The sequence below is a fragment of the Myodes glareolus genome, chromosome 27, assembly GCF_982192425.1.
Source record: "Myodes glareolus chromosome 27, mMyoGla1.1, whole genome shotgun sequence".
Lineage (NCBI taxonomy): Eukaryota > Metazoa > Chordata > Mammalia > Rodentia > Cricetidae > Myodes > Myodes glareolus.
In genome coordinates this window covers 38,943,735-39,408,880 of record NC_142052.1, presented here as the reverse complement: position 1 = coordinate 39,408,880, position 465,146 = coordinate 38,943,735, and the positions used below count along the sequence as shown (strand labels likewise).

Below are 465,146 nucleotides of genomic sequence, written 5' to 3'. Positions count from 1 at the left end.
CAGTTACCCTCCTGCTAGTGAAGCTGTGTGTCCCGTTGGATCCTCAGGAGGAATGATGCTCACGTTGTGTTACTGTGTTAAAGATAAGCACAGGATGTGGGGAAACATTCCAGGAGCAAACCTTATAGGAAAGAGATGAAGACTATTTGTATACCACAATTGGGCCAGAAAAAAAAAAAAAAGAAAAGAAAAAAAACTGAACCTTTTTTGACTGGAATTATTAGTTTGTACTTATTTGCCATGAACACAAAGTACATATTTAATTTTTGCAAACCTCTTTTATTTGTTTGTGTGTTTTCATCATAAGGAAAGCAGAGCGCATTAGCATGCTCTGAGAACCACACTTGGATGCGTCAGAGCATCCCTGACAGCTGTCACAGGGGCTCATCAAGGGGAAGCTGCCTTTCCTTCCGAAGTTCATTTCTAGGCCGCGTTAGTGTTCGTTTGGTTTGAGGCGGTTTGCCACCCACCGTGTGCCCTGTCGCTAGCGGAAGATATTTGAAATAATAAAATGTACCCCTTTACTTCTAATCGAAGCTATCTTGCTGATGATAAGGCTTCTCAACCTTTTTAGATGTGCTCAGACGGTCTTAAAGAAGTCCAGTTGGCCCTGTTCTGAGAGTTGGAAAATTATCAGAATTGAAGCTAGCATATCAGAAAACCAGGATAACTTGTCTGCTGCTCTTCATGGGTAAAACAAAACGCACACAATAACAGCTTTAAAAAAAAAGTTAAACAACATCCACATAATAAATTAGATGTTATTGTACTCCACAATTAGAAATATCCATAAATGTGTTCTTCTGGAATGTGGACCCCAGTAACTTGGATCTTTGGTTTGGTTTGGAGAGATTTCTAAATGAGGCTGCTAACAACATAAAAGACAATTTTGGTACCCCATCATCATTCAAAGCACGGGCACATCGTTGGCGTTCCCTTCGTGCCAGACACTCATTTGGTGATGGAGCCCCAAGATTCTGAATCTGGCCTTCAGAAAAATGCTCATAGTCTACTAGAGAGGGCATCGAGTTTCCAAGACCATTTTAAATAAAAGACAAAGTTCTACAATTCATGAATGAAGAGAGAATAAACTATCCACCCCCAGAGTCTTGGTTATAGCTTCCTGTATGTGAAAGGGTGTAGCTAAAAGTCATTATCATGTATGTGCTGCTTCTCTTGGTAACTACAAGGGTGTCATAGAATATCAGTGCTGGTAAATCTTGAGACCCAAAATGCATTCATGTGAGGAGGGTTTCAAGTCTGTAGATGGGGCCTGAGTTGTGAAGGGGCAAGTCAAGCGTCTTTAAATTATCAAAGAAATATCATCCTAGATAGAAAAGAATAGAAAAAAAAAAAGAAATACCAAAATGAAGTCTGGATATTTCCTCCCGTCCCTGCGCTACACACACGTTCCATTTTCGGTGTAAAATATCTCAATTCCTGAGCCAAAACCACACCTGGGATCAGAGCATCTCTCTGGCGCACAACATGAATGGAAGTCAGTTTTCTAGTACATGCTGTATTAATACTTCAATGGTCACTCTGTAATAAATAAATATAAAAGATGCAATTGAACTAGAGCGGGAATACATTTTTGCAAAACCAGAGTGCAGCTCCTCCAGACATTCTCAGTACTTTAAACTCTAGTTATAAGGACTGAGGTCTGTTCACAGCCGCCCTGATGGAACCGCCCCGAAGGCGCTGGAGGGTAGGCTGCCCAGAGCTGAAGCGCTTCCCAGTGCTTGCCAGCGCATCCTCCTTGCATCCTCGCACCCTTGCATCCTCGTTTGGTCCTCAGTGCTTGCTTAGGGAGAAGGATCAAGCTCCCGCTGGGATCCCGCTCTTCCAACTTTGTGGCCGCGATCCTGTTTCATCTCGGGAAATACGAAGGCTAATGTTTGTACTGATCTTCTCGATTTTCAGATGCTTTGCTTTCCCGAATTCTCACTTTCTCAAATGCGCTTCACTTGTGGTGCTCCTGCGGAGGCCACGAAGAAAGTATATCGGTGAAGAAGGCTCTTCACAAACGCAGTGTTTACATCTCCTGCCTGTGGGAGCAACTGAAGACCAATCTGATTGTCTTTGGTGGGCTTCCTTGGGGATTATGTAGAGGCAAGAATATGGAAAAGGCACCAACCAGAGACCTGGCTTCCATTATTAATTTTTGATAAACCTGAGTCTTCAGAGGCCTGGCAGCTGGCTCCCAGGAACATGGAGGAAGGGACCACCCGCAGCTTCCGTTTTTCTTCCTGTCTTCCTGATATTTATTCAAATGACTTTTTTTTTTCTACTTTTTGCACTACTTCTCACAAGGAACATAATTTATAAAGAAGTGTCTAGAGTTTTATTCAACTTAACTTCATTCAGGAAATTCCAGGGGCAGGAAATGAGGCCGTTTTGTCATTACAAGGCATCACTAACCCCACATAAGAAGCAACATGCAGTTGAAAAATTACAGCCTGCCCCCCTCCCATGCCCCCAGTTACACTTGAGATTTGGGTCAGCTGTTGCTGAGTGGCGTCCTCAACTGGCCACCCTACGTCCATGTGACTTGACTTTAAATTAATGGGAATGGACCCCTGGCAGCAGATTCTGATCAGAAGAATCTATTTGCTTCGCAGTTAGTTTTGTTTGTAGATAATTTGCCTAGCACAGAAGCAAAGGAACCCCAGAGACTTAGAAGTTTCTGGGCTGTAACTCAAGGTCCAACCACTACCCTTCAAGGGGTGCTGTCGAGATTCAAGAGTAACGGCTGCATTTCCAGGAACTGACGTTGTGGATGTAAGGAATGTGTTTGACTCCGTGAGAGCTATCAGGGTTAGGAGTGAAGGTGCATTTAAGATGGCAGGAGAGCCAAGGGGACAGGGGGACATTGCTGCAAACATCATCAGAGCATGCTAACGGGGGTCAGGATGTGTGCCATTTCTGAGTTGAAAACAATGCCTTAGTTTAGTGAAGACACTGATGGGCCATCTACCTGGTGGGAGATACCCATATTGTGTGATTTCAGGAGGCTCGTATTTCCTGTACTGCAAAATGTCATTCAGTCCCAAAGTTTTAAGGCTAACCGTAGCTTGATCAGGAAGCTCAACAATTTGAATTCATTTTTTTTAACTTGAAAATTATTGTTACTACTATCGAACACTATTTTTGAAACAAAAGTGCTTTTTATTTCATTATGGTTCATTTGTTTTTACAGCTGACATTAACATAACTTTTGGGACATTCTCATTCTCCAATCAGCTCTCTAATGTTGATTTAAACGTTCCTATTAGTGTGGAAAGCAAGCTCCTAAGTGAGAGGTTACTGAATTACAAAAGGAGACCTAATGATGGCTTCCTACCAAAGAAGTTAAGACAGCGAATACGTTTGCTTCAGTTTTGGTGGTCAAGGTACTTTTTTCTGATTTCGTGGTCAAATAGCTCAACAGAACAGATGTCTCTAGCTGTATATGATTTTTATGTCTGGAGGCCTTGGGCAAGTGATATCTTCAAATCCAGTTTCATTTTAAGATATTACAAACCTGAGGAATATTGATAGGACTGTTTATGATTCAAAGTGAATCAGCTATTACTGGTGTAGGTGAGAAATCATCAGTAAATTCTGGTAATTATCACCTTCTGGTAAAAGGGATGGGTAATGTTTAAGAAACACCTTGGAAGGGTGAACCAGGAAACACAGAACAGAATGTTTTGTTGGGACACCAATGCCCTAAGTGATATAATTACAGCTTATTTTTCTTTATGTAATATCATAAGTAAAATATTGGGGCTGTTAGCACACTGGAAAGTGCGTAAGATTACATGTTTTTATAATAGGGGTGCAGGCATTCCAAAATAAACGAATAAAAAAAAATACATGCATCTCTCTTGCCTCTTACTGAAAGTATTAATCTAATTTTATAACAATGCTTACTTTTTAATATCAAGGCTCTGTAAAGACATTTTATTTCTAAGATTTCAGTAGAGCACAGGCGGTGTATTTTTTAAGCCTCTCTGTCTCTTCACCAGCCTCGCCCTTCCTGTCCACTGTACCATAGATCACGGTTAATCGTCACACTTCTGGGTCTGTTGATTTGATTTAAGCTTTGTATTTCTTCAGTGTAACTTTTAATAGAGAATACTAATGGGAGGTGTTTGATATTAGAATAAGATTATACAGCCCTCATTTGACCTTACAGTTACATTTTTTTTTTTAAGGCACATACTATAGGGGGTTGGTGGCCATCCTAGAAATGCTTTGTGACCGGCATTACACAAAGCTTACAACTGAACCGTGGACCAGTTGTTCATCTTCTGGGACGTCTGTATTCTTCCCCTCACCTGAGCCCCTGACTCTTGTGTTGTATTTTTTATGATTATGAAATGCTTTGACGGAAAGATATTTTAATGTGTACAATTTGTTTTATTTTCATACTGATCTCTATTTTTGTTGAAAACCATGTTACATCACGGAATCACTTACTCAAGAATAAATCTTCTTTTAAAAAATGAGTTGTGTCTTTTCTGTCCTAGCTTGGGGGAAGAATAAACCCAGAAGGACAAAATGAACGATACAGCACTTGGGGTTAGCAGTCAGTTCTGCAGATGTGTTAATTTCTCCCTTCATTGGATTCATAATCAAGAATCTATTTTGTTTATCTTTACAAGAATATTTGCTCTCAGTGGTGCACCAATGAATGTTACAGGAATTAAAACAAATCATAGGGCTTTCACTCATGCATTGAGTCTATTTGTTAGGTCATGTTGCACCTTTAACTCATAATCATATGTACACCAGCTCCCCTACTATCACCCAGATCAACTTAATCTGAGGGTCATGTATTCATGCCTGGAAAAAACAGGTAGGAAAACTGGCTGAGCCTGAACAACAGACCAATGGAGCTTCCAAATATCTTGCTCCTGCCGATCCTAGCCGTGTGTAATTCTGGTCCAGCAATGAAAATTCATTGATTTATAAGGAGAAACGCAGCAATTCAAATGTTGGTATGATTGTTCCAAACTGCTTGATATATTAGATGGATCAAACCCGCCATGTCCACAGGTTGAATTTGACTTATATAGGTAGAGTCTGAAACCCTTGATTTAATAAATTAATCCTAGCTGGGTGGTGGTGGTGCACGCCTTTAATCCCAGCACTCAGGAGGCTGAGGCAGGTGGATCTCTGTGAGTTCGAGGCCAGCCTGGTCTACAAGAGCTAGTTCCAGGACAGGCTCCAAAACTACAGAGAAACCCTGAAGAGAGAGAGAGAAAGAGAGAGAGAGAGAGAGAGAGAGAGAGAGAATTAGTCCTTTATGCATGACTTAGTTAGTAGTTACCTAAATGAACTGTCCAAATAAAGAAAATGCTTCTAGGACATAGTAGTTAATAGGAGAGGAAGAGGAAAGAAAAAAACCGTGAATACGTGGTATGAAAGGTAACAATTTCCTGGCTAGGAAAGGGTAGCTCTATAGTACAAAGGCCAGCAGGCAGTCCTGGAGTTTGTATTTGAAAATGATGTATTATTGAAAAACCAGCTTGTGTTAGTTCATGTAAGAGAATCCCTGTCAAGATGGCATGAGTCTTGAGATATCATTAAACCCTTTCTTTGATAATCTAGATTGGGGAGTCTACTTTCTGTAGACATGAGAGGTTTAAACAGGATGGCATGATAAACTTACCTGCTCTTGCTTTGTTCTCTTAAAGTAAAGCCCAAACCCACTTCCCCGGTGACGACAGAACAGCCACTCTCTACCGCCCCCAGTACTTCACGCTGTTGTGGGGTCGTTTCTTTGGCTGGTTGGTTGGTTTTATTAGGTTTTTTATCTTTAAGCCAGAAAGCATTTCAACTCCTGGTGAAGGAATAAAGACTTTCTCCCTGTCCTTTCTTTTCCTAATCGACGAGTGGTTCCCTAATCGTGACTTTCCTTTTTCTGATAGCAGCTTCCCTACTGTTGTGTCTCCTAGTCAAAGAAAACCCTGGGATCACAAGAACAAACTGAACGGAGTGCTCCTGAGAAAGCTGTGCTTGCTGAGACGCATTCCGTTCACTTTGTTTGCTGGAGAACTTGTAAATCCTCACATAAAAAGATCTCCTCAAAGATGTTCAGACACTGGGTTTTCATTCGGGAAAAGCGAGTAGCGTTGCAGGGGCTCTTGGGAGCAGCATGCATTTCTCTCCCGATTTACCACAATGCCACAAAGTGCCACCTCATGACACGAAATGCTTAGATGGGGTGATAACTCATGCCTCATTGGTATTCAGTTGATGAGCTCACATTCTTGAGAGCAATCATGACGTAGTCAACCGTGGCCCCCCCCACCCCTACCCCCCGCTGCGTGCCCACTCAGAGTGAAATTCTAAGGTTGAGGCTGTAAAGACCTGCCTTTTCTAACTGACAGTTTTGTCCAAATTGTCAAGTCGGTTTTTCTAGAATTTGACTAACCCCAGTGGAGGACATCTTTTCACGGAAACAGAATGGAGTCTAAAGAAACCAACTGAAGTATGGTGTTGCCATCTAGTTCTGGTGAACAACGGGGGGCAATGGCAATAGCCTGTCTTGTTTGGGGAGCCTCTGGGACTTTCCTGGCCCACAGCTCATAGGGAGGTTACTTATACCCAAACTAGGACTTTCATTTAGCAACACCCACGGCTTCTCAGGGCAGCATTTCCCGTTCACGCAGGGTACCCCCATTCAAACTCTCCTTTTCAATGACAGACATTGACAAAGTCTTGGTTTCCAAATGTTTCTTCCTGTATCCTCGGTTTGGGTTTGTCAATTTTTTTTTCCTTGCTGCTACTGGAGTCGGAGGCTCAGAAATGTTCAGGACTTGGCCTCACAAGTAATCCACCTCCATAGCCAAGGAAGACATTGTTGGAGGTGTCATGGCATTAATACTGCTTTACAAGAGGTAATGAAGACCGCCTTCATCCACAATGGCCAAGCACATGGCATCTATGAGGCTGCTAAAGTCTTAGTTAACTGCCAAGCCCATCTTTTGTGCTTGCATCCAATTGTGATCAGCATATATAGCTATTATATATATATATATATGATATATATATATATATGATTGTGTTTGTATAATGGTTGAGGGCTAAGAAGCAAGAAATGAACATATAAAAAATGGCCTGTTATATATAATTATATATTATATTATAATGAAATATAATATATATAATATATATTAATTAGAGTTCCTAAGTAAGGCAGATGACAACAAGAAACGATGGGTAGGCCTCTGTAAAACTGATCAAGAGGGAAAACCACTGAACGTGGTTGGTTGTGCTTGTATAATGGTTGAGGGCTATGGCAAAGTGACAAAGAATCCCAAGCTAAGCCTATCCTCAAAGAATACTTTAGAAGCAAGAAATGAACATATATAAAAAAATGGCCCATTAAAGCAGAAAAGGAATCAGGTGCTTAATACTAAGTGTGTATCCCCAAATTTCATGCGTTGAAGCTTAATCACAAAGGCATTTAGAAGCAGGGCTTCTCAAACAGGCATGGTGGCACATACCTTTAACCCCAGTACTCAGGAGACAGAGACAAGCAGGGTTCCAAGTCAGCCTGGTCTACAGAAAAAGTTCCAGAACAGCCAGGTCTGTACGGAAAAAATCCCGTTTCAAACAAACAAAATAGAAATTATGCTTGTAAGAGTTGATGAAGCCAAGACAGTGAAATTCTCATGAATGGGCTCAGTGCCATTACAATCGGTATCCCAGAAGGCTCCTTGACTTCTGCAGTGGAAGGAAATAGCAAAAGGACACCCATGTGTGTCAAGAAGCTGGCTCTCACCACACAATGGATCTGGCTGAACGCTGATTTGGGCTTGCCAGTTTATAGGACTGTAAGACATCAAATTTCTTGTTTATGAGTACCGAGACTGTGCTGCCCTGCTATGGAAACCCAAATGGATCATGTTAACCAAAAGAGACCAACATGTTTCATATGTCTCTTTCTTCCTAAGAGCCCTCTTAGCTGCAGGATCAGGCAATTCCGGGAAGAAATGGCCAGACAATAAAAAACAAAATACTTAAAGCAAAGTAGATTTATATTGCCACTGCAGGCCTGAATAAAAACAACATAAGCCTTTTTTTTTAAATGTATCTGGGTGTTTTGCCTACATGTATCTCTATGTACCACAAGGCTGCAGTGCCTGCAGAGGCCACAAGAACACATTGGACCATCTAGAACTGGCGTTACAGATGGTTGTGGGCGCCATGTGGATGCCAGGAACCGAATGCTGGTCCTGGTCCTCTGCAAAGTCAATAAATGCTCTCAACCGCCGAGCCCTCTCTTCAGCCCCAAGTACAGGACTTTTTGATGGGTCTGGAGAATTGGGAGATGGTGATGTTTACCTAAGATGGGGCAGCTCTTGTTACTGTCCATCTTCATGGCGTGGGAACTGAAGAGAAACCCGGGAGGCGATAAAACATGAAGCAGGGGTCCAGAACCTGGCCGATCCAGAACAGCATTTCTTTGAGGAGACACGAAGGAGGATGGAGAGGAGCTATGAGTTACCATTTGGGGGCTGATTCATCCAGAATGACTGGCTTTCGGGAATAAAACTAAATGAGCCAATGAACCATCTCCTACGATGCTCCTAACTAAGCTAAGGGAGTAGTCACCAATTAGTGTTAATTTCCCATCACTTCAGCTTCAGGTGGGAAACCACGTCTCTTAGCCTTTGTGTCTTGTCACCCTTAATGCCAGAGGACCCTTCCAACAGGGAGGTGCAGCTGTGTGGCGCTATCCCTACCCCTCGCAATGACTTCTGTCTTATTTATTGTTCACTAAATTCTCCATATAACACCCCGAGTATTCGAGGCATATGTCAACCCAATAAGGTCCCATCTTTGATTTTTCTCCATTCTTTATCTGGTCCCTGTGTGCACACACTAACTTGAAGATACTGTCCGGAAAATGGTCCTTATACTATCACTGATCTTTTGGAGCCAAAATGCTTGGCTGGCTTTCGCTCACGTGTAACTAGCTCGTCTGTCACGTCACACAGATCAACGGATGTTTCGGGAGGCGTGAAGATAGCCGGCTGCCTGTGGCTCAGAGTTCCAGCAGGAGTGCCTACAGTGTGGTGGGGGGCAGAGGACACCCATGCTTTTCTAACCCGCTGTGCAGCTGAGCTGTGGCAGCGACTGTACAATTCGCTTGAGTAAATGTCTCCAGCTTGACTTCAGTACGCGCTTAGCTAAGGCCCTGATTAACACATAAAATCTTGGTGTTTCCTAGTGTCTTGAGCTGCAAAGTAAGGAATGAGAAAATTAGTAGACGATGGGGGTCTCCAAGAGGAGTCAAGGGCTCCAGAGGCCGGAGCTGGAACAATCTGAACAGCCCCTGTCCATTAACCAAGGGTTCCGCTTTTTTAATACCTTAAAAATTTATTTATACATATAAGCAAATAGACACACATATACCATTTTTCCCTACCATAGAGGTATCTGTACACGGTATCTATTGCCGCTGTTTTCACTACAGTAAAGAATTAAAATCAACCTCGCTGCTTAAAACTGTACCTGAATGGCTATGGCCCAATAGCTCACCTCCTGCATGAGGCAGCCACTGTCTTACCTGACCACTTCTGATGGCAAGGAAACCTCTTTCCTGGGGGTTTTGGTATCCCTACCAGAAGGACAGGTCCTTCCTCACCATTCTGGTCTGATACCTCTAAATGGATCCATATGCCTTGGTGTCACGACTGGAGCCTAGCATTAGCCCGTTCTATCCTTTGGGGGATGTTCTGATGCTTCAGCTTACAACACGGCCAGACATGAGAACCTCATTTTCTTCACCAAAAAACCAAGGAGTGGGATCGTGACAGCTTCATCCAAAAACCGGAAATGAACTCTTGCGTCTCCCTCTTCTGAGGACTCACCATAGCCGCTGAGACACCAAAGTGAAAGTCTCTAAAGCCAGGGCCTGCCTCCATCGGAGTGAGCAGAGGGAGGAGGAGAGGTGACGCCCACTGTGGGCAAGGATGTGGGACAGGAGCTCTGGACTGCTAAGCAGAGTGTAAGCTCACAGAGCCACTCTACAAAACTGGCGGTGTGGTCTAAACCAACACATGTAGAGATCTGACCAGCCGTCTCACTATATGCACAGAAATGAATGCTTTTACAGGCTGTCCCCAAATAAGCGCCGAAGAATGCCTGCCGCGCACCGCGCCCCCTATCTGCGCTCTATGCGCTAGAATCCAGTTCGCGAGCTTTGGGAAAGGGGCTGGAGGTTGAGGAAACACACAGAGAGACAGACAGACACACGGACCTCCAATCACTGGTACAAAGGCCCTTCTTTAGTAGCACCATGGAGGCTTAAATACCCAGCAGTCAATGGCCAACAGGTGAAAATCCCATCCTCTGATCCTCTAGGCAAGGCGCAACTTTTAGTAACTCCAATTAGAAGGCTCTAGCAGGGAAGAGCAGCTGAAGGCCAGGACTCCAATTGGTCCCAACAAATGCCTATAGCACTCGGTTAATAAAACAGGAAATAGCGAAGTGCCCATCCACAGCAGGATAAATGAAACGTGATTCGATGACGTCATCGCACTGTCCCATAGAGATGAAAACGAATCAATTAACCACGACAGCACGGGCGAATTTCACAAAGTTCAACATCAAAAGCAGAGGTTCCAGCCCAGTTCCATCGACGTCAAGTCTGAGCCAGGAGCCTGTGATGACTGAAGCCAATTAGTGGCTGCCTGGGGGGAATAGCGATTGCGGGAAGGACACCGGGGAAGCTTCACCAGTCGGAGGCTCAAAATGTCGTGTTTCTTAACCTGGGTGATGATTATGGGATATACACATCTTTAAATTTTATCAACCATATACTTAGAATATGAACACATTTTATGTTTAGTTAAAAAAGAATAATCTTCTAAAAGTAAAGAAGAAGAAGGAGGAGGAGGAGGGGAGGAAGAGGAGGAGGAGGAGGAGGAGGAGGAGAAGAAGAAGAAGAAGAAGAAGAAGAAGAAGAAGAAGAAGAAGAAGAAGAAGAAGAAGAAGAGGAAGAAGAAGAAGAAGAGGAAGAAGAAGGAAAAGAAAGAGGAGGAGGGGGGAAGGAGGAGAAGAAGAAGGAGGAGGAGGAGAAGGAGAAGAAGAAGAAGAAGAAGAAGAAGAAGAAGAAGAAGAAGAAGAAGAAGAAGAAGAAGAAGAAGAAGAAGAAAGAGGAGGAGGGGGGAAGGAGAAGAAGAAGAAGGAGGAGGAGAAGGAGAAGGAGGAGGAGGAGGAGGAGGAGGAGGAGGAGAAGAAGAAGGAGAAGAAGAAGAAGAAGAAGAAGAAGAAGAAGAAGAAGAAGAAGAAGAAGAAGAAGAAGACATGACCTTGAACACCTGACAAGTCTAATTCCACATCCTGGTGCTGTCACTTGTGTGTGCATGGGTGTGTGTTGTGTTCAGGTTCATGTGTGTGTTGGGGTGCCTGTGCACACACGTAGGTTTGCATGTGGAGGCCAGCAGGTAACAGTGAGTGGTGTTCCTCAGGTGCTGGCCACCTTTTTGGAGATAATGTCTTACACTAACCGAACACTTGCAAAGTAGACTCTGCTGGCCGGCCAGTGAGCCCCAGGGATCAGCTTGTCTCCCAAAGCACCGGGATTATTAGTGCCCACTGTTACACTGTGGCCTTTTTGTTTGGATTCTGGGGATCAAACTTGGGCCCTGGTTCTTAAACATATTAGCCAGGCTCAGTCATCTTTTGCCCAGTCCCTCTGTCATTTTTTATATGACCTCAGGCAACCTCTCGAACCCATGTCTTGGGTTTTAATTTGTAAATCGGGGCTAAGTCCTTTCTCCTTCCTGCTTTTTGTGTTGAGGCAGTGCGCATGCGTGGCGCTGTCTGGTGCTTGGGAACAACTTTGAGGATGCGACTTCCCATTTCTCTCAGTCCCAACAGGCCAGTCTCACAGTTCCTACATTTTGTCATTGGGAGCCTATCAGATGTCATCCCTGATTTTAGGGACGGGTGATTGACTTACTCTGACCTAAACTGTGATCCCTCCTGCCCTAGATTGGGTGGTGAAACCACCTACTTCCTCAGCTCCCTTCGGGAACTTCTAGAAGTGATCTGCCCATCCATCTGTCCATTCATCCACCCATCCACCCAGTGAACACATACTGAGCTGTTGTTTTCTTTCAGGTACCGTGGTGTGTGCTTGGGAAACTGCCGTGTAAAGTAGCCGTGTAAAGTGCTTATGTGGGACTCCCTTTGGGGAGTTTACAGTCTCCGAGGGAGGACAGACAATCTTGAGCTGCCCGTGTGATGACTAAGTGTGACTTTTAAAAGGTTCCATAAAGAAAAAGGAGCAGCACTGGACAGAAAAAAAAAAAAAAAAAAAAAAACCTCTCCGAGGATGCCACACCGAGGATGGGAAGGGGAGGGGGAAGATCAGAGGGAAAAGCTTCTACTGCATCCTATCATTGCCGTCCCATAAACATCCCAAATAATTACAGAGCACGCATGAAAGGCAGAGTCTCTTCCAGGGAGCATCTTCTCACGACGACGAGGGAGCGCTGGGACACCCATCCGGCTTCCCTGCCCTTTGACCCGACAGCCAGTTAAGTAGGTTCCCCTTGAGTGGTGTGAGTCTCTTGTGTAATGAGTTTGGAGTCAGGACACGGTGAGCAGGAAAACGTGAGAACACGTGACCTGCCTGTAGAGTGTACTACGCAGCGCTGAGGGTGTGAGATTGGGAGCCTGAACTGAAAAAAATCTGTGTCCATTGACTGGCTCCGTGATTCCAGACTGGTGAGTGAGCCTGAATTTCCCTAAATGAGACTACTTTAAATCTAAGCTTCAAGGACTAGTAAAATGGCACGCACGTTTCGTCTTGTGCGAGAAAGTATGGCCAACTTTTCTCACTTTGTTACTTAAGTATTATTCCTTTGTCGTTTTATTTGTCTCGTCTTAATTTGGAAATGCTGGTTCTAATGGACGAACAGACTCCATTGACTGCTGGCTCGCAATTCCGGTGTCTGCTCAATATGATTGGCTCAAAGGTAGATGGGCCCTGATCTACCGAATCCTCGCTCACTCACCACGCTCAGGTGGTCTAGGATGGGAGATGCGAGTGAGTCTGGCCTAGCCTGCAGAGACAATGTGCTCACTAAGGGACCAAGTCTTAGGACTTCCGGTTTTGCGCACAGCTGCGTGTGAGATAGCCACACGTTTCCCCCTTGCTTGCCATCTGCTGACAAATTATGCTTTCCTTCCCCCTCCCCCTGCCCGTGGATGCTGCATCATTGGACCCCCTGGTCTGATTCAGGAAAGGATGAGAGTCGGGGAAGGGAAGCGGCCCTGAAGTCTCCCCCTGGCTTACCCCTTCCTTGGGTGTAGCCCCACAGGGCATGCGCGATCATCAGCTCTAGCCCTCGCCTCGATGGGCATCTCATCTCCTCGTTCTTTTCTCGGCTGCGGGGTGGGATAATGTCAGCCTTGCTTGCGGTCATCCTAGAGTTACCAGGGCTCAGCTAAAACACTAGCCACGGAAGCTGTCCAGTAACTCTAAAGCGTGGCCATTAATCCTGATATACCCTGTGCCACATTCAGCCTGCATAGCTGGTCTAGAAGCTCTTATAGTCCCTCTGGGGCTCTGCTACTTAATGGAGATTTTTAATAGGTCAATAGGTAATGGGGAATGTTTCAAAAGAACTGTCTAATTTTGCTTGGCTAGAGCAGCCTTCTTAGAGGCTGGCTCATAGTGCTGAAATCTCGAGGTTTAGAAAAGTAAAATAATGAAGTCCTAAACAAAACAGGCCTATTCTGATCATTTCTATGGCTGAAAATATGTACGCGATTCTGCCTAGGTTAAACTGAGCAACGCTTACAGAAGTCATGGGAACAGATCAAAACCATCTTTGCCATTTCCTGTTCTTCGCAGGCAGAGAAGACAGACCCTGTGGGTGAGAGACAGGAAGAAGTAAAGGCACACGATCTTACGCCTGTGCAGCTTCAAGTACATCGAGATAAGAAGCCACACACTGCTCAGAGCGCTCGTGGTTAGTAAGATGCACCCATAATTTGAGTGTGCAAGAAGCAGGTTATCGTGGGTCATTAAAAAAAGCCTGTTCTTCAATATGTCAACCTGTTCTTGAGTTACGTTGTCTTCTATCTTTCTGTTGCGTTGGGTACTGTACCCACGCCTGTCTTGTGACGATACAGGGACATCTCCCAACCTCAGACTCAACAATCAAAGTACACAAAACGAGAAAGAAAAATCAATGTTTGCTTCCCTGGTTATGTTTTTTTTTTTTTCTGAATTATTTCAAGACTTCAGAGAATCTTTCCTCCTCCGTAGTGTTTCAGTTTCAAGCAGCGTTTCTACTTCCAAAAGAAGACGCTGTTCTCGGTCAAAATTGACTTAAACCCCTAACAATTTGAGTTAGAATGAGCTGGAAATATCTGTAGGACCTAATCAGCTGGCACACTCTTCATCCTTAATGTGTAGCAGGAAGGTAATTTGGATTTAAAAAAAAAACATTAAAATATACTTGCAAAATTACAGAAAGCAGAACCATTCCTGGCCCAAGCAGCTCAAACGAAGTGGTATTATACTATAGGCTTCACATTAAATAAATAAGAAGAAAGAAACCTAAGAGGAGCCAGGTCCTGGATCCTTTCGAGATACTTCGCTACCTTTGAACTCCAGTATGGTTCTCACGACACTCTTAAGCACTCTATAAAGTGAGATTCTCTCAGACATTTCTGTTTTGCTTGGCTCAGAAAGGCTGGAGGGACTTGAAGTGATTTCTAATGAACTAAGCATATGGCAAGGCGTCACCGGGTGCTTTCCTTAGAGCCTCCTGCTCCTTTATGGGAGCTGCGTAGCTGAGCAGTAACAGCGAAAATCTTACACTCTACTGGTTATGAGTTGGATCATGGTTCCAAAGTCTGGGTGAAAGTTCACTGCGGGAGTAGGACGCCAGCGTCTTTTTTTTTTTAACTCTGAAAATGTAAATGTTTTAATTTGCTTAAGCGGTTTTTTATTTTTGCTGGCAGATAAAGGGCTAAAGGTCAGGGTACGTTTATTTTGTTTTCTTTTTAAAAAAAATTAATGATTTCTTTATAGAATTTCAGGAAGGCCGATTGATATAAACAGGATCAAGATCTGTATACACAGTTGCCTGTAGGATCGGTCAGAGTTCTTGAGCATCTCTGATTCCGCCACTCCCAAACATGGGACTCCAAGCTGCAGTGTGTACCACGGATGCTTCTCAGAGCAAACACAGATGGGCCCTCCCGAGCCTTTGCTTCTGAGATCTGATATCTCTGCCACCCCTCCTGCCATCTCGGAGTCAGTCACAACTGATGTGGGATTCCCCTCTGTGTGCTGTAAATACGATTGGTTAATAAAGAAACTGTCTGGAGCCCCGTGATAGGGTAGAACGGAGCTCGGCGGGGAAGACCAAGCTGAATGCTGGGAGAAAGAAGGGCAGAGTTGAGGAGAAGCCATGGAGCCCCTGTGGAGCCAGATGGAACTTTAGCCCGTAAGCCACAGCCATGCAACAATACACAGATTAATAGAAATGGGTTAAATTAATGTGTAAGAGCTACCCAATAAGAAGCTAGAGCTAATGGGTCAAGCAGTGTTATTACGTCATCGCATTTCACTCAGGCGCTGGAAGCTCCCGCAGTATCCCGAGAGACAGAGAAGGAAGAGAGATCAACCCATTAGCGTCACTATGAAACCAGTTTTGACCCTGGTGTTTCTGAAAGGGTCTTGGCGTCTCTTCATAGTTCTAGAGCAGCGAGGTGGAAGATGCCCCTTGTGACAGGAGTCAGATGAGGTCTATCAAATCTGAGCACGTGGTGCGATGAAGATACCTTCATTCCTGTCGTGATTTTTCACAGAGGTGGGCAGGATTGGGTTTCCACCAAGTTACTAAAATGATCATGTTTTAAATAGGTAGCAAAACAAAGAGCTGGACGATTGGTCACTTTATTTGAGCTTTATTTCATTCTCTCCTTCAATTCAGAGATGGGTTATTCCCACCTTTAGTTTCTGATACTATAGTTTTCCTATGTGGATGCCTTAAGAAATGGTAGACAAGTTATTTTAAGCAAGCCAATAAAAAAGATATAGATTCCTAGAATTATTGCAAACGTAGGATAGAGGTCCTGCACGCTTGTGGCCAATTTCCCCCATGGCAGGGTGCACTTATCACATCTAGCGCATTAATACAAACTCGCGCTTATTAGCCACGGCACATTGCTTGTTCAGATTCACATTTTCCCACGTCAGGTTCCCACGCGGGATGTCACATTCAATTCAGTCCCCACGGCACCTCAGACTCTCCTTCCCTATGACTGAGTCTCAGACGTCCCTCAGGTTTGACGGCTTTAGCCATCACTCAGGTGTATTACAGAGTGCTCTCTGGTCAGGGCTACGGGTGTTAAGGGGGAAGCCTCGAGAGGCATGCCGTAGTCAGCAACCCAGACACGGACACAGGTTATCATCTCGACTACACAAGCGGTTCTGACTTTGAAACTTCCTGGGCTTGAACTGTTATCACTTCCCTCCACATGAATGCTGCATTGCTCTCTCTCTCTCTTCCACCGTGTCTGTCTGGAAGAAAGTCATGGACAGACAGGGACAGACTTAGCTAAGCAATGACAAGTTCTACCTTCTGCCTGGAAGATAGCGCTTCTCTATTCCTGTTTATTGATTTACTTACTCATTCGAGTTACTGTCAACCCAGGAATATGTATCTCTTACTCAGACTTGTTGCTCAAAGTCCCCAGCCTTGGTCACTCAGAGGCTCTCGCTTAGCCTGTGGACACACCCTTGAACACGCCCCACCTTGTGTGACGGCCCTTGTCTGTCTACACTTCTTTTCTAGACTCCATACTAGCTTAGGCCCATCTGTTCACCACTGTGCTCTATAGAACCAGCCACGCCCATAAGGAACTTTGGCTCTTTTGACTGAAGCATGTAAGACCTGAATACTTGTTGCTTCTTGGGCATATTATTTTTCGGCATTGCTGGCTGACGGTCCAAGGAGAGTCACGTACATTGTTGATGTGCGCATCAATGAACATTTAGAGAGGTAAGCATCTACCTACATGAAGATAACCACGAATTCACACGGATGTGTCAGATTCACTGCCACAGGGGATAGGCTAATCCCCATCTCTGTTACATTTTTATACTGTCACAATATTACTTTAGTAATGAAGCAACTTGAAAATGGTAGGTTTGAGAGAGAGCCAAAGCGTGAGGCGAGTGGGAATTCCAGGGATGCTTGTGAATTATTGGTTTGCGGTGGTGGGGACGGAACCCGGGGTCTTACACCCATTAGGCCAGCATTGCACACCAGCTCTGCTCACAGCACCAAGGAGATTAGGCACCCGAGAAGTTGTGCTTCTCTGTTAGTAGCTACAGTTAACAGAGATCTGTAACAGGAATGCCACTTGTTTGTCCCGGCTGCCCAGAACCGAAATAACCACACAGAAACTGTATTCATTAAAACACTGCTTGACCCATTAGCTCTAGCTTCTTATTGGCTAACTCATATATTAATTTAACCCATTTCTATTCATCTGTATATCGCCACGTGGTCATGGCTTACCGGCAAAGATTCAGCATGTCTGACTCTGGCGGATCCATGGTGTCCCACTTCGACTCTGCCTCCTTTCTCCTAGCAGGCCATTTAGTTTTCCCCGCCTAACTCTGTTCCCCTACAGCTCTGCTAGAGGCCCAGAGCCGTTCCTTTATTAACCAATGAAAGCAACACATAGACAGAAGGACCTCCTACCCCCGAGATCCACAGGTAAAGGCGGAGCGGCGGCAATGGGGTTGGATCCAGGATTCATGGGTAACTACTTCAGTTATGTGGGTAGAACGGACTTCTCCAGTTCATTATCTTCAAAGGAGGAAAGTGTAGCACTTTAATTCATGAGAATGTGTGAGTGGCTCGGGGAATTAACACAAGCTCCGCATTTAGAATCGCCGGGCTCATTATTTGTGAGTTGTTGTTATTTATACCGTGGGGCGAGTGTATTATTATCTCCATTTTACAGATGGAAATAGAGAGGCACAGAAATTTTCTGTCTTGCTCAAGGCCTCCCAGCTGGTAAATTAGAGAGCGGCTCTGCCATCAACTGTGACCTTTCAAGGGCTGCTGCCCAAGTCCGAGCTTGCTTCTCGTCCTACAAAAATCACGTTATGAATGGCTGCTCTCTGTGTCTCGGAGTAGACTCCACCACTGAAAAGATCTGGATAGTATTCATGTCAGTGATACCATGACCACGGTGCCGAGGGTCTCAGTGAGTAGAGGACCTTTCTCAATACTTGTGACATTGCCTTAAACCAGATGAGTCAGAGGTCCCTCCTAAAAAAAGGACTCTTAGGTGGCTCTTCCCCAGCTCTCCCCGTTGCTGCCTGTTGTATGAAAACGCAGTGAAGGAAGCTTAGGTATTCCTTTCCTGCTGAACACAACAACAATACATGCATTGGCAGAGGACGTCTCTTGGGAAAGTGAACAGATCTGCTAGGGAGGAGAGCTGGTAGGATAGTCCAGCTTCCCAAATCCAATTGATAACAATCCACTTCCCACGTTTCCTGCCTTGCTGCGCTCCTATCTGCTTGCCTAATTCCTTTATCTCACATTACCCCCTTCCCCCGAGGCTTCACCATTTATTGAGTCTAGAGATTCATTTTGAATGTGGTCCATCAACCAGGTAAATCCCGAAAGCGATCCTCCCCTCTGCCCTTTCCCTCCCCAGGGATTGACTTCACACTAGCGATCTCTCCAGGCTTTCGGATGTGTATTCGCCTTGCCCAGTCTGTCTCCGGCCTTTGACCGTCACAGGTGCCGTAAATGGACCAGACAACTAGGGTCCCTTCTCTGCAGGGAGCCTTTGGACCTTCGGAAACTCTCACCAGGTGATGGAAGCCCTGCTTGATCCGGCCAGGCATTGTCTGGCCGTCATAATCACACTGAGGTCTCACAGAGGCAGCTGCTCCTTTTATTTCCCTTTTAATAGCAAGAAAACCGAGGACTTTCCAAAGTCACAGAAGGAACCGGCAGATAACGCAGCCCGAATCGCGTCCTATAGACATCCTCATTCTTTCTCACCCTTCTTGCTGGGCCGGGGTGTTCGAGGATGGGCCGCTGGGCCGGCAGCTCCTTGCTCTGCTGCCGTTTGTCCTAAGTCTTTTGGTTTGCAAACAGAAGTCTCTGAAGCACAACCGTAAACAAAGTGTGGCCGACAGCTGGGGAATGACAGCTGCAGAGAGAGAGAGAGAGAGAGAGAGAGAGAGAGAGAGAGAGAAATGTGGCCGGATGCTCTGGGGGTGGGTGGGATGCACGCGTCGTCAAGGTGACTCCCTGAAGAGGAAACTGTGACTGACAGGCTGAGGTGAGGGGCGCTGTGAGGTTCAGTCGCCCAGCCCCCCGACCACAGTGTGAGCAGGTGCCAACGCATTTGCTTTCCTTTGCCCACGGCATTTGATCAATTGTCTAAACAAATCTGATTTCTTTGAATTTTTTTCCCCCTGAAGTGTATATCTGACATAAGAATAACAAAATATCTTAGGTTAAGAAGCAGGAGACACAGGGCCAGGCTATATGGTTTGATGAGACGGTGCTTGCACAAGGCCCCGAGTCAGAGCTTCAACACTGCAAACTACAACATAAATGAAAATAAACAAAATTACTACCTAAGCATCTGTTCAGGTGTGTGCTAACGATGAGGGTAGGCTTGCGAGCAAGCCTATAACTTCTCTTGTTCCATTTTTTTTTCTTTACTTTCTAAACCGAGGAAATTGGGCTATTAGTGATATTTGAAATTCCAAACTTTTCTGATACTATGACTTATTGAACGCTTGTAGTGTCTCTGGCACTGAATTAGGGCAATCTGAGATTTAGACCAATTAAAAGAGTACATTTCCAGATTCGTAGACCTGGGCGATAAAGTGGCCACCAGCATGCGTCAATGCAGCTCTCAAAATGTGGTGAGTGGGGCTGAACTTTCCTTTTAGTTCTCCCTACTTAAATTTAATTAAGAAATGTTTACTACGGTCATTTATTTTAAAAATTAATATATTCGAAATCACACATGTGGATCTGTTTTATCCTGTGGTAAATATTATGAGCTATAAACACATTTAGTGGTTGAACTGGAAAGGGCTATTGGATGTAAATGTAAAGACAATATAAAAAGGAAGCAAAACGTCCCAATAAAGCTGGGTGGTGGTGCTGCACGCCTTTAATCGCAGAACTCGGGAGGCAGAGACAGTTGAATGTAAGTTCGAGGTCTGCCTGGTCTACAGAGCGAGTTTCAGGACAGGCTCCAAATGCTACAGAGAAACCCTGTCTCAAAAAGCCAAAAAGAAAAAAGAATTCTAATAATTTGTTCCATGTTGAAATGCTAATACTTTAGTTATACTAAGTTAAAAAAATAGTATCAAAATTAACAGAATTTAATTTTTTTAATATGGCTATTATTAAAACCCTTAGAATTACTAATGTGTATGGTATTTCTTTCAGAAGGCCCTGCCGGTCCTCCCCTCTAAACTGTAGTGGGTGGCTGCATTGGCATAATGGCCCTAATCAGTCATGAATTGTGTCTCTCCGTTTGAGGAAGTCACCTGACTCATCCTGAGTCACCATTCTTCACCAGGAAGACTTGCCCCAATTCCTTTTGCTCACAGGGTCTAGGAGAGTCAGGAGGTTTGAATTGGTGTCTGCAGCATGAGGGGCCTTCACATTTGGGATGTGCAAAAGTGCCGTGGCTAAAAACCACTCTGATGTCTTCATCTGACACCGGAAAGTGGCATCCCTTGCCTTCAGAGAGTGAGTGTCTGGAGACCTGAGCTCCGTCCGGCGTGAGTTCCTCTGTTGGGTGGAAGTTTACGCCACACCTCTACAGAAGTGCTTGACTCCTCTTGTGTCTGGCTGCCTTCAGTCGGGCCACAAATGTCTGGACTATTGGGCTATGGATAGTTTTATGTCATCTTGATACAAGCTAGAGTCCTTCTGGGAGAGGGACACTCAATTGAGAAAATACTTACCCCAGATTGGTCTATGGTCCGTTTCCATGATGGATGATGGGTGTGAGAAGGGCCCAGATCGCCTTGGGTGGTATCACCCCTGGGCAGGTGGGCCTGGGTGCTATAACAGAGCAAGCCATGAGAGAGCAGGCTACTAAGAAGCATTCCTCAATGGCTTCTCCACCAGGTCCTGCTTCCAGGTTCCTGCCCTGACTTCTTACAGTGATGGACTATGATACGGAAGTCTAAGATGAAATAAACCCTCTCCTCCCCAGGCTGCTTCTGGTCATGGCGTTTGATCAGAGTAATAGAAAACCAATTAAGATAACAGTAAAGAGTGTTTTTGTTTTTGTTTTCCTCTTTTCACATAGATTGAACTCTAGGCCCTTAATATAGAAATACTGGTTAGGCGTTCTGGGTATCTTTTAAGGAGGACACGACAGGAATTGGAGTTTGAAGGCTTCTCTCTGCAGAACACTATCCTCCTCTCCCTCTGGAGGTATTGAACGGAGATCAGGGAGAATTCCTTTCTCTGGTCAATATGTAACGGTTGGCCTGTTTGGACCAGGGACGGTGCCTTTTCCTGGTATGGTGGACATAGTGGGCATGATCAGAGCAGGACAGTGACCATTTTGGACATGAGTACGGTTAACTAGCGTGGCCAGGAAAGACCACCTGCTCCTAGTCAGCATACGAGTTCTAAGCTGTGAGGACAACCGTGCTATTTTGCAAGGGCCTGCTCCGACAGATACCAGAGTGAGTAGCTTACCCAACAGAAACTGGCCCTTCCCAGAGTCTGGAGCGCTGGGTCAAGGTGTCAGACTGAGGGTCTTCTGAGGGGTCTCCCCTTGGCTCACGGATGGCCACCTTCTTATGGTATCTTTCCACGACTGTCCCTGGGTCTGCACTGTGAGCAAATCTCTTCTAATCGGGAGGCCAGCCATACTATATTAAGACCCTCTCACGTGACCTCATCTTACTTTGACTGCCCCTTTAAAGATAACATCTTCGAAATACAGCCCGATTTGGATGTTCATATAAGGTGCAAATGAATTGGGAGAATTCATCCAATCAGCCTATGACCACCACCACGCCTCCTGATGGTCAGTGGTGTTCAAGGGTATCAGGCCAATAAACAGGGCAGAGGCTCTGACAGCAGAATGGACCATCACACTACACGAGGATTTCCTCTTCGAATGAATAACAAGAAGAACATACATGGCTGTGAGGTCACTGTGAATTCCAGATTGTCTTCAGAGACCACAGGTGGTACGGGGCTCCCCTCAGAACAGGATATCCCTTGTTACTTGACTCACAGTACCAGAGACCAGGCAAATACAGTTGAACATAGCCGAGTGTCTTTGGAAGAGTCTGGCATCAGGGAATCAGGGACAGGGTTCTGGAACTGTAATAGGTTGGTTGGTTTGTTCTGATTTGACCTAGAATCCCCTAAGAAGTTAGTGGGAGATTGTCCACCCTGGACTGACCAGTGGAGACGCCTGTGGGGATTATCTCAATTAACTGGTGTGGGAAGACCAGGCCAGTGCGGGCAGCTCCATTCCCTAGGTAAGTAGGGAAACTGAGCTGAGCACAAGCAACCGGGGAAGTACGCATTCACATTCGTTTCTTTCTGCTCTTGATAGCAGATGCTATATAACTGGCTGTTTAAGGTTAAAAGTCCTGCCCTGACTTTTCCACAATGATGAACTGTGTCTGGATGATGAATGAAATAAACCGTATTCCTTAAGTCGCTTAGGACAGTTGTTGGGCTATTTTTGGCGCAACCGAAATGAACCTGGGAGAGCATAAAAGTAACACACAGGCCAAATCTATGCATGGTAACCATACTGGAAGCATAGAGCACAGTGCAACAAAGACTTCTGATTGCTGGAGAAGGCAGCCTGCTTACCGTTCAACATTAAACGGAATGGAAGAAGACGGCGAAGAAGCTGGTGGTGTGTGGATGGTGGCGGCAGAGAAATGCCTCCTTGGTTAAGAGCACCCATATGGTGATATCTAACTCCAGCTCCACCGGGGAGGAGGGTGCAGCACCTCCAGCCTCCCCTGACACCTGTACTCGTGTGTGCATACCCTTCACATACAAAGGATTAAAAGTAGAAGGTGTTTGTTGTTGTTATGTTGGGAATGGGCTAGGGAAATGTCTCAGTTGGTAGAAATGCTTGTCTTGCCACCACATTGCCCTCAGCGCAGATCCACATTAAAAAGCCGGACACAATGGCGCCTAAATGTGTCACCTGGAATCCCAGTGCTGGGAAAGTAGAGACAGGTGGATGGATCCCCAGAGCTCGCTGGCCTAGTCGAACTGACTGAGGGTGAGACTGTCTCGAAAGTAAGGTGGAGAGCTAGTAAGGAGGCCTCTGGCTTCTTCAGGCAGCCACACAGATGCACACAGCCCCACATAAGCACACCAAACACACACACAAACACACCCCTCCACACACTGACAAGCGTACAAGTTATACATGTGTATACACCAGAAACCACCACAAAGAACCCTCAGAGGGTACTGCCTCCCACTTTGATGCTGAGACTTTGGGAGGCAGCTGGTGGTTCCTGAAAGAAAACATAGGGACAGTTTCATTGGTTTGTGGACACCCGACAAGTCTATTTCAGTGTGTGACTTTGTTTCCATCCTAACATTAGGCTTTCCTGACCGAAAAATGCAATATTCTCAATTTGACAAAGCTTAGAGAATCAATACGCTATGCTGAGGCCCGTGTAAATAACAACAGACTTCATGAAATGGCCAGGATGCTTGAAATGTATGTGTCTTGGGATGTTTGGAAAAGCAACCGGAGGGTCTGGGGAAAGCTTGGTTAAATGTGACCGAGGAGAAGAGCTCCCCTTAAAAATGTTGCTAAGATCTTTAATAAGCAAGAGGATCTCACTTCCAGTATCTTTCCCCAATAGTTTTTCACATCTACTGAAAGAAAAAAAGATACTCTTCCACCAATTTTAGATTCTATGTGCATATACTACAAATAAGTAACCTAGGATCTTATACATATGTACACCTAATGTATCTAGCACAGAACTTTCAATTTTTTCAATGTCTTCAAAATCCTGGGGGCTGGGGCTGGAACTCAGTGATGGAGCCCTTGCTTAGCATGTGAAAGGCCCTGGTTTTTTTCTGGACTCTTAACACTGCTGAAAAAAAAAATTAAAAAATAAAAAAGTTAGCAATGCATGTTGAGCAGACAACAGGTTTTCATCCTTTCTCTTAGCTCAGTAAACTAGCAATTAGTTCGTCTTCGGCCTCTGCAACAGTGCCTAGAGCCAGTGTCTCAGGACACCCAGCTGTAGAGACCAGAATCGGGAAATCCCTGAATCGTGTTTATGGTTCCATGAACTTGTATCGAACCGGCAGCAAACAGAAATCTCTATTCGTAGGGAAGGTTCAGGCGTTAAGGAAGAGGGCGAGAAGGACTTAGAGAACAGGACTTTGGTTGTCACAGAGGCAGACAGGTCTTCGACTTCTGTCCTCTCTGGCGTCTCAGGACTCACACCTCCCGGGGCCACAATGAGGTGGAAAAGGTCTCGCCCGCCCCCGCCTACCCCCTCTGCAGTCCTAGACTGCCAGCAGCCAAGCCTGCAGGCGCCAGGCGCCCCGCCCAGGCCCCGCCCATTCCCCCGCTGCGGCCCCGCCCCTCAGCACGCGCGGCCGGCCGGCGCCCCGCCCCGCCCTCCCACGTGACGACCCCACCCTCCGCGCGCGCTCCGATTGGCTCTTGGGCGCGAGCGGGCGGAGTCTCCAGAAGTCCAGCGGGCCCCCCCAGACGCGGCTGCACTTTTCAAACCTCAACCGTGAGAAGCGCCGGTCGGCGTCCGTGCGTGCGGCGGACGTCGCCGGGAGTCGCCTCCCAGGGACCCGGCCGCCGGCGACCAGCCACTGTGAGCGGGGGAAAGAGCGCGAGGTGAGCCTAGGTAGCTGCCGCCCCGTCGGGGCGGGGGGGGGGGGCAGAGCCTGCGGCGGGCCGAGCCGTTCGTCCGAGCGCCGGCGTCGGGGGTGCGGGGCGCGGGGACATGGCGGGGAGCCTGAGGGCCGGGGCGGCCGTCCCGGAGCGTGGGCCTTGCCCGATCGCCTCCACCGCGTGTGTGTGGACGGTGGTGGTGCCTCCCCGGCTCGCGTGCTGCGGCCGCGGGACGCCTTCCCGTCGGAGCGGACGCGCTTGGCCCCGCAGCCCCGGAGGAACTCGGCGGCCATCGCGTGGGCCGCTGTCAGCCCCGGCGTGGGGGAGCCGCAGCTGTTTGCCCGGACGGTTCGGCTTTCCCGGAGGGCGGCGGGGAGAAGCCTCAGACTTCGGTCTGGACCCGTCTCCCGGCCCGGCCTTAACCGTGGGAAAAGGCGCTTCCGTCCGCTTCCCTCTTCGGGACGTGGAGGAGTGGAGACAAAGTGGCGAGGAACTCCCCGGCCGGCCGGAGGCCGGTCTCGGTGACTTGCAAGGGGGACTAGAGGCGCGCTGGCTTCAGCTCGCAAGTTGGGATGAAGGAATACTTCCGAAAGTTTAGTGATTTCGGTCACCCTCAAGCGTCAGGTCCGTGGATGACATTCACCGAGTGTTGGGCTGACGTCATGTTGACATCCGTGGCACCGATAACGCCGAGCCTCGCCGGCAGGTTTGATAGCGTGTGGACTTTTTAAAAAGTTTTTCAAGTCTAGCAGAGACCTGTGCCTTGGGCGGCAAGGTCTGCCGCGATACATAGGCGACTTGGAGGCGTGTGAAACGTGGGATTTTGAACTCCAGGAGCAGAGTTTTATGACAGAGAGATAATAAATTCACTTTCTCATCGGTACACCGTTGTAGCGTCTTTAGGGTGAGATCCCCAGAAATGGTTTTGCACAGTTTCGTAAAAATTGAATCACACTGCTTTAAAATCGTGTATATTTCAAAAAAACTGATGATCAAGTTTTAGACCCGTGTTCTTTCCCAACCCTTTTCTGATATTAATTGAATTTTCCGATTTTAATATTTAAAGTAGTGGGGTTTTTTTGAGATACACATACATTTTAGATAATTTTCTAAAATGAAGGTTTACTCTTAAAGCACATTTACCTTCATGATAGTATGTTTAATAGAGAAACAACATTTATGTAATCATTTGAAAGTCTTTTTTGTATGTGGACAGAATGGTGATGGTTTCTCTCAGATTAAGTAAAAAATTACAGTTCCAGGTCAGGGAGAAGGCTCTGCTGGAAAAGTGCTTGTCACCAAGCGAAATGTCCTGATCCCCTGGGACCTGCATGGTGGAAAGAGAGAATTTACTCTCACTGACCTCTCTACTTGCATGTAATAAAAAATCAAGAAAAAAAAGAAATTACAGTTTGGTTAAGGTAGAAGTGGTATTTTAGTAGAGACCTCATTAATCAATGTGAATAACATCTATAAAAAGTACAGACATTTAATAGCAGGCATTTTTTATTAATTTCATTTTTTAAGTTTGTACTGACAGCCAGGCAGTGGCGGTGCTCGCCTTTAATCTCAGCATTCGGAAGGCAGAGGCAGGTGGATTTCTGTGAGTTCAAGGCCAGCCTGGTCTACAGAGTGAGTTCCAGGACAACCAGGACTATTACACAGAGAAACCCTGTCTGGAAGGAAAAAAACAAAAAACAAAAACCAAACCCTATGCTAACAATGAGCAGTTTACTGGTACTTAGCAAACGTATACACTTGTTTCAACACTTTGTTCTGTAGCAATTTGTGAATTATGTAGCAGGATTTCTGTGTCAAAATCTCACAGTTTTAATTTTAGAGACTCAGTTTAAAACTCAAATCAAGGAAATCAATTACAAATGTATGCATTTTATCCTTAGATTTTCTTAAAATGTTATATATTATAATGCACTCTCCCGTTGTCTAAAATTCTTACTTCCTGCATCTTGGCATTCGCTTAGCTGTTGAGCCATATACCCGAAGTCTTGCCAGCCAGTTTGAAAGGAGTCTTGCTTTTTCAGACGGTCTCACAGTGTAGTCCAGGCTGGCTTTGACCTCAAGAGAGCCACCTGTCGTTGCCTTCCAAGTGCTGACAGTAAAGACATGCGCCACCATAGCTGCTCAGTTCTGATTGTCTGTTTATTTCTACGGGGTGTTGGGCATTGAATATGGCCTCATGGACTCCACCAACAGAGCTATGCATGCAACCATACATATCTTATATTTTCTATTCCCGACTACTAGAAAAATATAGTTTTTTTTTCTTTTGCTGGGTTCAAAGCAGAGAAATGTTCTTTTTAATCAAGTCACAAGTGTCTATTTTTATGATGTTGCTGTGATAAAAGTTGCATTTTTGAGAACATCCTTCATTAAATTACTTTCTTCTATTTATTCTTTACCTGACCATTTAATTCAGAGTTATTTTGTGCATGTAAATGAGTCCTCTTATAAATATTTATACACAATCAATGTATTTGATTGATCACCTTGCTCTTTCCAACTAGTCCAAAAGAGGACGTATTTAAGTACTCAGAAACTTGAATGGTGAAATGGCAGGTCTTTCTGATCCTTTAAGGGTTAGGTTCCATTTTACATTGTGATAGTCACTGAGCAAACAGTGCTTTGGCTGTGCTGCTAGCAAACGGTATGGTAATTTATTGTACAACAGAGACCCGCTTTTCTGCCTGATGAATGACAAGCTCCGTGTAATTGTCGGCCCACCATTATTTCCGGTTTTCAACATCTCCCATCCTACTTCACAATTATAGGATTTATTCTTCCGTGAAGGTGGGAAGAGGTGGCGGCAGGCCTTACTGTCTTGGCCAGGTGTCAGGCTGGGGTTCTTTGCCTGGACTGCAACCCTGGTGTAAACCATACCCCAGGGCTGGACTAGAGTCACTTGGCTTACTATTGTGATTTTCAGGGGATTAAATTATCGAATTATGCTTGCTGTTGAGTACTTAAAAACAAACACAACAGCACAGCGCTATCAGAATACACAGCACGTGGGAGCCATGGTCTGCCTGGGCCAGTACTGTGTTCCAGTCCCTGGCTGACTGAAGCAGATCCCTCCTCAACGTGGCAGGAAGTTGTGTTTTTATGAATGCTGGGTAAATACATCTTCAGTCTATCTTTTCCTAGACGCAGCTCAGCCTTGTTGGTGCGCATGGAGAAGAGAGGAGTTGCTCCCCTGCCATAGCCGTTCACACTTCCTTCATGCAGACCTAGATCTATCTGTCAGTCTTTGGGCAGGACAATGTGGGGCTCTCAGGGAGCGCTTAGCTAACACAGATATGGGCGTGCAAACAGGGGGTCACCTGGGCAAAAATAATTAGTAAGTACAGACTAAATGGCTTTCCAATCTTGCATTTTATCATAGGTGATAAAAATAATTGTCACATTTCTGGGTCTTGTGACGACCTCATTTTGAACTGACATTCTATAAGAGAAATCTTAATTATTTAGCCAACTGCTGAAATAATCAGAGACTGCTGAAAGCTTCAGGACTGCAATTTCAAGATCATCTCAGTTCAGCCAACCCCTTAGATGTACCTAAAAATACATTTTGCTGTGCCTTACCTATTGACTTTTAGTCAAACGTTTTTAATCCTAACTAGAGACGCCGTCTGAGTTGCATAAGCTCAAGGGAAAGGTTGCTGTCCTCAGACACGAAGTGTGCTTGCTCTCTAACGTTCAGTCTTCAAGTAGTGTGTGGAGAGGCCTCTTGCTTGAAGCATAAACAACAGGCATGGAAGTCAGCCTGTGGGTTTTAGGCAGAGCTTCCAGGGGCAGAGCATGCGTAAGAAGTAGCCATTTAAGGAAAGGTGGGGTGTATGTTTCCGGCAGAGAAGTAAAGCAGGGAAGTGGAGATCAACTAGGAAACTGAAGCATGGGAGGAAATGGAGCTAGGGTCTATTGAGCTTCTGGGGTCTTTGAGCATCACACCACGGAGGGTTTTGAGTTACAGTTCCTGGGGCTAATAAAGGATTGTATTCTGTAGTTTCTGCATTCACAGGCTCTTTTCATGTGATAACTTTGAAACGAGTATTGCAATGAATAAGTTTATCTGGAGCTGGTTAGAGGGTTCGAAGGTTGTTTATTCAATGCTCATCTTGCTGGCTTTCTCTGTCCAGCTCAGCCGAGGCACAGGCCAGACCGAACGTTTCCTTCTCTTCCTTCCTTCCTTCCTTAAGTCCCATCTGAATTCCTATTGTAATTACCGTAATGGGAGTTGGTGAAAACACTGGAAAGAGTGTGGACACCATGCATGTGCACCACACGAGTGCACGGCTGACATCTCACTGTGTCTCTGTTGTGCCTCCTGGCGCTGCGTCTGTGATTGCTTACAAACGTGAGTTCACCAAGTCCCCTATGTTTTTATTGGTATAGTCTGATAAAATAGTCAATGATTTCAAAGTGAGTAAAATAAATTGGTAATTTGAATTTAGAATGTTACATTCTTGTTTAGAATTGGTTATAAATCTATGAATTGTAGAAGAGAAGATCTCTGGATTGTTTATTAGAAATGAGAACTTGATAATTTAGGACAGACAAGGAGAGAGAGAACTGACGGGCAGCCCTCATGTGTGTTGTATGACAGGCAGCCCCCGTCTGTGAAGACTTTGTTGACCAGAGATGACTTGTGCTCCCTTATAGGCAACACCGGCTAGAGGAAAGACAGGAAAACACCTAGGCTGACGACAGCTCCTGAGGAGATTAGGAGGAGGCAAACAAGAAAGTTGTACAGATCCTTCAACAACTTCCGGTGCAGGTGGATCAGCAGTAGGTAGATGTGCCTATGGTGTGGTCTCTCGAAATGTCGTGTCCTGCGGCAGAGCTTGTATCCCAGGAGGTGGAGAGCTACGATGAAATGAGTCAGAGCAGCCAAACTCATTTGCGTATTTAAATGTATTTGGAAAACTGCCGTTGCCCAGCCCTGTTTTGGCTGCTGTTGTCACACAGGCACCTGTGCTGTACCCATCCTTTCTGGTGACCATCATGTGAGTGTTAAGGGATTTGTTAGGGTGTGCTAATACATGCCAAAGACCAGTTAGGAAAGTCCTTAAAGTGGACTGGTCAATAAGATCTGATTTAGACTACCATTGTGCATGTCACTTCCTTTTATTAAAAAAGAAACTACGTTCCCTACTTCCTCATATAACTAAACAACAGGCTTGGCCAAACTAAATTCTCACTTAGTATACTTGAATGTCACACTTGGGACTCTTGGTCTCAGTATTGGACTTTTCTCAATACCCACTCTGTCTGTAGAATTATTCTCTGAAAATTTCATACATGTATACAATGTATCTTAATCATGTCCATGCCCACCCCTCCCTCCATCTTCTCTTAGAACTGCATCACATCTTCCTCCTAACTTCGTGATCTTATTTATTTATTTATTTATTTAATCTCACTGAGGCCAGTATGTGCATGGTTGATAAATTATCAACTTGGGGAATGTTCAGTGACACACTCCTACAAGAACGGGGCTCCCCCTCTTCTAACAGGCCATCAACCCCTGATAGGGCCACAGCTAGAGGTGGGGCCATGGGGGCACCTCCCCATGCTAGAACTTTCCGGCGTGAACTTGTGCAGGTAAGCACAGCAGCCGTGAGCTGAAATGTGTAGGCCATGTCTCGCCCAAAGGAGCGCATTTCACAGCACTCGCCTGCCTCCCTGCCATGTTCCTGACTCATTGCATGTAGTGAGAGCTAGGTATATTCAAAAATGCTTAGTGTTTTTTCTACATAACGTTAAATAGCACACTGATTTTTGTTTAGATTATAGCCTGAAGTCATGCATGGTCTCTGTATGAGAACTGACCTCTGATTTGGATGATGACCACCATCAACTCTACGTAAAAGCAAAGGAAATGTTGAGAAACCTGGCCAATAATGGTTACTGAACTGATTTGTCATACGATTTGTAATCTTTTATGTCTTTCATTTCGTACTTAATGAGGTTAAAAAGTCATCTTTCAAAGTGCAACTTTGTTGAGTGTTAATATGTGGATTTTAGAGTTCCAGATTTTAGCAGTGTTTTTAAAGTTACAAATTATGCTTAATTGAACATAAATCTTTGATGCCATAAAAGGCTCGTATTACCTCTTGAAAACTGAGTGTAGAAAATGCTTATTCATAAAATGTTTATCGGTTTTAGTTTCTATGAGAGGCAAATATCCTAGAATCTAAAATTTATATAAAAAAAATAAAAACATATAAACTTGTCTCTCTGATTAATTGCCATGTTTTCTTGTTGATGAAAGGTGCTGGGAATAAAGCCCAGTCATGTCAGCGACTGAGCCCCGGCCCTTCTGTTTGTGGAAATGAGAATAAGGCCTTACCCTGACTAACTCCACGTAGAGGTTGATACTTGCGTGGATTTGTCAGAGATTAAAATGTGGCCCGTGCACTGAATGTCTGCAGCACTAGGAAAGTATGAAGAAGTTCACACCACTGTGTGTGTGTGTGTGTGTGTGTGTGTGTGAGAGAGAGAGAGAGAGAGAGAGAGAGAGAGAGAGAGAGAGGATAATAACCAGTTCAAGATCTGCCGCCTGGATTACACAGAGTTTTCTAGGCTAACCTGGACTGCATAGTGAGACCCTTCAAAACAAACAAACAAAACAACAACAAGAGAAAACCAAACCAGGCGACTTTTCCGCTGTGGCCATTTTCTGCCGGTGTTGTCGCCTGCCTTGCACGCATGTGTTTTCTTACAGGAGCACCAAAGTCTTAGTGCAGTAGTGCCCACCTTACTGGTCATTTGACCTTAGTCACAGCCTCAGACAACCTTATCTGAAAAGGCAGTTTGAGTGTGAGTTACTGGGGGTTAATATTTCACTAACAAATACAAGGAAGGTGTAGTTTGCCCTAGAATGGTAGCCGCTAGGATCCCAAACTCACTGAATCTCCATTGCGAGGCTCCTTTCCCTCCTAGAGGAGGTTTTGTTGTGTAGCCCGGCAGACCTCTTACTCCGTGTGGTCCAGGTTGGCCTCAGACTCCCAGCCCTCCTACCTGCCTTAAACCGTCAGCCTGTTTTAGCCTTCTGAGTGCAGGCCTCATAGGCGTGCGCACCACCACGCCCAACCATTGTGAGGTGTTCAGAGGGTGAGGACTTCAGGCTGTGGTTAGAGCCACTGGGAAGTGATTAGGGTTAGGTAAGGTCCTTAGGTTAGAACCCCATGGTGATGAAGCATTCTAGGGGCCTTATGAAAGGGGAGAAGAGACAGACATAGGCACACACTCCTTGTCTCTTGCCTTGTGATGCTTTGTGATGTCTCTGGATTCTCCAGCAAGAAGGCCACCATCATTTGAGGCTCCTTGGCCTTCTACTTCCAGAACTGTAAGCCAAGAATACGCACTCTTTCTATAGTACTAGCTCAGTTGTTGTATTGGCCTTCCAATGTAGCGACAAGAACTAGGCTGACACAGTCGGGAACTTAAAACTGCACGGCCTCCTAGCAGTAATGAAGATGGAATTCAGACCCGAGTGTTTGAGCTCTGGGTGTTTTCCAGTGTACAGTGTTGATGCTCTTAGACTCCCAGAGATGTTCCTCCAACTACCTAGAGGAGCTGTCCGCAGGACCGAAGGTTACAGAGAAACGGTTTGCAGATTTGAGAACTGAACGGGAAACTGTGCTCCAGCCACACTGCCTGTTTGCTGAAATACAGAAGAGAATAGTTTGCATTTGAATGAAACAAAATTAAAAAAAAAACAACCCAGTTCTGAAGCAGGAAGTGAGGCGGGGGATGTGGCGGTGGGAACGGTCTAGAGGGTTTTATAGAGAGTGCTAGCGGACTGATTCCTGGCCTTTCATTAGGCAGAGGTGACAGAGGCCACCATAATTACACAAGTCAGCTCATTTGAACCAGCAGTTCGGTAGTGAAGCTTCATAAAGCTTTAATATCAGTTAATATGGAACAGGAATTTCTCACTAGACCTGGCCACGTAAAGCACACGAAGCTGCAGACAGTCTGAGCTCAGATGTGGACTTGAACTCTGGGTTGGTGATTATCTCTGGTCAGTCCCTGGCCCAGCAAAATGACTGAGTTTTCCTGCACGGCCCACTCAGCGCTGGGCTCTGCCCAAGGAAGAACTCCTTGGGTCTAGGGGAGTTTCTCGATTTAGTTTTGAAAAGCAGCCAGTCCATGAACAAGTTCTGTTTCTGTGGTTCAGAGGGCTGTGATGTAATTCACACAATGTGAATTTGCCCCCAAGCTTGTTTGACCATATGAAGTTAACACACAGTCTTTACATTGCTGTGCGAAATTGCACAGGTGTGTGAAACCTGTCACTTAAAGAAGGGTCGTTCACAATCAAATAGTGATCACCTCGTTCCATTTTAATCATAATGATTTCTACTGTTTTCATAGCAATTTCGTTTAGAAGTGAAGTTGGTAGCTTTGTTTCTGTGCCATAGAGGAGGGGATACCAGTTTAAGCTTCTAGCATTTTCTCCGTGTGAACAGCATGGCTTCTGAAATCAGCCTGTCTGCACTGTGGTCGCGTCTTAATACTATATTTGGACTTGTGCGATGTAGTGCACATCCTGCCTGAGATAATGTCTCTCTTTCTTGGTTACATTTAAGTGACAGCCTCTCTTCCTGTCTCCCCTTCTAACAGGTAAAAGTGCGTGCCCAGAGAAGCAGAGCTGGCCGGCATCTACCATGTCTCGGAGAAGATTCGATTGCCGCAGCGTCTCCGGCCTGCTGACCACCACTCCTCAAACGCCATTGAAGACGGAAAATTTTAATAATTTCTATACACTTATGTCGAAAGAACTTGGGAGGTAAGGAGACTTTGATATGTATGCTGTCTAAATTCAAATGTTTTCTTGCTGCTATAAAGCTCACTTGGACCACTATCAGTAATTAGAAAGAAAAGCCGCCACCTCTGCTCTCTTGGGTCACAACTGTGGAGGAGCTCATATCAGCAGCCCGCCCAGCTTCAGAGCTCAGCTCTTCCTGTGTCTGTGAGTGGGAAGGGGCAGCTTAGGCTGCCAGGTCCCATCTGGGCTCTGCCATTGGGTGTCTGGGTGACTTCAGCTAAGTTAAACATATCTCTTAGTGCTGGTCTCCTCTTCCCAAGAAGAGATGCGGATCCTACGCCGATGCTCGCATTTAACTCATTTAGAATTTTCAGGGTTAAGTCACTTAATGTTTGTGAAGTACTTAATGTGGTGTTATATGCTGTGGTTTTAATACATTTGTTTCCATTTCTGGCTACTGTGTTTGTCTAAAAGAGAAATAGAGAGGTGCTTCTCCCTTATACACACACACACACACACACTTTCATAAATGAATATTTGACTCCTGTCTAATATCAATTTATATCACACAGAGCTGGTGTCCTATAAATAGAAGCTGTATGAATTCTGCCTTGGCCTAATCAGATACATCTTTCTGATGGATGGCCAAGGGTGCCCTTGACACTTAGTACTGCAGTAGTTTTGATATGCTTGAGAATTAGAAAAGCTATGCCCAGTTATTTATCTGTTGTATGTCTCCTTAGGTTTAAATTAAGCATGGCTGTGAAGGGTTAGTCATGTATATATATTCATGTTTTTTGTGTGTGGAGGTCAGTGTTTTGTTTTATGCTACAGCGATCTATAAAGTCCGTTTTTATTAATGGATAGACAATAAACTAATATGATTACTTTAGCCTGAAAATCTCCGTGTGGAACCTCAGACTTGCTGACTGTGAACTCTAATTCTTTGCTGGTATCTTTGATGTTTAGTAGAGGCTAGTAGAGGCTAGCAATGGCTTTCCACTTTTTCAGCTGTCTCACACAGCCCTGCTTTCATAACATAAAGATGACCCCCCCTTCATCACTATAGAATATTTTGCTTTCTTCTCTGCTAATCTCTACTTGACAGACACAGTTTTCTTTTTGTAGCTGCACACAGTATACATTGAGGTAGTCGTCTTTCAAATGTTTAAACAAAGCTGAGCATCGCTGTTCCCTTAAGTGCATATCGTGTGATCCAGTATCCAGATAGCCTTCCTTGGTGCGTTGCCCTCTTCTGGACCGCGTTCTGCTTCTGACTGTCTGTGGAAAAGAGAGGCCTGTGTTAGACATAGCATTGTTAATAGTGTCCTCTTTGGGTTGTAAGCAGGGTAGTGAAGGAACCCAGCATGCCGTGAGGTGCCTGTCTGCCTCCTGTACATGGTTCCTCTCTGTCCTCCCTCCCTTCCATCCCTTTGGTCCTGGCTGTGTCCCCTCTGTGACATACGACATCACGTTATTCCACCTGAGCTAGGAGCCACTCGAGCTGCCGTGGCTCCGGATCAGAATCTGTGTGATGGTCTTAGTTGTGTGCTCTTTTTTTCGTAGTTGAGAAGATAGACTGGATGTGTTCAAGTTGCCTTTTATTGCCAAACATCTGGAAATTGCTCTGAACAGATACTTAGACCATGACTCATTTAATCTGTACCGCGAGAAGCATTCTCACCTATTTTTCTAGGTTACTGTTGGGATGAGTAACTTTATTAGGTTAAAATAAAATAATATTTTATTTGAAATAAAATTTGAAAAATAATAGGTCGAGTAGCTAATGAGGGCTTCTCCCTTTAACTCTGTGGAGAACGTGAGTGGGCCCACTCTTAGCTTTAAATTGTCTTACAGAGGTGGTGTCATAAGGAGCCATCATGAGTTACAGTTAGTTTGCTTTTAAACATTTTAAAGCAAAAGCTCATGGTAGGATCTGATTAAAACCGAGTCACACTGCTAATATGCCGGCCTCAGATGTCATCATGGGAGAGACCTAAATTGCGTTTTTGAATTGCTTTGAGCCAGTGACTCACGTGGTAGGTACTGATGCGTTTAATTTTTAACCTTGGCAATTAAAAATCATATTATTTTTAAATTTTCTGTCCTTTACGATCCTTTCAAGCTCCCAACCAGCCTTAGTGTGCGAGCCTTGTGAAGTGAGTCTGAGGTTCTGAGCATGTTTCTCTGGGCGGCCTGCGCAGTCTGTAACATACAAATGTAGTTCTGGCATGTGGAAAGCTAGAGTTATCTTTCTGTGTCGGCTTGATTTAAAATTTAATTTTAAAATGTCAGTGTTTGAGAGTGTATTTCCCTTTAGCAATACAAAGGAAATTATATAAAGTAAGTCTAAGTTCATTTTTTGCTATTCTCAAAAAACTGCATTGTTCCTGTTTTTTAACATGTAGGATAAGTTTTTTCCACCCCTCCCCCAGCTGAGGCAAAGTTTCATGGGCCTTGTGGTTAGAAGGGTGAGGCAGATTCAGAAATAAACGTCAGCTTCCCCTGTGGCTTCCCCTCCCCCTCCCTTCATATTTTATTGTGTGTTGTAGATGCAGAGAGTACTGGGTAGACGTTTCTCTGCTGGGAAACTAGTCAGCTCTGCCCTCTGAAGGTGTCTGTGAACTAGTATTATTAAGGTTTTACGTTTTCTTGACTCTGCCTTAAATTTGGTACAGGAACATTATATATTGAAGATTATTTTTATACTTCTAAACTAAACTGCAACTAGCATCTTAAAATGTAAAATAGATACTTGATTGTTCCTCTTAAAGCCTCTAATATTTATGCTAAAATATTTCTTTTTTCACAGTATGTATGACTTTATGCATGTGTAATTATGTGTTAATATATGGATATAACTTTATCAAGAAATCAAATGTTTAATAAAAATGCAAATGTGGTAGTGCACACCTTTAATCCCAGCACTCCAGAGGTGGATACAGGCGGTGGATATAGGCTCTGAGTGTGGGCCGGCCTGGTCTACAGAGTGAGTTCCAGGACAGCCAGAGCTACCCAGAGAACCCTGTCTTAAAAAAAAAAATCCTATGTGAATTTAAAAACCTAGCATAGTGTATAGAATCATAGTAGATGCACAAACTCCAATGCTCATCAGATGCTCTTGTGTGTTAGTTTGCAGAATATAGACTTTTATAGACTTGATTAATGAGGTCAGAAATGTCTCCTTTGCTCGTAATACTTTTCCTTGGCAGTGAACATGTCAGGTGACCATTCATTGCCCATGACATTTGGTTAACTTTGTCCTGGCTCATGGGAGTAAGAGTAGGAAGTCTCAGGAAAGCCAGAAACAGTGAGGTAAAAGTAGGCGAAACTTGTTCATCTTGCTACTTGTTTTTGAAGTGATTCTAGTGCCTAGATACTGTCACGTGACTAGCATGTCGTGATGTCATCGTAACTCAAACTGTGTCTTTCAGATACATAGCTTTCTTGGCTTCCTAGTTTGTTTTTAAACTTTACAAGGCGAGGTTTTATCCTAAAACCCTGAGAAAAAGGGTTTGCAGTAGACTTCGACTTGAAAACCCTCCTTAAAGGAATGTAAACCTTCCTATTTGAGGGTATGTATGCATTTTTTGGAGTGTACAAATCAATAATTTTTATTAGTTCTTAAAATAATCCTAACTCAAAATAACTTTACATCTTTGTAAAACTAAATGCTGTGATACATGCGCGTACCAGGGGATGCTTTTGCATCCCGTAGTCTTTGTGCTTTTAACTTTGGGTGGGATGCTAAGTGTTTCTGTTAGAGAGATAAAAGCATTTGTACTTTCTTAGAAAGATTAGTGTGGCATTACTGGGTGTGCTTGTGCCAAACTGTTGATAACCCCGAATTTTCTCGGCCCATCAAAAAAATGCATTTGAGGGCTGGAGAGATGGCTCAGCGGTTAAGAGCACTGACTGCTCTTCCAGAGGACCCGGGTTCAATTCCCAGCACCCACATGGCAGCTCACAACTGTCTGAAAACCCAGTTCCGGGGGATCTGACACCTTCACACCAATGCACATAAAATAAAGCTAAATAAACCGTAAAAAATAAAAAAAAATGCATTTGAATAGACTCCATATCTCTTGGGTGTCTATTAGAAGCATGAAGTTGGTGGGCCAACAAAATTACAGGTCTGCTGAAACTGTGTCACACTGGTACTACCCTGCCGTGATCGTTTGTCGTCTACATTCTACGTGGTAGCGTTTAGACTTCATAAAGGAACATTCGGTATTTACTCAGCTTATAGGGGGAAATGGCACAGGTGTGACTGACCTCACTCTAACCTGAAGATGTGAAACCGCCCTTTCTTTCTCTCTAGAGGGAAGTTTGCTGTGGTTAGACAATGTATATCAAAATCTACGGGCCAAGAGTATGCTGCAAAATTTCTGAAAAAGAGGAGAAGAGGCCAGGATTGCCGGGCAGAGATTCTACATGAGATAGCCGTGCTGGAGCTGGCCAGGGCCTGTCCCCACGTGATCAACCTGCATGAGGTCTACGAGACGGCGACTGAAATCATTCTGGTCTTAGAATAGTAAGTGTGTGCGGTCTCGTGCCTTTAAGGTGTTTATTGTAATTGGTAGAATGTGGTATGAGATGTCAGATAATAATAATAACAGTCTAACAAAATTTATAGATGCTTGTTAAAAAATATTCATTTATGCTTGTACATTTTTGACAAGACTAAATGTTTAGCTTCATACTTACATACCAAAACTAATTAACAGCAGGTAATAAACAAAAGACAACATAATAATTTGGGAATATAGTTGCAAGAATTTGATTCCATATAAATAGTACATAAATTGAGATTTTCTTCTAGAAAATAATGGTAAATAAAATCGAAGCCATTTTTATGGCTAAAAACTAAAACCAAACCTGTTTTAATCAAACATGGCTAAGAAAATGATTCAAGAAGAATCATTTCTTCTTGAGGTGTGCCTCCAGTGTCACTAAAATATGTATAGTACATACGGTGTGACATGAATGTTCCTGACGGAACTGTGGCCAAAAGAGAGGGAAAAAATCTCTTGTTAGCAAAACATTGGGAACACCAAAATGCACAGTATTTGATGAGGTAGTGTGAATATTTGGCTCAGACTGCCATGGCCTGCTGACGCACAGATTAACGTCCAGTACAAACAATTAGAATTTTTTTGAAGATAAACAACACTGGAAAGAGATCAGGTAATTAATACTAAGTTTATCTCAGGTTTTAATAAAGTAATTATGTTTTAATTAAAGTAAATTTAATAAAGTAATTTATGGCAATTTAACACAAACTATTAAAGAAAAGTACTATTTTAGAGAAAATAAGGCTACAAACTACAGTGATTCTTTTTGCCTACCAATGTACATCATTGCTTGTTGAATTTATAAGTGTATTTGTCCTATTTGTGCAATTATGTGTCTATGGAGTGTGTGTGATATATGTGTTCACACATGGTGTGTGTGTGTGTGTGTGTGTGTGTGTGTGTGTGTAGCACACAAGCTTGTGGGGACCAGAGATAGAGTTTAGCTGTCCTCCTCAGTTGGTCTCTACCTTATGTGTCGAAGCCGACCTTTCACTGACCCGAGAGCTCAGGTTCTGCTGACCCGCCTTGCGTCAGCACTGTCGGTGGGCCACCACACCTGCCTGCTGGCCAGGACTCGGTCTCCATGCTTGTGTGGCAAGCCTGTCACCTGCTGAGTCACCTTCCCAGCCCAGGACTTTTATTTTAGTGTTTATATTGTAAGGAAGTAGAGATTTGTTTATATAGTTTTTGAAGCCAGTTGTTTTGTGCAAGGAAATAGATGTAACTAGAATTAATTTGTGAATGAAAGTGCTGCTTTTCTAAGGTTAAGCTGGCATGGGGTTTCCTGAGCAGCGAACAGTGTGTGCATCCGCAGAACCAGACCCCGCAGGAAAGTCTGTTCTAGAGCCGGCAGAGTACGGTAGAGGAACACGGAGGACTAGGGCACCAAGGCCATTTCAGTTTTCATGTAGTCCATGATGACTTCTGCCACAGATCCTCTAAGTAGAGCTGCCGCCCTGTAAGCTTGGGAACGGCAGCTAGCATAGCAACAGCAAAGAAAGCCAGAGGATGAGTGCGCACAGGACCCGGACTGTGTCTGTCAATCCTGTTGGAACTCAGGTGAAGCAGCAACAGAATCGCGCAGAAACACGATGCGTGTCATGCATAGCCTGCGCTTACAGTCAGAAACCTCTCCCAATGACTTAGTGAAACTGTTGTGACCTCACTGCCTGGCTGAAATATAACGAGCTCACTGAGTGTTTGAGTCGATTAGTACATTTAATCTCAAAGTGGCTACGACTAAAATTTATTGCTAGGATTGGGGCTTAGTTGTGTCCATCACTTTTGGGGTGGCAGCCACCCTGGGCATTTTCATTCCAACAGTTTGGCCAGATAGATTCGCTGTAACAAGGAAACATGTTTTTGTCTTATACAGTGAAAATGAAATGGTGGAGCCTTTTACTCTGGTAACTTACAGATTCAATTCCTACCGCGAGCCATCCCACGTACTCACGTTTATTTTATAGAATTCAAATCTCTGAAGACTCAGAAACATAATACAGTTGACATTCACGTATTCTTCACTCTGATTCATCAGTTGTTGACATGGTGCCGTCTTCACTGAACCACTGGAAGACTGCACGTCACTACAGGGTTTCTTCTGAGGAATACGGTGCTTTTCTGTGTGACCAGCATGAGCATCAGACATGAGAAAGTCAGAGGGCATTACGTAAAGTCATTCATAGTCCATATTTAAGTGTTTTTCACTGTCTCCAAAATGTTTTATAGGAACTGTTTATTTTTTTTCCCAGTTCAGGATCCAGTTAAGATGCTTGTAGTTATATTTACTTATAAAGTCTCTGTAATCATTCTGTTTTTATGCAGTGGGGTGGTATCTGGCAATTCAGAATAAACCTGCTAATACCACACCAAGTAGCAAGTTCCAAGATCCCCCCCCCCCCACACACACACACTTCTTTGGGCTGTTCTTTTAAACTGAAGTATTGCCCACTAGGGCATGTTTTCAGAGAGTCAGAGTTATAGGGTTAGGTTAGGTTCATTTGCTTCTGTTTATATTTAGTGTTGGGATTTCATTTAAGAAAAAAAACCTCTTTATTAAAAATCGTTTTAACTATAAAAAAAGTATGCACAATTTGAAACTCAGACATGTAAAAACGTTTGGCGATTGTGTGTACATTCTTGTGCGTGTGCTGATGGGTAGAGGTTGTAAGCACCTGCTGTATCGCTCTGCCATGTTCCCATCGATGGCTGATTTCCAAAGGACTCCATGTATGGCTTACCACTTTATTCAGCCTGTCTTATATAGATGGCTTTATTTGTGGAGGTGGAGCTTCAGGTAAATTCCTGGGAGTTGATTGCTGGCTCAAAGAATAAATGCATGTCTAAGTATATATACAATGTCTGATCCCCCATTATCATTTTAGAACGTACTTTCTTGAGTAACTGCATTTGCTAATTTTATAAATACACATAAAACTTCCTTTAGCAATTAATATAGCTAGGAGTTCTGAGAGTTCCAATGTGTTTTTGTATTTTGCTGTTTTGTTTCAATCCAAACCTTTTTTTTAAAACCAAATTGTTTACTTTTTAAAATCAAACTGGGGTTCTTCTAATTACCTTGCCACTTGTAAGTTTTAGATCTTATTTTTATCGAAACACATACCCCACATAAAAGTATTGCCTTCCAGTTAAATGTGTCAGTGACTGTCCAGTTCTCTTTGGCTGTTTGGATAAATCAATAAGGCTGCTTTGCTGCGGTGGTCTTGTTGCATCTCTTTATGAATTAGGGGTCTGAGAATAGACAAGTCACCACATCTCCACTCAGTGAAGACTTTGCCCACACTGAGTGCTTTAAAAGTGTGTGTGCAGGTAATGAGGAGAATACCTTCAAAAAGTAATAAGGGGAACACGTTTTCTAAACAGACACATGAAGTGTTTAATAGTGCTGAGTTTTGAGCAAACTAAAATTGATTATGGCATAAACTGATTAGTTTTTTTGAAGCCTATGAGACAAAAGCTGCCCTTGAAACAGAGCAGCCTGAAAGGGGAAGTTGCTGGTAATTAACAAACCAGTAACTGCAGTTATGCCGGACAGACGAGGCACGCTTTTTGTTAGGAAGTTACAAAGTTCTGTCCATTGAGTATGGCACTGTAAAAGGCCGTTGTGAATGTCCGCTGTGCTAGCTAATTTAGCAACAGCCAGAATATGCAGCCTTGACTTTTGTGGCATCCCCACGAGTACCCGCTGACCCGTGTCTTGCTTCCTATGGTTTTCACCGTTCGTGGTATATTCTGTACAGTGCCTAGCACACAAGTTCTGAGAATGCTGTGTGTCATCTCTCTATTCTCACCTTCTTAGAACTGCACTTGCAGTATTGTAATTGCTAATCTCATCTTGGTGCCTCTGCAGGAATGCAGTGAGGCCACTCTGTTTCTGAGTGGCATTTTTAGTTACAGTAAATAGTGTAGCTAGAAAGGGAGGAGTAAATAGATGTGTATTGCTGGCCTACACCATGGATTCCCACTTCTTCCTCCAGAGACCTCGGGGAAGTGAGTGGAAAGAAGTGGCTAGTATATTAGATATTTATGAGTATAAATGTATTTCTTTTTCCAGATCGCAGCTCTCCTGTATTGCCTTCCCATGACTGGTTTTGTAGTTTACGAATTGTGAAGTTTCTGTTACTTACATTGCCTTTATCGTGATACCTCAAGTCAGGCAATAAAGTTAGTTTTTGTGAATGTTCAGGTTTTGGTGAGTGGGGTAGGATGGAGTGGAGTCTGTGTCATTGGCACCTTCAGACATGTTTCTTACCAGCGGATATTTTTTCCTATGTTGTCGTAAACCAAGTGTCAGCAGCAAGTTCTCATGGTTTTCCTTGGCCTGCTGTGTGCAGATTAATCTGTGACAGCTTACAGCTGCAGTGTAAAGTGTTGGTGCTTGGAACTTAGGTTTGAGACCACCGTACCCTACATACAACATCTTTCTTAGTCTTGACAGTCACTGAGATGCTATCCAAACATGGACGTTTACACGAGCATTTGCTTAATGGGTTTACAATATTTAAGGTTATTTTAGATGAATGATGTTAATAGTTCTATTTGAATTTTCTTTCAGTGCTGCAGGTGGAGAAATTTTCAACCTGTGCTTACCTGAGGTGGCTGAAATGGTGTCTGAAAACGATGTTATCAGGCTCATTAAACAAATACTTGAAGGCGTGTATTATCTACATCAGAATAACATTGTTCACCTTGACTTAAAGGTACGGTAATGTGGTTTAAACTAACAGCACTGTTCCTTCTCCGTCCTTGGTAGTTCAGTGTCAGGCTGGCCTTGGCAGAAATAAGGCCTGTCGTGGTCCTCTAGACCCATGGGTGCCTGTGCCTGTGTCGGGCTGATTGGGCTTTGCTTTGTATGGAGTCAGGAGAAGGCTGTCTGTGCGCTAAGCTTGAATTAAATCACCTAAAACCCACCACCTTACCTGTGATCCATCCTGCTCCCTTTGTAGCAATTGGTCCTGATTCCTGCCTGACCCCTATTGTTCCTGTCCCTCTGCTTCCGCATCTCACTCCCCTTTCTCTGAGGTGTCACGTGGTCTGTAGTTAGAGTTCTCACCCACTCAGTCCCCAGAGTCTGTCTTTCCCGCACAGCCGCTCACAGGCCTTGTAGTCCGAAGTAACCTGTCTCACGTTTGTTACCCCGTGGATTCTCTCTGTCTGTGTAGTTGGCCTGCATGAGCCTTTGACTTCCTCTGCCACCTTCATAGTACAAGTCCAAAGTCGGTGCCTAGCATAACCCAGACCTGTCTCTAATTTCCAAGTCTTTTTCCACCTGTGGATTCCGTACCATTTGAAAGTTCTATAAATTTAAATGCACGTTGCCCAGCTCTTTATCCCATCCCCTTAAAAACAAAGCAAAACGAAGACAGAAACCACATCTGTATTTGTTTCCCTGTGTGTGTGGGGGGGAAACCCCCATCATCTCGCCTCCCTGCCCTTCCTCCTGTAGTCACATGGTTGGGGAAGGGCAGCATAGTAGTGCCCAGTGGTTACCTGTGAATCTGTTTGTCTTTGTCCTGGGAATGCAAACTGCCCCTCACCCCCTCCGAGCACTGGAGGTTGGGATGGCCTAGAAGCCTGGCTCTTCTCACCGCAACCATGAAGCCGACAGCAGAGTTTGCTTGTCTCCTGTAATCATCTCTTGTGGTTTAACGTGAAGCCTGCCATTGTCCCTAAGTTAGGAGACTGTTAGGATTTTTGCACAGATGTGAGCAGCACTTCTGCATTTATAATGGGATCTGATAGGGTGCTTTGTCATAGTCTCCACACCTACAGTAATAAAGTCAAGTCATGTGGCTCTGGAGACAGTGGAGGACACACACATACGGATACAGCTTATTGTCTGAGCCGTACATCTCGGGACAGTCAGGCCTGGCTCGTCTAGGATTGTCAACTGTATAGAACCACACGCTGCCCTGGACATGGATATGCATGTAACTCTTGCTTGCTTACCCTGCTGTCTCACACAGCACCTTTCTCATTGACAGACTCAGCCTGAGCATCGTCTCTACCGCAAAGACTTGATGTTTGTGTGTGTGTGTGTGTGTGTGTGTGTGTGTGTTCACCACTTGAACTTTCTGTGGGCAGAATTCAGTGCTCTTGTCTTTATAACTATATAGTCCATGTGTCATAATCAGCCCAACGTCTTGCAAACTGAAACTCCTTCTTGGCCGCCTTTTACTTTCTTCATCATTAAATGTGGGCTCCTCCTAACTGGCAGTATAAGGGGTGATGGCTGAAGTACTGTAAGGGATGTGTGGAGCTGAGCAGACGGTAGACTCACTCACCCTCCATCTAGGCCAAGCCCCCTTTCCTGTGCATTGCTGATCTCCTGTGTATGCTTTATTTAGCCGCAGAATATACTACTGAGCAGCATATACCCACTGGGAGACATAAAGATTGTAGATTTTGGAATGTCTCGAAAAATTGGGAATGCATGTGAACTTCGGGAAATCATGGGAACACCTGAATACTTAGGTAAGAAATGCATTTCTATTTTTTATATCATTTTGAAATGTATAATGATACCTATTTAAAGCTATATTTATGATGGAGATGTAGCTAACTCATATGGTAGAGTGGTTACTTAGCACCCAAAACAAACAGAAAAATCCTCACGTATTTTAGATTACACAGTACTAGGATTCCAAAAGTTTAATGCATTCGAGTTTGGTTATGACTCATTAAATGAGTGGCAGTGAATACAGGAATATGTTAAACGTTTGGAACAACTCAGTTCATTGGCTAAGTGCAGAAGCACAGTGCGTGTTTACACTGACTTTGTATGCGGGGAAAAGCATAAAAGGGAGATCAGTAGCAAACGGGCAGAGAGCAGAGGAGAGAAGCAGAAGCACTTCTGTCGTTTCCGCAATATCAGCTATGCATAATCTCAACTACATTCCTATTGGCTTCTCTTACTCTGCCTTCTATAGCCAAATCCAGTTGTAATTTAATGTAAGGTGATCATTTTGTTTTCAAGTTTGCCCGTGTTGAGTCTAAATTTAGTTTTCTCTTTCAGCTCCAGAAATCCTCAACTACGACCCCATCACCACCGCGACGGATATGTGGTGAGCGTCTATCGGTTATCTAGACACCGTCCTTCAGAACTGAGTAGTAGATATTTAGCCTTTTATAAAAGCAATTTTAATATTAAGAATAAGGCTTTCTGTCAAAGATTCTATTCCAAAGAGGGCATTGAAGACATTTTACCTGCCTGTCCTTTTCTGTGAGCTCTTGAGCCAGAGGTGCAGAGATAGAAACTCTCCTCTCCAGTCACCTCAGTTGATAAGAGCCTGGAAGCCTCAGTGACACACAGTCAGGGAGCTGGCTGGTGTGTCCGTCATAGCTGGGCATGATTCTCTGCCTAGCTGCGCGAGTCTAGAAGGGATTGCACGGTATTTGCTGAGCAGGAGGAGGTCAGGTGCATGTAGACGCTCAGTTTATGGTTCACCTGGTTCACTTCTAGGGAATTGTGGGGTTTGCAGCTATCTCAGAGAGACCTCTCAGGGCGCAGCACCAGGGTGGGCAATGGAACTTCTGTTGCCACAACAGACCGACTGACTTACCTTAGCCTTAGTCTTCTGAGTCTTTGAAACTAACAGGTTTGCAACCATACCAAGACCTGATTACTAATACATGTGTAAAGTCTGCTCTAGCTCCTGACCAGCCTTGTCCTTAACATATTTACAGAAATCTAAACAGATTGAAAGGTTTTGCCCTTCCAACCTTGTGCTTTGCCAAACTTGCAGACTGAGTTTGCACACAACCCTGGCCACACATTATTGTGTAACTGGACAGACTTTAAACTGCAGCTGCCCTATGTTCCCATCACACGTCTGTGCTGAAGGTTGTGTTTTCAATGGATTATGTTGATATTATATGTAACATATATGTGGACTCCATGTTTTCTATGTGAGGCAAATGGAAGTAATGTAACTATTTTAGGTTTTATAATACAGTAATCTCTAGGAGCAGTTTAAGTCTTTTTTTTTTTAACTGCCAGTTTTAAGGACAGGAACTTGTGTACTGTTAATTGTATTGTCTATAAATATTGTTAAATTAATGGACCTTTTAAGTTTTCTTCTCCATCATCTGTTTTTCAGGAATATTGGCGTAATAGCATATATGTTGTTAACTCATACATCGCCATTTGTAGGAGAAGATAATCAAGAAACATACCTGAATATTTCTCAAGTTAACGTAGATTATTCAGAAGAAACTTTCTCATCAGTTTCACAACTGGCCACAGACTTCATCCAGACCCTCCTAGTGAAGAATCCAGAGTAAGTAAAGCTGTCAGCTAAGTGTTGTTACAAAACAAACAACATGCCCCTGTTAAGAAAGACGCAGTCTACACAAAATGCAAGTAACATTTGTGTTACTTCATGTTTGGAGACCACAGTGGGTGCATGGAAGTTGGAAGGAACTGCCAGGAAAGCAGGCAGGGGTATGGGGAAGAGAGGGACGGGAATCTCAGTAATAAAAGCAATTTTGTGCATGTATGCAATTAGTATTGCGAACTTTTTGTAAAATTTGAAAAGCTAGGGAAGTAAAAACACACTAACGTCACAAGAAAGGTGATTCTAAAGTCACACAGAGTTATGACACGTCTGTCCAGATTTCTAGTAAAGTGTATCAATGCTAGGAAAGTAAAAACACACTAACGTCACAAGAAAGGTGATTCTAAAGTCACACAGTTATGACACGTCTGTCCAGATTTCTGGTAAGTGATAGAGTTGATATGAAAGACAAATAACTAATCTGCAACTCTAAGCAAGAAAGCACACACCAGGAAGATTAGAATGAAGGGAGACTTGACTGACTATTTGCTCAACCAGCTCCTAATCCTTGGCTCACTGTGATGGGCCCTGAATATTTGTAGTTAAGTAAGTCTGTGGCTTAACAGGCACAAGTTACCAATGCCAAATCTTAAAGGGTTAGCTGTCTGCTCTTTTATATAGAAGAATGTGTAAATTTTCATTGCTTAGAAGAAAAAAAAGCCCATAGCCGTGGAGTGTCTTTCACCCTAGCATACGCTGAAAATGCAATGCATCGTGGGATTTACTGGAGAAAGTACTTGATCATTGGCAGTTTGAAGGCAAGGAGAGGCCCCGCCCTTCTTCAAGAAGGCTGGCTTGTGTCCTGGGGTCAGTGGTCTGACTCTGCAGACTTCTGTTGTTGGCAGTTAGCCTCCTGGAGGACTCAGTTTATCTTTGAGAGGAGAAAACAAAACAACAGCAACAACAATAGCTTTCTGATGAATTTAAATCCAGACAACTCTTGCTTGGTAATTTTGGACATGAATGTTTATTTCATATAAAGAATTATATTGTGGTTTCTATTTATAAGCCATTTTTGTTTTTTTTTAAGTAGACTTTGCCTATAGTCTCTGTAATGAGCATATTACTAGTTTAATTATGAAAGACTATATATAAAAACAAAAGAGCAGAAATAGCTACCAAATGGTTCCTATTGAGCCTTTGGGTTCACAGGTGTTTCTCCGTCTTTTGAACAATAGAAAGCGATTTTCAGACCCAGAGTACTGTGTGAACATCACTGAAGACTGTCTTTTTAGGATTTAGCAGTTACTATTTGTTGTTGCTTGCTTTGTTTTTTTGTTTCTTCTGAGACAGGGTTTCTCTGTGTAGCTCTGGCTGTCCTGGAATTCGCTCTGTAGACCAGGCTGGCCTCGAACTCCCGAACGCTGGGATTACCCGGCGGCGGTTACTAATTTTAAGAGCATAAACTAAATGCAGAAAATAAACTCCTGATTTACAGTTCCTGCAGAGGCTTTCTAAATTGAAGGGCTTTAGTAATTTCACTAACGTGTTTGCTTGGCCGGCACGTGCTTCAAACTTCACTGGATTTCCATTTTTCTCTGACACGTTTACTGTTCAGCATAGATTGGGGTGAGGCGTCTGCACCCCAGTTTTTCTCTCAGCTGTCATGAAAAGGACATCTTCATGTGTAAAGGGACTCTCCCCATAAGTAGACGTTAGGCCTAGAGGTGAGGAGGAAATGCTCTGTCCAGTCCTCCCAATTCTGTGTTTTCGGGTAGCATTGAAACACACAGTATTTGAGCATTTTGCTTACTAGCTGCATCCACACATGTATTTCAGTTTAACTTCAGAAAAAAAGTGATTGTCTTAGTTAGGGTTCTAGTGCTGGGAAGAGACACCATGACCACGGCAGCTCCTATAAAGGAGACATTTAATTGAGGTGGCAGCTGACAATTTCAGAGGTTCAGTCCATCATCGTGGTGGGGAGTATGCAGCATGCAGGCTGATCTGGTGCTGGAGAAGTCTGCACCTTTGATCCACAGACAACAGGAAGTAAACTGGGACAGCAGGTGCCATCTTGAGCATTTATGAGACCTCACAGTCTGCCCCACATGACACACTTCCTCCAACAAGGCCACACCTCCTAATAGTCCAGTCCTTTGGGGGGCCATTTTCTTTCAAACCACCACAGTGATCCTTAGGAAATAAAGCAAAACTAAAGCATGCATTTATTCTGTAATAAAGGATATCTAAAAATTAAGTGCAACAATCAGTCATGATCATTGACTGTTTTCTCTGAGATTTATAGAAACAGATTTTCTTGTATTGCCTTACACAAATGTGAATTTATGGGCTGAGAGTGAAGCCAAATGGTAGGATTTCCTCATTTGTGTAAGGCCCTGGCATTCATTGGTCCCCACCACTGAAAACTAGTATGTAAACAAAGATTAAAGAAGAAAGGTCTAAGTTCAAAAAGTACATCCTGGATACTATAAATGCTTGTTTTCCATAATCTTCTAAAAGATACTGGTATTATTGCATATTAGACGTAATTGGGAGGACACATAAAACCATGTTTCAAAATATAAAACAGAAATTCCTGCTCTGGGGAGAATCAGCCTACTTTCTGGAAGGCATTCCTTTGGTGTTCCCCAGATTGCTGTTTATAACATCAGGGTCTGGTTAAACAGACTGTGGTGCACCCGGGTGGAAGAGTGACATATGAATAAATACCTTTAGCTCCGCAGTGACGTAGAGAGATACGTAAGTTGTATTATCTACTTTGAGTTACCACCTTGCTCAGAGTGGCTGTCATCAGAAAATCTGATAACTCTCATGCTGGAGAGTATGTGAGGGAAGAGGAATCCCAGTCACTGTTTGTGAGACTGCAAATCAGTAGTCACTATGCAGATTAACTTGTAGGTTCTCCAAAGTTCAAAAGGAATTATCATAAGACTCTGTCCTACCACAGAGATAGGTATACCCAGGATTACTGGTGCTTTATTTGTAGTAGCAAGGAAACAGAGCCAGTCAGTGGATGGCTAGATAGTGACAACGCACAAAATGAACAAAATGAAATATTATCCAGCTGGAAAGAAAAATCAGGAAATTTGTAGGAAAATGAGTTGGAAAAGTATAATATTAAGGAGGTGCCTAAAACTAGCAGAAGAAACCCCCGTGTTCTCCCTCATATAATATAGGCGTGTATAGATGTAAACAGCTCCAAGTGTAGGTATAGAAAGGAGACCAAGGCAGGGAGACATTACGTTATGAGGAAGGTCGGAATGCAGGCCGGAGGACACGCGAGCCACGGAAGAGCATAGGAAGCCAGTTTTCTAGGTGCAGCTCTGCCACGGGCGTCTCCGTCCCGCGTGTGTGGTGGGTAAGTGCATGCAGGTGGAACTGACAGAGAAAGTGTGAGCCAGTGCAGCCCATGGCTTCAGAATTCCATGCTAACTGTGGAGAAGGCCGCTGAGACGCACAGGCTGCAACTGGGCAAGTGTTTGAGTGGCTCTTAATCTGCTGTGAGCTCATTATAACAAAATGGTTTTGTTTACTAAGAGTAAAGTGATGTATTATCAGGTGGGCAGAGAAAGCAGTTGACAAAAATGATCATAGAGAAACTGCCTGGAGTTGACACAGAGAAAATAATTTTACTTCCTTAGAAAGAGACTTGAAAGTACACGCTGTAGCCACGCCTCCCCTTGCTGCCAGGCAGGCTTCCGTTGCATCACGGGTTAACACAGACCTTGCACTGCCAGGAAGAGATGGAGCGTGACGTGCCATGTGCCGTGTGAGGAAGACCCAGCCACGTTCTGTATCCTTCAGTGCTCTGTTAGATGACAATAATGGTACCTATTTCTTAGGTTCCCTGTGATTATTAAGTAATATATTGAAGCATGTAGAATAGCCCCTAGCATATGCGTAAGCAGTTTAGCTGTTTGCACTGTGCTGCTCGGCTCTCGGGCTCACCTTTCCCGCTGTGCTCTGCCGCAGGAAAAGACCCACAGCAGAATCCTGCCTGTCTCATTCGTGGCTGCAGCAGTGGGACTTTGGGAGCTTGTTTCACCCTGAGGAGACTTCAGGTTCCTCTCCAGTTCAGGATCACACCCTCAGGTCCTCTGAAGACAGGACCCCCAAATCCTCCTGTAACGGAAGCTGTGGAGACCGGGAGGACAAGGAGAACATCCCCGAGGACAGCAGCGTGATCTCTAAGCGATTCCGCTTTGATGACTCCTTGCCCAGCCCCCACGAGCTTGTTCCAGACTTGCTGTGCTAGCACTTCCCTCTGTGAGGCGTCGGGACTGACGTGGAGATTGAAAATCCTCTCTGTGTGAGATTGTCTTTTTAGCTTCATATATGATATGTTTATATTACAAATGCACTTTTGCTTAGGAGAACATAGGGAACAGTTCAAATGCTAGGTTTCTATTTGCTAGCGTAGCATTTCCTGTCCTGAAGTTGTTTTACAGAGAAAAATATTTAAGTATATGACAAAAATGTAAATTGTGCATGTGAGTTCACATGCAACTAAAAGAATTCAAGTTCAATTGAACTTATAAAATGTTTTACATATCAAGAAAAATGGGTTCTACTATGGTGAGTGAAGACTGAACAGAATGGAAACATTGGAGTGTAGTAGCTTCTCCAGTGCGAGCCCTGTGCCGTGACTGCTGACGGGATTGTCTGGGGAAGCAATGCCAAATGTAAACCACACTATGTACTGAGACGGTGTTTATTAGTAGTGCTCCAGAGATATTTACAATTGGAAGTGTTTCCCATTTACCAATAACTTGAAACTATGTAAGATTTCCTTTGTGTGCGGTATAGGAGAATTGGGAAAAACCAAATGTGTTCTCATTTCCGTCAGCTAGACATACTCATAAAGGGAACTGTTAAGTCCAGGCAGCTCACTTAGTGCTGGGCATCTCCTAAGTCTGAGAACAAGCCCGCTGTTGAGAGTCTTCCACAAAAGTACCAGAGTATTGGTGGAACTGTTGGCACCAGAGTCCTTGGTGGGCAATGTAAAACATGGCTTAGGCATTGCTGAAGTTCTTCAGTGAAATTCCTAGTGAGTGAGGAGGCTTGACACGCAGCTATCTCCAGGGTCTGTGTGTGTGTGTGGGGGGGGGGTTCTGCTGGAAACGACACACATGAACGTCTAGTGTTGAGTCCGTGGTCAGTAACTATGTTCAGTCCCGATGGGAAGGGGCTTGGGGAATGCTCTGGTTACTTCCCGTTTGTGCCTGTTAGAAGGTCTGTAATAATATGCTACTACAATAAACTCCATTGCCAAAAACTTAATAAAAAGCCCATGTATTTCCACATTGAAGTGGGTTTAGTCTAACAATCTGTAAATTCTTGAAATTGTTAATAAATTCTGAGTTCTTTAGATAACTTTAAACTATTTTAAATGAGCATCAGGTGTTTGACTAAACATTGAGTTCCTTTTATCTTTGTCATCTTTAAAGGAAAAGTTGTGCTTTGTATATGTGTGTGCATATGTGTATCTGTACAGTGTATGTATATATGTGTAGATAGAGAAAAGAGAGTCTTGGGGTTTTTTGTTTTGTTTTGTTTTGTTTTGTTTTGTTTTGTTTTGTTTTTTTGAGACAGGATTTCTCTGTAGCTTTGGAGCCTGTCCTGGAACTAGCTCTTGCAAATCAGGCTGGCCTCGAACTCACAAAGATCTGCCTGCCTCTGCCTCCCAAGTGCTGGAATTAAAGGCGTGCGCCACCACCGCCTGGCCAAATAGAGTCTTTAAACATTCTTACATTAGACATTCTTTGCTTGTGTATTGTGCTCAACTCAGGTGCCAAAGGAACCCTCTTGTATGACTCATAGATGCTTTCTGTAGGACATCATCTGTTGGCCCAGTGAGCTAAACTCTGAAGATGCTGCATTCAACTCATGTGTCTAAAACTGAGGAGTTGATAAACCACTGATTGCTTGTGTATTTTCCACCAGTATTAATTCAGGTGAAGTCGTTAGTCAAATCATAAGGAAGGATTGTGGTTACTTTCCCAACAGGTAACATATTATTGTAAAACTTTAAAAAGTATTATGCCAGACCACAAGAGTAAACATTTGAAGTTTTAATTTTAAGCCACTTGTTTAAAAATCTCTTTATTGTCTTTCTTTTTCTGGGGAATTCTGAGATGGTTTGCCTGTTCTCCTTAGTTAAGGGGCCACCAATCTGTAAACTCCTGCACCTTTTCTGGAGATGTTTAATGTAAAACAGTAGCTAGTGGTTATACACAGAATATACAAACGGTCTTTCCGTAAAGGTGAATTTAAGTATTTCCTGTGTTGAAATGTGGAAATAAATGTCTTTTGAGAGAATCTATCTGAAAATGCCTTAGTTCTTTCTCTTCTCCCTGCAAGACTGGAGAGCAAGTCTATGAAGAGCAGACGGTGTGATGATGTCTCTCTTGCTTGAGGAGAAATGGAGAGCCCCTCTGAGAATCAGCTCACACAGCTGAGCGGAGCTGCTGCCGTGTCATAGCTCATGAAGCTCACATTGCTGTTTCGGGTGGATCTGGGTGGCTGGGATGTTGGAACTGCTGGTGCATAAGAGGCATTTGAGGGGCCTTCATTTGTGACTGAGGTGGCGTTGATCCCATTATTCACGATGCTAACAGCCACAGCCCGTCTAAAGTTCCCACCCTTGCAGAGTTCTGAGGCTTTGCTCCCCAGGAAATGCAGCAGTGTGCTTCTGTAACCTCTGCTTGTAGCAGTCTTCTTTGGCAGCCAGGCTGCACACAGCCTCTCTCACCTGCTGAAAGACGCTATGTAACGTAATCTACATTGCTGGCTCATTAGCTTCGAACCGACTGGAAGTAGTGGTCTAGGCCTGCAATGCCAGCACTGGAGAGACAGAAGCAGGAGCGTCTTCAGCACATTCAAGACCAGCCTGGTCTGCACAGTGAGTCCCAGACTAGTGGGACAACATAGTGAGACCCTGCCTTATAAAAGCCAAAACAAACGAAAACCCGTGCGTAAGTTATGCTCCAAACTCAGTGGCTACAAGGATGAACTCCTGAGCCTTGCTTGTCTCACACTAATTCTCTCCACATCACGGTTCTCTGGGTGTAGCAACAGACTCACGTCACCGTCCCCTGGGTGTAGCGACAGACTCACAGCAAGGCACTTTGTCGTGTTTAACTGAAACCAGCAAAAGCGTCGGCTTTTCCAAGTTCTGTGACAGTCTGCCGCATTACAGTACGGAGTTACCCCAGCTGAGAACAAATCCTGTCAGGTGCCTTTTTCTTTTGAGAAACGGTCCAAACAAGATCGTGACAGAAGCCGCAAATTATGTTGCTGGCGATTTTAGACTCAGAGCCTTTTCTGTGAGACCAGCCCTTATGTGAACCCACGTGAGCAGCGGGTGACCGAGACTGTGGGCATAGGACGAAAAGGCTGATTTCTCGAGAAAAGCCATAAATGGTGCTGTCTGTCCCCAACATCCCCTGTGTGCCCTCTTTCCATCCTCTAACTATTGGAGGAGGGACTAAGGAATCTTTGAGGGGCTGGTCCCACATGCTTGGTCCGCTGAAGTCCCCGGAGTGACAGAAGCTGCCGTCTCCCTCTCTTCTCACTGTGTGAGAGGAATAAACAAAACCGTGTAAGTGAAGCTCAGCCACTTCCGCTGAGGCTTTCTGACATCCGCAGGTGAGAGAACTTGACAGTTCCCTTTCTTTCCCGAGCTCTTATTCCTCTTCGTCTGGCAGAAATGTGTTCTGCTCCCAAGGGCGTTTTGCAGGCACACATCCTCCTGGATTGCTGCTGCTGACTTTTCTCAGATAATGGCGAATCAATTCCACACCAGTTAGGTTTTAAAGGGGTATTTATTTTGGGGGGTAAAACTTACATACACACAAACCGTCAGGAAGGGAGCCTAGTCGCTGGAGCAGGAGCCGGAACCAAGAGAGCCGAGGCTTGCCGCTCTTTTTTAAAGAGAAATATACCACGCCCCAGTGGGCTGGTATTTCAGCGGCTATTGGCTGAAGGAGCAGGAGGTGCTTCCGCAGCACTCAGAGGCTTGTATTTGCCCTGGGAATCCCCAAGGGAGGTGTCCAATGCATACTGTGTTTCAATAACTACCGTGACAAAGGTAGAGTGTCTTTGGCTATTATCCATGGACACTTAAACTTGGAACATAGCACTAGATAGTAAAGCGATGGGATTCAGTGATATTCGAAATCTAGCTTATCCAAGGGGTTGGGATTCATATTGCCTTGTGAGGGCCAAATCATTTCCTTGTCTTCACCAGCTACTGTTGTTGCTGGTACAACATACCAGACAAGCAACGTAAGAGAGGAAGAGTCTGTTTGACTTTACAGGTAGTTAATCTAGGTGGGCGAGCTTGGCAACGGTATGAACCAGCAGGGTGTATTTCGGCCATAGCTGGAAGGCAGAGGTCGGACAGGAAATGCAGGCAGGCTGATAGCCCTCAAGACAACCCTCACTGCTTACCACAGCCTTCCAGAACTGCTTCTAGCTTGGGACCCGCGTGTGCACACCCGTGAGCCTACAGAGAGACACTGAAACCACGTTTTTTGAGAAGGGACTGTAACAGCTGGCCCCTGACCTGAGAAACGCTACTCTCGCCCTCTCCGGAGCTCTGTAAGCGCCACGTCACGCCGGGAACCAATAGCAGTTTCTGTTACAACGTCCACTGATTCTCCTGGTCCCTACATGTGCCAAAGATGCTTCTGAGATAGAAAGTCATTGCGGCAGAGTTTTGCTCAAGACTCCACTTGACCGTGCCTGGGCTTCCAGAACTTTCTTTACCACTAGACTTATCTCTTTGTGATATTTCCTATAACTCAACATGAAGGTCTTTTTTTTATATCTCCATGTTATTGGCCAAGTACAGTTGGTGAGATCAGAAAAACCTATATGATTTCCTTACGTAAGCGTACATAACTCCATCCATACTTTTCCATCTTAAACATTAATACAAAAGGTTTTCTTATCAGGAAATCTTATCAGTCGATCTTCCAACTTGACGAAGTATATGAATTCTTTCCCTTTAGGATGCATTACAAAAAAGAAAAAAGAAAAAAAAAAACCTTCAAAATCACCTCCACTGGAGACACCAAGCATCAACATGGCCAGAATCAGATGAATAAAACCCCGTGTGTACGTCTAAGCCAACCTATGTTGTAGTCCAGCCTTAGAATACGCGAAAAGAAAAGGATTATTTTATAATTAGTTCAGAGGATTCCGCCCTCCGCGGCTCACCACTGGAATTTAAATTTAGTAATTATAATACTCCTTTGAAAGACCAAAGGAAAGACATATGCTAATTATCCTGGTATTTCTAGCCAGATTGTAAAGTGAAACCGGGTCACTAATTACGCAGTTGCGAGTGTACAATCAGCTCAGCTGTGTGCAATGACAATCGAATGACTGCGAAATATTGGTGGAAATTAGAAGATGGATTTGCTGGACAAAGAAGAAAACAGATTCTATCGTGTAATGGATACTCCAGCCTTCACTCTGAACCAATAAATGTACGCAAGCCTAGTAGGCCTTTTGATTCTCTGTGGTTTCACCCTTGAAACCCAGCGTATTTTATACCTAGGTTTCATAATTTGTATCACCGAATTAACCGTTTAAATTGCCTTCCTCCAAGTCAGATTTTACGGATGAAATATTATAGCTGATGTCGTCCTTTGAAATCGGTTGTTAGCCCCCATTTAATTGGAACGTGATTGGGTTCTAAAGCGCGGGGCGCACAAAAAGGCCTCTGAAGTAAATGAATATTTAAGTAAGCACAGACTGAAGACCATTGAAAACAAGTTTAGAAGGGGAAAAAAGCGCCTGGTCATTTACGGAGAGGCCGCCTTGGCTGCTGGAACCCGCACGAACATCAGATCCTTTCTCTTAGAGAGCCCCCAACCATCAGTCGCTTGCTTCTTTGATTCGTTCTGGTCCTAATTCATTTAACACTAATGATTAAGCACAGGATGCTACAAATGAGCCTGTCTCCTTTCTTCCCAGAAGTTGAATGATTGCTGGCCGGTGGCTGGGACTTCTATATGACTACGTTTGTTAGGGATTTAATTACTTTGGCTTCGCTCCAGCAGTCCTGAGCAAACATGGCAAACCACCCCACAATATTGGATCTAAGTAGTCAGCCTCGTTTTGAACTCTCAGCGGAATGTGTCACTACTGAACGGGTGCTTGCCCGTTGCCCAACAAGTCCGGCCTGCGGATGCATCCGCGTTCGGAGACAGGCAGCCTAGAAGGCGAAAGAATGAAATGTGTTAAAGGACCTATCGTGAGTCAGGAAGGATATTTGGCTCTTTTCTTCATGCTGTTCCATGTACTTTGCATGATGAGCCAGCAAGTCTAACGCCACGCTTCTTGTGTGCAGGCGAGGAAGCAGGTCTCCTACAGTTAGGTGACCTTTCAAAGTTCTTGGATTACCGTGTGCTGCGATTTGTGCTCAGGTTAAGGCTGCAATCCTCCGCCTCCTAAGGCTGCCTTCCGCCCTCCCCCCCATGCTGCCTTCCTGCAGTCCTCCCCCCTCCTAAAATTGCCTTCTGTCCATCCCCCCTCCTAAGACTGCCTTCTGTCCATCCCTCCCCTCCTAAGGCTGCCTTCTGAACATCCTCCCCCCCTCCTAAGGCTGCCTTCCGCCCTCCCCCCCATGCTGCCTTCCTGCAGTCCTCCCCCCCTCCTAAAGCTGCCTCTGTCCATTCCCCCCTCCTAAGGCTGCCTTCCTGCAGTTCTCCCCCCACTCCTAAAGCTGCCTGTGTCCATCCCCCCCCTCCTAAGGCTGCCTTCTGTTCATCCCCCCCCTCCTAAGGCTGCCTTCCGCCCTCCCCCCCATGCTGCCTTCCTGCAGTCCTCCCACCCCTAAAGCTGCCTCTGTCCATTCCCCCCTCCTAAGGCTGCCTTCTGTCCATCCCTCCTCCTAAGGCTGCCTTCCTGCCATCCTCCCCCTCCCACCTGTATTCCTTCCTTCCTGACTGCCTTGTAGTACGCTAAAGAATGAGTCTTTCAAAGACGTCTTTTTCAGATCTTCTTTGCCCTGTCATACCAAAATGGAACTGAATTTTCCAGGGACAACTTAAAAACTTGAGGAAGTGACTGGAACCTGGTCATTCTTTGAAAATGAATGCAAACCTGAATTCTTGCGTGATCAACTGAAAATATATCACAATGCTAATGAAGTCTATACTACAACATTCTAAATGCCAGTGTCTGTTGCAGTACCCAATGTGCTAAACAGGGATGCGAACAATCCATTGTCCTATGCCATTTCTACTGCACACAAACGGCTATGGTGCTGAATTCCTAGATCCGTACACTGTTTGCTACTCTGGAGTCAGAAATAGGTCAATGTTGGTCCTTCCTTAAGCACCGTGTCTGAGAAACATCTAATAAGCGTAGTTCTCAATGAAGACCTCCTCCAGGAAGGACGATCACCATTTGCTCTGAGGCATGAAATGCCGGATTCATCCAAGGAACTGAGTTTCCAGAGAGGTGAGGGCAGGGGAGGGCGGGGTGGGCGGGGAGAGCGCGGGTGTGGGCGGGGGAGCGCGGTGTGGGCGGAGATCGGGTTAACAAGCTTAGCTTTGCCCTCAGGGTTAGGAGCTCCTCTTCAGAGCGTCTTAAGGTTGAGTTTGGCGTAATCTTATTTCCTGTTTCAAGGGATCTTCGTTTGGTTGTGGTGTGGAAGATGGGTTGACAAGGGTTAGATCTAAGAGATGCCATCTAGGAACATAGTTCCCTGTATCCCGGCGAGAGGACGGTGTGCGGGCCTGAGAGAAATGGAGGGATTCCAACAAAAACTGGGAGACAGAACTGACTGAGTCTCCTGGTTATTCGGGTGTGCCCAATGCGGGACGTCCCTATAGGGATCAAGGCCAGGGTTTCATTTGTAGTGAATTTGCGTGGTTGTCAATTTAGTAACACAGAGAATGTGGATGGAGGAGCTGGCCATGAACAAGACAGTTCAGTTTGCCTTTGCCTTGTTGGACCGCTGGCTTTTAAAAAGACGGTTTGGTGAGATACAGGTGTTGTCTGTCACGGCAAGAGAACAAGGTGATGAGCTCAGATTAAGGAAGAAGTAAGCCGGAGCGAAGCACAAAACATCTTCCACCATTCAGGCCTGCCCTTCAGTCCTAGGCCCTTCAGTCAGATCCCATGCAGGAGGAGAAAATGATAAAAGACGGAAGGAAGCAATTGGAGGAGCGCAGCAACATCTAAGTGCGTGGTTACATACTGCGTCTCCTCCACTATCCAAGCGGCCTCTATCCACGGAAGTCTTCGTATCCAGTTTCTTCTCTGTTGTGAAGATCCCTCGACAGACTGACTTGAGATCCATTCATATAAAACTGGAAACAGTTAACTGCAAACTGTCCCCAGAAACGGGTGGCCTTTCCCCAAAGTGGTCCCAGTGCCGTTGGTGATGCGCTTTCATGGACCCCTTCACTCTTTCCGTTACGTCACTGCACACGCAGGCAACCTGTGAGAGCTGCCAGAACAGATGGCCAAGGCTAAAGAAGTGCCAGCTACGTCAAACTGACCAGAAGAATTTTTTTTTCTCTCTCTCAGAAAGGCTAAAGATGGGAACCGCTTTGTACACCTGAGCGTTGTTGACCAGGGCTATCTTCTGAACCAAGCAACTACAATCTTAGAGAGTTCAGCTGTGCCCACTGGCCAACGATGATTCTAGCTTGTTGGCCATTTATATCCCCTCATAGAAGGGCAGTGAGGATCCCAATACCCTCTCTCTATCACCTGTTATATATATACTGCATGGTCTTAATTACAGGTGACCTTGGAGCGGCTAGTTGACAGAAGGCTAGGGGAGGGACCCTATGTAGGTGGCCATAGGAAGGCTGTCCTCTGAGCTGGCAGAAAACTTCCTACTGTGGCTGTGTCCGTGGGGAGCATCCACACCCAGTCACCTCTAAACCTATACTCTGTCAGGAACCCCCCAATAAACTCACTGGTTCCCTGGAGTGAACTTTGATAGAGATGTACCTCCATTTGTCTTTGGAATCATAGGAGGAGGGGTAGACGTCCTTAACATCTCTCCCTGGGAAAAATTTTGGCAGCAAAATTAGAATTATTATCCAATTTGTTATCATCGACGTAACTTTTGAATGTAGATAAACCTCATTCTATTCTCTACCGGGGGGGGGGGGGGTGCCCTGTATTATCTTTGAACTTGTAGTGAAAGCCAGTGAATTGATTTAAAATTTCTGACGATGGCTCTGGAGCTTGCTTCAGCGTAAACTGCCTTGCCCAAATGCTAGGCATTTATGAATGAGTACACAGCTTGAAACTCTACTCTCTATATATATACTCTCTCTATATATGCAGTATTAGTAATATTGCTAATTACTAGGCAGTACTAGTCATGTTGGAAGAATATGGTATCCCTGTTACTGTATAGAAAATGAACCATGCTATGTATAATGCACTTATGGATCTCTTACCTTGTGTTTGTTTGTGTATGTTGTATGCACATATTCCTGTGTGTGTACATGTAGGGAGGTGAACCTGCACATGCCTGAGACTGACATCAGGAGTGTCCTTAGGTCACTGTCAATCTCGGTCATGGAGGCGGAGTCCCCCACTGACTCCAGAGCTGGCCCACAGCAGCTAATCTGGCTGGCTGGCTGGCTTGCTCGGGGAATCCTGTGGCCACTTCCCTTGTAATGGAATTGCAGGCAGGCTGCCACACCCATGCAGCGCATTTGTGGGCTCCGGGGAATCCAGTCTGAGTGCTGTGCAAGGCATCTCCTAGCCCGCCACCTTATTTTACGAGATGAGGTCTCTCCCTGAGCTTGGCGTGGGAGATTTGCCTGGACTACCTGGCCAGTGAGGTCCCAGATCCGGCACAGAGTTAGGGTAACCGGCTGCCATACTAGAGCTGTATATGGTTGCTGGGAATCTAACTGGGGTCCTCATTCATGCCTTCTGAAGGCATGTCACCGTCTTCCCAGTCCAAGACGACAGGTTTATGGAGGTGTGATTCCCACATCATAAATTGACACACTTGAAGATTTTAAGCTTATGTCAATGTTTTTGTTTATTTACTGGCTTATGTAACCAACACCAGTAATTCCAGAACATTCCATCCTCCTCAGTGAGAAATCCAGCATCACTGTGGAGTAGCCCATTCTAGACATTTCATATTAATGGAATCCTAAAATGGGCATTTGTGACTGGCTTCTTACTCAGCATTCTGAAATTTATACATTTTGTAGCATAAATCAGTATTTGCTTTCCTTTTCTTGATAAATAATATCCACTGTATTTATAGACATGTCATTTTCTTTATCATTAGTTGTTAGATGTTTGACTCATTTCTACACTTTGGTTAAAAATAAATCCTGATACTGAGCAACATGTATGTAGAAATTTTTGTGGGAACTCATGATCTCATTTCATTTGGTCATATACATAGGAGAAGAAGGGTCAGGTATTAATGGTAACCAACTGACACATTGTTTTCTGGTTTGTGTCCACACAAGCAGTAAACCTAAAGATTTAACATTCTTCTCTGCTCTTGTGACTGTCTATGGTATGTATATGTGGTGTGTGTGTCCCCTCAATGTGAGGGGACAGTGGCATCTCTACGTAGCTTGGATATTTTTTTTTAATGATGAGTTATGGCCCTGAGGGTGTTTTCCAGGTGTTTATTAACATTTGCATATATTTGTCAGAGAAATGACTGCAGGTTTTCTGCAAAACTTAAAATGGAATGGTTTTCGTTTCTACATATAGGCAAGCCTCAATTTTTTGGAATCTTCATCAAGAAAAAAATATTAGATAAATAAAGATAATCTGATTTGGACGCAAAGAACAATGTATGTATATATAAACCTGAAGTGTTTGTCTAATTATTCTTTATTAATAAAAACTCAGGAGGCAGATGTTGGGATAAGAACCTGAATGGTCAGAGAAGTGGTGGAGAAGTGACCAGTGACTCCTCTCTCTCTCCTTCCTCAATCACAAAGGACCAGCAATCTTTCTAACCCTCTCCCTACAACTTCCTGTGTCTGCCCATATATCCCCAATCTTCCAAAACCTCTATGACAGATTTTGATCAGCTAATATCTAGCTCTGCCCTCTTATTCAAAGCAAACTTTACTGGCAGTCTCAGAAGTATCAGAATATGATCAAAATATCCCCTAACATTTCCCCCTTTTTGTCCAAATAAGAAGGGAAAGAAGGTTTCAGTTCTAACAGAGTAAAATTATTTTCAATAAGAACAATTATCGGAAAAGAAATTCACCAGTCAATTTGCATTTGCCAATTTCAGAGAAAATACTTCATTTTCCATCCTGTCTTGGTGAGCCCAAAGTTTTGTACCTAATTCACTTTCTATCCTAACTTATATTATGAACCCAAAACTATCTTTTAGACCTCAAAACATTTTCATAGATAAACAATTTAGGCTTTTTTGTATCTCAACCTTAAACACTTGATACCTTTTTTGTGAGTTTCTCTTCTGAATTTGGTAACAAGAAAAACTGTAGCTGCAACTGTCTCGTCTTCAACCCCATCAGAGACCCAAGAAAGATACTATTACCAAAGTAAACAGGAAGTACAGAGCAAACAACTTCCAAAACTATAGAAATGACAGAAACAGCTAACTGCCTTAACAGTCACCCAAAATTCCTCTGCAACATTGGGGCATCCACCTTCAGCCTACAGGCCCAGCATCTCTGACTGACAGACGTTTTTGTGAAGCAGGATATTCTGAAGGATTTTCCATCCTTGTCTTGACAATGCTTGGCAGTTGCTTTCTTCTGTGTCCTGCTTGTCCAGTTTGAACAGCATACTGCCATCAGTCAACGTAAGGGCAGTTCCTTGTTTACTAGCTAACTTTGACATAAAGAAAGCAACCTCCATATTGAGGTTCTTTGATGCCCCTCGCCGTCTCTGAAGTAGACTGATGCTGCCAAGAGTAGACATGTCTCACTTTCATAAAAGCCTTATGTTATTAAAACACCTTAAATGCCATATTCTGTAGATCCCTGAAGGGTTTAAAGACCACCTATCTATCCAAAATATATCTCTGTTTAACCTTGAAACATATCGAAATGGCCACAAATTTGACTATTAGATGACTGACTACTAACCTGTTTTTGTCAATTATCCAAATTGTTTGAAATAATGACTTTCAAGGACTAGAAATTTATATTACGTTGTTAAATGTGCTGCATAGGTACAATGCCTTAAACAAGAGTGGAAACATAACTGGGTGGTGGTAGCCTTTAATCCTTTAATCTGATGCAGAGGCAGGCAGATTTCTGTGAATTTAAGGCCAGCCTGGTCTACAGAGCAAGTTCCAGGACAGGTCCCATAACTACAGAGAAACTCTGTCTCGAAAAACAAACAAACAAACAAAAACAAAAAAAGAAAGAAAAGGGTAGAAACATATATACAGTATAACATAAATACCCTTAAATTTGTATCAACACAAAAATACATTAAACGAAAGTAGAACTATATATACCATAGAATAAAATAACTTTAAATTTGTATTGATGTACACACCAATGTAAAATTTTGAGATTAATAGTTGCTTTTAGGTTTAAAGTAGATTCAATAATCTACCCTGATGGCTCAGCGGTTAAGAGCACTGTCTGCTCTTCCAAAGGTCCTGAGTTCAATTCCCAGCAACCACATGGTGGCTCACAACCATCTGTCATGAGGTCTGGTGCCCTCTTCTGGCCTGCAGACATACACACAGACAGAATATTGTACACATAATAAATAAATAAATATTTAAAAAAAGAAGAGGTAGGGACTGATGACGTCAACTGCTCTTCCCTGCTAGAGATCTTTACTTTCCTTCTGATTTGAGTTACTAAAGGCTGTGTCAAAGTTGTTTACCAGCTCTGCTTCACAAACACACGAACACACGTTGCCTTGGCCTTGAGGATCAGAAGATAAGGTTTTCACCTGTTGACCTACCTGACTGTTGGGTGTATAAGCCTCCGTGGTGCAATTCAATAAAGGGCTTCTTACCAGTGACTAGAGGTCTCTGTCTCTGTGTGTGTTTGTGTGTTTCAACCTCCAGCCCCTTGCCCGAAGCTCAGGAACTGTATGGTAGCGCACAGAGCGCAGACAGGCGCTGTGCGCCGCACGGTAGCATAAAAAATTGTGAAATTAAGCTAATAGATTATCTTTGAAGATCTGAGAGGGTTTTGGAATTCTGAGTTGGTGTTTCATGACTCTGTATTATACTTTTTTTTTTTAAGCAAAGTCAGGAAATGAGAGTCATTTTCCCTGTAGTTGTCCATAGCTACTTATCTTAGACTGTACGTCTCCATTTAAGTTGCTTCTTGGAGGGTAGCTTGGGAAACCGAGAAACATTCCCTTGTTCAGAAACAATACTTGGTGGGGGTGTACACCCTTTATATTTTCCAAGATTTGGGGAATTCTGATCAGAGACCATTTTTGCTTTCTCACTGTTTATTTCCTTGCTTCGTGTACCTTTGAAAGAGAGGCCCATAAATCTCTGAAAACATTTGTGTGTGTGTGTGTGTGTGTGTGTGTGTGTGTGATAAAATTCCCTGCAGCCTGTTTTTCTGGGGCTGAGGCTATTCCCGCGAAGCAGGCGAAGCAGGCGAGCTAGGGATCTCTGGCCACAGTTCCTGCAACTGCTATCATTTCAAGGCAAACCACTAATTGCAGAGGAATTCACTCGGAGCTAAAAAAGATTTCTTTGCAGGAGACTCCTCAAGACTCCTCCCAGATCTCCCTTGCCCCAAACGCGAGTGCTCCTTAGACACGGCGGTCCTCCCCTGCTCTCCACGTGAATGGATTCCGAGACAGAGCTAACTTTTGAAAAACGGAATGTTCTGGTGGGTTTGGCTGCACAACACGACAGAGAAGCTGGCACGGGGCTGCGGACACGCGTCCAAAAGTGCTGTTTGCAATTGTGATAGCGATCTTCCTAAAAATAAGGACTCTCTTCGCAGTTCACAGAGGTGTGGGTAGGAGAGAGGCTACCGCCGTCCCCACGTCTCCCGAACCCCTTTCATTTCCTGTTGGATGTTGATGTTTCAAAGCCTTCACATGAATCATAATTTTTTTTTCACTTCAGTTTCCGTTCTCAGCGGAAAGCATTGTCTGTAGTTATCCTTTTCTAAATTATATCTTTTCAAAATCTGAAACATGAATTTCTACATTTTTTTTAAAGGAGGCAGACAAATCTTTTTTTTTTTCCTCCTTTGTTTAAGGCTAAGGAATTCTGTGGAAGGATCATGCAACTCCTTCTTAGTGACGGTCTCCACTCCAAAGCGACCTGGTTCCAATGTTTTACCTTTTAAGGAAATGTTCCTGCTTTATTTTTTTCCAATAGTGAAGACGAATGCTAAAAAGAAATCCCACACGAGCTCAAAATTGAATATAAGGGTTATTTATTTAGGGGTAGACTCACAGGTCACAGTCCTCTGCTAGAACGGGGAACAGGAACCGAATCCCGCAGCGGGAAGAGAGGGCGAATGTGCGCTTTACATATATAGTATAAGAGGCCACGCCCGAGTGATCGGGTAACTTAAAGGCTATTGGCTGAAGGAATTCCTATAGCCAGTAGTCATTGTTCTAGCCATGGATTATTAGTCACATGGAGGGGTAACTGTTCCTGTGCTCAGGCAAAGAGTATGTCCGGCTGTCCCTTTTGCTGAATAACTCATCTCCGGGCTTCAGCAATGTTTACAAATTTAGGCAGAGATTTTAATTCAGCCCTTTAAAAACTATGGCAACGTCTGCATAATTTCCAGGAGAAGGAGAGCATCATGCAGTTTGAAGTGGATCCCCCTGTTGCCCAACTCTTGCTGGACTCCGGCTAACAAAATGGTAAGTTTATTGCTCTCCAAGGCTTTGTGGTGTTCGCAGTTCTCCGAGTCAACTCTGACTGTTGTAACAAAATGCCACAAGCTGGGCGGCTTAAACACCCCAAACATCACTTTCCTCAGTTCTGGAGGCTGAAGGCCCAAGATCAAAGCCAACCCAGTTCCCCATTTTCAGAGAGAGGTCTTCATAGTGTGTCCTTACGTGATGAAGAGAGGCAGGTATCTTCCTCACCTTGTCTCATTTTCTAATGGTGCCAGTACCATCCGTGGGTGTTCCATCTTTATTACCTGCAAAGGCCTCAACTCCAAGAACTCCAAGTACCATCACTAGAGACTTCAACCCGTGGATTTTAGAGAGACAAAATATTCAGGTTTCAGTAATGGCCGATGTAGAGCAAAGAAAGGCTGTAACGAGAGCCGCCATGAATATCCCTGCCGTGTCCGCCACGTTGCTCTCGGTGACTCGCCCACCCACCAGTTCGCATCACTTCCACCTGCTCAATGCTCTACACGAACCATCTAAAGAGAAGCAGGGCGAGCCCGAGGGTTGGGTGATGCTTTGAGTGAATTCTGACAAAGACGCTCGCTTGCAGTCAGACGGCAGAGCTAGCCACTAGCTGACCATAGAGGTTTGGAGGACCAAGAAACAGGGGGTGCAAGGCGGGACTGAGCGGTGATCTCTGCTTCTTCCGGTGGGAGGAACCAGAGAGGAGGTAAGCTACCCTCTCGGCTCCCCTGCTTCTCTGATCTTTCAGGTTTTTACCCCAATATCGGACTCTTGATTTTCTATTGATAAAGATTAATTAGATTAACACTTCACGGGAACTTTAGCAGAGCCTTCAATAAACATTACATTTGCTGTTATAACTATATTGATTAAAAACTAATAGAAGATTGTATTTTTTTACAAAAATAGTCTATTAATAACAGGTTACAAGTTGAATTTTTCGTATCTGTTTCACAGCATCTAGGAGTTTGTATTTAAGAAACATAATGTTTTACAAATCTCTCCTTGAAAGCATTCTATTATGTTTTATTTTAAACAAAGCAGAGAATGCACTTCCCATAGAAAGGGCATAAAAAGAAAACTCAGTTTAAACCTTTATAAGTTAATACATCCCAAGGTGGGTCTTACCACAAAATGTACTAACAGCATTATTTTCGGTATTATCATTATCTGGCATTGTGTGGGTGGCTCACCTCTTATTTAACTAGTTCTCTCACTTCGGGACATTTCATTTTAAAAATAGTCTTCATGTGCTGGAGAGGTGGCTCAGTGGTTAAGAGCACTGCCTGCTCTTCCAAAGGTCCTGAGTTCAATTCCCGGCAACCACATGGTGGCTCACAACCATCTGTAATGAGGTCTGATGCCCTCTTCTGGCCTGCAGGCATACATGTAGGCAGAATATTGTATATATAATAAACAATTTTTTTAAAAAAATAGTCTTCATCAGAGACAAGGTAGCTATTATCCTTAATGTTGAATGTTATGACCTAGTCACAGTTATTTCCTTAAGATAACTTTTTCTTGAAAGTAGAACATCAAGGTTAAAGAATGTGCAAAATGTTTTTTTTCCTTTTAGAAAAAAATTATGATATTTTAAGGCCCATCAGCTGAGTTCCCGTTTTTATTTTAGGGTTTATACAAAAATAGTACTTTGTTTTTCTATTTACCTTTTGGTTCTTTGTGCTCCGTATGGCTTTCTCTTTGTATTTCAGACTGAGAAATAAGATTTTAAAATAGTTTTGGCTCAGTCTAAGCAATACTAAATCCCAATGACTGATTGAAAACCAGGTATTAGATTTTTTTTTTTAATAGACTGCTTGGTGCTTGATGTTACTGAAGTACAGCCTTTAACAGTGACAGGGCTCTGGGCAACCACACATGGTGGCCATTGGATGGGCATGTGAAGAACTGGGTAGCGGCTGGAGAATATGACCCACAGTAGGCCTTTTTCTTATTGGACTTCAAATCTTAGCACTTAGTAGTCACATTATCTGTGCCTACAAAGCTATTATTGGCAGATAGTTTTGAGCTCTCAAATTCAGCTCCATCTGTAATTGAATCAGAGACCCACATTCTGGTTCTCCAGGGAGACAGATGCCCGATCACTGTCTTTGACAGTGATCAAAGTTTCTATTTACGGAAAATGTCAGTGGTGAGAAGCATGAACGAACCTTAATATCTTTATTTTCAATCTAACTTAATAATCAAACATGAAAGTGAGAAGATTTCTGCCAAACACTGTTTAGGAGGACTATTCTGGGCTAAAAAGCTGGACTGAGGGCTGTGGAATTTTCAACGAGCCAAAATAAACACAAGTCAAACTTTCATGATGTAGACAAATGAACTTAGAAAAGCTAGTGGAAATATGCATAGGTTCCAGTCAAAAAAAGGGATCTGTTCCCAAATGGCTAAGATTAACTCTGGCTGTTTTCCACTTGAGGTTGGTGGGTTTTCAAAGTTTGGGAGTTGTCATTTACAGCTGAGATAGTCACTTCCTTGTCTTGTCTCTATCTCTGTATGTGTGTACATATTCCTGAGTGCGTGTGCATGCATGTGCACACCAGACACTGCTCCAGGTGCCCGCAGAAGGGACGCTAATTAACAGCCTCTCCATCATCCCAGGTTCACGGCCACGGGACTGGAAATCCAGGGATCTGGGTCACAAAGCTCAAAGGCTGGAAGACAGGATGGAAACCTAAGCAGCTCCAACCACTGGACTCTTCTCTGGACATCTGTGCATCTGTCTCCTGCCTGCTTCTGGTTGCCCCTTGGGAAACGGAGGCTAAACATCCTCACATGTGGTTCTAAGACCCAGGCTCCTCAATCCGCGCTACTCAATCCTTTACTGGGGAAAGTGACCTTAGGCAAGGGTACCACCCTTTGCGGCCCGATTTTCTCACCTGTCAGATTGTAATGACTTTAAAAAGTGCCATATGTTTAGTGTGGACATTAAATCTGGCCATGGATAGAAAATACTCAGTCTGAGACCTGATGTCATCCTATCTGCCTGCCGGGGAAGTAACGAAGTTGACAGAGTTGAGACTCAAGAGAGCACAGTTGGTAGTACAGTTATACAGATTGTCCAATGGGTGACAGCGTTGTAAAGTTATCTGTCTATTCATCCCCAGCGCACGCTGATGCCATGCCTCCTTGATGGAGGAGATCACCCCTCAAATTTTGTGTTTCTTGTCATTCTCCTTAGTTCCAACATCCACGCGCAAAAATACACAAAAATTGGTATGTATGAGTGTATGAGTGTCCGGCACATTATCAACGCCTGATATCTCAATTAGTATAAAGAGTAATATTAACATATGTTTATATGTGTTATTATATGTTATATAGCAAGCATACATATTATATATTATCATATATACAATAAATTGCATAGCAAAATTAGAATATATTATGATAATTACACCATTGGTTTGTTATTAATTAATAATATATTAATTGGACCTATTGCTAAGATACTAAGATCCTGTTGTCTTATGCAGCTGAAGGTCAATAGTTTAAGGTCTTGAGTAATAATTTATCACGTGGCTGCTGCACAGCTCATTCATTTCCCTTGTTAATGGGCATTGAAGCCGCAGCTCAGTCGGAAAGCTAGGAGGGATCTTTGAGAGAGAGCAGACACAGTCTTTGCTGCTACCACCACACATGGTCCTCTATCCATGGCCCTCTTTACAGAGACCAGTTAGGAAGCCACCACGCCCTTACGGGGGCCCAGGGGCCAAGCTTGATTCCGTCTTTCCCTCGCAACTGGCTTAGGGGTGGCCGCATGCTTCTGAGGAGATCTTCCCACCCACTGCTTGGAAAGGACCCATGATGCAGCTCTCTTTTCCACCTTTTGGGCATTACTGAGTAAGGACCATAAATGCTTGGAACTGAAGTAAACAAACTCGACCAGGAGCAGACCAGCGCAGCCGTTAGGCTGAGCCAGCCATGGGCTCTGGACCTCAGGGTACGTACGGTTAAGCTAACCTGGAACACATTGACTCCGGTGGACTCCCGGTTCACGTGTGAGACGGTAGATCCGATTTTCAGGTCGCGGCTTCCGTTCCTTGTAGCAGGAATATCCACGCTAGCATCCCAGCACACACACCTGGCTGTCTAGGTGTCAACGTTTTCCTCTGCTGGTTTGTAAAGGGCGGCTACAGATGCGGGGCTCACAATGCTACCCATTTTCTCTCGTACAGTTCCGGTGGTCAGAAACCTGAACTCAGATTACCAGCATGCCCGTGTTCTTTCTGGAGGCGCAGGGAAAAAAAAAATCTCACTTTTTTTCTTTCCTTGTCAGATTCTAGAAACTGCCTATACTCCCTGGCGCACGGCCTGTTTTACTCTATTTGAACTGCAATCCAGAAATACCTTACATTGAACAATTTATAAGCAGAAACTGCCTCCAGTACAGGAGGCTTGGACATTCAACAGTGAGATGCCAGCAGACTCCTTGCGGCTGAGGCTCCTTGTCATCCATCTTGCTGTGCCCTTACACGGCAGAAGAAGCAATCTATCGCGGGCCTAATCATTTACTCCAGAATGAGCAATCTTGTCGGCCGTCTCAATAACAACAACTGACAACCCAACCCAGTCTTTGCTATGTGCTATGTTAAGGGCTTTAACTGTGTATGACCAGTAATCAGTAATTAGGGCACTACTTTGAAAGTATTGCCACTGTTAGACTCCCATTTTGCAGAGGACTGTGAATGCTGATTTTTGTCTACTTTTAAATCAGTCGAAAGCCCATGGATTTTAGTTACTCTTTCAGAAAAAAAAAAAAGGGCAAGCTTCTCCAGCTGGGGGTGGCGAGGGTGCTCTTAACTGTGACTTTACTCTATCCAGGAGGGCTTGGACAGCAGAATTTATCACCTTTCCAAGCCGGAAGTCCAGAGAGAGAGCTGGGGGGACAAATTAATTAAGCAACTGGGTCAAGCGAAGGTTCCTTTTATTAGGGAAGAAAGGCTTCATTTGCAAAGCCCCTAAGCAGTGTCTTTATTGGCTTGATCCCTGCACCATTTCCTGGCAAGGGGGAAGGGCCCCGGCCTGACCCTGTGCCGTTACAGCCCTGACCAGAGCCAAGAGTCCCTTAGCCCAGAGCTTAGACAAGGAGCCTGGGGCCTTGGTCTCTCCAGGCCCTTGCGTGCCTACCTGCAGAATGCAGGGCGTGTAGCAGCAGGCTTATGCAGAAAGTCAGCTGTGTGCCTGGGCCAGGCGTCCCCAAGGCTCTGACCACTTCTTGACGTGACTCAGAACAACTTTCCGAGCTGCACCCTAGCTGGGGGCCGCTGAGGCAGCAAGCCGAGGCTCCGCTGAAAAAGCGGCACGGTAAATGGAATTCCACTTCTTATCTGCCAGCCTCAAAGGGTCTGGGGAGTAACAGTTCCAGATTACTTTGAAGAAAATCTTTTATCGTGAGGAAGGAAAGGTTCCCCCTGCGGACCCAATGTGTATCTTCTCGGAGGCCTTTCATGCTGGCTGGAATCGCAAAACAAGTTTCCTTCTACAACCCCCACCGCAAGTAACCTATTTCACTAAGAGTAAAGCATGAGACATTTATCTTCCCCAAGCGTGGCAGAACTGAGTCACCCACACAGGGACTCAGACTTTCCCTGCAAAGCAGGGCTGCAAAGCAACCTCCTGAGCCTCAGCCTCCTGCTTCCCCGTCCTAGAGGGAGGGTCCTACAACTCGGGATACTTAACGTGTATCTCAACGTTCTTGAACAGCCGGCTCCTGTATGCACGTCCTGCTGTAATTAGATCATTCCCGTGTTTCAGAAAAGTAGGCTTATTTAGCTTGGAGTTTTGATCGAATGGAAGGAAAACAAGCTTTCTGTCCTAAGTGCAGCTTCCTTACCCAGGAGTCAATAGCCAGCAGCAAGGCTGCCTGCGCAAGAGGACGCCCCTGCTACAGTGCCTGGTGGCGGTTGGGATATTCAGAGTAATAAGGGAACATCTCTTGTTCTGGCTTCTATTGCAACCTTGTGCCTCCCTCGTTGCCCTTCTGCTTCCCCATGTAGAGCAAAGTCTCTGCCGTCATTGCCCTCAGAAGGCGCCATGGTGCTTGTTAGGTGTTTCTTTAGACGAGCCTCTCTGCCGACGCAAATAATTCCAATCCAATCAAATTAAGCCACATTAAAAGATGCCCATGTTGAATGCAGTGCTCCCAGGTGACCCCGGAAAGCATGGACAAGTGGAAGAGAGGAAAGGGGAGACCACATGTTCATTCTCTGCGGGGGGGGGGCAGTTTAAATAGCCTGTGGGAGTAGTCCCGACCTTCCCTGGGGAGGGGTCTTATGCCAGGAGCTGGAGTGAAGCCCCCAGGCAAATAATCCAGACTTTTTGTATAAATAAAGGGGTGTTAGGGAGCTGGGGTGGGTGATGCTTCTGACCATACACTCCAGGCTTTTTGGATAAGGGGATGCTAGCGAGCTGAGGTGAAGCCCCTCAACCAAACATTTTAGACTCCTTGGATAAAGGGGTGCCAGCTCAAGTCTGGCTGCTTCCTGCGGGCATGGGGCGACGTGGGAGAGGGGAGAGCTGGGAGAAGCATGAGGCTAGACGTGGAAAGAGTCATTAACTACCAAAAAGAATGGGACAGAGAAGTGCCCGGGTTGTACAGGTGAGGCTCAGCTATATAACTGGAACACAATAGCAGATGCAATCAGATTTTAGTTGGTAAGTGGCCTTGATCCAGGAGCATTGGTACCAATGGTGAACTCCCAGGAGCTGGTGGAAGTGTTGGTGTTGTCTGGCGAGCGCTTTTTAAGTTGGTCTTGGCCCAGACAGCAGGAGTGACCTGTAAAATATGCTTGAAGATGGGGGGGGGGGGTTAAAATAGGCTCTGGAGACTGTTAGTTTTTATCAGACCAGATTTCTTGATACAGCAGCAAACTTTTCCCCTGGAACCTGTAGGTATCTGTAAGAGAACTGGAACAGATTTGTATCTTGGTGTCACAGCAAAAGGCTATTGCTTTAGGTTAAAGGGTATGAACGTTTTAGAAGACAATTAAAGGGATTTGGAAACTCTGAACCTCTGAAGATACACCTGAATCCTGTTAGTCCTGGACTATGAAGCCTGTTAAAGAGATACTGTTAAATACCTGTCTGTATTTTAGCAGGAAACTTAACAAATGAAGTCATGAACTACCAGTCCCTTTAGTCTTCAAATGCCATTAGACGGATCTAAGGGGGATAAATGAGCAGAAATGAGACAGCATTTTTAGCTACACAGGCAATCCCAAGTCTCTCCCTAGTCTTTGGAGAACACCAGCCTTAGAAACAGTGCTTGCCGTTAGCTGCTGAGTACAAGAGGCAGAAAGATTTTCCTGTGGGGGGAAGATTTAGTCTACCTGTCTTGGCAGGATGAGAAGATTGTGTGGCATCCATGAAGCTGAAGAGGTGGAAGGCTGCTTTTTGCTGTGTGCGTAGGTTTGCCAAACCCAAAAGCCAGCCTCAAGGCAGAAGGTCTTTTGTAACCATGTATCTTTTTGGAGATGCTGCCAGAGCTGGCGTGTCTCTGTGTTAGAAGCCCTTTTGTTAAATGCCATACTCTCAGATCTGTAAAGGCACTTGAGAATTGGGTATCAAACCTGTTATACCTAAACTAGACATATAAGCTAAATTTAGACATGTATTTTACCCATTTAGTTACAGCTTACCAATGCTAGTAAATGTAAGAAGATTATTTAATAAGTCAAAGAGTACTAGTGCACATGGGTACTCTTACCCAAGATGGCGGTGGGGTTGGCGGAGAGGCTCGTCTAAAGAAATACCTAACAGTGCCCTTTGAACGGAAGGAGTTAGCCTGATAGTTTGAACCTACTGATGTTGCATGTGTAAACAGAATATTGCATAAAGTCTAAGAGGATTTTACTCACTCCTAAAAGGTGCCCTTGGGGATTAGCAGAGCCAAGGAGCCAGCTCTACTTGCTTTTTGGGGAAATAAATAAGAGGGTTTTTTGGGGTCCATTTAGTACCAGTTGTTTGCCGTAGATGTAGAATAGTGACCCTGCTGTGTACTGTGTACCTCAGTGTTTTCACTGAGCTGTACAGAGCCTGAAGACCCCCTGATGCCATGCGGGCCCTCTATGTAGGTGTTCCAAGCAGTCCAGCTGTTATGTAAATCACACAATGCCCCACCCCCTGGAAGCGTAAGAGAATTTCTCTAGTTGAAAGCAAAATGCTCTCAGGTTCGCATTCTCTAGCACGAGTCCCTTGTGTGTCTGAGGAATGAGCTGGGATCCCCAGTTATTGATGCTGGACGCTGCACGAAAGGAATGAATCCCAGGAATTGATGGCTCCCATCATCATCACCCCAGTGCTGCCGCGGCTCCTGTGGAAGGTTATTGCGAAAGATCTCAGATTTTTGCAGGGAGGTGTTCTGAGTACGTAACATATTAAACTTTAATACCATGCCCTGGAAGGGAAAAGAATTCCTTCGTAGCAGCAGGTCCTGCTGTGTTTTAGAGGAATTTTTTCCAGTAAATCACCGTACAGGCCTTGAAATGCTGTCCTTTCTTGGGTCACACACACTTTGCTTTTGGAGACTTCACATGCTTTCCTTTACTACTAATATTTTACTCCCCCAAATATCAGCTGCTGGGAACGGTTTAATATAAGCTGGGCCAGCAAGCAACGCTTTTGTGTAGGGTTTTCTCGATGCCTTTGGCGAGGCCCCATGGCTTATGTAAGTACATTCTGGGTAGCGCTGTCACTGAAGACCCCCAAAGATAACCTCGGCTTCTCACGACAAAAATAAAATGTTGCTGTTGCTTCATATCAAGGCATTTTGTTGATGTGAATGAGGAAGTAGGAGCTACAGTGGTGCTAGTAGAGGAATTGTGTGTGTGTGTCTGTCTGTCTGTCTGTCTAGAGGGGGAGTGATAGAACAGACATTGATAGATATATGACCAGGAGAAATTCTCTCCTTTACTATGTAGCTGACCACTCTCTTCCGACAGGAGAAGGTGGTCAGTAAAGGTCTTGAGTCTCAAGTTCTTCCCTGTGAACGTTTACTAGAAGGAGATTGTGTTGGTTCGAATGAGAATGTCTCCCATAGGCCATAGAGTTGGAATCTTGGCTCCCAGCTGGTGGCAAGACTTCCAGAGATGTAGGAGGTGTGTCGCTGGAGGTGGGCTTTGACAGTTTAACCACTTGCCACACCCCTAGTGTGCTCCCTCTACTTGCTCCCTGTTGGTGGTTCAAAGCGTGAGCTCTCAGCTCGCTATACCAAACTGCCACATCTACCAGGTTTTCTAATGATGTTCAAACCTTTCACAAACTGCCCCTCCCCTTTTCCTGTCTGTGTAAGTTGTCACATTAATAACTCTGATCTTTGACCATACCCAGTCTGAGCCACCTAACCTGTACTCTGCACTACTGGTACCGAGCAGTGTCCAGCGAGCCCTAGAGCAGACAGTTCTGCTCCTTCCCCAGTTCGCTGTCCTCTTCTTTCTCACACTGGCCACGCAGCATCCTCATTTCTGATAGGACCTTCTTGGTAGCTCTGCCCCAGTGAGTTTCCGGTCGACCTGGTTGTCTGTTTTTCAATCCTGCTTAGCCAGGGGCACCTTCCAGAAAGCATCACATCATGAACTGTCCTGGAGTAGACAAAACTCCGTAACCAAGGCAACTTACAGGAGGAGGAGTTTATTTGGACCTACAGTTCCAAATGGATGAGAGTCCATCATGGTAGGTATTAAGGTTGAGCGTGTATTCCAGAAGCTCATTGGTTGGACACATAGCTCTAAAATTCACATATTGTTGGCATTTGGTGTAGAGCCTATGTTCATAGTTAGGACTAATGATGTGTTGAGGGCCCTCTGATGGCATCTGTGCTATCTAAGGAGAGGACAGAGGCTGGGCGGTGGTGGCGCACGCCTTTCATCCCAGCACTTGGGAGGCAGAGGCAGGTGGATCTCTGTGAGTTCATGGTTAGCCTGATCTACAAGAGCTAGTTCCAAGACAGCTAGGGCTGTTACACAGAGAAACCCTGTCTCAAAAAACCAAGCAAAAAAGGAAGGAAGGAAGGAAGGAAGGAAGGAAGGAAGGAAGGAAGGAAGGAAGAAAGGAAGGAAGGAAGGAAGGAAGCAAAAAGGACAGACCTGAGGTGAACATTTGCTGTCTCACCTTGTGAAGCTCTTTGTACAGTTGGATGCAACAGGAAGGTCTTCACCAGATCTCTTACATTCAGAAACAAATAAATTTTCTTTAGATATTACCCAGACATAAGCATTGCATTCGGTTCATAAAAAAATGACTAACAAACACATTTAAGTTCTAGTTGACTCATCTGCCAATTTTGAGTCACTTTGGAAATTTTATGCAGTGGCACATTGGGAGGCCAATAAATCCAATCGTTCTTCCCTGCTTGGATTCTGAATCTGTCGGTACACTGTAAATAGAAATACAGATCTGATTACTGATAAAAGTTATGTTTGAGGACAGATGATTTGACTGCGATTAATCCCACTTGAAGGAAATTTAGATACTTTGACCCAAGAGTTTTATATCATAGTAGTTCAATTAGTTCAGGGCGTAGAGGAAAGAGTAGACTACCAGCAGATATGGATGTATGCATTTTAAACATATTGACTCTCTTTTAAATGAAGACAGCATAGTTACATCTTTAAGTGAAGATTATCTCGATAAAGTCACCCCAGGATTTTAACTTTTCACATGACACAGCAGTAAGGAAATCGACCGAGTCTTCCTACAGTTAGAGAAGCAGCTGACCTGGGCATCTGGCCTTGCTCAGACCTATGGAGGTTTGGTTCACCTGTCACCCACTCTGTCACCCACTTGCAATCTACCATGTGAGTTTACACTGCATTTCTTCCCACAAATCCTGGCACTGACTACCTAGAGTGAGTATAGACTCTACAAACTGGTCAGCCTGGCAAAATCGCCCTCCCTTTAGACACCAATTACAAGACCTGAGAGTTGTGTGTGCCTCTGACTAACTGCCTGTAGATTTGGGGATTCCCGCGGTCTCCCTGCATGGGTAAAATAATAATTTGCGAGGCTGACTCATACCCTGGGAAAGCTGTAGAGTTATAATCACAGGTTTATTATAAAGAATGCGATGGAGGGGCAGCCAGCTGGAAGGCATGGATAAGGCAGGGGATGAAGGACCTTACCAGAGAAATGGACTACTTTGAGAAGAATGAAACAGAAATTCTATAACTGAAAAATATAACACAGAACACGAAACTATTACCAGGTAAGCTTAGCATTGCAGAGGAAGAATCCTAAAGATGGGTCCCAGAAACCACGAAAACAGAGGCACAAAATAAAGACAACAAAAATGAGAACGTAGAAAGTGCTTGTGTGTGCGTGTGCACACACATACACACACACACACATACACACAGAGCCAGGCGTGGTGCCGCACACTCTAAGTGCCAGTACAGAAGAGCTTGAGGGGGGAGGATTGCAGTTCTAAGCCAGTGAGACTATGACTCACGAGAGAGAAAAAAGCAAATAGAACCCTGGTGACCTGTGAAACATAAGTAGTCACACTACCTTAAGTAGTAGGAATACATTGAACAGATAAGGATTTAAGGAAATACCAGTCGAATGCTTTCAGAATCACATGACCTTCTCAATAGCTGAGAAAAGAAACCTTTGACAAATTCCAACATGCCTTCATGACAAAAGTCCTAGAGAATGTTGGGCTAGCGGGAACGTACTTCAACTTAATAAAAAGCTATATGTAAGAAACTCACAGCCGACAGCATCCTAAATGGAAAAAAACTTGAAGCCGCCCAACCAAAGTCAGGAATGAGTCAGGACCGTCTACTATCCTCACTCCTTTTCAGCGTTGCGCCGGAAGTGCTAGCTGGAGCAATAAGGCAAGAGAAGGAAATGAACAGAATGCAGAGAGGAAAGGAAGAAGTAAAACAAACAAAATCCAAAACCAGAACATGCCCTGTTTGCAGATGACATAATATTGTTTATTAAAGATCCCCAAAATTCCATCAGAATTCTAGAAACAATGAATAAAAACACGTCAACAACACGGTAGAATACAGAATCAACTTGCACAAATCAGGAGTTTTTCTGCACACCAGTGATTTTAGGTTCACCCAATCTCAGTAGTTTTCAAATTGGATGGCACATGTAACCCAAGGAAACCGACCAGTATAAAGCAAGATGATATACATGAACTCATATTAAACCCTCTCATTTCACATTGGTGAAAGATGTCGAGAAAGGATGCATGACTTCTCATGCAGACAGAATTGATGGAGGGTTTCATCCCTTGACCCAGTTCAATCTGTGTGTTCTAATTCAGAGGCTCTCTCTGTGCTACACAGACATTCTTTAAGGCTCCACTCTTTCCTCCTCCCCTTCCTTCTCCCCTTCACCTCCCTCATCCTTTTTCTTCTGGCAATAAGGATTGAATCCAGGGCTTCTTGTGTAAGTGAGTACTCTACCAGGGCTCTAATTTCCTAAACTAGTTTTTATGTTTTTAATTTGAGACAGGGTCTCACTAAGTTGCCCAGACTGGCTTTGAACTCATTCTGTAACCAAACAGGCCTTCAACTTGCAATCCTCCTACCTCAACCTTCTGAGTAGCTGGATCAAATTCCTGAGATACTAGGTCCTGCTTACATTCCTTCTAACCTGCCTCCATTATGTAGCATTTGGTATAAGTGAACATAAACAGTAAGCCAAGAAAACACTATATGATGTAGTACAAGAGCGGGGCCCCTTTGTTCCATCCCGCCTGGCTAGCTTAACCCCTGAAATAACCACACAGAAATTGTACTAATTAAATTACTGCCTGGCCCATTATATCTAGCCTCTTCTTGGCTAACTCTCACATCTTGATGAACCCATTTCTATTAAATCTGTGTATCACCACGTGATTGTGGCTTACTGGCATGAGCCTACCCAGTATCTGTCTAGAGCAGGAGAACCATGGCGTCTGCCACTCTGCCCTTCTTCCCAGCATCCAGTTCTGTCAACTCTGCCTATCTACTCAGCCTATCTAAGTTCTACCCTATCAGAAGACCAAGGCAGTTTCTTTATTCAACCAATGAAGGCCACACATAGACAGAAGAACCTCCTACACCAATATGGTATGGAAATGGTGTGTCAGATATAAAAATATTATATCTATCATGAATCTCTGCTTTATGTTTAAAACCACTCTTGGCTAATGATCTAAAAAGAAATGCTAGCACAATAAAACAAACAATCAGTCCAATGAAACTGCCACAGAAGAAGTCAGAAAGTATCCCATAGAACTCAGTCTAAACATTTTGAGAAAGGAAGATCAAGAACCTCAGTGTCTCTACATTACACATAAACAAGCCTCGTTTTGTCACTGGACACTAAGGTCGTTGATAGACAGGTGGACAGATGAGCAACAGGCTAGAAGGACGCCCAGAAATTTGGCAGTGACAACACAGTGGCCTACAGAATGGTTTTTTTCTTCCCTACACATGTGACGATATAAAGGTTCTTAAATGGCTTTGAGATCGTCATGATTTACTCTTTGAATCAGTTTTAAGCTCACAGAAGCACCGAACGGAAGATAGAGACTCGTCATGGGCGCCGTCCACCGCTTTGCTCACACATGCATGGCCTCCCGCGTGGCAGTCATGCCCCCATGGAGGGACGGATTTATGATAACCCATGAACATGCATGAGCACATCATCATCCAAAGTCCCCGAATGCTATTACTCCCAATTGAGATTTCTTAATAATTGTTTGTTTCTTCTAACTTTAGGTTTGTAGAACAATTACAAGGGCAAATGCAGAGTTCCCATAGACTGTTCTAATCTCTACTTCACTTTCTATTAATGATACCAGTATCAGTGTGGCCACGTTTATGACTATAATGAGCAAAAACACAGATTTGTGATAATTAGTTGAGGTTCTTAGTTGATATTAAAATTCACTCTTTGTAGTCTACAGTCTATAATTCTGAAAAATGTATGTTGACACTAACAATTACAGCAGAAAATGGGAAGTTATAAAATGAAGTTCACTCCATAAGGATAAGGTAATAAGTATTTCATAAACATAAGCTAGTTCTTAATTGTGCTGGAAACAGAATACCACTGAGAGTTCATTTTTATTTATTACTTACACTAATAACACTAACAACACCGATGACTCAATCCAGAAACAGACTGTCTTCTATTAATTTATGTGTATATCCTGTGGTCTGAGAAGGCAATTGATGTCATTATTCTTCAAAACATAGAACTGGGATATTTTATTCATTCAATTAGATGTGTAAAACCACATCCGGTAAAGGTGGCAGTGAGAAATGCCTAGAAGAGCCAGGAAAGACTTTATTGAAGACATAATCTTCCAACTGGGACATAAAGAGTAATTAAAAGTTGAAATTATAAATACACATATGTATATATTCAAATATAGTTGAAAAAGCAATTAGCATTCATGCAAGCGATAACAGAATGAGAAGATTCTTCTGTATGAATTCTTATTTTATAAAAACTAAAGCATTATGGGTGGCTGTTAAAGCAGAAAGCCCAATTGATGGAGCATCACTGATATGGGATGCTCTTCTACATGCTGTGAATATGTGTTGCTTTCATTGGTTGATGAATAAAGAAAGCTGCTTTGGCCTATGGCAGGGCAGAATATAGCTAGGTGGGAAATTCAAGCAGAGATACAGGAGAAGAAAGGCAGAGTTGAGAGAGATGCCAGTGGCCACCAGAGAAGCAAGATGTGAGTTAATAAGCTCCAAGCCTCATGGTAAAATATAAAGTAATAGAAAGGGGTTAATTTAAATGTAAGAGCTAGCCGATAATAAGCCTGAGCCATTGACCAAACAACTCTATTTAATATTAAGCCTCTCAGTGATTATTTTATAGACGACTGGGGGACTGGGTGGGATGTGGAAAAGCTTCCAGCTATACATCACTGAGGCAGGTGTAGTAGGCCTGTATGTAAAATAGCAAAGGAGAAAAGAAAAGAACCATTTTGACCTATAGTTTTGAAGAGTAAGGCAATGAGAGGGATCAGTCATGAAGGTGATTGGGTACTGGAGATTGGTGTTCAGTGCTGAGAGACTGCAGAATCTGGGGTCACAGTGTGAGGGTGGTAAATGGAGTTTCAAAGGTAGATGAGCCTTCTGTGTGACAACAGGGAGAGAGAGCCTGCCAGGAAGAACTTTGGGGTATCAGGGAATGTCCAGGGATGGAAGAAGTGGACACAAAAGGAAATGTCAGAGAGTTAAGGGACAAGGCAAAATAGTTCCTCAAAGCCGAGACAGCGTAAGTTTAAGGATCTGACAGCAGCAATGAATTCCGAAGAGTAATTAAGAGAAAGGTGGCTCCAGGTCATTAACAACACGAGGCTGTTTGTACAGACTGTGAGATGAAAATCAGATCATAGAGGGGTTTCAAATATAGCAGGCTAAGGAAGGGGGTGTTGGGTAAAGACCTGTAACATGTGGGCCGGCTTGTTGGGGTTTCTATCCCGCGCGGTACCCCACAACCGGCAACTCCCAAAGAAAATCACACACAGGACTCTATAAGATTATAAAGCTGATTGGCCCATTAGGTCAGGCTTCTTGTTAACTTTTATAACATATATTAACCCATTATTCTTATCTATGTTAGCCATATGGCTTGGTACCTTTTTTAGCTTTCAGCTTACATGTTGCCTCTTCGGTGGTCTGCACAGGAATGCCAGAGCGAGTTTCCTCCTTCCTAGCCTTATCCTATTCTCATTGCCCCGCCTCTACTTCCTGTCTGGTTGACCCGCCTATACTTCCTGCCTGGCCAATCAGTGTTTTCTTAAAATACATGATTGACAGAATACAGACAATTCTCCCACACCAAAGACCCACCATTTGGGGAATATGAATAGATTTAGAGGTTGCTATTTCCGCACGTATTTTGCAGCTAGGAAAGTCATTCCTCATCTTCATTAAAAGCAGACTAGAAGGAGTCTTTTCCGCATTTTTGGTGTGCCCTTTTCTGGCTCTTTTTCCATTCCTGGCAAGGGTGCCGGAGGAAACCAGCAAACAGAAGCCTGCCATTTTGTGCCTTTTGGGTTCTTTCTTAGGAATCTGTAATTTGAAGGAAAAGGGTAATTTTCAGATGCTACCAACAAAAACTATTCAAACTGTATCTGTAAACTCACCCCAACAAGCTTGATTGACAAACAGCACATAACAATGAAAACTGAAAGAAAACTGGTATGGAAAGTGTGTATTCAGTGCCGGCTTCATGTTGGGCAGAGTAAAATGTGGTAGGTGAAACCCTGCAAGACAGGACATGATTTCCTTTCTGGTGGGTAAAGCGTACAGATGAAGTGGCTGAGTAGGCATTTAAAGTATGCATTCCCAGACGACGGGCCTGGGAGACCGTATGAGTGTCAGAGAGGTGAATTCAGTCAGCCTAGGGGTGCAAAACAGGGTCTTTATAGAGCTGGGAAATAGAACTTAAATCCCTGCAAGTGAAGAAGCCGCGGTTCCTGCCCGAGACAGTTCATCTCTTCCTGGATTCCAATTGCCCCCCTCCCGGATCCCTCCTCCCCAGCCCACATTTAGGAGAGGCTGACTGTGTACCGTCTGGGGTCTTGGTGAGGCCCACCATCTGCGGAAATAGAGTGGAGTCCGGGCCAATACAATTCTGCCCATGTCTGTGGTCTTGCAAGAGATAACTTACAAATGTGACCTGGGTCACATTCTGTGTTTAAAACCAGCACTGGACATAACTTCGGAGCCCATAGCGTGCACAACCCATGCTTTATAGAGTCCTTTGGCGGAGTACTTCCTGTGGGAATTTACAAAGACACGGGAATTGGAATGCGTCCTGGCACTAGAAACCAAGCAGGGTGCGTTTTATATATTGTGTGATCCAATCCCCACAATTCTGAAGGGGTGCGATCCCACATCGGAGACACAAAAATAGTCCCAGCAAGATTCAAAGTCACTTGCCGACGTTCACCAATCAGTTTAGGCTAAGGTTTGATGACTGCCAGTTCTGATTCTCCTGCCTTGGGGACAGAAAGGATACCACCCCCTTTACTTACCAGAAACACCTCAACGTTGGGACTTATGCAATGGAGGATTTCTAGAATTAATTTATAAAATTACTTACAAGGTCAAACAAAGCACTTGGCAGACTGAGAACGGCTGGCTAGGATCACGCTCAACCTTTGATCAGGGGAAAAAAAAATAGACCGTCTGCAGAATGTTCTTTGGAAAAGATAACCAAAGCAAATAAAGAGAGAGTTCTTTAGTTGCCCCAAGCAATCACGAAAACACTACATATCTATGTGATTACCAGGCAAAGTTGAAAAGCATTTTATTGGGCAAATAAAAGCCCAGAGCGATCTCTGTGCCGATGACCTTTAAGCCACCCGACCGGCAAGGATGTGGCTAAGTACAGTGTGATTCAAGCATCCGCAGACACCAGACTTTGGAAGCCTTTGACCATTTAGCTTATAGTGGGCAAATCCCCTGAGATCCCGGGGAGGAAGAAGCGATGTGTATCCCAACAACAGCTGGCAGTTTGTGGACTTTATGCTTTGTATTGCTCAAGAGAAAAATGGCTTGCGGTATGGCCTGAGAATACAGCATATAAAATCACCCAAAACAAAGTAACCCGTTCATAGAAATCCTGGTCCAACAAAGAAATCCGTTTACTTTCTAAACGTGTGTCATTTGCTCTAGTCTTAATACATATCCGTGTTTCCTGGTGACTGCAAAATTACCAGAATTTTAAACAGTTCCTAGTGAAAGTTCCGAGTTGAAAGTGCTCTATCTAGATAGAACAAGTCTCTCTTCCCGATTTGCAAGTGAATATATCTCCCTCTAGCGTTCAAAGAAATTAATGCAGTTACTTGAGGTCGTCTGGTTGTGATTAGCTGCCGGGTAGGTCAAATGCGGTAAAAAAGCAACATCACTGTTTGTTTTCCTAGGAATTGGTCCACATATACTTCGGTGTTCTCCTGAACAAAGACCACATGCGCGAATTGCCAACCTCATTCTTTAGGGTTCTTTTTTTTTTAATCTAATCTCTCTGTTGTAACTTTAACTTTGTACTTGCATCCCTTGGTTAAAGCGTTGAAAAATGTGCGGTTTCTAAAGTTTCCTGAAAGAGAAAACAAGACTTCGGGGCTTGTCCTCAAACTGCCTTTGTCCTTCTTCCCCGCCACGATAAAAATCATCTCAGCAGCCATGAACCAGGAACAACTAAACAAACAGTGGGGGATTATAAATTCAATAGAATTTGATATTTAGGGAACGAAATATAAACACAATTTCTCTCTCTCCCTCCCTCTTCTTTCTCCCACCCCTCCCTATATCTCTCTCTCCCTCCCTCCCTCTTTCCTGATGGCATCACCCGTCTCCATAGCTTTAGTTAGCAAATCTGGATTAACTCTTCATTAACACCCTGGGTAGTAACACGCCCAGAGCTGCATGGCTTCTTCTCCTGCCCCAACATCGTTCTTGGTCATCTAAAAGAGCATCTTAAACTCCAACATACTTAACATCAGACTTTTCATGACTTTCATCGTCCGCGCCATGCCCTCTCCATCTACCAAATGGTTAGACCGAAACCACAAACAAACCATAACTGACGTTCGACCTCGCACCCAGTGCGAGCCAGTCCCATCCATCTTGCTTCCTCTGAGGCCGGATCACGACTACGGACTGTGCTTCCCTTTTTTCCAGAATTCTCGTTGCCCCGCCTCTCCTTCCTGCCTGGCTCTTGGCCAATCAACATTTATTTAAAATATAAGTGACAGGGTACAGACCATTGTCCCACAGCACCAAACAAAGCACTTTCAGCCACCATTCTGGTCACCATTGCTTCCTCCCTGACTTCTCCAGGTTTGGCCGTCCGGCCTCTGCACGGGCTGTGCCGCATTTCAGGGCGCGGTTCCCCCATGCCTCCGCAGGAGGATAAACAGCGCCCTCTCTATTCTCTCCCACGTAGCCACAGTTTCAAAAAGAAGAGGGACGAAAGAAAGAATAAAGAACCTCGCCAGATTCAGAACTCCGTGGCTTAAACTTAGACGATATGATTTGTTTTTATTTGCTTATGTTATCGAGTGGGTGCATGAGCCGCAGCCTGTGTGTGGCGTCAGAGGGCAACTTTGGGGAGTAGGTTCTCGCTTGCTACCATGTGGGACCCGGGGATCGAACTCAGGCCGTCAGGCTTGGTGGCAAGCTCCTCTACCCACTAGACCGTCTCACTACCCCTTATCTGCTTGTTTATTTGAGACACACTCTCCTGTGGCCCAAGCGCCCCACTGCAAATCTCCGCACAGCTAAGGCCGATTGAATCACTGATTCTCCAAGGTCTGCCTCCCAAATGTTAGGATGAGGCTTTTTTTTTTTTTTAAAAAAAAAGTCTTCTTATAAAGAAGATTCTAGAATCAGCACAAATTGTGGCATATGATCCTCAAGCACGCATTTGGTTCATGACCAATAAAAAAAAATCATCTTACCAACGAAGCAGACATAATAAAAACACACCAAACACACTAGGGGAAGTACAATACGAAGTCAATTTCTGTTCTCCATTATGGACTTTCACAGTTAGTTAGCCTGGAACCAGCTCAACTCTACCCAAATCGCACCTTCCACGTTTCCAGATCAGTAAATCAAAAGTCCACAGACAGCTCTACCCAAGGGAAGCTGGAGGTAGGTGATGGGGTCAATGCAGGAGACAGGCAACAGGAAGGAAATAATTACCTCCCCATCACCTGACCTATCCAGAAGGGCACCATCTCTGATCTACAATCCACGTTAGGAAACACATTGATGCCTGTCGGAATTTTGAGCTGGTCTTCGCCTAAAGGTGAGGAGGAGGGGTCGCTTTATTTCTTTAGTGCCAGGATCATCCCATTCAACTTCCCTTAGTTCTCCAAAGAGGCCTCAGAGCCTACATAATTTCCACCCCAACCCTCTACCATTAATAATCAGCCCCTAATTGATGTCCCTAATCCTGACAGACTTTGTTGGGAGAGGGGACGTCGTCTTCTGGAATTACTTCCAGATGTCATGGGGGTGATGCTCTTTCTATAGGATCCTGTAAAACTAAAAGGATGGCTAAGTTTCAAGATTACTGTCTGGTGTAATTGCAAATGGTCTAATAGTCAATAGGGCCACGCCCAACCTGGTTCAACTCTCAAAGACTGAAGGAGGTTCCCCCTCACTTCCTCTCCCCTTCTTCCTTCTTCTTTTCTTTTGTTCCCCTCTAGCTTTCCCTTTACTTTAATAGCAAATCTTTAAAGATCTATAGATATATCTTTAAATGTATATATAAATCTATATGTATATATATATAGTTTCTATGTTTTATACACTTATCCTTTAATCACATTTCAGCACATAGTTTGGTGGCGTTAAATGGCCGTATGTCCACCACCACCCATCTGCAAAGCCCTCTGTGTTTCATCGAGTAAGACTGCAGCTGTGTAACATTAAACAAGATCTCTCCATTCTCCATCACCGGCCCTCACCATCCTACTCTCTGTCTGTATACATTTGACTGCAGGCCATGTAGTTGGAATGACGCAATATTTGTCCCCGCGTGGGCCTAGTCTTGTTAGTAGTATATTGTCACGGTTCATCCATGTTGTAGCGTGTTTTGGAATAGACTAAATTTCATCCAATCTAGTCCTCCATTTATACACATGTGGGTTGCTTCCTCCTGCTATGTGTACACATAGGTGCTTGTTTCTTAGCTGCTAATTATTTTGGTGAATTTCTGCAGGAGTAGCATGTTTGTGTCGCACGGCAATGCTCCCTTTCTGAGTTTCCATCACGTTAGTTTCTCTTAGTAGCTATACCGGCTTACACTTCCTTGTAGTTTTCAGGATTCTGGGTTCTCTGTGTCCTTGCTAGCACTTGTTAGTATTCTGGGTATACATCTCTTACCAGTATAAAATTCGTGAAGAATTGTTCCTATTCCGCGTTAGGAATGAAATCGCGGTTTCCAGTTCATTGCCATTTGTGGTGTTCTTTGCTGCCCAAAGGACTTAAACTTGGGTGGAGTTGAGCTTGCTTGACTTCTCTTGTCGTTTTGGGTGCCCGCAAAATCCAAGGTCACTGTGTCAGTGAAATAGCTCAGCCGGTAAGGTAAGGGCTTTTGCTGTCAAGCCTGGCGACCTGAGTTCAATCCTTGGGGCATACACGGTAGAAGGACAGGACAATTCCTTGAAGTTGTCCTTTGACCTCCGCAGACTCTCCCCAATAAAGAAGCAGATAAAAACAAAAGAAAATCAAAAGCCACGGAGCCTTCCCTCCATTTTCCTTAAGGAGCGTTAAAGCTTTAACGCCACCTGAGGCCGTTTTTCTCTGTGACGTGAACTGTCCGCTTCATGTTTGGGTAAGCGGATATCTAGTTTTCTCACGTCGGTTGCTGAAAAGGTATTGTTTCCATCACTGCAGTGTTGTACTAAAATTTGAGGTCAGAAATATGAGACCTCCAAGTACGTCATTCTTGTTAGATATTGTTTTGGCCGTTTGAGATCCCATAAGCTGTCACATGCATTTTAGTTGAGGAATCTGCCGTTTCTCAACCGCAAACTTTCCATTCAGGTGTGTTGGCACAAGTCTGTAATTCTGGCGCTAGGGAGGCCGCCACAGAAAAACGTAGAGTTTGTGGCCGGCCTGGGCTATGCAGTGAGACCATCTCAAAACCAAACCAAAATAAATAAAACCAAGCTAAACAAAAACTTTTCAGTGGGAGGCCGTTTCCCTTAAAGTCTAAACTCCTTGCCATACTTTATCAGGTCTTTAAAATTGTTCCTCTGATAGCCATGCAATGCCTCAGGTTTTTGTGCGCGATCTTCTCTCTGCCTGGAGCGGTCTTTACACAGTCTTGTCTTCTCCTTCTTGAGACCACAGCGTTCACATCCCTGCCACATCTTCCAAGAGATGTGAGGAGAGCTGTGGCTCACGGCGCTGCCTCTGGGTTGGCTTGACGCTCTCCCAAGCCCCTGCGTGGGTATCGTCTTGACACAGAATCATTTATCTAGTCAGTCACGCGTGGATTTACTGAGTCTCCGAAGGCTCACTTTCTAGTGCGCGGGAGAAGCCAACAGGACTGAAAACTGATGCACCCAAGTAAAGGACACATTTCCTGCTCCAGTCTTGAGCGCTCCATTTGCCTACGTTAGCAATGAAATCTGCAGAAACAGCTAAATAAAGGCGGGAGGCAGAGGATCACGCCCACCCAGGTTGGTTGGAAGGTGTCCACCACCACCCTCGGGAGGCCCCAGAAAGCCATCCTTACTGGATCACCCAGAAAGTTCTGGACCTGATCACGCAGTTACAGATGACCGGAAGTGGAACCCGCCAGCTTGTTGCTTAGCAACACATGAGGCAGGGACGCTAGAGCTCCCAGCTCAGAGAGAGCCGAGACTGAGCGAGCTGTCCAGCGGCGGACACCTCTGTCCCCGCTTTCAGGGTCCCGCAGCAGCGATCCAGGCCTGCCGTGCGCGGCTCGCAAGTCCTCGCAGCCATGAGCAGCGAGCAGGTGAGAGCGGGGCCGCCAGGGTCGCGGGTCCCGGGGGACGGGGCACTCAGGAGTGCAGACTGCGGCTCCCGGGGACCCCTCGACCCCACCCCATGCCACCTCGGGTGTAGAGCGTTTCCCTCCGGTTCCCTTCCCAGTCGCTGGGTCTCGCTGTCACCGTAACTGCGGAGCACAGCTCTCTGGGACGCGCTAGCTGTAAACAGCTCGACAGCGACCCCTGCTGCTCTCCCGGAGTGTTTGTGGCCCGAGGCTGGACGGGCTGTCAACGTGGGCATGGGCTTCTTAAATATGTGACTTTCTGCAAACCACTTAGTCTTTTTCTTTCCAAGGAGAGAGAAACTCGCTTTTTTTTTTTTTTTACCACAGCCCTTCCCACCCCAAGCTGGCCTGGGGTTCGCTCTTCAGGCCAGGCTGGCCTTGAATTTGCAGCATTTCCTGGTTCCCAGTCTCTGCCAGCTGAGATCACAGGCCACCCAGGGCTCCCACTTAGTCTTGTGGGGTGTAATAAAAGATGTAGGCCACAACAGCTTGTAAAAACAAACAGTCGCAAAAGTAAAAATCTTCCTCTGTTGACCTTACGAGTCGCTGCAGTACAGAGCCACGGTCGTTGGTTTTGACGCCTGCACACCACAGCAAGGCTGTAGCGCTGACATTTTTCTGGGTAGCTAGAGAAAAATTGCAGCTCTTAACACTGTGACAAAGGAGAAAAGGACTCTTGTTAGGAACCCAGATGAGACGAAGCTGATTTTCCACCTGGGTTTTTTATTTTTTTATTTTTTTGTTACTTCATAGTGCGTTCTTTTGCGAGTCGAGTTTGGTGTCTTAAGGGTTGAGGTGGCTCAGCGCTTAAGAGCTTGATGCACAGGCCAGGAAAACATAAACCCGACTCCCCAGCACCCACTTGAAGGCCCAGAGTGACTGCACTTGCCTGTGACCCCAGCACTGTGAGGGACAGAGGCAGGAGGATTGCTGGGACTTCCCATTCATCAGCTTAGTTTCTGGCTCAGGAAGAGACCTGTCTCAAAGTAGTAAGTCAGCGAGCAATTGGTTGGTTTCTATGTGTAGGCATGGACCACCCCCATACATACATGAACATACCAAGCACACACATTCACACACACACATGGGTATGCCGCACACACTCACAATAGGCCAATACTCATATGCACACTCACACACTCACACACACACACACTCACAAGACATGCTCATATTCACAGACACGTATACACACACACACACTCACAAGACATGCTCATATTCACAGATATGGCCACACAGACATACACACACTCACTCACATACACCATCACACAACACATGCACTAACAAATATATACACACACACAGAGACACACACTCAAACGCATACACACACTCACAATACACATAGAGACACACACTCACGCACGTGCTCACGCACACTCATATACACCATCCCACAGACACCAACAAATACAGACACACACACACAGAAAGAGTTTTTTAAAGCCTTGTGCCAGTCAGGTTTTGTGTGTGTGTGTGTGTGTGTGTGTGTGTGAGAGAGAGAGATAAAACAGAGCAAGGCAACTCAAGGGAAGAGGATATTTACTGTGCCTCATGGTTTTAAAGGTCACCTGGCTCTGGGCATTTCTGAGCGCTATACCAAAGTACTACATCAAGTCAGGGAGGGCACGGGAGAATAAAGCTGCTCACCTCAGGGCAGCCAGAAGGCAGAGAGCATGGAGCAAGAGACGAGAGACACATCAGTGTGTCGTAGGCATACTCCAACAGCCCACGTCCTTCAACCCGGCCCTACCTCTCAACAGCCCGTTCTGCCAAAAGCTTACATTATTTTTTAGATAAAAATAGCATCCCCGTGGCGGCGTTACAGCTTCCCAAGAGCATCACAAACTGGTGCTGCCCCTCAACGCGGTGAGCCTGTTGGAAAGACATGTCGTATCTGTATTTAAACATCTAGAGCTCTAGGTTATATCGGTCATAGATTAATAGCGGACAATGTCAAGTCGCTAACTTATTCACCAAATAAATAATAGCTATCTAAATGCTCAAGAAAAATTATTCCAGGGCTGGAGACATGGCTCAGAGGTTAAGAGCATTGCCTGCTCTTCCAAAGGTCCTGAGTTCAATTCCCAGCAACCACATGGTGGCTCACAACCATCTGTAATGAGATCTGGCGCCCTCTTCTGGCCTGCAGGCAGACATGCAGACAGACTATTGTGTACATAATAAATAAATAAATATTTTTTAAAAATTTAAAAAAGAAAAATTATTCCAGTAGTTTTGAAATTCATATTATAAATTCATATTCATTAATAATAAATTTATTATTATAAATTAATGAAATTCATATTATCATAAACTGGTGTTATGATCCATATATCAAAGAATAATTAGCCATGAGTAGTACAATAACAAACAAGCAAAAATCCCCCCCCAAATTTCAGATACATGTAACAAAAAGGGACACACCACAACACCCGAGCAATCACCAGACCTCACAGTGTTTTGGCATTGTGCTCAGACTTCTTAACAACAACAACAACAACAAATCACGCATGATCACCATCGATAACTGAGTAGCTCGTTTGCTTGACGTCCAAGTAAGTCTTTGGCCCAATCGCGGAACCATGGTCTATACTGTCAAATCTAAAATACTTCTTTTTATTGAATATACAGTGCTTTTTTTTCTGGAGCGCTAGTTTCCATGATTCCTTCCACATGTTCAGCTGGAGCTAACCAGCAGCCAAGTGATCACTGGAAGTTGTGTGCTTCCTCTTCCTAAAAGTGACACTGGACCCCAACTCCCTTGTCTCCCCACAGCCTCCAGAAGAGCCACATTCCATTGAAGAAGCCTTGGAATCACCCAGAACTGCATTATTAACCCATCCAGGATTTTTGCCTCTGTCTCAATCAGCAGAGGGCTCTCTCCTACCGTTTTGGTTGACTTTGGAATTTTAAAAGTCATTTTGACGCTTCCCTCTGTCTTAGCTTAGAGTACAGTTTTCCTTTCGAAAAGATGAAAGTTTTATACCTTAATCTAAAACAAATAGAATGGATTAAATTTTTGGCAATTCCATTTGAACGTGACATTTACTTATGAATTCATCCCACTTGAAGATGTGAGCGGGAGGCCGGGACATATTTACTGGGGAGGTTTTTAACATATCAGTCTCATTAAGAGGAAGGCTGAGAGGGACCTGGCATTTTCTTGTCAGAGACAGTTGTCCTTTTCCTCTTACGTTAGGTACTTAGAGAAATAGAAGTCTTTTGCAGTTGCTCATTTCATTTTAAAATCTAGTTAAAAACAAACAAACAAACAAACAAACAAGCCCTCCAGCCCCTTAGAGATCCTGCTGTAGGCGTTTCCAGAGTCTGAAAGTGTCCATACTCAAAGGATGGTCCTCACAAACTGTTGCTTGTTGGGAGAGGAGAGGAACCCGCTGTGCGGCACCTTTTAAAGTCACAGAATCAAGTGGTTCTCCTTTGGCTGTCATGGTCGTCCTGTTCGCCACCTTCTTTTAAAGAACTATTCTTAATTTTTTGTGTGTGTGTGTGTGAGAGAGAGTTTTGCCTTTGTGCGCACTGTGTTGTTGTGCCCTCAGAGGCTAGTCTAGGGCATTAGAACCCCTGGAATTAGAATTATTGGCAGCTGTGCACTGCCATGTGGGCGCTGGGAACCGAGCCCAGACCCTCTGCCAAAACAACAAGCTCTCTTAACCTCAAAGCCGTCCCTCCAACCCCTCGTCGTATCATCTTAATGTCATTAAAAAGAAGCCGTGAGAAAGTTTGCGGCAATTCCAATAGCTCCAACACGTGACGCTCATTTTTGAACTAGCCTGTTAAATTTTGTTCTTGAAACAAAGCCTTACTATCTGATCGAGATTGACTTTGAACTCAGACAATTCTCCTGTCTCAGCTTCCCAAGTACTGGGATGTTGCGCCCACCTCGCCAGCAAGGAAGAACGCAACACCGGACTCTTCTTAACTGCTGTTTATTCAGGCCCTTAAAATAATCTTCTCACCCTTTCGCTACCTCTTGCAACCTCTCACCCCAGGGAAAAGCCAGTCTACAGCTTAAATAGCCCCTGGGTAGCCAACCCCAGCAAGCCACGTGGCAGACGCAGATAGGTCCAGAAATGCTGAAGCAAACCAGATCTTTAACGTCAGCCATATGTGGAGTTGTTCACACCTGAGAGCATTCACCGTTGGAAAGGTGGAAGGTGGGAATCAGCCCCACCTGTAAGGCATGGCATCACGCGGCTCTCTACACTGGGATACAAGAACATGACATCATGTCCAACAAACCTATCAGATTTTGAGAAGTTTTTATCAACTTAGCAAAAAATAAATATTGTCAATTTTCCAGAAACCTTTGATCGCCATGGCTAATGCCTGGGTTTCATGACAGGTAAGTTTTACAGTTCTCTTCTAAGCGATGGGTAGATGGAAACAGACAACAAAAAATCTGTGCACAAAGCGAGACTTGGCTGCTCTAGGAAGAGCTAGACTCTTCGCAGTTTCCCTGTTCCGACAGGAAACACGTGGAATATTTAGAGAGACCTTTTGCAGAGGCATGGGCGGGGTTCAGGGAGCGTTGTTTACTTCTAGTGTGTGTTTGTACGAACTCTGTAGCACGAGGGGCCTTGCTTCGTGCAGATAATTCTCCCGCACCAGAACTCTGTATCCTACAACCTTCTAAACGAACTAACTAGTTCTAATAGTTCCTTGGTGTGTTATAAGATTTCTATGTGTAAGATCAGAGTCAGTAAAATCGTATTTTAGGATATTTCGGATGGTATGTGCTTGACTTTATAGAAAATGTAAAACTTGGCTGAGTGAATTAAATTTGGCAATAATGAGTAAACAATCCCTCCCCGCCCCCATACAGGATAAACTACCCAGCAAGGAGAAGTCCAAGGCACCGGTGAGGTTCCTGCCACAGCTGTCTTCGGCAAGTTCTTAACGTACCTTGATGCTTTGCTCGGTTACGATAATCTTGCTTACTATTGTCTGGTTTCACATCCTGTGTCCAGTCTAATTCGATCCTGATGGGAAAGTGCTGTGTGGTACATTTCCTAGGATAACCAGTTTATTAGTACAGTCACCACGTTTGGGATCTCTAGCATGGATGGATTATTTCAGCAAGCTGAGCTAAGATTCCCAAATGACCTCAAGGGGAGCAGGTGTGTGTGTGTCAGGTCACAGCTTTGTGTCTGGCTCTGTGGTCTTTGGGGTGTCATTCACTTCTTTGAACCTCCTTTGAAAGCTTCAAACTGAGCCGGGCGGTGGTGGCGCCTGCCTTTAATCCCAGCACTTGGGAAGTAGAGGCAGGCGGATCTCTGTGAGTTCGAGGCCAACCTGGTCTTCTACAAGAGCAAGTTCCAGGGGCTAGAGAGATAGCTCAGCGGATAAGCGCACTGGCTGTTCTTCCAGACGACCCAAGTTCAATTCCCAGCACCCACATGGCAGCTCACAACTGTCTGTAACTTCAGTTCCAGGGGCTATGACACCATCTCACTGACATATGTGCAGGCAAAACACCAAAGCACATAAACATAAATATGTCTTAAAAAAAAATCTAGTTCCAGGGTAAACACCAAAGCCACATAGAGAAATCCTGTCTCAAAAAACCAAAACAAAAAAAGAAAGTTTAAAACTGAGAGAAGTTTCCATATAAATTATCACTGTCCACATGATGTGGGATTTCCCTCTTTATGCTATGATTACCATTAATGAATAAAGAAACTGCTTTGGACCTATAACAGGGCAGAACTTAGGTAGGCAGGGAAAAGCTAAGCTGTATGCTGGGAGAAAAGAAGACCAGAGTCAGAGAGAAGTCATGGAACCGCCGCTGGAGATAGATGTGCTGAAACTTTGCTGATAGGCCACGACCTCGTGGTGATGCACACATTAATGGAGATGGGTTAAATTAAGATGCAAGAGTTAGCCAATAAGAAGCTAGGGCTAATGGGCCAATCAGTCATTTAAAAATTACAGTTTCTGTGTGATTATTTCAGGTCTAAGCTAGCCGGGCAGCCAGGATGAACAAGCAGGCCCTCCTACAGTCTATGGAAAAGGCAGATAACAGGCATTGTTAGTTGGTAAAGCATTGGGCAAGTTAGATTCCACTGCAGTAAAACTTACCATGTGTTAATTACTTTGGACTTAAATGACATTGAGTAACATTCTTATGACTCCTAGGAGTTGGGTTTAAGTAGGATTTCTGAGCAGATATTGTTTTGAAACCCATTTTAAAGGCCTGGGATGAAACATACGAAGGGGTGCTTGCATTGCTTCATACAGGGAAGATTTCTAACACTTTGGAACAAAAGTTTCTTCAGTTAAAACAAGCAAAATTAAATGAAACAGAACAAAAATGAAACATTGAGGGAATGACCTCAAATATCTCAAAGCGCCCGTGTTTTAATCTTTGGTCTATTTGCATTGTTAACAGCTAGATTATCAGACGCTTTATTAGGTAAAATCATAGCTTTCTTACTCCTATGAATGCCTACTTTATGTTCCTCGTTCACAAATCAAAGAACTGAAGAGAAATCGACAGTTTCTCTTTACAGTTTAACAAACTAGAAAATCGAAAGTGTTGCTGTTGGGGTGCCTGAGTCTGTTAGACTCACGTTTACTGGCAGAACAAATATTTGGGGCTAAGATGATAATTCGTTTAAGTCAACAAACCATAGAGTTATTCCAAATGTTTTTTTTTTCCTGGCTGATTTAAAAGTTTCTGATGTGATCATAGTTGAGCCTACCCTAGAGTTTTTCTTTTGTATTCTCGAGGCATTTCTTCTTTATAGGAAACCATACTTTTGAGTATGAGATGTTTGAGATGCTGGAAACAATCCATCGCCTTGTCCCTACTTAAACATCAAGTTCATCCATGGGTGAAAGCGCTCCAGCAGCCTTAAGAGGAAGAGCGCTTCCCTTCACAGACGTTCAGGGCTTTAATCGCTGCAATTGAAATCAGGGTTGACCCAGTGTTGGTGGATCCAGCCTCTGAGCTGGTGACCTGTTTCTCACCTGAGAGTGGAGAACAGAAGGTCAGAGGAAGGGTAGGAGGGTACGTATTCTGTCAACTTGATGTCTCCTGAAAGGAGTATCCGACAGAAAGGACTTGTGTACAGCTCATTTATTTGGGGCATGATCCCAAGACTTGGCAAGAGAATGAAGCGACTCCAACTACAAAGAAGTTAGTGATTTGAGCCTCTAGTCTGTTGTACCAGTAGGAAGCTGAAGCAGTCTTGTCATGATCTGAGATGGCGGAGTATGTCCTGGAATTGTGCATCTTTAATCCCAGCACTCAGGAGGCAGAGGCCGGCAGATCTCTCTGAGTTCGAGACCAGCCTGGTCTACAGAACAAGTTCTGGGACAGCCAGGGCTACACAGAAAAACACAGAGATGGAGGGCAGGGATGGAGGAATAAAAGGGAGGAAGGAAGGAAAGAAGGAAGGAAGGAAGAAAGGAAGGAAGGAAAGAAGGAAGGAAGGAAGGAAAGAAAGAAGGAAGAAAGGGAAGAAGGAAGGAAGAAAGGGCATTTATCCAGTTCCCTTCATCTTGCATTAATATGCAATTGCTCCTGGGGATACCAGTTCTTACACTTTCGTGACTGCTTGTGTGTGGGGACAGAGTGGACTGTCCCTAGAGCCCCATGCTGTGGCTCTGGAATGGCACTGCCTTACCCTCTGCCTACAGAAAGACAAACATTTTCTTGGAAGAAACCAGTGCCATGAATCGAAAGCAGGACAGAACTGTTTACTACAGCCTTGCTCGTAGTCTCTGGTGAGACCATGAAGACAGAAAGGGCTCAAGGCACCAGAGCTACGTGATGCTCTGGCTTGGGTGTGGCTGCTCTTTTTGGTTAGCCAGAGAACCATTATGAATAAACATTCTACAAGAGACATATTCTACACTGAAGTTTAATAAAGAACTATTAAAGACCCGGCGAACTTTTTCCACCCAGAAGGTGATGAAATTGGGGAGAACAGCCTGGTGGTACACAGAGTTTAGAAGTCAGTCTGCGAGGACGTTTGTGCAGTAAACGGATCTTGGTAGGCATGTTCTGGATATTTGCAGTCAAGTTCAGACATTACAGTAGACTTCAATGACTTGCCTGTGCTCCCTGACATGAAAGTTCCAGAGCTGGTAAACCACGACATCTCATAGCTTTTTACTCGGTTTCCCCAAAGAGGAGCCTTCCTCTCTTAGATTATCTCTCATTTGGCATGGAAATATGCTCATTGTCCCTCTGAAACCATGTGGTCTGTGAGGAATTGTAGTAGCGGCATCCAGGATACGGCTCTGGGAACACAATCACTCGCTTGATCTGGTGTGGGCATCGTGTGGAGCTCATTACCATTTTTTAATCCTCTACACCCCGTTTCCTATGTTTAAAAATGGCTGGTTAACCACTTTTGTAATTTTCTAAAGCGAAGTTGACATGATGTGAACCACAGTTTCTCTAGTTAACCTAGGTAGATTGAGTGTATGAGCCAGCAGGACAAGGAAGGCACACACGCATGCTTCCGAAACACTTAAATAGTGAAGGATGGGGTGCACATTCAGAGGCCATCACCTGCAGTTGGAATTAAGAAGAAACATCAAACTTCTAAAATCCCCATCTTGAACTAAGATTCAGATTTTTAACGTGGTGATACAGTTAGGGGAATCAACGCCAGCTGATATAACACACTTTCAAAGCATGGAGGTTAGACTAAATACAATGATTCCTTGCCTTTAAGACAGTCATGAGGAAGTCCTCCTCCATCGTAGAGCTATGTTTCCGGGAGCACATGGACTTCGTGCTTGTGGGTGCAAAGGTGACTGATGGACACATTCCCAACTCTGCTATGTCTACGTAGTACAGGTCATATTGACCGTCTCTGTGTCTACGCAGTACAGGTCATATGGACCATCTCTCTCTGTGTCTATGCAGTACAGGTCACATGGACCATCTCTCTCTGTGTCTACGCAGCACAGGTCACATGGACCATCTCTGTGTCTACGCAGTACAGGTCACATGGACCATCTCTGTGTCTACGCAGTACAGGTCACATGGACCATCTCTCTCTGTGTCTACGCAGCACAGGTCACATGGACCATCTCTGTGTCTACGCAGTACAGGTCATATGGACCATCTCTCTCTGTGTCTACGCAGCACAGGTCACATGGACCATCTCTCTCTGTGTCTACGCAGTACAGGTCACATGGACCATCTCTGTGTCTACGCAGTACAGGTCACATGGACCATCTCTCTCTGTGTCTACGCAGCACAGGTCACATGGACCATCTCTGTGTCTACGCAGTACAGGTCATATGGACCATCTCTCTCTGTGTCTACGCAGCACAGGTCACATGGACCATCTCTCTCTGTGTCTACGCAGTACAGGTCACATGGACCATCTCTGTGTCTACACAGCACAGGTCACATGGACCGTCTCTGTGTCTACGCAGCACAGGTCACATGGACCGTCTCTGTGTCTATGCAGCAAGGGTCATATGGCAACGTAAAGGAAGCTCGGAAGTGAGGTAGTTTGGAGAATGCGGTGAGAACTTTGAAAAGCAAGCCGAAGTTTTGTTTCCGCTCCACTGAGCGTGCGTGTGTTGATGCTTGTGAACCGAGCAGTAGCGGGCTGTCAGGAAGGCCGGGGAGCTTCTGGTACAGCGCCGCCTGTCAATCAAGCCCCGGAATCTTCCGCTGCCCGCCTTATTCAAAAATGCTGTCATTGCTGCAGGACCTTCCTCCTAAGGAAATTGTGGAAAAGGAACAACCGTTATTCACGGCCATTGAACACATTAACCCAGACATGCCGTAGCTTCAGGAAGGGCTGATTCTGGTATACCGGCGAGGAAAAGTGGTATTTTAGCGATAGAGGAGAGAAGTAAGGCTAAGTAAGCGCCACCCTGAGGCTAAATTCTCAGAAGTTGTGGTGTAAGAAAGAGCTGACCCGAGTTTGAAGGCCTGATTAAGTCTTGCCGCTACAACATCATTTCTGTTTCTCTGCGCTACAGAAAACAGTGTTAAGACAAACAGGTTCTCCCTGTAGAGCAGTGGCTGGTCTGGTCTGAACTTGCGCAGGCCAGGCTGGCCTTGAATTCACAGAGGTCTGCCTGCCACACGCCTCCGGAGTGCTGAAATTGTAAGTACCGCCATGCCCGGCGCCGACAGTGAGGCTTCTGAGTTGACCTTTGAACATTTTGGCTAAAATGTACTTTGCTTTTTATTGGACAATATAAACTTTGTGTCAATGCTTTTTCTCTTTTCTCTCCTGTGTTTTCTGCAGGATAAACCACCCAGCAAAGAAAAGACCAAACTGCCAGCGAGAGTGCTACCCCAGTTAGCTCTGGTAATTGTATAATTTATCTAACTAATTTATCTGCATCAACAGCACTGCCGTTTTCAAAGGTTTATTAGGATCCACACTTAAAGTGAAATATCAAATTCCTGATTTTGTGCCCTGATTTGATTATTTTTTGATGGAGACATTCTCTCACTAATATCTATCTATCTATCTATCTATCTATCTATCTATCTATCTATCTATCTATCTATCTATGTACTATCTATCTATATACATATATGCATATAGATATAAATATATTAGTAAATAAAAATATCTAGTAATATCATTGTGCCCATAATTTCTTAGTTTGTATAGAATATTTAAGGTAAATAAAAGCAGTTCCAAGATGGATTAGCAGAGAAATGTCACTGTCAGAAAATAAGGGCTCAGAGTGAAACTCCGTGACTTCTGGGAGTCATTTTCTGGACTGAAATGGGAGGATTTGGTCAGTGGTAAAAGTCATTCTACCAATGACCCCATCGATCCTGGCTTCCTTTCTCATCGTTGCGATTGTGAGTGCTCATTTCAAACAGTGGGCATTTTAGTTAGCAAATCACCAAACTACTTAATGCGTATTCTCTTTCATAGTCAATGCCATTGAGTTACCCTCCTGTAGCTCCTGGGATCGAAATTTAGATAGTCTCAGGAAAAATCAGTTTTCTGTTCTAAACAAAATCATATGGCATATTTTCCAGCCATGGTGTAATAAAACTGAAAGAATCATAAGAAAATCTCAACAAATTATACAAATTACGAGAATTAAACAAACTGCTTTTGAGCAACAAATGAGTGAAGGGAAAAATCAAGACGGAAATTTAAAAATTAAATGAAATCGGGAAGATAATCTTCCAATAATGTGTGGAAGGCAGCACTAAGAAAGGTTACGCAGCAGCCAACGAGTGCACACTCGGCAGCTGTTAAGCACATCACTGTGTCTTCACAAGGACCCCGAGAACAAGCCGAACCCCAAGGAGGTTAAGAGAGAGCAGAGCACAGCTAAATGGGACGGATGCCGCAAAATCAACCCCCAGAGACCGGGGAAGTCAACATGTGGTCCTTTGAACAGATAATAAAAGTTTTAAAAAGTCTTAGCAAAGCTAGGAAAAGCAAAGACTCAACATGAAAAGGAGAGACCACAACTTAGCCTCACAGAAATGCGGAAGATGAAAATATCCATTCCACTAACAGGAGTCATTATGAATAACTGTGTGATGGGGGCTTGACAGCTTAGACGACATGAATTCCGCTGGGCAGTGGTGGCGCACGCCTTTAATCCCAGCACTCGGGAGGCAGAGGCAGGCAGATCTCTGTGAGTTCAAGGCCAGCCTGGTCTGCAAGAGCTATTCCAGGACAGGCTCCAAAGCTACAGAGAAAGCTACAGCTAGGCGGATTGAGGCAGCCAGGCCTGCTAGTGTACAGTAGGGCGACTGTAAATAACTAGAACACAGTGTGCCTTTCAGGAAGCTAACAGACAGAACGTGGAAATTTTCACGGTGATAATTGTTCACATCGCTTTGCTGACACTCGCTTAGATACGCCACGATGTATACGACACCAAACACTGCGTGGCGTTTTGATAGGAAGAATTTCATGCTGTTATTCAGCCAGAATTTCATGCTGTATTCAGCCAGAAACACGTTGAGAGGAATTTTATAGACAGTGGCCGGTATGGGCAACGAACAGGCTGTGTGGAGCAGGCACTCCAGGTTTGGGTAACGGGCGCTCATAACCACGAAGCAGCAGGGTTTTTCTTAAGGATTCCTGGTCACGCCCAGGCAAAGGAAGACCGGCTGCTGCTGGCTATGCCTCTCCCCAGCGGTCCTGATGCGCTCGGGACAGTGCTAGAGCAGCTCCCAGAAACACTCACGGGTTAAGTGAAGCAGCTTCCACATTACTTACTGATACTATTTAAATGCTCTATTGTAGACCGGAGTTAAACCCCAGTGGCAGCAGACTGCTCCGTCATTCCACTTAAATATCAAACAGGAAAACCAGTTTCCAGAACCCTATACTGTTAAAAATGAACAGTCCTACGGTAAGAACTTTAATCTTTGATTCAAAGTATGTATAGTTAACAAAGCCATAGAATTATAAAGTCTAAGGGGCACACGCCATATAGACAACTTCCTTCTAGACATTTTCCATCGGAAAACAATTGTTTCCAGCTTCTAGTTATTTAATGCCATTGTAAATGCTTTTTACAAAACATTTGTATTCATTGTAATTTATTCTCTCACCATTTCATTATAAATTTCATTACAATTTCATTATAAATATTATGTATATACATATATATGTGTGTATGTATACACACACACACACACACACACACACACACATATATATAAAATCTTACTTCCATCATGTTCTCTTCCGTTATCTTTTTGTATCTCCCCCTACAGGATCCGAGCCTCTTCCCCCCAGCAAGTCCCTCCCACATTCCTTTAGGATTGTCCGTACAAACATGGGAAAGCCCTGTAACTAGCACCAAGACACATGGCCCTTCCCCTGCCGGAGCATCCCTTGACCGCTGAAGGCTTCCCAGTGAGGCCTTGTGAGCCTTCCCTATTCCACAATATTGACAGGCCCTCAGCGTCAAAGGCTGAGAACTTTTTTCTAAGAACATCCTAAGTTGTAAATACCGTTTCCAAATTAGTCATTCAAAAGTAGCTCTAGGGTCTGAAGAGATAGCCCAGCCCGTTAAACACGAGGACCTGGGGGCCCCAGTTTACCCCCCAGATTCACATAGGAAGCCGCGGGGGGGGGGGTAGGTTTGCCCTTCTAATCCCAGGGTTGGGATGAGAAGGGAGGACCCCTGAGGTTGACTGGCTAGTCATCTGAGCCCAACCCATGCACTACAGGCCACAAAGATCCGGCCCTTGCACACACGTGCACACACGGCTGCACACACACATTGTTTTTCGCACTAGTGCATAGCACTATCGGACTGTTTACATTTTACATTGGGATATTTTTGAAGTTGCAGTTCTTTTAAACTTTTCTTGAACAGTGTGACTTCTTTTTTTAAATCATGGTTTAAATCTTTTTTTAAAAAAGACTTATTTATTAATTATGTATACAGGGTTCTTCCGGCATGTATGCCTTCAGGCCAAAAGAGGGCACCAGATCTCATTACTGATGGTTGTGAGCCATCATGTGGTTGCTGGGAATTGAACTCAGGACCTCTGGAAGAGCAGTCTGTGCTCTTAACCTCTGAGCCATCTCTCCAGTCCCATGGTTTAAATCTTAATCCTTTTAAGAGATGCCTACAAATGCAACTGAAAATATTTATCACATCAGTCAAAGCAGCACAGAAGTCAACAATATTCTTATGATAAAGAGAGCCTCCTGTTATGATGATTAAAGTTGGTTAGGGTTAGGAGGTGTCCGATAAACTTTTGATAGTAAGACAATATGCATTAGGATTCTTTGAGATGAGAACACAAGGAACGTAATATTTTTCTTGCTGCTGCTGCAGCGCCTCACTCTAAGGACTGACTGGCTTTGGCTAACCTTTCTCACGGGCAACTTGTTTTTTTTAAAATTTAAGCTGAATACATGGAGCGATACGGAAAAAAAGGCAAATTGCTGGACCAGGTTGATGACAGCCGACCTGGACCATCGACTTCCAGATCGAAGGCCAAATCTCCACACAAGGAGCGAGAGAACTTCAGAAGCACGCTCGTCAACGTCATTATGTGAGTTCCACGAGCCGGCCAGCATGCTACCCTAGCAAAGGCCTCGGAAAGAGGGGCACTCTGTGCTTCTCTAGTGAGTGTCCCAAAACCTTGTTATACAGTGAGGCTAGTGTAAAAGTAAAGGCCGGAAGAGTCAGAGGTCACCCTGTTCAGCACGCCCCACTTTTAAATGCCATCTCTTGTCAAGGGGCCCGTGCTAATATTCGATGCCAGCGGAGTGAGCAGAGACTCTGCCTGTCATCATGGTGGCCAGTAGAGGATGTGGATGTGGCTCCCCGTCCCCACCCCCACCCCATGTTGTCTGTTCAGGTGATATGCTGACTTCCGTGGCGTTGAGGGTCTCCTCGTGTGGGGCAGGAATTAGGGGAGCTTTCCGTGGAGAGTCGCGTTGGTTCAGGTGAGACTTTGCGGTTTTCACACACCTTGTGCAAGTTGTTTAGTGTGCTCTCTTGCTCCATCCCGACCCCCAGGGTGCAAATGACCCCTTGCCGTAAGCGACTCACCCATAGAAGGCTGCTCGCTGCCTCCACGGCCGCTTCACTACCTTCTGCAGGGCAACAATGGCCGCCGAGTGCTTCCTTCCACAGAGAAAGTGGGACGTGTATGTTCTCACGGGCGCTCTAAGAACGTGACTTCAACATACACGTGTATTTTTTCACATTCAGCCAGGATCTTACTTTATAGCCCAGGATGGAGACAAATTCACAATCCTTCCTCTGTCCGACAAGAGCTGGGGGAGACGCAGGCATTTGCCTTTGCATCCTGCTGCAGAGCGGCTTTGGGTTTGCTTTCGACAGACGCCAGGAGAATATTACCAGTTTCTCCCACGCAGGTTGCTTTTGTTTTCTTTGCACACGCACACCCAGACGAGCACACGGTGCAAGATCAGCACCAGATTGATGGGAGAGAGAGCCTGCACTTAGAAATTCTTGAAGGAGATGCCTCTCTCCTTCTACTTCTAGTATTGGGCTTGAACCCAAGCCGTCATGTTCGCTTAAACAAGTACTGAATTACTAAACTATAAACCCAGACCTCTTTACAATTTTATTTTGAAAGAGTGTCTCACATTATAGGCTGGAGCTTGGGATCAGTTTCTCCTCACCTCAGTAACAGCTGAGGCTGTGGCTCCGCGCCATCACACTCGGCAAGCAGTGTGTGCCATCTTGCGTTTCTGCTTCCCGTCCTTCATGCTTTTCTCCTTCCTTCCTCATTCTTCTCTTACCATCTAAGAGATGCGGATCCCATGTCAGTCACCAGGACCCACGTCAAACCCCACAGGTACCAGCGCACGGAACAGCGAAGATGAGCTTGCTTAATGGAGCTTCTTGGAGCTGCCCCATTTCATTGGAGGAAGAATGCCTGTTGGGTTTCCGTTTGGTGCAGGGTCTCAGGCTGAGTCTCCATTTCACTCAGCTTTATAGTATAGCTTGAGTGTGAAGATCCGAGACCCCAGACACACGGGCACAGCTACAAACAACCTTAGTGTTTTTGCTAGCTCTGCCTTGACATTTCCTTTTTTATTAAAAAAAAAACAACAACTACCCTTTGTATCCTTTTCCACTTCCCCTTTCCTCCCTCCACCCTCTCCCAAGTCAGTTCACTTTAACCCCTTTCCTGCTTCCCTGATTCCTTTCAAATTCATGGCCTTTTTTCTTGATTATTATTTTTTATGGTTTTATTTTTTTATTGATTTTTATTGAGCTCTACATTTTTCTCTGCTCCCCTCCCTACCTCTCCCCTCCCCTCTTCAATCCTCCCCCAAGGTCCCCATACTGCCAATTCACTCAGGAGATCTTGTCTTTTTCTACTTTCCATGTAGATTATATCTATGTAAGTCTCTCTTAGTGTCCGCATCGATGTCTAAGTTCTCTGGGATTGTGGTTTGTAGACTGGCTTTCTTTGCTTTATGTTTAAAAACCACCTATACGTGAGTACATGTGATAATTGTCTTTCTGTGTCTGGGTTACCTCACTCAAAATAATGTTTTCTAGCTCCATCCATTTTCCTGCAAAATTCAAGATATCGTTATTTTTTTCTGCTGTGTAGTACTCCATTGTTTAAATGTACACATTTTCCACACGCACGCATGCTCACACACACACACACGTGTGTGTGTGATCAGCACATAGATAGGTAAATACAATCTTTTGAGTCCATTTAGTGTTGCGCGTGTGTATGTAATTTCAGGGCTGACTCGCTGGTATCGGATGCCAACTCGGGGCTCAGCCATAGAAAAGGCGAATTCTCCCGTCTCAGCAGTTGTCGAATGCCTATATTTTTCTGGCTAAGGGTGGGGCCTGACGAGAGTTTCTGTTTCCATGTTAGCATATCTGCTGATGTTGTCACTGTTCAAGTCCAGTTTACGCAGCCATATTATTGAGCTATCATGGGTACAGCGTCCTGTCGTTTCTAGGAGACGCAATCTCATAGCGGACTTCCTGGTCCTTTTGGCTCTTAGAATCTTTCCGCTTTCATCTGAATGGTCCCTGAGTCCTGGGTGCAGGAGCTGTCTTACAGACATATTTATCAGGGCTGTGCACCCCATAATAAGCTGTTCTCTTCCTTTGGTCCAGCTGTGGTTTTCTCTGATGGTTTCTGTCTGCTGCCGAGAGAAGCTGTAGCAGACTTTCTTTTGGGCCACCAACCAGCTCCTAAATAAAGACATGGAAACTTACTATTAGTTATAAATGCTCAACCTTAACTTATGTTTGCCCCACTAACCCTTTTTTGGTTTGTTTGTTTGTTTGTTTGTTTGGTTGGTTGGTTTTTCGAGACAGGATTTCTCTGTAGCTTTGGAGCCTGTCCTGGAACTAGCTCTTGTAGACCAAGCTGTCCTCAAACTCACAGGGATCCGCCTGCCTCTGCCTCCCGAGTGCTGGGATTAAAGGCATGATCCACCACGGCTAAGTCAGCCCCACTAACTCTTATAACTTCATCTAACCTGTCTCTCTTCTTGTAAATTTTGCCTCGGTGCCTTTTGCTTTTCTTTCATTCTGTATGCCCTCTCTGTGTCTGTCTGTCTGGCCCTCGTTGTCCCCCTCTCTTTCTCCCTCATTCTCTCTCCTCTTGAGCCTGAATTCCTCCTCTGCTTATTCTCTCTGCCTGCGAGCCCCACCCATCCCTCTACTGCCTGGCTACGGACTATTCAGCTTTGTATTAGACCAATTTGCCTTAGGTCGGCAAAGCAACACATCGTTACATCATTAAACAAACGTAGCATAAACAAATGTAAGACACCTCTGAGTAGTTACAGTAATAACTCCACAAGCAGCTACTTTGATGGGGGGTGAGAACTACCCTTGCCAGTGGGCATAAGGCTGGGTATTTAGAATGTAGTTAGGAATTGTTCTGTTCTAGTATAGCGGAATAGCAGTATCGCCTCTGGGATCCCAGACCTCTCTAGCGCGGGGCAGCAGAATAGGTTTCCAGTGCCAGACACGGCGTCCCTATTGTTGAGACATCTTTGAGTCCGCTTGGCATCTCTTGGTTACCACCAACATGTGAGTGCCGCTCTGTCACCTTCAAGACCATGGTGACCAGTTGGTTATTGCTGTGGTTCACAGGCATCACAGGTAGGCGGGACCACAGGCTGCCTTCCTCCCTCGGCAGCTTCCGAGACTGTGGAAGCTGGTCCCCAGGGCGGAGGCTTTCAGGGCAGATCCAGCTTGAATCTTCGAGTCCCGGGTCTGAAGTATGTGAGGTATTAATCAACAGGGGCACAGGTTTGCTCTCTGCGAGGCATTTGAGGACTGCAGCAATAGTCTACATTGCTTGAGGAGCCAAGGGACTCCCAGGACCAACAGCTTAGAAGAAGGCTCCCCATGCCTGGTTTAGGGTTTTTGTTAGCTACTCTATGGCTCTTGAGAGGGGCATGCCAAAGTGGCATGACTTCATTTAAGACATATATGCAATTTTAGGTAAATAAAAAACAATATGACTCCTTAAGGCTTTTCCCAAATATCCTTACTGTTATTTGTCCTCTCCATGCCCCCCACCCCTGCTGTACTTTTGTATTGACCCCTTTTTTCTCCTTCCCAATCAGCGGCCCCTCCCCATTTCCCCATTTCCGGGTTTATGACCCTTGTCTTCTGCTGATGCCATCTAGGGCGGGCGCTCCCTCTTCCTGGGGTTCTCTTTTGCTTCCCTGGTTTCCACAGTTACTCCAGGTGACACTCTCGGAGCTGAAGACAAGAGAGGAAGGTGGCATCTGTCGTTCTGGGTCTGGGTTACCTCACTCAGTGTAGTGGAGGTTACGAGTTCAGGTTGGGGTGAGATCAGGAAGGCACAGTGCGCCAATCACACAGGAGAAACAGGAAAGGTTTTACTCAGAGAACAAGGGAATATAGGGCAAACAACAAACATATAGCTAAAGATTATATAAACATATAGCTACTGAGGCAAGTAGATTTTTAAAAGTTTTATTCTGAAAAAATAATGAGTATTTACTAGATTTAAATATACATTATGTTAATAAACCATAGTATCACCTTTTGATTAATAAATATAGCATTATAATTTTCCCGCTTACAATGGTAAAACTTATAGCTAAATTAAAAATGAAGACATAAGGTTGTAATTTCTGAACTGAATTGTAAATGAAAATGAAAGCTGACCTTTATGGCTTGAAGCAGTTTCCTTTCTTGCCTAGTCTGTGAGAGGCTTTATCATGAATACGTGTTACATTTTTGCTAAATGCTTTTTCTGGTCTGCCGAAATGACCTTGCAGCCTTCCTCCTTTGTTCTATCAATATATGATATATTTTGCTAAGGGATTTCCTAGACTCCACTCAGTAACTGAATACCATCTCTATAATATTACTGGCTTTTATTTGCTAAAACTTTTGAAGGACAATTTCAAGGCCATATTTATGTTTAGAAAACTCAGAAGCATGCCTCTGACCTAGTTTGGTGCTAAGCCCCTTGCTCTCTCCAGCTCGACGGCGAAGCCGCACATTTTGGTCCTTGCCGCCCACCATCTCCATTGTAATTGCTTCCGGTGGCTTCCAGAGTTCCTTCAGCTTCCCAGTTAACACGGAAGCGCCTCCGTGGTTCGTGTGCGCCCGTGCACCAGCCTGGCTCTCCCGTTGATGACGCAGTAGGTGCCCCCCCAGTTTGCAACATGGGACAGAAAGGAAGAACAACAGCCGGACAGGGCTCCATCGTGTGCAGCCAATACCTGCCGAGCCCTCTTGGCCTCTACCAAGGTCGTAGCGGTATTGACCCCGGCTTGAAGGACCGCTCTCTTCTTCAGGACAGCCTCAGTTGCTCTCGCTCTTCTATGGCGTAAGCAGCAGGAAGCTGTTTGGACGGTCCAAGGCCCAGGGAACTGGTTCATCACAGGGGAGACTTCTGCTGCAGCAGCCAGATGCATCTGGGACACTGGAAAAGCCCTGGGGACCGCGGGGACCTCTTTCCCAGGGTATCCTGGACCCCTGCTCGCACAGAGGACATACTACCCTTTGGGTGTCACAGGACCAGCTCGCGACCTCCCTCCCCTCCTTCCAGCATCTTCCTCGGCTGGAGGAGCAGGGCTCGCAATTTTGTGATGGCCTTTTAAACAAGGCGAACAGTTTGGGCCTACCATGTTCCGTCTCCCGCTCTGTCATGTCATCTCCGCTACCCTCCTAAAACGAGTGCTGACTGTGAGCTTCTTCCCAGCTCTGTTTTCTCCGAAGAAGTTTCTGGAGCTGGTTGGATTTCTTCCCGGCATCATCCATAAGTGAGGCCACCTGGACCTGAAATTCCTTGCTGGGAAATTATTAATTACTAATTCAATTAATTTGCTTGATATCGATCTAGTCATGTTTTCTATTCTGAGGCTGTATTTGGAACATTTTTGCCTTTGGGGTATGGGTCGTTCCCATTCAGCTGCCTAATTTTCTGTGTAATTAGCTAACAAGATCACCTCATTTTCCGCCGCCTCGGGTACCCGCAACTCCACAGTGAGGGCCTTTCTGGAGGCTCCAGGCCTATTGCTCGCTTCCTCCCGTGACAGAGACTACCTGTGCTGTCTGCCCTCTGTGGCCTGTCTCCGCAATGAAGAGTTTTCCTTCTTATCTCCTCACAACCATGGGTTAAAAGAATTCCACTTCTGTTTTCACACCTGAAGAAGGGATTGCCAGGCTGCTATTGTGAACCGAAAGCCTCTTAATTTTGTAAGCAGAAAATCATTAATGTAGTTATTTTTCACTTTTGAGAAATCAAGTATATCCTATATTTCTTTAACTAGGCAAAGCATTTCCTGTCCGGATATTTTTACTTCTGAATGGAATACCATTCTCCTGGAAAGGGCGCGGCTGCTCAGAGACATAGCGATCCCCTCTCTCTTCCCCATACATCATTAGCTATGTGACCAAAGGGGGCAGTTCTTCTCTCTGACATTTAGTTTCTTCATCTGTGAAGAGGAGCTAGTTATGACTTTCAGCAGCATGTGTGAGGCTTAGCAGTAACACTTACAAAGCTTTTGAGGGCTTGATTGGGGATAAATAGCTCCTGTAATCTCTGCCGAGCAGAGAAACTTTGCCTGTAGCCCTAGCACGGTAGAATCATGGGACGGCGGAGCCTCGAGGATGTCGGCACTCAATCACTGTCTGTCTATCGCGGTTTCTACAACCCCGGGATTCTTCCCCACCCCTGGCCTTCTGGATTGCATCCTTCCTTCCAGGCTTTATCCTCACAAAGGATGAACAGGCGATGCTGGGATGCAGGAAGGCTGAAGATGTGATGGATGATTTAAAGAGAAACACACACCACTTCCTGATGCCCTGCACCTTACGGCGGCAGAATATGAACCCAGCCTCGATGACCTGAAAACGCAGTATTTTTGCGGTAGTTCCTTCCTGGGCCAACAAGCCACAGCACCGTAGGTTCCATTGGCCGCTAGAGCAATCAATTCCCGCCTATTTTTGGCTCGGTAATACTTTGAGACGCTCCCACTGCTTCCACACTCACATTCTGTCATTTGTTAAACATTTATCGATCACCTATCATGTAGTTTTAAAGAAAATGTACTCTCACACATTTCAAAAACATAAGTAGGAAGTTCACAGAATATTGGATCCTTGGGATTAGAAAAGACACATTAAAAGATCTATCCCGGGCACCCACTTGGGTGTGGTTTCTGAGAAACATAGCCCATGCATTTTCTGCATCTGCTCTTCAGTCAGTGAGGGGACAGGTGTTCCTGACTCAGTACCACGGGACTCTGGAGCACAAGGCAGAAGCTGGAGCTCGCCCAGCACAGCCTGCTGTGTGCGCTGAAGCTGTAACTATGCCCGCTGTGCCGTGGAGCTTCGGAAAAAAGACAGCGTGGCTCATCTCTGGCACAGCATTTGAACTGAATTGTGATCTCCACAAAAGTTTAGTGGACACACTCAATAAATAAATAAATAAATACCCCCCCCCAAGTCTTGATGCCTCTTGGTGTCAAGGCACGTGCCCCTAGAGATGCAAGGAAGGGTCTTCCGGGAATATGTCCGTGTTCTCTGCGAAACAGCACTTGAACGTTCCGCCATCACTTCATTTCAAACCGATGAAAAAGCAGCTGTACATCTTTTAGAGATAATGCCTGACTATGCCTTGCAAGTTCAAAGAAGAGAGAACGCGATTGTGTAGTAGCGGATGCAAAAGTGCAGAGGCCACTTGTGAGGATGTTCCCCATGAAGGAGGTCCTGGAGAGCACTTCTAAGTGTCTCCCCATGCATAAAGAGAAAAGGGCATCCTAAGGGGAATGTGGTGCTGGCAAACATACTCAACCATTTATCTTTTGGGTGACTTAATAGAGAACAGTCCTGTGTTTTTGTATCTATGTTTTATGTTTGAATCACCTTTGTATGGTTTTGACTCTCCCGTGTTTATCACTGTCTTAGGCAACAGCAAGATGGTCGCTTAGACTCCATCATCCCTGAAGATGGCCTGATTTCAAAGTCGACCACTTCTGCAATAGAGAAAGACATCTTGGTAACGTCTTACTTCTTTTGTTAGTAGAACCACAAATAGAGGGAGGACCCAAAAAACGTTGTATATCCTTGAGATTATTCTGTCTTTTTTTTTTCTCTTGATTTTTCGAGACAGGGTTTCTCCGTGTGACCGCCCTGGAACTAGCTCTTGTAGACCAGGCTGGCCTCGAACTCACAAAGATCCACCTGTCTCTGCCTCCCGAGTGCTGGAACTGTTACGTGGTGAAACCCTGTCTCAAAAAAAAAAAAAAAAAAAAAAAGAGAGAGATCTCCAAAAATGCTTACATGAATTACACAAAGCACTTTATGATTTAAAAACTCCTTCTCTACAGACTTGCATTTCCCCTGTGGCTTTCTGTGTGGACAAACACGGCCCCTTATCACAGTACTAACTCCCCTGCCTCCCTCCTCACCCGTCCAGAGATATTACTACTACATTCATCACGGAATTGACACGGATCACGTGGCCCCGATGGAGGATTCCTGGCTGGAGCACGTGCTGAGCTTGGTCCCCCAGCACCTGAAAGTCCTCACCAATAGCATAACGGTCCTGTCGGACGAGATGAGAGAGGACTATCTCCTCAGCGTGAAGAAGTCCATAGGTGAGTCGCTGCAGCTCAGTCTCGGCGTCCTAATTTGAGTGTGCGTTGTTCCAGGTGAGTCTTGAGTTAAAAGCTACTGGCTGTATCTGACACTTGTCACTCTGTGCTTATGCACTTTCTTACCTCCTTGGTGGGTTCCTTAAGACCCCAGTCGGGGCTGGAGAGATGATTTCAGCAGTGAACAGCGCTGGCTGTTCTTCCAGAGACCTGGGTCCAGTTCTCAGCACCCACCGTCTGTAACACAACTGTCTGTAACTCCAGTCCCAGGGGTACGACACCCTCACACGTGCCGGCAAAACACCAATGCACGTCAAGTAAAAATAAATGATTAAAAAGGACTTCAGTGAGCTTTCACTGATTGGGCATAAATTATGTTTTAAACGGAATTTTCTACTTATATGGTCCCTCATTAAAGGGCAACACTGAAGAAAGTAATAGTAATTATTTCCAGCCTCTCCTAATATTTATTGTCTCAGTCAGTAGAAAGCATTAGACACTTGGGAAGCGGTCTTTCCCTTCAGGATGGTCCCTTGTTTAAAAGTTTCTTGGTATAGGTAGGAGAGACAAAGCGGGTACATGTGTGCGCGCATGCATGTGTGTAGGTGAGTAATTACCACAGATTTTTAATCATTACCAACTTACATTAATATTGCTGATGAGAAACGTGGATATGGTTGATTGCGTTTTTGCTCCAGACCAGAAGGTGGCCAGCTACAGCTCAGAAGTCCCACCTGACCACTGCCTATTTTGTAAATGAGGGTTCAGTAGTATCCGGCAGTTCTAAGATATTTTATTTATTTATTTATTTATTTATTTATTTATTTATTTATTATGTCTACAATATTCTGTCTGCGTCTATGCCTGCAGGCCAGAAGAGAGCACCAGACCTCATTACAGGTGGTTGTGAGCCACCATGTGGTTGCTGGGACTTGAACTCAGGACCTCTGGAAGAGCAGACCGTGCTCTTAACCGCTGAGCCCTCACGTTGTTTATGGGCTGCTTTTGAGTTCCAACCACAGAACTGAGCAGCTGAACAGAAGAAACCCTGCGACTCACAAAGTAGAAGGAGTTACCCTGCGACCTTTTGTGTAGGAAACGTGTTGAGCCCTGGTTTGGACTTAAAAAGTTTATTTCTCAGTATCAGTAGGTAATAAGAGTACTTTTTTAAAACAGCGGTTTCTGGCCCTGTCTAAACCAAAGTCCCTGAGGGCAGAACCTTGGGACAGGTCCTTTCACTACTGGTTCCTAATTGTTCGGGTTCGTAGAACTTGTGCAGTGAATGGTCCCCTAAAGGCTGGTGAACTCACAATGCAAGGAGCAATTTAACCCTTCAGAGAACAGACATTCCCTGCATTCCTGGTAATATAAGATCACAAGGAGAGAGACAGCTGAATCTCTAAACTATAAAGAAGCCTGTCTAGTTAAGTACACCAAAGCGGTGGTCAGCAAGGAAGAAGAGGCCAGCAGGCCACCATGACTTAGGAAGGACCCCATAGGCTTCTGAACCGAGTCTTTGTAGTGGTGGGATGGGAGAATGGAATGAGACAGGGTCTCCCTAAGTAACCAACGCTGGTCTGAATTCACCATCTAGCCTAGGGTGGTTCTGAACTTGTGATCCCCTGCCTCTGCCTGTCTAGTTCTTGGATCGCGAGAGTATAACAGCATCCCCACCTCCTTGAAGCATGTCTCTTAGGTGACACGCTTGGTTCAGGCAATGGCATGTGGCAACAGTAGACCTGTCTAGACCTGTGAACCACTGTGACCGGCAAAGCCTGAGGTGCATTTGGAGAAAGGGTCACTATTTGAGAGGAGCCCAAGTGCCTCTTTAAAGCATTTGAAGGTCTGAGAAACTTTAGGCAGAGGGTAGCAGTGTAATTTTGCATTGTAGAAAGTGAATCTTGAAAGACAGGCAGGAAAACGGAGCCAACTGCGGCTGAAGACCCAGAAGACAGGCGCAAAGGGAGCCTGCCTTACTGATTCTATGCAATTTCAAACGCAGCAAGGTAATGTGGGCTTCTCCCCAGTGAAGGAAATTCTCCTCTCTTCCTGACCCACAATTTAACGAGAGTGCTTCTGATGGAATAACTCTGAAGGAAAATGTAATATTAAAGTCAATTATCATTTTCCAATGCAACAATCGAAACACATTGTTAAGAAAGAGAACACAATTCTCCAAGACAGACTTGGTGGATCTTTCCCACAAGTGTTTCTTCCTAGGCACACACATTTTTCTTTCTTATGAAACTAACACATTTTAAGTGATTCATTTGAATAGAATTAGTTTTCTCAGAAATATGCTGTAATTAATGTAAGGTTGTTTATCTAAACTTTCCATTTTTTTCCTTAGTTGATTTTGTTCTAAAAGACCCCAGAGAAAAAGAGGACGATAGCAAACCAACGGAGCTCCCGCCGCACCGCGCCGAGTAAGTGAACGGGGCTCTCTACTGACGGTCATTCAGTATGCTCAACGATATGTAACTGTCGCCAATAACAGCGTTCCCATTCACGTTTGTGTTTTCTCACATACGTGCTTATCGTTTAGGTATTATACCTATGTACATAGTTTTCTCACAAGTGAGGTTGAAGGCAGTCGGAGGTACGGGAGCCCCCGTATCAAAAACCAAACCAAACCAACTAATTAACCAACCAACCCAGTTAAGAAACCTGCTGCGGACAGGATTTGGTGTGGCTCTTGTGCCTCCGTGACATGTAGATCAGGCTTCTGATATGGTAGAACCGTGGACATTTGGGACATTGAGAAAACCAAATATATCCGTAGAGTATTTCAATTTATTTGTGGATCAAAACATAGAATATATGGGGAAAACACCTGCTGTACATTGTCCTTAAAAGTAGCATGTAGGAGTACAGCTCTTAAATATTTGAAAAAAAATAAAGCACAGATCTTTAAAGATTATTAATGGCTTTCCAAGAACACAGCCTGGGGTACCTGTAGGGAGGAAGTGGAGAAGGGGCAGGAAGAAAGTCCGAGCCAGGCACGGTGGCGCACACCTTTAATCCCAGTATTTGGGAGGCAGAGGCAGGCGGATCTCTGTGAGTTCAAGGCCAGCCTGGTTTACAGAGTGAGTTCCGGGACAGCAAGGGCTACACAGGGTAAACCCTGTCTTGACGAAGCAAAGCAAAAGTAAATAAAGCCACAAAACTCAAAAATCCAACTATGGTAAATTAAGGAGCGTCTGTTTTCTGAACAGCAAAGCTGGGCTGTCTTCTGTGTTGAAAGGACGGTTTACCCAAGCCTTGAGAGTTACAAACTATGTTTTCAGATAAGAATGATAAAGAACATCTGATTTGTAAATGATCTTTACACATTAGGTGAAGAGATCAAGGGTGATTTCCATAGGCAAGCTGGACTATATTCTTACCATTTTTTAAAAATTTATATTTTACGACGGTGTTTCACTTTGTAGCTCTGTGCCGCACACCACATTCCCCGTCTGTGCTCTATGCGCTAGAATCCAGTTCTCCAGCTTCGGGCAAGGGGCTGGAGGTTGAGGAAACACACACAGAGACAGACAGACACACGGACCTCCAATCGCTGGTACAAAAGCCCCTTCTTTAATAGCACCATGGAGGCTTAAACACCCTGCAGTCAATGGCCAACAGGTGAAAATCCCATCCTCTGATCCTCTAGGCAAGACACAGCTTTTAGTAACTCCAATTAGAAGGTTCTAGCAGGGAAGAGCAGCTGAAGGCCAGGAACCCAATTGGTCCCAACAGCTCTGGCTGTCCCGGAACTCACTTTGTAGACCAGGCTGACCTCAAACTCAGAGATCTGCCTGCCTCTGTCTCTGGAGTGCTGTGATTAAAGGCGCGTGCCACCACTGTCCTGCTATCCTTACCATTTGGCAAACTAAGGCAAAGCTTTAAATGTTGTGTATCCTGCCATTAGGGGTCTTCATATACAAAGGCTACCTCGTCATTGTTCCATTTGATTATTTTCAGTTATATAAGGACTCATTGGGGTCAAACATCTAGAAGCAAGAATTATGTTAGAGGTTTAAATTATACATATATGTGTATATATATGTATATATAGTACCAGCTAGTTTAACTGTCAGTCTAGAATCACCCGGATGGACGTCCTGCCGAGGACGGTCAGTGTCACCATTCCTTGACTGGGCCTGAGCTGTTCACTCTGCTCTTGACTGGATGCGATGTGACAGCTGTGTCGCGTGGCTGCTGCCGTGGCTTTCCTTCTACCGTGGGCTGTACTTGGGAATTAACCCCTTTCTCCCTTAAGTGGCTTTTTATCTGAGCAGTTATCATAGACGCAGATGTGGAGCCGGGGTCTCCATATAGAAAGGCTAGCTCACTCTTGTTTCCATCCGATCACTGCAAGTCATTTGTAGACTCACTAGGGTCAAAGATTTAGACAACACTTTATGTTAAACATTTATAGCAAATTTCAGGATGATTGTAAAAATTAGGTTATGTTAACCACAGAGCATATGTTTTAGAATATAATTGAATGTTTTTTAATTTCTAAGAGATCATATTAAAACAAAATAATTGTTACTCAAAATATGTATTTACTGTAAAAAAGCAAAAACATAAAAAATGTTTTGTGATGCTCAGAATCAAACCCAGGACCTTATGTGTGCCAGGCAGGTGCTCTACCACTGAGCCAAATACCCAAGTCAGCACCCACTGGGATTTTTATAGAGGATAAACTCAGTTTTTCCTTTTTGTTTCCAGAATGGAAGTTTTGCCAAAGCCATGGAGGAGGTCTTTCCTGTCGGCTTGCAGCTACATCAGGGACCACTTGAATGCGATAAACCCTACGATGCTGGCCGTGCTCGACCTGTGGCACAGCACTTTTAAGTGGGTTCTTCCGCCTTTCCCGAGGCTGCATGTGTTCTAGGTTTATTTACATACTGTGTCTGAGTGTTCTGTCCACACGCATGTGCACTGTGTGTGTGCCTGGGGCCTGGGGCGGTCGGAGGAAGGCGATGAATTCCACCCCCTCCACTCCCCCCCACCCCCCACCCCCGGAGTCACGGCTGGCTGTATGTTGTTGCTAGGAGATGACCTGAGTCTTCAATGGTCGGTGCTCTGAACCACTGAGGCCTCATCTCCTGCCCTTACCCTAAAAATTTTAAAAAAGTTATGTTCAATCACATCTGAGCTATTTCTATTTTTACTATTTCAGCTGTTAATTAAAGTTAAATAGAAATATAATGTAAGTATTCAAGCATGGTGTCAGTGAGTGATACATGGTGAGTAGAGGATCAAGTGAGCATTGTCTCCCATCTAACCCACTCTACCGGTCTCCCCATCTAATCGCCATATACGCTTCACAGATCATCCTAGCAAGATTACTAAAAACTCAGAGACAGATATTGGGGTTCAACCTGAAGGTCAGAAAAGCAAAGCAGTCAGCCACTGGCTCTTATGTCGGCCTTAGTCCAAAGTGGCCATCCTGCCTCCAGGAATCTCAAAATGAGATTGACTGAGAGCTGTCTCCTCCTGTCTTATATTTATATTCCTCTCTAGTTCTGGGATTAAAAGCATGCCCTACTACTGCCCAGTTTCTATGGCAAACTAATATGGCTTCTGGGACTAAAGGTGTGTGTCACCACTGCCTGGTCTGTAAGGCCGACAAGGGTGGCTGTTTTACTCTCTGATCTTCAGGCGAGCTCTGTTTATTAAAATGCAAATGAAATGTCACTACAGATCATCTCAGCTAAGGGACTCAGTGTCTATACCTTCAGCGCTCTGGCGAGCTCAGAAACAAGTCAAGTGACCTGCCCTGAAGACCCCTGGCGGCCGATGGGGAGCATGGCCAGCCTCGCAGACCTTATACGGGCAAACAGTACAGCTGCAGTCAGGAAAGGCTTGCCAGAGCTGGAAATAAAGGAAACAAAAACCTCTGCCCTTGCAGGCTGAGGCGGACCACCATGCTGTCTGCGAACTCCAGCTTCGTGTGTCCTCTCTTGCAAGTCTCAGCGAAGCACCCTGCAGTACGCTCACAGGGACACAGGCTTCAAAATGTACCAAGACAGCCTCTCCTGTCTTCACTCCTCTCCTTGGCCTCCCAAAACCTGGGCCATCCCCGCATCTGTGGTCACCGGGATACTACGCTTTCCCTTCGCTCACCCTGGTCTTCTTCCTGCCAACCGAAGCAAGCCTCTCACGGTTGCAGCGGAGTGGACGTTTTCTATATTGTTCTGAACTCATTTAACCACATACATTTGAACGCCTCCATACATGCAGACATCCCACAGACATGCACAGTATTGGGGGATTTGTTACAACACTTAAAACCTAGGTCTTTAGCAAACATTTTTTATTTATAAATGAAGATACGTCCTATTTCCCCTGTAACTATTATACGAACATCCGTGTGACTGAACTGGACGTGGGCAAACCCTGTGTCTTTAGAAACCCATGCAGGTCCCAAGGATTTGGAGGTTCAAGGGATTCTACAACCTGGGCTCCCTGCTCCTCGGGGCTACCTTCCCTCTGGAGAAGGCTTATTTGTACTTGCTTTAGAAGCCAACGGTGCGCGCACCAAGCCTTTCCACCCTTTCTGTCTTCATTGTTCTGGCTTCAGTGAGAAGCCAGTCTAAATTCTCCACCGAATCCCAGTCACTATGTTTTTCCCCTTCACGGAACTGAATCTTTTGAAGCCAGGAGCCCGAATCCACCCTCCTGTCTTGGTTTTCTCTGGCATTTTGTCACTGCAGCAGAAAGCTGACCCACACAGAAACACCTCCTATTCTTGTCCATTTAGTTTTATAGAGTACAACTTTTGATGATAAATCTAGGAATATAGCATTTGATTTTGGAACAGGTAGATGAACAAAATCATTAGCTACCACAAAAATCTCGATTTAATTGCTGGTTTTTTTTTTTTTGGTATCTCTTGCAGGAAACTACGTTTAGTTGACATAGAAGAATTTCACAACCGCCAGGATGCCTTAGAACTGTCCGGCTTTCAGAACATCGTCATTAAACACATGGAATCTGCCAAGGAGACGTTGCTTAAAACGTAAAGATTTGAGCTCTCATATGGGAATGTTTACATTTAGAGGTGTGGTTGGTGACGTGTTTCATTTTAATGGCTTTTAGAAATCCGTTTCAACAAGTCTTTAACACAGTCAGTTCTAAGTTGCATTTGTCCTTAATTGCCCTGGTCTGTGACATGTCCGGATGCTGTAACAAGTGGAAAGAAGGTGGCGTGCCCGTCACTGGCGGTGGCCCTTCTGTAAACGTGTTGCTAATGCCTCTGCTCTGAGAACTAGGGACACCAGGCAGAAACGATCATGCCCTAGCCACCGCCAGATGTTTCGCCTGACTTCTGCACCAGGCACAGGCTGTGCACTCTGCTGTCTTGACTTTGGGTGAGGGACACAGAAACACTTCAAGGATGACCCAGAAAGGGAAGTATATGGTGTAAAGGAGTTTATAACCTCAGCAGTATTAGGGTTACCAAAGCGTAATTAATTAAACACCTGCTCGGATTGGCCCTTCAGAATGGAATAGACAGATATGATAATTAATTATGTAGGTGCCAGACAATGCACCCTGGAACCGCTTGGGATGATTGTCTCTAATGTGGTCATTAATTTATTAAAAATAGGACATTAAAATTAGGTCAAATTAAAACTAACAAAAGACCCAAAAGTCTGGTCACCCTCATGATTTCTAAAAGTTATCTTGAAATGTATGTTGATCTTTTAAGATTAAATATATTTTTCCTCCAGTAAGTTAAAATAATATTATTTTAAAAAAGTTTCCCCTTTCTTTCATATAATATATAGCTGACAGAAAAATAAAAGTAGAGAGGAGATAAAGAAGCTGTTTAGTTAAGTGCAGAGAAGACAGTGATCTCTTCAGGATGGGACACAGATGCACCCCCTCAACAGAGAACTCTGGGGACAAACCCCACTGCAGACTTCAGTGAGATAGGGCCGCAGTATAGAACAGAGCATCTGACAAAAACACCGATTGGTTAGTGGTGTCCCCTGGTGCGTTCACACGGGCTCTAAGCACTTTTTGGGGAGCCAGGATGCGTTCATCATTTCTAAAAGGCAGAAATGAGCTCACTACAGGCAAGTTAGCAAAGAAGCTAAAACAGCCCTCCTAAGCCCCAGGGTGGGGCGCTCTCTCTGTGTCCTGTTGGCCTCTGCCCTCAGCGCCGACGGTCTGTCCAGCTTCTCCATGCCTCTTGGAGCTTTTCTAATTCTTCACCCCCACCCCCACTTTGTTCCTGACTCTATTTCTCTCACTGTCCCCTAAAAGGGGTCCTCCCTGCTCCTCCTTGTTGTCTTCCATCTTGATATGCACACGCCAATCCCATTGTTTCGCCGGTCTTACCTGCTGCAAGCACACACCTGTCTCCTGAGCTCTGGGCCTTTACCCTTTGCCGAGGACATGCAGCTGAATGCCCCGCCTGCATTCGAATCGTGACGTAAGCCTTGCTCTCTCTTCCAAGCCTGCCGTTCTTGTCTTGGGCCATTCCCAGAGCACCTTAAAGTCTTATGGCTTTTAAAGATCCTTTTGTTCACCAATCTCTGTCCCCTCTGATCCTAGCAGGGTGTTGTGGTTTTGAGTTTTTTCTTTACTGACCCCAAAACTCAGCACTTTTCTGTCTACAGCTCTGTGTCTTCTATGCATTCATAAGGCTGTGCCGCCATCACCACTAATTCCGGGTTTCCTTTGGCCCCAAGGAAACTCATCCTCCCTGGCGGACACTCCACGACCTTCCCACAGGCTCTGCTAATCACTGCTCACATCTCTGTCCCTGGGGGACTCCCTGTTTGGAAAACTACAATTCAGCAGAAGGACCTAGTATGTGGTCGTTTCTTTCCAGTTTCTCAGAGGAAGTGTGTTTTCCAGGCTCACCCATGGTATAGCCTTGTGCTGCTTAACGGTTGTCAACTCGATGCAAACCAGAGACAGAAGACGGAGCCTCAAATGAGGGCTTGCTTCCATCATACTGGGCTGTGGGCATGTCTGCTTCATGTTTCCCAGTGGTGTTCTTTTTCCTTCCTTCCTTCCTTCCTTCCTTCCTCCTCCTCTTCCTCCTCCTCCTTCCTTCCTTCCTTCTTTCCTTCTTTCCTTCCTCCCTCCCTCCTTCCCTCCCTCTCTCTCTCTCTCTTTCTCTCTCTCTCTCTCTCTCTCTCTCTTGCTTTCTCTCTCTTTCTTTTTTTTCTGGTTTTCGAGACAGGGTTTCTCTGTAGCTTTGGAGCCTTTCCTGGAACTAGCTCTTGTAGACCAGGCTGGCCTTGAACTCAGAGCTCTGCCTGCTTCTGCCTCCCAAGTGCAGGGAATTAAAGGCACGTGCTGCCCCCACCCAGCGTGGTTTTTTGTTTGTTTGTTTGTTTTGTTTTTTTGTTTTGTTTTGTCAATCACTTTGAGATTTGCTGACTTTGTGTTCTCTGTTTTATTTGTATTGCTTCTTCCCTTCTTGTCTTTAGTTTAGTTTGCTCTTCTATTTTTAATGTCTGGTGGGATTGTCTTGCGTTGTAATGCGGTTGTTTGGAACTAAAAATCCCCTCTGTGGGTTGACTTCTGTTCTTCAGTTTGAGAGCGCGATAATTTCATGTTCACTCATCCTAAATATTTATATTCATATTATCTCCACATACCTGTGAATCTCCAAGTGTCGTGTCATTGATCTCTAATTTTGAAGTTCAATTCGTTTGTATTTATTGAGGCCTATTTTATGACTACCATCGATTTAGATGTCTTTTTTAGAAGCATCTTCTCTGTCCATTTAATGTGTATCCCTTTGTCTTGATTCTCATTGCTTCTACCATTGGCAGGCCCATATTTATTACATGTGCACGCACACATGTTCATATGTACATGCAGACAATCATGTGTATTGAGGTGCACACACACACACTCACATATACACTCGTGCATGTGAAAGCCAGAAGACAACCTCAGATGTTGTACGTAGGCATCTATACCTTGTTTTTTGAGATAGGCTTTCCCATTGGCTGAGGTTTGTGGGTTTGACTTCAGAAGGCTCTTCAGGATCCTCCAGCCTCTGCCTGTCCAACACTGGGGGCCTCATGCTTGCCAGCTGAGCGGTCTCCCTAGCTGACTGGGAGCTACCGCTTAGATGGACCATTGCAAACTCTCAATGGCATCTCTAATCCTTAGCTCTGTAAACGTCCCTCTTCAGACTCCCCTGTGAACCTTCTTTTTAGCATTTCCTATCCACTGACAAATAATAAATGCAAATTCTTAATCTGCTTTTGAAAACTTGCAATGTGACCCTTAACTCTCCGAGTCCTCCCTCTGAGCATTGGGCCTACAGAAACACGTGATGGATCGATTCTTTAAGTTCTTATCTCGTTCCTGCTTCAGATCTTCTGGTAGGACTCTGTAATTACTCTCTTTGCTATAAAACCTTTCTCCAAGACTGCAAGGTAAATGCCCGTCTGTCCTTTGACTTCCTCGCTCATTTTTCACGATGAGCTCACTACTTCCATCCTTATGAAAGAAAGGATGATGTAATTTAATTTTTTTATGCCTCCTCTAACACTATTCCTAGGACATAAGAGGACTCACGGTGCATATTGTTAAAAAGACAAAAATTTTATTTAAAACTTAGACTCCTTCTGTTCGAACACTCTGGTCATTCTTATCGACTACTGTTTAAGGTTTAATATCCCTCATGACAGACAGTAGAAGCATTTCTAGAAGTTGCTGTGTTGTCGGGGATTTCAGAAGCTGAAAATGTCAGTGGTTTTCAGTATGAGATACCTAGGCATGAAATCACACTATTATTCTTTTACCGCAAGGACACGTGCACCTTTGAAACTTCATTTTACGTCCGTCATTCTTTCCGTATCTCACATTAAGAGAAACTGGGAAAATAAGATCCTTGCTGTTTTTGATTTGTGCCTTGTTTTGCAGTTATTGGGAAGCGGTAGCTTGGCATGCCATGTGGGTTTAGCTTCTTCGATTACTGTCCCATAGCTTTAAAATAACAGTCCACGGAGATCACTTAAGAGTCTGAAAAGAAGTGTCCACTAAGGTTAGCTCTCATATTTCTTTAAAAGCTGCAGGAACCATAATTGCAGGGTTAGATTTATGTCTTACAGCACCATATCATTGAGTCATTTAATGATTTCACGTTTCTTTTCCTGGAAGTGAAGTACTCTGGCGCTTAGGTCTTAGGGTAATGACACTTAGCAATATGCCTCTTTCTGAAGACCTTTGAGTGTCTAGAACTTACTGTTAACCCTTAATGTGAATGGGGTAATTAACTGAGAGTGTCGACTTCTAAATGTCTTTTGTCCTTTCAAGGTGGTTTCCGGAAGTGCAGAATATCTATTACCAAGGCAATAAAAAAAAGCAATTGCCAACTGGTGACAGCAGCGCCAAGCTGGACTCCTTTTTTAACTGCGCCGCTACGCTGATGACCCTGCAGCTGCAGGACCTCACTCTCGTCTCCATGCAGGACTTTACGAACCTCATCGCCCAGCCCCAGGTAAGGACAGCTCAGCTAAGCAGCCGCGCCTTCCATAGTGGGTTTCCAATTCTTTCAGAGAGGAACCCGGCACAAGATAGCTGTTCCAACGAGACAGCAGCGAGTATATCCTCAGACCCGCTCCACTCGCGTGCTGAAAGGTTAGGTCAGCTTGCACAGTCTGGATAAGGTCATCGTCATAGGGCCGAGGGTTTGGGTAAATCCCCTGGGGAATATTGTGTCGTGAAGGCTTAGGTAGGGCTTGCATGAGGAGCCCCTTTCTCGTCTGGAAGGAGACTGTATCGTACAGTTTGAGCAAGGCCTTGGAAGCAGCAGGTTCTTCTCCTCTGGCTCCAACCAGACACTCAGTTCCAGCCAGTCAGGATGCTTGTCACTCTGGTGTCTTTCTAGTAGGATCTGTTCTGGTTTCAGTGTCTCAGTCACAAGAGGAAGTGTGTTCTGTGTGTTTAATCGGGGCTGGTATACCTTTTCATTCACAGCAATTGATCTCTATGTCCCCATGTATACCTATAGCCATTTGATTTATTTTTTTTACAGGAATCTGTTAGAGCTTTTGAACATCCAGGGTTCATCATGAGGCTGATTCTTGACAATGACACCATTAAGTTTGAACCTGAGTTCAATGACTACATAGATATCCTTGTAAATGTTTACGAAGTCATGATCAAGGCTGTCAGCTTTGTGCCAAGAGTGGAGACAAAATTGTATTCCAAGTGGGTGAGTAACAAGAGCATTCTGATAGCCTGAGTTTGCATGATACTGTTCACTGGAGGCCTACTCAGAGTTGACAGAACCCTCTGCTTCCCAGAACGGGAAAGCTAAGACCACCGGCTTACAATAAGGCTGGGGGCCGGGGGGACGGTCCAGCAGTTTGACCCCAGGTTTCCAGAGGACCAGTGTTAGATCCCCAGCACCTATATGGTTGCTTTCAACCATCTCTAACTCCAATTCCAGGGGAGCCCACACCCCCTTCTTTGTCCTCTGGCACTGCATGCACATGGGGCATAGGCATAATACAGGTAAAGCACTCACACATATAACATTAAAAATAAAACAACTGCTCAAAAATCATTTCCCACTAGCTTCTTTTTATGAAATATACACACTTTCCTAGCCCAATCCTCCACTGGCTATAGCATAAAACTTTCTGAGGGGCAGGAGGTCAAGCCATGATTTAAAGAGAAATTATGCATTGGGAGGACAATGCTCCCTTCATGGAGTGGAGTTCCTATTAATTATTTTATTTTCTTGGAGATTTATTAATTCTTTGTACAAGCAGATTTGGGCATTTTTATGGTCCTTTCTACTTATCCATTAAGATATTTTGTCTTTACACATACTAGTTCTTTTTCATCCTGAATTTAAGAATTTCACTGCCTGTGTTCTTGACCTCTGTGATTCTGTTGTTGCTGAAATTCCACCCGTGGGGGCTGATTTCCGTGGGGTCTTTCTCTTTGCTACCGTGCAATAGAGATAAGAACTTCACTTGTGAAGTTTTTGTGGCTGTTGTTTAAGCCGGCTTCTTGGGAATTCAGCAATTGTCTGAAAGCTCTGGAAGGCTCAGCTTTGACTGAATTATTTTGACTTAATGATATTTTGAACTCACCGGCTGTGCGCTTATCCAAGTCAGAGAGGAGAATTCTGGCCATGGACTGTTAAGACAGCTGTTCCCCTCTCAAGGGCAAAGGACCACGTTTTCCTCGCTCCTCCACCCCGGTCGAGGATTCGATCTCCTCTTGGTGTTGTTGTGGCCATTTGTTAACTGCATGTGCGGGTGTGGGTGACCGGGTCCCCCTTAGCTCCACCCAGAGACTTTGTCTTCTAGTGTCGGACCCCCACCCCGACTTGCCAGGGAGTCAGAACCTAGCTCAACCACAAAGATGGCTGAAGCCTGCAAGCAGCCGCGCACCTGTGTCTTTCTAAATCGAGTTTCTCCCGTCTTGGCCCCATAGACTCCCCCTTTATACTTTGATTCCTCAGCCATGCATTGGACGAGGTGGACTGGAGAATTATCCAGCATCCATGTGTGTTCTGAAAGAGCTGCTTTCTGCCTGGCGGCTCTTCATGCCGCCACGTTTGAAGTCTGGTAAAAGTCAGTGCTTGCTTTCTCTTTGCATAACCGCGACTCGCTTATCACGTTCATTTCCAATATTTACCTTTTTTTTTAAAAGAATGAAACATGTCAAAGTAGCTCATGAAACACATTGATAATAGCAAGTTAATAGGATAAGAAAGACCAAGCTACAAGTACTGATTATAATTACCCAAATGAATTCTGTTGCTATGACTTTACGATTGTAAAACATGACTCCTCCCTTCCTGGGGTCTCAGGTGACGAGGATACGTGGTGAGTTTAAATTAGAATGAAGATATATAAGTTAGACTTCTCAAGAAGAGAGTGACATTTGCTTTGACATCAGATTGTGAGGGATAAGACTTCCATGGGGGTATGGTATGTTGAGTAACGACTTTGTCAACCTTACTTGGTCACATTTTAAAGATAAAAAATTCTGAGGTTCATCATGATCCCTACCCTTAGATGTCTCTAGGTGATTTGGGGACCAGTCTGATTTGAAAATAAACTGTAAGAGTACTTGGAATAAAATAATTACAGAATCTCGATGACCCGTGGCAGTAAGTGCCGCAGCAGATTCATGTTGCTCTTCAGTATTATATTTGTTAGGAATGGAAAACAGATTAAGGCGCACTTTTCTATCCCAGGGAAGGGAAGGTGTGGGCTAACGCAGCACGGGTCCAAGCTCACAACTGTCTCGTGCTCTAATGTGATGTCTGTGAACACCCGAGGTATTATGCAGAATATCATTTTCCTTAACTCTCAACGGGTACTAATTAAATTTAATATTAGAGACTTTCTAAGGTGCTTCTCGAGTCTGAGAATCCAATTATGCCTAGAAAGATAGCTCCATTTTAGACACTAGAGAAGCTGCTCAGAGTGTGCGAGCCAGTCTACAGTGAGCAAAAGTGTGCGAGCCGTTCTCAATGAGTAGTAATGACCTTTACACAAGAAGCCATAAATCCACACTGCACACAGCTCGTCGTGTGGACATCAGGATCCTAAAAGCTATTCTGTAGAGGAGACAACACCAAGTGTCAGCTGAGTCCAGGAATGAGGGACCTTTAGAGGCAGTGGCGGTTGGCAGTGTGTCCCTGGGAGCCGTCTGGCTGAAGACAGAGGATCTCCTGTAGTGTCCACTAGGGGGCGTGGTAGGCAAATAGTCAGTGGATTTCTAAATCAGGGCCGACAATTTCAACATCATAGAACACCCACCACAGACTATGATTTCTGTTCATTACGAGTTTAAAATCCCTCCCTCCAGATATCAGAGCACAGATGTTTCCAAGAGTGACCATGCACATTAGAAACCACCTTAATGCTCGTATTTCATTTGCAAGGGGAAGGGGTCAAGCCGTTGAGATTTACATGCTCATTTCAAATTGTTGACTCGCACACCCTGGCTCAGTGTTACCCTAACTGTGGCAGCAGACTAGGAACTTGGTAACCAAAGATCAGCAGTAACGGTCACTAGCAAGTGGCCATCTTTCTCTCCGCCACGTGGGCAGGTTCTGCCGCTGTGGAGTGCGAAGATGGGACCCGGCCAGCATTTGACTTTTAAAAGTGCAGGCCAAGGCCAGCCTTAGAGAGTTAGCACAGCTACCTGTGGGCTTTGCTGTTCTGTGTCCTGGGTCTTATTTCACATGGCCGTCCTCTCAACCACGCTGAAAAGAAAACACAGACAGGTAGCCTTTCAGGAAAATGAAAAGTCCCCAGAATCTCCATTTTGCAGCGCTCTTCGGGTTAGACTGAATGCATTTCTGTAGACTAGAGACTAGTAAATCACAGATATTTACAAATAAAGAAAACATTATAATAAGACAGACACTTTCACAGAGACAACAGGGCTAGTTTAACTAAAGATACTTGAAGTGACATTGTCCTCCTCCTTTGGTTAGGAAAGCAAATCCAAGCCAACAACCCTGAAGCCCATAATTCTGAACGAGATTGTCGACGCCCACAAAGAGAAGATTAAGGAGGTGGTGCTGAGAGAGAGCGTGGCGCCCACCCAGCACCTCAAATTCTATGACAAGTACCAGTTCTTGGTCACCAAAAAAGCCGAGCGCGACGTGGACCAGTTCCTGTCCGAAAATCAGAGTTATGAGAGACTAATAGAGGAGATCCGCAAATACCAAAAGCTAATCGAAGAGATTCAGTACACGTCTCGAAAGGTAAATGACCCTTTCCTGGTCGACTCCCACCTGAATCGAACGGTCTCTGTTAATGTCTAACGTTAGAACCCACGGTGAAAACCGCAGAGCTGGCGACACACGTGGTGACAGTCTCGGTGTAGCCCGGCCAGGACACACAGTTCTTGTGCCCGAATGCCTGAGCCGCCAGCCCCACGCGCGGCGCTATGTCCTATGCCGCACCTCCTCCCATCTCCCAGAACCTGACTTTCAAGTTGCATGTTGACAAGTCATTTGGGAGCTACAGCATTGGTACCAAAGTGTGCTTGCTTCCATTACTAAGGATACTAGGAATCTAAGCATCCTCTCTTAGCCTTTTTTTAAAATCAAAAACATTTTTTTTTCAAATTCTCTACCATGCCCATGTCTTATTTTTCAAAACAGAACAAAGTATTTGAAACTCATCTTGGTGCTGAATGTGATGCTATCCACCTGTAACGCCAGCTCTCAGCAGGCCGGAGGGCCATAGTTCATGGTCAGATAGTCCGGACTGTAGTGCTAGACAGTGTCAAAAAACAGAAAACAAAACAAAATGAAAACGAATGAAGTCAATTTTTATCTGTTTAGCAATAGCCTAGTTTCTTAAGCTGTTAAAATCTATTCTTCTTCTTCTTCTGGGTTCTGAGATAACAAACTTCCAGCATATTTATTCCCTTACAAGTAGCTGTAAAATACAAAGAGCAGGGGATAGGTCCCAGAAACTCCCCCGTCCCCGCGTGTGACTTTGCCGATGTCTTCTGTTGTTTGTTTTTGAGACAAGGATCTTGCATTTAGCTTACGTTGGTCTGGAATTCACGATATAGTCCAGGCTGGCCTCAAAGTCACTCAGTGTCCTAATTTTGCCTCTCAAGTGCATGGGATCACAGACCTGAACCAGCATGCCTGGCTCAATGACTCAGAAACAAAACCCAAAACCCCCAAACTCAAAACCTAACCTCATTGCATTGCACACACAAATCCATATCCAGAGAATGGAAGACTTAAGAGGTTTTTTTCCTTGTTCCTATTTCTGCTGGTGTGCACTGTCTTTATCCCCTTGCAGGCAATTCGTTTGGGGATGTTTGAGATGCACTGTGAGGAGCTGATCAGAGCTCTGGTGAAGCGCGCGGACGTTATCTGTGGGAGACTGATAGCGAAGATGTTCCGGGACCACCAGGAGGTGAACACGAGGTACGGAGGACCACCGCTTACTTCAGGAGTGGTCCTCTGTCACCCAGACAACGCAGTGGACTGGAACCATGTCACAGTGATCCAAAAAGAGAGGATTATGCTAAACTTACTTCTACACAAAGTGACGTGTGCGATGCGATTGTCAGTATGGCTTCCTTCACAAATGCGCCTCGCAATTTGTCTATGAACTGTAGCCTTTCAAACATGCTTTCATTCTTTTGCAAAAGTCAGGAAGGCATTCACTTAAAATGTATGTGATCCATATATGAGTTAGTTTTCAAAGTAAATTTATTTCCAGTAGATATCAAGGCGTTGCCTAATTTGGAGCTTTGCCTAATTATCCTTACTCTTCAAGGCTTTGACAAGTTGTTGCCGTAACCAGAGAGTTACTTGTTGGCTAACCAGGGTTCGGGGCGTAGGAAAGCTGGCTGTTCTACACTCAGGGAGTACCAGTGAGCGGAAAACTGAAGGCCTGCTTTCTAAGTCAAGAAGCACAAGTTAGCGTGGCTGATCCTCAAGCAGAGAGCCTTGTTTCTCATGTGACAAGGTGGAAAACAGAAATAACGAGGACTTTCCCTGTGTGGCCTTGAAGGGCAGGATCTTACTAGGTCCCCCAATGACCTGCAGACCACGATACTCCCACACACTCACCTCTCAGTACCCTGGTAGGGTTGCAGATATGAGTCACCACACCTGCCTCAGAATGTTTCTCCCAACTCTGGTATCAGAGGAAGACAAGATCATTAGAAACTGGGTAGAAGCCTGAAGGCAGCTTCATTCCCCGAGCCTGTGTGTGCTACACATGGGCCGAGGCTTAAGTTATGAATGAAATATGCCGAGAAAAGTCATGGAGCAGACATGGAAACAGTCCAAACTAGCGCATTGCGGTAGAGCATAGTCAGAACGCCATTCTGCCTTGAGAGTGAAGGGGGCGGGGAACACAAAACGCCTTCTCGGGTGCTGGAGAAGAGGAGACAGCAAGGGAGGATACAAGGACAAGTGGGGTAGCGGTTTCCCTTTAAAGGTGCGTCTGCCAGGACAGCAGTGTGGGCAGAGCATCTCAGGTAGACAGGGAGTCTGTAAGGAACTGCAGGCAGGTAATGGGGAGGCAAGGGTAAGGCCGGGTGAGGGCTGGAGACGGAGGTGCCAGTGAAGAGGCTGGGATTTGTGGGGCCTCTCTGGCAAGCCCACTGTGTCTTCTGCGTGAGGCACAGGTCTCTCTAGAAGTACTGAAGGGCGGTGGGAATATTTCCCGTGGGTTTGGTACTGGGTGAAGCCTTTGCTTCCCTTTTATTGTTGCTCCGCCCCCTTCTTAGAGCCCCTCTGACCTCCTGGCCGCTCTCCTTTCCCCACCTTATTTTTAATTATGTCAGACTCATTGAGTATGCAGAAGGCACAACAGAGTGGGTGCAGGAGCCCTGGTTCCTCAGCCCCACCACAAAGGGTTCCTCAGCCTGGCTCCTCAGCCCCCACCACAGCATCTTCACATCTGTCTGCCTACCGGTTCCTCTCCATGGCCTCTTCTCTGCGTCCCTTCCAGCACACACCTGTGCTCCTCTGTTGATTCTGCTGCTGAGGGCTGCAAACGTTCAAAACGCTCACCCATTTTCCAGCCCACCTTCCGCTCAGCATGGTCCACGCTCTTCTTTCCTTCCCCAGCCTCTTTTTGTGAAGGTTTTTTTTTTCCTTGAGTCCCTTACCTCTGAAGCTTTTTCTTTCTTCCCAACTCCAAGTTTATCCAATATTTTTGTCGTCCACTGGGAAATACTGGTGTGTGCTGGGCTGGTTGTTTCTCGGCCACAGGCCTGGTTTTTGTTTGTTTGTTTTGTTTTTTTTTTGTGGTTTTAGCTATTCCCCGTAAGTAGAGCTACTTTTACCATCTCAGTGGGTTGAGCAGGGGAACAGCTCCTTGAAGGAACCGTCTCTGTCATCAGACTGTGAGCTGCGTGGGGGGCATTTTAAATCTCATCCGTTTTTACATCTCGGTCATTTACTACTGTAGTTTGGACTCTGACAAGTGATCGTCAAATTTCTATTGAGCAAATAAGCAATTGAGCACCAATTTGTATTAAGATGTCATATGGATAAATCACAATCTATGTTTCGTGCAGCGGAGCATTAAATGCTATGTGCCGAAGTGAAACTAACCCACACGTTTGTAAGGTGGACTTTGCCTGCTGTTTCAGATTGTGCGATGAGTTTGAGAAGATCGCCGAGAAAGCGTTGAGCACGCCTCCCAACACAGCAGAGCTGATGGAGATGAAGGTACCACTGCTGCGTCGGGGTCACGTCGGGGTCGCTGGCCGCATCAGAACCGGCACCAGGTCACCCCGAAGGTTAAGACAGAGGCTTCCAGCCATCAGGATGTGTTGAATGTCTCATCACAAGCCTGCAGTCTGGCCTCTCCGCACAGTTTGCTCAGCTGGCCCTCAGTCGAGCTGACGGTGTAAATATTCTTTGTCGATTGATTTCTCTCCATGGGTCTCAATCCAGCAGGTCCCCCTCCCACCCCCGCACACAGACACGCAAGCACACTTGCAGACGCGCTTTTCTGCCGCTGTCACGTTAGCTAACATCTCACTGACCAAAGCAGGTCGGAGTGAGGGGCCGCCAGGGGGCGTGGCTACCGAAATTCTCGGCTTAACCGTGCAGCCGCCTGCCAGGACGTTCTTGAAACCGATGTTTGTAATTAGCACCGTGCTGGCAGGCATTGCCCAGGACTGGTCAGGGTAACCTGAGATGCCCGTGTGCATGCACTCATTTTAATCAACGGTTATTCAATCCTACAGCAGCATTTCGTTCTGTTCGGAAAGGGCTGCGTTCTGCCGCGCACGGGCTGTGACCGTCGGCTGAAGTGTTTCCAGCGCCCGATGAGCTCCTCCCGTGTTCGCATCGCTTATTTTTCCAGCTGCTTCCGTTGTTTTAACGCTATCTCAAGTCATATAAAGCGACGAGTAGCAGATCCACTCCGTGCTCTTATTGTTCTTATAACATTTACCTTTTATGGGATTCTTTTTTTCCCTTCATTTTCTAGGATTCCCCAAATCCAAATTAGAACCCTTTTACATTTAATTTTAGATATTTAATTGAACCTGGGAACATGTGAAATCATTCAAAACTCTGTATAAACAGAAATTATAAAAAGAATTAAAGTGGTTACATACCCATGTTCTTCAAGTTATTGCTTAAACAAAATTTATTTAAATTATTGGAACTAAATTTTAGGTTTGCTTTTAGTTTGACTCAGAGACTTTTATTTCCTTTACGATGGTCTGTGTCTGGGCTGGCTGGCGTTTCGCCAGCTAACAGACTTCAAGGGGGCACTTCCGTGCTGTGCTCCCTGTCCTCAGTCCTCAAGTAATTCTTCGGTTGGCAATAGGTACAGACAGTCTCTGTGTCATGCCTTTCCAATCTTTAGCAAAATTAGCAAACAAGATTCACTGCTTTGTATTTAACTATTTCTGCCCTTTAAACGGTTTATTCCAATAAGAGCAAACCAGTTCGTAAACGTAGTCAACACAGAAGTTAATCATTTACTACAAATAAGGAGAAATATAAAACCAGCTATTGGGCTCTGCAGAACACAGATTGGCTAAATTTAAAAATGCACACTGTGACCAGACATTAATTACCTGTGAGAGCTGTAGTTTCTAAGTCAGTCTATTGTTTGCGTGTGGGGACGCTGCTGGTTGTGTGTCTTTATTTTATAGTCGTATGTTCTAGACTCATTCTGAGATTCCCTACTACTCAATCAGCTTTTTCTCCCAGGCAAGCAAGGTAGTTGTGTAGCAAGCCTCGGCTGTATGCAATCTTTTCTCCTTCGGCTGCTTTGGGCAGTTGGCTTGAGCCCGGACGGTCCCGTGGGATCTGACTTCAATTTAAAGCCGTTTTTCCTGGGACTGGGGAGATGGCTCAGCTGTTAAGAATGCAGAGGACCCGAGGTTTGCTAGCAGCAATCACTTTTTTGGGGGGAGAGGGGGGCTTGCAGTCATGGGTAACTCCAACTCCAAAGTATCAGAGGTTCTTTTCTGGCTTCTCTGGGCACCCATACTCTTGTGACTTTAACCTCCCCCCCACACCCATGCAGATACAGAATTAAAAATAAGGACACATCTTGAAAAGTAAGCCCTCTCGAGTGGTGCCCGCCCCGCCACAGCCTTGGTATCCACGCACACCCTCACACATGCTCCCTCTGCTTGCCCCTCCCCCTCTGCCACACCTCATGGCCTCTTCCACGTGTGTTTGTGGGGAGTCACTGTCCGCGTCTGGCTGCCTCCATGACATGTTGCCAGCAGCAGCGGGCCTCTCACTGGGGCACTGGCCACGCCGAGATTTGCCTCGTCCCTTGTTTGACTAACCGCCATCTCTCTCATCAGCTAGCGAACTCCACGAGGGGAAAAGCCGGGCTGACTGCATGGGCCCTCGGTGCCAGCACCTGGTCCCATGTGTTGGACATATTCCTGGTGCCCCAAAGCATGGCACTAAAAGAATAAATGAAATAACTCACCTGGTGCCCGCTTTATTTTCCAGGGATACCCGGCATCCTCCTGGGAAGGGATTGGGACGGTCGAGACGGAACCTGTGCTGAGGTCCCCAGTCGGGGGCCACGGTTCTGATGCGCCCGTGTGTCCTTCCGCGGAGCTCTCACGAGGCGGTCAGTAACCTGTGTGTTTTCCTGCAGGCTCACATTCAGAAGGTGGAGTCCACCGACATGGTGGAGCTGGCGCAGAGACTGGTGGATTCTAAGAACTGCCTGACCTTCCTCATTGAGTGCGTCAACTTCTCTCCTGCGGACATTCGGCTGAATAACAGCGTTTTCCAGTGGTACGCCAGGATGGGAGAGATTTTTGACGAGCACCGGAAGATCATCAAAGACAAGACGGAGCAGTACCAAGAAGGCCTTAAGGTTGGCGTCCCAGACTTCACAGCTTGCTCTCATGCTCTGGACAGGTTTGGATTTTCACTCTTGACACAGCGGTACAGGCGCCCTTGTCACTCAGGCGCACACTGTAGCTTTCCCCGTAGTCGCAGTAGAAGAGTATACACGTATCGGATCTTTTCTAATGAACGATTCAGGGGGTGATTCAACGGGGCACTGATTGATGTGGGATCAGTCCTTGATTTTTAGAGTCAGTATGGAGAAAATGTTCGGAAATGTTGCTCCCGAGTGACCATTAATAAAACAGTGTTTCTTTCAGGCGGCTTATGGTTCTAACTTCAGGGTTTTTCCCTTGCTTGGTTTTATGTATTACTTACTTTTGATTGCTTTCATGCACCGACATCAGGAATCCCCTTCTGACACACTTCTTTACATTTCTAGTCACTCTGGCTCTCCTAAACACAGTCCTGCCTGGGCATTTTTCCCAGCAGAAGGTTTGTGGTTTTCTCTACCTATTGTCTAGCCCCCTTTCTTGCCTTTTGGGACACTTCTGATTTTGTTAACTCCAAGAACCTTCTAGTTCTTGGCTCTGTGAGCCTCTCGTGTCCTGTGTTGTCTCTGCACTCTGTAGCACACGGCCCTGACCCACACCTGTCCCAGGTGATTTTCTGGGACACCTAGAATGCAGGCAGATTCTCCATTGCTCTTTAACCCCTGGCCACCAGGTTAGCGACGCCAGTCACTATTATTCCTTCCGGGGCTGTCAGCTCCAAATGAGAATTTCATTTTGATTTTTTGTCTGTCTATATCTCTCTGGCTAGCACAGTGTCTCAGCCCATGTCGTGTTTCTGAAAGAGAAGACTTGAGACGGGGTGATTTATAAAGCACAGTCGTTTACTGCTTACATTTCTGGTGACTGGCAAGCCCAAATTCAAGAGAGCAGCATCTACTGAAGGCCTCATTCTGTATCATCCCTTGGCTATAAGGAGAGGCAAGAGATTATGGGGCACATTTGTAAGGAAGAGAAAAATAAGAAAGAGAGGAAAGGAGAGAGGAAGTGGCCAGACCCACCCCTTTCTTAGGAGCCATTCTTGTCTGAACTCACGTCCATGACAGCAGAAAGTACTGCATTCATGAGCCAGCACCCTTCGGCCCTGCTCACTCTTAGGGCTCCATTTCTTGCCGTGTTTCTTTCCAATGCATGAGCATAGGACCCATTCAAACCACAGCTTTCAGAGGGCCGTGAGCATTCCGTAGATTTTTATGAATGAATTACCTAAAACTTTCAGTTTCGTTTTATGGAAGAAGCCAAAACTCTTCAGGTTGACCTAGGTCAGCCAGTTCAGCTGTTCTATCACAAGCTACCTGGTTTTCTGCCACACCGAAGAAGATTCAGTTCACAGATTACGTCACTTGGAGTCCCCTTCATAACCTCAAAATTGTGCATTGTTAAACTGTTGCTACTATTTCTCTCTTACGACGAGGCTGTTTCCAATATTATGAATGTAGAAAACATGAAAATGAATATTAGATACTTAAAAACTCTTAGAAAAGTACGAATTTTCTAAGAATTATCCATACTTAATTTTGAAGTGTCCTATTTCAAAACTCTACACATATTTGGGTGGAGAGATGGCTCAGTGGTTAAGAGCACTGGCTGCTCTTCCAGAGGACTTGGGTTCAATTCCCAGCAACCACATGGTGTCGCAAATCATCCATAGAGGGATCTGGTGCCCTCTTCTTCAGGCATAAAGTGATACATACAGATAGATCACCTATATACATAAAATAAATAAATAAATCTTTTTTAAAAAGAAGAATTAATAAAGAACCACCACTTAAGGGGAAATCCACACCTGTGATTATTGCACTCTTCTGATTTTCCTTAGCCCATTGAGTCAGAGCAAAGAATTTACTGGGAAGCAAGAGAAAAGAGGACAGAAACCAATCTAGGCTCTGTGAAAGTAAAAAAAGATCCTAGTTTTGAATAACCTAGATTTGACTTTTAGGTATTTCATTAATAGATATTTTTAGAATCATTTAATCTGGAATAGCTTGCCACTGACAGTTTTATATTAAGTGCCATTTGTGAGCCACACACAGCTGTTTATGTTAGGATATTAAAATATTAATATTTCGCACCTGGATTTATTAGCTTCACACATTTCTTGTCCTAGGTGCTCATGGGAAACAACAATAACCTTGGGATACCTGGGTTCAGTGTTGCTAACTGAAGGGCTGTCTTGGAAACAGCATAATTCAGGAAGTTCAGTTTTTCACTAATGCTATGAAAATGACGTAGCCGTTTGCAGAGCCCTTAAAGAGACGTCTGTCATCTGGTCCTATCCTGGTTCTTAGAAGTTTTTCAAATGCTCAGTCATTAGTTTGCACCATCTTTTCAGCATATTAAAAAATATACTTTTAACACATTTTTTAAAAAATGAACCAGACTTCCTTACATTGTTTCGGGCCAACTTATAAACTAGGGAACAAGAGGAATTTTTAGCGTGTTTTCTTTAAATTAATCCTTTTGTGTGTATTTTGGATTCCAGTTGTCTTGTAGTTTATCTTTCTTTGTATTTAGTCACGAGAAATGTAACCACAACAGTTTTTGATGAGCTTTTCAAATACTTAAAATTTCCCTTGACGCGCCGGGGTTTTTGTTTTTGGTAGAGTAATAACGCCCCTTGTCTTGATTAGCTGCGGTGTGAGCGGTTTGTGGAGGAGCTGGAGAGCTACGCTAAACAAGCCGAAGAATTCCATACATTCGGGGACCTGCAGGATGTGCAGCGGTACCTGAAAAAGGCTCAGGTGCTGAATGGGAAGCTGGATGCAGCAGCAGACAAGGTACAGTTAAGGTCTCCAGAGGATGGAACAGGCCAATGGGAGAGCAGTGAGTTTGTATTGAGTATTCTCTCTTAAGTAGATCCATCCAGGCATTGTGGCACATGCCTACTCTCAAGGACTTGAGAAGCTGAGGTAGCGGGATTGCAAGTCTGAAGCCAGCCTAGGTTACAAAGTGCGATACTCTTTAAAAAAAAAAAAAAAGATAAAACAGTTGAATTACAGGAAGCAAGAGAATAATAGAAGCAATCCAAATTTCCAGCCGCGCTTTGAGGAGACACAGCAGGGCGGTTCGCAATGTTTCTGTGGTCCTCAGCTTTATTTTAAAGATAGCGTTATCTCTGCCAGTTTGCCACACTTAGTCCCCCGCATCCCAGCTCCACCGTAATCGTTGAGAGAAGTGTGCGCATAATAGCGTTTGATTGCTGCTTAGCATTTTTGTGCTCAGAGGCCTGCTTACAGTGTGCAGATGTCGTGAGATCGGACCTGGTATTGTCTCTCGCTGAGCCGCTGCGTTCCCACGCCGCTGCGTCAGATCCAGCTTTCTTAGATTTATCCTTTGCCATGCATAGTACAACCTCCATTATGTTTTATGACGAAAACAAACTGCGCTTTTCTTACACGAAACGGCCTGAATGTCTGCTTAGGTAGTGGAGTAGTTTATAGTCATCTCATCGCAAAAAGGCAGAAATAAGCTTTTAAGTTGGTTTATAACTGGGGTCATGGGAATTTTAAGTCACCTGGTTAATGGATGCGTGCAACCGCCCCTCTCCAATTGTGTGGCTTGTGCAGCCCATGTCCCCGCTTAGTCCATGACTAGCTAAGAGAAAATGCTCCCTCCGCTTCTTGCTGTCCATCCCGCGCTGTGGTCTGCCTCCTCCTGCACACCTCTGGCGCACAGCACGCACATGTGCATGCAGAATGCTATATACGTGCTACCTGGCTATGGTTCTGCAATGGCCCTCCTCTTTACTTTAAGTTATTATCGAATGAGCGCTTTGTCCTGCCACCTACGTATGTCTTTCCTGAGCCGAATCAGGAACTCTGAGGAATCAGACCCTTGGTCTCTTTGCCACAGCATCTAACGCAGTGATGTTCTCATTCAAAGCACTGAAAGTCTTTCAGTGAATGATGCCCGATCCTCATTATGTCTTAGTGGGTGAAATTTCCTTCTATTTGTAAATTCACTTGGCTGTTAAGCTCATGTAATAAACCATTGCCCAAAAACATGATCACAAATAAATAAAGAAATGATACCCAGTCTTTACAAATGTAAATCATTTAATTTATCACTTAAGTTAATCCAGAGGGAATGTGTTAAGTGTGTAAACCAGATACAGAAAGATATATAGTGTGACAGAATTGAAAAAGAGTCGAGACTGTAGAAACCATGCATCAAATCATGGTTACCAGGGAGTCGGGGTGGGGAGATGTTGATTAAAGGAGACCAAACTTCAGTGGCATGGGAGAAATTTGTTGGATCGATTTACAACATAGTGTAGTAGTTATATTTAATAGCTATGTATTATGTATTTGAAAATTGCTGAGAGAGCTTTTCAGGGTGAGGTAATGCATACATGAGTTACTCATTTCAGAATACATGCATATGTACACCATAAGGATATACAGGCTCTTAATTTTAAAAGAAAATAAGCAAGAACTAGATTCATGCTCAGTCCTTTACACGCACCGAATTTATTGTTAGGGCACAGGGAGCACCGTTATTAACATTTTCAATACCACTGACTTTCAGAATCACTTACTCGACACCCCTCTTTTCAGATTGAACAGTTTAATGCCGAGGAGGAGGCGTTTGGCTGGATCCCATCCGTTTATCCTCAACGGAAGAAGATCCAAGACGGCCTGAACCCGTATCTCCGTCTCTACGAAACTGCCGTGGAGTTTAGTAACAAGCACAGAGGGTGGACCGAAGGACCTTATCACAAGGTGAACCCTGACCAAGTCGAAGCCGATGTTGGGAATTACTGGCGAGGACTCTACAAGCTGGAGAAAGCCTTCCACGATTCTCCAAATGCGCTGGCAATGACCAAAAAAGTAAGAGCAAGGGTGGAAGAGTTCAAACAGTACATTCCTCTCATCCAGGTGATCTGTAACCCTGGCCTGCGCCCCAGGCACTGGGAGGCCATGTCCGCCATTGTTGGCTACCCCCTGCAGCCAGCCGATGACTCCACCGTCTTCTCCTTCATAGACATGAATCTGGACCCATTTTTAGACAGGTTCGAAAGCATTAGCGAAGCAGCCAGCAAAGAATATTCTCTTGAAAAGGCCATGGATAAGATGATCACTGAATGGGACGCAATGGAATTTGTCATTCTTCCCTACAGAGAGAGTGGGACATTTATTTTGTCGTCGGTTGACGACATCCAGATGCTGCTGGATGATCACATTGTCAAAACACAGACTATGCGAGGATCGCCCTTCATCAAGCCTTATGAGAAGCAAATGAGGTAAAATAATATGGACCGATATACGACGTTATCTAAGACACGTGCGCTCAATCTAAAGTTCTTCTGGGGACTAATTGTGTGTGTGTGTGTGTGTGTGTGTGTGTGTGTGTGTGTGAGAGAGAGAGAGAGAGAGAGAGAGAGAGAGAGAGAGAGATGTCTAACTAGGTACCTGTGGAAGCCAGAAGAGGGTGTAGGTTCCTGTGGAGTTTATTGTAAGGGTTCCGTTCATAGTTTTTGAGAGAGGTTTTTAGATAACATTCAGATACTCATTTTTATTGTCAACACATTGATCTTCCTTTTTTTTTTTAACTCTAAGAAGTAATTTTGTGATCAAGCATAATTTAAAGAGAGCACAATGTAACACCAAAGACAATGCCATTTCCCAAACAGATCCCCAGAGACAGCCTATGGTAGTTTCAATCCCTATGCATGGCAGCCAAACCAGGAGGTCTTAAAAGAAGCTGACTGGACGATTTCTGCCTCTGGTCACACCTGAGAGATGGTCAGAGGCTCTGTGGTCGGCTCTTCTCCTTCCGGGTGGGAGAGCTAGATCCTTTGTGTAGGAACTGGGTGGAGTATCACCATCTAGTGGATATCTTTTCCTGCATCATGAAGGGATTAGAGAAAAGAAAATAATGCCAGAAGGAATCAGAGGCAGCCCTGTCTTCTTCTTAAGTAAAACAGCTGCCCAGTTCACAGACAAGTGCGGGGGGGGGGGGCATTTTGAAAAGACATTTGAAAGCACCTGGTAGCCAGGATAACTGTTTTCATGTCTTTGCTTTAATAACTGAAAATTGTGGATTTTCTCTGATAAGTGGGTAAGGCATTAATATACCAATGAAGCTATTTCCTTCCAAGTCTCTCACTGACTAGTAAGGTTTGCCTCCTTGTTTGGTTTCTCTGGCAGACATAGCATCTGTGGGCTCTGTCCTTTGTCCGCTGGGAGAACTGGCACCTGCCACCTAACCTCATCCCCCGCATTTGCTAAGGAAATGCTTTGCAAAGATGGATAAAGATGCAGAGAAATTTTAAAACTGCGGCTATAGGAGCGTTAATTTTGGAGTAATTGTGATATTTACACATAAAGAACTCCAGTCGTTAAGTTTTCGATATTTAGAGATGAGCTGAGAGCCCACTGTAATTAAATAGTGCCCCTTCCTCATGCGTGCCACCTTGTGTTTAGGGGAATGTGGATTCTTTGACCTCAAGTGCCTAACTGTTGATGTAATTATTCTGGAAACAGGCTTTATTTAAAAAAACATCCTGGCGATTTGCCTTCAAATGCAGCCAGAGAAGTAGAAATGAGAGCAACGACGTCCCGCGTGGGGGCAGCAGGCCAGCTCCGGGTTTGCAGTGCTGTCTGAGCCCGTGCCTGGCTGGCCGCCCTGAACGTCGCCATGTTTGTCCCCACTGTGCTTATCCTGCAGAGAGTGGGAGGGGAAACTCCTGCTGCTCCAGGAGATCCTGGACGAGTGGCTGAAGGTGCAGGCCACCTGGCTCTACCTGGAGCCCATCTTCAGCTCTCCCGACATCATGTCGCAGATGCCGGAGGAAGGCCGGCGCTTCACCGCCGTGGACAAGACCTGGAGAGACGTGATGAAGACCGTGGTGCAAGTAGGTCAGATTCTCTGAAGCGGGATGGTGGGATAGAAGCCGGACGAGGGCTGGAGGGCTGGCTCGGCGGTTAAGAGCACTGGCTATTCTTTCAGGGCACCCGGGTTCAATCCCAGCACCCACAGGGCAGCTCACAACTGTCTGTAACTACAGGTCCAAGGGACTCAACACCCTCACACAGAGATAAATGCAGGCACAACACCAAAGCACATGAAATAAAAATAAACTAAAAAATGGACATTTCTAATAAGCCATTACTTGCCCCAATACACATTCTCTTCGGCTATTATTTTACAATTTCCAGGAGAAGGAAACGTGAAAATCAAAAATGGATATTTTGTCCTGATTTATCTTGGAGGCCAACACTGAATGGAGTTTACTCATTGACCTTCGTTTGCTGGCATGGTTTTATACTGGGGCTCTGGTAGGAAGCCAGCACCCTCTCTGGATGCTCCGTCTGTTCTGACCCTGTCTCCATGCTCTGGCCTCTCAGGCACTGTGACAGGAAAAGACCTGCAAACGTGTCCGGTGCGCAGGCAGGAGCATCTCTCCTAGGGAGTTTAAAAAATAAAAAATGCAAGAAGTCCATCCAAAGAGTCTAATAAATGCAGACAAAATACAGGGAAGTCATAAAACACGCAGAGAGGCGAACCTGAGCCAAGCAGGGATTTAATACAGCACAGTCACACTGAAGAACATCGCGCGCAAGATGCACTTACAAGGCTGCTGGCGTTGTTATTGCAAGAACACAAGCTTCTCCATTGATATTTTAATCAAATGCCCTGTAAGGATTGCATCTAAAATGTCCTAACCTGAAATAATAATATGAGTGTATTTATTGTTTAAATCCAAAGTTACTGTTTTTTACAAAGTTATCCTGTAGTCCTAAATACTGACTATCATTTATCAACGGCAATTATATATTTGACAGGACACTATCAGAAAGATGGACATGGATTTGTTCTGTAGGCTTACTTCAATTTTGTAATAAATCAAATATGTACAAACCAAGCTGTAAAATTAATCACACTGTAATTAATTCCACACTTAACAGAGCTATTGGTGAGTTACTGTGTAGCACGGAGTCATTTCTAATGTAGTTCCAAAATATAATCTGTCACATAGTTTTCTTCCCACAATGCAAAGCACTTGTAATGTGTATTAATTTCGTTAAGAAATGGTTAATTAGAATTTTTATTGTTTCCCCAAATTTAAAGTAGATATTTCTTTTCATCTCGCTGGTATAATTTTAATATATATTTTGAAGCACAGTCTCACTTTGTAGCTTTGCTGACCTGGAACTTGCTGCCAAATTGACCTCAAACTCACAGAGATTCATTTGCTCCCGTCTCCCGAGTGCTAGGATTAAAGGCAGGCACCACCACTCCTGGAAAAAAAAAATTTTATATTTGGTGAAAATATCCTTTGAAATCCTGTAGTTTTAAGGAGTTTTATACATTGTTTGGTGTCTAGGAAGGGAGGTTATAACGGCATCAGTGAAGAAAGACGGGATTGTTACGGCCGTGTGGATCTGCGCAACTCGCGAACAGTGGGGTTCTGGGGTTGCTGCTGCTTGCTTTGGTGACACTAACATTTGCTGCATGATGTCGCTGTTTTCCCGAGCTGCTTTGTGCATTCCTATTCTTAGTGTTTGTGTTCAGAGAAAATCTTGTGCTCATTCTCCCCAAATTTTGAAGGTAAGCATGTGACCATGTGCTGTCCAGGAACCTTTTGGCATGGGGCGGGGAGGGGCGGCGATCTGTCTGTACCAGATAGATTTTTCTTCCCACACGCTGGGCTTCTTGGGGCTCTGTCATTCACTGACACACTGACTAACTTACCCCTCTCCGCTCCCTTCCACACAACATTGCTTCTCCTGGGAACTCCCATTACGGGGGAAATGAGGCAGCTGCCTGGCACTCGGGAGATTTATGGGTCCTACTATGAGCATTGACCTTATCCAAAGCAGATGGTCGCATACAAGTAGAGACACTCATTCATTTGCTGTGCCGAGGGAAGGTGACAGTGTGTGGGTACGGTTGCGTTCTAAGTGTGCGTTCCTTATTAGGTCCAAATATACGGTTTATGGCACAGTGTGAGCCAGGGAGTTGAGACATGAAAACAGGATTGCCCCCTTTACCAGCTCGTTCAATAAGAACAAATTTGCTTCTAAGCTTTTGTCCTTTGCTGTTGAAATCCAACGCTGTCTTACTGGATTGAGTACACGAGTGTCAGGGAGAGGCATCTGTGCAGGGCCACGTCAGCGGTCCACTCTCTGAGTGGGAAATCCGGACCGGCTGGGCCACACCTTTGCCATTCTGTAGACAGATAACTCCGACTCTATCCACTCTCTTCCTCCTCCCTCCCTCCCTCTCTCCCTCCCTTCCTCTTCCTCCTCCCCCTACTCCTCTCTCTATCAGGCATACTAATTCTTCCCTCGGGCTGTTTAATTGACAGACCCCTCTTCCTGGAATGTTCTGTCTAAACATCTCCAGAGCAAGACCTTTGTATCCTGGAGATGAGCTCCCATATCACCTATGTGATATTTTATTTTAAAATGAAATTGCCTGTTTGCTTTGATACCTCATGTCCCATCTCTTCCTGTCTTCTAACTTACTACAAGCATGCCTCAGAGACATCTCCGGCTCTGCTCCTGACCATTGCACAAAATATTGTAATAAATCAGGTCACGAGTACTATAAGTTTTTATTGCATATATCAATTAACCATACTAACGGGTTTCATTATGAGATCTTCACACACGTGTATAATGTGTTTTGGTCATAGCTCTCACCGTCCTCTCTCGTGCCCCTCCCATGTCTGTTGATTTCTTTCTTCTTCTCAGCGAGTCCCACTTACATCTCCATATGTGTTACTGAGGGGGATCATGGTGTTCCGATGGTTTTAGTTTCCTAATGCATATGAAAGTCATGCTTACCTCTGTAGCCTATACACAGTAGAATCTGACGCCACTGTAAAGAGAAGCTAAATCACGACATTTTCAGGGGGAAAAAAGAGAGGGCGGAACCTGGAGATCACTGTGTTAAGCAAAACAAGCTAGGTTCAGAAAGACAAATACATGACTTCTTCTGTCTGTGACATGTGTGTGTATGTGTGTGTGTGTGTGTGTGTGAGAGAGAGAGAGAGAGAGAGAGAGAGAGAGAGAGAGAGAGAGAGAGAGAGGGAGAGAGAGAGAGAGAGGAGATAAGAAGGGAAGATAAAATCCCTGTGGTCTGGCAGCAGCAGGGAGGATTATTTGAGGAAGAAAGGGACCAGCAGGAGATGGTAGGAGGCAAGGAAGAGGGGGAGGCATTAGACAACAAATAATGACTTACACGTGCAAAAATGCCACCATAAAACCTATCACTTTGTAGATTCACTTTTCAAAATTAATTTAAAGAGGAATAGGAGTTTAAAAAGAATGTGTTGCAGTTTGTGAAAAACAAGGAAATGAAAGGAAGGTATCTAGAGAGAAATGTATAAAGAAATCCTCGGCGGCCAAGCGATGCTGAAGAGCGTCTGGCCTGGCTGGTACCCTTTCTGCTGGTGGAGCCTCCCCATGTTGATGGGGGTGGTGGCTGCTGAAGGCCCTGCCGCCACTCCCTCGCTCCTCTCTAGCTCGCAGGGCCGCTTGCCTTGGCAGCGTGGCATTTTACTTTTTTGCCCACAGTATGGCTTTTAGAACTGGTGTCTGCCATCTCGAACCTGCGCCTACTTTTCCAGCTAACTTTACCCAACAGTGGAAGCCTTCTGTCTTCGATTAGGAGCTACAGCCCCTCCGGAAACCATGCTCTTTGCCCTTCTAATCTGTGTAAGGGTGGCGCTGTCATGAAAGTGTTGTGACCTGCCACCTCTTCGGAATCTAGATCTCTTGCTATCTCCACGTCTGATGCCTCCCTACTCAAGTTTGGAACCCAGTAAAGGTCACCTATCCAGGTTGGGGTATTTCTCCCAAGGACCGGCTAAGTCTCTTCTGTGAGGCGCCGATGTTTTTCTAACGACATTTAGAACAACGACTCCTTTCTAGGTTCCCGTTCTTCTTGGCCCTGGGTTATGAGTGGAATCGCCATTTCTGTAGCTCTGTGTGCATGTTTATTCTTTGCATTTGTGTGTGTGTTCTCACGAACATGAGTGTACACGTGCGCATGTGCGTGCGCATGCACACGTGCATGTGCGTGCGCATGCACACGTGCATATGAAAGCCCGAGGCCAGCTTCTCAGGTCATCCTTTAAAGACTGTAGCTTTTGAGACAGCATCTCCCACCGGCATGACCTAATACAATGGGTCTGAACCTGGTGCATGCAGAGCTAAAATAAACACAGCCAAGACATGGAAGATGAGAGAAAGGGGTTTTTTTTGTTGTTGTTGTTGTTTTGTTTTGTTTTTACCTGTAGCAGGCAAGGTGAGTGTGGGATTCACTTCCACTGTGGCTGTCTTCCCCAACAAAGCAATCGCGGGGGTTTTACTCAGGGCTCTACCCTTATTCATGGAGTCTTGGGCTAATTTCTTCCTAAGCATGCTCCTCTGAGGAATAGATTCCTGAGCCTGCTGGCCGCTTCGTGAAGTTACAGCTATAAACAATGGAAAGGAGGTTTCTGAAGGTAAATTAGAATAGGAGTCTGTCCCTGAAGGTCCCTGCTTTGCTTAGTCATAAACACCCTCTAGCCAGTGAGTCCCAGGGACCCTCCTCCTGCGTCTGCCTCCCCAGACTTGCAATCAAGGTGCTTGTCACTCATGACTGGCATGTTCATGTGGGTTCTGAGGGTTGAAGTCCATGCCTGCATGGTGCGTACTTTACTGAGGTCCCCGCGGCAGCTAGAACCTTTACAGACTGTCTTACAACAATGACCTGCCTGTCAAAACTGCCCCTCCATCCTTGGGTTGTGGGATGGGTGTTGGGGTAGCAGGCATGAACATATTAACTTTACTGTGCATCTCTAGGGTGAACAGATGTATCGTAAAGGAACATACCATTTTGAAAGGAATCTTTTTGCTTCTTAAAAGTGAGCTGAAATATTAAGCGATGCGTGCTGTAGAAGCACCGGCACTGGGGCTGTGTTACTCCATTTAGAGAGCACGGGCTGAGAAGATGTAGTACAATCCTCAAAGGTCCCAGGGTCTCTGGATGGTAAATAAGTACCCGTTTCAACTTAGAATTAGCTTCTCAGGAAGGAAGAGAGGCAGCCTGCTCTTTGCGGCTGAAATCTTGTCACTGGGTTTTTTTTCTGCATAGCTGTGGAGGTCTTCGACGACAAAAGACCATCTATACTGAAACAGCCGGTTGCGGTTGCGGTGGCCACCCTCATCCGGTCCCCTGCTATCGCTTCCGGGTAACAGCACAACTTCTGCAGGCCAGCGGCCATTCCACCTCGGACTCCCAGGTCCCGGGGGCTTTGCTCACACATCATTGGTCAAACTCTGCAGCCTTAATGTTTTCTCTGCAGCTTCCCCCACGGCTGTCCTTGTCTTAGGAGAAGGCTGTGACTGAGGATCCCTGCTTTCCAGACCCTGGGGACCTTCTCCATGTGAGCTATGAAGCTGTTTGTTTTCCTGCTCCTGTGTCCACTGTGGGGACATTTTTAATTTCCCTCTGGAACCTTGCCTTTGGAGTCACAGTCGTGCTAACTGTTTGCCACAGGACTCTTGGCTCTCAGCCTGTCCTGGCTGCCAGCGGGTCTTCGTTGCGTTCCCAGCTTTTGATTTAAAGTGGGAGACACTGACTTCATTTCCCCTTAAATGGTCAGGGACTATCAGAAGGTTATTAACTGGCCTAGTTTCAACATTGCTGTGTCTCGGGGAAGGGGAGCAGCCGGATCGATGAAGCTGCAGTTTGGTGTGTTCTGTTCTGAGCCACGCTGCTCAGCATGCCAGCACGGGAACAGCAGAGATGGGTGATCTCAGATCCCCACAGCAGAGGTGATAATAAAGGTGTGAAACACCATGAGAACAACCGGAATGTGACACAGGGACAATAAGGGACCGCGCAACTGGGTGCAGGGTCGCCACAAACCTCTCGTTTGCAGCGTCTTCCCAGCGTAGTGACGGCGCAAGAGAGCGCATATCAGTCTTTATCTTTGTTATTTATTGTGTTCGTCTTGCTGGCCACGGAGGCTCGGATCATTGTTTGGTACACTGTGGTCACTAAGCCCAGAGAACTGGCTCACCCAAGGCAGGGCCTTAGAGAGAGAGAGGCGGGAGAGAGAGAGAGAGAGAGCTCTGTTTAAAAAATCAGGACTGATCCTGGAATTATTGCTAGAATTCTGAGTTTATTGTGAATTAAACATCTGAAAATTCAATTTTAGGTAAGTGGTCCCTGGGATCGATATTAATCCCAGAAACGGTCCGGGTCTTAAAGATTACCCATTCCTGGCGGAATCAAGATCCTAGAGTCAGAAGAGTCTTACGGTTCTGTGCAGCCACCCGGCTAACTTCTCTGAGTGCCACAACTTTTAAGGGGTCTTTACTGTTGTCCCAGGGGTTTAAGCCGAGGAACGTAACCCTCCAGTTTACTGGAGGGTTGGAGTTTAACTCCACTAAGCATATACGTATTTTATTTCCTGTAAAGCTCCTGCTGACAGAGACGAGAAATCTTTCTCCATTTGCCAAAAACAACAGCTTCAGGCTCCGCATACCCTGGTCACTCGGCCTGGACCTGTCAATCAACTCACCAGTTCTCATTTGAACTACTCAGACTGGTGGTGCTTATGAAGAAACACACACACACGCACACACACACACACGGGGAGGGTGGGAGAGAGAGAGACGTGTTTCCTTAACCAATTATGAGAAACATAAAAGATCAAAGAAAATCATACCAAATTTTAAACTTCTCGTAGCACTTTTGTATTGTATTTAAACTTCTCCTAACACCTTGTCTTAGGTACCTATTGTATCTAAGTGCTCAGCTGAGACGCCCTCGACAGTCGGACACAGTGTGGAGGGCCCAGTGTTCTCTGAGTTCTCTACATCCTCAGGTCTAATGCAGCACACAAACAGTTAACAAATCATCCGGGAACGCCTGCTCTGTACGAGGGGTTCCCGATAACGGCTACAAGATTAAAGGTCTTTTCTCGTTTTATCCTAAGTATTTTCTCTGGCAAGCAAGATGGCTCAGTGGGCACAGGCACCTCCTTCAAAGCCTGCCGACCTGAGCTTGGTCCCTGGGATCCATATGGTGGAAGGAGAGAACCAGCTTCCATGGGTGTGCTCTGACCTCCAAGTGCACAATGTGCTGGCTTGTTTTATGTCAACATGGCACCAGCTAGACCCCTCAGAGGTCAGGGAACCTCCTGGAGAAAATGCCTCCAGGAGCTAGGGCTATCGGCACACCCGCAGGGCATTTTCTTAATTAGTGATTGCTGGGAGAGGGTCCAGCCCCTTGTGGGTGGTGCCATCTGTGGGCAGGGGATCCTGGATTGGGTAAGAAAGCAGGCCGAGCAAGCCATGGGGCCCAAGTCAGTAAACAGTGTGCCTCCGCGGCCTCTGCCTCAGTTCCTGCCTCCAGGTCCCTAGTCTGCTTGAGTTCCTGTCCTGACTGCTTCCAGTGACAACAGTGATGTAGAAGGATAAGCCAAGTAAACCCTTTCCTCCCCAATTTGCTTTTGGCCACGGGGTTTCAGCCTGGCAGTAACGATCTTAACTGAGACATGCATTGTGGCATATGTGTGCCCCCTCCCCACAATAAATAAAACGTAATAAAAATATATTTCTTGAAGAACGATGTTATACAATGTTAACTTTAGCATAATAAAATGGATAACATTGCTTTTTCTTCTCCTCCCCGGTCTCTCTCTCTCTCTCTCTCTCTCTCTCTCTCTCTCTCTCTCTCTCCTTCTTTCTCTGCCAGTTACATGTGGAAGAAGGAAGGAAGTGTGATTTTGTATGTCTGTGGGGGTGTAGGCATGTACTGACCTCTTAAGACATGTCATCTGACGTGGTTGCCACACCAAGGCTGAGAACGAGTTCCCCTCCTCATTTTAAAACTCAGAGATTAGACAAGTGATGTAGTCTAGTGCAGGTACACAGGAAAAGAGGGCAGGGTTGAAATCAGCATTTCTCTCTGGGGGCCTTGGCTTTCTCCAAGTCTGTCTTCACCGTGTCTGGCTCCTCAAGATGTGTCTGATGGCTCTCCTGCTGGTTTAGTCCCAACACAAGCAGACCATTTGGAAGTCTGTACCCGAATCAGAGCCGTTGGGCTAATATGGCTGAGTTGGGTAGACCTCAGGACTTTAGAATTGGTTCAGCATGTCCGTCTTGAAGCCTGAGTTGCCTCAAAACCTGAAGCCTTTGTTTTGGATTTTTGATTTTCAGCTCTAGGAATGTCAACCAGTAAGGTCTAAGCAAATACCATGCAACCCACAAAGCTTTGGCCGACGAGACATGTCTGTTCCGAAGCGTTCCAGATGGGAGCTGCTCGATCTATAACCCTACCTGAGTGCCCTTTACAGGCTCCTAGGCTTATTTGTTGCTGCCTTTCACTGATTTTAATATTCATCGAACAAAAATCGGTTATACTAAATGCTATGTTTATCTAAATTCTTGATATCTAAAATGCTTTCAAATATCAGACCTAAAACAATCAAGCTGTGATGAACTGCCTGAGTTTCCACCAAACGATTATTGTCAGTTTGTGCAAGAAATGGTTCACTTTTGTTAGCAGTATGTCCTTTTTGTTTTCAAGCAAAAGAAGCCCATTTTCTTCCAGCAGGTGGCGCTCTAAGAACACGATTTTGGATTTTAGAGTCAGCCTAAGAATGCTAGTCTGCCCTGTATGACTTGCACTTTTTAAAAATTGTGGTCTGAGTGTGTGTGTGTGTGTGTGTGTGTGTGTGTATGTGTGTGTGTGTGTATGTGTGTGTGTGCGTATGTGTGTGTATATGTGTGTGTGTATGTGTGTGTGTATGTGTGTGTTTATGTGTGTGTGTGTGTGTGTGTGTGTGAGAGAGAGAGAGAGAGAGAGAGAGAGAGAGAGAGATAAAGAGAACGAGAGGGAGGGAGAGCTAGCTTTTAATGTCTATTTGAAGCCTAAAAACTTCCGAGAATTATAATTAAATGCCTATGAAAATCAGAGCTTGCTTAATCTCTTGCTGAACATGTTCCATACTTTTGCTTTATTGATAACATGGCTATTGATGGTAGTTATTTATTTCTTTACCAAATTGTTATGTTTCTAAGTTACGTCATCCTAATTCAAAACGAAGCAAAACGCATTATCTTTTTAGCCCTGACCTAATTATTCACAAAACTCTTGGCATGTGGGAGGCAGAAGCGAGAGGCCCATGGGGGAATTCAAGGATGACTGCAGAGCAAGTTTGAGGTCAAAAACAAACAGAGAACAGGACAAACCGAAAGCACATTGAGAAAAGAACCGAGTTCTCTTTTTGCTGGTGCTGGGAATTGAGCCCAGGGCCCTGTGCATGCTAGATCAGTGGCTCAGCCCTGAACCCCACCTCCAGGCCTAGAAGAAAACTCATACATTAAACAGCTTGCACCTGATGTTTTTGGTTTGCCTTTCGGTCATGGCTGAGTACAGTTCAAAAAAATAAGCAGTTTGTTGATCTTAAAATTCAGTGTTTACGCTTAAAATCTCACCGGCTCATTTTAATGTCACGTGACCTTCCTGGACCGGCCTGTTCTATTAAAAGATGACTGCTGACTTGTCATTAGCTTCGTAGCTTAGTGTGATTGAGATTTCTATTAGGTTTTAGTGCCTCCACCCCTTAAAAGTTTTAAGTTTATCTTGGAGAGAACTGTACTTTTGCTACTGGTGAACACCAAGCTCAGAAGTGGAAGGCTGAGAACAGACTCAGATCATACATGAGTTACATGCTAGGAAAACAGAGAGGAAGCAGGGATGCACACAGCTCAGGCTAGAGTTTGCTTGTAGGGGCATAAAGAGCTGGCCCTTGTTGGCGCAAGAGCAGTTGGGTGTTGTGATGCACCCCGTAGATCCACTGCTGGGGAGGGAGGCGGAGACAGCTGGACACCCGGGGCTTGTGGGCAGCCTGGCCAAACTCAAAATCGAAAAGCTGCTTGTGGGCAGTTCCTAATGATGAAACCAGAAGTTGACTTCCGTGTTCCTCACACAGGCACACTTGTGTATAGATACACACACGCGCGCATGCGCGTGCACACACACACACACACACACACACACATAAGGAAAGAGAGGAAACGAGTTTTACTTAAAACTAAGATCATATTTTTGTATATGAGAATTTTATAAACCCAGTGGTTAGGGTGCAGCTCCTTTGAAAAGGCAGTAAACTTGTTTTTTTTAAGGCCTGAGTTCTTTAGATTAGCTTTTGGTTATAATTCTTGAGACCAGCGGCCAATCAGAGCAGCAGCTCTTTCAAAATGCTTAATTCATTTCAAGTCACTTTGAAGTAAACCACCTGCCGTGACGCTTGACTGCTCTCAGATCCCCAGTCTTGTCCCTAGGAAGGGACAACATAGAAGGACACAGGGTGGCTACTTCCATAATCTTTCCAGGGAACGTCCCCACACTCAAACGCTTACTTTTCTTATAAAAACCAGGGCTAGTGTTAGTCCCCTGTTGTAACAATATTCAAAATAATAATTATGCTGACTTGTACTTTGTAGTGTTTTCTTGCAAAAATAAAGGACAGAAGATGTGTCTGATGCTACGCCCTTCACAGCCACGCTTCCTGTGAGCTTCAGATAGCACAGTCTCTGTCTCCAAACTTCTTCCCATCCCTTCGCCCCCTCTTCCAATGTTTCTCCCTACAGTGAAAGTTGGGAACACCATGACTGGGGATAGAGTCAACAGGACCTTTACATGAAAGAACTTGTCAGGCATGCAATATTCAAGACTATTTTTTTAGACATAAATACCTTAAAAAGTTCCCATAATCTTCATCCTACTAAAAAAAAATCTGTTAAAATCTCATTAAAATCGTTAAAATCTATTACAATCTCAAGTATAATGCAAGTAGAAATCCAATTAATAACCGGTATTTTGCATTGCATGCTGCACAGGGTAGGTTGTTTGGTTTTTTCTTTTCTTTTTTTTTTTTTTTTCAACTTGACACAAACTAGATTCACCCAGACAATGGAGCCTTCTCTGAGGAACGGGCTCCCTCGACTGGCCTGTGGGGGTGATTGTGGGGTCTTTTCTTGAGTAATTATTGATGTGGGTGGGTCCAGCCCACTGTGGGCTATGCCACCCTTGCTCACGCTGGTCCTGAGTTGTATAAGAAAGCCCGCCGAGCAAGCCCTAGGAATAAGGCAGGAAGCAACGCCCTCTACGGTCTCAGCTTGAGTTCCTGCTTCCGGGTTTCATTTTGAGTTCCTCCCCTGGTTTCCCTCCACGGCAGACTGCAACCTGAAAGTATAAGATGAGCTGCATCCTTTCCCCGCACCCCCATACCCCCACCCCTTTGGTCACAGTGCCATTCAGAACAACAGAAACGAAACTGAGCGAAATGCTGTTTACCTTTTATTTTCAGAATAAACATGTCCTCACGGTTGTGACTATCGAGAGGATGCTGGAGAGGCTGAAAAAGTCCAATGAACTCTTGGAGCTCATTCTCAAAGGGCTGAATGAGTACTTGGAAAAGAAGCGCCTCTTCTTCCCCAGGTTCTTCTTCTTGTCCAATGATGAGCTCCTTGAGATACTGTCCGAGACTAAAGATCCTACCCGGTAAGTGCTGTCCGGGCCAGGATGCCCGGTGCATTCATCTGTCCAAATTTATTATTTTGGGGTAGGCTAGAACACAAACAGTTATGGACAACTATGTTTATATAAACGTTCTACAAGAATCTTCTAAACACTATTAGCAATTATAGTTAGTTATCAGTTATTGAAAATATGCCAGGCATTGGTGGCGCACGCCTTTAATCCCAGCACTCGGGAGGCAGAGGCAGGCGGATCTCTGTGAGTTTGAGGCCAGCCTGGTGTACAAGAGCTAGTTCCAGGACAGGCTCCAAAGCTACAGAGAAACCCTGTCTCAAAATCAGTCAGTCAATCAAACAAACAAACAAAAACCCCAAAACCAACAACAAACAAAAGCAAAAGAAAGAAAATATATAAAATGACTCTGAATATGTATGTATTCCTGAATGGGATGAACCTTGCAGTGAAATTCTTCTTAAGATTTTCAGGACACATCACACTGATCTTTTCATCTATATTCAAACTGTATCAATAAAAGCCAGCATCATGGTGCTTTATGGCTCGCCATGATCTCAGAGATGGGCCATTCTCAAATACAATATGAATAGGAATGACATTAATAACTAGCCTTTTAGGTGGGTGCTGTTTGTTTTTTGTTTTTATAGTAACCCCAGTCTAACTGTTGTCGCTATTGAGGGAATGCTGGAGAGGAGTGGATGTCGGCTGTAGGGTTCTTTCTTTCGTCTACTGGGTTCTGCCAGCTTCCTGGCAATTCTCCCTAAATGGGGCAGCCTCTTCCCTTATGCGTCATTCTCTCTGCTTAGAAAATTCCTTAAGTGTCCACACACCTTCTTTGTCTGTCTCCTGGAGACAGCAATGTTTACCACTGAGGGAGGCCTTTTAGACCCACTCAAAAATGGCAGACCTTAGTGCTTCTCCTCCTGTAGTGGGACACACACTCCATAGCGGCAAAGGGTTTTCACTGGGATTTTTATTTTCGTGTTTGTTTCTAATTCCTCATTCCCCCGTCCTTAGGAAAGAATCTGGTGTAAAGCAGGCAGTGAATAAATGTTCTTATCGAACAGTTTTTGTTTTTTATTGGATATCTTGTGCCTTGGCAGAAATGTCAGAGTCTAGATGACTAGGATCAAGGTAGGCTCGCACGTCCGTCTGAATTTTATTTACAGCTGCTTCGTGCCCATGTAAGGATGAAAATGTGCCGCCGGCCATTGTTAGACGGACTGCGTCACAGTGGCCAGAAAGACAGTGGGCAGGCGAGGCCCGCGAAACCACCAACCCACTCCAAGAGTGTCCAAACCATCAAAGATCGGAAGACCGGCTTCCTGTGCTTACAGGCCCATTAGAGCGCTGTAGCTAACGTCTTTCAACCCCCTCTATCGAAAGCACGCATATACGTATTACTTTGGACACCTTTTCAAACGTCAAGCGATTCGTGTAGAAAGAACCCCGACATGTTAGGAGCTGTATTTCTTTGATCAATTGTTGGATTTTTTTTTCTCCCCCCACAGAGTACAGCCTCACCTGAAGAAATGCTTTGAAGGCATTGCCAGGGTCGAGTTCACAGAGACCCTGGATATCACGCACATGAAGAGCAGCGAGGGGGAAGTCGTGGAGCTCGTGGACACCATCTCGACCGCCAAAGCCCGGGGCCAGGTGGAGAAGTGGTTGGTCGAGCTGGAGAGGGTTATGATTAAGTCCGTCCACAAGGTGAGCGGCTGTGTCTGCTACTTCTACAGTATGTCATTTGGTAGGAACCTGTTGATTATATTTATTTTATGTTTATTTTATCATCTAGAACAGTATTTTTTTTTTACAATAGGCACTGGATTTTTTAATTTTCCTAGTGAGACATGCCTTCCACAGTGACCAGGAATGACTGGATCACGTTTGACCTGGGGACCTACGAGAGCCACCCCCCCCCCCAAGGAGTTTTTCAATTGTAATGGGTTGTCTTGTGTGTCTCTTGTTGATCTACATTTATTGGTCCAATGTCAGCCTTCGCCACATCTTTTACATGATTTAGAAGATTGAGACCTTTTATTTTTGTCATTCCCAGAGGAGACATCATTTTTAGAAATGCTTTGTCTATGATACATTTTTAGATCTCCTATCCTATTACAATTAAAGCATTTGACATTTTGATATCTCTTTATACCTTTGGAAATTTTGTGGGTTTTTTGTTTTGTTTTGTTTTGTTTTGTTTTTTACCCAAGCCTCAGTGTTATAGTCAAAGGCCTTAGCGTTTACTGTATGCAGGATCCATTCATCCACTGGTGTTGATCTAACCTTTAAAGGCCCAAGTAATTTTTGCATTTTAAGTTGGAATTTTTAAAATCCAGAGATTTAATAAGTATTTGTCTAACTTTTAAATCTGTTACTTTTATTTGTATAGCTTTATTTAATCTTTGTAAAAAGTCATGAAAGGTTTTTTGGGGCCTTGTTTAACCTTAATATTTGATTTAACTCTTTTATGTTTTTTTTTCTGGTTTTTTAATTCTTTCACAAGCGTTTAAGGACAGTGTATGGCATAAGAACAAGATGTGTTCATTGTAAATAGCTTGACTCTGTGGATCAGCATGATAGCCCTCGCCAAGAATTTGATCTTGGGAAGCCTCAAATCCTTTGGGCCTTCCTTGTTGTTCTAAGACTTTAGCCTCTGTTGCCCATAACACTTTCACTGGAACTGTGGCCTGTCTTCAAGGACTACTGAGACTAATTGAAGCCAACATGTGGAGTAGCCTTATTGCTCGAAGCCTATGTCTTTACCAACTCCCTAACAAGTGGTGAATGCATGCCATAAGATACTACTGCTTGCCTAATTTTTTTAAGATTATTTTAAGCCTATAGATTTTTGTTTATATTTTTTGTATTCATTTGGGTATTGAGTACTTGCTGGCTTGTCAGAGGTGATAACAGGATAAGTAGCTAAAACTCTAGGTAAGTCATCTCTGACTCTGAGAGGTACTGGTGATGTGAAATCCTTTGCTTGCACCTCCTCTCCTTGTTTATCAGTTTTGATACTTTTTAAAATCAATTTAAGTTTTTACCACTGCCTTTAGTAAAGCCCGAATCCCTTGACCTGTGAATATTCTTGATGATTTTCTGGAGTCAAATAACTACTGACCCTCGCTTTGCACATGTGATTTTAAGGTATTCATTTTTTATTGATGATATCTTTTTATCCTTGGATATTATTTAGATGGCGTGCAGGTTGCCTTTCTGGAGAGATACTTTATCTGCTAACTTATTGTAAATTTTAACAGATTTTAATTGTCAATTTTAACAGTATGAATCCTTTTAGATAATCTCTCAGTACCCTTTTGTAAGGTTTCATAACCTTACATTGCATTTTGTCTGTCAAATTAATGTTACTCTTTTTAATGGTATTGTTTTTTTAGTTAACTTTTGATTTTTAGTGGTGTAAATTCTATCAGCTAGCTTTTTATTATTAGTCTGTAAAGACTGAATCATTTCTAAGTGTGCCTCATTCTTGACTCTGTTATCAAATCATTTCTTTAAGAATATAATATGAGAAACAAGGCTAAGTCCCATGATCACAAAAAATGAATGTACAAGAAATACCACATAATCCTTGTCGCTTTTACATCTGTGTATATAGTACACGTGACTATGCTCAAAGTGGGCCAATATCTTAAAGGCTGAATTCCGACAGTAGGAACTGAGGGTAAATTACTATTCAAAGTCTAATGGGCAATTTATCAGTTACTCGTTGCTATGACCAAATATTTGACAACAGCAAAAAGTTTAAAAAAAAAAGTTTAAAGAAGGAAGGGTGTTTTGTTTATTTTGCTTTTGTTTTGAGCTCACGGTTTTAAGGGGTACAGTCTGTGACACCACGGAAGAATGCTGGCACTCGGTTCACTTCCTTATTCCATTGCACCTATTGGAGAACTCAAATCAGGGTCTCTGCTGTCACTGTGTGTCATATGTTATAATCCTAAATAAATCTCTTTATTTAGGCAGATTCCATGATGTCATGTAGACCTAGACCCTTTTCCTTCATCCTTCTTCTGAGTTATAGTACGGTGACTGTCCCTTTGCACAGGGTTGGTCTCCTTGATTGCTTCATTCATTCTCTTGAGAGAACTAACATGTATGACCACCAGGCCAGAGAGGATAAGTTTTACTTGGTCAGTCTTGATAAAGACTGGCCAGTAGCACGATTGCTTGTACCACCGCTGTATGCACTGCAGACGGATTCCAGAGTGGCCGCTGATGGGCAGCATTAGGTTACAGGGCTTGTTAGGTGACATGACCTGCGGGGGCATCATTGCTATTCGGCTCTCCCTTTAGCTCCTGTCGGCAGAATGCATAGAGGAAAGAATGTGGTTGTCCCTTCAGCATCAGCATGTGGTAACAAGAAGGTGTGCAGGACACGGGCATCTTTCCAAACTGTTCGTGTGTAAATTCTTACTAGTAAAATATATAAGCAAATGAGATATAAGTACTGCAGTAGGAGGTGTGCATATCATGTGTATCTGCATGCTGGAGAGGGTGTTTTATATGTAATATATGTTATATGTATTATATATTTTATGTTTTATATATATGTTGTAGATGAGTGTAGTAGATGCTACCTTGAGTACTGTAGACGCTTCCCATAACTGTGTTTCTCCTCATCAAACTATGCAGAATCTGTTTGTCTGACAAATCTTAGTGCCTCTCTCTTGGTCCCCACAGTGTCCTTCCAGAACACAGTTACTTCATCTTAACCTTCTCTCCTGTGCTTTTCTACCCTTTGTTCCTTTTATTGCCTTGTTTTTAACAATGTGAAAAATTGAGGTTATAATATCATTTTCCTTGTTGGAAAAGGCTGCTTGTTTGTTCCTGGCTGCTTAGCCCTGAAATAACCACACAAAGTCTATGTTATTTAAAATACTGCTTGACCTATTTGCTATAACTTCTTATTGGCTAGCCCTTACATTTTAATTTAACCCATTTCCATTAATCTGTGTATTGCCATGTGGCAGTGGCTTACCGGCAACATTTCTGCATGTCTGACTCTGGCAGCAGCTCCATGGCATCTCTCTGACTCCGCCTTCCTCCTTCCATGCTATAGGCCCAGGTAGTTTCTTTATTCATTAACCAATAAAAGCAACACATAGACAGAAGAACCTACCACACCATTTCCTTTTTTCTTTTCTTCCTCCGAACTCTCCTATCCCCCACCATACCCACCTTGGGGTTCACAGTGTGAAACAAAATTCAACAAAATTCAATACCTTTTTCTTTAATTTTTTCTAATATTTACTTTTCTTCAATTGTTGTTGTTGTATGAGTGTGTACTTAAATATATAAATACAATCTGCTCAGAATGCATGACATTACTCATATGTATGATTTCCGGGCTGATCATTTGGCTTTGGATAATCAGTCAAGGTGTTCTTCTCTGGAGAAGACTATTTGTTCTGCTCACAGCCTTCCTTTGTTGCCCATAGCTCTTTGTGTAGGGCTGAGGCTCTGGGCTTTTCCTCCCTTCCATGTTAGTGTCTCTGTTGGTGTCGTTCTGTTCAGGTTATGTCTAGCAGCGGGCGGGTGAGTGAGACTTCATGTCTAGGAGATGTGATCTCACAGCAAACTTCCTGTTCTACTGGTTCTTACGTTTCTTCCGCCACCTCCTCTGCAATGATCTCCGAGCCTTAAGTGCAGAAGTTATATGGTGGATATATTAGCTGGGTCAGGGCTCCACCGCTCTGAATTTTGTTCATTTGTGGGTTTCTATCTCTGTTTGCTGACAAGAGAAGCTTTCTTGTTGAAGGGTGAGAATTACACTTGATACTTACGGTGAACATAAGGATCCATGTTTAGAGTGTAGGAAGAGATTATGCTGGTTTAGTAAAGTGGCAGTCGTAGATTCTCCTCTACGATGGTGGCTTCTCTAGCTCCAGGTAGCTGGCTAGGTTTTTACTACCAGGAATGATTTCTTTCATGTTGAGAGAGCCTTCAGTTAAACTAGAGAGCTGTTGGTTACTATCAATGTACACATGCCACTACTGCATGCACCCTGAGGGATATTTTGCCTTGCTGGTCATTGATGTGGGTAACAGGCCTCATAGCTGGGTGGGACTGTTGGTTGCTACCCTCCTTTGGAAGCTTGCATGGCAACATCTGGTACCATGAGGGCTAGTCCTTGGGGAGGAGACTTTCAGGTTAGCTTCAGCTTGGGTCCTCTGGGCCCTGTGTCTGAGGTGCCTGGTGTCTTCATTGTTACTTTCATTTGTTAGCTGTTTGCTTTCATCTGACCTGCCTGTAGTTTCGTTCAAGGCCAGCCTGGTCTCAGAGCAAGTTCTAGGACAGACAAGACTATACAAAGAAACACTGTCTAAAAAAAGAAGTGTTACTATTGGCAGTTACCTCTTGGCATTGTCTTTGTTCTATAAATATCCAGCTAAAACCCGAAGCCTAGAAAATTTTAAGTTGTTAGATATTTCTCTGGAAAATCTAATTTTGACAGACCCTTCTGAAATTTAAACACTGACGTCAATGTCACTTCCCAGAGGATGTTGCTACCTTTGGTGGATATGTATGACAGAGGAGAGCATTTCCTAATGATAACTTGTAGAAAGAGTAGATGTATCAGTCCACTGAAAATGTGTAACAAAGGACATAAGTTAGACCTTGCTGCTTTGTAGTCTTTGCCTGTCCATCTGTCCATCTGTCCCGTATACCCATCATCATTGTCGTGCATGTCAGATCTATGTCCAGAGGTGGGATTAGGATCTAGAATGCAGGCGGCAGTTAGAGGGGTGTGTGGCCTGCCTGTGTAGACACACATGAGGTTGCATGAAGGACTGGCTTATCTGAACAAAGATCACGAGCCACAACGTTGACAACTCTTATTTTGAAATTGCTGGAATTTATACTTTGTACCAAAATCATACAGATTTGTCCAGCCCAAATGTACCTAGGATATCTTTGACTAAAACTAGTCAAAAAATAATTTGAGAAATGTGGTTTATACAAATTGATAATGCTTGACAAAATAATATGTAACTTGCCGACCTGTATGCGAGTACGAATTAATTTACTCACAGGTTTTATATAAGTCCTTCAGCTGGATAAGGATGCTGTAGGAAGTGAAATGAGTCGACTTAGTTTAAGAGTTCAGCTCTTCAATGGGTAGCTTGTTCTTAGAATGTTCATTTTTACCTTTTTTTTTTTTTAAAAAAAATAGGTGATTGGAGATGCAATTGCTGCCTATACAAAAAATGAACGAATTAATTGGGTCAGAGACTGGCCTGGACAAACTGTTCTCTGCGTATCTCAAACCTTCTGGACGGTAGAAGTCCAAACTGCCATCCCGAAGGGGCAGCAGGTAAGCTCTTTATTACTTACGTTTTCTAGAATTTAGAAAACGGTTGTGATACCAAGAATATATTCATCTGAAAGTATATAATGAAGATAGTCTGCTCAAAAATACACATTTTTGCTGTAATACAAATTATAGGTTTTAAATATAAGATATATATATATATATAAAGATACGTTGTTATTCAAGATTTGTGTCTGAACCATTTGTTAATTTGCATCCTGTCAGAGTCAAGGGGGCTTGATCCCCCGTCTTGTTGTTTAAGCGTTTTTACGACTTTACAAGTAGATTGGTACCAGGGCCAAGGAAGCCCCACAACTCAGAAGTATCGGGAGGGTATAGAATAATAGACTCCTCTTTTGTGGCCCGAGTAAAGCTGCCCTGTATAGAAAAAAAACATCACTGCACTTACTTTGACCATTTTTATTTTTAATGCACTGGTTTTGAATATATGAATATTTTGAATTCTGCTTAATACCAAATAGTCAAGTATATTTGAGCATATGGGTTTAACATTATTTGGATGACTGCTATTAATTTAAAAGTCAAAATTATGTGTTGCACTCTGTGTAATGCTCTTTTTTCTTTTTTAATGAAAGAATGTTTAATATCTCTTCATTCATCACAGATACTGTGAATGTCCATGTCACCCCAGGCATTGTATTGGGAACGGACTCAGCTAAGGAAAACCTGGAGTGAACTTTCCTGTTTCCCTTGTAAATTTACTTTATTAGCCTTGGCTTGTCTTTGACCTTTGGGGACTGTCAGAGGAAGTTAAAGAAGGCCTCTTTGGTGTATTTTAGTCTGTGTCCTTGAAGATTTGAGACCTGCTCAAGTTAGAGACCACTTCCGGCATTCGAACCTTTCACGAACCATGTTCCATCCCGTATCCTGTAATAATGCCTGTATCAGGTCCTTCAGAGCTCTTTGTGCTTCCTGGAAGTTTAAATGGGCAGATTTTCTTTTTAACCCATCAAATCCAGTTTGTATTGCTTGACTACTTACTTCCGGTTGTGAGGCCTGCCCTGGAGTGTGAGCTGCACACCAGGCCTGACACCACTGCATAGAACTAGGAACTAGAACTGACTCCTCCTCTCCCAGCAAGCAAAGGCCCAGCTTCCCAGCTGGCAGAGCTGGCTTTGTGCTCTCCTCCCTTTACCCGTGGCTGGGATTTTGTCTGCCCCCCTTCCACATGGATCCCTAGCTCTGTGTGTGTGTGTGTGTGTGTGTGTGTGTGTGTGTGTGTGTGTGTGTGAGAGAGAGAGAGAGAGAGAGAGAGAGAGAGAGAGTGCTCCCATTTAGGACTGAACACTCTAGAGTCTAGAGTGTCTTATTCTCTGCATGCTGCCCAGTTGTGGTCTCTGGATTCATTGCCAGCTACCGCAAGAAGCTTCTGTGGCTGAGCTGTGCGCTGATCTCTGGGGACAGCAATAACTCATTAGGGATCATTTTATCGCTGTGCCCACTTAGCAGAATAGTAGTAATGGTTTTTCCCTGGGGCCATGACCTACCTAGCTACAGATTGTGGCCTCATTACCAGCGTGCAGTATGGGTTCCATCTCACGGGGAGGCTTTAATCGGTGAGACGCTCTTACTGTATTTGAAGTGAGAGTTCAGATGAGCCAATCTGTAACTGACCGATACGATCAGCCGAAACCTGGCAGTTACGGATCCTTGGTTTAAAGCAGCGAGATTTTTGCTTATTTTTGGTGAGGAATTTGATATGACTTTAGGGCACCATAGCAAACTAAGCAAGTTTGGCCTTAGAGAGCCCTGCTTGTCCTCATTAGGCGCGCGGATCCCAACGGGGGGGGGGGGGGGGGGGGGGGGGGTCGAAGGCGCGCATGCGTAAATCACTCCGCCTCACTCACCTGCTGCCCACTTTCCTGCAGGAAGGAGAAAGTGTGTGGAATCTGGTCAGGGGTTTTCAGATGCCAGAGTGCCAGGGAGGGCAGTGTCCGTGACAGCGGCAAGCATGTGGGGTCCCTTGGATGTCTCTGCCACGTGCATTTAATATTCTCTACGTTGACAATGGTCTCCTAATGAAGGAGTGGCCTGCATTTGAAACTGATGAGCTGGTTGCGTGGCGGAAGACGACGACGAACACCTAGAGTTCCCTGAAGCTTAAAAGCACCACAGTTTCCTCTAGTGCTGTGCCCAGACCTCACGCGCACCTCAGGGTCTGTGTCCCCTACTCAAGAAGCGCTGTCTGTGGAAGGAGCCATGGAGATATTAGAGGGCCTTTAAAATGGCCGAAGAGCGGCACTGTTACAGACTCAGGACACTGCAACCGTGAATGCGATTTTGAGTTAGTTTACTGGGGTGGAAAGACAGAAGGATCTCGGCCTGGCAAAAACAATTCCAGAGAACACAGTGGTCGTCGCCTTGGGCATCCCTATAAGATGCTGGCAAGGAATAAAATGTGTTGAAAACATTATCGTATCATTTTTCCAGTTTAGTTGATTAAGTTCTCAATAGTATGACATCGTTCCTAAAGAGTTTAGAGTTTAGCATTTTTTAATCCAAATTTGAATTCTAACATTATTGTTTTATTGCAATAAAATACATTATTCTAGTATGAAAAAATTTCTATGGGCATGTAGTTAGTATGTACACCCAATGTGTCCAACTCTTGAATTTTGACCTATGTTGTGGTGGAACATGAAGGCTGTAAGCAGGCTAAGAGATGCTGAGCTGTACTGATGAGAACAGACATGAGCCGTGTGTGACGGGGCTCAAAGCTGTCTTTACCCATTTAGCTCTTAAATATAGTGACGTTCACTAAGGGGATTCAAGAATTCAAACACTTACGTGGCTAAACATGGATGGAACAGAAGTTAATTTCTCATTACTTAAGAAACAAATTACTAGCAAATCATTCATGTAAATAATAGAAATGAAATGACGTTTGAGCCCCAAGATCTTGAGGAAAGAGCTTTTGCAAAAGTAATAATTAAAGTGATAAGGATCTTCAGGGAAGACGTGGCTTCTCCCCAGATCAGCTCTCTAAACTGTTCGTGTCCTCAGAAGCTGGCTTTTGGGTGTTATTGTTGCCTCTTAACAACAGACCTGAATTAAACTCCTCAGCATGCAAAATTTAGTAAAAAAAAAAATTATGAGAGTGAAGAAATTGGCCACCAGTCTGCTGGTGCATATTGATAATTCCCTCAAACACAGTGTTTTTCAATGATTTTAATTTATTTTCATCATAAATCCTCCTTTGGTTTTGAATTTTCTCATCTACTGGAAGAGAGACTCCAAAGTAAGCCTGTTCCTCAGACCTTCCCTTAGCCCAAAATAAACCAAATCACGTGGCATTATTTATTATCATTATTATTGTCGTTGTTATCATCATTATCATTTTTTGTTCCTTTTTGTTGTTATAAGAAAATACCAGAATGTAGATACTTCATACCGAAAAGAGATTTGGTTCTATTCCATCTGTAGACTGCAAGTTTAAAATTCAGGCAGCCCTGTCTGGTTTTGGTTCCTCTGGTTACAGCACAACATGGTGGCTGGCACCATGGCTAGAGAGTGAGCAAGAGAGGGAGCCATAGAATGAGAAAAATAGCAGGGGCTGGCAAGGGGCCAAGCTCCTCTTTAAGGAACAGTCTGCGTCAGCAGTCCACCCCTGTGACAAAATGCCTGAGATAATCAGTGTGGAGGAAGACAGATTTGATTTGGCTCAGGAAAAAGCAGAGAGGGAGAAGAGAGAGAGATAGAGAGAAAGAGAGAGAGAGAGAGAGAGAGAGAGAGAGAGAGAGAGAGGAGAAGAAGAAGAAGAAGAAGAAGAAGAAGAAGAAGAAAAAGAAGAAGAAGAAGAAGAAGAAGAAAAAGAAGAAGAAGAAATGAAGAAAGAAAGAAAGGAAAAAGGAAAGAAAGAAAAGAGCAGAGAGAGAGGAACAGAAGTGTGTACATTTTAAGGACACACCCCATCGATCTATTTCCTTCCAGTAAGTCCTCCTGAGGTTTCCACCGCCTCCTAGCTATGCTATCACTTACAAGTAAGGAGTGTTTCATAGCCAAAGCAGAACACACGCCTTTTTCATGGGACCGGCTCCAGTTCCACAGGACTTGCTCAGTCCCTTCGAGGGCGATGCTCACAACCTGGGCCCAGCCCACAAGGCTCTTTCCAGCTTCCACCAGCTCAGCTCTGCCACAGTAGAGATCAAGACTCCAGCACATGAACCGCCAAGGGACGCATGCAGATCCTATTCCAACCATCACGGTGCTGGTATTTCAGGCCTCATGTAGCAAGCTTATGGAAGAAGACTTGGAGAACTCAAGAGATCAAAGGCAGAAAGAGGTGGCCCGAGTTTCTCCTCCCTTCCTAGTGTCTCTCCCCTGGCTCTCTCCCCTCTCTACAAGTCTCTGTGAAGAGGAGACTGTTTTCAGGAGCTCAGAGTGACAGACTCACTGAGTTTATGGAAGAGCCATGGTTGGCTCGGATTCGGTCTCTCTTCCTCCTTCATGCCCTGTATAGCTGGGGCAATAAGACTGACAGTGCCAACATAACCAGGGAGAATAGAAGAGGGGTAGAGAAATAAGAGGCTGGCACAAGTCCCGTTTGCCCACTGGGTCTGCCAGAATGGGTTTGTTTCCTTAATTGCTTTCTAGTTGGGAAAATAGATTAATTTTAAATTACATGGAAATTACAATAAAAATATAGAGGTTATCTCACATATATGAGAATATATCTATATATGATAATGTCACATATGCATAAATCAAATACTCTGGCTCAAAATATTTTGTTCACGCTGATTCTGATCATATCGGGAAATAGTACCTTATTATTTTTTTTCAGGCCCTTGAAGACTACTTGGATAAATGTAATAATCAAATCGATGACATTGTCACGTTGGTCCGTGGCAAACTGTCCAAGCAGAACCGTGTTACTCTGGGAGCCCTTGTGGTATTGGACGTCCACGCTAGAGATGTCCTCGCAAGCCTCGTCCGAAAGAAGATCAGCGACGACAGTGACTTCGAATGGTTGAGTCAGCTTAGGTATTACTGGCAAGTAAGTGGTTTCGTACAGCAGTTTCAGCTCACGGCTGTTTAACTCGCGCTTGCTTGGTGGGAAGGGTAATCGCATCAGTAAGACGGGCCTTTTGCTAGTGACTTCCTACATATGTTTTTCCAGATTGGAATGTAAGGCAGCCAGTAACTACACCCGTTATCATCAACATCTGTATTTGTATACCTATATTTGCATTCAAATGTATTATTCTATATTAACACACATGTCCATGAGGAAGGGGTTTTTCAGGCTGCTTGATCAAGACTGGGAAGAAAGGAGGGGCAGTCCCGGTGGCCTGGTGGGTGTGGGAGAGATGAAGGCTCAGCAGTTCTCAGGGTTCCGTGTAAATCTTAGGAGGTATGGGCAGGAGCAGACAGTTAGGAACCAGCACCGTCTAAGCCATTTCAGGGCCCCAATATCTGTGGGGAGCTTGGGCGATGGAGTCTGTGTTTGAGAAGCCAGATACTCCCTTATCAGAGTGTAGATAGTGTACTTATACCTGTAGCATGTGGCTATAAAATTATGATAGTGGTCACACTCCACATTGAAGAATAAATAGTAAGTGATAATACAGGAGAGAAAGGGGTCATGCTTTAAAATATTCTGTGAAAACCATGGAATCCATTGACTTCTGTTAGCCATTCAGAAAACTAGCTGTTGGCTCCTTCTAGTGAGGGAACTGGTGCCTGAATGGTAGTTCTAAAAAAGCCTGCATTCTGGTTGTTCTTCTCGGAAGAGCTTGCGAATTCATGCTTTCTAACCAACTCCACTTGATCTGCTTGACCCCAGGAAAATCATTTAGAAACAAAGATGATCAACGCTGGTTTGCGATATGGCTATGAATACCTCGGCAACTCCCCTCGACTGGTCATAACCCCACTCACAGACCGCTGCTACAGGTAAGCCCCACCCTCCAGAGATGGATGGGAACTAATGTCCACACCCACCCCCTGGACCAATGACTGAGCCTTATAGTCTGTTTATTGACTGTGTTGTTTCACCCACCTCTTAAGCCTTCTCTCAATGCCATTCTCTCAACTCAGCAATGAAGGCGTAAGTCACAATCCCACACCAGTTTGGAATTATGATTAGTAGAATGGTTATTTATTTAAAGGGAAAAAACTTACAGATCACCGTCCCAGACAGCAGTCCTCTGCACGATCAGGAAAGGAGTCTGGTAGCCGGAAGCGGAGCCAGAAGCAAGAGAGTGAGCAGACGGCTACCGCTGCTTTTTAAAGCAAACGAGACCACGGCCAAGTGGGCTGGTATCTCAAAGTCTTTTGGCTGAAGGAGCGGGAGCAGCTCCCGCAGCACAGCCAGTTTCTCCTGTTCATTCCTGGGAACGGGATGTTCTTAGGCATGGCTGTGGTTAGCACTTTTTATTCCCTGTTTCCTCCTTTCTTCCTCAAACTCTGGCATCTTTTTGGATCACTTGAAGTTTCTAGAGTTCTGTCTCTATGTTCCACACTCTCCAGACTGTGCATTTCCAGACTCGAACCACCTATGTCCTAAAGCACCAGGACTGGACCTTTCCAGTGCTGCCCTTCACAGTGCACACATCCAATGTTAGGTTAACATTTACATCTCATCCCGGGTGTGGATTAACCATTGTATGTATTAAATTAGCTTAGACTAACAGACTGTCCATCTCAGAAGGTGCAGTAAACATACATTATGTTTATAGTCTCTTGGTCCTCTCCCTAGCCACACCCTCGCTCCATTTCATTCCTACCCAGCATTGTGGACTCTTAACTATTTTTTCAGTCTATGGAGCCCAGTTAGTGCTACCCCTATACTCTTGGGTATGTTGACTTCCCCTGGAGCATGTTTGACAGACCTCGTTCTCTGCCACTAGCAGTCACCAGGAGCTCCTGGCTACAAGGGGGACTTGATGTCACCACCTGTCTCCGCGCTGAGATCTTCTCTGGCTTGAGCTGACACAGCCCTGTGTGTGCCCTCACAATCGTTGTTAATTCGTCTGTGCAACTTCCCCGTTGCACCCCTGTCACACCCGGTTTCTTCCCATCTTTCTGCTCATCACAGCGGGCTGAGGCGGGCTTGCTACCTTTTATAGTCTTTATTTGCCCCTTGCACGGATAGAGGCTACATGCCATTTTTTCCCTCGCCTCCAATACCTCCATATCCCCTGGCTTAAAGGAGGCAGGACATAAAATATGCTGAACCGCAGTTTGGAAGTAGAATCTTAGCACTCAGAACCGTGAAGACTTTGGGGGGAACACTGTGATGTCTCGCATGTTTGATTATGAATTATAACGACTTTTGGGTAGAGGACAGTGCTAATATCTGGGTCTTCCTATAGGTCTTTGAGGAGTATAGTTTATGGGAACATGAAGTAGGGTGATTTGTTCCGGTTTAAAGTCAAGAAAACTGCAGAAATGCCGCCATTTGCTTTGTACTAGTGGCCTGGCGCGTGGGCAGGCGCAGTCACCAGAAGAAGCTGCGCAGCGGCCTGGCGGCTGTTGCTTAGGACGGAATGCCATATCCTACTGAAGCCTTATTGATGTTATAGTATAGGATTCTCCTTAGACTTGATGCATATCCATGCACCCACCATGCAACCATGAGGGAAATCCTAAGTTTCATCTACTCACTCAAGATACAAAGTTTATAAGCTGGTAGCACAGAGCAAAGATGGAGTATATATGCCTTTTCCTTTTTTTAATATCAAAATGAATGCAACACACCATTTCATTACCTGGTAATAATAACCTCGGAGGAACATAGGATAGAGAGAAACACATGGGTCGTGTCACGCAAATGTTTTACTGTCCGATGGGGAAGCTAGATTAGAACACAGTTGCAGTAGCGTGAGATGCTAGCGGGAAACCCCAGGTGCCACTGGCGCGTGTTACCCAGACGGGAGCAGAGTTGGCGGGAGAGCCCCTGGAGAAGCAGTGTGCTAAGGAGAGTCTGGATGGCTATCGTCTGTGGCAAGGAGAGTGGATTCAGTGGCCTGGAAAGGGAAAGGCTCGCTGCCTTGCTTCGGGCGAGTTTAATTCACTTCCCTTTAATACGATTAGCACATGGTTTGGACCCATTAAAATAATCGTACTTATGTTTTATGTCCCCGGAGCCTTCGTTTTGATTTTAATCCACTTACTCTAATAACATTCACAAAAATTAAGTATTATTTTAAGCATTCTCTTTATCTCTGTTAGGTCCTTTTAAGGGTTTTCTCTTCATTGTTGATGTAATGTCACTAGAAGTTATTTAATTTTTTATGGTTACCAGGGATTTCTTCTCTATTCATGTCTTTCTTCCGTTCTGGAACGCTCTTGGCCATTGCCATTTAAATTGGGCCTCTCCCCATTGTCTCCCTTCTTTATTCTGGGACCTTTACCTTTTCTTATATTAAATTGTATATTATATTTGATCTAACTCTTTGGATAATTCCCTTGTATTTACCTCCTAACACATAATTTTATTTCCTTATGTTTACTTTGATATTTAACCTATTACTAAGTTTTAAAAAGCTTATTGGGTATATTTTTGTTGTAGAATTTCAAGTTGTCTCTTTTAAATTGACCTCTTTGCCAGAGAGAGAGAGAGAGAGAGAGGGAGAGAGAGAGAGAGAGAGAAAGAGAGAGAGAGAGAGGGAGAGAGAGAGAGAGAGAGAGAAAGAGAGAGAGAGAGAACAGGACATTATGCCGTGTCTGTAATAACAATGCCACTCACAGATCCCTGGTCCTCTACTGCTGCCACTGTGTGTCTTACTCAGCAATGCCCACCCCTTCCGGTTTGCACTGCAAGCTCCCCCTTCATTTCCAAGAGAGAGAGAGAGAGAGAAAGAGAGAGAGAGAGAGGGAGAGAGAGAGAGAGAGAGAAAGAGAGAGAGAGAGAACAGGACATTATGCCGTGTCTGTAATGACAATGCCACTCACAGATCCCTGGTCCTCTACTGCTGCCACTGTGTGTCTTACTCAGCAATGCCCACCCCTTCCGGTTTGCACTGCAAGCTCCCCCTTCATTTCCAATCTGCACTGTGAGCATGGCTAGGTAAGGGTTGCTCCCCATGCTGCTTTGATGATGTTAGCTGTAGACATAGCCACAGTTTCAAAGTTACCTCGAAAGAGGCTTTTGGGTTCTCTCAGGCTCAGGAAAGAAATCATTTTTCTTAGTTTTGGCTCATGTGCAACAAGAAGTGGAAATTTGACGTACAGGCTCAGTACCCAGACCTCCAGGAAGCTTGTCAGCTTCCTTGTCCTGTCTCGGCTTGACCGTGTCTCCTCAGTGGGTGCTGGAGAGACTGTGGTCCTGTTAGAGAGAAGGCAGCACTTCAGGCTTCCATAGTTGGTACAAAGAGGTGGCTCCACCCCACTCCTGCTTCTTCCTCGGTTCTGACGACTTCACATCTGTGCTGTCAAAGTGCATGTTTGTGTTTATGCATCTGCACCCAAAGAATCCATACCTCTGCAGACTTGCACGGAGTCATGTCTCTGTCACTGAATTCCCTCACGGGTGACAGTGATGGCTGTGGATTTTAACACTGTTTTCTTCCATGTGATATTTTTTATAATTTTCTAATAAGATTGGGTGTTCATAGAGTCAGTTAGATTCTCTACATTGACCAGAAGTCAGGATTGAATTCCAGAAGTACATTTGTTCTGTTTGTCATGTATGGAAATATGTTTATGCACATTCATTCTATCTGCCTGCCTGCCCATCCATTTATCCATCACTCACCTACCCATCCATCCATCTGTCCACCTACCCATCTCTCTCTCTCTCTGCCTCTCTCTCTTTCTCTCTCTCTCTGTCTCTCTCTCTAATGTATCCATCCACCTCTATCTATCTATCTATCTATCTATCTATCTATCTATCTATCTATCTATCTATCTATTTAATATACATCCATCTCCATCACCTACCTATCCATTCATCGGTCCATCCGTCCGTCTATCATCTATCTTTCTGTCTGTCCATCTGTCTATCTGTCTGTCTGTCTGTCTAATCTATCCACCCATCTTTATCACCCACCTTCCCATCCATCCATCCATCCATCCGTCTGTCCTCTATCTACTTTTAGAAGTAAAAGTAATAACAATGTAATGTACTGTCCATTTCTCTGAGGCGAGCAGGAAGGAGGGAAGGAATTATTAAAGAGGAGGTGGAGCTAGGATTCCATTTAACCCTTTCTGTTTTCTATGTGTTTGTGAGTCTGTCCGTTTCTCTTACCCTAGGACTTTATTTGGAGCCCTTCACTTGCACCTTGGAGGAGCACCCGAAGGTCCAGCTGGCACCGGAAAGACAGAAACAACCAAGGATTTAGCAAAAGCTGTAGCCAAGCAATGCGTTGTTTTCAACTGCTCCGATGGGCTGGATTATTTGGCTTTAGGAAAGTTCTTTAAGGTTTGAGTCGGCCCCTCATTTCTTTACAGGAGGTAGCTGATCCGAGACGGAGAGGGGTTCTAAGGAGACACAGCTCTAGGCGCGCAGAAGCTTAACTGTGCCTTGTAAACAAAGAAGTTGTAGCCGTCCAAGCAAGTCCCAAGGGCATGAGCTTGGCCTCCCTCTGGTCCCTGCTGTGGTGGTCACCTCCTTACTGTTCCTCAGTGAGTCTTACATGGACAAATGCTCCTAGGCTCTTTGGGAACTCAGACTACAAAGTGGTCTTTCTGGCAACAGAAGTCGGGTCGCAGACAGGGCTGTTACAACTTCTTTTTCTTTAAAAAAAGCAAATCAAGTTTGCTTTAAGTGGGATCTTTGAGTATATTGGGCCAATACAAGTTTGAGAACCACTGACTGTAAAAGCTGTGGTGTGGAATTCCAAAGATTTCTTTAACCTCTGTGTTGTATTATCTCTAGTTTCAAGATTTACTAATTGACTATGACCCTATTTCTTGTGGTAACTAAAGTTTATACTGTATCATTACTTATTGGAGATCCAAGTAACGGGTAATTTCTTCTCTGAATAGTTACCATCTTTGATATGCATGGAATTTATGTTCCGTGCAAACCCAGGGTCAGTATTAGTGTCTCTATGATTCTATGCAAGCGACTTAGCATCACATGTAGAATAGCCTCTGTTTCCCTGCATCTAAAGCATCTTTAAAGTACCAAGGGTCACTCTTGGCACATACCAGATACATGAGATGCTCACACATCCATGCACACACGCAACATTTGTGCTCAGAAGATACTTAATTTTTATGTCTTAAATTTTACGTCTAAGTTTAAACATAATTACTCATTCTTATTTGAGCTTTGTTCTTGTGACTAGACAGCACGTAGTTGTGAGGCAATCCATTCTTAGAATTGGAAATTGGGCCTTGAATATTGGCTATTTGGGTATTCGGAGTACAAAGCAGTCTATCTGGCAACGGAAGTCATGTTGCATAGAGGGTTATTACAAATCATTCTTTATAAATAACAGATAAAGTCAACTTGTAAATAAGAAGCAAAGGCCTAGAAATTATAGGTGTACCTCTACACGCCTTCAGTTACACCCAGAGTAAAGGCAATAAATTGGAAAGTTTTCCAGTTGGTCAAATCCTTTATTCACCTAGAATAATGAATTAGTAATGAAAAATGAGCTGTCTTTAAAGATAAAGGTGAATAAGCAATTTCCTTGATGGGATATTAAGTCCCCGAGAAGATCAGGTGGGAACGCGTCATTTCGATGTGATGATGTTCAATCAGATAAAGTTGAAAATTTTATTCTCCTTTCCTCCCAGGGACTGTTATCGTGTGGAGCCTGGGCTTGCTTTGATGAGTTTAACAGAATTGATTTGGAAGTGCTTTCTGTGGTCGCTCAGCAAATCCTTACCATCCAAAGAGGTACTGAGTTAGGCTGCCTGGGCAGCATGCAAAGACAGACAAAAAGCGGGGAGCAGTGAGCACCCCAAGCTGTGTGCATCTGTGGCCCCGCTAAGCCGTTGACCTTATGATTGCCCACAGGTATTAATGCAGGCTCGGAACTGCTAGTGTTTGAAGGGACAGAACTGAAACTTGACCCCACGTGCGCTGTCTTTATAACAATGAACCCCGGCTACGCTGGGCGGTCAGAGCTGCCAGACAATCTGAAGGTAGGAAGGGTGTGACTATGGCATCTGTTTCTTTGTCACGATTTATGAACGCAAAGAAGAGAAGTGTGATTCTAGAATTGTCTTTTTTCTTAAAAAAAAATCTACTTTTAAGTCACATCAATTTGGGAAATTATTCTGGAAGATAATGTTTAAAGATATTTAAGTAGATATGGAGAACATGTGGAACACCAAATTTTTATAGTTTTAAAATAACATTGATTATAACAAATGAACAAAGAGAGAAAAATGCCAGTAACTCTTATTTTATTCCATCTTTCCAGTTTGATGTGCATTTTTAAAGTGTTTAAATCCAATGCTTATGTATAGGTGGTAGGCTTTTTTTTTTAAGTTAATTTAAATGCATGATGCACATGTCCCCAGATTCATAAACATGATTCAGACTGTAACAGTTTACTGAGGACCTTTAGGCGGCTTTCGGTTCTAGCGTTATAAACAGGATCCTGGCAGGCTGCTCTTGCTTAAGGCTTGTCTCTATTGAAAGACATCCTTGGCTGAGTCAGTCACCTTCAGCACAGCATGAAGCCGTGTGCCTCCTTTTCCACTCCCAGATTCTATTAATACACAGCCCTGGTTCTGCTTTGTTTGTTTGTTCATAAGGGGCAAAACGTTGTCCTCGTTGGACAGAACAAAGCTCCCTCCTTAAAAACGTAACTTTTCAATTATCACTAAATACCCTTTTTCCTCCTCGTGTTTGTTCTCCTTCTCATAGGCTCCCAGGTGAACTGCATGTTTATGGATCGTGCATAAAGAACGATGATTGTTGGAGAATAGTACATTAATACTTGCCGACCCCAAACCTGGTTTTCTGAGTAATTCCTGCATGCCTTCTGCTGGTCGCCTGTGTGCAGGAACAGCTCCCTTGATGATTCCAGTTGCCACCAAATATTTTTGCAATTCTATTTTATGCCCCCCTGTGAGCTAGATCAGACAATTTAACACTTTGCCTTAGTGAAGGAGGGAGTGATTTCGAAATGAGAATGGAGGGCTGGAAAGACTGTTCAGTGGGTAAAGATGCCTGTCCCAAGCCCAAGGACCCGAGACCAGGACCTGCGAGGAGAAGAGAGAGAGTGAACTGACTCCCCCAAGCTGAACTCTGACTTCCACATGCAGGTTATAACATGAGTACCTTCCCAATAAGTAAATATTGCCCATTTTAAAGGAGGGGAGTGGTGAGTCCTTTATCTGCACAGGGCTCTAGACTTCTCTTTGAACTTTTGTTCTCGAAAGCTCTCTCCCCAGTTCTGTTCCACAGCCACTGCGTTTTATTCAGTGGGACCAACCTGAATGCACAGATAGCCATAATAACAGCAAGGCAAAGTTCTGTGAGTAGCTGGTCATAAGAGGCGGACTTGGTTGGCTGTATGGCCCCATGCCTGGTGTAGGCTGCCCCGCGGCGTGTGCTGAAGTCATAGGCAGATACTTGCCCTGAGGTATGGGGGGGGTGTGTGTTTCACTGTCTTTCTGCAGGAAGCTAAGTCCCTGGCAGCTCCCTGACTTGGTGGCTGCTACTGTCCCTCCCTCTGTGCTGCGTTTGTGGCTGGCGTTGCTATAGAGACCTGTTTGCAAACACATAGGAAAATTCCTAGCTGGGTGTGGTGGCCCAAGCCTGTAATCCATCTTTTGGGAGGCCGAGGAAGGAGGATCAAGAATTCAAGGCCATCTTGGCTACTACCAGAGACCTTGTCTCTGAAGAAACAAAAGGAATTCCTAACAAGTCTGAAATGAGCTTTGAATTCCTTAAAAGGAAAGGGAAAAAGGGAGGGAGGGAAGGAGGCAAGGAGGGGAGGGAAGAGTGCTGGGTTCCAGAAAGCATCTTTGCCAGTCCTCACTACTGTCCTTGAGCCCTCTGCCTCTTCACCTAACCCTCTTCTTTGACTGATGTCGCGATTTCTGTGAACTTTGTGCTGTCCCGTTGGCACGTCCTCTTCCCAGCCTTTCTAGCGTTTTCTCTTTTGGGTGTGCCATTATGGCAGCCCCTTTGGCACCAGTGCCTTCTGACCCGGATACTACCAGTGCATTACTACCAACGTCTTCCATCAAGAGAAATCCAGTCATCTAATTCCAGATCAAAACGCTACTGGGGAGCTGGAGAGGTGACCCAGGAGTTAAGAGCACATCCCGTTCTTGCAGAGGATCAGAGTCTGTTTCCCAGGACTCTCGCTGAGTGGCTCGTAGGCAGTGTACTATAGTTCCAGGAGGCCCAGTGTTTTCTTCTGGACTCAGGAGGGACATGCACTTACTAATAGGTTTTCTGCCTCCTCCCCCATAATAAGTTTCTCCGAGGACACAGTAAGCCAGATCAAGTCAAACTGACAAAGTATAATAACAGGTATGTTGAGCAAAACAACTCCCAGACAGATTCACTGGTCTCAGAGAATTAGGCCAGAGAGGTCATGCACCCAAGCGAGGGCAGCAATGTTTTATAGATCGTAGGCTAGGGGTGATGACGTGTCCACCACAAGCTGGTTTTGTGCTCAAGTGTGGTCAAAAGCTGAATGCATAAGCAGGGACTTGGGCTGCTGGCAGCAACAGGAGAGGAAGTTTCAGTAATCACCAAGAACGTGGAACTTGTCTTGAGTGCTTGTGCTTTGTTCTCTGCGTGGGCAGGGTTTGCAGAGAGACAGAAATGGGGGGCAGAGTAGGGGCCAGCCAGAGGCTCCCTACAAACACATATGCACAGACTCAGACACAGGCACACACATCCATACATAAATCTTTAAGACTACTGAGCTCCTTTTTGTCTACAAAATAATGCAAATTTACTGCCATTTCCCTGTTTATCACAAGGATCTCATTAGCCTCCAAATGTTTCGTGTCTTTCTGCACACTGCTGGCTCTCTGGAGTGTTCTCCTTAGCTTAGTTCTCTGTGACACGTGAATTCAGGGTCTGAGCTAACAAGGGGCTGCTTATCATACACAGAGTTCAGAGATGATATGGGCTGCGTCCTGAACTGTAACATGAGGGGCCTGTTTGTTTGTTGGGGTTTTCCACAGCCCGCAAGCCCTGGAGAAAAATCAATCACACAGGTCTCTATAAGTTATAAAGCTGATTGGCCCATTAGGTCAGGCTTTTTATTGGCTAACTCTCACATCTTGATTAACCCATTTTTCTGATCTATTTTAGCCATGTGGCTCAGTACCTTTTTCAGTGGGGCAGCTCACATCCTGTGGCTTTGGTGATCTGGGCAGGAGTGGGAGCAATCAACTTTCTCCTTCCCAGAATTCTCCTGCTCTCCTTGTATCACTTCCACTTCCTGTCTGGTTTTCCCACCTACACCTCCTGTCTGGCCAATCAACGTTTATTTAAAACATGATTGACAGAATACAGACAATTTTCCCCGCACCACTGAACCCTCAGAAGCCCACCTCTGTTAATCCCTTGGAGATGCCTCTCCCGGGTCTCTCTTCCCTTCCTCCTGGGCTGCTGGTGGCCAGCCCCCACATAGACTTCACAGTTGATAGCTCTCTGTCTGCTGGGAGCAGAGGGGCTGTCGGCTTCTTTGTTTTACAGTGTGCGTTGTGTGCTCCTCTGTCTCAGGAAACTCTGGGCATCGAGCCTATGGCCACAGGCCACTTTTGTTCTCACAAACATGAGTCAGGCACCAGTTTGTATCCCTCCACATTCAGGAATGCCTCCCAAAGGTTCATTGTACTTGGGAATGATGTGGAGAGTTGCGGGTCTCAGCAACAGTGGCTCCCATCGAAGAGAATATTTTCACACATCCTCACTTCCTTACCCCCCAAACACTTTACGATCTACTAGAAATGAGAAGGCTCAATGTCTCTGGATGCCTCCTTTGTAAACTGGCATATACAACAGCTTACATATTTTGATAACTTGATAAGCATTATTTTGTGTGGAAAGAATCCCATCTTAGCTCTCTTGTTACGTCTGGGTAAACCTGTAATTTCTTGAACACTTCCCCACTTCAGGAGAGCCATATTTTAGGTTAGAAATACTTTAAAGAACCGTTTCTCAAGATCGCTTTAGAATAGTTTTTAAATGGGCATATTCCAGATCTGCTGGTGTGACAAAGCCAATAGCTTGGCACGTATGTCACACGTACACAGCTTTCCAGAGAGGGTATAGTATGAGCTTCCCTTGCAGCATCTGAGGAAAACATTTCACTACACTCAACCAACATCAAGCTCATTCAAGGACAGCATATAAATGTCTTTACAGGTTCTTAGAAATGGTAAAAAGCAAACAAACAAAACAACATATTGCGTGAGGGTAGGTTTGTTTTTATTTTTGTTGCGTTGATATGCAGGCACTTGGAGCATACTCAAGGCCTGTCGTTCCCCTTACAGCACCTTCTAGAAATGGAGCAGGCCTTGCAGGCCCTCACCTCCATCAAGTATTTCTGCTGAAATAAACACAGACGATCATACTCACATCGACGTCGACTGTGTGTTGTAGACATATTAGCCTTGGCATGTTACCAAGATCTTCGCCTCATCCCTGCCAGTTTCTGGGTTTGGTATTCAAGAAGACCCGCCATTGGTTAAGTTCAAATCCCATTTTACATTTGTTCAAAGCACTGGCTTTTCCTCAGATTGGCTGCAATGCTCAGAAATTTATTGACCCATCCATAATCAAACTTGCTCTCATGTGACACAATGTTTGAGTCTCACTTGCTTAGGCCCCCAAATATTTTTCAGTTTATGGTGTGTGTGTTTGTGTGTGTTTACATGTGCAAGTGTGTGTGTGTGTGCATGCACAAATATAGGTGCTGGAATACCACAGCACGTGTGTCGGGGTAAGACAACAACTTCCAGTAGTTAATTCTCTTCTTCTTTTGTGGGTTCTGGGGACCAAGCTCAGGTGTCAGGCTTACGCAGCATGAGTCTTTACCTACTGAGAAATCTCACCGACCCATCAAATATACTCTGTTGCGAATAATCTGGGTGCCAAGTGTTGTCTTTCTAACGACAGGAACAGCGTCGGGATGGTTTGAAAGCTCCTTCACTTGCTCTAACTGCTGTCTCTTCCGTACAAGAGTGTCTGTTCATAGCGTTCCACAGCCACACGGCTGCCGGTGTGAGAGATGGGGTGGGGATCCGGGAAGTATGTTGGCTGTTAAAGTACAACCTACCACACAAGGCGGTGGATGCGGATTCTTAGCAAGTTCTAATGTGTGCTTTTGTAAAGTCAGACTGCACAGCTCTTACCTAGACAGGCTCCTCCCCCCCTCTCGTTAATTTAAAAAAGTAATTGAGAGGCCACCACTTGGAAGGTTTGCCATAGGAATAACAAAGTTCTTTAGTAATTTGTTCTATTGGTAAATAGTGATCTAGAGTCAAAGTTACTTGCTCAGCTATAATTTTTTACACTGTATATGTTTGCAAAAAAGTAACGCTTTAATTAAAATTTATTAAAGTGAACCCTGATGGGCTAGTATTAGTGCACTGGTGTTCTAAACATAAATTCACATTTATCCCCTAAAATCTGTTTATTTTTTCTTACCATCACATGGCATTTAGTTGTTGAGTAGTATTTAAAATTGCGAGTATAAATGGCCTTTATAACTTGCAGAATTATTGATCTTTACCGGCCATTGCCCAGGACTTTGCGGTGTTCTTTGCGCTGTTTGTTCAGTGTTTGCAGAAGGACTGGTCAGGATTGCACAGGCTCAACACTCAGAGTCAGGGGCTCTGGCTGTCTCAGAACACCTCCTTTCCTTAACACAGTCTCGTTGCTGGGGCAGCTGAACACCTCTGGCTCGTGAGGTAGCTGGAGCCCTCGAGAGCCTGACGGGAACCCAGGTTCCAGTGGCAGAGCTCTGTCAGCCTGGGGGAGAGACCTGGTCTGCTCGCATCCTAGCCGGCCGATGTTCTCCTTCCCACAACATGTTGCTCTCCACAAAGAACACAGAAAAACTGATTTTGAACATTCAGGAAGTGCAGGTTATCCAAAGGTAGTGGCATGTGTATTACATACGTCTTAATGGGAAACCAGATTTAATTACTTCATCGATATGACCTGAATATGGTGGTTAATGTATTTTAAATAACGGACATTATTAACAAGTATGAAATTACTGTAGAAAAGCAATAAAAACTATAACACTTTATTAAACAAGAGCAGGATTGCCTTTTTACGCCCTTTGAAAAGCCTTTTTTTCTGTACCCTAGGCTCTGTTTCGGACAGTGGCCATGATGGTCCCTGACTATGCCATGATTGCTGAGATCGTCCTGTACTCCTGTGGCTTTGTCACCGCTCGGCCGCTGTCTATAAAAATCGTGGCCACGTACCGCTTGTGCTCAGAGCAGCTGTCCTCTCAGCATCACTACGACTACGGGATGCGAGCCGTGAAGTCCGTGCTCACCGCTGCTGGCAACCTGAAGGTAGAACCAAGAACCCTGACTCATTACATACCTAACCGTGAATTTTAGAACCGAACTTCCTCACAAGAGTTCTGGTGTCAGGTTGGATTCACAAGTAGCTGAAAAAAAAATTTAAGTAAATAACGTTGAAAATAAAATTTTATGATGTTTTAGGAAACCATACACAGGTAATTCTTAGTGTTTGGGTTTAAATATAATAGTAATAGCCAAAGAATACAGTCACTTGCTATCAAGAAATATTTGGAAGGTTTTCTATTTATGTAACATGTAGCACTCTGTAGGGAATAATGCATAAATTAATAACTATATGTAAAGCCCTAAACATTGTTTCTTATGTAATTGTGAATTGTGATAACTTGTGAATTATATATAATAGTTCTATATATATATCTATAATTATAATACATAATCTATAATATATAATTATAGATATATATAGAACTATATATAATAGTAATAGTGATAAAATGTTTGCATTTTAAAATTGTAAGTAAATACATGAAAACAGCAGACAATTCAGGACGTGGCTGACTTCTCTCTGGAAGTAGAACCATGAACTAGAGCTACATATTAGTTCTTTATGAAGCCAAGATAAGTTATTGCTCAAAGCAAATCCCAAAACTGTAACCTTGGAGTTTACAAAATGTTTATGTGCGCAATTTGTAGAAGATACAAATTTTAAAATACATCCCGCATGATTAGAAACAATGGCTTGCATTTTTATCCTCTCTCATAATGCTATCAAGACCTCTGATATATAGTGGCGATATAATATTTCATATTAGCCTACCATAACTTCAAGTTATTGTTTGTTGCAATAAACACAAGTGCCTGGAAGCAACAATTTGTACTGCCCTGGCTTGTCAGGATTACTTTGTAGCCAGATAATGGGAGAGATAATACATTGTCCTAGTGCAGGTCCACGCTGGAATCTTGACTGCAATTGAGCTATAAAAGTTGGGCTGCAAATGAATCCTGCAAATGAATCCTATCACTCTTTGTTACAAGCTCATTTAGGATTGCGGGGTGCTTTGGCTTGAATATTTTCAAGTTTCTTTCCGTTCTACCAAGAGACAATTTAAGCATTTGCTTCAAAACAATAGCCTCTCAAATAAATAAAAATGGATTCTGACACTTCAGAATCCCCTATCTGTTTCATTGCTCACAAACAATGTCCGGATGAGCAAGGCTAACTTTGACCTCTGGGAGTTCTGGAGGGCCAGAGGCTGATATGGCAGCCAGTCAGGCACTTAAGGTCACTCACTTGATAAAGTGATAAAGGCTTGTGATCTCCCCCCACCCATCTCTTTTTCTACCTCCTTTTTTGGTAGAAATTTTTGTGAAACACAAGAGACCATTCTAGGAAAAAAAAAAAAAAACCACAGGGGAACTTCTGAATTAGATGTTAAGTAATACTAAGTTTCAGAGAAATATTCTTAGGTTAGATTTGGGGGGCACTAATTATGTGAATCATAATATAGGCATAAGCAGCAAGTTTGGAGTTCCATCAGAGTTTCAGTCCATATGGGGTATGCAGCAGACATCTAGAGTTTACATTTTCTTATGGACTCTTTGGTTGGCAGGGTCGTACCCCCGCCACCTCCACTACGGAGCTTGATAACTCCATGGCGTGTGAACAGGCAGCAGGTAGGTAACCAGCAGGCCCCTGGACACTCAACTCATCCACGCCACTCATGACAATCCTCATTCTGACTTTCACAACACCAGCCCATTGGGGGTCTTGATCTAGGAAGTACCGATAAGGAGGCGGCGGCAGTTCTCCAGGTATTGAATTCATAGCCGTGGGAATGCAGTCAGTGCTGGCTACCTTCATGCGACAGGAGGGTCAATGAGTTTAAACAGCAGTTTCTGCAGTGAAAACACGATCAGGATTTTGTTCAGATCGTTCAGAGTCATGGTGCATTTGCGTACGGATCAACACGAAAAAGGTGTCCGTGACAGAAATCTTCATTCCTGTATTTCCTTTTAGCTGAAGTATCCGAATGAAAACGAAGAGATTTTGCTACTTAGATCTATTATTGATGTCAATCTGCCGAAGTTTTTATCCCACGACTTGCCGCTCTTTGAGGTGAGAGCCCTTCTTATTCCCGTGTGCTGGGATTCTCCCAGGGGTGCAGTCAGCACCCGCATCCGTGTCTGCAGAGCTCTCTACGGGAACATCAGTCACGGAAAGCAGGGGCGTGTTCAGAGGAATGTGGACCAGCCCTGCTGGTATTTGAAGTGTGTTTAGCTGGGGTGGTTGCTCCTGATACCTTTAGTGACTTAGTATTTTTATGTTCTTCTTTACTACACAAGAATGACGAACATACAAAAATTATGAAATATTTGCCATAAATTCCATGAGAATGTAGACTCTAGGTTGAAAAGTTCTTTGGCTAGCACATCACTGAATCCTTAGCACTTGGTAAAATAATAATTAAATTCCCTTAAAAGAATACAGTCACTTTTATGAAATTGTGCATTCAGGATGATTTTGCATAAACAACAAATTTGAAAATCTTGCTATATTTTAAGATTAGATAGTCAACTGCTGGGAGGGTTGCATGCCTTTAATCCCAGCACTCAGGATGCAGAGGCAGGTAGATTTCTGTGAGTTCGAGACCAGCCTGGTCTACAGAGCGAGTTCCAGGACAGGCTCCAAAGCTACAGAGAAAAACCTTGTCTCAAAATAGCAAAAACAAACAAACAAAAAAACCAAAAACAATTAGATTAAGAAAAATTAGAAAACAGTTAATTTCTATAATCAATCTTTATCATTTTCTTTGTCTACAACAAGAGTCCATAGGAACATTGGCTCCTTCCAAATGGTAGTTGTGTTTTGAACCACAGTTGCTAGTCCCCTGTGTGTAAAGATTGAAAGAACCATGACTGTCGTGAGAGGAAGATAGAAAAGCTTCCACGAGCTGCTCCCATAGCAACCACATTCCATCACTTTGAAGGGAACTCTCGTTAGTGTTTAGACCTGGCAGTGTACATACCTTAATGGAGCAAACCAACAGGGGAAGACTTCAAATGTCCCTCTAAAGTCCCCCCATCCCCTTGGTGCTGGAACACGGAACAGATTTTGCAGGAACAAAAGCTGCATTTTCTCCCAGAAGGTGGGAGTGTGTGTCATGGGATGTGTTCACATCTGGCAGTGTTTCTGTGGAACAAATGTTTAGACAGCACTCTCTCAAGTGGAAGATGCTTGACAGTTTCCTGCATCACACAGCCCCGTGTCCTATGGGACACATCTCACCTACACACACACCAGATGTCTCCAGAGCTCTCTCACAGACAAGCAGACTGCATCACACAGCCCCGTGTCCTGTGGGACACATCTCACCTACACACACACAGATGTCTCCAGAGCTCTCTCACAGAGACAAGCAGAAGGATGGGTATGTCTAGTCTTTACCCAACAGGAGAGTCTAGGCTATTTTTTGGTCTTGGTTGTAAAGCAGTAGATAACATAAGTTTCCGAGTTGTCTGCTTCTTTCAGGGATGTGCTCAAAGTACTTGACCACTGTCACGTGAACGGTAACATTATGTAGAGATCATTACATATAGACGGAGTTTCTGTCCCATTTGGTTCCATAGGCATTCATTCCCAAAGAAACATACAGATGCTTATATTATAAACTGTTTGGCCTATTAGTTCAGGCTTATTAGTAACTAACTCTTGCAACTTAAATTAACCCATAATTCTTGTCTATGTTTAGCCACGTGGCTTGGTACCTTTATCAGTGAAGCATTCTCATCTTGCTTCCTCTGCTTCTGGCTGGTGTCTGCAGACTAGGCCTTTCCTCTTCCCAGAATTCTCCTAGTTTTCTTGCCTACCCATACCTCCTGCCTAGCCACTGGCCAATTAGTGCTTTATTAAACCAGTACAAGGGACAAATCTTTACAGGGTACATAAGCATTATCCCACAACAATTGCATTTCACTATCATTCTTTATCATTTATGCCATTTACCATGACATACTGTGTGTGTGCGTGCGTGCGTACACACCAGGGATCAAATGATCAGATCAGATACGTATGCATTAAGCACGTATGTACACTGAAGTATGTCCCCAGCCTGGACCAAGCACTGCTGGCACAAGTATCATGTGATGCCAGCTTGGGTCACATAGCAAATTACAGGCCAGTCTGATACACAAGCAAAAGCCTTCCCACCTTTATTTCCTGTTCCAAATGGCAAATGGGAACAAGTGGTATCATCACCCCCATTTTATGATGAGGACAGGCAGCCTGTACGTGTGGCCTGTGCCCGAGGGCAGGGATTGTAGCCCGCCAGGCTGTGCCCGCAGTCAGTCTCTGCACAGCTGTCTCTGCTCCTTTGTCCCAAGGGGATTTACTGGATTAGATGAAGGAGTGACTAAATTGGCAGCTCAAATTTTAAAGTGTAGCTCAAGCATGTGTAAGTGCCTCTGGAATTTCACTTTCACGTCCAGATTTTTAAAAATAATCATTTCTCACATAAGTAGAGGAGTTTATAAAATAGGCTTGCAAGTTTATAAAGGTTGTTTCTTAGACCTTGTAATTAGCTTTTTGTATTCATAAGCACTACACAAGGAATGACAAATCTTGCCAAATGCACCTTATGTGACTGTGTTAGCTTCCTAAGGTGGCTACGGTGATGTCCTGCAAACTTGCAGCACAACGCACTCGCTTGCTTCCAGTTGTGAAGCAAGAAGTGTGAAAGGAGAGTGTAGAGACCAAAAGGCACTGTCTCAGTCCCTGTTGTATAGCTGTGAAGAGACACCATGACCACAACAAATCTCATAAAGAAAGCATTTAACTGAGGCTGACTTACAGTTCCGAGGCTTAGTCCATGATTGTCACGGCAGGAAACACGGCGATACACAAGCAGACATGGTGTTAGAGACATGGCTGAGAGTTCTACATCCTTATCTACACCCGGATCCTTAGGCAGCAGGAAGAGAGAGTGATGCTGGGCCTGGCTTGAGCGTTTGAAACCTCCAACCCCAGCACGAGTGACACACTTCCAGGAAGACCACACCTCCTAATAGCGCCCCTCCTTAGGAGCGTTGGGGCCCATTTTATTTCAGACCACCACAGACATTTTTAGGAATTCTTTCCAGTTGTTCCTAGCTCCTGGGAGCTCCCTGCAATCCTGGCTGTTCCCTGTCTGTGGCTGCTTTATGCTAATCTCATGAGAATCCAGTGCCTCATGGTCTTCTTCACTATGCCCAAGTATCTGTGCATCTGTCCTCTCTCTCTCTTAGACAGATAGCATCTTCCTTACCTAGTGTGATGTCTTAACATGTGGAAACCCAAGTTTTCATATAAGTCTTGTTCTGAGGTCCTGGGTGAAACCAAACTACAACCCATATAATACATGTATGTAATAAAATTATTTCTGAACTGGCTCTTTCTTGTATATGTAAGCAGCTTGGATCATAGCCAATTTCTCAAGATCCAGTTCTATATAAGACACTATCTTCATTGACTTGGCTTTGGTTTAGGTCCTTGGATACCTGGTGCTCATGTGTGAGTGGGTCAATTACAGGCTGCTGGTTCTGTCCTAGTGACATATTTGCTGCTTTTCACCAATACAGCAGTTCATAAGGTCAATAACCACATCATTTAAGACTTCCAATTTTTAAATTATTTTACAAAACTTCAGGATATAAATTTTCTACCAGAAGACAAACACTAGAACTGTTTCAGTAACCCCAGGCCCATCTATATTAAATGCAGATTCATAGTTGTCTAACATAAAAGCATCTGCCATGTCTTTGGACATAAATATATGCAATGTAAATCCCTACCCGTTATCAGGGGATCACTTCGGATTTGTTTCCTGGGGTGAAGTTACCCAAGCCAGACTACAACGACCTGCTGGCGGCCATCAAGGACAACTGCGTGGCCATGAATTTGCAAATGACCAAATTCTTCTCCGAGAAGATCCTCCAGATCTACGAGATGATGATCGTGCGCCATGGCTTCATGATTGTTGGAGAACCGTTCGGAGGGAAGACCAGCGCCTACCGTGTTCTAGCTGGAGCCTTAGGCGACATATGTGAGAAGGTACAGGCACTGCTAATGCGTTCACTGGCTGGCGATTAGCTTTGTGTTAGAGCAGATACGCGCTGTGAGAAGGTACAAATGCTGTTAATGCGTTCACTGGCCAGCGATTAACTTTGTGTTAGAGCAGATACGCGGCTACTTTGAAATTTACTTTCCATGGGGCAGTGTAAAAACCACTACAAAGAGGAAATGAATTACACATGATATAATGAGAAGGGAACAGCTGGAGAGATGGCTCAGAGGCTAAGAGCAGGGACTGCTCTTCCAGAGGTCCTGAGTTCAGGTCCCAACAACCACATGGTGGCTCACAACCCTCTGTGGTGAGATCTGGCGCCCTCTTCTGGCCTGCAAGGGAGATATATGGGAGAATTTGACGGGAGGAGATGGATGTGTATGTGATCATATTTCATCGCATAGGCGTGTAAAATTCTCAAGAATAAAAACTTTTTTAAAAATGAGAAGGGCAAAATAAAGCAAGCAGTGAGACCAACAGCACATGAAGAGTGTGCCACTAATCTGCCTTTCAGCCTTAATTTCCTTCTTTTTTTAGTTAAAGGCAGCTCATTTTTTGTTTAATTAGTTTTAAATTGTGTGTGCATAAGTTTGTGTATGGAGTATCCCTACACGCATGACTACTCACATCTTTTCAGGTTGTATTTTATTATTTACTTATGTGCATGTGTGTGTATGTGCTTATGTGCTTGGCACCCTTAAGGGTAAAAAAAGAGGGGGCAGCTGATTTCCTGAAGTTGGATTTGCTGGTGCTTGTGAGTCATTACACATGGGGACTGGGCACCAAACCCCAACCCTCTGCCAGAACAGCAGGTGTTCTTAACTGCTGAGAAGTCTGCAGTCGCCAGCCCCCAGTGTGTGTCGCTCTGTGACCTACTTTGAGATGCTAAACAAATGGGACTACGGAGCAGCTGCTGCTCCTTCCTCCATCCTCTTTAGCTCTGCAGAACTCTTACCTCGTACTTCAGTGTGCAGAGCCCCGTGACCATCACATCTTCACTGTGGAGTCTCTCTTCCAACGCCTGTGAAAATATTTACTTGCCTTGTCTACCTTAGATTCACTCTGTCTCGTTTTCTTAACATCGTCTCTGTGTCCTCCCCGTGTGTCTGTAGCTCCAACTGCATTCTTAGTGTCCTTGTGTCTTGTCTTTTTAAGATAAGAAACAAAAAAGTTTGACTTTTCATTTCTGCAAGTTGATGGCCTCGATAGTTAACTTTTTTGTTTACAATTTTTATACAATATACTTTGTTCATATTTTCTCTCCTCCAGCTCCTCCCAAATCTTCCTCATTTTCCTATGCACTCCATCATCATCCCCCCCCTCTCTCTAAAAAATCCCAACATGAAAATCAAAACAAGAAAAATGTAATACAAAAAAATGCCAAAGCAAAACAAAACAAACAAAAACCCCCACAGAACATAACAACAAAACCAAACCAAAACAAAAGAAAAGAAAACAACAACAACAATGTGGAGTTCATTTTGTGTTGGCCAGCTACTCCTGGGCAAGGAGCTAGTGTGAGGGTGTGGGTCACATACCCAGTGACAAGCATTGCTGGGCACTTACTTTCCCTTTGCCAGCAGATATCAACTCCAAAGAGCTTCTCAGTCAGGGGTGGGAGCCCAGGGCCACTTCTGTTTTATAGGGAAATCCAAGGAGATTCACATGTAGCATCATAAATTGACACTCTGCTTCTTTCTTCCGCCTCCGCTTCTGTTCTCACGGTTTCTCTCTTCTCTTTCCTTTCCTCTTGTTCTGCTCTCCCCACTGTGCCTTCTTCTCTTACCTTCCCTGCGCTTGACTTGCTTGTGTTTTGCCCGTGCTACTGTTTCATTGTTCTGCCATCTAGTTGGCTTTGCCACAGACAAAAAACCAAGTCTCTGACAGAACCAGGCACTGCTGAAGGGCTGAGGGCCGTGCAGGTATGAGCACGTCCTCTGGTCTCCTGTGAAGTCCGAATGGTTCTTCCATTCTCTGGAAACCGTAAGAGCGAGATGACTGCTTCTTTAGCTCCTACACTCGACCCACAGCTCCTCACTGGCCTGTGGGCTAGACTCTGTCTTCAGAGTACGGTTGCCCATACTTCTCCATTGAGGAAATTTCACCGCAAAGCTCTTCCTGGCACAAGGAGGAGAGCCAAGGCCGCGAGCTGAGCTTTGTCTTGTCGTTTAAGGTGCTGATTTAGACATCTGCTCTTGATGTACTAGTTTGTGTCTGTCCATAGCTCGGGCAGGACTGGAAAGAACTGGGCTGGCTGTGCTGTTGTGCGTACAATAAATGACTAAGTAGCTTCAGCACAGGGGGTGTTAAGGAAATGAAATTATTCTGTACGATGCTATAATGATGGGCACAAGGGTAAAACCCACAAAGTTAAACCCTAAGTCAACCTTCAGTTATGTACGTTTTATATATATATATATATATATATATATATATATATATACACTCATATATACACATGTAATTATATGTTCATAATAGCTCATGTCCATATAGTCATTAGCGTGTGATGATAATAATGTGGGGGGGGGCGGGTAGCATTGTCAGCGAGGCAGAGGAAAGATTTGGGAAGCCCTGCACTTTCTATTCAATTTCCTGTAAATTTGAGACTGCTCTAAAAATTAATTCCTGTAATTTAAAAACAAGGCTCATATGCCCCAAGGGTGCCAGCGTGTCTTATAATAATGCCATAGAGTCAGGGTTCCGGACAAAACAGGCAATTTGCTAATATTAAGGTTTTGGCTCGGTGGGAAGTCTCTATCATTCCATGTCTTTATTTTCTCCCAGAGAACATTCTGTAGCAAGGGTCAGCAGATTACAGCCCACAGGCCAGATACAGCTGAAGTCTATTCTTGGGATGCCAATGAATTCAGAACTCTGATAAGGGTTTTTGCAATTTTTTTAAAAAACTGAAAATAGAACAAGAACCCGGAAAGTCTACATTGTTTAGCTTGTAGGCCTTTACCAAAAACAGGTGTCGATTCTCTTCCTGTAACTTCTGGTTTATAAGAATGAACACCGTTTACTAACTTACCCCTATGAATTCTGTTATGTTAAAAACAATGTTACAGCAACCTTCAAGACTCGACTTTTCAGTTGTTCACTGGCATTACCGAGAAGAGAGTAACACTCTTTTTTCACACAGCAACCCCTGCTTTGGAGCCCTGTTAAGTCTACTCCTTACTTCTGGCAGCATCTCCTTAGGCTCCCTATGATGTTTTGACACACGCAATCACGTTTTCCATGAGGAGAGAACGTATCCCTCAGTGCAAATAATGTTGGTTCTTCTCTTTCCCTAAGGGACTTATGGAAGAGAACAAGGTCCAGATAACGGTCTTGAACCCTAAGTCTGTCACCATGGGCCAGCTGTACGGACAATTTGACTTGGTGTCCCACGAGTGGTCCGACGGGGTCCTGGCAGTCAGCTTCCGAGCCTTCGCGGCGTCCGCGGTAAGAGCCCGCCTTCTCCAGAGGCTGCGCTGTGTCTTGTGACCGCTGCCGGGTCTTTTTCCAAGTTATTTCCACCAAGACTTCTATTTTTACCTTAAGATGTTTATTGAAAGCGTATTACAGGATGCTTTGGTATTTCTGTGAGGAACCAAGATAGCACATGCAAGAACAACAGAGCCCACGTTCCGGGGTACCTCTGACCCGGAAGTGCCCGTCAGACCTTGTGGAAGACAGGAAGTAGACGGTCTGAGTGACGTGGCCCTCAGCCTCTTGGGTGACATCATTTCTTTCTGCACTCTGGGCTGCTGGCGGTGTGAAACTACCCTCAGTGCTTAGAGAGCAAACATGCACGCCTTGAAAAATGTCCAACGCCCCAGCTAGCACTTCCCGTGTCGTGCGCGTTTGGAAGCAAAGGGGCTGCCCTGTGGAAGCAGAAGGCGTGAGAGACAATGCAGGGCCGGCGTCCCTTGTCCCTTCCATAACCTGTTCTGTGGAGCCATTGTCTGTCACATTGAAAAGCAGAGTCGTAGACCAATAAGGGCTGGTCTGGCCACAGCAGGCTCTTGTAGATGGTGATTTAATGGGAGTCAGCCTACTTAAGCTGATACAAAAGAAGAGGCTTACACTAGGGACATCTAATCTTTTTAAAATCAGAGTTCCTATTTTATAAATGTCTTCCTTATCTTGGCTACCATATACCCTTCCACTCAGATTAGCTGAAGGTAGGAGAAGAAACATTTGTGTAGACAAGCAGATAGAATTATAAGAATCAGAAAGTTGGCTATTCTCTATGCCATGTGTATTTTCATATTTCTTAATGTTTGTCAGACTGTTTAGCTGATTTTATATTATATATACACAACACTAACGTTTATTATTACTGATGGTCTGAACGTTGTGTGGATGTCATACTGATTTTAATATCCTAGGCCCGTGGTTCTCAAGCTGGGGGTCACGACCCCTTTGGGGTGGTGCTGAGGACTTTCACAGGGCTCAGCGACGACTCCAGGAAAATGGGTGTTTACATTATGATTCATAACAGTAGGAAATTACGGTTCTGAAGTGGCAGTGGGAGTAACTTTATGGTTGGGGTCACCACAACATGAGGAAGGTTGAGAACCACTGCCCTGTATATAGCAATGTGAGACTATTCAGCCTAAGAGTGGGGTGTGTGTGTGTGTGTGTGTGTGTGTGTGTGTGTATTCTTTCCATAGAAGGAAGAAAAAATTTGAACGTGGCACACAGAAGTCATTAACAGTATGAAAAACTTTCAGTAAAATTCATAAGAACAATCTATAAAACACGAAGAACAGGCAAATTTGAATGAACTCTCTGTTTTCCCTGTCCGTAGTATTTTCTTTTCTAATATTTTGAAAGCATTTTACATATATGTAGCCTCGGAAATACTGAAAAGATTTAATCAAGGTAAGATGTTATCGTTTTTCTTGTCCACGACATCTATGCTTGTGTGTGCATGAGGTGAATATGTATGTGTGTATCTGTGTGTGCATATATGCACGCACACGTGTGTATATGCTTTACTTAAAGGGTACTTTTTATGTTTTTGTGGTAAATCGACTCTCTTTATTTTTTTAAATTTGGAGATAACATGATTGACCTGTGTGCTTCGTTCCATTTTGCCCTTCCTCCCTTCTGTGTATTTAGACTCCGGACAGGAAGTGGTTAATTTTTGACGGGCCGGTAGATGCGGTGTGGATCGAGAACATGAACACGGTGCTGGATGACAACAAGAAGCTCTGTCTGATGAGTGGGGAGATCATTCAGATGTCACCGCAAATGAATCTGATTTTCGAACCCATGGACCTGGAAGTTGCTTCTCCTGCCACCGTAAGTTCGCAACTTTGGCATCTGTCTGTGGATCACGCAATTTTCATAAATGTTTCTTTTCACTCAGCAGCTTTTCCTTTAAATTGGATGTCTTTGTACATTCCATCGTGGGCGCGATCTGTGATCCTGAGAGAACAGGCATATCAGCTCACGTACCTTGACAGATTTAGTAATTCAGCTAATTTTCTCTTTTATCTGGGATCTTTTTGCAAGATCATATGCAAAAACCGAGATCATAAAATTATATAAAATTAAGTCTTTGCTCCTATGAGGTTTGTTGAAGGGGCGCGGTGTGATTGGTAATTAATGATCCGCCAGACTAGCTTAATACAAAATATACAGCTTTAATAAACAGAAGGAAGACTTACACCAGAATCCCAACAATCCATCCGGACGCAGGAACCAGGCGAGAGAGGGGAAGCGCACCCACCAGGTTTATAGGTAAATTTTTGCCTTAGAGTAACACGCCCCATGGTCAGAATATGATTGGCTGAATTCCCCTATCAGGTAGGTGTCCTAAGTTATCTTAACGCCCAGTAAGAAGCCAGGTCTTGTGCGCCGGACTCCCTGCTCAACCTCACGGGATTCTGCTCCAGTGATAGCTACACTAGGTTTTCTACCATTCTGGGGAATCTGACGAATCAACAGTGCGGCTCACTGAAGTCAGTCCATATGCAGATGCTGCCTACGGCCAAAGGAAGTTAATGACAAGGCTAGCAAAGGAACTAGTGATCTTTGTAACGACAACAGCAACAAAAGAGAAATCCATGACTAGGTGCCTGCAATGCGGTGTATGTCATGTGACCCCCAGCTTCCAGCTTGCCAGTTTATGATCACCCATCTCCTTGAGAAAATGTCCCTAGATCGACCTCAAGTGGCGCCTGCCCCTTACCTGCCCTGTGAGCAGACTTTGATGCTCAGCGATGCGTGTCGTCCGTCGGAACTTCTTAGGCACACTCTGTTGCTAAGCGATGCGTGTCCTTCCAGGTTTCCCGATGTGGCATGATTTACATGGAACCCCACATGCTGGGCTGGAGGCCGCTGATGGTGTCTTGGATCAACACTTTGCCACACACAGTCAGCGTCATTCAGAGGGAGTTCATAGAAGGCTTGTTTGACAGAATGGTCCCTGTTTCTGTTGAATTCATTAGAAGGCATACGAAGGTAAGGGAAACGGAAGTTTTAAGATTTAAAAAAAAAAAAGAAAACCTGAATTAAATATATTAGTTTCAATGTGTTTTTTAAAGCTAATGTTTTTTAGCAGGTTTGACGGGGGCTTTTTTTTTCCATTTTGATCTTTTTTTTCCTTTTGTTTTCTTTGTTGCAAATCTTTTCTGTGTAACCCACATGGGCCTGGAGCCCAGGTTGGCCTGTAACATGCAGTCTGTCAGCCTTTGTCTCCCAAGTGCTATGATTACAGGCATATGCCAACATTCCTTGCTAAAACCTTAGCTCAGACTGAAATAAAAAGACGTGAATTCATACTGTTATTCTCGAAAAACATAGAAGTGTAACAGCTTAGAATTTGAGTCAGTGCTATTGGTGCAAACATTCTCTCTTAAAAACAAACAGATCTGAAAGGCTTACCTAACCCTGTGAACTAAAATATCCAACATGTTAACTCTTATTTCTGGCAAGCAGTTGTATGTTTTATTTTCATGTGCATGTGTGTGCTTGCACATGTGTGCATTTGTTTCCCAAAACAATCAAATCCTTGGTAGAAGGACAATAAAGGAAATAAAAACATCGTGGCAAGCACAGGCAAGGGAGAGCCCACAATATCCTGGGCAGTGGTTGAGGAATGGGAGATACTGGGTGTCCCCTGCGCTTTCAGAACCTTGACTGGTCCCTGTGTGTATGACAAACAGGAAGTGACCGTGCTCCAAACCGTCTAAACAAGCATGCTCTGCCAGTCAGAATACAGCAATTTGTGTTTGTGTACAGAATTTGTGTTTCTTTTTCCCTCAGATAATGTTAGTAAAGAAATGTACTTTCTGTGTTGCGGGCATGTACCTTGGCCATACAGCAAAACCAAACCTTCATGTGAACGTCCTGACAGCCTCCGATTTCTGTTCTTTCTATAGAAGTTATGAATGGCTATTGCGGTGAGAGGTGTCTGCCTAGGAGGGGCCCTTTGTGTCTGAGCCTCCTATCAGTTTCAACCCCATGTTAGCCAGTCCCGGTGCCTTCACGTTTTATGAGGCTGGGTGGCTCAGTAGGAAGCCTGCCACTTCTGGTCTTCAGAGATGACGTCACAGGGCGAACTTCCCCTTGGTAACCACCAAGGGGTGCGACTCTGAAGGCTGGACCAGAGCTGCGGGAAGGGAAGGTAGTGGGTGCTTACTGAGAATACTGTCCTAGGAGCTGTGTGTGTTTCCTGGATTAGTTTATAAATTGTAATACTGACATGCCCCAGATGTAAGGCGCACCAGACATTGTGTGGACTCAGACATCTATCAAGGAGTCGAGTTTACTATAAGCAGATCTTATTGTAAGATTGTAAGCAGATCTCTAATAATTAATGCTAATTTATTAAGCATTGCACATAAGTAAATTGAGTGTCATTTTTGATTTTTTCCATAGTTTGATTTATAAGATTAATAAAGGATAGAGAAACACATGCCAATAATTTTTTTTAACTTGAGAATTTTTTTTTTTTTTTTTTTTTTGCTTGTGAGCTTTTACAAAAGGCGCTGAGCACCGGCGGCTGAGAAGGCTCAGTGGTTAAAAGCACCTGCCCTGTTTACCTCACAACCTGAGCTCTGTTCCGGACTCACAAGAGTCAGATGTGACAGGTGCCACTGAAATATTAGCATCTGTATGGCAGGATGGGAAAGAGTAAGACAGTCCCCCAACAGCTCACAGGCAGCTAGTCTAGGCACAGAGAGGCCTCTAGAAGGTAGGAAAAGAAAGCCAACTCCTGGGGTACATGGGTACCCCAGTACCTGCACGTCACACGTCCACGTCATACTCCTAGCAGTAAAAGGGGTACGTGTTACTGAAGTGTGACAGTCGCCCCAGGCAAGGACTGAACATGGACCTCAGTTTCCCTTCATAAACGAGAATCACAAGAACCCCGTGTCTGTGCCTCATGGGCTTAATGAAGCTCTGTCAAGGGGAGCCGCTGGCGTGCTGGTCCTGGGCATCTTGGTTTACAGGCTCTTCCCTTCTGGTTCCTCAGGAGCTCTCTCCTACCTCGGACACAAACTTGGTCCGCTCCTTGATGAACCTCATAGACTGCTTCATGGATGACTTTGCTGATGAAACCAAACAAAGGGAAAGAAACGACAGGGAAACGTTCTCTCTGCTTGAGGTAAGACAGCTCTTTGTTCTCTGTGCCTTGCGGTAGAGAAACACATCTCTGGCTTTCGCCAAAGCCTCTTAATCGGTGCGACCGGCTTGCTCCTGAAGTTGGACTCAGGGAAGTTGTGCAAGCCTAGGAGGGAGGAAGAGGCCCAACCCCAGATGCGGAGCCCTGGGGTAGTGCTGGCGAACCGCACTGGTGGGATACGCTGTGCATTCAGGTTTCAGTGATGGTCTGCCTTTGAATCCACACGGCCTGGCAGCCGCAGCAGCTTCTCCGTCACTCACCGCCTTTCCCCCAAACTGTGACTTACTATTTTTCCACTTTGACTTTTGTCCTTCTTGTACAGGAACAAGTTTATATTTTGGGGGAGGTGGAATTTTTGTGTGACGGTATATAAATATATTTGAGGTTCTATACTCATTCGTTTATTTTTTAATATTGAAGACCGACTTCAAGGCCTCATGCATGCTAGGCCAGCGGTCTACCATTGAACGATATCTTAAGACTGAAAAGCAGACTTGAAAATAGTGATAGGGGCCGGAGAGATGGCGCAGCGGTTAAGAGCACTTGCTGCTCTCGCGTGAGGACCAGAGTTCGGTTCCCAGCACTCCTTTCAGGCAGCTGGGAAAAAGCTGTTTGCAGGGACCACTGTCAGCCTCTGTGTTCATGTCCCACACAGGCACACACGTCCATATAATTTAAAAATAATAGCCATAAAAAGTAATGATCTAGGTATCAATAGACCTTGGATAGTGTCAGATAAAATTCTAATATACTGCTAATGACTTCTAAGTTGGCCAGTCCGTAATTCTTACAACTCATATTCTATGAAAAACAAGTTGTTACCTTATAATTTCAGGGCAAGTATTTTCCGAAATAGTTTTTACACAAGCTGGATGTTATGTGGATGGGATTAAAGGCAGAACCTTTCTTAGCATGGTTGTGGTTGTTCGTTTTAGCATTTAGATGGAGACTTGGCTGTTCAAGCAGGCAGACTCTTACTGGATGCTTTAGGATAGCAAATCTAGCTCATACAGTTAAGGCTGAGCTAGTATTTCACACAAAACATTAGAAATCGGTTTTGTTTAAACTCAACACATCTGCATCAAAATTGAAAGGCAAGTATGTCAGGGCTTCCTGCCTTTCAAAGTTAACTCAATGCTCCTTGAAAGATCAGACTCCAGAATGAGTTTGAAACCTGCGATTTATAGAATCACCTTTGTGCCGGGAGTTGGTGGCATATGCCTTTAATCCCAGTACTCGGGAGGCAGAGGCAGGTGGATCTCTGTGGGTTCCAGGCCAGCCTGGTCTACAGGAACTAGTTCCAGGGCAGACTCCAAAGTTACAGAGAAACCCTGTCTCGAGAAAACAAAACAACAACAAAAATTTCCTCTGCAAGTTTTGCCTTGACTTGAATATATGTTCCATATGGCATTACTATTGTTCTTTAAAAATGTGATGATGTTGGGATGCCCCGGGCAGCCTGCGAACCAGGCAGAGGCTGCCGCCAGGGCAGTGCAGGGTCCCCGGGCGAGCGGCAGAGTAAATGGACATAAGGCTATACATAAAGCTAAACATTTATTATTTAGAGGAGAGGGAGATATTTATTACTTAAAAAGAGGAAATCAGAGAGACGTAAAGAGAAACATAGGGAGAGATAGAGACACGTATGTACACACCAAAAGACGGGACAGAGAGAAAGAGAGAGAGAGAGAGAGAGTGTTAAGATGGCGGCGAGGAGGTCAGAAGTCACTGGGGTAGGTGTGGTTAGTTCTTAAAGACACCGCAGCAAAAGAATAACAATTAAAGATTTTAAAGGACATAATGTGGGGGACATTAATTTTCGTAGAATCCTTAGATGACCTGCTATTCTTCCAGTAGCTCACATATTTCCTGCCAGAGGTGGCAAGCTGGCTGATCTGCTTTAAACCACACGGGTAGGCGGAAGCGTCTCTTTAATTGCCCTTTATCTTCTCATCTCTCCACTGCAGGGCATTTTTCTGTTTTCATTGATCTGGTCTGTCGGTGCTTCTTGTACAGATGACGACCGTTTGAAATTCAGTAAGATTCTCCGAGAGCTAATGGAAGGTCCCATTTCAGACCTAACGCGGAATAAGTTCAAATTACAGAGCGGTACTGAACAGACGTCCTCAAAGACATTAACAGTGCCGTTTCCTGAGAAGGGGACAATTTATGATTATCAGTTTGTCCCAGAGGTGAGTTCTGAGGCAGGACGCCTCAGTGCAGCCTGGCGGTTTCAGCTGAGACGTAGCCTGTAGTGGATCTGGACTATTTGTCCCTCGCTGCTCACCCCGAGTTTTAGTCCTAGGGAAATTACTTTCTTCCTCAACAGTCTTGGTTGGACAAGTTAATTTTTTTAAATTTAGTTTTCCTCAGTGATCAAACGTTCCGATACCCAATTGTCCAATTTTTGCCTATTAAGTATGATTACACATTAAGATGCCTAGCCCAGCACGATGAACATGCTACCCAAGGCCATCCCTTGGAGATCCGAGTGTGTGTGTGTGTGTGTGTGTGTGTGTGTGTGTGTGTATGTGTGTGTGTGTTAGCGCCCTGCCGGCCCAGAATCCTGGAGAAACGCGTGCTCCTAGGAACAGTCCCCAACGCACTGGCCTGGGAGGCGAGTTCTGATCGGTCTTGTAACTTCCACAAACATTGTGTGTCGAACAACTTTAGGAGTGACAGAAAATTTAAACACATAAAAACTCAGTAGAATAGGGATCGTGCTGGGTAATCACTGGGCGGTTTCTATCCTTTTTTTTTTCTATTTAATAGAGAGGAAACTTTCCACGTCACTGGTGTTTCCTCAGGAGAGTTATCTCCTAGACCTTCCCAAATCTAGCAGGATGCTTTTCAAACCTCAGTGTTTCACTTTTATAAATACCGCTTGGGTGAAACTTCTTAGACACAAGTTAAGGAAGGTCTTTACATCTGATTATTTCTTTGAGATACATTTTTATGAGTTTCTAATTTTTATAACCCTTGAACGACGTTAACCTCATTCTACGAGGAATTCTTCTCCTTCATCCCGCCCAGCACGTATTTGCTAATATCATTTTAAATTGTTCCTACCAGAGAGACACTTCCTATGGAGGGACCTGGGACTCAGAACTTGTGAGTGGTCCTCTATGATCATAGCCTCTAAATGATCGTCCACTTCCAGGTTGCAGATTCTTAATTCTTCCTTTCCCCGATGAGGTCAAAGATGTATGTTTGAGTAGATTATCAAGATCACGAAAAGGAACTCTTTTTCTCACCAGTTTACGGGATGCGAACTCGGTGCCCTCCACAGAGTCTTCAGTAAATGTGTAACTCATTACCAGAAGACGTAAAAATGAATGAGCTACAGGGCTCAGTGTGAACCCATATCCTCTTCAGAAGAGCGTCACTCTGTCATGTAGGCTCAGGGGGTGTGACGCCAAGGCCAAATGGATGAGACAGCTGTTGTGTGTAGCCACCCGTGAGGAGTTTCTGTGGGTGTTTGGCAGTGCCAGGGAAGGATGGGCCTGCATCTGATGCATTTTGAATTACCAGGAGTTTATTTATAATTCTGTGCTAAGGCTAGATAATGCAGTATTATTTTTCCAGAGAAAACGCAATTTTAAAGCTTTATGATAAGAACCAAGCTATATGATTCACAAACTCATTGGATGCAAGTAGGCAGCATAATATTAATTCACCATAACCACAAATTGGGAAATCTTAACTATACCACAATGCACTATGAATGTAGTTAATACTGCTTAGTTGTTCTATTAATTACTTAGAATTACATTTATAAATTTTCATAAAATAAACCTTGCCTGAACGAAGCATAAGCGTTAAGTGATATGCAGTTAACTTCTAGGGGAATTATAGCCTGTTTTTGTTACCATATTAAATAAAAATTCTTTACTCTTTGCCCGTTGATCCATCAGATTTTATCAGTGTGATGAGAGGCTCCCGTATTGACGACCGGGTTGTAGCTCTGGTCTCAGCACATTTGAAATGTCTGAACTTGGCCGTCTTGGTTCTATTTACACGAAAGCCCAGCTTCTCCTCAATTTTCCTATGAAATTTAACTTTCAGCCTGAGAGGACGATTGTTTGAAAGAATGAAATAAACGTGTAGCTATCAGAATTGAATTGGTCTTGACCTTCGCTACAGTGGCCCAGAAGTACAAAGCCTGTTTGCTAACTTTGACTGTTTGCTGTAAACAGGGCTTGGGACGATGGGATCAGTGGATAAAGAAATTAGGAGATGCTCCCCCGATTCCCAAAGATGTCCAGTTTAATGAGATCATTGTGCCGACTCTCGACACGATCCGCTACTCTGCACTAATGAGCTTGCTGACCACTCACCAGAAGCCTTCCATATTCGTCGGCCCGACGGGAACGGGAAAGAGTGTTTATATCATTGTGAGTATTGCCGAAATGTAAGCGGGTCTGCGCAAGCATGCGCGCTCTCCTGAGAGTTATAATTTTAAGGTTGGCTTCCTTTAAAAATACACTCAACTATTTTGTAGTTTAAATTGCAGGGAGTTTGGGAGTGATCGTCTTTCATTTTAGAAAATGTGTGTAAAAGGTGCTTTTAGGAAAAGGAAAATCCTAGCTGTCTTGTCTCTGGCGGGCTGCCTATGTTAGGTGATGATGTCGTTTTCTGTCCCTAAATCACTGTCCCATTCATTTTGATATTCTAATAAGAACTTACGTAGTATAGAATTAGGTCTCTTGGAAACTGTTTCAGCAATTAGACCTGACCAGGGTTGCTTTTCTGACTATCCTACATCTGATGGTGACGTTGTAGAGGTGGACTTGCCCGTGTGATTCTTGATGGAACCAGCTGCTAGTGATGGTCATGTTCGCTGCCACGGAGAGGTGCAGCCCGGATCCCAGCTGCCCTGGGCAGCGGGGGGAGGGGAGGAGAGGTGCCTTTGCCAGACGGTCTTCCGTCCCAGGTTCCCAGCCCTCCCACCCTCCTCCAGTATTCGACAGGATTTGTTTCTGGTTCTTCATTCATCTTAATTTCTGTCAAATCCTTTAATCATTCTGAAATGTATTTGGGTATATGCTGGCTGTCCTGTTTTTATTGAAGAAGTCTCTGAGAAAAACACAACTTTTTTCCATTTATGCCTCTGTCAGATTTAACCCAGGCAATGGATTTTACCGGTATTAAAAACACTACTTTTCATAAAATGGTATCTGCCTATCGTCTGTCCCTGTCACCCATATTGATGAAGGAACGCAGCACTAACCCTTGCCTTCCAGCAAATACTGCTTGAGCTACACTGAGGTCACTCAAGTCCAGCTTACAGGAAGGTAACAGGGCCTGAAAGAACAAGAGAACAGTTGATCGAGGCCTCGTCTACTCAGAGACAAACGCAGTCTGGATTCCTGTCCTTCGCTAGGGCTGGAGGCCGAACCTCTCAGTCCTCGCTGCTCCTGGTGAAGAAATGGTGCTATTAATGTGGTTGTGAAAATCAGAGAAAATCCATCCATGCATGGCAGCTGGGCAGGTAGCGGTGCCCTGTTGGCATGGCGACTTGTTCCCTAGTCCTTCCTTCCCTCGCATTGCTTTGACTCGTCGGGTTCAACTCAAGTTTGTCAGCAGTGGCGCTTAGGGTGTATTCTGAAATGCCGAAACAGGTCTCAGCCGTGGCTCACTCTGTTCTCTCCTGTCCTGTAGAATTTCCTTCTAAATCAACTCAGTAAGGACATTTACAAACCTCTGATAGTTAACTTCTCAGCTCAGACGACAGCGGCTCAGACGCAGAACATCATCATGTCGAAGCTGGACAAAAGGCGGAAAGGAGTCTTTGGGCCTCCTTTAGGCAAGAGGATGGTAATGGCTTTTCGTTCTCTCTTCCATGTTTGTTCTACCACTACTGTAATACTGGTGGTATCCATGGCCCCTGCTACAGTCCGAACAAGGAAAACTAATGTTCTAAAGAGTTGATGTGTTTGTTTTTAAAATGATTTATTAGTGTGTGTGTGTGCGCGCGCATGAGAGAGAGAGAGAGAGAGAGAGAGAGAGAGAGAGAGAGAGACATGGGGCGGGAGTGTCTGGGAACGGGAAGACAACAGTTCTCTCCTCTATGTATTCTGGAACCGAGCTCGGGACATTAGGCTTGACTGTGGGCACCCTGATCCTCTGAGGCACCTCTCCGTCTCCCTGGCTCTTTTCTTTTAAATGAATTTTTTGATTTAAGATTTTTCCCAGGCTGGGGCCGTGGCATAACTAGGAGAGTATTTAGCTAGCAGGCACAGAGCTCTGAACTTGTGGTGGCAAAAGCCTGTGCTCTCAGCCCTCAGAAGATGGAGGCAAGTATAAATGGAGACTGCACGTCCATTTCCCAGCCGCCCAGACCTGAGCAGTCACACAGAAATTATATTAATTACAACAGTGTTTGACCAATGGCTCAAGTGTATTTCTAGCTAGCTTTTACATCTTAAATGACCCCATTTCTATGTATCACCATGAGGTTGTGGCCTACCAGTAAAGTTCCCACGTCTTTCTCCTTTGGCACCTACATGGCATCTGCCTAACTCCGCCTTCTTTCTCCCTGCCTTCAGTTTAGTTTTCCTGCCTCACTATATTCTGCCCTGCCATAGGCCAAAACAGGTTCTTCATTAACCATTGGTCATAAGACATATCCACAGCATATAGGGGAGAATCCCACATCAGGTGAGGTTGTCGGAAATTCAAGGTCTTTCTTGGTTACAGAGAGTTCAAGGTCAGTTTCCTAAAACAGGTCCTGTTTGTGTTAGGAACTTCCTCTAACTGGTGGCATTTGTGTGACGCTGAACATTTTGGGATTGTTTGTAAGTGGTTGTCTTATGAGCTGAAAACAGAATATTGATATGGAGAATTGGATTGTAATTTCTGTACTGACATTCCTAGGCTATTTAATGCTTGCTTTTCTTTTAGAATACTCTCTACCAAAGGACTTATTTATGCTTCTTTGCATAGGACCCCCTTGTCAACTGAGCCTTCTGCACTTCAAGGCTGCGCTCACCTCCAGTCACACCTCTGTGCTATTTAACAAGTCAAAGTATTTCACAGGGAAAAGGATATCTTGAGAAGCAAATGGCATAAAATGGATTTATAAGCTTTGAACCACCAATGTATAAATATTAGTAATGAGAAGGTCTCCTTATTTCTATGGAAGTCTAAAGATAGTGTTCTTGTTTGAAAAAGAAACTACCACTTCTCAGATGTATACTTTATATCTGTTAGGAATACAGACTAATAATCTGCCCGGCATCATTTATATAATTGGGCTCTATGTCAAGTACTAGAACTTTCTAATAAAAACTAATAATAAATATTTATTTATTATTCTTTTGGAGACTATGTCTCACTATGTAGCCCTGGTTGGCCTAGAACTCACTATATAGACCAGACTGGCTTCAAACTCAGAGATCTCTTGCCTCTGCCTCCCAAGTACAAGAATTATAGGCGTGTGCTACCACAAGGGGTTCCAGTGCGCCTCTTCTCTAACGTTTCTCCTCTTTCCTCTCTTAGGTTGTCTTTGTCGACGATGTCAATATGCCTGCCCGGGAGGTCTACGGGGCTCAGCCGCCCATTGAGTTACTCAGACAGTGGCTGGACCACTGGAACTGGTACGACCTCAAGGACTGCTCGGTGATTAAGCTAGTGGACATCCAGATCATGTGCGCTATGGGCCCTCCAGGTATGCGTTCCGAGTCTGCGGCTGTTAGGAGAGAGGACCGCCCCAGCTGTATCTAAGGAGATGGCTGGAGAAAGAAGGAGAAACCCAATGGAACAATCCTGAGTTACAGTGCTTGGGGAACGCATTTTCAAACCTGTTTCCACTGAAAGCTAATGGAATGTTAATTTCATAAAATGGGTGGCCCTGGTTAGAACACTGGCCAACCAATTCTTCCAAACCTGTTAGTATTTTCTGGAAGTTGACTCCCCATGTCCTACCCCTACATAGTCCCCCAGGACCAGCTGGCATCCACCCCTGTGCCATTCTTGAAGCATCAGAGATAGTCATTCTTCTGCACCAATGCACACCCCTTCTCTGGATTTAAAGTTTGCTATGAAGAATTAAAATAGCGAGAACCCAGAGGAACGAGCTCTTTAGTTCCCTTTTCGTTTTCAAAGAGAAGTTCGCGAACCAGGCTAATCTTGATACGCCTACAGCGGCTTGATTCTGCTAGCTGGAGACCTTTCACTCCTTCCTTCTGCCTTCAATCTGGCACCCTACTGAAAAATTTCTCTGAATATACTGCTTCAGGGCATGTGCACAATATATGCTAAAACTATTATGTGCTTTTAAAAGCACTTCTCTACCGACGAGTATAAGAGAAAAATCACTTTGTCGAGTAACTGTTACTGTCTGCATTTTGTTTGTCGGCCTGAGGGCTGGACCCAGAGCCTAGGGAGTGCTAAGCCTGTGTGGTTCCCTAAGCTTTGACCCCAGCCCTATATACTTTAAATATGATACAGTTCTGAGAATAACTGTTAAAGGCTACATCCTTTATGGAAGTCTTGTGTTTGAAAATGTGATCACTATTTATGGAAGTAAGACATTCTCCAGACTCTTAAAATTGTAAGTAGCCAGCGAAGTGGCGGCATGCTCTCATAGATTGGTCTCACAGGAAGTCAATCAAGGTGTGGGGGAGGAATTAGGATAAAATAACCAAACTGAGTTCACTCAAGTCATGCAGTTAAAAAAAGTCACCTCAAGTTTGAGTGGAAATAGTTTTGATATTAGTGTCTCCCCAAACAGTTAATTACTTTTTAATTCTTTCTGTGTGACATCAGTTTATCACCTTCCAAGTTAAACTGCCAAGAAGTAAAGAAGATACTTTGGCATTATTCTAGCAATATTAAGAATTATTCTCTCCTGCTCTGGGTGGTGGTGACCCACGCCTTTAATCCCAGCACTCGGGAGGCAGAGGCAGGCGGATCTCTGTGAGTTCGAGGCCAGCCTGGTCTACAAAAAGAGTTCCAGGACAGCCAGGGCTATACAGAAGAACCCTGTCTCGACAAACAAATAACAAACAAGGAATTCTGCTTTCTAATCCTTAGGCGGTGGCCGCAATCCAATAACCCCTCGCTATGTGAGACATTTCAACATCGTCACCATCAATGAGTTTAGCGACAAGTCCATGTTCACCATCTTCTCCAGAATCCTGACCTGGCACCTGAGGACCTGGTAGGGAATTCAGGATTGCGCGGCTTCTTTTTAAAAAATATAAAATTCTTAGGAATGTATCCAACGAGTTGTATTTAGTACATACTCTAGTGAAAGCCTCCCCAGACAGAGAAGGGTAACAGGTGACGTCACTGTTCTCCATTCCTCTCCTGCCCTAGTGTGAGAACACAGCACAAGGCGGTCACTGAATTCTGCTCCCCGCTTCTCTTGAGTTTTCGTAACCGAGAATGATTAAGGTTGGAAGGAAGTGTCCAGCTTGCGCTGTAACTTCGATATCCTCTGGGGGAACCTTGTGTTCCACACGGGAGTTCCCGCCCCCACATTTCAGATAGAGACTGGGGAAATGGTTCCCAGCTGTAGGGATTCAGTTCTAACCCAGGAGATGAGTGGTCATCAGGGATCCGTTACCCGGCTCTCAACCATCCTGGCTCCCTGAAACCCATTCCTGGGAAATGGCTATTTCTTACCCGACCCAACGGTGATGGAACAGACACCCAGCTTCTTGCTGAGCCAGGAGTTGAATGCAGCCAATCTTTCCCAATGGACTTTATTCTACTTTACTCTATTTAATAATATATTTTACCTCTCTTATTTTTTTTGGTAATTTTTATTCTCTTTTTTTTCTGGAAGCACATATTTCTTTATGGATCCTATTTGTATAAAATTGAGAATTTCAAAAAGTGTACCAGCTAGGGAAGATTTGGCTTGGCGTGTGGTGGCATTTGCCTGGTTCTTACACTTTTGTGCACAGCTGAAATCCACAAAGTTAGCTGATCCTGCCAAATTCACAGGGTTCCTTTGGACATACCACAGAATACTAAGTGGAACGCTTCTTGAAAAGAAGTGAACTCCAGAATAGTTAGAAGCGGGAATTTTATAAGCCAAATTGCTTCGATCACAATTGAAAATGTTACACTAATCACCTGAGTGCTAATAGCCGGTTGTTGTGTTTGCTAACTTTTTTCTGGCAATTCTTTTTCCCCTAAGTTATAAGTTTCCAGATGATTTTCTGGACTTGACCACACAAATTGTGCACGGCACAATGGCCCTGTACAAGGACGCCATGAAGAATCTCTTGCCTACCCCGGCTAAGTCTCACTACCTGTTCAACCTTCGCGATTTCTCCCGCGTCATTCAAGGCGTTTGTCTGTCGAGACCAGAAACAGCAGAGAACAAAGAGGCCATTAAACGCCTGTGGGTCCACGAGGTAAGATTCCATCTCCGCCCAATGTGGTTACGAGAGAGCAAGAGCTCGGTGCCAGAGACTGAGTAGAGAGGAAAACTCAGTAGTGCATGTGGTCGAGGCTCACTTAGGTACTTGACATTGCGTAGGCCATGGCAGGTAAATTTTAGAGTATTTAATACCTGAAATTTTAGAGTATTTAATGTCTAATCTTGCATTTTGACTTAGGCTATCTCGAAGCAGGAGCTAATTTCAGCCTTTCAGCGTCTTAACCCTCCCCAGTTCTCCTTAGAGCGTCCTCTGCGACAGGACAACTCCAAGCAGGTGGTTCTAAAGCATCCATGTCCCAGAGAGAACAAAACTACTCTGCAAAACGTGTCGGGATTCCTAGTCTGAGCACACAGAAGCAATCTCTCCATTCTCTTGGGAATAAGGCGAGGATGTCCTCCTCCTTCTTTCTGTCCGTGTTCATTTTCTTCCAGAAACTTGGAAGGAGGAGGGAAGAGAGAAATCACCAAAGGTGACACATTGAAAATCATAGTTTGATATTTTAAATGGTCATCGAGGCTACAGAGAAGTGGAAAGAAAACACCGAGCCCCACCCTGTTTTCCACATATGAGTAATACAGTCATTTGAATCTTTAATAAAGATAGCAGTTGGGCTATGCTGCCAGACTAAATCTGCGCGGTACCGTCAGTACGATTTGAGAGATACAAACCAGTTTCCCGAGGCGCTCTAGATACAATGTTTGAGATCCTAAATCCTTGCAAATGCCAGTCTGAATCTGAGCGGCCCTCGCCTGCACTTGGAAGTTATGGCCGCAGCCAGGTTAAAGCTGTGCTTTGGAAAGTCTGACCTGGCAATCCCACCACCCTTGACTGTGGCTGGGTGTGTCTCACATCTGGGGATGGGGCCAGAGGCTCCAACTTTAGTGAGCCAATGAGCCACAGAATATTCTGGAAGTGAGAGAAAGTGCCAAGGGAGTAGCCTGGCGGTCATTGGAAGCTCGTGCCTTCTGTTAGAACATGGCCTGTCTCTCACAGATGGCGGCGGTCACTTGGAAAAGTCCAAGTCCCGATACCCTTAAGAGGTCAGGTCGTGCCTCCCTGCAGCTGTCCCAGGGACAGAGAGTTAAGAAGCAGTGTGTAGGGACTTGGAAGTTCTCCATGGACGGTTCCCGACTTTTCTCTGCTCTGTGTCACAGACTGTGGTGTGCAAGTCCCCTCCAGTCCCTGAAGCTGACAAACTTCTGACGTTCATCTCTTTCTGGGATCTGCTAGCGGGGATGTGCTCTGACAACCGCTCTCTGAGGAGGCTCCTCTCTGCTCCACCTCCCTCTCCAGCCTCCCCCTCTTTCTTTTATTCTCCTTTAAGAAGCTGCTCTCCAGGTTTTGAAGGGAAGGCCCTCCTTCCTTTGGAGACGTTGGTTTGTTTAGATTTCCATCTGTTGTTTTGCTTTTGTCTAAGCCTGTTTCTTCCACCTCGAGGCCCGAGCATGACTTTGCGTCCCTTCCCTTCCCTTCCCCTAATAAACCAGAGCTTCTAAAGTGAGTTCTGCACCAGCGTCCCCTCTCAATCTGATGCGGCAGCCTTCGTCGTTATCTCCTTATAGCTGTTCTGTTTAGTACCTTCTTTGAGGGGAGGAGGCACTTTACCCAAGAACCTTTAGACCGAGCAGCTTATCAGTGACAAGCGTTTCATTTCAAACAGTACCAAATCTGGGCAGTGGCGCATGTAGTGTCCATGGAGAGCCTGTTGCTTGTTTGCGGACAGGGCTTTCTCTCTGTGTTCACATGGCTGGAAGTGGTGGGGTGCTCCCCGGTTTCTGTGTATGACATTAATCTGCTTATGGGCACTCTGCCCCATGACCTAATTACAGAGCCCTGTCCACCAGTCCCACCAGCATCATCTGGGAGGGAGGATTTCAACACAGAAATTTTGCAATTAAGTAAAGATTTAGAACAAGACAGCATTTTATCACGAACCAGTCTTACTCTAGGAGGCATCTAGAATTTTCCATCTCAGGAGTTCTCCCCTTTATCATCCTTCTTTCTGCATTATTTTCTTCCCGCTATATAAAGGCTTATGGTCAAGACTTAGATACATTCTTATTACACAAGTCACCCAGCCCCATAGGTTTACTAATCATTACTTCGGTTTATTTATTCTTTTTTTTCATCGCACTTAGCATCACCTAGCACATTTAAATGTTTTGTTTGCTTGCTGTCTTTGTCATTGTATCAGCCTTTGCTTATCAGTCCCTTTCCCAGGAGCCCGGCCGGTAACAAGTGCTCAGTGACTGCCGGTGAATGAGGACTCAAAGGGGAGGCAGGCAGAAGGGATATGGCGTCATCGACCTTATCGTGTGGGACTGGACATGCCAGGGAGTAGGTTATAGATGCCGGTGTATGTGTGACTCAGCCAGCTTTTAGCCTTTTCCGGACTCCATCAGATTATTGGCTGTTAGCAATCACTAATAGTTCTTTGAACATTTACCAAGGCTCATAACAAAAAAAGAAACCCTTGTAATTTTAATGATTATTTTATATTCTCCCACATACACGCTTCTCTGTGGAAGTTCAGCATTTTAGTCCAGTGGGGTCCAGTGGTTTGGGTCCCTGTATCCCTTCCCCTCAGGGTGTTTGGCAGGCTTCCTCTCTGATGCGGGGCTACTGGACCTAGCCACCTCAGATCCTGCCTCCGTGATGTCCCCACTGACCATGCCGTTTAATGCCACCCCACCTCCACCCTAGCAGTTCAGACTTCCCTGTCCTATGTCCCGCCTGCCCCCCGCCCCCATTCAATAACACTTTCCAACTCCCAGCCTGTCAGGAAGCTTGTTTATTATGCTTCTTATTGTCCATCTCCCCCAGCACACCGACTCCACCGGGAAGATTTCCCTTTTCTCTTTGTTTATCTTCAGGTGCCGAGAACAATATTTGACACATTGTTCTCAGCATTTCAAAAACTGTGAAGTATTGAATTCAGGAGTCTAATTTGCGCTTTATTTCTGTTGACTGAAGACAGTTTCCTTCAGGGCTTAATATATGTCGAAGACTACGGTGGGTGCCCTTTTCCTTCCCAGGTACTGCTGGGAAGGACCTGATCTAATTTCATAACACGGTTTTGGAGGGAACTGGCTTCCTCCCATTCCCCTCGGTTTCTCTATGGTGTCCGAACTTTAGCGAGCATATTACCTAGTGACCCTGTTAAATATTGGTATTCTACAAAAACAAAGAAAAACAACACCCCCAGGAGAAAAAGAGATGGAGGAGTTGGAGTTTTTCCCAAAATTAAATTTCCTCACGCTGCGAAGGAGACTACCTAAAAAGTGAGAAGACAATACGGAAGACAGAGACAGTGCTTGTTAGCCTCGCTTTGATGGGTGTGAGGTGCCCACAGCACATCAGAAAGCATTGCAGCTGAGCTCAGCACACTGAAACCCAGCACTTGGGATGCTAACTTTCCAAAGAAGGCCCTCTGAGTGAGTTAGAGAGAGAAAGGGGCGGGGCAGGCACGCGAGAGAGCATGCTAGCAAAGCACCCCTTCCTGAAGAAAGATCTCCTGTCCTGTCCAATTAGGGCCCTTTTGATATCACCTAGCAATAATTGTCTCCTTCAAGACCCAGTCTCAAGCGTTGGGATGTGTGATTCGATCCAAAATGAACTCTGACTGCAGGACAGTAATATCGGCATGAAGGATTAATTGTCGAAGACAGAAAAGTTGCTTATTTATTGTGGCTCCAAATCACATGCATATAATCAGATTTATTCTAATAATTGCTTCTGGAATCGATTCCACCGGAGATGTTTGAGATGTCCACCACGTGTCTGAAACAACTGTCCCTGATCCAAGACAATTGTCTACAAAAAAAAAGAAATGTACTTAAAGACACAGCAAATAATTTGCTAATAACCCTTAAAAAGTTACCTATCTAGGAAAAAAGCAATGCGTTGGGAAGGGAGCTGACAAACCCTGGCTCCCAGTGATCATATCTGCGACCCGGACCTGAGCAGTCAGCCGAGGAACTCACTCACCTCAGGGCCTCAGTCCCTTTGCAGACACCCAGTCCATCAGCCTCTGCAAATTGCTTTCTAAAGTTTATTTGCGTATTAATTTTGAGATTATGATATAGTTACAACATTTCTCCTTTCCCTTTCTTCCCCTCAAACCCTCCCATACACCCCTTCTCGGGTCCTCTTCAAATTCATGGCCTATTTTTTCACTAATTATTACTGCATGCATATAGTTATCGCATACATATTATATATATATATATATAATACACACACACACATATTCCTAAACATAATGTTTATAATGTTACTTGTATGGATATTTTCCGGGATGACCATTTGGCCCTGAACCATTTGGTTTGTTCTTTCGTGCCCCAGCCATCTCTCACGCTTCCGTTTCTCCTCAGTTGCCTGTAGGTCTTTGTGCAGGGTTGCAGGCTAGTGGGCTGCTCCTTGTCCAGTTGGACGCCTCTGTTAGGAGCATCCTTGTGTAGCGCATGTTTGGCCAGCTGTGTTGGTGGGGCCTTGTGTACGTCACTTCTGATGTTACTAGCAAACACAGCCTTGCAGCAGACTCCCTGCTCCTCCGGTCCTCTGGTTCTTAGACCTCTCCCCCCTCTTCCACGATGTTCTCAGAGCCTCGGGTGTGGGGGTGTTTTGCAGGTGTATTCATTCGGACCGGGCTCCACTATTCGGCATTTTGATTGGTTGTGGTTTTCGGTAGTGGTTCACTCTGTCGCACAGACACGCCTCCTTGATGAGGCTGTGAAGACTATGTTACCTTGAGAACAAGAACACGTGTTTCTCGATTGCTGGTGGAGATGGTGCTGGTTCAGGAAATCAGTGGTGTCGATTCCCCTGCAGTAATCACGGCCTCCTCGCACTGGGGAGCTGGCTAGGTTTCCAATACCAGGCATGGTTTTCCTGCGGTTGACTAGGTCTCGACTGTAGCGAGGCGCTGTTATTGGTCATCACCAAGCTAAGCACGCCACGACCGCACCCTTAGGGCTGTCATGCCCTGCTGCTCACTGACGTGCTGCACAGACACCACGGCTGGGGACAAATTACTTTTCATTGGGCGTCGCTGAAGGCGACTGTTGTATCCAACAGACATAATTAAAATTAATATTTAAACTTTATTAGGACATAGTCTTTGCATATGCTTTGGATCAAGCTTGTGGCTATTTCAGGGCTGGCTTTCATACTATCTACTTGGTGTTTTATAATTGACACAGAATAAATAAGCAGACTTAAGAAAATATTATTCTTAAAGCCACTTTTAAAACTGTGCAGGTCCTCAGAGTATATTATGATCGCCTTCTGGATAACGCCGACAGAAGCTGGCTGATTAACTACATACAGGAAGTTCTAAGAAACTACATGCAGGAAGATTTTCATGAACTCTTCAGCAACTTGGATTTCGATTATGACGGCATTGTGGAAGAAGATGACTTACGAAGTTTAATGTTTTGTGATTTTCACGACCCGAAGAGGGAGGATACCTACTACAGGGAAATCGCAGACGTGGACTTACTTCGGATGATCGTGGAAAGCCACCTCGACGAATACAACAACATGAGCAAAAAGCCCATGAACCTGGTCTTGTTCCGGTTTGCCATCGAACACATCAGTCGGATCTCCCGGATCTTGAAGCAGCCGAGGAGCCACGCTCTCCTCGTGGGCGTTGGCGGGAGCGGAAGGCAGTCGGCCACGAGGCTGGCGGCCCACATGGCCGACTTTTCCGTCTTCCAGGTGGAGATCTCCAAGGGCTACGGGAGCAACGAGTGGCGCGAAGATTTAAAAGTGATCTTACGGAAGTGCGCGGAAGGCGACATGCAGGGGGTCTTCCTGTTCACGGACACGCAGATCAAAAGGGAGTCCTTCCTGGAAGACATCAACAACCTGCTGAACGCCGGGGAGGTTCCAAACCTCTTTGCTTTGGACGAGAAGCAAGAGATCTGCGAGAAGATGCGCCAGCTGGACCGCCAGCGGGATAAGACCAAGCAAACGGACGGGAGCCCCATTGCACTTTTCAACATGTTCATCGACCGCTGCCGCAGCCAACTGCATGTGGTCCTGGCCATGAGCCCCATCGGAGATGCCTTTCGGATCCGTCTGAGGAAATTCCCTGCCCTGGTTAACTGTTGCACCATCGACTGGTTCCAGGTACGTATGTCCCCGTGAAATTTGGATAGAAACCTAGAAAGGTTGAATCTCCATCATCGTGAAATATTTCTCGACTCCACCCCAAAGTATAGGTTTGTGAATCTTTCATTTTTATCATAATGTGTCGTATGCAGTTATAGCAACATTACAAGATTTCATTCATTAATCTAAATGCATTACAGAAAGTGTTAGGATTAACCTGTCCTTGTATCAGGGTCCCAATAGGAAACAACATAGCTGAAAAGAGATTGGGGAGGGACTGGCCATAGAAGCGTGGGTAGGGCTAAGGGAGCCAAGAGGGCATGCTGGGAAAAGACTTGTAGAGCTGAGCTACAGACCCACTTCTGGCTCACTCCACCCTCTGCGCTGTTTACAGAACCTGACAAAAATCAGAAGGGAAAACACCATGGGCATTTCTGTAGTAAAGTTCTGTCTCAGAAAGCAGGAAGCTGAAGACACAGGGACAGAAGCTCTGACAGGGCCGGAGAAAAAACAGCAGAGTATATGAAAACTCAGATCCTCCTGGTTTACATTTCAGTCACAGAGCGGACTCTGAGCACATGTGTGGCTGAGGTCCTGTATGTAGATCTAACCCAACCATTGTGATAATGGAAAGTTACACAGACCTTTACTGCCATGTCGTTCATTCCAGGCGAGTGTCCTTTGCTGGCTCCTTTCTTGCTTTTACCAGAACGCTGTAACAACTGTACATATAAGGAGCAAAGGCTTTCTATAGAAAACCTTTAAGAGAAAAGAAAAACTGACCCAAACCAAGACCCTGGCACAGATAAGAACTGTAAAATGGGGCTGGGGGAAGGGCAGAGAGGTTAGGGTGAAGGAGCCGAGGGATGTGGCCCAGTTGAGGTCACAAGGGTAGGCAGGGCTGGTTCAGACAAAGATCTGCAAGTTGGTTTGGATCTTACCACGTGTGCACTGGGCAGACTTCCGGGGTTGGGTCGGGAAGTGTGCCATGGCACCTTTGCATTTTGAAAAGTTATTTTTTTGTCTTTACCGGGAGTGAAGACAGGGATGGTCACGCTGGCTCACACCGGCTGATGATAGCAGAAACCTGAGTTCGGGCAGCAGTGGTGTGGGAAGAAGGAAAAGAGTTTAGAAGTTGTTTTAGGGGGTCGAGGAGGAGGAGCGGATGGAGGAAGTCCTGCGCCTTGACTCCGGCGTGTTGGTGACTGATGGTGATGTCTACCGAGTTGAGGAAGAATCCAGCTCGGCTGGGGAGGGAGGAACGGTGGCGGTGCAGGCTTGCTGACTTGGAACTGTCCTTGAGCTATCTGAGGGACATCATCGAGGTGGTCATTTGTGTGATTCCGTTGTTTAGGGGGAAAGTATAATAACCGTGGGGAGGATTAAATGAAATAATACATGTCATGCAGAGAGAAGTACACACTGAGTTCAGAGCCTCCTCTTTCTTTATCCCGTCGACACTCAATAACAATTTTTCTAATGCCAGAGCACACTGGACAGGGTCGCTACCTGCATTAGCTACCACCACCCTGCCTTAAGCAGGCAAGGGCAGGAAGAAAGCCCTCTATGGAGTCTTTCCCACTCCAAGCCTTAAACGAGTCCTCTTTGTCTCTAATTCACAACACACAAAGGGCTGCAGCCACGACAGGATAGTCCTAGCGACCTTGAGCAACTGCTGATAATATTCATTTTAAATTCAGTCGTGGCCGGAAGACGCGTTGGAAGCGGTGGCGTCACGGTTCCTGGAAGATATCGAAATGTCGGGGGAGATCCTAGAGGGCTGTATCGAGATGTGCAAGAACTTCCACACGTCCACCATCAACTTGTCGACGTCGTTCCATAATGAGCTGCAGAGATACAACTACGTGACTCCCACCTCCTATCTGGAACTTATCTCTACTTTCAAACTCTTGCTAGAAAAGAAAAGAAAGTAAGGACGAAAAAAATCTGGTCTTAAGTACGCTATGAGCGTTTAAACATGTTTGTGTGAAACCGACATAGCAATGATGGGATCACACACTTTTCCTATAAATTTACTGTTGTCGAAACTTTGAGGTTCAATCCTATGAGTCTGAGGGCAGGAAGCAGGTCTCGTTCTTAGGCTGAATTATGTTGCCTAGTACACCGTAAATCTATCATTTCGTTTCCCGCAGGAGTGAAGGCGGGACTAGGGAGGTAGCCGTATGAAGATCTGAATTTCAATCCCCAGAACCCAAGGGGGAGAAACAGAAACTGGGTGTACTGGCCCACGTTTACAAGGCTCAGTGCTGGAAGATGGAGACAGTCCAGTCTCCGAGGCCAGCTACCCAAGGTGCAAAACCGCGATGCACAGATGCACCCTCGAGGCCATACAGATGCCCCCCACATGGGGAAGAATGAAGGTGTGCCCTATAAGGCAGGGTAAATCCTGAGAATTCCTTGATGCTAATGTTGAGTAAGGACCATTAGTGAGTGATTTTTTTCCCCTTTTATTAGGGATAAGATGATTTATAAGTCTTCTTGTGGGGGTCTACACAGCCACGATTGCAGAGACAGACTTGATTTTCTCTCTACCAACCTTCTATTTGAAAATGTCAGTATGGTGTGTGCAAGAGGCATAGGCCACAGCCGGTCTCAACAGAAGTTTTCAGAGAAATTTGATCTCAAATTTCCTTTGGCCATAACAATACTTGAAGTGCACATTCTAAAATCTAAAACTTACTAACGTCAAGGTTGAAAGTTAAAAAAAGTTTCGAAAATTTTAGTGACTTATCCTCCCTACAGTGAGTGCCAACGTGAGTTCTCGGAAAAGTTGGTCCTAGGCTTTCTTTGCTTCTGCAAATGAGTACCGGACTTGCACATTCAAAAATGTAAAATTTATTAACATTCTCCTTGAAAGTTGGAAATTGAGAAAACTGTGGTGATATCCCTGAAGGAAGTCTTTAGTCTCAAATGCTCTCTAAAGTGAATTTTATGTAGTATTTATTATTTCTGTAGCAGAAACACAGCAAGACTTTATTGAGAGGCAGAGTAGCTTCCCCTGCAGTGGGGGTGGGGGTGGGGGTGGGGGGTCTGATAATGGCTGACTTTGCATTTTCACCCTTGATGTTTTTTTTATCCTGGATTTAGCAAATCACATTTAGTTACTTAAATGAGTCTGGCAAATCAAACTTATCCATATCATGAGTCATAAATTGTACATTATAAAATTCTGGAGATGTTTTAAACCTAGAACAGAGATCATATTCTACAGTTCAATTATATTATATTTACAGTACATTTCAGGGCTATTAACCGGATAGAGCAAATTCTTTTAAATATTAAAAAAAAATACTTAAAGCAGATTCCTTAACATGAAATATTAGTATGTGTTTCCATAATTAAACTCAAAATCTCTCAGAGGCTCATTCAAGAGCATAAGCATTTTGAAGTGCTGTTTTTCATATTGATGAAGATGGTACCCGGACACTCTAAGTGGGGGACATTCCTCATCCCCCACTCAGAGTGTCTATTGCTACATTATCCCAGATCGTCTGGGTTCCTGCGGTCCACACCCTACAGTCTCACTGTTAGTAATGTTTCCACCTGTCAGATGACATCTACGGTTCCCACCCAGAACTATGACATAACTTGACAGGACTTTATTTATTTGACTCTCAAAATTCTTTACCTAACAATGGGATCTTGCTTGTTCTTTTCCATTTACCTGTGCTGGAGGACCAGAAGTTCTCAGAGATTAAATTTGGGATATCACCCATAAACAAGGCTCTTATTTGTATATTCGCAGTGCTTAAGGTCAGCCTAACTGAAAACGAGGCTAAACCAGCAGTATATAAACTCACAGCAGGGTTAAAAAGCCATGGCGGAGGGCATTTCAGATAATCGCCTTGTTCTTTTACTCTTTTATCTTTTACATTTTCCCCTTCATAATTTGTTGCCAATTAATTAAAATATAACTGTATCATCTCTCCCTTCCCGTTCTTTCCTTCTTCTAACGCCTCCCATGTCCCCTCTTCTCAAGTTGATAGCCTTTTAAAATATTTTTACACACACACACATACACACCCACAATCAAATGTATCCGTACAACCCGATGAGTCCATTCTTGTTATTTGTGTGTGATTTCAGGTCTGACCACTTTGTGTTAAACAGCCAGTGAGGGAGCTCATATCTGGGAAGAGGCTGATTCTCCCTCTCTCAGTAGCCCCCAGTTGCCCGTACTTCTCCGTCTTGGGCGGGAGCCTGTGAGATTTTCCCTTTCCGTGTTAGCATGGGTATGGCTTCTGTTGTTGTTCAGGTCTTGGTTTATGTCGTCCTTTCTGAGAGAGGCAGGCACGCAGAAGGCTTGTGGGCATTCGGGCTCTCTGTGTCACCTTTTCTCCTACGTTCCCTGGGCCACAGCAGGAGCGGTGTCGCCGATGGATCTGGCCGGTGCAGTTAGGCTCCCTACCGTCCACTGATCTTTGTGTCCGGTCCAGCTGTGGTTTTCTGGAACTGTCTCCACGTGCTGTAGGAAGAAGGCTAACTTTGATGAGGGTGAGAGCTTCCCTGTCAGATGATCTTGCAAGTGAGAATTTGTACGTTCCCTGTTAACTTTTGCTAGAATTCTTACCTTGTGTTTGTGCGTCTTGAGCAGATTAAGCTCCAGGACTCTCGCTATCCAGTTAGAACCTAGAAACAAGACATCATGGCGCCTGCCAAAAAGTCGACACTTAAAGTTGGCAGAGTCTTCTGGGATGAGTTTTGTTACAAGCCCCGTCCTAGGGCTTGCTCCCAGGCGCTGGCGGAGGCTACTTCACACACAGCACAGGACCGTAGGGAAATCTGGCTTCTCTGCCCCACACTTTTGTCAACTGTTTTGCTTTCGCAGAAGGAATTCAACACATGATAAAAATGTGAATTTCTGAGTTTATCCTCCCTCTCTATGACAGCCTTTCCCATGGTTGTCTTTGTCTTTCCCTTTGGGTTACTTTATCTCTGTCAGACTGTCTTCCTACTCTAGCTATTTTCTTGAAAATTTTTGAAATATGTCATATTTTAAGATAAATTGTTGTAGCTAAGGAGATTTTTCTCAGTAGAGAACATATATGGACGTGGGTAAGTGTTTTAAAGAATATTAAAATAGTAAATTTTAAAGGACTTAAATTATTTATTATTCCTTTAAAAACCACTTTGCACAAAAGATGTTTAGTTTTAATATCAGCCTCAATTGTCCCTTTTGTCTTAATAAAAAATTACTATTTCAAGATGTGATACATTTTTAAATTCAAATACATTCTAAACACAGGTCTCGCTGTATACCCTAGGCTAATACAGCCCTGACTGGATAACTTCAACTTCCCAACTACTGGGAAGATATAATCTATTTTAAGTACCTTTTCATCTCGGGCAATATTCAAAATGACATATGTGGGGCATTTAAGTCTTTTTGAAGTAAATAATTATTTTTTTTTTTAAAAAAAAACAGCCTATAGAATTGTTGAAAGTAATTCGCCGAGGTGACAAGGGACTGGCCAAGGTTCCAGGTGTAGTGCCAGTTTGTCACAGGAGGCCCTTTGCCTTGTCACCAGTGTTCTTATGTATTCTCCGGAGCTTTTTTCATATTCCTGGAGGCACTGAAAACACAGGACTAAGATACATCAGTGTTTCATCGTAATTGTGCAGAATCCAGCATTGATGGGTTCATGCTTTTTTCACAATCAGCTAAGGCCTGTGAAAGACGTTTAGACCAAACTCAAGCTCACTCAAGGTGTCCCCTGATGTGGTAAGCAGGCCCCCGAGTCTCACCTCATCTCGCCTCTTTGCTTGCAGCGAGGTGATGAAAATGAAGAAGCGATACGAAGTGGGCTTGGACAAACTGGATTCAGCCGCGTCGCAGGTGGCCACCATGCAGAGCGAGCTGGAGGCCCTGCACCCTCAGCTGAAGGTCGCCAGCCGCGAGGTGGACGACATGATGGTCATCATCGAGAGGGAGTCTGTGGAGGTTGCCAAGACCGAGAAGATCGTGAAAGCCGACGAAACAGTCGCCAACGATCAAGCCATGGCCGCCAAAGCCATCAAGGATGAGTGTGACGCCGACCTGGCCGAGGCCCTCCCCATCCTGGAGTCGGCACTGGCCGCCCTCGACACCCTGACCGCGCAGGTGAGAGCCATGCGGATGGCGAGGATTTGCCACCGGGGACCACGGTTGAGTTCCCTCAAGTCGCCACCCAATTTCAGGAACCCTTTTAAATTGACAAGGGGATTTCCCGGTTCTCTGAAAACAGAGATGCACCCTCATGAAGAAGGCTCTTTTGAAAGGGAACAAAGCTGCCAGCGTCACCGCTACTTTGTTTTAGAAATTTATTCTTGCTGTTTTTAAAGATTTATTTATTTTTGTTAGTTCTTCAAGAATTCCATACACTGTATTTGATCATATCCACCCCTCTCTCAACCCTTCCCAGTCTCGTCCCCGATCCCCATCATGGCAGCTCTTTCCAGAGCTCTCTGCCTCTCTCCGCTATAATTCCTCCCAATGAACCTGTGTCCAAATCCTTGCCACGGTTCTCCCATTGTCGCCATTTCTACCCAACACCGAAAACAGGTTTCTGTGTACCTTAAGGCTTAGTTTGAAAGTATGAATTTGTGACTACAATGAACACACGAGCGGACATTTACTTCATGGATAATTGGAGCGTTGCTTTTCCAGGATATCACCGTGGTGAAGTCCATGAAGAGCCCCCCTGCTGGTGTCAAGCTTGTCATGGAGGCCATCTGCATATTGAAAGGCATCAAAGCCGATAAGATCCCCGACCCAACCGGCTCGGGGAAGAAAATTGAGGATTTCTGGGGCCCCGCCAAGAGACTTCTTGGTGACATAAGGTTCCTGCAGTCGCTGCATGAATACGACAAGGACAATATCCCTCCGGCGTATATGAATATCATAAGGAAAAGTTACATTCCCAACCCAGACTTTGTCCCGGAGAAGATTCGGAACGCTTCAACAGCTGCCGAGGGCCTGTGCAAGTGGGTCATAGCGATGGACTCGTACGACAAGTGAGTGCTGGACCAAGACCTCGCGGCTGTGTCGGGTTGGCCTGTCTGGTCACAGGGACAGTAGGAAATCAGACACCTGTGGGAAAGAAAAGGTTATCAAGACACATATGTCTGAGTCGCTCTTTTCATTCTTGCTAGAACCCAGATCACAGCGATTAGAAAGAATGTATAGTCTAATGATTTTTAAAGTTTTGAGACTTAAGGCTACTCTTGACTAAAAAATATCCCGAAAGTTTTCCCAAACTTCTGTTGACTTACCACGTTAGAAAATTTAATTGAAGAATTTATAAACATCTATTAATTCATTTAAAAATCGCAAAATTATGGCATGGTAACTAAAGCAAATTGTTTTATATCTTATACATGTAAGTTTTATTTAAAGCAAGGAAAAAGATGGGGTGGCTGAATGGGAGAGCACTTGCCTAGCTTGTCCAAGGGCACGGATCTAGTCCCAGCTTCAGGGGCACAGATAGTAGGGCTGGAGAGACCACTCAGCCTGTAGCATGCTTGTCTTACCCCTGGAAGAGAAACCAAGTGCGGTGGAACTTTCTTGGAGTCTCAGCACTGCGCAGGCAGTGGCAGGTGGATCTTTGACCTCTGGATCTTGCCGGCCAGCCATCTTAGCCTACTTTTCAAGTTCCTGGACAGCCCAAGAGACTGTTCCTGAGGAATGACACTAGAGGTTTTCCTCTGGTCTCCACATGCAAGTCCATACATGTGTGCCTGCACCCGCACACACATAAATGCCTGGGCACATACCTATGCACACATACTATATGTGCACATGTATGCACACATGCTATATGTATACACATGGAAGCGGGAATTAGGAAGTTTGTACATACCTTGAAGTCTTCTCAATGTGTGTTTTGTGTGTGTGTGTGTGTCTGGAACATATGTATGTGTTTGCATGGGTGTACATGTGTGTGCATGTGGAGGCCAGAGGTCATCTTCTGCTGCAGGCATTCTGTGAATGTAAATATATATATGTATGTATGTATCATATATATACACATATATGTATGTGTAAAACACACACACACATATATATATGTACAACATATGTCTCAGATCAACCACTGTCCTCTCAGCTTAAGCCCCCTGCTGCTGAAGCTTCCTGTAGATCTGTATCCAGCACAGTTCTCTGTGGCACCCGCTGTAGCAGGGTATTGCCAGGCTCTGTGGCTTGTGATTTCTTTTTCCTATTTCTTGTCTTTAATAAGCTGGAGTGACTCGGTCTCAAACCATAGGCGCCCTCTTGCAGGGTGATGTGTAGGTATTGCGCACCGAGACACGAAGAGCAATGTGTTGATTGCTTGCCCAGGGCTGGCCTGCCATGTGGAAGGAGTCCCTACCACCCCAACTCCCCACTCTGAACTTAAGCCCTGGGAAACTGTAGATCTGAGGTGGCCAGAAAGGCCAGTTTGTTGTGCTGAGCGCTGCCAGGCCCTCGTGGTTGGGGCTCCCTTTCTTTTCTCTGCATTATCTGCTTCTCCACGATTTGTAACTGCTCTGTTGGATTTTGGTACGTGTTTACTGTTTTTGTTTGTTTCAATTCAGGGCCCACTAAGAGCCCTTACTGGCCTCGAACTGCCTGTCAGCAGGCTGGCCTCCAATTTCTAGTAACCCTCCTGCCTTTGTCTCCCGTGTGGCACATACTGGACCAACTTCTTCCTATCTTCTCTTTCTGGATTCCCAGTGCTCTCTCCTCTCCTCTCCTCCCCTCCCCTCCCCTTCCCTCTTTGTTGCCTGGACCTTTCCCAGTCACGAGTCACTCAGAGGCAGCCCCTAATCTGCCTTCTTACACCTCAAGTCGTAATGATCATTTCTTACACTTTGTATCCGATTTGATTCCGAGAGAAAATCTGGAATGTAGAAATCGGTGTGCGTTCTGTGTAAAGAATGGTTCTGAGTCTTTGTAAAGAGCATTAGAAAGTTCCCTGTACTGTTCAGAGGAATCTAATTTCCCAACTTTATTGTTTCGTAGAGTGGCAAAAATTGTAGCTCCCAAAAAGATAAAACTGGCTGCGGCTGAAGGGAAGCTGAAAATCGCTATGGACGGTCTCAGGAAGAAGCAGGCCGCCCTGCGCGAGGTCCAGGACGAGCTGGCCAAGCTTCAGGACACGCTTGAGCTCAACAAGCAGAAGAAGGCTGACCTGGAAAACCAGGTGTGTGCTGGCCGTCATGTGGCGGCCCAGGACTCGCCAGTCCTGTGACCCGAAGCCGGATGTCTGGCTTGTCTGCATACTTTTCACAGTGACACACGGGGTTTCTCTGTGTAGCCCCGTCTGCCCTGGAACTCACTCTATAGACCAAGCTGGCCTTGAACTCAGAGATCTGCTTGCCTGTGCCTTGCGAGTGCTGGGATTATAGGCGTGGGCCCCTTCCTTCTTCTCTAAAATCTGCCCTGTAATCTGTATCTGAACACAGACAGGACGTGGTGTCGGTCTTTCAGACATAACCTGTTACTGGGCATGATTACATTTTCTTTAAGTAAGGTAATGTAAGGGAGAGTGTATAGCTGCTCACTGGAAACATTGTTCGGCTCGGCGGTGCCTTTGAGATTTTCAGGTTTGTATAATTTAAAAATGTTGGAAAGATTTAAAATGAACACATGCCTAAGTTTATAGTAAATGTCTGTTCGGGGAGGAAGAAGTCATGGGGAAAAGGAAGTCGCCGGAATGTTTTCTTTAGGGTTTTCTGATGGCAGCGTGGTTATATTCTGTGATCGGCTTCATTGGGAAACTGAGAGACTACAGGTTAAAGCAGGAAAGAGGAGTAAGAAAGGCTTAATTTGGGGAGCATCAAAATTATGCCCCATTACAAACCTTGGCTTTTTCATGTCTATCTGTAGGTGAACCGATATTTTGTATCTTTTGATTTTAAATAATGGTTATCAGTATCGGAAAATGCATAAGACAAGTTCTTACTCTGAAGTCACATAAATGTCTCTCTAACTGATCATCGAGTTCTCCATTATAAAATTTCACAGTCTGAATCCCAAAATCAACTTTACTTATCTTCTTTTATGAATAATGATATTTGCCTTTCTGGGTCTGGACTACTTCATTCAATGTAATCTTTTCTAGGTCCATCCATTTACCTGCAAATTTCATGATCTCATTTTTCTTTACATCCGAGTAGTCTCCGTTGTGTATATACACCACATTTTCATTATTAACTTTCCTGTTGAAGGACATTTAGATTGCTTCCATTCCCCGACTATTGTCAATAGGGCAGCAATGAACACGGCCCTGCACGTGGCCCTGAGAGACAAGTGCCCTGTGTTCCCTCATCTGTTTCCTAGCTCTGAGGCCTCCCGTGCAAGTGTCACTGCTCCCCTTATCAAGAAGCTCCTCTTTACAGCAGTGGAGACTCTCACAGAAACCGCGATTGGACGCAATGCAGAGAGAAACCAATGGGGGCCCAGCCACAGTGGCTACTTTACACTGTAACTCCTACATCAGTGGCTACTTCTACACTGTAACCCCTGAGTCAGTGTCTCCTAGGAACGGTTGCATAAACAAGGCTGGGCCAATGGCAAGACCAGTAGACATGCTAACGGGGGTGGGGGGGGGTTATGAGGCCCCTCTCCTAGACAGAGACCTGCAAGCAGAGAAGGGGAGAATTAGCCTCGCCCAGGGATGAGCCCCCTGATCGGTTGTCAAATTCAGAGGGATCAGCCTTGAAACCATGTACACACCAGTAAGAAAAAGTGGACTCATCAAGTTATGTGTACACACACACGCATGCGCACACACACACACACACACACACGTAATAATAATTAAGAAAAGGAGGCTATCGGTCTGAGAGGAGCTAGAGGGAAGTGATGCAATTCTACTCGAGACAGGGTTTCTCTGTAGCTTTGGCGCCTGTCCTAGAACAAGCTCTTGTAGATCAGGCTGGCCTCAAACTCACGGAGATCCGCCTGCCTCTGCCTTTCAAATGCTGGGATTAAAGGTGTGTGCCACCCCCACCCGGCTCTATTAAAATATCTTGAACAAGTAAAATAAATGTGTTGATTTCATTTGGAAAAGAAGAATGAAACTTGAAAATTAAACTGCAGTGATTCAGTCCGAGCGCCCTGTTGGAACGTTAATCAGATGCAGGATTGAGGGCTGCTCCCCAGATCCACCGCCTTGAGAAACACCTGCCGCTTCCCCTTTCTATTGCATTGTTTAATTGTGTAACATAAACTTGGGCTGATTGTTGTCTGGAGAGAGCAGGCGCTTAGCTATTGACTGGTGCTCCCTCCAAGGCTTAACTACCAGTGTCTGCGAGGACGGCGCCATTCGACACCTTGAACGATTGTGCTTTGTAAATAAGTATAAATTGCTAAAACTTTCAACCTCTCAAAGTGGCCTTAAACCAACTCTGTGAGCCGAGGAGAAACATTTATAAAATATTTAAAGCACAGTACTCATGCTGGACCCCTGGCCCTTGTGCACGCTGTACAAATGCTAGCCTGCTTCATTCTGAGGCCTCCCCCATTTTTGTTAGATCACTTTAAGGTATCTGTATTTGCAGGAGACTGCTCTCTATTAATCTCAGTCTCCCGTGTTGAAGTTCATTTCCTTAGAGTTAGCCTGTACTATTATATACTGAATACTCTGTAGGAATTCCCAGAACTTTGTTGAAGTTATTTCCTTGTCTTAAAACACGAGGCATCATGAACTTTCCGTATCGCAGCGAGATGCGTTACGCTTTTCTTTTTAAAAGTGCTTTTTTGGAACTTCGGGCTAGTCTGTAATTGGGAGAAACTATCTCCTGAGTTTGGAACGCTGCAGAATTTTCAGCTTGTTTTATTTGCCCGTGTTGATAAAAAGCTCCCCTTTGCTTTTTTGAGGTTGATCTGTGCAGCAAAAAGCTGGAGCGAGCCGAGCAGCTGATTGGAGGCCTGGGCGGCGAGAAAACTCGCTGGAGCAACTCGGCCCTGGAGCTCGGGCAGCTGTACATCAACCTGACAGGGGACATCCTCATCTCCTCGGGGGTTGTCGCCTACCTGGGGGCCTTTACGTCCAACTACAGACAGGTGAGGGGTGCCCTTGTGCCTCTCCCTCGCTCCCCGCCCCTCCACTACACCAGCTTCTGGTTGGTTTGCTTGTTATTGCTGTTGTGGGGTAGATGGGGGGGGTATTTTTTCAGTCTTTGTTTTACCTTAACTTTTGGTTAACGCAAAAAAAAAGCGAATTTAAATTATTTGTCATTACCTATTTTAGATACCATATAAATCGCTTCATAGCCAAAACATGCTATATGAAACATTGTTTTAAAACCTAAAGGTTCTAGTGATGGAATTTTTATTCCTAAGTGGATGTATGACTTGGATGTATGAGTGTGTGCCAGTGTGCACACCCCTTCGAGGGGATGCATGCGTGTCTCCCCACCTACTCTTCATGGGTCCTAATAAGTCATTCTAAAACCGTGTCAGAGATTGAAACATTATGGGGCAGAGACGAGACCACCTTCACCGAGGGCCTTATTGATTGTTTCCCTGGTGTGCTTGAGTATTGGGTCCACAGGGCTTCACTGAGGGCTTCCTCCTAAGCAGAACTGATCCTTCCTGCCTCTATTACCATTCCTTTGTTTATTGAATTTTCAGAACATGCTATTTTAAAATCCTCACATGGAGAATCTAGGAATAGCCTTTTCACTTCAGAGGCCTCTGTACTTCCTTTTTAAGGTCACAGAGGCACCGTGACCTTCAGCTCTCCAGCTTGGCCAGTCTGTCTGTGCCTTGTTTGGATGAGCTCCCAGGGTGCTGTGGCTGGCTTCTATGCAGCTCAGTTGGCTAATGTTTAACGTAACTCTCTGGATAGTGATGGATTAGTTTACTTGCCGGTTTTAGACGTGGAAGTTTATAAAGCTTGGGGCATTCCCCCAGAGCTATCAAGATACTCAGCAAGAGGCTGGGAAGAAGAACCGGGCCACTTGACTCTCCCCTCCCTCAGCTTGGGACAGTGGAAAGATTAGCAGGCACTCACACCCATCGCTGTCAGTTGAAAGCGTACTCCTGGAACCTGTCCTGGAGCCAATTCTTGTCTACTGGCTGGCCTCGACCTCACAGAGATCTGCCTGCCTCTGCCTCCCGAGGACTGGGATTAAAGGCGTGCGCCGCCACCACCCGACACTTGAGTACTTTCTTAATTATAATTTTGAGAAATGGTTGATACCTGTCTTAGTTAGGGTTTCTATTGCTGTGAAGAGACAGCATGATCATGGCAACTCTTGTCAAGGAAAACATTTAATTGGGGCTGGCTAACAGCTTCAGAGGTCTGGTCTATTATCGTCATGGTGGGAAGCATGGAGGCACACATGGTGCTGGAGAAGGAGCTGAGAGTCCTACATGTTGATCCACAGGCAGCAGGAAGTGAACTGTGTCCCACACTGGGTGTAATTTGAGCATATGAGACCTTAGAGCCCACCCCAACAGTGACACACTTCCTTCATCAATGGCAAACCTACTCCCAAAAAGGCCACACATCCCCATAGGCCAAGCATTCAAACACATGAGTCTCTGGGAGCCACACCTATTCAAATCATCACGGTACACAAATCATTTCTGTATATCACAAACAACGGCAGTTGGTTTTCTCAGTAAATAAAGAGCTATTGAGGAGTTCAGATATGATTCCTTTGGCAACTGTCCACCAACTCAAGTCTTATCTTTTTCTGTGAATACTTTAAAGAACCAAACCAAGGAGTGGTCGGAATCGTGTAAAGGAAGAAACATTCCCTGCTCAGACGACTACTCTCTCATGGGTACTCTTGGGGAAGCTGTGACAATTCGAGCTTGGAATATCGCTGGATTACCCTCTGACTCGTTTTCCATCGATAACGGGATCATTATAATGTAAGAAAAAAAATCTTTTCTCACAAACGATCTTTAATATCTAATTAGTAGATATATTTATTTGCAAGCCTTTTAGCAATTTTATCTAGTAAATGTCCACAGTATTGAAATGTTTGCTAAGTAACTGTATGAAATATGAACCATCTTTCTGTTAATATAATAAAAGGGCAGAGTTTTTATTCCCATAGAACACAAGTCCTCTTCTAAAAAGTTAATAGATACACAGTGGCGGGCATTTGATGCCAATCGGTCTCATTGTTCCAAAATCTGTCCCTGTCCCTGTTGTGGGGAAAGTCTGACTCATGGCTCATTCTGTGGGCTGAGCAGAGCTTTCAGATAGTAACCACCCTCCACAGAATCCTGGTGGTGACAAGACACAGAGATGGGGCCAGGGGACGCTAGGTGTCCAGGCGCACCCTCTTCTCCAGGTCACACGCGTCAACCTGCCCCAGTGTGAGAACAGATACCTGTTTTGTTTCCAGGTTGACAGCCTTGTCTTCTGACCTGGCCAAGTGTTTGGAGTGTAGGAGTGTGAGGAGCAGCTCCGGGGGTTCTTAGCATCAGGAGGAGGCGGCTGGGCTCTGCCATCAGTAGGAAGCGTTCAGCTCTGCGCTGCAGGACCCTTTGATTCGATTCCTTTGTTTACTGCAGAAACAGAAAAATAAACAGGAATGAGAGTAGAGTTCAAGTATAAATGGTGGGAGCCTTGCTATAAAATCTCGGAACGGAGATAACCGATAGGTGTGATGGACAGGTTTCCTCCACTTTCTGCTGTGTGGTACTTGTGAAAATGACCATCTGAAGTAAAGCTCTCATCCCCACTCACTGGGTTATCCCAACATGGATGCCTTGTGGCTATTGTTCCCGCTCAAAAAACACGCCTCTCTTCTGACATTGTTTCTAGCTGATTGCCTCCTGAAGAACCATACTTTTATTTCAATCATGCTTTTATTTATTTATAAAAGTCTTATTACTTTTAATTTTTAATCTATGGCCCTTTGTTCTTCCTACCAAAAGACGCCGAATCCCGTCTCGTTCCTAACCTGCCATCACACTTGGGTCTTGTCATATTTCAATTCATGTTTCATACTCAACTGTCGGTTAATATTTCTTACTTTTAAGATTTTCCAACTTCAACGGCCAGTTTTCTAGATAACACACACCTGTATAATCTCTCTCTCCCCACTCCTCACTAACGATGGCCAAACACACTGACAAAGGAATAGATAATGAGCAATACTGTCTTCTTCCCAGTGAAGGTATTGCCATAAAACACTTCGATTTATTATTCATTTATAGAAAAATCGAAGGGCCATCGTCCACTGAGAGCTTTCAGGACAGATGTTGAAGGCATCATTTTAAAGCATTGGACATACATCTTGTTTACTTGCACAATGCTGCCTTCTGTTTCCCAAAGATGCTTGCTAGGTGATGGTGATCCCTAATGCTGGGCACTTACTGATTACCTAATCCCATGTTGAGTGCTTAATACATATTACTTCAGCTGAGTACGACATTGATCCTTTAGGAAACCTCGAAGAATCTATAAAATCTGGACAAGTTAGAATATAATTAACTTTGGGGGCTATGAACACTTAAAAGTCCTTGACTTTCAAAAGTCAATGATGGGTGAGTGTAATTGGATTGTATCTGGACACTTCTTGAATAAAGGTGAGTATTATTTAACTGCTTGGTAAATATACCAAGCACATAGGTAACCTAATTGTTTTGAGAGGCAGACTTTGATTTTTCTGTAGGAGAGAGGCATATTTATTTCAGTAGCTATAATCACTGAGAATGCCCACTCTTTCTCGATCATATTTACGCGTTTGTGTGTGTTTGGAGATGAAAACAGCAGAACCCTCTGGAAGGTACCTCTCTTAGCTGACCTGGACCAGCAGGTCATTCTTCAGTGACAAGGTCCTAAAGGGGAAGGTGGCCAGGGGATGAGAAGGTGGAGTGGAGAGAGAAGTTTGGGATCAGGCGAGCTTGCACAAGCTGCTCATTCAAGCACCTTTGTTAGGAAACACAGCATCTTATTGGGGCGATGTCAGCAAAGGCATCATCCAGCGGTGTGAAGTCAGCTGCTAGCTGATGGAACAGGTTGCCCAAAGGCAGCACCAGTATCCAGTGCAGCACACAGACCTGGCACACAGTGACCCCTTGGGGTTGGGAAGAGCTGGGATTTTCCCCCAAGGTCCTTGCTCCAGGTCATTACTGGCCCTGCCAAGTTAAGTTCCTTTTAGACAAGGAACTAAGGAAGTTCCTACCTAAGACCTCAAGGAAGGCCCTAGACCAGCCTAGCCCTCAGCAGTTAAATATTCAAGTCCTGGTCCTTCTGGGCCTGCTGCTGTGGAGGTGAATTATCATGAAAAGAAATCTGCAGTTTTCAAAAACCCCTAAGAGCATTAAGGAAGAATTCTCTTTCCACAGCCACTAAAGAACAAACTGTCCACGTTGGAAGCAGGAACTGCTAGCAGATGCCGGTTCCATTCGCAAACAACTGATTTTAAACATTTATAAATTCAAAAATGTTTGAGGGCTGAATGGGATAGCTCAGCAGGTACTGGCTAGCTGTTGAGGTTGACAACCCAAGGACCTGCAAGGCTGAATGAGAAAACAGGTTGTTCTTTGACCTCCACCAACACAAACACAGTACAAATGAATAAATAAACATCTACTTATTCTTTTCCCCATCAATTTCGTCTCTGTATCTTTGTTGAAAATGTACTGTCCCTATACATGTGGGTCTGCTGCTGGATTCTCTAGGCCGGCCCTGATTCAGAACTGGATCATCTTGATTCTGGAAACTTTGGGTAGCCTTGAGTCAGGTGATGTCTTACATTTTTTTGTTCTTTTTTAAGGAATCATTTTGTCTAGTTGTAAACTCAATATAAATTCTAGAGTAAAATGTAAATATCTAAAAAAATATCCTCTTGAAATTTTATTGGCACTACATTGATATTCTTGTTAACACTGATAGGCTGACTAGTCTTCTAACTGATGAGTGTACTAATCTCTCCACCTTCAAGTATTTTGCTATTTTTTTAATGTATGCATAGTATTTAATTTTTGTTTGCTCTTCTAAATGGTATTGATATTTGTTTGGCTGTTAGCTGCTCATATTAGGAATTCCTGTACTCTAGAAAAGAATATTTGCATACTGACTTTGTATCCTGCAACTTTAAGAACGCATCTGGTCTCTCATGTTGGCTTTTTAGGGTTTTGTCTATAGGCAATCATGCTGTCTGCACATAGTGACACGTTCATTCCTTTCTAATCTGTGTACCCTTCGCCTTTTCTCCCTTGGCTTATTTGCACTGTCAATGGCTCCCACTGTGATGCTGCAAAGGGCTAATTAAATTGAACGCTGTTGGCCACGCGGGCTAAGGGGATGCAAGCACCTGAGCATCTCCAGGTCAATCCAGCTGCAGGCGGCTTTACTGCTGCTGTATTGATTTCACTGGATGAAAGGCAATCTCTGCTTGTCTGTGTGCTGTCTAGCTCTGTGTTGACTTGGCACAAGCCAGAGTCATCAGAGAGGAAGGAACCTCAGCTGGGAAGCGCCCTCCACGAGATCTAGTTGTAAGCATTTTCTCGATTAGTGCAGCCTGACCGCAGTTGGAGACACCGGTACCCGCGGGACGAGGTTCAAGAACAGCGGCAGACAGGGAGTCAAGCAAGCCGGAGCCTAGGAGACAACTATGTGGGCTGCATAGGGTGGAGGCTGTCCTCACTACTGTGTAGTGGGGCGCAGGGGCACAGCCAAGTCTTCGAGCCAGGACAGAACAAAAGAGAGAGGGGAAAGAAATCCCTCCATTTTGCTTCTTGGCTGCCTGAGCGGGAATAGCTCCTCTGGCCCGTAGTCCTCAGCTCGGCCTTTACCTTGCTCCTGGGGCCTTCAGACTCGCAGGGAGTTGTGTCCGCCCCGTTCTTGGTCCGCAGATCCTAACGGGCCAACTGCAGTATTCATGAGAGCCAGTTCCTTAGAGTAAATAAATGCGTAACTAAACCTGTCAGTCTGCTTTATCTAATGGGGCATCCGATGCACACACAAACCCCTCGCTGATGGTAATAACGCTTGTTTCAATATTTACACACAATTTCGGACACACTGGCACTTCATGATTGTCTCTTCATTTCCAAAATTCCGAGTTTTCCTCTATCACTTCCTGTCAAGGTAAAGTCCTTTAGCGTTTGCTGGTGAGGAGCAAACGTGAACTTCTGTATTTCACCTGTACTCCTCCAGGACGGCTTTGCCACATGGAGACTGCTGGGTTGGAAATCGTGTTCTGTTGGGTTGTTTGGTGTGGTGGCAAGGACAGAACCTGGGGCCTGGAATTCGCTAAGCGCCCCCGACTCAACTCCCGCCTCAGACCTTCTGTGGTTATTCCATCACTTTTACTTGGGGGGCAGGGTCTCCCTGAGTTATCCAGGCCCGATCTTACTCAGTGGTCCAGGTAGACCCTGACCTTGTCATCCTGACTTTGCCTCCTGAGTGGTTATGATTATGGGGCTGTGTCACCAGGTCTGGCCATTAAGTTCTTTCCTCTTGGCACTTTACAGGTAGCCCACTGTGTTGCAGTTTCTTAAACAACAACAGCAACAACAACAAAAACTTAGCCATCGTAATAATCGACATACATAATATCCTTCAAAATCGTGTCCTTATGTGTTTGGGTTCCAGCAGGGTAGTTAGGATGTGTCTGGAAAGGTTTTTGGTTTTTTTCCTCCTTTGGGTTTATGCCAGTTTGTGAGCTTTAGTGTTTCATGGCCTAGGGGAGGGTTCAGCTTTAGCGTTTTCAAATATGTTTTCTGCGCTGGTCGCTCCCTCTTGTCCACCAGGGACCCGGGGCTGTAGAACCGCTGAATCTTGCGGTGTTGTCTGACAAATGTCCCAGGCACTGTTTGTCCTGTCTGCTGTCCAGCTTCGCCCGTTTTGTGTTCAGCTTTGTCCTGTCTGGAGATGCACGGAGAGGTCCCCCCCCCTTTAACTATTGAACCCACAGTAGAATTTTTATTTCAGACATCGCTTTTCAATTCGAAAATTTCTCTTTCATTTGTTTTTATCTTTTATACCTCAATGATGAAATGTCTTTTCTCTATTTGCTATATTATACTCACCTGCCTCCCTAAGGATAATTTATTACCTGCTCTGAAGTTGGTTTTATTTCCTCTTGTTTCAGGGTCTTTCGTTTCCTTGAGAAGCAAGCACATTCTGGTTCCTTGCATAATTAGTAACTTTTTCTAGAACTTTTGAATGTGAGCTCCTGTGTCCCGGTGAAATCCTCTGGGCAAGACTGAGTTTGGTTTTGATAACCGGACGAGTCAGTTAATAACTGTCTTCTAGTTTTGATACTTTTCCACGTCGGTCCAGACAGGAAAGGCTGTGACATGCTATGTGGGGCTTCCTCGGGTCACACTATCCAGAGACTGGTCTGGGGCTTAGATTTATGTCCTAGTTCTAAGTTTTTGTTCGAACAAGTAAGCAGCAAACAGAACGCAGCATCAGCACCTGCCACTGCCCAGCACCCCCCCCCCCCGCCGGCCCCTTCCCTCCACCCCACTCCTCCCCACCTTGCTTGCCCCACCCGCTTCACACACACCCCTGCCCCATCCCCTTCTCTACGTTGAGGATACACGGTACCGTGGGCTGATCTTGTTCAGTATCAGAAGTCCTTTCCTCTGATTTTGAAATGCCGTTCACTGAACCAGTGTTTTCTATAGAGATAACCATGTAGAAAATTTAAATTTTTGAATGATTTAATTTCTATATTATTTGCCAGATACCATTGCTATTTTAAATTATTGTTATTAAATATAATTCTATTAAAATACATGAAATAAAAAAATAGGAATCGGCATGTACCCTTCCCTCAGAGGACTACATAATCTATTCGGGTGATGTGGTTGAGAAACTATAGAACTGCCGTTTCACTGTAGCATATTTTGCAAGGGCAGCAAATACTTTGATTTTAATTTATTTGAGTTATGAATCATAAGCATATGATTTCAGATTTAGAGGCTGTAGTATCTCCAAAGGAGTGAAAGGATTTGTGTTAACTTTGTGAAACGGCCTCTGTAGTTTTTCTGGCAGGGCGCCTGCTTCAAGGAAAGAAAGGAAGATATTACTAACGAAGGATAAACTTGCGGTCCTGTGGAACCCGCTGTGCAGAAACTTGTTAAGGCCTGAACCCGATTCTCTCTCTCCGCCCCTCCAGGAACGCGAGGAGGTGGCCCCTGATGATAGACCCTCAAGGCCAGGCCAATAAGTGGATCAAGAACATGGAGAAAACCAACAGCCTCCAGCTCATTAAGCTCAGCGACCCTGACTACGTCAGGACGCTGGAGAACTGCATCCAGTTCGGCACGCCTGGTACGTACGTACGTCGCTGAATCGCAAGCGCATGCGTGGAGATGCCTGGACCGGGCACGGTCTGCGCACAAACATTTGTCAGGCTTGCTATATTAAATGATGACTTTGCTGGCCTCATTATTTACTGATAATCAAATGAGAATGTGAGGACCACCCCCCAGACAATTAACCCCTGGAAGGCAAGGAGGTTTCCTTTGTTACGGAGTACATTTGTGACGCCGCCTCTAATTTAGATGTTTCAATTGTTGTCTGCCATTTGCTTATCTTCAGTTTTCATTGTTAATCTTTGGCAGCTAAAAAGCCCGTTTAATATTAATAATTCCAGTCCTATTTTAATGCAACAGTAGCTCCCCTTTCTGTTCCTTCTTGAATTATGATGGGGAAAGCGAGCGGGTTTTGCACACCTCACTAGTATCTGACATTCACGATGGGGAGATTAGAGAGATGATGGGATTGCTTTTAATCAAGGTCTTACGCAGCGTCATACTTAGCAACACGAAGCCCAGCATGCTTGTGATCTGAGCTAGCTGGGGTCCTGCTTCAAATCGGGGTAACTTATCAAATTTAGCCAAATAAGGACAAGTACTTCTGAAGCTATAGCACATACAACTCGAGGAGAAGTTGGTTCATCAGGTCCCTCTTGCTGTGAGAGCTGTATAGCCCTAAGAGTCATAATAGGCATGCTAACCACCCGATAACGTCCATGTTTCCATGTTAATAATCTGCTTGCTTTCAAACTTTAATTATACTTTTTGGATTTTCGTATAAGCATGAAAGAAAAAGAATCTAAATCTATTTATAAGGCCTTGTATCTATGGAATGGAGCACAGACATGCTCACCCACATGGTCTTTCATTCAGTTGCTATCCTTGCATTTTAAAATATTTTAAATTGACAAATAAAATTGTACACATTTATAATGTACCGTGTAATGTTTATATACACACATTCTGTCAAATCATGGAAAACATACTTATATCCTCAAACATTTATCATTTCCATATGGGAAAAAATTCAAATTCCTTTCTCATTTTTTAGAAAAGTGTACAATACTTTATCTATAGTTACCCTGCTGTGAAATAGAGTAACTTGTATCTATGGTATTGTATGTGACGTAGGAGCTACACAAAAAGAGGCCAGAATCTCTGCTCTCACATAAATTGCTTGTGTGATGTCAGAACCATTCATGCATTACTGTAATAAAAACAAAAGGCAAGCATCTCTCATGTAAGGACCAGTGACCACGGTGGGTAGGCTTTTTGGTTCTGCCTCTGCTATTACCTTGGTTTCTCCACCTGCACGTCAGCTCTGTAGCGTGAGGGAGACATCACTGACTTACTGTTTATCGTAGAGTTAGTCTCTGGTGATGGCGGCCACTCGGTCCCTAGGCTTTCGTTGGCGGTGTAGCTCATGTCGGTGTGCTGAGCATCACACCTGGGGCTTTGAAAGGCTCAGGCCGTGCTGTGCTGTGCTGGCTTTGAGCATGTGATCAGTGGCTTATTTGTAACGTCTTGAAAGGTAATAAGAAAGCCACAGGTGACGCCTCTGTGAATTCAGGAAGATCAGGGAGGATTTCTAGAAGGGATCATCACCTTAAATTCTTTAAGCAGTGAAAATGACTTAATGTGAATGTTGAAATGTGTGGTATGATAAAAGGCAAAGTGATGGGGTTTCTACCATCTGTTTGGCATTCTAGACAGTTCTCTGATCTCAGCCATCTATTTTGATGTTTAATTCCGTTAATTATAGAGCAGAACAGGTAACAGAGGTGAACTCTCCTAATTTAAAATTCTGCATCCTAATCATGGGAGAGAAAGCTACTTTGGGTGTCTTGAGCAACGCTACATCCATGAGCTGCAATAGGAGAGAACAGAGACCCTAAGGTCGCGGTGCGTGGGGGCGGGAGGTGGGCAGATTGCACAAATGCTTAGAGATGTTTCTTGTATACAGGGCACTGGGATTTAGATGTGTTTGTTACTCCTAGTTTCAGCCACAAACCCCATCTCAGTTTCTTAAGAAGTCAGATAAGCGTTAGAGAAAGCTCAGTGGTTTAGCCAGAAGTACATGCCCACGAAGAACTTTTCTGCCTCTGGCTAACTTTTTTTAAACACACCTTCTAATATTAAACATCAGAAAGAAGTGAAAAGTTTCAGTTCTCCTAGAAAGGTGGTAAGCTCTGTCTATTTATACTTAACTGTCAAGTCAAAAAGTTTGAAAACCTAAGTGGTTGAAGCTCTTTCCATTGGAGCAGTTATCTATAGAAACTGGCCTGCTCGGGGTCCCTTGTTCTTCACAGGCAGCCTGGGTGGCGAGGAAAAGGGCTTTGCCAACTTTACCCACCAACCTCCACGTCAACGAGAGCCACGTACCTCTCTTCTTCTTCTTCTTTTTATAACTGAGGTTTTTTTTTTTTAATCTTCTTTGGAGAAAAATAAAAAAGATTCTGCTATTTAAAAAGTTTTACAGCCAGTGCTCTTGAAAGTCAAGGTACACCAGCGCCTGTATTTACTGTCTCAACCAATAAACTATATATAGTGTGTTAACCATGTAAACATTGCTAATAGAGTATATATAGTATGTTAACCGTTGCCGAGAAAGAACTCCATCGACATAGACAGTCTGTTGAAACTGCATCCTCTCTGGGCCTCCCTGATTTTCCTATCTCGAGTGCCAGCATTTCCTTGCCATTCCTCTTTGGGTCAAGGTTTCCAAATGACTGTGTAGTTTTTTGCTTATTTATTCATCCCACTGATAGACATTTATTTGGTCATAGCCATGGACGAAGCATTGCGGGGGGTGGGGGTGGGGGGGGCACTGTAAATCGGGATGAATGAGACAGACCGGGTCTCTGCTTGCATGCAGAGGCAGACAGAGGTGCTGGTGGAGAGAAGTGGAAGGAGGAGCACACGGGACCGGAAGCCCTTCAGATAATGTGGCACCATTTTCCTGTCTCCTGACTCCTCTTCTCTCTGTCTTTCAAACTCTATCTTTTCAGGTGCAATGTAAATACATTGCCGGCCGGGAAGTCCTCCCTGAGGCATCTGTGTGAAAAGCTTGGCCCCCCGGGCTGTGGCGCTGTCGAGAACATAACTCACCAATGATTAATTAATCCATGGGAGAGTTTATCGCTTAATGAGCTACTCAGAGAAGGGGGCTAGCAGTGGGAAGTAGGTGGCGTGTCTTTGAAGAGTGCATTTTTTTGTTTTGTTTTGTTTTGTTTTGACCCCTTCCTGACCCTCCCTCTCTACTGTCTGGTTGCCACGAGGCACGCAGCTTTCCAGTGCCAAATGCTCCTGCCATGGACTCATAGGAAAATGTGGACTTGGCAATGGTCATCCTCAAGGGATGCCCTTAAATGATGCCCCTTTCTTTCTGATGGCTCGAATATGGATAGGTATTGAAATACACTGGCCAGGGATATCGAAGCTGCAGGTGGGGAAAAGAAAACTGCCAGAGTCTAAAGAGAACGAGGATTCCTCATGACTCAGAGATGCTGTCCCTCCATCTGTCTAGGGACTGTTTGAGTTTCCCTTGACATGAGCAAGGGTCCCCTGTTGTTGACATTGTTATTATAAGGGCTTCTGGCCAGGCCAAACCTAATTGTAAATAACACTTGTTATTTACAGTCAACGAAGCTGCTGAAATACCTGCCCTGAGTGTCAAGTGTAATTGGACTTTGTACCTATCAGTAAAAACAGCTGCGGTGCCAAGGATGGGCGGAACTGGCTTTTCTCAGCTGCCTCTCCTTGTTTACATCGCTAAGTTGTGATGCTGACAGCCCCTGCTTCTTAAGTTGTGGGGAACTACAATGACAGCAGCTGCCCAGCCCCTGTTCCTACTGTAACACTGTGTACCCAGGTCTGTCAGCCACCCAGAAAGGGCCCCTTGCAGCCCTGACATCTCTAGAAAAGTAGCTTGCAATGTGACTTAAAGTGTCCCCAAAAAGTCAGCTGTGAATTGGGCTTCTAGAACTAGCATGATCAGAATCAGGAACAGGCTTTTAGTGAAAACAGCATTCACTGTGGGAAGGTCTAACCTAGACCATGGAAAATTAGCACAGTCATTCATCATGATATATTCATTTTATTTAACAATGAAAATAAATAATCTTTGCTGGCCAAGATCCAAGAGTGGAGGGGACTGGTGGGGAGGTAATTGTAGAAATTCCTCCAGCCAGGCCCGACCAGGAAGGAAGGATATGCCTGCAAGTTCAGTGCAAGTGTCTGTCAGTCTGTCCGTCCTGAGGCTTCTCTTTCCAGCCCGGATTACCCTCGTCCCTTCAAGGGACACTGACAAGGCTCCTGGATTAGAGACAGACTGTACCAGCAGCTGAAGCAGCATCATATAAGCCTTTAACTTAGCTAAAGCATCTAACACTGTCAGGGACCTTTTGTCTCTGGATCCTTTCTAGAACGGCATCAGAAGACAATATTCTGAAATGCTTCATTTTACTTACGGTGCGCCTTATATCTTAGAATAGAAAAGTATTCAAATAGAACATCAAAAGCAGCAGTGAAAGAATGGTAATAGGTTTGCTGGTTTTAATAGGACAGAATTAAATCATGCAAAATAATTAGGACAGAAATTGGTATTTGTTTCATCTCAAGTATGTGCAGAAAAATTGATAGAAAAATATTTTTCAGCTAATTATGTCATATGAAGTTTTGCATCAATATGTCAACCTAAGCTATTTAATGGAGGAGAGAAAGATAAAGAAAATCAGATCAGAATTTGTTGCCCGATTTCTTTATAATGTCCTGTATTTTCCACATGTTCTATAATATAGATGAGCTATTTTATAATAAAAGGCCAGTAGACACTGAAATAGCTACAGAAATGCCTTTTCCCTGTCACCGTGCCTAGTGAGTCCCAGGCCGGGTGGAGCCCATCAGCCAGGCGTGTAGGAGGGCGGAGGTGGGCGGTCATGGGGACCCTCTCGCTGGTCCTTCCCACTGGCAGGCAGTGTTTTTATGACATCATTTCTCTGTACTCTTAGAAGATCCGAGAGTAACTTTTTAGGCAGCTAGGAACAGGGCCGTCTGGAGAGCTGAAGCGAATCGAGCATTGAACGTTCACAGTCAGTATTTTAAGAATGACGGACTGTTTTTCCGCCTCCAGTGTTGCTGGAAAATGTGGGCGAAGAACTGGACCCGATTCTGGAGCCGCTCCTGCTGAAGCAGACCTTCAAGCAGGGCGGGAGCACGTGCATCCGGCTTGGCGACACCACGATTGAGTACGCTCCCGACTTCCGCTTCTACATCACCACCAAGCTGAGAAACCCGCATTACCTCCCTGAGACGTCGGTGAAGGCCAGTACCCTAAATTAGCGTTTCCACGCCCCGTGTCTCCCGATCCCCGACCATCCTTTCCTCCCCAGCCATAAGAGGACGTTTGGAATTTGCCCTTCTGTCCGCTTCCGAAATTACGAGAGTAATCTCCAGATGTTGCTTTGTGGGTGCCTGAGAGTACCAAAGCATGGAGTCTTCTGCGTACTGCGATGGGACCATCGGAATCCAATTTGCCCAATCATCGGCAGAGTTTCACTGCCAAAAGCAGGTGTCCTTCTTTGTGCTAATTGTTGGCGCTGAGGATTAGAAGCAGGACTCTATCCTTTGTTCAGGCTGAGGATGCTGCTGCTATCTGATTTTACAGAATTATTGAGAGGAATTATTTTTGACGAGTGTTCTTTTAAAATCCTGACAGTTCTTGTAAAGGGTGAAATTGAAGTGTTATTCAAGGACCACAATGACCGCAATATTGCTCTGAGACCGGGCTCCTGGGGCTTAGGGTCTTCACCCAGCTCAGCTTTTCTCTCCCTTATTCTCATTTCTGGTGGCACAGTCATTCTCCAGGGGTTCATGCTCTGCTCCCAGCACTGTGTACAGAATGAGTGTAACACATGGGTCAGAAGTGGTGGTGATGGCATAGCGCCTCCTAGAGGCCCAAAGTACGCACGTAGACCGCGCGTTCTGGAGCCAAGAGGCCTAGAGGAGATGGATGTCTCTCTCTCTCTCTCTCTCTCTCTCTCTCTCTCTCTCTCTCTCTCTCTCTCTCTGTGTGTGTGTGTGTGAGAGAGAGAGAGAGAGAGAGAGAGAGAACTCAGCTTGACTTTGCAAACGTAATGAACATACTGTGGCTACTGTTTTTAATCAACTAAACACACTGTTCTCGGAGCAGTTAAAATCCCTAGGATCCCCTTACATGTTAGGAAAGAGACTAGCACCGTAGGAGTGTGGATTTGAACTGCTGCTCTATGACAGGCTTGGACAGCTTGTTTAATGTCCCCATGCATCAGTCCCATTTGTAAATGATCACAATAAAAGTTGCTATGTCACCGAGCGACCTGAAAACTAAATCAGTTAGCCCCATAAACGCTCACAATGAGGCCTAGCGGACAGAGTTTATGTGCGCGCAAAACGTTAGCGTGACTATTTAACTTTTCAATATAAGGAGAAAAGAATAAAACACGAGGAAATAAAATCCCAAGGCTGTGTTAAGAAAAAAATGAATGAACACTACGAACAAAACCCTTTTTATTTCCCAGTAAGGCAGCCGGCAGTCTCACGTCCAGCGTGAACTGCTCTGGGTTGGATAATAACCGGTTACAACGAAGTGGAGCGGAGCTGCGGGGGGGGGGGGGGGGGACACACGGACACAATGATATGCGCGTAATTCAGTGTTGAAATCCCTACGATCCTCAGTGGGCTTTATTGCTCTATTATTTTAATTGCTGGGATTGATTAAGTGGGGATTAGGAAGCTTGGTGAGGCTGTGACTTGCTTTCATTCGCAAATCCCTCCCACGGTTTAGGCCTCCCAGGTACCTTTTGCTTTCCAAAGCGCCCAGGGGAGGGTGCCACGCCGCTATCATCCTTTTGAGTTGCAATGAAAATGAAATCACGATGCTGTGCTTGTAGGATTTTAAATGCTCTGTGAGCGTGTGGCTACATTTGCAAAATCTTGGGCTTAAAGATCTGACATTAATAGGCTAGAAATGAACAGGCGTGTGTCTGCGTGCAGCGAGAGAAAAGTTACAGCCGTGTGTGTTCCTAACACCGCTTCTGCGTGGAGAGGAGTACAGCCCACGTAGTTGGCCTCTCAAGCAGGATTAATCTGTTAATAGGATTAATTATGGTTTTTTCATGATAATTATCTCATCTAAACCTAAGATGGCATCCTTCTAACCTGAGCCTAGTGGTGTTGGAGGTTGAGCACTGAGAAAATGAGGGGCAGGAGCAAGTGCGGGTGTCTGGCTTTAGGTTGAGAAGTGAGTCACCTCTAGGGGCACCAGAGGACGCTCCTTTGCACCTGTGCCCTGGGGAGCAAATTTCGAGACAAAATCAAAATGCCGCATCCCTGCAGAGGGCCCCTGTACCATAGCCAGATGTCAGGACACTGTCCTGAACCGACAAAGACGAAACCGGAGCCATGGCATCTGGGACCACACTGCATGCCTGTGCGTGGGGGAGGGGAGACCTGTGAGTGTGGGCCGGGCGCCACTTTACAAGTCAGGCAGAGCCACCAAATCTTCCCTACAACCCAGAGGTTTGAGAACTGAATGCTACTAACCCTCACCGGAAGAGTAGCGGGCGGTGCCCTGGCGCCGCAGTCTGTACCCAGCTTAAATCCTGGGTTGAAGAGGGCTAACCGTCTGTTTCTGTGCCGGGACTCGGTGCAGCGGAGCCGAGTCTGCAAGCAGAAAGCAGCCGCCGCTCCTCTCCCCATTTCTTACCTACTACCTCTCCTCCACTTTCCTTCCTCCCCCTTTCTTCCTCCTCCTCTTCCTCCTCCTTATCTTTCTTCCTTTCCTTTTCCCCTTTATTCTTTACGGTTGAAAAAAAAATTCCATTATGCATATACGTCACCTTTTCCTGATGGACACCCCTGTTGCTGGACACCTAGGTTGGTTCCGTAATTTAGCTGTGTGCACGGGTCTGTGGGATAAGTTGATCAGGAGGCTTTTGGGTAAATACCCAGGGCTGCTATAGCCTGATCATGTGGAAGCTCTTTCTCTTGAGAAACCTCCATAACTGATTTTCACAGAGTCTGGATTTCATAATCCCCACCATTATCAGGGTTCCTTCCCCTGAGTCCTTATCCACATGGATTGTTTGTTTTTTCAATGGCTGTCATTGGACTCGAGTGGTAGGGCCTCTCAATATAGTTTTGATTTTGGTTTTCCTCTTACGGCTTAGGGAACGTAAACAACTTTTCATATGTTTGTTGGCCGTTTGTATTTCACTTTTTGGAATTGCCCGTTCAATTCATTAGGCCCATTTAATTGGTTGTGTGTTTTGTTTACTTGTTCCGTTTTGGGGGAGTAGAGGTTTTTATAAAGTCTAGCGATGAATCCTCTATCAGATGTATAATTGGCAATGATTTTTCTCCTATTCTACGGGTTACCTCTTCGCTCAGTCGACTGTTTCCTTTGACGTAGAGAATGTTTTGGATTTCATGAAGTCACGTGCATCAATTTTTGGTCTTATTTCCTGGCTTCTTATTGAGAAAGTCCTTGCCTCTGCCTGTAACTCGAAGCCTTTACCCTTCTTGTCCCCTGATGATGTCAGAGTTTTGGCTGTGACAGTAAAGTCTTGTGTTTGCACAGACTGGAAGGTAAGATCTAGTTAGGGCTTGCAGGTGGGCCCGGTTCTCTCAGCACCGCTTGTAATGGATGCTGTGTGTATTTGTGGGGTGTCTTTTGTGGTTGAAAATTCAGTATGGCTGCCTGGATCTCAATTCTATTCCGTTGACCTGCATGCCGGCTTTTATAATGTGCTTTTTTTCTAGTCCATGTAAGAGGCCTCTTGGAGTGTTAGAGCCTGGGTGTCTTAAAACCAAAATAATGCCACCTTACTATGCAAATTATCTCTCCAATAAGCTGAGTGTGTGCTTGACTGTGACACATTACACATTTGCTCACTGGGTTTCTCTTTCCTGCTAATTCTCTAGTACTAAAAAATCCTCATATTAAGACATGACAAAATAGCAATTTTTGCTGCAATGATCTAGGTAAGTTGCGATATGAAATATATTTCAATCTTTTGGGCAAAATGGTCAACACATAGCTGTGATATATTGCGTTGTGTTGTGTGTTGTCACCTGAGGTTAGATGGGTGGTTCCTAGTGAGAAATGGCTGCTGGCAGTTCCTGAAATCTTACAGCATTTTCAAGGCTAGAGAAATAATTTGTGACATTGTAAACAATAAGGAAAATGCTGGTTCTTGGCTCTGCATGATAGAAACTACTTCCCTTCTTTTGTTCTTTTTAAAAAGAATATGTTTTGATGGCCCAGGTGGCCTGCAAACCAGGCAGAAGCTGCCGCCGGAGCAGTACAGGGTCCCTGGGCGAGCGGCAGAGTCAGGCGGCTGGATACGGTGAACGGCAGAGTACATGGACATAAGGCTATACATAAAGCTAGACATTTATTACTTAAAAAGGGAGATATAGACAAACATAAAACAAAGACACACACACACACATACACACACACGCACACGCGCACGCACCCACCCACACACACACACACACACACACACACGCGCCGAGAGAGAGAGAGAGAGAGAGAGAGAGAGAGAGAGAGAGAGAGAGAGAGAGAGAGGGCGGCGGGGTGGGGGGGGGGTTCAAAGTGGCTAGGGTGGGCGTGGTTAGTTCTTAAAGTGATAGCAAAGAATAACACCTTCATTTATCGGTGGCCTGGAAATGGGCTCTAACCACATGCTCTCCACATTGGAACGAGGGAATTCCTGCTCTCAGCTCGCTCATGTGCCCGCCTTTCCCACTGCCTTCCTGTGCTGTTTCCTCTGCCTAGAGTCTTCCTCGGCCCTGGCTGTACATTCATATCATCTACCAAAGGCATGGGTCCACCTCAGACCAAGTCAGAAAGGCTCTGGAGATGGAAATTCAGACACTCCTCCTGGCTTCCCAATTCTGCAAGACGGCGGCAGCCAGCAGTGCTGACACTGCCCGGCCTATTCCATTGTCTGTTTGTCCCTAAGCTCTCTGCTCGCCGTTTCTGGAGTCATAGGTCAGCCTCCCTTTGTCACTGCAGCTTGGATTAGACACCTTTCCTTTATACCCTGAATATTTACCGCTTTTAGTTCCTTGTCCACCGGACGTCATTTGTGCTCTGCGTAGTCAGCTCTTAGGAAGAGTTTCTTGTGGTTCTGCTTCTTCCTCGGGATAGTTGTCACACTGGGCCGTGAGGGTGGGGAGAGCAGAAGTGGGGGACGGGGTTCGGAGAGCTGTGAGTACGACAGAGAAGGTCCCAAGAGATGTCTTCAGTGAACCAGCTCAGCTTTATTCCAGAGTCTAGGAAATACAGAGGATCAGGGAGCCTGGGGACAAACCCTAATTTGTGCTGAGTGGCACCTTCCTATCATAAGGCTTCGCCTGTGGCAGCAGTGCCCTACAGCAAAACTCATAGTCTAAGTCTGGGTTACCATGTGTGCAGCATGGGGAAGACATCTAGCAGGAAGAGTCACCCGAGAGATAAATCAGATGTCCAGGCTTAGAGGCAGCTTTCAGATACAGTCATTCCTGTAGGTTCGGGGGAATTCTCCAGGTAAGGGCAGGTAGAGAGCAGGAAGTCCTGCTGGGGAGTAGGGGGGCTCCCCATCTCGATAAACTTTGGAAGAAGCTGCCAAGCCATGGTAGACTGTGACCTCTGACCAGCAAGCCCTTATTGCCGTGAAGAGACACCGTGACAATAACAACTCTTATTATTATTAAAAGGACAACATTTAATTGGGGCTGGTTTATAGTTCAGAGGTTTGGTCCATTGCTGTCATGGCTAGCAGCATGGCGGCATGCAGGCAGACACGGTGCTGGAGAAGAAGCTGAGAGTTCTCCATCTTAATCTGGAGGGAACAGGAAGTGAACTGTGTCTCACACTGGGCGTAGTATGAGCATACATGAGACCTCAAAGTCTGCCTCCACAGTGACACACTTCCACGATCAAGGCCACATCTACTCCAACAACCACCACGAATAGTGCCACTCCCTATAGGCCAAGCATTCAAACACGTGAGTCTATGGGGGTGGAGGGGCACGCCCATTCAAACCACCTCCCCAAGTGAACAAAAAGACTATTGGTGCAAGGAGTAGCAAGTCGCTTGCTCGTCCCAGCCTCCCAGAACCAAAATAATCACACAGAAACTGTGTTCATTAAATACTGCTTGGTCAATTATCTCTAGCTTCTCATTGGTTAACTCTTACATCTTAATTTAACCCATTTCTATTAATCTGTGTATCACCACGAGGTCGTGTCCTACCAGCAAAGTTCCAGCACGACTGACTCTGGCGGCTCCATAGCGTCTCTGACTCCGCCCTTCTTTCTCCCAGCATTCAGTTCCTCCTCCCCCCCACCTAAGTTCTGCCCTATCAACAGGCCAAGGCAGTTTCTTTATTCATTAACCAAGAAAAGCAACACACAGACAGAAGGACCTCCCACACCAGACTGTCTGCTTTTTCTTCCTCCTAGCATACAGCCTGATTCATTGTATTCTAGGAAGTTTCTTTGGAAATAATCATGAACTGGTTAAAATTTTAGGAGCTAGAAATAACAGGAAACAACTCCACAGCCAGCTAGCTAGCATTGGCCCCTCTTACAAAGTCAAGTAACAGACAATCCCTAGGCTAGAGCTGCCTTCACTCAAGCCGCGGTGACTGCGCCTAGTCACGTGTGTGCCCTGAGAAGTTAGGAGCCAATTAAGAAGCACAGGGAGCTGTGGGGGGAGGGGTGGAATGTGCTGGAATGTGTCCAGGAGGAGGTGGGTCAGCACCTGGCACCCCTGTGTTACCAGAGTCAGGGTGTTCAATGGCACCTGTGCTGAAGTGCAGGGAGGCATTTAACAGCCCTTCCTTATGGATTCCACCATCAGCTCGCCTGTAGACAAGTAAAAGGCGTGAAAGGAAGCCGTGGAGGCTGAAGATGAGGTTGCAGATGCTAAGGCGTGCAGGCAGCACACTGGCAAATATACAAAAAAAAAAAAATAATAATAATAATAATCACGCGAGACTTTCAAAGGAAGCCAAGCTCAAGGAGGTGTCCGTTGGCTTCTGGATTCTCGGTGGCCAGAACTAGACAGCTGCTGTCCCGTTGCTGCGCTGCTGTCCCGTTGCTGCGCTGCTGTTGCGTTGCTGCACGCATTGGTCGCTACAGAGGGCTGGGAAGGGAGCAGGTTACAGAGGGCTGGGCTGGGATGTGAAACCCAGAGAGGAGCATAGAAATGTTAGTGCATTTTCAGGGAGTGGAAGTGTGAAGCATGGAGATCATTCCAGAGCTGGCAGGGACCGTCAATAGTTTTTTATATAGACTGTTAACATATCTGTCAGGAAGCACCAGGAAAGGGAGGATTGTAAGTACGGGTGTACAACCACACCCCCACTCCAGCTAATTAGGTACCTGGATGGAGTGGACCTCTGCAGACAGCCCTTGATGGGCACTATTAAAATGTAAATTTCCCAGTGTTTCTTTCTGCAGGATCGTGGCTCCGTAACATAAAAGACTCATTAGCATAAAAATAGTTCTCTCAAGATTGTTTGCTATACACCTCTAGGAGCCTTAAAAAGAGAATCAGTCCAGCCTGTATTAAGACGCTTTCCAACCTCATTCTCATTGATTGCTGTTTAAAATCGACAGAAATTGGAGCAGTTTGAACTGGGAATAAACGAACTGTTCTAAGTGTTCGATTTCTGACCGTCACAAACTTTTGTGGGTTTTTTAAAGCAACAGTCGAGCTTGCCCATACCTTTGGCTCTGCTCTCTATGAATTCTGTTTTCATACAATATGTGTTTTACGGACGAAACCCTGAGTCACACACACAGAAGCTTTCTTACTGGGGGAAAAAAAAACAAAACACAATGAATGTTCAAAATAATTTCTTTGACTTGTAGGTCACATTGTTGAACTTCATGATAACTCCAGAGGGAATGCAGGATCAGCTTTTGGGAATCGTGGTGGCCCGGGAAAGACCAGACCTTGAAGAAGAAAAGCAAGCCCTGATACTGCAGGGAGCTGAGAACAAAAGGTTCGAAACCATGAAATGCAGAATTAGTATTTATTTTGTGATTATAATAAACTCAATTCCATTTAAGCATCTATTTAGTTTGAACAGGTGTCCCAAATCAGAATTTGCTTTAAAGGTGTATTTTTTAATAATTATTTATATAAGTGTCTGTGTGCCACGTAGGTGGTTGCATTTGGAGGCCAGGAAAGGGTGGAAAGGCATAGGAACCCTTGGAAGTGGAGTCACAGGCAGTTGTGAGTGACCTGGTGTGGGTACTGGGAACTGAACTTGGGTCCTCCAGAAGAGCAAAGCACTCTTAACTGCTGAGCCTTCTCTCCAGCTCCTCTCCGCCAATGGAAAATTTTGTAATGCAGCGGCTATAGAGCCTCTGTATTAATCTGGAGAGCTACATTCCTGAATCCTTTTCTCAGACACCAGGAAAGCTAGGAGACTTGCCACAGACTCGGACGTGGGTTTCAGTCCCTCAGCATAGGCACTGCCTGGAAGTTTCTGTTCACTGTGTAGCCGAGGTGACCCGTGTTCTTTGGAGCAGGGTGTGATGGAAGCACAAACTCAGTTTCCCACTTTCTGCTGATAGCGTCTCTATCACAGCGAAGCTCTCGGCAGTGGAGTGAATGTAGCTGAGGTCCAGGGTGGCAGAGGACCCTGACTGGCCACATTTCTCTCAAGGCGGCACATGAACCAACATTAGCAAGGGAGCTGGAGCAGGGAAGCGGTGTCTTCGTGACCTTTTACAAGACACGAAATTAATTTCGAAGCATCCCTTTCCAGATATTTTTCATGACGTGGTGCATTTCTTTAGGTTACTTTGTCTCTGTTTCTGAGAAAAGACCGCCTATTTGAAATGACTTCGAGGCCGTTTCTCTTTGTCCTGAGAAGGCTGTGCTTCATTCCAGGCAGCTAAAGGAAATCGAAGACAAGATTTTAGAAGTCCTTTCGTCGTCAGAAGGCAATATACTAGAAGATGAGACGGCGATTAAGATATTGTCTTCCTCCAAGGCCTTGGCTAACGAGATTTCTCAAAAGCAGGAAGTAGCCGAGGAGACGGAGAAAAAGATCGACAACACCCGCATGGGCTACCGCCCCATCGCCGTCCACTCGTCCATCCTCTTCTTCTCCATTGCCGACTTGGCCAACATTGAGCCCATGTACCAGTACTCCCTGACCTGGTTCATTAACCTTTTCATCCTGTCCATCGAGAACTCGGAGAAATCAGAAATCCTGCCGAAAAGGTACATCAGGGAAGTGCTGGTTGATACTAAGTTAGAGGGAAGGATGGCTTGGGTTATTGATCCAGGACGGCATGAGCCTCACAGTCCTGAGCCTAAAGGGAGCTCGGTGCATCTTGGAGCCGGAAACAGAGCAGATGCCTGTAACTCCAGTCTGGGAAACGCCTCTTGGCATAGCTATAGGGCTGCCATACCATCTTAGAAAAAGGAGGCGGTTAGCGCTCGTTCCCATCTGCGGGACACCTGTTGACCGCAGGAATGGAGGGAGGAGCTGTATCCTCCCGCGACAAGTGGACTCTGAGCCACCTCCCAAACTGAAGGTTCGCATTTGGGTGTCCAGCTGGGGAACTCTGCCAGGTACCAGGGCTAACGCAAATATCTGCTGTTGACTATGGTAACCACACAGCTTTTCACACAGTGATTACCCATAGAGAGGGTCTTATTTACCGTTTACCAGGGTATAAAAACATCCAAGTATCAAGATCTTGTTTAACCTTAAGTCGACATAAGGATAACATTGATTGGACTTGTCAGCGAGAGGCATGTTTTAGTTTGATGTTTATTTGGGGTGTTTGTTTTCTGTTCTGGAAGTTTTCAAGTTCGTGAGGATTACTGAAGGAAAACAAAATTGTAGGTGATCTTTTCAAAGTTTCCCTATGTTTCTAGTAGTTAGATAGACACATCTGTTTTCTACGCTGGATTTTAGGTCCTGAGACAGGATCTTAGTTTCCTCGGGGTGTGTGTGTGTGTGTGTGTGTGTGTGTGTGTGTGTGAGTGAGTGAGTGAGAGAGCGAGAGAGAGAGAGAGCTGGTATGTTTGTATGTGTGTGTGTTGGCGTGTGTGTGTGTGTGTATGTGTGTGTGTGTGTGTGTGAGAGAGAGAGAGAGAGAGAGCACTGGTATGTTTGTATGTGTGTGTGTTGGCGTGTGTGTGTGTGTGAGAGAGAGAGCGAGAAAGAGAGAGCTGGTATGTGTGTGTGTGTGTGAGAGAGAGAGAGGGCTAGTATGTTTGTATGTGTGTGTGTTGGCGTGTGTGTGTGTGTGTGTGTGTGTGTGTGTGAGAGAGAGAGAGAGAGAGGAAGAAAGAGATGCTTGTGCGGGCAGGAAGCTGTCATAGCACATGTGTGGGGATTAGAGGACAAGTGTGTTCACCTGGAGTCGTCTCCTTTTCTCTGCAGCCCCTAATCTCAGTCTTGTTTAGCACACTGGCCATCAGATGTTGTCGTCTGTGTAGTTTAAAGTCTAGGTGTTTGCTGGAATCTAGGTGGAGAAAATTCTCTGACTGCCCCGAAATGAACTTCTTTTTTTTTTTTTTTTTTGGCATAAGATTGAAAAGCTGTAATGATTCCATGCTTTGAGCTTTTTTTATACTTCATTTTTCTTGTTATACCAGATTAGAACTTGTCCAAGGTGCTTGTTTCTTCACACTAGAAGTAAAGCCCTTGAAATTCAAAGAAATCAAATCCCTTTCTCCTTAATATGAGTTTTGGAAAACAATGTAGAAAGCAAACACAGCTTTTTACTTGTAGTTAAAATGTTTTTATCTGTGAGCAAGGAAAACTGTATGTGCGGCTACTGTAAATGAGAAGTATAGGAAGACTAATAGAGAAGATGCATTAAAATTGTTCCTGAGGGAGCTTTCATCAGGGAGCATCCTTGTGCCCCGCCCCCCAACAAGACAGAGAGCATCCTCAGCATCCCGGAAGCCACCTCTCATCCCTTTCCCTCCCCCAAGACAGCTGCTGTCCAGCTTGCAGCACTGCAGATCAGTTCCCCTGTTTTAGAAGCTCGTCTAAATAGAATCACTATATGTGTTTTCCTGGGCTGGCGTTCTGCACCCAACCCCTTACCGATGGAACCTAAGCCGATCATTTCGTATAGCGCAGCGGGTTTTTTTTTGTTTTGTTTAGTTTTGTTTTTGCTTTCCTCTTTAAATAGTTCTCCGTTGCGCGTCTACTGTTAGGGAAGGATAATTAAAATCTAAATCTTCTCCTAACCCTGGCACCCTCTCCAGAAAGGCATTAGAGACAGAAAGTCATTGAAAAACTGAATCAGCATTAAACCAGAGTGTGCTACACATCTCAGGCAATCTGCAGAGAGATCGTAAAAACAGAAAGGCATCTCGCCCCTTTTAGTAACCGAGCAGAAAGCCACACTTAGTTCATCCTCACTCTGCTAACTGAGGGACCATCTGTGTTAGAAATTAACTTTATCGGGAGAAAGAACAAACTCTTCACACTCACGTAAGAGGAGACCACTTTGCATCTTAAAGCAAGGGGCCTGCTGAAGCTAGGCCCCTGGTCTTCCGCAGGCATTGGGTTTGTTTCAATGCAGTGACCTCCTGGGCCTTGGCAGACATTTGAGACCTGGGTCTTAAAGCAAGTCCTGCCAAGCAGTGGTGGGCACACATCTTTAATTCCAACTTTTGAGTAGTCAGAGGCAGGCAGATCTCTGTGAGTTCAAAGTCAGCCTCGTCTATGGAGCCAGTTGCAGGACAGCCCAGGCTACACAAAGAAACCTAATCTTGAAAAACCATAAATAATAACAACACCAACAGCCACAGAAGCAGCAGCAGTAGCAACAACAACAACAACAATAATAAAGTAAGTTCCAACTAGGTTTCGGAGTGATTTTTAAATTAATTAATTTATTTTACATCCCGACCACAGTTTCCCCTCCCTTCTCTCCTCCCATCCCTCCCTCCTTCCCTTCTTCCCCACCCATCCACTCCTCCTCTGTTTCTGTTCAGAGAGGTACCAGCCTCCCATGGGTATCAACAAAGCATGGTATATCAAGTTACTGGAAGACTAAGTACCTCTCCTTGTGACAAGGCTGGGCAAGGCGACCCAGTATGAGGAATAGGGTCCCAAAGTCAACCAAAGCGTTAGGGACAGGCCCTGCTTCCATTGTGAGGAGTCTCACTAGTAAACCATGCTACACTAGTGTCACATATATGTAGAGGGCCTAGGTCGGTCCCATGCAGGCTCCCTGATTGTTGGTTCAGTCTCTGCGAGTGCCTGTGAGCCTAGGTTAGCTGATTCTGTGGATTTTCTTGTGATGCTCTTGTACAATCCTTTCTCCCTGTCTTTAGCAGGATTCCCTGGGCTTGGGCTAATGTTTGTCTGTGCATCAGATACCAGGTGAAGGCTCTTTCATGACAATTGGGGTAGTCACCAATCTATGAGTAGAGCAGAATATTATTAGGCTTTGTTACATTGGCATTCTTTTCCCTCCAATCATGTTTGGTTCCATCCTAGGTCTCTGGGCCATCCAGTCTCTGGGTCCTGGCCCTCCAAACAGTATCAGGGTGGGCTTGCTCTCTTAACATGGGTTTCCAACTGGACCAGTCATTGGTTGGCCACTCCCACAATCTCTGCACCAACCTTACTCCAGCACATCCCATAGGCAGGGCAGATTGGAGGCGAAAGGTTGAGTGGCTAGGTTTGATTTCTCAGTCCCTCCACTGGGAGTCTTGCCTTGTCACAGGAGATGGCCAGTTCAGGCTACATATCCTCTATTACTGGGAGTCTTAGCTGGGGTCATCCCTGTAGGTTCCTGGGTTTCCTTTGTGCCAGGCTTCTACCTGACTCCAAAATGCCCCCCTTTCCAGTCATCTCTTTCAGTATTCTCCCTCCTCTACCCACCCCAACCAAACCCCTCATGTTCTCATCCTCCTACCCCCAGTCCGTCCGTAAGATCTCTCCTGCTTAGCTCCCTGTGTTCTCCCATTGGGCCCTCCTGGTTACTTAGGCTCTCTGGGTCTGTGAATTGTAGTATGATTATCTATCCATCTAATATCCACTTATAAGTAAGTGTATGCCATATTTTTTCTTTCTGGGTCTGGATTACCTCACTCAGGATGATTTTTCTTCTAGTTCCATCCATTTGCCTGAAAATTTCAAGATGTCATTGTTTTTAACAGCTGAGCAACACTCCATTGTGTAAATGTACCACATTTTCTTTAACCGTTCTTCAGTTGAGGGGCATCTAGGTTGGTTCCAGATTCTGGCTATTACGAATAATGCTGCTGTTAACATAGTTGAGCAAGTGTCCTTGTGATATGTTAGGAAATCCTTTGGGTATATATACCCAAGAGTGATATAGCTGGGTCTCTAGGTAGATCGATATTCAATTTCCTGAGAAATCGCCATACTGATTTCCAAAGTGGCTGTACAAGTTTGCACTCCTACCAGCAATGGAGGAGTGTTCCCTTTACCCCACTTCCTCTTCAGCATAAGCTGTCATCAGTGTTTTTGATCTTAGCCATTCTGACAGGTGTATGATGGTATGGTATCTCAGTTGTTTTGATTTTCATTTCCCTGATGGCTAAAGGATATTGAACATTTCTTTAAGTGTTTTTCAACCATTTGAGATCCTTATGTTTAGATATGTACCCCATTTTAAATTGGATTATTTGTTTTTTGATGTCTAATTTCTTGAGTTTTTTTATATATTATGAAAATCAGTCCTCTCTCAGATGTGGGTTTGGTGAAGATCTTTTCCCATTCTGTAGGCTGCCGTTTTGTCCAATTGATGTTGTCCTTTGCCTTACAGAAGGTTTTCAGTTTCATGGGGTCCCATTTATTAATTATCCATCTTGGTGCCCATGCTATTGGTGTTCTGTTCAGGGAGTGGTCTCCTGTGCCAATGCATTCAAGGCTAGTCCCCACTTTCTCTTCTATCAGGTTCAGTGTAACTGGATTTCTGTTGAGGTCTTTGATCCACTTGGACTTGAGTTTTATGCAGGGTGATAGATAGGGATCTATTTGCATTCTTCTACATGTTGATACTCAGTTATGCCAGCACCAGTTGTTGAAGATGTTTTCTTTTTTCCATGTGTAATTTTGACTTCTCTGTTGAAAATCAGGAGCTCATAGGTGGTAGATTTACAGGTCTGGGTCTTCGATTTGATTCCAATAATTCATCTGTTTTTATGCAAATTTCAGGCTGTGTTCATTACTATAGCTCTGTAGTAGAGCTTGAAATCACTGATGGTGATACCTCTGGAATTTCTTTTATTGTACAGAATTGTTTTAGCGATCCTGGGTTTTGTTTTGTTTTGTTTTGTTTTTCTATATGAAATTGAATACTGTTCTTTCAAGATCTGTAAGAATAGTGTTGGAATTTTGACGGGGATTGCGTTGAATCTGTAGATCACTTTTGGGAAGATGTCCGTGTTTACTGGGCTAATCCCCCTGCTCCGTGAGCATGGGAGAGCTTTGCGTCTTCGGACATCTTCTCCAGTGTCTTTCTTCAAAGACTGGGAGTTCTTGTCATACAAGTCTTTCACTTGCTTGGTTCGAGTTACCCCAAGGTATTTTATATTATTTGTGGCTATTGTGAAGGATGTTGTTCACCTGATCTCTTTCTCAGCCCATTTATCATTCGTATATACGAGGGCCACTGATGACTTTGAGTTACTCTTGTAGCCCGCTGGCACTGCTGACGCAGCCGCTCTTTAGGAAGAACCCCCTGCTTTGCAAGCCTGACCTGAGCTCCATCACAAAACCCATGGTGGCAGGAGAGAGCAGGTTCCCGAAAGTTGTCCTCTGAGCTCCACAGGCAGTCTGTGGCCCATGTACACCAACACTTACCTCTCTCACACACAGACAGCAAGGAATAGCATCCCAAAGCGTAAAAGTGTCAGAGAGCAGAAAATACTTGACAGTTTTGGATTCTGTCATGTGAGGCTCTAAGAAAAAAGAGGGAGAGGGAGGTTGTCTCTTTGCCTTCAGCAGGAGAAAGAAGCCCGCCCCCTTTAATGTTTAAATATTTCCTTGTCCTGACACTTTGCCGGAAAGTATTGACGTAAATACTTTATTCTGCTCTTGAGAATCTTGGCTTCCAGTCTAGGGTCACAGTGAGTGTTTGCCGCCCTGAGCATCCCTGTGGATTGTCTTTGGTACAGATTCATGTACATCTGTGGTGGGAGGAGCCTCGGGAATGGAAGTGACAGGGGGCAGACATTCGTAGGCACTGTCTTGATAGCCCAGACGCCTTCTAGCTTGTCCTTCTCATCGTTTGTCCCCAGCAGAAGTTGTCAATCTCAAGAGTTTTCAATCCAAAAGCTAACTGTTCATCAAAGATGAAAGAGAATGATCGCAAACAAACGAATAGAGAGAAAGATCTAAGTAGGGTATTGTTTATTAAAGGGGCCAAATGACAGCTTTATTTACATATGTATGTATGTGCAGGTACATATATGTGCACATATGTGTGCTCATGCATGTACATGGAGTGTTTTATTTCCCTTTCTTCTATCAATGTTCCTCTGTAACACAATTTGTAGTTGGTGTACAATAGACTATGTTGTATATGTAATTTGATAAGACGAATCAGTCTTATAAATATTGTTATAATGACAAATATCCACACTGTTAACTATTTTCCTCACTTAATTTCCTTTCCTATAGGTTTATTCAAATATATAGCTCCATTAGAGAATCCTCAATTGTCTCCTATTATCACTCAGTAACACTGAATAATGATTTTTAATCTTTTAGCCCCACTGGAATAGATCATTTGAACTTAGTACTTTAATCTATACTTTATCACTAGTGAGGCTGAATTTGAACTTCTAATGCTTTTAGAGGAAGGATGAGGCAAGGGCAAGGTGAGAGGAAAACGAAGCCATCCCCAGCAGCAGGGCGACAAGTCCAGCACCGCTAACGGCTGCGTAAGGTCTTTCTCCCTTCCCAGCTAGAAGCAGCAGTTTTCTAGAAGTTATGCTGGAAGCCCCGTTTATAGAGACACCTGGGCAATACCAGGGACTCCAGATTGTCCCATTCAAGGCACCTGTGGAGCCACCTCCCTATCAATCATAGTACGAGAGAAACACACACACACACACACACCACCACCACCACCACCAACAACAACAACCCTTTTGGGACCCCTTTGAGATACAGTCTGAGAACCACGAAAATGGTTATGGCCAATGCTGAGAAACCTGTCTGTGCCTAGGCCTGTCTGTCCCACTCTGCCTCTCTCCTCTGGGAAGCTCCAGGGGGTGTCTCCCAATCTTCATGCTAAGCCCGTATTAAAATATCTTTAATAAAGTCACCAGCTCTGCTTCATAGACTAGCCAGTCCCGAAATTTGATTTAGTATTGAGGCCAGGAATTTGGGTTTGGCCTGAGCTGAGGTTCCTAACAGTACAAGGGGTCGCTAGAGGCTGCTGGCAGTGTGGGCTGTCTGCTCCCTCCCCTTTAGCATTTTGATCGTCAGGATGATTTCCCCTTGCTCTTCTTATCTACAAGAGGAAACTTGTCTCCGAGTATACACTTTTTAACTCTGTTCTAGGAAGACCAATTCTGAATCACCTTCTATTATGCTACTACAGGACAGACAGATTTCACGTGTGAAAGGACCCACTGACATGACAGTGGAAGCAGGAATAGAGCGTTTATTTTAAAGGTGAAACTCAGTCGCATTTCAAGGACTTCTGTCTCGTGACGCTGGTTTCAGATTCTCAGCTGGAGAGAAGATGCACCTATGTGTTGACATTCTCGTGATGGCAGTGCTGGCGTGGGATCAAATAGTTAAGGAAGTGAGCCAAGGGAGACGTGAAAGAGAAAACACCAATTGAGTCAAAACCAAGGACAATGGTCCAGAAATAGCTACGACCTTGTCACAGACTGGGAGCGGGGGCGGGGGATGCGCTTTCCTTAATCCACTGAGAAATGCCAGTATAATTTTGATCATTCATAATCTCTGTTGTCTTTTCCCTCAGGTAACTGATCTGCTTAGAAGGTTTGAACCATTAGTCCACGGAGTCATTAGCTCTCTACAAAGGCTTCTGTCAGCAGGAGTTAAAATGATAGTTTTTATGTCTGCACAATGAATGTATCTTACAATTTTTATTCCAGTGGTTATTTCATGTAACGGTTATGTTCAAATGGATGAAGCATTGTATCGACATTGGGAATTATTACGGCTGTGGCTCACACACATTCCACAGATTGTTCATAGGTCCATGTTTTCTCTGTGTGGCAAAGAGAAATGCAGTTTAATCAAATAGACTGGTTTGTCTACCTTTGATAGATCCACGTGCATTGTAGCACAGCATTGGGCTTTGCCATTAGTTTCATGCAAGTTATTAATTTTATTCATTTCATATAAGATATATATATATATATATATATATATATATATATATATATATATATATATATATATAGTCCTCACTTTGTAAAGAGGCCAGATCTTACCCCCTAATACAGTTCTTTGTAGTTGTAGTTAAAAATCTGTAAAGGTTTAATGGATTAAGATGCCGAGCACTTTTTTCTAGCTGAAAGATTAAGTTAAAGAACAGTCAAGAGGGGGGCTGGAGAGATGGCTCAGAGGATAAGGATGCTGACTGTTCTTCCAGAGGTCCTGAGTTCAATTCCCAGCAACCACATGGTGGCACACAACCATCTACAATGAGATCTGGTGCCCTCTTCTGGCCTGGCATGCAGTCATACATGGAGGCAGCATACTGTACTGTATACATAAAGAACAGTCAAGAGTAAAATACAATTCAATTCAAATGCTAATGTGTCCAGTTCTCAAACAGGCGGACCCAAGGAGTGAAGGTCTTTGACTGTTTGGATGAGAACAGACATCTAACAGTCCGTACTGCGCAGTCTCAGATCTGTACTGCGCGGTCTCAGCATTTTCCTCATGGTGACCACGTTTCTGCTTCCTCCCCCACCTTTGTGTTTTTCCTCAGGCTTCAGATCCTGAGGGATCACTTCACGTACTCGCTCTACGTCAACATCTGCCGCTCGCTCTTTGAGAAGGACAAGATGCTGTTCTCCTTCTGCCTCACCGTGAACCTGCTGATACACGACAATGCGGTTAGTGGGGGTCCCGTCTGTAGGACACAGATGCTCGTGGTACAGGAAGACGGCCTTAGGGACATACCCTGACGTGATGGCAGTGTCTGAGCGTCCCTGTGTCTCGATAATACAACTAAAGAATTCACGCAGAGGGATCGCAACTCTAGGCCCAAGTGTATTAACTATTAAAGGAGGAGATAATAGTACATAATGCTCTAATCTTTGGGGCCGGTTAGACGATCATGACTGTATCCCTGGTCAGAGGTAGAAATTGAATTCTTATCATCAGGTGGCATAGCCTTCCCAGAATAAGCCTCAGCAAAGCTCAGGAATCTCCACACTTTCATGTGGTAACATTGAAGGTGGGCTCTAGAGTTTACCATGAGCAAGGAGCCCGTCTTCAGGGTCCTCCAAACCTGATGAACGTTGCTTGTCTGGCTATGCAACACTATCGTGAGATCATTGATTTATTTTTACTTTGCTAATCTGCATGGGTACAGATTCATATATATGTATATATGCATAGGATGAAGACTGGAAACAAAGCAAGACATGGCAAGGCTGATTCTCACAGTAGTAAAGTAGGAGTATGTTACTGTCATGCAAACTTTTACGTGTTTCAGTTTAAGAATCTGGTGGAGTACACAACTGTAATCCCCACACTTGGGCAGCTACGGCAGGGGGATTGCAAGTCTGAGTGCAGTCTAGGCTGTACAGCGAATCTGAGGACAGCTTGAGCTACGTAGCAGTATCCTGTGTTAAAAAAAAACCAAAAAAAAGTGTTTCTATTGGATTCTCATGTGACCATGCATTTAACATTTAATGTTGCTAAATAATTTATTCTCATTTTCAAGAAAATTACCCAAATCTAACCATTTTACTTTAATGATTGCGTGCAAATGTGACCTAATTTTAAATTCTCTTTATCTAAAAGATAGGAAGTACTTTATTTATTTATTTATTTATGAAGGAAACATCATAGTCTTTTCATGTATTTGTTTTAAGATTGATAAAGTTTCATATGGTCATATCTTGATGGAATTGGGAAAAATGTTTATTATTTTTCGTTATATTTCTTGTACATGCTTCATAGTAACTCCCTATATTTTATAGAGAATAAATGGAAATATGGTGGATTTTCGTTACCCTACCTTTCTATGAATTTTCAGAGCCAATATTTGGGACTGTAAGCAACCGTTTTTGAGGAACATCTATTATTCAAGTAGAATCTATTCAGGCCTTCATTTTTAAGCTATTAATTCTAGAGAAAATGACTGAAAAGTAGCTATTTAGATGGAGCTATGTTTTTACTGCTCCTATTCGGTACTCGGAGTTTTCGTGACTCCATAGACCTCCATGGCAGCCGTGGGATTTCACGAGACTCTGAAAGGACCCCACTGCTCTGCCGTGACGTAAACTAACCAGGAAGAGTTTCTGTGACTCTGCGGTGTTTCTGTTCTGCAGATCAACAAGGCCGAGTGGAGGTTTCTGCTCACGGGTGGCATTGGGCTGGACAATCCTTATACCAACCCTTGCCCGTGGCTTCCTCAGAAGTCCTGGGACGAGATCTGCCGCCTAGACGACTTACCCGCCTTCAAGACCATTCGCAGGGAGTTTGTGCGCCTGAAGGATGGATGGAAGAAAGTGTACGACAGCTTGGTACGTGGTCACCTTTTTGCTATTCCAACGCTTTTAAATGAAGAAGCCAATAATGTCACAAAGCACATCCTTACCTTGTACACAGGCAAGATTTCATAGCTTTCTGCAACCGGTCAGTGGTTAAAACACAGTTTGGTTCCTTTTATCCTTCACTGTCTAAGACAATGGCCCTGTTTCTAATTCTACCCAAACTCCAAAGATATGAAGATTTGAGCCACATGGCCTTTAGAAATGTTTTGCTGAATTTCCTCAGCAAGCGTTTCCTTCCATTTCCACCTAAATTGGAGCAATCATTACAGGAGATGAACTAACATTTTACCAAACAACCGCTTAGATTTTCTGAATGTGGAGTATGAGCTCGCGAATACTTTTATAATTGGAAGAACGGGGAAAGCTGGCATTTCAAAACAGTTTTTATGAAGCTCCGACTTTCTAATTAGATCCTGGAAGTTAACACATGCCATAAAACAGTTTGTTTCCCTTTTTAAGAGAAGTAGCATTTCTTACATTTTCCGGCTTTACTTTGGCATAAATGTTAGTATTTTTCCAGTTCCCAGTTACTGTTTTCTACGCCTTTGTTTCTGCTCTTGCCAGCTTTACTATTCTTGAGTAGGTAGCTGCTCTCCATAGAGACAGTGGTAGGGTGAGGGAAGTGGCTGCACTGGGGCAGGGGAGGGGCTGGCAGCAGGGCTAACCAGCAGTGCTCTTGGCTGCCTGTCCTGTGACTGTGAGACCGACATTCCTTTGGGCTGGGTCTGCTTTGGATCCGCCCTTGCTACTGATGAAAATAATTCCTAGAAGTATCTTTTAGTGAGTATTCCTTTTCAGTTTAAAAGGACAATTGCATTCATTGTGTTGAGCCATGGAGAGAAACCACATAGCTTGTTCTGAAATTTCAAAGGTATACACATTGACATTAATTTTCCCACATCTTAAATAATATTTGCACAAGTGTTCTGATCTCGAAAATCATGTCTTCCCCACGAATATGATTATTTGTAAACTATTGGTGCTTTTAGAGATGATCTCTAGCACTGACTTACTATAATTTTAGGACCCACACCATGAGGTGTTCCCGGAAGAATGGGAGAATAAAGCCAATGACTTTCAAAGGATGCTTGTCATTCGTTGTTTGAGGCCAGACAAGGTAAGGTGGACTTGGAGAGCAGCTCTCATCCTGCCCCCTCTGTGCACAGCCCAGTCAAACATTTCTTCATAAACCCCGGGGGTGGGGGGGGTGGAGGAACTGCAGCAATAATCTGACTTCCTTCTAATGGATTTCCCAAAATGTATCTATATTTATTTAAACCATCCGGATTAATAGCTAATAGAATGCATTTTTGTGTTACGGTTTTTATAATTATTCTGTGTGATGGTTCCTCTGCCTCACAAACTTCTCCCTTTTCTTGCTGTAGCCTCATTTTTATTTTATTTTATTTTATTTTATTTTATTACATTGGTGAGACTAGTCAATGACATTAACTTCAAGTTTATATTTCAGAGAATCTACAATGTTTTCTCTAAGTGTAAGTCTATATTTATATACATACACAACACACACACACACCATATACGGGCTTGTTAAGATTTCAGTCATTGTTGACACCAAGGGCAACACCAGTACTGTTATTTTAGCCCCTGTTAATACAAATATTCAGCCAGCAAAGCAGCAAAGTCGCCATTTCAGCATATTTTAATATTTATTAATGTTGGCCCTACAGTCTGTAGAAAATGAATTTGCCTAGATTTGTTGATGCATATCCTTAGAGATGTCAGTATAGTGTGAGCAGTAAGCTGTTAGGTAAGCTAAGGAGCTACCATAACTGCCCCTTGTTAAAAACAAATTAATTCCTTCAAAACTCACGGTGTCCACAATTTGGATTTTTTTTCAAAGAAAATGCCTGTATTCCAACTCTTCCCCCAGGTAAAAGCAGAATTTAAATGGTGAAAGTAATATATACAAGTATTTTCTATACGTGTGTCTGGGATAGGGATATGCCTTGCAGGGCTCAGACAGGGCCCAGATGTCTTCGGCACAGAGATCTGCCCACATGTTTTAGTGTTTTAGTCGGAATACAGTCCGGCTTGTATTAGATTTATCTTTATATAAAACAATTGTAGAATATATTTTAACATGTTTTAATAAAGGAAGTAGCCTACTACATAAAAGGTCTATGGCTTATTAAAGTCACAATTCCGCCCTGTTCTCTGGGCAGTAAAACGACCCTTGTTTGATGTTGGTGAACCTAATTGAATACCCCCTTTGATGACGTTTCAAAGAACTTTTCAGGGAAACTTTAGTGGGAAGCTTCAGGATTCTGCTTCCCACTTGAAGAAGGAGAAAACAGAATGCTTGTGATGCTTCCCTCAGGACCCTGCTCCTGTCACTAAGGTGACTCATGAGCTTTCCCAGCTGTGACCGCGTCAGCTGCCATTTTCCTCGGCAAACCATAGATCAAGTATTGTTCCTGTGTTCTCTTTCTTTCTGAAGGTGGGAGTTACATAGGCTGAGGTGTTTTTGTGAAGGGGTATTTTTTTCCTTTGGCTGATAGATTATTCTGTTTGTTTTCCAATCACAGTAGACTTCCATATCACGTTGCTCAGCCCATACCTTAGCCTTCTGGCTTCCCAGTTTTTCATGTCTATTCACACTTTTCCTCCAGAATTTTTCATTTCCTTGGATAGTGAGACAAGTTAAAAAAACGATACTTACCAATATCTCAGTTCCTTTCTCCTTCAATGTGCATTTAAAGTGGAGATAGCGGGCGCAGACCTGACTGGGCTGGTTGAATGTATTTGTTGATCTGCCACTAGGAGGTTGTCCAAGACCCTTCGCGCCATCAAAACCATAGACTCCTGTGCTGAGGTTTAAGGCCCTCAGGCTTGGTTGCTGCTCACACCTGGAGTTGTCAGGATCACCGATAACCCTGCAGAGTCAATAAATCAGCTGCTATGTGTTGAGCCCCTGCAGTTTGGAAATCATTCACACCTGCGGCTAGTTTCCATTTAAGTGATGCAATTAAATTGGTCACTACACAACCACACCCATGTCTTTAATGTAAAAGAATAATTATTAAAATGCTGCTGTTTTATCCAGAAGCTTCATGCTCTTAACACTTAGTATTTCCAGGATCTCAAAGCTTTAGTGGTGAACTGATGATTTTGAAAACTATATACTGTAGGATGTTTTTTTTTTCCCTGTTGGCCACCAGCTCACAAATAACAACAGAGACTTCTTATTAATTATAAAAAGTTAGACCGTTAACTCAGGCTGGTCCCATTAGCTGTCATAACTTAAGTTAACCTGCTTCTGTTAATCTATAGTCTACCATGTCTTCTTCCCTGTCAGTTCCTCTCTTTCCCCAGAAGTTCCGTCTATTCTCTCCTGCCTAGCTATTGGCCACTATGCTCTTTTTAAAACCTGACCAGAAGGCTTCTTTGGCAGAGGCTCTTCTTTGTAGTATAAATATTCTGCAATATTTCCCCTTTTGTCTAACTAAAAAGGAAAGGTTTTAGCTCTAGCATAGTAAAACCATATACAGGAAGAACAATTATCAAGTAAGAATTGTATTCACAATGTCCAGTCCATTTGTATTTGGCAAATTTGGAGAAGACAATCTATTATCTATCCTATCTTGGTGAGTCTAAAGTTTTATACCTGAACCAATTTTTAACATAACTTGTATTACTAGCCTAAAAATATCCTTTTAGACTTTAAAACAACTTAAGCTTTTGTGTTTCTCAACCTTATAAACTTTACATTTCTTATGTAAGTTTTTTTTTTTAATTTGGTAACAAAGAAAACGGTATAGCTATCAGTCTTTAACCTCATCAGAGACCCAGGAAGGGTGAAATAGTACCTGAGAAGACAGGAAGTGCAGAGTAAAGAACTTCCAAAACTATAGAAACAACAAGGACAGCTGGCTGACTGGGCAGTCTCCCAAGGTTCCTCTACAATGTTGGGGCATCCATTTTCTGCCTACAAGTCTGGAATATCAGACAGATTTCTGTAAAGCAGAAATTTTGAAGGACTGTCCTAACCTGCCTTGGCAAAGTTAGGCAGTCACCTTCTTTTGTGTCCTGCTTGTCCAGTTTGGACAGCATACTGTCAGCAGTCAAGGCAAGGGCAGTTTCTTGCCCAATGGCTAACCTTGCCACAAATGAAAACAAACTCTATATGGTCGTTCTTCAATGTCCATCATTCTGTTTTTGAAGTAAATTGGGGCTGCCAGGAGCAAATGTGTCCCACTGTCATAAAAAGCCTATGCCAATAAGACATTTTAAATGGTACATTCTGTAGGTCTCTAAAGTGTTTGATGACCATCTGTCTACTTAAAATATATCTCTATTTGACCTTGAAAACATGACTATAAGTTTGATTGTTATAGATGACTAACTACTATTCTGTTTTTCTTTATTATCCTAAATTGCTTTCAAGGACTAAAGCTTTATATTACTTTTTAAAATGATCTGCAATAGGCACAATACCTTAAAACAAGAATAGAAACATATATTCAATATTGCAAAAATAACCTTACATTTATATCAATATACAAAAATCTATACCAATGTAAAATATTTGAGACTAGTAGTTGCTTTTTTAGTTTGAAAGTAGGTTCAATAATCTCCCATTTTAGCCTATTATTTCTTTATCTGCTGTGGGAGCTCCTTCAGCCAATAGCCGTTGAGATACCTGCCCACTGGGGTGTGGTCTCTTTCTCTTTAAAAAGCAGTGGCAGCCCTCCACTCCCTCTCTTGCTCCAGCTACTAGACTCCTTTCCTGGCTGTCGTGTAGGACGGCATTCTGTAAATTTTTTCCCCTCAAATAAATAACCCTTTGAATCCAAACTGATGTGGGATTGTTTCGCACTTTATCTGGCGCCCAATGTTTGGTATACTAAATAAATAATTTAAAAAAAGGAAAATTGGATGATGGGATAATAGATTGGTATTTGTGAATTATTGTTTATAGATAATTACATTGGCATAAATTCTTGTATATGGATACATTTATCTCCCCCCTTTGTTTTCGGAATGAGATCTTTGAATCTAATCTCCTTTGTTTAGTTTTCTCCTTGACCATGGCCAATAATGATTATAACCAACCCCTCTAAATAATAACAAACATCCACCAAATGTGGGAGAGAGACAAATCTTAAATTGCTAGGCTACTCCCATGGAGTGGCACTGGCAGCTGGCTCCACCACTTTGGTTCCATGAGAGCCTAGCCTCATGCCAACGGGTACGTGCCCAGAGCAACACTTACCTGCCCCAGTTCTAGGGATTTGTTGTGTTCGCCTGCAGGAGGAGTTTGTACCCAGCGCCTGCTGCCCAAGTGTTCAGCTGTACCGCAGGGCTGCTTTCAAACACTCCTTAGGCAGAGACAACATCCTTACAATGGAAACGAATATTCTGCAACAATCTATTATGTGGTGATATTTGGCTAGCCTGCCTCTAAAAGGGCGGCTTCCTGGGGAAGAATGGCATTAGCCTGGGAGGAGAGGAATAGTGCCATAGGGGAGTATTATCGAGTAATGTATGCATGCCATTTCTTCACTATCTCTAGTTAAAAGTTTTATATACATACATACATATACATACATACACATACATACATACATATACATACACATACATACACATACACACATACATACACATACATACATATACATACACACACACATACATACATACACATACATACACATATATACATACATACTAGGAAAATTAACCAAATTGTTATGGGGGAGTTGTGGGCAATGGATCCCTTCCCATTTTGTTCTCTTGAAATCCTGCCTTCACACGGACTGCTCGGAAGCTGTAGGTGCCAGGCTTCCTAATGCTGTAGTTTGGAGAAATTGGAAAGATTCTTGCTAAGTCACCAGTAGGAAAATGAGATGGGCCCATAGTTTCCCTTCAAATTGAAAAGTTCTAGTATCTCACCGGCAGAAGAGAGACAGCAAGTGAAAATGTACTGGGGTGTGCAGTGTTTGGAGTCCATTTAGATTTATAAACTGAAGAGCTTTCAGCCACAGTTCCGTCATTCCAAACTGTAAACGAAAAGCAAATTCATCAGCTTCCAATAAGAAACTTGTCAGGTGTGAGTTCATAAACGTCCCTTACCTCAAATAAATCCTGGAGGAATTTGCACTGAGTGGAAAGGCGTGCATAGAAAAACCGCAGGCTTCTCCCTGGCCTTCGAGAAGGTGACTGCCTAAATGAGGCTGGAGTGTTTGCTGCTGACAGAGTTCATTTGACGCTGGGATGATCAGATTGCAGATGCAGCCATCAGCCTGCAAGTCTGATGGAGTTCTAGCCTCGTCTTGCTGGGAAGTGAGCAAGTTCCGTGGGTTGCAACAAGGAAAGTCCAACTGTGGGATTTATCTCCTCTCGCCCTGGGGCCACGGGGCCCTGGGGGCGATACTCGCATCCATGATAAAGGAGTGGCCCTACGGACAGCAGTGTCTCCCTGTGAAGGTAAACCAGTGCGGCCTCTCACAAACGGCTCTTAGGAAACAGCAAGCTCTCTGTGCTTGTTTTATTCGGGAAACGATAATTTTGGGGAGAGGTTAAAACTGACTTTGGGAGAGAGATTCTGTTGAAGAAGTGTGATGTTTTGTGGTTGTTTTAATCTGATGAGAAAAAGAAATCCCTTTGTGAAAACAATGGTAGAGAAAAGGACGAAAGAAAGACCCAGGATGGGAAATGAAGATATTTATAATATTTCAGCAGTGAATTTGACATTTGTGATAGTTCAAATTAGCTGAAACATGATTCAATTATCTAGAAATAAACGTGTGTGTGTGTGTGTGTGTGTGTGTGTGTGTGTGTGTGAATTCTTTGATTTTGTTGTTATTCAGAATCTCTGGAATTAGCATCTTAATCTAAGAAGCTTAGTCTTGTATTGAATCTGAATGAACAGTATCACCACCTTGATGGGTAGGTCCTGGTTACGCGGATGATTTTTGCTTACAAATCTTGTTCAGACAGATGCTGCCAAGAGCACCCAACTGGTGTTTGGAGGGACTGTGACTGTTCCCAGAGGTAGCGCCTTTCTTAGACATTGGGCATTGGCAAATTGCTCCCATGGTTTGCACCAGGTTGAGGGGTGTTCCAGGCCCGTGGAATTGCTCCCCTAGGCTGGGGTGCTGTGCACGTGTGTGTAGTCCCATCGGCAACCATTCTGCTGGGCTGTAGGGCCCTCACAGACACTTTGCATTGCTCCTTTGAAGTAGCCTGTGCTCCATTCTGTAAGTGGTGTGTTTGCCTTGCCACCAACCTGCTGGGATAACTAAGCTCTCCCAGAGGCACTCACAGCACTCTGTGTGACGGGCCCGATGAGTCTCTGAGAGGAAGATGAAGAAGAAACAGAGCAAGTGTTTGTGACTTCAAAATTTGAGCAGACATCTGTATTTCAGAGCAGGGTTAAAAGTGCATTCAGTAGCTACTGCTTGAGACATAAACTGAAGTTAGATAATGAAGTAAGTTATTGGTGTGATGTTAGCTGTATGAACATCTGTCGCTGTAAATTTCTATCAAAGGGAACGTGCATTTCAAAATCTACAAGTGTATGTGAAATAAAAGCATGTTTCTCTAAAGAAGCTATGTCAAAGGTGGCTCTGAAGGAGTAGATTGGCACCTCGGTACTGCAACATGTTCTCAATTCTGCTTCCTGTATTCAAAGGAGAAAGCTAAATACTTAGCAGAGCAAGGAAGGCAAAGATAAATTAAACACAGCCCTCAGTGGAGTTGGTGTTGTGTTAGCCAGAGATGGGCACTTCTCTAGTTCTGTTTCAAGTGGACACCTGCAGCTCTTAGCAAGGCAGGGAGAAGATGTTGTCCTTTGACCCACAGCATGGCTTCGAGCAAGAGACTCGACTCCTTTATTGCTGTGTCATAAGTCTGAAGACTGTTGTCGTTAATTTAAGTCAACATAAAACTCGACTTAGCTAGAGAAAGGTTGGCTAGCTTTGTTCTCGCCTATTAAAAAAGGTTTCAAATGAGCATCACAAATGAATCGGAACAAAGGCAGAGGCAAGACTGTCGAGAAAATCAGCACACTCGTATCTGCTGAATGTTTCTTCTCCAAATCTGTGCCGCTTCAGCTGTCAGACTTTGCTTTTCCAAAGTTTTATTGAGCTCCGAGGGAACCATCAAAATTAACAAAGAGCACGTAAGAACAGAAAATGAGTGTTTCTATTTTCGGAGGGCGCACGCCACAGTTTGAGATCAGAGCAAGAATGGTGTTCTGTGGCCTGTTTACGTCACGCCTGGGTCACAGCTAGCTAGTGTTACAACCCAGAGATGCCTGGTGAAGATCCACACTGGGAAATAAGAAATGGCACAGATGAAGGTATCCTAACTATTAGCACACATCCACTCCTGCAGAGACCCCAACCCTTAGAGTTCTACCCGGGAAAGTTCCGTCTATTCAGAAAAATCTGCCAACCCAGCAGGACTTGCTTCTTGAGTGATTGCGTGTGTCTTTTTACAGAGCTTAGCTTCCTCCGAACCTGGACTATTTCGATCCATTTGGAAAGCTGTGGGAGGGAGGTGTGTGGTGTGTATGATAATTGCTGCTTGGGAGCTGTGGGGACATAGTCAGTGTTTTCCAACCCCAAGGCCTTGGCCAACCAAGAACGACGAAGCTCTGAGAGTGGGAGAAATGGTCTCCCCCAAGGACGAGCGTGTCAACTGAGTATCCAGTGCTAAATGGTCAGTCCGGGAAATACGCACACACAACACCGTACAGACTGAGCATCTCTCTATATATATTGTATATGTATGTAATATATATATTATTTATACACATATGTACTCATGAATATATGTACAACAATGAATGAAAAAAGATGACATGAATTTGAAAGAGCAGGGAGGACTGTACGGGAGGGCTTGAAGGGCGAAAAGGGAAGGAAGAAATGATGTAATTATGATATAATCTCGAAACAATTTTACAAAGTTTCTTTTCTTCTCCATGTCTTGGATACTTATTTTTTTTTTTAAAAAAAAATGAAAGTGTCTTTAGATTTGGCGGATCATATTGATCATTAGTGATTATTTAAATCATCTGTAATCATTTTTCTGAAAGGAATTTATGTCCCAGTAATGCCTTGGTTTCCCCCTCCTTTTCAAACCTCATCTTTATATCCTGAGTCTGGTTTGTTTGGTTTTGAGACAGGCTCTCGGATGTAGCCCGGCCTGGCTTTGAACTTGTAAACTTGCTTCCTCGGGCTTGCCCAGTGCTGAGGTCACAGGCAGGTGCCTCTCAACCCAGCCACTGTTTCGTTTGTAACCCGGAGGATCTGGGCGATTCTTTCTGATGCGCTCTTGTCGCTTTTAGGTCATCCCCATGTTGCAGGAATTCATAATCAAGAAGCTGGGGCGCCCTTTCATCGAGCCGCCCCCCTTTGACTTGTCCAAGGCGTTTGGGGACAGTAACTGCTGCTCTCCACTGATCTTCGTCCTCTCTCCTGGAGCCGATCCCATGGCGGCTCTGCTGAAATTCGCGGATGACCAGGTAGGCAGCTCAGACTCAGGTCTTGGAGGATGAGAGAAAGCTTAAGGTTGTCTCTCCGCTGTAGGAAGGGCTTGGGGTTCTGAAACTTGGGTCCCTGGGAAAATGACATTTGACGGCAGCGCTTACGTTAAAAGTAGCTCCTTAGACAACTTGTGTTTCCGGTTGTGGTGGCGCACACCGTAGGATTTACTGGAGGAGATGGAGGCAGGAGGGGCATGAGTTCAAGACCACCCTGGACTTTTTTTTTCCTCCACAGCCTTTATGCTAGTACATGAGCTTGGTTGGTTTCATGTCTTCCTCCGCTCCGGCCACTGCTGGAGGCCTCTTCCTGGAAGCCTAGTGACAACTGCCCTCAACATGAGGAGATCAGGAAGCCACGAATGAGCTGGGGAGAGATTCTCAGAATTTCCTAAGGAAGCTGTTGACTGGGAGTCAGTGGTTAATGCTTTTGTTCTCCTAATTTTATCAGACTCCAAAGTGACTGGCGCATTGACTCAAGGTGGCAGGACAAGTTAATTGGCCCATTCATATTTCATTTTGACACTCAATTCATAGAAAATTTATGCCATGTGTTTTAAAGGTTGCTAGGTGACAGCTATGCCCTTTAGTATACTCCTGTATTAAAAATCTTTTTAATGCTTTTATTTTCTATATCTTACATCAACAGTCCAAAAACTTACAGAATTTTTCTCTTATTAGCGTGATCATCCCTACACTATACCATCTAAGTGTTGGTCAGTATGTTCAGGTCACATCTGTTTGAACCAATGTATGACACTAAGTGACATTGTTTTTCTTGCACGCAGGGCTATGGGGGCTCAAAACTGAGCTCTCTCTCCCTTGGCCAAGGCCAAGGGCCCATTGCTATGAAGATGTTAGAAAAAGCTGTCAAGGATGGAACATGGGTGGTTCTCCAGAACTGTCATCTTGCCACCTCTTGGATGCCAACGCTTGAGAAAGTGTGTGAGGTAAAGATGCAGATTTATGTTTACTAGAGTGCACCTCCTGTCTGTCGATGGACATCTCACTCATTGGTTCACCCCTCATCTATTGGTACACACCCCACCCACGAGTGTACCCCCCCATCTAACTGTGGGTACCCATCCCACCCGTGAGTGCTCCTCCCCGTCTAACTGTGGATACCCATCCTACCCACAAGGGCTCCTCCCCGTCTAACTGTGGATACCCATCCCCACCCAAGGGCCTCGTTTCTGTTCTCTCATTGGACAGGCTGCAGGTTAACATTGCAGCTTCACCATAGGAAGGATGGGTTCATGCTGAGAACCCCACACACAGCCAGACACCTTTAGAGAGCAGAGGGCCCCTTCAGTGTGTCAGAATGTCCTCGGTCTGGAGGGACAGGCCCAAAGATAGGAGTGAACCCTACATTTTACAGCAATGACCGGGCCCACAGTAGTTAGGTCTGCTACTAACTAGACAGAAGATCCTAGGTCTTCGCATCGCACTGCTAATGGAAGGTTCTGTGACCCCTCCAGCCTCAGACCTAATGCAACTAAGAGAGGTAGATATGGTCCCTTCAGGATATACCTTGACTTAGTATTGATCTGTCTGACTGCATTGCTTACTCCCAAATCTGGCTGCAGCAGGAGGAGAGGGTTAGTTTTAATCTAGCCCTGAGCAAAGAATTATTTTTGTAAATATTTCGGAAATGTCAATGCAGACATCAACATTTTAAGACGGCTTTAATCTTTGGGCCAACTCTGAACTACGTAGCACCTCTGTAATCGGTATAGTCATGTGAATTAATTTTGTCAGGAGATGACTGTGCTCTGGGCCTTCTCAGTGAAGTGTGGTGATTCTGAGTTCTTGCTTAAACCGCAACAATCCCATCTCTGTTCTGTGGCTGTTTCTCTTTCCAGACTGTCCCTCAGGTGCACTGAGATGAGCCCTCAGGACTCACTCACACTTCTCCTTCTGCTTTATTTTCTCGCAGGAGTTAAGCCCAGAGACCACGCACCCGGATTTCCGAATCTGGCTGACGAGTTACCCATCTCCGAATTTCCCCGTGTCGGTCCTGCAGAACGGAGTGAAAATGACCAACGAAGCCCCGAAAGGATTACGGGCTAATATCATCCGATCGTACCTCATGGACCCGATCTCCGACCCTGAATTCTTTGGCAGCTGCAAGAAGCCTGTTAGTGATGGCTAAGTCCCGCCCCCTGTGCCCTGTAAAGCGGTTCAAGTGGCCCCCGGTGGTCGGGGATGTGTGCACAGAGTGAGGCTACAAATTAAGCAGGCCTCCCACTCCGCAGCACAGTTGGTTTTCATCGCTGATTATCGACTGTGCTGAAGTCAATTTTATTAATATTTCATTTTAATTTTACCACCGGCTCCGTGTCTGCTCAGCTGAGATATTATGGGGTGCCATCAATAATGTAGGCTTCTGTTGGGAAAGTCAGCTGTAAGCCATTCCCAGCGCAGATCTGCAAGGCTCGAGAACTTGTTCCAGGATATGAACCAAGCCCTTTCCTATCTGGAACCATCTCTCCAAATTAAAACATAAAACACATTTCCTCCATATAACCATAATGAGAGCCGAAATGATTTTCCCCCTCGATTGACGAGGCTCATAAGGGTCTTTTCCGGAGCCACCAGGCAGGCAGGGAAAACACCCACTGTGTTCATGATTAGAATTCTGCCTGAATGGCTGTGACCTAAAATTGTTTCATGGTGTTTTGCTGTAATTAAAAGTGGAAGGGCTCTTTTATATGAGCCACGATGAACCTTGATAAGTTTCAGCACTCAAAAGCTTACTGTCTTGATGTGTGAACATTACTTACGTGCACATCAAGAGAGACCACTGAAGCTGCTCTCACTAAGCAAAAGTTTGAGCACATATAAAAGAAAGAAAGGAAGAGAGAGAGGGAGGGAGGGAGGGAGTGAGGGAGGAAGAAATTCACATACATTTAGAAGTGAGTCGCCCTTGTCCTGATCCCCCAAGACTTGTGTCTTGCTGGCTTTTGCACTGATGAGGTGTGGTGAGAGCTGGGGACTCCCACGCAGGCAGTAAGGGCATCTGTCCACGTGACAGGCGGCACAGAGCCCCATTTGAAAGCGCACCCTTCCCTTTCTTCTGGTGCTCACTTTCTAGAGGTAGAGGCAGTAGGAAGCATGGCTCCAACTCAACAGAAAAATCTCATCGAATCCCATAACGGTACTTTACAGCTTTGCATTATTTGGAAATTATTTATTTGGAAATGGCTTTATATTTATAGAAAAACTGAAATTTTAAAAGAGTAAAAGGAACAACCTATGTCCTTCTCCATATTTGCCTACCATCAATTTTTTGCACCATTTAATCTGTTATTTTGTGTTTCCCCTCCAAATACATTACTATCTATGCATATATACATACATACATATATAAATATATATGTCTCTTTGTGTGTCTTGTCTGTGTCTTTCTTTCTCTGTCTCTCTCTTTGTGTGTTGTGTGTGTGTTGTGTATGTGTGTGTGTGTGTTTGTGTACTAAGTCATCCCTCGACATCCATGGAGGATCGTTTATAGTTTAGAATGTCCCTCAGAACTCAAGCGCATAGATGCTCAAGCTTCATATACAGTGGTATGGCCTTGGCCTATAACTTACATACATCTTTCGGTATGCTAGCTTAACTAATTTCCAGATTTCTAGCTGACCAGAAACATATAATAGAAGGTGAATGCTACATAAATGTTTGTCAGTTTTCTTGTTCAAGGTGTAAGGTAACTGTACATATTCGGTACCAGCACAATTAAAAAATATTTCAATTTGAGGTTGATTAAATTCATACATGCAGAACAGGCAGAAGATAGAAGGCTGATTACATGTATATGCGTATATACATCTGTACACACACACACACACACACACACACACACACCAGTTGTAAGTATGCTAGATATAGCATGGTCCCTCATCCTTAAATACTTTCAAGAATGTCCAACCTCTTGATATTCCTTTTGTCATTAAGACACAATGTTGTCGTGTACAAAGTTCATACCTGCAAACTAGTAGTCAAATTACCCTCAGAAAATTTTCAGTTTTGTGTTGGGTCATGTTCGCAGCTATCCTGGATCTTGAGTTGGCCATATTTATATATGTTTTAGGAATGGGGACATTAACTTACCACGGTATCATGGTTAGCATTTGTAAATGTAACTATCATGTCGATCTCTAGTGTTTTTCAATGTTGTCAGTTAATGGCGCCGTTTCCTTGTCTGTGAGAGCATCATCTAAGGTGCAGCATCACGTCCTCTCCTTATGCTGTTTCCACTTTGTCCGGGGTGCTGGGGAATCACACCCGCGTCTGCGTGTGTATAGCTGGCAAGTACTGCACTTCTGAACTCACCCTCAGGACTCTGCCTCCTTAACCCGAGGCTCCCTTAGCCCTTCTTGCCTTATGACAGCGGTTTTTCCGAAGACTGTCCTTCCTGATATTGTTTTCATGTGGCATGTCCCCCATTCAGAATCTGGGTGACATTCTCTAATGATTACATTCAGCCTTTTTTATTATCTGTCAAATTTTTAAGTAGGTGACATTGTGTCCTCAGTGGATGAAACTAATTTTGATTGTCCAAAAAGGCATTGATTAATTTTTCCACGGTCTAATGATTGCTTGTCTTTCCTCTGTCATGTATTCAGAGGGTATTCAATGCAACATCAATATTTAGTATGCAGTTCACCTTCTTACCTCACTGAGTTGCTCCTAAGGAGCTAATCCCCAGTTGCAACGCTCAGAACTTTTGATGCTTGGCACTTACTCCTCATAAGAAGTGGCTCCTCTCCGTGTGTTTATATGATGTTGGCATGGACCAAGAAGTTCCTGATTTGACCCCGATGATTTCCAATTCACTAATCAATAATTTTATACTCAAATTGTTTCAAATTTTGTCAATGGGATTTGCATTAAACTGGTTTCTGTACATATTTCAGTCCCCAGCTTTAGGAATTCTGGGTTAGCAACTCGCTTTCTGGTTTAGGGCATTTCAGACTCAACATGTACCTGGCCAGTCATTTTTCTGAAGAGTCCTGCTCCTTCCGAGTGGAGAATGGTATTGGAGACCACAATGACCTTGGTACTTGAAAATATTGACACAAAGCTGGGTGTGGTGGTGCATGCCTATAATCCCAGCATTGTGGAGGCAGAGGCAGGCAGATCTCTGTGAATTTGAGGCCAGCCTGACCTACAGAGTGAATTCATTTCAGGATAGCCAAGGCTATATGCAGAGACACTACCTAGAGACATACAAATACATATGTATCTCATACACACGCTCTAGAAGTAAAGAATACGTACCGGACGTACCGGTACTCCTGGCTTCACCGCATCTGCCACGGTCTTCCTTGTCTCTCTTCAGTCATTTGTTTGTCTTTTGTTTTACATCGAGATATCTGGCTTCCCACAATTACCTGTTAACTTGATTGACAATTCAATACATATATGAAATAATTGAGTTATACTAACATGTTTAACAGGTTTATTCGGTTTCTTTAGTTAAATTTAGGCTACCTCATTTTGTCAAATATCTTCCTTTTGTTCTCTCTCTTTCTCCTTTGTTTAATTTTGCATTTTTCTCCTTGTTTCCCCTTCTCTCTTTTAAGTTTATTCTATGAAGGAAACTTATTGTGCTGTGGGATAAAATTTAGGCCTCCCTGTGATTTCTTTTTATGGGTTTTGTTAAATAATGAAATAGCCTATAGTTATTTATGTTCCGTTGCGAGGAGAGCCAGATTCAGAAATTGGGAGGTGCAATACAATATGTTAATTACAGCTTCGTTATTATTAAAACTGTGGGCTTTGGATTCTCCAAGCTCTAACCCGGTGTCCCTGGTTGACAGGTTCCACAGTCTAGGGAAAGTGGATGGAGCTGGCATCCCGAGACACAGCTGGCAGCCGTTGGTACCGTCCACTTCAGAGTGGGCTTTGAGACAGGAAGGGGCAGACGTTCCTGATCTCAGCTGGGAACTTTTTGGTCTCGGCATGAGTTAAAGGCAACAGACTCCCTCTTTCCCTGCTTGCCCCCATCTGGCCTCTTCTGTTTCTGGCTCTCCAGCATGCCCTTCAGACAGGCTCTCCTGTGAGGTCCCTTCACCACACAGGTTGCCTTCCCCAGAATCCCTTGCTCCCCGTGATTCCCACCAGCCTGACACTGCTGGCTGCGAGCCTGGCATTTCCCTCTGCATCTTCTACCCTGTGGCAGTGAACTGCTCTTTTTCGGGTCTGAGTTTAGCATCTTCCCACAATCCCCCCCGGTGTTGTGTCGACCCTGCTGGCCCATTCTTTCCTGGCTAGTGAGGATGGCTGCCTCCCCGTGCCCTTCACCAGGGAGGAAGGTTACAAGCAGACAGCCAGCAGGGAGCTGCTTGTTCTGAGAAACCCTGCGGTTCTGCCTCAAGCTCCGTTGCTGACTCTCAGTGTTCTTGAAGGTTCTAGAACTGCCCGCTTCCCACAGTTATCTACTTGGAAATTCCTCCACCATGGTCCGGGGCCATACATAGAATCCATAATTCTCAGGTTGTGTTGCTTCGACTGGAAACAACCCCTCCTCCCAAAAAATTCTATAAAATTCAAATTAGATGAACTTGCTCTGTCTCCTAGAACCCTAGTGTAGGTAGCTGTGTGTGCCCATTGGACTTGAGTATCAGTGGGCAGAGTTTGGCTTGAAGTACCTGTAGAAAAACACTTGTGTTTTTGTTACTTGGGGGCTGAAATAGCCTCGTATTATTTATAGGCCAAGGAATTTGGTTCTATGGTTTTAGAAATATAGCAAGTCTCATGCAACGTTCACAGAAAAAAAAATGTCATTGAACAATTTCTTCTCATTACAGAATGAATTCAAGAAGCTGCTTTATGGTCTCTGTTTCTTTCACGCTTTGGTACAAGAGAGACGAAAATTCGGACCCCTGGGGTGGAATATTCCTTACGAATTCAATGAGACCGATCTAAGGATCAGTGTGCAGCAGCTCCACATGTTCCTGAACCAGTATGAGGTACCGTAAACATCTCAGCAAGGACATCACCTTTTCACGCTTTCGCCTGCTGTAACTGTTGGCGCGGCGAGCAGGGACTTCTGATTAATTCTGCTCTGGTAGAACAAACTGCAGGGCGAGGTCCCCAACAGCCTGTTTAATAGTACTTTATTATAACAGGAAATTATAACTGCTTTGGGGTGGTTAGATGCCCGTTCGACTCCAGAGAACCCGGATGTTATCATTTATTTAGACACATAGCCACCTGTGGAGATTTGAAAAGCAAGGGGGTTATATTTATTATGAAGAAACTGTAAATCAAGTCAGGCGTAGAAATGGGGTAGAGCAAGAGGGTGGCCAGGTTCCTCCTTTTCTGGAGCACGAATTCGGTTTTTGTGAGAGGAGATTTTTACTTTTGAGTCGAGACTGCCTGTCTAGGAATAAACTACTTAAAACCATTTAAAGAGAGGAGTAGATTCCCGGAGGAGCCCGAGAGCCCGACCTCACACCAGGTTCACGTCACCCTTCATATTCTCATTCTCTGTGGGGTTTTGTTGTTTCCATTTTGAGACAGAGTCTCAATATGTGGCCCTGACTGGCCTGGAACTCACAGCAATTCTCCTGCCTCAGCCTACCAGGAACTGGGATTGAGGGCGTCCATCACCTCACCAGTGGCTTCTCTTCTCTTCCTTTCTCTCCTCCATGAGGCACCATTTGATCTCCTTTCCTAAACTTGCTCTGTACTTGAGATGTCCAACCTCTGGAGTGGTCTCTGGAGTACTCATCCCCCCCTCTCCTGCTTCCTGCCTCTCCTCCTCCCCTTTTTCCTCCCTCCCCTGCCTTTCTCTTCCCTTCCATTCCTCTCTCAGCCCCCTCACTTGCCCTTTCTCCCCCTCTCCAGAACATCCAACACTGGGCATGGAGGGATGTTCTCTATACCGTTGTCAACTGGATGTAAACACGTTTGAGACTTTGAAGACCAATTACTACACGTGCCTGTAAGAATAGGGAGCTTTTCCCAGCTAAAGCAAGTTGTCTGAATTTTGGCAGAATCTTGTTCAAATTTAGTTGGCTATCTTTGGTTAAATCTATCATCAATAGAATACAACCCCCGTAAACTTTCAGACTTCTAATTTCGGCTTGTAAATGGAGAGGGTTAAATTCTATTTCCAAAAAGGAAATAAGAAGCTAAGTAAATAACGCTGGTGGACTCAAGTGGGAGAAACATTCAAAGGAATCATAACCTTGATAAATTGTCTTCTTATTGTAACACCTACAAGAAGCATGGAGCTAATAGAGAGATAAAAAATACAGTGCCGGAGGAGAAAGTATCTGAACTAAAATAATTACACACAACCAGCAAGGAGCATTCATAGATAGCAATGTGACTATCTGGATAATATAGTCTACCTTAAAATACAGTCTACAGTGAGGAGTTAATTAAAATATATAAGCAGGCGAATTTGCTTTAGCACCTAAAAAATCAAATCCACTACATCACCACGCTAAAGAGAATTTAAGACACATGATCCTATCAGTAGATATAGAAGACAGCATTTGACAAAATCCCACATTCGTTAGTGATACAAATACTCTCAATAAAGTAGGTACAGAGAGGAATGTGGTCAACATGAGAGGAAAATTGTCTTAGTCACTGTTCTTGGCCGTAAAGAGAGAGAGACACCGTGACCATGGCAACTCTTATATATGGCAGCATCAATTAAGGGTTGTGCAGTTTCAGATGCTGGAATCAGAGTCCTCTGTAAAAGCACCCAGTTCTCTAATTGCTGAGCCATCTAGCTAGCCCATCTTTTTTGTTTGTTTCTTTGTTTTAGTTTTTTAAGTCAGGGTTTTTCTGTAGCTTTTTTTTTTCTGTAGCTTTGTGAAGCAGGACGCATAATGAAGTTAGGCTGTCACAAGGCAAGAAACGTGTGGAGTTACCAAAAGCCAGAGAGCCTGGAGTGTCAGACAAGCAAACATGCTCCCCCATTGCCTTGATGCTGAGCTTTCAACCCTTTGATTTTTAGCCACCAAATGGGAGCCACAGAAAGCTGGGAGACCAGGCAGGCGATGCAAAGACTTGAGCTACGATAGGGAACATGGCAGACCTAGGTACCCACGGAAGAGAAAGGATTGCCATGGTTTAGATATCAAGCGATGTGGAGAGGAGGAGAAAGTGTATTAGAGCAAGTGTTAATAAGTATATGCAACAATTAAGACCCTCGGTAGTATTTTAAAATTAGTATCCATTCAAATTATGTTTTTGAATAATAAGTAAGTCACAACAGATTCCAGGAGTTTTAGTCTCAGCCCCAGCTGAACGCACTAAACCAGGAAGAGCAAGATCCTGGGGGCAACAGCAGTAACTAGCTCGAAAGTGTAGAGAAGGAGGTCATGTCACTGCGAACCTGTAGGAAGGTCTTCAGCACAGCCCCCGTCCCGCGCCGTCCGGCCGGTGACCACTCTCTCCACCTCAGGAGCTGCCGTACGACGCCCTGCGGTACATGACCGGGGAATGCAACTACGGGGGCCGCGTGACTGACGACTGGGACCGGCGCACGCTGCGCAGCATTCTGAACAAATTCTTCTGCACAGAGTTGGTTGAAAATGCAAACTACAAGTTTGACTCGAGTGGCATCTATTACGTCCCTCCTCCTGGTGACGTAAGTACGCCCCCTCTAAGAGGACTGGAGACGGGAACGTGAAACTCTTGGGGACTGACACTCGGTTTCCCTGCTGAGTTCCCACCAGCCTTTCTAATCTTGTTGTCCAGCCTCCTCTTGTTTTTCTAAATTATGTAGGAATAGCACACACACACAGTGTGCAAAGAGAGTTAGGAGTTCCCTGTTCACTATGATGTGGGATCGTTTGTTAATGACCTGAAATTCTGTCATCATGAACTCGGTGTTTGGATAAAAAAGACTTTGTTCCAATTAAAATGAATGTATACATGATGGGGGTCATAAAATATTAGCAGTAATAATTAACATTTATATCGGGTACTTTTAGTTAGTGCTACGTTATCTCACTGCAGCACCCGATAACACTGATCATTCCTTTATCCCTTCCCAATCGAGGAAGCAGATTTATTAAGTCTGATTGAGCCATCAAAGACCACCAGAGCAGAAGGCCGAGAACCATGGTGGCGCACGGCCGCTGCTCGCTTCCGCTCTTCCATCCAGCCCCGTGCACCTTTGGAATAGTAACACAACACAGTTTCTTCCAAAGGCTTTCCAGCGTAGTTCAGTCCATTCTCATTTGATCCCTGAGGACGTCCAGAGGTACACAGAGAATACACAGAGAAGCCCTGTCTCAAACAAACAAACAGAAAGCAAAGAATTCAAGGTCAGAATGCATAGTGAGGCCCAGTCCCTATACACAGAACAAAAAAGTCACCAAAAAAAAGGTAATAGAAAATTTGTCTAGAGATCCAGAAATATTGGGGTGTCTTGGACAGCTTCCTCAGCTGTCAGGGGTCTTCTTCAGCTCTTAGTGAGCATGTCTTAGGGAGCCAGGGACCTGGAAAACTGATAGCCACCAAAACTACTCTGAGCCAGTGACTTTCAGGGTCTTGTCTTTCAAATTTGGAGAATGAAATTCATGGACTACAGAGGGTGAGTTTTAGGGGTTTTTTTGTTTGTTTGTTTTTTGTGATTTTTTTAAAATTATCATTATTACACCTCTTCTGCAGTTTCCCCTCCCTCCTCCAAGTCCCTGCCTGCAACTTCCCCTCTGCCTGCATCCACTCCTCCTCTGTGTCAGTTCAGGAAAGGGCAGACCTTCCATGGGTATTGTCAGAACATGGCATACCACGTGGTAGGAAGACTAGGCGGTAGCCTCGTATATTAAGGCTGGGCCAGGGAACCCAGTATGAGGAGTAGGGTCCCAAAAGTCAGTAAAAGAGTCAGAGACAGCGCCTGCACCCACTGTTGGGAATCCCACAAGAGGACCACACTACACGACTGTAACATAGAAGTGGAGTTCCCAGAGCCCTACTAGAACAGAGGACCTGGGAATGCATTATGATGAACTCTTCCTGGGAGTTCTTTAGAGCGCTCCTGGAGCCACAGAGATGAGGGATGGGGAAGGAATTAAGCTGCGGAGTTCAGTTGTCCAAACCCAAGGAGTCCAGGGGCCTCCTCTGAGTTCCCAACAGTCCTCACAGAGCCTCTGGGCAGAAGTGCTCAGTTGTAAGCAACGGCAAGGAAATGGATCCAGGACTCTCTTCTGGAGTCCCGGCCTCCCGCAAAGGCAGCCTCAGAATTGATGCTCCATCCTTGCCCAAGTTTCTATCTCCCGTTGCCATTGCTAGGACAAGTTTTTAAATTTGATTGCCATAAATTTCTTTCAATAACAATAATAAGCATTTTGTTGAATGGTGCAGTACCTTCTTCTCTCAGAATTTGCCCATACTGTTGTGAGCCCTTGGCCTGGGCTGAAAAGGAGGAAAAGCATTCAGCATGCCGTCCCACGAGCTTGTCCTCTCCGTGGCTCAAGGACTGAAAAACGTTGACTCTGAGCCAAGTCCTCCCTCGTAACTGACATCTAACCTCCGGGCTTTTCGCCATTCCGTCTCCGCAGCACAAAAGCTACATCGAGTACACGAAGACCCTGCCGCTGATCCCGTCGCCGGAAATCTTTGGGATGAATGCCAACGCCGACATCACGAAAGATCAATCGGAGACACAGCTGCTGTTTGATAATATACTCCTTACCCAGGTGTGTTGTGAGGCACCCTAGGCCGGAGCCAGCAGGGATCTGTCCTCCCTCTACCCCCGACATACACACACACACACACACACACACACACACACACGTCCTCCTCCCCCATCCAGCCAAGGCTCCTGACCAAACTCTACCAAAGTGAAGGAGCCCTCAAAGGAAAGCGGGGGGGGGGGAACCCACATAATCCCTTGATTATGGACTTCAGCACAGGGAATGTGGGCATCAGGCATTTTCTTTCTATCGCTCTTGTTTGAGAGTCTGAGTCTCTTGCTTCTAGGAATTCCAGTTTGTTGTGCTTTTGTGCCTAAGCCTCGCCGCAAATACAGCGTATGTTAAATCCCTTTCATTTCTCTTAGGTGGGAGCCATCATTTTAAAGATACCTGCGTAGCCGTTTGGGAGCGGGGTCTGTGAACTGTTTTGCCCGCTTCCTTTCTAGTCTCCTAATTTAACGGCTGTTGCTTGTTTTATGAACCCTCTTTATTTAATATCCCAGGCCATCTCACCTAGTTTACGTAAAAGATTCCTTTCCCACTATTTTATTGGGTAACATAATGCTTAAGTATATGGTAGCAATATTATAAAATGAATTTAAGGAAGTAGTTGGTCGGTGGAAGGCACTCAGCCCTGCTGGTGGGAAAATGTGCCCAGGGTGGGTAGAGGTGGAAAATCTAAAGTGTGGGCCGCAGTCTGCATTAAGCAGTTGCTAATCCTGAGCCCAGTGAGATGCGTTCGTTCTCTCTCTCTCTCTCTTTCAAGACAGGGTTTCTCTGTAGTTTGGAACCTGTCCTGGAACTAGCTTTTATAGACCAGGCTGGTCTCGAACTCGCAGAGATCTGCCTGCCTCTGCCTCCCAAGTGCTTTGCCATCTTTGTAAACAAATTAATCTGGATGCCAAGAGTTCTCGTGGAGATTCAGGAAACTTTCCAGGGCTGCACACTGGTTCACTTGGGCCGATTTTCCCAGACTGAATTCGGCTGTTTTGATGTCCTCTCAGAGTGGAACGGGATGGTCCGTGTTCCTGAGGGCTGGCCCTTACTGGCACTGCTTTGATAGCTTTGCATATAACATTGTAGTACACGGGGCAACCCAAGGAGTGAGGGGCCACTGCTGTTCCTGTTCCATAGAAAGGAACTGAGGCACAAGAGGATTGAGTAGTTTGACCAGAGTTGGGTAGTCCAGTTTCAAGGCCGGACTCAAAGTCAAGCAGTCAGGCCCGCCCTGGCTCCAGAGCCTGTTCTAAGCTCCTGCCTCGTATTCTTCTGTGATTCTGTGACTGGGTCAGATCCGAGACGCTGAGAAGGCCAGGCCTGGAGAAGACATGGTGAGTTGTCATGAATGGGCTTTCACGAAGTCTGTGCTTCTAGTTTCTGCTAGTATGCCATTTTCTAGGACATGCAAACATGACAGAGAGTGTTTTTAATGCCCATTTCATACATAGATGGCATGAAAGCCTGTGCTTGCCAGAACACACACAGAAGTACGTGAGCCAGCGTGAGTCAGTCAGAGTCAGTCCTGAGGAGGATGGCAGGATCACTGCCGTGTCTTTGGCTTTATTTAAACTTGCTGGTGCGTGTCACATTGCAGAACCCATAGAGCAGGGTGCTCATTCCAATGGACAATAACTCAAACCAAACAAATACGTTGGAATACACCAGGGCATCGCCTCAGTGTGGGGTTAAACAACCTATTTCAACGCCCCTAGCCTCAGCCTGATGAGGCTCTCGTGAGGGGCAGACAACGGGCCTTGAGTGAGCAGTCAGGCGGAGACCCGAGCGGCAGGACCCTGTGGGCTATTTCATCATAACAGGCCTTCTGCCCCGATGGCCTCAGCTAAAACGTCTCAGAGAAAACTGGAAGAGGCAGGTGCCAGGGTCAAGGTGTAATTTTTGCGGAGATCTTTTGTTTATGCTTGACGGTCGCACTATTTCAAGAAGGAAACTTATAAAACCGACACGCTGTGGGCTCTCTGCAAAGGCTAAGTTCTTCAAGGTCTCTTTAGAAATAGGTCACACCCATCTTTACTCAATCAAAGGAAGACAACCCAACCAGGTGAGGGGATTCACACCTGTAGTGCTGGCATTTGGGTGGGGGCCAAAGCAGGAGGATCTCAAGCTCAAGGCCTGCTTGGGAAGCCAGTGAGCCGTGCACCCTGTCTCCTGAATATGTGTTTCTGGCGTGTGTCTGCACTTGCGTGTATGGTACCTGCAGCGGTCACAGGATGGAGTTGGATGACCAGTTGGAATTACAGGCTGGGAACTGAACTTGAGTCCTCTGCAAGAGCAGCAAACTCTCTGAACCGCCAAACCATTTCTCCAGCTTCTTCAGAACAGAGAGCCGAAAAGGGAGGGAGGGTGGGGGCCGAGGCGTGGCTTAGTGGCGCAGTGTGTGTCTTGCACTTGTAAGGCCTCCGCTTCAGTGGCCAACATGGCGGAGGGGAGGAAGGAGGATGAGCCTTGGGAAGCTGTGGCTGATGCTTATGGAAGCGCTAGAGAAGGGAGCGGGAATGACCAGCCCAGCTAAACAGTCACGGACGAGCAGCATGCTGTAGCTCTTGATGCTTCCCGTGAGCTGCACATGACTGTCTAAAGCTCCCAGACGCCAGCCGTGTGCCCTGGGTGTTGGTAAGGAGGACGGCTGAGTTGCTGGGATATTTTCCTGACCTTTTGGGTTGGGTCCAGGCCTGGGCTTTTGCGTCATTTTTGTAGGGCTTGTGTTTCATGTGTTACAGCTCTTGCTAGAAAATAGAATGATTTTTTAATCCATTTATACTACTTTATATGTCGGTAAAAATACAAAAAGCAACTTATCCCACAGATGGAGTGAAAAGGAAGAGATTATTTCACTACTCTGGGCCCAGCATTCAAGATCTTTTTTCTTCTACTGTTTTTTTTTTTTATTATGTATACAATATTCTGTCTGTGTGTATGGCTGCAGGCCAGAAGAGGGCACCAGACCCCATTACAGATGGTTGTGAGCCACCATGTGGTTGCTGGGAATTGAACTCAGGACCTTTGGAAGAGCAGGCAATGCTCTTAACCTCTGAGTCATCTCTCCAGCCCTTCTTCTACTGTTTTAAATATCAGTTGTAAACTAAATACTTTAGGACTGTAAAAATTAATTATTTTATGGGCATAGTTCTTAATTTTATTTTTCTAGCAGGCAATTAAAACTTGCCAACACTTAATTGTTTCATTGTCTTATTTTGTAAGCTCTTCTAATGGTGTGTGACAGGTAGGTATAAATCTAAGAAAACACGATAGTGTTCACGGACTGGAATGTTTAATAATAATCATAAAGAAACCAGGAAATGTAAGCTAGGAAGGGAGACTTAACTCAGTTTTCCTGAACTGGGAAAATGTGAGCTGGCCAACTATATTCCAGTAGTGACCCCTGGGAGGATATTTGTTCTCAGAATTTCTTTAAAGGATTTTCCAGAAAATATAGATTCATTTACAAGATGGCACTAGAAACACCCGGAGCACAAATTACATCGGATGCTCCTTCCGGGCTCCCAACGGCCATCACTAATGCCTGTCCTTTCTCCATAACTCTGAGCCTCCTTGAGGAAGTGAACTTATTTTCTTTGCCCTACAGGCTCAAGGAGAAAGCTGTGTCTCTGTTTCTGGCAACCGGTGTGCATCAGATATTGGCAAATAGACTTTGTGGCCCGCTCTCGCAAGATAGTCACATTCCTTCCTTGTGGGTGTTGAGATTCGTCATTGCCCGGCTGCTCGGTCGAGCCTCAGTGGGCACCAGGCGGGGGATGTACAAACGTTCCCTTGAGGTTCTGTTTCCCCTTTGAATATATCACAGGCTCCTTCCTCCTCCTGCGTCACAATCATCTTCTCTCAGAGTGTCATCCCCTGGGGCGCTTACATTTCAATAAACCTTGTGCAGAGAAGAATCCTCCAGAGATTAGATCATTCCTTGTAAGATTTACCCAGTGGTTTTCCCTTCATGGCTATTCTTGGACCTTTACGAGGATGTCGTTAACAGTTTGGATTCTTCAGTCTCGTTCCTCAGGTTCTGGAGCAAAGTCATCAGATGAAGTCGTCAACGAGGTTGCTGGGGACATCCTGGGCAAACTTCCAAACAACTTCGACATTGAGTCCGCAATGAGGAGATACCCCACCACCTACACCCAGAGCATGAACACTGTCCTGGTCCAAGAGATGGGGCGGTTCAATAAGTTGCTGATAACCATACGAGAATCATGCATTAATATCCAAAAGGCAATCAGGGTAAGGGGAACTGAGCAAAAGAATCACCAACTATCACACCTTCCTCAGCTCAGCAAATGGTTATTAGTTGCAAGTGCTGACCAGGGCAGTTTTTGACCCTAAGTGTAGAGAATGTGTCCCTGCTCTTGGTTAGCCTATAGAGTTCTGGGAATAGCAGTTCATAACAGCTAATAGACACATAAGTACAGATGTGATGGACAACACGTGTACTGGGAAGGGTCCTGCTGAGGGGACGCCGTGCTGAGCCATAAGGAGAACAAGTTTGCAGGTTAGCGATGGAGGCACATAAAACATTAAAGGAATACATACTGAATTTTTAAAGATTTATTTTACTTGCATTTGTGTGTGTGTGTTCATGTGTGCTCACATTTGCGTGCACATGTGTGTATTCATGTGTGCTCAGACATGTGTGCATGCATGCATGTGTGTGTGTGTGTGTGTGTGTGTATACACACGTGCAGGTGCCCACAAAGGCTGAAAGTGGATGTAAGATCCCTTGAAGCTGGAGTTACAGATGTCTGTGAGCCGCCCTGTGTGGGTCCCAGCTCCTGTCCTTGGCTCCAGCAGTAAGCGCCCTTCACCTCAGAGCCATCTCTCTAGGTCCCCCCATATAGAAATGTTAAGTGATAAATCCTTTAGACAAATAAAACAGGGTACCTCAGCAGAGTTGTCGGAGACAGGCTGGGGCAGGCCCTTCTGAGGACAGAGGCCTAAATGACATTAAAGAGGAACGGAGGGACTATTAAGGGAAGAACATTTAGGCAGACGTTTTTCGCGACAGTCAAAACCAAGAGCAGTACCAGTATGGCATGGACAAGAAGCGTCAGGAGAAGGTGACGGGACAGGAATGAGAGGAGCCCGGATGTGTGTGGAGGGAGGGGCCACGACCAGGGGCATGATGGCCTTGCCTGCCGTGGCTAGGATCTTGAATTTTATTTTGAAATACAGAGGCATTAGGCATTTTCAGGCCATAGTGATATTTCATTTCTTTTGAAGATTCCTCCAAAAGATTTTAGGGAAACAGCGCTAGAGAACGCGGGTGGGGCATCCCTGCCAAGCCTGGCTAGAGCACCAAGGTGAAGAGAAATGGCTATGTATCATTAGGATACCTGAAAGTCTTTGTAGGGATGAGCAAAGAGGCTCCAGAGACAACTCCCAAATGTGCGGCCCAAGCAAGGATGAGGTCTGAGGGAGAAAGTCAGGAACTGTGAGGAGGGTCTTTCTGAAGTGCTTACCCGAGTCGGTGACGAGATCACGGTTGAGTGCATGCATGGGGGGTCCATGAGGGAGGCCAGGGTGGGTGTAGCTTCCAGGCTATCATAATATGTCGAGTGCAGCCAGGAATAGGATTGTAAATTGCCACGGACGTTTTGGAAGCGCTGGTGAGTGTAGGCTGTGTGTTGTAGAGTCCTATCCTCCTGCCCGCTGCCCCTCCAGGAGCTGAAAACGTGTCGCTGTCACCTCCGGCTCTGCTCCACAAATTTCCTGAATGTGACAAGATAACCCGACTTATTAAATCATCAAATGTGATCAATTAAAAAATAAGTTAATTATTCCAGCCAATGATGGTGCATACCTTTAATTCCAGCATTCGGGAGGCACAGGCAGGTGGATCTCTGTGAGTTCAAGGCCAGCCTGGTCTACAGAGCTAGGTCCAGGACAGCCAGGGCTACACAGAGAAACCCTTTATTGAAAAACCATTAAAATAAAAGAGTAAATTATTTCTCTTAAGAAGCAAAGAAAAGGATGTCATATAAGTTCAATACCAGGAAAAAGAAATGTAAAACCTAAATCTGAGGATGAGGAGGAGAGGGAGAAGGGAGGGGGAGAGTGGGAGATGGAAATGTTGAACTACCCATCTATAAAGTAGCATGATGGGGGCTGAACACCGAGCCTAATAATAATACAACAAATTGTCCAAATTCATGTGGCATACCTGGAAACTTTTACCATGTGAAAATACATAGCTCAGTCCAATAAAAGAAATGGATATCATCAGAGCATATTCTCTGATTATAGTATAATTAAGTTAGAAATGAATTAGCAAAAAGCTAGCATGCAGTTTCCATATATTTATAAATTCACTATAACACTTGGCAATGCATTCCCTAGAGGAAGAAAATAATGGAAAAATTAAAAATGAAGAACACATCAATTTGGTTATCCAATACCAAATTGTCAGCCCTGAAAACATGCATAGAAATAAGATTATACCGACTGAGCAGGTTGTATTTAGGATCAAAACTTGCTTCCAGAACTGGGGGGCACTATAAGAGAAAAGAGGCCTAGAGGTCTCAGCTTCCAAAGTGCATCCACTTAACTTTTGGTTCCAGTGCGATAACTGACCTCAGCTATCCATGCCATCCCCATTTCAGGTGTGTGGCAGCTTTTTATTCCATATTTGCTGACATTTCCATGTTATATTCAAGGATTATTGTTGTAAGGAAGCCACGAGGCTGTGGATTACTGGGTAAAGTTCTGGCATCTGTCTCCTGCGGGGGCTACATGGCTTCTCCTTGACTCTGCCCTTCTTTCTCCCAGCATTCAGTTTAGTTTTCCCTGTCTAGTTCTGTTACATCAATCAACAGCCCAAGGCAGTTACTTTATTAACCAATGGTATTCACAGCATACAGAGGGGAATCCCACATCAGATGATGAAGCTTTGGGGAAGAGACCTAAGAATTCGTTCTGTAAACTAGGTTTCAAATTCCTTTTCTATTGTCATTTTGAGACAGGGTTTCTCTGTGTAGCCCTGGCTGTTCTAGAACTAACTCTGTAAACCAGGCTGGCCTCGAACTCAGAGATCCGCTTGCCTCTACCTCCCGAGGGCTGGGATTAAAGGCGTGCGCCACCACCACCCAGCTCAAACTCCTTTTTTTTTTTTTTAGCACATTCATCCTGCCTGACATCTAGAATCTTCTTGAGTGGCTGGGAACATACACAGGGGTACAGCACTTTCTCAGTTCATGTGAAACTTTAGGCTTGAGTCAAAGTCCTGTGAAAGACTGAATGCTATGCCAGCTACTAGCTTTTGCTTTTTACACTCCAGAACTGGGTTGTCATGGCTCCTTTTTCCCTTCCGTTTTGCCTTCATGGGCTTATGCCTTTAAACAATAGAACCTTTCGCTGCTGTTTCAGTGGAGTTTCAAAGGGCAAGTGAAACAATGTATGTTAAATCCAGCAAATTTTCTCCCACATCTTCAGATCAGTTCAGTATTTTGGCTTTTGATGCAAAAGAAAAGCAGAAATGACAATCACATCTGGCTCAAGTACAAGATCAAATAAGCAATAAATAAATAAAGTTTATTGGTAACCGTAACAACAAGGACTAATTCTTCCAAGTTGATGCTTGTCAGATTCTCTGAGGAAGGAATTGTGAAGAGCCTTGGAGCTCCAGCATGTGCACGTGGGGTGTTCCAAACAGAACCAGTGCAACTAGACTCACAGTTGGATTGCAGACTGTTTTGACTTTGATATAAGCTTCCTAGTTCTATATCCATGACTGTGACTTTAAGAAGGTAGCCTAGAGTCGGGTGGTGGTGGTGCACGCCTTTAATCTCAGCACTCGGGAGGCAGAGGCAGGCCGAGCTCTGTGAGTTTGAGGCCAGCCTAGTCTACAAGAGCTAGTTCCAGGACAGCCAGGGCTGTTACACAGAGAAACCCTGTTTCTAAAAACAAAGAACAAGCAAACAGACAAACAACAAACAGGTAGGCTAGGAGGTCTTTAACCACAACAACAAACAGGTAGGCGAGGAAGACTTTAACCAGCAGGTAAATTAAATGAAGAGTGAGTAATAGTGATTCAGTAGCTACCAAATAGCCATGTATGAGTTAAGATTTTCAACTAAAATGTGCCTAGAGAAACCATTACTCCTTTTCTAAGGAAGGTCCAAAAAGCTCTAAGCCTTCTTCACAAATCCAAAGAAACCTTACTTTCATTAACAAAGAGCGTGAATGAAGTAGCCTTTCAGAGAGACTATGGAGGCCTGCTGGCCAGTGCTGATCCCGCCGCGGTCCGCTGTGTTTCAGGGGCTTGTGGTAATGTCCACAGAGCTGGAAGAGGTGGTCAGCAGCATTCTGAACGTCAAAATTCCAGGAATGTGGATGGGCAAATCCTACCCCAGTCTCAAGCCGCTCGGCAGCTACGTGAACGACTTCCTCGCAAGACTGAAGTTCTTACAGGTGAGTTCGTCCATATGCACACAGCTAGCCGATCTCTCTTCTGGCTTCATTTTCTTCATCAGAATGCTGAGGGAGTGGAGAAAGCCTCTCTACAGTCCTGCATATTCCAGGGACAAGTGACATCGACTCGGTCATGTGTGCGTGTGCTTGCGTGTGTTGTGCATCTTAAGTAGGAGGCTTTGTGATGTCTGACATTCCAGTACATGACAGACTTTGGAGAGAGAAACATCTGACATGTTGACTCTCTGTGACAAAGCCCTCTAACAAAGCATCTTAGGAAGGCACCAAGCTTGTAAAGAGGGGGACTGGTTCTTCACTGCCCAGCAACCTTCCAGCTCTGCCATCCAGTCCACGACAGCAGTGACCTCAATGGTTACTTTTCCTGAGTGTGTTGAGTGGGTAGACCTCTGACTCCTAATTACCTGAGGATGATGCTTCACTATACATCAGAATAAGCCATTAAAAAGAAAAAGCACAGATACTGTGTATATGACTTGGAACTATGGGGAAGTTGCGCATTATGACTCACACATTCAATCCCAGCACTTGCGTGCCTGAGGCAGGAGAGTCACCAAGTTCAAGGTCAGCCTATGCCACTATCTCAGCTACATATTGAATTCCAGGCAAGATACAGTCTCTGAACAAAACACAGACACTGAGGAAGTTTCTGCAGGGATCAAATGAGCAACTCCACTTTCATAGTACGATCTGTCTGAGGTGCCAGAGTCAGACATTCAAGGACCAAGATGGCCCCGGGAGCGAAGGTTGAATTGTAGGCTTCTTCTCGAGTAGAGGGGTGAATTCATTTCTTCAGAGATGCTTCTGTAGTTTGTTATTCAGCCCTTGTTATTCAACAGCTCATCACCAACAGCTATGACACTAATACAGAATTAAGGTGCCATTGTACTTCCAAAGACCATACGCATTCACCGCCCCACTTGTCCATGTTCCTTTGCGGTTCTGTGTCTCAGTACGTTAGATTTCTTGGTAAGTCAAGTAGGAAGGAAGATTTCCAAAAGAATATCCTGTCACCTAGTAATAACCAATTAATTAGAAAAAATAAAAATATTACCATTTGACCAGACTTCACGGAAATCTGTTCATCTGCGTAACATGATAACACTTTGTAACAATGAGTTTGAGTTCGCAGTGGTGAGCAGGACTTTGGCTGAAACCACTGGAGAGTAGGAAACAGACATCTACATCTGCATTCATCCTTTGCAAATCCCAAGCTAGTGTGAGGGAGATGATGTCGAGTCAGGTTTTGAGATCTCAGGAGTGTGCCTGGATACTCATTGAGTCCCGTTTGCTCGTTTGCTTGGAGATGCATTGCATCTGTAGTGTGCTGGAAATCCGTTTGACTCTCTTGCTGAATCACTGTCGTCTGGATCTACCCTAGCAATGGTACGAAGTCGGCCCTCCGCCCGTCTTCTGGCTTTCTGGCTTCTTCTTCACACAAGCCTTCCTAACGGGTGCACAGCAGAACTACGCCAGAAAATTCACCATTCCAATTGATCTTCTGGGGTTCGACTACGAAGTGATGGACGACAAAGAATATAAAAATCCTCCCGAGGACGGTAAGTGCGGTGACGGAAGGGACCGGCTCATTGTCCGTGCAATGGACAAAGGCATAGTAGCTCTTGTCTCCCCAACTGTCGAGAAGCAGCCATGGACAAAAGACTTTGAAACAAAGCATAAAGCAAATAGGGAAGACAATGAATTGAGTAGATGAATCTGGATAAAAGGTACACTCCCCCACCTCCTGTACTATGCGTTCTTCTCAAACTTAGAAAATTAGAAACCATGTGTAGTTAAAGGAATAATCAAATTAGCAGTACACAAAGCATCCCTAACTTTGTGTTGGCCTTGAACAAATCAGGAGGACTCTCTTGAAGATCACACCCATTTGAAAAATCCCATATATATGTATATATATATGGATATATATATATAGCCACTACTGTTTATATATTATTCTGATACAGCTAACAATAACATTGTGTGCATGTGTGCATTTGTATGTGTGTGTTAGAGAGAAAGAGAGACAGACAGACAGCCAGTGAGTGAGGGGAGGGTATTGTGAGTGAGGTCTAAGCACACACTTGTGTGGAAATGCTTCTGGAGACCAGAGGATGATGGACGTTCTGTTCCTCGTTCTTCGCCTGTTCTTCTGAGGCAGGCTCTCTCACTGACCGGGTGCTGGGGTGACCTCCAGGAAGCCCCAGGGATCTTGTCTCCACCCCCAGAGCGCTGGGATTATTAGGCGCACACATAAGCCACACCTGGCTCTTGGCGTGGATGCTGGGTTCTGATCACAGTTCTCAGACTTGAGCCGCAGTCTCTTACCTGGAGACGTTTGAAGGTGGGAGGGTGGTTACGAAGAGACACTGTGTTTCCCGAGTGCTGTCTTTTAAATGCATTATGATGCTGTGATGTTTTATTGTAAATTTAGAGGTGGCCAGCAAGACGGTTCCGTGAGAAAGGATACCTTTTGCCATGCTTGACAACCTGAGCTCAGTCCTCGTTATCCACATGATGGAAAGAACTGAATCCCACAAGCTCTCTTCCAACTTCCATGTGTGCCTTGGCATGCAAAATAAATAAAAGGTGACAAGCATATGTAAACACAAAATAAACAAAATGGGAATTCGGTGGATGAGGCCACCACTCCAAATAAATGTTCCTTTTGAAAAGCAAAAGAAGTCAAAAAGGACAAAATTGTCCCCAAATGGCACTGACTGAATGAATGGTATCAGTCTTTCAGTGACTCTAAATATACCGTGTTTCAACCAAGGTGTCAGAGGCCGCTCTGCTTCCCCAGTCATCACTGGTCCACACTGGCAGGCACTGACCAACTAGACCAGTAGGCTTTTGTTGCCGTGTCTGGTCACGTGTGAGACAGTGACAGGTAGACGCGGTCCCAGCCGTGCCTGATAATCGCCTCACCTTACTGTGCCAAGTGCTTTCACGTCCGGCCAGACATCCCGCCGCTCAAGGTTTTGGTGACGTGATGCTGTCCTTCTGATGCGCCCTGGGAAACTTGCCTTCTCGCTCCCAAAAAACGACTGCGTGCGCTCTCGCCGCACAATCTGTCCTCTCTTGCCGCATCCTTGCAAACGCTAGGAGACTAAGAAACAGCTGTTAGCACCACCAAATTTGCGAACCTGTGCACATCTGTACCTCCTGGGAATCTAGGCCTCCTTTCCTTCCTCCTGCAGAGCCTTGCTCCTTTAACAGCGTCCTCCTCTTTCCAGAATCAACAGTCCCAGAGATGGGGAGTTCCGTAACCGCACATATGCTCTGACATTTCTAGTCTTAGAAGCAATCGATGAACTTTTTCGTTGTCTGGATACCCACTGTGGTCCTGCCCTGATCCTGTCCTTTCTAACAGCAAAACATCTCAGAAGCCTGGCCTCGCGTGAGATCCGAGTTCTCGGCTATGCATCTTCTGCCTCTCATCCTCTGCTCTCCAAAGAAGCTCACTCTCCTCGGAGTTACTGACGGTGTCCGTGTTGACAGATCCAACTGAATCCCCCTTTGTCTTCCTATCAACTTCTTAGCAATTTCTTTTGCCATGATTATCTTCCCAGACACACTTTCCTCCTCTTGTTTTTAGGACGTGGCCCACTGGTTTTCTTTTCCTTGTTGTCTGGATTTATGACTCACGCTGGCTTATACTCCTTCGGCTGTAGGAGTCTCCAAGGACAAAGTCCTTGAACAATTTCTGTTTATGAAGCCATCCTCTCCCCAGGTGACCTAATCCATTTTTATGCCTTTGAACAGCCCCTTGCAAGATGCTTCCTCTGTGGTCCAGAAGGCTGTCCCCATAATTACCAACATGCCACCTCTACTTCTGTGTCCCTTAGATGCACAGAGCATATAATTAATTTCAGTAAATAATGCCAGCATGCAGCCCAGACCCAGTGACTCTCCCCGCTCCTTCCTCACACACAATCCACGCCATCTCCCTGCGCTTGCCACCGCTCCCCTTTGCCTGCCCTCCACGCCAATTTGTCGTCTTGTCTTCCTTCTCTTGCTCACTCTTCTTAGGCAACACCGGCCCGTTCCACCGCGACTCATGGGTTTCCTTTTGTTGTCTTTCCCATGATGACACCAACAGAGAGTGTCACCCTGTCTGGCTTCACCCTTCCTTCTCAGTCTCTGGCAGCACCGGACCCTCAAAGGCTGCTGTGGAAGTCCCAAAAACCACATGGAGCTGAAGCTCACCGCAAGTTCTGGAAGCTAGCCCAAGATTGGACACCACCTCTTATTCCGATATTTAACTGCAGGAATGTCTTTAGGGACACTGAACACACAGGGAAGCAGACCAGTGACACACAAGCTGGGTTATAACTGTTCCTATATCCCCCAGGAGCAGGTGCCTACACACGTCGTGACTCTAACCAATGTTTGGAGCCCCCTTGTTAGTAATGCGTTTGGAATTAGTAGTTTGTTACTACTGTGCTCGTTGCTGAAGCTCAGAAGTTCAGCAGCTCCTTGGTGTGTTGTTTCGTTTATCACTCCCTTACTATGTAAGCTTATGAAACAATCCCTTCACACAGGTTACTACGGGAAAAAAAAAATCGTAATCTGAGCCCCTGTTCTCGTAAAATTCGGTTCATCTAGACAGGTTGAGGAACATGCCAGGAAGGAGAGATATCTGTTCTAAAGAAAATACAGAGGAGAGGAGCCTAAGAGCTCAGAGGAAAAGGAAGTCAAAGAAAAAGCCTCACCCCCCCACCCTCCTTACCCCCCCCAACCCCCGCGAGGTGTTGCTCCGCTCCACGTCCGCACCACAGAAGCTGCCCAGCCTTTATCCTTACTCTTTGCAATAGCCCTGCAGGAAGACACTGGGCTGCCTTTGTGAAGTCCAGGCGGGACCTTGGGCTCAGGGAGGCTGGAATACTTCCCCAAGGACTCAAAAGTAACATTGGTCCGAGTTAAGATTTAAATGCAGGCCATCTGGCTGCAAGCTCAATTGCTTTCTTCTGGGCCTGCTGTCCTGAGCGTGTCAGGAAGAAGCTTAAAACCAGCGCTTGTCTCCCGGAAAGTTTGATGAGATTGTCTTTAATTCTTCCTTCGGGAGCCCAGAATCTTTCCTCCTGACCTTTCTCAATGTCATTCTCATGCCAGATGGAAAGGGCCATCTCAGTCAATGTCTGAGCGGAGCTGGTGTCTCTCTGTAGTTTTGGAGCCAGCTAAAAGATTTAAGTTATGAAAGTACTGTGTGGAGTGTTTGAACTAGCTAAATTTCACACTCACACCATGGAACTGGATACACTGAGCGCCGAGCTTCTACAGAGACCTTTTCTGTGCCTGGTCAGCCATCCACCTGTTACTAAGTGAGCTCTGGGGGGAATCGAGATTACCAGGCACTAAAGATTCAGAGTTACCTACTGGGGGAGTAGCCCGTGAAACACAGTTTACGTAATAATCAGTGCGGAAATTGCTCTGTAAAGCGAGGCTATCAGCTCAGCAAATCCGTACTATCCACGTGGCCACCCCAGCATAACGATGAGGACAGATATTTGTTAAGTTATGAAATTTATTTTGTGCGCACATAAACATCCTTACACATTTTGAACACAAAAATGCGCTTCTATACATGCTGGATCTTTGCCCATGCCAGTTTATTTCATCCCACTTCACAAACTACAGGCGCAAAAGTGTGACTCCACAGGATGGCCTGGGAGGGTGGAATTCTCCCTTTCTCATAGGACCCCAGGAGGAGGGTCACCACACTATCTGAGTGTAGCTGAGGCTGGATCTGAATTCCCTCCTAACTTCTGCCCCGCTTCAGCCTTTCTCCTTTTATACCTGTAAGATGTGTCTACTTCTCGCTTTCTGGCTTTCCAAGCCGGGGTTTCCGGGTGTGCCTCAGAGTAAGACAGAGCCAAGGTGTTCAGTGTGTTGACACACCTGTAACGCTAGCACTTGGGAAGCTGAGGCAGAAACATTGAGAGTTTATGGCCAGTTTGGCTACCCTGAGACCTTGTCTCCAAAGGTAAATAACTCAGTAATCAATAACTAGACATCACACTGAATGCAGGAAGCCACTGTGAGTTCATTGAGTGTTTCGTGTCGGGAATTCCAGGCCTACTGCCTACGGTTCCTATTACCTGAATTGCTAGTCACATCTAGGTGACTCCGTCGTCATTACTGGAAAGTACTGACTAATGGAAACGGAGGTAGCGAGGAGGGAACCAGAGAATCTATGCCTGCCACTATGCGCTGGTCTGGTTCCCCCGAAAAGCAATTTCAGATTCAGAACTCAGTCCGCGCGCATCTTTGAGCATTAACACTGAAAATTTCTTTGTTACTTAGGTGTCTACATCCACGGATTGTTCCTAGATGGAGCTTCCTGGAACAGGAAGATCAAGAAACTTGCAGAATCGCATCCTAAAGTCCTCTATGACACAGTTCCCGTGGTTAGTATTTGCTAATTGCCTATACATGTGCCTATGGATATATGCGCATACAGTCTGTTCTTGTTCGGTAAAGCTGCTCCCAATGCTGAATTATTGAGTGTATTTGCTCTAAGTGGGATTCTGGATTGAGGTTCTGCAGTTTCAGAAATTTTGCTGGTTAACTGATGCATATTAGTGTACTGTCTCTGTTTAAAGGAAACACATTTGCTATATACATTGTTGTCTCATAACCTGACTCATGGTCAGCAGCACTGTGGGATTCTCCCTGGATGCTCATCCCTCAGCCTTGCACGCAGGAACCTTGGGCTGTCCTGCAGCCTCTTGCCAGTGAGTTATTTTCAAGAATGGAACGCCAACACACCAACACAAGAACGTTACTGACGGGGCACTAAGTAGACCGTGAAGAACAAAGTTCTTTACAGTTACAGTTAGGAGAGCTGAAGTAAGCGAGCAGGACTTCCCGGGTTCAGCCATAGCCACGATGAAGTACGGGATAGAGACAAACAACTCAAAGCCCACATCAGCTGACGACCGCAAAAGCGCTGCCAGGGATGCTTCTAGGATGGGAAATGAATTTCGGTGTCCCGTGAAACTTACGAATAACTCCTAAGTGGTGAGGACCACCGGCGTGCGATGGCTCCTTTGTGTAACCTCTTCGTGACAAAATAGATTTTTTTTTTTTTTTATGCAATTGGAAGAGCACATCCAGGATGCTGTGATAAACGTAGGCTATCAGAGTCGCGTGAATTGTAGGATTCTTCTGGAAGCTGCTTAGACACAGGTAAGAGGTCACCAGAGCAGCTGTGAAGGCTGGGGCTGCTCCAAATCCAAGAGGTCCATCCAGATCCGCCTCTGTGTGTTAGCAACATACGCTGGGCAGAGAAGGTTTAGGACCAGAGGCTCCAATTGGGGTTGCAATTCTTTTCTTTTACGAGGACATCCGTAATTAGCTCGCAGGAAGTGGAAGGAGTGTATCTACAAATGGATAACTATTCTTCTAGACAAAGAAGTCAATGCGAACTAAAAATTCTCATTAGGAAAAAAAAAACATTCTCTGCTTAAAATGAAGTACATCCAAGTTGAAAGTGTTTTGAGAGCTGTGTTATAGCGAAGCCGCATAAACAGCTTACCCCCTCCATACTACAGATTCCACGGTGATTTGAGAGGGGTGGGCACCCCTGGGTCTTAGTCACTGGCTTCTTCGTGTGATCGTGTTTTGACCTAAGGACCCTAATGGAGGGTTCTGAACAGGGGGAGGTCAAGTCATTCACCTCAAGGGCTACTCATTACTAGGAGATAAATTAATTTGGTCAGATTCTAAAAGATGCTTATGGTTATAGTTTGTTCTTTGCCCTGATAAGTCAAAGGTCGGCTGGCCTTGTTCTGCAGGCTGGCGGTGTTCTACAATAAATTGCATGTTCATATTCTAGAAACTTGCCTAATGTCTGAAAAGAACGTGGGTGAATTGTAGCTCATAGAGGAACGGAACGATGCTCTGTTTGTATTCAAGTGAGAAAATCGTGTTTTGCACAACTGCTTTGATAACTGGGGAAGACTATAATTGTTAACACCTTGTATACAGACATTGGGATTCTCTGTGGTGTTTCCGTCCATCCGTATATTACATCCATATATTACATCCGTATATTACGTCCGTATACTACGTCCGTATACTACATCTGTATACTACATCCGTATATTGTACCTTGGCACGTCCATCTGCTTTCCTTCTACTCTTGTCCCCTCTCTCAGTGACACCGTCTCTGATCCTTAGTCACCTGTGTTCTGTTTATATCCAATGTCCGTGTTGCTTCTCCTATTTCTGCCTGTAATAGAGAATGTACCAGTGATTCTCTCCACAGCTGCCTGATCTCACTTAACCTGGTATTCTCTGGTTCCAATGCACACTTTGTTGTGAATGGTTTCATTATTATTTATGGCATCTATCTTTCATCTTATCTATCTATCATCTATCTGTCTATCTATCTATCTATATCTAGCCATCTATCTGTCTATCTATCCATCTATCTATCTATCTATCTGTCTATCATCTATCTATCTGTCTGTCTGTCTATCTATCTATTTATCTATCATCTTCATCTATCTATTGCATATATATATATACACACATGCACATAACATATACATATGTGTGGAGAGAGAGAATGCATTATATATACATATATACACACATATGTATCTATGTCATATTTCCTCCAAGCCTTATTCCCTATTCTAGCTATATTGTATAGTGTTGCAACAAAGTTGAGCATCCAATCATTTCTTTATGTTGACTTCCTTACTTTGGCTATATCATACCCAAGCGTGGTCTAGCTGGATCATATAGTAGTCCTATTTTACTTTTTTAAAAAGAACTTCCATATGATTTTACAGAGCAGTAACTTCCACTAAGAAAATGGGCTTTCTAATCGGGTGGTGGTGGCATGCTCCTTTAATCCCAGGACTCAGGAGGCAGAGGCAAGCAGTTCTCTATGAGTTCAAGACCGGTCTGGTCTACAGAGCAAGTTCTAGGATAGCTAAGGCTACACAGAGAAACCCTGTCTTTAAAAACAAAACAAACAGAAAACTGTCTTCTAAAGAAATGGTCTTAGACGTACATTTTGGCACTTTCGTCCAGGTCAGGTGGCTGCCGATGCGTGGGGACTCTGGGTTTTCCATTCTGCTTCCCTGCTCTGTACCAGCCGTGTGAACGCCACACTGCGGTCCTTAATCTGCTTCTGTAGCGTGCATGCCTCTGAAGCAGCGGGCGTGAGGCCTCAGCTTTGCTGCTCTTGCTTCGGGTTCTGCTGCTTTTTCCGGGCCACCTGGGCTCTCAAGGGAACTTTCGGTGTTTTCTAGTTCTGCGAGGAACTGCCACTAATTTATCAGGGAGCTCTGTGTTTGACTGACAGACCCCATCTCATAAATAAACTGAAATAGTAATTGAGATTTTAGCTATCAGCCTCAGGCATGGACACACATGCAGACATGGGTACAGCTGCACATACATGTGTGCTTGTACACATGTGAACAATATTACACGCATAAATAACACATATGGGAAGAAGAGGGACGAAGGCTCTCCTTAACAACATACAGAATCAAGGGAGAAACTGAGCCAGAATTCCTGATCACTCAGGCTCAGGTACTCTAGACAACAATAGAGATGGCTGAGGGTGAGTCCTTTCCTTCAGTGGTCTAGATAGCCACTGATGAGCTGCCCGTGATCCATGCAGGCAACCAGAGACTCGGTGGGTTGAATAATAAGAACACCATGGTTGAAGGCCTTGCTGGGAAGAATGGTTTCACCAGGGCTCAGTGTGGAGGGATGAGAATGGGCAGTGGAGGGGGGAATGGAGGGCCACAAAGAAAGAACAGTAGATAGTGTATTAGATCACCAGGTACTTTAGAAGTAGAAAAGAAACAAACCTTAGAAAAGGAAAGAAAGAAGACCCAGGTGTAATTAAAGGCAGGGGATGGGGGGGATGGGAAGGCCAGGGGACGGGGCGGGGGGTGGGGGCGGGGATGGGAAGGCCAGGGGACCAGGGGGAGGATGGGAAGGCCAGGGGATGGGGTGGGGGGGTAGGAAGGTTAGGGAACGGGGCGGGGGTGGGGGGGAGGGTGGGAAGGCCAGGGGACCAGGGGGAGGATGGGAAGGCCAGGGGACGGGGTCGGGGGTGGGGGGAGGGGGAGGATGGGAAGGCCAGGGGACCAGGGGGAGGATGGGAAGCAACTGACTGCTGCATACTAAGGAGCGAAAGGCGGTGCCGCAACCCTGTACAGATGCGCTGCACGGTCGTGGACACGCTAAAAGCGCTCTGAGTGCTGTTGGAGAGTGTGTGCATCCTAGAGCTTCAGGGTGGAATGTTCAGGAAGTGCAGAATTCATTTCCTGCTGTGTACGTTAACCCTGATTTTTCCGTGTAGATACTTCATCTGGATGACTGTCCACTAGCGAGCACGGGGTGCTGACATCCCCTGCTGTTGCTGTACTGGAGCCCGTGCTCCCTTTTTGCCTAGTAGTGATGAGTGATAAAACTGGGTACGACATAAAATAAAATCTGCTGGAGGCACATAAAATTGGGCACTGTTATTATGTATATTTATGAATAATGCATCTTCTTGATGAATTGATTCCTTGACTGTTGCGCAGTGCCCTTTATCTCTTTGTCTTCTTAGTCTTGTAACTACGCATCCTGTTTGGGATCCGGTTTGCTGAGGATATCATTTTCCACCCTTTCATTTAAGTCTGTGTATCTTTTCGGTTGAGGCACGTTTCTTGTGGTCAGCATGTTTTGGGGCTGGCTTTTAATTCATCCAACAATCTGTATCATTTAAGTAGAGAATCAAGGCCACGTTCATTCAACGTTCTGAAAGGTACGTTATGCCTGTCATGGCCTCTGCTTCCTTCTGTTTAGGGTATTGTTGGACTCTTCCGGTCTTCTCTGTGGTCATCTCTGTGGCTTGATGATTTCTTGTATTGATACCTTGATGCTTTGGATTTCTCACTAGCGTACCTACTCTTCCAATGGAGTTTATACTTCATGTGCTCACGATGACTGGATTTTTCTTTTAGTGTAGGGTTCTTTTGCAGTCATCTTTAGTAGTATGTGTCTTGTGATCGTAAATTGCCTTGAATTTTATTTATCCTGGAAAGTCTTTTAGTTTCTTCATTCTTGTTTACTGCTCCAGAGGCAGTGGGACCCGAGAGAACAGAACTGATGAACGAGGCAGACTAAAGTCTCATGCAACAACCCACTTTATTCTGAGCCTCGGACAACTTAGACTCTGAGGACAAGGGCAAGCCGCACATGGCAAACGCATGCTTATCCACAGAGGCATAAAATGAACAACAGTCGCCAGCTATAATGAGTTCTCTGAAGTAAACTCACTTCTGTCTGCTACATCTGGAAGGAGTACGAAAGCCTAATCCAAGAACAATCCCATGTTTTGAAGAAATTGAGGTCATAAGTCTTGTTTTTTGGGGGGTTTTCTCATAAGCACCTGGGATTCTCCTCACAGGATTCTGATAACTCTAAAGGACAGCCTCCTAGATATAAGACTTGAGAAGTAATCATTTTCTCTCAAGACTCAAATGTGTGATCTCACGTCCCTTGGACTGTTAGGCTTCTGCTGAGAATTCTAGGGCTTCTAGGGCTTCCCTTCAGTGCGAGCTGGTGCTCTCCTCTTGTAGTTTGTAAAACTACCGCTGGGTGTGATGCGATGGTTTCATGGGTCAGAGTACTCGCTGTATTGAAAAGCAAGAAGACCTGAGTTCAAAATCGTAGCACCGAGGTAAAACCCCAGGTATGGCCCACCCCTGCAGCCATGTTGGGGGATGGAGATAGACAGACCCAGGAGCTTGCTAGCCAGCCTGCAGTGAGCTTCAAGACCAAACGACAGCTCGTCCTTCAAAAGCCAAATTGGAGCACAATAGAAGGAGATGTCTAATGCCCTTTGGGCCCCTGTAGGCATGCACAGCTGCACAGCTGGGCACATCACACACACACACACATACACACACACACACACCCCTCCTTTGGCATTTCATCTATGTGTTACGAGGATCTTTTCTGGCCATGACTTTTGGGGATCCAAGACTTCCTGTCTATGAATACACGTGTTTTTCAGACTAGGGAAGCTTCTGGCTCTCATTTTATTGAATAGGCTTTCTGTACCCTCAGTCTTTATTTTTTTCTCCTTCAAGTATGTCAGTTATGCAGGCATTTGACCTTTTAGTGGCGTTTCCAAGATCCTGCCGTCTTCTCATCCTGTCTCGTTCTCTTTCATTATCTCTTATGAATATGATACTGTGGAAGGCCACTATTTTTGGTATATCGGCTTAAGCAAGTCTGATTTGGAGACGTGTGGCTGCATTTCCTTTGACTCTTAAGAGATGATCGCACCCTGCAGTCCAGGGTGGCCTTGAACTCACAACCCTCCTGTCCTTGTTCCATGAGTTCCTTGTTCATATCTGCATCATCTTCTTAATTTGTTTTCTTTATGTGCATCTTCCTGGATCTCATTTGTCATTGAGGGTTTTTTTTCCCTTCTTTGGATACAGGGTCTCACACAACTCAAGGTGGCTTTGAACTTTACTCTGAGGGTGACCTTGAATTCCTGAGACAGCGTGGTGCTGATCCAACCACACCCCAGCCCTCCCACTAAGCTTTTTAACCACCATTCCTTTGAATCTATCAGGCACCTTATCATCATCAGCAGCAGCAGCAGTATCTTTGGAATCTGTTACCAGGGAGTTATTTTTTGGAAGTATTATTTTAAAAGAGTTACACCACTTCTTGTTTTTCTATGTTGAAACCTGCGCGGCTATTGAAATGGGGATCTCTACCCCTTACACGGGCTAGCCTTCCGAGAATATGGCGTTCTTACAGCTGTGCCTTAGCGCAGCCGTCCGTTCTGCTCTGCTGAGTTCACTTCCAGCTGGTACTGCGGCACAGTCTCCATGCAGTTTCTCTGTGGCTAAGTTTGGGCAGAGCACATACTTGAGAGTCAGACAGCGTCTACGGAGTCCCCACGGGCGGGGCACTAACCGGTTAAGCAGGTGGGAAGTAGGCAGAAGGGAGCGCACCCTAGGTGGCTCCTCCTAGAGTAGGCGTGATGGTCCAGCGGCTGATGCTGCCTCTGCTATCTCAATGGACTCTAGTCTTGGCTACTCCAACAATGGTGAAGGGTCTGAGCGTGATCTTCGATTAGACCCTGGACGGGTCCAGTGGCTTCACAGGGAGTGACAGAGCATTGCCCCCACCCTCTGCGGTCAGTGGGATGTGCCTACCCCGCAGTTAAACATCAGGGCGCCCCCTATCCTCCCGCGAGTCCCCAGAGAAGTGTTTTCGTGGCTTTAGGAGCCTTTCTCCCAGAGTGCTTCAGCAGCGGCGCCCACCAGTGACATCAGTCAGTGGACTGTGGCCGAGGCGAATCACAATCCCTCTCCCAGGGCTCTCCCAGGAGGGAGAGCAGGAGTGTATGTTGGGCAGTTTTAGCTATATCTTTGGTCATGTATCCTGGGGTATAATTGTAGGAACTTTATTCTCCCCGTTTCTTTAACTTGAATTCCTATAGTAAGACTGTTTCGTTTTTTGAGACTTGCTTGGGCTGTGCCTCTAGGGCAGGGCTACGGCTGGGGCTGGTTTGGCTGAAACAAGGCAGGCAGGGAGGCGGTAGAATCTTTTCCACCCTTCCTAGAGCATCCTGCCATAGCACAACCCTGGTCCTTGTGGGGGGACTGGGCCCTTGGCTCCCTCCCTCCTCATCACCTGTTCATCACTGTGTAGTAAGCTCAGTTTGCCTGGGGAGCTGTTCTCCAATGTGGAGGAGAATGGTTGTGGGGTACCAGAGATGGGAGTACCTGAAGGCTTTTGACCCTTAGAGTAATCCAGTCAGTCAGGTTCCCTCTTAGACTGGCTGTTGGCTATAACGCCCTGGGGGTCTCCAGGAGGGAGAAGCATCTCAGGGCTCTCATCTCTCGTGGGGACTCCAGTGCCTGTCCGGGCATTTGCTGGGGATGAGCCCCTCCTACAGCGGTGGAGCGGGGCTGGTCTCTCTTGCCCGGCCGCCCCTGGATTCTACAGGACTTTGTCCTCGGATCCCGAATCCCAGTCTTTAGTTCTTGTGGAGAAGCAGCTGAGTCACCAGGTGCTTCCACTGCGCCATCTCACACACAGTATGCCGGTTTCCATAATATGTATGGTGATTTCGTTGGATACTGTGGTCCACCCTCCCTCAAAAAAACAAACAAACAAAACTCTTCAGAATTTCTGTTACTAGTTTTAAATTAAAAAAAGTCACGCGGTTCTGAGTATAAACAGTGGCCTATCTCTTTGAAAACATAACCAGTCTCCCCCCCCAGGAAAACGAGTTGGTGGGGAACAGTAACGTGTTTTTAAGGATTAGTGCCTTTATTATGGCGCAGTGCAAATTTTATGCATCAACTCTGTTTACCGTATATACAGACTGCAGGAAAACCACGACACACGCAGCTCCAATATAAATATGGGGCATAGTTTAAAGTTCACGAAGAATATTTTCTCTCTAGAAAAAGCGTAAAAAGGAGAACATTTCCCAGGCTAGCCCAATAAACTCACTTAAGCCAAACAGAAGCTAAAATAAACATGTGCGGGCAGTGTGTTTCTAAGAGAGGGGACTTTTCCTTTTCCTTTTGTAGTCTTTATATCTGAGCAGAATGGGGCACAGGTCTTCAGGTGGAACCTTACTCTGGGACTATCAGGGTAGCTGAGATAACAGCTCTGACTTAGCGGTGTCCTCTCTTCCAGATGTGGCTAAAACCCTGTAAGAGGTCGGACATACCGGAGCGGCCGAGCTACGTGGCTCCCCTGTATAAGACGAGCGAGAGGAGGGGTACGCTGTCCACCACGGGCCACTCCACCAACTTCGTGATCGCTATGATCCTCCCCTCCGACCAGCCCAAGGAGCACTGGATCGGGCGTGGCGTGGCCCTGCTGTGCCAGCTCAACTCCTAGTTGGCAGGCGTCATCACCGCCTCCTCCTTCCTGTTAGACTGAGTAGATCACGTGGTACTGTTTAGACTTTGTTTGGCTTCAATAAACGGAACTAGCACTCTTAAGTGGTGACTGTATTCGGGCCTCTGTGAAGTCTTGCGAGAACGCACACTGAATGTTCAGAGACAAACTGAGAAACACACTGGTGCGCTTTGCTTCTCTTTTTGAAGAACTTTATTCTGGGAGAGTTCCGTAAGCATTAGGGACATATATAAAATGACACACCACTGTTGACAATGAAAAAAAAAACCAGCATTTGATCACTTCCAGCTTTAAAAATTTAAAAAAAAAAATGATTCAGTTACAACAACAACAAAAATGTTTAGATATTTTAGCAAGTATCACCTTGCGGGACCATAATCACATTTGAGCCACCGACTCCCTGTTAATGGCACGGTTCACACTGCATCGGGTTACTGTAGCATTTCTAAGCATAATCACAGCTGATTGGATGCAATGTGACAGAACACCAGAACCCGTAAGGGTGTCACACGGTGACAGCACTGGACAGGTAACATTGGTGACCTCCAACAAGCGTACGTTAGAACCAGACTGCTCAAACCAAGTGGAATGTTGGAGCCAAACAGAAATGTAGTGGAATCAGGATTGTCTAGTGAGACCTGAAACTGTACATTAGGAGGATGCAAAAGCTAAACACTGGTGGAACCCTATCAACATCCTAGCAGCATCTGTTAGAGCTCTCCTGATTGGTTAAGAAGCTCTAGCAGAGAAAAACAAACGTTCTATACTGTAAGCCTAACTGATCGGCTTAAATTGGGCATTTCAGAATGGACTATTCCAGCTGTTGTCTTAAATGAAGCGGATTGACTGCTGGAATGCACAATCCTCCTGGGGTGTAAAACGCAAAAATGGAGTACAAACGTATCTTGGTTTTGGAAGCAAACTATCCAAGCCACCTGAAGTTGGCAGCTCTCAGGAGGCCAGCACCTTTCCGCAGGCTGCTCCAACGGCCAAGCAATGAGGTGAGAGCACTGTCCTGGCTAGGCCCAGGGCTGAAAACGTGGACCGACCACTACTTCAAGGGAGTGGGGGCTCAGGAAAGGACAACTGTTCTAATTCAAGCATAAATCACAGGAGAAATAACACCGAGGAAGCCTCGCTTAGAGCGTAATGAAATACTGACGAGTGTCCGCCAACACCTGGATGCCTGCGCCGCTCTCAGGCTCTTGTTTTTGTCTTTAATTCACAGGGTAAGCAGGAAAGACCTGGGGGAAGGACTGAATGGAAATGTTTAAAATGGAATGGACGGGGTTTGGCTCTTACGGTTGGTTGTTTGCTTTCCCCCGGGGCTCTCCTGACCGCCACGCAGGTAAAGTATAAAGCTAGCTGCACACGGTTCACACACAGGTTCCTTGCAGAAGTGAGGAGCGAGCGGCACGAGGTATGAACAGAGACCTCTGCACACGGCTAGTCTACGAGTCACGGAGTCAACAGTCAGGCTAAACACGGCACACACTGAGACATCGCCTGTCCAGCGGTGTGAGAGCAGGCACCAAACACAGACCGTTCTGTCTCAGGCACCAACAGTGGATCTTGGCACAAAATGATAAAGTGATTTTGGCTTAATCACAGACTTGGAACCACGGCGGTCGTGGCACCGGTGCGGTAACTGTTTAGCTGACGTTATGTACAGACTATAAGCGTGGCAAACGGATTTTACTGCCAGACACAGCATGTGCTCTGAGTTCCAATGCAAAACTGGTAAAGTAATGTCAACACTCAGAACTTCAATTTTCCAATGGTTGGTACGAGGGAGATGGAATGCCACACCTTTGATATTTTCTAGAATGGGCATTTTAAGAAAAACATATCTTAGTACATGCTCTGACTCATCCCCACAAATCAAAACAAAGTTAAAAAAGAAAGTAACCCCAACACCAAGTATATAATGCAAAGAACCATTAAGAATCTTTCATTAAACTGAAGTTCACACAAACATACAATCACAAATTTCAGTAGTTTCGGCTGCAAGTTTGAACACTATGCAAATATATACAAAAATAGTAACTCTAGATTCAAGAATACGGGCTTTTCCCAATGCTAAATCCATACTCTAGCGCAGCCTGGCCTTCCCTCTAGCTCCTAAAGTCGACTTTAGAGAGTTCTGAAGTTGTGTTGAGTTGATCCCTATTAATCCCATATGTATATATGGGGCTGAAGTAAAGGACACTAAAATTCATTCTTAGCATACACACAAAAATGTCTGCTCCAAGTCCATTTAAAATATTTTTAAAGTTTAAATGATTTTTTTTGGTTTAATTTCTATTTCTGCATAGCCACAGAAGTTTCTACTAATAAAAAGACTAGTGTTTTATATGATTCTCTCTTTTTTAAAGTCTTATATGTCTATCAACATTGGTTCATGGAGTCCCATTTTCTCCTGTCTTTATCACAAACTTTGTTTTTAAAAGACCCATTCATGCAGAGAAAACAGCACTGAGCACCAGCCTTTTGGGGTTAGGCTCGACCCTACGGAACCTGTGAGTAGTGCAGGCCACTGAACTCCCTGAGCAGTGTGCGTAGGACAAGGAACAGAGGCTGCACGGACATTCTCGCAGTCAGCCCGGGAATGGTCAGAACTGGATGTCAAACACAATCTTGTCTTCATAGAGGGCGATCACCAGCATGATGGCAAACCCAAACAGCAGTCCTAAATTCTGAAGGATGAACTGCCCAACGGGACAAAAGCCATGCTCCTCGTTGTCGCCGTCACCGTGCAGCATTTCTGGGAGCTGAAAGGAGAGACTGAAGTTAGCGAGGCATTCGGAAAGCACACTGGGATTGCCCATGTCTCGTTCTAGTACGACTGCTCTTACTGCATGGTTTCTCTTCCTTCCCGAAGCTTCTCCTTCAACCTTCCCCTAACACAGAACGGTTCCCAGCCACGCACTCTGGGCTCCACTATGTGGGACTAGAATAATGCTGGGCCTCAGGCACTCAGACTTCACCCTGAAGGCTAACACGACTGCCGTGAACACAGTAGAGAGCTGACCAGCGTCGACTGGGACACAGCACTTAGGTCTACTCACCAAGGTGGGGCTGGAGGTGGGGCTCCGGGTACAGCCTGCCTGGCACTCCTAAGGACCCTAGTTAGGGTGACCACCACTAACACACACACACTAAAATATTAGATATATATGTATATATATATATATATATTTATGTATATATAATAACATAAATGTATTTAGTCATAGTAGTCAGTAAATAGCACTGCCCAAAGTTCCCTAAGCAGGCATTTCCACGGAGGCTCCCTTAGGAACCTCAAGCGGAACCACACACCCCGAGTTCTCAGGGCGGGCCGAGAGCACTGCTCACTGCAGGGTTGCCCTCTGACCTCACACCCCGAGTTCTTGGGGCAGAGAGCTTCTGCTTATTGTCAATACCTGCTGCACTGGCTTCAGATAAGTAATCTTCCCGACATTCATGGCAAACCGCCTGCCCTGAAAACTCGGGGTGTTCCTGAGAGTTCCAGTCCCAGGCCTGGTGGCAAGAGCCTTTATCTGAGAAGTTCACACAAGCCATGGATATTATTTTTAAGTAACTTTTCCTGCTAATTAGAAAAAGGGTCATTTTTGTGTTAATAATGTGCTAGAAAATATACTCAGGGAGCTGCTTCTTCTGGGTCAGCGTCGGTGTCTGACCCATCGGCATCCTCGCAGAGAACAGGCCTGTCCCTTTGCCTGCTCACTCTATAGATGGCCGTCACCTCCCGTTACTCCCCAGGAGAACTAACGGTCAAAGACGTCTGCTGTCACTGGACTGAGGGCCTCATACACCTGCTCCTCTTGCTGCCAACCAACTCTTCCATATCCTTTTTTTTAAAAAAATTTATTTATTTATTATGTATACAGTATTCTACCTGCATGTATGTCTGCATGCCAGGAGAGGGCACCAGATCTCATTACAGATGGCTGTGAGCCACCATATGGTTGCTGGGAATTGAACTCAGGACCTCTGGAAGAGCAGTCAGTGCTCCTAACCTCTGAGCCATCTCTCCAGCCCTCTTCCATATCCTTTAAACTAGGCCCAGATTTCCTAGCACTGAAAACAAAACAAAATGACTTCTGGTTCTCTTTTCAGGCAGCTTCTCTGCAGTTCCAAACTGCAGAGTTCAGTGCACAACTGACCCAAGCTGGGAAGGAGCGGCGAGGAGCTGGCGAGAGGCTCAAAATATATTGTATAAAATTATCAAGGAAAAAACAAAACTGTTTTGGAAAAACGCACAAATTCTTACTCTAGAATGTTTCTTCTGATTTCTAGCTTCCTAGTACAAGGGTCAGGCCATCTTCGTCCACAGTGGCTGCATCTCCAGCGGCAGATGACAGCTAACACGATGGCAGTAGCGCCTGTCCCCAGACCTGTCTGTCTCCTTATGTGTGAGACGGTAACTTAAAAAATAAAGTCAAGGGGGCTGGAGAGACGGCTCAGAGGTTAGGAGCACTGCCTGCTCTTCCAGAGGTCCTGAGTTCAATTCCCAGCAGCCACATGGTGGCTCACAACCATCTGTAATGAGATCTGGTGCCCTCTTTGGTCTGGTGACATACATGCAGACACTGTATACACAATAAATAATAAAATTTAAAAAAATAAAATAAAAAAATAAAACCTTTAAAAAAAAAAGAAACAAAGTCAAATGCTCAGTGTGCTAGCTCTAGATAAAGACACAAGCCCAGCAAGGACTCAGTGGGCTGTGCACCCGAGGGCAGACTCCAGTGCACAGCTGCTGCGTGAGAGGTGAGAAGCGGGCATAAGAGAGCTGCGAGGAGTCGCTCTGAGGCACAGAACGGAAATGAGGCAGGGTTAGGAGAGCTAAGGAAGAAAGCGGGCGCAGATACTGAAGGATGGTGAAAAGCTGGCAGGTCCGTGTAATAACTTAGGGATCCGATTCTTAGATGGGACTGAAAGTGTTGAGTGTGTGATAGTGTCCAGTTAGATGGTAAACATGAGACCTACGGAAACTGACCCCACAGAAAAGCTGTGTCTGACGTATTTGGACATTGGAGTAAAATGAAAACATTTGATGAACTTTGAAGTCAGACATAAAGACTGGTGTGCGCATAGGAATCCTTCCCTCGTCTTGGCCATCAAGAACCTCCAAAGATTGACTAACAACAACAAGATGTCCACCCCGACATCGCAAGGTCTCCTGAGAAGTACCATTTTTCTGTAATCACATCTCTAAATACTGCTATTACTTGAGTTTGCATTAGTTGGTTAGAAATTTTCAGCATCTCCAAGAAATCGTTGTAAGGTAAATGCCTTTCTCTAATTATTATTGAAGTTGTCATGGTCTTTAATTGGCCATAGTCCTTTAAAAAACAAGTTTCCAGCCACTTCCAAAGATGTCTCCCATTTCTGGAAGCTGCGCTCTACTTCCAAGGTTAGTATTACAGAGAAAGATAGCCAAAGCATCTTACCATATCCACCAAGGCCACGTAGAGGAACATGCCTGCCGTGACGGCGAAGATCCAGAGGGTGATGTTGTTGGCGTACTGGCCGACCGCGGTGCCGATGAGCATCCCGATGTAAGCCATCATGGCGGACAGCAGGTTATACACAATCGCCTGCTTCACAGTCATGCCTGCTTTCAGGAGAACCGCAAAATCCCCTGCAATTCAGACAGCATGGGAGAGCTTAAAACCACGGGACGTGAAAGCACACCTTCTGAGTGGAAAAAACTATTAATAAAAAAAAAACAAAAACCAAGAATGCATTATAAAGATACACACTGGCAACACAACAGCATGAAAGCTGTAAGGGTGAGAGCATCGCTCTACAGTTCCGTGTGTGGCGCAGTTCCATACGGCTACGTTGCCTGTGAAGAGCCCAGCAACCTCATCTACAAAGCCACTGCCCTAAGGGACGAAGAGGGAGGAGGAGAGGGAGTGGGGGGAGTGGGAGGGTCTTGGGAAGAGGGGCGGAAATGGAAACTTTTATAATTTAATAAAATTACTTTCAAAAAAAAAAAAAAAAAAAAAAAAGAAGCCAGCTGTGGTGGCACACAACTGTAATCTCAGCACTCAGGAGGCAGAGACAGGTGGAGCTCCCAGTGAGAGAACAGCCAGGAACTGACATTTCACATTTATCTACTGTCTTCTACCTTCTTCAGTAAATATCTGTTCAAATCTTTTGTCTGTTTTTTTTGGGGGGGGAGGGTACGGAAGGGGTTCCTCTCACTAAATAGAGAAATCTTCAGTATTTGTGTTCCTAAAGACCTTATATAAATACATGTCTTCCAAATTGTCGGTCTGTGGCTTCTTTCTCTAAACAGCGTCTGCTACATTTTAAGCTTGCATGTAGTCGTGTTTTATTTTCTCAATGGGTTGTGTATTTAGTACTGTGCCTACGAAGAGTTCTCTAACCCAGACACAGAGACACGGTGTGGATTTGCAGCTTCTTTTGAGTTAACTTTTGTTCATGGTGTCAGGTGTGAATCCCAGGCTTCTATTTGTGGCAGGTAAACATCCCATATTGAAGCATCATCTACTGAACCCTATCTGTCTGGAACTTCCTTTGTACCTCTGCTGAAAATAAACTTCTATTTATGGCAACACTAAGGCACATTTCAGTGGTTTACATGTCTGTTCTTTTCTCAAAACCACTGTTTTGGGTATGTGAATAAATCAAGTTTCAAATCAATTTGTTGTCATTTTTCAAAATTTTCTAGATGTCAAATTGTTTCCTTTTCACATAAAAATTTTTAAGCAGCTCATTAATCTCTGTCAGTGAACCTGCTGTTCTGATTGCTGGGAATCAAGGAAAAAGAGAAAAAGAAGCACACTTAATATTGAAGAACAGTGAATCTTCTGGTCCGTAAGTCAACTTTGGTTTCTGTTGGTAATGGGTAGTTTTCAACACAGACTTAAGCTCAAACTTCATGTTTTTGGTGCAAGTGGGACCATCTTATAAACTCTGTATAAAATGAAACATCTCACATAAAACTCTGTTCTTAATGGGTGGTAATGGCGCATGCCTTAAATCCAAGCACCCGGGAGGCAGAAGCAGGCAAATCTCTGTGAGTTTGAGGCCAGCCTGGTCTACAGAGCGAGTTGCAGGACAGCCAGGGATACAATGAAACCCTGTCTTGAAAAACCTGAAAATCTCCCGTGTTCTAATCTTCTTTCAATTAAATGTGTTGCATTTAACTATGTAAATATGTGTTGTCTGTTTTACCTTGCCTGCCTAAGGTACCTAATTGGTCTAATGAAAAGCTGAACAGCCAATAGTGAGGGAGAAGGTACAGGCAAGACTTCCAGGCAGGGAGAGTAAGTAGGAGGAACAATTTAGGCTTAGGGGAAAACAGTGAGACACCAGGGAGCAGCCAGCCAAACACAGAGGAAACAGGAAAGCAAGAAATACAGAATCAAAGAAAGGTAAAAAGTTCTGAGGCAAAACGTAGATGAATATCAACAGGTTACATTAAGTTAAAAGAGCTAGTGGAACAAGTCTAAGCTAAGGCCAATAATTCATAATAATAAGTCTCCATGTCTTTACTTGGGAACTGATTGCTAGCCCAAAAAAAATTCAACTACATCAAAATGTGATTTTCTTGATGCCAAAACACACTGCTCACAATCAGTAAGGGAGTTTGGGCTCGGCATAGCGGTACGTGCCTCCAGTACCAACACTTGGGAGGTGAAGCAGGACGGACATAAGTTCGAAACTAGCCTTGTCTACAGAGCAGGTTCCAGGCCTGTCAGGGCTAGGTGGTGAGACCCTGCCCGAACAAAAACAAACAAACAAAACCCCCCGAAAAAAACACAAGAGAGAGAAACTGAAGTGAATAGAAAAGTAAGAACCTGCACGGAACAGTTTGGATACTGGTATTATAGTACACACCGTGAGTAAAAAAACATTAAAAAATGGGGAAAAAAGTCCTTAAAAGTATTTTGAGAGCTCTACTTTATTAAAATCATTCAAGAATAACAACACAGGCAGACAGACAGACACACACACGAAATTGCTCAAGCATCTAATTTATAGCTGATAAAAGGAATGACTAGAAGCTAATAGTTACTCCAGTGCTCCTAAGTGGCAGTGAGGGCCGCTTTCCAGTTTCTCTAACAATCGTCCATGCACCCAAATCTCCTTAATAATGTCTAGTTTATACTGTTTGGACAACAATGTGACCTCTCCATCATCTGTGAAGTAATCACTGTCTTAGGTTCCTGCAGTTCAATTTTCATTTATGTAGTAGCAAACTTCACCTTCCTTCTTCAAGAAAATATAATGTGCCGGGTGGCGGTGACGCACGCCTTTAATCCCAGCACTCAGAAGGCAGAAGCAGGCGGATCTCTGTGAGCTGCTAGTTCTAGGACAGGCTGCACAGAGAAACCCTGTCTTGAAAAACCAAAACCAAACAAAAGAAAATATAATGTATATGATAAGTGAAATAAAAGGGTGTTAACAGCATAATCAGGCATTGGAGAAACGACATTCTAATTTATGATCACCAGCCTTCCCCAGTGACACCTGTGACGGAGGCAGGGCATACAGACACTGACGTTTCTTTGACGAAGCAGTTGCTTTCAGTCTTACACTGGGACGTGCCTGGCCATCAATGGCAGGCTACGCTTGCCAGTGGATCTTCTGTCTTAACCTATCTACAGTTCAGTGCGCTTTACAACTGAGACGGCCTAGATTTGATGAAAGCCGGGAAGAATCTTGAGGCTCATACCTAATTCATGTGGCAGCTCATGACAGAAGACGGCTATCGAAGTACTGATTCCTCCGGTCAGTCCCGCACTAAACGCTGCCCCTGGAGAGGATTATGAGCACAGTGGACAGTGAGCGAGGTTCAGGGCTCCCGGTTCTCCCATTCTTTAGTTACTCGCCATCTTACCCATCATGGCTTTTGAACATACACTGGTACGTAAGGTCTCATCCCACCCGCAGGGTCTATGTTCTTCAGTGTCAGCAGCCACTACGGCTGTGAAAAGCATAGTGTCTGCTTTCTCAAACAAACCAAAGCCTACTTCTGATTAACACAATCTAAATCCCAGAGAGAACTATGTCCTGGTCACAGTTAGTGTCTAATATGAAACTCTCCTTCGCTCCCCCAAAGCCGTGACAACTTTATTAAATCCCAGACCGGGACTCCACCAGTCTCTGGCAGGTGTGTCTAAGGGCATGAAGCACTGTGCTACAGAGGCAGCGAGGCAATGCACTTCCATGAGAAAGCAAGTTCGTTAGGAAATACACTGCAGACACCGGTTTAGCATCAGAAAAACAAAAACTACCAAAATTCATCTTTCACTTCCGAATAAGAAAAACAAATTGCAGTCATGCATGGCTAGACATTTTAAACTTCCAGGTAGAGCTAACCTTACGGTGCATTGCAGGCACCACCCCCCTTACCGATGGCGAGCCCGTCGCTGAAGTTGTGGATGCCGTCCCCCATGATCACCATCCAGGCTATGTTGGCTATGCCCGTCTCTTTCAGATCCGAGCCGGAGTGGCAGGGGCCGTGCGAGTGGTGGGAGTGCTTGTGGTGCCACGGGTGGCTGTGCTTCCTCAGCACGGCCTTGTCCTCGTCGTGGTGGTTCCGTGAGGCCGCGTGGACCTCGTGCTCGTGGATGGTGTGCAGCCCATCACTGTGAGAATGGGCCATGATCTTCTCCTCCTCGGCACTCAGGTAGGTTTTCGGCGGCGACTCCTGCTGGCCCTCGATATCCGTCAGTTCCGTCTCATTGAGTCGATCTTCGGAGACAACGGAGTCGTCGGTCCCTGCGTTGGAAGAAAGGGCACACTCATCAAGCAGATGCATTCACACGTGCTAATCTAACCTGGGCAGGGCAGCGGCTCAAAGAATGTCACTTAAGTGAATACATTTCAAAGTCTTCAGTGACTGTATTTCCCTAAAATACTTTAGAAGTCATTTCATTAGAATAATTTTTCTAATTATCAGCTAAGATTTAAGTAACTTGCCCAAGGCAGTTGGCTGGAGGCCAAGCTCGCCCGCTACACTCGTGCCGCAGTGATAACGCTACCCACAGATCTTTGTTGGAATGTGCTGATGACATCTGATAAGTTATTTTAAAAAACTATTTTCCAGCATTATTATTATTTTTTTTTTAATGACAAAGATGTGAATAACAGTCTTTCAGGAGAGTCCCACAGCTCGGGGAGGCTGCCACCTATGCTAACTGACACACTGGGAGGAAAGAGAAATTCAAATGTAAACTGAAAAACTAGGTTAGGAAAATCTTTACTTTTCTCTTCAAACTGTCTGAGCTGCGTTGTTCTATCAGATAATAGGACTTGCAGATTTTAAGTACAGAGGGAAGCCATTATCCCGTAACTATCGAGGCAACTTTTCATTTTTCTTCTATAACCAATCACATATAAAGAAAACTGAATACTGTCAAGAAATAGTACCCCTCGAGGATGGTAATCCACACCTGCAGATCCAACACTGGGAAGGCTGAGGCAGGGGGATGGCACTATCTACCTAACACTATCATAGAAGACTGTCTCATTTGGGGAGTTGTTCTGGCTGTGACAAAGAGTGGCTTAGTGCTTTGTTTCTTATTTTGAGACGTTGAAACAAAGTAGCCTTGCTGAAGCTCTTCCTGGCCCAGACCCCTGATGCTGAGATTATAGGTGAGCGCCACTGTGCCTGACCCGTCCTTTGTTTCACTCATGAACTTTTAAAGTAGAAAGTTCTTAAAGTAGCAAATTTTCCTTGTTCCGAATAAATCTGGTCCACAGCATGAACAGCACTGGATTAACTACGGTGAACAGATGAATAAAATTACAAGCTACACTCATGTAAGGAAGAACACGAGGAGAACAACAGAGAAAAGAAATGTCAAACACGCTGTACAGACACAACTGTCTAAGCTTTCTAGTTTTAGTTTCTCATTGGAATGGTTGGCTACCAGCAAGCGGCTTGAGTTGGAGCCAGTCAGCATCTGGTGTGTTGTTTATCTTATGATCTGAAAGTTTTCTTCCAATAGTGGATTCTTCTGTGTTCTGCTTCATAAACCATTTCTGTTTTCCCTGTGGGGAGGGAAAAAAAAAAAACTGGTATTAGTATAGAATCTACAGCAATAATTGGCAACAATATACCCTTATTAACACCCATTTGGGGGCAATTATGTTAACATTACACCACATAGTTATTTTTTAATTGATCACTCCATTTTTATTTCATGTACAGTCGGTGTGTTTACATGTGTGCCGTAGTATGTGAGAGGAGGTCAGAGGATAAAGTGGGGGATTTGTCCTTCACCATGAGTCTTGGGTATGGGACTTGGGTCACCAGGCTCAGTCGCAAGCTCCTTCACCCATTGACCCATCTCATTGGCTCAGTTCATCTGCTTTGAGAACAGAATGCAGGGCATTAAACTTTATACAACCCAAATACTGTGTGCAGTGGTACCACTGTGGTACTGTAGAGTAGCAGGAAGCTCCTGGTTTTCATGCGTATTTTCTCACTACAGTGGAATCCCCCACTTCCCTGGTGTGGCTGGATGGAAAGAGTCAAACCTGAGATGTGCTAGGGTACGTTTATTAACATGGAACATACAATAGCTGACCTGAGAAACAGACGCAATCTTGGGAGGATTTAGTAAGGTGGCATATGACAATCACTGGTTCCTAACATCTTGGAAATAAAAACAGGCAGTTTTTTTCTTGTGCCTTTCTAAGCGGACACTTCTTGGCTACTGCGCTACACCAACACGGGCCTGCAGATGCTTCCTCGACATTCTGACTTCACCTCCTTTGGATGTGTATCTAGCCATAGGCTTGTGGGTCATACGGTGGGCTTACTTTTAATTCCCCGAGGAGCCTTCGGACAGTTTTCACAATGACAACAGTGTTTTCCCATCTTCCTAAGGTCGGCAGACTTCCCCTTTCTCCACATCCTCTTCAGCTCTTGTTATCTTTAAGTCCCTCCCTCTCTCCCTCCCTTCCTCTCTTTTTATTTTATTTATAGTTTTGGTACTTAGTTACTACTGGAGAGATTTCCTACTGTGGGTTGTATGTTTTTACACTGTTCGGAAGGGACCTCAGAAGCCAGCCAGGTGTGCTCCTCTAAGCGACGCTTCTGACTTTCCCTGCAGTTCTGAGTTCTTTCTGTTCGGTAGTAATGTTGGCCGGGTCTAAACCACATGCCTAGCAGGCTGTTCTTCAACTGGATCATTGGTGAAAGAGTCTCTAAGTGCTTCTGAGTTCCTTGTTAAGGACATAATCCAGTAGACGATCATTTGCAATGTTTTCTCCCGTTTGCAGGTGTGCTGTCCAGGAGGCTTTTGCATTGACTGCGACACCACTGATCAATTTTCATCTTCGTTTCTTGTACTTTTGAGTAGTATACTTAGACAAACTCAGTTTAGACCAATAGCTGGAAAGGCTCCCCGTGTTTTCTCCCAGCAGTTCTATGTTCTCAGGCCTCTTGTTTCCCTAAGAGGCGTGAGATGAGTGTCTAGTTTCAACCTTTGCTTACTGCAGGGCCTGGCCATGTGGCTCTGCGGCCTGTTCCTGTTCGGAAGTCCTAACTGGAGCCCTCTGCCTCTGGCTTTGCTCTGCTGTTTCAGACTGCTTTGGCTTTGGGGTCTTTGCTCTCATATGAATTTTACAAGTTTTCTCTAGTCCTATGAAGACTGCCACTAATCACCTTGCACCGACCCTGCAGCTTTGGCCAGGTTCTAAGAACATTTCAACAACATTAATTCTAAACGGAAGTCTTCCCTATTGCCCCCCTTCAACCTGCAGCTACTGGAACAGAATTTCTGGCATAGTTCCTTTCTCAGGAGGCTCATCTTGTGTGTGTGTGGTTTTTTTTTTGTCAGCTGAAGCCTGAGATTTTCTGGAATGCAGCATTTACCAGTTCTGCTGTCTTTTGGTAGACTTTTTAGGTTTTCCTGTTAACAGAATCATGTCTTCTGCAAAAAGGAATAGTGTGACTTCCCCCACCCTTCCTGTGTGCCTTCTCTGCCACCATACCAAGATTTCTAGCCACACTGCAAGTCTTAAACCAGAAAGGAATCACATTCGCAGCTCCCAACTCAACGCCACGGCGGCGGGGGTTATCACAAACACTTGCCAGAATTCCGAGGTTGCCCCTTCTCTACTCAGACTGTTATTTAGTTTTGTTTATGTCATGAAATATTGATTTTCACCAAATTCCTTTCCTGCATCTACTGAGATGATCATATGCTTCTTACGTGAAAGAGTATTAAACACCTGTAACTACTATCTAACCACTAACCTAGTCTTCCTGACTCTTATCTAATGTCATCAAATAATTCTTCTCATCACCTCCTCCGTGCCACCTCCGTGCCGCGGCCCTGACCCAGCCCCAGCCCCGTCACTGTTCTGTAAATGACTCTCCTTCTCCAGCCCTGCGGGCGGTCTCTTCATCTCACTGCCCGCCCATCTGCCCGAAGCAGTGTGTTTCTCACATAAGCTTCAAGCATAAAATATAACTAGATTCATTCCATTCATATGTCTTGGCTCCGTTTCATTTCTCTAAGTCTACCCTCTCTAGCTTCCTTTACCGGAACACGATCACAGTCCACAGAAAACAGTTTTCTGGGCTCTCATCTTAGCCAGTCCTCCGCTGAAGACACGCAGTAAGAACTGAAGTCCGTGGCCTGAAATGAAACGTTCCTCTTGCTTAGATGGCAGCTAGGGACCATGACATCAAAGACTGCCACACAGCTCATGCTGGAGAGTTAGAGTCACTCCCGATGGCGGCTCGGAGAGCTGATCCAAGTTTACTTTGTGCAAAGGAATACATACAAAAATGTATGTGTGCATGTACACATGCAAACAAAACTATGACTAGTCATGCACATACACAACCAAAGTTACAAATACCCAGAGTACTGGGGAAAAAATTACATTTGGAATTAACATGATGGAATAAATTTGTAACTCTTGTCCATCTGTAGAAACTTTTACTTACATATATTGAGGCTACCTAGTGTCACTACCTCAAACATACCCCTGGCGTGTATTGTGACATTCTGTTCAGGCTAACGAGAACCAGTGTGAACAGGCTTTAACCACAGCGGACGGGAGCAGCTCTAAGCCAGCTTTCTGACAGACACTTTCCTATGTACGACACCAGGCACAGGCAGCTGCGGGCAATCAGGGTGGTGGAGCTACCTTCTCCTAAGCGGTGTATCCGTAGTAAAAAGAATTACTAGTTCCAGAGTTTCCCTTGCTGACTTGCAAGCGAGTCCTAGTATCCTGACCCCTTCTGCCTGCAGCTATTTCTATTACTGGCCAAGGTTTTCTGATAAGGAAGGTGGTGTACAAAAAAGCTTCACCGTAAGACAATACAGCGAAAGTCACTTAAAACCGAAAGAGAAGACTCATGAGACCTGTGTCCGTACACATTCTTAGTAACACTGGTCAGCAGCTTTCCCGCTCTACTTCAGTCGTAGGTGTGATGAAACGGCGCCGTCTCAGACACTGCTAGACCTCGACTTAAATGCCTGAGTACACGTAATGACGAAGCGACGCAGGTCAGAGGCAGGGAAAGGGTAGAGAGGAAATACACGTAACACCATGCCAAGGAAAAGCGCGTGTTCCGAAAGAGAAGCTGGTCATTGGAACTGTACCTAATCACAGGCGTGGAGGCACTTACCCTTTGCTGCTTGTAGTGCTTGAACATTCGAATGCAGTGCTCGATGATGAAGAGTAGGTAAATGCCCCCCAGAGCGACCAGCCCCTTCAACACGGCATCATACTCCTCCAGGAACTTCTTGGATTCGTGCCCGTGGGAATGGCCGTGCCCGTGCGCATGCTGATGGCTGTGGTCATGCCCTCCCTGAGACTGTTAGACAGGGAGGGAAACAACGGACATGACTCCAGACTTTGACCAGACCATGACATCTACAGACACAGAAAGACTATCTTGTAACTTTTTAATTTTTAAACTTTCTACTGGTACATAAAAACTATACAAATCTATTGGGTTCCTTGAATATTTTGATACATGCGTGTATTATACAATGTTCAAGTCACAGTAAACTTCCTCAAACATTTATCCTTTCTCTATGGTGAAACACCAACTGGAGCCCTTCACACATGTAAGCTCCACACCTGCAGTCCACCTACCCTCCCTCCTCCTCATCTCCAGCCCCCTCTACTGCGCCAAAGGACGGCAGAGCTGGCACCTCCCACTAACCCTCATTACACCTCCCACTAGCCCTCACTGAGCCACCGACAGGTCAAGCTCTCCCATCCCTCCTGCCATTCAGCCTCCTCTACTCTCAACTTTCGTGAGATCAAAGCAGGAGCTGGAGAGATGGCTCGGTGGTTAAGAGATCAAAGTGTCGGAGCCCACATGTGACTTATGGATAGCTTTTAAATCTCAGAGCGTTCACTGATCTTATAGCACATAAAGTTGTCTTCCAGTTCATTTCCTTGGCTTAGCACCTGGAAGTTACTGTATTTCATGGTAAAATAAATGATAGAAAAATGAATGAATGAGTGAAGCCGGAAGAAATAACAAAAAGTAGTTTGTTATTTGTAAACAGAAATTAATGTCCCCACTTCAACCACAAATACATAGCAGAAGTAAAAATGAATCAGTCACTGACTCAAACGCTCACTACTGCACCCTCCCGGCTAGATGCGTGATCAATACAATGTGCCACATGCATTTCTTCTAAAGGTTTTCTTAACATACTACAAAGATCAATAATCTAACACTCCTAGTACCATTGAAAACCTAATGGTTCAATTTATTTAAAAATACTGCAGTTGAAATTGTGACAATGGGAAAAAACAAGCTTCACCTGTGAGAACACACACCAAACAAGAACTGCTGCGGAGTGCTACTCACCAACACTCTCAACGCTAGCACCTTTATGTGTGAATTTTAGCAGATCAGAAAGATTTCTTACATGGGGCAGCAGATGAAGAAGGGCATCTCCACTCATTGTCCCTACAGCTAGCGCGACGAGGAAGGTGAGAAGGAATTTGAAGCATCCCTGGTTGATGATGGGAACCAGAATGACGCCCAGCAAGGAGAGCAGGCTGATGACGGTGATGGAGATGATGCCGCAGATCCAGGCTGCAGGGAGACAGTCGCATTAGTCCACGAGCCTGGCCGCTCTAAACAGGTGAGCGAGCCAAGGAGACGCCACGGATAAGACACTTGGCATCACTGGGCTTCAAAGCAAAACAAAAACATGGTGGACAGCCAACATCAACACTTCCAGAAACTCCAACAGTCACACATAGTGCCCATGCTCGCCTGCGATAATAAAGTCATTTAACCGAATTATATAACTTTACTGTATCAGGTGATCTACCTACTATAACTTAAAGTTCTTCTAGCAATATATTTAATAACCAATATATCAGCTTCAAATGAAGTATATCCATATGCTTAACAACACAGTATCATAAACTGTAGCTTTATTGTTATAAGCAATGACTATCAGCTGAGTGTGGTGGTTCTCGTAATCTTAGCTACTCCAAGAGGATGAGGTAGAGGACTGCCAAGTTCAAGTTTAGACTTGGAAATTTAGCAAGACCCTGCAACAGTAAACTAGGAAAGGGCCCGACCACGTGGTAGTGGCAGCGCTGGCATGCACGAGGCCCTGGACTGCAAGGGCATGCAGAAGACCAGGCAGATGATGCCAAGATGTGCAGCGAAATACCACCAGCTTCACCAGAATAACTGTTCTGTATTCATCTGCAGAACATGGGAGTCAGCATGCCACGGCGTGCGTCAGCTGGCAGTCAAAAGGACAGTAAATCCTCACTAGATAACTTAGCTCCCAGAACTAATACAGCGGGTCACCCACTAATGGGAAGCTTTGTGGCTTACTCTCCTAACAGACAACCACTACAGATATGAATGGGAAACTAAGAAGACCCAAGGCCCAAACATATAATTAACACCACAGGGATGAGGCCATGACACTAGACTCGGGCTCAAATTTCCAGTCCTTACGAACATTTTGAGACAACGAAAGAACAGAAATTCCGTTGCTTTCCAAAAATCTTAGGTCAGGGAAACATTGCAGAAGCAACACGGTCGCTGAAAGCTAAGGGTTAAAAGGAGACTCTTCCACCTGATGTTGTGACAAGACATTCTAATTAAAATCCCTACTTCAGGAAGAAAAACCCAAGGTCAAAGCTCATTTAATAACGATAACACAGCACCGTACTCTGTCCACTGCGATAACAGGAAACCTATGAGACAGCCTGGCAGTGTCAATGGGCCAAAGAAAGGGCCGCAATATTTATTTTGATTTTGTGTATGAGTGTTTTCTCTCCACGTGTTGTGTAGGGCTGGAGGAGGCCAAAGAGGGCGTCACAGCCCCAGAACTGTTGGTGGCAGGAATTGAGCCTGGGGAACAGTGTGTGCTCTTAACCACCGAGCCATCTCTCCAGCCTCAAGGGGCCTCAGTAAATTTTAGGCCTAAGGTTTTGAAGTCAGTAACCTAAAAAAGAAGCTAAGGTTTGTTAAAACCACCCACGCTCTTTCTAGCTTTAGTCATATTCACGGGATAAGGAAAAGATTAAAGAGAAACTGCGCTTTTGCCTAAATGGGACAAAGCAACGTTGGTAACAAAAACATAGCGGCAACGTGTCTTCTGCAGTCGTGTCTGACTCCTTGCCAAAGAGATATTATCCGTTGCTGGCAATGCTCCAGTCTGGAACCAGCTTATCTCAAAACGGTGACTGGAAAGCCGCTTCAATAAAGAATTAAAGGAAGAAGCAGTAACTAACTGGGAAAACCAGTACTCTACTGGTGTGTGTGTGTGTAATTAACATACACATTAATTAGCATATAGTAAGCATGTGCTCACAGAGCTGGGGTCAAGTGTGATGGTGGACTACTAAGCATTCACAAGGCCTGAGTTTAAACCTCATAAACTAGTATGAGGGGGAAAATACTGCTTGTTCAGGAGTTGAGAGAAAACCTACTACTTAAACACTGACTCAAGGAAACGCTTCTACTGCGCCCATGCTAACTTCTGGCTAGGAGTAAGTCTAGGAAACATTCTATGAATTCACACAAACTGTAATCTGCTACGGCAATTTCAAATGGCTGTTGGTCAGCTATCCGAGAGTCAACTATTCCACAACTGTTTCACTAGCAGAACCAGTGCGACCCCTCCTGTATGTGTGCGTTACTATAAACTTTGAATTTCTCAAAAAAAAACTCTCAGTTCTCTACTCTATAAATTTATGCATCCATTTTCCTACCAAGTTACTAATCTTTTTCATGGAAAATAACAATTCTTCTGACCCAGAAGTGTGAAGCTGTTTTGAATATTCTGTATTTAGAAGTATCTTTCCAGGTTGTTCACTGATTTTTACCTTACATAAGCTCCTAATTTCTAAATACACTAGGGGGAAAAGCATTGCAATTTTTTTCAATTTCGAACCAAATAATTGTGTTTTTCTAATCACAATGTATGCAGTGTGAAACATAGCTGCAAAGGTGTCTTTTAGAAAACTGATACCTAGCAAGCAATAAACAAACTATTAAATACAACTAGCTAATGCTTTCTTTATTTGTACCCAAGATACCATATGCAATAAAAAGAGCGAAGTGTCTGAAGCAAGCCTCACTTACTCCACAAATTAGATTGCTGGAAACGTTAAAGGTCTTCAAGCTTGGTTCTTCACCAGCTCCTCTTCTCGTTACCAGGAGAGAAAATGCATTCTTTTACAAAGACGCGCTCATCTGTGGAAACTTTCTAATTAACTTGGTGCAAAGCATGTGCAAGATAGCAGTTTTCCGCACTGTTTCAGCATTTTAATTGGCAGAAACTGCTTAGCAGCCTCTTTACAACCCCCTGGTAATTAAGCGAGGGTCAACCCTATGACTAAATGAGCCAATCCTGGGACAAGAACGGTTTCCACCGCGCACACTACTCAGGGTAGCTGGTTTACCGCAATCTTTGAACAAAGTTAATGAGGTAGTAGCGAGTCACTATGGGAGATTTATAGAAAACAAGTTAACCTTCCTTAATGGTGCAGTAGTTGTTAAAAATAATTACTTGCAGGGCATTTTCCCTAACAATTATTAACATCTATCAGGACATAATTAATTCAAGCTGCATTTCTGACAATGCTACAAACCACCTGCAAACAACTAATCAATATTCACTATTTGTAGCATACTTGATTTCAAAACAAGCAAATTTCCTCTAAGGCTTTCGGATTGAGAAAGCTGTAACTTCCAGTACGACTAGCTGCATGCCTGTCAACAGCTTTATTTCAGTGCAGATTATAGCACTCTTACAACACAGACAACACTAATTAAAAGCCCAATTCACGACTGGCATGGAAACAAAAACCTGGAATTTTTTTTTTAGAATCCTTCAAAATAAAAACACTACTAGTTTTAACTAGAAATGAAACAATCTTGCTAGTTTCCATTTTTTCCCTATAAGAAAAAGCACATTTTATTTCCAATTAAACTTAATCTCTAACTCCCTTTTTGTGGCAGTAAGAGGAACGGTCGGTCTCCCATCTACACAGAATAGGCATGAAGTCAAGAAAGAGGGCAAATTCCATCTTCTTCACGGGAACATCAAATGAAACTGTGTTCTTTCTTAGTCTCTGCCCTTCCTACCAGCATGAAGCCAGGCTTGAGAATTTATCTTGTCTTTCTTTTTCCTACTTTTCTTAAATACCATGTCTTAACTAAGTAGTCCACGCTGGCCTTGGACTCAGAGAGCCACCTGTGTCTGCCTTTTACTTTTTTTTTTTTTATTACAGGGCATGCGTACATATTTGGTTCTTGAGGGGTTTCCACCACTAATCAACACAGAGAACCAGAGTCACACCAACAGTCCCTACACCCTTCCCTCGTGGGCCTACAAATTTGTCAAAAAGCTATTAACAGAACTGTATCCAGCTCCTCACTTTGACCTCGTTTACATTCTAGTAAAACGTTGAGATCCTGCTCCTAAGGAAGAGGATCCACAGCACGGCAGAGGGATTAGGACTATCAACGCCACACGGGAGCCTACAGCTCACGCTTCAGAGCTGGCCGCTACGTGCACTTGAACGAAGCGCTTCTCCAAGCCTCACAAAGCTGAAAGAGAAGGACGTTGTCTACCTTGAGGCTTTAATAAATCAGAGTCAGGAACAGAAGCACAACCTGTGGTCACAGCTACAGGAGGCTGAAGCAGAATCACTTGAGTCCAAGTTCAAGGTCAGCCTGGGTAACAGTGCAGAGAGAGAGAGAGAGAGAGAGAGAGAGAGAGAGAGAGAGAGAGAGAGAGAGAGAGAGAGGGAGGGAGGTTTCCTTGTATAATACATAGTAAGGTCCCAATAATTGCAGCCTATCATAGTTTATTTATCTAGTCCAAGGTTATTTTCCCACTGGAAAAAAAGAGGCAACAACACAAACGCGCTGGGAAGACTGAGTGCCCTTGGTAAGAGAACGTCTGCTTGTCTTTGCAGTGTTCCAGGATGTTAGTATGAGGGCTATCTGTATCTCCAGTACCATTCTCTTAAACGAGAATCAGACATTCCTAGTTGTGTCTACTTTATCACTATGTAATAAACGTCTAAATAATTCTGTCCTTTACCACGCTAGAATTCAATTTTTATCCATATCCATAAATAACCGTTTTAAGACACTTTAATTACCACGCCCTAGAACCAGAACCCCTTTGATACTTCAGCCTGAACCATGTCTGTGACCTGAAGCTCACAGTGATACATCTGTGCTTTTGCATATGGGTAAGGACTCATGGAAACTGCGATTTTTAGAATGTTTTACTATTCTCATTACATATTTAATGAACTTCAATAAACCTCTTCCTAGGATATAACAGAGAGCTTCTAGGCTAACATTAAACAATTTATTCATTAATCAACACGAGTGCTTGTTTCTTATCCACAGCTCTACTTACTATGTGTAGAGAGTTATTAATACCTACTCACTATCTGTAAGTAACTGAGGACCAACAAAAACACACTTATCTAAATCACACGCCTTTAATCCCAGCACGCAGGAGGCAGAGGCAGGTGGGTTTCTGCAAGTTCGATGCCAGCCTGGTCTGCAGAGTTCCAGGACAGCCAGGGCTACACAGGGGTACAACCCTGTACAGAAACACCGGGGGTGGGGAGACCTCCCAGTGTCTACTATGAGGAACACATGTAGATGTGTTGACAAGGGAACCCAGTTAAACTGCCGATGGATGGTAAATTAGCACAGACCATCTATCTAATGCCCGAGCTGAAACTTCGAAGGTAAAGAATGGAAGAAAAATAACATAACCAGCCGTTTGCTAAGCTTACTGAGAAAAGAGAAATGTGAGGGGCAGGGAGGCAAAGGTAGGAAGTAAGCGAGCAGTGGAGAAAGCCCAAGGCTTCTAACCTCGGCACCATAGGGCAGAGTATAGTGCACGCGGGAAAAAGATGTACCAGCGATGTAATACAAAGTACAACCAACGTGAAGACATGGCTAAAATCATAGAAGGAAGGCAGGATTCAACGGAATCCAGAGGGAATGGTATAAGGATGAGCTACCCACAATTTTTATCAGACAACCCTTCGTGTTTGTGGGCTGTCACGCATTAAGAGGGCAAGTTACTTAACTTCTCTATGCCTTGGTTTCTATCTAAACAGAAAACAAAACCACATGTGAAAAAATAAAACTAAAGAAGCAATCACAAAATTTCTCTCAGGATTATTTGCTGAAATTTAGGGAGGAAGAAAAAGCATATAAAACATTTGGCACATAAACACTAAAATGTCCTAATTATACAGATTGAAGCCTAGCACAACTATCTACTATCTGACATGTTAGGAAAAATAATATTGCCCGCCCTCTAAGACTGCTGGGAGGAGTGCATTAACTGAGTTTGCGAAATGTGTTTATAAAGCAAATTACTACTGCTATGTCAAAAACAAACCACTTCCATGCTGCAGGATCTCACATCTTAGAAGATAAATCTAGTTTAAGTGCCAGCAATGCCTTGCAAGGAGGAAGAACAAGAGTAACGAAGCTGTTTCAACAATCAAAGAAGAAGATGAACGTAAGTAAAGGGTACAGTAAAGTTCACGGGGTGAGGAAATGTCTAGAATTAGACTCCTGGTTACACAGGAGAAAAGGAGAAAGAACAACATTAGAAGGAAATCAGTTCTCACTTCTGTCAAACAAACGGTGGTGGATTTCAGGTCCGCGAGAACCACAGTGAACTGTCAGGCAGTAGAGTTTGTGCTGTTAGGAGGGAAGTCCTGCGGGCACGGCAGGGACCCGGCCCCTGGCTACGGCAGGAAAACAGCCAGCAGAGGAGGAGACGGCAAACAGTATTGGTTTCATCCCATCAGTACCTAGAAGAAGTGGCCCGGAGGAAGCTGGTGGGCCAACCATGGGGCACCAGAGACATTCCCACTGTTCAGCCTCTGACCTCCCATTACACTCTTTGAAATCCAATCATCGTTGCTTTCATGAAGCCCTACCCCTGCATAAGATCAAATAATCGTAACTTCAGATAACTTCAGACGTTCCGTTATTCACAGGTGCTTGTCAAGAAGATTTTTACTTCAATTTTGTTCTCTGTCCAAAAACCACTCCTCTAGACAACCAGAAGAATAAAATTAAAATTTACTCAGCCTCTCCTCTCCAACAGTATTTTATATGCATATCTATCACACCAAAAAAAACAACAATGTAGTATTCCTTTTTAACTCACACAGTTTCTGAGACAATATGAGTACTATCCAAGGAAGAAAAAGTGGTCTCTTACCTGACGCCCCTATATTCGCCTTATCTTCAGGAACCAGAGTTTTATCCTTGCTTAAATCTTCAACTAAAAGTTTGTCAAAATGCTCAATACAAAGTCGGCTGTCAATCTGATAGAGCAATGCAGGGCAGAGGTACGTAAACAAATCGGGAGAGATGGGAGAGTTGGCGCCAAGACCAAAGTGTTTTAAGAGCTGAGTGACGTTCAGACACTGCAAGGAAAGGAGTAAAAGAGAGTGAGTGTACACAGGTCTGCAGATTCTGCAGAAATAAATTATTGTAAATCACTTGAAAATAACTGCAATAACACATAAGAATCATCTTTTCCACAGGAATTTATGTGAAGATTAAACAGGGATACATTCTACCAGATTACTCAAGGCTTTCTCCAAGTTCTACCCATTTTTCTATTCTAACACATGAAAGACAAGGACTCAGCCATATCTCCAAGATTCATAGAGATCAGCAGGGCTCTTCCTTACCAAAATGCAGCGCCGGTGACTCAAGAAACCATTAGCACAGACACGTTTCCTGCCGACGGCACGCCAGGAGAGTGTTACATTGAATAGCCGGGGCACACGTTAGCCCAATGAGTTTGATCAGCACAACAGCAAAATAGTAACAGCAACCCATCAGAACACACACACACACAACGAACCCGTTCTAGTCCAGTGTGCCAGTGTGCACTGAGGGAAACAAGGAAAATGAAGGGTAGTAGCTGGGGATGCCCCTCATTGCAAGGTCTTAGGTTTAATCTCAGTACAATATATGTATGTATATATTTATATATATATACATATACACATATATACATACATAATATATATTCACTGAAATTTCAAAAACAAAGAAAGCAGTTATACAAATTTGGATCTATCATAAAGTATAAAGTAAAAAATAATGTCTTATATTAAGATTAAGGACCTGGACTCTTTCTTTTCTTCTTCTATCTACCTGGTCTGGTTGCATACTTCTTTATTGCCTAAGTACCTCCATCTTTTCAGTAGCTCAAAAGAACCATGACACACAAAATCAAAACCCACTCTCAGATCTTAGCAACTGTGAGGTACCACCCTACTCAATGCTCCAAACATTTTCACAAACTCCAGGGTGTCGGGGCGTCAGATCTGCCGGGACAGTAGCATGAAGATCTCTTGAGTCTGACACACTGAGAAAATATGAGGATATAGCATGATATCATCTAGGGAAGACATGGAGGGCTTACCCCTAATAACAAATGTACACTTTAAAATCTCTTTAAAACTTTGATGTATCTTCTTGTTAAAACGACTGTTCATAACTGCCGGCATCAGGTATCTGCTGATTTAGCCAGGAAGGAACGGCAAGGAACTTACGCAGATGCACCTTAATCTCAAAAGCAGTCACATCGCCCTCCCCTCATCTGATGGTCCTGCTTATCGTTCATACAAACATATAAAGTCAGAAAGCTTCTTTAAACTTGAATGAGACCGCTAGAAATCAGAAGGAAAGTAGTATTGGCGTACATATAACCAAAGACTACACTTTAAAAAACCAAGGAGGAAACAATCCAAAGTGAAAAGCCTTCCACTGCATGAGGACCGAGGAGAACAAGAGCATTCCCGGAGTCAGGGCACTTCCAACCACTCTTCGCTCCAGCCAGCCAGGCCTGGGAAAGCCTCAGCAACGACTGGGAGCACAACAGGCCTTACCATAAAGAAATGAGGCAAGAGGCCCAATCATGCACAGAAACTCGGAAACTAAAACACTGGAAACCACTAATGGATTTCAAGAAATTAATAATTATGCAAGATAAACTGTTCGAGCCACTTTCAGAAAGGTCAGGTTGATCAAGAGAAAACATGTTTTAATTTTCAAATATTTAAAAACCAGCCATAGTATTAATTAACAGTGACAACTGTCAATTAGAGTCAGAATTCCTAAAACATTGCAAAAGAAACTAAGAACATATTTCCAAACAACATTAAATATTTAGACTCGAGGAATACAAATTTGAGAATAAAACAGTGACAAAGACTTTCCAACGTCAATTTTGATTCCTTACTCCTTAGTAGAACTGTCACCTGATGTTCCACAAGTAACTACTTCTTATCCAAACCTAACTGCTCCACAACTACCCGAGACCCACCAAGTGACTACCACGGCACCACGGAATCTGTTTATACCTACTTCATGTTGGCGGTCATCTTCACTGTGGTCTTTGTGGCTAGCAGTGGAATAAATTGCACTTTTTTTGACATGCGGAGCTTCTCGCTTTCTCGTATGTCGAAGTTCACCGTCAATATCAGGGTCGAGATCTTGGTGTCCGTGGCCATCCCGCTCGGGAAGGTGTACGTGCGGATGACCCGGGCTGTGTGCGCGGTCAAGTTTGTGAACCCGATTATGTTCATATTGCTCACTGTGCTCATGGCTGGGGAGGAAACCTGGTGTGTTAGCTTCGGAGTTTTCTTTCTTCCTCTTCCCTTTATCCTTCCGCCTGACCTTCAACGGCTTCACTTCAGATTGCTCTTGGGTTCTATTGGTCTCTGTGGAAGGTCCGTGACCAGGCTCGCCGTGCTCGCCGTGCGGGACGGAATCATTGTGAAGACGCTGAGTCGTGTTCTGACCCAGGTGATGATGTGAGCGGTGGCCGTGACGGAGGCGGTGATTGTGGCCGTGCAGCTGTTTGTCCTCAGACTTGCTGGGGACGTCGGCTGCCTCTTTCTCAGGATCGCACCTGTGGTTCCTCTGTGACGTCACGCTGCTGGCGGTGCGGTTCTCCGAGTTGAAATGATTGTGGAAATGCTGGTGGCTGTGCGAATGGAAATGCTTTCCCTCCTGAACCGCCAGAATGTCTAAGTGAGACACGTGATCGTGGCCCAGGTCCTCATGGTTAATTTCAACGACTTTGATCTCTCCAAGGCCCAAGTTTGTTAAAAGTTTCTCCAGCCCGAAAAACGATAATCTTCCGTTTTCACCGTAACGGTCAAAAAGTTTGTCAATATAGTACTTCTTTTCATTCTCAGCATCCTGCACTGAAAACTTACTGGACTCCAACTCCGTCATCCCACGGTGGTGTCTGTGCAGCTCCTCGGGGCCATGGTCGTGGTCGTCATGGCAGTGGTTGCAGTGATGGAAAACAAATGTCAGCAAACAAATGAGGCAAAATTTTGTGTGTATGTGTACCTTCATTTCTAGTCTTCCTAAAGAGATCGGAAAGACAGGTGATTAGTCTACACCTCGGTACATGTTCAAGACAATAAAATTCCTTTGCATTTGCCAAGGTGCCAAACAAGTATTTTATCCCATTTCCTTCATGATTATAGTCACTCTTTGCTTCGAGACTCCCTCTGAAAAGCAGCCCCTTTTATTTAATTGTAGTAGTGAACAGCACTTTTCAATTCATACAAATTCTCAAGATCCGGGACAGTTTGAACTACTTTGAAAACACCAAAGACACACACTCTCTCTATAGATAGATAGATAGATAGATAGATACATACATACATACATACATACATTCATTATTGTTGGCTTACTTTCAGTCTGGTCCTCTAAAAATAAAGGTAAAATAAAGCTCCTCTGTTCCTGCAAACAGGGTCATGGTTAGGGCAGCAATATGGAAAGAAATAAACTGATTGAAATGGGGGCTAGAAAGATAGCTCAACAGTTAGATCCAAGATAGACAGAGAGATGATAGATATACATATATACATATTTATCTATATAGACATGTAGATCTGTCTGTCTGTCCATCTATCTGATACACAGATGGACAGACAGACAGATAGACAGACAGATGATAGATTGCTTTTGCAGGGGACCCAAGTCAGTCCCCAGTTGTGGTACCAGGCAGCTTACAATCAGAGGCAATTTCGGCTCCAGGGAAATATAATGACTTCTTCTGGCTGCCGTGGGCTAACTGAACACACACATAGATCTCCCCACAGAGACAGGTACACATAATAGATCTTTTTAAAAATCATTAAAATTGTTTTTTTTAAATCAGGAAAATTTTCTCATTACTTACAAATGCTTAGAATTAGATAAAATAAAAGTCCAAGAGTAAGTAACTTTCTACAGTTGCTTGATATAAGAATAATAACAATATCAAATGTATTTTTTGTTTGTTTTTATTTTTGTTTCTGAAGGCAGGGTTTCTCTGTGTGGCCTTTGCTGTCCTGGAACTCACTCTGTAGACCAGGCTGGCCTTGAATTCAGAGATCACCTGCCTCTACCTCCTGTGAATGCTGAGATTAAAGGCGAGCACCATCAACCCCAGGCCAAATGTATTTCTATATACTACAAAAACTACAGAATGAAACTAGTAACTAATACCTTTATTAATAGCCAACAAATAGCTAGGAACAAATTTAACAAAGTCTAAGGGCTTTACATAGAAAAGGTTCACACTTTACTGAAAAAATTGAAGACTTAAGTAAATAGAAGACTATCCTACGTTTATGAGTGGATGAAGTGTTTATCCGATACAATCTCATTCAAAATCCTGGAAGTTCTTTTGTGAAAAGCAATAAGCTGTATGTAATACTTCTGTGAAAACAGACAGGGTCAAGAATGGCCATGACTGGGTGCTGGAGAGGTGGCTCAGTGGTTAAGAGCATTGCCTGCTCTTCCAAAGGTCCTGAGTTCAATTCCCAGCAACCACATGGTGGCTCACAACCATCTGTAATGAGGTCTGGTGCCCTCTTCTGGCCTGCAGACATATACACAGACAGAATATTGTATACATAATAAATAAATAAATATTTAAAAAAAAAAAAGAATGGCCATGACAAGCTTGAGGGAGAAAACAGGAACACGTATTCAGTTAGTTCCTAGAGACAGTGTGGTAGGTACTTGGTGCAAAAGCAGACCAAAGGAAGGCCAACTAGATGGCTCAGTGGATAGAGGAGCTTGCTGCCAAGCCCAATAACCTGAATTAAATTCCCAGAAAACACATTTTGCAAGTTTGTCCTCCGACCTCCAGAGGCATGTCGGCATTTGTATACACACACACACACACAGAGAGAGAGAGAGAGAGAGAGACAGAGACAGAGACACAGAGACAAAGATTAAAAATGGAAAAATGGTGAAAAAAGGAATATGCCAAAAGAAGAAAAAAATAGTCTTAAAAAGAATACTGTTTCCTTGTTGTCTGTGCTCTAGATCTGACACCACACACTGTCATGTGCAGTTAAAACGGGAGGCAAAACCCAGACAATAAATGCTAAAACACGAGTGTCCAAAAATGTCCGTCACTGCCGGCTCAAATCTAAATGAATTAAATGTGAATTTGAATTTCGGCTCCTCAGGTATCAGTCACATCTACAACGTTGTTCCTCCACATGCGACGGAGTGGGCACAGAAGAGAATCGTGACCAGAGGAAGTCCACCCAACAGCACACTTCGAGATTCCAGAAACAGGTGAGCCGGCTTTGGCATTGCGAACTCTTCTGAACATGTGAAACTAATTTCATATTACATTTTAGCTAATTCACACCTGAAACTCGTTTAACTGGCATTTTACATCCTGTTAATACTGTGTATTGGAATGGACGCAGGCATTTTACATTGGCACAATGACGGACTAGCCGTATTTCAGGTGCTCAACAGTCGGACGTGACCACCATTACTCGAAAGCACAGCTCTACAACAGTTACCTAAGAACTTCAAGATAGGAGACAGAAGGCACCCAAAAAGGAAAACTGATGTCACTGACTTCAGTTAAAATTAAGGATTTCTGTTCAAAAGGTATATCTGAAAAGGGGAAGAAAAAAACAAACAAACAAACAAAAAAACCATGAAGAAACAAGTCATAAGTATGGAGGTGGGGTGGGTGGATCTGAGAGGAACTAGGGGAGAGGTGGATATGATCAAAATGCACTGTATGGAATCTTTAAAGACTAAATGAAGCCATTATGTTCATAAAAGGCAGCCATGGCCAGGGAGAAGACCCCCGGGAGCGGAGCGGTATCGACTCTGCTGTCTACAGGGACTTAAAGCACAAGAAAAGCACGTCTCCTCTTTAGGACGACACGGGTAGGGAGAGCAGGGAGGACCACACTCTGGAGCAGTTCTCCTCTGAGGACCGGAGGAGGAGACTTGGAGCTGAGAGAAGCACTCTGACTATTTTACTGTGTTTTTTCTTTCAGAAAGACGAGGGAAACTGACCAGAAGCAAACCTGACAGATCTTTAACCCCTGTTGCCACGGGGGAGTGGGAGGCGCGTGGTCGCTGTTTTCCTGGCCCCATACCTGGGCAGAGGTTAGCGTTAGCAAGGGCTGGTTCTGGGAGCAGCGTGAGAGGCATCAGGACCCCCTGGAGGCAGGAATACCCTAGTCGGGGAGTTACTACACCCTACTCAGACCTGCCACACCCGAGTCGTGGCTTATGGTCAAGTGTTTCAATCCAGCTTCTTACTGAGTCTGATAGAAACTAGCTGAAGTTTGAGGTCTAATAATTTATACCAATAAATTATCAAACACTCCTCGTTAGATACTGTAGTCAACCGAAGGTTATAATTGTCTGCAAATGTTAGGCTGAATTATATGTGACATGAGCTAAAAATTATTGCAGTCTACACATTTTATTGCAAAGCTACACTGAGATTCGATTTTTTTTTTAACCCAAGCACTTCAATTTCTTAACCAGTCTCACTGATAAAGTCACCATTACAAAAATATTAAATTTGTGATGTGGCTACAAGCGACAGACCACCAGGAAACTGGGACCACCAGAAGGGAGGAAAAGGAAGTATGGTAATAAGGCTTCTCCCTTAACGTTTTCAGAGTCTGTGTCTGTGGACACCTGGTTTTAGACTTGTTTAGCCTGGGGAGGCAGGACAGCAAACCACTGTTGGTTGATTAGACCGTGAGACTGCAGGAAAGTCATACAAGGACTCACTGAAAACTCGCAGGAACGGGATGTCAACAACTCTGGGTATCTGACTCCATCCATCTACGAGGCAATAATCAATCGTGTGTTAAAAACATGACGTACCTTTTAGAAGGAAATCAAATATCCCATGGAAAGGACGGGACATGTCCCGGCAGAGGATGATGGCTTCTCAGGTAGAACGGGACCAGCGGAAGGGCTGTGCTGTGGAGGGGGTACGCTAATCAAAGCAACAAGCTCCCTGGCCTGAGTGACCTCCTTGTTAGCCAAAAAAATAATCAATTAATCAATTAAAAAATTTAAAATTCTATTTATTCCCCATCTAGACATTTAATGGTCAAATGAGAAAGAGTCAGTAACCTATAAAGCCCAAAGCAGACACTATTTTTACTAATAACTGTGAAGGTTTTGTCTTTATTTTAGAAGCACTGAAATAAGAGGATAATGCAGAGAAAAAATGTTAGCCTAGATAAAATTATATTAATTTCACTTGAACACTAATGAAAATGAGCCTCTCGCTCGTCTCTGCCTTACCACTCCTCTCTGAGATGCTGGGGGTGAGCTGATGGTCTGAGCTATCCGTTCATCTGATACATAAATGACACACGGCCTGTTCACTGTGTCTTTTCTCACTGCTCAATAAACAAGAACCCGTGGCAGTAAATGTAGATTAGAAAGTATCTATAGAATGACACCATGAAACAGTATACATAAAATTTATGTCACTATGGATCACTATACATCTGTATAAAGGACTCAATGTGTTGCAGGGATTCTACTCCCCAGCCTCTCAGTAACTACATTCGAGGGAGAATGATGGGGTCGTACGAGCAGAAGTGACCCAGGAGTCATCTCTGGCCATCTCGGTACTACTGCTCTAGCAGATGTGTTAGAGGAATCCATCTGAGCTGGCTAGGACGCTCTGCAGAGACCCCTTCTCAAACAGCCGTAGCTCAGGAATCAGCGAGTTCTACCCGTCACAGGAACAGCCTAACTGTGGCAGGGTGTAGGGTTTCTCTGCTCTGGCTATTCAGACACGTATCAACCTGCCATGGATGGACACGACCAGACAGTGGAAAGAGAAAAAAAAAGGAAACACGGGTTCAGGAGTTCACCCTCGGAGGCCGGGGAAGGAGATACTGCCCTCGACAAGCAGCCGCAGCCTCAGTTAACGTGGAGGTGGGAATCCAGGCGCACCTTTAATTTATGGAACTTCCTAGGCATTCCATGGAAGTTGAGAATCCTCTAACTGCCACAAGCTATCCGTGGGGGTGGAAGAGGGAACATAGAAAACGTCAGACAAGCCCATATATGACTCCAACCTAAATACTGGCATTCGGAGAACTTGGCTGTGTCTTAAAATATTCCCACCATGTCTCTGCTTTAGAGTTCTTCAGGCCTTATGTGTTCAGAGTACTGATTTTATAACTGAGGACAGTCTTAGCTTGGCAAGACTTTATGCTCTGCAGACGCCAGTAGATGATCCGACTGCACAAGAAATGGCAGGCTGAGCTCCATCAACAAACAAAGCAGCAGGAGTCACCCTGGACGTGGGCTCAGGCTCCCTGTTGGTCTGCCCTACAGCGCCACCGCCGGAAGGTAGGTGTCACTGCACAACTGCTAAGTAAGAGGGTTAATTTACAATCAGGCAATTTCATCGTTGCGCAACCACAGTATTTCTAAACCCAACATTTTGCTTTGGATGAGATGAAAAAAAGAAAAGAAAAAGAAGTTCACTAACGTCCTCCTATACTTAGTTTTAACATCTGAACTGTGCGGTATAGCTGTGGTCAACCTGGGCTGCATCATGAGACAAGTGGGCTCATCCTGAGTTCTCGCTCCACCTGGGTGCTGGTCCATGAGCACCTTCACTTTGCATAAAACAGCTGAATTTTATACCCAGATGTGGATGCTCTCCTGCAAGTGCGTTGTCACTCAACCGATGCTTACTTTTTAACACCCGGACAAAAATGCAGGCTTCCACTTTGAATCAGAAAACACAAAACTGGAAACAGCACAGACGAATGTTTTTTTTTTTTTTTAAAAATTTATCCTGAAATAGTTTAAAATTCAGCAGTTGTAGAAATAGCTCCGACTCCGCATCACCTTCCCGTCAACTTTTCCCAGTGCTCTTACATGACCACAGGCCACTCCCTAAACCAAGAGACTGTAAGAACGACAGAAAGCACTTGGCTGTGACCATGGTTCCCATGCACAGAGCACACGGGTGTCCAGAAAAGAAGAGCCAGCCGGGTCCTTACACAACACGAAGCAGCAGGCGGCAGCACACACGCCACACTGGCACAGCACAGGAAGACCGGGCAGCCCTGCCCAGGACACCCCAGAGTGCTTCCCCTTTGCCGGGCTCTTCCTGGGAGGCACCCTTACCTCAGCAAACATCAGTAAACTGGCCTGGCTTACCCAGTTCACAATGCCGTACGCGAACCAAGACACAAGGCTATACACAATAAAGACCATTTGTGTCAATTTACATAAAAACAGAGTTTGAGATCTCTGACAGGACATTCTTCCATAAGGTTTGGAAAATTTTTTAATTAAATTGAATTTTTTACTATATAATGTCAAGTTACTGATTTTTAGTTTTTCAAGTACAGTAATAGTACATAGCGCCTTATACACTAACTGTTATTATTACAAACCTTCTGATAGATATTTTACCTATACAAGTAGACATAAATGTAGAAGATTAAAGACATCCCACCCCCGGGAAATATTTAACACTGAAGGTAGACACACAGGTAGGAGGAGACACCAAGACTGTGGAATGGACTGCCCTGGCAGCCAGGGCTCTGGTTACCATAGACTTGCATTTCATAGCAAGTGCAGAATGTAGGCCCACCCAGCACACCACAGCACACCCAGCACACCACAAAGACGGATTGAAAGGGGAATGGAACTGTTTCCTAATAATAGCTAGTCAATAAAACAATATAAACAAAAAGCAAAGTCATTCAATTAATTACTAACGTGACTGACACAGGAAAAAACACCAGTAGTAAACAACTTATCCCCAACACTGAGTTCTAGAAAGGGCAGTCAGGACAGCATGAACGCTATATGGTATCTAACTGCTTCACTTTCAAAAATTAAAAAGGGGGAAAAAAAGAGAATTTTGCCTCTCCTCGGTTGCCTCTCAGACACACAAGTAATAAACACGAACAGGAAAGTATTGCGAGTTCCTTTGCTAGCCCTTTTGATGTTCTCAGTTGTTATTTTGAAAAGCAAAAAGCAGGGAGGTAGAAATTCAAAGAAAAACCACTGAACTGCTCAACTGGGGTTACGGAAGTGTGTCCTGTTTAGTGCACACGTACAATTCCCTCGTGACAATGGATCTACAGTGTGCAAATTTGAAAACCAACTTTTTCCCAAGGTTTCATCACAGCACTTCCTCATGAAAGCCCGGATAGGATAGTTTCCTTCTGTCAATCAACAATGACATCCGCAGGAAAGGTGAGAAGTGGGGACGAGCCTGGATGTGTGGAAGGATCAGGCAGGGTGTCAAGTCTGTCGGAAGGGGAGGGGACAGAAGAGGGCGCTGCAACAAAACCCAACAGCCTCAGTTTGAGTCTCAGGAGAGAACCAACTCTGCAAAGCTGTGCTATGGCTTCCACACATGTCTGTGTACAGCTCATTCATACACACACACACACACACGTATATGCACATATAGTAAAGTTTTATTTCTATATAAATATAAATTTATATATCAAAAATAACTTTTTGAAAGATTTGTTAAAGACTAGACTGCCTTATTAGCTATGAGTCCTTAGGTAAATAATAACATTTAAAATCTTATCACTTAGAACGTGGGGCCACTGATCCCTGCTTGTTTCACCGTTAACTAAGAACAAAATAAAAAGTCATACAATATTTTTAAGTGGTAAATGGCTTCCGTTTTTATTTTCCTACCTTGCATTATGTAAATGTTACTGAAGTGTGAGTTATGAGCGGGAGTGCTCCCGGGAAGTCATCCCCACTTCTGATGATGCATTCACAGATGCACCATCTTGTATAGAGCACTGCAGACAAGCACTCAGAAAAACTATTTTTTTAAAAAAAAATATATATATATTATATTTACCCCAGCACTGCCACTATCTGTCCTCAATAAAGCAAAGTAGATTAACATCTACGCTCATCTACTAAAGGACCTAACACAATGCATTCTAAACTGCTCTGGAAAGCAATTAAGACACTACTATTATTACAAGTGATATTATTGCTTGACTTAAAATTATACAAAAACGAGGGAGAAAAGACCCTTTGTAATGGCTTTAACAAAATGTTATCAAAACATTTCAAGGGCACAAACAGGACCAACTAGCACAGCCAAGGCCTATCAGGTTCACTCAACTTCAGTAGTAGGAAGGACTCATCCCAAGACACCAGCTTCCTGACATTACAAAATTACTCCGAGGAGGGGGCTGGAGAGATGGCTCAGTGGTTAAGAGCATTGCCTGCTCTTCCAAAGGTCCTGAGTTCAATTCCCAGCAACCACATGGTGGCTCACAACCATCTGTAATGATGTCTGGTGCCCTCTTTTGGCCTTCAGGCATGCACACAGAAAGAATATTGTATATATAATAAAATAAAAATATTTAAAAAAAAAAGACTCGGCTCTGTTATATGGCCACCAACAGTGTAATTACATCACTCTCAGCAACAGTAGTATTACCTTGGAATTAGCCCAAGTCCTGCTTTACTTTTTTAAAATTATTTCGATTAGGACATCTTTTAATTAAAAAGTTCACTAAGTTCCCTGTCCCTGTTACCTAGGTGGCTGTAATCCTGAGTATGTTCTATTCAAAGGAATTAGGAAAATAAACTCAATACTATTTTGTAATACAACACTAAATGGTTGTTTTATAACATTTCTAAATAATATGGGTGACCTACAGAGTCTGGGAATAATTTCAGTAACTTTGCTGTTATTTAAACCTTTTCACTGACGTTATGAATTATTTTATACCTATTGAACACTTTTAGATGTTCCAGTAAGTTTTTATTGAAAAGTAAAGTGTTTTCTGATTTCAAAAAAATCTAAACATGACTGTAGCCCACCCACAGATCTTAAAGAGTAAAAACAAATGTCTCGGAAAACTGGTTATTAGCATAACCTGAAACCATAAAAGACTGACAAATCTACTGGTAAAGATAAGAAACTGGAGACTTTCTTTTGTGAATCGGACATTTTCAAACTTTATTATCAGTACAACATAAAGTTAGATGGGAAAAATTAAGTCAGAAAGCTTAACACCCTTTTCAAGACAAAAAGCCCAGCTTAAATGAATAATATTGACATTACTCATATACAAAGCTAACTTCAAACACCTCTCTAATTTTAACAAATTGCTTTTGCAATTTAAAAAGAAAGCCCATATATTCTTTTGAAATGTAACTTGATTTTCCATCTATCCAAATTTTTTCATATTTGGAAAATGAGGGACTAAATGTATGGGAACACAATCAGTTTGGGGAAAAAAAAAGTAGATACACATTTTTATTGGCAGCAGCAATCAGCTAGAGGAAATCCATAGGTATCTACAGGAAGGCAGGTTCTAATTTTAGTTTAGAGGGCAGGTGCCAAGAAACGTCAAGGTAAATCAAACACGAGGGGGCAGCAAACTGCTGAAGATTAGACCAGGCAACTAACTCAAAGACAGACTGACTGTATTTATTCACTTTGCCGTAGGGCTAGAGATAGAACCCAGGAATCGACCTCGGCAGCTAACTCATCGACTAAGCTGCCTACAAGACCCACAGCCTTCTGTATATTTTTAACATGAATTACACTCTACTGGAAGATGGCTTACAATTAAACCGCTGTGATTAAGAAGCTGTTTTGATTGCCAGTATTTTTCTTCCATTTTCAGTGGTCTATTTTGTTCAATTTGTGAATATTGCTTTGCAATGTACTAGGCGACAGTGTCCCTTTGATACAAAACTCAGTTGCACTTCCAGTCCTGACACAGGCGCTGCACGGTGGGCATGTTTTATCCAGGGGATCTTAAATTAAAGATAGGTTTAACCCTGACAGAACAGCTCTCTATACCCTGTCCCTGGATGAGTCATGGCACACGGACACTTCGTAACAGAAAGTTCTGGGGTATATGCTTCCCTTCAGGAATCTGACTCCGTAAAAATAATTTTTAATTAAAAATAACCCATACACATGTAACTACAGAATAAAAATGAAAAAAAAAAGGCAAAAACAAATCTACAGTTATCAGTTACTAGCTATGAGGTATGGGCTTAAGAGATGTGCCCTCTCAAAGACCTAAGTAGAAATCATTAAGTATCATCCTGGGGTTAATCAATTAGCAGGGAAAAAAAAATAGAGAGAGAGAGAGAGAGAGAGAGAGAGAGAGAAAGTAAGTTCAATAATTAAAGTTTGGATGCACAAAAGATTAGAAAAAAAGCTCTTCGGTTCGTCATCAATGGCCTTATTAAACTCCTGTGGTGAGTTTTATAATAGTTCAAGTTCACAGTCTAAAGCAAATTGTACAGGTAACCGAATTAGTTAACAGTAAACCCAGGTTTTAAATATTTAACCTCACTCCAAATTCCTAAATTTATACCAGGACTGCTCAATACCCAGAGTTCAGAAGGGGCGGGGGAAAGACGATGTGAGCAAACTCAATCAGCTCAACTCCTGAATGATTTCCCCTGCTGCACATACCGTATCTTCTTGTACATCACTCAGGCTTCCTAGACCACTGCCTGCAGGCTAAACATTAGGCCTCCTCAAAGTCCTTCACCCCAGGGATTCAAACAGGAGAGAGCCACCGTGACTCCCAGGACTAAGGAAGGAGGATCCCGAGTTCCAGGTACACAAGGGCTACCCGGGTAAACTACGGATCAAAACCGAAAGTCTGAACAAAACCGTGGAAAGACGGTAATAGTTTACAACCTATCAGTGAACTATAAACCATAACGGGGAGACCTAAGAGAGGGAGCACTTCAGTATAAAATCTGAGAGGCTACCAAATCCACAGTGCTGCGGGAACTAACACGCAGTAGCTGGGCTAGCATCCACACCTCACGTTTTCATAGGCCTCAAACTGCACATGCAGAAAAAATATTGTAAAATTACCTTCAGTGTCTGTGCATTTGGCCTACACGAAACAAAACTGCAATTCGTGTTTAGACCTGGGCACAAGAAATTCATTATTTAGTATGTGCGAATATCCCCAAATCCGGACACAAAACTAGTACTTCATTTCAGGTGAAGGGCATTCACCTGCACAGCTCATGAATGTAAGCATGCACACGGCCACACACATGTGCGTGTATCTGCAGTACTGAGGACTGAGCCGAGCTTCGTTGAAGCCCTAGGCAAGTCTCTGAGTCACTGAGCTATGAGATTTTTTTTTTTTTAACTTTTTTGAGACAGATTCCAGAACTGGAACTTGACAGCTCCCTTCCTCAGTCTCCCAAATTCGCTGGGCTTACAGGTCTGGGTGTGCCTTCAGGTGTCACAGAAGGAAACACCTTCCCACCTATTTTAAGTAGCACCCAGGTTATTCTTGCCCTCATTAGTCGGTAGAATTCGGTTCTGTCAATTTGGGGAGAGATTAAAGGCACTGAAACATCCTTTCCGGTGGGGAAGCATTTTCTGAATACAGGCCAAGAAGACAAGGAGATATAAAAAGCCTGAAACAAATCCTGTAAAGACTATTTAGTTCTTGCTAGCTTGAAGTTAGTCAGCAGGCAGGCCAGAACGGTTGGTTATTTGAGGTTTTATTAACGTCTGGCTTGCTCCACCACAACCACGTAGTTTCCCCGTAACTGTTTCAATGTAACTAACAACTCATTGTATCCTACCTATAGACACCATCTAAACCCTTTAGTCTGGAAAACACAAACGTTAAGAAAACTCCAATTTTCTTCGCAGCACTCAACACCGATGTGTCTTTCTTGCCAATGTAACATTCCACGCACACCGGAAGTGGGGTGTGTGGGACGAACTCCCAATGTCCCGAAGATATGACTCACGGGGTACGTGGGGATCAGGGGATCCTAATCTGACACTGGACACGGGAGTCTTGCTTTGTTGCTTTTTCCCGATCGTACTGTTACAATTCTCAGGCTCAAGGCCTTGCATCGCTTTTTTAATTATCACTAGATACATCCAAAAGAAAGCATGAAAGAAACCTGTCACCCGCCAGTGACCGCCCTTAACAACGGAGACCTAAATGAAAGTTTCTAGAAGGCGGTAGGTTGCACTGTCTCTGAACTCGTGCTTTGTGTCACTGTGGGAGCAGACACTCGGGGAGGGGGGGGAAGGACCCTTCCCAACCGGTGGCGGGGCGTCCTGCGGCGAGATGGCTTCCACGTGCCCAGTTCCTGCAACTCGGCCCATGTGGACAGGCTCCCACGTGAACGCGTCTTCTCGGGAGCCACAGGAAGCCCTTCCACGTCACGCCACCCGCGGCCTCGCCTGCCTGGGGACTTCCGAAGACCCCCCGAGGGAGGAGCGAGGCGCGGACCCCGCGGCGGGCGGGCCGATCGGCCGCTTCCCTCCGCTCCCTACCGCGCCCACGCCGCCCTGCACCCCGGGACCCGGGAACAAAGCCCGCGGCCGCGCCACGCTCGTCCCACGCCCCGGATCAGGGATCCGGGAGCGGGCGCCACTGCTCCCGCGCGCCCCGCCGAGCCTTTTCGGTTGGCCCGGAGCTCGGCGGATGCCGTCCGTTACCCCCCCAAGCGGCCGAGCCCCTGGGACCTGCCTCGGGTCCCGGGGTCCCCGCACGCCGGCCGCGGGGAGCCCACGCAGCCCCCGTAACGGCCAGGGCTCCGCAGCGGGCCGAGGGGCGCGGGTCCCCACCGCCGCCCCGCGGCCCCACGCGCCGGCCCCCGCGAGCCGCTCGCCGGCTCGCCGCCACCGCCAGCAGCAGCTGCGGACACCCGCGCCCCGGCCCGGAGGCCCCCGGTGGCGGCCCCAGCCCCGGCCTCTCCCGGCCTCCCGTGCCGTCCCGGGACTCGCAGGCTCGGCCGCGCACGGGGCCGGTTCTGGGGGAGGGAATGTAAACAAATCGGGGTTTTATAGTTACCTCACACTCGAGTGCCGTGTGCATCTCCTCTCCGCTCGGTACCAAACCCCGGCTGCACCCAGTCGTGTATTCACCAAAGCCGCCTGCGCTAGCTGCGTCGCGGAGCCCAGCGCGCGGACCGCGGCTCTACGCCGACGGCGCACCCGGCCCGCTCCGGCGCCCTGCGCAGCCGCACCCGGGCCGCCTGAGCGCTACGCCAGCGGCGCACCCGGCCCGCTCGGGCTCCCTGCGCAGCCGCACCCGGGCCGCCTGAGCGCTACGCCAGCGGCGCACCCGGCCCGCTCGGGCTCCCTGCGCAGCCGCACCCGGGCCGCCTGAGCGCTACGCCGGCGGCGCACCCGGGGCGCCCAGCCATTCGCTTCGCGGACGCTCTTGGCGTAGGGCGAAGCCGCGGCAGCCGCGGGAGAAGAAATTCGATCTACGCAGATTGCGGAGCTCTGAAGCCCCGCGCTAGTTTTGTTCCGAGATAGGACGCGGTGGGGGGGGGGGGGTGAGGGGTGGGAGGGAGCCGGGGCGGCTTCTAACGCATGCGTGGAGCGCCCTCGGTCGCCTCGCACGTTGGTGGCTGAGGCCTTGGGCTGAATGGTGAGACCTGGAAGCCCGGAGAGCGAACGCCTCAGCCCCCAGGTTTCCGAGGGATCAGTTAGGATGTTGATCTGCACACGGGTTAGACATTTATATTAAATTAACTCCTCCCCTTCTGCCCCAGCCACCGTTCCAGTCTCAGGGCAAATCTGAACTTTAGGGCTATGTGCAAAGTGTTTTGCATAACTCCCCCCACCGCACCCCCATTTAAAGCCGCACTTACAGTGGGTTCTTCCGAAACAGAAAGGAGAAGTTGAGTCACGTAAAAGGATGTCACGTAATTCTGGGTACCCATCCAGCGACTCCCCACCACCTTAACCAAAGGCAGAACCCTGATCTGCCCTGCAATTCCGGTGGACTCATGCCTACGTCCTGCTGGAGCTTGCTTCCCTTTGCTCAGACCGCCATCCTCAGTGGCCTCCTCCCCTCTTAAGCAACTAACAAACAACCCACAATTTTCTTAAAAGGAGGCTCGGCAAACCCTTGGCTTCGTTCTTCATTACTCCGCTTCCTGGCTCTTAATTCGTGTCTAGGCTTATTTGTATTCTGCCCGGATGCCCGTGTTTGTGTATTCGTACTGAGCGTACTTTACTGGTGAAAGTGAATTCTGGGGTGCTTTAATGGGTGTCCGACGGATTGCGCGTAACCCTGAGCCGCAGTAATTACCAGCTTTGTGTATCAGGTACCTCCAACGTGCTTAGCGTGTGTGTATTAATTTAATACTCCTAACAGCGAAGAATGATCAGCCAGGAAATGAAGGCAATAGTAACTTGCCTAAGATAACACAGGGAAGCAGGGGCATAGAGAACCCAACTTATACAGTATGGCTACATGGCCCATTTGGCCCCTTGAACCCATGTTCTGCCTCTTGCTCTCTGCCTCTACACGGAACATCTTCCAGGTGCCCGATAAACTTGTCTGAGTAAAAACACATTGCACTCCTCAGAGCCCTCTTTCTCCTCTCTGGGGAAGCCAACCCGCGACCTAACCCCTCCTATCAAAGGGAAGAGTTCTGAGAAGCCAAGTCAGTCCTTGCCGCTAATGGAAGAAGACAGTGGATGACCATAGTCTTCACATCCAGGAATAGAGCTGGGAGTTACGTAAAAGCATCCAAATTGCCCTGACATTTTAAGGCTTCTAATTATTTGATTAACACATTGTCAGGGTCTCAAAAATATATATCTTTCAAATAAGATAGAGGGCTTGGATCACGGGGCTATGTGTTTACTAAACAACCGTTCACCTGATTTGCCAAATACTTGATTAAACAGTGAAGTATGGCCCATGCAAATCGGTCGGTGGCAAGTCTGTGAGTGCTATTCCTCCATGATCCCCACATCTCTCTCAGTCCTTTCAAGATTTCCCAGAATTCCCCCATGTGGCAACGAAAGGGCTAATGTTCTTGCCCATACTGCTTCAGACACGCGCCATTTCACCTACATGTTCTTGAATCTTAAAGGTAGCCATCCTACCTCGACGGGACAGTAGAGTAAATTCCTTGGCCCTCTGAGTTCTTCCAAGAATTAGAAAAGAGCTAGGCACAGTAGTGGACGTGCAAGTCACGCGCCCCGGCTTGAACCTGATCGATCACGGAAGCAAGTCCACGACAGAAACCCAGCTTTCCCTCTGATTACGGAGCATGCACTGCCAGCCACAACAGTTAGGATGGTAGGGAAGTCTGCAAAAAGTGGGACAGAGCCGAAGAAATAGACCTTTCAGCCTCAGTTCTTCTTTTCACGAATCAAGATCAGTAATAATCAGTAATTTTTTAAAAAGTCTTCTTAAATTCTCTTCAGTCTAAACACTGACTTTCGCATAACCAAATGTCTGGACCCGACTATGCACAGAGAAGCGATTATTTAAGAGAACAAGAAGATGAAATGCAAAGTGAGACATAGGTACCAGAGCAGAGATTTTTGGATCTGGGGAAAGAGGATGCAAGAAATACATAAACAAAGGTTTGGACCAAAGTTAGCAATTATCCGTCATTTCTGGTTCATTTTTTTTTTCTTTTTGGTTTTTCAAGACAGGGTTTCTCTGTGGGTTTTGAAGCCTGTCCTAGAACTCCCTGTGTAGATCAGGCTGGCCTCAGAGATTCCCCTGTCTCTGTTTCCCAACATTTCTGTATCTTATACTTGGGAGTGAAATCCCAGCTCTCAAGGCCTTCCTGTTTCTCAAGAGCAAGTCTGCATGTCTGAAGAGCCTGACTCTGGGAGACGGCACAGGAAGCTAGGCCAGCATAGCCTCAACCAGGGACAGATTTGACTGGCTTGCTCGACAAGTGAAATTACGTAAGAAACCGAATCTCAGAAATCTGCAGAGACAGAAATAGATTGGAGATATGAAACAACACAAGTATTTAAGCACTCCCCACCCGAAACAACTGAAAAATTGACTTCCTTATGACTTGCCAAGCTGTCCATAACATTAAAATGGCTGCACACTTGTCTCTAGTAATGGCGGCGCGGAGATAGGAGCTCTGCTCTGCAGGGTGCTGCTCCAGGGGCACCCACGGCAGAGAAACGGTAGAGCCACCTTGGATTCACTCCAGCATGCTCTTCAAAAATATAAATATGACGTAGGCCACAAGAAAGAGGGAAGTTCACTCAGAAGAACGAAGCAAAGCAAGGACGTTCACTCATGGGACATCAGGAAGGCTTCTTGTCCCAAACTCACTATGCATACTCATGCGTCCCTGGAATTCCAACTTTAGCCTTTCAGTGCTGGGCCTTGAGACCCCATGGACTCTGACCATGACAGAAGATAGTGTCCTTCTATTATTTATTATTATACTGCTCATAGATTGTGTTTTCCCAGGCCTTTTAATGAAAAAGAGGTTCCAAACAAGCAAACATGATGATCTAGATTCCGAAGGGTAGCGGGCTGCCGAACAAAGATAAGCTCACAGCCCACTTATCCCTCTTGCTCTCCGTCAACGTTCCCCATGCAAGAACATTAAGACAAACAGGCTCGGTAGCCCCCCTGCAGCAAACATCGAACCCAGCAACCGACAGGAAGCCACTTTAGATCCTTTCAAATCCCGGCCACACAGCTGCCTTGACCTTTGGAAACAAAGCTCCTAGTCCAAAAGAATCGGGAAAAACAAAACAGCAAAAATGACCATATCAGCATTGCGAATCTGAAATGGATTTACAGTGATTATCCTCTGATTTAAGGGAAATCACCAGCATGGAAACAATCAACTGTGAGTTCCCATTAACTATCTTAAAAGTGTATTCAATTAGTAATTGTACACAATTACTCATGTGAAATGAGTAAACACATATTAAGGATTCATTTTTAAAATGTCGTCACGGGAGAGTCAGTGTCAGATCTGGCCCAAAGCTTCCAAAATAAGGAGACCAATTTCACAACTCACATCTACAAAAGCAAGCAAGTCTAGCGTTTAAGCCAAGACATACTTAGCAAACATTGTGTAGTTTTGTGTGTTGAAACTTTGACAGCAAGAATGCAGACAAACTGTACATTTTAAGGAAGGCAATAGATGAATTGTCGAAACAAACGTGGCAATTATCGGCTGAGGAAATCGGTGGTTCAGAAGTTAAGGGCATGTTTGCACTTTACCTGGCTCAGTTCTCAGCATCCCTGTAGCAGCTAACAAATATCTATAGGCCTAGTTCCTGGGGAGCCCTCTTCTGACCTCCACTGGAGTCGGTCACACACATGGCACACACACAGGCATGTTGGGAACCAGGCACACACATGGTGCACAAACATGCATTCAGGAAGAACATTCATACCCACGAAGCACATAAAGCTATTTTCAGGGAATTCCGAATTTCTCTTGTATTTCATTTTGAGGAAAGCAGAATGCTTTATTTATAATAAGCTAAGCTGCTTCTCTGCTCATCAGGTGATCGCATAAATCGCCACCTCTTTACAGTGCACACATTGGGAGAAGCGTCAGGTAATTCATAAATCGCCACCTCTTTGCAGTGCACACATTGGGAGAAGCGTCAGGTAATTCATAAATCGCCACCTCTTTGCAGTGCACACATTGGGAGAAGCGTCAGGTAATTTCTCATGCTTGTAGGGAACGTGTCTGGCAATGCCCTCTGGCCTAGGACTCGCTGGGCCTGGCTGGCTGGCGTTCTTGTGGATGAGCTCACTTTTGGCATCAGATGACGTCATACTTCAGTTTCATTCTAATTATGAGGATAAGGACATTGTTTCTTTAAGCAGTTAGATTTTGTAGTTTGCCTTCCCACCCTAAACACATGAATTCACATGATTTAAAATGTGTCAGGCAACATTTCAACGGTTTAAATATAATTCATTCTTCCTGCTATAACCCCATGAAGTGGATGTCTCTTCATCTGATTAAAATATCTTGATGGCAGAGCCAGGATCTCGGTCCTAGCTATCTGGCCCCTGAGACGGTTCCCCTACTCCTGCTTCTTATATCCAGACTGTTCCAGAGGCTGGGAGACAGCTTGGACCTTACGGTGCTCGCCACATAGACATGAGGACCTGAGTTTGGTTCTCAGAACCCAGGGAAAAAGTCCACGTGTGGAGTGCATACCTGTAACCCAGTACTGGGGAAGTAAAGACACATGGATCCATGGGATTTCCTGGCTGGCCATCTTAGCCTACTTGCACATGCAACACCCCACACCCTGCACACATGTGCCACCCACACATCCCGCACACATGTGCCAGCCCCACAAACATGCACACATGTGCCACCCACACACCCTGCACACATGCGCCACCCCCACAAACATGCACACATGCACCCACCCCACACCCCGCACACATGTGCCACCCCCACACCCCGCAAATATGCATCACCACCACAAACATGTACACATGCACCCACCCCACACCCCACACACATGCACCCACCCCACACACATGCGCCACCCCCACAAACATGCACACATGCACCCACCCCCACACCCCACACACATGCACCACCACACACCCCACACACATGCACCCACCCCCACACCCCGCACACATGCATCCACCCCCACGCACACGCATGACTGTGCCAGACCTGAATTCTGTGAAGATATCTGAAATGGTAGTAATTAAAATGCAAAGGAAAAGGGACCCATAAACTGGCCCTTGCCAGTCTATAAAGGCTGTAGGCCAATGGAAACTTTAAGCGTAATGTTAAATGAAATAAAGATTAAAAATAAAAACATGTTGAGATGCTTGCACTGTGAACTTCTGTTCTCTCTTTTTGCTTTATCTTCTCTTAAATCAACTCTGAGGGTGATGTTCACTTCAACCTTTCAAATCAGAATGTTGGTTAGCCAATCCAGTTAAATCAGAATGTTGATTAGCCAATCCAGTTAAATCCAGTTAAATCAGAATGTTGGTTAGCCAATCCAGTTAAATCCAGTTAAATCAGAATGCTGATTAGCCAATCCAGTTAGATTCAGTTAAATCAGAATGTTGATTAGCCAATCCAGTTAAATCCAGTTAAATCAGAATGTTGATTAGCCAATCCAGTTAAATCCAGTTAAATCAGAATGTTGATTAGCCAATCCAGTTTTTCATCCGTTTCAGAGCTTTCCTCCCTGCCTTGGCAATTTGATCTCGCCGTTCAAGTATGTATATCAGTAAAGTTATATTAAAAATTAAGCAGCTCAGTGTACATATGTAAATAAGAATAAATGTAAATATGAACGACTAATTGCGACTCAATCAGGCCTTGGTGGGGTTCACTAGAACATATCCAAGCAGAATTAAAGTGGACGTCATGAGTCCGCGTCGGAGAACAGACCAGTGTTGCAGGATAGGTAAACCATCAAGCACGTCTTTGAGCTTCTACTGCATGCAAGTCACCGCACTAAGGAGCTGGGACACCGGGGTGGACAATTGAAATTCTAGCCCTTGAATAGCTTATGGTCTGGTGGAGGAGGTAATTAAAGAGGTAATGATAGCATAGAGCGGCGGATGCCAGGCTAGATATAGGTGTGGTTGCTATGGCAGCAGAAGTAAAAATGGGCCTAATTTAATTACACAAGTAATTAAAGAGAGAGAGAGAGAGAGAGGAAGGGAGGGAGGGAGGAGGAGAGGGTCTGGGAAGACGATAGGGCTCTGTGGGCAAAGGTGCTTGCTGCCAAGCCTGACTACCCGAGTTCGATCCCAGAGCCCACGTGTTGGAGAGAAAACCAACTTCTGCACCTTGTCCTCCACACCAGCACTCGCGTGCCCGATGCCCAAAGGTATTTTTAAAACGAGGCAGGAAAATAATGGCCAGTAATGTTTAACCTCTACCCAAACGGGCGAGCCTAGCAATGAGGAGAGTTGGAACCTCCCACTGAGAGCCTCCAGGAGAAAGGTGGCCTTGCTGGGATCTGGGGTTTTGATCAAGGATGCCCAAGTCAAGCCTCTGACCGACAGAAACAGTGAGAGAATTAATTTACTTTGAGGTTTTAAGACACCACATCTATGGAAACATGTTATAACAGTATTAGAAGTGGGGAGTGGTGGACAGGTAGAGTCCAGTTCAAGATGAACTTGACTCTGTACCTGTGGCCTTAGTTTGGGCATTCACCTTCATCTTCATTATCTATTAGAGGGGCCATACATCAGGAGGTTTGGTTTATTTAATTTCTACTGGAAGCTTCAATGTGACAAATACCCTAACATTAACATACAAGATTCAAATAGAAATGCCTGCTTTAAAGTAATGGAATCCTAGAAACACTGCGCTCAGTGAAATACAGAAGTCAAAAACATTCTATTGCACTGGGCGGTGGTGGCGCATGCCTTTAATCCCAGCACTTGGGAGGCAGAGGCAGGTAGATCACTGTGAGTTCGAGGCCACCCTGATCTAGAGTGGTTCCAGGACAGGCTCCAAAGCTACACAGAGAAACCTTGTCTCAAAAAAACCCCAAAAAACAGAAACAAAAACAAAACAAAACAACAACAGAAAACATACTCTATTGCATGATTTTTCTTCTGCAAGCTACTCAGTTCATACAGATGGGAAATAGAAGTGGGAGACTGGGGTAGCAAGGAAGGGAAGTCCTGAGGGAATGGCTAGTTAATATTTAGCGGGTACATTGTGTCTACTCGGGATGATAAAAATAGGATGAAAGAAAATAGACTAAAGAGTTGCAATAAATATAAAATAAACAAATATACTACCTAGCGCATATAGTATTCGAGGAATTAGAATTTATTATACCACATAAATGATTATATAGAGTTTTTGCTGGTTGGTTGGTTTATTATTTGGTTGTTTTTGTGATAAGATCTTACTATATATCCCTAACTGGCCTGGAACTCATGATGTATATAGTCCAGTAAGATCTCCATACTGATCCTCCTGCCTCAGCCTGCAAGTGCTAGAATAACAGGTATACCATGCAGGGCTCTGTGGAGATTTTGTTTCTGTTCTCGTGCTAGGCATAGACATCAGGGCCCAAAGAACGTTAAACACACTTTCTACCTTTGCTAGCCCTTAACCCCTACAGGGTTATTATGTAGGTTATAAGCTATTCCTTAACCCCTATAGGGTTATTATATAGGTTATAAACTAGTCCTTAACTCCTATGGACTTTTTATTAGTTTTTTTTTTCTGTTTTGTTTTTGTCTTTTTTTTGTTTGTGTGTTTTTTAATTTTGTATCCAGGAGTGGTGGTGGCACATACCTTTAATCTTAACACTCAAGATGGAGAGGCAGTTTGATCTCTGTGAGCTCAAGGCCAGCCTGATCTACAGGGTGAGTTCTGGGACAGCCATAGTTACATAGTGAGAAAGGAAGGAAGGGGGACAGGGAGGGAGAGAGGGAGGAAGGAAGGGAAAACATTTTATCACCTTCTGAATTTTCAATAAGGACCTCCTATAGGAAACAATAGCTTTGCCACTAGAGAGCTTCCAAGACAACAATAATTTGGAATTTACCAGAATCATGCTACTATTCCTCAAGCCAGTAGGCTCCACACCCTTGTGTGTGTGTGTGTGTGTGTGTGAGTGTGTGTGTGTGAGTGTGTGTGTGTGAGTGTGTGTGTGTGTTTGTGTGAGTGTGTGTGTGTGAGTGTGTGTGTGAGTGTGTGTGTGTGAGAGAGAGAGTGTGTGTGTGTGTGTGTGTGTGTGTGTGTGTGAGTGTGTATGTGTGTGTGTGTGTGTGAGTGTGTGTGTGAGTGTGTGTGTGTGTGTGTGAGTGTGTGTGTGTGAGTGTGTGTGTGTGTGAGTGTGTGTGTGTGTGAGTGTGTGTGTGTGAGTGTGTGTGTGAGTGTGTGTGTGTACGCACACATACACGCGTATGCACGCGCATGCACATGTATGTATATGTGTGTGGGGACTGAAAAGAAAGAGGGAAACAATCAGAGGTGCCACATTTGCCTTTATTTTGAGACAGGGTCTCTTTGGCCTGGAGCTTATCAGGGGAGCTGGTTGACCAGCGGACCCTGGTAATCCACACTCCCTCTCTCCCTCCCTCCTTTCTTTCTTTCTTTCTTTCTTTCTTTCTTTCTTTCTCTCTCTCTCTCTCTCTCTCTCTCTCTCTCTTTCTTTCTTTCTTTCTTTCTTTCTTTCTTAATAAAGCAGTTAGATTGGTCATGGGTGGAGCTACAAACACAACTTAAGGATGATGCCAATGCTGTTCTAAAATTAACTGGCTCAGATTCACAACGGATCCACCCCCCTCGCAGTAAAGTTTAAAGTAACCAATTTCCATTTAACCTAATTCAACTTTTATCGGTGTTTAGAAGTAGGGTTCTCATGGTCCTATTTCTATCTCATTTTATTTGAGTTTTTGTACTGAGCAAAGTGCATCTCTTATTGGCTGCATTGGTGCAATAGCTAAGATCATACTTGAGAATGTCAGGTAACAAGTGTAGTGGCCGATAATCTGACTTTCTATAGCAACCAGGTAACGGGTTCGTAAAAAGGGGTGGAGAGAAGCCGAAAGGTAAGACAATATTACCACAGCAACAAAGTGCCGACTGCCTCTCTTCTATCAGAATAACACAGCTGACTTTTGAGCTAGCCATGGCTAAATAATATGGCCAGTTTGGGGTGGGATAGGTACGTTCCGCCAATTATAGATGATTGCTCGGTAAGAGGAAGATGAGAAGGTGACTGAGAAATTTCGTTTCAAAACTCTAGTCTCGTTGCGTTTCTCATCCTGTCCCAACCCTACTGTAGCTTGGCTTCACACGTACTGTAGGTAAAAAGGTGACCACATTGAAAAATGACTTATCCATCCTGAGAATTGCTAAAAGAAGAGACAGTCTGGCGGAACATCACTTGACTGGTTAGGATGTATAAGTGGATTGTCATTAATGTTATAACTATATCCTATGAAGCATGGGCAGCCTGCACTCTTTCGGGGTCTTGACGCAAAATAAAATCAGGAGGGCCTGCATCCCTCAGAAGCATTTCCCATGAGCACCGCCCCTGTCTTCTCTTCCCTCCTCACAGCCATGGTTACCTAAAAAGATTGTCCTCTGTACCTCCTTGACGGACGCTCTTCCTCAAGTCACCCGTTGAAGGGAGGCTTCTCTCCTAGTACATCTCCCAGATTGCCACTGCCGACCCTAGTCACAAAACCATTTGGTCACCTTTCAAATGATATTCAACTTCATGCCTCTGGGACAGGGAGGCCGTTAATGACTCCTTCCCTCAGATTTTGATGAGCTCAGGAGTTTGATGAGTTTAACAGGATGAGAAGACATGCCCAGAATAGACACCTGAAACTGGTAGACGAAGCTAGGGGGCTCCCTTCCTGATTGCCTCCTATAGACTACACCAGCCCCTTTCCTCCATTGCGGAACTCACTTCCCCTTAGGAAGAATCTGCCATATTCGGCTACGTTGGTAGCAGACAGCATCCTTCTGGTTTCCCTTAATATCCCTAGCGGTTCATTTCCTGGTTTATCCACCGGCTCTTATTCTCAGCCCTTCCTTCTGGGTCCTTCAATTTGCTTACTCTACCGGCTCTTATTCTCAGCCCTCTCTTCTGGGTTGTTCGATTTGCTTACTCTACCGGTGTTTGGAAAGGAGTGTTTGAACGACCACTTGCATCGACACCTCTAAGGGCTCTTATTCCACGCCCAGAGTCCCACCTTCCCCAGGTCATTGAGGAGTGAGAATCAAATCCTGCAAATTAAATTGGTTTCTCAGAAACTGTAAAACCTCAGATTGGAGGAGCTGGGCAGGTAACTGAGTAGCAGATTGCTTACTTAGCATACTTAAGGGTTGAGTTCAGTCTTCCCAAACCAAACCAAACTAGAGGCCCACCACAATACACTCATCCCAAATAATTGTATATACCCATGTTTAGCCTACGTTCTGTAACTATCAGAAAATGACAGCAGTCGGGTGCCTTGGGAAGAAAAGAGGCTGGTTTAGCTCTGTTTTAGAGGGGCTTGAAAGTTTAAGATCAAGTGGCCCAGCAGAATTATTCTTGGAGCCCCCACAGCGAGCCACAACATGGCAGAGGGCGTGGTTGCTGCAAAAGCACACGCACGGTGAAGTAGGAAGCCAGAATGAGGAAGGGCCTGAAGGCAGGCTTGCTCCTGTAAGAACACCCTCAGAGGCATTAATCAGCATCCCGTGGGAAGCACTTGAACCACTTCTGAGACGCACTCTAAAGGCCCAATGACCTCCCACGAGGCCCTACCTCTTAAACGTCTAAAGCCCCCTCAACATCACCACACCGAGTGGCAAGCTTCCGACTTTCGGGGTTTCAAGCACAAACCACATCCAGACAACGTTGGCGTCCCACGATGTCAGTTACTAATTATAAACCGGTGACACCCACCTCTGTTTTAGATAGGAACATTACAACGGGCTGCCCCATTAGCAACTCAAACGTATACACCCCACTGCTTGACACACACCATCGCTTGCTTTAGTTCTCAGAATCGCTCTCTTGTACTTCCTGGAAGGGTGGAGGAGGGGAAACGGAAGTGATGTCATCTTCTCTGGTCTGTACTCTATCCATATCTTCAGATCCTCTTCTTACTATCCTTCCTCCCCTACCCCCACTTTGGTCTGGATCTCCTGAGCTCCGGTCATCTTCCTGCCTCCTCAGCCTTGAGAGTAGCTGGAATCCCAGGTCCATGCCGCCATTGCGCCAGTTGGCCCTCACGACTTGCATCTCGTTGTACCCACATCTCCACACTACTAGAAGTTATGTATTATCTAGAACAGGCTGGCTCCTGATGAAGCCAGCCTCCAATCTATCCTGCGCAGTGGAAGTCTATAACTCTATCCACTACTCTCCCACATAAAACTTCCAGGACCTCCCACAGTTCTTTTTTTTATATATATATATATTTATTTATTATGTATACAGCATTCCTTCTATGGCCAGAAGAGGGCACCAGACCTCATTACAGATGGTTGTGAGCCACCATATGGTTGCTGGGAATTGAAGTCAGGACCTTGGGAAGAGCAGGCAATGCTCTTAGCCTCTGAGCCTTCTCTCCAGTCCCCCTCCCACAGTTCTTGAGGTGACCGACTGAGCTGACAAACTTGACCTAGGCTGTTCCCGAAGTGACTGTAGATTAATCTCTCACTACTTCCCTCAGACCCGGAGAGTCCAATAGGGTAGCCATGAGTCTACTATGTCTGTCCACCAAGCACTTTAAGTGTGGGCAGCCCAAACTGATATATGACGTTAGAGTGATATTTTATTTGGGTTTTAATAAATAAAGCTTACCTGAAGATCAGAAGGTAAAACTAAGCCACTAGGGGTCAGGCAGTGGTGGCACAAACCTCTAATCCCAGACTTTGGGAGACAGAGGCAGGTTGATCTCTGTGAGTTCAAGGCCACCCTGGGCTACACAAATCCAAAGCAGAAATAGATCCAGGTAGTGGTGGCTCACACCTTTAATCCCAGTACTAAGGAGTCAAGCCTTTAATCCCAGCACTGAAGGGGAATATAAAACGGGAAGAGACAGATGCCTCAGGGCTCAGTCTGCAGTCACCCAGCCTTGGTAGAATAAGACTTCTCTAGTGGCTTGGCTGTTTTGCTTTTCTGATCCTCAGCTCGAACCCCAATATTTGTCCCTGGGTTTTTATTATTCGTGCTACACGACATGAAACATACTCGGATTTCTAAAATTTAATACAAGGTCGAAAAAAATCACAATACTTTTTCATGTCAATCACGTGCTGGGGTGACATATCAAACATACAGGCTAAATAAACATGTGAAAATGGGACTACTAGCTTCTTTACACTGCCCCGGTTCTACTTGGGGTTTGCAGGGTGAGGACGGCGTCTCTCAAACTCTGACCCAGCCACACCCGCAGCAAGGGACTTGCTCTGTTTCCTACAATCTCTGTGCTTGCAAGCACCTCCTTCCCCTCCCCCTCTCCCTTGTCCTTCGGGGCTCTGTTGAATATAGCTCTAGCTTCCAAACTCCTTTCCTACCCAGAGCAATTCTGGTTTAGGAATCCTCCTACACACAGCAATTAGACTCCCCTCCACAGCACAGAGCGCACACAGATGGTTTATTTGTCTGCGTTCTCCGTGAACTGGGATGTGTCCTTGCTCACCAACTCCTTGGTAGCAGGGTTTAGCGCCTCAGTCTCCTGTTCACTGCTGAGCGCAAAGTCGAGGCTACTAAAATCCTACTACCGCACATGGCTTCTCCGGACCAAAGTCCAGGAAATATGGCTAATGACATATATGTACAGGATGGGATAGGAGTACATGGCCTCTCCTCACATCCTATTCAGCAACGCACCCAACCCACTCAAATTTCTTTCGATCCCAGTAAAAGCTGAAAACTATGCCAATTAACATGAAGGAGGAAATGCTGGGGCAACAAAATGAACACCGCTTAGTAATGGTTGTTCTGTCTCTTTAAGAGACGAGCCACGCCCACTTCCTCCCCCATCCACTGAGGCAGGCTGATCTTCAGCTTCCAGCCTGAGCTCACTCTCTCCTTTTCCGTCTTCCTCTCGGAGAGGCAGCTTCGCTTCTGCTTCCCTTCCCACTTCTCTGCTCATAAAAGGTTTGGTCTCCCAAATATTCCAAACTCGCTTTGATGCTAAAGGACAGTCACTGTGAGAAACAGTGCCTGCTCGCCGGAAAACTTTTTTTTTTTTATAGCACTTCCTAAGATCAAGTCCTTGCAGGAATTTAAATGAGACCTAAAATCAAATCATCTTCTCTGTAATCCTGCGAAGTTGGCATTCGCGGCGGAGTTTTGAGCACATCAAATCCTGGCACACTCGTGTCATAATCAACGCTTACCGCCTTACTTGCTGTTGGGGGCGGGGGGAATTGTGTGTGCCAAATATAAAAACAGTAAGAACAGTGACAATTTGTCTCCCTCAGCTCCATCAGATCAGACAGAAATTTTAAGTGACTTTCTCACCATTCATTCGAATGGGTTCCATCTTTTCATGGCGTAACTACGGATTTTGTCCCTTCACCTCGTTTTTATAAGAGTACAGCCTGTTGAGGACAATATTATACTTTTCCTTGTTAGTTAAGGGTCCCAGTGTTTCACTGTTGGGACACTCCGTGTCACCCTCAGTGTTTATAGTACTGAGGGAGGGGAGCTTCACAAACTGAATGACAGCGAATGAGAGCCACGGGAGCCACCTGAAAGAACTCCCAGGACTGAAACCTACAAGGACTTAAAGCAATAAATGAAAACTTTTTTTTTTTTAATGTCATAAACTCAAGTTTAAAACGAACACCCATGGGCTGGAGAGATGGCTCAGCGGTTAGGAGCATTGCCTGCTCTCCCAAAGGTCCTGAGTTCAATTCCCAGCAACCACATTGCGGCTCACAACCATCTGTAATGAGGTCTGGTGCCCTCTTCTGGCCTACAGACATACCTGTAGACAGAATATTGTATACATAATAAATAAATAAATATTTTAAAAAAAAATAAATAAAACGAACACCCATGAGTCTATCCTGATAGAAAACAAAGGATTGGGCACCCTGGCAAAGGTGGGGGAAGAGACAAAGACTCCATGTGCAGTTTAAAATGAGGGATGTGAACTTTCAAAGAAGAGGCTAGACTTAACTTGCCGGTCACGAGATGTAGGCCATGCTTGGAAACTTCCTCTCAGGGGGTGGGGCAGGGGGCAGGGAGAAAGAGCAACTATTTCTCTAGGACAAAAACCTGAGGGATGCTCTCAGCTTGCCTGCCAAAGTCAGCCACAGTGATCAAGCCGGTTGTAGATGTGCCTCGGATACGATGCCGTGAAAACGGGCTTCCGGGTTGAGGGTAGGCTGTGTGGCGGAGCACGTGTGTGGAGGAGCACATGTGTGGAACTGTGATGCCAGCAGCTGAACATTAGCGCATGCGCACACACACACACACACACACACACACACACACGCACATACATGGCGGTGGGGGAGGGACAACTGGGGGCAGGCTCATGCTCACACAGAAATTCTTCTCCTGAAAGGCAAACGGATCTCTATGAGTTCAAGTCCAGCCTGGTCTACATAGCAAGTTCTTGACCAGCTAGCAATATAAAGTGAGACCCTGTCTCAAGGGAAAAAAAAGCATATCCACATGAGGCAGGTACCGTGGTGTGTACCCAGTGTACCAAAAACTCAGGAGGCTGAGGCAAAAGTATTGCTTAAGCCAAGGAATTAAAGGCCAGCCCAACACAGCAGGATTTCTATCTCAAGGTCTCTAGTAAGAAGATAGATAGATAGATAGATAGATAGATAGATAGATAGATAGATAGATACAGATATTTAGATAGAGATAGAAAATAAATCAACATTAGTTTATTGCCATAGCAAACATATGAGTGTAAGATATTAATAATAGGAAAAGTGTGGCATATAAGATCTTCCTATATCATATTTGTAATATTCTATAACTAAAACTGCCTGGAAATAGATTACTTTTTAAAATCTTCATTGACTTCTTGTCAAATTTTACTGAGTTTTTACATTTCATCCTGAATTCTCAGCTAATGCCTTCCTTTCAGAAAAACTTCCTTTAACATCTCCACAAACACTCTTAGCTCTGAGAACGCTCTCTTCCAATCCCTGTTTCTCAACCTTGATCACCTTATCACTTCTTACTGAGCATCAGGGCAAAAAAACAAAAACAAAACAAAACAACAACAACAAAAAACCACCAGCAACTCTCACAACTTCAACTGTGTTCTTTATATTAAATATTCCAAAATCTCTATTCGGTGCCTAGTCTCTCTTAGAAAAGCCAGGTTTCCTTTCCAAATACCCAGTAGACATTTCCACCCATGGACCTTCCAGGCTATTCAATTCAGTGTGTCCAAAGGAGAAATTCCCTTTTAAAACCCTAATCCTATGGTGTCACCGATTTTGATCAGTGGGTGATCATGGTAGCGTCTCCAGTCATCCTAACAGGGTTTGTCCACAAACTTGTGACTATTTTCTTAACCATCCTTAATCTCTGATTTCATACCAAAATTCTTTTAATCTAATTCTATTTGTTGTCTTTGCTTCACTCAGTTAACTTTCTTGATTAATTAACTAATCAATCTGTCATTCAAATAAATCCATGGCCAGCCTGTGAAGTGAGGAGGTGAGTTCAGGTACAGCTGGCACCTAGGAGCAGGGTATGGGATGGGAGGAGGGGATGTCAGTATTTTATAGTCTTTAGAAAAGAGCCAAAGCTCACTCAGTGCATCGCAAAACCCATTGTTGCCTTTAGGAGCCAGACTGTAGGCATAGGCTAACCCCAACGGGCATGACAGGTCTCTGCCTACGACCTCTGTCCATATTGATGTGCTGCTTATCAAATAGGTGTCCCCTTGAATCTGGTAGCCAAGGTGCATCGCAGTGTAAGGTCTTCTTTGTTCCCTAAGACTCAGGATTCCTTTGTCAGCGTTGCACAAAAGCAACCACAGTGTGAGGACTGCCATGTTGCAATGGGAAAAATTCTCTTTTGCTTTAGTCCTGACAGGGGGCTGCTGGGTCATGAAGGAGCTCCCCAGCTTCTTCCTTGCTCACAGAACCCTGACTTTATTGGGACAACAGAAATCAGGTGATCACGTGGGAGTCAGAAACCAAGTTCTAAATGGTTTCTCTTTAATTAGTCGAAATTAAGTGGTTTGTAAACATATAGATTTGGGGGTCTTTCCATTCTTTATGGCTATGAAAGACTACAAAGTGCATTTGGGTCAATGGGTTATTTTTTAATCAACATTTACAATAACAGAGTGGTTTCATTCATTAGACACAAATATAAGCTAGATTTATGGAGGCTCATTTTTGTAACCCCAGATTTGAAATGCTAAGGCAGAAGATTATCATAAATTTGAGCCCAGCATGGGACTACATAGTGATTTTCAAATCAGGTCAGCCTATGACACAAAGAGAAATCAAGTATAATACATAATGCCTTATAGAAAAATAACTTTAGGTTTCGGAATAAGGAAAAGCATTCATCTTATTAATTGAATGCATGGCTTCTCACATCTAGTGTTGGATACAGTCTGTTGATTTGGTCTCCAGCTGTTGCTATGGTCTCTTTCTGTTCTCATGTGAGCATTTCACTTAAAGAGAAAGGAGAATCGTAATAGGCTCGCCACATCCCTTTGCATATCTTTCTTTACTATTCCATTAACATTCAATACCGGAAGCTTCTTGAAGGTTGATTACAACATGGAATCAGGAAAGAACTCAGGGAACCTTCCGACTCTGATCCCTTTGGATTTGTGGCCTTGTACTCAAGTATGATTCTGTAACCTGCATCAGTCATTGGGAAAATAATGGCTCACTGGGTTGTGCGGATCTTTCTAATGTTGACATATTTCATCCCAGCATCTAAAATATCAGTTTGGTTAACATCACTACCAATCTCCTCGGCTCGCCAGAGAGGCTCTGAGTCCTGGGAAGCTGCCAAGCTCGCAGGGGTGGATGAGAGTTCTGCGACACTCTGATTTTGCTCTGAAAGCAGGGATTTTATCATTTGCGGCAAACAGAGCCAGTTGTTTCCCTTGAACTGACAGGCTTAGCTTATTCGCGGACAGGAAATGTCTGCAAAAGGCCCAAGTCTGAACAGCCATGCTCTGCTTGTTAGTCTTTCAGAGGGAAAACAAAGTGTCATAAAAAAGGGAACATTTCATCTCAAAATTCAAAGGGCTGCATAACGGTTGCTGAATGAGATGCTATGCGGGGGGGGAGGGGGGATCCCACCATGGTACTTTATATGAGCGCTTGCCAGTGAAGCAGGTGAGCACCATTTGGTGACTCTCCTTTAATGGATGTTAAACTCTGGGCAGAGGTACATACCATGGCCACTTCTGCATTTCTGGCAAAGTGGAAAAAAGATAAGAGATGGTTTTAGGACTTCAGGTTCAGGGACCACTGATGACCTCAGCTTATGAGATCCATGGGTCCATTTCATTCACTAACGAATTCTGGAAGAGACATATGAAATATGCCTGTGCAGTAAGCCGAAGGGACCTCTGGGAAAGGTACTTCATTTGAACAGGACATATCTAACAGAAATTACCTTTTTCTGACTGTGGATTTATGAGAATACCAGATACATGAGAACGCTAGAAATCGCTCACCCAAGAGGACAAACAACACCCCTAATTTGGGAAAATAGAAGAAAAGACATGGGGGTAAACGAAGGTCAGTACTAAACAATCAAACTCATTATTCAACCCTGCGACCGCCTTCCCTGGAGAATTCTAGCGACGTGAGGCAGTTCTTCACCGATTCAGAGTCTTAGACATTTAGACCTCATTCCTTAAAGTCGAAAGCATCTCTACCCAGATGGGTCCTCATACGTTCCCTGAACCGACCAGTGTCAGAAGACCCCAAGAGCCTGATCCCCGCTGTCAGATATGCTTCAGACTCCGTGAAAGGAGCAACGTCAAATATAACCATTACAAGCCATTTAACAAGGACCAGAAGCTAAGAAGAGGCGCACCAAGTTGAATAGCTAGAATTGCAGCTTATATAGAGGCAAGCCTAATAAAAAAAAAAAAGGAAAAGTTAAATTTTAATACAAGAACATTGTGAACTCTCTTGGAGATGGGACTATAACATCAGACACTCAAGGATTAAAACACATTGATGAGGAGCACAAAGTAACCAGGTTTGCAGAGGCAAATCCACCCTGGCATCCAGATGCCAAACCAAGCTGGGCCCAGGGGTGCATGCAGCATTTTACCTAAACCATTCGGAGGCTGAGGCAGCAAAATCGTCTGTTAGGACTGCATCGACTACGGGGTGAGGTCTAGCCTAGTCTACACAACCTAGAGAAACTTCATCTCAACATAAAAAGTCAGAAGAGACATGGAAACACAGCTCAGTGGTGGATCCCTTGCCTAGCGTTCAGGAAGCTCTGCTTCAATCCATGACCACAAAATAAAAAAAAAAAAATTAAAAAGAGATTTTACAGTATAAATGTATTTTTGTGTGTGTGTAAGTGTTAGGACAATTAGTGTTCTACCACTAAAAAGAAAGATGTAGCTAGGACTGAGAGAAGTAAAGAAAAGGAAACCAGGGACCTACCTGTCAAGTTACAGCAAAGAGGTATTTGCCAAACAAGCCTGTTGCTTTGATAGGTGAATATCTGTGTGGAAATTTCTAGTCTAATTCTTTTCATCTTTTATGATCAACTATCACTTTAATTTCTTGAGATTCAGAAAATCTGGACTTAGGGACCCAAAGCATGATTTTCCCGTTGCCCTGCCCACTTCCCTTTCGTGTGTCAACAGAAAAGCAGAAATGACCTGCAGCTGTCTATGCCTTTCAAGATCCGAGTTCCTATTTCTATGAAAAGAATCTAGTCTACTTTATAGAGTAGTTTTGAGAAAGAAAAAAAACTCTAAACATATAAACTTTAACTTCTCCAGTGTCTAATAATTTGAAAACCAAAGATGCTGTGTTTTAAGCTCACATGTAAATGAGAGTCACGTGTGCTGAGGGACCCGGAAACTCGACCACATCAAAGCTAATTAGAAGTTTCAAAGTAAAAAAGGACTGTCTCCCTAAAATCAGAAAAGGCCAAATTCTCCAGGAGACAAGGATCTAGACTCAGGAGGTAAAGATAAATCCAGGATTCTTAACTGGTATTCTGGTATCAGCAGATAAATTCTTAGACCTGGACAGAGGTAGAAAGGTGGCTTGGGACCGTGGTTTGTATTCAACCTTACACTCCAAAGAATTCCTGGAAAGACTTTGATAAGAACAGAAAGATGAACCTTGGAAGTAATTTTACTGCTTTGCTGCAGACGAAAAACCTGATTGAATTCCTGTATTGCAACATCAAAACAAACAGAGGAAATACAGGCTCTAAGAGCCAGAGTCCCAGCCATGGAAACTCTCTACCTGAAGTAAGACGCAGTCACGGGAGGAGAGAGCAGCATCAGGACCCACGCTCTGTAGAAACAGTAAGTGACCGTATACACTAGGTGACAGCCCTGGCTGAAGCTCTCCCTCTGTCATGAAGACATCCTAGTTGCTGGTCTTCATTGTTTACTAACAATGATCGCTACATCCATAAGTGGCTGCCGTCCTCGCTGAATTATAAGGGAGTATGATTGCTCTAACCATGAAGTCAACACCCCCTCCTATCTCTGTTGGGAAGAAAGATAGGCGTTATAACCACATTTTGTATTTTAGTCACTTCTTCGTTGGTTTGTTTGTTTTGGTTTTTCAAGACGGGGTTTCTCTGTGTAACCCTGGCTATCCTGGAACTCTCTCCGGTCTATTCTGGTCTACCTCCCGAGTGGTGAGTTTAAAAGCGTGTGCCACCGCCACCTGGCTCGGGTAAATATTCTTTAATCACAAAGTTGGGGCTGTTTTCTAGGGGAAAAAATTATAAATAATTTCAACTCAAAGACTAGCAAGGGCTAATTTATTTCTACCCTCTAACATGCTTTGTGAAACGTTCGGGGACGGCGACATAAAACAAGGCAGGTTATCAATCAGCAAGCGTGTTTCGTTTGGTCTTATGGCCTTGGACACTGAATCCATGCTCACGTATGTCAGGAAGTGCTCTATCACCGAGTTAACAACCCCAGCATTATCAGTACCTTTACATAAATTATAATAGAGCAAATTAGGGTAAATTCTCACCTATAATTTGATGGATAGGGGCGTAGCTCAATGCTAAAGCACATGTCTGAGTGCATAGCTTTTGTGACCTGATCCCTAACACACCACACACACACACACACACACACACACACCTCTAAACTTTAAGACAGCATTTTTTTTTTTTGAAGATAGTGTGAGAAAAAAAGCATGCTTACATGCTTGGAGCTTGGAGCTCAGTTTTGTTGAAGATTTTCTGACTGGAGATACGCTTTGACATTTGTGATGGAGTTATTGATGAAATAACTACTTCCATCAATAGCAGGTTTTCTTTTCCAAATTATCCACCTCAGTTGGGTGCCACGGGAACACATTCATGCTTCGTTACTGATAGTTTTATTAGCCCCCCCAAAGGAATTGGAATAAGTCCTTGTGTAAATGGAGAACCCTTAACCCATGACACACCCTGGCCAACATTAGATGCTATTCTCAGACTGCAGTGATCTACAAACATAGATACTGAGTTTGCAGTTACTGGGGCTGCTGTTAGATTCAACATGCCAATGAGGAAGTGGTGGGAAGGAAAGACAGATGGAATTTCTCTCGGGTATGATGCTGACAAGAAAGACCTGAGTATAGGCGTTATGAGAGCAGGTGTGGATTATAGGGATGGAAGAATCTTTTACCAAAAGAGAGAAAAAGAAAAAAAGATGGAAGAAGAAGAAGAAGAAGAGGAGGAGGAGGAGGAGGAGGAGGAGGAGGAGGAGGAGAAGGAGAAGGAGAAGGAGAAGGAGAAGAAGAAGAAGAAGAAGAAGAAGAAGAAGAAGAAGAAGAAGAAGAAGAAGAAGAAGAAGAAGAAGAAGAAGAAAAATGGAACGAAGTAAGGGAGGGATGCGTGCTTAATAATTTGCTACGTAAGTGACAGCCCACTAAGGGGTCAAGCATTAAAACCTCTGGCTTTATATTTCAGTGACTCAACACCTGAGCTGCTGTTAAGAGATGGGAGTCCTGATTCGAGGTTCAGAGCATCAGGGAACAGCAGAGTAGGTATGGCAGTTGGGACAGCCCTGACTTGGGCAGAGTGTGAGGGGATAAAGTAGAGCTGGGACCAGAATCAAAGCTAGGCAGGAACCTTGAAAACCTGCATCCCAAAGGTTCCACACACCCTCCAAACAGTTGAACACTTAAAGACCTAGCATTCAGATACGTGAGTCTTGAGGGATATTTCTCCTCAAACCGTAACAGTAACAAAAATACATAGGTCAAATCCCAAAGATGTCATTGAGCCATTTAAAAGAAAGAAAGAAAGAAAGAAGGACGGAAGGAAGGACGGAAGGAGAAGGGAAGGGAAGGGAAGGGAAGGGAAGGGAAGGGAAGGGAAGGGAAGGGAAGGGAAGGGAAGGGAAGGGAAGGGAAGGGAAGGGAAGGGAAGAGAAGAGAAGAGAAGAGAAGAGAAGAGGAGAGAAGGGAAAAGAAATTGAGTCTCTCGTGTGCATCTAGAAGACACTTGCAATTAATTGTCAGACTGGATAAAATCTGACGGAATGAAGAGAGGGCCCAGGACTTCTGACTGGAAAACTTAGGAAGTAGCTCTATTTTCTTGAGGCTAACTGACATGATCTGTGATCTCTGCCCATTGCTACTTTTGTTTTACTTTTCTTGGGAGAGCTTCACAGATGCCTTTATCCGAAGCAGTTGTACCTGCACCGTCTGCTCTCATCCTTCAGAGAGCTTGTCAGAAGCTATGACCGACTAAGGCGGAGTATTTTGCCTTCTGACCGACTAGGTCGGAGTATTTTGCCTTCGTTTGTCCACGAGGGAGTGTGTTTGACAAGGTAGGGGTTTTTTGTTTCAATCTGCATTCCTCACGCTTAATACAACGTGAGCCACACAACGCAGATCACACAAATGCCTAGTGAGGAACTGAAGTGGGTGAGGCCATTGGTCAACACAAGAGGAACTTACTAAGGCTAAAAGGGAAATATAATAATGATGAAGCTGGGCAATTGTTTAAAATGCCAGCCAGGTATTTCTTTTGACCTCCCCTAAAGGGACAACAAATTAAGCGGCAAAGGCTTTGAAGTAGGGTGGCTCCACGCTAGAGAATACACTTAGCGTGTGCCAGCCCCGGAGTTCCATCCCTAGAACTAAAACAAACGCAAAAGAATACATAGCAAAGATTGTAAGGGTTTTGCCTCAATGTCTCCTTCCATAGAGGACCCAAGATTGACAATATATATTGATCATTTCACATGTTTAAAGCACAGAAAATTTATCAGCCGTCCAGGGTTCTCTTAGAAGCTCCCAGGATGGAGGCTTCTGTACCTCCCTAGTTCTCTCATGTCTGGTGAATAGTCCATAAAAGTTGACTGTTTTAACGTATGCTTTAATTACAGCTTTTAAGCATCCTCTTCCATGCTTTAATTATAGTTTTGGCAAATGAGCTAGAAATGGCACTGATTTTGCTGGCATTTATTTTTTTGTTTGATCTTACTCAAATTGCCCATTTCTCTAAATGCTTTTTATACCAAAGGTCCATTAACAAAACGTGTTTCAATCTCTCTTAGCGGAGCCCTTGCACTGAGGGCTAAATGTGTTGTTCCCCACAACAAAAGCTACCGGAGGCATGCGGACTGTCCCCTTTGACGTTGAAAGCCATCATTTCCTATCTTTGCAGGTCCTGTTCCTTCTCAGAGAGCTTTCACGGCTCCTCTGTACCTAAGATTCTAAAGACAGCATCTGACCATCATTAGACCATGTACATCTTCTTGCCTTCCTTTCATTTCCCACCCTACGAGGGACTTTTTAGCTGTGCCTGAAGGCAACATACCTAGCATGTGGGAATGGGTAGAGCTTAGAAGAATCTCGTCCTCGTTTTCCTGCTACTCTTGTGGGCACGTTGATTTGAGTAATGTCATTGCCCTTATGGTGTGCTGCTAATTATGAGAAATTGGTGTTGCCCAAATTCCATTAGTGTTCTGCTACACAGAATGATGAACGCATAACACTTACTTTAAATGCATACCTACACGCTTACACCATTTGAAGGCGGAAGAACGGACTATTATTGAAACCATAGCTTTTCTTCTTCGCTGCTAGGCAGGTCTGTGTCACTGGAAAGGGACGGAGGGTGTTTCTTTCCAGTGCAGATGTCTAACCTACTCTTTCCAAATGATTTAAGAGACGACCCAAGACCGAACTCGCCAAAGTCATCCTAGCAATTTGGAATGTACACAGATCACGGGTTAAAAAGAAGCCCACACACAAACGTAAACCCTCCTGAGCTAGGTGACACCTCACTTATCTAGAAAGGTGATATTTTAAAGCACATTTTTAAGGCAAAGGTTTGAGCAGTGGAGAATTCACTGATACATCACCACAAATATATCTCCCCCCAGGAAACACAGATTAATGCTTTGATAGGAAAACAGCCAAGGGATATAGGAAGACGGTTATGTGCAGAACGAGAAACTGCGTCCCCAGGTTACCACTATTTATCAATTTTCCTGCCAATAAAATTTGCCAGTCGGTTTGTGGACCTGGGGTGCAGATGAACAACTTTATATGGAAAAACCCTTGTCTTTAGGGGGAGATCTGCTCAGGGAAATTACTACCCGTCAGCAATCTCTTACCCAGGGTCCCCTGCACCCTTCTCAGCACCCAGCGCGGCGCTTGATCAGCACAGCTCTGCTCTGGAGGAAGAGTCACTAAAAACCTTTCTTAAAATCGAGAGATTTTGGTTTGAGGAAAGAAGCTTTTTGAACTCAATTTCCTCATAATTTAAAAGTTTTAAGGGCTCTTTAAAAAGGAATTATCTAGATTGGTAATCCTTACCTTGCAACCAAGAAAAAAAAATAACTTCTATTATGTTTGGTTTAAAATTATGTTTGTAAACTTTTTTTTTTTCTTTTCTTTTTTGACAAAGTCTCTCTGTAGCCCTAACCGCCCTGGAACTCCCCATGTAGACCAAGCTGGGGCCACATTCACAGAGATCTTCCTACGTCTGCCTCCTGAGTTCCGGGATTAAAAATGCACAGCCCCACCCACCCACCCACACCCACACCCCCGCACCTCCGTTCTTTCCTCGTCTGTCTAGCAGAGGCTGACAGGAAGGAAGGCAGCAGGGAGAATTTGCCAAGTGCAAAGTACCCCAAGTGTGACCACCCACAGAGGCATGAGTGGCTTCACTGCAAGACAGCCCCACCACCTGGATCTCAGGGAAATCTTTTGGTCCTGAGAACAGTTTCTTAAGAAAGAGGGGTGTGTCCACAACGGACAGGAAAAAACAAAACAAAACAAAACAAACAAAAAAACCAGCAGGAGAAAAAGTTAGACACTTTGAATTCCAAGTTTAGGAAGGTTAAGAAGCGGACTAACTTAGAAAGGATTTGAAGTTCTGAGAAGATTGTAATTCCCCATATGTTGTTTAGTTTGAAGATATGCATAGCAGATTACATGGTTGCTTAAATTGATGACTTTTCCACAGATCCTCTTTTGAAAATGGGGTCAGCGTGAGGGGGAGCGTGTCGACTGGCAAGACGGTTCAGTGGGTGAAGACACTCGCCACCAAACCCGATGATCTGGCTACAACTCCCCGAAACTTACATGGTAGGCGGAGAGGACCAAGCCCTGCAAGCTGTCCTCTGACCACGGCGTGTGCACAGCACGTCTCTCTCTCTTTCTTGCACGCATGCATGCACACACGCGCGCGCACACACACTCACACACACTTGTGCTGGGGGAGAGACCGTGTGCATGCACTGAAGGTCAAACTCGCTAAACAAGCTTTTTATCACTGGACCGTATGTCCAGCTCACTCCAGTTTCTTTCCTTAGAAAAGTTTAAGTTCATCACCACTGAGCCTCCTTTCCACTCTGTTATCTGGGCTCTGCTGGTGTGGATGGAGAAACCCAAAATGGGCAAAGACCTCATCTGAAGCATACCTTTCCTGGCTTGTCTCCCAGCCCAAAGACACGTATAAATTTGGTCCTTACTAAATGGACGTGGGCTGAGGATGCAGCGTGGTGAAGATGCACTCTTTACACAGCTGGTTACCTAGAATACATTGTCAACAGCGCTTTTAATACTCCACACCTTACTGCACAAAACTCGCTCTTCTCCTTCCTTCCCTCCTTCTCCCCCTCCCCCTCCCTCCCCCTCCCTCTCTCCTTTCCTTCCTTCCTTCCTTCCTTCCTTCCTTCCTTCCTTCCCTCTCTCCCTCTCCCCTTTCCTTCCTTCCTTCCTTCCTTCCCTCCCTCCTTTTCCCCCTCCCTCCTCCTTCCCTCCCCCCTCCCTCCCTCCTCCCCTCCTTCCCTCTCCCCTTTCCTTCCTTCCTTCCTTCCTTCCTTCCTTCCTTCCTTCCTTCCTTCCTTCCTTCCTTCCTTCCCTCCTTTCCCCCCTCCCTCCTCCCTCCCTCCCCTCTCCCTCCCTCCCTCCTCCCCTCCTTCCCTCTCTCCTTTCCTTCCTTCCTGAATGACCAAAGCATCTTTACTCTGATGAAACACTTCTGCAGGGTAGATGCAAATTCGCGATGCTTTTGGGCTCTTTCCCTCACAAGCGTTAAAAAGAAGAAACCTGTTCAGAAACGAAAGGCTAATACAAGTAAACACGTGGGAAGCATTACAGATGCTCTGTTCCCGTTAAAACGGAGGGGCTGGTGTGGGGGGGATGGTATCCTAGTGGTGGAGTGTGTGCCTAGTATATGGGAAGTGCTGGGTCTGATGCCTGGCACGGAAAACAAACGGACAACAACGAATTTTATAAAGTGAAAAGTGTTTCGTTTTCTCAGGCAAGTTTTGGCTCCAGAGCCAAAGCGTGCGGTTAACGCAGTGCCTCAAGTTGAGTTGTCGCTCCAAAGTGAAAAGAACTCTCCAGAAAACCGCAAGTGGAGGATCCCAATCCCTTGTTCCACAGCAGTTGACTCACGGTGGTCTGTTTCATTAGGGAACATACATACATACACAGTACTTTTAGGCAAAAATATCCCATATCAACCGGCATTTAAGTTATGTAACACCACTAGGGAAGGAGTCATAAGTGAGAAGGTTCTTTTGTTTGTTTGTTTGTTTGTTTGTTTTTGTTTTTTAGACAGGATTTCTCTGTAGCTTTGGAGCCTGCCCTGGAACTAGCTCTTGTAGACCAGGCTGGCCTCGAACTCGCAGAGATCCACCTGCCTCTGCCTCCCGAGTGCTGGGATTAAAGGCGTGCGCCACTACCGCCCAGCTCGAAGGTTCTTTACTTTTATAAACATTAAGCCATAGAACAATTCTAAATGGACTTTAAAATAGAATCATTCGTATTTAAATAATATTCATTTTAAATAATATCAACTTGGGGGGCAATCCTGTTGGCAAGAAACCTACTCAAAATCACTAACATCATGAGGAATATAATCCCTGGGATAACCGGGCAGCATCCCCTGAGCACAGTGAGCCCTTCCTCATTAAGTTCTTCATTCCTGCTTTAAGGGACTTGGCTCATCTATGTACAGACATTCACCGTTGCTTTTCCCAGACTTCTTCCTCTCATGATTCAGGGCTTAGCTGACTTGGCCCGTGTCACTTGGGGAGGGTCTCTAGCTCCTGCCTGCCCTTTCTACCCATTCTTCAAGCCCATACTCCAGTGATGTCTAAATTTTCTTGGTATTTCTTGCAAGAATTTCCGTGAAATTCTTGAGTTCTCACTAAATACCTTGCCCTTAAGAAATTCTCGTTTCCTATGCCTAGATTTGAGGTTGACTAGTTACAGGCTAGGGGAGGATGCTTATTAACCCTTGACCTCACGCCAAAGATATCAGCCTAACCCAAAACATTCTGAGAATGTTGGAATGCTTGACATTTAAGGGGTAAATTCTAAATGGCTTATTTTGTTACCATTATAGTTACCGTGACGTCAGTGGCAGAGTGATGGAGGCATGCAGTGATGCACCGTGGAGTGTCCTGGCTAAGGACCAGGGAGCTTTGGCTTAAAATCCATCCCTTCCATTTACCCAGCCTGGGGAATGGGCTCACTGTTTCAACCATCACGTTCTTACCTTCAAAAATGTTCCTGGGGGGGGGGGGCTGGAGAGATGGCTCAGCGGTTAAGAGCACTGACTGCTCTTCCAGAGGACCCGGGTTCAATTCCCAGCACCCACATGGCAGCTCACAACTGTCTGAAAATCCAGTTCCAGGACATCTGACACCTTCACACTAATGTACATAAAATAAAGTTAAATAAACCATGAAAATATTTTAAAAAAAAAAATGTTCCTGGGGGCTGGAGAGATGGCTCAGTGGTTAAGAGCATTGCCTGCTCTTCCAAAGGTCCTGAGTTCGATTCCCAGCAACCACATGGTGGCTCACAACCATCTGTAATGAGATCTGGTGCCCTCTCTGGCCTGCAGGCACACATGTAGGCAGATATTGTATGCATAATAAATGAATAAAAAAAAAAACCAAAAAAAGTTCCTGACTTTACAGGGTATTGGAGTGGGAGGTCCTTCTGTCCATGTGTTGCTTTTATTGGTTAATGAATAAGAAAACTGCCTTGGCCTGTTGATAGGGCAGAGCTTAGGAAGGTGGGGAAAACTAAATGGCATGCTGGGAGAAAGGAGGCGGAGTTAGAGACAAGCAATGGAGCCACCGCCAGAGTAAGACACACCGAAACTTTGTTGGTAAGCCACTGCCACGTGGCGATACATAGATCAATAGAAATGGGTTGAATTAATATGTAGAGCTAATGAGCCAAGCAGTGTTTTAATTAATATAGTTTCTGTGTGGTTATTTTGGTTCTGGGCGGCCGGGATGAACAAGCGGCCCTTCATTTATGAAGATTTTCTAGGAACATGTTTGGAAGGCTCTAATCATTGTTGTTATGTGTTCTGAGTGAACCATGGGATTTGTTATCAGAGTAGGTGATTGTTCATGAAAACAAAAACAGAGGCTAGGATTTCAGCTCAGTGGTGGAGCATGGGTGGAGGGAGCATGCACAAGCCCTGAGCATGGGGAAAAATAAGCAGAGTGTTTTATCAGGCACGGTAGCACATACCCTTAATCCAGTATCTTTAGGGGCTAAGGCAGGAGGTCTACCATGAGTTAAAGGCCAGCCTGGGCTACATAACCAGACCTTGTCTCAAAAGACACCATCAGAATTACCATCATCACCACTACCATCACCATCATCATCATCATCATCATCATCATGATTTCAGAATGTTCTGGATTCCTCCTCTGTTCCTGACATCTTTTCAAAAGCCATCATTGTCAATCTCTTCATGCATAGTTCCAAAAATCCACCTTTTAATGCTTATCTTTCCAAGCTAAACTTTGTTCCAACGTTTAGCCACTTCCTAGTTGACCATTTATCCTGGCAGGCTTGTGCATCTACAAGCTGATGAAACTCTTCACCAATCAAATGGTCTTTAACAAGCATCCTCCTGGCTCTACATCTTTTTCACCTTACTTTTGCCTTCTGTCCATGCCAGCTTGATCTAGAGAATTGAAGCAACTCATTTGGGGATGCTTCACAGAACTCAGAGGTGTGGGTTATTTCTGCAGACCACACACAAGTCCCCAAGCATGCCTGATAAGTGTTTGCCCACTGAACTAGTCTTCTGGCCCCTTCAAAGTGTTGGGAGATAATACCAAAAAGAAGAAAATGACTTTCTACCCTCCAGGTAACTTTCCAACTGGCATCATCACCATCTACAAAGCTGTAACTGCTCAAGATTTGTCCTGTGCTGAATTCAGCACCAAGGAAACTCCATCAAATATCATAGTCAAACAAACAAACAAACAAACAAAAGGCATCACAGCAGACACAGCAATAATTTCCAGTTCTAAACGGTGCCATTAATAATAGACTCTTGTAATGGTCTCTTTTCCCACCACCCCACAAAACAGACCGAAGCTTTATCTGCGGATCAAACGCCAAGGAGGAAAGCCGGCAAGGCCCAATGGTGCGATGTTAAGTTATGGTAGACTATAACTCGTTTCTAATTATCCAGTGGAGAAGGGCTGTGTAGCAATGGAGCAAAATCCTGAAAGTATAGTAGAAAAGATCAACATAAATATCGTGAATTGCTAGTTTTGTTTGGAGTTTCTCTCTCTCTCTCTCTCTCTCTCTCTCTCTTAAATAATGCACAGAGCTAAGGAACAAACATGAGGTCCTGTGTTTCCTAGGGCCTTTCAGTGATGTTAAAATATCCTCTGTAAAAAGCAAAGATGCGTGAACAAATCAACAAATTAACAAAGCCTTCCACATATTATAAGAAAATGTAGAAAAGAAAGGAAGAATTATTAGCAGCTTACATCAAAAAAACCGGGATGGCTCTCCACTAGGAAGAGCTTGTATGATCCACGGCCCACTATTCAAAGTGAACGTTGCCACAGTATTCCTCATGGGCTCTGCTTCCTTATTTCATGTTTTAAAACTTGACTCTATTTCAATCAGCTAGAAAAACAACTTAGCTCCTATTTTTTTAAAAAAAAAATGGGCAAAGAAACTGAAAACAGACAGTAGTCCTTATTAAAAATATAATTGCCCCTTAAACATAACAAAAGCTGTCAACTTCGCTCACAATAAAAGAGATCCAATTAAGACATTGTAAGGTACCTTTTTAACCATCGAACCTAAAGGACATTCAAAGCATACCACAGAAGTTGTGTGTAGGGAGTCATGTGTTTCTGGAGATTTATTAAACCACACAATACTTATAAATTTATAATTTAGCATACAATACTTATAGAAGGCAATTTAGCAATATCACTCAAAATTACAGAGCATATCCTTAAGACCCAGCAATTCCCCTCCTGGAAAGTTATCTTACTGATCGATTTCCAAATGTAGAAAACGTCCCACGTGTAGGAGTATTTACTCCGACACTGATCGGAAAAGCAGAACACTGGAGTCACCTTAACCAGCATATAACATCTAAGGTTACATATAATAACAAAACAGCATGAGGCAGCTTGGAAATACATTTCTCCCCCATTAAAAAAAAATAAGATCACTTCCTAATAAATCAGAAGGAATGCAGTTGACTAGTTAGGCAAGGGGACATGTTTGAGGGGTTAGGCTACAGCGATTGGAACCGTGAAACAGAGCTGCAGTCCCAGCCACTCAGAAGGCATTGGCAAAAGGATGCCATGTTCAAGACGCCCCAAGTGAGTTCCGGGTCAGCCTAGGCAGTTAGGGAGATCTCACTTGAAGAGAAAATGTTAAGGAAAGGAAAGACTGTCGCACACCCCACTGGGGAGCAGAACGTTTATGTGGAAGATACAAGGCCTTGTACTGACCACACACGCACACATTCACACACACGCGTGCACACACTCAAAGGAGTTCTGTGAAATAAAAAAGAACATAGTAGTTAACACGCATTAGTTTTCACATGCTAAGGTATACAAAACTGCTAAACTTTGTCCCCTGTCTGGAGACCCAGACAGATGGAAGATTGATGTAAGACGCAGGTTTTTCAGTAAAGAATTAATTTCTAACTTTTAATCTTTCCCTTTCTTCTTCAGGACTAGTGGCTGAGGCAACCATTCTTAAACTCTGCCACTGAATTAATCCCCCAAACCCTTACATTCTTTAAACTGTCATGAAAATGTCTCACTCCTGAAAAACTTAAAATCTATTTATTTTTATGTTCTCGGGGATTATAACACACTGAATATAATGTTCAATCTTTAGGGTCATTCACAATTTTTGAACTGTAACGAGACACCTCGTTCTATTGAGAATTCCAAATGCCAAGACCATACATCTGGAGTCTGTAGCCTCTTAAGAATTTGAACCTTCCCGATGTATAAGAAACAGCATGGTTTACCATATGCTGATCAGCCTGGGGGCACAGCATTTTCCGATGATCAATGCTGTTTCTCCTTTCCTAGGTGCTCTGAAACATCTTTCCTCCTGCATTCTCTTGAATAAGCTCGGTCACATGGCCCTTTGCCACAAAAAACCATGTCACTTCCTAAAAAGGGGGTTGCCATAGATCGTCATTCTCCTGCCCCACCCAACTGCCTCTGCAGCCTTAAAAAGATTCTTCCGGTCTAGAAAAATTCAGATGCCTCCCTGTCTCTGCAACATCTCAGAACTATTTGGCAGTGCCTCTTGAATGGTTGTTCTACTCCATAGATGAGGAGGCCGCTAAGAGTTGGCGGGGAGGGTGACTGATTTGCCAACTCTCACCAGGGCCTGACCTGATTGGTCCAGGGAATGGACATGCCTGTTTTCATGGAATCTCTGTTGAATAAACAGATGCACACTCGGGGCATGGTGGGGGGCAATGAGTTGAAGCCACAGGAGAAGATAAAAGAGATGAGCCAATCTCTGCCTCGACCAGGGAGGGTGAGGTAAAAACACATAATTACAACGTGGACATTGCCTAAGGGATTGTAAATTAAGCTGTATAGGAGTCAAGGCAAGGCGGCTTCTAGAACTTTTTTTTTTCTCCTCTTGGAGATAAGATCTCAGGTAGAAGGCTGGTCTCCACTTGCCTGGCAGCTGAGGATGACCTTACACACTTCTGATCCTCCAGCTTTGAGGCCTGTGATCGCAAGCTTGTGCCACCATACCCGTTTAATTCGGTGCTGGGTGTTGAACCTAGCGCTTTGGCATACTGGGCAGGCGCTCTACCAACTAACTGAGCTGCATCCCCAGTCCCAGGAGAGTTTTAAAAATATATTATGTGTCTGAAAATATACAGCGGTATTTCAAAATCGGTCTTGAAAGGCTGGTGTGGTTCTCTCAAGGAGGACCAAGGCCCTTGGTTCAGATTATCACAAGCCTATAGGGGTCAGACAAGGGATATGTGGGAACGGACGGAGCGAGTGGGGGAGGGGTGATACAAGTGGTCTAGGAGCTTTTTAATCAGGCTGTGCCTGATCTGGGAGATTTTATCCTGTCCGGGACAGAACATTCATTGCCCAGTGCGTCTGTCCAGTGTCTCCACGGGGAACACAACCCTGGGACCGTAAACGTTCTAACCGTTCCCATAACAGTCCAGAGCTGAAACCGGCTGCAAGCCGTCAAAACGTGACCACGGCTTCCTACTCTGCCCGAGAGGGAATGATGAATGGGTTGAGTGTGTTGGGCTTAGATTATCTTCAGGCAGGAAGCAACGTGGATTTTTCTCATATCTACTTAAGGGTTTCCTTGGCAGCGACAGCCGTCTTAGTAACAAATCCGCCATGAAAGCGCTCACAAGCGGTACCGCTCTCGCTTGGGTGGGTAGGGGTGGGTGCGGGCAACTCGACTCCGTGATTTCCTCCACGCAAAATTCAAAGGGTATGTTGAAACAAGGCTGGAAGGCTAAGAATGTTAGAATAAAACTCAGCAGGCTGAATTTGTCAATATAAAGTTACTGCAGTACAAACAAAAAAGAAAACTTTCTCCCCCGCGATCCAGTTGGGGGACATATTTGGTGTAAAGCTAATGGCTGAAGACCTTTGCCCTCCAAATACTCATCAAACCCCTCCTATGAATCAGATGTAATCCCAAGTCCTCTTTTGTGGTCAGGGACTTTATCTGTGCCCCTAGCCAGCCAACTTCCTGGAAATCAATGTCATTATTCATAGAATGCATGATCTCAGGAGAGAAAAAATGTGGGTGACTCAGGGCAGGCCCTTCCAGTGCGAGAGACGGACAGATTAGTAGCTCTGTCTGGGAGAACTAAGGACCGCGGAACTCCAGCACCCCAGGAAGGGAGAGACACACCCATGGCGCACCCCACTGATCTCTCTCTACATTGTTAGAGTTTAGCAACAGTTAAAAAGCTTAAACAACCCTACGACTCAGCTTTCAAGGAATAAGAAACACCAATAAGTACTTTTGCTTTCTACCTAGAATCCTTTTAAGACCTGTGTGTATTCGTGCGTATGTGCACATGTATGTATGCACGTGCGTATGTGCACCTGTGTGCATGTGTGTGCGTGTGTGCACGTGTGTGCGTTCGTGCGTGTGCACGTGCCCGTGTGCATGTGTGTGTAGGTGTGTGGTGCTGTGGAACTCACGTGCCCGTGTGCATGTGTGTGTAGGAGTGTGGCGCTGGGTAACTCTTCAGGAGGGGATGTCTCTCGTGCAATCCAACCCAGTCCTGTTAGTTTTTAAATTCAGCTCTTATATGAGGTAATGTTTGCACATATCTCTGCTGAAATATATTCAATCAGGACTGTAGCTAGGCACAGCCAACTAATTAGAAAGACAACCTTCAAAAGCTTTAGTCCGTTCAATTACCATTTCACTACAATGAGCATGTCTGTTACTGAAGCAAACTGAGTCTTTACGTACATAATCTGGAAGGGCGCAAGCAAAATAACCTCAGAAAATGGGTTTCTGTACCAAGTTGCTTGGTAGCTTTTAAAAAGAAATTTGTACGCACTGCCAGAATTTTAAACACCAAACATACAACCACGGGGACCAGCCTTATTTGTCCTTTATGTTTTTTTATAAAGTATGCATTTCCTCTGTTTTGATACAAAGTTTACATTTGTTTTTCGGACGTGCTGAAGCATAAGGAACAGGAGAAAAAGGGAAGCAACGAATACATTAGACAGGCAAGGCACACAGACATTTACAAATAAAGGAAGCAGCAATCTTCTGGGAGCTAAAAAGAAAAGAGGCTCCGCTATGATTGAGGGGGGAAGAACAACATCCCTGAACAGCAACCTTTCCCAGCCGTGAGCTCAGGAGGTGTGGGGTTGGGGGGAGGAGGAGCAGAGGGTGCCGGCGAGAGATTATGGCTTAGAGGGACCTTACCATCAGAACCTCGATTCATAAAACAAAGCAATCCACGTAGGGGGACCTGCTTAACTTCACCTGTAGGGAGGTAAGTTCAGTCTCTTTCCCCTTCTTGGAATGAATGGGGAAGGCTGGCTGCTGAGCTCGGCCTCCCACCAAAGGAATGTGTGCTATCTGGAGTTGTTTGGAAAGCCTCAGTCCTTAAAGGAGCTGTGGCAACAGGTTTTTCCCTTGGCCGAGCACTGAGCCAATTGGAAATGTTGAATGAAAACCCAGAGTAGCGAGATACTACCTTAGGAATTCAAAACCTGCTCCAGGTAGGGGGTTTCTCTTTCTTTGTTTTAAAATAGGACCTCAGCTTCTATCTTCCTCAGGAGCCTGAAACAGGCAGGGGGCTCTTTCCCGTCAGCATAATAAGAGCACATTTTGAGGCGTGCGTGCAGGCTAGTTTGGAAGTTTGGTTTGGACAAAACAGAGACTCCCCACCTCCCCCGCATGGAGCTGTTGGTGTGTCAAGAAAATGAAGCTGAGTGAATCCAGTCCCTCTGAGAAACACGACCGACTTCCCGCCTTTTCTGTCTATATTGTCTTCTGACCCCCTCCCTTCAGCACAAATATTTATCTTTCTCTCTCAACTTTTACCTGCACCGGTCTCCATTCCGCTTTAAAGCAGGCTATTTCTAGAACACATGCAATGAGGTAAAGGAGTCTTACCCATTAACCCTTAATGTTTAAAAACAATCATCGTTGTGTATGAGCCCGGACGGTGAGTCCCAGGCAAGCATCTACCTATGACTGTTAAAACCTGGAGACCAAGAAGCACTGTGTGTAGATGCGTGTGCATGTGTGTGCACACGCACACATGTGTGTTCTGCTGCTGTTTTTGCTTATGCCAGTGCCTGAACTTATGAAGATCAGAAGTCAGCATTTCTAGTCCTCCCTTTCTGGTGCCGGACTGTTTGAAACCGGGTTTTCCCCTGAAATTGAAGTTCATCATTTCAGCTCAACAGTCTTGATCACCAGCTCCAGGGGTCCTTAAGAGATCTGCTGGTCTCTGTCTTCCAGCACTAGGGTTACAGGTGTGTTATATCTCGTGCAGTCTTTCTTTAGGAGGGGGCTGGGGACTCGAACTCATGTCCTCATCCGTGCCCAGCGAGCATTTCACCCACTGAGCCACCTTCCCAGCCCATCTCCCCCTTTTGAAAAACATTAACCGTTACTTGTTAAAAACAACAACAAACAAGCAAAAAACCAACTGAGGTTCAGATTCGGTTCCCAGTGTTTGCGAAGCCATGCTTCGTCAGCTGTTTCCGTAGGCTTTGCCCTTGACTCTGCTCTACCAAAGGGATTTTATTTATTGCAAAAGCCTCTTCCTGCTCAACAAGCAGGACACAATTGGCATAGAGAAGACAGCCTGCAGGATGGAGAAAACCTTCGCCAGCTTCCGTTTACTTGCTTATTGAGATAGGATTTCAGTCACACACACCGGCTGGCCTCAAATTTACAATCCTCCTGCCTCAGGCTGCCAGAGGTGTCTGTTCCCACGGCTGGCTTAGAGGACTGATTCCTGAGGTTCTGTGACTTCATTATGAAGCCTTTCAAACTTCACACATCAGAAACATAATTGAAAGTCATTTCATTCTGATTCCAATGCCCAGCAGTGAGTGGTGTTTCAAGACATATATACTTCCCTTACAACTAAGTGAGCAACAATACAGTGAAGAATAAGCTAGCATTTCCCCACATAAATACACAATTAAAAGACCATTCTTAATTTTTGTGATAGAAGACATTTAAGTGTCTACAATTAAAATTAACTGCCGAGCAAATAATTTGCTAACTATCATTATTGATTGTCTTATTTACTTTTTTTTTTCCCAGATGGTTTACATTTCAAAACTGGAAAAGGATCATCAATGTCTAGATACTTAGTTTATTAATGTGGCAGGTTCTAGAGCCCAAGGAAGCAGACCTCAGTGCCTAGGGACGTTATGTATTTAGGAAGAAAAAAACTGGCAGGAAATGTCTAAGAATTTTAGAGGAAGTAGAAGAATGGATCTAAACCCCAGAGTCGGAAAGATGGCACTCAGCCGCCTGAGGGTGTCAAGATATGTTCCGCTGCCTCGCTGGACTTCTGAGTCTCAGCCTCCTCGTGTCAACAGCCAAATCAAACAAGCAAACAAATTTCAAACAGAACAAAAGCCTTTTAGGGAAAGTCCCCAAAGTCAGCCTGGCCCTTGCACTTGGTGCTGTGGCTTGCCCTCTCCTGAGAGAGACACAATGTAACTCTCTGACCAGACAGTGTTGGAAGCTCACCAGGACTTCCACAGCGGGAGGCAGTCTGGAATCGTTCAGGTACTACCTACTTAGCCACTGACCCTTAAGACGGAGTCTTTATAAGACGAAGTCTTTATAAGATGGGGATTATGAGTTGTAATTTTTCCACCCCAAACCCCTTTCATAATATCTTTACAATTGGGGGCAACAGTAAAATTTTGTTTTCATTTGAATTTTGATACCAAAGTAATACAACTAAGGAGGAGCCAGATGGAATGATTGCTTATAAAGCCTCTCATCCATTACCACAGTTTCTATGAAAAAGTAAAGATTGCACACTGAGATCTGCCCACTCCAGCCTCCTCTGGGGCTGGGATTGTGAGCCTGGACCACCACGCCCGGAGAATTCCTGTCTTAGCTCCCTTAGTTTTCCGACTCTCAATTCCACCCTCCCTCCTAGACTATCTGTCTTTCTAGGCTTTTGGGGCATGTTTCTCTGGAATTCCTCACCCATGAGAGGTCATTTCAAAGCAGTAGATATTGTCACTGGTACAAAGTATCTAGCAGGACTGGCTAAGTCTTGCTCCGGAGCTTCCTGTCCTAAGTTTCTGATAAGTAGATCTCTTCCATATTCAGTGACTGAAATTCTAATCCATTTCATCCTGACTGCTTACGAAAGTGTCTTGGAAAGGTCATCAAAAGCAACGCATCAAAATCAATGTCATCAAAAAGACAACTGTGTGGAGTTGTGGGGTTGTGGGGAGGAGATGCAGCAATTTAGAATCCATCTATATTGCACGTATCTGACCCTTAACAAGTCTTTGGAAGTCGAACCTTAGCATCTCTGTTCTCCAGGGGGATCTCCAGGTTTCCGGGGCGGCACTAAGTCTGTGTAATCAGAGCAACAGAGGTGGGTGAAGGCCATTCCCTGAGGATTATTGGAATGAAAAGGACCTCAAGTCCTTGTTGGGGGCCTTTAGGAGGGATGGAGAACCGTGGACGGAAACAATATATGGAGATCTAAGCCTGATGGGTCCTTAAAGTGAAGGAGGCGGTTCCCTTTAAGGCCTGGAGAGGGCAAAGGAGCATATTCAGAGAGCAACCTCCCCTGGTGTCTGGAACCAAGTCCTGGAACAAAGGGAATGTCAGACGTTTGAGAATGAGAACCGTTTAGATGCGGCAGGAGGTTTTGTATCATGTGATTTCGTCCAGCAGAGAGTATGTGGCCAGGAGCATGGAGGGGGTGGAGGGGAAGGTAAATTAAGGGCTGTCAAGGCACAGCACAGAGTTCTTAAGTGTCCCAGAGAGAGCTACAGAGGGGGCGTGACCTGATTCAGGCTATGGTGCAGGCCCAGGTTCCAACAGCATGCAGACAGGGACCAAGTTCAGGTTTGCCTGACCGTGTTGCCGGTTTCCTCACACTACACTGGGGAAACACACTGGGCGTGGTGGTGCATTCCTAAGGTTTCAGTATTTTAGGAGCAGAGGAAAGTAGATCTCTGGATGTTGGAGGATAGCCTGGTCTACAAAGGGAGTTCCAGGCTAGCCAAGGCTGCCTCGCTTGTCCCAGTCACGAAAACAATAAAAGTCAGAAACCAAAACCCCAAACAACACAACAACCAAGCTCGAGTTCACAGTGTTCAAAGCTAGATGGCACTTTTGTCTGATGAAGGAAAGGCAGTCTCCTCGAGGCCAAAGCCTGGTGACTTTTCTTTTTATGTGTTTCTTGGGAAAGAGGTAAGCATGAGACTCCCGTTGGTTCTAAAAATACGTGCATATATCACAATTCCTAGAAGCTGCTGTAGAAGTCACCGTCATTGCTGTTTTTAATTCAAACATCTGTAGAAAAGAATAAAATTTGCTCACTCAGCTGGGCACTGCAGGCGTACACCCTTTCAATCCCAGCACTCGGGAGGCAGAGGCAGGCGGATGTCTGAGTTCGAGGCCAGCCTGGTCTACAGAGAGAGTTCCAGGATGGAGAAATCCTGTCTAGAGAAAACAAAAACAACAGTAACAAAATTTACTCTCCTAATATAATATAGTTAAAAACTGAAGTCAAGAAAGCATGTGGTTAATATGACAAATGATGGGGATCTTCCTTCCTTCCTCCCTCCCTCCTCCTCCTCCTTCTTCTTTCTCTCTTTCTCTCTCTCTCTTTCTCTCTCTCTCCTTTCCTCCTTCCTTCCTTCCTTCCTTCCTTCTTTCCTTCCTTCCTTCCTCCCTCCCTCCCTCCCTCCCTGTCTATCTGTCTGTCTGTCTTTCTTTCTGTGACAGGGTTTCTCTGTGCAGTCCTGGCTGTCCTGGAACTCACTTTGTAGACCAGGCTGGCCTCGAAATCCCTAGGCCTGCGGTGAAAGGTGTGCCCCACCACCTGGAGATGAGTGACATTTTAAAAGCTAGACATCAAATGCACTAGTTTTAGGGCAACTTAGGTAATAGCCTGTTATTCTATAAAGAACAGAGGGAAAGCTGACTGCAAATATGGAATTTTCAGTCTGACAACCAACTCAAAATACGGAATCAGTTAGAACAACATGCAAACACACGATCTGCTTACGCAGAACGAAGCCTATAATTAGCACCGGCTCTTTGTAAAAGTACACTCTGATGATCGGTTCGTTGTACCATCAAGTCCCACAAAGAAAAACAAAATCCTGGAAACCTTTCTCACTGAGTTAACTATCACTTCATTTAGCTCTCGTGCAGGAGAGATGCCCTGAACAAGATTTAAATTCCTGGCACTGATACTTGAGGAAAAATACTCCGATTTCACTTTCTTTACTTTCCCATTAGGTCATGCTTCGCTTTGCTGCTGAAAGGACCAGGCCGGGCCTTTCTTGCTAATGAGTGAGTCTTTGCAGCCTAAGTGATTCCGAATTCCAAGGCATCACTAACCTCCTCTACCCGTTATAATCACTGAGCTCCCGCACTGGCCTGACGGGGACCATTCAGAATTGAAAGTTCTACCATGGAATAGGCCATCTTCTTGCAGTAGCAGAGGTTTGGGTTTTCAGATAGGAGTGTTCAGATTTTCACGTTTCAGGCTGTATTTCTGCCTTAGAATCATCTGGAATGGATTGTTGGTGTCTCTGCGTCCGTCTGGGGGTAAATCAGCTAGTCACCGCTAACCACAGAATTCCCGGCTAGGTTCAGGGATGAGGTTAGGCGAAGAGAAAGCACATTAGTGCAGCTCTCAGTATTTAGCCTTCCTGACTTTGGTTCACGATGGTTCGAACTGCGTCGGTGCTGAGCTCAATAATGCCTACCTCTGCATGGTAAATCTCTCACTATTTTTTGCCTACATTATTCATGCTGACAGTTAACTCTTGTGCAAATGCCCAAAGGAATGAGTGTTGATTTCTTTTTGAAGGCAATACTTTTCAATCATTTTTGGATCACTTTAAAGGATAGTGTTCTACTGACTCCTGTATGCAGTCCCTTGCCCGCGTTGTGGTTTATAAATCATATGTTCTGCACACAGGTGTCCTTCCTGCTCCCATTGTCTCCGTTTTTCCAAACTCCAATTCTCACATTGGACATGTGTGTCTTTGTCAGAACAGATTTTGTGTGAATGTCTCTGCATGGGATTGGTCACTACTTCTCTTTGAAAGTCACGAAGATTTTTTTTTCTCTTTGTCTCCACTGTGTGGTAATGCCAATACATTCACACACTCCAGGTTTGCTTCCTGCTACTCGGAAAGTCCTGGGGTGTGTGAGGGAGGGCAGGAACATTCTGTCACTTGTACAGATTCCTAGGAATAAAGATACTGCTACCCAAAAGTAAAGTAGTAAATCACCCAACAGCTTAACCGATGCCGTAGGGTTTGCGGAGCAATTTGGAACAAATGAAAGACAAGCAAAACTTACCGTTAAAGAAGGTTTCAATGGACGCTTCAGACTCTGCCTCTGTTTCAGCTCACCCCAGCTCGGGCATCAGTTACAGAAGTCTCTTGGATCTAGGGAATAATAAAGCAACTCCCTCCACCTCAGTTTGCACCAGTTTAGGTCAGCCAGTTGCCGGGGCTTTATATAAGAAGTCTCTCTTGAAGGATGCTTGGTAGCCTTAGCCAGGCAGCAAGCATCTTAAGATCTCTTCATTTTTAAACCTGCAAGTCGTTCTTACTATTCTTTTTATGGTGGCTAATTCCTCGGGGCTTTATATCCGACTTCCATATTTAATGGATTTTAATTCAGCCTAGTAATGATCTATATATACACGCACCCATGAGCTCATCTTCCCCTTAGGACTTACACGGGAGCAGGGACCAAGTTGGCATGCATTATTACTTTCTGGCAATTACAAGGCTGACTTCATAGATACCTTTATTTCTGCACTAGTATCCAAAAGTTCCAGGCAAAGAGTGTGATTAAATAAATAAAACAGGGACTTCCGGGCTCATCCCGGTGCAGTGCCCTGATGGTTATTAACTAGCAATGCCTACATTCTGGCTTTCCCTCTTCTCTACGTGGCCCTTCTCCAACTTGCCTCCCCCCCCCCCCGAGATGTGAATTATCCTTTTAAAATCTTGTTAAGTTTTATATACTTTCCAACAGAGTGTACTACGTTTTCTCTTTGAATAGAACATGTTGCGTGATTTGTGCCGTTGGGTAAAAATACAGTTTGCATTTGAAAACCAAGGATTCGACCATATATTAGTTTCCTCTTTTTGAAGAGAAAGAATTCTAGAAAGAGATGGGAGAGAACTAATCCCCAAACCGACACCAGTGGAATGGACTGTAGGCTCCTCTCTCCAGGCCATTGACCATGGAGAATCTTTGGTAAAACAATAATAACTTCCACCTTCTAACTGCAATGATTAAGAAGAATGATAGAACCCAAGGCACAGGTAAAAGACTTCAACAGACGGTTCCTCCAAATAAGATTAACAACCAGAACAGGTGTATGTGGGACGTGTTGTTGAGCCTTAATCCCCAGGGAACCGTAAATCAAAACTGTAGACACTAAAGCCTCAAACTAGGTAGAAGGAAAACCCTATTATCAAAAGGATGAGAAGTGACAAGCATTGGCAAGCTAGGGAAATGAAAACTCTCCTGCACGGATGAGGAGAATGTGAATTAGTCCAGCCATGATGGAAAACAGTGTAGAGATCACACACACGCACACACACACAGTGAAACAATATGATTCCGAAATTCCGCTTACATAGTTGGCCAAAGAAATGTCCGCACTTCCGTGTACAGAATGAGCCCATTCGCCCAGAGGCCCAGGTTTCTGAATACTTGACTCCCAGTTGGGGAGGATTGTCATGGAAACGTTAGGAGGAAGAGCCCTGCAGGAGAAAGTACTTCGGCGGGATGGGCGTTGAGAGTTTATAGCTTCAGGTTACTTCCAGGTTGCTCTCTCTGTTAGGGCGGTCATTCCTAGTCACACTGGAACAAAGGAAAGGGTGCCCTCTGGATGAGCCCCAGCCCAGCTTGTGAAAAGAGAAAGCCTTTAGGGTTGCTTCTTCCTCGAAAACAATTGTTTCTACAAACCAAAGCCCCGCTGCTAATGTGGTCAGAGGGGCCGGGGTCCATCCTGACCAGGCAGCTGAACTTGGCAGTGGCATCAACCTGTCACTCACTGACTTTGGAAACTTTAAAGAAAGAGGAAATCGTGAATTTTCCTCCATAGAGCGGAAGCAGCCAACCGAGAGGCTGAGAGGTGTACGTAGCAGACAGCTGCGGTGGAGGGGTAGCATCATCCAAGCCCTTGAAACTGAAGTCCCAGACACTAGACATGGAGTTACAGGATTGGGTATTTACTCTGCTGGATTTAGGTCTTGCTTTGGGTCTAGCATTACTTCATTATGCCCACATTGGCTGTTTTTGGAGCCACATTGGCTGTATGTTCACTGCCTTGACACTTGGGAAGTTTGTCATTTTCTCTTTGACTTTATAAGGGTTGACAGTCAACTTGAATCTCAGGAAAGACTTTGGACTTTTGATTCATTGGCACTGTTAAAGGGTACTGGGACTTTTGAAGTTGAACTAAATGTATTTTATGCCCTAACACGTCCATGAGCTCACTGGGCGGCCAGGTACCGGAACGTGGTGGTTTGAATGAGAAAAGCCTCCCCTAAGCTCAGATACTTGAAGACTTGTTTCCCAGTTGGTGGCCGTGCTGGGGTATTGTCATAGAGGTGACCGTCAGGAGGTAGAACCCTGAATGAAAATGAAAACTGCTTGATGGCTATAAGGTGTGGTTGAAAAAGGATTTTATTATGAAGGAAGGAGAACACCGAGACTTCTGGAAGAGCCTACATTGAACCAGGCCATGAAAGGAGAGAGAGTTGGGGAGAACGAGAGGAAAAGAAGAGAGAGAGAGAGAGAGAAGAGAGCCAGGAGGGCAAAAAAGGCAAGACTAAGCCAAGAGGGAGGAGAGAGAGAGGGAGAGAGAGAGAGAGAGAGAGAGAGAGAGAGAGAGAGAGAGAGAGAATCAGAACAGCAGAACAGTGTAGCCTGGTTGAAATGGGGAACTTGGGAGGAAGAAGTCCTTGGACCTGGTAAGTTTAGGATGGGAGGGGGGGATGGGTGGCGCCATGCTGAGAGGAGCCTCGGGTACTGACTGAGTAAGCCTGGAGGCCAATCACTCACTTTTAATATGCTAATAGACACCACAGTTAGCCAGCTGTACCAGCTTCCTTTGGAACCTGAGAACACCTTATTGGAAAAGTCCTTCATTAAGGGTGGGTTTTGAGAATGTGTGGCCTCGCCCTATTTCCTGTTGGTTCTTTCTGCTTGTGTTTGTGGTTGAAGGTGGGATTGCTCACCTTCCTGCTTCAGCTGCCCGTTGCCACGCCTCCCCCACCATGAAGGACTCTCCCGTTGGAATCTTCCTAAGCCTAAACAGCCTCTCAGGAAAGCGACTAGACAGATTCATAAAAGCCCAAGCATGGACGGAGTCAAGCTAAGCATTCATCCGAGATGAGTGAACAAAGAAAATGTCATAATAGTATTCAGACTGGAATGCCATCCACCTTAAAAGTCTTGTCATCTATGAGAATATGGGTGAACCCGGAGAATACGCTAAGTAGAATAAGCCAAGTATAGCAAAACAGACGTTGGAGGATCCCACTTAGATATGGAGTCTAAGAGACCCATAGTCATGGGTAGAATAACAGTCACCAGTAACTGGGGAAGGGGTTCTTGGGAAAAGTAAAGATGGTCATTAAATCATAGAAGCTGTAACTGGGCATGGTGGCTCACGCTATTAATCCCAACTACAGGGAGACAGAGTCAGGTGGATCTCTGTGAGGTCAAGGTCAGCCTGGTCTACAGGAAGAGTTCCAAGACAGCCAGGGCAACCTAGACAGACTGTCTCCAAAACAGCAACAAGTACAAATCATGAGAACTCTCAACAGACTGGAGAAATACACTTCAGTGACCTCCTGGCATGAATAGTAACTACAATAAATAATAATTAATACGTTGCATACTTCAAAGGTGCTAACAAATACGGTTAACATATCAGCATAAAATCCAAATAGTCAAACAATGAATTATCTTGATGGAATCATTTCATAGTAAGCACAAATGTCGAAACATCACGTTATACCCCATATTGATATAATTATTATTTGTGGATTTAAAATATTATAAACATTTTTAATGCCACATCTTACTAACTGCTGCTCAAGTATCTCTGTCCCACCAGCTTTTTTCTTTGTCTTTTTTTTTTTTTTTTTGGTTTTTCAAGACAGGATTTCTCCATAGGTTTGGAGCTGTCCTGGAACTAGCTCTTGTAGACCAGGCTGGCCTTGAACTCACAGAGATCTGCCTCCTCTGCCTCCTGAGTGCTGGGACTAAAGGCGTGCACCACCACTTCCTGCCCATATTTGTCTTAGTTCCTCATTAGGATTCTCCTTCATTCTCTTCTACTTAAAAAAAAAACCTAGCTTGGTCCTTTTAAAGACATTCAATAAATGTTTCCTAAATTAAAAGAAATGACTTGAACTCACCGAGAGTCCCTTTGTCAGTAAACAGAAAGGGAAAGCCTTCGTCCTTTGACCTCTGACCTCGCGGCAGGCTGTGACCACAGGCGATGTTGACGATGTACTGCACTCTCTTTAATTGAAAACCTCAAACTGCAGCTTAAAGCAGCGCTGCAGCCCTGTTATCCAGCCCTTGCAAGGTGGAGGCAGGAAGTTCGGGAATTCAAGGTCGGCCTTGGCTATGTAAGACATTCAGGGGCTGGAGAGATGGCTTCGTGGTTAAGAGCACTGACTGCTCTTCCAGAGTCCCTGAGTTCAATGCCCAGCAACCACATGGTGGCTCACAGCCATCTGTAATGTAGACCTGGCGCCCCCTTCTGGCATGCGGGCACACATGGAAGGAATGATGGACACATAATAAATAAATAAATCTTAGAAAAAACAAAAACACAACCAAAGGAAAAAGTAAAGAAGCACTCAAAACGAGCAGAGCTTAGCAGGGAATGGGTAAGCGCTCACACAAGTGGTGGACGTATTTATGTGTTTTTTTAAATCCCTTCTTTCTGGCATAGGTAATTATCGAGAGCAATTAAAATGCATTACGTCCAACACAGTTCCCACTTAAGTTTCTCTTCGTTCATGTCTACATGATTCTGAAGTACAAAAGAACAATGGATCCCTGGATTGCATCACTGGGTCTCTGGACTGCATCAGTGGGTCCCGGACTGGATCAGTGGATCCTGGTCTGCATCCTTAGTGCATCTCTGAACCACATCAGTGGACACTGGGCTCCATCAGTGGGTCCTGAATGTATCAGTGGGTCCTGGACTGCACCAGTTGATCCTAGACCGTATCAGTGGATTCTGAACTGCGTGTCTCCAGGCTACCTCACATTCAAGAGTAAAAGTCAGGCTAAACTGCCTCCAGATTTTTCTCCTGTACAATTATGTTGGGGCAAGGAAGGGAGAAACGAAACAGGTGAGCCTGTAATTGTACTGAGCTGTCTGTATCTCATTCTTTATGTACTGACCAATACAAGGTGAGCTTCCAAACATCATGAGAAGGAAGAGGAAGAAAACACTTGTCTGCCTGATGGGAGGTTGGTGTATTGTAGGTTTGGTTAAGAAAAGGGGCAATATGTTGGTATTTGTCTTACATTAAAGATCAAAAGATCTGGTTATATCTGGATCTTGTTATGAAGAATTTCAAGCAACCAGAGTAGGAGAATTCTGGGAAGAGGAAAGGCTCAGTCTGCAGTTGTCACCCCGATGCAGAGGAAGCAAGCTGAGAATACCTCACTGATAAAAGTTACTAAGTCACGTGACCAACACAGACAAGAATGATGGGCTATTTTAAGATGTAAGAGTTAGCTAATAAGAAGCCTGAGTTAATAGGCCAACCAGTTTATAATTAATGTAGGCCTTTGTGTGTTTCTTTGGGTCTGAACACAGGCTGAGGGACTGGGTGGGACAAAAACCTCTATCAACATTATGCAACTATCATAATATTCTGCCTAGTGAATGAGTATGTCATATAATATAATTGGATATGATATGTATTTTTTTTTCAATTGGGGTTGGTTGATATTCTCAAACAGCTTGCTTGGCTACTTGTCCAGCAGTTACAAAGCAAAAAGGCAAAGGAAACTGACATTATGAGAAGCTGCTAAGATTGCAGAGTGAAGATAATCCCACCTCAATCATCTTCTCTTCAGCTAAATATCTAAAGTACAAACAAAAAGTTCCCCAGCCTGGAAGAGAGAACACTGCTCTCCAGCGAATCGTGAGAAGAGACCCTGGTGTGCCTTGCAGGGTGTGTGTGTGTGTGTGTGTGTGTGTGTGTGTGTGTGTGTGTGTGAAACACAGCCTGTGTCTGTCCTAGGACCACAGTCAACATGAACAGGGAGATCTCTGTCTATAATACATCAGAAGGAGGTGGTGGGAGGGGAGACAATGTGGGGGAGATTTACTAGTTTAGGAGCACAGACAGACATGGAAGGCCTTGACTGGGCTAAGAGGCTAAACAAGAAGAAATATTTGCATGTTTCTCTCTTACCTACATCACTGTGGTCAAAGAAAAGTGATTTATTTTATAGTGCATTTTTTTTGGGGGGGCGCATAAGGGCCATGGGATAAGTCTTGATATTGACATTTATTGTTGACTATGTAGTTCACATCCATCCATATTCTCCACGGCTAGGTTTCTTTGGACATAAAGCAGGATAAGTATGCCTATGTCACGGGTACATGTGCGGGTTGAATGGCACAGTGGCTGGCATTCCCTGAGGAACGTCAGCCGATCCCAGTGAAGCTTCATCTGCCCAGCGTCTCCTTTCTGGAAGGAGGGGCACGAGGAAAGGACACGGAACACAGGAAGTCAGTGAGACTATCGCCAAAACAAGGACAGCTGGCATCCATCCGGCCAGAGGTTACTTAAAGACACTCCCTCGCCCAACAAAGGCTTAAGAACTGTGGCTTCTGTGGCCAGCGACTGGCTGTGTGTTGAGAATGGACCGGTGAACGTATACAGAGAGAGTTGAGCGGACAGTAAGAGCCAGAGTCGGACACAGTGATTCACAGCTGTAATCCCACCGCTGTGGAGGTTGAAGAATGACTGATTTTCACAAGTTCAAGGTTACGTAGTGAGCCCCAGACGAGCCTGGGTTACAGCATGAAACTTTCAATGCGAAATAAGGCCAGGCCTGGTGGGTACACGCCTGTAAGCCCAGCTTTTAGAAGAGAAGCAGGGGCTGGAGGATCAAGGCAAATTCAGGGCCAGCCTGATCTATACTGTGAGTTCCTAGCTAGCCGGTGCTAGAGGTTGAGACCCTTTCTCAAGAGACCAAAACCAAACAAGACATTAAAAAGGATATAAAACGGAAGAAAAGAAAGAAAAAGGAGGAAGAATCTCCAAACAAAACAATCTCATACAAAAGGAATAAATTGTTCAGGTGGAAGTTTAATCTCAGTCCCTGACACCCCTATATCCAAAGAGTCTGGGATGTTCAGGAGGAAATTTCACCCCAGCCCCTGGCATCCATATATCTAAAGAGTCTGAAATGTTCAGGTGGAAGATTCATCCCGAGCCCCCACCCCACCCTTTGCCCATCTCTCTCCAAACTCTGCTGCATCCCAGAAAGCCCTTCAAATGATGATCCCCTCCCCCAGAGATGCTCAAGACCACTCCCACGGGTATTTAGACTGCCCCCCAGAAAACAGACACGTGGTGTTCTGGTCTTCCTTTCCGACTCCTCTCTGGGGGCTGGAAAGCCATCTGGAAGCCTTGTATCCATTAAACCTGGGCTTCTTCTAATTCGGTTTGATTTGATCTGATTTGGATTACTACGTCGACGGAGAGGCTTATGGGGTGCAGAAACTTTTCAAAAAGAACAACTGTTGTGTGCAATAATTATCTCCTCTATGAAGAAAAAAGTCCCAGGGGATCGTCTGTCTAGAAAAGACCTTATTGAAAGAAAAATTTAAGCCAAGACACTAAAGGGCAGATTTTCTCTTCGTATGGATAGCCTCTCTCTCTGCGGAGCTTGTGATAATCAACCTTCAGTTGTAACTCCCTGTCTGTGACTGTCACTGCCCAGAGGTGACATATGCCAACATATATCCCAGGCAGACTACTTCCTCACCTAGAGGAACCCCGGAACCAGGGCTGTGGCTCTGAGTTCTGACACAGGGCTCCAAGAAAAGCCCAGGAGGAAGCTGAGTTCACCAGGCAGGGTGCTCGCGCGGACTAGCCTAGCCGATAGATCCGGGCTAGCCGATAGACCCCGGCCCATTCTGGAACCAGGCCACGGTTTTCCAGGGTAGGCTGCTGTGAAGAACTCAGGGAGGCCCCCTTAGGAGCACGTAATTGGATTCTTGTAACAGGAGGCAGACAGAACCCATTACTCATTACTACAACCTTGCGCCTCTGTACCAGGAGATCTGCGGTCTCTCCTGGTATCTAAGGGAGGCAGGCTGTGCTGGCTTGCTCACTGAGTTCAGCGGAGGAGCCCTCACCCACCAGGGGAAGGGAACCATGAGTCACCCACACCTTCTCCTTTCCCAGCGATGCTGGAGCTAGGAGCCTCAGTATGGCAGGGCTGTCTCCAAACTGTGGCTTCTTTTGGGGTACTCAGTATGAATAGGTTTGTGGATTCGAGATCATTCTTGTTCACTCTCGAGCAGAGCCATTTTTACCGTTGGCAAAAGCGAAGTCCCAAGAGCTCCCTTGGAGTTCTAGTAACGTGTGGGAGGAACAGAAGAAGGGAAGAATGAGAAATGAGCTAAAACAAGAGAATGTCAAGCTAATGTTCGCATACCTGGACTAGTATGTAATTAAAAGATTCCAGGGAGGTGGGGAGAAGGTTTTTATAGAGCTTGCATTAAGTTAGTTTCAACAACAACAAAAAATCACAAGTAATATTCTCTTGGCTTGCTTTCGTACATATTAAAACCTAGAATTATGTAGATAAATTCTCAGGCTAAGACATGCCTTGCCTAATTGAAAACAGACTAGCTAGCAAGCCTCTGTGATGGCAAAGATAGAGTCAGGCTTAACGTAAGAACCAGAGGAGCCGGCCAGACTTGATTTCTATCGGGGTTTTCTTGGAGGGAATTAAAAAAAGGAAAAGAAAAGAAAAGAAATGAAATGAAAGGTATTAGTCTTTTCGAGAATCGAAATGACAGAGAGCTGACCTGAAGGCCGACTGTGCCCAGATTCGATGTGGATTAGTTCAGCTGTATTGACTAGGCGCGGGAGTAGCCCTCCCACGCACGGGAGAGCAAACCAACGAAACTGCTTAATAGGTTTCCCAAGCGCGAACTGATCACAAGCCAGCCCAGAAACCCCGGCTTTCCGGCATGCCAGAGTACGTATAGCGCCTCCCAGGACTGTTGTAAAAGTCTCAGAATAAAATTAATATCGATTTGACTGAATTTTAAGGAGACATAAACGTGAAATATAACTTTCGGGGAAAACGCGGCGCGCACTCTGAGAAGACTGACGATCTCTGAAGCAGGCACTGTGATTTTTATTGTGGGCCACAAACACGACTGATACCTCTTTTCAAAAGAGTTATGCAAAGAACCAGAAGCCTTGCAAAGACAGAGTAAAATAATAAAAAAAAAAAAGTGAAGAATATCTTTCTGCAAAAAAAAAAAAAAAAAGTCAGCTGTCACCCCATCTCCTCCAGTCCCCTTCATTCCTCATCCTTGGCTATCCACTGCAAAATCAGTTTTGTTATACTTGTGTTTCGAGCTCGGGATGGATTTGCACATGCACAGGTGCGCCTGTGCATGCGCACGTGCACACACATACACACACACACACTTCAGTGCTGGGCATGAAGCCAGCACCTTGTGTAAGCTGGGCGGATGCTACACCACTCGGCCCCAGTCGTGTAACACACTTGGGGTCCTTTCCTCTGGGTGTTCTTGGGCAGCACGTCCTTGAGAGGCAGCGATCCCCAGACACTATGCACACGAGTGATAGGCGTAGAATAGGGGCAGCCTTCTACCTAGATGCTTGGTGGCGATTGTCTAGAAGGTGACAAGACTGGTCTGGACTGGCTCTATTTGAGATTAGTCCCCAGCAAGCCCAGTGTTTAGTGTATTCTGAGCCTGGGAAGGGTGGGACACAGCCAGAACCTGAGTTTGCTCTGGATCAGCACCAGGTGCTGGTGAGGGATGGGGGAGGGGAAGCAGAGAGGGGGAATAATTCTAGGTAAGGATAAAATCAGTAATAATATTCATGCTAGGGCTGGAGAGGTGGCTCAGTGGTTAAGAGCACTGGCTGCTCTTCCAGAGGTCCTGAGTTCAAGTCCCAGCAACCACAGGGTGGCTCACAACCATCTGTAATGAGATCCGGCGCCCCCTTCTGGTGTGCGGGCATACATGGAAGCAGAATGTTGTATACATAATAAATACATCTTTAAAAAAATATTCATGCTATAGATCATGTGTCTATTCACTCAATCACTTATTCATACATCATTTCCAAGGGACCATGGGTGTTGACAAAAAAAAAAAGCTGTCAATACTACCAGAAGACGTCACCTAATTAGCATATACAAAGTGCTGTATCTAGAAGCAGTAAGACCTAGATTTCCTTCAGTGAACAGGGAACATTCGAGAGTATGTAGCATAGCCCAGCACTGTGGTCCACGCCAAGAATCACAGGGTCTAGGAAGCCTTAGGCAGGAAGATTAGAAGTTTGAAACCAGTGTAAACAGCATAGTGAGACCCTGTCTCCAGCAAACAAACAATAGTGGAAAGAAACGACATTTAAGGGTTTGAAAAGAAAGAAAACACGTCCCTGGTCGTAGGGGAAGAAAACCAGAAGGTTTGGGGTGACGATAGACTTACCTCCAAACATGGCGCCTTTACAGTGAGAAAAGACTAGAAAAAGCAGGGAAGTCTGAGACCTTCCGCTTGCTCTTTTTCCGTGAAGTGGGACCTAGGAGGTCCCTGAGGCCCTCATGCCAAGCAACTGCCTTTGCAACTTCCTTTCAAAGCATTTATATCTAATCGTAATCTTCCATCTTATTTTCTATGTCCTTTCACCCTTTCTAAAACCTAGGCTTGGAAATACTGTTTCTTTGGGTGTTCGTGTCTTTAAGGGGCCTCTCAGCTAACGAAAGTAGTGTTAAGTTGCTTGCTTTCATTTGGGAAATCTGTCTTTTGTTTCAAAGGTTTGAGCCATGTACCTAGAGATGCATGAGGAAATGGCCCAAGAAGCTTGGCTCGCAACATTCCTGGGGTTCCACGCTCTTCCCTCGAACTGATTCCGAAGGCTAACGGACCACGTGGTCAGCCTCATTGAAGAATCGTGCCCACTTAGCACTTCCAGATTTCTGTATTAGTTACTTCTCTTCTCTTGCCACTGCCACCAAATAGCTGAGAAACCCACTTAAAGGGGGGAAAGGATTTACTCTGGCACACAATTTGAGGGGAGGCAGGGCCCTCACGTCAGGGAAGGATGGGCGGTGGGAACTTCAGGGCTGCTCCTGTACACGCTGGGGTGCCTACCTCTTACCTCAGCAGAACTGGAAGCAGAGGGGGCAAGAACTAAACTCTAAACTTCAAGCTTGACCCCTCAAGACCCACTTTCTTCAGTTAGGCTCTGCCTCCCCCAAACTCCTGCAAGCCATGAGAACAGTACCAGTCTGGAGAGACCAAGTGTTCCAACACAGGAGCCTGTGTGGGAGATTTCACATTCAGACCATAAGCAATGAGAAATCTATGTATTGCCAATAAGCAGGGAGCGGCGGCATTGGCTCGTAATACCTGTACTCCCAGCATCAGGAGGGCTGAGGCAGGAGGATCACCTTAACTCAGAGCAGCAAACCAGCCTGCTCAACCCGGGCGGGGGGGGGGGGGCTGTCTCAAAACAGAAAAATAAAGTGACAATAATGTTTCAAAGCTATGAAAATAATCGTCAGTTAATATAAAGTATATTGCTCAAAAGCCAGAAAGGAAGACTTGTAAACAAGTAAGAAGAAGAGGTGTCTCATCTCCAATTCAGGACTCGGGAACAGAGAAAAACCTCCAGACAGATGGATGAGGCTTTGTGCCAAGTTGGAATGCTGATTGTGGCCGCCAAGCAGTGTAAGCCACTTCCAGAAATCCAGATCTATACGGCATGCATTCTTTATTGAAAGACCTGACCTTCATTACATCTCAGCTTTTGCAGCAGCCTTACTTTCAGAGCGGATTCCTCAGCTTCCTCAGGAACAGACTACCAGCCGAGGTGCCTTCGTCCCACGGTCCCACGCTCTGCTTCAGGCGGAGCGCGCCTTCCTTCTTTACGGCAGTTATACCTTCGGCTCTAAGGGAAATGAGAACTCCCCAGAGATCTGCAGCAGTAATCCTGACAGGCCTTGCAGCACACTATTTACTCATGAAGCACTGTGAACTAAGACTCAAGAAATCTAAAAATCCAGCGTATTGACCGAACAATTCGTAGTCCGCCCCCCCCCCCGTCCCCCCCCCCCCCCGCCCCCTCCCGAAAAGCAATAGGCTTGTTTCCCATTGATGTGATGGAGCACCATGACCAGAAGCAATTGGAGAGAAAAAGGGTTTATTTGGCTTAGGTATCCTAAATCACAGTCCGTGGAGGAAAGTCAAGGCCGGAACTCAAACGAGGTGGGAACCTGGAGGCAGGAGCTGGTGCCGAGAGCCGTGGAGGAGAGCTGTTCATTATGGCTTGCTCAGCCAGGCTTTTCTAGAACCCAGGACCGCCAACTCAGGGGTGACTTCACTCACCGTGGACTGGGCCCACCTGCATCAACTACTGACTAAGAAAATTCCCTATAGGCTTGCCTACAGGCCGAGCTTAGGGAGCAGGGGTTCTCAACCTGTGGGTCACGACCCCCTTGAAGCGTGAGCTACCCATTACACAGGGGCTACCTAGCAGAGGTTTGTTTACATGAGAATTCATAAGAGTAGCAAAATTACGGTTATGAGGCAGCAATGAAATAATTTTATGGCGGGGGTGTCAGGACAACGTGAAGAGCGGTGTTAAAGGATCGTAGCATTAGGAAGGCTGGGAACCCCTGTTGTGGAGGTATTTTCTCCATTGCGGTCCCCCCTCAGATGACTTCAGCTGGTGTCACACGGATGTGAAGGAAGTTGGCATATCAAGCACCCTTTGTGCCCACAATACTGGACCACGACTGTCTCTTCAGTTCCTTGAAACTGTGTAAGAGAAGGTAGTGCATGCTAGGATGTTTGATACCAAATGGTGTGCATTCTGGAAGTAACTGGAATGGTAAACGCTTCTGGCGAAGCGTCTGGAAAAGGCATGGCTTTTGGAGAACGTGCTTCAACCCCAGTGAGAAATCAGATCCTTGAAAAAGCTGCAGAGCCGGCCAGGAAATGTTGATCCTGGCCGAGTAGACGCTTTCTCCCAGCAGATTGGGAAGGGAGGTTCCTGAGTAGCTTTCGTGGCCTATGAGGAATAAGACAAGGGTCTGAGGGAATCCCTTACCGGTGCCTGAGCCTGGTAGAACACCGCAGCCGACTGTGTTTACAGGCCATGAGCTCTGAGGGAACACTCCCTGTGGTAGATGTGGGGCTGTAAGTATCTAGAAACTCAGCGTTCTGGAGTCTTCCCTCACAGAAGCACCGAGAGACCCATGCTGAAGCTGTCAGCTAAGGCATCCCAACTATAACATAGTCTAACAGCCTCTCAACTGCCAAGTTAGGGTGTGCGCATCTACACCCAGTGTATGTGGCGCTGGGATTTGAACCCACGGCCTCTGGCAGGTTAGGCAGGCACTGAGCTATACCCCCTTACCTTGAACCTTATAATTTGATCATATCTTTGCATCGATTTAGAACGCAGACTTAGCTTCTTCCTACACTGAAGATGCCCTTGGCACGGTTTCCAGTTCTCTGCCTCCTCCCAGTTTCTAGGGTCGTTGGACCCAGCTATCTACTGCACACAACGGCCTCCTGTGAATACCTCCCTGAGGGACAGTTAGATAGTCTCCCACTGAACCCCTACACCTTATATGAATGGGGCCAGTGTGCCACACTGGTCACTCCTAATCAGGTGGTGATGGCACTGAACTTGCCACAATGCCCTGGGTCCCGTAAAACTCTGGTCCACTGAAGGGCTTGCTTTCTCTTCCTTCTGACGTAGTAACGTGAGTGACCCAGATGGCATTGTCTCCTCCCTCTCCCCACACAGAGCAAGTTTTCTCTTCTCTCTGCAACCCACGATACCTTTATTATTGCTGAGTTGCCTTCTCTAGGCGCCTGACCAACATGCCTGAATGAGGTTTCTCCTAGGACACTAGCTGCCCTGGCAGAAAGAAATAGGCCAAAGGTCTGATGGCAGCCACCTGGTGTGCGCAAGCATAAACAAGCTTCCTGTAACAGGGACATCTGGTCAGAGAAGACCTCCAGGCCTTCGCTATCTAGCAAGATAAAGATCTGTTTCATGAAAGGCAAGGCGCTCTGAAGTTTCGACAGACACCCATTTCCCAGAGCCCCTACCGAGCCCAGCTACAGTTCCTAACCACTCTGCAGAGAGACCAAATCAGAAGAAATCACAACCTGAGCCTGGCGGCGGTGGCCCAAGCCTTGAAGGCAGAGGTGGATGGATCTGTATGATCTACGGTGTACAGAGCAACTTCCAGGACAGCCCCCTACCCAGAGAAACACTGTCTTTAAAAACCAAACCAAATCAAACACAAACCAAAAAAAAAAAAAAAACAATCTCAGCATGAGTCTGTTGCTCAGGGTGCTAATAGGGGCGTGTGTTCTTAGATTTACTTAAAATATACACCAGAGTGGACTCATATTTTCCTTATAGATTCGTGTTCTACCAGACAGAACATGATGTGAGTAATTAGGCAGCTGCCAAGGGATCTGAGGGTTATGTAGAAACTTGGGCAGCCCCAAGAGTATTTACGGCGCAGAGGGAATATGAACTGCTCCTTACACCAGCAGGAGGCCCCGAGATGACCCTCCAGCCTCATAAGGCTGTCTACAGCTGGAAATTCGGTTGTCTGTTAAGACGAACCACCTCCAAGCACCCAGAAAAGGTACTACCGTCTCCTGACTTCAATAATAGCGAGGTAGAAACTAGGTTAAATGAGAATCACAAATAGACTTAATTCAGAAGAACTCCTTTCCTGGGCCAAAGGAAGCTGCCTAGCTTGTGCCCAGAAGAGGTTGCTGGAGTTAATGAAAGATAACGAAGTCTCAGGCAACATGTCTGCAAGTCCCCTTCCTTTGTTCTTTTCCAGCACATTCTACTTCAGTTTGACAAACAAGGTTAGACATTGAACTTTCATCCACTGGCCATTAGCTCTTCTGGAAAAAGAATCACTAAGCGGCGGTGCCTTTATAGTTTCCACCTGGGTGGAAACACGGAGTTTTAGCTTCCTGTGTGAAAAAGGAAACTCGACAGCAAATTAGACTGGGAAGCTTCTTGTTTTCTGTCGACGAAATTCTCCTGTTCTCTTCTGTGTATTTTACCTTCTTCACGCTCCGTCCCAGGAGTCCGCTCTTTGTCTTTCGGTTCAGGGCAAGGAGCTTTCATTGAGGCCACTCTTTTTAGCTTAATACTAATATAATTTGATTAATGACATTGTTATACAATTCAGGTTCCTCTCTGGCAAGAGCAGAGAACATGATTTATGTCAGGGGCAAGCTAGCCTTTTCTGCAAAGACCCAAATGGTAAATATTTGGGTTTTGCTTGACAATTAGTCTGTGGACAACTGTCCAGAAGTAGGCTCAGACAGTGTATGTATAAACAAGAGTGGTCGTGTTCCAATCGAACTTTATGTAAAGGTGAAATTCATGCTTTGTGCCATTTCCACACGTCAAAAAAAAAATATTCTCATTTTCTTTTTTCAAGCGTTAAAAGTTTAAAAGGCACCCTCAGCTTGCAAACTGTATAAAAATAGAGAAGGAACGAGATCTGCTATAAAGCGAAGGTGTTCATGTTAATCCATGGTGTAGTCTGTAATTGCTGTAGAGAGGTCTAAACTAAATGTAAATCTTTCAATAGTGACTTGCTTTAATTCGTATTCAGGAATCTGGAGGCTGCTGTACCTTGATTTTTCTTGTTTTGCCCCTATTTATAGACTGGCATACGAAAGAATAACACTTCATACCTGTGTGCCATTCCCCTTGACACCGGCTCCAACCCTGCTCTCCCCGCTCTCCCCGGACCTCTCATGCCTCTCTGGCTGACTCCTCTCTTTCCCTTGGGTAGTCAGTCAGTCCATGTCTCTGCTTCCTTTCGTTTTATGGTGTCTCATCTCACCCCAGCCTGGCCTCAGTCTCCTGTCTATTTGAGGATGACCAGGAATTCTGAGTCTTCCGGTGCCCGCCTTCCTAGTGCTGAGATTACCGGCTGGCATCGTGATGCTTCCGGTTCCCTTTCTTCTCATCGCACTGGTTCCGTTTCCCGATTTCTCTTTCCTTTAAAATGTCTTCTTCACGTTTTGTGATGTCACTTCTAGTTTCATGATATCCCCCCCCCCCCAACACATACTCCAAAACTTAAGAGAAAACATGCAGGATTTGTCTTTATGAACGTGCTTATTTCTCTTAACATAGTGATGTCTGGTTCTACCCATTTCCCTCTAAATAGTATGATCTAATCTTCTTTAAAACTACGTACACTTCTATAACATTGTGCACATGTACCGCATTTTCTTTATCCATTCCTTTACTCATAGAGAGCTGAGCTGGCTCTAAACAGTTGTGACATCAACTGTGTAAGCATTGCTGTATTTTGGCTGAGTCCCTTTTAGGCGTGTACCCAAGAGTGCTATGCCGTAGTTCTAGTTCCTGGGACTGGCCCCTCCCTTTTTAAGATTCATCTTACTTTATGTGTATGAGTGCTTTGGCTGCACGAACACCGTGTGTGTACCGAGTACCTGCAAAGCTCACAGGAGGCATCTGACTCCATAGACCTGGAATTACGGAGGGTTTTGAATCACTAGGTGGGCGTCAGGTCCTGAACGTGGCTTCTCTACCAAAGCAGCAATGCTCAGAACTGCTGAGCCTCTCTCCACCTGCCCCTCCCCCCACTGTTGCTGTTGTTGTTCTGTTTGTTTGCCTTTGAGGCAACGTTTCGGGAAGCCCACTGCAACCTCTAACTTCTTTGGTACGGGAGGATGACCTTGAACATCTGACCCTGATGTTTTCAGGCATGCACCACAATAATCAGTTCGATGTGGTACTGTGGATTGAATCCATGGCCTGGTACATGCTAGAAAAACACTACCAGGTGGGCTACTCCCCCAACTCGATATATATATTTTTAATCTCTATATTGACTCCCGTGAAAATCTGCACTTCCAACAGCGATGAATACAGTTCCCCCGAGTTCTTCAAGCTCCCTCTCATTTGTTTTCTTGAAGATGACTGTTGGACAGACTTCCGTTTGCATACTAAATTGCATATTAATTAATTGCATATTAAAATGGATACATTTGGCAGGTGTTTTATTGGCCATTTGTATCTCTTCTATTGTGTTATTGGCCCATTTATTCATTGGATAATTTGTTTTATTTTGTCATTGGCTGTGCTTTTGTTGTGGTGCTTAGTTTAAGTGTAGTTTAAAAAGAAACAATCTCTCTCTCTCTCTCTCTCTCTCTCTCTCTCTCTGTCTCTCTCTCTCTCTTTCACTTTTTACTTTTTGGAGGCAGGGTCTCCTGCAGCCTAGGTTGGCCTTGAGGATCACCTTAAAATTCTGGTTTTCTCTCTTCCCCCTCCTACGTGCTGGCCCTAATGAGCCTGCCAATTTCCTGGTAAAGATGAAGCCCTAAGAAGAAGGCCTGTTTGCTTATTCAGATCTATTTCTGCAAAAGCATGGTCCACTGCTCTGAGAAGCCCCAGTGGCAAAGTCAGATATCGCCACACACAACGGAGTACATAAGAGGGGTCTAGAAGTACAGCATAGCCAATGTAAGTCAATGCCAGTCTTAATGAGACCACATGGCAAAAATAAAAGTCAGGGATGGAGAATTGACTCAGCAGTTAGCAAAGGATCCAAGTTCCATCCCAGCACCTAAGCAGGGCAGCTCACCACGGCCTGTGACTCCGGTTCTGGGGGGAGCTGATGTCTTTTTCTGGCCCCCAAGGGCACTGAGTGTACATTCACAAACCCACACCCACCCACAACACAATACACATTATTATTAAACATAAAATTAAAAAAATAAATTGATAAATAAAAAAATAATAAATGGGTTGGAAATGTGATGCAGTGATACAGCATGTGCCAGGGCTTCATAAAGCAAATAAACAAAAGTCAAAGGTGGTCCCATTACAGTTATCAAACTTCTTCTAGAAATACTCATTCTCGTTCAAAATTTCTGCCTTTAGAATCTTTTCATTTCTGCTCTTTTTCTCCAGAAAATTAAGAAGCGATTCAGGAACAGACAGAGGAACCGGAATGGAAAGGCGGCAATGAAAGGGAGTCTTTTGGAAGTAAAACAAGGGACAAGACAAGCAAGCAGAAAGCGTGCATCTTGCACCTTAGACTCCTACAGAGATGGATGCATGCAAATGACTTCAGAGCTGGGATTGGTTAGCCTTGCTAACGGGTGTGAGTACTTTCTTTCAGGCGTAGCAAGATTCGCTAGTTGGTATAGCTCTTTGGTTTTCCTCCCCAGGCACGGTTTCATCAGCTCAGATCAGTCTCTTCAACTAGCTTGGATCTACTTCCAGAAGATTCTTTCCACACTCTTTCAATGCACGCACTTGATATCCTCCTTTAAGAGTGGAATCAAAACGTGTATCCTAAAACTCCCATATAGTGTCATAGTCTGGTAAGTTACCATGGCAACTTCTAAGCTTACTGAAGAAAAGTCGCAAGGGTTTCTTTCTAGCCTGTTTCCATCATGATGTTCCACAGTCCCATCCTGACCTGCGGATTCCAAGACCAGAGAAAAGCTCTCTCCCGTATCCTCCCTCCCTCCCTCCCTCCTTCCCTCCCTCCCTCCCTCTCTCCCTCCCTCCTTCCTTCTCTCCCCCATTCCTCTCTGAAATGGAAATGATGGCAATCAAAGGATATTTTATTGTGGAAGGTAGTTTTGTTTTGGATTTTGAATGTTTTATTCTTCCCATTTGTTACACGACAGATAAGTATGCCAAGCTTAATACCGAATTTTCCGATATTGGGTATACTACCATCATGACTTTATAAAGGCCAGTGGCTCATTTAGAAAGGACACTGTTGTACGCACCGAAGAATCTAGGATCTAACTACGTGCAATGCTTTGCCACGGCCTTTGGTACCTTAGGCAAGTGAGGGCAGAGACACAGCAAAGACGGACAAAAGTCTGTCCATGAGGGTTCACCCGAGAGCTGCGGCATCGCAGATGACAAAAGCTGGGTCCTTCTGGCTCAATCTTTCCATTCCCTTAAATCAAAGATCCTTGCTTGTGACAACCCATTCAGTACCTGAAGTCTAAGAAGAAGGTGGCGAAAACGCTCTGCATTAGAAAGTCCCCAAGCCCTGTTCTACTCTGAGCTGCTTTCTTATCAGGGTTTCTAATTTAGAGTCTCCTTTGACACCGTTACAGGCTTTGACTTTCTCTTATAATATTCTAGAACATCTACTTTGAATTCTCAACTCGACACCAGCTAAAATCGCCCGTGAAGAGAGTCGCAGTGAAGGACGGTCTGACTCAGGCTGGACTGTAGACGCATCTGTGGGAGATCATCAGGATTGCACTTATTTTGGGGAAGACCAACCCCGCTATGGATTTCATCATTTCCTGGGTTTGAGTCATGGACTGTAGACGACCGAAGAAAACTATCTGAGTAGGAAGCACACCTGCGTTCATTCTTCTGTGCTCTTGACAGGAGATGTGGTATAACTATTTGAGACACATTTCTGTTTCCTTGACTTCTGCTACAACGGATCAAACCTAGACCTTTAAATCAAATAAGCCCTTGTCCCTTGAAGTGACTTTGCGAAGGTATGTTTATCACAGCAGTGGGATTGGAATTAGGGCAAATGTATCGTATCGATGAACCCTATTGGTCCCCATCAGTTTTTATTTGTTCATAAGCCAGGTTTCTAGTCAAAAGCAAACAATATCACAATATCGTTCACCTTCTTCTCGTCATCCAACCTTCAGTTAGCATACCTAGTAATGTCAGATATCTTGACTTGTCAACAAATGCAGATTAAAAAAAACATGAATCAATAAAGTTCATCGATTCTGGGATGATAAGATGGCCCAGCATCTTATGCTGCCTTTGCTGGGTGGTGGTAGTACACGCCTTTAATCCCAGTACTTGGGAAGCAGAGGGAGGTGGGTCTCCATGAGTTCGAGGCCAACCTAGTCTACAAAGTGAGTTCAAGGACAGCCAGGACTGTTACACAGAGAAAAAGAAAGAACACTGCCTTCTCTTTCATAGGATTTGGGTTTGATTTTGAACAACCACAGGGTAGCTAACAGCTGCCTGTGAATTCAGTTCCAAGGGATTCAATGCCCTCTTCTTGTTGCAAGCTATTTGAACAAACTGCAAACCATGAGATTTTGTTATTTAAATAAAATCAACCATAGGTCAAGAAGCACAGCAAGTAAGCAGCTGACTGGAAGTAACCATAGAGAGTAAGGGGTGAGAGAGAGAGCAGGAGGTGAGAGAGAGGGGGGGGGAAGTAGATGAGAGGGACGTCCTTACTGGGGGAGTTTTATTTCAGATGACATAGGACAGGCGGTCAGCCAGCTGCTTTCTCTGCCTCTCTGAGCTAGCAGGTTTTCACCCCAGTATCTGGCTCCCAAGTTTTTATTGGTAAATCCAAAAGATAGAGACTTAGTTAAAACGTTTGCCTGCCTACATTTTCCACGTCTCCAAAGCCAGTGACAGGCTGATGACAGTGCCAGGTGTAGCTGCCAGCTCAGGACAGATCCTGGCCCCTTTGACCACATCAGCAGCAGGTTTTGTTTGGTGAAATGATTGTTTTCTGGAAGCAAGCCACCCCTGGGGCTTTTTCCTTTCATAGCCCGGGCGGGGTCTCACCCTAGAGCACCCTGCGTACTGAGCCAGTGCGGAGCAGGGAGCTCTTCCTCACCGTTCACAGCCCTCTCTCAGCCCGGGCCGTGGCTAGGTCTCTAGTGTTCTTTTCCTTCCCACCCTTTACGTTTTGTTTTTCTGTCTGCCCCACTTGTTTTTTTCTTCATAAATTTGTCTGAGAATAAGCAGTAATAGCAATGCCACAGCCTCAGTGTTATGCTGTTTTGAGATTTCCTTTGAGAAAGAAATTGGCCCATTGCTTTTTGCTCTTGAGGCACAGGCCGGAGGCAGCCAGATTCTTTGCCAAATGGTCACAAAAATGGCCTCTATTCCAGTTCCTAACACTTAGCAATTTAAGCTGGGCCCCTCCTTTCTGTGTTACCCTTAGCAGCACTGGTTCCAAGCTCCTGCTGTAACGTCTTATTAAACTCTGCTTGCAGCATTCAACTGTTTTTTTCTAGTTCTAAATTCTCAAGTATTCTACATTAAAAAACAAAACAGCAATAAAACAAAACAAAAACCAAAACCCCCAAAACATAACAAAACAAAAAAAAAACCAACAACAAACCCAAACAAACAAATGGAAAACAACCCCACTCCCAACACACACACACACACACACACAAACACATGCATACACACCACACAGACACACACACAAGGCAGGGTTACCCTACTGTCCTGGGTTTGATCCCTGTGATATCTGACACCCAACACACATACACACACACACACACAAACACACACATACACACCACACACACATACACACATACATACACACCACACAGACACACACAAGGCAGGGTTACCCTACTGTCCTGGGTTTGATCCCTGTGATACCCCACACCCAACACACACACACACACACACACACACACACACACACACACACCACACACAAGGCAGGTTACCCTACTGTCCTGGGTTTGATCCCTGTGATACCCCACTTTCAAAACACATACACATAAACATATACCCCCCGCCACAAGGCAGGGTTACCTTACTGTCCCTACTGATAATGAGAAAAATCTCCTTATAATTCTGTAAACCTGAGACGCTGCCTAGCACAGCACATAAAGTCTAGTCTGGAGAAGTAACCTTAACAACTCCTACGACTTCTGATGTACCCCTGGTTCACATTACCTGGTTCAGATTACCGGATTCACATACTTGCTCTGTTTCGTTGGAAAAAAACATTTATGAGGATTCCATACGGCCACTCCTGCCCTCCTTTCCTGAATCTTTCTCCTGAAGTCCCCTTTTCAATCACATACTTCCTGTCCGAAGAGTTTGGAAATCAGAGTTTGACATGTACCCCCAACACTGGGCAGCCAGGAGGGCCTGAAGTTGGAAGAGGGTTGTAATCAACAATTAATTCACACTTCAGCCTCCCCATAGCTGGAACTAGAGTTTCTACCCAGGAAGTGGACACCTCTGTAAGCTTCATAGTTGGCACTGACCTGAAATGCCTACCCATCTGCCCGGGCCTGTAAGTAATTTGCTTTTATCTCTAAAATTGGACCTTTGTTATAGCTAATCTCAAGGTGCAATATTAAAAAAGTAATACAAAGCATAGAGCAAGGTCAAGGGAGATGCAGAAAGCAGGATTCAGACTTTTTACATTTTCTTTGTCCAATAGGAAGTCCTCAGAAAATGTTAAACACCGATGCAGGAGCATAGCTTTGTTTTTGCATCTTTGACCCTTCTAGTAATGCCAGCATCATGAATTCTACACATGCTTTTAACATGTCTTATAGTTTGGGTTGCGATCCTAGTCTTTAACGGCTGAGCCATCTCTCCAGTCCTTAACATGTCTTAATGCACATATTTCTTTGCGTGTGTGGTGTGTGTGTGTATACAGATGCACAGTTTTGGATGCCTGTGTATGGAGCCCAGGCTGGGTCAGCCTCTGCAGCTGCTCCTCAGCAGTCATCCATTCTGATACCTTCTAGATGTTTCCTTCAGACAGGTCTGTCATCGATCAAGTAGGCAGCCGTGGCCCCAGATTCCTCTGTCTCTGCCTCCCCAGCATTAGAACTGAAGTGGCTGTCGCAAGACTTGGCTTGTGTTTTACTTTCTTTCTTTTTATGTGGGTTGAAGATAGAGCTTAGAAGAGTAAGTCAGGGGACCACTTGTAAGACTTGCTTCTCTGCTTCTACTATGTAGGTCCTAGGGATTGAACTCAGACTTTGTTTTTGATTTTAGAGATAGAGTTTCTCTGTGTAGTGCTGGCTATCCGGGAACTCACTCTGTAGACTAGACTGGCCTCAAACTCAGAGTTCTGCCTGCTTCTGCCACCCTAATACTGGAAGTTTTAATCGTCAGTTTGTCTTGACTTTTTTTTTTCTTCTAGTATAACCTACAATGTAAACCAACCATTTGGGGATTAATGATCAATTTCAGTAGATATGGTGATGGCCAGCAACATACCCTTCTCATTGTTGGGGCCGGAGGGACGGCTCAGAGGTTAAGAGCATTGGCTGTTCTTCCAGAGGTCCTGGGTTCAATTCCCAGCAACCACATGGTGGCTCACAACCATCTGTAATGAGATCTGGTGCCCTCTTCTGGAGTGCAAGCATCCATGTAGGCAGAACACTGTATACATAATAAATAAATCTAAAAAAAAAAAGTTTTAAAAAAAACAAACAAAACCCAGAAAAACCATATCCTTCTCATCACTATTTTGCACATATTATTCGTCTAATAATTTTCTAGTTTTTTTTCTGATCTGCACGAATATTTTACCAAGTTGTTAACTACTTTCAGAGCGTCTGCAGTACAAATTAATGGGATGTGGGGAAACCAGCCTGCATGCGGGCCACTGCCTTGGATAGACATGTGTCTATCATACTCACATGTCACAGTAGGAATGAAAACGCTTGGTTGCTGTTTCCTTCTGATCTGATTTGACAAGTTTTTCCACGGTGTTAACAGCTGAGGGTTGTAGCTCTGTGGTAGAACACTAACTTGATATACAGAAGGCCCTGGGTTCGGTCCCTGGCAACCCTTACTCTCCTGTACACAGAAATTCAAGCACACGTAATTCTTTTGTATATTGCTTTGTGGAATGCTTGCCTGACAATGGTGTCATCTACTCAACAGTCTGCTTCATCCTGGAATCTTGTGGCTGATAGAAAGGATGAAGGCAAACGAAATTGACAGTCTCTACCTTATTTCACTCCTTGTAATTACGATTGTATGGACTACGAAAACCATGGGGCGACTCTCAACATCTCTCAGTGAGGTGGCAAAGAATCAGCCACCTCTGCTTCGTTCCTCCCGATATGAAACTGTTTCTTAAAAACCCAGACTTGGTTCAGAGAGTAAAGGCATTGAACACCATGGCTCACAGTTTGAATTTGCTCCCTGGAGCCCACTTGGTACAATCAAAGAACCAACTCAACAAGTTCTCTTCCTAGTTTAACAGGCATGTTGTCACGTCTATGTCATATGCACGCACAAGAAGAATAAATTAAATTATGCTGGAAGTACCTAATGCTGAAGGCTTCAGAGGGGTGACTCCTTTCGCACCCAACAAGCATTTTTATGTGACACATACTTTATCTCCCTTACTAGACTTAGCAGTTGCTATGCTTGCTAATCAGCCAAGAACTCAGAAAGGGCATTGAATGAGAGAGGGTCAAGGCAGGTGAATCTCATAATCAAGGCCAATAAAACTTTTCCTAGGGTACTTTGTTCTTGTTTTTGTGTTTCTTTCCCTTTTCCTTTCTCTTCTTCTTGGGGCTTTCGATGTAGGCCAGGCTGGCCTCAAATACACAGAGATTGGTTTGTCTCTGCCTCAGAAATCAGTTTTTTTTTTTGCTCTGTAATAATTCAAGTTGTGTCTTCAACAAAATAGTACCTAACCCTGGATGCACTCACCCATTGAGCATTGCTCAGGATTGACTTGAATGACGTCAACTTCAAACATGTCCTAGTAGGGCGGCACAAAGCTGTGCCATAGAGACATTAAAAATCCTTGGCATGACCTTGGTGGCAATGTCTTAAGGCCAGAGTGGGTTGGATGGGAGCAACCTGGCAGCAGCTATGGAGTCCGGTCTACCAAGTTTTCAAGGTGTCAAGTCCAAAGCAAAAAGGAGGAAGACCTGCTTTACCTCTCTAGGTAGGGGAGAGGTCAAAACAGTGTCAACTTGAAGTCCTACAAGAGTGAAATTTTGGGGAAATGTTTGTGATCCTAATTAGCATCTTAATGTCCCCTCCCATCAAACTTGAATCCGCCGCTTGTTTCTCCACGTTGTGATTCCTTTTCAGGGCCTATTCATTCTCCTAGTGTCTGCTTGTCTGCGCTTGTTTTTTCTTAGCGAAGATCATTTATTCTTGAGCTTTCAAATCTTACTTTATAATTTCACCAAATTTCACAGGACACGAGATTATCCTTGGGTGAAAAGGGAACTTTACCTTTCTGCCTCTGGGCTGGGGGTGTAAGCTCTGCTGGTAGAACGCTTGTCTAGCGTGTTCAAAGCCCTGGGTAAATTCTTGGCACTATGTAAACCAGGTGAAGAGGTCTATCACCCCCAACACCGAGACGATGGAAAGAGGGGGTCATTAGTTTAAGGTAGTCCTTGGCCCTTAGCTATATAGAGAGTTTGGAGATAGCCTGGGCTATACAAAGTTCTTTCTTCTCCAACAAAACAAACCTATCAATGATAATTTTCGCAGTAAAATCATTTGATCAAGTCGGTTGTTTCCTGCCATGGGAGGAGGACAAACCTTGGTTTGGTGAATTGCTGTTTGTTTCAGAGCCACATTTTTTTTTTTTTTAGGACACCTAATCAAAAATCTTTATCACTGTATCAGAAAGCCTGTGGCATCAAACACTTCCTTCCATCCCAGAATGCATTCAGCTAAAAGCGCTCTTCCCTAATTATCTTTGGTTCCCTCAGATCTCCTACTGAGATCTTGGAACATCTGCTCGCCCGGTCGCGCAGATTCCAGACTTTGCAAGTTGCTGTTAGCTAGATGGCTCCACAGATCCTGCGCTTCGAGATACCTGGCTTATCTCCTGCCGTCATGATGTTTTATCGTGCAGTATCGTTTGGTCGGGGTAGCAATTGGGAATCTGTCTGAAGCAGATGGTTTCTTAAATTTTTAAAGTAAATCACATGTAAGCCGTTAGCGACGCTACGGAACAAAGCACCTGAAGGGTTTTGCTTTTATTGTGTTTATCCCAATTACTGTAGTAGTTTAAATGAAGCAGCCTTATAAAACATTTACATATCTGTGCGGACTTAACTCAAGTTAAACACATTTCTAGTAATTTACACGTTATGTTTAAGACGAAAAGAAAGTAATTTAATGAGAAAGTTATTTTTTTTCTATTGACTGTAATAACCAGTTTCTTTTTATTTGGATGGATAGTTTTTTCATTCTTTTTCTATATTTTTCTCCCCTTTTCTTCCCTTTCCTCTAGGCTAACTTCTGCCTTTCTCTCTGTAATTTTATCTTTTTCCCCACAGGAGGTACCTTAACAGGGCATATTGGCAGAGCCTGGGATGCTGGGGGCAGAATTCAAGGCCAACAGCAACTAAGAAAGCCTTGCCTGAAAACACACATAAATGGATAGAATAAAAAAAGGAAGAATTAAGATAGAAGGGAGAAACCACTGAGCCTTAACCCAGTGAGGTTGGTATAGCTTTAATGAAACACAGGTCACGGAGAGCAGCAAGCAGCCTCGATGCACTTTGGATAAGGAACACCGCACACTCTACTGGAATCGATGCCCAGCTCATGACTAGGGTATTATACATTATTGAATCTTTTGTGGGCTTGCTGTAGGTCCATTTACACAAGCCTGGGAAAACCATGCAGTGGCCATCTCTATTTGAACTCTATACACACCACAAGGGAGACAATAACAGTTTTACTGTGCAAAAAGGACAAGTCCACGATCTGCTTTCTTGATAGCCTCGGTATAGTTAGTGGTCAAAACAGGAAGCGCCATTGTTAAGGTGCGGGAACATGAAAGCTCCACTCTGAAAAACGCCTTGAACCTTCGTCCCCAGGAGGACAGTTGGCCTGCAGGAACTCTGGGCGGGACCATATGGCTTCCTGCGGTTTCTTCAAAGTGGTAAAGCTTGTTTGGCTTTTAAAACACAACTTAAAGGAAATACACTTAGTCATTTTAGAGGGGAGAGCAGCATTCAGCTGCTTTGAGATCGTTATGGGCATCCTGAATCGTTTGTCATATGTGGCTAAAGAGTCACCAAGACTTTAGAGTTAGGGAGAAGACTCCAGTCCATTTGCCCCAAACTAATTTCTTTTAAATCTCTACCTGTTTCTGCGAAGGCCCGTGGCTGAGTGTGGACGATCTGCTTCCGTGGCTGACACCCTTTCTCGCAAACGCATGGTGAGAAGTTCAGGGGCTTTGGGGTTTGAACTGGTTGAAGCATAATTCCGTTTTCTAGACCCCTTCTGCACACGTATGCACAGGTCCTTTTTATAATATCTGTTGCCTTGGAATGACGTTTTAAATAAAGAAAAACAAGCCTTCAGCCAGGAAAATGAAGGTCAGTTCAAGAAAGAAATAATATATTAGATATTGCTTTGACTTTTGGTTCTAGCCTTCCAAGGTTTTCACAACTCACGTTGGACAGCCAATATTCTAGAATGACCCATCATTCGAAATAAGTAGAGGCATCTCTTTCTTTTTTATTTTTCACGAGTAGAATGAATTGAAGCTGCTTTCCTCATCTCTTGGAATGTGATTGTTGCAGGCATGACTGCACCAATATACGGAGGGACTAGATTACCAGTTGGTGGTTGTCATATTACAAACACCATACTACATCATACTACAAACACAATTTAAAGCAGTAATACAGCAGAAGGTAAAGTCCCCATATAACAGAGTCAGAGGCAATGTAACCTGTAGCTCCTCATCCACCTAGTTCCAATCCAGGGCTTGTGCTGGGGAACCCTTGTGGGTCTTTTTTTTATTTTTTGGTTTCTTGAGACAGGGTTTCTCTGTAGCTTTGGAGCCTGTCCTGGAACTAGCTCTTGTAGACCAGGCTGGCCTCGAACTCACAGAGATCCGCCTGCCTCTGCCTTCTGAGTGCTGGGATTAAAGGCATGCGCCACCACCTCCTGGCTATGGATCTTCTTTATGATCCTTTAAACTCAACGCATCCTGCTGATTAATCTTTACAATGATTTTTGTTGCAATACGTGGAAGAAGAAATGTCTCCTTACTGACCTGGGCTGCTTTGGGTATGACTGGCCTTAAGGAAAATCGAGCATTTTGCAGAAAGATTGAATCAATTTAATCAAATTTGCTTGAGGTTATGTTTTCTTAAATTAAGCAAACAAGCAAATGCCCAGTAGGATTAAGGAGGCAGCAGAGGAAGAGGGAATGGTCTCAGTCTACCTTTGAGGCCTTCTATTGTAGCTTCCACCTTCTCCCTCCGAGACCATGGTGCACCTGCCCCCTTCCTGTCTGACATGGTGGGTGGTCGGAAACCTAGTGGGTTTTATTCATGGTGTTGGAATTTGGAAACAGAAAGCTCAAAGGAAGAAAGCAGTTGATTTCAGAATGAAAGTTCAGGTTGAAAAGCCGGTGCTCTTTCTATAGGAAAAATATGTAAGCTGAAAAAAAAATTCCATTTAAAAAGTAGTTTACAGCTTACAAATCATTTCTTTCGTGCAATGTCATTTGAGGTGCCACGATGGAGGTCCAGAACGATAGCCTGACCTCTGCCGGAGGTCATCCCCTGAGCCCTTTCCCCTCCTCTTCCTTTGCCCCTCCTCTCCTTCCTCTCTGTGGTTCTGAAACGCTCTTCGTGAATGTTGAAAAGGAAATAATAGATGAACAGTTTTCGCGGGGGCGAATTTAGTACGCTATTTGTCTTTGCATTCCTAGTACTTAATTCTGAGAGAGTCAATTAATGCTTGTTGAGGGGATGAATGAACACACCAAAAATTAAAAGGCAAATTGAAACAGAAGCATCTTTTCAGACATTCCATGAAGATAGACGATCAATTTCATTGTTTAAAAACTTTAATTTAATTTAATGTAGTACCGAGGATCGGAAACAAGTCTCTACAAATGATAAACAGCCACTCTACCGTTGAACTATATGCCCAGACCTAATATTATAATTTTTAGGTCATGATTCAGTATGGAATACTGTTAGAAGCTATTCACAATCCAGCCATCCATATTTATCTATCAGTTCTCTCTAATATATACCGGTCACTAATCTTGTTAGCCTCCTTCCAAATAGTACTTTTTCCCCTTTGATCTTTTGAGACAGGGTTTCTCTGTTGCTTTGGAGCCTGTCCTGGAACTAGCTCTTGTAGACCAGACTGGCCTTGAATGAACTCACAGAGATCCACCTGCCTCTGCCTCCCAAGTACTGGGATTAAAGACGTGCGCCACCACCACCTGACCCCAAATAGTACATTTTAATCAGCTATTATCTATAGATTTTCAGGTCTTAAGTTTTATTCTAATTTTAAATTGCTATGCCTTATTGATAATTTAGATGTTAGAATACATTATTCAGCATTATGAAGTCTATTGGAATACAACAGATTAAAATGATCAAAATGCTGTCTTATCTGCAAGAAAATAAGACGTTTCACTAACATACATTTAAATCAGTTTTGTTTATAGCTGCTATACTCCTTCATGAATTTCAGGTTTATGGAAACATTAGCAGATCATTTTTGTGCTATTACATGCATATGGCTTAACCATGTTTATATATGTTTATACCTTCATATATATGTATGTATATATACCTGCTTATCAGATAGGCAACCTAGATGTACTGAACTTTATCTTATTTCCTACTGCCAGAAGCATTGATACAATGTGTTTACAATTCCCAATACCACCTGATTCCCAACTCCATCCCTGGCACACACATGGGTCACACCCATAGTAGAGTGGTTACATGCACACACATGTGCACATGCTCGCACACACACACACACACACACACACACACACACACGATCTGTAAGGTCTCTAAGTAAATATTTATATACAGGACTTGAAAAATCAAACTTAAGGAAAGAATCAATTAATTATTTTAGAATTAATATGTATGACATTTATGGCCAAGGAAAATACATTGAGGAGAAAAACTAATCTCAAAGAAGCCGTACATTTCATGGAGTCATGCCTCTAGAATTCCTAAGGAAGAAATATACAGGCTCATTTATCAATATTTCCTTCTGCCAGAGATTGACCTGAGGGTGCACACTCCACCACTGAGCTATGCTTGAAGCTCCAGGGTCAGATCTGGAGTCTCACGATTCTACCAAAAGACAAAAAAAAAAAAAAAAAAAAAAAAAATGCTAAAGATACAGCAAGCTGCCATTCTGCCAACTTAGCTACTGTTGTCAAGGAACGCGGCACAATGCCCTCTAGTGATGAGTGACCAACTTGGGACCAACTATTCACATAGAAGTCACTGGGTGAGTATGGACGCGTCCCCCAGAGTCGTGTGCACAAGACAGAAAATCTTCCTGAGAGAGTTAAGATTGCGAGAGACAAGTTGATGGACAGAAGGAAGGGGTTATAACGGTAGTGGTCAGCTATATTAATAGAGATGAGTTTTATGCACAGGGATGTGTTATAGTGATGCAGATGATCAGTATTGATGGAGATACTTAGTATTGATAGACTTGACTTGTGTTGATGGAGATGAGATCAGCTGTACTGACAACGGTGATTCACATTAACAGAGATGAATCCCGCAGATCCAGACTGTACAATCGAAAGAGATGAGCTGTGTTGATAGACAGGAGATGTACCAATGGAACCGAATCGTATTGAGTTGTCTCGACAGAGAAGAGCCGAGGATGCTCGGCATGTGAAACTCCATTCCTGGCTTGCATCTAGTCCTGCTTCTGTTGAGATAAGGTGTGGGCAGCACCTACCTCAGGTCTCCACGTCCCAGCTTCAGTGCCCTCCCATCCAGTCCGCAGCTGGGGTCAGACTAACGATGAGCTCTCTCCAGGCCACATTCCTCAAGGAGCGGTGGTGGAGAGGTGGGGCACATTAGAAACCAGAGTCAACAAAACCTTTTCTTTCTCTTCCTTTTTTTTTTTTTCAAAAGAAAAAGACTTCAAAAAAGGGAACCAAGATAACTTTTGAAAGAATTCATGCCAAACTGAAAATACTAACAATAACAATAAATAAACTGTTGGGAGTTCAAAGAGTAAACTAAAATAGTGACTGGAGGAAACCATCTTTGCTTTGTTCGGTGAAGGACCTGGTTCCTTGTCCTAAAGCCTCTTCAAAGTGCCATAGCCGGCTCTTTGGTTGGCTGCAGGAATATTCCCTGAGGGAAAGATTTTCCTCACCATTTCTCATCTGTTTGATAAACAGACGGCACAGGTGGTTTTTTTTTTTTTTTATTTTTAGAGAAATACCAACAATCTGTCTACTTTGTACGGTTTCTACAGCCCGGTGGAATCTTTTTGTTAACTGTTCACAATGGCTCAGTCTTTTTGCTCTAGATACACTGAAGAAAATGAAACACTTTCGGGCCTTCAGATCTCTGTGTTTAAGCTCAGCGGGACTGTTTCAGCTGTCTGAGAAAACCAGCAAGCTGAAAACCTTTGCCTGAAGTGCAGAGAAGCGCTTATCACTGTCTCCGTGCGGTTGTTCCCCTTTGATGGCGGTCTCCACGCTGGGACAGGCACACAGCGTGTGGAAATGACACACCCATCGTTCCCACATTCAAAGCTGTGGAGCAACGGGAAGGCCTTACTGAGCCGAGGTATTAACTGCAGATTCTTCCCCAATGCCTTTAACGTTTTCTCTCTTCTGAGCATCAATTGGCTCAAACTTTTAGCCACCCCTGGAACCTCCTTGTTTTCTGGCAGCGCCTTTTGCATGGTAGGCAAGCACTCTGCTGTAGAGCTACATCCCTGCCCCCCTGTATTTCTTTGTTGTGGTTTTAACTTTATTTAAAAAGTACTTTATCTCAAAAGAATATGTAGGAGTCTTGAGTATTTTAAGTATCGAGACCATCAGAGAAGGGTCAGTATGGTATCTGTGACTCGGGAAAAAAGTTTTGATACCCTATCTTCCAGGTTTCTAGGGACCGATAGAGCCTTTCCTGAGTTACTTCACATTTTTTTAAGTATTTATTTATTTATTTATATTTTATGTACATTGGTGTTTTGCTATGAGTGTTGGAACTAGAATTACAGACAGTTGTGAGCTGCCATGTGGGTGCTGGGAATTGAACCTGGGTCCTCTGGAAGAGCAGTCACTGCTCTAAACCACTGAGCCATCTCCCCCGCCCATTGCTTCACATTTAAATAGTCCCAGTCCAGTGGCTACTCAGGTCCAAGATCCTGAGCACATCAGAAGAGAGGGAAGGGACAGATTTGCCTCTCTAGCGTCTGTAGAGAGGTAGCTGGGCTTCTGCAAAAGCCACCCGGCACTTCTTTACCCAGTGGAAAAGCAGACGTGGGGAGTTCAAAACCTCTCTCCAGGGAATGGCTCTGACTAGCTTGGGGGACAGAGGGGCTCTCTGCACCCTGCTGGAAATCAGGAGAGGACAGTGGATTGTGCGAAGCAAAAGCCTCCTGTGGTGTTGTGTTAATCCGTTCAGCTTTTGCTTTTTGTTTTTGCTTTTTGGGCACAAGTGTCTCATGAAGTTCAGAGTTGGCAGGTGGCTAAGGATGGCCTGAAATCCTCAGTCCTTTGGCCTTAGGCTCCCTTCCAGTGTTTGGAACGATTCTGAGGAAGTGGTAATCTTTGCTTTGATACTTTGCCATCTGGGACATACGAAGCTTGATTAATATCTTTTTAGGATCTACGTTGGATTAGAACTTAATTTTCTTCTATAATATCTCTCCCAAAAGAAGTGTTTTGGTGGTCCGTAAAATGAATGTCAGAGATTAGAAGTCAGCATGGTGATTAAAGCCCAAATCTGAGTCGCCACAGGGTCTAATTTTTAATCACGGTGACATTTTGTTTCTTAATCTTTAAATTGGCTTCCATTTTTTTTCCCCTATCATTTTCGCCACTGGGACTGTGCGAAAGCAACACGCCTGTCTGCCCACAGCTCCCAAGAGGAGCTGTTTCTCTTTTGAGGAGACGGACTTGCTGTCCAGTGGGTTTGTCTTTGTCCCACGCTTGCTTCTTGCCTGTAAAGACCAGCTCTAGGAGTCTGTCTCCAGGCCAGATCAAGCCAGTCACAGAATTGTGTTGGGAACGTTTTACCAGCCATCAAAACAATTGGTGCTGGAAATCGGAGGAACTGCGTTTAAAGGTTACAGCGAGGAGAGTTGTCCATGTCAAGTCTTGGCCACGTGTGTATCCGATTCCAAGGGAACCTTGCATATGGAGCCAGCCCATACGCATACGAACCTGGCGTGGAAGCCATAAGCCAAAAGAAGTAGAAGTCAGGGAGGGCCCAAGCTGAAGCTTGAGAAATCCTTCCTTGCCATCAACATTCCTACTCGTCATTAAATATTCCGTTTTCCAGTGAGGCCAGGTTGAAACCTCTACCTCTAGTGAACAGCTTTAACTATCTTGACTTAGAGAGCAACAACATTGTATTTCCCTCTGACCCACTGCTACACATCGGAGCCGATTAGGAACCGTGAAGTTAAAGAGACAATCGCTCAGGCTGGAGAGGTGGCTCAGTGGTTAAGAGCATAGCCTGCTCTTCCAAGGGTCCTGAGTTCAGTTCCCAGCAACCACCTGGTGGCTCACAACCATCTGTAATGAGATCTGGTGCTCTCTTCTGGCCTGCAGGCATGCATGTAGACAGAATATTGTATACATAATAAATAAATAAATGTTTAAAACAAGAGATAATCGCTCAAGTTTTTGAGAGAGAAAATTCCTCTCTCATACATAGAACCCATTTCAAGGTCTTCGCTGCTTTATGAGCTATGACTTAGGAAGTCTGGTCCTGGGGTTGCTTCTCACTGTTGTTAGGGGCAATGGTCCAGGAGGGAAGTAGCAGCATGTGGCGGTGGAAACAAAGTAGCAGCGATACTCCAGAGCCTTAGGTTGTCTTAAGATCCCAAGACTTGTGGGCCTGGCAACTAATCATTTAAACTATTTGGTTAGATTTTCTTTCGCTTGTAACTAAAACCTTCCATGGGGATGCGTTAAGGAATTCCTGGCTTTCTCCAGAGCCCCCAAAATATCACTAGGAATTAGTCAACCCGAAGTCAGTCTGTTCTTAGCACCGCCCCCATCTTGGTGTTTGACATGTGTCACGTACATCAGCAAAGCTTCCCTCTTTTCTTACTTTCTCGACAGTGTGCTAACACACCACAACCAGGGAGACTTCTAGAAGAATGAGCTTGTTTGACCTTCAGTTTCAGACGGATGAGAGACCATAAGGTAGGGAAATATCGCAGCAAAATGAGAGCTCACCTCTTGAGCTGCTGGCAGGAAGCTAAGGGGAGATAAACAGAAATGTTGCCTGTCTTTAAATTCCCAAAGCCCACCTCAGGAGATGTACTTCCTCTAGCAAGGCCACACCCCGTAACCTTCCAAAACAGTGCCACTAACTAGGGACTGTAGAACTCTGAGGCCATTTCTGAGGCTTCTCAGCCTTAGTGCTCCCCCACCCCCGCCAGAACCTAACGACTGCACCTGCACATACTAGAATGTTGGGAACTTTCCATCTTCCTGAGTGATCACGTGTTCTCCAAATAGAGCTCCATTCCTGGAATTGGGACAAGATAACCCACAGATGTCCACAGATGTTCTGACTCAGTCCCTGGGAAGGGGTCAAGGTAACCCTCAAATGTTTCCTCTTACCTCACCTGATCTGGCAGCTACTCTCCAGCCTGGGCTCAGACCAACTATTATTAATAGCCCTTTGAATAAGCCAACCCCAATAGTGGAAGAACAACCCCTGAGTTTCCCCCCTTATTTCTGTGGCTTTTTGCTTTAAAAATAGCTTGTAACAGTCATTCAGGGTCTTTTGGCTTCTCGAATGCTGAAAGACCCTGTTGCGACAGAATTAAATCCTCTTGCTTTTATATCAACTGTGGTGTGAGAGTCGTCTCTTGGAGCGACTCCTTCTTGGTGATTGGACTTTAGGGTCCAACAGGACCAAGTATTCTAATGCCCAAGACCATGGGGGCACTGAACATTCACCCCACCACAATATTATCTGTAGAAAATCTTTGAAGGTAGCACATTTTAGGGAGGCATCAGCCTTTCAGGCTGTGTGTAATAGTCTTTAAGAACATTAAAAGAGAAATATCAATGATGTGTAATAAACCAAATAAAGAAGAAACCAATAAACTTATCAAAGTTTGGAGGGAGTAAATAGACAACGTGGCACATATTTATCATATAGATTTTTCAGACACCTGCACTGATACATTATTAACTTTTCTGTGCTGTGATAAAATACCATGACCAAGGAAGAAGTGAGTTTCTTTGGACTTATGGTGGCAGAGAGAGATTCCATAAAGCCCAGGCAGGTGTGGCATTAGACAGCTGGCTCAGGGAGCTGAGCGAATACATCTTCAACTGTAGACATGAAGCAGAGAGAACAACCTCAAGGTGGGGTAAGGCTAGAAAATCTCCAAGTCTGCCCCCAGGGATATACTTCCTTCAGAGATGCCCCACCACTAACCCTTCCCAGATAGCGCCCGTCATCTGCGGAGCAGGTGTTCAAACGCATGAGCTAACGGGAGCAGTTTTCCATCCAAACCAGCCCAAGGACTACCTGGACGAGACTTTTGAATTTGAAAGGAAAGTCCTTACAATACACAGTCCAGGCCTGGATCTTTGGTGTTACCTCACCTACGCCTGCCACTCCCACTGAGCGGGCCGCTGTAGTTCCATCAGACAAATGGAGAATGTTAGGACTGCATTAATGAACTTTCCTAGGTAAGTGACTGAAGTCAGATGACCCCTGTGGGGCTAAGGATGTAACCCGCTAGGGAGTGTGCTTGTCCAACAGGCGACAGACCTGGGTTCCAGCCCTAGCACGGCAGGCTCAGGAGCGCTGACGAACATTTACGGTCCCACCACGGGAAAGGGAGAGGCGTTCAAGGTCTGTTTCTATTATACAGTGAGCGGGGCAACTTGAGACCCTGTTTTTTTAATAAAACTCACTATTACTTTATGACAATTAGAAAACGTGATTAATTTATGTCTTCTTGGGCATTGCCAAGTTCAAGCTCCAACAGAAAGGATGTCAGCGTACGAATTGCACAGCTCTGGAAAAATCATCGGAACCTGTAGCAGTGGTGGTTTTCTCCAGGGACGCTAACTAGATGGCAGGAAGCAAAGATTTATTGCTCACGGTTCGGTGTTGTGTGCCTTTTCAAGTTTGGAGCATATGCTCCCATTATCTTCTCCAAAGAGGACGACATATTTAGAAAACCGTCATATGGGAAGCTTTCATCTCATAGCGCAAGAGACCCATCGCCGATGACATGGCCATCTCTCCTGGATCTAACATGATTTCATCCTATGATTCTGGGACAAGGCTCCCATTTTTAGGGAGTTCAAAGTCTCTGCCTTGATAGTCTCCCAAACCACCGAAATGGAAAGGAAAATTAACAAGGTCCCCTGTACTTTTAGCAGTATCAGTGGCTTATAAAGTGACCAAACGAATTAAATTAAATGTTGGAAGCAAACCTTCAGATTTAGATTGGTACAAATATCTCTGGGGTCCAGCAAAACTGTAAGGGACCTAAAAGATTTAACAGGCTAAGTTTGTTGTAATTAACACCAAGCTACCCCAGGGGTGGGGAGAGCAGCAGTTTAGAGTCTGACCGCAAATTACTGAAAATATCCCGTGAGTGTGGATAAGTTGGGGCTGGGGTGGTGGAGCAGGCTTTGCGCACTTTTATTTTCTCATGAGCGCAGCAGACGTCTTTGTGAAGTCACCAGGAGACACCCCGTAGCGGGAAGAAGGGAAGATAAAGGAAGTCCATGTGCACAGCGCTGACAACTTGCCTCATTTTCTAACGGCAAGCCTACTAGGAAGCAGAACGCCCAGACTCTGATCTGGTCTGGTCTGGTCTGAAGGCCTCTGAGTGAGCGCATGCGCACTTCACATCGCTGCCGTTACCTTGCCAGTGTCCCTCCAATGCCAGAGATACCGATTGTATCACCAGAACAAGCTTTCGTGCTAAGCACGGTGCAGTGTTGTTTCCTGATACACCTACTTGAGCGTTCATAATTTTGCACAGCTTGAACCAGGAAGAGCGAGGAGAAACGCTTGGACACACTGGAATTAACGTGGACATGACGGGTGCAACCAAGCTCCACTCTTTCAGCATGGAAGACAGGCACATCTGATTTTGTTGCTACAGAAAGCAAATTAGTTCTCCTGACTAAAGCCCACGGCATTTTCCACATTGTTATTATTTCTTAAAATTGCTTCTCTTCTAGTATTTGAAATGAAAAAAAGAAAAATCTGCCCTAGCATTTTTTTTCTGGAAAAGTATATGTGTTGTCGTTTGATCTCTGATACTTCATAAGTCACTCTCGACTGAAGGGACAAAGCAAGAGAAGGGGTTTTAGTTATGGAACGTCTTTCTGTTACGGCAGCTGTTTGTTATTAAGGCCCCAGAACGTCAGGAAGAAGATCCCGGAATCGCATCTCAGTGTGAGATACGTTCCCACCCCTTTGTGGGTTCACACAATCTTACCTTTTACGAGAGGAGAAATGAGAACGACATGTGGCTGGGATCCACTGTGCGTCAGTAGCCGGCCTCACAGTAAACCTGAAGAAAATGCCGCTGAGCTGTTCTTGGGTCTCTCTTTGCCTGGCCGAGCCTTTCTGTAGATAACCTTCTTTATATCGGGCCAGAATTCCAGGCACCCAGTCCTGCAACCCACAGTGCTGGTGCCACATGACTCTGCCATGTGGTGACGTCTTATATTTCCGGCCCCGGCCGCTGCTTATCAGACAGGCCTTGGCAATGGAACCTGGGGGATCCATCAGACTGGCTTCCATGTTCACAGGATTGTCTATCAACTCGAGCATAACTTTTAATTTACTGCCCTCCATGGCAGGGTGATTAAGCCCTGACTGTGCCTCATAAAGTTTCCTAGGTTAGTCCTGGTCTCATTTAAACTACGCCTATGAAAATTCCCGGCATCTTAAGAGGAATAAACTTTGATCTACAGTGTGGCTTTCTCTCTTCCTGTGGCCTAGCTTCTATTCCTTTTGTAATGGTTTAATGGAGAAAGGCAAATCCTTTGAGACAAAGAGATTGCCACCTTTCTTGTCTCATCTGGAGACCTCTGCCCCATTTTGCTTGTTGAGTTTTTATAAAAAGTACCAAGCCTTCTCATAATGAAGACACCCCAGAGAGCCTGTGTCATGAACTTTACTGAACTCAGAAAGCCAGCACATAAAAACCCATTAATTCATGCGAACCCTTAAGGAGGAGCCTTAGCTCTCTGGCCCAGACTCTATTCCTTTGAAATGCAGTTGAAAATGCCTTCCTTGAAGGGATGCTTCATGATTAACGAGGCAATGCTCATAATGTGTTTTGATATCTTGGAGCAAAAGTCTTACATAAGGAAAACAAGTATTGATTAATGTTGGCATCCAAACGCAGGGACTGTAGATGTCCCAAGGACAAAATAAAATACAGGAAAGATGCAAAATTTTCCTCTTATCAGGAAATGTGTGTATCATAGATATCCTTTGACAAACATGCTAAATATATATGTATGTAATAAACTAACTCTTGAAGCAAGACAAGTGCCTTCGGGAGCTGTCGTCAGGACTCAATGAATGTCCTGGCACTCGGCTAAGTGGAGGAGAATCCTACAGACATTTGATGAATGTTGTGAACCATTTTTTTTTGTTTCTCTCCCTACCTTCCCTTCCACCCCTTTCAACCCTCTCCCAAGGTCCCCATGCTCCCAATTTACTCAGGAGATCTTGTCTTTTTCTACTTCCCATGTAGATTAGATTTATGTATATCTCTCTTAGGGTCCTCATTGTTGTTTATGTTCTTTGGGATTGTGATTTGTGGGCTGCTTTTCTTTGCTTTATGTTTAAAAAGCATTTATTAGTCAGTACATGTGATAATTGTCTTCTTGAGTCTGGGTTACCTCACTCAAAATGATGTTTTCTAACTCCATCCATTTGCCTGAAAAATTCAAGATGTCATTATTTTTTCTGCTGTGTAATACTCCATTATGTAAATGTACCACATTTCCCTTATCCATTCTTCGGTCAAAGGGCATTTAGGTTGTTTCCAGGTTCTGGCTATGACAAATAATGCTGCTATGAACATAATTGGGCACATGTCCTTGTGGCACGATTGAGCATCCTTTGGGTATGTACCTAAAAGTGGTATTATTGGATCTTGAGGAATGTTGTTTTCTAATTTTCTGAGAAATTGCCATACTAATTTCCAAAGTGGTTTTACAAGTTTGCACTTCCATCAACAATGGAGGAGTGTTCCCTTTACCCCACATCCTTTCCGGCATAAGTTGTCATCAGTGTTTTTGATCTTGGCCATTCTTACAGGTATAAGATGGCATCTCAGAGTTGTTTGATTTGCATTTCTCTGATGACTAAGGATGTTGAGCATTTCCTTAAGTGTCTTTCAGTCATTTTGGATTCATCTGCTGAGAGTTCTCTGTTTAGGTCGGTAGTTTTTTTTTTTTTTATTGGAATATGTGTTCTTTTGATGACCAATTTCTTGAGTTCTTTGAGTAAATAGAGGCCATCATCATTAGATCGGTAGAGTCTGTGAAAGCTTCCAAGGGAATGAAGCTACCAATCATCCTAGACTTAACACCTTTGATACACAACAAAGATGCTGTTCAGGGAGCACTGGTGGCATTCGGATTTCGTGGCAACCAACAACTGTACAAGTGGATGTCCGCCTCTCAGTGGGGGACAGGGGACATGCTTTGGAGTGGAGACTTCCAACTTCAGGGATAGTGAGGCCATGGATCTTAGAGGAGAATCCCACATCATCACATCACTGAATGAGCATCATTCCTAAGTATTCTAAATACTAACCCTTATACTGCAGATGAGTACAGCTCCCACCCCACACCAAAGAAGCTTTCTCTTTCCAACAAACAGAGACCATTGACAGAAAACTGTAACTGCTCAAAATACAGAGAGCAACTGATCCTTGGGTGCTCAGCCCTAGTGAATACATTTATAGCACAATTCCTGGAAACAGCGAGAAAGAGAGGCGGAAAGATTCCAGCGACCAGGCGAGGAGGAAATCTGTTGCGAGACTGTCTCCTCGAAACAACAGGGGCGCTCCACCTAGGATACTTTAACGATAAGGCTGCGGCCAGGCCGGGCGTGGTGGCACGTGCCTTTAGTTCCAGCACTCAGGAAGAAGGTCTAGGTGGATCTCTGTGAGTTCAAGGTCACCCAGGGCTTCACAGTGACACCCCTGTCTCAAAATAAAACAAAGCAATAGGGATGCTTAAGGAAGACCTGAACAAACACGACATTGACAGCCACGTTGATGTGGAAGGCAGAAAACTCCTTGGGCCACGCTTCCTGGTCAAAGAACTACAGGGAAATGTAGTTTGGTGGCTACTGAGAGCAGGAGAAAGAGCGTTCCCCGAGGTTGAGCCTCCTAATTGGTTACCTAATACCAGCTGGTCAGCCCTGAAACCGTGTACAGACAGGCAACATTAAGTAATCTGAGTAAGTTGCGGTTGTATACTTATGCATATATATCTGTGTGTGTGCCCATGTGTGTGTGCCGTGTGTGTGTGCCGTGTGTGTGTGTGTGTGTGTGTGTGTGTGCATAACAATAACAACGAAAGAGGTCTTGAATTTGTGAGGGAGCAAAGAGGAAGATATGGGAAAGGCTGGGAGGGAAGGAAAGGGAAAGGGGGGAATGATATAATCATACCATCATTTCAAAAAATATTGACAAGAAAAAGAGCAGGCTTGTTGACTTTTGACATCCCTCAGAGAAAGAGGGTGTGAGAAAGTTCACTGGCTCTCATCTTAGATCCGAGGCGCTACTTCAGGCTTTGTAGTTTTGTCCTAATTGCATGTGGCCAGGGGTTAAGGGGTACTTCCAGTGGTACTGCAGTGTTGGGGAAGGTCAACTGATAGGGGCCCCATCTATGCATCTACGAGGAAGCCATCACGTTTGTTTGGTGAAGACTGTCCAGTATGGCTGTTCTGGGGCCACCCATGCTTGGCATTAAACTTGTTGGAATAAACTCATTGGTTCCCTAGGGTGAACTTGGTGGAATTGTACTTCGGTTTGTCTTTGCCCTTAGGACATTATGAGGAGGAGGTAAATGTTTAAGTCTTCCAGGGGAGGGATTCTTAAAGCCACAGGTTGATGCGGGGGAATTGTCTGTATTCTGTCAATCATATTTTAATAAAACGCTGATTGGCCAGGCAGGCAGTATAGGTGGGAAAACCAGACAGGAAGTAGAGGTGATGCAATGAAAACAGGAGTATCCTGGAAAGCAGGAAGCCATTCCTTCACTCCTGCGCAGATCACTGAAGAGGCAGCATGTAACTTGCCCAGCTGAGAAAGGTACGGAGCCATGTGCTAAAGTAGATAAGGATAATGGGGTAACATAAGTTATAAGAGTTAACAAGAAGCCTGACCTAATGAGCCAATCAGTTTATAACCTGATGTAGACTCCGTGTGATTTTCCTTGGGACTTGCTGGCGTGTTGGGGTACTGGGCGGGACAGAAACTCCAACAAGCTGGCCCTCATGTTACATATGGCGCCCACGTGGATAACTGAATCCACAGAAAGCTTGGGAAAGAGTAAAGCATGTTTTCTTGGTAGCAGCAATTTCTCGGGTCTGCTCTGCTTGCTAGAGGCAAGCAAATGCTCTCATTTAAGAGAGGCTTCCTGACTCAGCTTTAGCTGCAAAACTTTGTAGCTCATTAAGAGGTCCTGCTGCGAAACACTTAAATGGTATTGATGAAAAGCTGAACGCATGCTTTTCAGTTTTCAGTCGTAGCAGGAAAAACGCTGCGCTGTTTTAAAATGCCGGTTTTCTGGGTCGTCCTGCCAGGGCAAACTCTGACTCTTTCAGGCAGGCAGTCCGACTGAGTGTGGTCTCTGAGCAGAATGCTGCAACTTGCTTGCTAGCAAGGACCTTGAAACGCCGTAGAGTTGTGGCAGTGAACACAGCTCTGGCTGGTACCTCTACCATGAGTCTGGAAAGCTAAGAAATGGACTGGGTCTAGCCATCAAAGCCATGGTTTTAGACTCATGTGGTCAGAAAAAGAGATATACAGTAAAAAGAGAGTCAAAGAGGAAGGAAAACCTCTAAATGGTTTACTATGAGTTAAAAATATATGTAGGCTAAAGGTTAAAGTTCTTAGGGTAAAAAAGGAAGAAAGAGAGTAGTTGGGTGTGGTGGTATACACCTTTAATCCCAACACAAGGGAGGCAGAGGTAGATTGACCTCTGTGACCTCAAGGTGTGGTAGTACACACCTTTAATCCAGTGCCTGGGAGGCAGAGACAGACAGATCTCTGTGAGTTCAAGGTGTGGTAGCATACACCTTTGAGCCCAGCACTTGGGAGGCAGAGACAAGTGGATCTCTGTGAGTTCAAGGACAGCCTGGTCTACAGAGTTATTCCAGGACAAAGATATACAGAGAACCTGTCTCAAAAAGTAAAAGTAAAAATAAAAGAAATAGAGGTTGAAATAAAGCTGCATAAAGATGGAAAATAAACAGAGAATCTTGATACTGTATGCTATTATTCTCTCTTTGAATTGTTTGAATGCTGAGAAAGGAGCAACAGCTGCTAAAAGACTTTTGTTTATAAATGCTGCTGAACTAACCCAAGATAGGTATTTTGAAAATACCTTGGCTTCAAAATTGAAGTCAAAAGATATGTTATTTTGGAGAAGAGATTCTACTTTTGTTTCCACAGAAAATGAGAGGCTCTGGATTTATTCAGAGTTAAGAAAATTCATCTTTGGCCAAGGGAGACCACCTGAGCAATCTCCGGTAGGAACAGATGGCCCAGATGTCTGAGTTCTACATACAGAACGGATTCAAGGCGCTGCCTGAGATGATCAGGTCTCACAGGATACTCCAGTCAGGACTTGATTATAACTCTAAATTTTCTTTAGGTCCCCATAAGATCATCAACGCCCCCAACCAGCAGGAAGTAGCCTGAAATACTACGCCCACATTCCCAACAAATGGACTATGGGTACTTTCCTTTGTTTAAAAAAAAAAAAGAGGGAAATGATGCGGGGGAATTGTCTGTATTCTGTCAATCATATTTTAATAAAACGCTGATTGGCCAGGCAGGCAGTATAGGTGGGAAAACCAGACAGGAAGTAGAGGTGATGCAATGAAAACAGGAGTATCCTGGAAAGCAGGAAGCCATTCCTTCACTCCTGCGCAGATCACTGAAGAGGCAGCATGTAACTTGCCCAGCTGAGAAAGGTACGGAGCCATGTGCTAAAGTAGATAAGGATAATGGGGTAACATAAGTTATAAGAGTTAACAAGAAGCCTGACCTAATGAGCCAATCAGTTTATAACCTGATGTAGACTCCGTGTGATTTTCCTTGGGACTTGCTGGCGTGTTGGGGTACTGGGCGGGACAGAAACTCCAACAAGCTGGCCCTCATGTTACAACAGGTTCTCACTCGCCTTTGGGATGAGTGGTTCTCCCGACCACAGGTAGAAAGGAGCGTTAACAGAAGCAGCCTTGCGATTGCAGCCATTACCTCCAGCATGTGGGAGCGAAACCTGGCAAATCCGTCAAGGGGGCAGTCTGCCAAGGTGGCAGGTCCGTGCCCACTTTGACCCAGCGACTTAATAGCTTGTACTTTATGTATGAACATACACACATTGCGGCAGTGTTGGCAAGTATCGGAACCACCCCAATGTCTGCCAATTTCAGGATGGCTTCCTAGCTTGGGCAGTCAGCTGCATATTTTGTAATTAAGAAAGAATGAAGGAGATTACCATCTGCAGATTGAACGAGATGTTAAAGATATATCTTTCAGCAAGATAAAAAAGCAGCGTGTGTGGCGTGACTGTGCTTGTGCACGCGAAACAAAGAACGTGTGTAAAATCTAGGGCGTAATACATAAAATAGTTTTGTATTTTATATTCACCGAACAGTTACTAAACTCTGGTTAATTTGTAGGGAGACAGAGCGTTACTACAGAATTAAAAATTCTTTTCATTTAATACCTTAAAAAAAACCCACAAGTTCATGGTAAGTAACAGGTGATTTATGTATGTATGTATGTATGTATGTACGTATGTATGTATATATGTATGTACTTTAAGAGAGAGAAGTCCAGGCTGAGCTCTGAATTTTCTGGTCTCAGCCTTCCAAGCTGTTGAAGTCACAGGCCTGTTCCACCACACAAAGCTTTAGAGAGATATTCAAATGTGTATGTATATTACACATATGATATCAAATGTGTATGTATGTTACACGTATGACATCAAATATATGTCACATTTAAAGAAAGGAGTTCTTTCCATCCACCCCATTTCAGTGCTACGCTGTCCGGAAGCTACCATACTTTGGACAGAAACACCTCTGGACACAGAGGAACCATCGGAAGTCTATGGTTACCTTAAAGAATCTGGAACACTCGCGAGAGCAAACCTCTTACGTTCTAACCCAGGACTAGGGGATGGATGTGAGGCAGTGTTTGTTGGGCTGGGGATGTGATTCAGTACCTGCCTAGCATCTGTGAGTGCTTTGATCTGCTTGCCAGTATGGGCTAGCAAACTGCACTTTTTAACTGGTTAATTAATTTCAGAACTGGGGGTTGAAGGTCTCACAGGTGTGCCGGCTACACCTTCAGCCCTCAAATGTGGTTTTATTTGAAAATACTGGTCTGCCTCAAATTAACCTAAAATAGACCTGTGACTATGTAAATAATGGCCACAAATCCTCATTCCTAACGGTCACAACCCTTTTAAAGACTAAATATTTCTCTCATGAGCTATTTACCTATTTACTCCGATAATATTTAAGATTGAGCATGAACCCTTACAATATTGCTGTGCTAACTTTTCAAAAGTGAACCTTTATTATTTTCTTTGATAGATTTTTTTTTAAATTTGAAAATCAATCTACAATATAATTTGTGAGAAAAAAAAGACTTAGATACTGAAGACTGTGTTTGGGACCCTATAGCTCTCTGGGAAGACTCTTACCTAGGACGCAAAAGGCCTTGGGTTTGCAAGAAAGAATAGGTTGCGGAACCTTCCGGTCACAGAGAAGCGCTGCACTTCAGCTTGTTCCAGGGAACACATCCTATAGAAGCTATTTCCGGTTCTTGTGGGGAAGAAACTGAAAAGTATCTGCAGGGGGGACTCGCAGTCATGACGACCACGACAAATCTCAATATATGCATTTAACATATGCTAATAAAAATGAATGACAAAATATCATTAAAATAATCTATTGGGGGTAAGGTTCATAGACCCTAGAGGGAGCCTTTTATTGATTCAATAAGTGGTCATGTTGTCAAACTGCCTTATGTTCGTACCACAGATTTGTGCCGCTTCCCAGCTTGAGCAGCGACACTCCTTTGTGCTTCTGGCATCGGTTAATACAGAGGCTCATACCTGGTCAAGGTGCTCAAAATAGCTGCCCGTTAGTGCTCGGCCTAAAATGGACGCTGACACGCTCCACAGTCCTGCTCAGAAAATGTCACAGAAGAAGGGGAGGAAAGAACATAGAAACCAGAGGGTAAGGAGCACTGTGGAGTGTTGCCGTCTGCACATGGTACGGCCTTGAGCTGTGAACTCACAGAAGCTACGCTTACCTGCACAGGATTCGCACAAGATCAAGCCAGTTTCCAGCATGGGATGCGAGAGGGGCTGCCCAGAGGGAGGCTCTATACCCAACTGTCTTGGCTAGGGTTTCTATTGCCGTGAAGAGACACCATGACCATGGTTACTCTTCTAAGGGATACCATTTAGTTGGTGTGGCTTACAGTTTCAGAGGTTTAGTTCGGTATCATGGCGGGACACGGTGACATGCGGGTAGACATGGTGCTGGAGAAGGAGCTGAGAGTCCTACATCTTGTCCCACAGGCAACAGGAAGTGAACTCTGGGGTACAGCTTGAGCATAGGAGACCTCAAAGCTTACCACCACAGTGACACACTTCTTCCAGCAAGGCCACACCTACTCCAACATGTCCTAATGGTGCCAGTTCCTTTCGGGGCCATTTTCTTCCAAACCACCACCCCAACCAAGGAGCTACTGGTAGTGGCTGGTGTCTGGGGAAAGGAGAATGATTTTTCTTTGGGGATGGGGGCATCTAGTAGATTTCCCATGCTCCAATACTATTCTTGATCTTTTGTGCAAAGGATTGGTTTCTCTGATATTGGGAGTCTCTTAACTGATAATGCTTACGCCATGGTGATACATGGAGCCATGTGTGGAGTATGGTGGAAGACGGGCCACCCACACTCTGCTCTCAACGGAACCCACGGGGTCCACGAGTAAGGCTCGAGATCAGGGGCTGACACTGAGGAAATGGTCTTGGTCTCATGCAGGGTCAGCACCAGGGTTGCATTCTCTTCCTGTTCACACAGTCAAATCAAGCATTTCTAGGCTTATTTGTAGAAGACAGGCAGGAAGAAGGAAGCCACTTGGATTCCTCAGTTTGGCCACAGCAAAGCACCACAATCTGGGAGGCTTGAATAGTGGTGATTCATGGTTTCAGTCTCGAGGAGGTTGAAGTTTGAGATCAAGTGTTTGAAGGTGTGGTTCCTTTAGGGGCCCTGAGGGGGACACTGACCTGACCCTCATTCCCAAGTGTAAGTGTTGGCTTACAACTTTGGCTTCCTTGCCTGGTAGTAACGACAAATCTCTGTCTTCATGACATGGCCTTGTCTCTTTACTCTCTGTGTCTAAATGCCCTTCCTTGCTGTGGGACAATAGTTTTACGTCGTAAAGATTTGTTTCTTGTACTGGTTTAATAAAATGCTGATTGGCCAGTAGCCAGGCAGGAAGTATCGGCAGGGCGACCACAACAGGAGAATTCTGGGAAGAGGAAAGGCTCAGTCTGTAGCCATCATCTGGATGCAGAAGAAGCAAGATGTGAATGCCTCGCTGAAAAAGGTACCAAGCCACATGGCTAACACAGACAAGAAAAAATGGGCTAATATAAGTTATAAGAGTTAATAAGAAGCCTGAGCTAATGGGCCAACCAGTTTATGATTAATATAGACCTCTGTGTGCTTCTGTGGGACTGAACGGATGTGGGACTGGATGGGACAGAAACCTCGGTCAGCACTTCCTTTTGTGAATTTACCCAGCTCTGATATCATTTATTGTACTTTGGCTATGTTAAAAAGTTTCTACTTCCAAGTAAGGTCTCACTCTCTTCTTCTAGGGTTGGGACAATTTTTTTCCCTAAAATTTTTATTTTATGTATATGTGTGTTTTACCTGTATGTGTGTCTGTGCACCACATGAATGCCTGGTGTCCCAGAGGCCAGAAGATGGCACCTGATCCTCTAGAACTGGCGTTACAGTTGATCGTGAGTAACTGTGTGGGTACTAGGAATTACCCAGGTCCTCTCAAAATGCAGCAAATGCTCTTAACTGCTGAGCCATCTCTCTAGTCCCTGGAGCACATTTTTAAAGTTTTTTTAAAATTACAATTTATGTATATATTATGTGCTATGTGTGTGTGTGTGTGTGTGTGTGTGTGTGTGTGTGTGTGTGTGTGTGTATGCTGGCTAGTTTTATATCAACTTGACACAGGTTATTGTCATTTGGGAATCAGGAACCTTCAACTGAGAAAATGTCCACACCAGACTGGTCTGTAGCCAAGTCTGTAGGGATATTCTCTTCCTGATTGGTGTATGAAGGCCCAGATAACTGTGGGAAGTGTAACCCCTTGTGTAGCACAAATAATAAAAACACAGAGAAATAAATTGGGGTTCAACCCGAAAACCAGAAGAGTAAGGCAGCCAAGCCACTAGAGAAGTCTTACTTGTACCAAGACTGGGCAACCACAAACAGGCCATACTAAGCCTCTGTCCTCTCTCATTTTATATACCCTCTAGTGCTGGGATTAAAAGTGTAGGCCACCGCCACCCGAATTTGTTTCTGCATTGATCTTGTATAGCCCAGGGTGGCCTTGAACTCACAGAGACACATCTGGTGGAGGCTGTGGGCATCCATCCCACTAGCCAGGCAGTGGTGACGCACGCCTTTAATCCCAGCACTCGGGAGGCAGAGGCAGGTGGATCGCTGTGAGTTCGAGGTCGGCCTGGTCTACAGTCCTGGGTACTCTAAAGAAGCAAGCGGAACAAGCCACGGCAAGCCAGTAAGCAGCACCTTCCATGGCTTCTGCATTGGTTCCTGCTCTGCCTTCCCTCTGTGATGCATGGTGACCTGGAAGTGTGACGATGGAATAGATATCTCCTCTGCAAGTTGCTTTCAGCTGTGGTGTTTGTCGCAGCAATAGAGCTGTAAGACAGTGTGCAAACACCTCTGCTCCCGTGATGCAGACGCGGAGGCCAGAGGGCAACTTGCCAAAACTCAGTTCTTTCCTCCACTGTGAAGGTCTTGGAGATCAGAATCGGGCCGTCAGGCTTGGCACTGGGTGACCATCTTGCTAGCCCAGAAACATACCTTTTAAGGAATGGGAGGGAATCCTAATTCAAACCATCACGTCCCTCATAAGCCATAAGCTCACCTTCTGCTCTTTGTCACTGCATTGTGGTGGTTGTGGAGGATGGGAACAGGAACTTGGCCTAGGGACCCCAGGCTTCTGTGTGCAGAATCTCCTGTGCTCCCCTCTTCCAAGTGGGTAAAGATGGGACACACTATCAATTTTTTTTTTGCTATTTAGGATTTCTGAAATCTTTTACAAATACATACATAGATAGAAATACATACCCCAAATATGTTGTTTAATAACAGCATATAAATGATTTCTGAAATCATTTAATAGCGAGAAAATTAATTCAATGTGAAGAAATAATTTCTTGGACCCGATCCACGTACACAAAGCAGAAAGGGAGGATAAAATGCAGTGGATAAGCCGAAGAATTAGAGACCAGAGCTAGCTAGGCTCCTAAAGTGTATGCTTGTGTGTTTTTCAGTTTAGGTCAACCAAGCCTGTTCTCTTCAGTGGGCAAATTTAAAGATTTTCCCCTGTGGTTACTCAGTTAGTGAGATATGGAGACTTTACCTGGAGTTTGTTAATAATTTCCTACTTTTTACTTTTTCTTCTTCCCCTTCTTCCCTTCCTCCCTTTCACCTCCCATCGTTCCTCTACCCCTCCTCCTTCTTCTCTCCCTTCTCCTGCTCCTTCTCCTCCTCCTCCTTCCATTCTTGGACAGGTTAGCACTATGTAACACAACAGCCCAGCCTGGCCTCTAGAGATCATCCTCCGGTTTCAGCCTACCACGTGTGCCCATGACACCTAACTAACATCTAGCTAATCCTTCTTCTCTTCTCTTTCTTTTTTTTTTAAAAGATTCATTTATTATGTATACAGTGTTCTGTCTGCATATATACATATAGACCAGAAGAGGGCGCAAGATCTCATTACCTATGGCTGTGAGCCACCATGTGGGTGCTGGGAATTGAACTCAGGACCTCTGGAAGAACAGCCAGTGCTCTCAACCGCTGAGCCATCTCTCCAGCCCCTCTTCTCTTCCTAATAGTACATCCAGGTTGCTATTACTCATGGATCCATGCTCACAGATTATTTCAAGGTTTGCATTAAGCTTTGTTTAGAAGGAAGAATTTACTTGTAAATTGAACCCATGTTCTAAATTTCCTGGTATATAGGGTAGGTAAGCGTGAATAAGACTATTCTGGTGTCTAAAGCAAGACTTCTTGAGACCAAAAGGACATTTTTAAAATTATTAGGCCATCATAGGCTTTGGATAAAAGGCTGCCTACTATTGAATGTGAAAATGAGCAGGAGACTTCTGAGTTGTGTTGACGTTGCTCCTAAATATTCTCAACACATGTTTCACGATGTTTATATTATATAATTTGATAAACTCCAAATAAGGATTTTTTCATAATTGTCTTCAGTGTTGTAGTGGCATTTTAATTGTATTTTAAAACTTGACTGATTATCAGAGAGTAAAACAGCCCCCACTGGTCAGCCTTACAGACCAGGCAGTGGTGACACACATCTATAATCCCAGGAGCCACACTAGTTGCTATAGAAACTGGGCGGTGCATGCCTTTAATCCCAGCACTAGAGAGAAATATAAGATGGGAGGAGACAGCTCTCAGTCTCATTCTGAGATTCTTGAAGGCAGGATCACCATTTCAAACTGAGGTCCAGGTAAGAGCCAGTGTTTGGCTGCTTTGCTTTTCTGGGCTTCAAAATGAACCCCATTTTCTGTCTCTGAGTTTTTATTAACCGTGCTTCACAGTGGTTCCTTTGAGACTCGAAGAAAGAGGGTCCTATACTCATGACTGAGAGCGATGTAATAATTCAACAAATGCTTATTTTTGGTATGTTTAAGCATTGTTCTCGGACATGGGACAAAGGTAGTGGCTTGGTTCTGGTTTCAGTTGCTGTGATGAAACACGATGGCCAAGGCAACTTGGGGAGGAAAGGTTCCTGGTGACAACAGTCCATCACTGAGGCAAGTCAAGGCTGGAACAGACTTGGAGAGACCTGGAGGCAGGAACTGCTGCAGAGGTCATGGAGGGATGCTGTTTACTGGTTTGCTCCTCATGGCTTGCTCAGCCTGCTTCCTTATAGAACCCAGGACCAGCAGCCCAGGGATGTCCCCACTCACCATGGGCTGGGCCCTCCCACCTCAGTCACTAGCTCAGAGACATTTTCTTAATTGAGTTTCCTTCTTCCCAGAAGACCTTAGCTTGTGTCATGTTGACACAATGCTATCCAGCACAGGTAGATAAAAACCTTTGCGTTCTTGACGTTTGCATCCTAACAACGAGGAAAAAGGTGATTTGATTAACAGAGACAATTCGTGAAATTAGGATTTTGGGTTGCTTCCTCTTCTCCTCCTTTTTTAGTAAAGCTGTTAAAAAGTGCAACCCCCCCCTCCCCCACCCAGCCGTGGCCCAGATTCCTCGGTGGCCTGTCTATGTGCTAGAAGGCAGTGGGTTGAGCTGTGGTTACAGACATGAGGAGTGTTAGAGTTTAGATGGGGTGTATGTCAAAGTTTCCGACTGCTGCGGGACTTCTCCTGTGGACTTGAACTCTCGCTGCCTGTCAGCCGATTTCATAGCTGATGAGTTCGTAGCGGAGCAGACTCAATTATCTTGTCCAATGGAAACGCTTGCCAATTTTATAGTTGGATAGTCCTTTTCAAGAAAATCAGCCGCACTTACAGCATTCAGATTTTCCATAAATTAAATCTGCATAGATTACCAGCAGAGCTAGATTTTCACCAAAATAATAGAGTCCTACTAATTACCATGTAAAGTAATCCTCAACCTCTCTGCAAATAATCCAGGTGGTAATTTACCCTTCTTTAGATGTATAAATTAAGCCACCAGGAGGTTAAGTAATTTGTTCAAGGTCGCAGTATGTGACAGGTTACAAATTCAATCTAAACACCTTCATTACTGATTTATTTATTTATTTATTTTTTTACATCAAATCATCTCTTCCCCATATTTTAATTGATAGATACTGGACACAAAATAACCAGTATCCAGAAATAAATTTTTCTAGAGATGATTGTTATAAATACCTTATCTACTTACCTCGTTCGTTGTTCTAACCTCAGGATCATTGTGGTGTTGACGCAGCTGGAGTTAAGCCCAATAAGATCTAGTGAGTGGTTATTTTATTCTAATGCTAGCAGAAGGCCCCAGTGAGACGAATGAGCTTTAGGTCAAGAAACGTACACACGCCCAAAGTTGTTCCGACCTTCGTGCGGTCAAGTGCAGGAGAAAATTTAATTGGAGTTTTCTTATTATTTTCTTATTATTTTCCTCGTAGGCCCTCTCTAGGCAAGACTGTGCTGTGAGTAGCTTTTGGCTACACCATGTTCCTCTGACACACGGAGAAGTCCCGGGAAGAGGGAATTAGTAGTTTGAATGTAATTGGCTTCCTTAAGCTCCTTGGGAGTGGCACTATTAGGAGGTGTGGCTTTGTTGGAGTAGGTGTGGTCCTGTTGGAAGAAGCGGTTCACTATGGGGAAAGTGAAAGGCTTTGAGGTCTCCTATGCTCAAGATATGCCCAGGGTCTCAGACTACTTCAGTTGCCTGCGGGTCAAGATGTAGGATTCTCAGCTCCTTCTCCAGCACCATGTCAGCCTGAATGCTACAATGTCCCATCACAGTGATAATGGACTGAACTCCTGGCAATGTAAGCCACCCCGATGGCATGTTGTTCATTTATACGAGTTGCGTGGTCATGGTATCTCTTCGCAGCAACAGAAACCCTAACTAAGACAATCTTCATAACAGCTTTCTTGACCACAAGCATATAAAGTTCCTACCTGCAACATGTCTGTGTCCCCCCCACCTACATACATGTCTGTGCCCCCGCCTACATACATGTCTGTGCCCCCGCCTACATACATGTCTGTGCCCCCACCTGCATACACATCTGTGTCCCTACCTGCACACATGTATGTGCCCCCCGCCTGCATACATGTATGTGCCCCTGCCTACATACATGTCTGTGCCCCCACCTGCATACACATCTGTGTCCCCACCTGCACACATGTATGTGCCCCCCGCCTGCATACATGTCTGTGCCCCAACGTGCATACATGTCTGTACCCCCACCTGCGTACATGTCTGTGCCCCCACCTGCATACATGTCTGTGCCTCCACTTACATGCATGTCTGTGTCCCCATCTGCATACATGTATATGCCCCCCGCCTGCATACATGTCTATGTTCCCACCTACATACATGTCTGTGCCCCCCACCTGCATACATATCAGTGCCCCTCACCTGCCTACATGTCTGTGCCCCCACCCGTATACATGTTTGTGCCCCCACCTGCATACATGTCTGTGTCCTCCACCTGTATACATGTCTGTACCCCCACCTGCATACATGTCTGTACCCCCACCTGCATACATGTCTGTGTTCTCACCTACATACATGTCTGTGCCCTCCACCTACATACATGTCTGTGCCCCCCACCTACATACATGTCTGTGCCCCCACCTGCATAGATGGTTGTGCCATTTATAGAGATGGGTGAAAGCGATACATCAAACATTCTGAAATGTTCTAATTCTAGTGGAGGAAAGATGAGAACGTTTTTCAAATTGGCTCGGACCTCATAATAAGGAATCATAATAATTTTTCCCAGTGCTCACTGTACAGCTTTCTGGCTGAAAGACGGGCTCGAGAACAGCGGGGCACGGCTCACATCATCATCATCTTTAAATCACGACTGTCTTTGCCGCTGTTTTTGTTGTTTTTCCATTGGCTTTGGTTTGGTTTTGGTTTTGGTTTTATGAATCTCTCTATGTAGGCCAGACTGGCCTAGACAGTGGGCTACCTACAAAGAAAAGACAAGTCATGAGTTCTGCCAAGGGCTCTGTCTGATGGGGGAGGCGGGCATGATGCAGCCTGCCTTGGGAGGCTGAGGCTGGGCGGTGGTTTGTGGTCAGGAATTTAAGAGCAGTTAGAAGAACACAGCCCCGCCCCCTTTTTCTCTCCCTTAGAAAATACAGTCAGTAAGAACAGCAGTAAGAACTGAGGATTATTAGATCTACAGGGAAGGAGGGGATTCATATTCTGAGAACTAGTTTTTAATCTCCACTGCCAGGATAGTGCTTTACCTGGGAGGGTGAGGCAGGGAGGCTGCGGAGAGCTCAAGAGCAGAAGAACAGCCTGGGGATACACAGTGGCAACGTTTCTCATATAGAGAAACGGAGGAGGAAGAGGAGGAGGAAGAGGAGGAGGAAATCAACGCGAAGATAGTGATTAATGGTAAGAACAAGAATCATGCAATAGAAAATAAGCAAAATCAATGAGTGTAACGAAAAGTCCATAGAATTGATTATGACATTTTGTTTACTTTTCTTTTTTTTTTAAGATTTATTTATTTATTATGTATATGTATACAGTATTCTGCCTGCATGTCTGCCTGCAGGCCAGAAGAGGGCACCAGATCTCATTACAGATGGTTGTGAACCACCATGTGGTTGCTGGGACTTGAACTCAGGACCTTTAGGAAGAGCAGGCCATGCTCTTAACCACTGAGCCATCTCTCCAGCCCTTGTTTACTTTTCTGCATACAGGCTTCAGCCTTTGATCTGAACTGCACAAAAGGCGGCAGTAAGTATTATTGTCTCCAATAGTTTTGTTTTCCCAGAGTAGTTTTAAAAACGGCTGGAATTTTTTTCTTTTAAACCTGTCTTTTGTCTCCACCTGGGACAGTCTAAGGAGTGAGTCACTGTAATTGAGCCAGAAACCCCTCAGTCCTTAGCCACTGCGGAGACTCAAGCAGATCAGCTAATTGGATCTCAGGGTGAATCTATCATGACACCAGCCGTTCACTACAGCTCTTGTGTGCCAGTGCGGGAAATGCCAGACGCGTTCTCAGAGCTTCCTTCTCGGTGTGGGCAGTCTCTAAGCTCAGTTTAAAAGAGAAAGCTGTGCTCTGTAATTCCCTGGTGACTCATTATTATTAGAACCCCAATCAGGGTTGTTTTTAAAAAATAATTCTGCAGAGGGAAATGCTGTTTTAGAGCCTCAAAAATAGTTATGCAATCTCAGTTTACATATTTAGTTCTTTTTTTTTTTTAAAGTTCTTGTCAGTTTTTTCTTTTATGTGGTGAGTTTTGATTTTGTGTATGTATGCTGTACCATGCGCATGCCCGGTGCCATCGAAGGCCAGGAGAAGGAGCTGGATTCCCTGGGACTGGAGTTCCCCAGACGGCTAGGAGCCACCATGTGAGTCTGGGAACTGAACCTGGGTCCCCTGCTCAGCAGCAAACGCTCCTAACTGCTGAGCCGCTTCTCCAGCCCTTGGTGTCTCTACTTTAGGAATTAACAATGTCCTTTGCCACCAGATAATTCTTTGTGTGTGAATGTCACCTCGATATGTCACTGTCTTCTGGTGTAGCAGCCCATATCTGCCATCCCAGCACAAGGGAGGCCGAGGCAAGCGGACTGTCACAAACCTGTGTCCATCCCTGATAACATGGGAGGTTGCAGGCCAATACAGGCTGCAGTGTGAGACCGTGTCTCAGAAGAAAAACAAACAAGAGGAATGAATGACATGATTTTATCGTCTTAATAATAAAACAAAAATTGAAACTAGAAGCAGGCTCACTGTGGCCTTTTCCTTCCAACCTCCTTGTTCACGACCCCAATCCCTAGAAGCCAGCATTCTGTTAGAGCAGCACACGGGCCCATCCCGCTCAACCCTTGACCAATTTACAGTTAACCCCTTTTCTCGAAAATCAGCTTAGTCTGACTACCTTAGAGTCTCTACCCTCATGACTCCATTTCTGTCAGCACGGAAGTCCCGCTGTCACTTTGTGGGGCTGGTGCTGGTCAAATTTCTTACAGAGCGTTTGGGATTTTAGGAAGATCCACTGTGTTAACTGGAGAGCTTTCAGCACAAAAGCCACCACCAGTTACTTACAATGAACGTGATTTTATTTATTTGCTAGTGCTTTTTTAAAAAATGGATACATGTAGTCCCTCAAAGACCTACATGGAGCAGGACTCTGCTAAATAATTAGCACCTGCGCCCCCTCCCCCACCCCGCCCTACAGCTCTGCTACATTTGCTGACTGCTGAGTCCTGTCCTCTCTGGAATTCTCTGGCATTTTCCAGCTGCTGTAGGTCTCCTCGGACAATTAGTTCTGTGCATTCAACTCAGGTCATTCCCTGAGTGTTACCTGGACACCTTCTCTCAGAGCAGAGAGCGGGAGCCTTCTAGGAACTCCTGATGTTCGTTCACCCTCTCTTTGGGGTCACTTTGTCTAACTGACTAATGTTCAATGTCTTAAACTATTGCTTCATGTATTGAATCTGAGCTGGGCATGTGTGGTGGTTTCAAAGAAAATGGCCCCCAAAGGGAGTGGCACTATTGGGGGGTGTGGCTTTGTTGGAGTAGGTGTGGTCTTGATGGAGGAAGTGTGTCATTGTGGAGACAGGCTTTGAGGTCTCATATATGCTCAAGCAGTGCCCTGTAAGATAGACCACTTCCTGTTGCCTGCAAGATATAGAACTCTCAGCTCCTTCTCCAGCACCATGCCTGCCTGGATGCTGCCATGTCCCACCATGATAATGGACTGAACCTTGGAACGGTAACTGAACCACCCCGATTAACTGTTTTCCTTTATAAGAGTTGCTATGGCCATGGTTTCTCTTCAGAGCAAGAGAAGCCGTAACTAAGACAGCATGATAGTCTTATGCCTGTAGTCTTAGGACTTGGGAAGCTGGGACAGGAGGATTGCCATGAATTTGAGGCTACCCTGAGTTATACAGTGGGTTCCAGACCATCCCAAAAAAACAAAACAAAACAAAACTTGTATACACACACGCATGCGTGCACACACACACACACACACACACACACACACACACACCTTTCTTTGTAATTTCAGCCAATAGAAAGTATTTATCTCCAATGATTATATCTGTGGTAAAAGAAGTTTCCAGAATAAAAGCTTAACAGAAAAAGCCATTACCATGGAGAGGAGCCCTTTATGCTGGTGGTGCCAGACTGATAGAAAGACTTGTTGAGTAAATATGGTTAAAATGGCTGTGAAAAGGTATATTTGCCCATGGTAAACAGACAGATAAAATGAAGAAAAGCATGCCTTGGAATTGGTGCTTTTAACTCCAGGTGGGTTAGTTACTCGCTTTTGTATCAGTTCAGCTTGTAAAGCCCTAATCTCTTTATTTGATAAATCAAAACAGGACTAAGATGAACACCCTGTGCATGACGTCATCCTCATAGGGACTAGATGAGGTGCTGTGTGAAAACTGGGACGCTGTAGTCCCTAAACAAAAGCCATTCTTATCCCTCTCCTTCCCCTGCTGCATCCACCGATGTTTCTATTCCCCCAAACCGCTGTGTGTTTTCTGCTGTGGTTTTACGAGATCCGAACAGCAAAAAGCCTCATTATAAAATGTCTCTGGGAGACAGGACATAGGGTTTTTGTTCCTTTTCTCTTTTCTTTCTCCACACATCAAACACCTGCTATATGAAAGAGAATGTGCCCCAAACTATGGGGTAAAACTATGCAGGACCGGGTCCTAACTCTCCAAGAGCTCACGGACCAAGAGAGATGGGCGAGAAGCCCACGGTGTGAAGACACCACCCTGCACACACCACCGGAGATTGTGAAAGGGAGCGGGCGGCTGGCTGCCTGGCAGATGAAAGCCCTGTGTCTGCAACCAGTGTGTCTTCTGTCTCTTTTGTTGTTTACTTCTTCAGACTCTGATTTATTTCCAGGCTCAGGCTCTGATCCAGTTGACCCTGTTGCTACAGAAACCGTTCGATTCTTCCTTCTTAGTGTGTTCAAAAGTCACCTGTGGCAGACCGTATCCTTAATGAGCTGACAAAACTCGGGTCAGAGGTTCCCTGAATCATGGCACCTTATCTGGGGGACTCATTGCCTCTGGCCACGAACTGATTACCTAAGGCAGCGACTTTAGGAAAAGATGAAAGGCGTCTCCTGATAAGCCTTCCTTGATCTTGACACTGAAGGCCTGGAAGGCCGTTCTCATCAAGGTCTTACTAAGTCATCCTCAACTGATCAATAAGAATTTGGCAGAGAGGAAGAAAAGAGGGCAGGCGTCTTCTTTTGGCAGGGAATTAAAGCTAGCATAAAGAAGGGCAAAGTTACAGAGGAAAGAGAGCAGGATGGAGCAAGGAGATGGCTTGCTGTCTGATCCGCTTATGTAAAATAACATCACAGGGCTGCTCTAGCGTTTTCAAATCTTCGGCTCTGCCTGTGGAAGCAATTAAATACCACGGGGCTATGCATACCAGGAGGAAGAGCTTTCACGAGTGACTATGTTTTATGGTGTTTTAAAATGTATCGTCTTGGCAGATATAGTTTTAAACTCATTTCAGACCCAACAAAATGCATTTCTCCTTCTGACCGAAGGGGAGTGAATGGATGTTTCTTTCTCTGAACACCGCGTTTCCAGAAACAGGAGGAAAGGGCTCACAAAGAAGAGGATGTTGCATGGCCCGGCCTGCGTGGCAGCGAAGACTATCATTTCCTTCACCTGGCGCTGGCTAGTCCACTCACAGATAAGGCCTCTCGGGTCTGACTGCATCGTATCAGAGGAAACTACCCCACTGGCTGGTGGCCCAGGGTTCATTAGAATCTTCTGGGGTGGATGCCAGTGGCAATTTGACCGTGACCACCTCTGAACTCTGGTTTGAGTTCCAGGCACTCAAAGTCCACTTGTTGCTGTTGCCTCCTCCCTTCCCTACCCCTCCTCCTCCTCCTTGCCATTGTTCCATCACTTTTCGCCTGCTCCTCCTCCTCCTCCTCTTCTTCTTCTTCTTCTTCTTCTTCTTCTTCTTCTTCTTCTTCTTCTTCTTCTTCTTCTTCTTCTTCTTCTTCTTCTTCTTCTTCTTCTTCTTCTTCTCCTCCCCCTCCCCTCCCCCTCCCTCTCCCTCTCCCTCTCCCTCTCCTTCTCCTTCTCCTTCTCCTTCTCCTTCTCCTTCTCCTTCTCCTTCTCCTTCTCCTTCTCCTTCTTCTTCTTCTTCTTCTTCTTCTTCTTCTTCTTCTTCTTCTCTTCTTCCTCCTCCCCTTTTCCTTTCTCCTCCTCCCCTCCTCCTCCCTCCTCCTCTTCCTCCCCCTCCCCCTTCTCCCTCTCCCCCTCTTCCTCCCCTCCTCCTCCCTCCTCCTCTTCCTCCCCCTCCCCTTCTCCCTTTCCCCCTCCTCCTCCCTCTCCCTCTTCTTCTTCTTCTTCTTCTTCTTCTTCTTCTTCTTCTTCTTCTTCTTCTTCTTCTTCTTCTTCTTCACTTCTTCCTCCTTCCCTTTTCTTTTCTCCCTCCTCCCTCCTCCTCTTCCTCCCCCTCCCCCTTCTCCCTCTCCTCCTCTTCCTCCTCCTCCCCCTTCTCCCTTTCCCCCTCCTCCTCCCTCCTCCTCCTCCTTTCTCCTCCTCTTCCTCCCCCTCCCCCTCCTCCCTCTCCCCCTCCTTCTCCCCTCCTCCTCCTTCTTCTTCTTCTCTTCCTCCTCCTCTTCCTCCTCCCCCTCCTCCTCCTCCTTCTTCTTCTATAGACAGCAATGCTTGAGGGTTAGTAATGGGCACAGAGGTAAACCACTCAGGAGATGACTTCAGTGACCAGCTTCTGCTTTATTTGCTTCTATTCCGTGTACAGTAGAAGCCTATCGACAATGATTGGTTAGCACTTTATCTAGGACTGGGAACTCACACCACCAAGGTCTCTGGGCAGAAGAAGCACATTAACAGGAGACATGGGGAGTGCAGACTCATGCGCAGGCCAGCTACTAGCTACTTCGGAATCCAGGGTTATGACTTCTGGGGCCCGGTGCTCCACGCTTCTCATTTAGAAGTGCAGTGTGCCAGGTAGGCCATGCCTCCATTTTCTCCTACAAACTCCCTGCTCACCGCTTGTTTCTGAGAGGTTGTTTAAATAATGGCTAGGTCCACGTAGCCAGATTTCTGCTCTGCCTCACGTTTCACATTGATAAGTGTTAATTAACCTCACAATGTTTCAGATTTGCTGCTGATTGGATGTAAGGGTTCCACGAGGTAATTAAAACGAAGATGGGACCCAGCACTGGGGAGACACTCACTCGGTCAGCCCAAGTAAGGCAGACGAAGGTAGTGAGGAGCAGAACATAATGAACAAGCAATCACTTCACAGCATCCCAGATGACGTGGTAGCGGCCCAGTGAGCATCCAAGCCTTGACTAGACCCTTAGTTAGGAGGGAGCGGAATCTGTTCTCCATCCCATGGTTTCAAATTCAGTCTACTATCATCTTCACAGTGATTACTGAGGTGGAGAGAGGTACTGGCTTGGTCCAGCCGAGGAATATGGAAATTGTTTTGCTCTGTAGGTGTTCCAGGTTGGACAGTATGCTGGACAGTCAAACTGGAGATTATCCTGAGCGTGTCTTTGTCAGCGACATGGGACGTTGTTATCTGCGTTTTCCAAACCATTCAGTGCTTTCTCACGTCAGAGCAGACATCCATCTTCCAGACAGAAAGCCTTCCTCCCGGTTTCGGCGTTGCTCACGACAAGGCCTTATCTGGTGTGTGCAGCGTGGGCTTAGACAAGTGATATATGCAGCCCCCTCAGTCCTCCCAGCCACAGCCATAGGGCTGTTCTTAATGGTTTCGAAAAAGGAGACTCATTTTTATTTCCTGTTCGAGTTGCCAGGCTGTTACTATTCATCAACTGATGAGATTACAAAAACACCACGGGGACACCTTAGTTCGTCTTCAAAAAAAGAAAAGAAAAGACAAGAAAAAGTCTGTTTGTCTGGTCTTTCCCGTTGCCAGCGACTCCACCACCCACAAAACGAGATTTTTTTTTTATTCACCCCAGTTCATGGCAAAGATAATTTGGGTCACAGGAAGTTATTGACTTCCTGGAAGTGTTTTACACCTATAGAGTTGGAATTGGATCCTCCATCCAGACAAGGCCATATCCACCAAGAGACTGTGCGGGACCCGTCAAGGCAATTTGCTGCTTGGTGATTTCACCCCAGCCAGGCTTGTAGATTGGTTCATTTACCTACTTCAGGTTGGGATGCTCCCCGTGCAATTTATGGTTCCACAATCCTCAGCACATTAATGGAAGAGGTGCCATGGAATTGGTTTGATGTGGACCAAGAAGCTGTAATCCAACGCGGACCTTTGGGCTGACACCGTTAATACCTCTGATTCTGATGACAAATGCCAATGTTCCTTCTGCAAGTACGTAGACGTTTCTAGCTTTTCTTGCCATCTCCAAGCCATCTGAATCTCAGTCCTGAATGTCTGTCTATATTCCCTGTGATGGCGCTTTGTTTCCTCATGGACAGGCTTCCGCCTTGCCTTTTGAAGTGTCTTTAGGGCAAACTTCTGCACAGGTGCTTCCCCTTCAACTTTTCCAAAGTCTTTCACCTATTCTTCAGTGCTTCTGGCATTGCAGGGGTCCTCTCTTGCTTCTCTGGCACAGGCTCCTTGGTTCCGGCCTGGAGGAGTGTGGGGGGGGGGAGTAAATTTTCACTGAAGCACGTATTGCATTAGATGACTTACATAGTTATTGAATCTATCGCTATGTTGTTCTGTAGAGATACAATTTATTATCTCTATTTAATTTCAAGTTCTCTATTCCTGTTACACAGTCTGGAGTATGTGAACCTATGGATCCTTCAAAGAATCGTCTTCTCCTTGAATGTAGCACTCTGCCTTGGTCCTACTAAACCAACAGTTATTTCATTTCATGCATTTCACCAAAAGTTAGCTCAGGGGCCAGTGAGACGGCATACCAAGTCAAAGGGTTTGTCATGTGTATTGGCTGTTTTTTGTCACTTAATGTCAATCAGAGTCACTTGGAAAAAGGGCCCTCAGTTGGACACCGACTTCCATCAGATTGGCCCATGGGCATGGCTATAGGGCATTTTCCTGATTAGTAATTTATCTTAGTCTTAGCTAGGGTTTACTATTGCTGTGAAGAGACACCAAGACCATGGCCGCACTTAATTGAGGGTGGCTCGCTTGTAGTTTCAGGGTTCAGTCCGTTAGGATCCTTATGGCCGCGCGCAGGCCGATGTGGTGCTGGGCCTGAGAGCCCTATGCCTTGCAGGCCCCAGGAAGTCGACTAACTCAGGAAAATTTGAGAAAAAGAGACCTCAGAGCCCATCCCCACAGTGACACACTTCCTCCAACAAGGCCACACCTCCTAATAGTGCCTCTTTTTGGGGGGGTCATTTTCATTTAGAGCACCCCACCATTGATGAGGGATGGCCTAGCAGGCAGTGGTCTGTGCTACTCTTAGGTGGATGGTTCTGAGCTGTGTAAAACAGAACGCCGAGCAAGGCAGGGACAGCAAGGCAATGAGCAGCCTTCCTCCGTGGGCTTCGCCTCAGTTCCTGCCTCCAGATCCCTGCCTTGGGAACTCTGGCCCTGTCTTCTCTCAATGATTATAACCTGTGAGCTGAAATAAACCCTTTCCCCCCACAAATGGCTTTCTGTCGTGTTTTTTTTTTAAAAGTAAATTTTATTAAATTATAAAAGTTTCCATTTCCGCCCCCCCTCCCAACACCCTCCCACTTTCCCCCCACTCCCCCTCCTCCTCCCTCTTCGTCCCCCAGGGCAGTCAGGGTTTCCTGCCCTGTGGGAAGTTCCAGTTCCTTCCCCCTCCCTCCAGGTCCAGGAAGGTGAGTGTCCAAACAGACTGGATCCCCCAAAATCCAGTATATGTAGAGGAAACAGGTCCCAGTGTCATAGTCAATGGCTTTTCAGAAAGACTTCGGGCCAGCCACAGTCAGAGAATCCGGCCAAATTCCGAGAATCTGGTTAGATCACGTCCTCGTTCAGTCCCAGTTCAACTGGCCTTGGTAAACTCTCATCAGATCCGTTCCCTTGTATCAGTGGGGTGATAGCATCCCTCGCAGTACTGATTTCGTTTTTCATGTTCTTCCTCCTTCTGCTCCTCATTTGGACCTCGGGGGGCTCAGTCCGGTGCTCCAATGTGGGTCCTCCGGACTGTATCGCCGTCCTTCGCCAGATGAAGGATCACTCCGAAGGCCCCCTGGATGGAAGCTGGGATGGCTGGCGGGCTCTGTCGTGGTTTTATCCCAGCATCAGAAACCTAACTAGGACTCTATGCAAACCTGATAACCCAAGTCGCTCTAGAAACCATGGTAGGAGGAAAGAACTGACTCTCCAAGTTGTCCTCTGACCTCTACGCATGAGCCATGGTGTGTACATGTGAGTACACACATCCACACACATCCACACAATAATGATAAAATAATGAAAAAAAATGAATTCAAAATTTTTCTTTTCTGCCTGGCCCCCCGTTACAATTCTGCACGTCTTTGAATATGGTTATAGAGTTCCCCTGACTTTATTTTGCTTTATATTATGCTATTTTAGAGGAAGTTATAATTTACAGTGTTTCAAGAAAATTTAACAAGTAAAATAAACAGCACTCTCTAGTATATCCATGAGAGTTAATGATTATTTTCTGGAGGTTGAAAGGGGGAAGGATGAAGAACCATTCAGAGCAAAGGGTGACTTCACGCTCGGCCTAAACGGTGTGAGAAGAACAAGGGAGGGCTTGTGTTTTCGTTAGGATAACACCTTAAGGACACAATCTCAAAGCCCAAACCAGATAGTATAACTCTTAGATATTCCTGGGTCACGCCTTCCAGGCCACGGCTGGGAGGCAAAAGCCAGCCTGCGGGCCAGATTAAGACCACAAGGTTAGTTTGCCCACACTTGGGGAAGGCAGAGTGAGCATGGAGCTCAGCTGTGGGCGATGTTGACTCAGCCTCTGACTGGCTAACCGTAGAGAGCCACCAGCCAGTGGAAGGCTGCCTCTGAGGCCCCGTTTGCATCTTACCCCGTAGCCTGAGGATTCAGTCCTGCCGCAGGACTAAGCAATCCTACGGAAACATAGCCTTCACAGAGGAGGGGAGTCGCAGGGGTGAGGAGGAACGTTGCAGGGGTGCCTTCAGGAATTCCTTTCTTACGTTGTTTGCAAGGCCTCAGCCCTTCTCCAGGGAGCGAACTGCTGGGCTTGGCCGGAGCCTTGACAAGTTACTTTACCCTCTGTGGCTGGGTTCAATAGTGGTCACAACCTCGATTGCAAGAGAACCCTACATATAAGTTCAGGGTGGGACACCAGTTTTACGCTTTTTTTTTTTTTGCCCTCAAATCAGTCTAGTGTTAATAATCATAATCCTCAGACTTGACAGCAAGCCAGGGGAATCTCAAGACTGCGTGTCTATGACACCATACGAGGTCACTAGATACCAGCCAGGAAAGAACCGATGTGGCTAATATGGGAGGAGAGATGACGGGGTTGTAAAATACTGAAGGCATAATCTTTTACAAGAATTTTACATTTACTACAGAATTCCAGTTTTGCAAAATAATCATAACGCGATATACTTGTTTTTCAGCATAAATATAATTAAGTTTAGAAAAAAAAATCAGTGTTAACAAGTGGAAGAGAAAAAACAAGCTTCGGTCTTTTACCTCCCAAAGAAAACCAGGGAATGCTGGCGGCAAGGGCATTTAATTGTGTCGGTCTCTTTCAACTTTCCCTTCGAAGGTTGTCACCCTTCGGTGAAGATAAACATCGCTGAAAGCTTGTCAGCCCTTTGGAGACAGGAAAAAGGATTTGTTTCTCCGCCTGTCTCAAGGAGATAGATGTGGGCGTTGGTGTCCTTCTGCAGAGCCGTGGAGCAGCCTAAACAAGATGAAGCGGCCTCGTGGTGATGGAATACCTTCAGCGGTGACAGCGCTTTCTTCGCTATTCCGCAAACAAGACTTCAGAGGGCTCGCAACAGGAAAAGGGAGGAAGGAAGTTCCCCTGCCAAGGTTAACAGTTGGGAACTCTCTGTATCTCAAGGAGGACATGTCAGCCCATCCCTACACAGAACTTTCGTCTCCCTCAAGAGTACAGTCTCATTTTTAAAACACACACACACACACACACACACACACACACACACACACACACACACGGGAGTGGGGGGAAGGATAGGGATATTTGAAACATTTATCGTAAAGAATGAAATGGGCTCTAGACCGTTTTTGAGGTTAGATTCAGATTTCTTTGGCAAGGGATGGCACCATTCTCTCATGGGAAGCTGAGCTAGTAGGCCTTTGAACACTAGAGATGGCCACGGCTGTCTCGCCCAACTGCCTTTTCTAAGGGACTGAGAAGCCGAGATTCAGTATTAATTAACTCGCTCAACCACTAGGGCAGAGCGCAGATGGAAGCAGAGCTCACCCGGTTCCCAGGCTTCTGCTTAATTCTTTTAGTCCGCGCTGTGCTGAGCATACACTGTTATACAGAACAACAGAGCTCGTGGGTGGGGACCTCTGTCGGCTCTTCATTAAGGCTAAAGTTATCAAGTTACCCATACTGGCTCCATTTTAAAACTCTGTTTAGGCTCCCCCTGCTGGCTGGTATTTCTATGGGACATTTTTTTTTTTTTAAAAATTGATCTTTAACTGTTTAATTTTTTTTTGAGATAATTACATTATTTCCCCCTTTCTTTTCCTTCCTCCAAATCTCCCCACGTACCATCCACACCCTCTTTCAATTTGTGGCCTCTTTTTCTTTAATTGTCGAAATATATATATTCTTAAATACACATACACATCTGGCTCAGTCTGTATGTTACTTGAATGCACATCTGATAATGGATAGTTCATCGGTAAGCTCTTCTCTGGGAAACACTGTTTCTCCTGTTCTTAGTATTCCTTAGTAGCCTATCATTCTCTGGGTAGGGTTGAAGTTCCCTGGGCGCCCCTCCCCCATCCACAGAAGCCTGTCTACCGGTGCTGTCTTTGTTCAGGCCATATTTAGACGCCTTGGGTGGTGGCTCCTGACATTTCTTGGCGACACAACCTCACACCACACTCTCTGTTCCTCTCGGGCGTTTCCTCCCGAGGAGAGATCGTTCCTCACAGGAATCATTCTCTGCCTCGTTCTCCCATGGTCCCCCAGCCTTCGCGGCAGGAGCTGTAGATGGACCAATTGGAATTGGGCTCCACAGCTCTACATTTTGATTGGTTGTCGTTTTCCGTGATGGTTTCCATCTGCTGCAGCAAGACGTTTCCTCGATGAGGGCTAGACCTGCGCTTAACCTGTGGGTTGAAGAGCGAACATTAAGAGCGTAGTTAGAGATCATGCCGGTTTAGTAAAGTGGCGGTTGTCGGTTGTACGTTCTCCTCCATACCCACGACATCACTAGCCCTGGGTAGCTGGCTAGGTTTCCAGAGCCAGGCATGGTTTCCATGATGAACGGGTGTGGGACATTCTTTCTAGAAAAATCACAGTAAACCTGACTAAATGTTTTGGCCCTGGCAATGCTGAAGCAGGCATGGGCAGCCCATATACGGCGGTTCTATTGAACTTGACCGTATTGAGTCTCATGGTCTAAGTCGACGAGGACAACTGATCAGGTCTCTTCCTCAAGAGGTGGTGTGGAAAGTCCTTCTATGTATGTGTTGCTTTTATTGGTTAATGAACAAAGCTGGTTTTGGCCAGTGGCTTAATAGAGTAAAGCCAGGTAGGAAATCCAATGGAGAAAGAGAGAGAGAAAGAGAGAGAGAGAGAGAGGAAGAGAGAGAGAGAGAGAGAGAGAGAGAGAGAGAGAGAGAGAGAGAGAAGGTGAAGTTGGAGTGCCGCAGGAGACAGATGCTTCCACTGAAACTTTGCTGATAGGCCACGCCGTCTTGTTGATGCACAGATTAATGGAGATGGGTTGGTTTAGGATATAAGAGCTAGCTAGAAATATGCTTAAGCTATTGGCCAAATAGTATTGCAAATAATATAGTTTCTGTGTGATTATTTTCACATCTGAGCACCCGGGAACAAATAAACAGCCTCCAACAACAAAGAGGGAAACAGATTTCATTACAAATGGCTGTGAGCCACCATGTGGTTGCTGGGAATTGAACTCAGAACCTTTGGAAGAGCAGTCAGTGCTCTTCATGGCTGAGTCACCTCTCCAGCTTGCACAGTGGAAATCCACACGTCCCAGAAATCCTCCTGCCTCTGCCCTCTTTAGGCTGGAGTTACAGGTGTGTGTGTGTGTGTGTGTGTGTGTGTGTGTGTGTATGTCCAGGCTGTTGTTATGTGGGTGCTGGGAATTGCATGGTCCTCATGATTATGCAGGATCTCTTAAACACTGAACCATTTAACACCCTCAAATTTATTATTTACAGAATCTTGCTTGTTCAAGGCTGGCTTTGAATTCAGTATGTAGCTAAAGATAACATTGAGCTACTGACCCTCCTGCTCTGACTACAAACATATGTACCCATGCCCAGTTCATGGGTTGCTAGAAATTATGTAGGTTAAGTAAACACTGTACCCATGGAGCTACATTCAAAACCTCAGACACTAAGAAATGAAAATGGCTGTGAGTTGCCAGGACCATTTCAAATCATAGCAAGAGGTTCAGTTTTATTTGGGGCTTATCTGATGCCTGTGCTTAGTGTACTTGGGGTTCTGGTACACTCCTTTGACCCAATATCTGTTTTCAGAACAGAAGCAACTTCCTTGCTGCTTAAACTGACCAACTGGATTTTCTTTCCTTGAGGAAACAGTCATAAAATGTTGAATGAAGATGTTTTGAATGTATGAAAGAAGAAAATATGAGAACTTAAGAACCCAAAGATTTTTTTTGAGACAGGGTTTCTCTGTGTAACTTTGAACTCTGAGTAGCTTTGGAGATGGTCCTTGCACTTGCTCTGTAGACCAGGCTGGCCTCGAACTCACAGAGATCCTCCTGCCTCTGTCTCCCAAGTGCTGGGATTAAAGGCGTGTGTCACCACTGGGATGAACAATCCATTTCCAGTTGCTTAGCATCGCTTCCACTTTTGGCTTTGCAAGATTTATTCAGTTATTTTGAGGAATAGCAGCTATATATTTTGAAAACTGAGAGGAAGTAAGTGTATGATTCTAGCTAAACTGACTGCATGATTTGTTCTATAAATAGGAAAGCTAAATGGATGATTGACCAGAGAGCAGTGGGCTTGAGCAGATCCAAGATGGAGCACCTTGGGCACAGCTGGATCTCCTTGGGATTGCATTCTTCTGCATCCCTATCATCTGGGAACTTGTGTAAATCTGTCTAGTAAATTTCTTTGTGCCTAGACATGACTGAATTAGGAAAAGAATAATAAGCCTTATTAAAACAAGTAAGCTTTTTTTTTTTTAAATATAAACAGCAACAGAGAGTGGATAAGTTTGTGTGCTGGACACTGCCTTGGTTTCTGGTTACCTACCCAGCTTGTGTTTGTCATTCATGGGCATAGGCACACGTGAGCATCTCTGTGGCGTACAGGTGCGAGGACTGCAGATGCCCGGGTTTTGCTCAGATTGTCAGATTTATGCATCAGGTGTGCTTACACCCCTTCCCCCTAGACATCCAAACATCTGCATCCTTGTTTAACAGGATCCCTCCTCCATTTACTCAGTGAACTAGACAGCTTGCTGAGCCCCCTCCCCCTCCCCATGCATTTAAAGAGATACTGTTACTGCGTGAAGTTAAACAAAGAAGGAAGCCGTCATCACAGCTTTAAAGGAAGGTTTGTTGAATTTTGGCAGGTTGGGTTGGTTACTTGAGTCTTCTTTGGTATCCGGAGGTTTCCAAAAGGGGAAACATCGAATGGATGATTTTCTACAAAGTTATTAAAAGACATTTGGGAAGTTGGTGTTGCGAAATAGGTCAAGAGCTAAGAGAAGTTCAAAAATGGAAGAAACACTCTAGGGAAAAGAGAGAGCTGTTCAGGAATTTATGTGGTATTTCCCATGGACCGATGCCGGGTTCAAAGATGATTGCAGTGCTTTGTCAGGGGCTTCAGAGGCCACTCAAGTTCAGCGGGGCATTATTTTGATGGGCAGGAATAAAGCATACAGATTGTGTTTCTGCCATCCGTTGAGAGGAAGAGTCATATTTTCAATTTCTCTTTCTCTTGACCGAATATTGCACGTGCGATTAACATAACAACTTGGACGGTAATTATCTGTGGAAATTTCCCCTCTGGGAACCCCGCTCTCTCCTTATCACTTCCTTGCTCCAACCCTTTTCAGACTCCCCACCTTTCCTGATAAATGAGTTGATGTGATTTTTTTGGAATAAAATTAGATTGGTCTGAAGCAGCTCTAACTTGATGCTTAACGTCTGTGGGAGTCTGGCACTCAGTCTAACATTTAGCTACATTGGCGAGAGCCTTCCAGATGTGATTTTAGGAGGTTTGGGAAGAGCTTTACCCTCCTGTGCTCTCGCCCATACCAACCCATTTGGCTTTTGCTTGATCGCTAAAGGCTGAAATTTGATTGCCAATGTTCTTGAATTTCTTTCTCTGATAGCAACATGTTGACACACCTGTGAAGAATCAGTCCCTCACACTTGATTGTGAGGTTCAAGGGTGAGCCGATTTCTTGGTGTGTTTGCTTGTTGAAGTAGGGCTTCTCTGTAACTCAGGTTGACCTTGAATTTGAGATCCTTGTTTCTTTCTTCCAGAGTGCTTGGATTACAGAATGTACCCCCCGACTCCAACATAGGAGCTAGCTTTGGATAATAGTGCGTACATTAGGAACGATTGCTAGGTATGGTGGTGTATGCCGTTTACATCAGAACTTGGAAGGCAGAGGCAGGCAGATCTCTATGAGTTCCAGGCCAGCCTGGTCTACACACTGAGCTCCAGGATAAACAGGGCTACATAATGAGAGCAGACACACACACAACAGGACACCCTACAACCAACTAAACCGAGTAGAGCAGGCATGTAGCTCCGTACCAGAGCTCTTTGCCTGATATGCAGAAGGTCTTGGGTATGATCTCGAGTCCTGCAAAAACTAAAGCCAAACCACACAACACAACCCTGAAGCAAAATAAGAGCAATGTAGGAAATCAAGGGAGTTCTGGTGTCTGGTGTAGATTTGTGGCTGGTATTTTTGGAAAGGCTTCTGAATCAGTCTGCCTCTGATTAGGGGTCATTGTGGAGTCTCTTACCTCATATCCTGCCCTGAATATCTGCTATCTTAGTGCATTGTGGGATAAAGTTGCTAGCCTGGTTTACCTAAACGGGGCTATTGGAGGTTTGTAAACTGGGATATGCTATGCCAATAAAGGCAGAGAGATGCATGGATAATAATAATAATAAAAATAACATAAACACATTGGACATTTTGCTGAAAATTTCCCCGCTGCTGACCCAGAATATATTGCTAAGGTTGGAAGTCCTGGAATAGGATGGTGAAAGTATCATCACTGGGAACAAGTGTCACGGGTGTGATGAGGGCCTGAACTATGGCTACGGAACCTTAGAGACCGCATTTGTGAGAAGACGCAAACAGATTAGTCTTTGGTGAGGTCATAATGTATTCTGACAGTCTGTTTAACCATATGCACAGATTCCTGGATGTGATTTTAAATGTTAAGTCCTAATTATAAAACTCAGATTCAAAACAATTTTGAGTAAGCCCGTGGAGAAAGGATGCGGATGCAAAACAGGCAGCCACTGTCACTGGGGAAATACGTAAACAAACGTAAGTCTTAATTGGGGCCAGGTGTGAGCCCCGGTGAACTATTATCAAGTAGACTTGCATTGAAAATAAACAATAAATGTGAATAAAACTTGAACGAGATTACATTCTGCCAACAGGAATTATCCAGGAATATGGCAAGAGCTACCAAATCTCTTTATGAACGGTTTTTGAGAACATTTAAAAATATAGAGAGAATTCTAGGCCTTCCAAACCGTGAGGATTGATTTCTGCTGGCTTCCTTAGCACCTTTCTTGTTTCAACAGGCTTTCTTTGTACATATTGAATGATCGGAGTCAACTGACTCGGTCAGCGTGCTCTCTGGGTCACCACACAAGCCCTTTGGTTTAAATTAATCAGCCCCTGGAAGGGAGAAAGACAATTCCACCCTACCAACCGAACCCAGGAGAAAAATGAATATGTCAAAGCAAGCGTGACATTCTTTGTCGTTGGCATGCCCAGTGAATGGAGCTAATAATAACCCCTTGAATTTTCCGCCAAGCAGATCGATAAATCTCTTTATTCACTGCAGTCTATATTGTAACATTCATCCATTCCATTATTTATCCACTTACCATTGATTGAAAACTTTAAAATGTGCTTAGTCATTGCACTGTGAATGGGGATAAAAGGCGAATTCAGAATCTGCCTGTAGCCCAGCAGGGAGATTGACGCTACCAAGTACAAGGGCCCACGTAGTTCAGAAACAGACTATTCTTGAGGATGAGCTGGAGCCAGCCAGCTAGCCTGGGATGTGAAGAGTAGTCTCATAAGCCACCGATGACATTGAGATTTGTTTTAGGAGGCCACAGTGTAGTTAGGGAGGAAACAGAGCAGAAGTAGGGAGTGACCTTATTTTATTTATTTCTGAAAAATACATCATACATTTTCAGGTAGCACCGACTTAAGGGAACAGTCCAGACTGACTTGAAAGACTTGGATGAGCATGCTGAGCTGCCGTGCTGGTCACTAAGCTGGAGAAGAATGGGCAGGTTAGAGGAGGGACCTCTAAAACATTGATGTGTTTTCAGTGTGACAACTGTTAAGTACCTACACATTCACGTGACGGAGGAGGGAGAGAGCTGGGGAACAGAGGCCTCTGATTCTGCAGTCTGCATCAGAAGTTTGTACTCAAGAGTCTCAATCAAACGTCACGTCTAAGGACATACGTCGGCTAAGGATATACGTTGGCTAATCGCGCAAGGACAATAGATGACAAGGAAAAGGGATGGTCCAGCAGTGAAGTAACGCTTAGAGTCTGGGAAGGTGACGTGGGCCAGGAAAGAAGATGGTGAAGGAGGAACCTATGGGGTAGGCACAGAGTCTTTGCTCTCCAAGGTTCTAGATGCTTGAGATAGGGTCGTTGAGGTAGCCGAGGTGACTTGGGAAAGCCTCATGCTGGGCTTCACAGCTGAGGGCTGAGAATTAACCATGGAGTCAATAGGAACGCCACTGAGATCTTACTATAAGCAGCTTTGATTGGAAATTTGGGATGAAGCAGTCATTAAAGAGGGCTCAGGGGGAATGGCAGGCGAGAAAACGTAAGAGGATGCGTCCTGGATCCCTTAGGCACGCTTGCTTGAAAACACGGGAGCAGGGGCCGGAAGGTTGAAAGTCTCGCGTATAACAGCGATGTTGAGGCGTGATGGCTGCATGGCTACAAACGGGATGTTTTTTGCACTGTTATGTACTCAATAGATACTGTAGTTGGAAAAAAACCATCGGTGGTGCAGGCCAGGAGGCGGTGCTTTCACGAGAGAACACCGTCAGCGTCCGGTCCCTTGCCCGAGCAGCTGCACAGATAGTTTACCTGGGCGGCCGGGGCAGAGGCTCTGGCTTCACGCGTGCAGCAAGGCAGACAGAGTAGGCGGTGGGAACACATCTTAGCGTTATATAAGCCCAGGCGAACACGGCAGAACTCGTTTCTTCTGTTTTATTGAATGTTACAGTCTTTCTTCAAAGTCCAGAACGTATTCGACCTTGGCGGCTCTTCCTACTTTCCTGGAGAGCTTTTTGAAGAATGCTGAATTCTGGGGCCTCCTCCCAGAGATTACTTGATCTGTGCTGTGATTTGGATGTGGAGGGCCCAGCACGGGCTCCTCTGTGTTTAAACTCTTTTTTGTTTAAGTTTCTTTTCTATTAAAATATTTCCCCCTTCCCCTTTCTTCTTTCAAGCCTTCCCAAATACTCTCCCTTCCTCATTTAAATTAATATCCTGTTTTTTTTATTCTTAAATATATGAGAAATTGTATATGAGTACAATTTTCTCAGTCTGTATAATGTTCCCTGGATGTCTATGACGTCAGGACTGACCCCTTGGTATAAGATGACCAATTAGGGGCTCGTCCCTAGGGCACAGCGTTTCTCTGCTCTTAGTATTTCTTGGATGCCTGTAGCTCCTTTTCTAGGGACGAGGCCTCATAAGATTTCTGCCTTCCATATTAGCACGCCTCACTGTTGTCCTTGCTCAGGTCTTGTTTAGTTAGCCGTGTTGATGAGATTTCATGGGTGTAGCTTGCCTGTGTCCAAACTCTTGATTCTCAGTTTGAGACACTGTTTGAGAGGACTGCTCCAGCTTTAGGAGATGCAGCCTTGTTGGGAGAAGCCGACCCCTGGAGCCCCACCTTGAGGTTTGAGATCCTGGCAGACCCCGCTTCCTGTTTCCTCTCAGTGGGACTCCCCATATCTTGTGGCCACATCTTTTCCACCAGGACAGACTGTATGTCGTCAAAACATAAAGCCCAAATAGAACTCCACTCTCTGAAGTGATTTCTTTTAGGTATTTGGTCACTGCAAAGAGAAAAGCAATTAATAAAATCTTGATAGTATTATCAGAGTCACGCAGTCTAGAACAGCGAGTGTAGATGTTATAATGTATAATCTTTCCAAGAGGCTAGAAGACCAGATTTCCGCTGTTATCAAATGCGTACAGCTCTCTCCTGTTTCAGGAAGGGGAGATTTGCTTCCGCAACTTGAGTTTTAACTTCTGAAAGCCACAAGCTTCGTGCCCAGGAAATCCACTGCAGAAGGAAAGAAGGATGCAGGGTGGCGTCAAGGAAGAAGGTGAGCAACGCAGGTCTGTGGCAACCTCAGACCTGGGGAACTAGGTGTCCTCTGCACGGGGTTGTAGCGGCCTCGCATCCACCTACCAGTTATGGGACGTGGATCTCCTTGAGAAGCACATGGTTTTAGGGAAGGCAGATTTTGTTGTTCTCAACTCTGAAGGAGATGGCACATGAAGAAGACAGCTAGTGAAAAGGTCCCTGGAATGTGGAGGCCCAAAGAGGTCAAAGGTCAGAGAGTTTGGGACTTGTTTTTAGTTCTTTCAAGGTTATTGTGTTCAAAGGTCTCACCACCCTCTAAACCAGTTCTGCTCTCTCCAGGTTACCAGACCAAGGTCAACAGGTGTGGCTAGTTGCCAGACCTCTGTTCCTGAAACAGGGAAATAGTTGGTTCCTACCTAAAACAAAAGTCTAAATTGAAGTTCCCTTTATGAAACTAACTAGGGATTCCACCCAGGGAGTGGTTTGCCTACAGACTGTTGGGTCTAGGGTCTGAGTCTAGGGCTTGAAGTCATAAATGTAGCCGGTGACTTTCAATTTGTATGTTAATGCAGTCTTTTGTTTTACTACCACATTTTACGGTCAGGGGTATATTAACCAGTTGGAAATTAAGCACAGGTAAATTTCCAGTACTCACTGAAAAATTCCCTCACCATGCTATCCTATATGTTTCTGCGTTTTATTAAGTTCATTTGCATCTTTGTATCCTTTGCTATATTTCTAAATTCCCATGCTTCCACTCTGGAAGAGGGTATGTTTGTCGAGGCTGGCCCCCTACACTGGACAGGTACTTAATATCTACCACGGGTGTTAATGTTCAGGCAGACATAGCGGGAGACTACGGCAGGCTAGAGGGGACATGAGCTTGTTCCATGAATTCAGGTCTACTTTTTAGAAAGACATATTTATGAATAATTACGATTCCTCCTCAGTTCTTGTTAGACATAAACAAACATAATTGTTCCACACGTATGGCTGATTTTCTTCGACATTCCCAGACAAAAGGAAGCTAGTTTATAAGCACACAGTTATTTCCTACTTTGAGCTCATCTTTCGGCAGGGTGTTCTCTGATAATATGGGAATACTGGAAACTGTATAGATCTTAGGAATGAGGTTTTTCCTCCTGTCAACCATTAACAGATTAAGAGTTTTACAATTGAAAATTACCAGGACATCGGGTATACGAGCCACTGGATAAAGCGATGGACGTTTGAAGACAGTGCCAATATTCACGGTAATGAGCAGGCTCGAGCTTCCTGACCCACTGCCTTGGCTCTGGCAGCAAAGAAGATGAGAACACCATGGCAACCATCTAGCAAAGTGCACAGGGAAGCCAAGATGAATTAAAGAGCTAGGAAGAGAGGAAGGGGCATGCTTATCTAAAACGCAACGTCTGTGATCAAGAAGATGCAATATGCCCTCCTCTATACGCTGGATGCCTGCTTTCAACCTTCCCAAGCGTGAGTGTGCTCAGGGCTGCTCTTGCAATGGTATTAAAAGAATATAAAATGATATTGCTCACATTTTAAGGGCGGGACCAGAAGAATCTTAGTGCTAGCTAGAAGTGATATGGACTTACATTAGTGCCCAAACACATGAAGTCTCGCTTGATGGCGCCAAGGTTAGATAGACTCGAGACTGTGTTCCTCGCTACGAAGCCTTCCAAACTTAATCGGAATGTAGATTTCATGCCAAAAATAAACAAATAAACGAATAGGTAAGCAGAGGGAACAAAACCTCACAGAAGGTGCACTTTGAGTTGACTAAGAAAGTGTTTTAAGCAAGAGAATGTGAGTTAGCTTCTATGGGGGTGCTTTGGTGGTTTTCTTGGTGCTGAAGATCGAACTTTGGGGCTCATGAATGCTAAGCATTTGACCACTAGCCACCCCTCACTGTGGGCCACACAAATGAACTTTGATCAGCAAATTTCAATGCCCCTCTCCCCAATTAGTGAGACGGGGCTCAAGCAGGGGTTTATGTCTGTTATAGAAAAGAACAAACACTCTAAACATGAGAAAAGAAGTTGAAGACCATCGTGGTCTTTGACTCAGTTGCTTTTGTTTCATTGGTTTGCAAAGACTCAGCCTCTACTTGTTGGCCATGGGAGGACCTTTAGAAGGAGATGGCTTTAGGCAAGTATACATTAAAAAAAAAAAAGCTACAAGTATTTATTTTATTAGAAGACAGCAACTCTCAAAGTGAGTTAGCATGTATTTTTTTTATATGATAAGATGTCAGTATTTATAATAAAGTAAAAAAAGACATTACCAGCTGTCTTTATACAATGGAAAATGATCTAACAAGCCACCTCTTAGAAGGTAAACCGCCTTCTATCATTGGCTATATGACATCAGGGATTTCACAGCTCAGCCAAGGGCTACAGTGTGAAAATATCCACCCACACATACCTAAAATTGCTTGTCACCCACCGCTGCTTTTTAGCAATGCTCTAGCAAGTATTTTCTGGATGCAGCCCATAAACTCATGAATAAACAGTTGCTATTTGTGCTCCACACTTAATAGAAAGCTCGGTTACTTTAGTGACGTCTTAGAAAGGCAGCTGACTGGGTGTCAGATCTGCTAAGTGCCTCTACAGCAGTCAGCAGTGACCCTGGTTTTTCTCCAATTGTCACTCGTTAATTTAGTTAGTGATACCATCAGTAAAGTAGCCTCTTGCTGGTCAGTCAAGGGAAAAGCTAGGACAACTTTCTACTCTATTTGATGGCAAGCTGTTTTGAACCTCTATATATTTATAGAAATTTGGCCATATCCTGTTGAGGACGGAGGCATTTACACACATTTTAAAGATGAAAGGACCACTCCAAATTAGTATCTAGCTTCCCTAGCCTAGTATCAGGTTAAACTGTTGGCTTTCGGAATATGTTCTCTCTAACTTCTGGAGGTAGAAGGATTTTGAAAGGGTCCTTTAAGAAACCCTGGTGGGGATATAAGACCGATGAAATGCTGGCTGGGACAGAGGATTTTAGATTGACGTACAAGCGATTCCCAGAAGAGAAGCACAAGGGTTTATATATTGTAGGCAACAGGAAACACTTCAGAAGAAAACTCAAAGAAAAGGCAGGATCGAATACTTACATAACGGAAGCATAAAGAAGTGGCTGTTCAAAGAAATAAAACCACTGCAGGTAGGCAAAAAGAAGACAACCCACGAGTAGGACGGGCATGCACATAGCTCTCCTGGCCAGCATGCTTCATTCTTGAGAAAAAGCACTGTTTTTTCTTTCTCTCTGGAGGCTGGAGTATGTGTATACCACATGAGAATTTCATCTGCTTCTAAAAGCAGGAAGAATTAAATATTTCTCTTGCATCTGTTATTTTTCAAGTGCCTTTAGCTCAAAATAACCCGTATGTGAAAGGTAGGATATTTGGGGATAGTGCCTTCTGCCGTTCTGCATTTACAAATGGCATCTGTAGGAGAAATTGTCGGCCAGCCTACTCAAGCCGCCGTCACCCTGCCCAAACCAGCCCACATGAGCATGGGTGGCAGATACTTCCTCCCTGAGCCCCAACCTAAGGCCTGCTGCTACACCCAGAGACTGCTGACTCAGAGACACCTGACCGGAGACGCCCATGAAGAAAGGGCAATGTGGCAGAGTCGACCGCCAGAGCCGATGGGACCTTGGGAGGGGGTATAAGAGGCTTGCTGTACCCTCAATAAACGAGTCTGCTTCAGCTTCTCACCTGACTCTGTGCCTTCTCACCCCCTCCCCAAGGGGTGACCGGGAGGGACGGTCTCTGTGACAGGTATCCAGGAGGAAATTCTCACCTGGGAACAGAAGTATGGTTGTTTTTAAGAATATCACCTTGGTCCTGTAAAATGCTCTTCTATAGAATCTGGTAGCCTCTATGTCCTGTGGTTGTTTGCAATAAGTTAATTAAAATGAAATAAAATCATCAAATTATTTGGTTACTCTAGTCACATTTGATGCATTTGATAGGTTCCTGGCTACATGTGGCTACTGAATTAGACTGCGGAGACGTAGCACATTTTCCTAGGGGAAGGGATTCTGGTACAACACTGTATTGAAGAAGAGTAGAAGAAACAGACTTAGAAAGTTGACAGAATAATTTTTTAGGAAGTTGAGTAAGTGGAGGTCTGTCTAAACAATGAGGCAAACATATATCCTGCTTTTTTTTTTTAAATACATTCTAAGCTTCTTTTATACAATAACTTTGGCACTTTTTCTCTTTAGCAGTAAGGAAGAAGAAGCAATTTATAACAAACCAGAGCTGCAGTTAGGCGGTGGAAAGAACGCTGCTCCAATCACAGAACGTTGGTGTTAGAAATGACCTTTGCTGTCCTCTTGTCCAAACACCGTTTGACTGAATCCACTTTAATTGGCCATTTAGCTGATGTTTGATCTCCAGGAGCCAAGCATACGTCCGTCTCCTGAGATGTAACATTTCACCCTGGTGATTGTCTACTTGTGGCCAGCCTTGCCAGGCTTGGTACAACCTTCCAGTAAGGGCAGGCGGCAGAGTGGTGGAGAGTCCTTATTAGCAGCTGAGTCAAAGTCCATGGCCCCTGCCCTGGGTGTGGACCCCACTGCAGGAGAACGGTCAGTGTCTCCCCCTTTTTTTCCATCTCCAGTCTTATACAACAAGAAGAAAAATAAAAGCAAGAAACATCCATAAGGAGTCACAGAGTAAAATTATGTAGGTTAATTTGTTTTTACAAAGTTTCAAATACTGTCCATGAGGCGGTTTTGATCATTACAAAGCCCCATGGAATTGTGTTGACAGAAAAGCTGATATTACGGCTGAGGCAATCCTTAGGGAGCTCCAAGTTGAATTGCTTCAACAAGTCGGGCTTACAAAGTAGAGCCGTTAAAGGAGAAGATGTGGAAAGTAACACAAGACTGTTAGAGCATGCATATGTAAGGATGACCACAGTCCCAGGCTAGGGGCTCAGAAAGGGGCCGTGCTCCTAGGTGCTCTTTTCTCGCTTGGCTCCGGGGAAGCTTGAGAACAGAGGTCTTGGCAGCATGAGATCAGCAAGACGGGAAGGCTTAGGAAATAAATATTGCTCTAAAATAAAACCTTAAAATTTGACTCAGAAAGATGTTCACAAAAATAAAATGAGTCTCTGTGAATGTCCTGACACTCCTAAAGAAAAACCTTAATCTGAATGTCTGGTCAGCTCCCACGAAGGGAAGAGAGCTAGAGCTCTTTTGTGTTGTGAAGGCAATGACCACGTTGACAGACACGGGCATTAATGAGTTAAAATATGGCGGAGGAGGAGCTTGAGTTCTTACCACCAAAAACCAAAAAAACATAGAACTGAACATCTATATGCCCTCTAGTTTCTCCCTGTGTGTAGAGAGAGTAGGAAGACGAGCTATGTTGTCTTCAAATTGGGGGTGTCCATAGGGCCAAATATGTTGAAATTCAGCAGTGTAGTTCTCTTTGATATGAGAACGGCCTTTGAGATATTAGAAAAGAAGTAGATGCTGAGGTAATTTCCTCTAAACACCTGAAACCCTTCTAAAATAGGACTGGTCTTTTCACGCTCCGCCCTTCCCCAACAAGCTTCTCACCGATACTCTCTCTTTTCCACTCTTCAGACTTCTTGCCTATGTCGTGCAGGGTTTGCCTGGGCAATCACTATGGTTTATTCCAACTTAAAACCAATACTTATTTAGTTCTTTACCAAAGGCGCTAAGAAAACCAAGTCAGTCAGGTGTAGTGGCAACCCAGCACTCAGGAGGCAGAAGTAGGTGGATCTCTGTGAATTCGAGGCCAGTCTGGCTTACAGAGCGAGTTCCAGGACAGCCAGGGCTACACAGAGAGTTTCTGTCCTGAAAAACAAAGAGACAAATAAACAAGATTCTAGTCATCACAGGTGGCATTTTCATACTTCTATGTTGCTCTACTTTTCTCTCCTTCATCCCTGTCATCTACTCTTCCTCCCCACCCTCCTGTTCCCCTCTTCCTATCCCCCATCCCCCTAGACAGTCCTTGCTTCTGCTCCCATGCCACAGGCAGCCATAACTTTTTCTATTTTTCTTTTCTGACATCTTCCTCCTCAGCACCTTTATAACCTCTCTCTTTCTCTCTCTCTCTCTCTCTCACCCTCCTTTGTCCCTCCCTCTTCCTCTTCTTCTGACACCTTCCTCCTCAGCCCTTTTATAACCCCCCCCGTGTGTGTGTGTGTGTGTGTGTCCCTCGCTCTCCCTCTTCTCCCTCATTAAATCTTTAGCCTGCCTATGAGAGAAAACACAAGCCATTTCTCTTTCTCAGTCTGGCTTATTTTCATGGACATAATAACCTACAGTTAAACCCATTTTCCTGCAAATGTCATGAACTCATTTTTCTTCATGGCTACATAAAATTTCTCTGTGTGTCTGTGCCACATTGCCTTCGTCTATTCCTCTGCTGATGGGCATCTCGGCTAGTTCCGTTTCCTGGTTATTGTACGGCAAAATACCTGGATGAACATCTCTGGGGTAGGCTGACTTAGATTCCACTGGGTATATATACCCAGGAGTGGTACAGCTACACCATATGGTGGTTCTATTTTTAGTTTTCGGAGCCACCTCCACACTGATTTCCATAGTGGCTGTACCAGTTTGCAGTCCAACCAGAAGTGGATAAAGGTCTCCTTTCCCCAACGCTGTCTGTGGTCCTTTGTTCTTTTGATGATGGCTCTTCTGACTAGGTTGCATCAGGAGGTCGAAGCATTTCCCTCATGCGAAGACCATCCACGTGTGCATCTGCATCATGGTCAATTTTTATAAAGTTTTCCCATGTGAAATTAAACTATCTTACAACCCTGACTTTGAGAGCGGCTAAGTGGCCTGACCTTAGCGTTGTTCTTAACTCTGTTCTTAGAGCCGAGGTAGGCTAAGATTTGATTTCACCTTGCTGCGGTTTTTCAACTGCTTCTCTGCCCACATCCGTGTCTAAAAGGCTTGGACTCTAGTGTGGTGCTATTAGGCTATGAAACCTTTAAGACCTGATTTGGGGGAGGGGGTCCTTAGGTCACTTAGGATATGTCCTGAAGAGGATTGTGGGACCTTGCTTCTCCCTCTTCCTCTGCTGCCAGACCCATTGTTAACTTGGCTCTGCCTTGTGTTCCTGCTGTGAGGAGCTGTTCTTAAGAGGTCCAAAGAAATTAGGCCTCCAAATCCTAGATGGGATTGCCTTGTTTTTTATTATTATTATTATTATTATTATTATTTGTTTTTTTGAGACAAGGTTTCTCTGTAGCTTTGGAGCCTGTCCTGGAACTAGCTCTTGTAGACCAAGCTGGCCTCGAACTCACAGAGATCCACCTACCTCTGCCTCCCGAGTGCTGGGATTAAAGGTGTGCACCACCACCGCCTGGCTTTATTTAATTTTTTATAGTGATGAAAAGCTACTAGTACACATGCCTGTGACACCATGGATCACGTATTTCATGCAGCCCTGAGCTATCTGTGTAGCCAGATCCACAGCTAATAAATACTAACTTCCCAGCCTGAGTGAGTGACGTTATGGGGCACAACTGGCAAAAATAGTCATCAAATATGATTTCCAGTATCTTTGGCTTCTTCAAGGGACAAAACGGCGTGGAATGGAGACATTATCTGGGCCTTGGAATGTGGAGTTGTAGCCGAGGACTTGCTTAACAAAGTCCTGGGTTCAGTATTCAGCTGCATTTAGAAACAAGGAAATTATTTGGCTTCAATGGTTAGCAATAATCCTTTAACTCTGACATGAATTTACTTTCATTAAGTAATTAAATTTTTTTCTGTAATTATCTAGTCACACGTAGTTGTGAAAGCTTGCGACATAAAACAGTACCATATATGCTTTACCCAATTCCCCCCCAGAAACACCAGTTGTGCTATAGTACAATAGTAGACACAGAAGTTGACACAATCCTTCAGCCCTGCACGCATCTCTCCGATTTTATGAGCACTTGCGTGTGCAGCTCACCCATTCCAGTTTATTGCATGGACAAGGATGAACTTGTGACGTGTGACACACGGGATAGCAAGGATCCTGCTGGCTATCCCGACATCATCACAGCCATGCCAGGGAAGACATTTTTTCACCTCTGCAGTAAATGTCACACCGTGGGCTGCAGAGTGAGCACGTGTGTTCAGTTTCGTGAGAAACCAACCACGCTTGTCTTCTCCAGAGTGCCTGTACCAGATACGCTCCCTTCAGCTCTGCCGGGAGCAATGCGGTGACTCTGCGCTGTGTCCAATGCTGTTGCTTTGTCTGGGTGGACAGCTATGTGTTCTACGGGTCGGGGCTGGTTAGGAGAATGGGGCCCTTATCCGGAATTCAGCTGCAAAATGAACCTTAGCATGGGGGGGCGTGGTGGAGCGCTGGTGGTCTTGCCTCTCCTAAAGAGGCAAGGTTTTCCTCAAGGAAGATGCACGTAGAGAGACTTCCGTAGTCTCAGCCGCACCTGCTCAGAGTGGAATTGCTGTTCTCATCGCCCCGCCTCTACTTCCTGTCTGGTTGACCCGCCTATACTTCCTACCTGGCCAATCAGCGTTTATTCAAAAATATGATTGACAGAATACAGACAATTCTCCTGTATTCTCTGATCTCACACCACTGAGATCAGAGAAGGAAGAGCAGTGTAGGTCATAGTTCAAATGCCAAAGGCTCCTGCTGTGCTTGCTGAGCCTTGATAAACTTTCTTGGAAAAAAAAAACCTTTTCAGATGTATTTTTAATTAAAAATTTATAATATCTCTTGGTGGTGTAAGTCGATCTTAGCACAAAATTCCTGCCAGGGAGCTGGCGCTGTTGAACTGTAAGTCCCTGGTCAGAAGCAGGATGTGTGAACACTTTCTCCCAGGCTGCCCCGTGTCTTTACCCTCTTCCGAGGCTTTCGGCCAGAAAGGGAATTTTAATTTTGATGTGATCCAATGTGCTTTTCTCTGTTAAGTAGACTTTGGCTTTAGTGATAAATCACATTTCTGCTTTAGTTTCCTCTTGCAAAATTGTTGCACCTGCATGAATTCCCATGCTTTTTTTTCCTATATATTTTAGAGCACACACCCCCATATATACAAGGACTTTGGCTTCTGTCAGGAACTACATTAAGGCTGTAGATCAACGTGGGGAGAATGGGCCTCTCTCCTGTGTCCCTCCCCTTTGTAACGAACGGAGCAGCTGACTGATTTCTCTGAGGCAAACCGAGCACGGTGGAGGCAGTCTCATTCGTCATGAGAACATATCTGTAACACTCATCATTCAAAGGGAGCACCTTTCTTCCGGAACTCATGTCGACTTCCGTGTTGGTGGGAATGCTTGGGTTCACCTGTGTTTCTATGGAGACACAGCCACGCATAGGGGCGGTACCTTTGCCGCCACTGCCTGTTAAACCTACAGAATAAATGTTGAAATTGTTGGGGGAAACAGGCTACCCAGTCAAATGACTTCCCGATTACGGCCCCCTGGAGTGGATGGGGGCACATTTATCCTTCTAACGCCCATCAGGATGGAACACGTGTTGCCCAAACGGGATTTTTGAGATTCTCTCTGGTCTTGGACAGAGAGCTGATACTGGAAAGCTCTGATCTCGGGGCAACCTGCCCTCTTTGGTGGGTTGGTGATTGCTACAGCTCTGGTAGTTGAGTGGCTCCACACAGAGAGAAAGGCAGAGAGCTCTTGAGGCCGGCTCTACTAAGCCCCGAGACAAAAAGACCGCATGCGCAACAGCCTCGTTTGGAGCTGCGTTGGGGCCACAGCAGCTGTGGGATAGTTGCGGGTGCAGCTGTGGGATAGGTGTGGGTGCAGCTGTGGGATAGTTGCGGGTGCAGCTGTGGGAAAGTTGCAGGTGCAGCTGTGGGATAGTTGCGGGTGCAGCTGTGGGATGGGTGCAGCTGTGGGATAGTTGCGGGTGCAGCTGTGGGATAGTTGCGGGTGCAGCTGTGGGATAGTTGCGGGTGCAGCTGTGGGATAGTTGCGGGTGCAGCTGTGGGGTAGTTGCAGGTGCAGCTGTGGGGTAGTTGCAGGTGCAGCTGTGGGGTAGTTGCAGGTGCAGCTGTGGGAAAGTTGCAGGTGCAGCTGTGGGATAGGTGCGGGTGCAGTTGCTGCAGTCTTCAGTTTTTTCCCCTTTAAAATAACAAGAGCTCTCCAATTTGCTTTGGAGCTTTTGCAGCCTCGGGCTTTTTTAATGATGGCACTGTGGCATGCTAAATTTTACTTAATCAGCCAGTAAAAACAAGAATTTGATTTGCAAAGTTCTGTTCTTCCCAAAACAATGTCTTGGCATTCATTTTTGTTAGTGATTGAGATGGGAGAGTTTATTGATGATTAAAACCCAGACAGGGTCCCTTGCTTGGCTGGGTGGAGCCAAGACACGAGTTAAATATGTCTTTGTCTTGCTTCCAGTTTTAGAGGGGTGGTCCTCTTTAATGAAGGTAAGTAAGTGCAAGTCACTGTGTGTTACATCCCTGTACATGCCTTGCTTCTGTAATTTCATGTGGCCCTGACTGCAGTATTACAGGCTAGTGTTACATGCTTGGTGTCATATGATAGAAAACCCTATCTTAACGGGAACAGGAAGAGTCAAGGTGTATACACAGACGGACTCCAAAGGTTGTTCAGTGTCACTGGGTCTCCATTTCTTCCTACCTCTTGCTTAGGACTAAGTCTCCTCATCCTGTATCTAGGACTTCAGAGTCTTGTAACGCATGCTCGGACTAAGTCTCCTCATCCTGTATCTAGGACTTCAGAGTCTTGTAACGCATGCTCGTCAGATCTTATGCCCACGCACGAACCAATCGCTGTGCTCAGGGCAAAGCTGTGTGTCTGCAGGGAATATGGCTTACCAAATACACAAGTGTCGGCAGCTGAAGACTCCATCAGGTTGGAAGGAGCGGTTCATTATACTGGGTATGGTGGGGTCTGCTGTAATCCCAGCACGTGGGAGACTGCAGCAGGAGGGTGATGAGTTCGAAGCCGGCCTGAGCGTCATAGCCAGGTCTTGTCACAAGTTGTTCATTAAAAGCGAAAATGAGGGCGGATGAAACAAATATATGATTGGAAATGAAGCAAGAGGTGACATGGCAAATAATCTCTAAATAAAACCTGTTTATGAAAGATGTTTTATAAAATCACGACGGCTCATCTACAAACATCATTGTCTGGACCTAGATTTCCTCCTGTATAAATTTAGGGCTTTGATTAAATAATGTCTCTGCAGTTTCGACTGTAATGTCCTGTCTCTGTCTCCTGATTAGCCACCAGCCCTCCTGCTGTGTGCAATGTGTCGTGTGTCTGTCAGCCTGAAAGGATGCCGACATGGAAGGGGGAGGTGACGCTGCATCTTTGGATAAGCTTGGCCCTAAGGCGAGCATATTTCAGGCCCTAGCTTTGGACATGCGCACAGTCTGGGAACTACCAGGGGGAGGGACACCGCTACTGTGAAAGGATTCAGCGTACGAGCTCAAAGTGATAAGATGAAAATTTTTCCTACATTGATTTTTCAGATGTCTGGCTGTTATCCTTTTCCAGGCTGTTTTCGTTCCTGCCGCTCCGGTCATTCCCATTCTGCTAGCTTACATTTCTCTGACATTGGCCGGTCCAACAAGGTGGCAGGAGTTGATTTTAAGTTCCGGTAGGCTGTGATTGGTGGATAATTTTCCTTGAGAACACACCTGTCATCATTTACCTAACAAATGGGCGCGGCTTGTGGACTCAATGCCGTGCCCTGTCAGGGTGGACTGCGCTTTAGTGAAATCAATTTCCTGATCTAATGGAGTTTGCGTTATATGAAATAAGATAATAAACACATATGTAACGCTCTTTGGAGCATTAAAGACTATGAAGCCGGGCAGATGATTGCGAATGACCACAGTGCTGTGCTGAGGTCATCAGGAGAGACGGGAATTAAGGGAGGAAGCAAAGGCTTCGTTTCTGGCAGAACTTGTGTTCCGTGTGGAGAGATCCTCTAACGCTGAGGCTTATAGTGCACCATGCAGCTCACGGCAGCCGAAGTGTCTGTGGCAGAGAGGGAGGATGTGGGGTGGGAGCTGTGAGGAAATGGGCTCAGAGAAGCTGCCAGAGGCCAGATTGTGCCCGTCGGCGGGGCTTAGGGACTTAAGAAGATTTTTTCAGTGTGTAATAAGAAATCTCTTGGAGAGTTCTGAAATTTCTCAGCAAGATCTAGCTTACACTGGAAAGCATCCCTGGGGTTTCAGCTGGGAGAGCGTCGGCGGGGGAGGGGAGAGGGCAGAGGGGAAGCATCTGGAGAAGCCCCTGCTTGAAGTCCTTTGTGCACAGAAGGACTTTGTGATGGGTCACTCTCCATGTAGCCTTCGCCTTCTGTCTTTTGATCCCCGTTAATGTGGCCGGAGTCAGAAGATGCCCTCTTCTTACTTTGGGACCAGGGCAAATGTGTATCTGTTCTCTCCTTAGAGGGGTGAGCATATTTGACTGCCACAATAGCACCACCCCAAGAGGAAGAGACTTGTCTAATTTCTTTCTCTAAGTTGTAGAAGTTGTGGCCTTTGGGCACAATCACTTCATAGAAGATTATTTATCTGAGGATATATTACCTGTAAGTTCAGGGAACGTAATACATCTTGTACTCTACTTGTTAAAAGTCGTAGAAACGTAGGAACTTTTCCCTGAGAAGGCTATAAAGACATTATTGATTAATAAATATCAATGTGAGCAAGAGAAGCAATTAAGTTTTATCATTTTATAACAGCACTATAGCAATGACCCAGCAGCCGGTTGAAGTCAAGCTGCTGCCTGAAAAATCCCCTTCTCCAAAGAGGAAAGTGAAATTTTTCAAAAGACTAACTCTAAAGGGTGGTGGTGGGGGATTCTTATACTAATTTTATAACTGTGAATAAATTATTTGGCTAGCCTATTAATGCCACAAGTATTTGTTCTTAGAGACCATCGACCACCATCTTGGGAAGTTCATCTGTGGCCCCTTGCAAAAGATTATCCAAGAGAGGTAAGTTTATGATCAACTCCCTCAATTAAAGGCATGCAGGGGGGCACAAGAATCTCTTGACTGAGTATCCATCTGATCACCTACCAGTTGACAATGTGGCACGTGATCTGAGAGTATACAGAGGCAGGGAAGACAGGATCGTGTGGCGGGGTACGCTCCTTATAGCTAGCTACTGTGGAAGCCCTCGTTGGTGCTAGGTAAGGTTACTTATTCTGGTTATGGCTGGTTGTGGGAGGATTGTCCAGACTCTTGTAAGTAACTCCTAACCTAGGAGGCTCTGTAAGGAAGTCCAATACATTTGTTGGTCTCCCGGAGTGTACTTCAGGGGAATTGTGCCTGGGTTTGTCCTTAGGACCTCGAGAAGAGGGAGACATCGCTCTATGTTTGCCTCAGGGAAGGAATTTTAGCAACCATTACTCAGCACTCTGTAATTATCATGGAATTTTTGATGTTAGGTAATTAACAAACAAGTTTATTTACCTCTAGTTTTGGAGATTCAAAGACATGGTGCTAGCATCATCTTGATTCTGGTGAAGGCTTCATAGTCCTCGTGGCCAATAGCATCCTGGTCATGGTATGTGTGGAAGAGGAAGACTCCCATAGCAAGTTAGGAAGCCAGAGAGGGACAGAGTCCCATCAGGGTATTTATCCCTTTCAAGATATATTTCCTCCATGACCTAAAGGCCTCCCCCTGCTTTCACCCTGGACCGATCTCTCGAGGCATGGCTCTTTGAGAGACACAGTCAAGCCACATACATACCGGACGAGTTAGTCTGTTTTGAATTACCTTGTTGCCCTCAGCCGCTACTGTTAAATGAATATTGTATGACATTACACTTACTCAGCATTGAACATCCTGCTATTGGGATTTCTGTGTCGGGATCTGGCATGCCTTCTCCTTTGCTTAGCGATCAGGTCAGTCACGTGTGCTCCGAGCTACCCAGTGCCGCAGAAGAAACAGGAAAGATACCAAGCAGTGTTTCTGTGGGCGCCATTTGGGAAAGGGTTCAGTGGCAATTATTTCAGATTGTCTTAAACTTATAAATGGAATGTCTTATTCTTATTTATGTCTGGGCAAAATGTTACCGGATGATATACGATGTAGCTATTGATGTAACACTGAATACAATTTGAAAAGATTCCTGTATGGTGCAAGGCCTTTTTACATAAATATAATGTAGGGAAAAATTAGAGTGGGCTATAATAGGCTTTTCATTTAATCTTGTAGATGACTATGCCTGATGTTTTTTTTGGGGGGGTTATGATAAATTAGTAATAATATCTCTTCAGCTATGAAAAATATCTCTGACTATTGCATTTCCTAGGGAGACCCCCCCCTCTTTTTGGAAGCAGTCAAGGTGCCTTCACGATCTACTTCCATCTTCTCTATTGTATAAAATCCGAGTTAAGTCGGTACTTCTGGGTGTATTTATTCGTGTGGTTATTTGGAAGGAGAGAGCAGCCGTTGATTTCAGACAACAAAGCCTTGAGACATGTGCTGTGACAGGAGTTGACTTTGTTGAGCCAGGTTCTTTCCTCCCACCTAGACACGGGCTCTGGAGACTGAACCTTCGACTCGAGGGGAGAATCTGACTTTCCTTTGTTTCTCAGCCACAGCAAGCGGCTTCCTGGAAAGTTTTCCTCTCTGCTTGACAGGACACGCCGGTAAAGGACCATTGCCTTAAGTAGTCTTGTCATTAGCAGTGGTAGAAGCAAATTGAAACTGCCAGCTGTGCTCCGAGGAGTTCCTGTCAGGTCCTCAAGTGGCCCTGGGAAACCGACTTATACCATGGGAGAGGATTTCACGAGACGGGGTTGGGTGGCTAACGGTACTCGCTGTGTGACCCTGGTGGATGAGTTCAGTCTCCAGAACCAATGTGAAGGCGGGAGGGGAAACCTGACTCAACAAAGTTTTCTCCTGACCTCCACATGAAAGAGGAGGCGTGGATGACTGGCTACCCCTCTGTCTGTCTTTCTGTCTCCCCCCGCACCCCCCCCCCACACATACTTCACACTAATTAAAAATATTTTAAGAGTTTCAGGATGGGTCAGTCAGGCAAAGCTAGGGTTTATTGGTTTGTTAAGCAAAGTGTGAGGCTTGTTAAGAAAACAAGGCTACCCACTTAAACTCAAGACGGGGGCGAAAGGAAAACAAACAACGAAAAGGCCGTTAGCACATGATGAAGGAAGAGGTGGGCGCAGACTTCTCAGGAGAGTTGTATCATGAAAATTTGGAGAGCATGTTTGATGGGTAGATTTTAACAGCAAAAAGGATTATCCTTAAATGATGGCTGGGAATTACAAGAATGGTACACATTCCTTAGCTGTCCTGATCTGCCCGTTGTGTGTGGTCGTGTGTACTTATTGCGTAAGGGTAACACGGTATCCATGGTAACAACTCTGCAGAAGCATCAGCCTTGAACCTCTGTGCCGTCTGCCTCCTCCGCCCTTCAACTTCAGCTCAGTTAAATTTCATGAACTGTAGAAGACTCAGCTGGTGGCGGGAAGAAAGTGCGAATAGGCAGACTTTTGGGGCGCTCCACCATCCTTGATTTTGGTTCCATAATGAACTAATTATTTACGTAATCTGTTGTCTGTTCTTTGGGCCCCGTGAACTCTGTCCCAGGCCATCACATGCTCCACAAGTCCATTAAGGGTCTCCAAAGATCGTTCAATATTTCCACATTCCCTGTTATCCCCTCTCGACGCAGAGAGGGGGTGTGTATCTTTCTGAATTGCGTCCAGTCAATAGGAATCCACACACCTAGGCCATCTTTTGCGCCATTACTACTTCATGTATTAACATTTGTGTAAAGTCCAGTGCAGTGGTACATACATGTCTGTGATAGCATTTGGGTCACTAGTTCTGTGAATTCATGGAAGATAAGCTCCCAGCAACTGATTTCTTGCCCTCTCCCTGGAACTGTAAAACTCAGATAACTA

General features: G+C 44.8%; 3 protein-coding genes and 6 long non-coding RNA genes across 15 annotated transcripts; 5 read left to right on the top strand and 4 right to left on the bottom strand.

The window, feature by feature from the left end:
• The first annotated feature begins 12,368 nt into the window (after positions 1 to 12,368).
• LOC146889394 (uncharacterized) lies at positions 12,369 to 19,655 on the top strand. Its single transcript, XR_015736839.1, has 6 exons — positions 12,369 to 12,738; positions 13,871 to 13,988; positions 15,067 to 17,036; positions 17,674 to 17,759; positions 18,010 to 18,255; positions 18,715 to 19,655. It is a non-coding gene; the product is annotated as an uncharacterized LOC146889394 (long non-coding RNA).
• Positions 19,656 to 24,770: 5,115 nt separating this feature from the next.
• On the top strand, positions 24,771 to 52,923 carry Stk17b (serine/threonine kinase 17b). Its single transcript, XM_085684209.2, has 8 exons — positions 24,771 to 24,918; positions 33,562 to 33,727; positions 38,028 to 38,240; positions 42,857 to 43,001; positions 44,649 to 44,775; positions 45,317 to 45,365; positions 46,401 to 46,580; positions 50,574 to 52,923. Exons 2-8 carry the CDS (start codon positions 33,606 to 33,608, stop codon positions 50,854 to 50,856), a joined length of 1,119 nt encoding a protein of 372 aa, XP_085540335.2. The 5' UTR covers positions 24,771 to 24,918; positions 33,562 to 33,605; the 3' UTR covers positions 50,857 to 52,923.
• Positions 52,924 to 65,926: 13,003 nt separating this feature from the next.
• LOC148117697 (uncharacterized) lies at positions 65,927 to 70,215 on the top strand. The gene is made up of 2 exons (XR_015736842.1): positions 65,927 to 66,132; positions 68,049 to 70,215. It is a non-coding gene; the product is annotated as an uncharacterized LOC148117697 (long non-coding RNA).
• Positions 70,216 to 77,354: 7,139 nt separating this feature from the next.
• On the bottom strand, positions 77,355 to 88,041 carry LOC125414218 (uncharacterized). Of its 2 annotated transcripts, none has more exons than XR_015736810.1 (4): positions 84,001 to 88,041; positions 82,524 to 83,519; positions 81,989 to 82,196; positions 77,355 to 81,487 (listed from the first exon to the last, which is right to left on the bottom strand). It is a non-coding gene; the product is annotated as an uncharacterized LOC125414218 (long non-coding RNA). The 2 variants fall into 2 exon arrangements; XR_015736811.1 differs by having other exon boundaries at positions 84,187 to 88,041.
• Positions 87,782 to 297,537, top strand: Dnah7 (dynein axonemal heavy chain 7). 2 transcript variants are annotated; one of them, XM_087902283.1, is made up of 65 exons: positions 87,782 to 87,920; positions 92,812 to 92,874; positions 98,219 to 98,281; positions 100,205 to 100,313; positions 101,829 to 101,976; positions 109,845 to 109,935; positions 110,356 to 110,536; positions 112,884 to 112,959; positions 115,253 to 115,378; positions 117,429 to 117,548; positions 121,826 to 122,009; positions 122,547 to 122,726; positions 125,982 to 126,254; positions 127,315 to 127,442; positions 129,629 to 129,707; positions 132,124 to 132,348; positions 135,022 to 135,168; positions 136,948 to 137,633; positions 139,061 to 139,247; positions 150,717 to 150,910; positions 152,413 to 152,611; positions 158,100 to 158,240; positions 163,042 to 163,254; positions 164,044 to 164,153; positions 168,456 to 168,624; positions 169,950 to 170,052; positions 170,173 to 170,300; positions 176,457 to 176,669; positions 178,660 to 178,758; positions 182,479 to 182,727; positions 186,041 to 186,190; positions 187,856 to 188,038; positions 189,026 to 189,202; positions 191,220 to 191,351; positions 193,337 to 193,561; positions 195,566 to 195,763; positions 197,031 to 197,186; positions 198,870 to 199,038; positions 200,406 to 200,532; positions 201,520 to 201,739; positions 207,026 to 207,898; positions 209,581 to 209,810; positions 213,671 to 214,001; positions 214,548 to 214,894; positions 216,882 to 217,062; positions 219,744 to 219,929; positions 221,587 to 221,750; positions 227,972 to 228,126; positions 233,245 to 233,435; positions 241,021 to 241,154; positions 242,051 to 242,386; positions 251,095 to 251,221; positions 252,668 to 252,862; positions 253,917 to 254,009; positions 262,212 to 262,388; positions 263,195 to 263,356; positions 264,343 to 264,543; positions 269,219 to 269,380; positions 271,837 to 272,022; positions 273,941 to 274,078; positions 278,096 to 278,326; positions 282,356 to 282,508; positions 283,908 to 284,085; positions 288,833 to 288,936; positions 297,227 to 297,537. In XM_087902283.1, the coding sequence occupies exons 1-65, from the start codon at positions 87,906 to 87,908 to the stop codon at positions 297,431 to 297,433; spliced, it is 12,078 nt and encodes a 4,025-aa protein (XP_087758409.1). In that variant the 5' UTR covers positions 87,782 to 87,905; the 3' UTR covers positions 297,434 to 297,537. The 2 variants fall into 2 exon arrangements, with proteins under 2 accessions (XP_087758409.1, XP_087758410.1); XM_087902284.1 differs by lacking the exons at positions 213,671 to 214,001; positions 214,548 to 214,894.
• LOC148117696 (uncharacterized) lies at positions 214,854 to 228,117 on the bottom strand. Its single transcript, XR_015736812.1, has 4 exons — positions 227,887 to 228,117; positions 227,398 to 227,471; positions 222,218 to 222,395; positions 214,854 to 214,970 (listed from the first exon to the last, which is right to left on the bottom strand). It is a non-coding gene; the product is annotated as an uncharacterized LOC148117696 (long non-coding RNA).
• LOC146889391 (uncharacterized) lies at positions 238,402 to 239,463 on the bottom strand. Its single transcript, XR_015000085.2, has 2 exons — positions 239,396 to 239,463; positions 238,402 to 239,124 (listed from the first exon to the last, which is right to left on the bottom strand). It is a non-coding gene; the product is annotated as an uncharacterized LOC146889391 (long non-coding RNA).
• Positions 297,538 to 297,623: 86 nt separating the features above from the next.
• Positions 297,624 to 407,116, bottom strand: Slc39a10 (solute carrier family 39 member 10). 5 transcript variants are annotated; one of them, XM_087902288.1, is made up of 10 exons: positions 407,027 to 407,116; positions 322,359 to 323,371; positions 320,194 to 320,401; positions 313,363 to 313,532; positions 312,099 to 312,287; positions 308,377 to 308,497; positions 306,854 to 307,222; positions 306,174 to 306,254; positions 302,914 to 303,104; positions 297,624 to 300,225 (listed from the first exon to the last, which is right to left on the bottom strand). In XM_087902288.1, the coding sequence occupies exons 2-10, from the start codon at positions 323,358 to 323,360 to the stop codon at positions 300,067 to 300,069; spliced, it is 2,490 nt and encodes an 829-aa protein (XP_087758414.1). In that variant the 5' UTR covers positions 323,361 to 323,371; positions 407,027 to 407,116; the 3' UTR covers positions 297,624 to 300,066. The 5 variants fall into 5 exon arrangements, with proteins under 5 accessions (XP_087758414.1, XP_087758415.1, XP_087758411.1 ...); XM_087902289.1 differs by lacking the exon at positions 407,027 to 407,116 and adding an exon at positions 388,319 to 388,340; XM_087902285.1 differs by lacking the exon at positions 407,027 to 407,116 and adding an exon at positions 370,431 to 370,568.
• Positions 334,981 to 363,735, top strand: LOC148117695 (uncharacterized). Its single transcript, XR_015736813.1, has 3 exons — positions 334,981 to 335,298; positions 361,174 to 361,295; positions 363,568 to 363,735. It is a non-coding gene; the product is annotated as an uncharacterized LOC148117695 (long non-coding RNA).
• Positions 407,117 to 465,146: the final 58,030 nt, after the last annotated feature.

Bases quoted from the DNA above. Each gene is read 5' to 3' on its own strand.
- Slc39a10 (XM_087902285.1), bottom strand. The intron at 320,402-322,358 runs GTAGGTATAAAC...CTTTCCTTGCAG, and splicing joins AAGATGACCGCCAACATGAA to TGTCTGAACGTCACTCAGCT. The intron at 307,223-308,376 runs GTAGCCAACCAT...CTTCCAACGCAG, and splicing joins CCAACTCAAGCCGCTTGCTG to GGACCGACGACTCCGTTGTC.
- Stk17b (XM_085684209.2), top strand. From the start codon at position 33,606: ATGTCTCGGAGAAGATTCGATTGCCGCAGCGTCTCCGGCCTGCTGACC. The intron at 43,002-44,648 runs GTACGGTAATGT...TGCTTTATTTAG, and splicing joins TTGTTCACCTTGACTTAAAG to CCGCAGAATATACTACTGAG. The intron at 45,366-46,400 runs GTGAGCGTCTAT...TCTGTTTTTCAG, and splicing joins ACCACCGCGACGGATATGTG to GAATATTGGCGTAATAGCAT.
- Dnah7 (XM_087902283.1), top strand. The intron at 188,039-189,025 runs GTAAGTTCGCAA...GTGTCCTTCCAG, and splicing joins AAGTTGCTTCTCCTGCCACC to GTTTCCCGATGTGGCATGAT. The intron at 200,533-201,519 runs GTAGGGAATTCA...TTTTCCCCTAAG, and splicing joins ACCTGGCACCTGAGGACCTG to TTATAAGTTTCCAGATGATT.